Source organism: Antedon mediterranea, chromosome 11, assembly GCF_964355755.1.
Source record: "Antedon mediterranea chromosome 11, ecAntMedi1.1, whole genome shotgun sequence".
Lineage (NCBI taxonomy): Eukaryota > Metazoa > Echinodermata > Crinoidea > Comatulida > Antedonidae > Antedon > Antedon mediterranea.
The window spans coordinates 3,519,358-4,096,073 of record NC_092680.1 but is presented as its reverse complement, the minus strand read 5'-3'; the positions used below and the strand labels follow the sequence as shown (position 1 = coordinate 4,096,073).

Below are 576,716 nucleotides of genomic sequence, written 5' to 3'. Positions count from 1 at the left end.
TGGCATTACAGGTAGTTGCCACAATATTATAACACTCTTTTTAATTGAACTCGGAAATTTGTGGTTATTTTTCACTTCCGATTTTCAGGGACAAGTCCAATGAAATTTCATTAACTTTTTAGGTAGGCCTTTTTTAGAGTGTTTTAGAGTGGAAGTGGGTTAAACTCTGTAAAAGCGTGTCTTCTCACTTTTAACTTCATTTAATGATTTATATACTGTAGGCCTACTCAGTCTTCTAACATGAGTTTTAGGTGAAATTATTTTACAATTTTATCAGCTTTTAATTAATTAAGTAAGTATCGGCCTCTTCAACCTCAAGTTGTTAGTACTGGTTTAACTGTGTATTATTTTATGTAACGTATCATATTTTACATCACAATATATAACTTCTTAACCATTTATTACTACTGTACACTAATATAATATTTATTGAAGCTACACCTTTACAACGGTGGCACACGTTCATACACGGTGTGTTCTTTAAATAAATATATAGACAACAAACAGATACTATAGGCTATATCACTATCTATTTTAGTCGCGTGGACGCGACTCTATAGTTCACTATGTCGGTCGGTCGGTCGGTCTGTCGGTCTGTCGGTCTGTCTGTCGGTCCGGTATCAGTATGCGTTTTAGCACGCGACTTATGGCTGTTGGCCTTGTTTACCTTTAACTTACTAACGTTTACTATTTAGTATATTGGTGATTGAATCAGGATTAAAATTCTATCCATGATTGAATGTACTATTATGCTTATTTATAATTCGATCAATTGGTTGGATTTAAGCTAATAATATTAGATAATGATATCCCTCCCTTTTTATTAGTTAATCCAAGTTTCTTTACAGTTTTGACTTTAAACGACCCATGATGATCCGAACTGGAACCAGTCAAGCGTGAAACGCTTTTTTTTTTATACGTGAGGGATCGTCGACCGCTAGTCACCCCTCTGAGAAATGTATTAATTCTTAAAATTTCATCGATAACGAAAAGTAGAACCGGGTGTGTGAGGAATGGAATGTATATCAGCTTCTCTTGATTGTCTCAATTCTTCATTTTTATAAATAATATATTGTCAATTTATGCATGATTAACTAATAAAGAAAAATAAAGGTTAACAACTTAAATAGATAAGTGGGTTTTGATGAAATGTAGGATATTGCATATGCTGCCCAACTATTGGAAAGTTGTAGAGATGTTGCTTCAAATTTAAACTTGATAGTACTTTAACCAGGATTTGAATGCGTGACTCTGATCCACCAAATTCTCTTTTGCTTGCTATACTTGCTACACAATGTCCAAATGAATTTTACCATATTGTTTAGAAGTGAAAAAGTTGGTCCATGTTATGGCCAATATCCCCCAATTTTTAGAAACTCAGATCTAGAAAACTCATATCTCAGATATATCTGAGTTTTCTAGATCTAGAAAAGTCAGATATCTGAGTTTTCTAGATCTAGACTACGATATCAATACTGTATCTGAGTTTTCTAGTTCCATTCTGGAACTAGAAAACTCAGATCATCAAATGATTGCAGTCGAATCTATTGCGTCAAAACCTAACGTACGAACGCCTGATATAGAACGCAACAATGATTACACAGGTCTGCATCAAAAGCGTATTGTGAAGTCATGATATCAATAAACCAATTGATCTTTTCAAATAATATCAAATACGTATCCAATTAAATTGTCATTTACTCAAGCTGGTATCCGATGACCATTAATAAGTATAATGGTCAGAATAACGAATGATGGCTTAATTTATGCTGGTTGAAATCGGTAGGTATCCGACTGACCATAAATTAAATTAAACGTATTGACGTTTGGTTTATTTTGTTTTCAATCCATGTTATCATTCCTCGTCTGCCTCTGTCTGTGATTTTGTCGTTTAAATAGAAATTTCTCTGGGAAATTGTGCTACATTTGCCTTAAAACTTTCAACATCGGTAGACCCCCCTGTTCAGAACCTTCAAACGAACCCCATCACATTTCATTTGCCAGGCCCTGCTCGACAATTATTGTTATCTCTCTGGCATCGGAATCCACCGGCATCATAGGGTTCAATTAGGCCAGGAGAGGCATCATTAAATGGATGGATGTGTTAGTAATTATGGGCTAATGAACGTCTGTGGATTGTTCTTGTTTGGTCTGGTGTGGTCTTAAAATAAAGGCACAATTTATTTTAACTGCGAAACTCTATCATATCCCACACCTACTGTGGTGGTAAGAATGTCAAATTGAGACACGCTTGATTTGACTACTAACTTTGCTGTGCTGACAGGAAATTATGATCTCAAATTAAGAAGGATATCTTCATTTAAACCTGACATAATTTAAAACGTTTCTAAATTGGCGTTGTATATTTTGTATCGTAAGATGTAGCCGACTTTTGGACTAGACATTTTTTGTAAACACGAAAATGCAGAGTGATAAATAAGGAATGTTCCATTTTTGTCTAGTTGGCATCACGTACCGTACTTTTAAAAGTTAACTGACTGCAAGATACAGGCTGTACAATATAACCCAGATCTATTATTTAACCTAAAAAAAATTGTTTCCAACCTTTATAAAAAAAATAATGAAATGAAACCTCCATAATTAGATATTACCGTAAAATGGAGTATGCAGCAGTAAACAATTTTATCATAAATTTCTAATTGAAGGTGGGCTCGAAACATATACGAACAATTGGGAACAATTTATGTACATATTTGGAAAATTATGACAAAAAAACAAAGGAAAATCGAACAGATATTAGTAAAACTTTTTAAAAATAAATGTGCGAAAATCTGCCGTTTCAAAGGTTTAAATGTCATCACTTTAATTCACGTACACGCGTGCAAAACTGGCGCCTAACCAAAAAAAAAGACTCTCGTTTGAAAAGTTGTCGAATGAATTAATGAAATCACGAACAAGCGAACGGTGTGTAAAACTGGCCAATCAAAAGTATGCAAACACTTCAACACAAGAACAGACGTCTGGTGCGAAAACCCGCTGTCGATGCTTGAACTCCAGACGAGCGTATCGTGTGCAAAACAGTTGCTTCCGCCATGTTTGTTTGGAAAGTAAAATGGTTGAACTTCAGACGAGCGTATCGTGTGCAAAACAGTTATTTCAACTGATAAACAGGCGAACGGTGCATAAAACAGGTAATGCATTAGAATTGGAATTCGATGAACTATATAATTTAGATGTCTGCGTTGTTTAAATGTTCATGAATTAAATGAAATATTGATAAATGAGTCGATCGGGTATACTTGTATTAACGTATACATTTATCGGTGCCTGGGCTCAACATCCTTTCTTTGTTCGTGTTTAACCTATGGGTAGTTTGTTTGGTCTTTTTTGGCTAGTGGTAGGCCTACTGGTAGATGGTCACACATTGTATTGGATGTGTAGACATTAGGTGAATATTTTAAGTTTTCAATGAACTGCATAAGATAAGTATAGACTTGCCCCAAGTCTGTAGTTATTTCGATGATTTTCGATGTTTGTCTGAACAGGGAGTTGTTATTATAATAACAACTCCCTGGTCTGAAATACAAGCTTCAAGCTCAAGTAGTATACGTATGAAACGCCACATGTGCCAAAATATTCTACGAATTAGTGGTTTATTATGTATTTTTCGGGGGTTTGGTTTTCCATATAGTTCTGCCTGTGGTCTTAAAATAAAGGCTCAATTTATTTTAACTGCGAAACTCTATCATGCTCACAGCTGTACTGTGGTAAAGAATGTCAAATTGAGACACGTTTGAATGGATTTAAGTTCAGTTAAGTATGATATCAACTTATATTAACAAGGATATCTTCCTTTTAAACAACGTGACATAATTAAAAACTGTTCTAAATAAAAAAAAAATGTAGCCGACTTTTTGGACTAGACAGTTTTTGTAAACACGGAAATGCAGAATGATAAATAAGGAATGTTTAATCTTGTTCCATTTTTGTCTAGCTGGCATCATACTAAAGTACTCTAAAAGTTCACTGACTGTAAGATACAGACTGTACAATATAACCATGATCTATTATTTAACCTACAATTTTTTTTTCTCCAACCATTATAAAAAAAAATACCATGAAACCTCCATATTAGGCCAACCGGTTTTTTAACTAAAATTTTAAAATGAAGTGTATGGTGGTCAACAATGTCTTTTTTCATAATTGTCTAATTTTAGGTTGGAAGGAGGGGTGGTGGGCTCGAATCCGTCTGTGACGTACTAATGTTGGTGCCATTAGAGCATTGGCAATTTATTTTATTTTTAAATAAACTAATTTAGAAGTTTGTTGTAGGTCAATTTTGACCAACAATATTCAATAACCTGTATAAGTACGATTACCTTTGACACCCAATGATATATGAAACCACCTTAATTTAGAAAAAAAAAGTATTCCTCATTCACTTTCATTTCCGGTAAATACAAAACATTAAAACACAATAAGGAGCTTAATAATAATAAAATAAATTTCAAAAATAAAACAGAGAACACGTAACGGCTCATGGTAAACAAAAACTGCTAATGTTAGGCAGTCATGTTTGAGCTCCTCAAACTGGTCGCAAAAGACGTAGACTTACAATATACTCGCACTGCTTGAAAAACAGCGAGAGGTTTGAAAAGCTCAATATAAACAATACAAACAGACCAGTCAAAAACGCCTATTAATAGGCCAACAATTTATAACATGATAGGCCTACAAAGGTGAAAGAAAAAGTTGCAGAATATGGTAACACGATCGAAGAATGCTGAACGGTTGTGGTTATGTAGTGGCCACACCTATGGCAAAAAATGTATTTTATTAGGAATTGTATGAAAAAAAACTGGAGAATATTAAACATGATATTTGTTTCTTCTCCGAAATAAGGACGCTAATTTGTGGTTTATTTGGAATGTTTTGTTTACACCATCATGTTAAGTTTCCAAGTTACAGACCATGAACTTTCCGTAACCCATTTTATCTCAAAATATTTCTATTATCCACGTTACTACTTTAAATTATGTGGGAAGCCGAAACCAATCCCCCTCATTAATGTGATACATTGTTACCAAACGGAATGTAGTCAAAATGTTTCCGGTCGTTGTCGCCCTCTAGCACAATTAAATTACAGTAACACTCTACTCCCACCCATGACACAGCCATATATGGTACTGATACGTATAGAACCCTTCCTTTGAGACACTTTCCTATGGATGATGAGCAATATAATATATGTTTCAACCCATCAACAACCCCATTATTGAAGGGACACTCGTGACCTCCTGAAGGTGTCCCTCAATATGGTACTACAGTACTGTATAGGCAATATACACATTGGAAATAACTATATAAACTGGTGTTTCCTCATCATCTTCATTTTTATCACTATACAAACATATACGACCAAAGTGTCATGCCTCTTCCAATTTTAAGGGTTTGTGTTTTTCCTCATTTAAGAACCTAAAAAACGGCCACGGAAGATGAAAACAGGTGAAAAGGAATAGTTGTTTTCTGTGGGGATCCCGACGGTGGGGGCTCCTCACATTATTTTATATAGTTTCATTAATTATTATCATTCTTCATTAATCACTCCTTTCACTTACAAATGATTGTAAGCAACGCGTTTGCATGCGATATGATATTTTAACTCGGGGTCAACATTCGGTCTGTGACAGCAGTACAACAACGCTTGCATAGATCGATACAATCTGGTTACTTCTCAGAAGAAAATATAATAGCTCAATTTGATTTGATTATTTTAATTAGTCTGCTTAATCAAGAATCAATCATCCGATTAGGAACGCAGACAATACTTTGTTTGGGGTTTGAATGTTTTGATAATTATTGTATTACGGCGTAATGCGCGTGTTGAAGCCATGGTTACAAGCAGAGGGTTAATTACTATAATTCGGAACTTATTGATCAGACTTGTAATCACAGTAATGGTTCAACTGATGCGCGTATTTATGTTTTATATTTGACAGATTAGGCCGTTAGGACACGCCCTGTTTACTTGCAGTCTGGCTGAAACATGCTGCAAAGTATTATGGTCAGTTCTATAATGTTTTAATTAATGGAATAATCTTCATTGTTTATATCAAAATGATTTTACCGTGTAAACTGAATTGTTTTACTGAACTCCTACTTTGAAACAGTGTACTCTCGGTATCAGGTGACACTGTTTAATGATGATGAACTCCGGAGATCAAAGGGTTTATCTGTTGCTGCGACACGATCAGTATAACGCCCCTTATCAGACACTGCACACCGCAAAGAATAATGTACAGTATAATTATTGTTATTTTGTCAAGGCTAGATATAAGATCAAAGGAGTGTTCCTATCTTGGCAAGGCGAGCTCGGCTTTCTTTCAGATTTCCTGGTTGTAAGGGACACTCCTATTATGGGAGACTTTCCCGGCCTGTAAACGATTGGAATAATTAAGGCAACTTCTATTTCAGTGGACGTTGGGTCCCTGAATCACCAATTAATACTATTGTTATCAACATCACCATCAATTAATTGATTTATTAATTGGTTTTACATAGCCCGTGTCATTTTTCAATTTGGTTCTTTCCGTCGTATAGGTACCGTTTATCAGGTATCTGTTTATAAGATTAAGAAGATACTCTATTTATGATCAAAACTGCCCGAGAATGAAAAAAAAAATCTGATAATTTTGTATTCAGCAGAAATCGAGAATCACATTTTTGACAGAAATGGAAACAATTCCATTACAGTACCTCCTGCTTTTGTATGTCATGCTAAACAGCGTTGAACATGTATTTTGTTTATATGTAGCCTTATGTTTACATTTCATAATTGGATCCGCAAAAGTTTAGGCTTAATCTATAATAGTCTGATCCCCCTTGATCCGTGCTTCAAACAAGAGGTTAATCCCCGCCACCGTTCGCCATCAACCGCAAGATTGGATTAGTAAATCCAATAGTGGCATTCCGAGTATCGTAAAATAAAATATGTTTTTCCTACATGACTACTACTATAATAATAAAAATTTATTGGCACTGCACTTTTTTTTTATCAGTGGCACACCTCAACTTTAACAAGGTGCGTCCAAATAAACAAAACAACAAAATATTTAAAAAAAATAAATTTAAAAAAAAATTGAATTATATTATTGTGTAATTTACGAAGGCCATGATGTTATTTGGAAAATTGTTAGAGCTGCAGAAGAGATCAGTTGGAAAAAAGGTGTTTATATTTACATAATTTATAATTAGGCCTATTTATTAGGGCCTACAGATAACCAAATAAGCTTATTAAAGTAGGCCTAAGTAAGTCGTCCACAGACGCTGACAAGACATTTGTCTAGTAAATCAATTCTTACATCATTTTATATTGATTTATTGATCAGTGATATAATAGACCTAATTTTAGTATCTCAACAACTGATAATAAAACTCCTTCGGTTGGATTAAACCGGTTCGTCCTCGTTGTACCGCTGAACTCCCGTAAATTGATAACTTTTTTGTATAAGAAATATAGAGTCTACACTCAGGTTATTACCAAATACTATACTTTATAATATTAAAGTAATACAGAATAAACCGCTTAGTGGCCTTGGTTTTCAACGGAATCCCAGGTGTGTGGCGCGATAATTAAACGCGTTCCTATCATATACAGATAGGATGTGGACTCGCGTATTCATATGTTATAATATTTAGATTTGGAAATAACTCGGAAAGGCGGATTAGGTATTTCAATAGGTATCCGGTAGTTGCTACTCTGGATAACAAAAGCGTGTGGCAGGCACTCGACTGATTGTGTAACCCTCGATAGGGGTGCTGTGAGACTCAATGGCACCTACTGATAATAATTAACCTGTTTCTGATACAATTCTGCATTCGTGTTGTATTTGCCCTGATTAGCAATTTCAATGATACAATTCTTTGAAACTCTCAACAAAATATAAATATCTCATCTTATAGACCTATATCTGTCTCCTCAGTTTAATCGACAAGAAACAAAGGCCGTAGCGAGAGGTTAAAAACAGACGAAGCAAAGATGCTGTAAATATAATAATTAATATAAAATACGACGATATGTGCTGAGAAATTGGGGTTGGTGGTGGAAATTGAAAATCAGCCTCGTGCTGGCTACGGCCCTGTACATAATAGGTTTTATTTCACGAATTTGATGTTTTCCTACTTGTTTATATCTTAGGCATAGGCCTATATATAATCTGAATTACTAAATTGTCTTTTTCTAACAAAGAAAACCAAAACACGCAATAAAAATAACAAATGTCTACAATGCATGAAATGAATTTCTAAACATTAGTTTGGCTCCCAGCGTGTTTTTACACAACGCATTCATTTTAAAAGTTTAATCCTGTAAAATATAAAGTTTCCAAATCATTATTATGAAATGAAACCTAACAATGAACAATGGTGAATCATCAGCCGATATTGGCCCTATAAGTAACTGGGTTAGTAGGCAACGAGATGACCAATGCTGTATGAATAGTACGCCACAGATTTTATTCTTGAATACTCCAATAAACCTTTAAATCTTTTAACAACAAAAACAAACAATAGCATACAAAAGATAATCAACAATACAAATACTTTACACAGGTATTATTGTTAAAATACCCTGGATATAAAAGCGAGGTCTTCTCAAATTTCACTAAAGAATACAATTTTTTAATAAAGTATTTCCGGTAGACGTGCGGCATGATATTGTTAAATTTACACATGGGGGGTGCACAATCAATTCGAATGTATTCATCCGATTTGGTCGAAGAAAGAAAGTCCCAAACAATAGCTTCAAGTTGATTGTCAAAAGTGAAAATACAATAATTCATTCATAAAAATAGAAATGTTATAGTCTAAATTTTATTTAATGGAATTTAAATTGCTACCGTCTTTTGTTAACCAGTACTGTTGTTAACTGCATTTTTTAATTCGCTTCTATGGAGAAAAAATAAACATTACTATTTCATGACTGTAACTAAAATACTGTATAAATTAGTTACCCCCCCCCCCCCCCAGTGTTATGTCAACTTAAAACGTTGTTTGTGTACAATAATTTTTGAATGAGAAACGGTTTCACTTACAATAATTTACCACGACGAACGAGGGACTGAGGGGACATTTTGTTTGGTCCAAAATGTTTCTCGATTCTACTATTATTAGCATACAGTATAAAAATGCTGTAGATATTCCCACTTTTGGGAAGGGAAGTATTGGTATTTAAAAAGCTGCACTTTGATGTGATTTTTATAAACAGAAACCTTTTCAATACACAGTAGTCAGGCCCCACCCCAGGGGGGAGGGGTAGGTATGGGGGTGGGGGTTACCCAAATACTTAGTGTGCGAACCCCCCCTTGACAGATCCTAGCTACGGCCCTGGTAGTCGTAACGAAGTACAATTAATAACACAAGTATTCATAAGACTCGAACAATACAATAATATTTACTTAACTAACCAATGCAATGATCGATCGAATTAAACCCTATGACACCATGTCAACGATTTAAAATTAATGTGGTTATGCTTACAAAATGATAATACATTTATTAACATAAAATAATGTAGGCGATAAGCCTCACCCCGTCGAGACCAATCAGAAGCGCCCTAACTAGGCAATCCGTCTCCCCGACTGATTTCACATAAAAAACAGCTGATTGAGGTCACGACCGGATCCAGTCACGTTTATTTGGAGCTCACTGGATTCTTGAATGGAAAGTGCAAGGGACGAACCGGGGCCAAGGTCGCGCCCTCCGGGAAAATTCTACCAATCGCTGAGCTTCCTCAGTGATTTGTCTGTATAGTCGTTCGTTCAACTTTTGAACCTCAGCCCACCAAACGTAATAGCGACAAAATCGATCAAACCATCAGAAGAAAATCAGTCAACTGTTACCCTGTTATGGGAATGATGTACCCTACATATTTCGGATTTAGTATAAATAGTAGATATAAAATAAATTAATATTAATTTGACAGTCATCACAATACGTATATTTTTAATATTCTGGTGAAATTGTTTCTCTTGTTTTTTTTTTGTATGATTTGTATATGGATGTACTATCCGAAATAAAATAATATAAAGAAATTTGTATTTTGTATTTTTGTATTTTGTATTAATATTTGTCCTCAGTGAGGAAATGAATGATGAATTAAAGTTAATGATGAAATGGTAACCAGCGAGGGAAACATCGATTTTTTTTAAAGTCTAATGTCTGCGGGGCCGAGAATTAAATTACTCCATATAAATACTTTAGTTCAACTATACGGAGGTATGATACCTCAATGGTCCAACATCGTATGAGCGAAATATAAGAATGGGCTTATTATAAAGACTATTGCTCTCGACCAATCAGTGATCAGCACAAAAAGTTTCGTTGCCATGGGCGAGTTGTCTAGGTGAAATACGCGCATTATTTTGCATGCAGACCTATGAATATCTCACCCCATTAAACCCCCTCCCCTCCCGGCAATCCCAGAAGTTACAAAAAGCTTCCAAATTACTCTTGTTCTCTATTTCCTCATCACCTTCCGACCAGTGTAAAGTTGTAAACAGGGCCTACAATGTCGCATGATCCATACGTGGATGAGAGTGGGTGGGCCATATGTAGGTATAGATAGGAATAGAAAATGTATAAGTAGGTCATGTCTAATTTCAGTATGACATAATTGTGAGACAGTAGGAAGTAATTTGAGAAGGCACAGTTTAGGTACAATGTGTCAAGGGAATATGGAAGTGATTGATTGACATATGTCTTTATTTTATAAATTTATATGAATCAGATTATTTGAAAGTTTCATGATGATTTTGACCCTTGAACCTGTGTAGATCCTTCGTAAAATGGACCATGGGACATTCGCCTCAAAATGTTCCTCACTCCTGAAAAGCCCAGTTCTTTGAAAACCATTTATCTATGCACTACCTTTTTACCTCTATTTTGTTTTATTTGTTTGTTATTCACTAATAATTTAAAAGATCAATAATATAATTGAGGTAAAATCCATGAAAATGAACATAAATTAGGTTCAGCCACTTAATTACTATTAAGTTTCCTATAAACAAATTTCCGAAACCCTGGATCATACATCGGATTTATCTCTCAGCAGAATTTGAATGTGGGACGAAAAGGGTCATGTACAAATCTCTTTCTTTTTTATTTTACAAATCATAATCAAACACTAACTATTATTCTTTTAATGAATGGCTAAATGTGTTGTTGTAAATTGTAAAATGTTTACATTTGACAAGCTTTATCGATAAAACCCGTTTGTGTTTGAAGAAAAACTGTTTATTCAATCAGAACTAATATGTATGAACAACGATTTAAAACCCGCAGGCTATGGACTAGGAGGTTTCTTTTAAAAGTCTGGTGCTAAGCCATTGGAAATGCATTTTAATTTTCTTTATAGTTTACCCACGGTGATAGTGTGTGTTTTTATATTCGTCAAGTGAAGCAACTAATTACACTGATACATTCATTTTCTGGCGGGTATTTTCATTCTTTTTGTTAATACAATCATTTGCGCATGAACACTTCCGGTTAATTGCCTTCAGTGTGGTTACTTTTCTTATTAATGTACCTGTCAAAAAAGAAAAATAATACTCAACTTTTATAATGGTGTTAGGATTAAACGCATATACATTTAAAAAAAATCTTATTTATAACCGCTGCAATTAATTTTAAATATTGTATATATGCGAAAAGATGAGTTAAACAGAATGTTTTTGAAAATTATCATCGTATAGCTTCAAATTCAAAATAGATATATACTGTAGTTCAATATATTGTCTTTTATTACTTCAACCTTTTATTACTTGAAAGTTTTAGGAAGAAAGTATTCATTATTTGCAGATAAACAAATATTACAATATACATCTTTATACATATACATATATACATACATACATATATATATATATACATATACATGTATATACATACATACATATACATATATACATATACATATATATACATCTTTATACGTTGTATGCAAATCTCTGTTTGTATAGGCAATACTGTACATGTACATGGTCGACCAGTCCAAGAAACAAGGCAATGCCGCTTTGATGTTTGCTCTGATACTAAACTTATGTACGCCATTAGGAACCAGTGACTCGTATTGACTTCTACTACCAAACTTATGACCCGTGTAACTATAAATGACACCAGGCAATCCTGCTAAATAAAGATTGTCTCAGGGTGGCCATACATAATGCTTAGAAGCAATTGTTATGGGAAGTTTTAGCGGTGTTTGTAAAAAATAGTGCGGCAATCGCAGAATGGAAAGTTTAGCAATCGGGGTGGTGTTTGTAAATGTTTTTCACGACGTATAGCCGAATAATAAGAATGAAGAGAGGTAATTACAAGACATTTCTTGTTGTCCGAACATAATATGAATACTAACGTCCATCACAGGGGAAACGAAACTAAGAGAAACAAGAAAGAAGAAGTATGCCGGATGCTATTTCTATTTCAATACATTATAGACAAAGCTCCTTAAAACAATAGGATCGTAACATTAAACAATGTTATCTTAACGTTACGGAATTCCCACGACTTTCTTGTTAGACGCTCCTTTTTACATTCTTAAGGGGAAGAACGCTTTCTATATTAGCAAAACAATGGAATATTTCTACTGGTATTGACTACGCCTAAATACAGTCAGCGTTATTCATAATTTCATTCATTCAATCTTTTATTTCGGAATCTGTGGTCCATAGAAAGTAAAATTACGTACAAATTAACAACAAAATTAACTGTACTGGTAAGACGCACTCGCATCTCATTAGGATGGTATTCCACCTGGAATATAAAAAAAGAAAAACAAAAAGGAAACAGCAGACAAAAATGTCCATTTCAAGATGGGGCTAACTGCACGTTATACAGTATAAAAAAAGAGTTACCGTAACCCTTGCATCAACCGATCAAAACTAAACGAGTCCGCGGGTCAGGATGATCACCACACAGAAGATGAAGTGGTGGTTGAGGGTTAGGGTTCGGCATTTAATGTGTGTGGGGTGATCATCCCATGCATACGGTATCAACCAGCATAATCACTGAGGGGTTTAACGTTTGTCACCGTTAATGTGGCTGTAGAAGTTTATATTTTACCTAATTCCCATGTCAATTTGTCATATAGCTGAGTAATACACCAGTTACCCTTTAGTCCCAACATAGAGATATTATAGTGAACTATAATATCTCTATGGTCCCAACAACTAATGTATCTTATCTATAGTAAATTTACATTCAGATTTCAGAAACGATTTGTTGTGGTTTATATTAAACGATACAAGATAAATGTATACAAACATTTCAATATACCGTTTGCCAACGGAACAAATACAAAGATTGAACGGTTGGATAGATTATAATATTCTTTTATATTAAAGTGGTACTACAGATCATAAATATCTCTATGGTTAGATACAAACAATGTAATATTCATAATTGTTAAAACTATCAAGCAATTAAAATTTCTGAATATAATCTGTTTATTTTCAATGTTTGTATTGATAAATACGGACAAGAAGTCTTTGTCATGCAGTTTTGTAGTTTTTTTCTTTCCTTTTTTATAACAATGTTGTTAAATTTAAACCATCGACTAACGCTTCCGTATTGACACTGGTTAGGCATATACGTATATATACGATCGTTTCTTCCCTGGTATAATATTTAAAATTCATGTTTTATTTGAAGTTACTGCAGCGTTTGTGTGAAAAAAATATCGGTCCGTGTGAACGGCGAAGAGTGTTCAAGTTTGTAGAAATATGGATAATTTAACTGACGGTTGCAAGTCAGTTAGATAGATGTATTGTACAGTATTAATAAAACGACAATTTTACCCTTATACTAACCATGGAGAAATCAGGACTAACTTAAATAAATGTTAAAAACTTACGACCTTAACCCCATACGCCCTATTTAAGTTGTGTTGTAGTCTGGTCTCAGCGACTCATCGGCGCCACATATCAAACATTCACTCTTTAATTATAATAATAATGTTTTGATAGTGATCCTGATAACATATTTATTAATATTATTAGGAAATAGAATTATCATTTACGATGTTTATTTAGTACAGTAATTCAAATGTACCTTGGCACTTTGATAGGAAAGGCAAATACTGCTGTCCATACTGTATTCATTAAAAAAGCTCGAAATAATGTATTCAATGGGATGACTGATAATTTAATATCAATTAGGTCTCAATCAAGTACCGATCCATTCATCCAGTAACCAGCTCAAACCAAATCAACAACTTTTTTTGTGAAGACGTCCACACTCTAAATGTTGGTTAAATTAATATTTCCATATTTAAATATATAGGCCTATACCTATAGGGCCTATTGGTTCATTATTTGATAACTAGGCCTACTGTACAATACATTGTAATATATTAAATAACATTGACAGATCCTTTTTTTACCATCTTCACCACATCGTCATAAACAATAATGTAGACAACAAAAAAAGGCAATTTTATTCGTAATGACATGCTTTTGAATCATTACTCAACGTCCAGGGGTAAATTCTGTGCGTTTATGTTTTTGTTTAGCTTTTAAAATTAAATGTATAGTGTAGGCTTATGTTACTACTATGTTCCTATAATTCCAGGATCTGTTAAGCCATGTTAAGGAAACGTTTGGATTGTTATTATGTTTAAATATATGATATTACTAAGTTCAATAATCTTTTTGTATTATTCTGACTCACAATTCATAGCATTGAGTCGACTGTGTATATCAATGTATATCAATACACCGTATTATGAGGTCTCCTATAACCCGACCGGCATTGATTTATATATCGTTAAGCAAAATCTATAATCAAACTAAACGACGGTAATAAAAGGTCATAAATCATAAGGCTTCAAATATTACATGATTTCCTTTTCATTCGAATGACATATGTCAATTAATACTTGCCACTCATTATGAAAACATAAATATTTACAATGGTTTCATAAACAGTCATTCATCAAAGTAAATGACTTATTTTATATCTGTATTGAAAGTGTTTCGATGAATCGGAAATGGAATATCCGATTGATTAGTTACTACTACCTTCTTTCGCGCCAAAACTTGTAGTATCCGCGTCTGACTTATTTTTTTGTGATGGATCGCATAATAGATAGGCATGGTTTTCCTCAGTCAAAGTGGAGTTAGTTATTTGAAAAAGTGTCAAATGAGGTTATGAATTACAATGAACAATTAGTTGCCGAAATTGAGGGGATAAGAAAGAAACGAATAATAGGTGAAAGGAAATTCTCCCCTTCCCACCACGCTAACACCCGCCTCCCCCTTCCTCCGGCGCTACCACATTATCTATCTCCTCCTTAAACCGCATTGTTTTGGTTTTCTTACACTGTAACGTTACTCATTAATTATATTTCAGAAGTCCATATTAACTGTCCAAGTGGGGCGTTACTGGACTTACCAAAGGTCATTATGAGCCTGCATCAAGTTATAATAATAACAATAATTTAACAATATAAAGATATTTCTCTGCTCTACTTTTTGAAATACTTTTTTAATTCCGATACGGTTTGAATGTTTATGGTGCAGGCAACACATTTCCATTGATTATACGTTCCAATAAGTATCGATCTATAATTTCCGGTTTATTATTGTTGAGATTTTTTATTGCAATAAGCACTTTCTTCTAAGTTAGGGTGAGGATGGGGGTGGAATTGAAATTACACAGTAAAATCCCTATTTTATTCTCTTGTACACAAATGTTGTAAATACTATGAGAGGCATTTAAAAAAAACTATAAAAAATAAACAGTGTGGTAAAAAACAATTTCAAATTACTAAATAGGTAATAATAATAACTTGAATTTTTGTGTTTTTATTCAAACCAAGCATATCAATAAGCCATATTAAAACCCAAATGATTGTGATTTGATTGATTTATTTTCAATCTGGTTCGATAAGCGGTAAGTCTCTTTGAAGATGAATTATTATTGTACCTAGGTCATAGTTGCAGCACGGATGTATACAATTAAGTGAGCACCCCATTGAGGGTTGTTTAAACCCCCTGGTTAATAGACCATAATCTGTGAAATCCATAATGCTTTATCGTTTCTTTATGTTAAAGTCCCAGTTCTGATTAATTCCAGTAGCCTTGTTGTAAAGGTGTTCTGACCGAACCTCCCCCTAGGTGACTGTAAATTTAGAGTAGTATAGCAAACACGATAATAATAGAATCACAAAGTACACACAAGTTTAATCAGTCCTATGTGTTCATATCTCATTTTTTGCCCTTCAAAATGCCACTGTTTATGTATTCCAAAACTCATAAAATACTTGACCTCCCAGAAGAAGCAATGAAGAAATTCTTTTTTTTTACTTCTTGCCAACTTAAAAAAAAAATATTTTTAATATATAAACTTATGTAAATTCAGGAGTCTGTTTTATACTTTGTTATTTAAATATAATCAGTGCATCTATTGGTAAATTCGTTAGAAAACAATAAATTGTAATTGTTTACTAGCCGAATCTGTAGTGTGTTTTCAAGTATCACGTTTTTTTAAATTGGAAACGCGCAATCAAAATGAACATATTTTTTTGAATGATGATGATATTTTTTTTTATATTTAAGATGATGCAATGTCGTGGATGCCAAGCTGATAAAGATAAGATTGAAGATGTAGATGAGGATATTTATAGCAAGTGAGTGTTAAAGGAAGAGAAAAGCAGAGTAAAAAGAATAATGGAGAATGAAGAAGGTAAGGAGTAGAAAAGAGGGAAAGAAAGACAAGGAATGAGAATGATAAGATAACTTAACGGAAGTGATCAATGCTTGTCGCAATGATAAACATTGCTTCAAATGCTTTATATTATTCATGATTAATGAAGAAGTTAGTTGTGACTTTTCATTTCATTGTAATTAAATGTATCAAGAGAAAGCAGAGGGTTTGTTTCGAAACTAATTCACATCCGTTTTGTACTCCTTTGTGAATTATAAATTCTCGTTTTATTTATGCATAGGAACTATGACGTTGTCTTTTTGTTTGCAAGGTTGTAAGCTCTGCCTACACTATCAAACTTTACGTGACAACAAAATGTGATATATATATATATATATGGACATGATGATGTCATCACTATCATATTTTTAGCCATATCACTACCATATTTGAGCACATCACACTAGTTTCACAGTGTAGACAGAGCTTTTGTCGAGTATAAATAATCTTCTTGAAACTTTATTATTGGAATTATTTGCTTAACTTTGCGAACAATCTTTTTTTCTTTAAAGTGAACAATTCCCAAGGTTCACCTTGATGGTGAAGGGTTGTGTGTTTTGTTTGACCTTTTGGTCAGGTAGATGAACTTGTAACTAAAGTTGTCCATGTAAATTACTCACAAAATAATGGTACCACTGTATTTATAATAGCCTAAACTACATTTTATCACTGATGATACACATTCCATAGTTTGTAACCATGGATCATATTAACAATATAAACATGAACTATAGTCTGTACAAAGAGCAATATATCAACAAGATGGTCGATTAACATTCAGCGATGCTTTCTGTGTGATGGGAAATATAACAACTCGATGCTGAGCGGTTACTGAATGTTTGTTGATGGATTTCTTACTGTTCTGGTATCTGGTTTTGAATCTCGCAAAATTGAATGCGGCAAACTAGATTCGGCACTTTATAGACTTGGCAAACTTACTGAGTCGGTAAATTAGATTCGGTAAACTAACAGAGTCGGCAACTTAGATTCAGCAAAGTAACATTCGGCAAACTGAGATTCGGAAAACTAAGGATCAGCAAAGATTCGGTAAACTGATATTCAGCAAATTACTAGATTTGGCAAACGTGGTTCGGCAATCTAGATTTGGCCTAGATTTCGGAAAACTAACTGAGTCGTATAATACTTCAAACCCCTACAAAAAATGAGCAATTAACGAATTAAATTGTGTTTAACTGAGCTTAAATAAATCATTAATCCTGATTTGATATCAAACACAAGCAAACTGATTTTCACCATTTGTTTATTTTCTATTAGGCCTAGGCAGATTTGTTTATCAAATATGTACAAGAAGTCTCGTGACCTTTGCTAAAACACCAATGAAAAGAACAGAAAGACCGTAGATTATCAGCACAAAAGAGGCAAAAAGTTCGGATTAAATAAGATTTACAGTAAGTGTTTTATCTGGACATTAACCCAAGCTACTAATTATTAATGCACAGAAGAGTATTTTCGTTTCCAAGAACCGTTCGTTTCTCTACTACATGTCGAATTGATCGATATGATTACAATATACAGAGAACAACGAAGACTCTGCTTCATGGTATAACCACAAGTCAATTAAAGCATTTATGATTAACGTCCCTTCCCTCCTTTCTTCCACAGTTTCGAACAATAAAGTTAAGAGATTGTAAAAGTTTCGTTGTACTATTTTTACCGTATATTTTACGTTGTCCAAAACCACAATATACATTTTTTACAGCTTATCAGTTTGGGCTTCCTAACTCTTTATTCATAAATGTTTTGTTGTTAAACATAAAAAGGTAAAAACATGTTTGTTTTGACATAAATAAAAGTATAAAAAGAAACGTGTTTCTGATTTGAAAAGTTCTATAATCTTTTTGCGACGTCATTTAAATCGAATAAACAAACAAAAAAATGCGTCTATTAATCACAGGTCAATGTTAATATTTGCAGGCACTTATAACGCGATTTACTTTATCGTTTTCAATAAGCCTATTGTTAAAAGAAAACCGTATAACATTTACAAAGTTTAATCGACTTCCGATATCTCACAAGTGTTTGTTTTTGTACAGAAAGTTAAATAGCAACCAAACTATATCAAACATAATGCGTAGATGCAAACCATGTTTTAATGTTGAATGGTTTAGGCCCCTAACGGAAGCATAGAAACTTCACTTTTACAAAAGGTGTAGGCCTATACACCTTTTTTTTGTTATCGTTCTCCTTGTGTTCCGGAAAACATAGATCATCACGGTGAATAAATGTTGTATGCCTCGATAATCAATGCTGGAAACAAATATTAGGCCTTATATAGTCAAAATAAGTTCTATTGCTTAACGGTAAACTTATTACTCCAGTTTTCCCCTTTATACGAATGCCTAATAAAAACTCATTTTATTTCAGTTTGTAGAATAATTTGTAAAGTAGGCCTAATTCTTCCTGGCCTTTAACCTTTCATTTTAACTTTAACTTGTACTGATCTGTCGGCCCCTTTTTTTCTAATAAAAAATATCACCCAATACGCATGGTACACAAATATCACCTCATCGATATAGAATGAATGGGCATTGTATTTTATTGTAAGTTCATTGATCTTTACGCTAATTAAATCTTCATTTGTATACAGGTGTAATTGTAATCACCTTCATTTATAAATAACTTTATAACGGATATTCTTGCTTCGTGTAACAAAAGTCTTTATTTGTTTTTGTACGGCACATTGACTGAGATTTCTTTAAAAAGTTAGTATTTAGCACTATCAGCATTTAATTTTCAAAATTAACTAGTAGTAGTATATGACTATCACTTTGTACCACTTTACAGTTTTGTGTTATTGAATACATAACACTTTTATTAACGAAATATTACGGTAACAGTATGCCTAAAATGTGTCATTATACCGATGGCTATAAAACGATTATTTCCCGCGTCTGGTGAAACTCTGTGATTACAAAGACAAATTATTATTTTTTTTAAATTTACTGATCTCAATTCTGTAAAACATTAACTTGTCTTGATTGAAATGTCTAAGCTAAGTTATACCCCAGATTTGATATTTAACTTTATAGTGTGTCGTTACTTTAAAACATGGAGGTTACCTCCATGTTTTAAACAATTAACCCATTACAAAATTAATCGCTGAAAGATGCAAGCATAAATGACTGATAAAAACATCACATTTTCACCGACTGTGTCCCGCAGCTATGTAATTCAAGTTTATAGCTTAAAAAACAAACAGCTCTTTCATTCTGTTACGTCTGGAGTACCAATTTTACGGTTCAATGATTATTGGTACTTTAACAAACTATTGACCAATCATGGCTCGAAGATCGGTGACGTAAAAGACGTTTTTGGGATTACGCTTTGCAACAAAGAAATACAGTTGTATTATACTGTGTGTAATGATACTTATTATGATATTATTTTTCGTTTGTTTGAACCTCTGTATACATTTTATTTGGAGTTGGGTTAGCCGAGTGGTTAGGACACTTGACTGTCATACAGAGAGACCCGGATTCAATTCCCGACAACTCCCAGTCCACTCAGCTGTAAATGGTTGAAAATGCTATGGATTAAAGGCGGCGTGGAAAGGAACTGGCCACCTACCACATAATGCTGAGGCTTAGTACAATGAGCTCCTAACAGCTTATTCCCCTACATTCAGAATGAACACGGGACTCACCTTTACCTGTATACATTTTATTACTGTTTTAGCATCAGTAAAAGTAGTTGTACTTTTTTATTCTTTCAAATGTGACAATAAAACTATCTTGTAATGGTAGAGCACTGTATGTCACCGGTATAAGCATCCTTATGAAACAAATAATTTCGTTATATTACGGTTATTGTTGTAAATGTTCATAAATTATTGTAATCGACACTTTTAACAGTGCCAGACATGCGTTATGGTGCATCTATATAATTACACAATTTGAGCAACATAATTACCTAAAAAATATACAAAAACACTAGAAGAGGAAATGCTCATGCAAAGTAAAACATTTGTCATATTTGTGTTGATTGGGTTATTTGAAATGGGATGGTACTTAAGTACAATACTCAAATGATGCCTTATTGTATTTGATATTCACAATTAGCTTTCAAATGTATTATTTTAAATGAAACAAATACTCGTTTGTTACAATGTGTCGGTTATTTTGTATACAATTCGTGTTTGCCAAACCTTCAACGATTAATACAGCCCTATGTTGACATATTAAAATGTAGTAATTTGATAGCAAAGAGTAATTGTTCCATTCAATCTATATAAACTGTTTCTTTTTTCTTTGGTTTAAAATATCAGTACTTTGAATATAGTCGCTGAAGACTTTATAATGTGAGGCATTGATAAAATACATTGAATATGTCATACTTAATTGAACATTTGGTAACTAAGATAAATATAGTGTGGTGTTTTGGTCAAGCCATATTCTAATCATCAAGAATATTTTTTCCCACAAGCAAGCTTATTATTTTAATGTATTAAAATTATTACATTTATATTACAATATAGAAACAGAAGAAAGAGATTTTTTTAATCTATTGTGTTTAAATTAAGTACCACAAGTAATCGGATTGATCTCATTCAGAAATCAAATTGAATCGAAACAAAAAAAAATCCGAAAACAAAACAGAAGGGATTAAATGGCGTTGTACCCCGCTGACAGACAATTGTCTTTCTTCAGAGTTGTAACAAAGATTTGAAGCAAAAACAAGACAATGTAGGCCTTTATTGAATGGCTTGAATTGAGTAGGCCTCTTTTGGGCGGATTTGGCTTGTCATAGGATCAGTGTGCTTGTTATTTCTTTAAAAAATATTTTTGTGCCTGAAAATTGAATAAAATAAAATAAAATAAAAAAATTTCGGTTGTGTTTCACGTCTAAAACGTACCCGATAAAAAATTCAAATCTAAAAAACGTTCCCGATAAAAAATCCAAATCTAATAGATCCTATAAGGTGGCAAAAACTACGATTTTATTTTGTTACTTGTAACAATTAAGTTAAAATTGATTGAATTTTCGACAGACAACACACTCTCTTAAGGCAGGCATACACAGTCATACATTGTATGATGTGTATGACAGACAAAATGTATGACTGTGTATGCCTGCCTTTAGAGAGCTACAACCCCACCCCACCGATATCCCCTGAACAGAAGCTGGTATATTTAAAGTATAATTAATATAGGCGTAGTATACAGAAGAATGGAGTTTGAAAAAAAGCATTTCAATCGCAATAAAATGCCTAAAGGAGAGTGTGAAAACCAATTGTTACGGTAGCCGTTCCTGTACAGGACATGATAAAAATATATGATAATCCGCGGGTCAATAAATTAACGCCTAATAAAAAGAAAAAATAATTGCCAGTCGTCTTACATTTATTTTCCTACTAGATTTGCAATTATAGGCTCAAATAACAACTGGTCGCGTTCATTTTACGAGGCATTGTTTTGGTCATTCTTCTCCCTATTTCCGTTTCGCCCACCACGCCTTGTATCCGGTGTGCGGAATTGTAAATTATGAAAAATAAAATGATCATAAATCTTAAAATAGTCTTTGGTATGTTGGAAGCTCTCTACAAGACTGCGTTCCTTCTGTTTGATGTTGAATTGATGAAAACTATTGTATTGATTTTGTTTTTAATTTTATTTATTTATTCTGTTTACGGCTTTATCACTGTCTTTACTGTTTTTTTCGCTTTTACCTTAATAGTATATGCCAAAATGTAAGGCCAACCTGTGAAAAAAATTTAAAAGAAGCTAATTTCATTTGATTCTGGTAGGTATGGGTGTCAACATTTACCAACAAAAGTGAGCTCGGGTGAAGGGTGGGGAACGGTCAGTTCCCGGTCAGTGTTGGGGTCAATGGTCAGTGACCTCAAATGTCATAGTGTTTGGTCTCAAATGTATATATTATTTTAAACACAGGAGGTGGAATTTATTTTGTCATAATAATAATGCTTCTGTAAAACGGTAATTTAAATTGAAAGACCTCTTCTCGAAGGAGTGTTCTTCTGTTTCAAAAGTGTGAACCAATACATTATTATATGCTGTAAATATTCAAAAGAATTGTTAACAAATGTTCTAAGATTATGTCCGAATTGTTAAATCACTTGTAATATAGGCCTATATAGTGGACCAGGTGGAATGTGTTAATCGTGTGTCTTGTATTGTATACGAAACACTAAAGAAAATCATTGTTTTGTTTTTCAGATGCTAGATTCTGGTATTGTTTTACTTTTGTAAAGAACTCTTAAACCAGGGAGTTAATAACAACTCCCTGCTTAAACGGATTTAACTAATTCTAAGAAAATAATAGAAAATGTATGTGGTATGTGATAATTGGGAATTAGTCGACTGTCAATAAAAGAACAATATAGTATTTCCAAACGGCTACGTCTTTTTAAAAATTTGAATCTGTATTACGCCTATTTCTTCTCGTAAATTCTTAAATGTTGTAAATTCTCTGTGATAAAATAACTTTTTACCTGTTGTTGAAGCCAACGCGATATAATGCAATTGGCCCAATAATTGAATAAATAGAATAATAATAACAATCTTCAAATTCCTGACATTTTAGAAAAGAAAGCATTTTTTTTTTTTCGGTTTATGGATTACTACAAATAATGGATAACACTGGCTTGTACACTTTGAATCTATAGGAATCTTTCAAATTGCTCAGTATTGTCGTCTTTTGACCTTATTTCTGATCAGATAGGCAGGATGACTAAGATGTAATAAGTTTCATATTTTGGATTTCTGATCTTTGCTGTACCAGATAATAAGGTAGAAATCAAATCAAAATATAAATAAAGTTGATAGAGTGGGGAAAATACGTACTTATATTTGCAAAAATGTTGCAGCAGATTTGATCACAAACGTTCTCGACGATCATAAGTACTCTTTCTCAAGTTATAGATTTGGTAGAACAAGGTAAATTGCCATGTACAGGGAAGAAATTATTATTGTAGATGGATTGTTAGTATCCTATAGCCTATTTAAGCTTAGGGGTTGCGATTTTTTTTTTTCGTTTTCTGTTTTTACGTTTGTTCCAAAATAAAAGAAATTTAAATTTAAATTATTAAGTTACTGTATCTTGCAAACATTGTGGGAAAATATAAAACGCTCATTAACAAATCAAACATGTTGAATTGTTTATAAATGTCATTTGTCCATGTTATCAGCAATATTCTGCTTATGTTATTTGTGATTGGTTTGTTTGACAATTGTTTATAAATTGCATTACTCAAGGAATTACATAATATAAACTATTATTAACAGGGTTGGATCTGATTTCATTCTGACAGGAATTCAAGATACACATTTATAATAGGCCATTAACAAGAAACGATTTTCAATTAGAATGCTTAGACCCTATAGGTCGTGTTCATAATAAGTAGTCATTAATAATAATAATAATAATTTATTTGGAAGCTACACTTTTGAAACTGTGGCACACTTCTTGAATGAAGGTGCGTCCAGAGTAAGTAAAATAAAAGTTAGATAAAAATAAATGATTTAACAATAGACCTATTTACAGTACAAGGAAACTTAAACTAATATTAGTAATACAAGATGTAAAAAAAAATAACATTAATATGCATATTAACACCATTTACATGTGACACTTATATATTGTAAATGTGAGGTACGTCAAAATATCAAGATATTCACAATATTTATTATATGAAACAAAAGCAGTGCCGTTTCATTCATTCCAAGTATAGATTCCCTTCCCGAAAAGATAAAAAAGAATATATAGGCCTATTTAAAGGCCAGGTGCGGGCAAAAAATTTCTATTGATCATACATTCCAATAATCATCGATCTATAATTTCCCCTATGTTTCATAATTTTTGTGATTTTCTTTGTGTTACACGAGCTTGTTGAAAATAAGCACTTTCTTATCAGTGGGGGGATAGTTCAAATTACACAGTAAAATCTCTATTCTTTTGTACACACATTTTGTAAATAGAGAGGCATTTTAAAAAGCTATGAAAAATAAACGGTGTGGTAAAAAATGTTATCAGATGACTAAATATAGGTAATATAACTTGAATATTTCATTTCTGGTATTTTTATTCAACTTCAGATTTTTATTTTCATGCTATAGCAAAAATTATCCACCGTATATCTACCATCTTTTTTCACCTGCTAGGGAGTCACCAGACATGTTATTACATTAGGTTAACTATACCTAACTACTGAAAAAAAAGTCTTCCTGGTTTTTATGGAAGAATTTTGCCAAATTTTGTATTTGACCATATCAAGGGAGAAATTCATGTTTTTTCATCTTGATTTCTGTTACAAATATTTGATTTATGTACAATTAACCAAATTTTATATTTAAATTTCATGCCTGTACCTGAGCTTTAAGTTTAACCATGGCAATGACTTCGACGATATTTTTGTCCATTCGGCTGGTGTCTGTTCCATTTAGCATACCATGATTTCGGCTATACCTAAATAGCCTTACCTTAATCCTCTGGCACCCATCGGTACGTTTAAGGAGGTCGGTTTGAACCCAGTTATTTGTGTTCCTTTGTCCCAACAACAAAAATTAAAGATAATTTGACAATTCCCTGCTCAGCGTATGGCACGAGAAATAAATTATATAAAAACCCATTGTTTAGAGAGGTCGCATTCCAGAGTTAGCGAGTGAAAAAATAGTGGTGTGACGTCATAATTAGCAACAAATGTTTCTGAACATAAATAATGAAATTTAAGCAAGATTGGTTATTGATTTAATTTGGAAAATGTAACTATAAACCCAACTCTTGTTGGAAATAGTGAAATGTTATGAGAAATCTATATTTTGACGTAATAATATACGTTTCACTCAGTTGAAGACGTAAATCTCTTTTTGTTATTGTATGCAAATGCTTATTTTGATAGTAGTATTATAGTAGAACCGTGTGTCGGAAATAACGTTAATCATCATCATCATCATCACCATCATTGTCATCACCATCATTGTCATCATCATCATTGTCATCATCATCATTGTCATCATCATCATTGTCATCATCGTCGTTGTCATCATCGTCGTCGTCCTCGTTGTCATCATCATCATCATTGTCATCATCGTGTCCTCGTTGTCATCATCATCATCATCACCATCATTGTCATCGTACGTCCTCTTTCTCATTATCATGATCGTTGTTTTCACCATCATCATAATCATGATCATTCACCATCATCATCATTCACTATGACATTGCCATCATCATTGTCATCATCGTCATCACCATCGTAGTCGTCATCCTCTTACGTACGTCATATTCTTAGAAAGATCAATTCATACAACATTTTTTTGGAAAGCCAAATTAAATTTGAAACATTACACCGATAATTTCTTTGTCATCTTCAAAAATGAAAACGCTTTTTTCTAATTCCAAGAGTTTGGCAACGCGATATCATGTCCTGCTCAAGAGAGTTCATCCGAAAAAAAAATCCTTATCTTCAAAATCCAAAATACCTTTTGTTTCTGTCGGTTTGATTTTCGACACGATTTGAATCTGCGGGATATCGGCGTGTACTTACCTCGGGGAATCATCGGCAAATAATAGTAATTGAATATTGCCGTTTAAGTTTCTCACAATCTTTGGGATGCAAGTCACTCGACTAGGGAGCCGGAACGTGCAAACATTTGGATAAGTCGTCACATTCCTAGATAAACGTTAATAATATCCCCGGAGGCCATATAACAAGTTACATGATTGGCTGGTCAAAAATATACCTTATTAAATACTTTACCACCAGGTAAAATAGCTAGAAATATGTATATTGTTACCATTTAACAGATGTCAATGTTAGATAGGAAAATTTGTAGGCGTGTGCAATGTAAGTGGTCATCATATGTGACAATAAACCGTAACTTATCTTGACACTTTTCCAGAAACGAAATAATTTAAAGTCGAATAATCACGATTTAATACAGTTATTATTAAATTATCAAATATAAAAAATATTGAGAGACCACGTAAAATTGCACAACGTATTATTAAAGCTGATCTAACGCCTTGTTCATTTATTTATGAAATGAGTATTTAAAAAAAAGTAAACAATATTATGAAAGACCCCACTCATCCGTTACATTACTGTTATAACTTAAATAGATCAGGTATTAGGCTACGACCTCCAAGAGCAAATCTTTGTAGAACTAGAAAATCCTTCGTTGTAAATAGCATTCATATTTTTAATTCTAATGTAAGACGATAATGCAATTTTTAAATAGTTTTACATTTTTAAACAGTATTTTTAACTTTTTATCTTGTATTTTTAAATCTGTTATAATACTGCACGTTTTAAATTGTTGCAATATTGTTGTTTTAATATACCAAGCAAAGTGAATTTCCATTTTTATGGACAAATAAAATTTCTTGAATCTTGAATCTTATCGATGAGATGTGTATACATGTAATCGGTGCATAATTCTTGTTGTACCCTCCCAAGTGCCATGGCGTCATTTAAGACCCCTTGTGGGAATAAGAAACAATTTCGTTCACCACAGGTTGTATTTAAAGATGGGCCTATTGTCCCCCTATAAGAAAAATTCTTATAAAATGTTTTCTTAGACTACCTGTATGCCTATTCAATGTTCACATAGGCCTCCTAATAGTTATTTATTTTGACCAAAATTGAACCGAAAATACATACAGAATAATAGTAATGACAAAATATTCAACCAACTTTTTCTTTTTTTATACGTGAATTATTGTTTTATTTTTATTCGTTTCTTTTCTAATGTAAGAACATTATCCAAAGTATTTCATAATTAGGATGGATGAAAATAAAGTTTATTTCAAGAAATTCAATGTATTTAATATTGTCCGGTTCATTTTTCCCTTCTCTGGATTGCTCCTTTCTCTTTATTTAACCCAAATAAACAACTTGTTTATGTGCTGGTACTCTTGGATGCGCAAAACAATTTTAGTGTAAATCGAGTCTTATTCTATTTTAATTTTACGCCTGTTTACCTTATTCATTTGAACGTATTTGATTTTTCCTGTGAAATTAAACAAATGAGGTAGAAGGTGCTTAATTTATTCTGCACTCTGCGTATTAATCGGGTTTCATTTGAAACACATTTATTTATTTATTTATTTGGAATTACACCTTTAGATCGGTGGCACACTTAGCACAAATGTGCATCCTTCACAATATAAAATATAACAATTAACAGAAAAGTAAAAAAAAGGCAAAAGCATTAACTATCAACCCCTATCCTACCCACCCCCCCCCCCCCTTTTTTTTTTTTTTTTTTTTTGTAGCAATGTAGATAACATAGTTATTGAGTCATGGAATTCAGTGAATCATTTCGAAATTTCCATGCTTGTTTTGGGTATCTTTTACAAAAACTATCCAAAATATTTTCACATTCATCAATTAAATTATCTGAGTATCCTAAAATATATTTAAGTTTGTCATTTTCATGAGAAGTATAAAAAGTATCAAACATATCTTTGCTGCCATTTCTATACATATCCACATACAAATTAAATAATTCCTGATTACGTATATTATTTAAATTTTCTTAATATTAAACATTGAAAAGATCAAAACATTTTCTCCAAAAATCCTTTGAAAGGAAGGCTAAGTATTACCGTTCTATTCTACTAAAATATATGTTGATTTGATTTTATTATTATATAGAAAATGTCTATTGATAATATTTAATAATAATTGACACCATTGATAATAAATTTTTTTAAACATGAAGGTGTGAAGCCGTAATTTAATATAGGCCTATGCGTTCTATCGGCAATGCAAGTTAAACATATTTCATTGTGTTTAAACATTTGTTTTGCCATTTGAAGAGGAAAAAAGTTTCAATAAATATTAAGGGATCATGTTGAAATCTCGGCAAATGGTTGTCAATCTATTGAGACGGAATTCATAATTATCAACCACATTAATTAAAGTCTGAGTACTACACTGTTATATCCATGGAGGTATAAAATAGTGGTTATATCAGTATAAACAGGTTGTATTTAAGATATTTTTAAATTAGTGTACCGTTTTTTGAAGGATTGCGCTCAAATATGACTTTTTTTTTAAATAATAGATAATATTAATGTAAATTGTTTAAAGTCTTTTGATTTAAACAACAAATAACTCATTATTTCTATCTATTTTAGGAAACCCCTTTCCACAAATGGAAACGTCCGTCTGGTTCCTGAGACATGTAGCTCCGCCCATCGACCTAGTAACTGCTATTTCACAAACGTATTTTATTGCGCAATATCAAGAAATATAATGATTTTTAACAAGTTTATTTCTATAAGGTTAAGTTATAACTATAAAAAGATTGCGTTTAACATGTGTAGTTTGTAATATATATTTTTTTTATACTTAATGTCTTTAACTTTGTATTCTGTATGTGAGTAAGAAATGTAGATCCAAACGATTTCATTCAAACAGGGTGCTACACACTCAATAAATATATAGGTAATATCAAAAGTAAATAATACCTTTATTTTTATGACATTACTTACTTGAATGTTAGTTTGATAAGTATTAGTTCAGTGTTTAGTGAATTGAAGCTAAATTTAAGATAATGTATTATTATAGGTACGTGCATACACAGTTTTAAATAGGGGCGGTATCCCCTGTTATCGCGCCATCTGTGTACTCGCGGCGTGATATTCCATATCGTAGTAAGTAATTAGCCAGGTCACCGATGATACAGGGCTTTTCCTGGCGCTCCCAGTGTAGTAATAATTACTCAGTTCTTGAGCATCGAAAGGTTGACAAAGCCTATTTTAGGCTCTGGTTTCTAATTATATAACTTTACTAATTTTTAGCGGCTTTGGATATATAGTAGCTTGGTAAGTTGTTATTTATCATTGTGTGAGCTCTATGTCTTGTTTATATGTTATTTATTTCTGGTTTCTCTTCTGTTAGTTTTGGGGAATCCTAGGGCCTAGATGTGACAGTCACATTTCACATATTGTTGTGTTGTGTTCAATATGCAAATGTCCTTTTAAAAATGCCGGCAAAAATGTTTGCACTCTGCCAAAATTTTAAGTCCAAGATTTCACTGGACTCTTCTGATAATTTAGATACCTAATTATATTCAGTATGCATATATCGACCTGTATTTATTAGGCTGCTCAACTAGGCCTATTTAAATAAAATTGTGTTTTGCATATTCAGAGATTTGTTGTGCATATCGACGATGTGGTGAATGGGCACTCAAATCACAATCATACCCCGGAAGTGTAAACAATAGACTTGCATAGGCCTAAAGTATTTAATTTAATAAACAAACTCTACCACCCATACCGTACCCGGTTAGCTAGGCCTAAGTAGTAGCAGGTAGCTAGAGTATCGCATTTCTGAGATGTATTAAATTTTATTTTGTAATAACATTTTTAGATGATGATGACGTTAGCACATCGGAGAAACCATTCCCTTCGGTTCGAGTCTGAATTTGATGAGAACCGACCATACTTTGTCCAATCTCTGGATGAGGAGGAATTCTACGAATCAACTTCGCCCAGTGAAGATATATGGAAAAAGTTTCAGTTGTTGCCAACTCCTCCTAGAAGTCCAGGAAGAGATGAATTCGACGATGGATTTAGCCCGTTGCTTACAGATACTGTGGTCACTTCTTTGCATTCCTCTATAACTGCCGAACAGTTGCGTCTTGTTTCGGAATCTCTGGACGATGGTCTTGCAAGCCCAGCACCACCAAATGTGTTTATTGGTGGTGGAGATATAAATTCAAATCTTATTCAAGATTGCATGTGGAGTGGTTTAATAGACACATCATTAAATTTGGAAAAGGACTTGGCAACACCTACGACCAACAAATCATCAACAAAGGATAATAAGCCGACCAAATCAAACAAATTGTCTTCTTCCACAACCGACTATGGAACAGGTGATTGTGTAGACCCGACAGCTGTATTTCCATACCCGTTGAGTGACCGAATGGACTTATGTCCAGACACGCCGTCGGATTCTGGTATGTATATTATTATTATGTAATCAATAGGCCTAGCCTAGAATGGCCTAGGCCTAAAAAGTTAGTGTTTTTGTTTATCTTACTACCACGTAACGTGAATGGTTCGTTGGCTCCCTCCCTTTTGAGGTTATAACAAATGTTATAACGTACTTGTATTTCGCGCGCGTACTGTAAAATAGGAAGTGAAAGAGGAGGTGGAAAATCCGGTCACTAAAAGGGCATGACATCGACCTCTGCATAGAAACTTTCGAACTACTGTTTGAGTACTGTATTTAATGTCCTAATTTATTAAGCAAATATTCATGCTCCATTTATGCTGTGGTTTTTACTCTACAGTACTTAAACTTTCTACTTTTTTTGTACAGTTACTGTATGCCTCCTGTGTACATTGTAACTAACTCTAATTTACGAAAAGTTCAAAATTTAGGTTTAAAATATGAGTAAAATATCTTGATATTGGTTGATGAAAGGATGATGACAAATACTTTTTGGCAAAATGACAAGCAAGTTAGTAAAATAAAAGCACTGCGGGTCAATATTCACAGACTAGGCCGAGATACTATTAAGTATTATACAATTTATTTTTTAATGCATGTGCAGCAGCAATACAATAGAATTCTATTATTTTTTTAACAGTGCAAATTTCAGGACGATACAGTACCTAGTGGTACCAATCATTTTCTTCTGTAGCCTTTCACTTTCTTAGAACTAATTGGAATTCTTAAAATTCCTAATAAGTGAAATCATAGTTCTTAGCATTCTGTTGTAATGTATTGTACAGGTGTGGGCCCAACATTAACCCAATAAAATAACCAATTTAAAATCAGACGTCTAACCATATTATAAATATAAAAATTAAAATGTTGTTTTGTATTCATTACTGTAACCCAGCTAATATTTGCTGCTGTTGTACAGTATGTCAAAAAGTCATCTTTATTTTAAAATGGGTTTTTAAGTTTTGAATACAATAATTATAATTTATTTCGTATTACATAATTATTGTATTTTTCAAATACTCTTCACTTCAACCATCCCTGCATAAAGAAAATAGTATCCTTCCAGCCATCTGTTAAACTTGGATTTTTCATCAATATTTTTTAATAGTTCTGCTTTTTAGCGACAAATGAGTCATCATCAACCAATTACAGAAGATGATGGACTAAATTTTATCGAACCAAACTTGAATATTAAAAATGCTGGGGGCTATTATACTGTAAAAATATCTTTAGAAAACCAGACATCAATATTTATAATATTTTTAATACATTTAAAGCATTTTCTACATTTGATTTTAATGGTGTACATAGTTAAGATTTAACCAGCAGTACTGTAATTTAAATGTTCCACAGTAATATTTTCATAACAAATGTATGATATTGACTTTATTTTTCTTGTTTATTGTCATTACAGAGGAGGAGATTGATGTTGTTGGCATTCAAGAAAAACAGAAAGTGAGTGAAGTTACCAAAATACGAATTACACACAACTACTCCGCACCTTACTCGTCGAGACCAAGCTTAAAACGAAAATCGGGACTAAATCTTTCTTTAAATACATCCGCAAAGAAATCAAAATTGGAAACATTGACAAACATTGAAGAAGTAAAGCGTGTTTTACAGAGTATCAAATCGACTCCGTCGTCAAACTCTAGCAGCAGATCTCATAGTAAGTCCAGCAGTAAGCATACAAGTCGTTCCGGAAGCAGGAACAGCAGCAGAGCATCCTCAGACTCTGAAGATATTGACAAAAGAGCATCGCACAATGTTCTTGAGAGAAAACGAAGGACTGACTTAAAAAACAGTTTTATGCGATTGCGCGATAACGTACCGGAACTCGAATGTATGGACCGTGCTGCGAAAGTTGTTATTCTAAAGAAGTCTGTTGACTATGTTGCAAAACTACAAAATTCGGAAGAGAGTTTGCAATCGGAAGTACGGGGTCTTCGACGGAGAAAAGCCATGTTATTACAGCGATTAAGGACTTTAAAAGAGGAGATATTGTTCTAGACATACAAAATGCTCGAGTTTTTTACTAGAAAGGGCAGAAATTTTAAAGTGTTTTGTTGGGAAGTATAGTAATGGCAATATGTATAGGAAAGGTTTTGTACAGTTTGTAAATATGTATAAATTGTGTTTGTTTCCTATGTATAGCACACATAAATATATATTTTTCTTTTTGTTTTATATTAACCATAAAACTTTTTTCTTTGTTGTATACTGTATGTAAAAACTGTATATAGATTGTTTAAAATTGAAAAGATTTTTTTATATAAGTTTCATTTAAAACAGTGTAGTTGTTGGCGTATAAGCAAATCTTCCATTAAGTAATTTCCGAAAATAAAAAGACCGCACATTTATAATCTTAAACCCTTAAACACTGCCAGCCTTAAAATTATTAGTGTGTACTGTATTAAAACCCCTGCCAAAAACATCTCTGTTCTGTCAAACCACTCTACAACAAAGAGAGTATATGAAAACCAAAAAAGAATCTATAGTGCATAGCTAGATATACAAACAATGTAGGCCCCTTTGTCCTTTTGGAATATTGTTTAAATATACCTAGGTTTTAATGGTTGCACCCAGATACCACTTTCTGGCGCCAAAAGTGGTCATGCGGAAATGTCAGTGTGTCCAAGTTCCTCATTATTTCCTACATATGATCAGTCTAGTCAATATGTCAATGGAATGTACATACATGTATTGATATAACAAATTGGAAACACCCCAATGAAGGGTAAGCCTCAGACTGTTCCATTATCAAAAATAGGGGTAGTTACTCAATATGAAAATGTGTATGTAGATTTTTAGGCATTTTCTACCTCTGGTAGAATAAGCTTTGCGATTTTAGAATTCATGTGTAATAGTAAGAAAATTGTGACTCGTGTAATTTAGCCGAAAAAATTAGTTTTTGATAAACTAGAATTTTTGATGCAAAATAAAACATGATTTGAGTAATTAAGAAATGCAGCTGGAAAATAGTAAATCATTGGTGCATGTAAGAATCTTCAATTTTATGATTTCATTTTAAACATTACTAAATTCATTTCCAATAAATAATTTTGTATTTAAGAAAATATTGAAAGTAAATTTCAAAATAATTGCAATTTTGTAATTAATATTTTACAATTCCATTGCCATTTTATGAATTCATTTATTTAAATTATGGTCAAAATTGCTTGAAAATTCAATTTCTGCTAGCATATTCAAGGTGTTTTTGAAATTTAAATAGGAAATAATGCGTGCAAAATAATGCACTATTTTTAAAGAAGACCAAATTTGTGTAAAACTTTTTTAAAAATCAGAAAAATTAATTTTTTTTTTTAAATTTTAAACTAGAAATAATTTTGTTCTCAAATTCTGAAGATGTTTAAATTTCTACCTCAGGGTAATTTTCTCAGGTTTAAATAAGAAAAAAAAACAAACTTAATTATTAATACAGTATGTTTGTAAAATTAAAAAGAAATATTTTAGTTTGAGCAGTACTTAATTTTCTAAATAAAATAAAGTGAAAAAATCAAAATAGTTTTTAGATAAATCTTTACTACCTGATAATCATTACATGATATTGATTAAAATCGATTATTCTAATCAGTTGATTGATAAAGTATTGATTTAAATTGATTATCATAATCGATATATTGATATCTATTGATTAGGTTTGAACAAGCACCAATATTTTACTATCTGTTTGATGATTATATTTAGAGTTTTCGTATTATAAATTTTTGCAAAGTGTTTTTGTTTATGCATTCAGAAATGTTAAGTCTTCCAATCATTGTTATTGTATCTTTTGTTTTGTAAGAAAAATTATATAGAAAAAAAAATGATTTTGCATACGTATTAATAAAAGTGTTAAAGAATCAATATATAACATCTCATGCTTGTTTAATAGTCTATAGAACTTGTATGTATCAATTGGTAACATAGATCGGATGTTCTGTATGTGTGACGTAACCGATGGTGGTGATGTGGGGAGTAATGAATCTGTAGTAACAATCAACACTGAGAAAATTACCTCTCCATATCATCAACCAAACCAACTATTTTTCCACAATCCTAAAACAGTATTTTACACCCAGCATTCAATTCTAATACCACTCCACCCAAAATACGTACCTATCTAAATAAACAGTACTATTTTAGTTTTATTTCACCCCACCCTAATCTTGTTGACGCCCATCCCACCGACTTTCAACGTCCCTGATCCGAGAGAAGAAACTGCATGATAAAAGGGCGTGACTTATATAATTCAGAACGAAATACTTAAATTGATGAAATATTTATGTTCTGCTGGTTGATATCATGTAGGAATTCCTCCATAACCGATGTTTATGTCTGGTCTGGGTGTATTTTGCAATAAAACGTACATAGCGCAGCAACTTACACTTACAAATTGTTATGCAATCCAGGTAGCGATTTCGTCATACTGTTTTACTTATTAATAACTACACTGTTATATAAAGCATAATACTGCAGCGCATTGCATTGGTAAGTGAATTACATGTGTTACGATCATTAAAGAAATATTCCATGCAATAATATTGCTATGCTAAATAATCCGTATCTCAAATGTAATTATTATTTTTGCACAGTGTTGTATTATTAAAAATAATATCACAATCGAAATTATCAAAGTAGACTCGCTGAACAGTACTGTAGTATATCGTTTCCCCCTTTTATACCCACATCCCCACCGACATCCACCCCATGTATAGCCTACTTTCGTAATCACCGTTAGATTAGAAGGTCTATTATGGGATAGATGCCAAATGGTATGTTAAAAGCAGTGTCCAAACATCATGACATATAGGCCTATGTTGAAATGAAATATTGAAATCTCGTTTTGATGCATTTTTACTAGACTGTATTGATTTGAATTAATGCTGTATCATTCAATTGGCCTATTCAAAGTGTATCCGTGGTTGGGGCACATTCGCACCATCCGGGACATCATCCAACAATGTACATGTGTCTCCTCTGAACATCCCTATGTTTTATCTGTGCGATATTATCTTTAAACTCCTTAAGCTTATACAGTATTAATCATTCTAGTTGTGTTCTTTGCCAATAATATAACTGTAATGTATCATCTTCTATTCAACAGTAAGGCCAGAGGATTACCATTTTGAATGTAAACTTTGACAGAGTGCGACGATTATTACAAAGTGCGACATAGCAAGCTACTCATGCTGGGACGAGAGAACACAGAAACAAAGGAACTGAGAGGTGAAAGAATACCCGAAAATATCTTGCAACGCAAAGCGGGTGACAACATACACCGTATGTCCTTATTTGGAGGTGACATAAGTTTAGTTGATAACAAAGAAACTTGAAGAAGAGAACATCTTTGTTATAATAGTTAAGTTCTAATGTGTCAACTGATTGTGTAATTTGCTAATGCCGTATCATCAATCAATCCTAAATAATTTGTTCGATTCACCGTACGTAATTACTCGTACTGTAGCTAATTGATGATGTCATAGCTGGATTGATTATTATTGCATGCTGTGGGTCCAAATTATACCACTAGCACGATTACCTTGTTTTGATAAGCTAACACCAAAACATTGACAATTGTCTGCTTTCTTTTATTTCGTGTTTAGATTCAATATCATAAATGTGGTAACCGATTAATTTGGTCCCGATTTAAATTGGTCGCGTTTCAAATGGGTCGTTTGCCTTTCGATTAATTTCAGACAATATTGATGTAATTTTCCATGTGCAATTGTTATTTCTTCATCACATTCATCAAGTTAAAAATCGAATTGTGGAACGTGATGTTATGGCAGTCGATTAACATCCCCCAGACCTCCCTGTCAAGCAGTTCACAATTTGCAGCTTCGAACAACATACAAAAGCCGATGATAAACCATTTTTGCATGTTTCATGTATATTATGTTCGTCGTTTCCCTGTTCTTTGTCTGCTGTATCGTTGTTTCCGATCTGAAACTTCTGTTTATGTTATTGGCTCGTTTCAGGGTTAATCGCCATAGTAACGAGTGAAATTACAGTGCACGATTTATAATTGAAATTAATAAAATGGTGAATCACATCTTTGTGAATAATTGATGTTATTAAACATTAGGATTAGTTATCCTCCGTAAAAACGGAAAATTCTTCTCTCACGATGTGTGGAATACCACAAAGGGTTACCGTACATTGCTCTTTTAAATAATTTTTATTGTGCTTTTGTAGCCGAAATCGCAAAACAAGACATGCACAGGAGAGTGAAATATGTGTAGATTTTCTGGTCTATAAAACAGATGTAACATAACATTTTATCATCACACTCGACAGTCTGTGGGTACGGTACTAATCCCGAATGCCGCCTATAACAGTAGGCCTACTAATATTTAAATTAATAATCAAGAATCTAAAGTTTGGGAAAATACATTTTTTAAATGGATCCATTGAGAACGGTTGTACCATGTTAAGTTAAAGATGTATTGTTTTTTGTTGAATATGCCATTTTAATGTCATATAATAGAACAAAAATATTTACCTGAAAAAAACTGTAATTGAAAGCAAAATATATAGTCAAGTTGGCTGCCAGTCAATGGGGTTTTAGTTAAATTTAACCATTAATTTTGTCTTTTTTCAAGTGAAAACAATATTTTTTTTCGTTTTTTATCCACATACGTGATTAACTTTATTAACACTACAAAATAACATATTTAAAGTCTGATTTTATTCATGTACATTTTTCATGTTTTTGGGGGACAATACATCTTTAAGGGCGATTGTAATTTCAAACTTTGGCAGCAATTAATTAGCCGACACTTCCGTTTAATTTATTGCAGTAAGACAAACTACCATTATCTAATCAACACAGGAACACGTGAGGAATGTCGCTGAAGCAGCCTGTCAGCCTATTATATCATCTGTATTATAATTTATCAACTACGTAGCCTTTGAGAGGCATCCACATAAAGTTAAGTTAATTTGCATCATCATCTGCTACTGCCTTTTAAACATCCGGTACAGGAGGCGGCTTGGAGAAAGTTGTACGGCTATAAATCGTGGTACTCTTTTCGGTTTCAAACCTGATGCAATATCCGATACATTTGATTATTCTCGAAACAAGTTATACGTTTTAATTTATAGCACTATTCAATTCTAACTTTGAGTTTAGTATGATAGCTAATAGATGTATTCTTATGCATATGATGAAAACAAAATCCAGCGGGCGCTCTGATAAAAATCCTTATTTAGAAGACAAAAAACGTCTACAATAGAGGGCGGTAAAGCAACATTTTCGTTTATCAGAAGTCTCCGAAACAGAAACGTGTGGATATTAAATAGAATGGAAAGACTCGGCATAACTGTAAGATCTTTTTTTTTTCTTGTCGATTTTCTACTCTGTGAGCAGTGAGAACAAATAATTGTTGCATTCAATACCAAACTATCCGTCCGTATGGTCTTTGTACAAAGCGGATCGACTTCTTTTAAAGACAACATTCGGAGTACGGTACTACAGTACTACACAATAAATAAGTTTAAAATATAGACTTTTTAAAATTCAATTATTATGCAATAATATGGGTATATATGCGCATATGTTGCTTTGTTTCATCTTATCTTTCGACAAAACTGGTTACTATGGCTCTATAAGATGATACAAAGCAATATATGCGCATATATACCCATATTATTGCATAATAATTTTATTTTTAAAAAGTCGATATTTTGGCCATTTTTCGAAAAAAATCCCTTTACTATACTGCCCTTGAAAGAACGACTCAACTGACACTTTTTTAGCTTATTGGGCTATTTAGGGAATGATACACCTTGTGGTATATTCAGATATTCAAAATTTTAACTAAAAATATGAAATTTAAAAATCAAAATACCACTCAATTACAAGTGTGTGTTACTATTGTCACCAAAGATTAACTCAACTACAAATGCCATGAAAGACTCACTCAATTGACATATTAACACCTATTATGTCATAGGAAACCCATTCAAGTGCACAACAATGGTGTTTATTGCACAGTAAGCTGTGTACCCAAATGTTGTTGTTTTAAACATAATATAATTTGGTACTGCCCTACAAGTAATTGTCAATAATTATTTTATTCAATACGCACTTAACTTGTTTAGTTATTATTAGAGTATTAATTTTATTTCTTTGAATATTCAGAATTAAATACCCTGGAGAGACAATGAACACCGTAATGATATTATTATTGAATATTCTCCCTCTTAAATGAATACTTAAAACTAAATGTAAAAATACAAGAAACATGAAAAAGAATATTTTAAACTTATTTTTAGTTACAAATCTATGTACACACTAAATATATACAAACAAGTGGGAAATGTGATTGCTAGCAATGTATATAGCCTACGGTAGTGTCTGTAGGCCTACAAAAATAATTCCAAAAATGAATTAATTATAATGTCTTAAAAGGTGTCATTATTTTGTATAACATATATTCTTTTTCATTTTCCTCTAATGAAATAATATTACATATAAAAGGCATTCTTTATAAGCAGAAACCCCAATTAGTCTTAGGCTTAGCTTATACCAAGCCAAAAAACGCCCAGACAGACAATGAGTTTTGAGTGCCTTATATGACGTAGACAAAATTGGCCTAGGAACATAAATCTTTAAAAAAAATCACTATATATAAGTTTTATATAAACTAAAGTCTTATCATCAAATTATTAAGTAATATACATTTTCTTTATATTATGTTTACGTTAAATTAGTACTTTCTTAAAAATACATTTTGTAGTTAAGTTGATTCTTTCATGACAAATGCAGTTGAGTGAGTCTTTCGTGATTTTCTTGTGTATGATTGATCAGTAAAACTGACATATCTAAAATTATAGTCAGTAATTTTAATAAATCTTTCTACACAATAAAGAGTACTTATATGTTCTACTAAAAGGTGTGAAAATCAAAATAATATTATCTACACACGTGAAGAGCTAAAACAATAACACGTTTTGTTGATTATCTCAAAACCTTGTTTTATGCAGTTGAGTAAAGGGATTTTCGAAAAATGGCCAAAATTTCGACTTTTTAAAAATTAAATTATTATGCAATAATATGGCTACCGTATATATGCGCATATATTGCTTTGTATCATCTTATAGAGCCATAGTAACCAGTTTTGTCGAAAAATATATGGGTCGAAATTTTGCCATTTTTGGAAAAAATCCCTGTACTATACTGCCCTGTCATGAAAGAACGACTCAACTGACACATTTTTCAAAAATCACTTTTTAACTTTTTGGGCTATTTAGAGAATGATACACCTTGTGGTATATTCAGATATTCAAAATTTTAACTAGAAATATGAAATTTAAAAATCAAAATACCACTCAATTACAAGTGTGTGTTACTATTGTCACCAAAGACTGACTCAACTACAAATGCCATGAAAGACTCACTCAATTGACATATTAACACCTATTATGTCATAGGAAACCCATTCAAGTGCACAACAATGGTGTTTGCTGCACAGCAAGCTGTGTACCCAAATGTTGTTGTTTTAAACATAAAATAATTTGGTACTGCCCTACGAATAATTGTCAATAATTATTTCATTCAATACTCACTTAATTAAACTTGTTTAGTTATTATTAGAGTATTACTTTTATTTCTGGAATATTCAGAATTAAATACCCTGGAGAGACTATCACCGTAATATGATATTATTATTGAATATTCTCCCTCTTAAATTAATACTTAAAACTAAAAGTAAAAATACAAGAAACATGAAAAACAATATTTTAAACTTATTTTTAGTTACAAATCTATGTAAACACTAAATATATACAAACAAGTGGGAAATGTGATTGCTAGCAATGTATATAGCCTACGGTAGTGTCTGTAGGCCTACAAAAATAATTCTAAAAATGAATTAATTATAATATATCATGTCTTAAAAGGTGTCATTATTTTTTATAACATATATTCTTTTTCATTTTCCTCTAATGAAATAATATTACATATAAAAGGCATTCTTTATAAGCAGAAACCCCAATTAGTCTTAGGCTTAGCTTATACCAAGCCAAAAAACGCCCAGGCAGACAATGGGTTTTGAGTGCCTTATATGACGTAGACAAAATTGGCCTAGGAACATACATCTTTAAAAAAATCACTATATAACTAAGTATTATATGAACAAAAGTCTTATTATCAAATTATTAAGTAATATACATTTTCTTTATATTATGTTTACGTTAAATTAGTACTTTCTTAAAAATACATTTTGTAGTTAAGTTGATTCTTTCATGACAAATGCAGTTGAGTGAGTCTTTCGTGATTTTCTTGTGTATGATTGATCAAGAATGTTATGAAAAACAGTAAAACTGACATATCTAAAATTATAGTCAGTAATTTTAATAAATCTTTCTACACAATAAAGAGTACTTATATGTTCTACTAAAAGGTGTGAAAATCAAAATAATATTATCTACACACGTGAAGAGCTAAAACAATAACACGTTTTGTTGATTATCTCAAAAACCTTGTTTTATGCAGTTGAGTAAAGGGATTTTCGAAAAATGGCCAAAATATCGACTTTTTAAAAATTAAATTATTATGCAATAATATGGCTACCGTATATATGCGCATATATTGCTTTGTATCATCTTATAGAGCCATAGTAACCAGTTTTGTCGAAAAATAAATGGGTCGAAATTCTGCCATTTTTGGAAAAAATACCTGTACTATTTTAGTACAGGGATTTTTTTGAAAAATGCCCAAAATATCAATTTTTTAAAATTCAATAATTATGCAACTAGTTTTGTCGAAAAATAAAAGGGTCGAAATTTGGGCATTTTAAGGAAATGTCCCTTTTAAAAAAATAGCCGATTTTCGACCCTTTTATTTTTTGACATAAATGGTTACTATTGCATAATAAACATGCGCAGAGCCGAATAATGGGTTCTGCGCAGGTCAATTGTGCTATGGTAACCAGTTTTGACATAAATGGTTACTATAGTATAATAAGCATGCGCAGAGGCGAATAATGGGTTCTGCGCATGTCAATTGTGCTATAGTAACCAGTTTTATCGGAAAATAAAAAGGTCGAAAATTGGCCATTTTTTGAAAAAAAGGTCGAAAATTAGCCATTTTAAAAAAAAAATCCATGTACTATAGTACAGGGAAATTTGCGAAATATGGCCGATTTTCGACCCTTTTATTTTTTGACATAAATGGTTATTATTGCATAATAAACATGCGCAAAGACGGATAATGGGTTCTGCGCAGGTCAATTGTGCTATGGTAACCAGTTTTGACATAAATGGTTACTATAGTATAATAAACATGCGCAGAGGCGAATAATGGGTTCTGCGCATGTCAATTGTGCTATAGTAACCAGTTTTATCGGGAAAATAAAAAGGTCGAAAATTGGCCATTTTTTCAAAAAATTCCTGTACTATAGTACAGGGAAATTTGCGAAATATGGCCGATTTTCGATACCTTTATTTTTTAACATAAATGGTTACTATTGCATAACAAACATGCGCAGAGCCGAATAATGGGTTCTGCGCATGTCAAATGTGTTATGGTAACCAGTTTTGACATAAATGGTTACTATAGTATAATAAACATGCGCAGAGGCGAATAATGGGTTCTGCGCAGGTCAATTGTACTATGGTAACCAGTTTTGACATAAATGGTTACTATAGTATAATAAACATGCGCAGAGGCGAATAATGGGTTCTGCGCATGTCAATTGTGCTATAGTAACCAGTTTTATCGGGAAAATAAAAAGGTCGAAAATTGGCCATTTTTTCAAAAAATCCCTGTACTATAGTACAGGGAAATTTGCGAAATATGGCCGATTTTCGATACCTTTATTTTTTAACATAAATGGTTACTATTGCATAACAAACATGCGCAGAGCCGAATAATGGGTTCTGCGCATGTCAAATGTGTTATGGTAACCAGTTTTGACATAAATGGTTACTATAGTATAATAAACATGCGCAGAGGCGAATAATGAGTTCTGCGCATGTCAATTGTGCTATAGTAACCAGTTTTATCGGAAAATAAAAAGGTCGAAAATTGGCCATTTTTTGAAAAAATCCCTGTACTATAGTACTGTACAAGGAAATTTACGAAATATGACCGATTTTCGATCCCTCTATTTTTTTACATAAATGGTTACTATAGTATAATAAACATGCCCAGAGGCGAATAATGGGTTCTGCGCATGTCAATTGTGCTATAGTAACCAGTTTTATCGAAAAATAAAAAGGTCGAAAATTAGCCATTTAAAAAAAAAAATCCATGTACTATAGTACAGGGAAATTTGCGAAATATGGCCGATTTTCGACCCTTTTATTTTTTGACATAAATGGTTATTATTGCATAATAAACATGCGCAAAGACGGATAATGGGTTCTGCGCAGGTCAATTGTACTATGGTAACCAGTTTTGACATAAATGGTTACTATAGTATAATAAACATGCGCAGAGGCGAATAATGGGTTCTGCGCATGTCAATTGTGCTATAGTAACCAGTTTTATCGGGAAAATAAAAAGGTCGAAAATTGGCCATTTTTTGAAAAAATCCCTGTACTATAGTACAGGGAAATTTGCGAAATATGGCCGATTTTCGATACCTTTATTTTTTAACATAAATGGTTACTATTGCATAACAAACATGCGCAGAGCCGAATAATGGGTTCTGCGCCTGTCAAATGTGTTATGGTAACCAGTTTTGACATAAATGGTTACTATAGTATAATAAACATGCGCAGAGGCGAAGAATGGGTTCTGCGCATGTCAATTGTGCTATAGTAACCAGTTTTATCGAAAAATAAAAAGGTCGAAAATTAGCCATTTTTTGAAAAAATCCCTGTACTATAGTACAGGGAAATTTGCGAAATATGGCCGATTTTCGATCCCTTTATTTTTTGACATAAATGGTTATTATTGCATAATAAACATGCGCAGAGCCGAATAATGGGTTCTGCGCATATCAAATGTGCTATGGTAACCAGTTTTGACATAAATGGTTACTATAGTATAATAAACATGCGCAGAGGCGAACAATGGGTTCTGCGCATGTCAATTGTGCTATAGTAACCAGTTTTATCGAAAAATTAAAAGGTCGAAAATTAGCCCTTTTTTTATAAAAATCCATGTACTATAGTACAGGGAAATTTGCGAAATATGGCCGATTTTCGACCCTTTTATTTTTTGACATAAATGGTTATTATTGCATAATAAACATGCGCAGAAACGAATAATGGGTTCTGCGCATGTCAATTGTGTTATGGTAACCAGTTTTGACATAAATGGTTACTATAGTATAATAAACATGCGCAGAGGCGAATAAAGGTTCTGCGCATGTCAATTGTCAAGTCAAGTCAAGTCAAGTCAAGTCAAGTATCATTTATTATCATTTGTTTTAGGAAAAACATAGAAATTCTGTTTGCTCTGTTGGCGGAGCACAATATCCAACGGACACAACACGAACTCAAAAACAAAAACATTACAAAAAAAGTGTCTACATCATATTTAAGGCTCTAATAGATCCTGGAAAGAAACTGTTTGTAAATCGTGCCTTATTGGCCTATAGTAACCAGTTTTATCGAAAAATATAAAGGTCGAAAATTGGCCATTTTTGAAAAAATCCCTGTACTATGGTTACTGTTGCATAATAAACATGCGCAGAGCCGAATAATGGGTTCTGCCTATGTCAAATGTGCTATGGTAACCAGTTTTGAAAAATGGTTACTATAGTATAATAAACATGCGCAGAGGCGAATAATGGGTTCTGCGCATGTCAATTGTGCTATAGTAACCAGTTTTATCGGGAAAATAAAAAGGTCGAAAATTAGCCATTTTTTTTTTAAATCCATGTACTATAGTACAGGGAAATTTGCAAAATATGGCCGATTTTCGACCTTTTATTTTTTGACATAAATGGTTATTATTGCATAATAAACATGCGCAGAGACGAATAATGGGTTCTGCGTATGTCAATTGTGCTATAGTAACCAGTTTTATCGAAAAATAAAAAGGTCGAAAATTGGCCATTTTTTTTAAAAATACCTGTACTATACTATACTATTGACTATTTGACAATTATACAAGACATAATAACATATAACATAATATACAAGACATTACCCTGCTCTTTTATAAACGATATTTTAATGATGTCAATGAACAACTGTCATTCTTTTTCCAATACTAGTGTTTTCTCATTCAAATAAAATACAACTTCTTGACCCGGTTACCCATCTGTAAGAATGTGTATAATATATATAATACATGTATTTACATAATTTTAAAAAGCACTTTTTTTTATTATTATTCTGATATACTACCTACCAATGTTTAATTAATCGTTTATATTATTTTTTTAACGAATAAAAGAATTCCTTATATGGTATCTACAAACAATATGTAGCATTCAATGCCACAATTTAAAATATCACGTGTTTTGATATAAATCATCCATTAGCAATATTAATATACACTGGTATAAATCATTATTATGAATAATAATAATCTACAAGATTTAACGTATTTAAAAATCCATTTTCCGATTATATTTAAAGATTAATATGTTATTTACATGATATTCTTAATCTACTTCTATAGGGAATAGTCCCCTGCTATTATTAGTAGTTATAGCGTAAAAATGAATACAACATTCACAAGTTGACGACTCTGATACACCGCAAAAATAAAAGTGCGCCCCCTATTTTAAACAAACTTTTATAATTGTTTTATTATTAGCATTCTAGAGGGCGCCCTTGGACTTTAACGACACCGTTAATGTATTTATACCTGTTGACATGCTAGACTGGACAACCCTCATTAAAGACACCCTTCTTCAGAGGGACACTTTCTTTTGAAATGAATGAAGGGAAATATGTTGCAAAACTCGGAGCAACCCCTATTCGGTAGACGCAGCAAAAACGTTCATTTAGAATTTAAAAATTATTGATATTGTGCTTCCGCAGCATGGTAGAAATCATCCAGGAAAGAATACAAAAATTCAAACGTAGGCCTCTTATCTGAGTTGATGTCCCAACACTGACGCATTATACCATATAGTTCATCCGGGCAGTCATGGGGCTGTAGCATTCGGTAACCACGTGACACTTGCTCTAGGACCTCTCTATTTACCATACCTGTGAAGACATGAACATATTTCATGCATTGAATTTGATTTTATTTAGAATAGACATGAAGGTTAAACATTAAAAGAATGTTGGTTCGTTTTACGTGGTATACAGTAATACTATTATGTTTTAATCATACTTTTGCCAGGAATGTCAACATCTTTGAAATAGTACTATACCTGGATATGGTACACGTCCTTTTGTGATGACCTCGTAAATAAGAATACCGAATGACCATACGTCGGACTTGATTGTAAATTTACCAAAGTTAATAGCTTCTGGAGCCGTCCATTTTATTGGCATCTTTGCACCTTAAAATATAAAGTATAACATTAAACAATAGTTCTCTAAAAGTATGTTAAACAATGTGATCCTTAGTCACATTCTCATCACATATGTATCTCCCTACGTCCTCTTTATCGTCACCAGCAAAGATGATCACCCCTCGTCATTAAACATGACACGCGTATTTCTCTATAGCCACGCCATTGTCACCAGCATGGTTGGTCACTTCGTCATTAAACATGTGTCTATCTATGTTCACTTCATCGTCACCAGCATGGTTGGTCATCTCCTTGTCACACATGTGCCTCTCTACGTCCTTTTCATGTCACCAGCATGGTTGGACACCCCCTGATCACACACGTACCTCTCTACGTCCTTTTTCATGTCACCAGCATGGTTGGACATCCCCTGATCACACATGTACCTCTTTACGTTCTTTTCATTGTCACGAGCATGGTTGGACACCCCCTGATCACACCTGTACCTCTTTACGTTCTTTTCATCGTCACCAGCATGGTTGGACACCCCCTGATCACACATGTACCTCTCTACGTCCTTTTCATCGTCACCAGCATGGTTGGACACCCCTGATCACACATGTATCTCTCTACGTCCTTTTCATTGTCACCAGCATGGTTGGACACCCCCTGATCACACATGTACCTCTCTACGTCCTTTTCATCGTCACCAGCATGGTTTGGCACCTCGTCTAAAATGTTCTCTCTATGTCTTCGTGGCTTTTTATATTCACGTCATCACTGAATGGTCACATTTAATGATCTCATTACATCATAACTTCATCTTAATCACCACTATGAATGTGAACCTAACCATCCTCCTTATTTCTAAACATTAAATATTTACCTTCTCTCGCAATGTATTCAGTGTCGACAAGTCGAGAAAGACCAAAATCTGCAACCTTACATACTCGATGCTCACCGACAAGTACATTTCTAGCAGCAAGATCACGGTGAACGAAGTGCTGTGATTCTAAGTAGGCCATGCCTTCAGATACCTAATTTGAAAGAACGAGATGTGGTTGGTTCAAGTTCAAGTTCAAATTTATTCACATAATGCAAACATATACAAAATATAAAAGATACAAGTGGTTGGAAATTAAGTAAATAATAGTTGCATTATGCCTGGAGAATACCATTTAAATCCCAAGGGGCTTTAAGCCTGGATCCACCAGAAAGAATAAAAAAGTTAAAAATAATGATAATAAGCATAAGGTGAAGGTTAGCTACTGACAGACAGGGACGGACATGTACGACGATACAAACACGACAAGGACGACAGGAAGGACAAACGGTATTTATATGATTTGCCTAATTAAATTTAATTATAAGTTATTAATATGATCAAAATAATTAATTTACTTTATATTTTGATATTAGATAAGATTTGTAGTTTATTTTTAGAGTATTATTTGTTTTGCTATTAGTTATTGACGGATTAAGAGAGTTCCAGAGTAGGGGACCGGTATGTAGTATAGAGTTAAGTATTTGCTTACTGTTATAGTTTTTGGAAATGTAGTTGTTTGCGTTCCTAGTGTTATATTTGTGTAGTTCGTTATTTTTAGTGAAGAAACCGTTGAAAGTGGATGGTAGTTTGTTATTTGAGTACCTAAATATGAAGAGGGCAGTTTGCAATTTATTAATGTCAAAAATGTTTAGGGTATTTAGGGTGTGAAAAAGAGGTTTAGAGTGGGAGAGGTATTTTGAGAGAGTGCAAATGCGAAGGGCCTTTTTTTTGGAGTTTGAAAAGTTTGTCTATTTTGGTTGTTTCCGTGCTGGTCCATGGACAGAGAGTTCGATGTTTTGAGTTAGTGGCTGCCCATGCAATGTTGCAGTAAGAGAGATGTGGAAGTATTAAAGTATTATATAAAGAAAAAAGAATGTTAGATGGAAGAGTGAATTTAAGTTTATTTAGTATGCCAATAGTTCTTGAAATTTTGTTTGATATGTTATTAATATGGAGATTCCAGTTCAGTTTATTATCAATAATTACACCAAGAAAATGGGTGTGGTCGACTGGTTTGATGGGTATATTATCGATATAGATATTTGTATTTGTAGCATTATTATTGTTTTTATTTCCGGAAAAGTGAATGTAATTTGTTTTGCTGATGGTTAGTGAAAGCTTGTTGATTTTAAACCAGTTTGAAACGTTTCGGATTTCTCGGTTGAAAGTTTGAATTAAAGTGTTAGGATCTGGGCTGGAGAGAAAGATATTAGTGTCATCTGCAAATAGAACATAAGAGAAATAGTTTGAGGCATAAATCAGATCATTTATGTAGATTAGAAAGAGAAGGGGACCAAGAATACAACCTTGAGGAACGCCACATTTAACAGGAAGGATGTCAGAGGAGTGAGAATTAAAAGAAGTGAATTGCATTCTGTCTTGAAGGTAGTTAGTAATTAGGGATAATGGAATTCCACGGATGCCATAGTGATTAAGTTTAGATAAGAGGATTGAATGGTCAATAGTGTCAAAAGCTTTAGATAGGTCGAGGAATAGGCCAATGGTGTGATGTTTTTTTGATAGTGCGACAGAAATTTTATTTTGGATGTCAAGAAGTGCGAGATCAGTGGAGTGTTGTAAGCGGAAGCCATACTGGTTGTTTTGAAGAATGTTGTGGGTAGAGAAGAAATGACTGGTTGAGATGTACAATTATTGTAGCTCTTGGGTCCAATACCTTTGAAGGTATTTATATATGGGCGTAAGAGTTGGAAGGTACATACATAATTTATATAATATTAAAATGTCTTAATGGTAAATTTGCCTACTTTAAGCAATTGAACTTCATTTCCTATGCCTGCGCCTTTGGATTCATTGAAACTATGCTTCTAAGAACAATGACAATAATGATGATAATGTTTATTCAAAAATAGTTAGGTTTACCTGAGCGGTAATATCTATTAATTCGTGCTCTCGTAGATTCTTTCCTTCGCCTTCATGTAGGTAGTCAAGTAGGCAACCGTTTACCATCAGCTCTGTTACAATATAAATTGGTTCCTTAAAAAAACAAAAATAATAAACAACTATACATACCAAATTTTTGGTTATCCGCAACGAAGTTGCAGGATAACCTCTTGTGATTGTACGAAATCATCATCAACATCAACTTTTTATTTCTCTTCTTTCTTTCTGTATGATTTTTGTGGAACGCTTTTCTCGAAAACTTGCAAACATAACATTTTGTAACTTTCTCAACATATCGTCATGCACATGAAGATGTGCAGCGAAGCTTTTCATGATATTTACAATTGCGCAACGTGACCTACGCGCGATTTAACGATTTTGTCGTATTTAACATAGCTCGACAACCAAATAACATTTCAACTTGAAACTTTGCAAAAGTTTAATTTATATCATGCGCTAACTTTCTGTTGAAAAAAAATTGCGTGTTTTACACAAAGTTACGCGCGCACGCGCATATAAAATTTCAAAATGCGCAAAATTAATTTATAATCAACTTTCTACGCGTTTCATGTCGTTTTAAGCATGTCAAAAATTCCCACGCGTGCGCACATTTTTACGTGTGCGGTGCGCACGTAGCATTGAAAACGTATTTTTTTCGCGTGATTTATGTTGTTCCAGCTTTTTCAAGTAATTTTACCAAATTTTAAACAATTTCGACTTAAAGATACGTCATACGAGCACGTCGAATTGGACAATTGGCGCGCGTTTTTTATGAAAAGGTTAAAAAATTCGTTTAAAATATGCCTTTTTTTAAACAGTCGTAATTTCTAAACTAGACGGTCAACTTTTTGTGGATGGCATATTCTGGAAGTAGATGAGTTGTAGATATCGAATCAGGTAGTAATATGGCTAACTGGACATTGTGACGTTATCGTATGGCCACACGAATATAAAATTTAGGATTTTTGTATCTTTCGTCATAGCTCATCAGATTGAATAGAGCGCATCTCCACTTATCCGTTTTCCATTTTCACCCCGATTTTGATATTGTCTAGGTCAATCAAGTATCTTTCGCATGAGTTAAAAATATTTTAATTTTTTTGACGTCATCATGCCTAAAAATTTAAATCACGTGTGGCATTAATTTCATCTTTACAGTAAATTTTAATCTGTTATAGCTCGTAAGAATAAAATGTGATAATCACGATTAAAACTTTTTCTGGAAGCTATTGGATTGTAGATACGAAATTATGTAAAAATGTTGCCAATCTGATGTTATGACATCATCAAATGGCTAGTTAAACAAAAAAGGTCGTATTTTCATCTTTTGCGTCATAATTCATTACATTTAAAAGAGTGCGCATCAATATTTCACGTATTCAAATTTCTTCTACACGCTAATACGTTGTTGCTGAGATAATTTCCTTTCGGAATTGCTACCTTCGCGTTTCATTTTAAAACCGTCAACATGTTATAAATTGCAATAAATAGCGGGTCCCGTAATTTCACCTATTCTACACTGTATGTGTGATATGGATACAGATTATACTGTGTATACTATATATGAATTTAAATAATAAAATTCAGCAATAACAACATATCATATTCTTCAGTTCAGGTCATAATGCCAACGTGAACACTTCCTTTTGTCCTCAACCTATCCCCTTAATGTTAATGTTGCACCACTTGCGCGGCGGATAACCAAACTCGTCAAAGTGACGAGTTACATGTCTAGTTATTCTTAATAATTATGACACACAAAAAAATAGAAAGAACATATTAATAATCAGTTTAGCTTGTCAATTTCTCAAATACCATTAATCTTCTTACACATCATACACTTATGTGGAGGAATGACTGTGCTGAATTGTGGACGACACACAACTACTGTATCTCCCCTAAGCGACAGACAGATAAACTAATACACAAGGGTAGCCCACTCTATTCCCAAAGATGCATTGAATTCTTTAAACGGTGCTCGGCCACTCAACTAGAAATATTGGCATAAACTTTCCATAACACTATCAACTACTAATTTGAACATATAAGCATTATAACTTACTCCATCTGAGCAAACTGCAAGAAGAGATACTAATTTCGGATGACGTAACTGTTTCATTATATTTGCTTCTCTCAAAAATGCAGCCGGATCCATTGCACCTTCTTTCAACGTCTTCACTGCCACCTTTGTCGTATTGTTCCATATACCTTAGTGATAATACATTTAAAAAGTTGTATGATGCAAATGAAAAAAAAAAAGACTATGTCAATTAATATCGACAATGGTATCACTGTATCAAACAATACGTTTAATTGTATAGTCCTAACATTTATTATATTTAAATAGATTCAGCTCTGGTATACTCCTTCGCCTAAATTTTAGTATTGGAAGTTTTACTAATCTAGATTGAAAAGCTAGTCCTCAATTTGAATTGTTAACCTTTCCACTTGGATAACATTAAAGAAAGCTTCCTCAACTAAAATAACATAAGCTTGATTACATTTCGAAATTGGTGTACTATAAATTTTAAATTCAACTTTATTTTGATGAACCAACAACAAAGAAAATCTCACCTTCCCACACTTCTCCAAATTGGCCATTTCCGAGTTTTCGTTCCAGCTTGATGGAACTTCTTGGAATTTCCCAGACGTCTTTGCTAATCTCAAACATTGCAGGCTTTTGGCGGGGACATGGACTAACTAAGCGACACACCAAGCCATCCGCATGAGCTAGAACATTTTAATAATTAAACATTTTAAAAAATAAATTAAAGAATACACAGTGCAGTTCTGATAGTCTGAGGTGGCAAAACATTACAATACAGCCAATTTGCTTGTCGATTTGTAACTTTATGAAGAATTTTGTTTCTTATTTTGAATGGAAATAAAAATATACCACATTGAATGGAATTTTAATAACTGTATAATACTGTATTCTCTCTTCGTATTTTTCTGCTGAAAACTAGAACTTTTTGCGGTTAGTTGTTTTTTAACTATAAACACTTAGAACACATCTTTGCAGTCTCAACTTCCTTCATAGTTTTTTTTACCAAGTTGTCAAGAAATCAGACATATGACGCAGGTTTGCATACAAGTTTCGAATGCACCTAATACATGTATTAAAGTTCATTAGTAATTCAATTTGACAACAAAATTGACGGAAGTTAAGATTGCAAATTCGTGTTAAATACCTCGCTTACTTTGGTAGTGTTTAACGAGCTCCTGTAAAGACCTGAACGTGACTCTTGTACTAATGTAGTAGCCTCCATTATCCAGAGCTCTGATTCTGTAATGCTTGACGTTAAATCCACGGCTGTCGTCATGGTCGAGGACGGAGAGCGAATATGCTCCTGTAAAAAATGTGGACCCCGTTAAAGCTGAACTTGCTAAGTTACTAATTATTACTGATAATTTTGATTGGTTCAATGAAGTATAACCCTCAAGTGAAGTAGACGTTAAATTGTTTTATGATTTAATAGCCTCTGACTAAATTCTCACAATGTGTAGGCCATCATCAACGTTAAAGTGAAGCACGGTTAATGACATTGATGGATATACAGTATAGAACTACTCCCCTTGTGACACTCCTATTAAGGGGACACTTTCCCGTAAACAATCAATGTAGGCCTACTGTATATATTTTAAGACACGGACAACCCTATTACGAAAAGTAAAGGGAAGTATCCATATTCAAACACTGTCGTCACCACAGTGAATGGGTGGAGAACCTTCCTCCATCAATATAATTGGTGGTGTGAATAGTGGTTTCAATCGAATACGAGACATGCTACCTGGGCAAGTTTCACTTCCTCTAACCAGGAAAGTTCCTCTACAGTTTCCAGGAAGTTGCAGCTGTTTCTCTGCGTCTTTTCTCATCAGTCTTTCGAAGAACCAACTGCAATACGAAACAAAAAGTGCATTCTACACATTAAATAACTTTTATTAAAGCTGCGTTCACACTGCGGCTCGGTGGACGGATTAAACAAAATGAAAATGGATTTCGAATTTTGTACAATATGTAGGCAGCCACTGGAATAAACCGTAACGTACTGTAGCTAGCTATGGGTTTTCTCCTCCTTAATCCACCTGTGCCAAACCCGGCTTAACACTGGTTATATACATAATTTTACTATAAACATGGCAGCTAAAAAATAATCATTTTGGTTGTCATATTTCACTTCAATGTATAACGTAGTGATAGCCTACTTACTCTTCAGACTGTAATTTATCCGCCGGCTCAATGTAGTTCCTTGGTACATAACCTTCCCTGCTAGTCTCCAACGAAGTCGCCAACCACCAGTTTGGATCCCTGTACATAACATAAACAAACTTACGATTATTTAACCAACATAAATATATGTCAGACTATACATTCTTGTATTCAATATGTTTAAACATTTTTAAATGTTTAAACATTTTGAAAGTACAAGTAAGATGTATGTATAGAAGATCTGTTACCTGCAATATATTTTGAAAAAATGGGAAACTAAAAACAAAGCAGAAAGAGCGTGAATAAACAGACGAAAATGGAAGACGGTTGTTCACACTGCATAGTCCGTGAAAGGTCTTTTTTATCCAATAAAATGCGTTCTTATATAGATATTCGGTCCTGCGTCATCAAACCTACGTTATGCTATGAAGCACTCACTAGCACTTTCATTTCTAGTATTAAACAAACTGTCATATAAAGAAAAACATACTACTCCTTACCCCTTGTCAGTAATAATTAGTATGTGACCCTTTCTAAATGTTAAATCATCTGCAGTCCTTGCTTCATAATCATACAGTGCCTTAAATCGTTCACCTGTTAACAGAAAATACAATTTTATCGATTATTATATATAAAAAGAAAAAATAAATCCATTATTATATTCCTGTGGAGATCAAACTGCTAAATAAAGCATGCAATACGTTTCTCTACATTTAGGTTTTATTACTTACCTTTTTCCCATATGTGCTCTCAGTGGAAGATATTGTTTTATTAATTTATTAAAGATAATTAGAAAAGATCGCAATCCAAACACACAAAAAATGATATTGACTGTAGAAGTTTTTAAATAAGATAATTATGATGTTTTTATCTGGTGAAATTTGAATTTCTTTAAAATTTCAAATTATGTAGCAATTTCATTTTCTTTATTAAAATTAAACGTGATTTTTACATGGTGATCAATGGAAATGTATTTATTTGTGTGCAGTATTAATAGTCATGCAATTATTAGGACACCGCTAAAGCTTAGTTCACACTTAGTCATTGTGTTGCGTCCAAGTGGAAACGAAGCTTTAGACGAAGGTGTATTCACACAAGTTAAATTGTAGTCATGCACTTATTAGGACACCGTACACCAAGTATGTTCAGGATACTGAATACATGGTAGACACAGGCTTATTGAGATTCTGCGAAAAAATGACTTTCATATTAGGCCTATTGGTTCAATTTTGAGAACGATTGAACAAAATAACAAATATCTTCAATAAATAAAATGATTATGTATTACCTTCAGTTAGTTTAGAATGAGTAGCATGCCATTTAGTAGAAGTAAATGGATAATGTATTTTAATAGAATGAATACGTGATTTCTTTTTAGGTGGAAGAAGTGGTGGAGGAAGGGCAGGTGGAATGTCTGCATGCCGATGCGTGACGTCATCCTTAAGCTGTGTTTCGTCATTCTTGAAGTGATTGTCAACGAATTGAAGATGCGTTTTGTCACTCTGAAGATGCGTTTTGCTATTTTCAAAGTCAGTGTCGTGAACTTCAATTTCTGTTTTGTCATCCATAAGGTCATTGTTTCGAACCTGAAGAGTGTCGTCATCATTAAGGTGTGTATCACCATGTTTAAAATGAGTGTCGTCATCCGCAACATGCGTTCTATCATGCTCCAGATGAGCGTCGTCATCCGCAACATGCGTTCTATCATGCTCCAGATGAGCGTCGTCATCCACAACATGCGTTACACCATGCTCATGATGAGTGTCGTCATCTGCAACATGCGTTCCATCACGGTCAAGGTGAGTGTCGTCATCTGCAACATGCGTTCCATTATTCTCAAGATGAGTGTCGTCATCCGCAGCAAATGTTCCATCACGCTCAAGATGAGTATCGTCATCTGCAACATGCATTCCATCATTCTCAAGATGAGTTTCGTCATCCGCAGGATGCGTTCCTCCATCATGCTCAATATGAGTGTCGTCATCAGCAGAATATGTTTCATCACGCTCAAGATGAGTGTCGTCATCCGCAACATGCGTTCCACTATCATTCTCCAGATGAGTGTCATCATCGGCAGCATGCGTTCCATCATGCTCAGTATGCGTTTCGTCATCCACAACATTCTTGTTATCATGCTCAAGATGCGTGTCGTCATGCTCAAGATGAATGTCGTCATTCGCAACATGCGTGCCGTCATTCTCACCTTGCACAGTGATTTCCGTGACAGGGACCGGTGGTTCGGTTCCGTCTCGGTCTATCATTATCTCTTCGGGCGGTTGTCGTTTACCTTTTTGTCGTTGTGCACCCTTTTGTTTTTGCTTTCTAGTCTTTGACACTCCAGACGCTGATATGGTAAGTGTTGTATTCCCATCGTCATGGAAACCAGCATTGTTATCAGCTATTGCACTTTCTTTGTTCCCCATGGCTTATTATTTTACCTGAAAAGAAATAAGTTTAGACTATAAATTATAGTAATATCATAGTACACATACAAATATCATTAGGTAATTGTGTATAACGCTATTAATATCATTTTATGGATGATGAACACAATTTTTGAAGCAGAGAATATTTACAAAAAGAGCGACCTTCTACTGCCGGAAAAATGTGTCATATCCGTATCTGAATTAAAGCTTATTAAAATGATTCAGTGACAGAACTTTTTATTACCACAATATATGTATTAGACCTGCAGGTCTATTTATATTTTGTAGGCCTAGATGTTAACATACATATTATATAATATATTTTACATACTAATTCTAGTAAATAAGTATAATGTAAATGTGCTTATAAGCAACGTTGTAATTGATTTTTTTCCATTAAAGTCTCCTGACGGGCGAATTGCACGACTCACGGAACAGGCATGTAGAGACCAAGCTGTAGTTTTTCTCTTTTTCCAGACTCAACGTATACTATATTTTATTATTATATAATAATAATAATAATAATAATAGTTCATTCTTATATAGTGTATATAAGAAAGCTCTCAATGGGCTGCACATTATTACCCATGTCATTGTTTTTTTTTCAAAGACGTATGGAAAACATACTACTACCATGATAATAATGCATCTAGTAATCAGCGCAAAGTGTCTTGATTATATAGCCTACTCATGATACCTACCCTGCTAACTTGCATGTGTAGTACTTGTTTAAATATTGTTTTAAGTGTTTCATTCACCATAAACCATTTTTTTACAGAAATGATGACAACAATCAATACAATAAAACTGTTCATCGGAAATGACATTCGTTATACGGTAATGAATTAATGTTATCCACTTACGATGCTGACAGATCGTCCATTGTTTTTAAAAGTTTCAGTTGGTCTTATGTGATGACATTGGACATTTTTCTGTATGTGTTATATTTCTTCTAACATGTAGTTTTATCGTATATTGTCCATATATCCATACATGCTTAAAGCTATGTCTACACTATAAAACTGTATGTGACAAAATGTGATGTGCCCATATATGGACATGATGACATCATTTCACTGCAATATTTGGGCGTATCACAAATTGTTTGTTTGTGTGTCAGATGAAGATGAACGCCTCGATATTAATGAAAGGATTTACATAATGTCATTAATGTATTTGGCCAAAACCAATTTCAATAACGTTACAAAATACAAAAGTATAAAAAACAAGTAAATTATTTTTAGAATGGTAGTTAATCTTTCCTAAGATACTAGCAAATAAATTAGTATGTAGAGATACAGTACTGCGAATTTGGTATTAAAATGGTGTAAAACTTCAATCAACTTAAGTATGAAGTATAAAATACAGTTATATAAATTTAGCAAAATGTCGTCATTGATTGTATCATTTAATTGGACCTATCTCATCCTTCATCTTTTGCTGAAACTAAGGAAAGTAGATTTTTGTAACTTCATTATTATAAACTATTTTGGTCGATACAATGATTTTTTCCAGTTAATACTTATACGTCTATTATGACAATATAATATATATTATCATTATTATTATAATATTGTGATAACATTGAAATACTTATAAAGTTAGGCCTAAAAGAAATCGAGATAGTAAATAATGAAATCTCTTAGCTTTCGTGGCATTAGATTATATTAATGGTTGTACTTACTATTCTCTCGGTTTCTCTTTGTAAATCGTGCGACTTATGTTTTGGTATCGTTGAACATTATAGTATATGTATTTAGTTATAGTGAAACAGATAGGTAGACAGAATAGGCTGTATTATTAATTAAATTGATATCTAATTAGTAATACTAAATGCGTATTTGGTATTGTTTTATTTTCAATATTGGCTGGTAATTACACAATTAAAAGAACGTCATGGATTCTAACGTCATCTGTAAAAAAAATCTTGTTTTAGAAGGGAAATAATTTAAAATTATGCTGTCAGAGCAACTTTCTGGGCTATTGATTTTTTTTTTTCATTTATTATTATAATTTTATTTTTCTGCAGTTATTTACAGTGAAGGGACATTCCCATGAAACGAATGAGATGCACTATTAAGTTTTAACACTCAGCTAACCTTATTTAGTGGACACGTTTTTGGGCCCAAAGGTGTACCTCTAATATAGGATTTACCGTAGTTGAAATTGTTTGGTTTCGCTTAGTTTGACTTTACTACAATCCTGTATCACTGACACCGACTCAAAAGTGAAGTCAATAATATGAAGGGAGAATTCACCTTTGAAGTAGGACCTTTTCCAATGTATATCCACATAGGGCATTGCCCAGTGACATGGTAAAGTATCTAAAATATAGACATAGTCACAACAGTCACAAACATGTGTCACATTTGGCGCATGTATTGTGTTAAGGTTGACTTAGGCTTATGGACTATGACACAGGTGTCACATGTGTTACAGGTGTGATACAAACTATCAGTAACGAATCGGCTAATTTTCTGATTCAATAAATACAGAGAAACATTCTTTTTGACATCATAACTTTCAGTAAGTATACAAAACAGACCAAATATGGCAATAATTTTCTACTATTTTATATTACAAAAACATATGTATATTCATTGAATGAGAATATAAAGTTAATTAATTATTTAATAAAAATGTTGATGATTAGAAAAATAATAAGAAAATGATATCCCAATGCATGATGGGAAAGGAGTTTTTACCTTAAATAACGTATTTGTATGAGTAATCAATCTTCAATTAGGATAAGTGAATTTTAGGAAATGAAAACGAGTGATAATTAGCTAACAAGAAACTCCGTTAACGCCTTTTAATGATAACGATATAACATAATGAACGATAAAATTAACAAAAGAGCCATAAACAAAGCATAAAAGAGCAACGAAATAAAATTGTATTCAGTTTAGTACACAATAGAAAGCAGCGGTGAAATTAAGTGTGTGTTTTTATGAAAGTAATTATGAGTTTTGAATGATATTAAGGCAAATTGATTCTGGCTAGGAAAAGGAAACCGCCATGAAATATCAGACCGCTTTATAATTTAATAATTATAAACTTCCTGTATCAACTTTATATCAATCTACATAGGTCTAAATGCTAATTTCTTGATAAATGTATAAGATATACCCGATTAAAAATAATAAATACACGTTTAAATGCTACAACACACTCAAAATGCATATTTATTATTAGAACGATAGTAATTTCTAAAGTTCAACAAGTTTAGTTTCAGAGATCTTACCTTGTGAATTTCAGTGAGTAAATATCCAATAACAGTTAACTATCTAGAAAAGCACTCCACCAACAAAATATTAGTAAACCTATCCAAAAGTATAACAAAGGTCGTATGTTTGAACATATATATCCAATGTTTCTTGTACGTTCACCATTTTAACGTTCTAAGTGTAACTGCCATATTCATTTGCTCGTCTCGCACTTGTTTCCGAAGTAAAATGAAGAAAAACGGGACTTAGTGCTTCCGGGTTATGAGACGTCACACACGAGTAACCCCGGATGACCTTTAAAAGAGTGTAGGCCTAAAAGATCCATTGAATTTACTGTTTAAAAAGCAACAAAGACAAAAAAACTAAACAAATATAACCAGTATAATCAGTGTCAGCAAAAAAGTCCACTTGTTGTCCTAAGCATGATATGTTTGGAGTATAAGTGCAATTTGTGAGAACCTAGCAGCTCCATTTGTTAAAATGTCATTATCTGAGACCCGAATATGAGTAGAGTGTTGTCAATGCGCGACATATGCATTCATGACGGTATGAATTGCAACGATAGCTTAGCCATTTTTTAAATTAACTTAATCCTCTAAATATCATAACAAAAAACAACTTCGTAGAAACCCAAGCTAGAGTTGAGAATAGGCCTACTCATAACAAAGCACTTACCCGTTACGTCACAAAGTACATTATAACTCAACAGCTGACAATAGTCCGTGTATTATACGCGCTTAATATTACGTAATTCATCGTTACGTCATAAATAAATTCATGAACATCATCTTGAAGGAACGAAACTAGAATTAATATAACCGAGTTATAAACAAGATGACCGGTTACCTCAGACGACTGTGTTTGGGGTTCACACAGAATTATACGTCCCCCTTTCCACCATAAATCATGAGACAGCACTAGCAATGCATCTGATGGTGATGTGGTGGAAGCGACCCCACGGCTGTGGCAGGGCTTTACTGCTGAGGCAGGGAGAGCACACAATAACATCTTCTTTTTTTTTATTTCTGCGGCTCCTGTATTCGATCTCGTAAATGCTATGTTTAGCGCCCTCAATTGTAAGAACACCCATGTGTTATAATGTCAGAAAATTAGAAGCATAGAACATTTTTTGTGTATAGATGCCGATGTTTAGACTGACTTCAGAGTTGGGCTAATCATGTAATGATAAACTGCTGCCAATAAAAAAAACACGTTTTTTGAACTCCGTGTCTCTAACCGCGGCCCTCTATCGAACGTTGCGAATCAACTGTTACATTTTTAATCAGGATCAACAACAAAAAGGAACCCATGTAGAAATCGTATGCGCAGTCTGATTGCTCTTTATGTTTGCATCGAGGATTAATTGACAATAACAAGATATTGCTGAACAACTATTAATTTCATCAAAATCGGACTACGGAAAGTTCACTTTCGTACGACCGTAGTTTTAAGTAGTGATATAATAATAAAATATGCAATTTTTGAATTTGAATTATCACATTGTTCTAAAAATTCCCGAAAATTTAAAATTACGTTAGTTTATAGAACATTAAATTATGTATTTGATTGTATATGTCTTTTCCGTTTGTCATGGCCTTCTCACTTAAATATATGGATAAACAGCAGGTTTTAAATGGACCTCCATAATTATCGATATATATATATATAAAAGACAAACACAGAAAGTATGTCCTCTATGCACGCCGCGGAACAATGGTGTGAAGTTTGCACTCAACATCAATCTTGCAACGGAGATGGTAATGGCATAAAGGCCTATAAAAAGTTCGCAGACGCATAATGTGGCGGCAACATCAAAGCATCTGATGTCGTGGAACCGACCAAGGCTGTGTAATGGCCTTACCGTGCTAGAGGCAGGGGAGCAGACATCTTTTTTTTCAAGAATTGCCATAAGTCTGTAGTTATTGTCTTTTTTATGTTGGTCCCCCATATATATAGTCATAGTCATAGTAGTATACGTATGAAACGCCATATGTGCCAGGATATCTTTTTTAAATAATATATAAGTCTACATTTTTATTAAATACATAATATAAAAAGAATGACGTTTCGACTCCATCATGGGGTCATTATCAAGTCCAATGAATAAAATATAAAACAACAACTAATTAAATAATTAATTTCTTAAATTACTAAAGTACACAAATCAAAAAGTATGTATGATGATGATGACCAACATAAAAAAAGACAATTTTAATTGGTATTGTGTCGGTAATGCCTATAGATTTCATTGTTTCAAATCTTAAATCAACGTACACGATTAGCGTTAGACTAATATTATTTGAACAGACGCGACTAACAGTAAGTTATAATTCCATTAGCAAAATGGAGATATTAGATAGTTTGCTTACAATTAATAAGTGCCTTGTAATTGTGATCGATCGCTTATACGCAATTTCCCCTAAAGCAAGTGAAAGAAAGAAAAGATACAATTTGTGTCGATGCTAACAATTTCTAATCAAAGTTTCCACAGCCGAACAACTGAGTATTTTCTAATATCGTACCTCCAATCAACTAGAACAAACATGTCTATTTGGAACACATTCAGTTGTTTTTGAAGCCGATTTTCCACTAGGCGAATTTGCCGCGCGAATCGAAGGTGTCAGCTAATACGCATGCGTAGAGAAGGATTTTGAAGACGTAAACATGAATACACATGCGTACAAGCTGGCGCGTTCGATTCGCGCGAACAAATTCGCCTAGTGGAAAATCGGCTTTATGAGACTATTGTGGGTGAGTAAGAACACATACATGCTTATAGAACAAACACATTCGAATTTTATAATGACTTTGTGAACTATATTAACACTGTGTGTGAACACTAGTTTCATGATAATAATAATTACTGATGGCGTTGTGTTCACATGCAACACTTATGATGGTAAACAAGAAGAGAACTTACAGGCAAACATCATCATTGCCCAGGTTACCATCAATTTATAACATAGGCCTAGGATAGATCTAGGCTAGTTGAGATAGGGGTGTATTTTTCATCACCGTTGTGTAACTGTAAATTGTAAAACCCATATTGTTTCCCGCGTACTCCATTTTCTATGGTTTCCACACCACAATTATGAACTATTGTGCTTTTCAGAAATAAAATTAAGGAAAAAACCATTCCATTTTATATTAAAACGAGATTACGAAAGTTTAATGAACTACCATCCGAGGCCATGATTATTACATTTCAAATGATGAGTCGTCCAAAGCCCATTAAAATTGACTGAAATCTAGATCAATAATAGATAGACATGCAACGCGATATGTTCACTTCCGGTGTTGATGGGATTCAAAGTGCTGTAGCCGATGGGCACCATGGAGGTGTACACATTGCTGATCTCAATGTCCGAGTTCTTGTTCTAATCTTAGGCGGTTTCCGCCGCGGTGGTGGTGGTTTTTGCGGTGGTGTTGGTCATTTCGTACTTCCCTGTTACCCACACAATAACACACATTTTAATAAATGTTTTATTAGAGCTAAAATTATATTTACTTAAATATTCTATTCTTCTGGTTTGAAGAAAATGGAATGTCACTTTATTCGACTAGAAAACTTGTTAACTTGTCCTGTGACGAATTATGTGATGATCTATGTAAACGCCACGTATGTACGCGGAAATGATTATATGTTATCTACGACCAAAGTATGCATGCTTAGTGCTTAATGTGGTCTATTTATCAGGGTGCATTTTACTGGGTATTTAAGTATATTTTTCTCATTACATGGTTCACCTACTATTATTCAAATTCTATTCGGACTAGAAAATAAAACTTGAATAGAACTATTCTAAAATGAGTTATGCAGACCAAATATAAAGTATATTTCAACTAATGCTTCACGATCCTTGGGGTACGGTATGGTTTCCCATCATGCTTTGCTTCACGATCCTTTGGGGTATGGTTTCCCATCATGCTTTATCTTCATGAATGAACTCCTTTTCACTGATGATATTTTAATCGTACTACGAAATTGATTTTTAGATTAAAATATCTATCGCTTACTTTTTTCTTTTCAGAAAAAATCCATTTCTCAAGTTTATTATAAAAGGCATATTTTTGTCAATGATACAATAATTCAAAATATAAGTATATTAACACTGACTAGACTCAATTTGTTATCTGGGGGAAGTTAAAAAATGAGTAAAACATGATTTATTTGTTATCATTTGTTGACTTATAAGGTTATTAGCAATATAACGTTAACGTCATCAATACAGATAGATAGATCAGGAACCTTTATCCCATCTACAGTATGTTCAAGGTATAACCTACAGTAGTCATTAACTACAATGTCAAAGACACTAAACAGGTTTTAATTTCTTTGTTTTAATCATATTAAACGGTTTTTAAATAAGGCCTTCGTTAATTTAGCCTATTACTTCATAACACGATAGTTTAAAATGTAATTTTCTCGGAGAGCAATTGTATTTGTTCTGTTTCCACCAGCTGTTTATTTTTACAAATACTAACTAAAATACAAAATCATAATACATTACAAGTTATATACACCATTAGTGGACTTAACTTTATCGTTATGATGACTTTTTCTATACTTTATTTGACATTATTTGGTCATTTTATATAAAGATTTCACTTTTTATTAATTTAAGCATTGTCTTTGGGTGGTTCAGCTGTTCGCTGATATGTTTGCAGTATCGCAGATACAATAGATGTAATACAGGTAGACTCGATTCCGATGACTTGCAACAGTCAGTTAGAATCTATCTAATGACAGTGGCAGAATCGGCTGCAGACGCTCGTGGTGTAGAGTGGTAGTAGAGTTGTAGTTGGTTGTTAACATGACTACTGTCTTCACACTTCGAAGTCTTGGGTTCAAACCTACCCTGGTGCCATAGTTGTAACTTACGACTGTTACTAGACCTAGGCCATTCCCATGCCTCAAATGAGAAGTAAGATAAGTTAGAGTTTATCCATCCTGCAATTAACGACAGTCTTGCTGTTGGATGCATTTGAAATATAACAAAATAAGGTGTTTGCTTTATGTCGTGAGAGCGGCTCGTTAACCGAAGCAGGTCAGCCAAACATTCAACGTTATAGCTTATATTTAATAGCATTGCCATAAAGGATCATTTATAATGAGATTCTACTACATAAAGTTTTGTTTAATCGTAATATTTTAAATGTGACGTTATGTCACTTAACATGACGTCACTTTCAATGATATATTCACGTTTGAGGAACTTTAGCTGTGACTATATAACCGTTGATGCGTGGTTATTTAATAAGATTCGGTTTCTACTATACCCAAAGTACCAATAAGAAAATAATTCCACTAGTGTATATGATATAATGATCGATTTACTTAAAACACTGGCTTATTAACACGTACGCAATTAAAATATTCGTGAACTCACATTCACCTTTTTATGTGGTCGACTGGATATATAAAGTGTGTGTTGAATTTGTAGCCAGTGAACTATGAAATGTTTCAGTTTTAGCAAATCACCCGTCCGAGTTAGTAACAAATGTATAAGTAATTACTAATATATTTGTAGGCTAATTCCTATAGATACAATGTCATATGTGACATTGGCTTAACCGTAACCTAATTTACTATGATATATTGACGAGTATGTAACGTTGTTGTATCAGTACTTTAAATACGATTAAGTATAATGTAGATGCAGTATGGAGAATCGTCGTGGTTACGAGTAGCTTGCGAGGAGCCTGGTCAAAAATAACGTTGCTTGTTGCCAAAAAAACGCCTGATTTAAAATGTGAATCAGCTGCACAGGTCACTGTATGGCTGCAAATATGATATCATAAAATACTCGTACCATAGGCAAAAATGTCAATGCAAAAGATAGAAAACTAAGTTCAGAACTTAATTGTTAGGCACTCGAATTCAAAATCCGGGATTCGCCGCTATATATAGTATCTTTATAGTAAAACGTTAACAAATACTTGACACTGTATGTGGCGACGATGCATAACATTCTGTGTCAATATTAGATTAAAGCTGTCACGTTTGTTAGTTATTATGACGTAATGCAATTAATTTGGTGCGTTATTACCCGTACACATTTTTTGGCGGGAATGTAATTGAGCCATAACACATTTAGTGTTTGTACAGTAAACAATACCGACAGCAGTTTGTAATAATTATGAAAATACAATGCGTTTTCCTAACGGCTACTTGGAAGTTCATTAATTCGATTTAACGCATTATCTTTATAAGCTTGGTTCCCACTAGAGACGTAACGCTGCGACAACGCAAGCGAGTTGACCAATGGCAAGCGACAGTTCGAATAACCATCGTTTGTGATTGGTCAAATCACTCAAGCTTGGTTCCCACTAGAACGTAACGCAAGGACGTAAACGCAACGCAAGCGTTTTAACCAATGACAAGCGAAGTTATAGACAGTTAGCAATCACAAGCGAATAAGCCATCGCTTGTGATTGGTCAATTCACTTGCGTTGCGTTACGTCCTTGCGTTGCGTCGCTAGTGGGAACCACGCTTTACGTTGCGTTACGTACTTGTGTTGCATTTCTAGTGGGAACCAATCATTAAGGATTCAGTCCTAAAGGTTAGTATTTTCAGACTATATTTTTTTTATTAACCAAGCCAAAATCATTTCTCTTAAATAATATGATAATCAATACTTTAGTAATAGTAGGAAATATTACTATGTTTAAACGTATTTAAATAGTGATATTTTTTGACGTGATTTCTCTCTTTTGATATTCACAAGGTAAGGAAGGCCTACTGAACGTATTAAATACACAATTTTTTATGTATCAAGAAAAAAAAATGTCTTCATTTAATTCAAATATTTAGATTTGACTTCAGTTTGAAGGTGGTACATAATTGCTACGTCAGCATTAGTCCATTTTAGTCAATACCATTTAAATTAATAATAGTTACAAACAAATGCTATATTTTTAGTTCATTCCATCGTTCTGTGCTAATATCTATCAGTATTATTATATCATCACATCACAGCCAATGAAAGTCAATAGTTCTGCGCATGTCTAATTGTAGTTCATGAGCTTTCACGAATGAATTTCATAAACTTAAACTAAAATTCATCATCTATCGATTCTCGTTCATTCAATGACAGTTAAATTTGTCCAGTAGGAACCGTAACATCGCAGTGCATTGATTTTTGACAGGAGTGCAAGTATTCATTTTCTGGAGTCTTAAGCTGACTCAGAGGATTTTAAGTTAGAAGATTTGAAGTTATATCACTATTGGTCTTCAAATGCCCAAGGCATGGTATTGACGCTTATCTAGTGAACATCATTATTGCTCTGAGATATTCCAGTTCTATTGGGGATACATACCCATCTACCTGGATTAAGTTTAGTTATAGAACTGATTTTGATGCAAATAGGAAGAAAGAGAGATTGAGAAAAACAAAATGACTTTTTCAATGGGAACACGGTTTTTCAGACGTATTATGCCAAGGTATGAACAAGACGAAACGATTAACTTTGCTAAAGCTGATCACATTGAAATGACCGCACACACAGAGAATGGCAATGCGGGTATGAAGCATTCTGAGCCGGATGCACCAAATGGCCATCTACCAAGCTACGAGTCTGGAGTTACTTTGGTGAAGTCACCTTCCAGTAGTGGTGCACCTGTACGTAAATACATATCAGCGTGGGATGCAGGCTGGAATATAACAAATGCAATACAGGTATGTGTATTTTTAGATTCAATGTGCTGTTTGTGTAGCGTCATTGTACAGTAGCTGGTCCATGATTTTAAATTTTGAAATGGAGTATATGTATTGGACAGGGCTTAAACATTGGTGCTGAACTAATCTAGTGTTTAGCGGTTTTCAAATATAAGAAAGTCCGTCCCGACCCAACCGCCTAATCTGCAGTACCCGCCTGAATCTGTAGCAACACAGCCATGCTGTTGTTTGCTTGTGAAGTTATTTGTAATATTATTATTATATAGAAAATATGAAAACAATACAATTATTCCGCATATCAACGCAATGTACCTTTAATATAGAGGTGTTCCCTGAATTGAGGCTTGTTGTAGTGTTAAAAAAAATGGATTTTCCTTGTTCGTTTCTCGGGAAAGTTTACCCTGGTTACGGGTGTGTACCACTATTTTGAATTAATTATTAAACTAATTTTAATTAATGTAATTTTTATTTTAAAATACCTGTACAGATTCTTTATCTTTTCTATATTGCACGTAAATGTTATGTTGCCTCTATACATTCACTGAATAATATGCCATTGATATTTTTGACATTTTTTATCAGAAACAAATAACACGAAATAAGAACAAAATGTAACATGCCTTCTTCTTTTATTATGCCATTCATACCAATGTAGTTTTATAAATCAATCTTTATTTACTTTTGGCAACCCACTCAACAAAGATTTCGTGCCGTATCTCATGAATATTTGCAAATCAATATCAGTGTAAAAGCTTAAGTTAAGCGTCCGCTTCCTTAAAATTTAATTCTGTTTGAACCGTTTGAGAAATAAAGATATTTATATATATAACAACCTAAAATAAAGTATAATCCATATTTAGGGGTGTCATAAGGAGTTCTACTACAATTTATACACAGATATAAGACCAATATTTGATCCCATAGTCATGTATGTGATTGTGCTGGATGAAGTCCTAACGATTTTTGTAAGGTTTTTATTTCTTTGACCTGCTATGGGTTAACGGAAAGTATTGGTTTTTTTTTACAGCTACCCATATCTTATTGACACTAATCTCTAGTCTAGGTTATAGACGGAGTTTTAGTAGAAAGATAACTATTTTGGCACATGTGGCGTTTTATACGTACACTACTTGAGCTTGTAAACTCCTTTTTCATACCAGAAATATTTCAGAATGGGCTTACTGGGAATGCATCATTTTATGTCCAACGTATGTTAACTTTAACTCCACCTTTTAAGCTAAAACGCAATGTCCCGTAACATATTGTTTTTACTAAAAGAGAGAAAGCAGACAGAATTAAAATTGAATTTCACGCGACAATAAAACAAAATCGTTTTTATCGATTTCATTAATATTACTGTAGGCCTAGAAAACGTCTAACATGACGTACATGAACACCCATAGCAAGCCGGCCTACCCTTGCGTGAATTTACCACCTTCCCCATTCAGAATAGTTTACGAGTCATAAAGCTCCGTCTACTAGCAAACTATAATATGTGACAAAAAAATGTGCCCATATGGACATGATGATATCATATCACTACCATATTTGGGCATATCACTACCATATTTGGGCACATCACACTTTTTTTGTCAAATTAGTTTGATAGTGTAGACAGAGCTTTAGAGAGCAGGTACATATACAATTTCTTTATTTAAAATATGAAACCAATTTGTGAATAGTTTAAAACATTAAATATAGAAATTACCCAGCCAATGGGTTTTGGTTGAATTTAACCGTTTATTTTGTCATTTAAGTGAAAATATGATTTGTTCGGGGTTTTTTTCTACGGAAGTGATTAACTTTGTCAAAACTACAAAATAGCCTATTCGAAGTCTGATTTTATTAATCATTTTTCATGGGGTTTTTTTTTGGGGGGGGGGGACATCTTTAATCATGGGAAGAGTTAGACCTACAGTATTCATAACTTAACGTAATACACCTAACAATATTTTGTATAGACATGCATTGTTTTTGTTTGAATGTAAATAATCATAAATTAAAGTAAAATTTATATAATAACGTACCAACGCTAAATAGTAGGCCTATACACATATTCAGCAAAATAACGTGATTAACTTATACGTCAAATATATCATACACCATTGCCATTTAATATAAAAAAATAATGTCATTATTATCGAATATAATATATATTAAACTAAAGACATATAATCGTGAACTATAATTACTGAACTGATACATAAACAAAGCTTTTATAATCTCTTATAAAACATAAAATAACGACAGTTAGAATTAATTGATGTTTGATTGGATCGAGTTGCAACATTTAAAAATCGACAATTCGATAACTTCAGAAAAATGATCTTTAAAAACAGATAATTACTTCATAAAATTTTATTAGATTATATTTTATTGTAATTGTATACCAATATCATACATACACTAGTTTATCTATCTTCTGTAATTTTTACATAAAGATAAAATGGAGAAAACTCATCTATTTATTGTTATTATTATTGAATTTCATATAGTGCATTCGCAGTGTGATTATAGCTATGCGCGGATTAATGAACTGAAAGTATAACGCCCCCTACAACGCATTGATTAATGTGTAAATATAATTAATACTAAGTTTAAGAGTATATGTTTGTTCTTGCAATTAAAACAAATATACTAAGATTAAATATGCTATACTGAGACTGAATATGCTATACTGAGACTGAATATGCTATACTGAGACTGAATATGCTATACTGAGACTGAATATGCTATACTGAGGCTAAATATGCTATACTGAGACTGAATATGCTATACTGAGACTGAATATGCTATACTGAGGCTAAATATGCTATACTGAGACTGAATATGCTATACTGAGACTGAATATGCTATACTGAGACTGAATATGCTATACTGAGACTGAATATGCTATACTGAGACTAAATATGCTATACTCAGACTGAATATGCTATACTCAGACTGAATATGCTATACTCAGACTGAATGTTCTATGAGACTGAATATTCTATACTGAGACTGAATATGCTATACTGAGACTGAATATTATATACTGAGACTGAATATGCTATACTCAGACTGAATATGCTATACTCAGACTGAATAGGCTATACTCAGACTGAATGTTCTATGAGACTGAATATTCTATACTGAGACAAAATATGCTATTCTGAGACTGAATATTATATACTGAGACTGAATATGCTATACTGAGACTGAATAATTATGCAATTCTAAAACTGAATTATGCTATATTGAGACTGAATATGCTATATTGAGACTGAATATTATATACTGAGACTTAATATGCTATACTGAGACTGAATATGCTGTACTGAGACTGAATATTATATACTGAGACTGAATATGCTATACTGAGACTGAATATGCTATACTGAGACTTAATATTATATACTGAGATTGAATGTGCTATACTGAGACTGAATATTCTATACTGAGACTGAATATGCTATGAGACTGAATATGCTATACTGAGACTGAATTTGCTATACTGAGACTGAATATCCTATAGTGAGACTGAATATGCTACACTGAGACTGGGTGCAGGTGAATGCGGATATAAACAGCAAGTTCTCGAGACTGTACGGGAATTTTAAATTATCTCGAAAGATGGCATGGGTCCTTTAAAAAGATGTGTATACACTGGACCTCCGTTATCTGGGAACGTGTTCCACAGCCAGAACTATAGACGTGAGGAGACTTGAACCTGCGCCGAATTGATGGCTTATGTCACAGTGTCCGGGTACTTAGTTGATGACAGTGTATTATGCCTAGTGATAGGTCTATCATATACGTACTGATTTTATACCAACCATGCTTCCTACATCTATTACAAACTGTTAATGTTTGCAACTAATAAACAAAATATGACGTTCCGACGACGGCGACTAGATTTCTATGTTAAGTCAAATGTAATGGCTCATTACATGTAATTAATGTGATCATCCAGATAATACAGTATCCCATATGGGATGAAGGTAGCTGGCAGAAGACGCGATACTGTATGCTGTTTATTGGGGCTTGACATGATACCGCTCGTGTATCGGGTGGCCAAAAGCATTACAATTAAAGTTTATTTCATACAATTTAGTTTGATGATAGTTACGGTATACCGTACACCATTAGTTATACAACTGTGAAAGCATGCTTTGCTCTTTGAAACAAATTCGTATTTTATTTATGTCGAAGCCATTCAACAAATGCCATTCGTCTATTTCGAGAAATACAAAAAATATAATATAGCTACTTTTGAATTAGTAATTAATTTACACAGTGGATTAAATAAACATAGCATAATTGAAAATTATTTTACCGTGTCTAACAATAATGGCATAAATTCATTATAAATTATAGTGGATTTCTGAGCATGTTGTTAGTTTTATAAGACATCGAGGAATTACATTTTGATCGTAAGCTTAACCAATTATTCTATAGATGAAATGATGTAATCAGTGATCCCATGGGACAGAAACATTCGCGTCTAAATGTAGATACACATTTTTGTACGCGCGCGTCGAACTTGTGACTTCGGATGAACAATTATACATTTACTCAATTGAGGAATCTATCTTTAAAGCTTCAAAATCCAGACCACTGTGTTACAACACTCGTTGTCCATTATGTAAATACTGTATGTTCTTCGGCTCTGTCTACACTATCAAACTTTATGTGACGCAACAATGTGATGTGCCCATATATGGACATGATGATACCACTACCATATTTAGGCACATCACACTTTTTTTGTCAAACCAGTTTGATAGTGTAGACAAAGCTTTAATTTGTTTGGCATCATTCACTTTAATTTCATTTCTTTGTCCTTCTTTTCCAATTTCAACGTCTTCGTTCGATGATTTCAAGGCTCTACTCACTCCACACTCGATCTCCCATACAATATTTCCTATTATTTGCATCGTAAAACAGTTTTAATAAATGTTTAATGTTAAGGTACACTTACACTACTATACAAATCTTAATTCCATTCTAAAAAAAATAATTTCCAATATAATATTATATAGATGCGTTAAATTTCTATACAATCTTTTTTCACGATCTTCAAGATATTTAGAACAGCTGATTGTCTACGCAAGGCCTAGCAAACCCATATCGTTATGACACAAATTTTACTTAATATTATGAAATAACTATTATTTCAATGAAATTGTTCTCATTAAGCCTGGGCTACAGAGCATTACATCATTTATTTTACTCATGTATTCGTCAACTTTGTTTTGATTGGATGTACTAAAATATCAAGCGATTATTGCAGAGTTGAGTGAAATTAAAGGTACACACGCGATAAAACACAAACCGTCTAGCCTCTATTATTTTATTCTAATGTAGGCCTAGAGATTTATTATCAAAGTATGTTGTGCTTTAACTTGGTTGCTACTAACAAAAACTAGTAGACAATCAACATCTTTTGTGCTATATCTGGTTTCTGCACTATTATAAAACAGTTTTCATTTTAATTCTATTTTTACATGAAGTATGCAAAGTAAACATTTCTTTATATCATTTTACAAGTTGGTTCATATTTTGTTTATCTTATTAATCTTGATTGGTCAATCAATTTTCCATCTATATCTATAAATATGCAAACACAATGTCATGTTTTATTCCTGAAGATGAACAAAAGTTAACTTAAACTAAGTTTAACTTATTGGTTTCTAACCACCTCAATACGAATTTGACATAAAATACTTGATGAAATTTCCATTTCCGATTTCATCATCTCCATACAATAAAGTCTGAACTTAATTTACATGATAAATATAAATTAACTATATCTCATTTAATAGTAGAAAACAATTATAAAATTATTATTCTCATTAGTCTAGCGTTTGTATTTGAATAGTTTTTCATTTTATCAGAATATCTACACTAATAATTTGCTCATTCAAATAAATTGGTGAATTCCCGTATGGACAGTTTTGTCAAATGATATTGTCAAGGAGCGTAATTGTTTTCACACATTTGCAACGGTGTATGAATACAGAGTTGGAAAACTATTAGCCTTAAATTATTATTACACTCTATAAACACACATCATGTCCTTATGCACGTAGCTGCGAGCCGCGTAACCTTTGTGTATGATTTTAAACATTTTTTTTTTCAAGCAAATACGCGTATTACAAAATTTTAAATTAAAAACTTCTCAATATATTATATCAACATGTACGTAATAAAATAAAACGTTATATAGTTAGTAGGCCTATAAACAGTGATATACGGTACGGAGAATGACACACTCGAAATGGCAACAAACTATAGTGAACTAATGCTTGTTCAGGCATGGATTCTGTCATCGTTTCCTCATGATGGGCCTAATAGTTTCCCCTGCCATCTTTAGTCGTTGCTGTTGTTTTAAAAAGCTGGGATTTAGGTTCAATGGTTAGCTCTGGCAGTCGACAGGTGCGCATACTTGATTTTGTTTCAAATAATAATGCTGGATTTATATAAAAAATCTTTTCATATCACAGTATAACAATTTGAATACATTTATTTAAACTTTAAAGACTGTAATATAAACATGTATATTTACTTCACTGAGAGGTATACGCATAATTCTTTCACAATTTCACAGCGAAATATTTTAGGTTTAGATGTTTGGTTGTTTTGTGGAACTTCCTCGTTTGAAGCTTACTTAGTTTCATGAAACTAAGGACTGTACTGGATTTATCCGGATCCCAAAAATATAATTTGATGTTTCCTACCTCAGTGTTGTGCACACATTTATTAAGATTTCCACACACTGCTTTCATTTTATTTAATGTGTGAGTTCTTTATATTTCTCGTATTTTGTGTCGATAGCCATGAGAGTACTCCTCACCTCAGCAACGGTGAAAGGCTCTAATAATTCTAAAATATTCTAGGCCTGAGGTTAAACTATGCTGATAGTTGGTCTCAATGACGTTTTTTAAAGCACTAACCTGTAACTTAACATGCTTGGCAATTTGAATAATCAATTAATAGAGCTAGCATAGATAACGATCAATTACGTTCACACCTGTATAGTGTTGAAGAAAAAGACAAGAGATTGTTTCTTTACCATAATGATAACAGCGGCAATCAAGTTAAATCATTATTAATTATCACTCGATTATGAATCATGACATTTATTAAATTCAACCATAATTTCCAGTTGCCTATTAAACATGACACGTATTTCCAATTACTGTGTATGTGAAAAATATCAACTTACTGATGTTTTTCCAAATTCATTCTTACTCAGTTTCGAGATTATAACTTTAAATAAAACATTGAACCAGAAGACATCTACCAAATCAGTAATATACTTGTACAACACTATGCGGCTGTCATTAGGTAGATTGTTACTGACTATTGAAAGTCATCTAGATACGAGTCTAGGTGTATAATTGTTAATAAACTAAAGTCAAACTCGGCGTAAGCTGGTTGCTGTCTGAGAGGGTGTAAATGTAAATACAGAGCTGAAGTTGAATAAAATAGAGCTGTTGGGTCACTTGAAATAGCACTTTACATGATTGGGTTAATACAAGTTTTAGGTTCATTTCAGCCTATTAAAATGTTTACAAATTTTAACTTCTTAGGCCTAATATATTTTCTTGAAAGAATTTGAAGAAAAAAAAAACAAATTAGCAAATCGCAGAAAAACGTGTGTGTATCACGCTGTTCGTTTTTCATAATTTAGTTTGTGTGGAATAACCGTCATCGTGGTTCGAATGAAATGCATAAATGTCATGGCTCGCTGGCTCGTACTCTACCATGGTTGTGGCTGAGCTCTGAGATCTTTAAAATAGAGCAGCTGCTAGGTCTAGGTCTTGTTTGGAGAATGCGTACGCACCCCCCGCACAATCCCCTAAGCCCCTAAAACTATTATGAAAAATGAACACGAAACAATTAGTACAAATATCGGCTATTTGACTATATTATACCATATTCCATTACGCCAAGGCCTGAAATATGGTTACCATAATTGATACCATGATATTATGGCGTTATTAGTATGTAGTAAAATCCGAAATGTCTAAATAATATCTATACGTTTTGAGTTTTTTTAACTATTTATAGAAATCGTGGTTATGATCATCTATGTTTTCGTTCACCAATCGATAATACAATTAAAAAATAAATAAACGTTAGTTCATAACAGCTGAGTTTATGATATGATCATAATTGAAATCATATTTGATTTCTTATTACTTTGAATTTCACTCCAAATTAATTGCTTTTGCATGGAAACCCGATTACAATTTTATGCAAGTGTATTGGTCCAGCTGCGAACTGGAGCCAATCGGGACACTTGATCTATTCGTGAGTTTCTTCCGAATGATTGTGTCTCCTTTAAACAATCAATACATCTATTTCCATCTTCTCACGTGACCGGGCTGATCAGTAAAATAAACATAATTCTGCATCTCCATCTTATGTAGATCGCTATTCTCTGTGGACAATTAAACATTGAAATATCTGCGAATGTGAAAAAAAATAAATGATTTGGGTGAGTAGGTTTTCCATTTTGGAAACAAGCAACACTAATAATTATTTTTCCTTTGGAGATTACACTGTACACAAAATGTGTCGAATTCGATGAGAAATAGTCAAGTTGACCTTTTTTTTATCAAGGAGTATGAAATGAACAGCTATATAACGTCCTATATTCACCAATGTCTAAAACTAACTAAATTCCTTTATTTTATGACACATTTTTTGAATTCGTGTATTACTTACTTTTATTTTATTTTTAACAAATATTGACAAATACCTTAGTTGATGAGCATAACAAATAGTAATTGTTTAAATTAATAATTTGAAAATAACTGTTTACATGATATATTTATAATCACTGAAATTGTCAAATTAGACTTTCGGCTTACGTAATCAATGATTCCAGTTTAATTAAAAACTCAGTTTTTAATTAAGTCCAATTTAAGAAGAAAGACAGAAAATACATCCTCGTTTATTATGTACTTTCCGCAACAGCAACAATGTTATATGTTAAAATTTATTCATTTTAATTAAAATCAAATTGTAAATAATTTTATTTTTACAAGGTCGTGTTTCAAGGTCAATATTCACAATTGAATTAAATGCATATAAACGCGCATGCGTACTTATAATCAGGCTTTTCGTTTGTTTTTAAAAATCTTGTATTGGTCATAAAGTGCGTAAGTCTCTATCACCGCGTACAATTCAATGCGCAAGCGTTCTTCAACATCCCTTGAGAGATATTCAATCAAACTTTCAATCGACTGTACGTGTTATAAATTATGTATTGGTGACAGAATAGACTTGATGATTTTTCTATCAAAAATAAAATTAGATAATGTTATTTCGAAAAAAAATATCTAGGTTGACATTTTGATGGAAATTTGTTATAAAATAACGAAATGGAAATCAGCAGTATATTATAATCAATATCATCTGCGCATTTCAGATATTATAAGCAGACATTTGATCCAAATTTTCCAATAACTCCCGCCTATGATGACAACATGACATCTTTGAATGTTGCATTTGCAGCAAAACAAAGTAATGTACATATAAGTTGAGTTATCTGTGTTCATTTGTCCACACCGAATATCGTGAATGAGCGCTAAATTGCTGGATTCTTCTTTGTCTACACTATCAAACTAGTTTGAAAAAGAAAGTGTGATCTGCTTAAATACGGTATTAATATGACATCATCGTGTCCATTATGGGCCAATAACAGTTGTTGTTACATAAAGTTGATAGTGTAGAAAGAGCATAAAAACTGTGGTTATGACTCGGAGGAGGTGGACTCGGAGGTGGTGGACTCGGAGGTGGTGGACTCGGAGGTGGTGGACCAGGGAAAATGTTGAGTAAGAAAATGCATTGCTTGTGTGGGTTTTTCTAAATCTGTTTTCTTACTTACAATTGTGTTTTTATCATATTTATCTTTTATTGTTTCGATGCTTCTCTCATTTGAATGGCGCCGTTGCATTTCGTTGATAAATGTTATGTTTTGAATCTGGCAACCATTTATCTTGCAGACGCATTTATTCAAAGTCAGGTCCTAACTCGCGGAAGCTAAAAGTGTAACGTTTTCGTAACCTTTCTTTGTTTGTATGGGCGTAGATTTCCAGATTATTGCGGGATTCGTCATAATAGATCGATATTTTATCCACTGATGACAATTAACATCATTTGCCAAGTAAATTCTCTTACATGTTGTCTATTATTACCTTCGTTACCTTCACACCGTTAAAGTGGTCAAGCAAGCAAAGGGAAATCAAATTACACGGCTAGGCCTAGCGTTCGATAATTGTTACGTGTCTCTCTGAATGCACAGGGGCGGTCGTGCTTCTTATTCGGTTGATACAGTGTCGCTACCAAAACAGGTGATATAATCAAAATGGTATCGATCTTAATATATCAACTTACTTCTATTCCAATGAATGTAGATTGTGCGGTCGAAGTAGGAACACAGTACTTCCTAGAATAATGAGTAACTACTTAAAACAATGATAAATGTTTGAATAATGACAAATGTATTGTAATTCTTTTATCCAAAACATTCGTTCTCTACATGTGATAAATAATTTTAAAAAAAAACTACAATCTAAGTGACATCGTGAGGTAATTTCCCACATGATCGCAATCAAAAACGGTACTGAATGTGATTTTGTTTATGTTTTGTCGAGATGTTTATACTTTGCTACTTCTGACTGCTTTTCTGAGAGCAACATAATTGTCAATGTAAGCCTATTGTATTTTATTCAAATAATAAATTGAAAACGATGTTTCTATGATAAATAAACGCAGTTTTGTTGTTAAATTTACGTAAACGAATAAACATTATTTCTTTCTTTCTTATTTCAGGGCATGTTTTTGGTAGCGCTTCCATATGCCGTTCTTCATGGTGGATACTGGAGTTTATTTTTTCTTCTCTTTGCCGCAGCCGTCACGTGTTACACTGGTCTTTTACTTGTCGACTGCCTCTATGATGTAGACCCGTTCACAGGGGAGAAAATCAGAGTTCGTGAAACCTATGTTGATATTGCTAGAGAAGTATGGGGCGCTAGGTTCGCCGCACGGATAGTTTATACCGCACAATTCATAGAGCTTATAATGACGTGTATATTGTACTTAGTGCTTTGTGGTGATCTTATGGACAGCACGTTTCAAACTTCTTTCCCGCTTAAAAGTTGGACAATAATATGCTGCTTTTTTGTTTTACCGTGTGCGTTTTTGATTAATTTAAAAGCAGTTTCCCGACTTAGTTTTGGGTGCACGGTTGCGCACATTATCATTAATGTTGTGATACTTGGTTACTGTTTAACGAAGGCAAATAATTGGCAATGGAAGGAGGTGGATTACCGTATAAACATCCATGATTTTCCAGTATCTCTTGGGATAGTTATATTCAGCTACACTTCACATATTTTCTTGCCAACGCTAGAAGGAAGTATGTCAAATCGTGACGATTTCAAAACAATGATGTACTGGACTCATGGAGCGGCTGGGTTCTTCAAGATGTTATTTGCCTACCTTTGTTACCTAGTTTGGGGTCGTGATACGAGTGATGTCATCACAGATAATTTAACATCGGAAGGATTCAAAGGTTTTGTTAATATATTTCTTGTTATAAAAGCTCTGTTATCTTTTCCTCTTCCATACTATGCAGCCATTGAGCTATTAGAGAGGGCGTTCTTTCTTGGGAAACCAACAACGGTTTTCCCATCATGCTTTGCATCGGATGGTTACTTACATGTATGGGCCTTGTTTCTACGCAGCTTGCCGATCGTTTTTACTCTTGTTTTAGCAATATACATTCCACATTTCGGTGTTTTAATGGGTCTTATAGGAAGTTTTACCGGCACCATGCTCTCCTTCGTCTGGCCATGTTGGTTCCATTTGAAAATAAAATGGCACGTTACAACTTGGTATTACAAAATATTACATTTTTGTATTATATTGACCGGCACAGCTTGTGGGTCTATAGGTCTAATATATTCTATAGAAGCTTTATTATTGGCATATAAAAATGGTGATGTTTGATGAATATATAGGAAATATGTATTTGAATACACATGTGGTATAAATAACCAAATTATAGATACTGGATATTTAATTCAATAAATTTGAATTTTGAGGCATCAATGAAAGTGTAGATAATGGTTTATGATAAAACAAGCTAAGAATGTAGATATAGAAGACAAGGTAAATAACTCTGAGATATTTTCATGTATGTTAGATGGTGCAAATAGTATCTATATATTTATATATTAATAAAGGAATATGTGCAATGTTGCTTTAAAGTTCGAATGAGCTGTGCCACCACACCTGCCTGGAAATTGGGGAACTGCTTAACGTACGTGATATTAGCATATTTTATAGCATAATGTAGTTACATTCTGTGAACAAAATTAAGTTTGGGATGAAAAAATATTGTCTCTGTAACTCATCAATTGAAATGTATTATCATTAAAAAATAAATATTCTGATAGTTCTTAGTGAGATTCTTGAAAGATATTTTTCAATTACAGTAATGCTAAGGTTTGGTAGTTTATCGCCAACAATAACAAAAAAAAAAAAAAATAACACTACAGGTATAGACAGTTAATAAGATAGCTATAGTTTGAAGTAAAAAAGGTAATTTAAATGGTTTATTTAATTGAAAGAGATGTATAGAAATAGTGAGATATGTTATATAAAATGTTTTTCATGGAGTAACGTTTTAAGGGCTTAACGTGTATAACGTCTTTATGTACAGTTAGAAACGTAGCAAGCAGATGTATCAAGTATAATCTTTAGAGGTTTTTGAACCAAATAACAAGAATATTATAAAGTTTTACCAAAGTTTAAACTGAAAATTCTTATTTTGCACTTATTTCTTTATTATGCACATACACATACGTTAGTCTAACCTGATATTTATATTAAATTTATTAATTAGAAAACAAAATTAACAATTAATAGGATCAAATTATAAAGTATATATTTTTGATTGTCGTCAACATTATTTCGTAAATGTTACTGGTTTCAGAGTATGCGTACTGTACTGTATAACTGCCATATAGGGCGGATCCGTGGTGTTGAAAAATAGGGTAGCCTGGGTAGTGTATATTATGTATATCGACGGCCTTGTAGAAGAACACATTTCTTGTAATGATACAAGCTTTTCTGTTTTAAAATAAATTATTGATTATTATTATTATTATTATTATTTAAAAAAATGGTCATGAGTCACGCTCTGTGATCTTCGGTTTGTGTACATGTAATACGTACGTCACCAAAAAGACCCACCCTTCCACGCAAACGATTGTTGCTAATAATTATTTATATTTGCACAAAGAAGTAGGCTATGTAACATACATCACATGGAAAAAAATGAATTAGATAACGATATTTACCCGTATCTGTTAACTGTGTAAACGACCTATGTTATTATGTCGAAGTTCTGGGTGACGTTAACACGTGATATCATGTTTTCTATTCTATACGAAATGTAACATTTGTGTTTTGTGTAACATGTAAATGTCAAATGTCAAAATGACATAATATATGTATTCCTGTACTAATAAAATATGAACAAATAATACCCCATTAAAATAATCGATAGGTCTGATTTCTTATTTATTTTTATAACTTATTATTTTTTTCTGCAATGTTTTGAATAACAACTATTTATGGAGCAAGAATCTAAAACATACGTCTGGTAAATTGTGTGTTTTGAACGTCTTCTTTATTCTTGAAGTTGTCTACACGTCACAGATGACGTCAGGAAATGTCACTGGAATGTTGTTGATACCGGCAGTGAATAGAATAGGCCTATACAGCGCGGCAGTTCAAACTCATTTGAATAAACTGAAAGTAAGCCAGGCTGTGGATTGAATTAAGACAGTTTGTTTGATTCATTTATAGTTATATTAATTACTTAATAATATCAGTGATGTGAAAGTGAATGATTACTTCTGAAAATGTGAACACAATACTGCAAATCCTACTTCTCACAGTATGCCTACTACAATACAGTAGGCCAAGTATGTACGATGACGTAATGACCTATTCGGATGAGCTAGCCTGAACCTGGCGTTCACAATAGAAGATTTTTGTCGTAGAATAGCAACAAATCAAAGGTAAGTAGTCCTACAAATGTACTGTTTTGTATACGTTTGATAGTCGTTATCATGGATAAAATAGATCCATGGCTGTATCTAGTAGTAGAAGGACACCTGCTCCTACTACTACCACAATTCGAATGTGTTTCTTTTTACTTTAGGCCTATAGCTGGAAATGTTTCTAAGGGTACATCTGCCTATAATAATATTATGTCGTGAAACAACAATTTGTTTCCCACCATGTAGGCATTTACAATGTGTTCTTAGAGCCAACAAAATGTTAGACATAAAAAGTGACATAAAAACCAAGTGAAACGATAACCAAGGTAACCAAATATATACACAAGTATGTAAAAGGGCATGGACACAGTCAAGAGCAAAAGTAATAAAGTGAGCCCTCTATCTTTGTGAAACTTCAACAATATTATTAGTCGCACCTTACCGGACGCTATACCGGGACCAACGCTCATTCTCGGTTTGTAATCAGTAGTACGGCTATAAATATGTATTTCTTAGAGGTTTACTTACTGTAATTATTATGGTTGTCACTAATTTCAAATAAAATTGGAAATACAAACATATTACAGCAGTAAATTTCTTGTATTATTCAATCAATTTATTCAATAAACATTTACATTCGAATGTCTAACTTTAATAAACACTATTCTTGTTAAATTAGACTTAAATTAGATGTGAATGTATAATATATAATTTTATTATTATTCATTGTGTATCCAGTTTATATATGTGTAAGAACCAGCTATTTTAAGAAAAGGAATAAATAAGAATCACATACTATTATATTCAGAAAGGTTCTGGATTACTAGAAAAGCCCCATGAATGAAGAAAGAAACAAGTACTTTAATATAAGTATAACAAAGATTTCTTTTTGTAACAACCAAACAAAATTATAAGCGAACTTACAGAACGTTTCGAAACCTGACAGGTTTCATTCTCTATTCTATATTCGAAATCTTTGTTATACCAGATGCATATTTTTTTTCATTGTCTTGTAGGCCTACCTCCATTCACTAATAATTTTTACATGTATGTATTTTTGTTGAATGATGTAATGCATTGTAAATAATAGCACAAACTATCTTTTTGCATTACAAAATAATATGAAATATTTAAAATAATGTTTGCTTCAAATCCATTATGAAACTGTGTGTGGTGATAGAACTGACAAAATAAGTTACCGTATCGAATAATTATTCTTAAAACAATTCATTAACTATTCATAAACAAAATATACAATATTACTATTCTAAATATACTTTTATACAGATACAGTTATTATCAAACAGTACACAATAACACGTAGCTAAATATATAATTTTTAAAAACGAAACCTATTACAAAATGGTGTACTGTAAGATTATAAATAACTAAAGAGGGCGTGATTCCACTTCTTCAACGGGTGCTTTCTTAGAATAATTAACACAAAATGTTGTTAACATTCCAACACCTGACATTCTCCTCCCTGATTTCAGGTTTTATTTTCATTTTATACATTTTCTAGTATTCTGTAAATTGTAGGTTAATTGAAAAGAAACCTACTACAACAAATCGACAAACAGATTTCCATGTCAATATAAATAGTTTTTAAAGTACAAAATGTTTGAAAATTGTTTATGGAAGCACAGTGGATTTTGTACTCAACTAGAAAAACGTTTGCTGAAAAATCCAATTTATATTATTATTCAACCGCTTACAGAGGTTCCATGTCCTGGGTAAATATTAGCGGGTGTGGTGTACGTACGCTCGTGTGTCCTGGGTGGATAAGTAATTTGGACGCAGTTTAACTTTAGTTAGGCCTAGGCCTAACAGATCGGATATTTATAATTCCAACGGCACTTTTGCAGTTTATGAAGGTCCATTTATTTCTGCATGATAAATTTAAGCCTGCCTCTAAAGTATCGTTTCTTGTCCTGTGTAAAATAGGAGTTTTGGTTGATAAGCTCATGTGTTTTAGACGATGACGTAGTTCCACTGTAGTAACAGTTCGGATATTTTTAATTCTGACGGCCTACAATTTATGAATGCCTATAATGTCTGTTTATTGTACTATATCCCATTTTTGACGCTGTTCAACAACGGTTGGTTGTTGATGTAGTGTTGGATTTAGATAACGATCTCTGTTGTTTCTACGTTCTGGATCTCGTTGTTTATTTCGTTTTCTATGTTTTCGTTGTTTTCTCCCTTTCTTTCGTTTTCCTTTATGTTTATTTTTTTCAATTTCGTTAGGTAAAGTATCTGAAAAGAACACGTTTTTGAATAATCAAATATAAAATATAGGTTACGTTTGACGTTACATCATCATCTTCATCATCATCATCATCATCATCACCATCATCATCATCACCATCATCTTCATCATCATTATTACCATCATAATCTTCATCATCTTCATTATCATAATTACATTCATCAGTAACATTTTCGTCACCATCATTGTCACTATCGTTAATTAATATAATATAATCATTGTGTAATTATTTTAACAATAAAAATGGCACTCTGTGTATGAAACACATAAACCTATGTGCCTATATTATTAAAATATCTTAACAACTTATATAAAACGATATATATTTACCAGAGCAAAATCGACGTTTCAATTTACACTGTCGACTTTCTGATATGATCGGACAAGGCATACCGTTTGGCGTTGGCTTGACTACTATATCCCTTGTCCGAGCTTGTAAGCCCCATTTGTAGCCGCAATATTGCCCATTCTTGCCACATGGCCCCCATAAGCTCCAGTCAGTTACCTCACAGTCGACTGCAAGATAAAAAATCATCTACAAAATATCATACAGTGTGATATAATTAGTTCATTTCTTTATGACTTTATAGCATAATTACATATTAATTATGCATCAATTACCCTGCTCTACAAAATAGAACATTCATATAAATAAACTATGAATAGACCATTTTTTAAATAAAATTATTTATATTAATTTTGCTGAAAAAATTAACACAACTATTTTAATCATACATAATAATGTCAACATTCTAATATCTGTCTACTTTAGTGATACTGTAAGTATATTTTGTGGAAACATTGTGGCCGTATTTTAAAAATAGTTTGTTGTTAATATTCTCTTATACAGTCGAACAACAGACATTTTTTAATAATCGAGTGTTTAAAAATTTGTTTTAAATATTTATTTAACAATAAAATGGCGTTAAACTAGACATGTAGTTCTTTAAGAAACTGTAAACAACATTATTTTGGTCATAATTCAGTTCTATTAGTCGTTCGGCAATTCGATCACCACGCATTTCATAAACAAAAGTTCGTGATTGGCTAAATACACAAGCCCAGATCATTCTTATTGGCTGCTAGATCACAAGTGTCACTTAAAGTGCAAATATATTGCATATGTTTACCTGGTATGTGTTGAATTTTGAAGTGCGATATTGCAATTTTTCACATTTTACCAATATCCTGATTTCGCACGTCCACACCTGAGATTAAATTTAGGCCGCCTGTATCAAATCCCAGGCCCACACACCAGCGCAGGTGCTTGGGTGGAATTGCGGCAGGAAGCAGGCTACCAATTAGCCTCCTTAAGGATTTTGAAAGAAGGCGAAAGTGTTTTAGTGGGCAACTTTAAACAAAAGTCAATATAGCTTATGATTGTCAACAGCCATGGGATGTAGATTGGTAATTTCCGCATCATATCAAAGAAATTATATCCGAGTAGAATAAGCCTACTCCCTCATCAAAATCGTAAATAATGTAGGCCTCTCTAGACTGACCAGATCAATAACATTTATTTAGTTCCACCGATTTAAAAAGATAGTGTTATTTTTTTTCTTCTCCATCTTACCTATGCGTTTTGCCGGTTATTCTAGGCTACATATGTTATTATTGCAGACAACTACGTATTGATAATTATAATGAAATAGCTACCTCTAAACTAGGATGCTATGCAACAATAAACAGAGATTTGAAAAAGTGTATAAACGAGAAGTGAGAATTAGAAAGCGTTTGAGAAAGGTAGAAGACGTTTCAGAAAGCGTTTCAGAAAGCGTAGAAAGCGTTTTACTTTCAGAAAGTATAAAGCGTGTAATGTTTGCTTCCAATTTCAGTATTTCCTTTTCTATGGATTTAATTAATTGTTTTTAAGTGGTACGAAAATGTTCTGACACCATAATAAGTTACATAATATCGATATTTTATTACGAAAGTAACTGACCAAACTTTAAACAAACTTAATAAAAACACTGACGACGATGCATTTGGTGAGAACTTTTTAACTTTTGAACTTCAGTACATTCAACTTAAAGAATATTTTGTATTGACCGATGCTTATAAAATGTTACCGTCAAAAGCATGTTTTCTCAACTAGTGAAATGTCACACCGTCATGTTTATCTCCTGGGGTACAAACTGAGTTCAAGTATCAGGACGGATTTACAAAAGTAAGTTTTACGCCAAAAGAAAATCACGTAATCTAAATCCAATAAATGAATAACAGAGCAAGATCGTTTTTTCAAGAAGCTGAATATAATTAGACAATATGAACAGGGTGGCAATTTGATAATTGTATAAGGTTTTGGTTTAATAAGCGTTTATTCACTGGGGACAAAGTGCTGACAAGACCTAAGCTGATGTCTTTATCAGGCTGGACAAAAAAGGTGACTAACTTTCCTTCTGTAGGCCTAATATTGCGGTTAATTCTGACCAATGATTTGGCATGATAGTCTCAGTTGTTTTAAATTATGTGTGCTACGACATACTATGTATCGCACTTTTTAATACATCTCTCAATCTCCCGATCACACATTGTAATTATTTGACGCAATTTATAACGAGCTTTTGGAGTAAAGCTGTCGCAATTTGTAAATAAACGTTGTCGCAATCATGATGTCATATCCATATTTGGGTATATCACTTTCATAATTGAACACACCACACTTTTTTGTCAAACTAGATTGATAGTGTAGACAGAGCTTTACATTAGATTAATTTAATTTTTTTTTTCATTTTCACAATGTGGTTCTTTATTAAAACTGTTTCAAACCACAAACATTAGTTTAGCTATGCGTAAGCCATAGTAAACATTACATTAATATTACTATAATTATACTTTATTTCCTTATTAATTTGTTTGTTTCATTAATATTAATGATATTAAAAATGGAGTATACGTTGTCAATTATTGAAATAAGTATGATATTGATGTTTAGTTTATCCTGGTTTATAGATAATTATTAATTATGTAAAGGGTGGAGTATTTCATTAATTATGATTGATATTATCATAAGGTACATAAAATCATCAACTATGAAGTATGGAGATAAATGCGTTGGAGAGATATAGTCTATCTTGTTGATATCTACCAACTTTTTACGCAATTTGTTTATAAAGTTCCACTTAATTAAGTGAACTAACCTTGACTTTTGTATGTAGTGTAGTCTAATTTACTCGAGTTTTATGAAACCTGTCGATTGATTTTAAGGAGTATGCTCATTAAAATTAGTGGTCAGTAATTACCCATCACTTAGGCAAAGGAAATCTGCAAATTCATTTCCTCTGTGGTGAGATCTCCTTGAGATGTACAGAAAATAAAATAGATAAATAGATAGTGTAAACTAACATTTAAAATATTTAATGCAATGATGTTTTTTAAAGTTGTAATTGCTTTGAAACTATAACACACGAAATGTACAAACGACTGACATTATACTGTAATATACCTTGTTAGTAAGTATTAATGAATAGTGAAGAGTTCTAGAATTGACAAAACATACAGAAAGGTATTCGTCTGAAAAAATCCCGCATCTCCCGTAAATGTTCTCATTTCTACTGTTTTACTTGGTAGATCTCTGTCCGTTAAAAATAAGCTTCAAATTGTATTGTATTGGGATGTGTTTGGTTGAGGCCTATGTTTAGAATCAAGTCAATTGTTTACCTGCTTTCTGGACATTTTCTATAGACCTGTTACTACTATTTACATTTTAATAGGCCTAACTGTTTTCATCTTTGATTTCATGTTTTCTGCTTTTAATGTCTTTTTAATGTAAAGTTTTGTACCGTACCATTTTATCACCACTTTCTAGTAAATTGCTTTTTATTTATTTTATTTCATTTATACTATTATTGGATAACATAAATAAATGAGTGAAATGAATGTACTACCAGTTATAGCAATTATATATCGATTGTTATATTATGTATATGTTAGTATTACTATCTCCGTTATAAGCTGTTATAACTTGAAGACATTACGCAATCAAAGTTAGATTACCACTCATGACAGTTTTACAATGATATGATTAGTTGAAAAGCGTCAATATAGTATGGTCTGTTACTTCTTAACTTAATTCAGAGCATTTAAACCTTTGAATGAGGTCATCGTTATGGTTATCGTATTTGACGATTATGAATTTTGAATGTAAAGTTTTTATTTTTTAGTGACACTTTTAAATGCCTGAAACACTCACTGACAGATACACTTATAATGTGGTAAATAGACATGAACGGTCTCTTTGGCCATGCGCAGATCATGCCGGGAACCAGTACAAATATTGCGCCCTCTCTGGCGTGGCCTTGTTTCTGCCGTCTTTTTAGAGAACACTGGATTTTGGTAAATGGTAGTTCAAGTCCGTAGTATTTTTCAGTAAAACAGGTAGCGCAAGTGCCTCATGTCTTGAAGTGGCTGCTGCACCCTCCCCACCCCCCGTTTGGTTTATATACAAGTGACCCCCCCCCCTCCTCCCCGGGTACAGAAGTCCTTGTTTAAAAACCAAAACCAAATTAGATAAAATAATCTGCTGACAGTTTAATCATAGGACTGATGCTATTGTAAATAGCACAGTTGAACCTACCTTTATATATGATTGATTGAATATAATAAGTATGAGGATTATTAAAACGCATACATCCTAAATTGTACCGAAACAGGATCATTGACAATTTCCTGTTCTTTTTATTTTCTTTTTCTGCATTTATCTCTTTAACTATCTCTTCATCTACACTTTTTGACCTACATATTTTTTTGTAAGCCCCTCTGATGTTTATTTATATGTTTCCAAATATCTGTGACTTACTGTATACTATAATCGTATCTTCTCAATACCTACCTATTCGTCTACATTCCCCTGTCTTTCTATCAGCGTAGTGATCCCGTGGACAGGTAGTTACACATTTACCCAAGTAAAAATAATGCGTTGATAAACACCTGGAACAGTAGTTTTTGCTAAAACATACATCACAATTTTCTACACGGCATTCTGAAATAACAGTCAATAGGATAATTAGAGAAAATATAAATTGGAGTTAAAATTTATTTATTACTATATATTGTATATATAGATTGTTGAACTCAAATCAATCGATAGATAGGACTTTTCACATGGCATACTGTGAATCGAACATTCGATCTTCTCTGAACATCGAAAAAAGGGTAACGTTAGCCTATACTTCAAACAATAATTATTGGAGCCTACTATTTATAAAGATGTATTGTCCCCCAAAAACATGATAAATGAAAATTAATATTTAAAAAAAGACTGTTAATAGACTATTTCGCAGTCTTAATAAACTTTTCCCTTCACAATAAACGGTTAAATTCAACCAAAAACCAATTGCCTTCCAGTGAATTTGACTATTTTTTGCTTGAAATTACAGCTTTTCAGGTCAAAGTGAATAACTATGGAACATTAAAATGGCATATTAAAACAATTGTTTGGGGGACAATATGTCTTTAATTAACAGCGCAATTCCTAAATGTGCGTGTTGCTGTAAAAAGAAGTTATTGCGATATTTTGTACAAGAACACATACTTACTATCACATTTATCTATCGTTTTAGTATGACTATTATAATGTCCACTAGGACACGTCCTGATGCAGGTGCCTTTTTGCATCATGCCAATTCTAGTTAAAAGCAGGTAATATCTGGGCTTGCACATCAGGCAACCATTAAAAGAAGAGCAGGATTCACAACCTTTTGGACAACCTGGGGGAGAAAACAAAAATAATTGGTTACTTCTGTTTACTAGTTTTTTAACTAAAATGTTGCTTCCAATACCCTCCTCCAGTAAATTATCGATTATAAGATATATTATCGTATTTAGTCTCTTTTTCGCAATTTACTGGTTCCGTTCAATTGCACGAAAGTCGATGTGCGCACAAGTAGTTCCTTTCAGTTGAGTTGAATTGCTTCCAGTTTCAGGTCGACAAGCCTATGTTCAGACAAGCAATATTCGATGTAAGCGCTCTTGTGCAACTACAGTTCCTTTCAGTTGAGCTGAGTTTCTTCCGGTTTCAGGCCTGCGTTCAGACAAGCAATATTCCACTTCGCCTTGATCTTATCAATAGCAATTAACCATTCAATAGTACAACAGTTGCAGCTAGTTATGTGAATCGATGCAATAACACGGAATATATAGCTAGATCAAAGTCAACCGAACACACAAATAATCGCGTTGATAGTAAAATCATTGTCAACAGACTAGTTCAATATAATGTCGATATCAGTCTGTTTATTTGAATATTATATTATAAACAACTATTTAAACAATTATTAGCCCCGACGAAGGAATAGTGTTTTCCTTAAGATTGGCACTTCTGCTTTTGTTTTATTTTACCGCTCTGCGTTACATTCTTTCTTAGTTTTATGTGTTGATTGAGATCCAAAACATTCTTTGGTAATTTTTCTTTGAATTTATTAGTAATTGCCTTTGAATTTAAACAGTAATTGTAATTGAATGTATCAGTAAGTTGTATTTGAATTTATATTTTTTTAAACTGTAAACACTTTTAAGAATATAAGTTATTGATTTTGTAAATGTTTTGTCATTTAAAATTATCACTAAATATTATTTTATTTTGAAAATAAAATAATTAATCTAGTCTACATATTTTGAATAATAATATAATGTATTTAATTTATCGTTTATTCTCTTGAATAATTACGTCACATTCGTAACCAATTTTATCAATGACTAGTCTGGTTGGGCAACGACCCTTTACACGATAACTATTATTGAAAACTTGACGCTGTACACACTATATTTTAACAGGATAATCAGTTAGAGAAGTGCGAAATGATAACAATACTCGAGAACAACTTCTGATAAACTGTTTTTGTTTGACACCTCCACAGACATGTTTTACGTGCGTGTTAAATATCATTCCATGTGTGAATGATGCTTTACCTCCACACGTAAATAACTACAAAAATAACAATCCGTTCACACCATCTAAGTTATTAATGTAATACATCTATCCATTTATTATATTGTCTGTTTTTCTCTTACGTCATGCATATTAATTAGAATGACGTCATTATGCAGATTGTTATGGTTCTACGGAACAGATGTGTTCACGTCGTACTAAGCCGTTGTAGGCCTAAGTTTAATTCAATGTATGAGATAGCAATATATGATACTGTGGTTGTTGCAATTTTTGTAATCTAATTAATTATGAATTAGTTGAACTAAAAAATAACATATGTACTGGAAAAGTGGATTACATGCTTAAAAACCAGAATACAAAATATATATTTAAAAGTTATTTAAACATAACTTTATATGATATGCATAATTATGTGCATTATTTTAGCAAATTTTTGTTTATTATTATTATAACTTTGTTTACTTAAATTTATACCAAATGAAAACAAAGTAATAATGGTATAGTATTATTAATATCTCTTATTGGCAAATTATTATAACATTGGCAAAGGCTGATCTTGGGTAAATCAAACCAGCCAATGTATGATCTTGCAATTTTCAAATGCGTTAAGCAAGCTTCCTAAATACCATACCTTGTCAGTTAGTAACAAGTCACTTTCCAAATATCTAAATCTAAGTCTTTGTGAATATACTACACAGACACGTCAACTTTAAGTCTGTGGATTTACTTCACCATGCCTCTGTGTTAATGCACTAAGTAGTGAGGAATTAGTGTAAACATTGTTGTTATGCACGTTCTGTCATCCTTTATATCAATCAAGATTTATAAATCGATGATAAAAACACTCCAGTATTTCCAGATTACCAAAAAAGAAAGATAAAGTATTTAAGATATTTACCATATAACTTGAACCTGTGTATGGCTTATTTTTATAAGCGGATTTTCAACATGATTTTATAATGTATCAGGTATAAGTTAGTTATGATTGACATTTCTCTTTCAAATTATTGTGTCATTTTTATTTCTTTTTGTCATTGGAAATTTCGTAATTTTACCTTCAATTACCTTCAAGTCACAAGTTTAACTACATTGTTATCATAATAACGTATCATTATCAAACTAGTAATGATAATTAACGTATTGGACTTGGTGCCAAACGTTCATTTTGGTATGATTAGGAACTATAAATAGTGTAATGAAAGTAAAACAAAACGAAAAAAACATTTTTTTGCTTGCACTATAACTTAATTAATTTAGGTTTAAAGAACAAAATTCACATTTTACAATCCACTTCCAATTTAAATGTCTATTTCGCGTTTTGACGGCACGACATTTTGTTAACAGAAAGAGCAGGCCTAAAACAATATTTTACCAGTACTTGTACTTGATCCACAAGCGTTAAATAACGTATCTCATCTATCGCATATATCACAGACACGGAATTATTCGTTTGGTAGAATTAACGTTTTTACTTGTAGATAATAATATTACACGAATGTTTAAGCTTTAAACGTTAAACGTGTTTGATAGTTCTCGGCCACGAACGATTTTATAATACTGTCAGCGACTGACACTATCCATGCGCGTTGTGGTGATACCTTATTTTAGCAACAAAACAAAAAACTTAAAATTTAAAGAAAACATAACAATATCAGATACACATCTGATTATCATTCATAATATTAATAATACCAAGTTAAGAGAATATTAATATGTCAACGGTATTCTGCTTTGTTTTATTGGGCAGTATTATATCAAATGTTTAATGATCTATTTCAATCTTTGATGTTAAAAAGTTAATGTGTAGGCCTTATTATTAGGTGGTTTGATTGCGCAACACTATGCTAATTGGTGTTTGAACATGCGCAGATATGTAACGGATGGTGGTGCGGATACAATATTCAGATATTTAGGTCACCATCTGGAAAAAAATAACCTCTTAATATTCTTTTTAATAATCTTGGAATACGTTTTTGAATTACCAATTAATCGACTCCAACTGAGATTCGAACCAGAAACATTCTGCTCAATATGCAGACATCCAAGTCTGGGGCTTTTCATAGTATTGTTCAAATTTGATTGGATAAACGACTCTATAACACCTTTAGCGTGGTACGGTATTATGCATTTATGCCAGCCCAATCCTGTATGTGGTTAGGATTATTCGTAATTTAGAAATAAGAAGGAAACACTGGATTACGTCATTTGGAATCTCAGTCAAGATGTGCTTTAATATCGTTTTATACATTTAGTAGTATATTAATATTACTAGATAAAATTTATTTAACGAAGTATTAAATCAGTTCTCTAAACATAATAGTGCATTTATAGATTATACAATCATTATGGGAAAAAACTGGGTCGTTGCCTCTGGGGGTGAATCATTTTACTATAAAAAAATTTATTTTTATTCGATAATCCTTAATGTAATTTGTAAACATCATTATGTTGTTGAGCATAATTTTAATCTAAAACTGATTGTCTTTATGCGTTTGATATTAATATAATTATGCATTTGTAATACCCAATGAATGATAATAAACGATATCAAATCATCGACCTATATTTTTGTAATTTTCATTTTAATCTCTTAACGTTCTATTTTGAATAATAATTTTTCAAATATTGGTATTAACCTGAAATTTTCAACATTCTTTGTATTTTTGACTTCTGTAGAAAACAGATTTTGGTTAATATTATTATTATTATTATATTTTTTTGTAAACATAAAATTAAAATTAATAATGTTTTGTGTTTGGGAATATCTTACGGAAAAACACACTTTTCTTTTGCATTTTACAGAGCAAAAATGATTCATAACAACTTTGTTTCTTTTTTCCAAAAAATATGTCTTCTCGTCAGCAAGTAAAACTTTTTTTTGAAATTTACATTTTCATACAAACTCTTAACGACAGGTTGAAGTATCATCGAACCGAGCAGCTACACTGTTTGATTAGGTGTGCCATCTGACCTTAAGAGTCCCTATACCATCGGTTACAGGATTAGAGATTTAACCAAATATATTCCAATGACCATTCAAACTTCCACTTTTGTAAGTACTTAGTTGACAACTGGACACGATATGTTATAGCTTTATATTTGTTAAATTCGTAGTTAAGCATAATGGGGAGAGAGAATCACTTATAGCAAGTCATTTAAGACCGGGACCCGTTTTTAACTTTCACATAGAAAGGTTCATCAAATGAGGGTTATTGGGACGACAAGCATTTTCTAATAAAGACAACCTATCAGATTTTATCCATGTTTTAGTGATTACAGTATTGGAGAAATTGGTAGGTATCTGACCAGGGAACATTTTCGCCAGTGTAGCATAGCAAAAAGCTATACAAAACAACCTTATTACTACACATTTCTAAAATTGTGTAGCAAAAAATACAATACAAAACTATGTTTCTCGACTTCAAAATCAGTTTGATTAGCAATATTGCTAAACAAAATGTTTTAATGAATTTTTTCCCTGCTGACCACTACAGCAGGTTACTGTAGGCGTATATTTGGACTGGCTCATCACTGTCTGAGGTTTCTTTAAAAGTATTGTATTCATTCGAGAAAAAAAATGCATGAAGTGGGCCATATTATTATTATTTATATTTTGAAGTGATACCGTATTTTGTCTTAAGCAATTTAAACATTGGGGAATTATTACTCCAACGCAACGGATATGACTAGCCAAACAATTCACATCAATGTTTAATTACATTAGTAGAATGTAGTTCCAAATTCTGATACATAACAGACAAACAAAACGTCTCATTAATTACTGAAACATGAATATTAGTTTAACAATTATCAAGCTTCCTCAACCAAACCTTGTTAATTAGAGAATTAGGCCTACTAAACTAAATAAGTGACCATGTAAACATATGAATATGTGCACATGTGAATGTGCACATGTGAATCTTGCACATGTGAATGTATAAATGTGTGAACATATGAACATCTGAATGTGCACGTGAATATGTGTACATGTGAATATATGCACATGTGAATATTATATAAATGTGTGAATATTACGAATATGTGAATGTGCACACGTGAACATTTGAATGTGCACACGTGAACATTTTAATGTGCACACTTGAATATGTGAATGTGCACGCGTGAAAATTTGAATGTGCACACGTGAACATTTGAATGTGCACACGTGAACATTTGAATGTGCACATGTGAACATGTGAATGTGCACACGTGAACATTTGAATATGTACACGTGAACATTTGAATGTGCACGTGTGAACATGACGTGTACATTGAGCATGTGCACATGCAAATAATGTAACATGTGTATATTAAATAGAATAACAGATTCACAACACATATTCTGAAGACCAATAACAGCATAACAATAACAGAATAACAATAAGACTAGAGTATCCGACATGGTCGACATGTGGCTAGCAGAGGTGATGACATATTAATATTATTCAATTTCACTGACTTTATTAATGTCGTATCCCGTAAGTCTTTTGAGAGTATGGCTACATAATATAATACATAGACCTACTTTCTATTATTACTTCTATAATTCATAATCATAACAATTGCTTAAGTCATAAATTTGCAAATGAGACCCACGGTTATAAATATTTGTCAAAATTGTTTGTAAATGCCACACACGATAGGCCAACGCGAGTTGACATTGCCGAATAGAAAAATGAAATACGCATTTTTTGATCAATTAAAAATAAACCCTCAAATTATGGAATTCGTAAGGAAAACAACGACAAAATGTGTATTTGTATTGTATAAGTATTCTTTGAATTATTGGAAGTGACGTCGTCGCCAGCCAAAATATCTTAATACAGTACAATAGTTTATTACGTTACTATAAATCATATTTACACAATGATAACATGGACGAGGAGAGTAGACGGGCTAGGCCTTAAGTAAACGCTCTTGCTCTACCGAGTACCTCATAAAAATGCGAGTTACACAGCGAGTGGGTGTCAACAAGTTTTTGCTTTAACCCAGCATTCACTTAACTTTCGGAAACAACTTGATGATTGTGTGTAAACACGGACAAAATTGAATACAGTATAGCCGATTTAATAAATAATATATTCGGGTCTATGATTGCACCGGTGATGATTGCAATGACATAAGTGCAACGCAACCGAATTGACCAATGACAATCGACAGTTCGGATAATCCATCGCTTGCGATTGGTCAACTTACTTACGTTGCGCTTACGTCCTTGGGTTGCGTCTTAGTAGTAACCAAGCTTAATGCTTTAATCCGTACGAGTAACAATAAATATGTCGGTCCACTTGGCTACGTTAAAAAGGGGTTAACTGAAAAAGAAGAAGAAAAGCACTAATCGTTCCAACCAAGATTCGAACTCAGACTTGTCTACTTTGTGAACAGGTACGGTACCCTACCGTTTGACCATTGTGGGATTTGATTGCCTATGTTATTAGGATCTTATCATCAGCCACATGAGATACGAATGACAAAAAATAATTAAGATACAATACTAATAAACATTAACGTCATAAACAATATCATCGACAAGATTAAAACCATGAAGTAAACAGTGACCTTTTTTTATTTCAAAGGGCGTGACAATAATGTTTTACAATTCATGAGTCGAGTAGGCCCTACACTAAATCATTCATCATTTAATAAGTTGTATCGTTATTTTTGTCAAGTAATTTTACACCCCTTTGTGATTTCTTTACAATATTAATCGTCACTTGCTGGCCAATTGATAAGTTGTTTAGCATTAGTAAAACGTAGCTTTCATTTTGAATTTCTTCCGTCGCTCATGCAATGAGAATGATAGCACACTCGATTCGCGTTTTTCAACGTGTCCTGAGTAATGCTCGTGAGAACGTGCTCGGGGAATAATGTCTATGGAAAAGGCGACCCTCTCTGGAATTTATTGGCACGACTTCGGATGCAGGTACTGCTAGTGGAAACACATGTGCTCAACTAACGACAGTTACATTCACAAATCGTGTGAATAGGTTGCTTTACCTTATATCGTCAGATCTCAAAGTTAATTTTTATTTTAGCCCAACGATACATTGTACGTGTTTTGTGATGTCTTATCATTGTTATTCGACCCTAGAACGTGATGTACAATACCCATAGAAACACAAACTTCGTTAATGAATAGTAGGCCTGTTCATTGTACTTTCCCATCATTAATTAACTTCTCCAAAAAGTAAATAAAATCGCCGCCATTTTCCTTGATTCTGTCATTGTTATCTCCACATTATGCTATGTCCACCATATGCAAATTCACTGATATTGTATTATGTAAAAGTCAGCTTATTAGGCATGGAGAAATAAGTTGACTTAAAAAATACATAATATGTGATTACTTTATGTGTTTGCCTGTGATTGGAGGCCTAATTGTAGAATGAGCTAGATAAAGTATATCGTACGTGTAGAAAGAAATTAGGGCGACTATTTGGTCTAGGCCTAGCAAACCACCTCCCCCCCCCCCCCCGAAAAGTAGGCGAGACAAAATCAATAATATCCGCGTAAAAGTCTCTGTGTGTCCTGTATGCTTTAAAAAAATGTATGATGATGACCGCTTAGGAATCCTACGTTGTCGTCTTTTTGTCTACTCTATATTTATGTTAACCTTATGTTACATTGGTTTTTATTTTATTTATAGGACATCAGTTTTAATTTGAACTGATGTTCTTAATCTAAACTTACATCATGACTATTATAATGAATACTCTAGAGTATTGTAGAACCTAGAATTAAATAAGGTTCGTAAACTTTCTTGTCTTTACACAGTACTCCCAGTGAGTTCAACATTAATTGTTGAGTTATAGTTGCTAGGCCTCATACTATACGGCTTGATTTGTTTTGTCGGGGTACGAGGGGCAGACAGCAGCGTCTTTGTATGCCTAGCTAATTTTCTTCTTCCCTTGTCAGTTCCAATTCTCCATAGTTTATATTATCAACAGATATGCATTATGTAAAACGATATTATGTTATTATTTATGATTCGAACGCATAACTGTGTTCTTACTAGCTTACCCTCATATTTTTCAACTGCTGGGTGACATTTATGTCGAGTTGGGGTGATAACATTTTGACCCTTTCAATATTTTGTATAAATTATTGGCATAGGAACTTTGTAAGAATAATAATGTTTACAAATTGATATATAACGACTTCTATATCTTCCATAAACTTAATATAAGAAGATAATCAGTAAGAATTAGGCGCAATTTAAATTAGGATACATTTTTAGATGCTGTTTTGGCTTATTGTGGTGTTTAGGGAAGTGACTAGCGAAAGCGATGCAAATGACCAATCATTATAGAAATCGTTATCTAAGTCCTTATTTGATATATATATAGTTTAAGAACACTATATTTGTGAACGCGCTTCAATTATAGGCCTACATATTTCATTGTTATTATAGCATTAAGGCTTGCTTTGGTGTGGGACGAACTGACTATAAAAACATGCAATATGACCTTTAGCCCTTATAAACGATCATAAATATAAATGTGATAGAAAATAACCGTAGTGTATAATATCACTCGTAGTGTAATATAAGACAATCATTTTAATTCGTTTTTTTGTACCCCTGTGTGCTATTAATCATGTTTTGATATTTTGGCAACGAAACATTTTAATTTCTTTTTTTCTAGGATAAATGTTAAGTTTGTATGTAATGTTTAAGCAAGGTATAAAGCACTACATCAGTTAGGCCTATTGTTGTATTAAACGATTACATTGGGTAATATTAAGTCGTCGCTTTATACACGTTTCACACTTTTTATCGTCCTATTCTATTTTTTGTACAATTTGTATATTTGTAAAATATGAAATCAGGCATGTGCCACCTGGTTATGGCTTAAAGATGTATTAATTTTTGTTGTTAAATATGCCATTTAAATAATGTCACATAATAGTTATCCACTTTGAGCAAAAAATTAATCGAAAAAATGTATTTACCTGAGAAAAAATGGAAAAAATTGGCTGCCAATGAATTTTGGTTGAATTTGACCATTTATTTTGTCATTTTATGAGAAAACATTTTTTTTTTTTTTACGGAAGTGATTAACTCTATTAAAACTATAAAATAATCATTCAAAGTCTGATTTAATTAATCTTAATTTTTCATGTTTTTTGTGGTAAATACATATTTAAATAAATGACGATTTTGTGTGTTTGTATGTATGTTTTATTTTTTTATTTGTAAATTAAATTGGTTCATTATATTAGAGAATATCATTATATAGGCCTAAATACTAATAAACTGGGAAAAACTATACAAGTAATATGCACATTCAGACGGAGTTCAATATACAATCAAGGCATATACTACAAGCGTCGTATCGAATACAAAACTGTATGTGATTTGGTTTAATTTCATTGATTTACTTTTTTTTTAGGCTCACAATGTTATGACAACAATGACTAAATCAATATTTGACTGATTATTAGTGAAGTCTGTTTCCTTTACTTGAACCACGTGACTTGGATAACAACAGACCCGTGTCTGAACAATAAAGAAAAAACTGTTCTCAATGGTCTAAACAATGAATCATTTTTAGTAATGCGCAAGTTATTAGTTTAAAGACAATGCTTCAATTGTTCAACAGGACGTAACTTCATCAAACATGCGAATACAAAACTAGAAATGATTATAAGACGAACATTTTACATTCGTTAGCAAATTCTAAAACAATTCGGTCATTCAAAAGTTAATTTGATCGAGAATAACGTCCTAGACAGTATTCAGTAAGTTCATTAGCAATCTGTAATAGCGAATAACTGTATCCATTGATACTGTTAATTAAATATGACGAAACATACAAAGAAATGGTTTGAGTTTAAGTTAATAACCCTGTGGTATTTGTTGACAGTGACACGCGTAAGCATGTTTGTTGGCCTTTTATCGTGTATGAAGGAAACCATCAATGGCCAATCAACAGACAGGAAATTATTAACTGAATCGTGTAGGAATTCATAGCAATCCAGCGGCGATCGTTAGGGCTACTTGTGTTTGTGTTTGCTCGAATTCTGCTCGATAATATTAAACATAACGTAGGTTTTCTCTTTTGTCTAGACTTAGGCCTACTTGCTTCGCCAACTTAGCGTTTGACACGGAATTTTCGAGTTTCGCAGTCGTACCAAAATGTATGGATGTGTATGCCTAAACACCCTTAAGTTACATTATCAAACTAGTTTGACAAAAAAGTGTGATGTGGCCAAATATAGTAGTGATATGCTTAAATATGGTTGTGGTATGAATGCCACCATCATGTCCATACATGGGCACATCACATGTTTTGTCACATACAATTTGATAGTGTAGACAGAGCTTTAGAAATTCGATTTACGCGGGTGAAAGTGGGACGCGACAGTGGTTTTTCATGTACGTCTGTTTCATACATGTCTGGTATCCCCAACGCGGAAATAATTGAAAAAGTAAACAACATGAAATTGTGGTACAACGATCGTTATCAGACCGTTTAAACTAAATAATAACCTAATTGACGATTACCGTAGTTATGGTGAACTAGAATCATAGATTATCGAAAGAAAATTGTCAGTGTTTTTAAAATGTATAAATTTCTGTCTACACTATCAAAATAGTTTGACAAAAAAAAGTGATGTTCCCAAATAGGTTAAAGATATGCCCAAGTACGGTAGTGATATGACATCACAATTTTTGTCAGTTCAAGTTTGATAGTGTAGACAGAGCTTAATTGAAAAGTTAAATATAAACTGTATATTTAGAAAACTGTGTATTGCTATTTTAAATTGACTGTATTTTGAACGTCATTAAAAATAAACGTTGTAATGAAACAATAGAGATGTGTCACATTCCAAAAAAAAAAGTAGAAGTCAATTAACCATGATCTAGACCTAGATGATGATAATTGGTATAAAGCACGGCTGTCGAAATGGGACAGTTCTCTCGCTTATCTTTTAAAAAGGTCTACCCAACCGAAATACTAAAGCATTTGCCTGAAGTTTTCAAAAATGTTTTTAAAAATTAAACATACATTTCAAGTATAGGATGTATACCTAATCCTTTGCATTACTGTTGTAGATATATAAAGACACCATCTATTTTCCATTCTTTTTTTTTTTCATTTTTCTGTAATAATTACCACAGGAAATGCTAATTGATACTTTCTTGTTTTTGATACGGTAATTTGTCACTACATACTGTCAGTAATTTTATTGGACAAATACAATTTACTGATCATTTGAAATAAAGAATTATATTAATTTTTCATAGTTGAATCCTAAAAATAGTACAAATAGCACACTTACTGTTCGTTTTAGACCGTTTCGCATCATTAACTAACACCATTATTAGCAGTTGAAAGACCAAGATAATTCTCCGTATTTCCATGATGAGTTAGTGTATATATCCTACACTATCGCCGTTTAAATAGCAATTAATTGACACAATTCAGAGTGCGTACTAGTTGTCATAGAAACCTATTTGATAGAGGATCCATTCAGAGGTTTGACGCTTTTGTTTCAGTTCACCTGTCGAAAAATATGATCAATAAAATAATGTTGATACTTGTTTATAATGACTCAATCGAACGATAAGATCATAAAAGTGATGTTAGATATGCAAGTGAGACATCCGAATATATTTAAGCAACAGGTGGTTCAAAATATCTATGTAAAAAGTGTTCGTATTGTTGTGGTTCCTTTTTATGTACGGTAAGTTGAACATGGAATTTGGGAATACCTCAGACGATCTAATCACAATTAGATATGGCATGTAACGCGTTCCCAACGCACAGTGGGACGCGTACACTGAGATAAATTAGACCTATCGAAATGTTACCGATTTCCGAAACATATTTAGGCAAGCATGTTCATATGTTTTCCCATTAGTAAATGTTGTTTTCGCTAATCGTCGCTGGCACCAAAGTCACTTTGATTTAAGTTATTTCGCCGTGATCAGGAAAAACGGTTAATAATGCATTTCCGGATATACGTTATTTGGTCTCAAATTGACATGAACACCAAACAGACCCTTCCCCAAGGGTCGCAAAGCCCCTTATTTCCAAGCGTTTGTACAAGGGGAACTGGAGCACACGTCTCCTCTGATTTGTTCGCTCTCGATTTCGTTGTTAACAAAATGCTATGACGACAGAAGCTACTAGTGTGTCAGGTTGGTCGACTGAAGTGTACTGAATCGCTGACTCTTATTATAAAAATTACGTGGTAAGTAATATCAATGATCCATAAAAAGAAAAACGTCAAGTTCAAAAACAGAACATAATTTTCAGTTTCCAAATAAAGATGATAAAAATTGATTCGCGTTGTTTGCTTGTAAGACTCCGATAGAGTTGTCTTCTTTTCGTGGTTATCTTCTTTAATAAAGTTCATAAAGTGTAATATATTCCATTCCCACTCAACGTATAATCAGTGCATATTATGTTGAGATTTGATTACGGTTCTTCAACACCTCATTGGCTAATAGCATTGAACGGAGGATCAACTACTTGCCGTTCTGTGAATTGAATCTCCTCCCTCTAACGGCTACCTCGTACCGGTTTTTTCCGTGATCATACTCTGAAAGAAAGCATGTACACTCCCATCAAATAACAATTCGTCTGAACTGCAGTGATAAAAAGTTATAAATCTGAAAGGAATGAGTTTGTTTAAGATCCAAAGGTGACCCTAATTACTAAGTGATAACAATGACAGCGGATTTCGAAGGTATATATACTGGTTACATATTGACACTGTGAAGTACATAGCAAACATACCGATCAGGCGCTACTCATCATCAACATTTAATAGTGACTATGTGTAGTTCCACTGTTACAGAAATAGAAAGATTACAAGCGTTTTATTGTAACTCCAAATTAAAAACAAATTTGATCTGTAAGTTCACAATAATACAATTTCCTATCGGCGCCGAAATAATATGCATAAACGCTGCTTTAAGAATATAATTGAATTTGAATTAGTTCGTTAAACATTAAGAAAGACATTTTATATATACAAAAGAACTGTATCATTTTTATTATTTGATCGTGTCTAAATTGTGTCTTTACAACATTATTTAGAACAGTTTGTGACTTTCCGGTCCCCAAAAATGTTACATATTCACCACTTGGATGTAGCAATGATTTAGATGATTGATAATGGTGATTGTTACTGTATTTACAATTGTAGGCTACATTGTATACCTTATATATACAGAATGAACCAGATAATTGAAATCAACATCAATCAATTTTACACATAATATATAAATCGATAGAAATCTATCGAGTCCTCTTCCCAGACACCTCTGCTGGAGGCCCATGATGACAGATGACCCCTTTGTGTCAGCCGCGTTTATGTCCCACCCCAGTAAACATTACATATTTGCCTCCCGGGTTTCACATCCATACAATGTACGCATGATGATTATACCTTATATAAAATTGCTTTGTATTGCTATTGCCTATATTATATACTGATTCTGTTTTTAACTATTATGACGAACACATTCCTTCTAACTTCTGGATTATACAGAATACGGAATTTTTTTTTTATCCTGAAAACATAGTATACCTAATCGTTCCCTATATTCACCCACATCCATCTACAAAAATCACACTTGTCTCAGAAACTGGTAAAAACATCTTCAGAACCTACCTTATTTATCATTAACTCGACCTAATAATAATTGGAAGAATACCGTAATTCCCAACGAAGAATATCAGAAGCTAGATCTGTAATTTAAAAGGTTCCTAAGCTTCTTTAGCCTCTTAACATTTCGTTAAAATGAACTTACTCATGTCAATATTAGATTATAGAATGCATGATCATTTTCATTTCTTCTTTCCGCCAAACGAAATTGATTTATTTTTAACAATAGTAAAAACTGACGAATTAGAATTGATGTTTACATACGCGAATGAATCCATTGTTTGGCGACTGGAACCAATGTCGGAAATTGCCTTTTAAGTCACTAATGATCGACAATACAACACACGCTAGATTTCAGGGTGCCGTGAGCTATGGATTAAGTCACAAAGTTATTCTTGAGTGGAAAGGTTGAGAACGGGTTGCTTCCTTTTTTATTGTGCACATTGGTAAGGTGTGTAGTTTACATAAAAGGTTTGCAAGTGGGTACTTGGATGTCTTATGGTATTTGCATAAATTTGAGATTTACATCGTTAACAAAGTAATCGATACATTGATCAATCAATGAGTAAACAAATAATGAATGTTTATGAGTTGAACGTAAGCAGACTGGTCTATTCAACAAGGACACACTGTACACACTGTATTTTGTTTTTATTTTTTTTTATTTAAACACATAAATAAGGCTTAATCGGGGAAAGTTAACTCTTCCCTGCCTTAATTCACTGAAGATTACTTAAGAAAAGTAAAATATCATTATAACCTTAACTTGATATCGAATCCTGTGTTGTTGTCATTATCATGTATTATTTATTTAACGACATATTATCCAGCATTGTCGAAATCATTATCTTAGATTAGACACATATTTGTGTTACGGATGTTCGTTATTGATCTAGCAATAGAAATGTGTTTACAATGTTAAAGGACTTTAAATATTTCTTGTAATTAAACATATTATAAGGAAATTACTTGAACTGAAGCCCATTTTAATAAAAACCTAAGCGATAAATGTTGAAACATTTTGACACAGGATGGAAGCGACGTTCTACAAGATAAGACTTGTAAGCTTAGATATGAACTGAAATTCCCGGCGAAATCTAAATTTATAAGCGTTGATGTGCGTTAGATTTATAGAAAATATAGAAGCTTAAAAGACCATTGACCAATAAATTGTAATGGTATTCGTCTTATCTTAGTTATACATAATTAATGTGGTTATAGATGCGTTGTACCCGATTTGCTGTAATGTTTCTGTTTCATAAGCAAACTATGTAATAAAATACTTATAGACAGCAGGCCTATACCGACAGACGGCTAGATTTGGAAATTAATGGAACATACAATGTAATATATAAATGAAGCTGTACAAAATATAGTTTTTGGTGAACTATCATAGCGATATTATTACTAGTTATGTTATATAGATACTAGTATGATATTTTTTAATGTTTGTACAAAAATATGTTGATATTTATTTTACACGATTATGTTTTTAACAGATTAGATAATAGAAGAAAATCGATTGATAAATAACTTCCGGTGTTAACATTGATAGTCCAAGAAACATTTTATAAATAATGTTGTGGTGTGTTCTGTGTGTTGCACATTTCATGTTAGGCCTAGGAGTAAGTGTGGTTAGATGTTGAACTCGATTTACTGTACTTTTTCTGTATCTGATGCCCAGTATAAGCACAAGCAAATTCTGTATATATACAATATTGACAGTAGGGCCTTGCCAGTATATTGAAAAGATGTTTTTACAAGATTATGATTTTAACAATAATTGATGATTGATAAATAACACATTTTTTAACACTTTAATTTTGATAATACTGTTTTGGTGTGCTATGTTTGTTGTACCTTTGTTAGGCCTAGAAGTCGTTCTACACACGGATGAACAAGGCAGTATAAACGACGCTTTCCTTTATGAAACTTAAATACCAATTTTATGGACTATGAATTCCAATTGTACGAATTGTAAAGCGACGACTGTAAATTGTGTTTGATCACACCGCTGTCGTTAAAGGGACAATCATTATTTTGATCAATCTCGCAGATGGTACCACACTGCTTAATGCTCTTTGTTGTTTTAAGATTAGGTCTGGGATAAACTTCTTTAACTAAATTAGATCGTTTAAAACTTTCACTTTAATTCACATCAGGAATTTATTGATAAATAACATTATCTGCTTTTCGCCAAAAAAAATCAGTTAACATCAATGGACAAGACTCTATGCCTACTTTAAGCCTATAGACTCTAGGCTTAAACTCTTACTCTAGGCCCAAACTCTAGGCCAAAACACTAGTATATTCAAGCACTCAACAATTCCGAAATAACACATGTCTGCCTACATGTCTACTCGTTGCTTTATGATCACATCAATCTACACTATTCTCACTAGACGTCTGACCCGATATTATCCTTAGAAATTATTATGTGGGAAAAAAAGACCACGTAACGTCTGTACAAACACTGTCTATACGTGCTATGGAAAGCCAAACCCGTCAAAAATATATTAAAACATACCATCCACCAATAATGCATTCGTACACAATTCAAACCACCCAATTTTATCTGATGCAGTTTAATGACAATTTAAATCATTCACCTAATATATATACACCCTGAAATACAATGTGTGACTATCTACCACTATCCCAACCGACAATACACCAAACAAACTACTAACACACACCATCTAAAATAATGTTTAGCCGACTCGTAAAGTATGTAAAAAAAATTGTTGGGTTATCTTTCTAATATAACTACATTTACAAATTTTACCCACGATAAGTATACCAAAAGAAGTTATTTTTTCTGAAACAGCACCCTCATTGTTGACACATGACTATTTAAAAAGTTCTTTAACGTATGAGGGCAGTGTTCAACATATGCAGAATTTTCCGTCATGATTTACAAAGTTATGGTTTTCAAAATAAATAATAATATCAAAAAATTAATATTATATATGTTTAAACTTCATAAAGCGTTTAATGATTCAAATGTATCATTTTTGTAATATTATTAATTTAGAATGATCACCATCAAAACTATAATTAATTTATAGAATGTCGGTGTTTCCGAAGGGCGTATACTTTTTTAACAATAAAAAAAAATTACTGTACAAAATATCATGTCGCCCTCTTTAGGCTATTTTGTTATCTCCTTATTTTTTACTTTGCTCTGCATACTTCAAAGATTGTAATTACGTAATGTGTTCCACAGTGGATTATAAATTGTTGTGGCTTTTGATGTTTCTTCAGTTTATCTGATTGTCTTTGTTGATATTTGTTACAACTGTTGCTCTTCTTTCTTTAATTATGTTGTTTCTACTACCTTTACCTGAAATTGGGAGTGAAAGTTGAAAAGATTCCGATGGGGTGCGAATCCAGGGCTCTGAGCTCGACCACAAAAGTTTAAACAATTCCTCCACACAAGCTGCCTTTCCGAACTATTCGATCTATGTCGACGTTTATATTGGGGCCATTATAGTGTCCTAATTTATGCCATAATTAATCTGAATTAGTAATGACTGTAATTTTAATCTTCTATCTCATGTTTTTTGGTTAATGTTACATTTTTTTAAATTTTTTTTGGCCATTTTAGAACTCCCGGTTTTGATATATTGCTTGTAATCCTGTTCTTGTATTTTTTCTTGTATATTTTTATTAAAATTAATTTTGGCCACATGAATAAATCCGTTCGCAATTGTGCATGAGTTGTGTGATTAAAAATTTTGGAAAAAAAGACACACATTTGAGGGTTTTTAGTAAAGTTTTTCCAAGCATGGAGGTATAAGTTCCAAGTAAATGTGCTCATTTCAACATGTAGGCCCTACAGAATGGTAACCAAAATAAAACAATCGGAAGTATCTTTCCTGTTTTCTTATTTCAAAGCGAAGGTCAATTTTACATAGTTTATTCATGGTGAAATTAGATTATTTCCTTTGTGGTTTGTTCAATACCACTTGTCACTATTCCATATTATGCATTATTACTTCCGAAATTTCTTAAAACTGGTGGTTCTCGGTACTGTATCTAGCATTTTGTTCAGAGTATAATGGAAAATTGTGTAATAACAGTATTGCATACAGTACACTGTGACGTAGTCCTAACAATAACATGATTATAGGTGTCACATGTGATACATATGTGACTGTGTATTATAGAATTTATATTCGACAGGTATGTGTAGAGATATAGTACAGATATAATGAGGTAATAACCAAAATAATAATATACCACGTACTCGTTCGTTTCACTTGAAAGTGTACCATTAATAGAGGTGTCCCCTAATGGTGTCTCCCGTGGGGTAAGCCGTGTGGCTAATACCACGTATTCATTCGTTTCACTAGAATATGTCGCCTTAATAGGGGTGTCCCTCCATAGAGGTGTCCTCTCATGGTGTCTCCCGTGGGGTAAGCCTTGGTGCTAATACCACGTATTCATTCGTTTCACTAGAATATGTCGCCTTAATAGGGGTGTCCCTCCATAGAGGTGTCCCCTAATGGTGTCTCCCGTGGGGTAAGCCTTGGTGCTAATATACCACGTATTCATTCGTTTCACTATATAGAATATGTCGCCTTAATAGGGGTGTCCCTCCATAGAGGTGTCCCCTAATGGTGTCTCCCGTGGGGTAAGCCTTGGTGCTAATACCATGTATTCATTCGTTTCCATGGAATATGTCCCCTTAATAGGGGTGTCCCTCCATGGAGGTGTCCCCTCATGGTGTCTCCCGTGGGGTAAGCCTTGGTGCTAATACCACGTATTCATTCGTTTCACTAGAATATGTCGCCTTAATAGGGGTGTCCCTCCATGGAGGTATCCCCTCATGCGTCCCCCGTGGGTTAGGAACTGGTGCTAATACTACCCGTTCGATTCACTGAAAAGTATCTCCCATCCCACCTTAATAGGGGTGTCCCAAACTATTGTTAGTCATAGTTTTATAATTATATATTTTTATTTAAGATGCGTAAACTATTTTAAATTCGAAAATAAATCAGAACAAAACTGAGACAAATTATAATATCGAAAGGTTGGTTTCACAATATTTTTGTAAACAAACATTTACCACTAAACCAATCAGCTGGTATATAGGCCTAACTTTTAGATTGTTTGTGGTGGGGGTTGGTTGTTTTTTGACAAATAATAATAATAGTTATACCATTAGTTTTTATATTTGACGTCAATAATAAACCACATTGTACAGTACGTCCAGGCCATGAATAGCATTCTTAAGACAAGTGTTATGCTTATAAGCCTCTATATATTGTAAGAGATTAACGTCCTTATTTGATTATCCCCCTTTTTAAATCGCGTAGGCCTAAGACGTAAATTGTCAAAGTATTGTACAGTATGTATAATATTAAAAGTTTATAAATATATATTTTTATATTAATTAAACATTTACTAAACAATACATGTCTCATATTTTGCTTTATTTGAAAAGTTTAATATAAAAATTTACCAAAACAAAGACACAGCGGTAAAATTTATAATAATTTTATTCATACATTTAATTTTAGAGACTCAAGATAAAAATATTAAATTATTTCGATGGACAACAGGAATTGTACATGACGTAAAATTTGTTTTTTTTTATAAAGTAAGTGTGACTAAGTGACATCGAAGATATTCGGGTTTTTCCCATTAGGCCTACGTAATACGATTCCGATTCAACTGCAGTTGTGACTAGACGTCGTTAGTAATCAATGTTCTCTGGTTAATTAACCTGTTGAATAATGTATTGTTTAATTTCTGTAAAAAAATTAACTCACCATTTATTTTTATCGAAAAAATGATTGATTTGAATAATTAAGTAAATGTCGTGTTGCGATTCAAAATAATTAAACAATTTTATGTTAAAGATGTAGTGTCCCCTGAAAACCTGAAAAAACAGATTAATAAAATCTGACTTTGAATAGGCTATTTGCAGTTTAAATTAAGTTATTCACTTCTTTGGAAAAAAATCAGCAAAAATAATGATTACACTTATAAAAAGACAAATAAAAAAAGGTAATTTTAACCAAAAACCATTGCCTGACAGACAATTTAGATTTTTTTTAAACTTAAAATTACATTTTTTTCAAGAATTTTTTTTTTCGATCTATTTTTGGTGTGAATAACTGTGACGTTAAACTGGCATATTCAACAAACAATTTTTTTTAGGAGGACAATATATCTTTAAGGTCAAATTCATTAGGATTATCAAAGCGTTCAGAGAGTGAACACTAAATCGAGGTCTGTATAATACTGATTCATCTTCATACAACAATAAACGTATAAACAGCAATAAAATAGACCTACATACGTAGGAGGCGAGTAAGTTCAATAAAGGTACAAAGAACCAGATTGAATCGTTGACGTGTGTCGACCTACACAATTATTATTATTATTATTATTATTATTATTATTATTATGAAATAATTGCTATAATCCTCTTAATGTACTGTAAATCTAGGCACGGATGGCCAGGTCGTAGTGTCAAAATACGATCCCACGAAGTTGAGATAATCTTTATCCTGGAACTCCAGTGCTCTTAATGTAAATGCCACTTAATAGTTCTATTAACACCTGACCAATACAATGTGCGTGGAAGAAATTAATTTATGTTTATACGGATATTATTTACTGTTGGTTTGATATTATTACGATGGTTTTAAATTATCAGAAGCAGGACGTTCAAGCAAAAACAAACTGTAGGCCACTAACTTTGTCCGGTAGGTAGGTGGAAATCATAAAAGTACTTAAACAAAAAAGTTCGGATAAAAGTAGACATTGGCTATATAAAATAAAATGACCTATATTATACTATTGTACCAATAATATTACCGAGATGAATATCAATTATTATTCAATAATCAATAATTATTAAACAAACAACACAATCTTAGCTGATATTTCATCAAACCTTGTCTAACCAAGCTGAACGAGTTTACTTTTTTAGCTTATAAGAAGAAAGACATAATCCGTAATAAATGATTGCCTATAATTAATGTTAAGCCATATCTGAGAATGTAGTGAATAACTAATTTTATTCGGGTATAAAAAGATACAAAGTAACCGGTAAATTAGAAGGAAGAAGGAGCAGGGGGAGAAAACAAGGGAAACTTGGTTAGACTGCATAGCTGAATGGATTCGGAATAGAGGTGACGTGAGAATACCAAAGAAGTGGAGTTGCTGCTGAACATGGCAATAGACAGAGAATTGTGGCACAACATGATCGCCAAAGTCTCATGATATGGCACTTCGAGAGAGATAAAAAGATACAAAACGTAGCAAGCAATTCAATGCATTACAAAAACTAAAATCGAATTGTTTGTATAAAATAGCGTGTTGCCAGTCACGTTTTTAGTATTTCGGAAACTTTGTTAAACCAACGAGGTTTTTTCATATAATACTAATGTAAGAAACTAGCATGCATCTATACCATAATATACCAGGATGTTGTATTTCCTAAATTTCGGCATCTCATGTGAACACTATAACACCTGTTTTATGAGAATGTTTACATACTTGATTTTTGTAATGACAATTTTTTCATAAGTGGTTATACAGTATTACTATGACAAGTGTAAAAAAAACTGGATATTGCATCATTGAACTGAAATATCAATTCAAACTTTACTCAGCCATAACTGTTTTTGTGAGAGGGTAGTTGTTCTTGTAGGCTAGACAAAATGCTTACGTTAACACTGGTGGCCGGAGAAAATTCGGGCTACAGTAGGCCTACATTATATTATATATTGAGAGGTAAAAGAATGAATGTTGTTTTTACACTAAATAAAATAATTTATATTTGTCTTCTGACGTATAATTCTTAATTAATTATTGGATACATAACTGTCATTTCCCACCACAATTATGAGAAATAATTTGTCAAATAAACAAAAACAAAGAACCATTGATACTTTGATGTTTCATTATTACTATACACAGTATGACAGGTAATTGATAATATTGAGTTGAAATCCATATTTGGCAATACAACATCTTATAAGTCATCTCGGTTACGCCCGGCGTCACGATGTAACGGGGTTAAAAAATCTGCCTTCTCACGGCGTGGGTCCGATCAAATTTCTGTGAACTATGTTTCTAGATACTAATCTGTAGGCCTACAATTTCTTATATATTCACATCAAAATAAAAAACATCAACAATATCAACACAGTTTATAGATTTATTATGCTTTTTATATTTATACGAAACGATAGTGTAAAATTCTTAAGAAATACAGTATGAAAACTTATTTAAACGACGGAAACAATAAGGAATACAGTTAAAGCTACTCATGCGTACTATAGCCAGAAGTTCCATTTGATTTGATAACAGCGTGACTAACACGGTAATCCGCTAAACTTAGCATATTGGGATTCTTTATTATCATCGTGATTTCATTGGACAACTCTATTTGTGACGTACACAATGTTTACGGTATTATAAGGCATAAGTGTCGAACTTTGGAATAAACCAATAACTGAGAGCGCATTGAAACGTGTATATAAAACTTAAAGTAGTTAGCATGGAAATAAAAAGAGGTGATATGGTTTTAAGTGGAAGAGTTGTCTACGACTTTAAACTTTACAAGCACGCAGGGATTTTTGATGGTGAAAATGTTATACACTTACGTGGTGACAATCCTGGAATTTGGGAGGCTATTCGAACAGCCACCGTTAGAATATCAAACCTAAAGGAGTTTGCAGGAGAGGATACGGATACATTGGAGGTGTTACCTTGTCCAGATGATATCGATCGTGAAGAAGTTGTTGAACGAGCTATGTCCTGGGTTGGAAAGAAGTTCAGAGACAGCACATGGAATCTTTTCACCAACAATTGTGAACACTTCTCACGCTGGTGTATGTTCGAAAAAGCTGAAAGCAAACAATTAGAAACAATGCCTTCTGTTCTAATAGAGTTTATTGCTCACATAACAGGGTCATACATGAAGCAAGTTCAATACGATGAGATTGTTTCAGAACTTTCATATTATTATTCTCAAGGTTTGAACACTTTATGTTGAACACACACACAGCGACGAAGATTTCTAAAGATGCATCCGTAGCGAAGAAGATGTTTAAGAACACATCCGATTGAATAGGCCTATACTTGACCAAGAATATGATTCGTATGTGATGTTTCAATAACAGACTACAACATTCGTTTGAATGTGAAAACATTTGACAATATTCAACCTTGAACTTTCATAATTCGAAAGATAAAAAATGTGCAATATTTCCTTTACTACTAAGTAATTTTATTACGCCTTGTACTTTACAAAAAGACTTCTAAGATATTTTATTCCATGTGTTAAATATCATGTTTTTTTTCCGAACTTTTTAACTGAATGAATGACTGTAAATATGTTTGTTTTAAAGTTAACATATGACTAATTTAAATAATTGTGTATCATTTTAAATACTTTTATTATGAAATGGTAGTTATAATTTTAAAAAAAAACTTTAATCAATTCATCGAATTTATAATTCGAGTTATGATTATAATTTAACGTATATTTGTATCAAATATCGAAGTTTCAGTAATAATACTGAATTAATTTGTATTTTTAAAATTATTAATTATTTAATGATTCGTGTTACTTAATTTATTCTTAAACATTCAAATATTATATCATGATAATAATGATATATTTTATTTATTATATTTACATAAGTAATTTATGAATATGCAATTAGTATAGATGAACATACACTTCTTAATTAACGGCAATAGTTGAATAAATTATTTAAACTAAACGGTTCTTGTTTATGTGTTTTTCTTACTGCCAAATAGATAAGGTTAGTGCGAGAAGCAAACTGTACTAATTTCTAGGCCTGCTATTTTGAAAAGGCAACACACTCAATGATGCTATACGCACGAACATTGCGAACAGCCCCGTCAACAAGTTGTTTCTGTTACGAACGTTCCAACATATTAAATACAGTAGATGACAGAAGAAAAACAGTGTGATTCACAAAGTTGTACCCCTGAATATATAGGGGAATTTCCTGAATCCATTGGCCGAATACAATATGCTCCTCATTTCGTTTCTCTGTAAAGTGTCCCCGTAATATGGATGTCCCCCCGTATTAATATGGACGTCCCCGTAATGTGGATGTCACCGTAATATGGATGTCCCCCGTAATATGGATGCGTAATAATGGATGTCCCCCGTATTATGGATGTCCCCCGTAATATGGATATCCCTCGTAATATGGATGTCCCCCGTAATATAGATGTCCCCCGTAATATGGATGTCCCCCGTAATATAGATGTCCCCCGTAATATGGATGTCCCCCGTAATATAGATGTCCCCCGTAATATGGATGTCCCCCGTAATATAGATGTCCCCCGTAATATGGATGTCCCCCGTAATATAGATGTCCCCCGTAATATAGATGTCCCCCGTAATATGGATGTCCCCCGTAATATGGATGTCCCCCGTAATATGGATGTCCCCCGTAATATGGATGTCCCCCGTAATATGGATGTCCCCCGTAATATAGATGTCCCCCGTAATATGGATGTCCCCCGTAATATGGATGTCCCCCGTAATATGGATGTCCCCCGTAATATGGATGTCCCCCGTAATATGGATGTCCCCCGTAATATGGATGTCCCCCGTAATATGGATGTCCCCCGTAATATGGATGTCCCCCGTAATATGGATGTCCCCCGTAATATGGATGTCCCCCGTAATATAGATGTCCCCCGTAATATAGATGTCCCCCGTAATATGGATGTCCCCCGTAATATGGATGTCCCCCGTAATATGGATGTCCCCCGTAATATAGATGTCCCCCGTAATATGGATGTCCCCCGTAATATGGATGTCCCCCGTAATATGGATGTCCCCCGTAATATGGATGTCCCCCGTAATATAGATGTCCCCCGTAATATGGATGTCCCCCGTAATATGGATGTCCCCCGTAATATGGATGTCCCCCGTAATATGGATGTCCCCCGTAATATGGATGTCCCCCGTAATATGGATGTCCCCCGTAATATGGATGTCCCCCGTAATATGGATGTCCCCCGTAATATGGATGTCCCCCGTAATATGGATGTCCCCCGTAATATGGATGTCCCCCGTAATATGGATGTCCCCCGTAATATGGATGTCCCCCGTAATATGGATGTCCCCATAAGTCTCCCAAGGGAGGGGTTTTACTGCTATAATAATGCTTGGCATATTCTGATTTCATTATGTTACTCTTTTAAATTACAAGTTGGCATATTGTTTATATTTTGGCTCCTATAACCCCGAACGAATTTATTTTTATTTTTGTGCCAAATGTTGAAAATAATGATACTAAAACATATAATATAAGGACAATAACGTAGGATTTCCTACAGTATCAATTAAGACCCTTTACAAAGAGAAATACAATACGGTACACTTAATTATAATTTCTGGAAATACAATTTAGATAAAAGAGCCAAAACAAATGATAATTGGCACAATGATCCAAACACTTATCAATGTTTGTCGAGACTTATAATAAAACTTGTAAAAGCTTAGTGATGAGGTGCTTTATGTACTATTACCAGGAAGTTGAACTCCCTGCTATTACATACACTTATTTAATTCTTCTTTAAAGAGAGTATGGTTTTTGGTACACCATAATGATAAGTAAAATCAAAATTTCTTTAAATTTTGAACTTTATTTTACTTTTTGAAAATAAGTACATGGTGTAGCACAAATCATATAATATTACTACTTAATTCGTATTAATAAACATACTTTGTTTCCAACCGCATTTAATCGTCAAATTTTTAAATACATTTGCATTTGTCATACCGTTACGTACCTATGTCAGTTCACATTTGTAACTGTGTTAGTGACGCTTGTGATGTCCACTTACTAAAAATAATTCATTATTTTTACCCCATGTTTCAATCGTTTAACCTTGAAAATATATGTTAATAAAAATATCAACAATTTATATATTCTTACCACAATATTTAATGGATCATGTTTACACTGGTATAGGAATATTTTATGTATTTTTCAGGTCAGATAAATGGTATGTTCTTGTTCTCAACTGGTATGGTATTAATTAAAATCTTCCTTTATAAAAAGCGTTTCATTAAATAAGATTGCTTGGTATAAGTATAATAATTAGTTTCACCCCGAATGATTATTTAGGGTCAAGTGTAAATTATCAAATTAGCTACTTTGGCACCCAATATCAACAATAATATCGTATTTGGATGTCCCCATGTGGTTAATAATTACAAGTGCCCTTTCCGGTGAATACCTTTTACCGCGTGTTTGCACAACACCTTGGCCGTACCACAACAATCTGGTTTTGTGGTGTAGGCCTATTTAAAACGTTTCTATTTCAGTTTACTTATACAAATATTTGTCATAGTAAACATATTTCATATCAATATGATTTTTAGTAAACATATAAACTGTTTAATCGTATAGTTCTCATCAGAAAAAAGCTTCGCTGGTTCTCACTGGGATGCAGGCGCGATGAAAGTGAGTTAACCAATCACAAGCGACAGTTAATGTGTTCCATCGTGTGGTGATTGGTCAAATTATTTGCTGGGCGCTTATTATGTTCTGATGGCGTTGGGTCCAAAATGGATCTTTAATGTTTCGAATAATTGAACTTGTGTTGTTTTTATTGTCTTGTTAATGCCGAGGTGAGTGCATTGACCTGAATATATGCATGCTTGGTATTATAGTTACGTTTATTATTCACTCGCCTTCTACATTTTAAACCACTTCTTTTCACGAATGAAATGACCTGAAGATTCACTGTGGTATTTATTATCGTCAGTGACCATAAACAAACCCAAGTTCATTCAGAAGACCTCTTTAGTTTTTTTTTCAAGGAAAAATAATGTTTAACCATATTTTGTTATTTATCATTTTTATCTATCTGGAATTCATAAAGTTAAAGGATAAACCAAGTTTAAAAATTCAACTCATATCCGAAAAATTACAATTTCAGTTTCGAACGTTTTTTGGCGCCATTATTGAGCTAATTGTAAAACAATTGTTTTTCAAAAGACAATATTACGAGTAGTAAAGTCACAATATATTTTAGAAGCATCCGTCATACTTTGTTTCCTGTTATATTCTTTCAAATAGTTTCTTTGTATAGACCGAGAGAACTTCCTTTAGGAAAACTTAATTCCTTTAGAAACTTTTCCATTAGAAAAAAATAATTAAACTAAAACAGTGGTGCTAAATTTTCACATTTCTCTAAAAATTCCATATTATTAATTTAAGCTTAGTTGTAGAACAACTTACTTAATCAGCTGTTTCAACTAAACACACGTGGCAATTAGTGGTTGCGGAAATTTCCTCATTGTTTTATTATGATTGTAATGCAGGATCTAGGAAATACCCATAACGTATGTTGTATTGTCATTATTATTAATAACCCGAATAATTGTTTAATAATAGTGAGCCAATTATTTGGGTATGGAGTTGAAAGAGTTTATCACAACCCTGGCACTAGGTCAGGACTGAACCCTGGAACTTGGTATTGGAAAGCAAGCACGTTAGCCACCAAGCTATAACAGCTCCACTAGAAATTGTTAAGGGCCATGACAAAATAATAATAAAAAAAATATTTATTTTCTCTCACTAATCTAACAAAAAGTGATTACGATTCAAGATTCAAGATCCAATTCTATTTTGCCAATAAAAATAGAAATAATATGAGTATATTTTCAAAATTGTAAAATATATATTAATAAGTATTACTATATACAATATTTATATTATTTAAAACAATCAATATATTAAACAGAGACATGAAAACTTCAGAGATACAACATTTTAAAAGCAACATATAATGCATTATTCACACGATTTAAACTAATTATTTATAGCAATTATTTTAAGCAATGATGTGTTTATTTTTAATTATCAAGGAAACATGCGAGTGGCAGTGTTGTGGGAATTCCCTTTGGTCCTACGACGATAACATATAGGAAATACTATTTAAGTGTCTTCCTTAATGACCAAACACGGCTATATTTATTTACACTCATGGTTTTAAAGTTCATCATAGTGCCGTAATTGTTAATGTCTTCACAATTATCTTTAATCTCATTGTGTATAAAGATCTGACCTCGCGCAATACTGGTCTATTTGCTGAAATTGGTGTCAACAATCGGCACATTACTAATAATAACATGATTGATTTATGAATTGATTGATTACATGAAGGAAATATACAGAACATTGATGCAGAAACAGAATTTTTTCATTATTAACAAAAAATGAAATTAAAAAAGTATAGAAATATATAAACTTTGACCATAGCTATTTGTAAATAAATAATAACTTATCTTCATTGACTTTATTATCATTTTCTCATACCTTGAGTTTTTTATCTCACATCGTCAAATAAGGATATTATCATTATTTCAATTTAGTTTATTATAAATGTCACAGTTGTTTCTAAATTGCTTTCTCAGTATGACGAAACAATGTCGCGAGATGATGTCATTCATATTTAAAACAACCACAGTGGGCTACCACTTCCCAAGGGGTAGAAGCAGAAATTCATGTGACAATGTACATGGTGGAGTTGGATTTAATTTAAATCTAAAAAGACGGTTTTTTTTTTGTCTAGAAGACAAACAGTTGGCCTAAGTAGAAAGGTAGAATACAATATTCAAAGGTAAAATTTGGAAGAATGTGAAGAAGAAGATTCAACCATGTGCCGAGAAGACAAAGTTTAGCAATAAAAAAAGAAAATAAATAAATACCTTCAATTTTAAAATAATTATTAAATGTTTTTTCAATATAAAATTTAATGACAAAAAGAGAGATCGACGTTTCGGTACCATCATAGAACCATTTTCAAGATCAAGTTAATACAAAGCAATAATAATTACTATGCACTAAGCACCAAAGTTGGTGACAGGAAATGCTAATTGAGGGCTAATAATAATTAAATGAAGAAAATTAATAAACAATAACAAAAAAAGAATTTAAACAAATAAAAAAATACAAATAAATAACAGACCAGAAATAACAAACTTATTTCTCCATGGTTAGACCTCTAATAAGAAATACATACCGTTACATTATAATGCTGTATAGGTAAGCTGTATAAAAATGTATAAGAATTTATGTCCAACAAAATCTCTTGACTAAGTGGCTTTACCTTGTACAGTTTATATTTTTTATTTATACTTATATTAATAGATACATTTTTCGTATGTATTTTTAGTGTAATTGCCTTGACCAAACATATGAATAATGAATATACACATTTAAAATGTACATTATGAATATTAATAAAAAGTCACAAGACATGTAAAACATACAGTAATTTTTGTTAAATTATTAATATAATATTTCAGTATTATTGTTATCGTCATTGATATCTTTACCGTATTTGCTGTTGATGACCGGTAGTTCAACTTTCGATTTTGCGGTTTGTGTGATGGTGATGTCACACCTCCAAAACAAAAACATTGTAGTAATGATGTTTGAAAATAGTACAAATATGCACCCATGAACCACTACTTTCACGCGTCGCTGATACCCACTTCCGTCAATTACATCGCAATATGGGGTAAAGGAACCTAAGAGGTTACGGTACTTTTTGTAATTGTACCGTATTGAACTGTGGAGTAGGTTTGCGTCAGGGAGTTCAGTAATTGGTCAGATGTTTTTGCCCTATTTGAAGTATAATGTACTTAGTATGAAGTACAAATTACGTCAGAGTAGGGCAAAACATCTGACCAATTCGGTCACGTTTTGTTGCTCGAATAGTGTTTATTCAATTTATAAATAATAAAATATAATACCAGATCGTACCAATAAACATAATTATAGTAAATTTAATTTGTATTTTGAGAGAAAATAATAAATTGGTATTCTTATGACGTCACACTGTTAACCAACTAGATCACTATGGTGAAAAAATACCAGAAAAGGGTACCATCATCGATGTATCCGTTTTTCAAATCAAAGCCAAGCCTGTTCCACTACAAAAACAACTCCTTCCTCTCCTCCATATAATATGGGTTTAGAAAATGTTAGAGTCATCGATGGAAAATTCAAGATCTTTATTTAACCAATATGATGCAATAACAAGGTTATGTTGGCATCATAGTTACATAATAGTAAATAATTTATGTCAAAATGGCATATAAATATTGGTCTCATATAAAAAAAACAGGTGTTCCCTTGAGATGCTGAACTTTAGGCCAGTCACATGATGCGTAACATGATAAAGAATCAACTACATTTTCTTTCATTTCATTGAACATAATATGACAAAAAACAAAGTAAAAGTTTATTAAATGTTAGTATTGTTAATGTTGAAATATTGATGATTAGTGATGTATAACATAATAAATCAAATAGTTCGACGACTTGCCTTAATTAAGCTCTGTCTACACTATCAAATTTATGTGACAAACAATGTGAATCATGTGCCAATACATATACATGATGATGTCATACAACTACCATATATGGGCATCACTACCGTACCATATTAGGGCACATCACACTTTCAACCTAGTTTGATATTGTAGTCAGAGCTTTACAATACTTTTAATTATTAAAATAGAAGTACAAAGTACTTTTATATTCATTATGAATTTCAATAGATAATTTCCGGATATTAAATAATATCCTGTCATTGTTTGACAGAAATATAATTTAATTCAATTTGAGAATTAAAACAAAATACCCAGAGACTGTAGGCATGAGTGTATTACGCTCTCTTACACTATCAAACTAGTTTGATAATGTAAGAAAGTGTCTAGGAAAAAAGTGTGATGTGTCCAAATATGGTAGTGATATGACATCATCATGTCCATATGGGCACATCACATTTTTGTCACATAAACTTTTGATAGGGTAGACAGAGATTTAGTTATTAAAGCTGGTAGTTTTCAGTTTCCGTTATTATGGCCGAGCGAGTCATTTGGCCGAGCGAGTCATTTGGCCGAGCGAGTCATTTGGCCGAGCGGTTAAGGCAGGGGCGCCGTTTACCGTACCTAAAGAGCCAACAACAACATCGGCAAGGGTTTGAGGCCGACTCGCTCCATGGTTCTGGTGGTAGAACGAGTCTTCTCGGATAAGGACTATAAACCGTAGGTCCAGTGTACACAGTTATAACCTGTGTGTACTTTAAAGAACCCAGTCCATTATTCGAAAAAGAGTAGGGGATTACCCCGGTGAACTGGTTCACACAATAGCCCCTGTATCAGGGGGATTATCACCTATCTGATAGGACAGTGATTAATTCACTATTGGTAATCCTTGGCCACATTGCCTAAAGACATAAAATAAAATAAAATAAATAAATATTATATTATACTTTCCATAATAAAGTAGAACTTTTTTTCGACACTGTCCTGTTTTCAAAGAACGGCGGTGACATCCGGTGGAATTTACCGTTGAAGTGTTCTAAAATCAATTTCTGATGTTATCAGCGTCATGAAAGCAAGTATCAATTTTGCTATATCAAAGCCTTGACCATGAGGAAGTAAAAGAAAAATTAAGTTTCCAATTTACAGAATTTTCTCGGATTCAACGCTCTCTTGACCGCGGCACCGATTTTAATGAAGTGAAGTGAAATTTTTTATTCAGTTCAAATATTTCGCTTGTAATTCACTAGATGCTTAATTTGCGTTATCTGAAGCCGGTCAAGGGAAAGTAAGATAGAAATCTCCATGTTTGTTTTCATACTTTCTTCATTAAAATATCAAAATACTTTTTTTAAAGTATACTTGAGAGAATAAACCAATTTGGTTAGGGAACACTTTCTCTCGTGAAACGGAATGAGGGGCAATATGCTTTAACCGGTTATCTTCTGTTTCCTCTGAGTTCATATGCTTTTTACTTTTCCGGTGCGGTCACACCTTTCCGCTACCGGTTATCGCTTAATGCTCTTGGTTTTGTAAGATTTAAATTAATATTTACTTAGCAGTGATAGCATCTCAAATATCAACCAGAACAAATAGATCATCTTAACCTGTAACTTCCTTTCATTTATCGTTTTTGTTACATGTAAATTATACTGAATTTCCGATCCGAAGTAGGTTTTCTTTTTTGGGAATTTTTAAATAACGAATATCAATTTTCTATAGTATTGGAGCAAGAAAAAAAAAGAAAATTAATGTAACTGGTGTAGACGGACACAAACTTTTCCAAACAGGCTTACTCGAAGTTTGCCATAGTAGTGGGGAACCTAATGTTCCAAATATCAATTCTGTGAGATTTTAATGCTAAAGTTGAGTTCTTGGCAGTTTTGGAATCCTTAGCACTAGTAGAATTCATTGCAACTGGGGCCAATTTTCCCGACCCTATTTTGGCCGCCATCTTGGATTTCAAAATGTTCCCCATTTTTTACTCAAAACTGATAGTAGCTCCTATTTTAAACCACGTACGAACGTAATTTGTGTGACAGATCTAACAATATTACGGTAAATCAGTCCAATGGGACAATTTATAATAACAGTATATGGCAGCCATATTTTGATGATTAAATATATAAATGCATACATTATATACGTTTTTTAATGGCGGCCATCTTGGAATCCAATATGGTTGTCATATGCTATTACAATAAATTGTACCATTGGACTGATTTATATAAATATAATATTATAAAATTATATGTATTATACAAACATGGTGATGTTAGTGACGCCGATATCAGACCTTCTGTTCTTTCACCATCAAGCTATTTCGTTGAAAATTATAAATAGTCACGAAAAAAAATTGATAAAATTGATATTTAGGTAAAGTAAAATATAACTATTTTTTGATTGCATGAAAGAGATAAAAAGCGTTATAAAACAAAAGAATTCTGTGCTAAATTATACGGTATACATTGTCAAGGATTAAACACTGGACATAGTGCATCAGGTTTACTTACTTGTTGCACTAAGTAATGTAAAAGTGTATAAAATAGAGAAAAATATTTTTTTTTTCTTACTATTATATATAAAAATGCAATGATAGGAGTGAGATATAAGATGTATTGAAAGTTATTCAATGTCAGTTGTATTATAATATTACATTAATCAAGTACAATGCATTGTAAACGAACATTTTATTGATGAAAGTGGTTCGAACCTACATAAGACAAAAACAATATTATGATAAATCAATCCAATGGTACAATTTATAATAATAGCATATGGCAGCCATAATTTGATGAATAAATACATAAATGCGTACATTATATACGTTTTTAATGGCGGCCATCTTGAAATCCAATATGGTTGCCATATGCTATTAATATAAATTGTACCATTGGACTGCTTTTTCATAATATTGTAAGATTTTTCACACAAATTACGTTCGTACGTGGTTTAAAATAGGAGCTACTATCAGTTTTGAGTAGAAAATGGGGGCTATTTTGAAATCAAAGATGGTGGCCAAAATGGGTCGGGAAAAATTGGTTGCAATGAATTCCACTAGTCCTAAGGATTCTGCCAAGAACTTAAATTGAGCATTAAAATCTTACGGAATTACTTTAGGTTCCCCACTACAAACTAAAGTTTGGACTGAAGTCACATGATCAATCACAAGTTACAATTCTTGTGCTTCGTTCCTGTGGAAAAGCTTAAAATCAATGTTTTATTTAATAGAATTTTCTAGGAAATTCACTCTATTATATTTTACTCAAATAAGTTTCTGCGCAGTATAGGAATATGATGATTTTATGTTTTTATTGTCAGCTGGTTGTAATACCGTACTTTGGTGTACCAAATTGGCATAATATGTCATGTTAGTGCCATTATATTAAGGATACGGATATTGTTTGCAGTAGCGGACCTAAGTTGATTGTTACTATCCTTCCGTATTGAATCTTAATTAGAGATGATGCGCTATACCATTTTCCTGGATTTCCCCAAAAGTTTATATAATTACATAATTTCAACATTCCTCAAAATCTTAATTAAATTTCTAAAAATAAGGTATATCACTTCGCAGTCAATCTACACAGACATATATGCCTAATAGATATACTTTGTTCGTCAAAAAGAATATGACTTCTGTTGTGTTTAGATAAAAAGGTACGGTAACTCATTACAAAAAGATTGAATGATTATTTGATGCGGTTTCCTTTTTTTGTGTGAACGGCAGTAAATACTCTGGTATTATGGGATTGAAAATGATAATGTACTTATGGTCAACCAACTGCCATTAAATATCTACACAATTTTTTAGAAGAAAAAATGATGCATCACTGCATCGGTGGAATGTAAATTTCTTACCATTGTATATTGTGTTTTTCTGACTTTTATTATTATTATCTCATGACTTTTTACACACAAACTTTAAACAGTATATCTATATCTAAAATTAATGCTTGGTTCCCACTAGATACGCAACACAACGACGTAACGCAACGTAAGTGAGATGACCAATCACAAGCGATGGATTATTCGAACTGTCGCTTGTCATTGGTTAACACGCTTGCGTTGCGTTTCGTCCTAGTGGGAACCAAGCTTTAGAAGGAAATAATTTGTACGAATGTTCGTTATACACATGTTTCCTACTTCCACTATCCATGATACATGGAGTGGTGGTAGTAGTAGTAATAGTATAGTAGTGGTACCTTCTCCGGGTATCTTTGCTAGTATGTTTCATCAAATAATGAATAATTCTAACTATACAAAGCAAACTAAAGTTAGTCAAGTCTAGTTTTAAAACAATAAAATTTAGAAGAATAAATTAAATGGCTGATATACCAACATCAATAATTTGACATACAAACAATAATGTGTAAGATATTGAGCATTAATAATTTCTACAATCAAGTAATAAATAATAGGCAATTTTAAATCCTAAATGATCTTAGTAAGATTGAGAGAGGTAACTTATTCCAATAAGAGTGACATGTATACTAAATATCATCAATGTGTGTTCGTTCTGTAAGTATCTGTTTTGTGTTTTTATTTTGAAATAAGTGATGTTTTTTTTTTTATTTATTTGTTATTTATTCGGTATATAGACACACTTAAAATGAGAATTTTTAAAAAAGAACAGAATTTGTTATGAGTTTACACAAATTATTTCTTTTCTTTTCTAATTCAATAGAGGAAATAAGTACAAACAAACAGTTGTACTTAACTTCGTTTCGCAAAATTCGACTGTTTACACTTTGAAATGTTGACGTCACCTCGGTGTTATTGAGGGCGCTTGGTTTTCTTAGTACTACTAGTAATAATAGTATGAAGCTATATGAAACTATAAATTCCTTCCCAGTTCAAGAACCCTGATGTTGTAGTACAACTACAAAACAATGTGCATTTGTGTGTGGTGATTCACAGAAACTATATTCAATTTCTATGAAAATTACAGTAACAAAATTAATAGTATTATATAACCAATCGTTTTTCCTATTTTCTGTGTTATTTAAGTTTATAACGAAATTCGAGGCTTGATATGTTCAGTTATACTGTACTATATTTTGTTTTGATAACGCAAACAAAGTGGAAAGCAAGAAACATACGATCGATTATAAAGTTATTTTTTCGGCCTAAGCTAGGTAAGATTTTTTAATTGTTCGTAGAAAGGTTTTAAAAGTTGCATGGTGATGAATTATACACAACTGCTTGTGGTAACACCATAATTTAAGCTTGTTCTCAACTTGGATGTAAGTGCAACGTAAGTTATTTGATTGACCAATCACAGCGGAATTGATCGTCTGAACTGCCGATTGTGATTGGTCTTGCGTCCAAACCGGTTCCATCTTTTGATAAGATAAGAACTGCTAAATTCGTAGATTTTATCAATTTATTAAGCTTATATACTTTTATAAGTGTGTTATATGGAATATTGCTCCCATTCTGAGTAGACGATTTATTTTTGGTTTTTTTTTTTTTACGATACACGCGTCACGCATCTATGACGCACATATCAAGTAAAAGCTAAAATTTGCATATGCTCATTTGTTTCTGAGCGTGCGCAAAACGAAATAGAAAATCAGCTTAAAATATAAAATAATAAAATTTATTGGTAATTTCTTTTCAAGATCCAATTCGCTAATTTCATTGGACAAGTTCTGTGAAGTACAGTAGGAATATCCTGGTGGCTTCAGATAACATGGTTGCCTAACTTTCTATGGTGACGGAATCACCAAACGATTTTGAGCAATTTCAGCAACTACTAGCGGTAAATCTGACTACAATATTAAACAACTTAGAAAACACTTTTATACACAACCTGTAATAATGATACACATTGCAACATTAAGAAAAGGTGATATCGTTTTAAGTGGAAGAGTTTTCTGCGAATTCCTACTATACAAGCACACTGGCATTTTTGATGGTGAAAACGTTATACATTTCCGTGGTGACAAGCCTGGAATTGTAGAATCTATTCAAACCGCCACCGTAAGAATATCATCACTAAACGAGTTCGCAGGAGATGATACGGATAAATTGGAGGTGATAACTTGTCCAGATGATATCGATCGTGAAGAAGTTGTTGAAAGAGCTATGTCCTGGGTTGGAAAGAAGTTCAATGACAGCACTTGGAATCTGTTTACCAACAATTGTGAACACTTTTCACGTTGGTGTATCTTCGAAAAAGCTGAAAGCAAACAATTAGAAACAATGCCTTCTGTTCTGTTAGAGTTTATCAATCACGTTACAGTTATATGCATGAAAGTAATTCGGGAAAAAATCAAACCCGATTCAGGACTAGAATAAACATTGGAAATGAAACCGATTAAACGATATTCATGTTTACACATAGGAAATAATCTATACGATGCGTTTCTATGATATTGGTTCATTTAAAAGAACATTTTTCTATAATGTGTTAAAGTTGACAACCGAGATTGAAGAAAGCCGCACACAACAAACAGACGGTGATTACCTGAATTATATATTATATCTATCGTGATATCAAACATTCCATACCAGCTTAGTTAATTGAATATTTTTTTGTTTTAAAAACTATTTATTATCATTAATAGATTAATAAAAGTAATGTTCATTTTGTTATAGTATTATGGCACTGACGAGATCTAATACGATCGAAACAGTACTGTCTAAATTGATATGTATATCTGTACATTATGTATTATATATTTTTTAAATAAACAAAAGTGGTCACTACTGTTTTTTAATTTAGTTCTGTTGTTTACTCCGTTGAAACAAATAATTATGATTAAAAAAAATAAACCATTTTTGTTTAAAACGACCAGTATAATATTAGGAAATGGTTTAGGTATAAGTCTTTTCCAGTTTGGTGGCTGGGTTCTGTAAAATACCATATTTACTCAGTCAGCATCAGCAGAGTTTTCTTATAGTTTCTTCTTTATTCTTTCTTTCTATCTTTCTATATTCATTTTAAAATGCTACTAATTGCAAATGTGACCTCCGATTTATTCCATCCATTTATTTGTGCTGCCACCTAGCATAATGTTGTTTTCATCGCTGGCCACCACCCTGCATTTCGTTTCTGTTGTTGCAGTTGCTTCGCTGTCACGTGTTTTTGCTTCTTGTTGATGGGTTGTCGGTCGGCACAGACACGTTGAAATGAAAACAATAATAGGCTTACACTTTATACCACTGTTGCTAATTGCTAATGTTCAATTAACGTATTCCGACAAGGTTATAGTAAGTCATCCGCTGACAAGCTTTATATTTACAATGAATATTTATAATCTAAATAGACATTTAATAATGTAGTTAACTTGAGTTGTAACATCGTGTTTATTTCAGGCAGAGTGCATAACACTGTAACTTACAAGTATGAATAAAGCTGCATTCACACTTGTTTCGTAACATCGTATTTATTTAAGACAGAGTGCATAGCACTGGGTAACCTACAAGTATGAATAAAGCTGCATTCACTCTTGTTTCGTAACATCGTATTTATTTAAGACAGAGTGCATGGCACTGGGTAACCTACAAGTATGAATAAAGCTGCATTCCCTCTTGTTTCGTAACATCGTATTTATTTAAGACAGAGTGCATAGCACTGGGTAACCTACATGTATGAATAAAGCTGCATTCAACATTCAATTGATTCGTTGAATGGAAAATCGCATAAAGTGCCGTGAATGGTAGCTTTTCAAAAATGATAATAATAGGGAAAATGCAGAGCATATAACATAAAAAATAGTATTGATTTCAAGTTCAGTGTGCATTCATTGTGCAGTTTTTTAGTGTATTCTTCTTTTTCTATGTTTCAATTCGGGTTGTTCATGACATCAAACTCTGCAACAATAGGGTTTGTTTAGTTTTCCTCTTTCTTTATTTCTTTTTTGTCACCGGTGTTTATTGTGGTAGTCCATTGACATTACCTTAGTCCTAATCCATAATCATAAACTGTTTGTTCATATTCTTTCTTAGAATCATTCTACAAGGTTAGTTACAGGGTTTAAATATCATAAAACAGCTATATCATTTTAAAAGCATTGATACGCCGTTGCATGAAAACAACCCACGTTATGATTGAAATTGTTTTTCTGATGGTACAGAAGGCCGAGTGTTAAAGAATCTAATTTTCCATGACTTGCAAACATTGACAGGTTTAAAAACTATAATTCAAATAGTGTATAATAATCATGATATAGTTGGGTATTTTTGTTGCATTTAAAAAGACGGAATATAGGCCTACAGTATACCATTTTACAATTGGTAAGATGAGTTTAAAATGGCCGATTTTTTTTAATGATTATTTCGTATTGAATACTATGAACCCACCCGTTTAAATAAACATTAGTATTTTATTATCATACACAATATTTTCCGGGTTTATTAGCTTGTAATTCAAACTTTCTGGTAAAATCTTTTTTGTTCCCGGGCCAGCACTGTTTATACCTTAGGTAGATATGAAAAGTACGGTGTTGGGCCTTTTCAGAACAACATGACCGGGCGTACGCAGGCGCGCTTTGCTAACTTTAACATCGTGCCATGTAATATTCAAATATTTCTCACTATTTGTGCACTTATTTATAATCCAAATTATTTACCTGTACATTTAATAGGAAAAGTCCAAAGTGCTGGTCGTACTATCAGATGGAATGAGATGGGATCATTATGGACTCGATTTGCCACATTTTAAGAATATCCAAGACACCGGAGTGAAAGCTGATTGGATGGACGGTTCGTTTGTTACCCTGTCTTCAGCGAGTATGACAACGATATCTACAGGTAAACCAATCATAACAATGAACAAATAATAGGCATATAGTATAAAAAAAAACCCATCTTAGTACAATTCCGCTCATGTTTATACTCCATGTGTATCGTAGTACGTACAATAATATTAGATTATCAAATGATCGTTGCAGCGTTAATAATAATGGAAAGTTTCAGTAGAGTGTTCAGTGCTTATCAACGGCGATGGGTTACTTCTTTTGAGTGCACTTGCGGCGCGGCGCTTATTCGACAGTGATTATTGACTGCGGCAATTGTAGTATTTTCTACTGCCGTGATTCAGACATTTTCATTCTACTGTGCCGCTTATTGGTTTGTTTTAGGATTATACCAAGAGTCGCATGGTGTAGTTCATAACGTCTATTGGAATGTGGAATACAAGAATAGGACTTCTGGATTTTTTGACACGCTGAATGTTACGGAGTTTTTTGACACAGGGTCTTGTGAACCAATATGGGTGACAGCAATCAACCAGGGTCTTAAAGCTGGTACAATAAACTACCCTGGTGGAAGTGTTGCAATAAAAGGCGTAAAACCGACGAAAGATATTCCAAACACGTGGTGGGCATTTCAACATTACGGATTGAAGCAACGTGTTGATGACGCTATCAATTGGTTAACCAACGACGACTTTGACTTGGTTATGTTGTACTTTAACCAGCCTGATGGCGCCCTTCACTCATATGGTATTGGGGACCCCAGAACAGATGCTCAATTACGCGAAGTGGATGACGTAATAGGTTACATGTTCGAGCAAATTGATGAAGCGTCTCTGACTAATGTTTTGAATGTAATAATTGTTAGCGACCATGGTCACGTGAATCAAGACGTCAAAAAAGACGTGATGTTATACGACTACGTAGATGAAGGTGATTTCGAATTTGTAGTTGGTGATTATGGACCAATTGTACAAATTATGCCCAAGGAAGGACGCCTCGATAAGGTATACAATTGTTATCAATGTTTTATGTTAAGAGGAAATTATTGGGGAGGGGGGAAGGAATATTAACAGTATTCATGCTAGAATGGAAGAAAACTTAATATTTTTGTAGCAAATCCAATCTAGATACGTATATACTTGAGCTGAAATCAGTTGCGAACAAATATGCATAGTAATTCACTTTCAATAACTAGACTTAGGGAAGTGTAACAAAAACTTAAAGAGGGATAGATTTTAAATAGAAATCATAACTTAAATACCCATTGTTCTTTGAATGTGTACATAATTATGTTGTTTTATCAGATATATGAACAACTATCGAATGCTCATCCTGCCTTATATGTTTTCCAAAAAAAAGATTTTCCTACGCGTCTCCATTATGCCAACCACCCTAGAATTCTACCAATAATTGGATTTGTCGATATCGGATGGAGTCTCCATTTAGTAAGTTTGCTTTTTCTATTGATGTAAAAAGACTAAAGTACACGAGATGCATAGAAATGGATTCTACACCGCCCGGTGATTAAATAATTTAATTAATACAACTTTTAATGGTCAATTGAATAACATCATTTAGTCAATTCACATGCGTATTCAGTAGATGAGATGTATCATATATTCGGAGACTAAAACACACAGGAGAAAATGGTAGTAGTAAAATTGTGGTAGTTAGTAGTAAAATGACAATGTACAATGTTTCATTACTTTTATCTTCAATAAAACTTGCTTGGAAGTTCCATTCTTAAAAAATATATAAACGGTGTTTTTTTTAATCGCATTCATATCGTTTATTTTTTTCATATTATTTCCAATCTTTTTTCTAGGCAAATACAAAGAGTTACTTACCCATTAACACTAACTTAGCATGAGTTTAAAAAAAATTATTATGTTTTCTGATTATTTGATTAGAATTCTACACCAGACGACGGATGGAAGTCTGATCACGGATACGATAATCAATGGATGCTGATGAAATCCATTTTCTATGCCAAAGGTCCTGCTTTTAAGTCGGGCTTTAGATCGCCAAACTTTGAATCGGTAAACATTCTTTTCTCAATTCAGTTTCTTAACTGCTATGAAATTAAGTTGTGTTTCTTGATGTTTATATGTTTCTATTGAATGAGGTTCTTTGATAATTTTTATAAATTGTTGCAATCTTCAACATGCGTAATGAGCAATCTGCGTGGTAGTAGCTTCCGCGACTACCTCAAATAACTTTTAGTGAAATGTACTCATAAAGAAATAGAACCTATCAATACAATATAAGAAACAAGTCTATTAATTAATTAATCAATTAATTACAATTGCTAAAACAGTAACATTCTTTGTTTTAATTCTACTTTTGGTATTACAATATAACAGTTATAATTTAAAAAGGTGTCTTTTAAATGTGTTATCATTCACAGGTAAATGTGTACCCATTGATGTGTGAGCTCCTGGGGATCATTCCTTCTGCCAACAACGGTTCAAGAGGCAACTACGTCAACATGCTACAAATAGGTACCAATTCGGCAGACTATGTTCACGACTCTGCATTTAGAGCTTTCATAGTTATCGCTTTATTTTATTTAGCATTAGTTTAAGTTATGGTGTAATACTGTAGTGTAGGCTATTGTTATATTTCGATAATGATAATGAGAGAAAATAATATTGGAAATTCTGGACCGACAGAGGGCGGGCAATTTATTGATTTTGAAGATACAGATAACTCGAGATTTTTTTGTTTTGTAACGTCAGCAACACAATAATGTGTAGTTATTAAATTCAGAAAGATAACTTGACAAGTGTGAGGTTATCGTGCAAAAATCATACATGCGACAATCAAACAAAGGTACCTTTTGTTAAGTAACAAATATTCATGGTCACATAACTAGTGAGTGTAATAGTGCTTACACCTTTTTGTATTTTTATCTCATCAGATAAGTAGTATCAGATATACGGTAGTGAAACAAATAAACCAACTTTATTATCATCGTCATCGTGTTTATGTTCGTATTCGAACCTAACCGATTAATATTACAGTAGTGTTAGGCCTATAATATTGTTCCTTTTTCTTTCATTTTCATTAAGATGAATCTCCAAATCTCTAAACGTGCAAAGTTGAAGGAGTACTACATACGTTCTTCTTTCAACAATTAAGCATATGGACATATTAATATATTCCTTGTATTACTAATGGATGGGTAACTAAATGGAGAGTGTTATATAACAGTTTACATACTAGACTAGATAGTTAAAATATATATTGCTGATTATAATACATTTTGCAAGCATGCATACACAACGGTATAGGCCTACAGGTATGTGTGTTGTCTGGTAGCCCTAATTGTTTTACTGACAAGCTTCCTCCTCTTCACCGGCGATTATTTTGTGTACTCTGTTTTTGCTGATAATTTTTCACAATGCTTTTGATAACAATATGAACAAATAAGCAATTTCTCTATCATGTGCCCGATTAATAAAGATAAAAGTAATCATCCGTACAATTAGCACGTTTCAAGTATTATTTAATTTACTGTACTTTAACCTGAAAGCAAGTGGAAACAGTACAGTTCGGCATTTGTACTGGTATTTGATTCAGGATAAGACATTTATTTTCTAATGAACATTGCTCATACTTCCTGTTCAAACAAAAATGGCCAGCCATTTACAGGTTTTGCAAATCGCTTTGATAATATTGGCAGCAGCACACGGTGTTCATTCGAAGGTATAGTCAAACTTTTTGCTATTACAGTAATATTATTAGATAATAACTATATATATACTTATATTATTGTTGTGGAGAGTTAATGCCATTTGGTGGCATGAAGTCATTGTATGTGACAACGATAACATTAGTTCACTGTGTGTGTTTTTTGGGCGTTTCCACCTGTAAGAAGAAAACACATAAGTATGTAATAGGCCTACAGTATTGTTATTTTATGATTATAGTTATTGATCTTGGAAATAATAAACATAGGATACCCACAGGTGAGATTCAGTCCATAAACTTGTCAAGATCTCTCTTTCGTTTTGAACATTCTTCGACATTTTCTCGCAAAAACGTCGTCATTACAATAATAGTGAGACAGATATTATGGTTAGTTTAAGCCATATTTGTATTGTCTCTGCCCAGGCATACGTACGAGAATTACTCAGTTTGATTGCGAACATAATTCTTTTATTTATAAAAATAACTTAATATACAAATAAGATAATAAAACTGTATCATATAGGCTTGCTCTTATTTTACTATAGGATAAGATTCTATTAGTTCTATCAGATGGAATGCGATGGGATTTATTCGGTAATGACTTACCGACATTTAAATACATTGAAGAAATGGGGGTGAAGGCAGAATATTTGATTCCAGTGTTCCCGACGATGTCACTACCGAATATGTACACGATTGCCACAGGTAAGTAAGCCTACGACAACAAGGTGGCGACGGTGTTGTTTGTCTTTCTTCATACGGGCCTACAAAGAATACATTTAATATTGCGCATGCGTTGATGTGCTAAACCGTCACCAATGATCCTGGTTTCTTAAAAACCAGACTGTACATAATAATAGTAAAACAAGAATAATCAGGTGGCCCAGTAGGTAGAATTGGTAAAGGGTAGTTGTACTCGGGGTCGTAGACTACTGTATCTCATGGAACTGGAGTTTCAAAATGCCAATGCCCATCATCACAATAAAGCTGGAGCAGAAACCAAGACATGACGGGATGTCTCTTCTTTTTATACTAAAAGGAACACCTTTTGGTTGACTTTCCAGAGTAAACAATTTGTCAATTTAAATAATGATATGTTGTGTCTATCGTTGTAAACTAACTAGGGTTATACGCTGAAAGTCATGGTGCTATTCATAACTTAGCATTCGATGCCGAAACTGGTAACCGAACCTTGACATATTCTGCATCGCTAACTGTTCAAAAGTGGTTTGACACAGGAGCTGAACCAATCTGGGTTACAGCGATACAACAAGGTGATATTTGTCGTTTTGCATACTGGTATACATCATAATTATATTTGTTTGTAGTGCAGTAATGCTCGTGTATTTATCTCCAGTGTTTTAGAAATATATTAGCGATATATTGTCCCCCTTTTATTTTTTGTTAGATATTCCATTTTAATGTCACATAATAGTTATCGTCTTTGACAAAACAATTTCACCGAAAAAAATGTATTTACCTAAAAAACAGTAATTTAAGCAAAAAATAGTCAAATTGGCAGTGGGGTTTTGGTCAAATTTAACCATTTATTTGTCATTTTATAAGTGAATATGGAAGTGATTAACTTTATTAAAACTACAAAATACCTATCCAAAGTTTGATTTAATTAATCAATACATCTTTAAATGGGGAGTCTTAAGAAACCAAGAAACACATTAACACAATTTAAGTTTTCGTACTTTTTAGAAATAAAATTCAGCAACAAAATATATGTCATCATGCGTTAATGATAGTTTTATATGCAAATAATGTTGATATTTGTATACATATTGTTTAGGTCTAACGGCTGGAACTATGCGATATCCTGGAGGAGATGTTTCCATTAAAGGAATACGACCAACACGTGTAAACTCTTCAGAAGAAATTCCGTTTACGTCTAAAATGGACATGGCGATAGACTGGCTAAAAAAGGATGATCTAGACTTAGTGATGACGTATTTTGGAGAACCAGACGATAAATTACATAAATTTGGAGTTGGTTCTGCGCGCGCAAATAATAGCCTGAAAATAATTGACGATTTATTGAAGCATATGTTGGACAGGTTGAAGGAAGAGGACATGCTGGATTATGTTAACATAATCATCACTGCCGACCATGGATTCCATAATTATGTTTATAAAAACTATATTGAACTTAATAGTTACGTCAGAAGAGACGATATGGATTTTATGATGGCTAATTATGGACCAACTTTCCAGTTACTACCGAAACAAGATAAAATGAATGAGGTAAAATAGTCAGCAGTAACAGTATCTATGTGCTATCACAAACCACTATCCATCCGCCCGAATAAAAGTGTTTCCCAGTAGCTTTTGGCAACCTTACCTTTTCTGTAGAAACATCAACATAGGCACTCTTGATAATACCAAGGCAAATTTAACAACAGGACACTGAGCTCGCCTAATCAAGACACGTAACAGTCCTTTGATCTTATGTCTGGTTGCGACAAATACCAACAGTACTGTACTATGTACCTTTTGTTTTACTTTTTATCTTAAAGGTGTATAATAATCTCAAGCATGCCCACGAACATATGCATGTGTATTGGAAAGAAGAATTGCCACAGCATTTCCATTACTCAAACAACGACAGAATTCTACCAATAGTTGGATACGTTGACCTAACATGGCACGTTCACACCGTACGTATTCTAAATTACGGGGCGCAATGTAACGTAAAGGATTTGACCAATCACAAGCGATGTATTATTCGAACTGTCGCTTGTCACTGGTCAACTCGCTTGCGTTTAGTTCTTTGCACTGCGTCCTAGTGAATTTCAGTATATCACCGGGCGGTTAGAATTAATGTTCTTTGCCTGTTGTGTTTATATATATAAATATATACACAAAAATGGCTTAAATTTGCATACATCGTATACAATCACAATCTTACCTGTGAAAGGGTAACATAATGTATCGTAAGTTTAGGTTAACTAGGATCATCATTAATTAAATACTGATATAGAATTATTTTTAGGAGATTTGGAAATAAAAAGCACATGTATATTGTATCAAAATATATGTTATTGAATTTTCATACAAATTTGCATACAGGCGTGGAAAAAGGTAAACAGTGTTATTGGAGACCATGGCTTTGACAATCACGAGCAATCGATGCAGCCTATCTTCTACGCAATGGGACCGAGGTTCAAAAAGAATCACATATCAGCCCCTTTTGAAGGAGTAAGTACCGTAATATTGATATTATAACTGATTCTGGTGCGGTTTCATGTCTAGCAAGAAGAAATTTTTTTTTTCTTAGAATATCGTGTGCAGTATTATTAGAAAATGACCCACAATATGAAAAGTTGTGAAAAATCACCAAAGTAGATTGCGTGTCATCCCGTCCGGTCCAAACCCAAGATTTCGACCTTTCGAAATGTTTTCCTTTTTAAAAAATCCTGTGCTATGCACCTCAGTCTTTAGCGATACTAAGATTAAAATTTACTATATCTCTATGTTAATACGGATTTTTTTCAGAACTAAATTATTATGCAATATGTTCACATACATTGCATTTTGTCAACTGTGTTATAGAACGTTTGAACATTCATTTTGACAGGTCGATATCTATCCAATGATGTGCGAGATTTTAAATCTGGATCCAGCGCCAAACAACGGATCACGTGATCGATGGGGTGACGTCATGGAAACTGGTAATAATAGCGCCACTAGACTAAATATTAATGTTAGAAACGTGTTTATAACGGCACTGGTCCTTATATCTCTGTTCTATCAATAATTGTTACAATATTGAATTTATTCTACTTTTATCATCTAAAAAATAGCTTTCGGTTTATAGCCTATGGAACTAGAATTAATAATTATCTACCAAGGAAATCTAACAACAGGATCCTGAGCTCGCCTCGCCAAGATAGAAATTCGTAACAGCCCTTTGATCTTGTGTCTGGCTGCGACAAATACTGTACTAACAGTACTGTACTGTACATATTCTTTACAGATCTATTAAGGAACGGATCATGTCGCAGCCACAGATAAACACTTTGATCTGTGAAGTACAGAATCCTGTTGTTAGATTGCCATGATAATGCAGAATCCCTCCATTTCTAATTAATAACTCAATTAAGGGATTTTTGTATAAATATGGCAACTACATTAGCATTGACGCAATGAATAATGTGTGTACAGTAGAGGAATTTATAGACAAATTAAAAGGGTTGAAATTTTCACATTTTGTTTTTTAATTTCCATGTATTTAAAAAACGGCCAAAGTCTCTTTTTAAAATTCAATTATTATGCAATAATATTGTTTTAAATGCACATATCATAATCTTATAGTCATAGTAATCAGTTTTGTCAACAAATAAAAGGATCGAAATTTGATCTTTTTTTGAAAATTTCCAGATTTTCCAAAAATGGTCAAAATTGTCACTTTTTAAAATGCAATTATTATGCAATAATATTGCCATATATGCGTGTATATCTTATAGAGTCATAGTAACCAGTTTTGGTTTTAAAAAAAGGGTCAAAATTTGGTCCTTTTTCGAAAATTTACCTGTACTGTAGTACAGGGATTTTTCCAAAAGTGGCCAAAATGTCCACTTTTTAAAATGCAATTATTATGCAATAATATTGCCATATATGCGTATATATTGCGTCATCATTATCTTATAGAGTTAAAGTAACCAGTTTTGGTAAAAAATAAAAAGGTCGAAATTTGGTCATATTTCGAAAATTTCTCTGTACTATAGTACAGGGAAATTTTCGAAAAATTGCCATTTTTCGACCCTTTTATTTTATGATATAAATAGTTACTATAGCATAATAAACATGCGCAGAGTCAAATATTAGGTTCTGTGCATTTCAATTATGCTATAGTAACCAGTTTTATCTATGTTTTGACGTAAATGGCTACTATAGCAAAATAAACATGCGCAGAGTCGAATATTGGGTTCTGTGCATGTTAATTATGCTTTAGTAACCAGTTTTATCGGAAAATAAAAAGGTCGAAATGTTGCAATTTGTCGAAAAAATCCTTTACTATAAAATTTTTCGAAAAATTGCCATTTTTCGACCCTTTTATTTTAAGATATAAATAGTTACTATAGCATAATAAACATGCGCAGAGTCGAATATTAGGTTCTGCGCATGTCAATTATGCTATAGTAACCAGTTTTATCTATTTTTTGACATAAATGGTTACTATAGCAAAATAAACATGCGCAGAGTCGAATATTAGGTTCTGCGCATGTTAATTATGCTATAGTAACCAGTTTCATCTATTTTTTGACATAAATGGTTACTATAGCAAAATAAACAGGCGCAGAGTCGAATAATGGGTTCTGCGCATGTTAATTATGCTATAGTAACCAGTTTTATCAGAAAATAAAAAAGTCAAAATTTTGCTATTTTTCAAAAAAATCCCTGTACAGGGAAATTTTCTAAAAATGGCCATTTTTCGACCATTTTATTTTATGATATAAATAGCTACTATAGCATAATGAACATGCGCAGAGTCGAATATTAGGTTCTGCGCATGTCAATTATGCTATAGTAACCAGTTTTATCTATTTTTTTACATAAATGGTTACTATAGCAAAATAAACATGCGCAGAGTCGAATATTAGGTTCTGCGCATGTTAATTATGCTATAGTAACCAGTTTCATCTATTTTTTGACATAAATGGTTACTACAGCAAAATGAACATGCGCAAAGTCGAATAATGGGTTCTGCGCATGTTAATTATGCTATAGTAACCAGTTTTATCGGAAAATAAAAAGGTCGAAATTGTGCTATTTTTCTAAATAATCCCTGTACTATAGTACAGGGAAATGTTCGAAAAATTGCAATTTTTCGAACCTTTTAGTTTATGATATAAATAGTTACTATAGCATAATAAACATGCGCAGATTCGAATATTAGGTTCTGCGCATGTCAATTATGCTATAGTAACCAGTTTTATCTATTTTTTTATCTGTATTTTATTGTTAACCGTTTTTGATGTTGTATTGTTTTATGTTTCAAACCTGTTAGTGGCGGTATTTATCGCTGTTGGTTTTGATTGAATAAAATAAAATAAAAATAAAATAAAATAAATGGTTACTATAGCAAAATGAACATGCGCAGAGTCGAATATTGGGTTCTGCGCATGTTAATTATGCTATAGTAACCAGTTTTATCGGAAAATAAAAAGGTCGAAATTTTGCTATTTTTCGAAATAATCCCTGTAGGCCTACTATAGTACAGGGAAATTTTCGAAAAAATGCCATTTTTCGACCCTTTCAGTTTATGATATAAATAGTTACTATAGCATAATAAACATGCGCAGATTCGAATATTAGGATCTGCGCATGTAAATTATGATATAGTAACCAGTTTTATCTATTTTTTGACATAAATGGTTACTATAGCAAAATAAACATGCGCAGAGTCGAATATTGGGTTCTGCGCATGTAAATTATGCTATAGTAACCAGTTTTATCGGAAAATAAAAAATTCGAAATTTTGCTATTTTTCGAAAAAATTCCTGTACTATAGTACAGGGAAATTTTCGAAAAATAGCCATTTTTCGACCCTTTTATTTTATGATATAAATAGTTACTATAGCATAATAAACATGCGCAGAGTCGAATATTAAGTTCTGCGCATGTCAATTATGCTATAGTAACCAGTTTTATCTATTTTTTTACATAAATGGTTACTATAGCAAAATAAACATGCGCAGAGTCGAATATTAGGTTCTGCGCATGTCAATTATGCTATAGTAACCAGTTTTATCTATTTTTTTACATAAATGGTTACTATAGCAAAATAAACATGCGCAGAGTCGAATATTAGGTTCTGCGCATGTTAATTATGCTATAGTAACCAGTTTCATCTATTTTTTGACATAAATGGTTACTAAAGCAAAATGAACATGCGCAGAGTCGAATAATGGGTTCTGCGCATGTTAATTATGCTATAATAACCAGTTTTATCGGAAAATAAAAAGGTCGAAATTGTGCTATTTTTCGAAATAATCCCTGTACTATAGTACAGGGAAATGTTCGAAAAATTGCAATTTTTCGACCCTTTTAGTTTATTATATAAATAGTTACTATAGCATAATAAACATGCGCAGATTCGAATATTAGGTTCTGCGCATGTCAATTATGATATAGTAACCAGTTTTATCTATTTTTTGACATAAATGGTTACTATAGCAAAATAAACATGTGCAGAGTCGAATATTGGGTTCTGCGCATGTTAATTATGCTATAGTAACCAGTTTTATCGGAAAATAAAAAATTCGAAATTTTGCTATTTTTCGAAAAAATTCCTGTACTATAGTACAGGGAAATTTTCGAAAAATAGCCATTTTTCGACCCTTTTATTTTATGATATAAATAGTTACTATAGCATAATAAACATGCGCAGAGTCGAATATTAAGTTCTGCGCATGTCAATTATGCTATAGTAACCAGTTTTATCTATTTTTTTACATAAATGGTTACTATAGCAAAATAAACATGCGCAGAGTCGAATATTAGGTTCTGCGCATGTCAATTATGCTATAGTAACCAGTTTTATCTATTTTTTTACATAAATGGTTACTATAGCAAAATAAACATGCGCAGAGTCGAATATTAGGTTCTGCGCATGTTAATTATGCTATAGTAACCAGTTTCATCTATTTTTTGACATAAATGGTTACTGCAGCAAAATGAACATGCGCAGAGTCGAATAATGGGTTCTGCGCATGTTAATTATGCTATAGTAACCAGTTTTATCGGAAAATAAAAAGGTCGAAATTGTGCTATTTTTCGAAATAATCCCTGTACTATAGTACAGGGAAATGTTCGAAAAATTGCAATTTTTCGACCCTTTTATTTTATGATATAAATAGTTACTATAGCATAATAAACATGCGCAGAGTCGAATATTAGGTTCTGCGCAGATTCAATTGTTATGCACTAATATTGCCATATATACGCATATATTGCGTTATCATCATCTTATAGAGTCATAGTAACCAGTTTCGGTAAAAAAACAAAACGGTCGAAAATTGTTTATTTTCCGAAAATGTACTATAGTATGTGCGTTGTGCCGATGGGACGATGTTTTTTCTTTAAAGTTACAGTTCGTACTCAAAATAATCTTTTACAATCAGTACAATGATTATATTTTGAACAAACTATAATAACATGGGTAAATTAACCAACTATTTAGTACAGTCGTAAGTACACTCACATAATACTTACCGGAAAGGAAATCCACTTATAATTTAATCTAAGTAGCTTGTTAGTTAGTCTATTGTTTCCGTCCTTATATCCAATATTGATATCGGCGCTATTATGCTCTAATAGGTATAAAAACATATTTTCCCAAATTCTAAACCTACGATGGTTTTTATAAGTTGTATTTACTCTGAAGGAGAACCGGGAACTTACAAAAGTTAATTTAGTAAAACATCTTAAGATATGTACGAGGGTATTTTATACATTAAATATATGATCATTAACTAATCGTTATAAATATCGTCGATTTGTCTATGAATAGGCTAAACCAATAATGATTTAGTTGAAATAATAATCTTATTCAATCTGGGAAGAAAAGGTTTATAAATAACCACTATTTGTCTATCTATACTTAATGATTGTTATATAAACTTATATTATATTATTTGTCTATTTACACTTTGTTAAATCTACAGTAGGCAATATTCACTAAAACGATATAAATAACTGGTATTTGTCTATTTACACTAAGCTGTTAAATCTACAGTAGGCAATGTTTACTAAAATAATATAAATAACTGGTATTTACACTTAATTAAAAAACCCATCATATTACTATTACTAGGCAATATTCACTCAAACGATATCAACAACTGGTATATGTCTAGTACTTAATCTAAATAATCTTCTTTATAATCCACATATTATAATCTATTTATGTAATCTGTAAAATGTTATTGTATTATACCAAAGCACGATGTTTGTGAAGTTTTGACAATATGGCCTGTTTCTGTTAAATACCGTCAATAAAAATACCGTAGGCGTCGTATCAATTATAACTGCGTTTTGCTATTCCTCTTAGGCCCCTGAGTGTTTAAGATTTATCCATTGGCTCACAGTATCTTCAATATGTGATGAAGTTGTTAAAGTGTTCGTGTGGTGACACGTTCTATATGTTCGCTCCAAGCATTACGTACCTTGGTTGAAAAAAATAATATAAGTCGTTTAAAGCGAAAATCTAAGGCCGATTTTCCACAAGCCGACTTTGTTGGCGCGAATCGACAGCGTCAGCTTATACGCATGCGTTATTCATGTTTCCATCTTTCAAATATCCCTCTCTACGCATGCGAATAAGCTGGCGCTTTCGATTTGCGCGAACAAATTCGCATAGTGGAAAATCAGCTTATATATATATATATATATATATATATATATATATATATATACGTTTATAACAATTCGTAAACAAAATAAATTTATATTTACCTGTTTACTAAAAAGAAATTGAGAAAGGAAAATGACAAAACCTTGGAGACCATTAACAATAACAAATAATAAATCAAATATAATGGTGCCGCCGATAACAAGAAAAATACCCAGAATCCAAGTGATACCAAAAACTGCCAGCAACGGTAGGAAAGACTTCGCAATATTTCTATATGAAAGACATAGAGATCATTATAAATGAATAAATTACATACGAAATCATGAAAAATATAGAGATCATTATAAATTAATAAAGAAATGCATACGAAATTATGAAAAAAGATAGAGATCATTATAAATTAATAAAGAAATGCATACGAAATTAGGAAAAAAGATAGAGATCATTATAAATTAATAAAAACATACATCCGAATTCAATGAATCGGTCCCTTCTGATCGCAAAGAATCTAATAAACTTCATTCTTTTTCCGTTTTACCAGATAGGATACCAACAAAAGTATTTTCAGTGAAATAATGTTCAAAGTAATATTAGAATGATCGCATATTACACGATGTTACACGAGAAATAATAGATGATTTTTTTTTTTGTGAAAGGTCATCCATGCAGCCATCGGGACCAACTGCACAACATCCAATCAAAAGGACGGGAAAAGCCTTTTACTAGATAACTACAACAGTACCGTACCTGGAGGTTTTTGGATTTGTTGTTTCTATGTTCGTTGGCTGCACAGCATTCTTTAGCGTTTTGGTTGTCTTACATGCCACCATAGCTAATTGAACTGAAGTGAGCTGAAAAAGACCAAATCAATTCAATTCAATTCCACATATATTTAGCCCCAAAAAATCAGCATGGACTTTACACAACAAAAGGCAATTTTCTGTAGTAGACGACAACATGTTAAACAACAATTTAAAAGTACATATATCATATAAGTACATAATTCTCATCTCTTTAAAATAGTTTTATGACCCCTTTTACATCGAATAGAAAAATGTCAGATTTTACAACACGGGCGTTTTATATGTGGAAAGTCCGTATAGCTTGGATAGTAAATTACATTTCGTGACCGCGACAACCGTATAACAACTTACTAGAATCAGAAATACCGCCGTCGAGTAAAAAACAAACATAGATCGACTGGTGATGCTGAGCCAACAGCTGATAAAATATGAAATAAATATTAATAAATAAAATAGTGCTTAAATAAATATCACAATGATTGCTGAAACTGAAAGGTAAATGTTTTTTGAAACGGTAAATTGATCTTGCCAATATATGTTTATATGTTGGATTTTAATAAATAAAAATCACAATTAATGTTTCTCTTCGTGTGACAATCAAAGATAAGAAAATAATCATAGATTAAAGTCACTTACCTGTATTCATCAATATACCCACTTCTAAAACCTCCGATAGTTGCACAAACAATCACTACTGGAGCTATGTAGGATAGGGGGCGGTAGACGTGTATATTTTTGGTATGATCAAAATACGGAAAGTGAACTTTCAACCATATGTCAGTCGATGCGCACAGCATCCAGAGAAACGCACACGTGCTCATGTACTGGAGCAGTGCACCTGTGACCTCACAAAGGTACGATGGCTGTAATTATGAAAAAAGACATGATATGTTTTTATTTGAAAGTAGTTAAAAACAAAAACAGTTAGAAATCGACTACTGTATAAATTAGAAGTTTTGATTTTTAAATTATAACATTATTTTGAAATAGATACAAGATAATGTTATAATGAAAAATAAACCATAGGGAGTTTAGCGAGTACAAGTAACACTGTTGTGAGGGCATAAGGTCAACATATAATTATTAATAGAGTCTATTTCGAGTGCAGTGGGACCAGACCCGACACGGGTGTGTAGAAAGCGAGGACCTCGAATTGGACGACCCCAACGACCCGGGCGACCTCGAATTGGACGACCCATAACACGAAACCGACGACCCCTAAGCCTAGCCTAGCCTAGGCCTAAGTGTGGTATAACATCTCGAAGCCGAACTCCCGACTCGACACCCATATTTCGTTCTTTTCTTTAGTCCTCTCAAAATATAATCTGCTATTTTTTTAAAGTTGAACTAGCGTTTGAGATGATTATTCGCCATGAAGTATTAGCTTTGCAAGACAGTTATAAGAAGGCACTGTGTATTATCATAGGAAAATGTATCTTCTATTGTAATAATTATGTCTACTAACCTTGCTTGCCATACCCGTGACATAATCGGTAAAAAGAAACATAAGGTCTCTCAGGCAAACAGAAAGTACAATGTTTCGTACGATGATAAATCTTGTATTTAAACGAAGCGCTCTGAAGAAAATAATGAAAAAAACAGGGAGGCCATATAATTTGAATGATAACATGCTTGAAATCTTTAAAGAGGTGTTTAATCATTGTATGTATGTACAGTTATTTAAACCCACCCAATGTATTTTATTATTTATTTATACTGGGTGACATCTTCAGTCAAGGACTGGTCTTCCAAAGGGCCCAGTTATGACCAATGGCTGTGATGTACTATAGTACACAGGGATAACCCCCTACTCATCTCGAAAGATGTACTAGGTTCTTTAAAGTACACATGAGCTAGATGTGTACACTGGACCTACGGTTTATAGTCCTTCTCCGAGCAATATTCTACCACAAGAACCATGAAGTAATGTTTTAATTCGGAAATGAAATAAACATGTAATTCTGTGACGAGTCTTTGACAAAAACTTACCTGAAATACATGAACGATATGTACGTAGGAATTGAAACAGATATCGATAATCCAAGACAGAGATATGTCATAACCGACAGAATCGTCTCCCAGCTTGTGTCCTAAAGTTGATAACAACATATTTTTATAAACCTATATAATTTCAATTTGAATGTGCATTTGATCATGGGAATTACAAAGTGCATCGAAAGTGAATTAATTACTACAGTTTTTCCACAATAGTATTATATTAAACTGACACTTGTCTTTGATCAACTAGATTGCGTTGGCAACGCAATCTAGTTGATCAAAGTCCACGTTGTTGCGTTGCGTCTCTCTAGTGTAACGATGCCTACCTGAGGATGTATTGTAACTTTCATCATTATTGAAAAGCTTGTTAGATGCTCGCTTTCACAATTAATTGTTCCATTTACCTCCTCGGTTATTAGACCTTCCGATGACCAAATTCTAACAGAAAAAAGATCAAATTCATTGTTGTTTAATCTTAAAACTATAATTATGCATTAAGATACTTTAAACAAATTTATAACATTACTGATTACAAATTAGCAATTTATGATAATGATATATGCTCGACTCAATATATTTATGTTTTTTGAAAAATTTACTTGTCTTTTGCAAATCGAAAAAAATAAACTTACTCCAAAATTGGATCAAAATACGTGCATATAGGTTCTAACGTCGACCCTTTAGGAACATCAATCGTAAATGGAAGTGTCTATAAATTAACGTAAATTAAAAATGTTCTATTAGATATTTGAATATGTATTCAATACAACCAATGTTGGGCTTACAAGTTGAATATACTTAGAGAAAAGTATAGAAGAGAAAATCAGTATTTTGAGTAAACACATTACTATCAGAGACAACTCCCTGTTATTATAACAACATAAACTAAATCAACAATGACTTACTTATAATTAAATTAATTATTTGGGTAAATAACAAAAAAATAGTATTACGATACATTTTGAATAAACAAAACCAACTAATAATACTGATAAACTTACCAAATTGTTAGGATATGTGAAACGTGCCTTCGCAGACAACATCTCTCCAAGTGGCGAGTATACGTTTAAACCAAAGATGCCTGCATATGCGTAGATATGTGTATTTGAGCTGATAAAATAAAACATCAGTCGTACTATGCTAATTTATATAAATATTCATTATTATTTTCCTGAACACCTTTTTGAAGGTTGAGTTTTTTTAAATACTACATTTTTAGAAACAACATTGTAAATGGAAACAACTTCCTATTTCAACAAGATTGTGAAAGATTGTTAGAGATCATTATTTAAGTTGGTGATAATTGGTCTCTGAAGCCTATAACATCTGGGTAAAATAACTAGGCCGAACTGACCATTGACCCCTAAATCACGAAGAGTCTAACAAGTTTATTCTATAACTTAACGATACTGTCATTTTACGATCTGTACTTAATTGATTTATATTAATAAATTCTGATGTTTACCTTTCTTCCAAAAATGGAACGGTTTCATTTTTACTTAATTTTGAAAGATCAAGAGACATCAGATAAGACGACGTAGCCAATTCTAAGTCTGTTATAATAAAGTATTATTTTTATAAATTTATTAATTAGAAAGGCTTAGTTTTTGTGATGATCGCCGCAATTTTGATGACAACACTATTGGGATGAAATGATGATTATAAAAGCACACTGTAAAAAACGATACAAGAGATACAATAAAGTTTAGTACAGTTTAGTCGATAGAAACGAATCGGTGCTACTTACTTGAAAATTGAGTTTGTTCAGGATAGAAGGTATACATAAACGGCTCCGAATCCACCAATTTCAGAAAATTAGTGTCATTTGAGGTCGGTGAATCAATAACTAAAAAGAAACTATATTATAATGAAACAATTACAACTAGTAACTGACAAATAATTGTTATCATCAACACTATCACTAAAAACTAATTCTCACAAGCTTCCAAACTATGTGATAGATTGAAATGACAGTCTGCGCACCACATGCCTTATCATATTTGGTATTTACTCTATAGGTATATGGGGTATAATGATAACATCAGTACGTTATGGAGTGGCAGTATGTATGTAGCGTTAGTAAAGAATGGAGTAGCAGTATGTATGTAGCGTTAATAAAGAATAGAGTGGCAGTATGTATGTAACGTTAGTAAAGAATGGAATGACAGTACTGTAGCGGCAGTAAATTATGTAGCGACGGTAAAGGTGTAATAGCAGGTATGTAACGGCAGTATGAATAATAGCAACAGTGAGGTATATGGGTGGCAGTAAGGTACTGTATGTAGCAGCAGTAAGGTAAGTAGTGACAGTAAGGTAAGTAGCGGCAATAAGGAAGGTACTGTAAGTAACAGCAGTAAGGTAAGTAATGACAGTAAGGTAAGTAGCGGCAGTAAGGTAGGCCTACTGTAAGTAGCGGCAGTAAGGTATGTAGTGATAGTATGTAGTAGCAGGCTTCGATATAAGGTGTGTAACGGGAGTATATGAAAAGAAAAGAACAGAACAATCACCAAACAGCAAATAAGTATATTAATTTACTACCAAAATATCCAAAGCTTGCCGATGACAGGTTGCTGGATTCTTCGGAATCAATAAGTAGGAAATCTACATTGTACAGCAGTTCACTCGTGTTAGCACTGGTGTTGAAGAAATCTGGTAAGAAACGTATACACTCCACTCGTACCACATAATCTTGTATTATGCACAAACCACCAGATTCATTACGGGACAAGTAGCAATCAAAGAGGGATGACTCGGAACCATTACACATGAAGCTGAAGACCGGGTTTTTATAGGCTTCCGGAAGGTGTTTGTCCGGCTTATTCGTATCGTAATAAAGGACACCTTGATGGCCTAACTCTTTGCAGACTACATCGGATTCGGGCATGCCCCAACTATCTAAGCAGATTTGATTGAAATTCTTGCCATCATAAATGGAAACTATGCCTTCGTAAAAGCCAAATTTTCCAAACAGAAATGTAACGAACGACTCTGTGAGAGAAAACAACAAATAGTTTAGGTTCATGCAATGCACAGATATGATTGGCTGATTTACTATCACGTGTGTTGATGTACAAAAACAATAATTGATCATAATAAACTTAAGTACAGTACAAGTTGTTATTGTTAATCTTCTTTAAAATTTGTTTTATATATACCTCACTACCAAAAAACTATTATCGGTGATGTTGCTAATAATATTATGTGATATACAAACTTATTTTAAAATACTTTACCATCAACAATCGGTATACAGACGACACTGACATCATCGGCATGTGTGCACTCATCCACGTAAATAAAATTACAGTCAATGAGTTTACTTTCATTCCCAGTGCATTGTATTTCGTTTAGCATGATAATACTTTCTTCCTCAGTAACATTGCCTAATGAAAATGAATATGCTCCTTTGTAGAAGCCAATCTCCCGACAGATCACATTGGCTACAGTAATGCTGAATTCATGACCGCATATTGTGCCAAATCCTGAACCATCAAAATAGTTAAGACGAACTAAGCCTTCATAACTCCTCCAGTCATCAGTCAATTTAACTTCTATATCTTTTTCTCTTTCTGCAATACAAATAACGCAAATTAAATTTCCATATTTCAAAGTATTTTTCTAAAAGTGTGTGTTTGGCGATGTTGATCTAATTTTGCCAAGATATCATCAAATCAAAATTTATCATTTTTAACTAATATAATATTTTATCAAAATTAATTTATAAACATTCTACTTTAACCAGAAAATTACAAGCAATACTTTACCCATAGTAATTGGAACGCAAACGACACTAACATCATGTTCATGCGTACAATTGTCAACAAACTCATACATGCAGTCAATGAGCCTAGATTCATTCCCGTAGCATTTTATTTTATTAAGCATTATAATGCTGTCCTTTCCAATATCACTTTCTCCTAACGAATATAAATACGCTCCTTGGTAGAAGCCGAGTTCATTACAAATTATGTGAGCAGTTTCAATTTCAAAATCTTTGCCACAGATTGTTCCAAATCCAGAATTGTCTACGTAGCTTAACTGGACTAATCCTTCGTAAGTATGTACACTTCCAGTTAGTTTAAGTGTTATGTTTTGTTTTGATTCTACAACAAAATATAAAAGATGTTTGTCTTAATGAACTGTTGCGTACTGATGCAACATTCTATTCGGTCAAAGTTCACTACTACAGTATGATGTTTTTCAAATAATAAAAACAAATTTATTTTAAGGACATACGGTATATGAATTATGTTGTATATTTGCCGTGAATAATAGTACATTTCTAAAACAATAAAATATTTAAATGTATTCAACACGCGACTTTACAGCTCACTATGTCGGTCGGTCGGTTGGTCGGTCGGGTGGTCGGTTAGTCGGTAAATACTAACTTGAGCACGCGACTGCAGCCATGTATATATATACCATATTAATTGTAAAATTATGGCAAAAGTAGATGGAAGAGGAATGCGTTTAACACACTATTCAAAAATAGAATAGTTAACTTACCTTCTGTAATTGGAACACATTGAATAGACAAGTCACTCGTATGACCACATGCCTTACTAACATATTTTGAATATTTACAATCAATAAGATTTTGTTCCGAGCCACTACAGAACAAATCACTAAGCACAATGTCTTCAGTTCCAGCGCCAAATGCTGCGTCTCTGCTAATGTTCGCTGCCCCTTGCATGAAGCCAAGCTTGTTGCAGATAAAGTGTCCAGTGTGAATAGTGACGTCATCATTGCATACGCTACCCCATTTTTCCTCAGTACTGTACTTTATATCCAATCTTCCTTGAAATGCATGACTCTTACTGTCATTAAGACGGAAAGAAAAATTACCATCGGCTGTAAACAAAAAGTTAAGAATAAGAAAGCTAAGCAAATGAACATTCATGTAAATTTAACAGCTCAGAAGACAGGTGGTCGACATGAAATCCACATCTGTCGTTTTTTGCAGTGGAAAATAATAAGAAAAGCATCATTATTTTGTTTGTGAAACATTGTATTTGTATGGACAATTGGAAAACATAGTCTTATAGAAGCCTTTTCCTCCATGATTCAACATAGATCAGAAAGGATCAAGTTGATTTTGCTTCTGTTACCATTAAAATCACATAAGCTTTCATCTTTAACACACTGAACAAATTACCATCATGTCATTCCGGTTCTAAAGAATTGATTAATTTAATGAGAAAACTTACATTTGTATATCGGCATACATGTTAGTAACACATCAGTAGAGTTTGCACTCGCTGGCAACCCCCATCCCCCATGTTGACAATCATGTAGAACATTTTCTGTACTTTTGCATTTGAAGTCATCAACATTGGGTAGAGTAACTCTTGGACCTGATCTTAGCTGTTGATCATGGTGAATTACACCAATGAATCCAAGGTGACGACATGCCACTTTGGAATCGTACAGCCCCCAGTTTTCATTGAAAACTGGCCCCCACCTATCGTTATACTTCAGCTCTAGTCGTCCCTTGTGAAGTTCATCTGCTTGGTTAATTCGTAAGTATTCTGAATCTAGATAAAGAATATGAAAATTTAAAAAAATAATTGAGAGTAATTTATTAAGGACAGTGTATATGAATTATGTTGTATATTTGCCGTGAAATATAGTACATTTCTAAAACATTAATAGGAATATTTAAATTTGTTAATTTTGATGCATTTTGTAAGTATTAATACAATCGAGAATACAATCTCCAGTACGTGTTATTACATCTAACAGAATAGCCAGCCATGGAGGTTATAGAACCATCTCATCAACATCACTGAACCACCTTTGATCGCCTAGTAATTTTACAAATATCTATATAATAATAATAATCTAAAAAGATAAGTGTAATTCGTTAAACCATTGTTACAAACTTTTCTTCTCTATTTATTTAATTTTTAGACTGTTGCAACGGAGTTTGAACTTATAAAGCCACTGGGCCATACCTGGCTGAAAGTAACATAATAAAAATAACCGAAATAAATTTCAAATTAGTTTGTTTTTCTTTTCAAATAACGAAAACAAACATGTCTTCGTCGCTTCTAGTGAAGCCCCTAGTCATTGTTGTTATAACTCAATATATTTTAGATATAAGCATAACTTTACCCAATTCGATAGCTGTACAAATAAGTTCAATTTTGTCACACTGAACATTTCGTTTAGTTTTCGTGCTGCATCTGCTGAGCATACGTTCCCACCCATTACAATCGTACACTTCTGTCTCACTCGCTATTTGAGCCACCTCTACTTTTGTAAAACTGTCGAAGTCAATAAAACCAAACCCCTTGCACGCAACTTTGGCAGATTTGTCGTTTAAGCTTGTGAAACAGACCGGTAACCAGTCACTATCCACTAGTGTTTGTAGACGTCCTCTATACTGGTGATCGTCTGCGTTGACAAGCCTGGTCTCATCTATAAGCATGTATACAGTTTAAGCTTGGTTCCCACTTGCGACGCAACATACGCAACGTAGGAAAATGCCCTTCCAATAACTGCGTTTGCCCCCGCCTGCGTGAAATCAAATTGCGATGTTTGCAACACTGTTGCGTCCTCGGTTCACACTTGTGATTACGCAATACGTCGTAGGGTTATGTTACGTTGCGTCGCTAGTGGGAACCACACTGAATTCTATGAATATTGGAGGACCTTTTAAGAACAGAATTCATGGCAGTTGTTCATAGTATAGGCCTATAGTTGTTAATATAATAATCAACAATCCAATCAGCGTTGGTGCAAATTGATTTTTGGGATACTGTAGGTTGTTTTTGTGGAAGTTGCCACTGTTATTTCCTGGTGATTTGTTTTCTCTGTTTTGTATGATTTGTATATGGATGTACTATCCGAAATGAAATAAATGAATGAATGAATAGGCCTATACCACAATTATTTATTCTTAGTAGTAGTTCAATGTAACTGGTAACGACTTCAAATAATAAATATTATATTTCAGAACACATAGTTGTTTAAATGTAAGTCTGTCTTTAAAGTAACTTTAACTAAATGTTCACAATCTATAGTAACTTTCGTGAAACTAGCACCTTTCAAATAGTTGGACTTTCATTTCATTTCATTTCATTTATTTATTCGACCAATAAACAGATACAGAACAGAAACAAAGCACAATGGTCAGGGGCAACTAAAGCAAAACAATTACTATAACTCAAAAAGTCAGTTGCCCCTTAAAAAACATCGAAATACAAAAAAATATTGCACCAAGTAAAACATTTGTAAAAGCTTATTAAAACGTCTCTTGATATTCAAAATTAGTATAAGGGAGACCTTACTATTACTACTTACTGTCTGATGATAACAGATCTCCAAATATCACAGTAGCCATTAACATGACGAGATGAATTTGTATAATATGTAACATGTTTATTTCATGTATGGTATCCACTTAGGTCTAACCTTTCCACAACTGTTTCGGCAATGGTCACTAGCGAAATAAAATATACGACCCTAAACTATTGTATTAAATAGTAATACTGCAATTGACAAAGGGCACGTCGGCACTCTATCATTCTTTGATGAAATTACATCTTGGATAAGATAATTACAATTCTTGCTTATAAATTTAATATAGGCCTACAGTATAACAATAGCTATCGTTTAGTTTTTATTAATGACAATGAAATCAAATCAACAATAGTAGACAATTAGTCTTTAGTACGATTCTTCAATCGTTACGAAATGAAATATGATACGATACTGATCATTAGGCTATAGACTATAATTAATAATTAATTACTATTAATAAATTTAAATTGTTGACCTGCAATGTTTACGTTGCTACGTGTACAATACGTTGTGGTTGTCGTCTAAGATACAATTTATGTTGAATTGAAAAGCCTGACGACGACTTGTTGTCGATGTTGTTTTCAATTCTTGATCTGAGTCAACAATTAATAGTAGTACATTAATCTAAACCTTGTTTTCGACTAGGCTAACTTATCTGCACGAATGCAACATTCCTAATTTGATGTCCATTTTTCAAATTGCCAAAAAATAGATGGAAATATGAATACGGATGCGCATATTATAGCAAGGTTTTCAATTCTCCTAGTTAGTTGAGCTTAATAATGTCCATGTTTTTATTCTTAGTTTTACTCATTAAGAATAAATGTAAATTACTAAAATAAAGTATTTTTCTAAAGTTTACAATACAATTTACTAAATTATTAAATAGAAAATATAGGTACGTTACAGTAATACGAATCTAAGAAATAAAAGTAGCTTAAAGATATATTATCCCCCTGAAAGAAGACTTCTTAACACATTCTTTTGTTCAACATGCTATTTTAATGTCACTAATAGTTATTTACTTTGTCATTTTATTAGTAAAAACATTGTTCTTTTTTTTTTCTACAAGAGTGATTAACTGTATTAAAACTACAAAATAACCTATTTAAAGTCGGATTTAATTAATCTTCATTTTTAAATTATACATTTTTATATTTGTTTCATTTTGTTTACCCTTTCCATACTGATACGCCACATGCGTCACAGAGACACTAAATCGTTTAAATCTTATCTTACAACTTCTCCATTTATTTTAAAAAGTATGTTCTCTAATTCCGCCTACTCCTAATAGATTCTGATTTATGTCGGAGAGCTACTAATTCAAATGAACGATGGTTTGTTTTTTAACTGTAACTGTAACTGTAACTGTAACCAGGGAAGAGTTAAAATTAACTCTTCCCTGCTGTAACCATCTACGAATACGATATTCGGTAAATTTTTTACTTGCTTATTTATATATAGATTATTTCTATTTGCAAGAATGTAAATTATTCTATTACGGTGTCTTGTGGCCATACACTCTCTGATTTCTGTCCGCCAGTTAAAGTATTTCTTCAATAAGACCGCTAAAAGTGTCTAGTTTTTACACGCTCTTTGATTTCTGTCCTCCAGTTCATCGTATTTCTTTAATGAGGGCCCTATAATGTCCTTGTGGTTGCACGCTCTTTGCTTTCTGTCCAAGCATTATGTACCTTAGTATCAAAATTTAAAATAAACATTTAATTTTTATTTCAAAATTTAAAATAAAAATCTAGTTTTTGTTTAAAGACTTACTTCATGATCTCATTGAAAATGTTTTTGAAAATATTACCGAAACAAAAAATAAGTAATTATATACCTCATATAAGACGGTTAATTAGACAATTTCAGTTTAATAACAAATGGTAATGTACTACCTTGGCTCAACAGTTTTTAGTAGGTCTATGCTAAAGTTGAAATTATATAGTGTATTTATGAGTTCCAGTTATGAAAAGATTTACCTAATGTGGTTCTCTTAATTAACACTCGAATTCAAGAACAAACAGCATAGGCTTGAAATAGCAATAACATTGTCAAATTAAAAAAAAAATATTAATTTATATTTACCTGTTTACTAAAAAGAAATTGAGAAAGGAAAAGAACGAAACCTTGGAGACCATTAACAATAACAAATAATAAATCAAATATAATGGTGCCGCCGATAACAAGAAAAATACCCAGAATCCAAGTGATACCAAAAACTGCCAGCAACGGTAGGAAAGACTTGGCCATATTTCTATACGAAAGAGGAGGCCATTATACATTAATAAAGACACATGTATACACACGTAAAGGTGCAAGTCATTACAAAGTAGTAAAATCATTTTAGAACCTATGAAGTTTTGTAGGTAGCGCAATGCACATGCGGATAATGGCCTGATCCCCTGATCCCAACGGTAGATCCTCGGATCAATTAGGCTTACTTCAACACTTAATCTTATCAGTTCATTTTATATAACTGCATAGCGTACTTAAAAACTTACGAAAAATAATTTTTACTTTTTTAGTTGTTGAATATGCCATTTTAATGTCACATAATAGTTATCCACTTTGACCAAAAATTGGATCTAATCAAACATTTATTTAGACCCATCTTTAAGAAAATGTAAAAATAAACAAAAAAGGTCAAATTGGCTGCCAGCCAATTATTTTTTTGTTGAATTTAACCATTTATTATGTTATCTTATAAATAAAAGTTTTTTTCCCTACGGAAGTGATTAACTTTATTAAAATTACAAAATAACCTATTCATAGTCTAATTTTATTAATCTTCATTTTCATGTTTTTTGGGGAACAATACATCTTTAAAGAAGGAGTAGGCAATCACAATTAAGCTATGATATCCTTTGTATATTAGCGCTCCTAATATAAATTAAAAATCAAAATAAGAACAATGTGCTTAAAGAAATTAAATAGATAAAATAGATAAAATAGGTACCTGGATTGTTTTGGATCCTTCGTTGATGCTATGTTCGCGGGCTGCACAGAATTCTTGAGCGCTTGAGTCGTCTTACATGCCACCATAGCTAACTCTATCGAAATAAGCTGAAAAACATCAAAATGTTTTTTACCTCCCTGTGTTGTTCTGAGCCACCGTAGATAAATAAAGTTAAACTTCTTGAACTTTAAAATATTTGGTTGATGAATATATGAAATTGATCGAATTGATTGTCATGTTATACTATACGCATTGTAGAATTAATTACGCCATATTGTATGTGCCTTTGGGAAAGATGCTTGTTATTTAGTTATTTCAAAACGATACAGAAAAATACGATGAAGATAGAAACATTATTAACAAAAACCGAACCTAATCACTATCTAGTAAACCAAGTCTCCTATTACACGTGATTGGAGAAAAAAGTATTTTTTTAATAATAATTGGCGATATTTCTTTAGGTTAAAATAATCGTTAGTTTAGCTCAATAATACTTACTACAATCAGAACTATCGCAGTCGAGTAAAAAACCCACATAGATTGACTGGTGATACTGAGCCAACAGCTAAATAAAGGTAAAATCAGAAAATAATAATTATATAACATTTTCTCACAAAGATTGGTAAAATGTTGAGAACGATTGGCATAATGACTGGAATGGAAGAAAACAATCTGTTCAAGTGGTTTTCATATTAGGTAATTGTTGGACTGGTATATATTATTCAAATAGGTAAACTTATAAACAAAAATGCTATGAAAAATAACATTTAATGAACTACATTATACACACTTACCTGTTTTCATCAACATATCCACTTCTAAATCCTCCGATTGTCGCACAGACAATAAACATTGGGGATATGTATGATAGAGAACGATAGAAGTATATATTGTTAGCGTGGTTAAAATATGGAAAGTGAACTTTCAACCATATGTCAGTCGATGCGCATAACATCCAGAGAAACGCACACGTGCTCATGTATTGGAGTAGTGCACCTGTGACCTCACAAAGATACGATGGCTGCAATTGTAAATATATTATAGTACTAGTAAAACTAGTGACTAGTATTACACCAAAATAGTATTTTCATTTGAACAAACATTTTTGTTTCTATTCTCCAATGTGTAATGTGAATTAATTTGTGTGAACTGTATTTGTGAAAGTATTTAACAATCCGTATTACAATTGTGGTGGCATGAAATAGTTTAATATAAATCTGTAGAGGTCATACATACAGACCAATATAAATATAATCAGACCATTCGCATAACGAAAAGTGGTCATTTTTGTTTATTCTTTTAAAAACCATTAGTACTACTTTTGAAGTGTAATCTGATTTGGATACACTTTTTTATACAGTATTTAATGTTTTCAACTAACCTTACTTGCCAAACTCGTGACGAAATCAGTAAAAAGAAACATAAGATCTCTTAAGCAAACAGAAAGTACAATGTTTCGTACGATGATAAATCTTGTATTTAAACGAAGCGTTCTGAAGAATTAAAAAAACAGTAATATATAATGATATGGTTTTATTTACCAATACTAACCTACAATAAGACAATTAGTTAGTATTACAAATATCTATTATGGACAAACAATAATGCTACATCGTACGTACTCAATCATATTCACCAATTCTATCACCAATTCTAAGGTATCATTTCCTAAAATTGAGCAATTGAAATTATTGTACAATCTAGGTAAGCAGGCCTAGTAAACTTTAGTTTACGAACTCTGAGTTTTCCAAAGTTTGCTACAATAGACCAGAAAACGTGGACTTTCCTGGTAAACACCAAACAATACATTAATATTATTGTACAGCCTACAGTAGGTATAAAGGCCTAGTCTACACTTGAAAACTTTAGTTTACAAACTCTGAGTTGAGCAAGAAAAGGTTTTCAAAGTTTGCTGCAGCAGACCAGAAAACTAGTTTGCAAACGTTAGGTCGTGGACTTTTCTTATTTTCTGAGGTTTGTGAATTCAGTCAATAAAACAGAAGTATTTTAAACATTGGTAGCCTAGTATAACATACTACCTAACTTTAGCAAACACGTGTTTGCAAACCTTTTTTTTTACAACTACAGCCAATATTGGTTTGAATTGGTGACTTTGGCAAAAACTTACCTTATATACATGAATGATATGTACGTAGGAATGGAAACACATATCGATAATCCAAGACAGAGATATGTCATAACCGAAAGAACCGTCTCCCAGAATGTTTTCTACAAATACAGCACATTAAATTAGATGCGATTATTTTTAAAGTTTTAATTCCATGCGATTTGGGGAAAATGTAATCAATCATTTATCGTCAAAAGCTCTTCAAAAAAGTATTATTTTGAAATTAAAATGATTGTTACAAATTTAATATTAGGTATATTTTGCTATGTTGTATTGAATAAAGGGATGCATTGTAATGTTCATCAATATTGAAAATAAAATAAAATCATTGGTCAACTCGCTTGCATTAAATCTACGTCGTTACGTTGCACCTCTAGTGGGAGCCACGCTTGAGGGTAAAAATGCCTACCTGGGGATGTGTTGTAACTTTCATCATTATTGAGAAGCTTGTCAGGTGCTCACTTTCACATCTAATTGTTCCATTTACTTCTTCAGTTATTAAACCTTCCGAAGACCAAATTCTAACAGGAAAATAATAAATATCAAAGGAATTCGTTGAGATTAGCTTGAATAATGCATACTTTTAAAACAATATACTGAAACACAGGGGTTAAATTGATTGATGAAACTATGTAGCCCATTAATGATAGTCTGAAAAGTAAATTCATGTATAAGTTAATCTTTAATAAGACATTATGTATTATAAAAAATTGTGTCTGTTTGTTCCTTAATTAAAAGGTGTGCCCTGTACCCAATATCAACCATTTTTACATTTTTAAAAGACTGAATCATTACTTATTGATCATAGTTATACGATGTATTTACAAATAAAAAACAAAAAACTAAATTAACTAATTAATTATTATACAACATATACAATGAATAAGTAACTTTTAAAACAACTAGAATAGGAGTTACTTACTGCGTAATTGGATCAAAATACGTGCATATAGGTTCAAACGTTGAACCCTTAGGAACATCAACGGTAAACGGAAGTGTCTGTAACGTAAATTTAAAAAAAATGTTAAAGTTACTATAATTCTGCATACATATTTTTCTCTTTCATAACTCGAATGCATACTACTTACTAAATTTCTGGGATATGTGAAACGTGCTTTTGCAGACAACATCTCTCCAAGTGGCGAGTATACGTTTAAACCAAAGATGCCTCCATATGCGTAGATATGTGTATTCGAGCTGACAAAACAAGAAAATACACAATTGTTATGATATTCAAAATAATAATTACTTTGCTTATATAACTTGACTTAGCAATCCTAGTCAAGAATAAGTATAGTAGTATGTTAGTTGCTTAAGTTGTTATTTTATGTATGTTTCCGGTTTCCATGTTGTCCTGTTTTCTTTTTGTCTTTTTATGGGCTGCCTATACAAGCTTCGCTTTTTTTAAATTTTGCCCCTCTTATTTTAATCCTATTTACTGTTATTTTTTATTTATTATGAAATTATAAGAGAAATAAATGTTACTTTGATTGATTGATTGATGTATTTTATTGTTTACCTTTCTTCCAAAAATGGAACTTTACCGGTTTTATTTATTTTTGTAAGACTATTTGACATCAGATAAGACGACGTAACCAATTCATAATCTATTATAATAATATAAATCAATAAATTCGATTGTATTGGTTATCGATGACAGCAAGGGCAAGTCTCCGATGTTAATCAATGTTATTGTGACAATACGTACTACGTAATTTAAAAAAGAATAATGTTGACATGACTTGTTGAAAAGTCAATGATCTATCAGTCAACCATGATTTTCTACTACATTGGAACTCTCTTTTGGGACATCCCTATTTTCAGAGGACACTTTTCCGCGTGAAATAAACAAAGGGTAATATGGTTTAACCCTAAATCCAACCCCTGCGACACACTTAAAGGGATTCTTTGTTGAGTCCCGAATGGAAGGTGTTACCTCGTGGGGTTTTAACTGTCGTATTAAAATATTAATTTCGTTGGACCGTTCAATGTTAGATGACACAAACTATCAAATACAACTACAACTACATTAGACTAATACGTACTTGAAAATTGATTTTGTTCAGGATAGAAGGTATACATAAACGGCTCTGAATTGACCAGTTCCAGTGAATTGGTGACATTTGAGGTCGGTGAATCAATGACTAGAAAGGAATAAAAAATGTATACTAAAATATAAATATGCTAGTCATTCATACAACTTAACATGAAATATTTAAAACGAACTACGAATATTAAAAAATGGGATAAGTCTCATTGTTGTACAATTTGTACAATAACGAGTAGTACTTTCAATAGAATTATGAGCATGCGCATTATGATTGATAGCCCTACAAGTTACGTAGTCGCGTCGCGCATAGTGATTAGGTCGCTATCGTCGGAAACAGAAGTAGCATAGGTAGCAACAAGTAGCACCATTGCCGTCCACAAGAGCAACATTACAAAAAAATGCAGCAATGAGAGAATGATTAAATAATGTGTACTATAATAAACAGTTTACTACCAAAATATCCGAAGCTTGCCGATGACAGGTTTTGCGCTTCCTCGGAATCTATAAGTAAGTAATCTACATTATACAGCAGTTCACTCGTGTTAGCACTGGTGTTGAAGAAATCCGGTAATATACGTATACACTCCACACGCACCACATAGTCATTTCGTCTGCATGTACCACCTGATTCATCACGTGCTGTCACACAATCAATGAGAGACGACTCTGAACCATTGCAATTGAAGTTGAAGATTGGGTTTTTATATGGCTCAGGCAGGTCCGGCTTGTTTTTATCGTAATATAGTACAGCTTTGTGGCCTAGTTCTCTGCAGATTACTTCAGATTCTAAACGACCCCAAGTATCCAAGCACATTTGGTTGAAGTTTTTGCCATCATAAATGGAGACTATTCCCTCGTAAAAGCCAAATTTCCCAAACAGAAATGTAACGAACGACTCTGTAAGAAATAATAAATACTTTAATTTAAAAATTAACTTTAAATATTAACTATTCTGATTGTTGTAAAACTAGAGGACGTGATCAGAAACTGCAAGAATGCAGGTATCACGTTATAATTATTTCGGATCTTATTGAAGATCTCGATATTTTAATGACCAATATCAATTGATCCTTACACGGTTGTGATTGTTACTCTTCAATATAATAATTAATAAATTACCCTTAACAATCGGTATACAGACGACACTGACATCATCGGCATGTGTGCACTCATCCACGTAAATAAAATTACAGTCAATGAGTTTACTTTCATTCCCAGTGCATTGTATTTCGTTTAGCATGATAATACTTTCTTCCTCAGTAACATTGCCTAATGAAAATGAATATGCTCCTTTGTAGAAACCAATCTCTCGACAGATCACATTGGCTACAGTAATGCTGAATTCATGACCGCATATAGTACCAAATCCTGAACCATCAAAATAGCTAAGACGAACTAAGCCTTCATAACTTCTCCATCCATCAGTGAATTTAACTGCAATATCTCGATCCGTTTCTAAAACAAAAACAAAGAAAAAGAAATTAAATACTTCAAACGTATTCTATAAGCATATTTCTAAAAATTGTTCATGTTTGTTATAACTGAAAGTTAAGCCTAAATAATTATATTTTTAACCAATTTTCAACATTTAACACATCAAAAGAAATCATCTAGTGCTGAAAGCTTGTTTAAACTTTCTAATATTTTTATCTACCAGAATTTTCAGTATCAAATCATTGAATTCAATACTTTACCTAAAGTAATTGGAACGCAGACGACACTAACATCATGTTCGTGGGTACAATTGTCAACAAACTCGTACATGCAGTCAATGAGCCTAGATTCATTTCCCTGGCATCTTATTTTATTGACCATTATAATGCTGTCCATACCAGTGTCTCCCAAGGAAAATAAATACGCTCCTTGGTAAAAGCCGAGTTCATTGCAGATTACGTGAGCAGTTCCAATGTCGAAGTCGTTGCCGCAGACTGTTCCAAATCCAGAATTGTCTACGTAGCTTAATTGGACTAAGCCTTCGTAAACATTTACACCTCCAGTTAGTTTAAGTGTCATGCTTTGCTTTGACTCTATGACAAAAAACAAAATTAATAGTATACCATTAGACAGATATTTTGCATTGGAATCCTATCCTAAAAAAACTTTTCGGTGCAAACTCAGAAAGATATTGTGTACATTGGTCACCTTAGGTTTTGCAACATCCGCAGTATAAATGATAGAAAGTAATTCTGTTTGAAAGGAATTGAGCAACACAATGTTTTTGTATGTATTTCTTTCCGAATTGATACAGGTATTAATTAGGCATAAATATTTGAAAATAGGTTATTGATACAAACAAGCAAGTGTATAAAACCTAATTAATAAATTAATGAATTAGATAAAATATTAAATAACTTTGGAACACGGATAATTGACAAGTGAAATTATCACCTGCTAATATTATTTTGTTAATTTATAATTTTTATTGGCAAAGTATTCAATTAATTGTTTCTTTTGCATCATCCCAAAAAAATTATTTTAATACTTTTCAGAGATCTACATGAACCTTTATACTAAGAATTTTAGAGATTTTTCTCCATTTCAATCTTAGTCTACTTTATTAACAATTACATATAATTGTGCCCTTATATTGTAAAAGGTATTCACTACGATGTGTATTTTAGGCAACACAAATTAATTCATTATAACATATGGTCACCAAATAACTACTGTATTGTGTAAAAGCAATACTTTACCCAAAGTAATTGGAACGCAAACGACACTAACATCATGTCCATGCGTACAATTGTCAACAAACTCGTACATGCAGTCAATGAGCCTAGATTCATTCCCGTAGCATCTTATCTTGTTAAGCATTATAATGCTGTCTATACCAGTGTCTCCCAAAGAAAATAAATACGCTCCTTGGTAGAAGCCGACTTCATTACATATAACATGAGCAGTTCCAATGTCGAAGTCGTTGCCGCAGACTGTTCCAAATCCAGAATTGTCTACGTAGCTTAATTGGACTAAACCTTCGAAAACATTTACACCTCCAGTTAGTTTAAGTTGTATGCTTTGTTTTGACTCTATGACAAAAGAGAAAAGTAATAATTATAGCCATCTGCAGATCTACCGTTCAAATAGTAGGCCTAACCCTACTATATACCGTACTTTGTATGGTTTTGATCGCGCCTTCTGCCGCATAGGCTCATTTTTATTGGTCTCCCGATCCTATTTGCTCGAGGTTACTACCTACTATTCTTATATGTTTCTCTAAATCGTATTCTATTTTGCACGGATGTTCACCAACCATAATAATCGCATAGATTTGTACCATGAAGGTGTTTTCCGGTACAGTAGACCTATAATACATATATCGACCAACAAAAATGAGTTCATCAAAATTAATTAATGCTTATTTAACCAACATTTTAATTTATTTTATTTCGAAACTCAACAAACAGAAAAAAGAAATTTGCCAATAACAGGAGGTTTATAAAAACGAAACGGATACAAATAGAGGAACAAATGCCTAATTAGTAAACATATTAAATTCAATACTTTACCCAAAGTAACTGGAACGCAAACGACACTAACATCATGTTCGTGCATACAATCGTCGACAAACTCGTACATGCAGTCAATGAGCCTAGATTCACTTCCCTGACATCTTATTTTATTAATCATTATAATGCTGTCCATACCAGTGTCTCCCAAAGAAAATGAATAAGCTCCTTGGTAGAAGCCGAGTTCATTACAGATTATGTGAGCAGTTACAATGTCGAAATCTTTGCCGCAAATTGTTCCAAATCCAGAATCGTCTACGTAACTTAACTGAACTAAGCCTTCGTATGTATGTACACTTCCAGTTAGTTTCATTGTTATGCTCTGTTTTGACTCTACAACAAAAATAATTTTAATCATGGGACAATTTGGTAAGATATAAAGATATTCGTTACAGTTTTCAGCCAACACAGGCTAGTTTATAAAATTTGAATGACATGAACTCTACTTTAATAATGATAATAAAATCTAAAGCAATACCTTACCTATAGTAATTGGAACGCAAACGACACTAACATCATATTCATGTGTACAATCTTCAACAAACTCGTACATGCAGTCAATGAGCCTAGATTCACTTCCATAGCATCTTATTTTATTAAGCATTATAATGCTGTCCAAACCAGTGTCTCTCAACGAAAATGAATACGCTCCTTGGTAGAAGCCGAGTTCATTACAGATTATGTGAGCAGTTACAATGTCGAAATCTTTGCCGCAAATTGTTCCAAATCCAGAATCATCTACGTAACTTAACTGAACTAGGCCTTCGTATGTATGTACACTTCCAGTTAGTTTCATTGTTATGCTCTGTTTTGACTCTACAACAAAAATAATTTTAATCATGGGACAATTTGGAAAGATATAAAGATATTCGTTACAGTTTTCAGCCAACACAGGCTAGTTTATGAAATTTGAATGATATGAACTCTACTTTAATAATAATAAAAAACTAAAGCAATACCTTACCTATAGTAATTGGAACGCAAACGACACTAACATCATGTTCATGTGTACAATCTTCAACAAACTCGTACATGCAGTCAATGAGCCTAGATTCATTCCCGTAGCATCTTATTTTATTGACCATTATAATGCTGTCCATACCAGTGTCTCCCAAAGAAAATAAATACGCTCCTTGGTAGAAGCCGAGTTCATTACAGATTACGTGAGCAGTTCCAATGTTGAAATCGTTGCCGCAGATTGTTCCAAATCCAGAGTTGTCTACATAGCTTAACTGGACCAAACCTTCGTAAGTATTTTCACTTCCAGTTAGTTTCAGTGTTATGGTTTGTATTGACTCTATCGCAAAAATAAAAAAAGATATAGGAATTTAGGCAGATCTGGAATTTGAATAATGACATATCATTGTGCCATAGAGGTAAACAAATTATTAATTACGGAAGGACTGTGTGTGTTAACCAACACAAATATTAAGTTTGTTAAAATTATTAATTAATGTAATAATAGAAAGAAAAACTATGCAAACAATAGTATTACCGAAAGTAATTGGAACGCAGACGACACTAACATCATGTTCATGTGTACAATCGTCCACAAACTCATACATGCATTCAATAAGCCTAGATTCATTTCCCTGGCATCTTATTTTATTAAGCATTATAATGCTGTCCATACCAGTGTCTCCCAAAGAAAATGAATAAGCTCCTTGGTAGAAGCCAAGTTCATTACAAATTACGTGAGCAGTTCCAATGTCGAAATCTTTTCCGCAGATTGTTCCAAACCCAGAATCGTTTAGGTAGCTTAACTGGACTAATCCTTCGTAAGTAGTTGCGCCTCCAGAGAGTTTAAGTGTTATGTTTTGTTTTGACTCTATGAAAAAAGCAATAATGTCAGACATAAGCCTATCTGGTATTTGAAGAATGACATAGCATTATGCCGTATAGGTGACATTGTATTAATTACTCTAAGACTATATAGTTTAACCAACACGAGTTATCAAAGTTAACTAATACTACAATTTAAAACTAAAGCAATACTTTACCCATAGTAATTGGAACGCAAACGACACTAACATCATGTTCGTGGGTACAATTGTCAACAAACTCATACATGCAGTCAATGAGCCTAGATTCACTTCCCTGACATCTTATTTTATTAAGCATTATAATGCTATCCATACCAGTGTCTCCCAAAGAAAATGAATAAGCTCCTTGGTAGAAGCCGAGTTCATTACAGATTACGTGAGCAGTTCCAATGTCGAAATCGTTGCCGCAGATTGTTCCAAATCCAGAGTTGTCTACGTAGCTTAACTGAACTAAACCTTCATAAGTATTTACATTTCCAGTTAGTTTAAGTGTTACAATTTCTTTTGACTCTATGACAAAAAGAAACAAAACAATTTTAGAAATATCTTGAAACCGGTAAATGTTTTCACATCAGGTTGAACAAACTCTACTAGCTGTACTAATATTTAATGTTTTTATTTATTTTTTTTAATTAAAAACAATTACATAAGTAATGTGCTATATAATGTAGCCTACCGTACCAAAGTTTACCTTCTTTAAGAGAATGGTACAGAATCAGTGTCTGTTCCAATCAACGGTTGTATATATATATAAATCGAAAGGCAAATTACTGAAAATGAAAATACTGTGGATCTCAATGGAGATACAAAGTAAAATAAGCAAAAAGCTAAATCAAAAAGCTAAATCAAAACGATAAAGTAAAACAGTCAGAAAATATGCAGAGCTTTCGGGCAACACTAGCCCTTCATCAGTGCAAAGTTGTTATATATATTTATTTATAACTTTGTCAAAACACTGGCATTACCCCCAACGTTTGCTAGAGCGGACCACAGCAAACCAAATCAAATAGATGGAGAACATCTACTAGGAAGTTTGAGAGAAAATTCGATCACTTGATCTGGAAAATGGTTCCATGATGGTTCCGAAACGTCGATCTTCTTGTTTTTTGTCATTAAATGTTATTGTAAAATGTATTTTCATTTATTTTATATTTCTTATAAAGGAAATAAAGCGAACTCAGTAAAAGCAAAGAGTAAATGTTACTCTTTCAATTCTTTATAAGGAATTCGATGCTAAAACAATATGCGTTATGGTATGTTTTTTAACCTACACGAATGGGTTAATTTTAAAAGTAATATATTTTACCTATAGTAATTGGAACGCAGACAACACTAACATCATGTCCATGCGTACAATTGTCAACAAACTCATACATGCAGTCAATAAGCCTAGATTCACTTCCCTGACATCTTATCCGATTAAGCATTATAATGCTGCCTTTTCCAGTACCACTTTCTCCCAAAGAAAATGAATACGCTCCTTGGTAGAAGCCGAGTTCATTGCAGATTACGTGAGCAGTTCCAATGTTGAAATCTTTTCCGCAGATTGTTCCAAATCCAGAATCGTCCACGTAGCTTAATTGAACCAAACCATCGTAAGTAGTTACACCTCCAGTTAGTTTAAGTGTTATGTTTTGTTTGGACTCTACGACCCAAAAGAAAACAACAATTATGACGATATGGAATTTAAAATGGCATAAAATTGCATCCTATGTGTAAAATGATATTCATTACAGTGTGTATTTTAACCAATGTAAATGAGGTCATTAAAATGAATTACCATAAATACTATTTCAACCCAAAAAAACTAAAGCAATACTTTACCCATGGTAATTGGAACGCAAACGACACTAACATCATGTTCGTGGGTACAATTGTCAACAAACTCATACATGCAGTCAATGAGCCTAGATTCACTTCCCTGACATCTTATTTTATTAAGCATTATAATGCTGTCCATACCAGTGTCTCCCAAAGAAAATGAATAAGCTCCTTGGTAGAAGCCGAGTTCATTACAAATAATGTGAGCAGTTCCAATGTCGAAATCTTTGCCACAGATTGTTCCAAATCCAGAATTGTCTACGTAGCTTAATTGGACCAAACCTTCGTAAGTAGTTACACCTCCAGTTAGTTTAAGTGTTATGTGTGGTTTTGACTCTGAGAACAAAATTTAAGAAATATTTAGCTGGATATCATAGAACCGTATCCCATTCAAGAATATCATTTTGTTTATTTGTTACAATTTAGTAACATTACGATAATTAAATAACAGACATGAACTTGATTTTCGCGTCAAATATGCCTACATGTATCTCTCAATTTTAACTATTTTGCTATTTTCTTAGTGCCTACAGTTTCCCCGAAAAGTAGGCATCATGGCGTATAAAAACACAAGCAAGAAAAACTAAAAAACACATTGTTAACTTACCTTCTGTAATTGGAACACATTGAATTGACAAGTCACTCGTATGATCACATGCCTTACTAACATATTTTGAATATTTACAATCAATAAGATTTTGTTCCGAGCCACTACAAAACAATTTACTAAGCACAATGTCTTCAATTCCAGCGCCAAATGCTGCGTCTCTGCTAATGTTTGCTGCCCCTTGAAAGAAGCCTAACTTGGTACAGATGAAATGTCCAGTTTCAATGGTGACGTCATCATTGCATACGCTACCCCATTTTTCATCAGTACTGTACTTTATATCTAGCCTTCCTTGAAAGCCATGGCTTTGGTTGTCCATAAGACGGAACTCAAAATTACTATCGGCTGTAAATAATTAAAGAGTCGTATAATTTCTACATACATGTCTACAACGCCTCGCATAGCATATCGTATGTACAATGTACAGTGTGTATGCACAGGTGAACACTTTTTATTTAAATTTGTAGGCCTACTACTGTACTGGCTTAAAACTGGAGGAGCTACGGTTTTCACCGTTGTAGCTAAGCTAACAAATATGCGGACACCGGGCTACAACAGTTTGACCTCTTACACTGATTTCCCTTGTATTCCTTCTTCAATGTTCTAATTTTCCAGGTGGATATTTAGCAACACTTTTCGTAAATTCAACTTGGCGTTTGCAATTATAAGTATAACATTTATGATTCATAAAGGAAATTAGCGCCCCAGCGGTTTATTATGATTCTATACACAACTCATTATTTCCCTCTATAGGCCTAAATGACATTAATTGAAAATACAGGCATTTTAAAAAAATGAATAATTTATAAGTAAACTTACATTTGTACATAGGCATACATGTTAAGAAGACATCAGTAGAGATCATACTTGCTGATAATCCCCATTCGCCATGTTCACACTTATGTAAAAAATCCTCTGAACTTTGACATTTGATATCATCAACATTGGGAGGAGTAACTCCTGTACCTGATTTTACATGTTGTTGCTCATGATGAATTACACCAATGAATCCAAGTTGACGACAGGCCACTTTGGAATCTTTCAACCCCCAGTTTTTGTTAAAAACTGGCCCCCACACATTGTTATACTTCAACTGTAGTCGTCCTTTGTGTAGCTCATCTTCTGGGTTAATTCGCAAATATTGTGAATCTACAGAGAGAATTAGCTTATAAAAATAATTATTGTAAAATAACAGATACTATTGAGTTGTTAGGAGTCTAAACTAATGAAACAAATATATTGCTGTGGTTTATTTTTTACAACCAGACAAGTTCAAACCAACACTATCGAAGTTACTAGTGCCACCATACCTGCTTCGTTCTATGAAATCGTTTGGAATTTGTGTTATTGATAATAATGATAGTAACTTATATTTTTGTGTATTCGATTGAAGACAAATTCTCCACATTATGACATTATAAACAATATTGAAATATCAGTTACATCACATGCACTTTTTACCTAATTCGATAGCTGTACAGATAAGTTGAATCTCAGCACACTCCACATTGTATAGCATTATCGTTTGGCAATCACTGAGCCGAGTTTCCGCACCAGTGCAATTGTAAACTTCTGTCCAATTGACCGTTTGAGCGCCGAGCACTATTGTAAAATTATCGAAGTCAATAAAGCCAAAACTTTTGCAAGCCACTTTGGCTGATTGTTTGTCAATACTTGTGAAACATACGGGTAGCCAATCAGTGTCATCAGAAGTTTGTAGACGTCCCATGTATGAATTGTTGTTTCCATTGTTATATAGTCGTGTCTTATCTATAAATATATAGAAATTATAATCACCATACAGAAACAAAATAGCTTTTTAAAGTTGAATTTACAAATTTCTACAAGTACTTCTAGGTACTCTAACAGTAAATCAGTGAACAGTGATTATGAATTTGTAATTCAAATAAGAAATTATTCTTTTCAAACTTTCGAATTCTTTGTTTTTAAAATCTTAAAATAAATGGTTATTTAGTGTATATTTTATCAAATTGTATGGTCTATTTTACATGTCTATTTCTTTTTGTTTTGTACTTTTTTTGCGATTATAATTTTCGTATTTTTAATTGTATTAGAGGGCCTATGGAAATCAGCTCCCCTGCGAGCGAAATGAACTGAACTCTATACCAATTGTTGCAATTTTCGTTTATAAATAAGAAAAAAAACAAGGATTAAATAATAATAATAATAATAATTAGTTAACTTACTATCTGTTGATAACAGATGTCCAGAAGTTACAGTAGCCATCAACATGATGAGAAGTACTTGTACTTGTAACATGTTTATTGCCTCTAGATCTGTGTATGTTATACACTACACTTCCACTTAAGAACTGCGAGATCTGCTCATAGTTACGGTAGCTCATTAAGAACTAAACCACGGTCTCTCCTTTCAAAAGTCCTCTATTTTGGTGACATTTAATGTAATCTAGAATCCGTATTGATCGGTGTAGTGTACATCCAAATATTGACTTTAAATGATATTTAATAGTGCTTTTTTCCAGATTTATCTTAAACTACTGTTTTTTACTACTCATTTCTTTTCATGACATTTAAACTAGAATTCGTATTATTTGGTAAATCTAAATATTGATTTTAAGTTCATATGTAATATAATAATAATAATGCTTTATTCCAGGTTTATTGTGGTAACCATAATTATAATAGCGACAATATTCTTTAGCTAAGGAACGTTGAATATTACACATTGACATCTGATATACATCAATTAAATATATTACAATAATATCAATATATCTACTTTAACATCAACATGCGAGTTGTTCTTTATTATTTGTTTAACATGCCTTTTTCACAGTGCATTTTTTTCAAAGAGAACCTAAGATACTTAGATTGTCCACTTTTAACAACCAATCACGACGCGATCAATAATCCTAATGTCACTTATGATTGGTCAACTCTCTTGCGTTGCGCCTACATCGTTGCGTTGTGTCAATCTAAAGCGTGGTTCCCACTAGAACGTAACGCAAGGACATAAACGCAACGCAAGCGTTTTAACCAATGACAAGCGAAGTTATAGACAGTTAGCAATCACAAGCGAATAAGCCATCGCTTGTGATTGGTCAATTCACTTGAATTGCGTTACGTCCATTTGCGTCCCTAACTGTCTATAACTTCGCTTGTCATTCTAGTGGGAACCAAGCTTTAAGGCTGATTCACACACTGAGCGACAGCCGAAAACCATGTGATTCACATGATTTTAAATAGTATACGCAACACAGAGCTACCCGCATAAAAAATGCGTTAAAGATGTATTTTCCCCAAAACCATGAAAATGAAAATTAATTTAAAAAAAACAAATACTTCCAATAGACCATTTCGCATAAATGGCATACGGTATTCAACAAAAACATTTAACAAAATATTTTTTTTTTATGGGGACCATATATCTTTTATGTAAAACGCCTAATATTAGCTGAATAAAAGCTTTATACAATGGACATGGTCGTTAAAAATCAAACTTTGACACGCATTTGAAATGTAGAATACAATGACAGTAGTTAATAAAATTAACGATATGTGATTGCTGTCACTAGAAAAGTAACTAACTACGACCAAAGTGACGTCTGCTAACTGACTTACTGTATTGCTATGTACCTCTCTCCTTATTTATATACATATATACTTGTTTTGAAAAATTTTATATGAATATGAAAACTAGAACGGAAGGACTGAAAATGCCACAAGCATGCGATTAGTGAAAAACATTTTCGAGTGGAAAAAAAATCACTTTCTATAAACAACAAGTGCAGTATTGTGAAATCTGGCTATACAAGTTTATTTCCGGCGATTTTTCTGCTCTTTGAATGCCTTCCTAACCTGTAGAAAATTTAAATAATAATTATTTTCAGTAAACGAAACACGAATTTAATGTACTGTATACCAAACAAGACTGTTACGTAATCATATCGATTTAGTTTAAATTATTTTTAAATTTAAAAACTATGCTATAAAGTGTTGCCCTTCTACTACTTTTTGTTCGGTTTCTATTTATTATTATTCTGAAACTTTGATCAGAAAAGATTGCTTAATGGGAATTCAGAATCAAACTTGTGTGTTAACAAGGCCAACAGCCATAAGTCGCGTGCTCTCAGAAAAAAATGAACTTTCAAAAAGTAATGTACTTTAAAACTTTTCTGTACATCAAAACAGTTCAAAAAGTACAAAAAAGCGATAAAACGCATAGTGATACCGGACCGACAGACAGACCGACAGACCGACAGACCGACCGACCGACATAGTGAACTATTGAGTCGCGTCCACGCAACTAAAAATGTGAATCATCTGCTTGGCCATGGTCGTCTCGTCAACAGAGACTTTACCAAACAATAAAATAATATAACACAATAAAAATGTTATTTCATTAAACAATTAAATTAGAATTTCAATTATTATTTATTTATTATTTAAGTGTAATTTGATTGAACTGTATATTTAAGGTTATATGTACATTATTTTTAGTCATTCTCTGTAAACGGAAAAATGGAAACTATAATCGTTCTCAAAAAGTTAAGACGACGGAATTTCACGGTAAGCTCCGCCCACTTTGTTAAAGCTCATGAATAATTTTCCGTGAGAACAAGAAGAGAAAAATACAAACCTGTTTGCTGAAAAGGCACTGGGTAAGACAAATAACGGCCCCCTGTGTGCTGTTGCTCAACACGAAAATGACGTCAAATATTAAAGTTCCTCGAATACTGGTTAATACTCCGATGATCCAAGTCACGCCAAGAACCACGGACAACGGTAGGAATTTCTTGGCTATGTTCCTAGCAAAAGACAATAGGTGAAATTCATTCGAGGAGTAAGAGTAAAAGGTAACTCTGGGATTAACCAAAATGATATAAAATAGTAGTCCTTCATTGAGTATATACGGAAATCTATTTATGGTTTCATGCAACGTATGTTGAATAATGTAATATTCTTGTTGCTTGTGTTTGCACTATGCACCATGCTCCATAACTCAAAAATGTATTGTCGTTGGAGAAGTATTCTATATATTTAAGATTAGAGTTTGCAAATTTTCTTTGGAAGAAGAGATTGGTATGAAATCCTCATAAATGATGCATAGTAAGATATAAATTGTGAACCACATTAGAAAAAAACTCGCAAAGAAAAGTAGTATTATGACAAGAAAAGACCAAATCATATCTTCAAATATAAAACATGTCGGGTAAGGTTTTAAGTAACACACAGTGTATTATCCAGTTTAGTGTGCACATGTGCAGGATGAATAGCTCCCTGTGACTTTCTGTAGGTCTTCCATGCCACACAGACTAATTCGAAGGCTATTACCTAAAAACAGAATAAAGAGACATTAAAGCAAATGTAAAGAATAGGCCTTCCAAATAATAAATCAAGGGGAAAGATCGACAGAGGGCGTGCTATTTAATTATTTTTTCCCATATTGAAGATACAGATAACTCGAGTCTTGTGACGTCAACAACAATTTTCTGAAAATCAGGAGACATAGTGTGTTGATACCTATTTCCAATTAGGACAGAGGAAACTTGAAGATTGTGGACATTATCGTGCAAACAAGCATTATGTCGAGATTATAACCCAAATTAAATGTTTCAAGCAATTCATCAATAGGCCTGTCTAAAAATATATGAAAGATATACCATGGGTATATACCGTATACTAACCATGATACAAATGATGACTGGTATGAAGAAAAGGTAAATAGAACCACTCTGTATGTCAAGCCAACATCTAAAATAAAACGAATATTTCAACTTTACAGAGTAAAGCTCTGTTTACACTATCAAACTAGTTTGACAAAAAAAAGTGTGATGTGCACAAATTTGTTAGCGATATGCTTAAATATGGTTGTGATATGACATAATCATGTCCATATATGGGCAAATCACATTTTTTTTGGTTACTCAATAATTATATCAAAAGAAAAGTTAGAATTCTAGTCAATTCTAGTCGATAACATTTTAAAAAATACAACGTCAAATTAACAATGTAAATAATTTAGATCATGAAATATAACATATATCTGTTAATATATTCTCAATGTTCAAACCTCAAGAGTAGTATTTTTGAAATAGCGAAAGATTATTTAGAGTTAAGTTAATAGTGTTATATGCTATGGTAGGCCTGTTACTGAAAGAGAAGCGATACTACAAAGGCATGATACCGCATCTATCTACGTTTAACTAACCTGATAAACAAATGTTGTGGAAGCGATAACTTACTCATTACTTATATAACCGTCTTGGAATATTCCTAAACCAACTGCTACTATGAGTACAGGTGAAAGGTACGCCAGAGGACGGTAAATGCGTTTATTTTCGTCGTGGTTACGATAAGGATAGGTGATTTTTAGCCAAATATCAGTTGACCATATGACCATCCACATGAATGAACACATGGACATGTAGTGAAGAATTGATCCGATTGCAATACACATAATCTAATTTTAAAATGATTAGAGCAAAACTAATGTATTTATTTCTAGTTTAAATATACTTACACAAACGACAAAATTGTACTAATCTGCTTAGTATTAACATCGATAGCATTTAAGAACATATAACCCTTCCCCAATCTTCCCCACCCCATCCTACAACCCCCACCCCCCCCCCCCCCCCATCCCATCCTACAAAATCTACTCTATTCCCTGCTTCCGAATGTCCTTTGTTATACACATGAGTCCGCTTTTCAGGAAAAAGAACACACAATATCACCTCAAGCATGAAGTATTGGTCGACCACAGAGTAAGACCACATTCAAGATACGTCTAACTTACGTCTATTGCCGGTACCATGCTTGACACTATGAACAAACAGTCTCGAATACAAACACACAAAATCGTATTTCGAACAATGACGAAACGTGTCGAAAATCTGAGTTCTCTGAAAGACAACGACAACTTTTTCCAACAGAATTATGGTTAAATTTCTACTACACCGGCAAGTTTTTCTTTTTGTTTGCACTTTGAGTTTTCCCGATAAAAGTTTGCTGGTGACCAGTTGACAAGCTTCGGGAAACAGCAGAAAACAAGCGTGCAGGAGTCAAACTTCAGTTTGCAAACTTGGGGAAACTCCGATTTTGCAACACAAAAAAAGGGTAACGTTTCCTAGTGTGTTCTAGTCTATCAAATAAAACTTGTTATGCATTATTAGGACCATCACTGACAACTAAACAATATTGAGTACCAGTCTTACCTAATGTAAATTAAAACTACAAAAGTTGGTATTGACATCACAATAGACACGGCAAGTAATGCACTTGACATAAAGCTTAATACTTGCTGAAAAAACGTATCCTTTATCTATAAAAAGAAAATTGTGATTAAAGCAGTGTTTCCATTTGTAAAAACATTTAAAGAATGGATGAGTAATTATATATTATTAATTCAAACATTTACAACGGTACATTTATTACGAAGTTTATTACTGTAGAACATTATTTTTTGTTAATTAAATTAATTTTAAGTCATAATATCCAGATCATTATTAATACAAGAGAAGGGTCAAATTCCCTGTTAAAACTAGCATTGCGTTTATCATATGCCAGTATTACGTATACATTATGGTTAACACAATTATGTAATACCGGTATTAAGTAACCTGTATGCATTACAGGTGTTACGTAACGTATGCATACCGGTATTACGTAACATATGCATACGGTATTATTTAACGTATGTATTACCGGTGTTACGTAACATATATATACCGGTACGTAACGTATGCATACGGTATTACTTAAAGTATATATATGTTATATTAATACGTATACAGTACCGGTATTACGTATTACCGGCGGAATAACGTAAACATACCACTATTACGCATACGCCTGCTATTCCAATACCTACCTCTGTAACTCGCATCATCACTGAGAAGCTTGTTGTATGTTCACTCTTGCATGTTACTGAACCGTTTACATCTATAGCAGTGACGATCCCTCCCGTTGACCATGAGCTACAAATACATAATACAATATGCCTAGTACATTCTGTGCATTGATGGCTATGTTGGTTTTTAATAGTACCACCTAACTATCAGAGCCATATGGCATGATTGGTTATGCCATTCTTCTGTCAGGGGCAGGGTGGGTTTGTCTTAGCCCCAAATTTCCAAATATTGTTGTCTTTAGATGCTGCCTTGGAACGCAGTTTGAAAATAAAAACTCAACGTTACGTGTTCTTTTCCATGTTGTCTACAATGTTGTCGATGATGATGACGACGTCGGCGATAACAATAACGATAATAATAACGATATAGCGATATTGATAATGCTAATGATGATGATGATGATTACCATCATGATCATATACAATATGCATATATTATTACCTCTTTAAATAGTCAAAGTACATGCACATTATCTCACTGACCAATTTCGATTTATCTGACACCTCAAACGGCAGTATCTAAAATAAATCAATTTATATCTTTCATCCAAAAACTATGTTGTTGAAAGAGTGTTCCAACAATGTTATGTAAAAAGGAGAACATGTAGCTAGTTACAATTTATTCGGTTCGGTTATCAACCGCTTTCAATTTACGACGACTTTTAGGACCTATGTGACGTGACGTTAATTTATTGTGCGCATGCGTTTGAGTTTAGTTTGGCAATTTTTGTCCGATGATGATATTTTTACATCATAAAACAATTAAAATAATCATCTACGATAATTATGGTATTGTTAAAATGTCAACTATCCAGATTCGATTTACAAGTTTTAGGTGGGTTTGTCTGTACTTAAAAATCGGCTTCAATGGCTAATGCATATTTATGACGTAACGACTAGAATGACGTAATATAAAGCACGTATAAGTATAGACTATTGCCAACTATTCAGTCACGTACTAGTATCTTTGTGGCATAACAGGTAATGCTCGTTGAGTACTCTTAGCTCTAGCTCTGGTGGTTCGAAGCTCTTCGGATTTTGTTTTAATAGAAAATAAATATTATTTTTCTTTTATTTTAAGAGATATATTTAGAGGTTAAGTTAATTTAGAAAATAGGTAAGCTATCTTCCTACAGTTACATAATGCATAGTCAACTAACATGATCACTATCTATTTACAGTACTCGCTATCTATTATAGGGGATGCCTCTATTGCCTCTGTTATAATTATTAGTATAAATTCGACCGTGATTACTCACAATAGTTTTAGGAAAAATAAAACTCGTTTTTGTTGATGTTTTGTTTCCGCCTGATGTGAAAAGGTCCAAGCCAAATATTGGTGAAATTGGATACGCATATACATTTATACTGTAAATTTTAAAGAAAAAATATATTGTAAAGTTATTTGTATAGTTGGCAAAAATCGAAACTTTGAGACATTACCAACGTTACCTACTTCTATTTATAATTCACATAGTATACTTTTCTTGTTATGCCATGGACAACCTATAATGCCTCGTAAAACAGATTTTGGTAAACATGGCGTGTCATATGTAATATTGGAGCTGGAATCTACTTGAAATCAAAATGAAGGCTGATTGAACTTGTAAAAAAAACTTCTAGTCTATTTGAAAGAATGGCTAAAAATGCTAATACGGTACCATAATATGAATACTATAAAACACCCAAATATAAATATTTATTTTTAGTTTATCATAATATTAAATATTACCTATCGCTAGTTTCAGCAACGGGTACCTGATCCGAAGAGTTTAATTTAGCAAGTTCAAGCGACAATAGGTAGGACGAAGTGGACTGGATTGCTTCTGAAAAAACAACAACAAACATCCGTAAACGGTAACGTTATGGGTTATAATCGTAAACCGTTCGCCATTACGTTACGAGTTACAATCGTCAACGAATTAGACCTACTATTAGTCAACTGGTTAAAATTACAGGTTGAGAATCGGGGTTTGCTCGAGATTTTTTGCTAATTCGTTGCTAGTGTAGACTTCTGCAAACTTGCTTTCTGTAGTTCTGCGAAGTTTGTCAACTTGCCTACACTACAGCAACTTTTGGAAACATTTTCATGACAAAGTCAGTCGAGAAAATTTGCCAATGTAAAAAGACTAGGCTTTGCAATCGTAAAATGTTTACGATGATTGTTTTCAATTTGATAATGATGACAATAATGATTATGACGACGTCGACAACATGATGCGTTGTTGACGATTTATGTTTATGATAATGTTATTCTAGATGATTATGAAGATGATGAAAGGTGATTATAAAGCTTGGTCTCCATTTAAGCTTGGTTTTCACTAGGACGCTCGAAAAAAGTAAGTCAACGCAGGAAAATTGACCAATCACAACCAACCAGTTCGAATAATCCATAACTGTTGATTGCTTGCTTGCGTTGCTACTTACGTCTTTGCGCATAAACGCAACGCAGGGCAAGTGAGTCGACTAATCACAAGCGACAGTGCTGTTTGAATGATCCATCGTGTCATGTTTGGCCAACTCACTTGTGTTGCGTTTAGGTATTTCCGTTGCCTCCAAAGTGAGAACAAAGCCGAAAATTGCGTAGACCTACTAACCATTACTGGATATTTGTGTTTCCAAATTCTCTTCAAATTCATATTGAAGTGGATCACCAAACGGCAGTTCTAGCGTTTTCATATCATTCATTGTTGGAGCATCCACGACTGAAAAATCAGTTTATATGATTTATTATTTTGTATAAATTACTTTAGTTTGTTGATGGTCATCTTAAAGAATTATAAACACGTCTATATTTGTTCATGTTGTTGCGTTTGACCTAAAAGAAGTAGAGACCCCGTGCTATACACTAGCAGCATTGTTTGAAGGTCTGTCTATTAAGCGAAATTGACAAATACTGTGAATAAAGTTGATCGAAAGACGAATGATATAATAAAATTAAAAACAGTATAGCGTGACTTCATAGAGGATATATGTGAACCTCTTGATCTGCGAATACAAAACAAATGTATATTATGCCTGTGGGAACTCCTCTTCAGTAATTGTTTAACTATTGGGTTACGTTACCAAAGTAAGAATTGTGGTCTTAAAATCATCCCATCATTGGTATCCTGAGCACACTACTTTACTACTACCTTTCATACATTATTTAAGGCATGCAATAGGTAATGAATCGTTATATTACCGAAGTAACCAAAGCTTCCCGACGTCAGGTTTCCGGCTAAACTTGTTTCTTTCAAGAAAGCGTCAACATTCTCTAATATGTCAGTAGTGTTTGCCGACTCGTTAAAAAATGCTGGAAGGTGACGTACGCATTCAACGCGTACACCTTTCTTCGTCTGACAATTTGTGCTGTTTTTTAATATTAGCCGACAGTCAAACAGACTAGTCTGCATATCATAACAGTCAAAGGTAATAATCAGTTCAGGGAATGATAGGTTTACTTTGTCCTGCCAAGGGTTTTTTTCTTCGTACAGTACATCGGCAAATTGCAGTTCACTGCAAACTACAGAGGACTCGTACCTAGTCCAGTCATCAGGGCAGAGGTAAACAACTTCGTCTGCATTTCCAATTGCAACTTTTCCTTCGTAGCCTCCCGGTTTGCCGTCATTTAACATTGTCTTATAATCTGCATAATACGAAGCAACAGGAATATAAAAGGACATATTAATATCTCCTTCCTTTATGAAGGCTATAAGCTAATCTGGTAGTTTGTATCAGTTCAGAACCATTTACGTAAGTTTAGATTTGGTTTATTTATATGTGTGCTGGAGTGGCAGATAAAATTACATGTGTTGCTATCTTTATTATGTTTCCAAGTATCGCTCAGTTTTGTTTGATCTTAATACATTAATGTTTATCGCGCTACTGATAGTTCCTCCGAATTTCGACCTTAAGCGTCGTCACAGAAACTTACCCTCTTTTATTGGAATGCAAACGACGCCTACATCCTCTGCATGAGTGCAATTACCGGGCTTACTGTATCTGCAGTCAATCAATTTAGTTGCACTGTTATCACAATCAATGTTGCTCATCATAATGATACCAGTTGAGGGTACCCATGATGGTTTCCCCTTCACGTACCATTTGAAGGCACCTTTAGTAAATCCCAACTCTTTACAAATTAAATCAGCAGTAGTCTTGGTAAACCCCCGGCTGCAAATAGTGCCATAACCAGTACTGTCACTGTACTTCATTGTTACATATCCCTCGTAGAAGTGCGTACTACCATCAAGTTTGATAGTCATGTTTGGCTTTGCTTCTGTGGTTTTTAATGTGGAGATAAAATAGAAAAATAAAAATGTATAAATAATTTGCACAAAAATATTCTAACAAGAAAGAAAGAAAGAAAGAAAGAAAGAAAGAAAGAAGAAAAATGAATCTATAATAATTATTGTTGGACCTTCAGTCATTGGAATACACGTCACGGCTACGTCATTGTCATGAAGACACCACCTATCTATGACTTCATAGAATTGACAATCTTTCAGATTCTTCTCATTGCCTGTACATTTCAATTGTTGAAAGACATGGTACCCGGTTCCCTGTCCGTATTCTGCATAATTCGTTATGTCTACTGGTCCCTGAAAGAAGCCTAGCTGACTACAGATTATATCTGCCGTCTGTATGTCCACCTCTGTGTTACACACGCTGCCCCAAATGTCTCCAACACTGTACTTCACTTCAAGACGGCCCGCGTACGTCATTCTAGAATCTTGTGGTAGCAATCGAAACTGTACATTTTCTTCAGCTGTTGATTAACAATAATTCAAACTTGAGAAAAACTTAGATCTAATAGTGGATGACCCATTACATTGAAGGAGAAAGAGATAGAAATCAAATAAACTTCCACCACTTTAAAATACTTACTACATACTTTCGTCCATTTATTAACTAATATTATTATTCTGACGTGATTAAAACCATTTTCATCTAGCCTAATAAATATATAAAATTTATGAAGGTAAAACAGTACCATCTTTCAATATGGACGTGCTATATGTTCATGATGCTGGCATAAAATCTACCCTAAAAACAAATCCTAAGATTAACGAATAGAAAGAATAAATTCATGTTTATCTTACATTTATAAAGTGGAATACAAGTAACATTAGCAGCATTTCCGTTAGAACTATTCTTTAACCATTCTCCATGTTGACATTCCAGTACGGTGTCTTCAGTACTGTTACATCTCAGGGAATCAAAGACTGGTTCTATGTGGCGGTTTCCAGGCGTATTATTTGTATGATTACCGGTTATAGCACCTATGAAGCCAAGTTGTCGGCAGATTACAATATCTTCTGTTATATTCCAACCCGTGTTCCGAATAGGTTTCCAGCTGTTGTCATATAAAATCTCAACCGTTCCCCAATATCTATTTGTTATTTCTGATCCAGATGGATGGAATCGCAAGTATTTTTCAGCTGTGAAGTAAATTCTCTATATGTTTGTATTGTCTTTTTCCGGAGCACAATTAATGATAAAATTAATTTTGATTAGGCAGAGTTAAATTAGGCCTAATGCTTACTATATCAAGAACATTTTGTAATAAATAAAATCCTAAGTACGTCGGTGTTTTTGTATTTTAAGATGTACTGAGTATAATCATTACATCAATTAGGCAGAGTTAACTTAATGCTTAGTATATCAACAACAGTTTCCAATAAAAGTAATGCTGTGTCTTTATGTATTCGAAGATGTACTGAGTATTCAGTACATGTCTCCAGACTTAGAGTAAGACAAACACATTAGGTTGCTATTAAAACTACTTTTTATTTATTATTATAACTTATGTTTAAATTAACATTTTGAAATAAGCTATGCTATCATACCTGTAAGGATCGGAACACATATTGGGTAAACACGATGCCACGTCATAGCCGATGCCACTACAAAGTCATATGGACATTGCCTTAAATATTTTTCTTTTCCACTGCACCTGAAATTGTTGACAATTTTTCCACTGTCTGTAGAAGAACTTCTCATAGGTTTGTTTTCCTCTATTACACCAGCATAGCCCAATTCTTTACAGGCAACTTGTGCGTCTATAGAATCCCAATCTTGATCGTAGACATACCTCCACGTTCCATTATGCGTTAATTCGAGATAACCATATGAGGATGTTGTGTTGTAAAATTTTAATGTTCGACCTGTAAGATACAAATGCTAAAGATGGTGGATTTTATAAAATTCAGTTGGGTAAAGTACTGCAGGAGATCTGAAGTTCACCAACCAAAGTCTTCCAATTGTGTTTTACCGCCTAAAAGCTTGGTTCTACCTTGGACCAAACGCAACGACGTAAGCGCAACGCAAGAGAGTTGGTCAAATAAGGTCGAATAATCCATCGCTTGTGATTGTTCAAATTACTTTTACGTTAATAATAACAAATATTAATAACAATATTTATATAGTGCACATACCACTCAAGACAGATAAAAGAGGGTCCCCATCCGTTCTCGTTCTGTCGCGGTCCCGGACCCCTACCTAGGTTTACGCATCCTAGTGTAAACTAAAGGCTGGTTTCCTGTCGACGTCCTGTCCCACTAGCGACGCAACGCAAGGACGTAACGCAACGCAAGTGAATTGACCAATCACAAGCAATGGCTTATTCGCTTGTGATTGCTAACTGTCTATAACTTCGCTTGTCATGGTTAAAACGCTTGCGTTGCGTTAACGTCCTTGCGTTACGTTCTAGTGGGAACCAAGCTTTAGCGTTATAGTCAGGTATCTAATCGTCGTCCTATATATAAATATTTATTTCATCCTAAATTCTGAACGTTTTGGAGTATATAAATGCACAGTGCAACTCGTTCAATCAACATTGATTATTTTATACAAGTTCGTGATATTAACAAATATAACTTTTTTTCGTTAAAATTAATTATTTTAGCATACAATGACACAAAAACACTAGGACAAAATTAATATTCAAACGTTCTTCTTTAAAAATTATTAACTAAATAGATTAATTTAAATTTAAAAAGAAACTCTTACTGTCGGTTACTTGAAAAAATGCTGTCAATAGAACCAATATTGAAAAATAAAATATCATTTCCATTATAGACGTTGAAGATTTTCTTGCACAAGAAAAACGAGACAGTCTTGATGAATTGCTATTAATAATTAATTAATTAATAATTGTTTTGTTTTACAAAGGTTTGCTGCAGCCGCCGGAGGAGCGGTCGGTGCTGGTGTGCTTGGTTTGAATCAGAAAAGGGTGTCTATTCTGATTGTTACTAAATCTCTCTTATAACTATCATTATCATTTTGACTATATTGTCGTTGTGTTAACTGTCATATCAGGTTTAGAATTTATTAAATTATAACTACTATTATTACAATAATGGTGGCCAAATAGTACTCCCAGTAGAAATTCGAAACAATATGACGTCAACACAGACTAGAATTGTATCTCAACGGACAACATGTCATCATGATCCCTATTATTAATGGAAGTTTCAGTTATAATATTTATTTATATATTTATTTCAACTATATTTTTATGAAGGTGGTCCATCCAGCCGAAGCTTATAAAATAATTCAATTATAAGTAACGAATAATATAAGTATTATATAATAACAATTTTATTATGATTGCTATGCTTGTGCTTGCTTTTTTGTGTACCAATAAATTTCCCCTAAGTTTGGGATAATTTATTTTTAATTGATTAAAATGATACTATAAAGTTGAAAATGTGTTTCAAATTAAAATTTGATGAAAACTAATTTGAGAGAGATGGTTTTAGGAAATACTTGAAAGGGAGTAAAGATGACACACTTAGCATTGGTTTAAATAAATTGGAGATCGGCCTGTTTGTAGATTTAGGCCAACAAACATTCAACCGGCTCAACCCTCTATCCCTGGGCCGTAAGCCTCAAGACAAAAATCACGATAGTTTGTACACCTTGTAATTGGCGAGCTATTTACTTGTTGCATGTAAGAAACAAAATTAATGAAAGGCCTCAATTAAAAGTTGACACTTAGTGTGAGAATGTTTTAAATACTGTATCTTTTTAATGCCTTTTTTTCATTTTATGTTTCAATGGTAGAGATCGAAATTTACTTTTAAGCCATGCCATTTCTGCTTTATTTATTCTTTCTTTAGAAAGATTCGAATGATAAAATATTTCAAAGTGGGCGACAAAATACCTGTGCTTATCTTTACTTTTTAGAGCTAGTTTACTGTAAACAGCGTTCTGGTATCATGGCGCATGCGTATTGATGACTGGGTTGGTCAAACAAACAATAATTCATTATCGAAGATCACAGCCGCGATACGGAAGTAGCCTAGCCTAGGTGAGTATCAATGTTTGTATTTCATTAAAATTCAATATTTCATGTAGAAATGTATTGTATTTATATTATCTATCCATTAATCATTTATTAGTGTCGATCAAGATTGCATTTCTCATGTATATTGCGTGTAGAATAGTTAGTTTACAAGTGAGAACCTTGAAAGAAGAGGAGAGTAAAAAAGAGATCGCGCCGTGTTTCGACAGCCAAGCAATGCTGCTTTGCTAGGCTACGGTAGGCCTACAATTTCGACCTTGGTGTCTTGCTAGGCTGTGGGTGGGTCAACACAACAGGTGTTATAATGTCGTCCTAATATTGTAAATGTGTCATCTATGTTTAAATTTAAATTTCTCATATTAAACATATCTTGTATTTGGTAGTTTGTTGTAAGTCTACAGTCAGTGTACTTTCTTAATTTAATGTTACTCTAAAAAATAAAATTAGGCTAGGCCGCCTAGCCTACTAGACTACACCACCACTGGCTGACATCATGCCTTCCTACGTAAACCACAAGAATGGGAATACGGAATAGGACAAGACAACCACAATTCTATATTTTTTTTAATCTAAAAAAAACAAATGGCTTGTAGTATTATAGTATTGTTTATAATTTATATGTATAATTATCCTTAAATATGATTTGAGACTAAAAAAAAACACACATTCCACACATTCTTTCATAATTAGTAGAGAGTAAATTTATTATATTATTTTATCAACCCACACAATTCAATTATGAAACGTTGATTTCCCGATCCAATAAAAAAAAACCAACAACTCAATCAAATTCTAAAAAATAAATTAATGCTATAGTTTAATATGTTTTAATAAATAATAATTAATTATTAATTAGTCAAAAAACAATGTTTGCAGTGGATTATAATACATTAAATTATGATATACTAGATTAATTAAAAATCAATCAATTGTTTGAGTTTTTTTTCATTCTCGTGTCACGCATAGTGGTTTGAACCAAATAATGTAATTATAATTTATATAGCGCACAAATCCACTAAAAGTTTTCCACTATAAATTTTATTGAAAGTAATACAAATTTGTTGTGGGATTTAAATACAGTAGTATTTCTTGAATCATACAGTACCCCATTTGTATACTGTTTAAATATATCATTCAAGCTATGTCATAAAAATCATGCCTACTTCCATATAAGGAGTTTGTTTTGTTAAGGTATCTCATCAAATTTATTTTCAAGGTCTTTTGCACTTGCTACATAAAAGGTATTGAATCTTGAAAGAAAACAAACTGCCATCAATGAGGTTAAAAAAGAAATTGAATTGAATCCATATATAAAGGACACACTTGTTGTACTTAACTTACACATACCAATTCACATTAAAACCTCTTGTGGTATTGATATTGTTAATTAAGGAAAATATATACAATACTGTAAAGTAGTAAGTAGTTTTTTCTGAGAAAATGCAGGTAATTACTGTACCTGTACATACAGTACTATGTTTCTTTTTCCTTAATTTAATTTTTACCTTCATTATTATTATAATAAATTATAAGTACATATGGTCATGTTATGATGAGTTCAGTTTTCTAGTTTTGTTTAATAATAGTAATTAAAATCTTGTGGACCAGAGCATAGAGTCACAAGTCTGGGATCAGGGAGGGAAGGCCATGGGAATTCATGGCTTTTATGGACATTAACTCCCCTTTTTTAACCTTTTTTTACCTTTTTTTTAGCAGTTAGCCATAAGAAATAGTTACCCTTGTGGGGCGGAGGAGTTGACTCTCGGAATTTAATGTGATACAGTAGCCTACTTTCATAACAAATTTTTATACACAGTGTGACAGTGTGTATGTATTTCTTCTTTTCCTTTTTTTAACTGATTCTAATTAGCAGACTAAGCCTATATCCCAATCCACCCACAATTTTTTTAGTTATTTCTTCAAGTTCAAATTTAATTATTTATATCGATCTTTTATTTTCTTTTTTTTCTTTTTTGTAGGGTATATTAACTACAGTGTAACAACAACAACAAAACAGTAATCATGTCGAGCCGAAAGACGAAAGGAAAGACTACTAAGAAGCGTGCCCAACGTGCGACTTCCAATGTCTTCGCGATGTTTGATCAAGCGCAAATTCAAGAATTCAAAGAAGCCTTCAACATGATTGATCAAAATCGGGACGGATTTATTGATCGAGAAGATCTTCATGATATGTTGGCATCACTCGGTATGTTTAATAATTCATTACAATATTATTGTCCACTTCTCTATTGAGAAATAATGATGAATATGTCCAGAAGACATTCCTAAATGTCTGTCTACACTTTATGTGATACAAAAATGTCATGTGCCCATATACTGTATGGACATGATGATGTCATATCATTACCATATGTAGGCACATCACACTTTTTGTGTCATAACTAGTTTGATAGTGTAGACAGAGCTTTTGACAAAAGAAATTAAATTTGAATAAATAAATACAATAGTACTGTAGGGATTGGACATAAAATATACTGTAATTCTATACCTGTGCTCCAAATTTTACTATACACCTGATTTATAATAAATTTTGCATTTTCTTTCGAAATTTTAGGCAAGGATCCATCTAGTGCATACCTTGATGATATGATGAAAGATGCACCCGGTCCAATTAACTTCACCATGTTCTTGACACTGTTTGGTGAGAAGCTGAACGGTACAGACCCTGAAGACGTCATTCTAAATGCATTCGGCTGCTTTGATGATGAAGCAACTGGTTAGTATTATAAAATATTTATTTAACTCCTACTGTAAATATCCTAAAGTCTGTATTCCACTAAAAGTGAATCCATTTGTGCAAGTCAAAAGCTTTTGTATATAATTATAAGCATGCACTCATATTATTATTTTCCAAATCCCTTTCCACGATTTCTAGTTCCTTGAGATACACATATCTTTAATTTACAAATTTAATGTTAATATGTTGAACAGTATGTGATCATATTAATAATAATGGTAGTCTTTTATAGAGCTTAATACAGTGTTTCTAAGTGCTTTACACACAAAAATGAACCATAAAATATCCTAAGATAACCAAAAAATGAGAAATAAGCAGAGGAACCATTTACACTGTGCAGTTCTCCAGCACTTTGAGGCTCCCATATGAGAGCTCATCGGAAAACAGAAAAAAGAGCAGAAACACTTAATTGTTGGAATTTTTACCATTACAATGTTAAAATTTACAATATTATTTGTGCAAAACTAAACTATAAAATGTTTGAAATCGATGATTTTTTATTTTTTACTCCAGGTGTCATAATGGAGGACAACCTCCGTGAATTGCTCATGACAATGGGTGATCGCTTCAACGACGATGAAGTTGATGAAATGTACAGGGAAGCACCGATCAAAGACGGCAAGTTCAACTACCGTGAGTTCGTACGTATTCTCAAACACGGAACCAAGGATAAAGATGACTTGTAAAGATAATACAGAAAAATATCAATTCCAACCCAATATGCATGGAGTCTTCTCGCCACTTCCAAAAATATGACTGAAGGAAGCTTATAAAAATAAATCGGGTTACCACACTGTCCACGAGTGTAGTTTTATGCATTTTTAATCTAACCTTGCTTTTTAGTTCATTAACGACCATGATGACTTAATTACTAACCCAGCGTTAAAATGGTATAATCTAACCAATTTATCTTTGTTTATTATGGCAGTTGTCTTGTCAACAAAATTGGAATTGTTCGGAACAACCTTATTTATAAAGGTTTACTGTACATCATCTAGATGATATGGAAAAGTATTGAACACAAACTAACTACAGTACCTCAATAGTCAGTGCACCCATTAAATAAATGTATTTAATTCTCTTTTAAATAGTAAATCATATGTATTTATATATTTATATTTTTTATTTATTGTACATCCAAGTTTTTATTTATATATTGCTTTTTTTCTTATTTTTGGTCGTGGTGATGGGAGTATGCGTATTTGGGCGCGCTGTGCTACATTTTGATTTTCTCATTTTAGATTATTTTTCTAATGTGAATGTTTAGAGCAGAAATAGTAGTGATGAAAATAGTTTTTTTATAAAATTTTATATTTAACAAAAGGCGTTTTACACATTTCTACTAGAATTTCGATTCCTTGAAGTTCATACATACATTTTGTAGATATATTAAAATGTGTTCTGATGCCCAAAAAGGACCAAACAGTATTTCAATTGTGTTTTACCTAAAGCTTGTTCCTACAATTCAAGTGAGTTAACCAATCATAAGCAACAGTTCATACGATTCGTTGTAATTGGTCGAATTACTTGAGTTACTTCTACATCGTTGAGTTGCATCCAAGTGTGAACAAAATGTAACCTTACATACAGTGCATCATCAGGTGGGGTTGACATATCGATTAATTTGGAACTTATACCTTCACAAAAAGTGGTACATCCATTCCAAAATATTAATACTTTACAAAATCAATACTGATATTAATATTGGTCCAACATAATAACAATTAAATCCTAAGAATAGATATTGGAAACATTGTATGGTTTGACATGCTATTGTTATCCAATGAAAAGAAGATTCACCTAATGAAATTTCTAAAAATCCACTTTGCATAAAACGTAACGCTTCTAAGGGTAAAAATAACATCTTTACATTATTTTTGCGGCGAAATTCCTATTTAAAAATGATAATAATTTACTTGATTCAAAATCAATCAATGTGGAATCTTATGGAAAAATTATGTACTGTAGATAAAAGTAATTTTGTAAAATTAATATAATTGTAGTTATCACAGGTATTGTATAATTCTGTGTATATAGCTTTGCATGCGGAAAATGGAATTAAGAAAATGTAGAATGCTTATTTTTTCTTTTATTTTTATGCCAAATAAAATAAAAATCACATTTAGATCTTTGCACATACGTTTGAGTATTAACTGTGAGCCTTTCCATATTATTTGAAATTGTACATTTTATTTCATCTTTAATCATTCCTTGTGTACTCGGTAACAAGATAAGTTAATGCCGTTTTCTGTAGCTTGTGTGTTTTTTATTTCACAAAAGTTGTACTTGAATTTATCAACGTGTACTTTACACATTTAAAACAAATTAATATTTCAATAACATGTTCATTACATTGTTTGAACATAAATACATAATTGGCTTCCACTTATATAAAATACATGAAATTTGTCACTAAGCTATTAACAATATGCAAATTAGATGCGACCTTTGTTGGTGACCTGTAATCAAAGGTTGTGACCTCTTATGACAATAAAACAACAAACATGGAAAAAATAGTTTCTTTGTAGTATTTGATTAGTTTATGATATGACTTATGGTAATATATTCTTGTGAGGTTCTATCTCAAAGCAAAAAAAACTCGCAGTTTTCGCAGTCTTTATTAACAAATCTCAGCCTAATTTTTACTTGGTTTTAAAATCCATTTGTTGGTGGTTTGTTGTGCAAAGACATCCTCATTATCCACAGAGATAGACAAAATGTGCGGCGAGATCAAATTGAGACCAGGTTTGCATTGGAGAACGAAGCAATTGGGTCTTTAAACCGTTTTAAATTGGTAATATTTTCGCGCCGCTCCTTCAGGCAGTAATATTCAACAGAACAGAAACATTATGAAACAGTTACCATGCGATAGCTTATAGTTTACTATGGCTGAAAAAATGGGTATATGGAAACTCGGACTGAGCATGCGCACACCCCAAAGCACGTCTGGGAAGAGAGTCTATGAAAACATCATAAATATTGAGATGCATGCAGGCAGTAGTTATTGCGAGATGAGCCGCGTTTTTTGTAAGAAATATTTCTTGTTATATTATTTTTAATATCCCTCAAAATATTGTACAAAATCCATTCTTTCATTTAAATTATAAAGCAATCGTAAGATGCTAATCCAGGAATTTTAAATTTTAGATATTTTTCAATGGCAAAAAAAACTTCTTTATTTCCAAACAATCTAAAAACACACTACAATAGATCAAAAACTTGATTCCTTGACTAGATATTATATAAATATATAAATCATATCATAAATGCTCATTTTATACACATTCTTATCTGAAATATACATATTTATAAACTTTGTGGTAAATAAAACATAAATGTATACAATGTTTATTAAAAATTTGTTTACATAATGTTATAACCTAAATAGGTATTGATATAAATAGATATTAGATTTTTTACCACGTACAGTGTGATGTCGTCATTATTAAATTAAAGCTATATGCTCAATGCAATTATAATATCATTTTCCAATATTACTGCTTGCTTCTTTATGCGAAGACTTTGAAGATTATTCATAAAAACTGATAATTGGACATTCTTAATAACCAAGACTTACATAGTTACCAACCAGAGAGATTTGAAATGCAGGACAGATTATTGGGGGGGGGGGAGGGGAGTAGGTCGGTTGATTCGGACACTAAGTATTTTAGCCACAGCTCTCCCCCACCCCTCCCCTTTTGTGACGGCTAGCGACCGCGGAAAAATACATTTTTTCCCTGATATTACTTATTTTTGTGATATGTGTTGTGTTATAATAATAAATATTCGCATAATGTTCTATACATTTTAATCTATATATAAATTTACGTAAGGGCAAAATTCTGTAAATCGCGCGTTATTTCTAGAATGTGTACTCGATGGTATGTAAAGTTGGTCATAATCTCGGTACTGATTTTAACCACCTGATGTAACCCTGTTTACTAATTAAATTTAGTTAGATAATTAGTTATTGACAATTAAAACGAATTTAGGTTCAACCATTTGCCCCAAATAGGGGTGTTTTCCGATCGTGGTATACACTGTCTAATGGATGTCCTCATGAAAAATACCTGTACACAATAATACGAGGATACTTCGCATTTTCCTATCTCCTCCTACGATAATTGTTTTTAATAGCTGAAAACCGGTTGAACAGCTCGAGTAGAGTATCATAATGTTGAAGACAGGCCGATTTTCTTTAAAAAATACTATTTTGATAGATTTAATATACGTTTATACAAATGTATTGATTTGCGATGAATGGAACATTCCAAATTATTTGGTTTAACCATGCTTGCATACCTCCATGATTTAACACAAGTAGGTCAATTTATGGGCCCTTTGAGAATAAACATAAATAGTATTGTAAACCTATACAATACTGTAAATAGGTATTAACCACTTTTGATAGCCATTTGAATCGCAAATTTCTTATTGTGTGCGTTGGTAGGCCTACTGTTTATTATAATATAAACAAATATACTAATAAACTTTATTACTGTGAGTGTGGGTAGCCCCTACTTTTAGATTATAAACACATAATAATATAATACTTTATTACTGACAGTTGCTTCTCAACGTTTGTATTGATTAATAATTACAAAAAATATAAACGTCGTGGTGGTGTATCGTTACATGTACTTTACTATTTCAATCGACTATGACAGTGACAATTTTAACAGTTATTAAATCGGAAATGTTTTACTCTATTTAGTGTTATGTTATTTATAGGCCTATTAAAAAAAAAACCCAACCCTCAATAATGTTAGATACAAAATACAAATTGGGTTTGTTTAAATGAGTCCAAATGAAACATTTGGACTCATTTTGTGAGAAGTTTCTCTTTTGGAAGTAATTCGCACGGTGCTAATTTTGGTTGACTACATAAATACATAAATAAATGTTTTATAGTCATGCGGTACGTAGGCCTACATTTTGAAATCGCCAGTTTTTTTACGCTGAAATTACTATGTATTCGAGAACCATATGTGGGCACGACCTAGATGGTACGCGAGCGAAGCGAGCGTGCCATCTAGTATATACTAATTTATTTGAATGCATTTCCTCTCAAATTGTGATAAAAAATAATCATGCATACTTCTGCTAAACGTGTGACAAATATGTGGTCACGCATGTGTTTGTTCAAAATGCATGTTTCATTAAAAATCACTTTGAAATGCGGGACCGTCCTGCACGATGCGAGGCTGTTGGTAACTATAGGCTTTACAAATTATTATTTGATATTTACAGTGAGGGTACCACCACCCTGTGTTGTGTGTTTTATGACTGTTTTAGGCCCAGTCTGTCCAGGCTGCACTTCACCCGCTTCCCTTTGCTTGTGGTATTCAATTATCTCATCAATGGTAGCAGTGGCCTGAAAATAGTGACATAAAAAGAAGTTAAAAAAATATACAGTAGCATAAACAAATCTGCCATCTGGCCAAGCTGGTGGGTTTTTAGAGTTTGAAAGAATCACAATTTCTAGGTCTAAAACTATATTCCATACACATCTTTTTACATGTTCCAAAGTACTAGCTTACGCTCGCACTTGCCCCTTTTTGTGGAAGAACAAAAAATCCTTGACTATAGGCTGGCTTGCTAGCCTTTTTTTTAAACTTCTAGCAGTTCCATACGTGTTCCAGGAGAACTGAGTGAATTTGCACTCACCCAAGCAAAGAAGATGGCAGCTCCAGCGCTAACGTCTCTAACAGTCTCCAAATCAAACTCCTCCAGAATGGTCTTGCTTCTGTCGGCAGTGGCAGCAATACTGGTTTCCAGCTTAAACTCTTTGACTCGTCGCTTCAGTCCATCTTTTCCAGTTTTTCCGATTAGAGCTTGCATTCCCTTCCAATCCTGAATTAGGTTGTAAATAATTGTTTTAAAAAATTATGGTGGATTAAGTGGATTACTGCCTAATGCGAGGGGTGGGATTATGGAATTTGCTTTATACTCCAGTCAGCCACACTACTGTAGGTTGGACTAATAACCCATCATTACAATCATAATACATATAACTATAATGATTTTGATTTAATAAATTATATTTTTCTGTTCTTTTTTTATTTTTTATTCCAACTTTTATCTACTGGTTTTATATATATTTTGTATTTCTTTATTGTTTAATTAATTTATTTTCTTTATTTATATTTTTTTTTTTCTTCTCTTAATTTAAATATTTTGTAAAGGCAATCCCGTCACAAGATTGTAATCTTTTTGGGATTTGCCTTCGTCCATTTTCTTGTTTTATCACTTGCCATTTTGTTTTTGTTACTTTTGTCTTTTGGACGTGAATAAATGTTCCTTGAATTGAAATTGAATTGAATTGAATTATATATATATATTCATTTTTGATCCACTGATGAAGGGCTAGTGTTGCCCGAAAGCTCTGCTAACTTTTCTGGCTTTTTATTTATCGTTTTGATTTAGCCTTTCGCTATTTTTTTTGTATCTCCATTGAGATCCAGCCACTGATACCCATGTCATTTTTTCAGTAATTTGCCTTTGGATTTATACAGTATATATTCATTTTTATATTTATTTCACCTAGTAATTGCCTATCAATAACTATTATAAATACTATACTACAAAAATGTTTTTTTTTTAGAGTTTTCTATCATACCATCATAATATCTTGTACCTGTATAATATTAATACAGTACCACCCCTCATTTGGGACACCCTTGTAGAGTTATGTTGAGTGTCCCCTTGATAGGAGTTCTATTAATAAATAATGGTAATAGGTACATATGTATTCATGCTAGAAAAATTCATGCATGTTAAAAAAAGAAAACCCTAGCCAACATAATGAACAGTTAATTGTATTATTTGTCTATTTATTTACTATTGTAACAGTGTCGCTATAGTGACAATAATCAAAGTCTAGTCATTAGTAATTTGAATTGCACTAAATCATGTGATTGAACAGGTGTCAGGTGTGTGGGTAGGAATAAAATCAAATCAAATTAGACATTCAAAATAATTAAGTTATATCCTCAGATTACTGAGGCTTTTAATAGTGTCATGTGATATATTTCAAATCATAGTGAATATAAATAAAAATATTCAGAATAAAAAATAAATTGCAACACCACAAATTGTGCGTAATTAACCGGGTTTTTTTTGGGCATTTATTAAAGGTATTTTTTTAGTAAGAAAATAAATATTTTATTATCTCATAAAAAAAATGGAAAACTGCAAATAATCTATATAAAAATACAATGTATATAATAAAACAAGAATTATAGGACAAAGTTGTGCAAAAGTGCAAATAAATTCTTAAAAATAAGATAATGAAAACAAACTTACCTGTTTGAATGAAATTAATGAATAAAAATTGATATAAAAAATGGAAAGAAATGATCATCCTACTACTCATAGAGAACATAATTGGCACATATCTATGACTGGGCACTAAGGGACAGTCTGGTGTTGAGGCTAACTCTGGATGTGGAAGTCTAAATTTCTACGTACATCATTTACACAAAAAAAGGATAAAATAAAAAACACAGCAGGGGCGGATGCAGGGGTTAGCGGTAGAGGCAGGTAGACAATATCTTTAAAGATGTATTGTACCCAAAAAAACATAAAACAAATAATTAATAAAATCGAACTTTGAATAGGCCATTTTGTAGTTTTAATAAAGTGAGTCACTTCCATAAAAAAAACAATTATGTTTTCAATTATAAATTAATGACAAAATAAATTCAACCAAATCATTTTTTTTAAATCAATTTTTCTGGTCAAAGTGAATAATATTTTGTGGCATTAAAATGAAATATTCAGCCAAAATATTTTAAGAATTATTTTTTCAGGGGGACAATACATCTTTAAAATAAAGCAAATTTGACTTCAACATCCCAAGTCTCACCCAGGCCATCACTTGTTAAAATAAGAAGTTACCTAAACCTCTTCATAACCTACTGCATATCATGTTTCTGTCTAAAATATGATTGATGTGTGAAATGGATGTGTCATGTTGTAACTAAATATGTTCTAATTGGTTTATTGATTTTCTTCCCCATTATTCTGATCTTTCATTCGAAACTCTAAACGCTTTTACAATTATTCCACTTGGTGTATGAATTGTATTAATATTTTATGATATCTACTATAATTTCTAAGGTAATAGTAGTTATTCATGCATTAGGCAAATATCTGATTTCATCAATTCCATTATTTTGAAGAATAATATCTAAATATGATATATATGACTATCAAAGGACAACTTGACCGAGGACCATATTTTAACAACGTATTAGGGATATACATATGATTTCAGAACCATCGCAAAATTAAGGATATCGCCGCACGCGCTTGCCGTACAGGTACATCGCAAAATTTACAGTAAACACTTTCTAAATAAATTGTAACAAATATAAATGTTGATTTTTTTTATTGTTTCTTTTGCTTATCTGGACTCATTAAGTAGATTTTGCGATGCACCTGTGACGTCACAGCAATTTACGGTGACGGCTGTACGGTAAGCGCGTGTGGCGATATCCTTAATCTCGCGATTGTTCTGAAAAAAAAATATGGTCCTTGGTCTACTTGTCCTTTAATTACTTTTAAAATGAGTGAAACATGATATTAATGTACACACTGTGAAGTAGTGCTTAGGTTAAGAAGTGGCTGACAAACTCTCCTTTGACCTCGGTTAAAGGTTAGCACCTGTTACTTTTACGAAAACATCACTGAGAATTAGTGCGGTTGATTATTATTATCCTCATCGCTCCAACCTTTTTCAAATGTTATTTCAGGTATCCCATGAGACTACATATGAATAAAGCCCACATAACATTTCAGAATTCACACAGTGACGAAGAGTGCACAAGATTGTTACTTGCGCCTTATACAGTTAATAGAAATATTAGTGAAGAACGTTAATTGAGATAGGTTATCACTCATGTTAAAATAAACGTAAGTGAATTAATAACAGTTATCACATTAAAATATTATAAACATTAAAACATTTCTCCTCAGTGATAATATCATAGTAACAGAGATAACCTTCAACCTTTATAGAGGCCATATGGTACCTTTAAAGATTTTTCCTTGTTGCCTAGCAACAGATATGTGCCAATCATCACTTGATGGACAACTCGTGGGGGCTTGCTGTAACTGCGAATCTCCGCTACCGTACTCTGCTTCAAGTTGAGGATTTCATCACGCAACCGTTTTAATCGTTTTAGACTGATGAGCATCTTGTTGGCACGGATCATCTCATGTGGTAGATCTCCTTCAAATGTGTTCTTCTTGACGAACGTGATTGCCTTCTCCAAACCCTCCAAGTCTCTGTTTTCCATTGCTTCTTCCAACTCTTAAAGAATAAAAAGAAAGAAGATTGTGGAAATTTACCTTTACTATACCTTCCTTGGCAACAAAGAAGTACTGTAAGGTTCATTGGCCACACCAAAAATAACAGAAACAATAAGAAGACGACTGACATTGCTGGGCACTGTCTTTGCAATAGAGAACAAATCATTGCAGATGTTCTGATGTGGCAGACAAACATGGGCTTGCCAAACAAGGAAGACATACATATAGAGATGTCACAATGGCAGATAGGAAGGAGGAATTTAGTCATTATTATAAGTTTGGGTATGTCCCGGACTAAGTAAGTAATACCTTCCTCAAATAATGACTGAAGTAAACAAATTGGTAACTCTAAGGAAACAAGTCTGATCATGGATTTCCGCACTAACATTTTTTTTAAAGTTTGTATTTTATCATACTGTACCTTGCTTAGCTTGCGACAGTTTCAGAATTCTCTCGGCTTTTGGTAAATCCCCATCAACGTCAGCTAACTTTGCCTTCTTAAATTCACCCACAGACTTTACTAGCATCTTCTTGTCACGTTTCTTGATTGCCACTTTAAGTTCTTTGCGAATCTTCTCATTTCTTTCTCCTAAATACAAATAAACAATGTCATGTAAATGTCATTAAACATAATAAAGGAATTGGTACAATGTGTTTTATTAATGTCTTTCATATTGTGTTGTATACCCCAAGATTATTTTTTTATCTTATTATTTTTGTTTTTGAATTTATTTTGGTAAACAATTTACAACAAATAGTTTGACTATGCCAAAGAGTGGCAAAAGAGGCCAAGAGAATTCTGTCGCCGATCCAAAAACCAAAAGCCATAAAAAAATGAAAAAAAACTTTACAATTTACCCGGGCTAATAACTAGTATTTCACTTATAAATTAGTTTTTGTAAGCCTACGTTTAGCCTTTTCTCTGGCTGCCTTCTCAGCCTCTTCCGCTTCTTGCCTAGTCTTTGCATCTTTAGCAGTCTTGGCTGCCTGCTTAGCTTTATCTGCCTCTTCTTCAGCAAGTCTCTCTCTTTCTGCTAAAATCTAACAAATTAACAAATGATCCACAGTTACTTCATTTCTAGTAGTGGACTTTGATGTTTAATAGTAACATATAATAATGTGTGTACCAGTGTCAATCGGAAAATGATGCTCCTGTGCAATTCAACAACACAAATCAAGTTACAAAAAAGAATGTAGGAATTCTACCACTGAAAAAATGAATGATTGCCCAGGTTTATCAATTAATGTATTACAAATCAGTGGCGGCTATGAGCGCTCACTGGCTAAACCCAGGGGCCCCTGAGCTTATGGGCACCCGGAGCTTATGGGGACATTCAAATATGTCAAAAAAGCTAAAGACGTCCAAGGCCTTCAGCATTGGAGGGCCACGAAGGGTTCCTAACCAGGGGCCTCAGGCTTCTGCGTTACGCCACTGTTACAAATACAGCAAGCAGGGGATGTTTCACAAATGAAAATTAATAAACCGCATAAATGACATTCTAATTGCTATTTACCTTAGCCTGTTCTTCATCATCTTTTGCTTCTTCCAAATCTCGTTTCTGTTTTTCTTCCAACTCCTTTGCCTTCTTTTCTAGTTCCCTTTGAGCTTCTAATGCTTGTTGTACCTCTATGATCTCTAGCTCTCTCTGTCGTTCTGCCTCTTCTCTTTCTCTCTGCTCTTTTTCACGTCGCTCTCTTTCTTCTGCTTCTTTTTTTCCTAACTCTGGTAAATATAAACATTTCATTAAGATAATAATTGTGCTGTATGGGCTGTCTTTGTCATCTGGAATGGAGATTACACATTTAACTGTATTTTAAATAATTAAGGTAATACTACTCAATATTTGCTTAGTATTGTCATTTTATAAAAGTTTTACATCCTGTTATCATCTTTACCAGACAGTAAGAACTTAAGTAAATTCACTTAAGTCAATACATATTTTATTATTTAAATAAGAATTTCTCTTATCAAATTCTAATTCTCTACTACTTTTTTAATTCTACGGGGGTATTTCTCATAGTGGGAAGAATATGGCCACTGGATAAAAATCTGGACTACCACCAGGATATCTTGACCAGTGATTGACCACACCAAGATATTTCTAGACCTCCAACTACTAATCCTGACGCAGCTCGAAATTTGTTAAACAAAATAAACACAAAAAATGACATTTAATACAGAAACATTTTTTAAAAAGGTAGAAATTCTTAATTTGAATTTAACTTCACAACAATTAAAATTTCTTTAAAAAATAAAAAAGACAAGCAGGGTTACAGAGTACAAAAAAAACAACAAAATATAAAAAAACACTAAATTTATTAAACATTTTGAATTAAGTGGAATTGTAAAATTAAATTGAGGTGCTCTATTTCTGGTTTTTGTGTCTAAAGAAGTAAAATATAAAATACAAACAAATACAATGGGAGCAGAAAGCATTGCATACTGACAAGCGAATTGAAGGCCTAAGCCAACCCTTCCCTAGACTTGCCCCAAGTCTGTATTTATTGGTTTTTTTATGTTAGTTTACCAGTCAGCATTTCGACTTTTGTCAGAAAATACAAGCTCATATATAATATGTATAAAATGCTGTATGTGCCAAAATCTTTTACTAATTTTGGTCTAGAACCTAGACTACCCCTTCTCCCCATCCCCTAACCTATTTAAAATATGTTAAATCCATAACTGCTAAAGAGACTCATGCTATTGCTACAGAAGATGGAGTCACATGACGTTTAATTAGGCTTCATTTAATAAAAAAATAAAATTGTTTTATCAACACAAAATAATTTAAAATGTGCAGAATATTTGAACAAAAATACTTACCAAGTTTTAACATAAAGCATCTTAACATTATATATTTTAATTTAGCAGTGTGCAAACTGACTTTTAATTGCAATACTATTAATATTATCACTGTATAGGTATTTTCAAAAACAAGGGAAATATTTTGTTTTTATTTTCTAGACATATGCGCAATATTCATTTATCTTTTGTGAAGCCACAACACTTACCTTGTGTAGTTATGATAAAAAGAAAAACCTGACAGTAAAACAAAAACTAAATTAAAATTTAGGGCACCAGAATTAAGCTTACTATTGAATTATTTATACAAAAATAAATTGTCATTAAAGGATATTGCTAAAAACTATTGTGAAAGATCACCACAACTAAAAATAAAAAATTCACAGTCCACTTAAATGAAAGTTTATCGTTATTTTATAAAAAAAGAAATTACACAATATAAGTGATAACAAATTAAGTAAACATAATTATTGAATTGGCCTTTTCCCTATTGTTTTTCTGAGTGCATAAATTATTCATAAAATTCAGGGTTAACTTACAGGCTAGTCGGCCAAAAGGATTATTTGTAATTACAAATATTATTTAAAAAACAATACCATCATTTTTAATAGTTAATATGTAATTAAGTAGAATCTTGGGAGAGTGTAGTGACTCTGTAAGTGGATTACTTCATATACAGACTGATTTTCTATACACCTATATTTATGGGACACCTCTATTCAGGAGACACCTCCATTCAGGGAACACCTCTATTCAGGAGACACCTCTATTCAGGGACACCTCTATTCAAGGGACACCTCTATTCAGGGGACACTTCTATTCAGGAGACACCTCTACTTAGGGAGACCTCTATTCAGGGGACACCTCTATTCAGGGACACCTCTATTCAAGGGACACCTCTATTCAGGGGACACCTCTATTCAGGGGACACTTCTATTCAGGAGACACCTCCATTCAGGGAACACCTCTATTTCAGGGGACACTTCTATTCAGGAGACACCTCTATTTAGGGAACACCTCTATTTAGGGAACACCTCTATTCAGGGGACACCTCTATTCAGGAGACACTTCTATTCAGGAGACACCTCTATTCAGGGATACTTCTATTCAGGGACACCTCTATTCAGAGGACAACTCTATTCAGGGGACAACTCTATTCAGGGGACACCTGACCTGATACAGTATAATTAAAAAGCTAAATTAATATAAAAAAAACCACTATTACCTTCATCTTTCTTCTGTTTTATTTTATTTTCCATCTCTCTCTTCAATCGGTCCTCTTCATCCTTCTTCCTCCGTTCTTCCTCTGCATTTTTCTGCCTTTCCGTTGCTTCAGCCTTTTTACTATCCTCATCAAGTTGCAACATCATCTCAGCTTTAGCTTTCTCATCTGCCAGTTTCTTCTCAATGTGTTTTCTTAAACGTTCTTAAAAACATTATAAAAAATTGTAGTTGGAATTAGTACATTAAAAAGTTTGCAGTAAACTTTCCTCCAACCAAAACTTAAGACATCACAACATCAGAATCAGTAATGTTTGTCTATGAATAGAATGTTCTATTATTAGTGCTAGGTATTTTTCCAATTGCTGCTTTCCTCTTTAAAAAATGACAGGACTAAGTTTGATTTATCCAGGTAAGCTAAGCACAAATAAGTCACTATACCAGTTTTTGGAAATAAATTTTAAACATACCATCTTTTTCTTGTTTTTCTTCAAATTGTTCAAGAGCTATGTCTTCTCTACTTGGGATATTGCAAAGGTCGACCTCAATTTCCGCAAAAGAGACACCACTACCAGGGACAGCTCGGTTCTTAAGGAACTTCTCCCATTGTCGCTTAGAGAAGAGGTCACCATGAACAGCTTCCATTAAAAACCTGAGTGAAAGAGACACTTTCCTTTAATTATAATTTTAACATATCTATACATTGGTACATCTATTTTAGTACATAGACATACTATAAGAATCAGAGGTTCAACTAGGCAACTGCTAAGTGATGTCACCAGGGTAGAGACTCACAGCAAAACAGTTGTTGTGTCTTTTTAAGATGTTATTTAGTATGAAAAAATAATAACCCAAAATAATATCAATACAATATATAAATTGTCAGTATATCACTGGGCGGTTTAGAACTTGTTCTGTGGTGTTTATATATATTGTTCTGCGTAACTTGCTCAGCCTATATTTTGGTACAGATCATTTCGAAACCTGATCTGCACTGACGAGATCTAATAAGATCGAAACAGTACTGTCTGCAGATTGGATATATATATCTGATTGGCCAATGTTATACAACCTTTTCCTAACCATGATAAATCACTTTTTGAACTGTGATTATGTAGAGAGTATAGACATCTAGATCTATTTTATCTATGCCTATTGGTATATTCTTATAAAATACTGCAAATAAAAAAATGTTATTTAATAAATGATATATGATTTATAGTTCGCTTAATTATGCTCACTTTGCCTGATCCTCGCGTATAAAATCCGTTTGGTCCCCATCAAGAAGCGAGAATTCCCAGCGGAAGTCTTGAACCAAGAAATAACGTCTGTCCAACTCTTGTAGAGCATCAAACAGTTCATCCAGTTCACAAGAAATATCATCGCACATACATGTGTAGCACATGGCAGCCTTTACCTGTGATGGTAGAAATGTGTAATCAATAAAGAATGAACCAACAGCCAACAACATCCAGGGGGAAGTACTAGGCTAGAGGTACGTGTTGATAGTTAATATTTGGTGTGGAGGCATGGTAGACCATGCTGGAACAGTCAACCAACCAAGTTCGACCATGCTCCCTCTTTGTTGTCAATCAGCACAGAGATTGAGAACTAGCCGAACTTTAGATCAAGGGCTACAGACGAGGCAAAGATGCTTTAAATATAATATTATTAATATATTTATGCCAATCTCTGTTGGGGAATTGGGGTGGGTAGTGAAAATTGAAAACTTCATGCTGGCTACAGCCCTGTAGATACATGGTAATAATGTGTTTCGAGTGCCCTAATAATCAGCTTTTCTGGGTGGGCTACCCTCATGAAACATATGGTTCAATAATGGTCAATTGTACCGAAAGAAATTTCCATTTGCATGGTTGATTGTCACCACTTCTGTTTTTACTGTACCTGTGAAAGGCTAATACCACCAAATCGTAGGCTTGAATGTAATGCCTGCAGCTGTACTGGTGTAAGTTCTCCTGAATTGTCTGTGTCATACTGCTGGAACAGTGCTTGCAAAACTGCCAAACGATTAGCAAGCTCCCCCATTTTGCACTAAATTCAAGTCTACATGTAACAATATGTAAAAAATGTATATATTTGAAAATATTACAATACAACGAAGATTGCAAAATAGGCCTAGTCTAGGGCCTACCTAGTAGCCTAGTAGACCTAGACCTAGCTACTATGTATGTTTTACACACAGGAGAATATGATTGTTAATGTTATATAGGCCTGGCCCTACGAATGGATAGGCCTAGCTAGGTCTAATTCATTCTTTTTTAGTACCTGTCCTACTTCCTCCTCTTTGCAGGCTTGCACTGGCTGGGGCCTACCTACTAGTCTCTACCCTAGTAGCTAGGCCTAGCCTAGGCCTCTAGCCTGCAGACAGACAGGTTCGCTCCTAGCGCCTTTCCTGGCAGCTGGTGGGCCTGGCCCTCCTACTACACTCACAAGCTAGGCCTACTTACTAGGCCTAGCTAGCATAGACCCAGGATATAGGTTTGCACATCCATACGGTGAAGTAAATATTAATCTTGATCTAAAGTGAGATTTATTTCTTAAAAAGTACCTTCAAATTACTTTTTATGTGGTTTTACTTCGCATGTTGATCGTGTATAACGACGTTCACAACGGAAGTTGTTGTTGGTTGCTGCTGCTGACGTTATTGCCTATGGCACGTCAAAGTTGCATTTTGTTCTGCTCGGCGTAATCTTAATCACGGATAGAATTCCGAAAGGGACGAAACTATTTTTTCTTTTAAATAACAAATGTAGAACATTAAAAGACAAAAAGAGTAGGCCTACAAAAATGTTCATTTAAAGCAATTTTAATCCAATGTTGACATTATCAATCTAGTAGTAGTACTACTAGGCCTAGAGGCTTAGAACAATTTAAATGTCTAAAACCAGTGACGACGACGCCAGTAATGATGGTGGTAGTGATAATGACGATAATATGGATGATAGTAATGATGATAACAATAGTGACGATAATAAGGATGATAATAATGATGGTAATAGTAATGGTGATAGTACGGATGGTAGTGGTGTACAATGATCACGTGCCGACGATGATGCCAGAAGCACCAATGGAAAAATCCTTTATTGACTTGATCAGGTGACACATCATTAGCAATTTCTTGAACTCTGGAGTCACTCTTGAATATGGGTCCAGCTTCTTCGGCCTCTGCTATAGCATCAACTGGTGTAACTTCGTTTAGGTTGCTTCCTTCTGCTATTTGTGGTATATCTACAGAAGTAGATATACGGCCATCAGGTAGGTTGGTAGTCTGTAGAGGCAATGCTCCACTAAGACTGAGTACCAACAGAAACCAACTGGCAAATAGATGCATGTTTTCTTCTACAAGAAACAGTTAGTAGAATATTTTGTTTATACAGTTTTAAAAGTGTAAACGTCTTTTACAATACAGTAGTTTGGGAATGTATATACTGTACAGTATAATTATAATTCCTATTAAAGAGTAGGCCTACAGTAGGTAGTCACTGGCCCGCTCAGGAGGCACAGGATCTAGTATTCAGGGCGGCCGGGGGCTAGATGCGGGAAAATATAGTGACTAAAGAACGAAATTCCATTTCGCTCTTTGCACCCTTAAAATCCATCTGAGAACAAACAGCGGATCAAACGAAGAAAAATTACTGTTACGTAAAGAGTCGATAGCGTATAATAATGTGCGAAATAATAGAATAAAGGCTAATTTTAAGCTATGATACTTAAATACGTTTTACCTCTCCTACGCCAACCGGACCTCTCACTCAAATGTGTTCACTTTGATGAGTGTCTGCACAAACGTTGTTCAAAATTTTAAATAAACTCGGCAGACGGTGTATTTTTTTTTTAGTCAAAACTACTATTAATAAGTAATAACGTTGCTGGTAGTCTGGAAACGACATTTTATAAAAGATATGAATATATTATAATGGAATTTTAAAGGAAAATGAAATGTTCTGAAAAACATTCAATGATCATTCACCGTCTGAATGCGATATCGTACATTATAAGTTAGGGACCACTCATAAAACATTATTATATGGACTTTGTAGCCTACAAAACTTGTTGAAGAAAATCTTCTAATATCATGCGTTATAAAGCAAGGCAATCTAACCACAGGACACTGAGCTCACCTTGCCAAGATAGGAACTCGTAACTGTCCTTTGAACGTAATGTCTGGCTGCGACAAATACCACCAATACTACTACTACTGTGTAGACCACCGACGCTCAGTGCCTTTTATTTCAAAGGGCGTGGAACTTCGTGTCGTAGCCACAAATGAAACCCTTGATCTCTGGAGCTCCTGTTGTTAGATTTCCTTTGTATAACTTAATTTATTAGTGGTTTAGTACTGTATATATATATATATATATCTACTTTAAAATATTTTTGAATTCCAGAAGTATTTTTCTCAATGTTTTTGAATGTGACTATTTCGCTGTGCTCAACTGGCGCCAAATGTAATCAACTGGAGGACAGTGTATCGGACATACAAGATGTGACGGAAAATTCAGTGACTTATTTCTGTTTTATATTAACGTGATCCACTGGTGCCAAATTGGGTCCACTTAATGAGTGTATTAACATACGAAAAGATATTTGTTTAAACCAGAAGCAACAGCAGCAACAAATACACCACTTACAGCTTGGTTTAACAGATACAACGACAATTACAGCAACTCAGAAACGAAACAGATTTTATAATATAAACTTAATCTACTGACGTAACCATTTTTAAGAACATTGACTCTGCCTAAGGAAACACAAAGAATATTGTTTTTTCTTAAATTTATTACAATTTGGTGACTTTATTTATATTATATACCACTGTGCTCCCCTTGTCCACTAGCTCCAAATTGGGTCCACTTGAGCACAGTGTATTAGCATACGAATGAAATATTATACAGATATATTCTCAAAATAATTGTCTTAGCTAGCTACGCCCCACCCCAATCATAGTGGGCTAGTACTGGAAACTTATAATATTTCATTTCATATTACAATGAATAAATGCAATTTCCTGGGACCAAGGCCTAGTAGAGGGCCTACCAGACTGCTTCAAACCCATCTAATACTTTTCGACGACTGAAAAAATTGTAATAGCGCCCTCTATTTGTTTTTGTCAACGACCATTTATCATCATTTAGGTCCAAAAAAACAACCACGGCGGTGTTGTGAGTATTTTAGTGGTTTTGTTTACAAGATACGAGGTGTTAAATTGGAGATAAAACAACGAGTAATTGTAAGTATCGTTATTGTTGTTGTTTATTATCATTCCAATCTTAACTATTATTTCACGTCTTTTAGTTACTAGTGAGTGATGTATATCCTTTAACAGAAACTGATTGACACAAAGGTGGTATGGAAAGTCACTCCGTTTCCCCAAAAAATAAGATCGGCAATACGAGAAAAAGACGTCGAAGAGGGGTGACTGTTGACCCTATGTGGGCTTAGCTTATATTCGACTTCTTTTACCTAGGCATGCACAGTAGCTATACACTTGGATCGATCCTACACTATCTGCTGTTCTTTTCTTATGATATGAATGTTACCAATTGACTTTATGGTATGCAATTTTTATTTTTCTATTTGTTTGATGATTTTACCATTTTTATGACCAAACAAAATATGTATGATGTGCCCATATATGGACATGATGCTTTCATATCCTATCATATTTGAGCATATCACTACCACATTAATATTTAGACACACTTTTTTGTCTGCGTTGTGCGAAAAAAATGTGACTTACCTTCAGTTAGGTGACCATGATGCACCAATTTTGACCCACTGTGATATTGTGGGTGGTAAAGTGACGGACATTGACACACCATTGCTCATTATGTGACGTACCATTTAGGTTTTTTGACGTACCCCAATGTCAATAATTATTTGTAAATGACGCACCTCTCCCGGGAGTTGTATAGTGGGTCATACAATTGACAAGTGCATTAGCAACATCTTCTACAATACAAATACTGCTTTATATGAATATCTTTCAACTTAACAAATTACTGCAGACAGAAGGAGAACACAATTTACAGTTGACTTTCTCTTAAAGTTGATTAATGTATGTTTGTTGAGATTAAAGCATATTTTTCTCTGGAATTACAGACTAAAAAATTATATTTAGTTTTTAAATTAATACTTACTGTACATAGTAATTTATATGTATTGTCACTGGGAGGTAAAATATATAAAAACTTTAACAAGGTTTATTATAAAATAAGCCATTTATTTCTTAATCTTAATGTTTGTTTAAAAAGCTCTGAATTAACCAGTTTAATTAGTCAATTCAGTTTCAGGAAGAGACACTCTGACCAACTTCCTTAGGCAGCCTAGAGTTACCACACCAAATAGAAATTTAGTTATATAAATTTTTTACTGTGTCAGTCTGTACAACAAACTTTGAATAAGCCATTTATTTTTAAGGTTAAGAAACTTCGCAATGGTATCCTCTGATTATTACATATATAAAAAGAGAACCCTAAACTCTCCGGTGACATGTTGTACTAACTTTAAAATAAACTAACAAAAGAAATAAATTTGAATTTAGGCCATTTTGTAGTTAATAAATAAAGTTATAATATACTTTCATAAAAAAAGAACAAACATTAATCATTTTTACTTCTTAATCTTAATCTAAAATTATTTCTTTAAATTATGGTTTTTTTCAGGAAAATAATTTACCTTAACCGGTATTCATTTATAGAAGATTCTACATACAGTATTTGATAATTATATTTTAAAGAATTTTAAATAATAATAATTGTAAAACTCCAAAAGGCGAGGTATATGTTGTAACCATGAAGCAGTGTGTATGATTTAATAGGTCTTTGTTGACACAACACTTGGAGGTTGAATAAACATTCTTGCAGTTGTGCTTGGTGTCTGCATTAATTCTCATTAATGTAGATTACGTATCTTGCGCCAATTAAACTTACATTGAACTTAATCACCTTACCGTGCGGTAATACATCACTGTACTGTACGGTAGTTTTTTGCACACAGGCAATACGAACAATTGATTATTTCATCCTGTTCAGCAAAACCCTTATTATTATTATTAAATTATATTTTTTACCATAAACTAGAGATTTAGGTTTTTTTTATCAAAACTGTACAGTACATGTCTCTTTAATTACCCCCCCCCCCCCTCCCTCTTTCCAATCATTGTAGTGTAAATGGGTTGAGAGAATTTGTCTGCATTGACACAAGAAATGCTGATTGTAATGGTAAAAATGTTTGCTGTTTCTGTACAGAAATGATTGTAAATTTAGATCAAAGCAAAATAAGGTTTAAACATTAAATTTAAAAAAACACTAAGTACAGTACTGTACATTTCTTTTTAATTGGTTTAAAATGGTCAGATTATTCTACAATGTGATTGACCTCATAGTGGACATTAGAGATTTGCTGACGTTTACATTGTAAAGCGAAGGTTAACTTAGCATTGAACGTACTGTATTGCAGCAAGGAGAACGAAACATAATCCATGGTGATAAGATAAGAGCTGTTATCGTCATTTAAGTGCTTGCTAAGTTCTAAATCCTCATCATTCAATATGGCTAATAAATCAACTCTAAACTATGAGATTTCATACTGATTATTTTTTGTTAAACATATCTCATGTGCACGTTAAAGAACGCAGTAATGTACACTGTCAAATAGAGTAGGGATCGTCTCCTGGTGTATTGCCCAAAATTCACAACCAGAAGGACCACACTTGAAAAAAGTCTAAGGACTAGACTGAGGGATATTCTTAGTGTGCAACACAGGGAATAATTTTGCCAGTGTAGCATAGCAAAACGCTATACAATACAAAGCAACCTTATTGCTATACATTTCTAAAATTGTGTAGCAAAAAATACAATACTAAAGACAAAGACTTAGTTATTATTTTGGTGTTGCAGGGAAAAATTTAATTTTGTTTAGCAATATTAATAATCGATTTTTGAGTCGAGAATAAACCCTCAAACTGAATTATTCTTAAATTTCAGAATTTATAACAGAAGGAAGATGATTGGATCATTACTAATGTAGTCAGTCAATTGCTACCAAATTTGATAGTGACTCTCCCCACCAATTGTATCATACAACAAGATAAGGCAACATGTTTAAAAAGCTTAGGAAGCAACCAAAGTTGGTAAGTAAACATACAGTATTTTTAGAAGCGTTTTTCTGACAGAGCTAAACACTGCATTCCCATTTAGGTAATAGACACAAGAAATGTTGTTAGATTGATGTACAGTATTTGTATTGAACACAAATGTTTTGCTGTTTCTGTAAAGAAAGTATGGTCAATTTAATTCAATAATTTAAAGCAGAATATTAAAGGTTTAAAAGTAGTACCAGTTTACTATTGTACCTGGAAGTGGAAGTCCAGATAAGCATTCATGAGACAAAGTTCAGCATTAATGGCCCATTAATTGATGACAGACAAACAAACCCCAAATAAAGAAACAATCAATGTGGTAAAGGTTCTTTCACACTTGCTCAGGATAGATATAGATTCTACGTGGGACAAGTGTGGTTGTCCGCTTACACAGTTTACAGCTTAGTGTAAATTTGCCTTTAAACAGAAAGGTACAGCATGATGAAATTTAGTATAGTGCCATATTGGAAGGAATCTGACAGGTTGTTCCTAAAATATACTTGAACTTGTGAGACTAGTGTTGACTGTTAACTTGAAAGTGATAGCCTACTTAGATTGTACAAGATAACACTTGACACTTGGTAGGAAGTTACGGTAATTAATATTTTGTCAATTACCATATATTAAATCATAAATGACAATATTTCTAAATAAAATTAAAAAAACCTCTGCAAAGACTGTATCAGGAAAACTCAGGTATTTTTACTACAGTAATTTTGCAGCAATTTTGTCTGTTAAATAATTTTAATGTCAGAATTATTTTAACTGCACATTTTGTTTACATTGTTTAGCAATACATACACAGTTTACTGCAGTAAAAGAATGTTGTTACTGCAGAAACTGCAGTTGTAGAATAATGTTAAGTAGCACATAAAAGATGAAATATTTAATCAAATACTTACATGAATAACTACACAGCCACTCTTTATTTCTATATCATTATTTTGTGGTAAGTTCGTATAGTTGAAATATTAAGCCATTGTGGATGTATGTTATCCGGTGTTTGCTGTCTGAGGTCATTTTGAATTAGACTTGGACACATACTGTAGATGGTTCTTAACATTTTGACAGACACGGTCACTTTTTTTCTAACTTTATTTAAACAGTTTTTACAGAAAATTAGAGAATTTAGTTTCTGACTTTTTTAAGAGGTTTTCAAATTATAGGAATAGTTTCACCTGAGCAGTTACAGTTAAGATTTGTCTGAAGAAAGGGTGCATGGAGCGCAATTGCGCAATTGTGTAAAAAAAACTACTAAATGATCACACTACTGTAGTACTAGTGGTAGATTAATTTATAATATTTTAACAATAAAAAGTTCACTTTATGGTCAAGGATAGCAAATTGTGTACAAATCTAATTACAGTAGGTGTACTTTAGTTATATTTAGTAAACCAACTATAATATACCATTTTAATGCAATTGTTTAATGCTTCCTATTTTAAATTAGCTATAAACGACCCCCACATTGTTTATTGCTGATTATATTAACAATAACAATAAACCCTTTTGTTAATGTTGTTCTATTATTTTTAGGATTTGTAAAGTATTGGTAAACCTACCTGTTAGATTAACACACCTGAAGTGATAACAATGAACATGTTTTAGTTCTTTTGTGTAAAGGTGTCAAAAACGTGAATGGCTAGGCAGGTGCCAAATTCAGTCCATTAGATTTGTTCCACCTATAGGTATACTGTAAAACAACTTTGGTTAAATATAGTTACTGTATTGTTGTATCTTTGGTACATAGACTACAGTAGCACTTTTTGCTTTTCTACCAAATAAATATAGGGTTTCTTTTCAACAACAATATTAAATAACAACAGATAAAAAACTGGATTCACAAAATTGGTTGTTTTTTTTTCACAATACTGTTTTGTCTCCATGGTTTATTACCTTTTTATGGTAAGATTCTGTGTGTCAGAAGTTCCACAGTGAATTTGATACATTATAGAAAACTTTCTTTGTAAAATTATAGTTTAGTAGTTTTCAATACTAAATGTAAATACAAAAAAGAACAGATAAGACTAGATCTACAACTCAAAACAGATGATGGGAAGAGAACACAATTGACGCCTAACAAAAAAGAGATTACATACTACACTACACACAGTATAGATAATCATAAATTTAAATTCGGGAAAATGGTTATTTTTATTTCATAATGGTGTTAATATAAAAGGTGCTGTTTATTTAACAATGGAGTTAGTATAAAGCTCCGTAGTACTACACTATCAAACTAGTTTGACAAAAAACGAGTGTGATGTGCCCAAATATGATAGTGATACGCCTAATTATGGTAGTGATATGACATCATCTTGTCCATATACATTTCTTTGTCACATAAAGTTTGATAGTGTAGACAGAGCTTAAAATGTGCTTTTTTCACAATGCAACTACCCAGAGTTTAAGGGTCCCTTACGAGTGTTAAACCAGGAGCTTTTGCCCTGTGTTACGCCACTGTCACAGCACTGTATTCCATCTAGTCAGGCTTTAAAGTCCCATTTTGCCTGTCAGAATTCTATTGTACATGTCACCCAATACACACTCAAGGATTACCATATATTGATTCTATTTAATTAGCAAGGCAATATGAAGAGATCTAGTGCTGTTGAAAATCAATAAGTATAAACAGATAGTACTCAACATTCCTATCATGAATTAAGCATAATTAATTTAACCCATAAAGGGTTCTCTGTCAATTTAACAATGGTTATAAACTGGAGTTTTTTAATAAACTCATTAGTCATATGATAATGAATATTGCTTGACAATAAATACTGTAGTATAGTAGTATTCTAATCTGTTGTTATTTATTTAAATCCTCTTTTTTTTAATTTTTATTTATATGGTGATTGTTAAAAGCGCTAATTACGCTAATTAATATTATTAATTAATAATAAATATGACAAGATTAACAACATACATAGTACGTGAATGAAAATAGCATTTTATTTTTCAATTACGGTAAGCTTATTCCATTCCAGTTTTGCCTAAATAAATGAAACAAGAATGCAAATATGTTTCCGTGAAATGTATAGTAACAAGTGTGAATGAAGTATACAAACAATGATTACAGTATGTGTGTCCGTACAATACAAAGTGTCACTCAGTGTGAACGTGAATATTTACAGTATAGTCAATAAACAAATATTTTGACTCAGTCAGAGAGTAAACATTTTAAGTTAGCTTAAACTGAGTAATAATATTCAATTTTGGAATTTTTGCTCTCCATGTAAATAAACAATGCAGTATGATTATAGTAGTACTGTAGTACCGTGTGAACCAGTGTTATGATATTCCTATCTATCTACAGTATATCAATCATGTGTACCAGTGTTAATGATCATCATGCCTGTACTAGTATAATGTAAACATGGTTTTACTTTTACTGTTTAATCGTCTCAACCACTTTTACAAAAAGTACATAATCTGAAATTGTAATGGAAAATTTTAATGTATTATATTTCACCCAAAAAAAAACCCCTTTTCCAACTTCAGAGATTGGCATGACAGTCTGGTACTGTACACTTCTCCCGAGACTTTTGTTTTATTGTCATATTAATTTCACTTTTATTATCGTTTACCTGTTTACCTTTCCCATCTCCAGGGCTATAAAATAATACAATGACCTTAATCAGGTTCTCTGAAAAAACTACAATGTTAAAGTTTCTTCTAAATAACTTTGTCCTTTATTTTGATTGATTTTGAATATTTTAAAATGTAGAATAAATTATAGAAAAACATTAGTCTATTTCGTGCCTAGCTTACTTGGATAAACCGCCAATAGCCCTTTCTCCTCGAAGAGCGAGATATAACTCAAAGTAAACATTTTCATTGAACACCCCTGTCCACAAATGGTACAGTCCATAAACTATGGGCCTCCCCACAAACCACCAAAAGTTAAATAATCGTAGAATTTGTTCAGTTCTTTATAAGGTATAACTTTTTAAATTTTGCCTTATCAGGATTTGCTAAAGTAAAACCCCTACTCAGCCCCCAAGGAAGTGTCCCCTTAAAAGGAGTTTCCTCTGAATAGGGGTTGGCCATAGTCATAACACACATAATTATTTCCCCCTCGTTCTTTTTATGAGAATACAGTTTATGTCCCTTTACTATTATACAAGGTTTGTCCCAAGGAGTTTCTACTGTGTTTTACTATTTTATTAAACTCAATAACAAAAGTAATAACAAATGTACAGATGTTCTCTTTTAGGTTTTACTGGAAAATTGAATTCTTTTTCATTGTATTTTATTTTTTTAATTAAAAAAGTTGAAAATGTATACTGTATTAAAAAATCACATCTTAGTTTCTTCTATTTTTCAATTCAAAATAAGAAGTTTTTATTCAATTCAGTTTCTATTCAATATTTGACTTAAAAATCAATTTTGTAAAGTCGTTGAAATGCATTTGAATTTTAATTTTCATGCACACACTAGCCTAAGGCCAAACTGGCTAATTTGCCAAATCCTATAATTTCTTGTTAATTTGAATTTCACCATGGCAACCTATCTAAACAATCTTGACGTCATTTCAGTGTATTACCACCCTCTTATTTTCAGATTATCTTAAGCAGATTTCTGAGATAAGATGTTCATCCCTTACATTGGCTACAACAATTGGAAACACTGTACAGTTTAAATTGATAACTAGAGAAAAATTAGTTAAAGTGTATACTATTTACAGATACCTACCTTTCTGGTATAAAAATATTTTTAGTTTAATTGTTTAAAGAATACTATAGTTTGATTTTAACAGAAGATGAACACAAGTAATTATTTGAAACAAATTGCATTTTAAACGGTAAATGTTTGATTTATTAGAAGAAATTTTGTACCAAATTGTTTACACTTCTTGGGTTTTTTGCCTTATTCATTTTTTTATATAATTTAATCACCATTTTATACATTATATAAAAATTTTTTTCTCAAAAAGAAAATCTTATCGTAATCGTATTAAATTTAAAACAAAAGAAAAAATTGTTTTTTTGATTATTGATTGGGAGTGGGTACCTCTCCCCCACCCTAGTCCAAAACCAGTACAATTCTGGTCATTTTGATATCCAACTACGCCCCCAAAAACCAATGTATACGAACAAACATACTGTACAAACACTCTTAAAATATAGACATTGTAGAAGTCTCGAAGGAACTTTGAATTAGTAGTGAGTAGATTTTAAAGTGCAAAACTAAACTAAAGATGTGAATAATGGTAGGACAGCTACAAAGGAAAGGAAATTCAAGCTATGCTCTACCGAATCAATCAAGTATTCCATTTAGTAAATTACTGGTTAAAAAACCGTGAATTGCAAAAAAAAATTGTTAACCACATTTTGATAAATTAGTTGATTCTTAACTTTTCAATTTTGAATGTATTTTTAGATTTTCTTTAAGCTGAAAATCATTATAAAGCATATTTTTCATAATTGTAGGTAATAATGTAATGTATGGACTGCTGCCAGAAACATGGTCAATTGACCAAAACATGGATGTGGGCAACTAGAATCTAAAGCTTGGTTCCCACTTGGATGCAAACACAAGGATCTGAAAAACTCACCATAAGTAATTTTTAAGACTATCATAACCCTACGCTGGAGTTGGATTGGACTTATCTAGATTTAGCCAATGAGCGGTCATAGCCATTACGCCATTGCGCTTGTGATTGGTCAATTCACTTCCTTTCCTCCTACATCGTTGCATTCATCCCAAATGCGAACCAAAGCTATATACAGTAAAAAGAACACTACATATTATCAAAGATTCTAATCTCGGATTGATTTGTTCTGGGTTTGAATTAGTTTCAATATGTGTCTTAAAATGTTATATTGACTGAGTTTTACAGTCAAGTCTTCAAACATTATTTTATTAATTTTCTTTTAAAGAATAAATTACTAAAATTAATCTTGGTAATTAATTTACATTAGTCTAGATAATTGTCAATATGAGATGAACTATAATTAATACAACCAAATAACTATCTAATTAGGTGATACAGATTCAAATTGACAGATTGTATTATTTTAATAGATTTCTAACCTTCGACTAGTACTTCATAATTAAATTATGTTTTTATATTATCAACAGTCATTTGATATTATTAATAAAATTATCTAACTTGATTCCTAATTGAAAATTAAAGTAATTGAATTTCCTTGATGTGTAGCGAATCCAGGGACCTTAAACTCATACTTTGCCAAACAAAAAATTGTTCATTAACTGTAAATATTATTTTACAAACACAAAATAATGCACTGTTATGAAATGCTTTCTGCTCTAAAGGCTATCAAAATGTGCAATAGATACAGGAGTTGAATGGTGGTCACTGTCGCTTAACACCCGAAAGCATATTACCAACATTTTTTTCGCAACTTGCTGCAGAACTATGCAGCTATTAATAGGTAGCTACGACTACCAACCTAGGTCAGGTCAATCGGTGTGTCATTGGTTTTTGCCCGAACCTAGAAACCATCAAACCTGTGTCAGGCTTAGAAGCGAGGAAATCGTCCCAATATCTCCACATGCGTACAATGAACTAATATGACTTTTTGACTCAACAGCTGTATATAGTCACATAGTGATGATGATTACTGCCTCTCCGCTGAAAAGTCTGCCAACATTTCTGCTTGGGCTGCTCCGTATATCTCTTACCAGTTTCTTCCAATCGGATCTTTCATTGGCTAGTTGTTTAAGTTGTTTGATGTCTTTCTTGGTTCTGAATTGTCCGGGATACTTGATGTTTGTGTTCTGCTTATAAAGAGCGAGTTATATATTCACATATGTTGTGGAAATGAAAGATTACTTTTAACTCTTGTGGAAGGAAGGCTCATGCTTTTTTTTGGTTGCTACTCAACCATTACTCTACAGATTCGATGACAGATATTTTAAAAGAATCACAGCTTCATAAGTTGAAAAGCACAGAAGCGTAAAATCAAATACCGTATGATTGATACATGAAGCGATTGATGCGGTTTAATTTCATTTCCTCGTATTCATTATCTCCAGATTACTGAAAGTATTACAAGCTCACTAAATTCTCACTCAGTATTTCTTTGTATTTGCTGTCATCATTCATCCTCCACAATGTAAGGTATGCCACTAATTGGCTTCATAATTATTATTATTGAGTGTATCTTTGTTTTTTGTTCTCTTGTTAATACTGATCATATTTCTCATAATAAACAAATAATAATAATAGTAGTTTGTTGTCATTTGTAGGTCAATAGATGAGATAGTTGTAAATTTGTAACTAAATCTTGGATCAAAGAAGATTGTATGATGTCATAAAAACAATCATCAAACAATGTGTTTGTTTGTTTGTTTTTGTTTCCTACTAATATCAAATTTTGTATCTGATATGAGGCCCTTAAAAGGCAAGTCAATTTTTTACTTCTGAAAAAAAAAATGGGAAAAAAGGAAAAATGATTTGATTATTTTAAAACCTTTGTATTACTGTAAATGTTATTTTGTCCTCCTAATTATTTAATGGATGTGTCAAATAAAGATCTTTATTTTATTATTGTGCTTTGGATTAGCCCCCACCTCCAAAACTAAGAATTGTGTTTAAAGATGAAATGACATGTGATGATGAGCTTGTTGTACATGTAATTGTTGTTTAGTTTATATTGTACTAGATAATTTTTAAGTTTTTTAAGTTTATTTAAGTAAACCGATTGTAAAATGTAGTTAAATTTTTTACGTATGACAAATTAAAAAAACCAACAAAGGTCGCATTCTTGACCTGGATTTTTTTTCTCATTAGTCCGTCTTTGCATCAGCGATGAATGACGTATGAATAATAAAGAAAGGGTGCAATAAGATGACTTGCATGCTTGTTTCCTGTACAATCTACGAAGCACACCCTACATTATTTGATGATTCAAATTTAAAAACAGTAAAAACAATTGATGATATAACTGAACTGTGTAAAATAACATGCCTTATTAACTCTTTGATATCTAAATTATTGCTGAAACTGACAATAAGCTATGAGAAAGTAACTTAGAAAATTCATTTTTCATAATCATTAATCATCATTTCAAAAATGCAATTTCTGAAAATTACAATTTGCCTAAATCCTGTATTAAAACTGGAGTATTCAAAATTTTCATGGATCATTTTACCAAACTTCCGACAAATAATAACATTTTAACAAACTTATGAGTAATACTAATAAAATAATTCTTGGCAAACATTTGATTGATGTTGTTTATATTATTCTTATGTAATTAGGTTTTGAATTATAATTATTATTTCTTACCGAGTATTTCAAAATAGTTTTCACAGAGTATGATGTCATTGTTACTCAATACTAATATACACCCACTGTAGGCTTGAGTCGACTAGCAGAATCTATAGGTTATAATCCAACACGACTCATATTAGAGAGTTGGGTCAAATCTTGGTAGAGCCTGTGAATTGGTAACTATTTATGACACATGAAATATTTCAACAAAGGTCGCATGGGGGAGAACGTCAAATTGAAGTAGTTTTTCTTTCTTTTTGCTTTCTTGAAACTTGAATTAAATCTGACAAGAGAGCAACCTGTGTACTATAGGATATAAGATAGTGATATTGGTTTTAGCATACCAACCTATGATAATAGCATTTATTTTATATGCATTACCACACTTTTACCGAACCGATAAGGCCAGAAAAAAAATGATTGGTTAATTGTTTTTTCTTAAATCAGAACCAATTCTTATGTAATCTTCTTATCTCCTCCCCTCTCCTTGCTCCTTCCCCCCCCCCCCCTCCTTGCTCCTTCCCCCCCCCCCTCCTTGCTCCTCCCCCCCCCCCTCCTCCTCATTCCTTCTTCTTCCCCTCTCTCTTCCTTCTTCTCCCCCTCCGTCCTTCCTTCTTCTCCTCCTGCCTTCCTTCTTCTCCTCTATCCTTCTTCTCCTCCTTCCTCCTTTTCCTCCTTCCTTCTTCTCCTCTTTCCTTCTTCTAGTCTTTTTTTCTCCTCCTTCCTTCTTCTCTTCCTTCCTCCTTCTTTCCTTCTTCTTCCCCACCTTCCTCCTCCCCCTCCTTCCTACTGTATTTCTCCCATCCCATATTCTCATATTCAGTGTCCTGTATACTGTTACATACTCCATGTTACTTTATCATGATGAACTCACACATACAGTAGATGGAAACAAAAGCCAGTGGATAATACAATGGAACAATCGGCCACTACTGTTTTATGTTGACATGCCATATGCCATTTGTACTGCTTGTGTATTGTTTGGACAAGAATATGCATTAATTTAATTTTAGAACACATAATTTATTTTTTTAAATAAACTCAATCAAACTGTTTTTATAATCAGTTTGACTCTTGGACAAACAGGAAAAATTGAACAGTCTTGTAACTATCGTCATGCATGATTGAATTTAATAATAATTAGAAACTAATTGTGTTCTAATATTTCAATAACCTAAATTAGAGAATAATAAGACATCTGCTCTTTATAAGACTTTACATTGTTGTAACCACTAATTATTCTATTTCATTCATTCCAATCTTAGTGTAAGGTTTCATATCCATTTGTTTCAAAATATTCCATTTCTAGAATGCAGAAACATTATTTCTCAATGTCTATTTCGTGCCTAGCTTACCTGGAATAACCAAAATTTGCCTATTTTCTCTGAGAAGAGAGCTACTGTACAACTCGATTATATAAAATCTAGAAACACCCCTATCAGATAATGGTACATTCCATGAACTAAATATCAAGAGAAACATATACAGCTAAGCAAGGGAATATGGTTTTTTTTAAATACTGTATTTTGAAAGAACAGTTTATAGTCCACTATTATTTTGTACTGTTTTCAGTTTACAAAACTTATTAATAGCCATTCCAATTGGATAATGTTGTCAACTGTATAAAATAATTTTTGATTTATAGTATCTAAGATTTTTTTTCCCTTTTGATCAACAACCATGCATTTTTCTTATACTATTAATATAAGATTTATCAAAAGGAAGTTTAAAAACTGTTTTAAAATCTACTATTGTCAATACCTTACAACATCTAAGACATGATTTGGGAATGAAATTAGGTATTTGGCAGTGAATGTATGATATAAGTGATTGAACATTTTCTTTCAGCGCTTTTTAATAACATTTAGCTGCTTCAAGATGAATTTCAAATTAGGAACATGAGTTGAATTCTAATTAACATAGATTTGCTCATTCAAACGAGATGTTTCAACTTCTACATAAAATCCTACTTCTGTTCTTCAGAAACGTGCCAAAGTGGCGCATATTATAGTTTCAACTTCTACATAGAATCTTACTTCTGTTCTTCACAAATGTGCCAAAGTGGGGCACATTATACAGTCAACTTTCCCAATACCGGACACTCTTGGGCGGGCATATATTTTCCGGTTTTTCGAAAGTCCGGTTTCCTGAAAACATATTTTTAAAGTCATCACATTGTCACTGAAAATGCTTTGAATCACCGGTCCGAATGCTGCCCGGTACGCGCGGTCTAGCTTAGGGAAGGCCTAGGCTATGAATATGATTGTGTCAAGCTAGTTTTAATTAAATAAATACTGATAGGCCTAGGCCTACTTTATTAATATTAAGCTAATTCAATTTACCTTTTTTAAAAGTTACATTATTTACTGTAGCAATAAAACATGTTACAGTAGTAAATTATTGTTTCTCAATGTGTTTTTAGCGGCAAAAAGGCCTAGACTAGGCCTACGTACGTACGGTGAACATAATTTTGGTCGTTTATTGTTTATCGCGAGCTAGCAGCAGCATGGGTGATAAAAATAGCAGAGATCGGGGCTTTCAACTTCCACATAGAATCCTACTTCTGTTCTTCACAAACGTGCCAAAGTGGGGCACATTATAGATTCAACTTCCACATAAAATCCTACTTCTGTTCTTCACAAACGTGCCAAAGTGAGGCACATTATAGTTTCAACTTCTACATAGAATCCTACTTCTGTTCTTCACAAACGTGCCAAAGTGGGGCACATTATACAGTCAACTTCTACATAGAATTGTACTTCTGTTCTTCACAAACGTGCCAAAGTGGGGCACATTATAGTTTCAACTTCCACATAGAATCCTACTTCTGTTCTTCACAAACGTGCCAAAGTGAGGCACATTATAGTTTCAACTTCTACATAGAATCCTACTTTTGTTCTTCACAAACGTGCCAAAGTGACGCACATTATTGTTTCAACTTTTTCTATTCCTAAGAAACGTGCCAAAGCGGCGCACATAATAGTGACTTTTTATTTTTTGTTCAATGGTGATCCAAATCAGAGAGGGCGTAATTGTAATTAATGATGTGGCAAATTAAATCTAATTTACCAGAAATTTAGGGAATTAGAGGGAGGAGATGAGGTCTGCTAATCTATGTAAAAATAAATGTTTTGTATATGACTGGATACACTATGATCCAGTGTATGAAATTTGGCGAATATTGGGGGGGGGGGGGGTTATACTCTGTTGGCATTAGAATTTTTCCGAAGCCTTGTGTTTGATTAATTTTTTTGTTAGCCTTTGGTTATGAAACTGGTGAAAATGTTCTCTGGCTATCTACTATATCAACAACAAATCTGACATTTCAACAGCAGCTATAGTGAAAACAAAAACATTAAAGTGAGACTGAGGACGGTTTAAAATTAATTGATTTCCAAGAGTTGAGCTGAACTTTCTTATAGTACAGGTACATTACAGGCTAACATACACCTCATTTGTAGCGTAGCAAATCTTTATTTAACGAAATACCAGTTGTTCATTATTGCCGTGAGCACTCCTAAAGTGTAAGCATATTAAGTTAAGAAAAAGTACATTAGAAAACATCTTGGTATGATACAGTGACTTTCTCTTGAAAATCATCTCATTCAAAATCTGTTGATCGATATCAGAATTACAGTGTATTCTTGTACTGTATTGTGATTTTCTACATTTTTTGTACTGAAATACAAAAAGAGAAAGAATGTAGAAGTTAAGTAGAAGATCCTTGGGTAAAAGTACAGTTTGAATAGGTTCAGTGATCCTATTGTTTTATAGTATAATGGAAGTAGATATAATGTATTGTGAATCATCACAATAATACTATAGCCCACTTTCATCCATTGATATTTCTGTCTTTCGTTTCATAGCAAAGAATTTTCTTGTATGAAACTACTGTATATGATATATATTTTTTAGTCATTCTTAGCTTTTTGATTTTGTGAAATTCATATTTCATTTTGGAATGTTGTCATCAACTTTCCCAAAACCAGACTATCTGAGAACCGCAAACTTTCCTAAAACCAGACTTTTCTTGAGGTTCCAAAAGTTAAAAATTCTTTTTAGCATTATCAAAACACACATTCATAATTCCACAATTTTTGGAAATTCAGACAGTAGGCTCTGCCAAGTATTGGTATTAACTCAACTGATAAACTCAACTGACTATAGTTGTTTTATGTATTAAATAAACAAGAAATATTCCTTTAAAAAACGCTGCTCGCTTGTTGACGTAAGTTTTAAAGTGTATATTGAAAAATATTTGTTATTTCAAATTTGTTTTTGAATGTGTCATTTTATTGTCACATACGTAATAGTTATTCACGTTAACGAAACAAGGTGCAATACTATTAACACAGTATCATATTAACGTTAAATTAAATATATTAATAAAATTGAATATTAAATATGACATAACTGTCAACACTTTGTTACAAAAGATGTAACACATGTGTATTTTCTTGTTTATTATTAGATGAAGTGGGTCAATAGGTCAATTACCGATAACAATCCTGTCAACTGTGACTTTGCTTATTACAAAGGATTATGGGCTTTCTTATGTTTAACTGTCATCCTAGATGATTATCAACATCCGTATTTTAGAACTATTGCAAATTAATACCATGTTTTAATGGATCTTCATAATAATTGTTCGTGGGAAAGATTGATGATTTTGAGTGACATTTCGCCTGTCGCGTACTCTTCACTTTGGTTGGGTTTTTTTTTAAATGTCTAATATAAAGATAAACAAGTAAATTGAATTATACAGTACTATACTATATTGACTGGAATGAAAAAAATGCCTATCGATCATTGTTTACTTTTTGCCAAAATTATCTATGATGTATAAATCATTTCTTAAGCCCACCCAATTTGACCCAATTTTTATTTGAGGGAGTGGAGTGTCATTGCACCTGGTTATAGGCCAATATAATAATACTAAAAAACGAAGTTATATTTATATTTTTGTGAACATTCACTTTGATGGTCAAGGCATGGAGGAATTTCCTCCATGGTCAAGGTAAATTTGCAGATTAGAATACATCTATTTTCCAGCTATGCTATTAATCTGTTGATACCATCTTTGCCATGACTCATAATAGGGCCTGTTCCTGACAGGAAAAAAAATGTTCTCTGGCAGTAATGCACTTGTCAATTGTATGACCCACTATTTGACCCCCGGGAGAGGTGCTTCATTTACAAATAATTACTGACGCAGAGGTGCGTCAAAAAACCTAGATGGTACGTCACATCAATGAACAATGGTGGGTCAATGTCAAAATGGGTGCGTCACGGTCACCTCAAGGTAAGTCACAGTTTTGACGCACAGGTGCGTCATTGTATTCATAAGGTATGACGCACATTGGACAAATGACGCACATCTCCCGGGGGTCGTATAGTGGGTCATACAATTGACAGTGCATAAATGGCATACTGACAAAAAAAAATTTTGTTCCAAAATAAAAAAACTATAATGCATTCTGGAAAAAAAAAATATCACTTTTTTAATACTTTTCATGTAGTTTCAGCAAAATAGCAGTCTCAATTTGACCTCACAATGATGTAAAAACATAAACAAATCAACACATCCTAGTAGTCTGAGATAAAATGACATCATCGTAATGACAACCACACTCTGTTGTCGTTTTGCAGTAACATGACCAATCCATGCACACATTTTATACATATAAATTAATAAATTACATATTTATGAATGTGTTGACCACTGATTAAAATGTATGAAACATGTGACCATTATTTGACCGTAGGTTTTGGTGATTTTAAACTTAAAGGATGTTTTTGTTAGCCTACAGCCATTGGATATTATTCACTATCTATCTAGGTCAGTTGGGCCTAGAGTCATCGCGTTTGAACGAGGCTCTGTACTTTCTCTTCAAGACCAATATTAGGAAATAGTTATGGGACTCTAGGTGATGTCCCTCGTTGTCTGTAGATGAATCAGACGAAAAGATTTAAAGGAAAGTTTGATTTCTCTGAATATGATGCAGTAGTCTTGGTTTATCCAAAACAAATTCAAGATAATATCAAGTTCGGTTCCCACTCGCAACGCAAGAACGTAAACTGCAATGCAAGCCAATTGACCAATCAAAAGCTATGGATTATTTGAACTGTCTTCTAATTTTTTTAATTTATCAGTTGGTCCACCTTCAGTGACTATACATTATTAAATCTGATCCTATCATCTTTCAAGAAAAGTAGGGGGTTACCCTGGTGTACTATACTAGTACATCACAGCCACAAATCATAACTGGGACCCCTGGAAGACCAGTCTTTGACTGAAGAGGTCGCCCAGTATAAATAAATATTTCAATTAGTTTCATAAATATGAATTTAGAAAAACTTAACTTAAAACCTACTGTAATTCTTAATGTTACATACTGCCCTCTATAGTTTCTATATTTTAAATAATGATTATTATAAAACATATTATATTTTAGTTTATTATAATAATAAATGTTTTTTTTTTTGTAGGTAAATGATTGGACCAAGTATGATGACAAGGTCTTGCAAGCCGTAGATGCTGGTGACCCCGAGAAGCTTCAAAGCACGTTGACCAAGAAGGGAACATCAGCTACCAAATTAGATGCAGAGGGAAAGAGTGCGTAAGTATCTTAGCAACCAGTACACGAGAAACACACATTATGTATTACCTTTTCAGGTTGCCATGTACAGTATATAAAAAACGCATGCATGGAACTGGGCAGGTATACATTTTGTGTCTTTATAGTTTCAGTGAGGTCATTATCACCTACTGTTATCAAGAACCTCACTTTCATGATAGAATCTATAAGTTTATTAATTCATTTGTTTACCACACTAATTGTATACAAATATTATAATGAATAATAATAGTAGGGACAAAAATGAAATATACTATAAAGATAAAACAGTGTGTGGTAGGTCACCATAAAAAGTAGACGGAAGGATACAATATAGACACGTACAAATATGGTATTATTCATTAGGCCCCCTTCCTGACAGACATGACATATGGTGACACATAGTATGGTACTGTATATCATATCGTACATGTCCCACATAATGTGTTCCGTCGGATGTTAATGTTTGACATGCTGGGCTACATAGTAGGTAGATGTTTAAAAAAAATTTAAGCTCCTGACCATAAAATAGTGCTTTGATTGTGAGGGGAATATACTTAAGCTAGTTTAAAACATGTTTATGGTCATATTTGAAGATTTCGGACTTGGATTGGAGTACTAACTTTTGATTGGGTGGTTAGGAATAGGGTAAACATCAGCCTACGCAACCATAACCTAATCTTAATTAATAATCTTAATCCTAATCTTAATCATCCTAGATTTCCATTTATTGCTATCCAAAGCCTAACAAGACAAATCTAATTAGAACCGTATAAAATCGATCGGTATCTTTAAAAATTTGCCCAGAATAAAATCACCTTCTCTCTACCAGTCATGTGACGATAAACTGACTAATATCCTAATGTCGTAAAGTATTTCCATCTCTAACCTTAACATTGCTGACAAGCTATTCTTAGTAACAAGGAACTGAAAGCTAATTGTGTCCTGATATGTGTGTGACAGTTACTATGGTTGCCCTGTAACTGCTAAAAGTTTTATATTACAATATCACTCATAAAATGCATATTTTCTAATCCTTTACAAAAAGTGCAATTTTTCATTATATTATTTTTTTAATTATTTGTACGACAGATTTCATCATGCTGCTAGGCTTGGTCAGTATCCTTGCCTTGAGGTTTTGCTACAACTAGGAACCAACGTGAATGCTGTTGACAAGCAAGGTATACAAACAAACACCAAATATGGTAGTGATAAGCCTAAATATGGTAGTGCTAAAGACATCATTAACAAACACCAAGCAACCACTAAGGCTTACAGAATCATGATCAAAATGATCCATATAAAAACATAAAATGATAACAATGCCACTTGAAGTTTTCACGTTTACTGTGTTCAAGTTCATGTGATTGAGTTATAGTTTGAAAAGTAATATGATAATGTTCCTACTTATTAGCATGTTTATAATTAATGTTTCCAAGTAGGACATTTTTTTATCATGCATATTGCGCGTTCGTGTTGTTTCGTTCTGTAACATTACAACACTATTTACATGGTCTTATTAAAACCACTGAAAAATAGAATTTTAAAAATAATCAGAATACTTTTAGAAAAAAAAGAGAAATAATGGACTATTCCAAGACCTCAATTTTAAGAAATAGGTATTAATAGTCAAAATATAAAGAATACAAAAAGTATAGAACATTTTAATATGAGATTAAAAATGTCAAAAACATAAGAGCTAGGAAACCAGGCCATATACATGACTGCACTCGCATGCTCAAGTTAGTGTTTACAGACCGACCAACCGACCGACACAGTGAGCTGTAGAGTCACTAAAGACAAGTTTAAATAAAAGTGTGAAATAATTACAGCTGTTTTAGACAAAAAGTATGGAGGTATTGTAAACATTCTTTTTCGATTTATGTGATGTGATCAAAAGTTTAAATAATTATTTGATATTTGAATACATATTATTCTAATCAATTTGAACAGTCTTGCCTTTGGTCAATTCATCCTTGGAATTTTATTTTACTCTAATTTATCTCCGGGTCAAACAACAAGTCGTTGCTGTGATCTTTGTAGATTAATTGGTTCCTGTCTATGACAAAGTGAAACTAGCGAAACAGTATTTTGATGTCAATTTGGTTCTGGTACTCTATCGGTAAAATTGTCCGCAAAGGCATTAATATTTCTACAGTGCTGTAAGTTATAGATATTTAAATCTTCAATACGCAATAGCATATAAGCATGATAAAACCATATTAAACCTCTTTTTATCTTTCTGACTCATCATAAAGAATTAGGTTGTCTAGTGAAAATCAGAATAAACCTTTTTTACATTCAAACTGCCTTTCATAAATATATATTTACTCTATATTATGGCGTAGTGTGTCAAAGTTAAGCCATGCTCTAAGCCACTCAACGGTGTTTAAAATAAATTGACCCTTCCTATTATTAAACTTTATTGACAAGCTCAGAATTTACTACCTACCTTGTTTCTAAATTGTCATCTACCAATTGCCAGGTCCTAGCAGACTTCTTTCTTCATACTTCTGTATTTAGTACTTCTTTTAGTTCCAAATATGTATGAATTTACTAGTAAATGAAAAACATTCAAAATCAATCAATTAAGAACACCAACAATTATTCTCTTTTATCTTCATTTAATGACTTTTAACAATTTATTTCTGAATATTTTTAACCAATAAAGTTTTAACCTTTTTTTAAAAATTATTTATATATTAGGCTGGACTGCATTACACTGTGCTTCAAGCTCCGGCCATTTTAATTGCATCCAACGACTGCTTCAACTTCAAGCTGACGCTACTGCCCTCAACGTTCAAGGAGAAACAGCGTTACAATTAGCAGGTAATAACAATATCCACACCACTTCAGTGGTGTACGTAGGGAAGGGGTTGGTTCAAATCTTCCATGCGGCCCTGCACTATATAAAGAAAATCTGATTATTAATGAAAGCTTTCAATTTGATGCGACCGATGACCTAGGAATCAAGTTAGGTCAAGTAATTTCTTTGTGTGCCTATCAAGAAGTTGGGTTGAGGATGTGTTTTTCTCTGTCCATTCCTCAACACAGTTTTGATGGTCTCTAGGTTCACACATATGGTAGCGATATGCACAAATATGGTGGTGATATGCCCAAATATGGTAGTGATATGACATCATCGTATATAGGCACATCACATTGTTTTGTCACATAAATTTTGATAGTGTAGACAAGGCTTTAGGTCATCGCAAATTAAAAGCTCCCTAATAATGATTCCTGTTTTTAATGAAAATGAATAATCTCAAAGAATGGTTACAATTAATACTACAAAGTACAACTAAATATGAATAATTGTCTCCAAGTCTATCAATGAGGAAACATGACCTGGAATTTCCATAGAATATAGTTACAACATTTGGTCGAACATGAACATCAGATCATTTAAATTATATAATTGAAGTTGAAAAAAGACAGTTAAGATTTAGAAGTGTATGATACATGATTTTAGGCTAGGTCAGGAAAATGTGTCAGCAGTGATAGCTAGTCATGAAATGAAAGTTTTGTTCATTTGACTATGTTGATGGTTCAAAAATAAAAAAAAAGATAGCATAATACAGTAAAACCTCTATTAAGGGGACACTTTCAGACCCAGCAATGTGTCCCCTTTATAGTGAACGTCACCTGAGTAGGTGTGTTGTCCCCTGAATATAATAGGGGTGTTGTCCCCATGAATAAGGATGTTGTCCCCTTGAATAAGGATGTTGTCCCCTTGAATAGGGATGTTGTCCCCTTGAATAGGGATTTTGTCCTCTGGATAGGATCGGAATGTTATCTCCTGAGTAGGAATTTCCGCGAAATAGGGGTGTTTTCCCCTAAGTCACTATATTGGTTGACCTTGGTCACTATTGCTCTTGTTGATTTCATTAGAATGTGTCCCCTTAATAGGGGTTGTCATTGTCACATATAATTTCCCTCTTTCATTTCATGAGAAAGGTCCCCCAGAACAGAGGTGTCCCAAAGGAGGGAGTTCTGTATTTACCTTTGATTAACATCATTTTGTACAGTATAGAAAAATAAATGGCAATTTACAAACTTTTGATGTCTTTCCTTAATGATTTTTTCCCCCAATAAATAAAACGTTATTTTGTGGCGCATAGTTCAGCAGTTATACGTGTTATGTGTCACAAACTATAGCTATACAACCCATTTAATACTTTACATGTGTCGCATGTGGCATATCCCAAGGACTTTCCTTGTAACATACTCCGCCGTGATGGAAGTGGCAAAGTGTTTAAGTGCAGATTAGAGGGTCAATTCCGTTTTCCTTGGTTTTTTAGAATACTAGTCATCAATGTACTTTTGGTATTAACATAGAAATCATGTGGTTTTGAAAGTTGTTGAATTTGTGTCAATAATGCTAGTCAACAACACTTGCTGACTAGCTTATCCTTATCTTGATGTTTACTCCATTCACAATGCATTGCGAATAAACACTAGTAAAGTTTGCGATAGGCCATTTTTTTCCAAAGGAAATACAGTATTAGTTGACAATATCTTGACAACAGAATGTCAAGACATCCTCAATTTTCTTTATTTCCTTCGGAAACAGAGCATACTGCAAACTATACTAAATGTGTACCAAGTTCCATAATTAATCTGTATGATAAAATGTGCTCCTGCTAACTTTTAAGTACAGTAATAATAATATTGTTTAAACCTCACTATTTAATGTGTGATTTCCTACAACAAACCATAATCTAAGTAGAACTCTTTCCATTTAAATTCTGACTATTATCAATACTTTTAAAATAATAATGATAATGATCTTTTTTTCACTAGTTGCTGGTAACCATAGTGATTCGTGTAAACTATTACTTCTTGGTGGCGCTCCTGTTGGATCCAAGGATAAAGTACAGTATTATGTTTTATTTAAATTGTTAATCTAAAATTGTATAAACTGTTAGTTTAGCATTGCCAGGATATGAGTCTTTATAAAAGAGAACTATGTGCTTTAAAGACATTGGCAATTAGGAGCAATATGACATCATGGTAAGGAATCGGAGAAGCATGTGAGAGACATGGGTTCATTCATTCCTTTGTAAAGGCATTAAAAAAACAAATTTGTTTTCTATTTTTTAAATATAAATAATAAAAAATATTAACTTTGTGGGATTCTTATAAAAATGTCTTCACTCTAAAAGTATTTGTTGCAGTTTAAATTCAGACAACATATGAATGCACTGAAATTATTGCAATTTTTTTTTCTTTTTTACATCTTAGAATGGTAAGACACCATTGATGCATGCAGCAGAGCATGGAGATGTTGAACTTTGTCGTGAGCTTATTGAGAGAGGCGCTGTGGTCAATGATCAGGACAAGCTATTACAGTGAGTTGACACTCAGAATAATTGAGAGCTAGTTGAATTGCTCATACAATCGATTTGCCAATTATTATATTAAAAACGTGATACAATGACACATTCAATTAGGGGGAGAATTTTTCTAAAACAGTTAAAATTGACACAATGACAGATAGTAGTGAATTGTATCAAACAATGAACTTGGCTGACCGTGGTTTACCCGAGTTATTTGGCTTTAAATATACAGTCTGACAACCATTTTCTTTTCGTAGTGTTAATACTAATTTGGTATGTAGTAGAAATCCCTATTCAGGGTACACTAGGGGAAATATATGTTTTAACACTACAGCCAACCACCATTCAATGGAGATTCCAAGTGCTTTTTGTTATATTAATTATCTGTCATGTTACAAACGATTCATATAAGGTCTGCAGCTTTATTTAAAGAGGGTAACCTTTTCAGCTGAATTTATCCTCTTTTAAAAAGAAATCTATAATCTATATTTAATTAACAGTATAGCCATCCTATATTTAGACACCCATAATATTAGGACAATCCGTTAAGTTCCAAAGGAGTTCTTTTAATAGAGGTAGTACTATAAAGCTCTGTCTAGTCAAACTAGTTTGTCAAAAAAAGTGTGATGTGCCCAAATATAGTAGTGATATGACATCATCATGTCCATACATGGGCACATCACATTTTTTTGTCACATAAAGTTTGATGGGCGTGTGGCGCAGTGTGTTGGACGTTGGACTACCGATTACTCATGAAAAGGGCGCTATATAAATGTGGTATTATTATTATGTATGAAAGAGCTTAATACTAATATTAATTACATATAACATTCTAGAAAGTAACATTTATTACTGCAGTATTCATTATTCACATAATGAATTTTTTTAAATGAATTATTACTATAATACTGCCCTCTTTATTTTAGAAAAACATTTTTTATTTATGAAACAATACATTTACATTTAATTACTTTATTAAATTTGTTAAGAACTGCCTTGATACTGAGCTGTAAAAAAGGCCACAAAGAAGTGATTGAATTATTTGTAAAGCGTGGCGCCAACGTGACGATCAAAGATAGTACAGGTCATGACGCCAAGTATTACGCTGAACAAAGCACAGATGACGATGTTAAGAAACTGCTGAGTGAAGCGCCCTCTGTAGCCACTTGGGATGTCAGTAAGTTCATAAACAATTTATTATAGCGCGTGTACAGTAGTAATGCGACTGGTGATATTCAATAGTATTGTGATCTAATAAGACACAGTGGATATTTCTCCAAGACAATATATTTTTCTAATACTTTGTGCCATTACTATTAATGCTAATTAACAGACACAGAACAAATTCTAAACCGCATGGACTGAATATTAATTGATTAATTTTAAACACTACACATGAGGAAAATCTGTGAGAATGAGAAAAACCGCTACAACCTAAATTAAAATTCCGTACAGAAACAGCTTCTTCAATAGAAACTGGCAAGGAGGTTTTGACCATGTAATGTATTTACCATTGATTTGATAAAAAAGAAATGTCTATATTCATCAGTCATACTGTACGGTTATGATATTCTTATTAATCTATCTTTTGTTCAATGTTTTAAGAATTGTTTGTTGCATCGCAAACAATGACCAGACATTCTAGAAATCATTTAAAAAGTTTTTTTCATTTTCATTATTTCCATTTCTAGGGAAATAAACAATTGGAATTTGAAACTTAAGTGTAGAACTGAGTTAGTTTAAGTGACTATAAAAGCTTTGTCTACACTATCAAACATTATGTGACAAAAAAAACATATGGTTGTGATATGCTCAGATATGATAGTGATATGCTAAGATATGGTAGTAATATGACATCATCATGTCCATATATGGGCACATCACATTTTTGTTTTACATACAGTTTGTTAGTGTAGACAGAGCTTAAAAGACTATCACAATGCATAGGCCTTCAATATTGCAAAAACAGCTTAATATGAGTAAGCCTCTGCTGACTAGAGATTTTCCTAATATATCATTCTTTTCATTTTATTATCACAAAACAAATTGACAATGAAACACTAATACTATAGAATTTATAAATATTTGATATTGTATTTAAAACAATATAGGAAAATCATAAACAAAAACAATGCATTTTTTATTATCTAGTCTCTCAGATGTAAAACAAAATAATTAGCATCAATTATTGGCAATTTTAATTTGATTTGTTTTATTTTCATTTCACTCAAAATAAATAAAAAGAAAAGAGATTTTTACAGTACAATTATAATTTTTAAATAGTCAGAAAAGTCAGAAAAAAAAAACAAAAAAAGAACCAATAACATAAAACAGCAAGGGAGATAAATAGATGGAGGAAAGTCCATAAATGTCCTGATTTATGAATTATTTCCAATAGGGTCATCCAAAATCAAACACAAACAAAAAGTTTAAAAAAAGATGGTACACAATTAAAATTTAGTTTTATAGAAAAAAGACTATGAAAAAATATGATTGACAAATTAATCTCACATTTGCTGTTTACTTTAATCAATAAATCAAACAATGAAATAATCAAATTGAAAGATAATATATTATCTGTTAGAATATATTGTTATCTAATTTAATAATATCCTGCCAATTTTGAAACTGTTATATTTAATTACTTAATGCTTCTGAGCAAGGATAGTCTCTAGGCTTAGTATGGTGTGTATTTAATACATAATGCCAAGTGATTGAATTATAAACAAAACGTTACGCATTCCTATTGAGATTGCCGCATAGCTATGTCAATGGACATTTACGTGCCGTAACTTCTGGTCACAGTCGTGTAGGCGGGCGATTCTGAGTCACATGACTCTGGTAGGTAGTTTTTTGTATTGTAGCCAAGGCTTCATACAAATGATGGTTTTCCTGCTTAGAAATTAGTAACAGGAAAGTATAGCTGACAGTGTTCGTTGAAAACCGGGATCGTTTTAAACTTCGCTATCATTTTTCATCCACAGAAAACGATGATGACACTGACGAAGTGAAGCCAGACGTTGTGGACTTTATCGATAGGTTTGATATGACAGATCGTGGAGAATCGCCAGTACCGAACACAGCACCCATATTTACTAAAAACCTTATGAACGGTGATTCTAGAGATATGGATTCTTTAAATGATTCGCAGTTCTCGCATCATTCGACTCAGTCAGCCACGGAGAGAGAATTAAAGGTATGTGTAATTTTCTGTACATTGAATATTTGTATTTAATGCCAATTAACAAGTTAGTAATTTCTGTGTTTACATTCTGTCCTAAACTGTGGTATATCTGTAATACAATACACTTCAAATTCTACTAAGGGAACACAGTGTCCCTTTAACAGGGATGTCCCCTGAATGGAGGTTGGCTGTAGTAGCATATATATTGCCACCCATTCCCCCTTATTCTCCCTTTAAAAAGAGGTGTTATTATATACTGTAGTTAATTATAAAATGTGGGCATGATTTTCGTTTTAGTAAAATAAATTTAATTTGCTTTATGTAAGACATTATTACTTTGAAATAGTAGCACGTAAGGGTTATGGTGTAATGCCTTGCGTGTTGGAATGAAGTTATTCAGAGGATTTGTTTTTATTAGATTACAACCAAAATGTTTCATTTATACATAACAGAAGGCTCCATCCACCTTCACTGCTAAAATTATTATTATTAGTTAAGAGTGTTATAGTTTGATGTACAGTCTACTATTACTTATATAAAAAACTTATTGGCAAGCATGGAGAATATTCTAAATCTTTAAAGACACCTTCCCTACAATTTGTGACGTTTTGTAAAAATAATACATATATATTACTTTAAAAACATTAAACCAGGTCATTCATTGTCTTAAATGTACGTTTTATGGTAAATTATGATAAAAAGTGAGAAACAATGCACTACCTACAGTAAGTAGCTCGCGGCGACTGACCTCTCGTGGACGGTCTCAGGGCCGTATGCAGCATTTATAACGGGGGAGGGCGAGGGAAGCGAGCAACAATGGCTGGGGGCCAGGGGGCCGCCAAGGGCCCCCGGTCAGGGAACGTTATTTGACGTTCTAAAGACTGATTTAAGACTCTCTGTTGTGGCTTGGGCTAGTTGAACGATGGACACCAGAACTTAACGCTTTCATGATGAGGCCAACTCAGCAGGGGTGGCGGCAGGATCTTCCCGACGCGGGGGCTACATTCCCCGACGAGGGGGCTATGCGAGCATCACTAGGCTTGGGGCCAGGGGGCCGCCAAGGGCCCCCGGTGGGGGTCCAGGGGACAAAGCCCTCGGAAGCAACGCGTTCTAGCGTCATTTGAGGTCTTTTTAATCAGATTTAGGGTAGCCATTTTTTCCATTTTTATAATGCATAAATAAAATACTGCGTGCAAAAAAACGATGCGCGATGACTGTTTCAATCCATATTTTTCAATTTAAAAAATAAAAGTTCAAAGAAAATTTAGAAAAATAGAGTTGGAGGTCCCGGAAATTGGACTTATTATACTTCAAAACATGAAAAAAAATATATAAGTCCCTATCATGGTTGTGACTGAGCTAAGAAATGTTTGAAAAATAGAGATGTTAGGTCCCGGGAAATGTACTTCTTGTTCTTCGAAATATGACCAGCTTTATTGTTGGGGCATGAGCTAAGCAAATGTTTAAAACTAGAGCTGCAGGTCTTCAAAAAATTGCATTTTATACTTTTGAAACATCAGGCCTAGAGGCTTAAAAAACGCAAGCATAGACCTTTTTCAGTCGGGGAAATACTGTAAGTTTATTCCTCCCAGGTGTATGCATGCGTACCATCTGGACTTCCGAGTGGTGAGAAATTCATGACATACAGGATATTGAAAATGTAATAACTATAGCTATAATGTTGGCTAAGCGAAAATGGCATGTTTTTTTGTTTAGTAATGGATGAAAAATTTATTTTAGGTGCCCCACGGTACAGAAGGTTACTTGTAAATTAAAAAATTGGTGAACAAACGAACAATTAACATAATTCGTTTTTGCTGTAGTGTAGCGTACGTCGACGCAGTACACGACTTAACCGTCTGTAAACTTCGCCTGGAAAATAACACATTACACATTTTGGTCCCTGGATGAAACTTGATATCACGCGTCTCGACCCAACGTTGAACGATTCGTACAAAGGGATACCGCCAGACAAGTGCGTACCTAGCTAATGTTTAGTAGTAAGTTAGATCGCTGGCAATAATGAATGCATATAAAGTGCATAATATCACTCTGACGTACTCTCACGGTCAATGAAACGTCGCGGTTTTCTAGGCGCTGAAGCTAGCTAGCTACGAGCGAACGTTTTTTACTGTATACTATATTCCCCGACAAAAAGTACCCGTGTTCCCCGACGGGGGGGGGGGGGGAGCTAGAGTGAAAAAATTCACTCAAATCAAACTGACTTTTTCTCATTGAGCTACCCTAAAATGTTAGCACTGAGTAGAAACTTTTAAGTAATTTAGAGTCGCCAAATCGCCAAGTATTACAAGTAAGCTTGACCTATGTAATAGTACAACAATTTCTTGTTAATTCTGGAAGATTTGATTGATGTTTCTGTTAGTTTTTTGTTTTAAAATGTTGTATTTGTTATCTAAAGTGTGCCTCTGTGTAATATATTGAATAAAACAAAAAATAATAGTACAATCCGTTCTATAGTAAAGTGTTTAGTTCATTTCTATATAAATCTAACAAAATTCTCTGTATGAGTATTAAATTGAAAGTAGATAGAATAATAAGACAAGGTATGTACACATAGGAATGTACAGATTTGATTCAATACAAATTTACACTTTCTAACAATCTTCTAATAACACTGAAATTAATGTTAATCCACACAGGATATTGCCTATAATGTAGTTCATTAGCAAAGCAAAAAAAAAAATTCTACATACAAGAAGTTCTTTTAAAATGGTTGTTTACATTTCTTTACCTTGCTAAAGGGGAAACTTTACTAAAAATAAATGAGGGGCAATATATTTTTACCACTACTAGGGTGAAAACTTGTATCTACTACGGTTATACTGAAATTAGTGATACATTCCCTTGAAATCAACCAATGGCCAACCTCTATTCACGGGACAAATTTATCAAGGGGACATTTACTTCATTTTCTCAAGCCATTGGTCACGGTTCACTGGATAAGCCTGCCCAAAAGCCCCTTCTGGACCTACTCGAGAGGTGGTCCAGATTTGCATCCGGTCCAGGGCTGGTCTAACTTTATACAGTGTTTACACTTACCCAAGGTCGGCTCTGGGCTGGCCCAAATTGTAAATGGGGTTTATCTGCTTATTTTTTGGCTTTGCCAAACATGATGAATAATAAAGTCATAGAAAAATGATACATTAATCCAGACAATTCATTTTTAAACATAATCAAATTTTCTTTATTGAAATGATTATTTCTGTAACCAACTGGTGCCGTCTTGTAGTCTGACAGCCTATCATGAACATCACATTTTAACCAATTAGAAATAAGCACACATCCGGTCATTACCCAAATAATTACAATCGAAGGACAAGATGACATATTTGATGGATGGTCGACGAAATATATACAATAATACAATACATCAAAACTGTTTCAAAATTGAAAAATATTTATTATTTGTTGGTATACATTTTTTTCAGGAATTGGAAGAAGAGAATGAATTATTGCATGAAGAGCTGAGTACGATGAATATAACATTAAGTAAATCACAAGAGAAAGTAAAGATGTTGCAAAGACTTCTAGAAGAACAACAGCAAAATGTAAATATGCTTTTTATGATATATTTAAAACCAGCAGCCTCGAAATGTCCTGTTTTCTGGGTAGAAGCCTAGTCTCAAGATTTCAAAAAGTATGAAAGAAACTGGGCGGAGTCTAGGTTTATGATGCTTTTCAAAGAATATTAAAGTCTGATTTTAAAAGAGTTTTATTTTTTTTTTCCTCATATAAAAAAAATGACACAAAAAACAAGGCAAACAAACTGGAAGGGAGGGGAAAAAAGTGAACTGAATAACTATATAACTACATTGATTGGTTTCCCATATAAGAAAATGATATATAAATTACGAATTGTACAGTTTTATTTATTGTGATTGTACAGCATATTTAATTTTTTTTTTATAGATGTTTGTTTTATATTCTCTGAATACAAAAACAAAATTAAATTACTTTTAATATTATGTTTGATGAATTAAAATTGACATTAATAACAATTTCTTGTTGCGAGTAGTGTGAATGGTGCCATGATTATTGTAAGGCAGCAAACGTTAGTCTAAATCAACCTTCAATTCTAAGTTAATTAATGAATGACCGTATTAATAACACTGTGGAGGTTATGGCGCGCTAATACTAACAGCAAGGCCTGTGCATTACACAAATACCTAGGGGCAATGTGAACGATAATTCGCAAGAAACCATTCCTAGGTCTTTCACAATAATTTGATAATTAGGTTATACACTTTTTGGATACCTGGATAAACATTTATTATCTATATATTAATATATATTTTATTTAAAATGTCACCATTTGCTGCCAAATAGATAATATTTAAATACATTACAGATGGTCCTGCTACTAATCTTTAATAACATTTTTTTTTTAATTGTTATAAAAATAAATAATATTCAATTAAATTTAGAATGAGAATGCAATTTTCAATTTGGCACTTACCCATAGAAGGGAAGCACTCCAAAATACATTATGCATCATAAGTTAACAATGGTTTCTGTACATGAATGAAAGGCACATTATGCTCTCCAACATTAAGCTTCCGTGGACCCCACTTCCTAAAACCAATCCCAAATTTTGCCCCCAAACACCCTCCCAACCAACTACACTACTACTTTTTAATAAAAATATGTCTACAGTATATGTACATAATTATTTTAAGGATATTCCTTTTTTTAAATTCATCAACCTTTATTAATAATTCATTTAATTATTTTTCCAGGGAAAAAATTCAGATAATACTGAAGAACTGGTATGTATACAATTTTAATCTTATTTTATATTGAAAATTATATCAAAAATGTTGTTTGTTAATATGAAAATGTTTTTAAAAAATACCAAAAATGGCATTGTAGACAGATTAACCCGTTGAAGGGGAACCTTCAGGACCAAAGGAGTGTTCCATTAATTGATGTGTCATGAATAGGATTTGTCATTGCTTCTTGTTTGTTGCACAGAAAGTGTCGCCTTAGTAGAGGTTGGCCTTTTTAAAAACACCCCTTGTTCTTTTCACTAAAAATATTCCCTTAAATAGTTTGTCCCCTGAATAGAGGTATACAAATTAGCATTTTACTGTAATGGCATGAATATAGTAACTCTAATGAAATGATTAGAATTAAAGAAAGACATTAAAATGCAACATGCAGTTGCTTTGATGTTATTCATCAATTTTAAACAATGATATATGATAAATGATATACGATGAGTAACTTTTATCTATATTCTCACGCTTTTAGTACAAGCAATGCCAAATTATAGAATTTTTTTATTTTCATATTCCAATGAATCGAATTAAAGAATATATTTTATGATTCACTTGCTTTTGGAAAGTGCAAGTGAATCATAAAGTATATTATTTTCAATTTAAATTGTGGTTATCATAAATTATCATAAATTATCATAATTTATCATAAATTTGTTGTTTTTAATTCTTCTATTACTAACAAAAATTATGAATAAATAAATTTATACTAATAAATTTCCGATGATATCAATTTGTTAATTCTATAAAAGTTGAATTTACAGAAAGAAACCAGGAAACCGGGTAGTTTCAACATTTTCTAGCAATTATGAAAAATGTACTAGCCCGGCGTACTATGGCTAGGAAAAACAGCTCCGGGCTATCCAAAGTATCCTTTAAGCCCGGATGGCTAGTAGGTTGTAGGAACTTGAAATTGGGATGAAATGACCTCATAAAAATAACTTGGGCATTTATAGTTTTCTAGGGTATATTTCAACAATGCTAACAGTATATAACTTTTACTAATAATACTAACTATTTTCACTTGTCAGGTTGTTCAACTCAGACATCAACTTGATAAAGAACAAGAAAAGAAGTTAGAGACTAGTGAAGAAATTACTAATCTCAAAGCAAGACTAGCAGCCTTTGAGGTTTGTTATAATAATAATAATAATGATATTGATTCGGCATGTTATATCAAAGCACACTCTAACCAGGAGCAAGCATTAGGCATAGCACTGAACAAATGTATTACATTAAATTGTTGTTATTAATGAGGATTATTTATAGTAAGAAAATGATCCCATTTAGCGGTGATGGTGTATCACCAACAGCTTAATAGTTTTTTAATAATACAGTCAAATCCTGACTCTAAACCTAGATTTTTCTTGTGGTCCAAATAATTATTTTACCATTACAAATGCATTCTGAATATCAGAATTTCTAGAAAACAACAAATACTATTCCAACCTAAAAGTGTCTATATTGTGAGAGTAATTGTTCTATGACGAACATGAACAACAATGTTGACGTCACTCATACACATTCAATATTTCAGTTTTGTTTTATAATAATGAACAGTCTACTATTGACAAATTGATAAAACCGCGTATCTAAATTAAAAATGTAAAATGACAAATTTGTCTGGTTGACAAATTCGGCCAATGTATTTTCACCAAACATATACTATTGGACAAATTCGACCAATGTATTTTTACCAAATACACATAATTGTTATTCCAATTTTCTGTTGTGTATGTTTCACCATACAAACATATACAAATGTATAGATAATTATAAATGTGTTATTTAACAGGCAGCAGAGGACATGGACGAGGAAGCTGATAAGGATGATAGCTGGGGAGACAGTGATGAAGACCTTTTTGATTTGCCAGGTAATAAACAGATTATGTCACATAAACTCAATTAACTTGGATGGTACAGTCAGTTAAATTAGCAGCACTCCCTGTAGAAATAAACAAAGTGTCGAGTGAAAGGAAATGTTTGAGAAAGACATCTTTTGGTAAATCAAATGGGTTACTAGTGTTTGTACAATGGATGAAAACTTGAATAAAAACTCATTCTAAATTTTAGATTTGTATTAATTAATCATCTTACATTTCTTAATTATCTCTAGAATGTCTTCTATTTAATAACTATATTACAATAGTAGTATTATATGAATAAATGCTTCTCCCGGTACGGATCTAGAGGGGTTGTGCTTATCCCCTTTTGACAGCTGAAATGAAATTATGAACTAAATTTTTTATATCTATAATTGACAGACTATTAATATTATATGTTAGTGTCTTACGCTCTGTCTACACTTTAAAACTTTGTGACAAAAAAAATGTTCCATATTTGGGCATATTACTACCATATTTGGGCACATCATACTTTTGTCAAACTAGTTTGATAGTGTAGACAGAGCTTAACTTAATAGTGAAAGCTTGAATAGAAACTTTGAATTTGTATTAGTTCAATCGACTATAAAAATATCCCTTCAGTATTTCTATAGTTTCTCTTTCAATAGAATACAAAATAGTAATGACATTACAATAATAATTGTTTTCTATTTAAGAAGACATTATTATTATGCCTGTTCTAGAGATCAACCTAGTTCTGATCATGTTATAACTCAATTAACTTAATAATTAAGTTCAATGACAACATTCTCTAATACTGTATTTATGATAACCAATCAGAATTGTTCGCTTGGATTCACTATACTTAAATAGTATTACGTGACTCCCCTGTGGGAAAACGATGATTTTGTAGGCCACCTAGGTTTATGCACTAATTAAATTAAAGCCATATTTTGGCAGAAGAGTTGTAATTGTTTTGGCCATTGCCATTATTTCCATTATCTTTATAAATATTTTTATATTAATCACAAAAAGAAGTGTATTGTTTGAAAGTTTGCGTGGGAAATACTCATTAGAAAAGTTATGTTTGCAGTACATGTTCGCCAAAAAGAGATAAAGTATGGTTTAGAATGTCTTGACATTTCAATATTTATGGTACAACCGCATTCTGAAGAGAAAACAAAAAAAAAATGTTTTTTTCTTTTGTGCTAAATGTAGGTGTAAATCCAACATTAGGAAAAGCTCATGTAATAATGCCACGGAAGAACGACTCAGATAAGTTGGTGATGTTGTCCAATCAGATTGCTTCGTTGAAGGAGGAAAATGCAACTTTAAGAATGAAGAATGAGGTAAAGACATCATCTTAAATTTTGATCTACTAATGTACTAGTTTTCCAAAGTACTATTATGATACGAAAAGGGAAAAATTCTCCAAATACCCCACCATAATCCGTTCAAAAGTGGAGTTTGGTTTGGTGGTTATGATCGAATGGTCCTGTGTTCAAATCCTGTCATGTCAGGATTTGTTCTAATGGTGATATACAACTCCACTCTCAAAGACTTGTAATAAGACTTTGTCTATGTAGAGTATCTTGTGTATATGTTTGTCTTGTGAAGAGGATTACCACCTTTAAAAAGGATAGTGAATTAATTTCGCTTATGGTTATCCTTGGCAATTTGCCTAAATAAATAAATAAATTTGTTTTTTAAAGTAGGACAGTTGACCTCACAGAGCCTGCCCTCTATTGATTAATAATCTGATTCATGCATGAGTAATGAGGATACACCCAGAACCATAGCAACCTTGTCCTATTTTTTAAATCATAGTTAACATACTATTATATTGAAATCCCATGAGTTAATGCGTAAGTCTATAAATGGACATTTTAATATTTGACAGGTATCCTTTAAGAATATTTTAATATATTGCTTAGACAGGCTTTATTGCTTTGGATGACTACTGTGTGAAAATGTTTGGTACTTGTTTTATACTAATTGGGTATACAAATTTATATATACATATAAACACATCACAAATTTTTAACTGCCCGGGGATATACTGAAAATGTATTAATTAATTTGAAACGATAAGATGAGGAAATCTGTGAGAATGAGAAAAATCCGCCTCAACCGAGATTCGAACCTGGAACCTTCTGCTTGATATGCAAATGTCCTAACCATTAGACCACTTGGATTTCATGGTATTGTTCAAAGTCAATTGGATAGCGACTCTTTAACACTCTCGGCGTGGTACTATTTTTTAATTAAAATTATTATTTTCAATTTCAGAATAATTCAAGTGGTTCCAACAGTCCATTCCACTCACCATCACTGGTTCCCACGGAGGACTACTTAAAATTGAAAGACACCAGCGACATGCGTATTACTGAGCTAGAAGGTCAGGTCACTCAACTCCAAGATGACCTCTCGAAACTTGAGAACCGGTCTGTGGTACCAATCACAGACTTTGAAGAAATGAGAGAAGCAAATATCTCTGAGACATCGCAGCTGAATAAAATAATCTGTGATTTAAAAGACGAGAGAATGGAAATGGACAAAAGGGTAGGATATTTTTGGAAATTTATCGTTAATTGTATAATAAATAAGAAATTTTTTCATGAAAGAGAAATTAATCATTGTATTTACGAGAGTAAAACAAATTATTACAAAATCAGATAACATGATGGTGATTAACAATATTGTTTTCTTTTTCTTTCACTCCTTTTATGTTTTTTAATAATCATCATTAGTTTTGATAGGAAGTAAATAAATTTAGAAGATGTGTTTTTCTGTACTGGGAATTCTATATTTAATTACCTAAATTAATACATAATTATGGAACCTATTAATAATAATGAATACTTTTCTTTTTTGTTACAGTTAGCTGAGCTTATGGAGGAGAATGCTCGTGTCATGTCAATATACTCCCACCAGCAAATAGGAAGCAATACTCCTAGCATTCCCGTGGCACAGTATAAGGAAGTGCTGGATGAAAAGAGCGAACTTGAAGAGGTCATGAGCAAACACAGCGAAGTTCTTGCTGATCAGGCGTCAGAGATCGAAATATTGAATCGATCGTTGGCAGAGAAAGAACAGGAAAATGAAGACTTGCATGAACTACTGACGCAAGAGAAAGAAATTGGCAGGAAAGGTGTCAGAGAACAGTTAGAAAGATCAGAAATTAAGAACAGGTCTTTGAGAGAAAAACTCCAAGAACAAGAAGATTTGATAATTGATCTAACAGAAAAGACTGATTCCGATAAAAATATAATTCAAGAAATGATAAAAGAGAGAGATGGATTAGAGGTGAAAGTAAATTCATTACAATCGCAAATTGACGATTTTGAAGATGATCGAGAGAAATTAGAAGAAGTTATTATTGAGCATCGACAATTGGAGGAACTTGTTAAGAAGCAAGAGTTGTCTATCTCCAATCATAACGAACAACATCTGAAACTTGAGGATTTGTTGAAAGAGAACTGGATGCTTCAGGAAACTGTAAGAACATTGGAAGGAAAATGCACCAAATACGAACAGGAGGTTGAAAAGACAAAGAAATTGGCAACTGTGGAGAAAAGCCGTATTGAGAACAACGCGCAGTTTATGAAGAAACTTCAAGGGGAGAACGATAAATTAAAAGAAGCCATCGCAAGTTATAAACTAGCGCTTGAAAGAAAAACGGAGGAAGCTCAAAGATTTGTTGAATTACTTGCCGAGAACAATGAACTTAAAGACAAAGTTTTAAAGCTCGCAGAAACGAGAAGCTCAAACGTTAAGAGCATTCACGAGGAGGAGGAAACGGAAGAAATGAGAAAACTGAAGGATGAGTTGAATCGGTTACGGAATGAAGAGGAGTTTTGGAGAAGACAAAAACATGGAAGTGGAAAATATATAGATGATATCTCACTTCAAAAACAAATAAAAAAGATGGAACAAGAAATGGATGAAATATTGCGACATCATGACAACATGATTGCAACATATCGCTCTCATCTTCTCAGTGCCGTACAGGTAAATAACACATGTTTTATTTACTTAAATTAACATTTTGTGTGATGGAATATTTGACTATTAATTTATATTTTTTAATGGATTTAATTTTGTATACAATATCTTAAAAAATATATACTACTATAAATGTATGTACTAGGACATCACAGCCACTGATCATAGCTGGGCCCTCTGGAAGACCATCCTTTGACTGAAGAGGTCTCCCACTATAAATAAATAATAAAAAACTATTTAGTTTATTAATTCCTAATTTCTACTTTTAGGGTAACATGGATCCAGCCATTCAAAATGCACTACAGCAAATTGTACACATGAGGAACACACATGAAGTATGACCACTAAGTTATTGAGTCTACGCAGAATGACTTTTCATTTTGAAAGATGGATAGTCAAGTGGTGTGCTGTGAAGAAGAAGTTTGGAATAATCATGGAATCTTTTGTAAATCAGCAACGTAGTACAAAAACAAGCACAAATCTTCAAAAAACAATTCTGCAAAAACTTTCAAATATAAGAATTAAATGAATCTTGTAATAAATCTCCTGTAACATCTTTTTTTTTTTTGGCCTTTTGAACAAACAACAACAAATTAAATATCTAAAATATATTTGTTTAAACATAATTTTTCATAACAATCTTTGTCATCAACTAGCATTAGTTGATGTAATGTTAAAATATGTAAATATTCCAATGTGAATATTAATATATAATATAATCAGGGCTTCTATATGTTATACTTTCAAACCTAACTTCCATTTTACCTTACCAAATTTCACAAATAAACTGCTCTAATTTAAGTTACTTAATGCCGAAGTTAGAATGCGATCTTTCACACATTATTGGTCAACATGATGTATATATAACTGTTAATACTGTGAATATAGGAAGATACTGTAATATAATATATTAGTAAGAATACTGGTTTGATTAGCAATCAATAGTTAGGTATTGTATTGTACAAGTTAGAAGAGGTATTGAAGTTCTGAATAAGTATATTATGCCACATTTTACAAAATTTCCCCCCAAGTATGGTTTAAGCCACAATTTTGGAAAACATTGAAACCTCTATTGGTGACACCTTTGGGAACCAAAAATGGTCCTCTTTTAATAGGGTTTGGTCAAAACATATATTTTCCTGGTTCATTTAACATGCACTAATCAAGGACATAGCGAGAGGTTAAATCTGGCAAGTGCCTCCTCTGCCTCATGCTGGCTACAGCTCTGTTAATTAGATAGTGTCCAAAGGGAGGTTTTGTACTGCATACCATACTTTATATGGTAGTGTTAGTGGTCTAATTGTAAGGCTGTATGCACAGTCATGGAGAAGTTTAAGTCTCAATTTTCCATTAATTTTAGTGTTACAAAGTAGTACTAAAGTTTACTAAACACCGATTATACCTTAGATCTCATAATTCTGACAGATAAGAAGGGTGATTTGATACTTTGAAGAACAAATTATTTTATTATCTAAAAAAAAATCACTATTCACATAATGAAGATTACCTATTATTATTATTTAGATTGTCCAAAACATTAGTCTAGCCTCTGTCTACACTATTAAACTTTATGACAAAAAAAAGTGATGTGCCCATGTCATATCACTACCATATTTGGGCACACTCTTTTGGTCAAAATAGTTTGTTAGTGTAGACAGAGCTTAGGATGATCAATAGAAATACAGTATGTTTATTTTAATTTATTTTGGAAACGACATTTAAAAAATGTTTGTTTTCCTCTCTTCGATAGAAGTATAACGGATGTTGCCTACGAATTTATAGAGATATAGAAAAACATGTACAAAGCAAGATATGTAAATCGCCTTGTTTGGTGCAGGCATATTGCACTGTGTAAATAATGTACATTATATTTGTATTTAGTTATTCTACTGTTAAATTCAGTATTATATCAAAAAGCTCTGGTGCTCTCATTCTTATTTCTAACTTTAAATTACTTTTTTGTTTTTCGACCAAATTTTGTATTTGTTAAATAAAAAATGAGATATAGAATTCTTATTCCAAATTTATTACCTAAATTGAATTATTTTTGGGCTACACAAGTTAGCATTGTCCTTTTTGTACAATGTAATTATTGTATTCAGTAAAGTTGCTTTAAAGGATTAAACAGTGGATTAAGTTTTTTGATCCATTTAAAAATAAAAGGTTTGAAGTTCGTTTTTTAAGTTTCAGTTTTCAGAATTCAATATAGTGTATCATATTTTTTTAAATAAAACAAAAAACTGCTGTAGTTAGCTTGCAACGGTGAATAAAAAAGAAAACATAAGAAAAATAAGAAATATATAGAAATTATCTAGAATGGAAAATACGTTTTAAACAAATCGTGGCCGCCGCTCACAAACAACAATTTTTACTTTATTTTACAATGTCGCCCTCTATTGGTAAATACAGAATAAAAATGGCAGCCTCCATGAATTCCAGGCGAATTTTAGTTGGCTATCGAAAAAATGGTTCAAGCAATGTAGAAATTGCCCCTTTCCAGCATGTAAGTATACCATTGCGATAATTATTAATCGTTCTTGATGTATATAAACAAATGAAAACACATTTTGTGTTCTGAAACTTGCTAGGCCTAGGCTAGTCTTTTTAGTTCTGTAAAGCCACGAACGGCACGGTTCAGAATGGCAGGAAGGGCTGGTATAGTTACTCTGAGGCCTATGCCTATAGATTACAGGATCCAGGTTATCAACCAGTTAATCCATAGATATTTTATTTTCTCACTCTACACATATACATCAACTAAGTAATTTTATTAATACATACAATTATTATATTATTATTTGTTTCGTCAGTGTGTATTTGATTATTTTGGTAAAACTGGGCAAACCACAAAACTAAGTTGTAATCTACAAGATGGAGTTGTTGTCATATCAACTGAAGGGGATGAAAAAATCCTAGTAAAGGTTAGTATACCATCGACATACGAATAACGCATTTGGAATGATAACAATAAATATGGGACCCTGCAACCATAAAAGGAACAATTCCACTTCTTCAACTATCCAGTTTTCAGAGAGTCTTTGAATGTTCAATTCAATTTAACGTTTATTTCGACCAAAACATCAGGAAACATCATATCAACATAGAGAATATGTACATTTACAAAACAAATAAATATAGTAAATAACTGGTATATACACTAATATAAATAAAGTAGTAGTAGTAGGTGTAATAATGTAATACTGTAGTTAATAAAAATAAAAGTAATGTACATTAATTAAAACATTTTCTAAATTTGAACTTTATTTCAAGCATCCTACATTTTGTCCAATGCATGCACTGACCGAGTCGGATATAAAATCCATACGACCAGAAGATGTCTCCAGAGGAGTTGACGTAGGCGTTGCGACCTTACTGCAGACTTCTGACAGACACATATTAATAACAAGACGAGCAAAACATTTGAGAAACTTCCCAGGCATCTGGGTTCCGCCTGGTGGGCATGTGGAAGCCAACGAAACAGTTAAGTATTATCTGACAAACAACAGACACACAGTATAAGCATAGTAGGCTACATTGGTGAAACTGAAGGCTAGGCTCGGTTTTTCTAAATTTTATTTTTATTTATTAAACTTTATCACTGCACATAACATAAAGGCAGCGAAAAGAAAAGGATGAACAGGTGACAAGCACCTCTATACACACAACAGTAACAAATGTAATATAAGGTAGAAAATATGAAAATAGCTAAAGTAAATTACTTTAAGGAAAAACAAAATGGGCATAGAAATATGTAATGTTCAATTAAGTGGTCTATTCTGGGCAGATGATGTTGTTCTGCTAGCTAACGATGAAAAGGAGTTACAAGAAATGCTTGATCTAGCTACAAAATTTAGTAATGACTACAAATTAGAATTCAACTATGAGAAATCCAATGTTTTAATTACTGGAAAAAGAACAGACAAACAGAGATTATGGCCATTAAGTGATCATTATATTTCAGAAGTTAATTGTTACAAATATTTAGGATCCCATATTACAAGATCTCTTTCCGATCACTGTCATATTGAAGAGGTTATTAAGAAGGGATATAGAATTATAGCGTATATAAAGTCAATTATTAATGATCAAGATGATTATAACAGAGTGTTTTATGGAGATTTGTTGTGGAAGACTCTGGGTCTTCCTTCAATTAACTATGAGTGCTCTACATATGTCTGTGGTGGTATAAGTGATATTCAAAATCTTGAAAAATTACAAACCCAAATGGCAAAGGCAATACTCAAAGCACCACGTACAACTAGTAAGGAAGCTTTGTACGGTGATCTAGGTTGGAAGTCTATTTCAACTATTCAAGACATGCAACGAATTGCTTTCTTAAATCGTTTAGTAAAGATGGATATGAGTCGATGGCCCAAATTGGCTTTTAGTGCAATGCTATTCATTGGTCATACGTCTACATTTAAGTGGAAATGGTACAACCATATGCAAAATACTCTAGACTTGTGTGGAATGAGCCACAGGTTTAAATTAACGACAGATACTAACAATCAATGGGTAATCATTTCAAAAAATATAATTAAAAGTATTGATGGTATCCAAATTTTTGACCAAGCCAGAAAGAAAACTTCATTGATGAATTATGTCACACTTAAATCCACACCATATGTAGAACCGTATCTTTTAGATAAATTAGATTTCTTAGGGGCAAGTCTTAAATTTAAGGCAAGATCAAATACACTTGCACTTAACCTTAAGAAATCTATATGGGAAGAAGATAATGATGGTACATGTCCTATATGTAAAAATGATAAAGAAGACATTATACATTTTATGTTCAAATGCAAATATTTTGATGATCTACGCTCAACGGAATATTGTAAACTTGAGCGTAACCTATATAATAGTAATCTCTATACATTCTGGTTGTACGTTCTACTGGGTAACCCAGTATTAAAACTAAAACTAACCCTAAAAAGTGACACTAGCCTTCCTACTGGGACGCAATCAGTAATTGTTAATAAAGTAAATGAAATATTTGACATGTTTTGCAAAAGCTATATAAAACAAGCATGGGCTTCACGTACCAAAATGTTAAAGATTTAAATACCAGTCTGGTACTACTAATGTATAACTGTAAATAGAGTAACGAAATAAAGAATTTTTTTTTTTTTTTTAGTTAAGTATAGTATAGTTAAGTTTTGTTTTTTTTTAGTTTTTTTTTTTCGTATATAACTTATGATTTTATGTGAATGTATTTTTATATATTATTTTGTATCACTATGTATAATTGTTATTACTATACTGTATAGGAAACCATTTCAATATTAACTATCATGATAATTTTAATATCCTCATCAACAAATACTTCCTCTTTATGTATATATATATAAATATATTTAACTAAAATGTATCAACTCATGTCAGACAAATATTGCTACAGTATATAGTACTAATTTTAATTCAAATTAGCTTAAGTATCCGTATCCGTCATTTTATGTTAATTGTGTTCAATATGGATGCACCACTTCCTGTGTGTGCCACCGATGTAAAGGTGCAATTTCCAAATAAATTGATTGATTGATTGATACAATTTGAGAAATAAAATTTTTTTAAAAGGACCATGTGCACCTAACACCATGTCCAAAAGAGCCTTGCATTAAGTGCTGACACTTAGTGATGTGCTAAACATTTACATTAGAGTTTTATTGTTTGTCAATACATATTTCATTCAAATTTGATTTAAAATGTAGTATGGTGTATAAAATGTAAGTATCATTGTGTTTGTATTTATCGACATCATTTTGATGTTTTTCTCATGTTTGCTTTGATGCAGTTAGAAGAAGCAGGACTGAGGGAGCTAGAGGAGGAGACTGGTTTGAAAATTACACCTCAAGACTGCAAGTCAATAAAAGTGCTTGCATTGTGGGAGGTATATTTGCAACTAATTACTTGAGTTACTATAACTATTAGTCGAAACGCAGAAGTCAGAAACACCCAAACACTAGGTCCAAATCGTTGAATGTTCAATGGTCCAGTGATCTTGTATCTGCATGATCACTGTAAATTGTATGCTTGGTTGCACAACACACACTGCCGCGTCACCTGGTTTAAAAGCTCAATAATGTCATATGGAACTGTACAAATAATAATGAATTATTCCTTTCTAGTCAGTGTACCCAGCAATGCTATCCCAGGGATTGCCAAGACGTCACCACATGGTGGTGTATCAAACGGCTGTAGTTGACCAAGGTCATGAGGACCTGCAGAAGAGGTTAGCACTGGATCCAAATGAGACCGATGCTGCAGCATGGCTATCAGAAGCTTGTTTGAAAGAAATCGCCAAAAACTCTGATAGCAATGAAAAAATGGGGGATGTACCTAACCATATACCTAACACATTCGAGTAAGTTGATTTGAATGTTATCATGTTACCAGTAATACTTAGGCCTAAATGTAGATTTTACAGATATTAAGGATATCGCTATATTTATTTCAGGTCTGTAGTTTTGACACAAGACACAAACCAACCAACAATACAACAGTTATCGTCATCGATACTATTTGCAACAGCTCCCTCAACAGGCCCAGATGTAGAACGAATTAGCACAGGAACAAAGTTTGCTATTCAACAATGGAGCCAAACATTTGATTAGGTTTAATCAGGGAAGAGTTAAAATCACCCGTAGTTAAATCAGGAAAGAGTTAAAATCACTCTTTCCTTGTTTAATCAAACGTGTGAAATCACTCGTCCCTAATCGAAATTAGACGGTAACACAAAAAGGGGAAAGCCTAAAAGATTTCAAAACTAGCCTACAGTATTTGTATGGAATTAAGCGGAGGTCTTTCGTAAAAAACGTATTGATATAAATATTTCATGGTGTATTAAATAAGTTTTAGTATATAAAAAATTATTTTTTCATTTAAAAAAAAACTTTAAATAGAACATTATTTATTCTTTTACCAAATAAAGTATTATGTTATTATATTACTGTAGTATAATTTATGAATATATTATTAATTTGATAGTTTACTAATTAATCTACATACAATGTATGAAATAATGTTGTTATTTTTATGTATATTACATAATGGGAAATACTTGTGTGTGGGTTTTCATTCTGTTACAGGTCTCAACAAAAGCATATATAATTTTCTTTACTATGCTAAGCTAAAAATTACCACCATTAATAGTTATCACCATACCTACACATTTTCAGATATGTGCAGGTACACATTATTGTTTCCCATACCCCACTGGAAGAAAGTCTGGATAAGTAAGATTCAATTGAATCATTAAAGTCCCATTCCCTACGTTTTTTAGATCTAATTTAAGATAACAAACTACATTTAATGTAAAAATAATGGATTCTGGCAAAAACAAAAAGACAATGCAGCAACTAGACAACGTCATGCTATTAGCTAGCGTACGATGTTCGTACGTTACTGCTGTTTACCAGCTAGGCCTACAAAAGTAAGCCGTCCACGAGAGTACATTCGACGCGAGCTACTTAACTTAGTTAGGTTGTTTCTCTCTTTTTATCATAATTTACCATAAAACGTACATAAGACAAGGAATGACCTGGTTTAATGTTTTTAAAGTAATATATGTGACCTGCTCTGGCATAGTGAAACATAACTCGCTGATCTTTATTCAGTGTATTGACCTATAGAAGTACTATGTAAGTTAAAAATCACTATCTTGGTGAAAATAGGGTTTTCCCCTTTTTGGAATCTACAACTATTTAAGAATCAAGATCAAGTTTCATTTTGGGTGAATTAAGTTTATAAAAGGGCTAAATAAGTGATTTTAATGAGTACCTTTTTTGTCTTGATTTCATTTTGTTGCAAAAAAATGAAATAAAGTGCATGAAACACTGTTAGAAAACTGTGCAGTTTATGAAAATATTTGTATAGCTACCTTTAGAAACATGGTAGAGTCTGAAAATTTAAATATTCATAAGCCATATTCAGTGGGTATTTCAAGTGGTTTTCAATATTTTTGGCTTCTTCAGCGGGAATTAGAGGAGGTAAAAAGCTTCTCTGACGTGATTTTACACAACAGAAATCCGTTGTCAAGGATACGCCACGTAATGGCTAGCGCGTAGTAGAAATACAGTACTGTAATTGGCTTATCCTTATAATGACCTTTGACCTGTTTACTTTTTACGCGGAGAAGAGAGTGTAAACAATTCAGATTTAAGATAATCGATGGATCTAGTCTAGGGCCTAGGCCTGGGCCAAATACAATGACTAAAAAATAAAAACATAATGAGAGTAGCAAAGGACCTATGATATTAAATTATTACAGCCAGTGTAGTGACTAGCCTAGGCCTACTAAGTAGCCTTTTGGACTCCAGGCTGGGTCCTTCTAGGCCTACTTGTCCTAGCCTAGCTAGGCCCTAGCTAGGGTAGGCCTAGCAGGTCTAGACTAGACAAGCTAGGCCTAGGTAGGCTAGCTAGGTAGGTTGCAGGGCAAATAGGCCTAGCTAGGATAGGTAGGCTAGGCCTAAGTGGCACTTTTATTTGCCTACATATCACATAGGCCTACCATATTTATTGTTTTTACATAATAAGTATTGTATTAATTCATGTTATTGTAGGCTATTATTATGCACTTACACCAACATAATTTCATGAACATTACACAATTGTATTAGTAAATGCTTAAAACAAACTTAATACATTAGTATGTGCTTAAAACATATCCATTATTTAATTGATTAAAGCAATCGCATAATGGTATTTAAGTTGTATTTGTTATCTAATCAGCAGGCACTACACAACTAAAATTTAAATTATTTAAGTAACTTTTAAGAACGTACTTAAATCCAGTAGTTCAAGAAATGGTATTTAATGTTATATAACTTAATTTATTATATACATTTAATTAATTCTTAAAGAATAATACAGTTTTTTAAGTGTAAAAACATTAATTTACCCCCTTTTTTACCATTTTAAGCAAGTGCTTAAAAGAAACACAAGTATGTACTTAACATAGAATGTGGAAATATTTTTTTGTATGCATTGTCACAGTAATCAATATCCTACCAAAAAACATTTCATTGTATCATATTTTGTGAATGTGTGATACTTAGAAAGTATACACTATTAGATTAACAAATATTAATTTGTGTTGTTGTTTTATAAAATAACATTGACATTCAATCATGATTTTTTCAAAACTGTTATTTGTATATTTCTTTATACATGCTTCGACTTAACGTACAATATCTCGGGATCCCCTTCATGTTAAATATTAAGTTTGGTATCATTGTAAAGGATATAACATTTCCTACCAGATAGAATACAAATCTGAAAAATTTAAATTTTCGACTTATGTTTCACTTTGCCAGAGCAGGTCACATATATGCATTATATTTTTACAAAACGTAGGGAATAGGATCATCATACATAGGCCCTAGGCCTAAATTAATGTGGTATGATCCCGGCAATGATAGCCTTCTTAACTCACCTTCATTAACCAAGCTAGGCCCCCATAATACAGATAAATTTGCCTAGCTTCATAAAATATATTTTGCTCCATTTAGTAGTAAAATGTACTAGTTGGAAGTTCCGCCAGCTTTCATGTTTTCAATTGGTCACTTTAATTCCTATGGACAATGATTTTCCTCATATAAATTAAGTCTAGGCCTACCTCACTGTTGTGTCAACGTTTGTGAACCGCGACTTTCATAAACCAACGCACGATTTGGGCAAAATAATATAGTCTGTCCTCTGCTGATTGGTCGAATCTTTAGTAATTCTGTCACGTTGTCGGCGGACCAATCGCACGATCATATTCAAGAAAAGCAAGTTCTTAGTTCAACGTTATTTATTCAGACGACCAGATCAACACATTGGTGTTCTTTTTTCTGGGACCGTCCACATACAATATAATTTGAGCTAATATTTCAAATATGAAATTCCAATCGCACTCTATGCTCAATCAATGATTAACTTAGGATTAATAATAATGGTCTGCCCTCAACGCTTGTTGATCAATCACTAGCCGCCTATTATTACTAATCGGGATCAATCCGGTTTTTTATTGTTCACTATTGCAGGACCTGCTGCCGAATCTGCATTGGCCATCATATAAACAAACAATCTGAAGCGATAAAAATAGTGTCTATCAGCTCCTGTAGACACAGTCGAGGCTTAGCCTATACCGTTATTGCAGAATTTTTTCCGTGGTCAATCAGTGCTTAGCAGTTTCAGTAGACCTATGGGTACTTTTATGTTTCAGTTATAGGAAGAGCACCATTCAGCAATGAATAACAAACGAGGATGGACTATCGCTTTTTGCGTTTTTATCATAAATATATTTATTATAGGAGTCATCCATACAGTTAGCGTTATCCTGGTGGAACTGCAGAGAGAATTCAATTCAACGACAACTGCTATAGGTAAGTTGACAGACTGAGTTCTAGTATTTATTTTGCATAGTAAGTATGACACTTGACATTCATCAAAGAAGGCTACAATTGTATTTAAATGAAAATGTTAGTTTCACCAAGCAAGGCTTTTGGTGTCACGTCCGGGATCTGAAAATCTTTTTTATGACAGGTTTGAAATTTACCAGCGGATAATCTTCAGACTCGAAGTCACTGTTTCTAGAACTTAAATCAAGATTATTAGAATGTTAGAAAACGTATAAATTAAATTATTTTAGTGCACACAAAGTCAATAAATTAACTTAAACGCGATTTTTAAATTTCGCCCACAATTTTTCTTTAAAAAATAGAATCGTAAAAAGCCAAGTTGCTCCGGAATCATGTGAGAGGAGCAGCAATAACGTAAAACCAATTCTTTACTATTTTTTTTTGTTGCCTATCTCTCCCCTTGGTTCCTATGCTTCTTATAATTTTAGACCCACCTATATCAATTCACACACTTGCCCAACAATGGGTCGTAGATGGATTCTTTTTCATGAAGCGAATAAAAATATGCAGTTTATTAAATCTCATCTTTTCATTGTATAAGACTACTGTTACTTTCTTTATTTCAATTATTCAGATATCAAAATGTCATCGCGGGGTCAAATTATTGCATTCTCTATATAAGAAAAACTAGACAGCATTACGTCATCATGGCGAATCAAAAATTTCAACATTAGACAACGAAATGTTTATAAAAACACATCACCATTCGGGTACAAATAAATCTTTGAAATGTGTACGTGCTTGCAGATGTAAGGCTGGCCTAAAATTGTTTAAAAGACCGCACAATTATGCTATACTTGAATGATTGGTTGATCAACCATGATAATAATATAATACATATTCATAATAGGCATAAGTTAAAAGCTCATTTCTGCAATGAATTGAATCGAAAGAGTGAATATAGACAATGTCCTATTATAGTCATTTGTATTGGTCTCTAAACACCTTACTACAAAGGGCCGTTCCCAGGTACCTATACCTCTCCTTTTAAGCAGTAAGATGTTGTTTTCTTTTGTCTATACGGTTGTTGACTGTTTATCATACGGTTCAATTTCTTTTCCGGGATCATGATGAGGACTTGAGCAATATCCTAAGAATGGTTAAAAACAATGTAAAAGAAATATGAACATAATTTCCTTCTTAATTGGTCATTATCCGATAATTAAAACAAGGTTACGCAACGAATTATTGTGACTTTATTATGATGTTCTGATTGTTAATAATTATGTGATTGTTTGAATTTGCATGGCAATCAAATCAAACGTTTGCGGTACACCACGTATATCTAGTTCTCTGAAAAGCTTTGTAAACCAATACATATTTTGCGTGAGAAGAAAGCAGAATTCTATGAATGTTAATTGTTTGATGTTGTGAAAATGTCTAGATTTTATAAATTAGTTAATTGTTTGAAACCTCATCCTGTACTTTGCTGGAAATGTGAGCCGTTGAATGACACGTTTTTACACAGAGGCTTGTTTCTCTTGTTCTGTGTAACATGAATTAATGTTGTCGTTTTGTCCGACTTGGATCGTTGTTTAATCTGAGACTTAACTTGCAGACATGAGAATCTGTTTTCCTTAAATAGTTACCTAATACAGTATGCTACAATGAGTTTAATGTGTTGTTTCGTGAACACATTCTTTGTAATCGTAATTTGGTACAGTATTCTAATTCAATATACAGAGTAGTTTGTTTGTGCATGGAGGTATAACAATTTTTATACCTCCATGGTTTGTGTTTGTTTGAATTTATGTGAATGTAATAATGACTCCATCGTTGTTTCGTGAGAATAACAATGGCACGCCAGGACGGACATAACTATATGCATACCTAGGCCTATCGGTTACAAGCCACAGTTCGGTAGTTTATCCAGCATAAAATGCGTATTTTTAATACCAATTTTCTCTTGCAATGCACCTATATTATTAGCCTGTGGATAGGTATAATGTGTCCTCCGAATGTAATGCACAAGCCCATATATGGAATGATACTAAATTGGATAAACTAAAACCCAAAATGAAGGCAAAAGGTAAAAAAAAAATTGATGTCAAGTGCACGTTCAAGATTCCTACTGTGTATTTGTAATGGTACATAAACAGCATTGTATGAACAGATTTTATCAACACTTATCCATGAAGTGTTGATAATTTATAGTTTCAAATATAAATAGTATTAATACTAATACTAATAATCAATGTTTATTCCGCCTAAAAAAAATGGGAAAATTAGTTTTTACAATTTTAATTTTAAAAGAAGTACAGACTACCTTTTAATTAAGCTTCAGTTCCCAAAGCGCACGATCTTTACTCGTGCTGCTCCATGATATGGAATTCACTGCCTAAATCCGACACAGTGCAAACTTAAATTTATTAATTTCAAAATCATTTTGAATCACATATTTTCACCCTGGCGTACAGAGAGCCACAATGCTTCTCTTTGGCACATTTTAATCTGAATTAGGCTGGAATTGCAAGCGTTCTGAGTCCACTTTTAGAAAGAAGATCGCATTACGAATTTTATTATCGTATCGTAAAACCCACACCACCCATATTTGCATGCTTGTCAAATATACCGTGATCTTTTAAGAATTATAGAATTAAAATTCCTTTTCACCAGAAAAAAAATATACTAAAGTTTGTCTAGATAGGGCTAGTTGATTGCCTTGGTCGTCTGTGGACGTGTAGATCTGGTGTACATTTCTGTACATGCTGAGGAGTAACCGTCAGCGTAGGAATGAAGATGACGTAATAACGCATTGTCGAAAATATCTCGTCGATGATTATTTTGATTAGTAAAGCAATGCCCGGATGGAGGTCCGTCTTGCAAGTCGTGAGAGTCTTCGATCTGGGTTCATGCTGTAAATTCGATTGTTCTGGATTATGTCTACAATATTTGGTAGGCCCTAATTGGTCAATGCGGTCATTATAGACAATAACAGAGCTATATCATAGAAATAAAGCGAAAAATGAAGCATGCAACATACATTTCTGTTGATTTTCATCTATTTTTACTCATTTTACTTCCATAAAATTCTTTGGAAGTAGACTTAAATGCATGCATTGTGTATACACAATAACTTATTGTTGTTTTTGGTTTCGAGACGGCACGCAACCGATAGATAGAGCGTAACTCAGAGTAAATGCCTATTAATAACAATAATAATAATGTCGAGGCAACGATATCGATAAAACATATAATAATAATAATAATAATAAGATTTTTATGGCGCACATACCACTCCAGAGTGCTCAAGGCGCATTTAAAAATAAAAAGAAATAAATCATACAAATTCCTGACAAATAAAATGCAATTTCTAATAATAATAATGCCCTTCTAATAATTGTGTTTTCCCCCGCTTGCGTGAAATCAAACCTGCGATGTTTGCAGCACTGTATGTTGCGTCGTCGGTTTCCAAACAGCACTTTGCGCCAATACGTCGTTGCGTTGCGTTACGTATCTTAAGGGTTACCTCCCCTTCACTATTAGTATTAGGTTTATTGCTTTTGCTGCTCATCGCATTACGCAGCATCTTCATGTTGCAGATTTGTGGACTCAGAATCGAACATTCACAAATACGCACGCACATACCACCAACCCTAGTATGGGTTCCAGACGGAGTTTTGAATTAATATTATTAGTAAAAAGATAAATATTTTGTCATATATGGCGTTTCATACCTATACTACTTAAGCTTGTATTTTCAGACAAAAATCGAAACGTCGGCTGGTGGACTGACATAAAAAAAGACAATAAATACAGACTTGGGGGCAAGTCTACACCAACCTTTCCGATTCGGGCGAATTGTAATATACAACAACAAACCTGTCAGTAAAAGTGTTTGTGGCGGATCAAGTTATAGGAATGGGGGATGGGGGTTGGGGACGAAGAATCGTATATTAACGTTTCTTTTGTATTTGCCGACATTTTAGGAGGATCCCGCTTATGACCAATCATTTGTAGCAATCTGCGAATGCTTGACAGGTCAACGTTGTTTTTATTAAAATGTTGAACTTGTTTTTTTGACACTTCACAAAATTAATCTGATAATAAATGTACAATTTACCGAAATAACAATCACACCTCACGTAAGCCATTGTCAAAGTCCATCGATAGGGCGCTTGATTGTAATAGTCTGTTCACATTGACGTTTTAGGATTTATTTGGTGTCACGTTATGATTTTTATTTTTGTGCAAAATATAAGCGATGGTTGTTGTTGACAGCAAATGCCTTTATAATACTTCACTTTAATATTTTCTCAGAATATAATCAATACAGTTTCATGTTTTCGTTGTGTGTCCCAAAAAAGTATTAAAATCATTCTGTCATTTATACTATCAAAGCCGTAGAGAGAGGTTAAAAAAGAAAAGTAGGCAAAATGGGGAATTCGAGTGGGTAGTGAAAATGGAAAATTTCAGACGAGGCGGGCGCATTGTCTGCCTCATTGCTATTTATTCTTTACTGTCTAAGTTTGCTAGAATTCACTATAAGCTAAAGTATGAATATTTAAAATTGTTAAATGATCTTCCTACAACTTCTTTCTACAATGTATCTAGACGTGATACATACAAGTCATAATTAAATATTTACGAATATTTACGAAGATAGAAAAATGATAAAAACTGAAAAATACATTGAAAATACTTTCAAAAATATAGCCTACAATAATATAGCCTATAATAGACTTGTCCCAAGTCTGTATTTATTGTCTTTTTTTATTTCGATTTTTGTCTGAAAATACAATCTCGAGTAATATACGTATGAAACGCCATATATGCCCAAATATATAAGTATTGCACCAATTATTTATTAGTTTTGCTATATTTACATTTTAGTTATATTTTTATATTTTTTAGGATGGGTCGGCTCTGTTTCAACGGCAACGATATGCTCCATGTCACCACTGTCTTGTTTCTTGTATGAGTTGACTAGCCATCGTAAAGTTGCTATAATTGGAGTCGTACTTAGCGCAGCCGGAATCTTGTTAACGACATTCGCTACCGATCTGGTCACGGTATTTATAACGTTTAGTATCGTGTACGGAATCGGCGGGAACTTTGTTTATAACCCGTTAATGAATTTATTGAGCTGTTATTTTCCAAATGATAATTGTTCCCGGGCTACTTCACTGGCTGTATCCGGAACTGCCGTGGGTAAGTAGGCCTGTTTATTAAAGCGTGGTTCCCACTAGAGAGACGCAACGCAAGGACGTAGACGCCACGCAAGCGAGTTAACCAATCACACGCGGCTGTTCGAATAATCTAACGCTTGTGATTGGTCAAGTCACTTTGCGTTGCTTTACGTCCTTGCAATGGGAATTAACTAAGCTTAAACGCTGTAAACGATAACACAAAATATTAATTAAAATGCTTTAATGAAACATTAAAACAACAGAAGAAACAAACGTTTATTTTTAAATAAGAGATAAACATTGGATGTTCGGATATAGCTAAATTAAACTTGGTTCCACTGGACGCAACGACGACGTAGCAAGTGAGTTGACCAATCACAAGCCACAATTTCGATTCGTGATTGGTCAAATTACTTACGATTGCGCCTACGTGTCTAACAAAGTTAGACGAATCCAATCTGTTGACACTTTAAACCGTATTTCTATCCCGATCTGTTTGTGGATGGTTCATTTCCATTATAATAACTTTGGGCATACGATTTATCAAATTTGACTCGATTAAGAATAAAGTGGCCATCAAAGCGTTTGTTTCTTCCATTGTCCTTCAATTACAATGGTCATTTTAAAGGTCATCTTCATTTTTAAGTTAATCCAGGTCCGAATTCTGAAATTGTTTATTAAATACGGTAACAAGGATATTACGAGGTATTGATAGAATAGCGATGATATTATGATAATATACATGCGACACTAATTTATATTATGGTAATATACATACGACACTTGTGTAAAATATCACGTCATGTAACACAAGACGAATAGGCCTAATTCTATTTTGTAGATACTGTACCGATGATAGTTTTGAGAGAAAGTTTATTCCAATCAATGAAGTATGAATTAGACATATGAAATTGACATCCCTGTTCCAATTGTGCCTGATAAATTTGCTAATTCTAATTTTTTTTTAACTTAATCTAACTTTCTAGGTATGTTAACGCTTGGTCCAATCTTTAGTTTTTGTTTCACTTGGTATGGCTGGAGGTTGACTCTTCGTATATTTAGCATCGTTATATTACTAGTTGGCGTTGTATGCTGTATTCCCTTCGACCCACCGCCAATTAAAGACGCAGATAGTACTTACTCAATACATGACGACGAGAAACGAACTGAAAAATGTGTCGCAGAGGAAAAACCTAAGGATATATTTATGAAGTATCTGTTGATACTGAAATTAGTTGAGCATTGGCTCTTCAATCTTGCAATAATATTTTCAACTTGTGCGGCGATGTTTAATCTTATATATTTGGTAAGTAACCTATTCATTTTAAATCTTTAAAACTTTTCAGAATTTTATTTTCTTTCACTTTTTCGTTTACCCACAATGATCCATATTTTTATATAAAGTTGTTAAAATAACCTTTTGTCGTTTTATATAATTCTTTTATTAAATTTTATTTAATTACGATATTTTCATAAGCATGAACTTAAATGGTTGGTAATTTTCATTATTTTATTTATTATATATAATATAAATCGGGAACTCATCTTGAACTGTAATGACCATGTCAACTCGAGTCACGTGATTACACACGTAAACTCGAGTGTTGAAACTCGAAATGTTCACATTAACAAATAATATATTTTAGTTTAGGATTAGGTTAGGGACATTACACTTGACGACATTGATTTTCCGTCATAGGTAAGCGTTGCTGAAAGTATGGCGTTCCCACCAAAGATCGCCTCGCATATGGTTGCAATATCGGCTGGAGGTCAGCTGATTGGTCGATTCCTGTGCATAATAGGAGGTGACAAGCTTCCGTTTCCACGGGTCGTGGCAATGTGTCTGACGTGTCTGCTGGGAACTGGCATTACCGTCACCTTATTATTCGTAGATTCCTATGCTATGTTTATAGTCTATACCATCAGTAAGCATTTACTAACCATTTTAAATAAGTGACCAACACTTCGTTTTGCAGTTTCATACGTTCCATTCAGACGACGAAATGTTTAGTGTTGCAAATTACTTACTGTACGGTATATAGCATGAAGGAAAATCGTTCATCATTCAGAATTTTAAAATACTTTCTGGGTGGGGAAACATCAAGGAAGGACCTAACAGGGGCGGATCCATCTCAAACGGTGGTGATTATTGTGTGGGCTTCAAGGGTTCGCTTTGAATATAGGCCTATGTGTGTTTATATTCTTACTTTACTATATAAATAATATGCATTCTCTTACTGTTTTAACTTTTGGGGAGATGCTCAATAATAGTGCATACCACTGGATCCGCCCCTTTGACAACAAACCACCTGACGCAGTTTGTCTGCAGTCCGATACGTGCTTCTTTTCACATTATTCATCCGCCAAAATATAGGCCTACATTCCTTAAAATCATTTCTCCACGAACAATAAAAAATCTACTGAAACTAGTTTTACTCAATGTTGATATATAACATATCAAGCTGCCAAGACATGTGATTGAGAGTGAGAATAATCAAAACAACAGGACTTCCTCTGTGATGATAAAAAGAAGTTTTACCAGTCGCAACCACTAATATGATTTATAATAGGCTCATCACTGTCATATCATTGTGATTATCAATTTCATTGCTATCATGATAGTAATGTATTTTTGTGTGATAACTTTTGTATACAGAATTGTTTATGATCACTAATGCATAATAAAATCGTTTTAACGTTTTGTTTATTGGTGAGTTAAACAATAATTATTAAGATAGTCATGGGTACTATACGGTAATGTGTTAGAATGTTTTCTGAGATACATGTGTCTCTCCCGATCCTCCAATATATTCATATCTCTGCAAGAAAGCGTTATCAAATTTCGATCTCTCCATTTAATTTAAGAACACGGCACACGTGATCTCCTGTTAAAAAGACGCGCACAAGCAGAATGCAGACGATACCGCCAGCGTAGTGTTTTAGAATACAAGACGTGGATTTTGGAGAATCGAGTGAAACCAAAAGATATTGTCTAATATTGTTTTTATGGATTATTCCCTTTAGCTTCTTGAAACGTATATTTTACACTTACAAGTTCTTTTTATTAACACAATAAACTTTTGATCATTTTAGTCTCAAGTATACCGATGGGCATCCACTGGTCTCTGATTTACTCGGTGGCAGTAGAGATTTTTGGTATTGCAAGAAACTCTGAAGTTGTTGGATATCTGACCGTGTCTATTGGTCTGGCTGCGTTAGGTGCTCCGATGGCGTTTGGTGAGTTATGTGCCTTCCCCTCTACTCCTAAAACCCCTGCGTGGCTTTGACGGTCATAATGATGTTGCAGTCACAGCATAAAAAAATTATCTTGCCAGGCGAGTAGCTCAATAGAGAAATTACGGTTTCCACAGTCTATCTGGATGTCCAGCTCTCAAAAATCGATTTTAGCAACGACCATACACCCCCCATACACTCATAAAAAGGTTAAAATGCGCATGTCTGTGATAATAATTCAAGGTTGTCACCTGAACAATTATACGTCTATGCCTAGTTTGGACCTAGAATCGACCAAGTTGAATTAGATGACTTGACGAAAATTGCGAAATGAAACGCATACGATAATTTTAATAGGCGGCCTCCCTTCATTTGTGACGTCATAGGTCCTGTCGTCACATCGAACTATATGAACAGTTTTGTCATGGATGTTTAATTTAATTGAGCCACGGTAATTAAATTCACTAGCTTTCTTCCACAATTACTCGTGGACAAATCAAAGAAACTGGCCTACCCATATACATTGAAAAGAACTGTAACTTTTATAGGTTTTTTTATAGTGAAAATAGTTGACCCGTTATATAATTTTTATTTCGTTTGTGCGACAGCACAAATTATTTATTTGAATTGAACATAAAACCGTAAATAAAGTCAAAACCAGAAGAAAAACAATTGTTTTCATATTTGAATAAAACGATAACTATATGTCGTTCAAAAGTGAGATCTACTATTTTACTCATACGAGGCGTCAATTTATGTACGTGAATGTATACGTAATGATTAATATTAAATGTAGGCCTATGCCTATGACTTTGTAAATATTTCAAATAATAATACAAGCAAAACACTAGAGGTTGTTTAGTTATATAATGAAGGTTATCCTTATTATTGTTGTTATTAGGGAAGGTCAATGCACGGCGATATTAATAGATGTTAATAATATTTTAATAATTTCAGTAATATTAAAGATATATTGTCCCCCTCAAAGATAATTTTTTAATTTTTTTTTGTTGAATATGCCATTTTAATATCATATAATAGTTATTCACAATGACCAAAAATTTGATCCAAAAAAAAACATTTTCCACCAAAAAAAATGTAATTTAAAGCAAAATATACCTAAATTGTCTGGAAGACAATGGTTTTTGGTTGAAATTAACCATTTTGTCTTTTTATAAGTGAAATAATTATTTTTTGATGATTTTTTTTCTACAGAAGTGAATAACTTTATTAAAACTGTGAAATTGCTTATTCAAAATCTGATTTTATTAATCTTTATTTTTTCATGTTTTTGGGGGACAATACATCTTTAACATTGCTGCTATTAAAAACATAAAAAACATTTTAAAAAACACGCGATTCTAGAACCCACATTTACCGTTATGTTTGTAACCGTCTGAACGCAGCCTTGGTTGTTGTCGTGTAAAACGACCTTTATTCAACAACTATTACATGTCATTGTCCTTCTGCGCGCCTCAATAACAATATTAATTAATTATCAATAAATGACAATGCAAAACGGTAACCAGTCTTATTGACCATTTAGTACACGCCGCCTGATTTCGTTCTTGTTATTATTTTAGGATATTAAAGTGATGTGCGTAACCACCAGATTAGGAAGCGGTTCATTTTGAGTGCAAATTCGTATTCCTGTTTTGAACACCGAGCATTGTCTTTCCATAAAAGTTAATTGTTCGTAGTCTGGTTTTATCGGGTTTTGAAACAGTATCTTGCGCAACAGACATGAGTAGGCCTACCACTAAAAAGTTAATGCAATTATAATCGTCAGACACCATGCTTAGCTGGACTACAAAATAGTGCATTACACAACCCCCGGACAGAATGGACGTTCCCTATTTAACGTGCAGTGTTGTACCTTAAAGCTTGGTTCCCACTTGGACGCGTAACACAAGTGAGTTGACCAATCAAAGGCGTCGTGATTCAACGGTGCGCTTACGTACGGTTTTGCGTTGTCATCAAGTGGGAACCAAGTTTAACATACTGTAATGGAAGGATCTAAAAACATGCGCTCCGACACCCAATGGATTATTATGCTTGGTTCTCACTCACAACGACGTAACGCAACGTAAGGCATTTTACCAATCACAAATGATGGATTTATTCGACTATCGGATCGCTTGTCATCATTGGTCAACTCGCTTGCGTTGCATTTATGTCCGTTGCGTTGCGTCCTAGTGGGAACCAAGCTTTATAATGCACCCATGTACGCTACACTGATTATTCTTTCCATTAGTGTAAGCCTGTGGTGTGACTCGGCGCTGTGCTAGTTATTCTACGAGAAGGGTCATGTTCAATGAACATCAGCATATATACCGTGCAGTTTTATTTCATTGCATCATAAAGTTTTGATTTACAACATCATAATAAGTTATGTATTCGTTTATTACAAATCTGCAGGTCTATAATAAAACCGAATGAATTCGACCCAATAATTATTGCCTAAGTCATTATAATGATTCCTTTATCAATTTCTGTGAAATGAAACGCGAGTTGCGTTGAATTTTCAAATCGTTAAAGTTAACAATAACTTTGCGCCAATACAATGCGCGCCTACGTCCTAAAGCTTAGTTCACACTGAGAAACAACGCAAGGACGTAAGCGCAACGCAAGCGAGTTAACAAATTAATAACAAACACAAATTCGGATATAATCCATCGCTTGTGGTCGGTTAAATTGCTTCGTCGCGCTTAAGTCGTTGCGTTTCGTCCTATAGTAAGTGATTTGACTAATCACAAGCGATGGATTATTAACAGTGGCTTGTCATTGGTCAACTCGCTTGGGTTGCTCGTACGTCCTTGCTTGCGTCTATAGTGGACCGGGAAGCGATATTTCTTTTCGTACATAAGTTGGGGACCCCTCGTGAAACGTCACAAAATAAACATGAATATTCATTAATCATATCCATAAGGTTTGACGTAAGAATTCAGCTAACTACAATTCGCTAATGCAAACGATTTCTGTCGAGCCGTCTGTGTAGTCGAGTGGATAAGACTATGGACTTTACATGTCGATGTATGGGGTTCGACTCCCATGAGCTACTTCTTTTACTTTATAAATTATAGTGAGAGAGAGATTATTTAGAGGGTTAGGTTTAGTTATATTTAGGAAGTAGTTCGGACTACCAAAAGCCCAGGATTACACTTATGTTGTTACTTTTATCTTTATAGGTAAAGCCTTCGACGCAACCGGAAGCTACAATACGTCAATAATGGTTTGCGCCGCTTTCTGGTTCATGTCTTCTCTTTGTTATTTTGCTGTGTATGTCTACAACTCCTTTTGCAGTTCAACCAGTAACGACAAATACATCGCCGTTTCCACTGGCATTGTTGCTGAAGATAAATTTATTCGGGAAAATGCAACTCCTGTTTAGACGTATAAACTATCTGTGGAAATCACACAGCACTTAAAACGAAGAGAATTTTAGACTTGTGAAGTCTATAATACTAATATATTCAGTGGAGAATTGAACTAGACGTTTCATAGCAAATTTGAGTAAAATCATATGAAATATGACGTCCTCATTATTTATTTATATTTTTCCTAAAGCACGTCCTCTTTTTACTGGGAATGTAATTTTGTTTCCATTTAGGAGGCTATAATATAATAATAGATTTGAACTCGTCACTCTTGAGACGAGTTGGTTGCCGCGCGAACGTGTTACGTGACAACACACACACGTCACGTACAACATGAACGCAATTAAGTTGTACCGTACGAAATCCTTAGAGTAATGTTTAGTGCTACATTGTGTCAATTTGTATGTCATTATAGTGTAGCATAGGTTAGATTAACCACCAACTATATTTTCTAACATGATGACGTCATCAAAATGAAACATGACGATAGCACTCCTAAGATAATTGTCTGAGCAAGAACATTGGAACGAATTCTTTTATGTGTTGAAATACTATGTGACGAAAATAACACTCGAGCACGCGAGATAGGAGCAGTCTTTGAAATGTGATGAACTACTATACGACGAAAAACTGAAAAAATAAACTGAAATAGGCCTAATAATGTTTACACCTGTCCAGGAACGTCTAAATTACGTTTTTTATACGGTATTATTTGTGTTGAGCTTGTCCTTCATGATAGTGTTTACTTTTCTAAAAGACAATAATGACGTTTGATATTGACGACAGCTTTCTGTCTAGGATCGACCTAAGCATACATTGAATTATCTCGTTGATATAAACCACTAAGGACAAAGGTAACGATAAAATTAAAATTGTTATCGTACGCGCAATCATAAATCCATAATTATTATCGAAGTTTAAATGTTGCAACTCAAACGTTATCGTCGGGAAGATAAGAGTTTAGCCGTCGTCGTTTACACAACGGATAGGCCTATTTCTACGTTTGATACAAATGTAAAATTGCTATTTATATGATGTTTGTTTTTATTTCTAATCTATATTAAAAAAACTGTAAAGAAAATCTCAATTATAGATTCCGGATTAAATAAATCCTTGAACAGAAGACATTACAATAGTTTCCACTGAGTTCCTTAATTTGAAACGAAATGTGTAAATTGTGCTAATAGTAGGCCTACAATTGTGTTAATTCTGCTACAGCATATCTCGTTTTATAAAATGCTGTAAATTATATATGCACTTTGGTGCAGTGTCTTGCCTATAGAGAAATTGAAAGTAGGCCTACTAAAATAGGAAGTATTTACGACCGGTAGATAGGCTAGTCGATAATATCAACAACGTTGAATTTAGAATTACGATGTTTATCAACGAAGTTAAATTGTATTTTTTTGTAAATAGTATGAACGTTCTTTATTATGGCCATATTGGTTTTCCACACGAGGTAAATAAATAAATTTCCTCAACTTTTAGATACGTCTTTATTCTTTAATTGTTGTAGAACTCCACGAACAATATTTTTACCCGCGTCCAAATGCTGATGATAAACTTGACATGTATGGACTTGCCCTACAATGATGGAGCTGACTGTGACTTGATAATAGAGAAACATTAAGATGACGATAAAATAATGTTTTGTGAATGTTTGCAATAATGTTGACAATCAGGAATGTGAAAAGCGCCAATTTGGAAAAAAGTAAGTGAAAATTGTATAGTGAGCCCTCTCTTTGCATATTGGATTGGATGATACGGTTCAATGGTTTTACACATGTTGCTGGTGGTGGTGGTGTTGTCAAAAATATTTGTGTCGATGTGGCAATTGACAAAATATTGTATTTGTTTTTAACGTAAAAACCTTTGTTGTGATTCAGTTAACATATGTAAATTGACAGTCTGAAGGTATGTTATAGTAACCTTTATTTTGAAATATATTTAAAAACAAAAGAAAAGATCTAATCATTAAATTTAATTTAAAATGCTAGGCCTCCTAGGTCTAGGCCTATAGTGACTAGTGTGTAGTTAGCCTAGTATGGCTGGGAGGGACCAAGCTAGAGTAGTAGGGCGAGTCTAGACCTATCCTACTACACAGTACAGGCCTAAACATACTTAATGAGGAATCCCTTATTAGCTAGGCCTAGTGAAGTAGTAGTAGTAGCAGGCTAATAGCTATGGTCTAAGCATAGTTTATAGTACTGTAAAATAGTAGAGGTTATTATGACGCCAGCCAGTCTTTTTTGGTCACATCTCAGATTCAGATGTTATGATTCATAACTTAAGATTATAACATGAACAATTTATGGAATAGTTTATAAATTATATTGTTTTTATAATTCTTTCTCCATTATGAGAGCTAATGCATCTGCCTACCAGTATAAAATAATTAAAATTAATTACCATAATTAACAAAATAATTAACATAATAATTCTCTCTTCATTTAAAACATATACATTATTGCATAGTTACAATTGAAGTGCGTGAAAGATCATTTGGTTGTGGAGTGGAGGGAACGTACTGTACGTCTAGGACCCAGTAGGGTGTAGATAAATTTGACACTTTCCCCCAAATTCCTATCCATCTGATTGGCACCTGATTTATTGTAAAGAAACAGTTTAATTAATTATAGAACATCCAGGAAAACTTTTTTTTTTCTGTTTTTTATACACAAGGGAGAAGTTAAAATAATAGGTTTGACCCAAAAGGTGAATGGAAACACTTCCATCAATCAATCAAAAAAATCTTAACTTTGTTCCACAAAAGTATGGATGTAGAGAGGGCCGGCTGGATGCGAATTAGGTAGATGTGATGACCTCACATGCTAATTAAAATAGTAATAATATAATTTGTATTATTTGTTGAAGCTAACTGGAAATGGTTGTGACCAAAATATGTTGCATAGGTGCTGGGTATGTTGGTGGACCAACTTGTAGTGTTATAGCATCCAAATGTCCAGACGTGTATGTGACCGTTGTTGACTTAAGCCAACCAAGGATCGACTGTTGGAATTCAAAAGATTTCAACCTACCAATATATGAGGTAAATTTATATGCTTTTCTTTTACAAAGTAGTGTCAATCGAGCATGCATTTGATACCAGCTATGATTATGTTTGAAAGGGCATAGAATGCTTTCTGTATGCATACAATTAAATTATGCTATTGTCTATTAATTAGTTAATAAAGGTTTTATTGTTGAAATCCAGACAAACTGTACTTTTCTCATAGAGGAATTACTAAGCTGTTTACTCAATGCTTTAATATTCCATACTCCCTGCCTGTGTGTTCTGTACTACAGTACTCCTCCCTTTGCACTATAGTACTATGCAAATATGTTTTTCCTGTCTATTTTATTTATCTTTTATTCTTAAATAAAGGTAAACAACCAGACACAACTTAACCCCTAGTTCAAATATTGTCACATCCAACAACATTTGTCAAGATGTAACCTAAATTTGTACACCTAGAGATCCAATTGGATGAAAAATGCACTGCCCACCAATATGCTGCATGGTGAAACAATTTACAATGCAAAACTTTTGTTATACAGTAGAACTCTAAATTTTGGACACATCAATTCAAGAGACACCACTATTAAGGGGACCCATTCTTGTGAACTGAACGAAGGAAAATATATGTTATAATACTTCTACTTACCCCTATTCAGAGGACACCATTATTGGGCTGTGGAGGGCGGAGGGGTGGATTCTACTGTAATTTGTTGTAATTTTATAATATAAAGTATCACTTTGTTTTATTATCTAAAAAATACTATTATCTATTTATTTATAAAATTAGCCAGGTCTCAAGGAAGTTGTCCAGCAATGTAGAGGGCGCAATTTATTCTTTTCTACGAATATAGATGAAGCTATTAATGCTGCTGATATCATATTTATCTCTGTCAATACTCCTACTAAAACATATGGACTAGGAAAAGTAAGTTATTTATTGGCACATTGTTATAGATATACTGTGTTTATTGAATAAACTCCTCGACTCTCTCGAATAAACGCCCCTTAAAACCCTCCTAAACAATAAACTCCCCGGCATATATTAGAATAAATATGGGACCTCCTATGTCTAATAAGGAACTTTATGCTAAGCTATCATTTTGTATTATTGACATGTATAGGATATAACTAATGAATAATGGGGAAAATTGGTTGTAAAACAAAATTAAACATAATCTTTTTTCATTAGGGTAGAGCACCAGATCTGAAGTACATTGAAGCTGCGGCTCGTAGGATAGCGGACGTTGCTACTGGCAACAAGATAGTTGTTGAAAAGAGCACAGTCCCTGTGAAAGCGGCTGAAAGTATTCAACGTATTCTATTTGCAAACATGAAAAATGGTGTTCGATTTCAGGTAGACTAAATATACAACAAATACATATTAAATATTAAATCACAAATAAAATAATAGTATGTACAATGATTCAAGAAAAGGATGAAATTAGGTCTCAGGAAACCAGGAGTTTTGTATGATAGAGACCCCAGATTACTTTATTATTTAAAATTTTTATTTACAAAATAATATTTCAAGTTTAACAATAAAAAAGATAATGAAGGGCTAGGGAGAAGACTACAAAATAGACAAGCTAATTACTTACAAACTAAATAATCGAAAAAAAAAAAATATGTATAGTGTATTTTTTTTATTAAATATAGTAATTATAAGATAATCTTTTTTACGAAATAAACAAGGAATTGTTTTCTACATGAATGTACAGTAGTAGTTCAAAATATATATACATCTGTATATATACTAAACAATTTCTTTAATTTCCAAATACTTTTAATAAAAAAAACCTAATTATCTTCTTTATATTCAGGTTCTATCTAATCCAGAATTCCTAGCTGAAGGGACAGCAATCAATGACCTTATGAACCCTGACCGTGTGCTTATTGGCGGTGAGCAGTCAACGAGCGGTTTACAAGCGGTTGAAAAGCTTAGCTGGGTTTATGAACATTGGATACCAAAAGAGAATATAATCAAGACTAACACGTGGTCATCAGAACTTTCCAAATTAGTAAGAATTTAATCCTAGCATTACATGACAGTTTATAGTTCAAAGCAAGTCAATTTGATGATCAGTTACGTAGTGCTATAAACCATAACATTAAAACGACAATGTATAAATGGGATAATGCAGTGTATGTAATAATAAACCTAGTTCTAGGAGAAAGATGATAATAGAACATTCTTATATAGCGCATTATGAGTAAGCTCTCAATGCATTGTGCATTATTAGGATCAAACACGTATGGAAACATACTCCCATAATAATGCAGAGCTAGTAATCAGTTCAAAGTTGTGTCTTTATCTAACTGGGTACCCATTTTATACACCTGGGTGGGGAGAGGCAAACCTAAGTAAAGTGTCTTGCCTATATACAAGCAATGTGGCGAGAGTTGGATTCGAACCATGATCTCACGATCAGTCATCCAACGTCCAACACACTACGTCACTTGTCCTAAATCATAAATCAAAGCCACCTCGCAAATTAGTTAAACATTGAAATGAATAGAGATAATTCTCTTCTTTGCATTAACCTTCTCTCAAATAAAATACTTCTGTTGTTACACACAGACTGCAAATGCATTCCTGGCCCAAAGAATCTCCAGCATCAACGCTATGAGTGCCGTCTGTGAAGCCACCGGAGCTGATGTCGGAGAGGTTGCCCATGCCATTGGTACAGACTCCAGATTAGGACCAAAGTTCCTACAAGCTAGTCTAGGTAATGAACAGTATTGTCAAAGCTGGGCTCTGTAACCATATAGAATAGACATTTATGTGCGAAATATTTGATTTTTAGACTGATACTGTTCGGTAATCTTTGCCATATTTCTTTATGCCACAATCAAGACGCAGCAAGGTTGTAATTAGGTGGTAAACCACTAGTTGTGTCTAGTAAAGTAGAAATATCTAATGCATCAGTATTAGTTCTGAAAATACCCTCTTTCCTTAAGGTCTGTCCACACCATCAAACTAGTTTGACTAAAAAGTGTTATGTGCCCAAATATGGTAGTGATATGTCCAAATATGGTAGTGATATTACATCATCATGTCCATATATTAACACATCACATTTTTTAATCACATAAAGTTTGATAGTGTAGACAGAGCTTAACATTTCGTTTTTTCTTTCAGGATTTGGTGGCAGTTGTTTTCAGAAGGATGTATTGAATCTTGTGTATCTGTGTGAAGCCCTTAATCTTCCAGAGGTAGCAGCCTATTGGCAGCAGGTACTTATTGAAACTTTTTGGCTATGTGTCTTGGCGGCCCGCAGACCATAGCCGGCCTGCATGTGCATTTCATATGGCCCTTGAATAGGTACTAAAAAAAAAATAATAATAATGGTAAAAATTGTTTTTCCTCTTGAACGCTGCTGTACTTTCATAGAATCTGTTTTTGTTAACAGACTTTAACTAAAAATAAGATAATAATGTATTGTTTGAAGGTTTGCATGGCGAAATCAAATGTTGATATAAAGTTTGCGGTACACCACGTATATTAGTTCTAAAAAAGAACTGTTTTCAGAACTAATATACGTGGTGTACCACAAACTTTATATCAACAAGATAATAATTGTTCGTTTGTGATTTTACAATAAGGTATTCTAAATACCATATTCTTTATTTTTCTGTTTTATGTAGGTTATTGATATGAATGACTATCAGCGTCGGCGCTTTGCAACCAAAGTAATTAGTTGTCTTTTCAACACAATCACAGATAAAACTATTACTATTTTAGGATTTGCATTTAAGAAGAACACAGGTGACACAAGGTAAGCATTCTTGTTTTGAGGAGGCCTAGCTCATCAGATTCCTCACTGTTTCTATAGGAGCTGTGCGTGTAGATCTTTTATAAGAATATGCCTATTAATTGCATTGATGTAGTTCGATTTTACATTTCTCTAAACAACCTGGCTAGTTAAATCTGTATATGATACCAGTAAAGTTTGGTAGTGTAGACAGAGCATTGTCTAACTTTATGTGACAACAAAATTTGATGTGCCCATATATGGACCTGATGATGTCATATCACTACCATATTAAGGCACATCACATTTTTGTCAAACTAATTTGATAGTGCAGACAGAGCTTTAGGCTAGAATATTTGTTTGCTTGAAAATGTATGTTGCGCTTGTATGTAGACCCCAATCAGAGATTTTGTCAGGGTTTCTCAATGGGGAGGCTATGAAGTATGTTGTTGTTATTTTTTGTGTTTATTTACAGGGAGTCTTCGAGTATCTACATGTGTAAGTATCTAATGGACGAGGGCGCTAAACTGCATATCTACGATCCGCAGGTCGAACACAAGCAGATCATTGCTGACCTATCGCACAGAGATATATCTGAACAGTCTGAAAGAGGTACGTATTGGTTCCAGTATGTCTATACACCCCTTCCACTCATAATCCTCATAATCCTCATAATCCTCATAATCCTCTTATCCCAGGTAACTACCCTTTATTTCTTTACATATCTTCACAACCATCCAATCACTGATGCTTTACTCTATAGCATATGAATTGTTTCTATTTTGATCAGATCATAAAATTTGAATATTTAATGACAAGTAAAAGAAATTAAATTATTTTATGTGTCGTCATATTTTTACTGATTCAAAAATGTTGCACTTTTTTAAAACTATCATTAAAAACACTGCCTGTTCTTTATCACTCTTGTCACTAACAGAATTGTGGGTTTAGATGCGGTTCAGGTTTTTAGGAAGTTTGGTTTTGGAGTAAACTAATGGACTAACTAATTTTAATGAAAGAAGTCTGTAAAGTCTGTACAATTGATATATTTCAAATTATTTATTATTTAGTAAATCTAACTAAAATATATCTTAAAAGTGTAATCTTACAGCTAATAATTTTGGCTCAATTGTTCATCTCTGGGCTTGATTTGAAGGTCAGGGGTGTTCCAACCTATTCAATAAACTAAAATATGCCCTAGGTTTAGCCTAAAGAATCCAGCTGGGCCATATTTCACTATAATAATCAAATCAACTCTCCCAATACCCATAGAGATATTTTATTTCTATGCAATACCGGACACACTTGGGCTGGCCTCATATGTCTGGTTTTTGGGAAAGTCTGGTAAAACAAATCAAAATGTTGGGCCACATGGAAAGTCTGGTTTTGGGAAAGTTTCCTGTTTTCAGAGATTTTTATATGAGAGTTTATAACAAGTTCTTTCATTATAAAATTGCAGTCACATCTTACTAATAGTAACTGCATGTTGATATAACATTGCTAGATTTGTCTATATTACATATGTTATGTTTAATATGCAAATTTATTTTAAATATTAAAACCCCTTTATTTTGTTGTGATACCCTTTTAATTAATTTAATTTTTTATGTTTATTACTATATATTGGTAATTTTGTAATAACTTAGTTTCAAATCAATATTAAAATGAAATGTGAGTGATCATTTTAACAACAGTATTAACATTTTGGTCGGATAGGTGATTCCAAGATGGCTACTCCTCCGGTTGAAACCGAAAAGGAGAAAGGTAAATTTGAAGATATCTATATCATCTTCATTTCAACCGAAATTGTCATTTATTTTCAATTTTCATTTTGACTACTTATGTAAGTGTTTTGCATAGGTGTATTTTTTGTTCAAGATATTATATAAAGTAAGGTCATGTTTGGAGTACACAAAGGAAATAAAGTAGCATGTTAGGATGGCCCACATTTTAGGATGTCTATACAACAATTCTGTCTTCCGGAGTAATGCTAGGCAAAATTAAGCAATACTTGCCTTGTAGCATAACAACCGAAACGTCCGGACATTCTCAACTTTACTTTATTTCCAACCGCAAACCTGGCCTTTACAAAGGTTTATTTGCCATGCCAACAATCAATTTCTATGTTACTCAATTAAAATCTAGCGAATCTTCAATTAATCTTATGATAATGCAATTCTGTTATTATTTTAGTATTTATTTTTTTTTCTTGTTTAAAATTCTTTGCAATCTATTTTGTTTGAATTAGCTTTATTTGCAATTGCTTTAAAAGAAATAAGATTATAAAATTAAGGTAATCAGCAATATAGTGATAAATATTATATTTAATCATTAATAAAGATAATTCATTTTCTCTGCTTGTTCAGTATTGAAATGAAATAAAATTAATAGTTTAATAATTTAGTTATAATAGGAGTTACGATCATTCATATCTTTTTTTTGTATAATATTTCAGTTTTGTTTGCTTTTCAGTGCATGTTAGTTTTGTATGCTGTATTCAAATCATTGATTTTAGTTGATTTTATTTTATAATTTTGTTTTTTTTGTTTTATATGCTTGAAAATAAATAATTTAATATTTTCATAATCAGTTACATCTACAAACTAATATTAAAACTAATTATATATATTGGGTATCAACATCAGAATACACACACCAAAATTACGGAGGCCCGTAAGTGTCATGACAAAACTTTTAAAATGCCATTTTGTTCCATGACACTTGCAGGCCACCGTAGAAATTATTTTAAATACCACTACATGACTCAATTCAACTGCACTTTGCACCTTCCTCTTTTTTCTTTACAAATGAAAAGCTCTGTCTACATTAACTACTTTGACAAAAAACGTGTGATGTGCTTAAATCAAAGAAAAGAAAATGATTTGTTTTATATATTTTGTTTTCAGTAAATAAGTTGGTGAAAATATTTGAAGATCCATATGAGGCATTAAAGGGAGCTCATGCATTTGTTGTTTGCACAGAATGGGATGAGTTTAAGGTAAGGAATTTTAATGGGCATGCTACCATGTAGGACTGAAATTTAACTTAATTAATTTAGTTAAGCATAGTTAAGCTTAGTTACATTTTTTTTTCACATTATTGATTGTCTCCATCCCCGAAACCTCGACTAAGAAATACCGGAATGGTGTCCGGCGGGGGATAGTTTATTACCATTAGTTAAGGTCCTATGTAAAGCACCTAGAGGGGTCAGTGATCCATTAGGCGCTATATAAATACTGTTTATTATTATTATTATTAACTAAAATTTGCTTTGCCACAGGCCCCACCATATAAGTCGCTCAAAGGCCAAGTTTCAGTACATCATTGCCATGTAATTAAATTCATTTTTACATCATATCAATCTCTTTATATGTCCTCTTCTCACCACCATTAGCACTTCTTGTTGATAAATATTGTTTTTTCGTTGTAGGACTTGGATTACCTGCGCATCTACAATAGCATGCTGAAGCCAGCGTTTGCTTTTGATGGTCGTAGAATCCTCAACTATGATGCATTGACGAATATAGGATTTCACGTTGAAACCGTCGGTCACAAAACTCTAAATAACTGTCTACCAATCACTCCATAATATGTGACTGTAAATGGACACTTTGTATTTAATATAAATTAAGTTTTTATATGTAGAAATATTTTTATATTACAGAATTTTAATACTTTTTTTAGATCTTTTTAAGAAAACCTATATATGTATTTCAAGCCTATTTTATTTGGTGGTAGTGTGTATCATATTTACTAAGAACATATTTGTAATATTAGAGATTGGTGGTTGTGTACTCATTGTGATGTGTTTTTAATTGGTGCACTTTTTAAATTGATGTACTATTTGGATAAGTTTTAAGTAAAATAAGTTGTTTTGTATTTATTATATCAAGTTCTGTCTCCACTATCAAACTAGTTTGACAAAGACAAATGTGTGATGTGCCCAATGGTAGTGATATGACATCATCATGTCCATATATGGGCACATTGGGATGTGTTTTTAATTGTTGCACTTTTTAAATTAATTTAGTATTTGGATAATAATTTTAAAGTAAACTGATGTTTTGTATTTATTATGTAAAGCTCTGTCTACACTATCAAACTAGTTTGACAAAAAAAGGTGTGATGTGCCCAAATATGGTAGTGATATGCTTAAATATGGTAGTGATATGACATCATGTCCATATATGGGCACATTAGCTTTAAACTGGTTGTTTGGATGGTCGCTGATTTTGTGCTAAATAAATATATAATCTTGCTAAGAAAACTACTTGGCCAAAATTCAAAATTTAAACGAAAAATTGAATCATGCATGCAATTTCAACTAAACAAGTAAATGCTACATTTACGAAAAATGCAATCCTAAATTTGATCACATTTTGGGCGAAAAAATGTATTATACTTCATAATTTTTCCTTGCAATATATGTACTAGATAGTTATTTTATAGTTTTTTGATATTTATATATCTTTTGTAAGACCAATATGTTTTTAATGCACATTTTATTTGCGCAGATATTTTACATAGAAATCAATTAAAATTCCTAACTCTATCACCATTTAGAATATTGTAATGCTGTATCGGTTCAGAAATTTATGATAATGTTGAAAATAAAAATCTTGGATACAATGCAGAATCATTTGATGTGGTAAGGCACCAATTCCCAGGTTTTGAGACTGTTTTATTCCGTCCTTTAATGTTGGCAAGATATTGATAACAGGATTGTTGTTTGTAACTACTGTGGAGTAGCTTGGCATCAGAGTGTTGGTAACTCGTAACTGCACCAAAATTATTTGTAACTACTGTAGTTACAAACAAGTTCTAGGGCTCAAATCTAACCCCTAGCCATCAAGCTCGGTGGACTAGAGGTATGAACACCAGGCTAGTGGTCTGAAGGTCGTGGGTTCGAGCCCCACACGAGAATTGCTTGAGAATTCTCAATGTACTTAGTATAAAGTACAAACTACATCAGAATAGTATTTATTATATCAGTATTGTTATCATTACTATTTTTTGTCGTAACATAAAGTGAGCCCAATTAGTTGGCATCAATAAATAACTCAAAGAACAAATTGGTGTTACTTGTTTTGTTCTTTATAATAAAGTTATTATTTTCATTTCATAATCTAGTGCATAAATAATTGTTATTAATTGATGTTAATTGAAGTCATTAAAATATTCTACGACTTTTTTCCTTTTTTTTTTTGGTTGAGTGGATAAGCATGTAGTGTTCAAGCCAATCATGCAAAATATGCTTAATTAAATCATAAATTGCTTAAGCTCTGTCTACACTATCAAACTAGTTTGACAAAAAAAGTGTGATGTGCCCAAATAATGGTAGTGATATACCCAAATATGGTAGTGGTATGACATCATGCCCACATTTTTTGTCACATAAAGTTTGATAATGTAGATTGAGCTTTACAAAGGACAACACAATCAAGTTTGATGTTTTATACAATGTTTTATTTCAACATCATACAAGATAACACATTAAGAATTATTGGCTGTTTTCCACATCACTATCTAGAAAGCTAAACTATCAACTATAGTGATTTCAACATTAAAAAGAGTTATTAATTTGTCATCTGTTCACATTGGATTGTGCTATGGCAACAACTCCAACTTATTTAATCATCTTTTTATTTGAATATCTGTATGACACACAATGTTGCAATGTAGATCAATTTTCTATATAATCAGTGCACCATTGAACAAACAGTTGACGATAGTATTTTTTAGTCCATTTGGTCCTTTACAAAATATAATCAGGACAGTACATACAGTAGCTAAAGTAAGCTAGTATATAGTGGACTAGTAAAATAGCATGATATTGAGTCACTAGACTATAACCATCAGTCACATAGTTTTAGGATGCATGGTACATTTACTCTTCGATTTACAGTATCCGTATACAGAACTTTCATTGAATTTTATTTATTTTGAACTACATTGTGTCTTAACACAGAACAACACCAACATTGCAACCCAACGCCAACACTTTAAAACAGTAAAACGACTAATTGTAAACTACTTACACAATAAAACAAGAACATGGCATGATTTATTACTTAAAAATTACCTTGGTATTTATAAAAAAAAAACCTTACATTTGATTAATTGAAAAATGTTATTCAGAAACATACTACTGTATATATACAGCTTTAAAAAAACAGCAACTAACACATAGTATTTGAATTTGAAAATGTAAAAAAGCTAAAGTAAAAATAAATAATTATAAATTAAATGAATATAAACATTTTTTGCACAAAATAACTATTAAAAAATACTGAACATTACAGTAAATTATAATTGATGATAATTATGTGACAGTCCAATTAGATTGTATTCTCAATCTTTCTACCAATTTTTCACAAACACAGTAAAAAAAATGTTATTGAGGGCAAATGTCTACAGTACATTTTACAATATGCACTACAGAAAAAATTAAGCCATATCAATAAATTAAGAACTTAGAAAAATGTGACATATGGCAATTTTAATAAGCTTTGTGCAATAGGGCGTAGGTTGACCTTTGCCAAAAAATGTTGTAAACTTAATCTTGTGCAAATAAACAAAGCAAGTAATACTGTATATTCAGGAAGTATTTTACAGGAAACACATGCAATTGGGTCCGATATATGATTATAAAATAATGAAAAACACAAATTGTAATTATCTAGTTGGTTTAAAGGCGCTAAGCCTATGTCTCATTAGTTCAAAAATTAAATATTTATTAATTAACTGTTATCTTTTTTAAAGATACAGAGTTTAAAATCCATAAAAATGTATTTACAAAATTCATAATGAAAAATAAAATAACACTAAATAAAAAGAGTATTTAGCCACAAATTGTTAAACAATTAATCGAAATAAGTGTTAATAAAAACCGTGTTTAATTTTTTTGGGTACATCGTATTAAGTATTGTTTTTATCTAAAGAAAATATTATTTTATACTATACCGATGAGAGTATAAAGCTGCGTTCAAGCGGAACCTGGGAACCACGTGATTTGCACTATAATAATGTTTTTAAATTAAAAAATAAGGTGCTTTTTACATGCTTTAGGCCAAGTAGCTATAAGGAATCATGGTAACAGGGTTTTTTAGTGGGTCATTTTACCCCAGTTTTCCACATTAATGGACTGTTCACGTATTCTTGTGTATTACAAGTTGTCTAATGAACGCAGAATAAGCTCCCTCAATTTAAAATAATTTTACCGCTGCTGATCTAAAATGACTTATTACCATCTTTCCCATCCAAAGACATTTTACGTTTTGACTTGATGAAAGCCATGCCGTGATTACGCATGTGTGTTTTCAGGTTTATCTCCGTATCAAACACTTTGTAACAAACCTGACATTCCATTGAATTTATATCATATTTATTCACAATGTGAGCGGCTGGTGACGGCTTTAGTTTTATCTTCTTTTCAGCGTTCTCTTCATTGGGCGCAATTTCCTGAACGTCAGGACTTTTTTCGTTTAAATATTGACCCAAATCGTAGATTTTGTGTACGGCTCGTAGATGCATCTTTAGCGAGAATGCTGCGCGGAATGACAAGCCGCATTCTTGGCACTGGTGTTCACTAGTAGCTTCATGTTTTTCTGCAAGATGGTTTTTAAATTCGTCTCGGGCAGAGCATTTAAAATCGCAGAGACCACACCTGAAGTCTTTTCGTGGCAGGATGATCTTTAGTTTCTTCAACGGAACTACATCATCTTGACTGTCTGACTTTCTTTTACTATCAGTTAGGTCATGGCCTGCCCTGGTCATATCAATAGCATTTTTCAGAACAGCCTCCTTGTGTTTTAACATCAAGTAATGAGTATCAAGATCTTGTTTAGATTTAAAAACCATATTTTTACCATCTTTCGAACAATGTAAACATACAAAAACATCGGCAATGTCATTGGTGTTTGCGTTATCGTGATTATCTACTTGTGACTTTCCGCTGCCCTCACCATCCTTTGACATCAACGCACCAACATCTTCAGAGCTTTTCACTTTGCTATGTAACTTCAGGCTACAATGCTTCTTGTGAATTGCAAGATCACAGAACTGAACAGCTCGGTTGCAGAATTCACAATGGAAATGGCCAGCGCAGTTTTTATGTGTAAGTAACATATGAGTATCAAGTGATGATAGTTGTTGAAAGAGTTTTCCACAATGAGAACACTCATGAACGACTTTTACTTCACTCAAATCCGAGTAAGTATGTGTGCTTTGAATGTGTGCCGTCAATTGCTTCTTGTTTCCAAAGACCGTCTCACACAGTGGGCATTTCAAAATGATGTTACACATGCTTGAATTCTTGCTATTTTTGTGTTCAACAACAGTATGGCATTTTAAGCTTTCTACCGATCTGTACGCCAATTGGCATTCCACGCACTTAAAGAAGCTCTCTGCATGTCTGTCGATGAGATGATTCTGGTAAACCTTAAAGCTTGACACGTAGATGTTGCAAACAGAACAGCGTACTAAGATCTTGCGTGCCATGTGAAAACAAGACTGTTGGATATGCCTATATGCTTCTCTTTCAGTATCAGAAACCAGTCCACAGTCAGGACACTGCAGAGGTTGCCTATGAAGGTGGAAGTTTTTGTGCAACTCTGCCATGCATGGGTTGAACAAAATCTGATCACACAGCTGACATACTACTCTTTTCGTTTCTCTTTTAAAGTGATTAGCTTTGGTGTTAAGAGCCGTAAATCGTTCCATACATATTAGACACATTTTCATCCCATCTTTGACATATTCTTGGCTTCTATCACTGACCTTGTCTTTCGTCTTGCTAAGTTCCCCGACTGAATCTTTAGGTTGAATGACTTTCTCTTGGGTTTCCATTATCATTTTTTTGGTTTGGCCATCTTCAACATTGTGTTCTCCTCGATTGAAAAAGTTCATTTCTTGAACAGGTATCACTGACAGATTTGCAAGATTAGCACGCAACTCAAACGGTTTCTTCGTAACTCTTGCATGGTCACGTGCATGAATAAACAGACTACACTTGTTATAGAAGGTTTTTGTGATGTTACAGTAAGGGCATTTGTACTTGATAAGACTGCTGCATCTATTAACATGCATTTGAAGACTAGATTTTAAGGTGTATGAGTCACCACAGCCTAGACACTTGAATGGACTACCCGTCAGTCTATCAACAAAGCGCTCAGGTACTTCTTTCACAACATGCTTTGGCCCAGATTTAAATAGGTTCGACAACCCTCCACTGTTGACAGAATACCACTGAGAATTTAACTCAAATGAAGTTGTTTTTATCAGGTCTGTTAAATTTATCTCTCCTGCATCGCGATTACTGTTTGAAGTCTTCTGCGCAGCTGAACTGATGAACTTGTAACTCAATTTACGGCTCTTTGAGTTACGCGGTGCAATAGTTGACGTTGGCCTCGTTGAGTTAGCTGCTGCTTGAACACTACCAACACTGCTTATCGTCTTCACAACATTTTCTGAAATCAATGCCAACGTATGCGATGCAGATGACACTTTGCCAATTTCCGGTACTTTTATCAAAGGCTTGATAAACATAGGAGCTGATGATGCTATTGATAATTGTCCTGTTGGGGGTTTGTTCAGTGCTTGCACAGCTGAGACAGAAATTGGTACAGTACCTGATCCTTCTATGGTTTTATGAGTAATTTGATTACTTTTAGGCAAGGTTTCATTTGAGTTTCTGCCCTCTACTGATGTCTGAATGGCAGTCATGTTTGATTCTCTCTCTAACATACAACTGTTCATTTTGGAATGGTCGCTGATGCCATTCCCAGCTTGGCCTTCTTCTCTTCTGTTAGCTTGATTATCATAACTGTTAAGCAGGCCATCAGGTGGCAAGGTTGTACTACTGGAAGAAACCTGAAAAGTGAACAAAAATCTTTTTTAAGAAGACTCTGCCAACTTTTCTTTGAAACACCTTTTTTTTTATATTTAAAGTAATTTCAATTTTGTTTATGGCATTGTAATATAAGACAATTTCCCAAGTTGGAATGAATAAAGTTTCCTTGTATCCTTGTATCCGTGTAATCTCATTTAAACTTTGGTTGGCTTAAAGGTATGCATTTTAAAAAGTAGAAATATATTTTGTCAATAATTGGAACGTTTCCATTTTAAGGAAATTCAGTATGGGATGGAGAAGTTCATTGTATCAGCAGAAATACCTTATTTGAGCTGTCTGCTTCCATTGTTGAACAGAGAAATCTGGAACTATATATCACTTCACAGTAAATCAGTCAATCTAAAGCAAAAAGAGCAATGTTCCAAAATATCAAAAAGAACTATCACATTTCAATTTGACATACATGAATTAAAAATTGTGAGCCACCAACAACCAATCCAGTGTGTAGCGCCACAAAGGCTTCTAGGCCCAAATCATATCATGATCAATCATGACAAAAATTGTTATTTGGCCCTCTTATTTTTATTTGTAGGCATACTGTATTTTATTTATTATTTTTTTTTATTAAAGTTCTGAATTCAGAAGATCAAAAAAACTGGGAGCGTTATAAGTTAACGTTCTTACAGTACTAAACTAATCAAAATTCATAATTATAAAATGAAACTAAGCAGTAAAGTTGAATGAAGCCACGTCCATGTATGAAGAAGCCACGCCTACAGTATGTATCAACTACTCAGTTGAATCATTAGGCTAAATACAGAGGAAGTAGAACAAAAACTTAAATTAACCATTTAAATTTCATGCAACAAAATATCCTTTGTCATGCTTTAACGTTATTATTTTTAAATCGGGTTCCACGTGCAGACTATTTATTTAGCATAGTACTAAGTAAAGTCAATCGTAAAAACTCCTGCAGTAAAATATGCATATCGTGTCTTTTGGCGGTGCAAATAGATAAAGATTGTAAGCTTGCCTGAAATGAGCTAATAATATTTAGTCACTGTACAGTATTTTATAAAGCACAAAATATCCTTCCATTCACACTACACACACAGATTCTGAAGGTGGTATAATCAATAATGAATTACAAAACCCATTGAATACTTTGTTTTCAATTCTTCAATGAAATTTTAATACAAACCTCAAACATAACAAAACTACAAGAAATAGTTCAGGATGGTCATGTACAATAATCAGTTCATAAAACACACATATTAATGATTTAAATGTGAAAATGTATCATGCTAAACACAAAAACAACTTTTCCCTCACTCACGACCTCCAGTATCGTGGACCGTCATGCATTGTAAAAATCCCATGATGCATCATATCGTTCCCGTCATTCCTTTGAATAATATTAATAAAACAACATGGCAGCGTACATGTGAGACGGAAACAACAAAGCAACGCGACAAGGCTTGTGGCGTTATCGTGGTGATTTTACCGATATGTTATATCCAGATTACAACAAATGTTTACTTTCTTTAATGCAACTATTGTGCATATTATTTGTAGGCCTAGTTCAAAAAGTACAGAATAGTTCTGCAGCATCAGATGGTGCAATCGGGGGAGGTGACGCTGCTGCAAAACCACCGACTGGCCACCTGCAGCCGCTCGGCTCGCATCGACCTGCAGAGCCTGGGATAGATACCGTGGAAGCCATACCTCACCCTAAACAATTTTATGAAGATTATGTGAACAAGGGAAAGCCTCTGCTAATGCGTGGGGCTGCTAGCTCTATGCCAGCATTTCGACTGTGGAATGACGATTTTTTAAAGTGAGTTACATGAAATGATGAATTTGTGAATTATTTATTTTAAGACAAAATGTATAAATAATCATGTTAGAAAAACAGTATCGCTTTTTGATGATGAACAACTCTAAAATGTATATAGGAAATGTTTTTTATTTTATTTTGTATCTATTATGTTGTGTTTATTGTTTTATGTTTTTTATGTAAAAGGGTCCTGCGAAAACAGAAGTTTAAACTTCTCTATGCAGGATCCTTGCCATCATTTATGCTATGAAACTGTATTTATAAACGATGAGTAAATAAATGTGAATTGAATTGAATTGAAATAATATTAATAATAATAATTTTATACTAGGCCTACGGTAATTTATTCTTAAGTAATTTTTTTTAAATTTAGTAGGATTGAATTGCCATTTATTTTATTAACAAAACAGTATTGTTTTTTCCGTTGATTATTTAGTTAATGAGGTATTCCGAGCTCAACGAACAAATTAATTATTGTTAATGGAATAATGTTAATCAAAATTCTATTTACTTTGATTTGATTTTGTTGGGGCAGGTTGCCTACTAATGATCAGCTTCAGCTGGGTAGAAAAAAATAAATTAAAAAACGGTCACCATTCGATTATAAAAGTTACTAACTTTTAAATTAAATGTTTTCCAATCAAATAATGTCATTCTTTTAAAAATCTAAATGAAGAATATAGTAAAATAATTTTTGGAAGAAGAAATTTATATTTGTAAATTAAATACATGACATTGACAGTTTATACTGCATTAGATATTTTCAAATGCTCATAATCAAGGAAACGGAAAGAAAATGTTTTTAGTATCCTTTCAACTTTTCAAGTGATCATTGTCATCAAATTTCAGCACCATATGCTTACATATGGTTTTTGACAGTATTCTGTCACAATGTAATGATATTGATAGATTAATATTAAGGTGATATAGGGGTACTGCTGTTTACAGTAAAAAAAATCCTATAAGTTTTAAAAGAATGTACAGTTACTGCAATGACTGCAATGGAATAATTTGACATGATCCATTAACTAGTTGTGACAAAATCTGTTGTGTTGAAATCAACATGTAATCAAGAAGGTACATAAAAAAAGTATATTTAATGATAATAAATAATTATTTTCATTAGTTTACTGTATATATTATAGTAATGCACTTGTCAATTGTGACCCACTATACAACCCCCGGGAGACGTGCGTCCTTTGTCCGATGTGCGTCATACCTTATGAATACCGCACCCATGCGTCAATAATATGCCTTACCTATTCGGTGTCCATGACGCACCCATTTTGGCGCACTATGACTATGTTTTTTATGATATTTTGGGTGGTAAAGTGACGGACATTGACACACCATTAGTTATTGATTTGACGTACCATCGGAGTCAGTAATTATTTGTAAATGACACACCCATGACGCACCTCATATAATTGACAAGTGCATAATATAAGTTTAGGAATAGTATACAGTACAGTACCTCCCTGTTGCAGTAACAAGGCAACATAATTATTATAGGTCTGTATACAGTGTACAGTAAAAAGGTAAAGGTGAGTCCCGTGTTCTCTAAACGTAGAGGAATGAGCTGTTAGGAGCTCATTGTACTAAGCCTCGGCATTATGTGGTAGGGTGGCCAGTTCCTTTCCACGCCGCCTTTTTTCTCCCTAGTATTTTCAACCAGGTACTCATTTACAGCTGAGTGGACTGGGAGTTTCGGGAATTGAACCCGGGTCTATCTGTATGACAGTCAAGTGTCCTAACCACTCGGCTATCAACAACTACTGTACAGTGTACAGTATACTAATAATAATAGACAATGATAGAGACATCTGTGTTCTAAAAATAAATCCTTTTTTTGTCCATAATTTATCACAATCATGAGGTATCGCTATGACAACACGGTTTCTTTTGTCCTCAATATTAAATGAAGGCAAAATAGGTTTTGCAAATATTCATTTTCTATGAGAATGGAAACTGTAATATAAAACTACTGTAGAGATCTCATTTGTGTACAATTCATATTATATACAAAAGCATGTTCAATTTAATGACTGATCAACAGTCATTACAGTATTTGATGAGAAGCCCATCTGTTTTTTACATTGTATATATTTTACAAAACTGTAAAGCTTCAATATCCAGATACTAAGTGCAGATAAATTAAACATTCTGTACATTCTAATAATGCTGTTGTAAAAATTGAATGAGTCTTCAAAAACAAATCAGCTTACACAAAAACAAATATGGGTCTAAATATGACAATTTAATAAATATTCTTTATAATTCTTAGTATATAAATTGATTGATAGCCTTGATAATATCAAGCAATGAATACAGAATTAAATAAAGGTTCAATAATGGGTTTTTTTTACAAAAAAATTAATATACTTTAAACATTACCACCCTTGATTTTCGAGGTCCCTCTGTAAAAAAAAAAAAATTGTATCCGTATTTCGTATAAAATCGTAACATTCAATCCTGAAATGTATTGTATTAATACAGTATAATAATACGTTTACTGCAGTTGAAAGTTGAAAATGTACGTAGTTAATCATTTATTCATCTATTCATCTTGTTTTAATGAGTCGGTGTCAGTTTAATTAAAAATGGATGTAAAATCAATTGTGGATGACCATCCACATTTGAAAAAAAATGTTGACACTTTGAACAAGACATTTTTTGACTTTAGTAAATAGTAGAGAAATTAAACACTACTTATCCAACATCCAAAACTCACTTAAACTAGCAAAATTATCACTGCTATACTGATATTTATTATTATTAATATAATTGAAAATCAAATTTTGTCTATTGCTAGAGAGAAATATGGTCATTTAACTGTAGAAGTTGAAGAAGGCAAGAAAGAGAATCGATCATTAGGCTTATGGGAGATGACATTAAAAGAGTACATTGACCAATACAACAACAAAGATATATATCTTGTGGAGAGTATTAAACCAGCAATGAGGGGTAAGGCCAGTATGATGTGTTTTTACACTTGCGAAGTTGCAAGGAAGTCTATTTCGTGCCTAGCTTACCTGGATAAACCAACAATAGGCCAAATCATAATTTGTGTAGGATCCTGGATTTGTGGAAAGGAGGACTGGAAAGAAAAAAAGTCCTCCCCCCCCCCCCCCTTCCTTTCCCCCTTTTTCTTTTACTGACCTCCCAATGTTAGCAGAGCTAATATGCCTATTACTAATGTCATTTCTAAAACCCTGTCTACACTATCAAAGTTTATGTGACAAAAAATGTGATGTGCCCATATATGGACATGATGTCATATCACTACCATATTTAGGCATATCACTACCATATTTGGCACATTACAAACTTTTTATCAAACCAGTTTATAGTGTAGCCAGGGCTTTACACTTAAATTTGTCAAAATGTTCATACTGTAATTTTTTTATATTTTTAAATAGATGACTTTCATCTGTTGAAATGCATTCTTTGTGGTGGCTTTGTTGATAACCTCCAAGACGCCATACTTTGGTTCAGTAGTGGAGGAACTAAATCTGTTCTACATTACGATGAGGTTGATAATATCAACTGTATCATGGATGGCAAAAAGGAGTTTTTTATGGTAGATAAGGTAAGGTAATCCATAGATAATGTCAAAGGTCAGGTTATATCTAGATATTTTCAAAAGTCAGATTATATCTAGATAATGGCAAAGGTCAGGTTATATCTAGATAATGTCTAAAAGTCAGGCTAGTTTATTTTTACAAAAAAACATTTATCAAGTTGATACAATGACCAATGTAAGTGTACAAAAGTGTTAATCATCATAATGTGCAAAAATATCTGTCATATATGCAAAATTATCTTTCATCTCACACACAATGGGTGTTGAAAATAAACTAATTAGATATGCGTAAATAGAAATATCAATTATGTATATATACAGTATATATTATATTATTAATATTAATTAAATTGGTACTGATACAAAATTTAATTACATTATGATACTATATATAAAGGAGATAAAATTTGACTTGATGACATCACTATTATTTGACTGACCACTACTAGCACTGTATCATTGTAGGTTTTGTATGGTGCATTGATAGAGTGCCAGCTTTGTAGTCTCATGGTCTGTGGTTCAATTCCCAACATAGGTCGCTCAGGCAATGATGATGAAGAAATACTCTGACTTGATATCACTGAGTGTCGCTACTTGTGTTGATCAATGTCTGATGTGTAAACTGGAAAAATCTTCTCTCTGAGCCTTGTTAATATTTTTATTTATTTTTCCAACTTTATTGATTTATTTTATAATATATTATTTCAGTATCGGTTGTATTTTCTATTTAGTAATAATACTTGTTTCATACAGTAATAATTTTATATATAATGTTTATATTATTTAATTTTTTTTAGTATAAACTAATGAGTTTAGTGTGAAATATAATTCACCTTAAATCTCCGTCTAACATGTGATATACCCATATATGGACATGATTATGTCATATCACTACCATTATATTTGGGCACATCACACTTTTTTTGTCAAACTAGTTTGATAGTGTAGACATAGCTTAACTTGTATATAAAATAGAATAAAGATATCTTTTTCTCCTGTAGAAAAATTTACCCAGGTGGTGCAGCCCATTGAAATTGGTTTTAGTATTAATGGGCCACATTGTGACCCTACAATGTGTCTCTTTAATAGAAGTATCTCCTCAATATTGGAGTTGGCTAATGTTGAAATATATATTATATATTATTGTGTCCAGGAGTGTTTCTAGTGGATGTGCAGTAGTACTTTTAATTTCTATCTAATAAATGTTAAGTAACATGTGCTTTTATGTGTTCTTTAGAAAAACAGTGAGTATATAGATATAGATGCCCCAGAGGGAAGTTATTCAGAGGTAGATGTTGAAAAGGCTGACTTGTACAAATATCCAGGCTTGGGAACAGTTCCCTGGTTCAATGTGACAATGGAAGCTGGAGATTGCTTTTACATTCCTTATAAGTAAGCAATTCAAAATATTGTGTATTCAAATACAGTCACCTCCCAAATGGCCAGAAAACTGGAAACTCTCCCAAAACCAGACTTTTTATGAGTTCCAAAAATGTTCCATTCATTTTCACTATTAAAAACACATTTCGAAAACCAGACATATTAGTCGAGTCCAGCCCAAATGTGTCTGTTATTGGGAGAGTTGACTGTACATATTTTAAATTCAAATGTAACTGTTAATACTGGTGGTTAAGTCAATATCTTACAACTCAATATCCCAAATACATGCCACAAGAATAGACCGGTTCATACCAAATTCTTCAAGTTGAAGCCGGTTCACTCTACACTGGATATTTAAAAGTACTAGATGGTAATAGTAATTGATGTATTCAATTAGACATAATAATTTAAATAATGTAAAGCTCTGTCTACACTATCATACTTATGTGAAAATATGTGTCCATTTATGGACATGATGATGTCATATCACTATAATATTTGGATATATCACTACCATATTTGGATATATCACTACCATTTGTGCACATCACACTCTTTTTGTCAAACTAGATAGAGCTTAAAGTTTGTTCTTTTAATTTCAGGTGGTTTCATCAGGTCAAGTCGTCTTCAGGACGGAACTTGGCGGTTAATGTTTGGTTTAACCATGTGTGGCGATTCAATCACACAGATTGTGATGTTAAGCAGCAAGCTAGGGTGCATCATGCACCCCTTAGCTTGTTCAAATTTGTGGATTCAAAAGAAGAAATAAGGTAAAAGGTTTTTTAAATTGATATATTTTATATGTATGTGATGAACTACAGTAATATGAACCCCTTAGCTTGCTGAAATTTGTAAAACCTGAAGATATCGCTGTCATCTTTCTTGGTCATTGTTTTTCTGGGGTTTTTTCTTGGTTATCTTTTAGAAATGAAGGTGTTCATTGTCACAGAATTGAATTTGTATTGGTAAAACCTAAAGTAATGTTATTATACTTTATCTTCTTTCTAGGCAGCATATCATGTCTTTAATGGATGACCTCAATGTGCAATATCTTAGTGTAACAGATTATAATGAGCTGGCTCTAGCCTTAGATATTGATGAGCAAGATAGTGAATTGGTAAGTCATCCAAGGGCCCTACATTTTGAGATCATTTACAATGCAAAATATAGAAAATTAGATTATGTTCAGCATTCGACATGAAGAGAAAGAAAGTTTTGGTATGTGTCGCCCACATCTGTGCGCAATTCAGCCCCGTAGGCTGCAAGTCGCAAGTTATTCTCTATTGACATTAATACATTATACTTCTTGTTACATTTTTTAGTTTAAGTGTCTAGTTATTGTCTTTTTTTATGGTGTTATTCCAACAGTCAGATTTTTGTCTGAACACTGGGTGATTTTTTATTTTGTGTATGAAATTCCATGTGTGCCAATATATATATTTTTTTACCAATATTAAGTGAATTACTATTTTTTTTAATTAGCAATTGCAAATGTTTACCCATTCTTAATTTTAGTTTAAAATAATATTTAAGAAAGGTATTGTATTTTTTTGTATGAAAGGCCATGTGTGCCAAAATATTAATTTTTTTTTTTGTGTTTAGGTATTTACTTATATAGACTCCAATCTGAATGGGAGGATTACAGAGGAGGAGGTGTTACAAGTAGACGTTGCAAAGATGATAGCATTCCTACCAGAAATCTTTCAAGACTACCAAAATGAAGATGAGCAACTAAAAACAACAAAAGATGAATTATGAAAGAAAAAGCATCTCAGTATTTGAATAATTTTATTTATTCGTATCAGCCGTTAGTAACAAAGCAAACTTTGATATGATTATTTTCTTTAACTTTTGAAAATATATCAACTACACAGATGCATATAATGCAGTGTGTATAAAAAACACCCAGCAATGGGTGTGACTGCACAAAAAAAAGTTTTATTTATTTTATAAAGTTTATGGTTGTAAAGATAGATCAGTGAAACAAATGGTTTAAATGTGGTTATTGTCTACATTTTTAAAATTATTTTAAAGCAAATTACCTACTAAGATGCATAAAATGCAGGGGTAGAAAAAAAAGCCCTACTACTATTTTATTGTAGGAGTGGATGCAAAAATCTTCAGTTTGTAAGGTAAACGCAATACATTATGGTTTTAAAACTGAAATGTTAGGTGCAATAAAATGCAACCTTATGGAATAGTTTATTCTCACTATATAGTAGTACAACCATATTCAGTGGCCTACAGTACACAGCTTTCTTTTCACTTGGAAACATCACAACAACATAGGCACTTGAGTTGAACAATCAGAAGTGACAGTGCAGATGACCCATCACGCCATGATGTCCTTTCATTGCGCCCTTTCGTGAGCTTTAGATGCCGGTAGTAGTGTGGTGTAATGTTATGACCAACCCCTTTTTGTTCGTTAAATAACTTTTATAATTTAATTTATATGAATTTTACGAAACCATTTCATAGTTTTGTTTAATAATATACTCGGGTTGGTTCTCAAATATTTTATGTATAGTATGCAATTTGAGGGGATGGTACAGTGCAATGTTAATTGCAGCCCATTCCAAAACTAAGGTGATCCATGAAGAGGTAAAATGAGGATAAAGTATTAAAACATCGAACAATTTTTTATACGAGAAATGATAAATGTTGTTGTTTTTAAGAATGAAAATGCATGAAACATGCAGTTATTTTGTAAAATACATTTTCCAATTTTTTAGAAAATACATTTTAATACATTTTTTCATCCATTTATCAAGATTTAAATTTGTATCTTAAAGAATATTTGTGAATTTTAAATAGTAACATTTACTTTGTATTGAATTCTTTAGGGGGGATGTTATAAAATAAAAAATCAGAAAAATAAAAAGGTCTTTAAATATCATTTGATTGCATCATGAGTTTCATAAGTTAGGAGGTTGCACACGCATGTATAAATAATAGTTTTGGAAAACAATAAGCAGAGCTGTTTCTAACAAATGGGGCAAGTCCATGTCTTTCTATTCTGTCTATACTATCAAACTAGTTTGACAAAAAAAGTGTGATGTGCCTAAATATGGTAGTGATATGACACACATCACATTTTGTTGTCGCATAAAGTTTGATAGTGTAGACAGAGCTTAATACTTGGCAAATCTAACCATGTTCTTGACTTTTATTCAATCTTTACAGTAGATTACAACATTTACAGACACCCCATATAACATATAACAGTAGAATAATTGTTTTCCAATTGTGCAATAAACACAAATTTAATCAAAATAAAATTTTAATATAATTCTTTGGTGAAATATGCTCTGTAAAAATGATATAAAATATAGAAAATTTTTGGCACTGTGATTCTAAAGCTCTGTCTACGCTATCAAACTAGTTGACAAAAAAGTGTGATGTGCCCATCACAGTAGTGATATGCCCAAATATGGTAGTGATATGACATTATCATGTCCATATATGGGCACATCACATTTTTTTGTCATATAAAGTTTGATAGTGTAGACAGAGCCTAAAGATGAAAATTAGATTTGCAGTGAACATTCACTATTACATTACTTACTAACAAATTTCCCAATTACACATAATTTATTTTACCATTTCCAGATTTGTTATATTTCAATTTGCATACACTGTTTAGTAACATTAAAATTAACTGTCATGAATATTCATGCAAATGAATATTTAAATGTTTTATGAATGGTAGATTTATTGGAACAAGAATTCTATAACTGGATGTTACATAATAATAGTCCTTGGAAAAATGCTGATCTCGGTATAACTAGGTCAATCACTATCAACAGCATATGGAAAAAAAAACTATATTCTTTGCAAGAATATTCATACATTACATATTAGGTCATAGGTCAGCTAGATGAATGAGATACTGTAATAAGAGCTGAGAGCAAATTGTCTCCGAATAAGAGTGGAACAATTATTAAATATTGCAGAATTGTAAGTGATAATATTTGTGGTGCATCTTTTTGAATAATATAACATTTGTTTTTTATTTTAGTAGTAAATACATCTTTATCAAGGCACAAACAAAATAATCCTCCAGCAGGATTAGTAACTAGTGTTATAATATGATTCAATCTAGACTTATCCTTAATTATCATAAACGTAAATTAATAACTGGTAATTTGCAACAAAAATGATTAAAAAACCCTCACTTGTTCTTGGCTTTAATATATTCCATTCTGTAAGTGGTTGACTGCTGTTGAGTGTGAATTAAAATAAAAATTTAAAAAGAAGTGTACCTTAACCACTAGACTGATATGAACTTGTTAAACACCTGATTATATATACATATTATTATTAATATTATTGTGGTACTGCCCTACTGTCAAACCATGAAAACCTGTGTACTAGAGAATAAAATAAAGATGTCAAAGTTCACATGATTTATTTACATATTAATTAAATGTTCTTAGTTCCCTGAATAACATTAAACTTTCATTCTTTTGGTACAGGTAAACTTGAGGTATCTTTTGGTTCCTGTGACAGCCTCCATTTACCCAGTTCTGGTGGAACTTGGGATGGCGGTACGGGTATCCATTTTTTAGGCATTTCTTTAGGAGATGTTGTGTTAACAAATGGTACAGGCTGTATGCCTCTTCTTTGATGTTCAGGTACATCGTTGAAATCTGGATAAGCACTTTCAGTTGGTTGTTTATATGGTGTTCTTTGCCATATCTTGGCAACCAATGGCATCCCAAAATCTATATCACGCTTCCATGTAAGGACTGCTCCACTCTCATCACTGTATTCAACATACAGATCTGGATGCAAGTTGTTCTATAAACAAAATATAGAGAGAAATACATGTGAAATTATCTATGTGACTTTTTCTTACTGTATGATATATATATATATATACTATTAGGTAATATCAGTGTTACTTTTTAATGATTAGAGTACAGTATTACAAAAAGCAAGTTACCAACACATTTAAAAAAAATTCACATTCTCACTCCTGAGTACGATCAAAGCATTTTATTGAAACGCCGAGAAACTCAACAGTTCTTTTCAGAACTAATATACGTGGTGTATGTCAACAAATTTTATATCAACATTTGATTTTGCCATGCAGACCCTTCAACCAATACATTTAAAAGTACTCACTGAAGCCTAATTATTGTACACAGTGGCATAACGCACAGGTCAAAGGCCCCTGGTTTAGTACTACTAAGGGGCCATCCAAAGCCGGATAGTTGCATTGGACGGCTCATGCTCATTATATATATTTCTTACCTTACCTTACCTTACTTTTAATTATGTTGCCAGGACCCCACATTTTAAAGCTTAAGCTTCCTGTGGGGTACCCCTTTTTCTCATTTATTATCTATTATTTTTAGAAAATGTTAACTGTTTTTTTTTGTGTTTTTATTTGAGAAATAAAAATTATTGATTGATGCTCTGGGGCCCCTCAAGCTCTGGACACTGTGTTTAGCCAGTGAGCAGTCATAGCCGTACACTTGGAAATGAAAATGTTGTTTATTGTATGGCATTTCTATTTATTTATTCCTTACAAAACAGGTAACTCCCCAATTACAGGATGGATAAACTATATCATTTGTTTAAACTAAAATATGTGAGTTATAACTCTAGCACAAATAAATTTAAATTTCAAATGAATTCATTCTTATCTACCTTTAGTTTTTGTAGTCCAGAAACTGTGGTCGTTAGCACATATGCATTATACATGGGCTGAAACAAAGTATAAAAATATGATAGTACATATGGAAAAAACATAGGAGCCTATACTGCATTTGCAATCATAAGCTACATTCAATAGGCTAGTTATTTTGAATAGATTATACAGTACATTACTAAGGGGACACTTTCCCATGAAACGAATGTGGTAATATATGTCCTAACACTAACTCCTATTCAGCAGGGACACTCTATTAAAAGAACCCTTTGTTAGGTCCTAAAGGTTTCTCCTTAAGAGGGGTTCAACTATGGCAGGTGTCCCCTTAATAGGGGTTCAACTAAGGTAGGTGTCCCCTTAATAGGGGTTCAACTAAGGTAGGTGTCCCTTAATAGGGGTTCAACTAAGGTAGGTGTCCCTTAATAGGGGTTCAACTATGGTAGGTGTCCCCTTAATAGGGATTCATGGTAGGTGTCCCTTAATAGGGGTTCATGGTAGGTGTCTCTTAATAGGGGTTCATGGTAGGTGTCCCTTAATAGGGGTTCATGGTAGGTGTCCCTTAATAGGGGTTCATGGTAGGTGTCCCTTAATAGGGGTTCACGGTAGGTGTCCCTTAATAGGGGTTCAACTATGGCAGGTGTCCCCTTAATAGGGGTTCATGGTAGGTGTCCCCTTAATAGGGGTTCATGGTAGGTGTCCCCTTAATAGGGGTTCATGGCAGGTGTCCCCTTAATAGGGGTTCATGGTAGGTGTCCCCTTAATAGGGGTTCTGCTGTGCTCGGTGTCTCCTTAATAGGTGTTCTTCTGTGGTAGGTGTTCCCTTAATAGTTCTGTAGTAGAAAGGTAATCTGCACCCTACCTGATATGCTTTAGTTACGGTCACATTCAGTTCCTTGAATAAAAAGAATACATAAATTTAGTGGTTTTAAAGAAAAGTGATATTAATAATCATATGAACAGTGATGAGGGTAGTCATAATCAAAATAGTTTTAATTATCTTCTTCCTCTTCTCATACTGTACCTTCCCGTCGCCTTCGCTCGTCTTAAAAAAATCTCCTATCTATTTCGACTTTTAACACTAAAACGTATGGCCTAAGCATCTTTACTTCTGCTGCCTCTCGCTTATAGAATTACCAACCCGCCTCTATTATATCATGTTCTTCATCACCTTTAAATCTGCTTTGAAAACTCATCTTTTTCTTTCAAATTGAGCTCTCTCAAACATCGTACCTTTGATCACTTATTGCTGGAATTACCGCATTACAAATTCGTATTATTATAATGGAAATGACACATATTTTATAAAAATTAAATTCGATAAACTTACCAGAGTAAAATTGTACAGTTGAATGTTAAACCTGTTACAGAAATCGTTTTCAACAAAAACAACAATGTTCACTATATTAGATGTTTGCATTCCAATGTCGACATTCACAAAGTAATTTGAAAACAGATACCATCTAATCGGTAGAAATTCGATTACTGAAAGAAGAAAAAATTCTGTTTTTATAATACTTGTTATTATGGGATCATGTCAACATTATTTTACTGCAGTTACTGCAGTAACTAGATAATGTGTTATTTCATTTCATTTCATTTCATTTATTTCGTCTCACATAACAAAAAATAACAAACAATGAAAAGAGACAGGATTCCCAAAAGCGAAAACCTGCTTATTCAATTATTTAGTATGTTTTCTTTAGAAAACCACACACACTCTGTTGTATTGACTTCCTCATAAACTGATTGAGATATTTCCTCATAAACTGATTGAGATAAACAAAAATAATAGCGGCTATTTCAGTAAAAAAAGTGTCATCAAATCATATTTCCAAAATGGACAAAACCAGTATCCCTCTCCTCGAACATAGTTCTAGTGGCAGAATAAATCTTCTCTGACTTAAGCTCTGTCTACACAATCAAACTCCATATAACAAAAAATGTGATGTGCCCATATATGGACATATGGACCACTACCATATTTGGGCATGTCATTACCATATTTGGTCACATCACAGTTTTGTCAAGCTAGTTAGTAGGTGGACAGTAGCACTATATCTATATCATATCATATAAATGTGAATTCAGCTGAAAAAAAAAACTTTTTTAAGATTAAATAGATTAATTTTTTTATTTTACCATGTGCATCTTCCCACATCTGCATCTTCGCATTATACAAAGTCGTCTGCCCATGGCTGTTAATAGGATCACGTAGGCCACGACCCACAGCAAGATCTGACACCACTGTTGGATACTGCTGCCCTGAAGAGGTTTTATCTTCTTGTACACCTAAAATCAATGATGAAGAAGAACTAAAGTTGCTGTGAGAAGTCTCTTTTAACATCATCACTTAAGCTCTGTCTACACTACCAAATCAATGTAATGTGCCCATATATGGATATGATGATGTCATATCACTATTTGGGCATAACACTACCATATTTGGGCACATCACTATTTTGTTGTCCAACTAATTTGATAGTGTAGACAGAGCCTTAAGGTTAAATAAACACAATGTCTCTTCACTGTTTGCTGATCTCTTAATTTTCATGCAAATTGTCTCTCAAGTTCAGATAAGGAATAGTTAAACATTTCTTACAGAACACCTTTAGTTTCATATATAACCCAAGTGGCTGTTTTGATTTATTGTTTTACATGTTTCTAATATGTTATACTGTATGGTTATCAAACCTGTTAGTCGTGTTATTTATTGCTGTTGGTTTCGTTCAAATAAAATAATTTAAAAAAAGGTGGCAGGGTGTAAGTTTAGGGGAACCCAGCCTCTTAAATTAAACAAAAAAATACAATGCAAAGATAAAACATTATGTTAAGCTGAGGCTGTCCTATCTCACAATTCATTACTCTATTTCGATTGCCTGTACTATTAAATCTGTAGGGTACCTCTTTTGACATCGTCAAGAACACGTTCTATCCTCTGTCTACTCTTAACATGCTGAAGCAAATGTTTTGCAAACACACTGTACTCTTCTCCCTCTGGTTCATAAGCATTGCAATTAGCACCCCTACAATTAATAATAAACAAATTTAATTTAATTCAATTAAATAGAATTAATTTACAGCCCTGGAAGGTGGGGCCCCAGACATATCACGTTATAGTGACTTGGTTGCTTCTGGGTCCCAGGACATTTTTGATGTCGAATAAATAAATGAAATGATTGTTTGCTTGTTTTATACCTGAATATATATACATGTAGTTTCAGTATAAGTATCTATGCTTACAACCTCAATTTAAGGCAATACCTTCAGGACTCATCAGTGTCCCCATAAATGGGGTGTTCCACAAATAAGTGGTTGCTGTATTTAATTATTATTTATATTATTATTGATTGCCTAATTTACTATTTTCATGTATTTTAAAAAATAATTTAGATATTCAATTTGACCAGTTAAATATTGACTGACCATTTTACAATACTTACGCAGCATATCCAAAGACGGTGTTACCTCTGACCTGTGGACTGACCTTATCGTCTACTTTCTGGTCCTGATAGTCATTCCTAGACAAATAAAATTATTATAGCACAGACATTATTTATTTTGCATAAATATTATATTTAATACATAGAAGGAATACTAATTTAATAAATTCAATATTCTTGTGTTATTAAAGGTAGTTTCTGTAGTTTATCAAACACTCTTTAAGTTGAATGCCCCAGCCTATTTGATACTACATACATCAATGTACAATTTACCATAAAAATCTATGGGACATTATACAAGTAATAACAATATTCTCTCCATGGTAGTAGTCACTCTCGTACTGTAGGCCTACATTTAAAAGTAACACATCCAAATGCCAACTTCAAGTCAATGGCTACCAGATGTCTCTGTGAGACGGTTATTTGAACCAGTACCAGTACCATACAACACTGAACATGCATTAGAACCATCATTTAATAAGTTTAACAATAGAAGTAATACTTTAATGGCAAATGAAATTAACTAATCAGATAGTACAGGAATCACTCAGGGTTGTTATAAAATAAAAGAACAAGTCATGTTATTATTACTTCATTCGACAGATGTCCAACAACATAACATTTAGGGCGGGATCACGAGACTGCATCTGGTCCAAAATCCACTGCGTATCGACACAGTCGTCACTCTTATGCTCAGATGTTGAATCAACTGGGATAAGAAAACTGTGACCATTATTTTCAAAGCCATGTCCACTGAAGAAGAACAAACCTGGGAATTGAAATTAAAAAAGAAAAATAATTATAATGTATACTGGAAAAAAAATAAAAAGGTCAGGTGGAGATTTTATTTGTGTTACACAATCTTGTTGAAAATAAGCACTTTCTTATCAGTGGTGATAGATACATCAAATTACATAGATATACACATTTGTAAATAGAGAAGCATTTTTAAAAAAACTATGAAAAATAAATGGGTGATAAAAATGTTATCAAATGATTAAATATAGAAAAAAATAACTTGAATTTTATGTTTCTGGTGTTATTATTAAACCTTTTTTATTTTCGAACTATATCAAAAATATCTTTTTATTTACCATACATTCCCCTTGCTAGCAAATCACAGAATAATCGTACAGCAGTTCTAATTTCTTCTTTCGTCAGATCAATCAATGTGATAACTTTAAAATCACAATCACGATATAACGTAAGCGCCAAGGCTTCTACCTCGTTTTGCGGAGTATTCAGTTTCTGTAAGGCTCGATATGATTGGTTGCCTATCAGTAACGCCACCTTATTGAGGGCTACAGTAATAAGATGTAAAACAATCATTACAAAAATACAGTATTTTATTTATTTAATATGTTTTAAAGACCGTTGAATTTTTCAGACACTCACAGTGGCGTAACTGCTATGAGCGCTCACTGGCAAACTCAGGGGCCTCGGAGCTTATGGGGGCCCCTGAGCAGTACCAAGAGGAAAAAACAGATTTTAAAATATGTCGAAAGAGCTAAAAACACCACCAACTTAAAGTTCCTAAACCAGGGGGCGGCCTCAGGTATCTGCATTACGCAGAGTCAGAATGTAAATTATTAATGACTCACCAAAAATTGAGTTATCGGGCGTCGGAGACTGTAGGACAGCTTCCATTGACTGTACTTCTCCATTTTGATTACAAACAACACACATGTAGATCCCGTAATGAGATGGTTTCATTGATTCAATTCGATATTCAGACCCTGTTGCATCTATAATAATAATTTTTTATTAATATTTTTATAATAATGATATTTTTGTATATAGTATCATTCAAACAATCATTGTTCATGGTGCTTTGCACTTAAATGCTGTTTTCATTTCAACTGAATTTTTCTCCCCTAAAGCTCTGTCTACGCTGTCAATCCTTTATGTGACAAAAAAATGTGATGTGCCCATATATGGCCATGATGATGTCATATCACTACTACATTTAGGCATATCACATATTTGGGCACTTTTTTTGTCAAACTAGTTTGATAGTGTAGACAGAGCTTTAGTGCCACATCATGTCGTAAAAAGACCCAACATAGTGGTGAGTGGTGTAGTAATTCGATAGCTTAAAAAAATATTTGTATTATCATTATTAAGTTTGTGGAAATTTTGAGAAGATGTTTGGTCTAGAGATGTAAAGCCTGATTACCTTTCTTTCTGGTTAAATCATTGAATCTTGTTTACTTTGATACAATTAAACATTGACAGGAAAACATGTTTTTAAGTGAAATACCTCATATTTAAGGGAAATACAGTATTTTACTTTAGCTCTGTCTACACTATCAAACTAATTTCACAAAAAAAAGTGTAATGTGCCCATATATGGTAGTGATATACTCAAATATGGTAGTGTGATATGATGTCATCGTGTCCATATATGGGCACATTTTTTATCACATAAAGTTTGATAGTGTAGACAGAGCTTTAGTGTGATTGATGAAACAGTTCTTACCTGGAATCTTATCGCCATCTTTATACCATTGATAAAATAGTGGGCCTTTTCCGTATGCTTCGCAGGCTAACACATAAGGCTCATTGTCTTTGATATATTCTGATACTGGTGGACGAACTATTACTGGCAACTCTGAAAAGAGAAACAATCATAATTGTTGATACAATTCATTCAGACTTCTAGTCAACTTTCTCTCATGCAGATTTAAATAGAGTTTGTAATGTTTATACACAGACCTCTATTTTGTGTCATCTCCCTGCTCTCCCGTTAAACTGATCCTCCCGATTTTTGGAAGAAACTAAAAATATATCCCGATAATGTATAATAAAATATACTTTCTACTGCTAGTATTATCATTACAAAAATATAATATTGTACAATAATAATATTTACCCGATTCGGTGTTATAATAATTTCTTGGAACTGGAAACAAAGTAGAAATGATAACGTATAAGTTTAAGTGTGTTCTTATTAGTTGTTAAAAGTTATCTTATCTGATATTCATTCAATTTGTTTACAGTAGGTTTTACTACTTTTCTGAATTATCACTTTACCAATTTATATAAAATAGTGTTACTAACCAACTTCCAATTCAGCAAAATTTGTCCATACTTTTTCTCTACCACTTTCAATTTTACATCTATAACCTCCACGATCTTCAAGAGTAACCTGTTTGAACTGTAGTGTAAGAAAAAATGTTTTAACATAGGTCATAGGTCACACAAAATGTAAACAGGTCATAGGTCATAGCTGAACATTCAAAACATTACAACATTTGCGGTAGTACTGTACATGCAAAATAAGAAATAAACTGATGTATATATACATACTATGAGTTTGCTTTCGGTTTTCTCAGGTATAACAATCGGTGAGAGGTTTGATTTTATACAGTACCATTGGTACCGGGGAGCAATTTGACATTCCACCTCACATTCAAAACATATAGAATTTCCGACTGAGGCTTTTACTGAAGATGGATGCTTGAGTACTTCCAATGTTAGAGGTAGATTTTCTAGAATAAGATAAAATAACTATTAAAATAAAATAACTATTAACTATTTTCTATATAAAATTCTAGTATTATTTGTATTTCATTCTATTTCAAAATCAACCAATTATATCATGCATATCATAAATTGATAGGTGTATTGTAATATTGTAGGTAGTACTTATATGCAGATTATTGTAGATTACCATGTTTTCAGCAAAAAAGTGGAATAGTACAAGGGACAGCATGGTACTATTTTCCACTGAAGCCTACCCTATGAAACTTTATTTGACAAACAAATGTGATTAAATAAGGGTATGTAAAATAGATCGTACCAAATGATGCTTTTTCGACTTTCAACTCTGCCCATTCTGTAAATATATAGCTGACAACACTATCATCCCGATCATTGTGTAACCTGCAGGAATACGAGCCAGCATCCTTTGGCAAGACTGGATTGATCCGTAATACACGATCATTCCCATTTTCAACTGTTATAGCCTCGCTATCAGCAGCCTTGAACCATTGGTAACGAGGGAAAGGGAAACCTTTTCCGTGGCAGGAAAACACAGCATCTTCGCCTTCGTCAGCTGTGACGTTTGTTGGCTGTTGGATTATCTGTATATCTTCTAAAAACAAAAACCAAACACAGAATGTTAGTTATGTGAAATATTACCAACTATAATAAGGAGGATAGTGAATGAATTCATCAAGGCTAATAAGAATAGTATATATACCATTGAGGGGCGGATCCAGGATCTTTTAAACAGAGGAGCGCTAACATACAATATTTATATTCTGTCAAAAATAGATAACAAAAAGAAGTTATGCACCCTATGCAATCCGCCCCTGAATATATAAAATATTAATACTGAAATTGAAAAACATAAATAAAGCGTGGATCCCAATAGGATGCAGCGACATATCGACGCAACATGACGTATTGCATACTGGTGTAATCACAAGTGGAAACCGACAATGCCTTGGGAAATCAATTCAGTTTGATTTCATGCAACAACAAAAAACAAAAGAACACTGGACAACATAGTACGTGAGGTGAACCAGGTCAAAGTCTATGGCAACTAACGTTGACGCGCAACTAAGTAGATTTTATTTCATGCAGACGGGGGAAAACACAATTATTAAAAGGGCATTTTCTTACGTTGCGTATGTTACATTGCGTTGATAGTGGGAACCACGCTTTATAAATAATAGTTTACAAACCGGAGGGCACTTGTAGTAGAAGCAATGCAGGTTCGTTCCCAATTGCTTTGAGGTAACCAATCAGTTGCTTCACTGTTCTGCCATGGCCGGCTAAAGAAGACAACAGTGCTTTCGCTGGACTTTTGTTCTCAAGTTTTTTATTAGCAAAACATTCAACATCAAGTGCCCTAGAAAACAAATTTGGTATTTTGAAACAAAAATAAGATGATTCTATGCTATTATCTAGGTAAATATATTGATTTATAAGCCCTTATTATGAGCTCTTAGATTAAGATTTTTTTTTCTCTCTTTTGCTATGGATATATTATGTCACAATGGTATTCCGAAATAAAAACATGAATGAAAATGAATGATAACCCACCTGAGTAGGTTATTTGATTGAATGATAACAAATAAAAACTTGCCTGTGCTCAGGTGGTATCTGTTTAAATTTTCTTATTCAAATATTGGTATAGACATTCATACTTTTTGTAAGGTGAAAATGAATATTAAAAGAACAAAAAAACATTGTTAGCTAATAACTTACGAGAAAGGAGCATCAGGCAAGGCATATGCGAGTGCCCTCCAGTCTTTTCCGTTAGTGTGCAGGTCAAGCCTAGAAATTAGTTTTCTAATGATAACAGCATTAAGGTCACCAATGTTACTGTTTGGGTTTACCCTCGGCTCTGGTGGGTAGTTGTTGTATAATGTTTGATTCATGTCAAAAACTCTATATCAGAAAGTTAATAATACAGTATTATAAGTAGAGTATTTTAAGTGGATTTTCAAACATAAAAACAAAACAATACATTTTTCAAATATAATTTTTTTTTAACCTTATGGATATAACAATATCTAATACTTTCAATTAAAGTTTGTTATATTCGTACGAAAATCTCAAACATTAAATTCCTAAATCATCTAATAAAGTATAGTATTAATATTTCTGATTTAAACAGATTGTCTAATTAATGTTACTTAAAAATGAATATTTAAATAAAAATGTATGAATTTTATACTACAGTATAATATAATATTAATAGAATCACAACATATAATCTAATCTCGGTCTATAATAATTTCAGTAGACCAACATATAATACGTCAATTCATTACACATTATTCTAGAAATATGTTTGTGATCTAGGCCTAGGCCAACCGGATGCTTCGTAGTAGGCCGACCTGTTTCAATCAGAAGGCACTAACCTGTCTCTCTCTCTCCCCACGCCGATGGTTGTTTTTTTTTTCTCTTCCGCTTCAATCCAGGCTTGGTAAACAAACAGTAATTAGTGAAAACAAACCTTAACTGAATACAAATGTTCAAAAGAATTCATTTAATATAATCTACATTATCCTGAAATGTATTAAAACCACATTTAGATATTATTCTGACAATAATTTACCGGATAATTCTACACCACATTTCGAGCAGTTTTAACTCTGCACGAATGGCAATCACTACGATGACGTAATAGGTTGAAGGGAAATTCCCTAAAATTTTACATCCGCAACTAAACAACTCTCGAGATATGCGGGTTGGGGTTGAAGTGAAAAATTGAACTAGGCCTACTACAACCAATGGTCACAAACTATGTTATAGTGATCTGTTTAACTTACGACTGTCTACACTATATCAAATATTATATGACAAAATGTGAAGGATTCGACAAAGGCCTATATTATTATAACAATTTTCTTGCGAAAAATGTGATGCGGACCTGCGCGTTTTCTGCGCGCGTGATAAGGTCTATAGAACTTTGCGCATTTTGAAATGCTAGTCAAATTATTCGAAGCGTATGCGTGGAAAGAATTTTTGGACACATTTTTTACATTCTTCGAGTTTAACCGCGAAATTATTTTCTTACGTTTTCTTAATTGATACGCATTTAACAATGGCGGAAGAACAAAATGCCAGAAAGTCACAGTTGTTGTACGAGAAACTCTCTGCCAAGGCCGAACTTTTTCGTTCAAAACTTATTGAGGATTTTCACCTTTTAGACAGCTTTGACGAACAGGGACTTGTTGATGCCCCAGTACATTATTCAAAAGACATGGCAGGTAAAACTCATCAATACTAAACGAATCATAATCAACAAACCAAATATTGCGATTATCATGTATAAGCAATCGATTGATTATTGATAATTGAACCCAACCGCATGGCCCGGCCTAAGCTTCCCATTAAGCTTGGTTCCTAATAGGTGGAGCGTGAGATGCAATGCAAGGACGTAGAGGCAGCATTTGGCCAATGACAAGCGACAATTGGAATAATCCATCGCTTGTGATTGGTCACAATCACTTACGTTTCGTTACGTTCTTGTGTTGGATCTCTAGTGGGAACCAAGCATAATTCATGCATAGAGCATGTTCAAAACAGAATTAGGACTGGGCCTACTTTTATTTATTTTTTTTTCAGACAGTGAATTTCTAAACCAAGTGATGCTGGATAATGCAAATGAGTTGATTAAGTTTCAAGTCTATTCAAGTAAAGATAAATCACAAATACAAATGAGCGACAGACGCAAGAATCGAGTAAAGAACAAGAACTCTAAAAATCCACCTTTGGATATGTGGGCGCATTTTGTTCTTGAGAGTATCCTTTCAATATTAAACTCTGTGTCTACACTATCAAACTAGTGTGATGGGCCCAAATATGGGAGTGATATGCTCAAATTTGGTAGTCATTTGAAATCATCATGTCCACAATGGGCACATCACATTGTTTTAAAAGTTTGATAGTGTAGATAGAGCTTAAGCATTAAGATCATTTTAGCTACATGACCATCGTCCCCATAATAATTATGATATGATGATAATAATATCAATTATTGTTATTATCGTCATCGGCGTAATTATGATTAGTTTACATTTATTTTGTCAGCAGCCATCCATCATAATCGCCATCACAACAACATCATCTTTATTGTTCATCATCGTTGTCATCATCATCATCCTCATTGTTAGCACCGATAATAAATAATATGTCTACATTATAAAACTTTTAGGACAAAACAATGTGATGTGCCCATAATTATATGGATACGATGATGATCACAACCATATTTGAGCATATCATAACATATTTACAATGAGTACGTTATTATGTTTTCTTGACTTTTTTAAAACATGCTCCCTATTTCAGAATTCAATGTTATTCCTCATTCTAACCAATTCTATCGCGCTAGGAATACAATCAGGTGAGATAGTATAGACCTAGCCTCGTGACATCATTGTGATCCTACGCAATTCATTATATTATATAGAGCCTACTTACTTCTCGCTTCACTTTTATCCTTCTTAATCCTGTATGAGTAACTGTTTACAGCGTCTGAAACGACGTTTATTTTAGCGGCATTTTAGACAGGCGAACGGCAAGAAGGGGAGAGAGAACACATCAACGTTCCCAAACGACGCTTACGTCACCAACAGATACGGATTAGACCGGTCGACTTCACTCTTCCCTGTCGACCAAAAATTCCAATAATACCCCACAATTAATTTCACTCGCGAAATCCGTCGTATTGTATTGTTTTTTATTTCAACCATTTTAATTATTATTCATCCTTGCAGAAGTATCTGGTAACACAAATCCTGACCTAGATGGTTTGCGATTTGCTCTGGACATCTTTGATTACTGCTCCTTAATTCTGTTTATGTTGGAGATCATTCTGAAGTGGATTGACAGCTTCTGGACATTCTGGGGAAACGGATGGAATATCTTTGATTTTACAGTCACTGTCGGGGTAAAGCTTGAATCCCACTAGGACGCAACGCAAAAACGTTAGCGCAACGCAAGCGAGTTGTCCAATCACACGCGATGGCATTGGTCATCTTGGTTGCGTTGCGTCTATGTCCTTGCGTTGCCTCATATAGTGGGAACCAAGCTTAAGAAAGACAATCTGAACCCCGCCGATACAGAGTCTATTGGTGTGATCAAACAGTTTAGGGTAGGCCTGTATGCGCCGTTTTCAATGTCTGTTGTCCTATGACCATCATTTGTCACAGACAATATTAAGTCTGTCTACACTACCCAAACTAATTTGACAAAAAAAGTGTGATGTGCCAAAATATGTTAGTGGTATGACATCATCATGTCCATATTATGGGCATTTATCACATTTTTTTGTCACAGAGTGTAGACAGAGCTTAAGATTTGAAGAAACATGTTAAAATGTAAACTACAGTCATATATTCAATTAATTATGTTCTCCGGAATAATTTTGTAAACGAATTTTGTTCACAAAAAAAACCTTTTCAATCGAAGCATAAACAAATGCGTAACTGAATAGGCCGAATAATAAAATAAAAATTGTGTTCATTTAAGTCATTTGTTCCTGAGTTGATTGCCTTTACAGCAGGCGATCTGAAAGAAGTGCGTGTGATAGTCAACAACTTGCGAGTGTTTCGTATTCTACGATCTCTTAAGATGGTTTCTCGATTCAGACAAGTACGACTCATCGCTCTGGCAATTACAAAAGCGTTCAATGTAAGTAAATGAAAATTAGGCTAGACATTATTCAGTAGGGCCCTTTTTTCACCATGATAAATACATTAATGCGGATAAAACGATACTGCTCTTTCAACACATCAACTAAACATCGATTCGACCAGGAAGGAGTTTGTTTGTTTCCTTAGAAAGGATCTTTCCTGATTCGACTTATTATTTGAATACATTATTTAACGCTGAATGACAATAAAGACGATGGACGATTTCAATGCGTGGTTCTGTCGCTTGTCATTGGTCAACTCGTTTTCGTTGCGTGTACGTCCTTGCCTTGCGTCCTAGTTGCGTTATTAATCAGGGACGAATCTGTTCAGTAAGATACGGTACGGCTGGGAGGGGAGTGACAACCCTTTCACAAAAACACTTCCATCCATCCAGTCTAAATAATGTGGTATCTGTACCATATACCATAAGGAGGAGAATGACAATGAATGATTAAAACTACAATCATTTTTAGGGACGCTAGGCTGGGGTGTTAGGGTAGTTCCGCTTTAATGTTTGCAACCTCCAAGACGGCAACCAGCCTACGCTTCTCCATTTTTTTCTTGTTAAAGGCAATGACGTTCATCATGCTACTACTGTTCACATTCGCCTACATCTTTGCTATCGCAGGTGTCATCTTTTTTGACAGTTACTCGCGATCGGATCGTAAGGATCTTGTCTACAAGGACAGTTTTAAGTAGGTATACGTGTTACTCACTAAACTAAAGCTCTGTCTACACTATCAAATTTTATGTGATGTGCCAAAATATGGTAGTGATATGCTTAAATATGGTAGTGATATGACATCAGCATGTCCATATATGGGCACATCACTTTTTTTTGTCACTTAAAGTTTGATGGAAGTGTTTTTTTTTCTTTCTTTCTTGTGTGTGGACACAATTTAAATTTTTTTTGTTGCAGAAATCTTGGACGCGCCATGATCACGCTCTTTCAGCTCTTTACTCTTGACCAATGGCATAGAGTTCTCACTGACATCTGGAAAGTCTCTGATAAATTCTTCACGACTTTCTACATCATCCTTTGGATTTGTATTGGGTCGTTTATCTTCCGTAATATCTTCGTAGGAATTATGGGTAAGTTACTCAAGACTAAAGCTCTGTCTACACTATCAAACTTTATGTGACAAAAATTTGTAGAAATGTCATAGCGATACCATTTGAGCATATCACCATAAACTAGTTTGATAGTATATAGACAGAGATTTACAGTAATAAATATATGATAATTTCTGATTCCATTGCAACGCTTGAAAGTTTCATGTCGGCCTAAGTTCCAATTATGGTATTGTAATTGTATTTTGAACAGTTAATAACTTTCAGAACATTCGCAACGATCTTTTCGACGAAGTTCGGGAGCACGAGACAACACGCCAACTGATATTAAATGCCGAAAAATTCAATGACGAACTCAATAAGCACGACATTGCCTTAAATAAAGCAAGGTAATATGTGCGGTTTTTTTTTTAAGCTACGAGCGTTGGGCATGCCTAACTATGTATTGCATACCCTCCAAAATTTAATGGAGTGGTAAAATTCCAGTTATGACGAAACCTTTGCTAACAGACAAACTCACAAATAAACCAAGACGATAATACGATAGGCCTATACGTGATCATTTTAATTTGAAATACCTTATAATGCTTGGTTCCCACTAGCGACGAAAACTACGCAACGTAAGAAAATGCCCTTCCAAATATTGGAAGGCCTGCGTGTGAAATCAAACCTACAATGTTTGCAGCACTGTTGCGTCGTCGGTTCCCACTTGTGATTACGCAATACAACACTTTGCGTCGATACGTCGCTGCGTTGCGCCTTTTACAATTCATCAGGAGTGACTTATGTGTTCGTTACAGACGTGCCAGTCATTCATCTGTTGCGAGTATGGAGAACATTGATAGTAAGGATTCCGCAAAGAGTAATGCGGATGGAAAGAACACGACGTCCTCTAGATCTATGAACCAATCAGAATTGATGGACACCATTAGTCATCGTATGATGGACACTCAGAAGATTTCCGATAGTAAGTTAAATAGCCTTTTGAAATACTAAAATGTGTTTTGTAAGGCCAACAACTCAGCAGACAGTGTCGTAGGACGAGGCCCGACGAAGCGTCTTTACTATTCGGTGCTGTCTGAGTTGAATCCCGACGAGACGAGTCGACGTCTTGAGATAGCGTCAGGCGTAGTTTTTAGGTCGTCGAGAGAACTCTAAACATGTTTAATGTTCATCGTCGTACGACGCTGTCAATGTCTGAGTTGGCCACAAGCAACCTGGATGAAGAGGACACTCCACTTTGGAAGTTTCAACTTTTTGTTTTTCAGATTGGGAGAAGATGGTCCACGATAACCTAGAGATTTTATCACGGACACCAACAGAAACTTTGTGGCCACGAGACACTCTCTTTCGATACCTACAGCTGATGGAAGCCATGCAAGAGAACCTCGAAGAAAGAGAGCACTTCCAGAATCTTGCGTGTAAGGAAATTGGCATTCACTTCAGTGCCAAACTAATTATCTGAAAACTAATATTAGTCGTCGGCAACTGTTTTCTAGTCTTTATACGCTATTGCAAAATGGTACGCTTAGTTCCAACTTTGACGCAATGCAATTTAAGGATATAAGCGCACTGTAAATCATTTTGACCAATTATGATTCGATGGACCGTCTGAACCGTCGCTTGTGATTGGCCAACTTACTTGCGTCGTGCCTGCAACTGATTCCCAGTGCTGTATACCCACATACTATCTATAAAATATATCATATGTGGTATCTGTATTTAATCGTAATTTTAATTTTGAATAATTGTCTTTCATAGATCACGCCTTGCTGCGAATGTTCGACACATCAGCTTAATATCACTGTACCAGTTACATGTCCACTAGCTGATGCTAGAATTTCTGAAGGATTTCCAATACTGCAGTTATTCCATCTCTGTTTTGGAAAGGATTTGTTGAAAGTACACTTCATCAACAAAGAATTTTCCTCAACTTCAGATTTCGAATTTTGGTTTTAAAATGTTTGGATGCCAAATTAGCGAGATATGGGCCACTCGCACCTGCCAACATCAGTGTTAAAGTAGCCAAACTAAAGCCCTGTATACACTATCAAACTTTATGTGACAAAAAAATGTGACATATTTATGGACATGATGATGTCATATCATTTCCATATTTGGACACATCAAACTAGTTTGATAGTGTAGACAGAGCTTTAGAACACCAAATGTTCCAAAACATTAATTTACACTGAAGATTGTAGTTGTCTACCAATACATGAACTGGTTTGTTCATATAGCTACCAATAAATGGTTTTATCTTCAATGTATATTACATAACTAATTATAAGTAATTTTCCAAATAAAAAACATATATTTACATAAAATATGACCTTTGCCACAACTTTATTTTGTATCCGCATTTATTTAAATATCTATGGTGCTTTGGCAAATGTGCATATTCACATGAATATGTATTGACCTCCTTTAATTTTATCAAATATAACTAGTGTTAGCTTAATTTTATATATGTTTTCAGATATCTTTTGCAATTTTATCGTTGTTAGTACCTGAGACAAAATTATATATTGTTTGCCGAAGGTAATATATAATAAAATATACTAATAAAAATATGATATAATATAAACACACATTCGGGTACCAACATATAGTAGAACCACTATTTAGAGAAAAATCATCAAGACTAAAGCTCTGTCTACAACATCAAACTAATTTGACACAAAAAATGTTCTCAAATATGGTAGTGATATGCCCAATTATGGTAGTGATATGACATCATCATGTCCATTATGGGCACATCACATTTTTTTTGGTCAAATAAAGTTTGGTAGTGTAGACAGAGCTTAACATTTCTCAACCATAGGGATTTCCCCATCTGTTGTTTTGCTGTAAAGGTAAAACATATATTCCCCCTTGTTAAAGTGTCCAGTCTACTGTATTTAAAAGGGATTTCCCTGGAATGTGCCCTCACAGTGGATTCTCATACAAATTAAAATAATTATTTTGGATACTTTTCAGGAACACAGACAGCTTTACATAATTCTAAGCTATAATTCACTTTCATTCACATCATTGCACTAAAAACACATATTGCATAAAACAAATGCTCCATAAAAACATAAACAGACTCTTATATTATAAAAAATGAGTTAAATTGCTATAGGTTAAATATAGGCAGTTTCATCATCCTATTCATATGACGTCAGACGATAAAGGAATCATCTTCTTTGTTCATCGTCATATAAAGCTCTGTCTACACTATCAAACTAGTTTGACAAATATGGTAATGATATGCTTAAATATGGTAGTGATATGACACTATCATGTCCATATATGGGCACATCACATTTGTTTGTCACATAGTTGTATAGTGTAGATAGAGCCTTAGGCAAGAACTTAAATCTAGCATTTAAACAATGTGCCTCCTTCATTTATAATCACCCCTCTCGCTCTTTCCAAAGTTCTAGTAATTTGTCATCATTTTTTAAATGTGCAATAGAAGCTCTATTAAGGGGACATCTTCAGTACCCAAAACAATACCCTCTGACTGAATAGGGGCTGCAGTGTTTAATCAGATAACATTATATTTTCCCACAGGAAAGTAAGTGTCCCCTTAATAGAGGTGTCCCCATAATAGGGGGGTCCCAAAGAAGGAGTCTTCCTTTCTTTAAATACCAATATAGTTGCAATATGTACAGTATTCCTTTTTTAAAAAATATATAAAATAACATTGCAGAGGCTTATCCAAACTGTTTGTTCATATAGCTAATATTGTCCATTTTTGTTTTAAAAAATGCCACACTTATCTACAAACTTTAAAATTCAAGGTATTTTATAGTATTGCAATTCCATTTATCAGGAAATTAATTTTAATTTTAAAACCCAAACAAAGTTTCATTGTATCCTAGTGTCTAGTAGTATTCTGCCATTTTCACAAGACGTTTGTCTGCAGGCTTTTAAAGTTTGGTTTTTCCTCTGAATATCACAAAAAGAATCTCAAACTTAATGACATACAAATACTACAACCTGCTGTGTTTATGCCCAATTTAAATGCTGTATTTAGTGTATACCCAATTTACACATGGTGGTACCAACTGTATCCTCTAAGCCCAATTTCCTTGCTGTACCTATGCCTATACACATGCTCATCGCACGGTCACAATACCCAACTTAAGCTTTGTCTACACTATCAAACTTTATGTGACAAAAAAATGCCATATATGGACATGATGATGTCATACCACTATCATATTTGGTCATAGCACTACCATATTTGGGCACACTACACTTATTTTTTCAAACTAGTTTGATAGTGTAGACAGAGCTTTACACAGATTTCAGATATAGTAACTGCTGTATCAATGTCCAGTCTTTACACAGACTCGTACTCCTTTTGCCATTCCATGTACTTCTTCTGCAGCATCCGTGCGGAAGGCTTTGTGTGCTTAAGGACGGCTTCCACATCTTCTGTTGCAATGGGATCAATTGTAAACTCTGGAATAGCTTCATCCTCTATAAGAAAATAGTATTCAGTCAAAGTAAAAGAAATAATCCATTTTATTTTCATACACATGGTACACAGGTGTATACTGGTAGCGGGACGATTCGGCCCTGAGACAATTCGGCACAGGGCTGAATCGTTTCAAATTCAAATTCGTGTATACTGCACTATCAAACTTATTGTGGTATCAACATTCCTATTTTATCATCACATTGAATTTGAAGTCATCACATTGTGTGATTGACGGTGCTTCACAATTGTGCTCCTACTGACTATGATCAATAAAACCGATAAACTGATTCCTGAGACATTTCATTCACAGCAAAACATTGAAAATAATTATTATAGAAATTAGAAACAGCAAACCTAAAATCTTCTCAATACTTACTCAACCAATACATGTTACTATGCCGGTCTGTTTAAGAATAAATATATCCATAGCAACAGAGGGAGAAAATGTATCAAAAAGTGTAGCATGTATTAACGGCAGGTAATTGTAAATTAAAGGAAGGAACATTAAGCATGTGAAAAACAAATTCCCATAATGCAATTAAAATCTGAAATCTGCAATTAAGTATTTATACATATAAAACAAGCAGAACAAACCAGCAATGTAAAGCTCTGTCTACACTATCAAATGTGACCAAATATGGTAGTGATATTCCTAAATATGGTAGTAATATGACATCATGATGTCCATATATGGGAACATTACATTTTTTTTCAGCTGATGACATTGGCTAAATGTGTAGTAAAAGACCTACCTATCTCCGCTGATTCTAGTATATCAAATATTTTTCTAACTGGCCTCATCGCAGCTTCTTTGCAAACCAACTTCAAATCAGATCCAGAGTATCCCTCTGTTTTCTATAAATTAAAAGTATAAAATATTTAATTTGCTTTTTATTCCATCCAACAGACTTTTAAAGCTTTGGGGCATATGGTAAGCGTGGTTCCCACTAGCGACGCAATGTAAACCACACAATATAAGAAAATGCCTTTCCAATAATTGTGTTTGCCCCTGCCTGCGTGAAATCAAACCTGCTTAGATGCCGTAGACTTTGTCCTGGTTCACTCCACATACTTGGCTATGTTGTGTACTAGGTTTTCCAGTGTTCATTTGTCTTGTGATGATTCCCACTTGTGATTACGCAATACAGCACTTTGCGTTGAATCGTTGCTGCATTACTTTCTAGTGGGAACCACGCTTTAGAGAAATATACTGGTGATACTGTGGTTTGGTGCTTAATTTCTTGGTGGTAGAACGAGTCTTCTCGGATAAGGACTATAAACCGTAGGTCCAGTGTACACAACTTGCTCGTGTGCACTTTAAAGAACCTAGTACATCTTTCGAGATGAGTAGGGGGTTACCCCGGTGTATTAGTACATCACAGCCACTGATCACCAACTGGGCCCTCTGGGAGATCAGTCTTTGACTGAAGAGGTTACCCAGTATAAAGATAAAAAAAACAAACAAACAAACTCAGATCCTTGTTTCAAATCCTGCCAGTTCCAGGATTCTGACAGTCAATTTAACACCAATATTTAAGCCTTAATGTGACCTTGGGTCTCCCATCCTGTAATTGGTGGTAATGTACTTGTTTTTAGTATGATGTACTTACTGTTGCTAATTGTTTGTAGTCTAAATTTGTTTTAATAGATAATGCACAGTCTGGGTTGAGTACAAGTGGTAAATGAAATTCAATCATTTTCTCTCTTGCTTCCGTCGTTGGCAAGTCAACTAGAATTCGTTTCTCCAAACGACGCAACATGGCATGATCTAACTCCCTGTAAGATGAAATCATTTAAAAGACATATTTAAAAGATGTAAAATGTGCGATTAATACTGTTATAAGTTATAAGACAGATTAACAAAGGAGTCTACTTAATGTTGAACAATAATTGAGTGTGTTTTGTATTACATTATATTGTATTATCATCAGATTAATCATCATTATCTTGCAAAATTATGCTTTCCACTATTTTATGCCATTATTGTATAATAAAAACCAACTGATATTGTCATCTAGACTAGTGTAGCTGAATATACTGTAGAGGCATAAATTATAGAAATAAAGTATTTACCAAGGTAAATTTGAGGCAGCCAAGAGAAACACAAGATCATCAGATTTAGCCAGCCCATCCATTTGTACTAACAGCTCTGTTTTCATCCTCCTACTGCCTTCATGCTCCCTGAAATCAGAACAGGTAATTGTGTTACCTAACCTACTGGTCTGTACATCTAAAAATTGGTGTGCAAAATTGTCTTATGAAACAAACACTACTACAAAAAATAGCAAGTACAAACATGCTGTTGACTGACCCTCCAGCTAGTGATCCTCTTTGACTCATCAATGATTCTAACTCATCAAGGAATATCGTAGATGGTGCATGAAATCTTGCAAGTTCAAATAATACCTGAAAATATGAGACAAAATGATCACCATACATTTCAAGAACATAAAGAGCAAACATAAAGAACAAAACAAATAATGTAAATCCGAAAAAATTGGTTTGGGCCACAATTCGGGGAAATCAATACTTACCCTAACTAGTTTTTCTGAATCCCCACGCCACTTGCTTACAATACTAGATGCTGATATGTTAAAGAACGTTGTGTTGCATTCGGTAGCTACTGCTTTGGCTAGCAGCGTTTTACCAGTGCCAGGTGGACCATATAATAACAGACCTTTCCACGGCGACAGTATACCAGTGAAAAGTTGTGGGTACTGTTAAATAGTAAGAAAAAACAATTTTAATGTAAATGGTATACTATGACTGACTGCTGATTTGAATAAGCTGTTATGATTTGATTTGCCTGAAAAACCAACTGGCAGTATATTGTCCCCCTAAAAAATAAATTGTGTAAATTTTTTTGTCACATAATAGTTATTCAATTTGACCAAAAACAGGGAAATTATTTTCCTGAAAAAAAAAATGCAATTTAAAGCACAAAATACCTACATTCTCTGTCAGACAATGGTTTTTGGTTAAAATTAACCATTTCTTTTGTCTTTTTATAAGTGAAATAATTTTTGTTTTTTCATTACAGAAGTGAATAACTTGATTAAAACTGCAAAATGGCCTATTTAAATTCTGATTTTAATCTAAATTTTCAACTTTTTGGGGGACACTACATCTTTAATTAAAACAATAAAAAGAATTAAATGAATAACTCACCTTAATTGGATAGACTACTGATTCCTTGACAAGACGTTTGGCTGCATCTAGACCTATGATGTCATCCCATCGTACGTTCGGATTATTTAAATAAATATCTTTACTAATACTCTGTGCTAATTCACGCCATTCAAGAGAGTAACCAGCATAGCCTCCAAGAGGTTTTAGTAATCTGTCCTGAATAAAACATTAAAAAAAATAATTGATTTGTTGGACCTTCAGAATTACATAAAAAGCTTGCACTTTGAAGATAGTAGCCAGGGGCTTCCTGACGCATCTTTTTCAAGCCGGAGATCGGAAATTATAGACTAGCAGCAAAAGTTTTAGTAAATAGGCTCAGCTCATGACATAGGTAATCCTACCTAATTAGCAGACACATATTATCTACTAGGCTAAATCTAAAGCTCTGTCTACACTATTAAACTAGTTTGACAAAAATTGTGTGACATGCCCTAATATGGTAGGGGTATTCCCAAATATGGTAGTGATATGACATCGATCATGTTCATATGGGCATATCATATTTTTTTGTCACATAAAGTTTGATAGTGTAGACAGAGCTTTAAACAATCTTATCTTCAGCAGGTTCCCTGCCAATAGTGCTTACTTACACTCATCATGGAGAAATTATTTAATTACAAATCCTGGTTACAGGCTTGATTTTTTTTAAATTTTGTGCTGAATTTTTTTCAAATACTTACTGAAGGATCTGAATCTGTAAGGTACTCTTGTGTAGCCCCTTTTACTGCGTTATTTAGCATGGCTTTCATGTCAATTATCGGACCCCTACGTGGAGGTAGTTTACCAGAGTTGCCCCTATGTCCATCTGCATCACTGCCTTTAGGAGAAGCTACCGTTGATCCTGATACAGCTAGGTCAGACAGTGGCTCAGCATTACCATTGACCTGGAAATATAACATAGGATTCACATTGTGATAAGTCTAAGTTATGCATTTTGCATGTAGAACCCTAAAATAATTTTATTTATCTGCAACCCGACGGGTTGTTTTTATCATTTATGAAATATTTAGCCAGTTACCTATATTCTACCTTTCTATTGTATAGCCTAAATGAAAGAGACATCCCACTAATAGACAATGTCAGGTGCAGCAGCACCAACAAGATCATGGCGAGAGTAAATCTTATTTAATCATTTAAGATTTTAAAAAAAAAAGCTTTTTATAAATAATTTACCTGTTGTGATTTAATGTTCATTTCTTTAGGCTTCCGATCAAGACTGTGTTGCTTACGCATTGCTGGGTTTGAAGACGTTGGTCTCCGTCGCGAGGCAGAAGTGGCCGATGAGGCGCCATCCTTTGGGTCTGAAATTTTGGGTAAACTTGGAGTACTGCCATTTCGGTTCCTGTAACAAATTTCAAACAGTTGATTAACTTAAGGAAATAAAATTAAAAGATCTTATTATTTTAAAATTCAGTCCAAACATAATTATGTTTAGATTATAATAAATTAAATAGCTGTAGCTTGGTGGTTAACATCCAATCTCCAGGGTTCAATCCTGACCTAGTGCCAGGGTTGTAACTCGCAACTCTTTCAACTCCACTCCCTAAGCCTCAAATGACACTAAATTATAATTTAGTTTATCCATCCTGTAATTGGTGAGTTTGTGCTCACAGTTGGATGCGTTTTTTTAAAAATAAAAATGATCTACTTTAACTTTTTGTAAAAATTTCTCGATTCCTACTACCCTACAGTACTTTATAGCTTTGAAACAACTTACTTCTTTCCACTTCCTTTCTGTTGAGGAACATCACCTGAAAACGACAAAATGAAATAATAATGATACTGCAGCCTAACAATGATTATAAATTTTACAAAAAATAATACAGTTGTTGTATTAAATATTGATCTTAGTATGACTACAATAAGATAGACATAGGATTACCCCATAGAAAGACATTCACACATTCAATAATAAATGTATTAGCTTGAACAGGCAATATATGGCACATTACAGTATACAGTACCTTTTTGTTTGTAATAAACCCTATTACCATTATGCCATTGAGAAGAAAATTGCTTTTTTGTTTTAGTAAATATAACTTTATAATAACTTTATCAATATTCTTCATATTAATACAGTATTTAAATCAACTTTTAAACTTACCTGATGATAATTTTTTTGTTATTTTTGGATATTTCCCAAACTTTACATAGAAATAGGATTCATATTCCTAAAAATGAATTTGAAATCATTAGAAAAATCATACGTTATGTTAAGGAAATGTTTATTAATATTATATAGTCTATAGACATAAGCTCTGTCTACACTATACTATAAAACTAGTTTGACAAAAAAAGTGTGATGTGCCCCAATATGGTAGTGATATGACATCATCATGCTTACCATAAGAATAGTTGGTAGATCTATATTATCACACACTTCAAATCTGCTAAAACTCAGGTTTCCCTCTGATTCTAATGCTTTAGCAGACTCTAAATATCCTGAATCGACCAGGTGATGAAGCACAAGAACTAACAGATTTCGTTTTCGTTGTTCTGTCCTTTGTTCTTCCTGAAAATAAAGTTGTTTTTTTAAAAAAAAAATGTTCACATCACATTCTTCACTTAACTACACTCTCCCCCACACAAAAACACACACTACTGTACCACCAGCAGATCCTGCAGCAGTAGCCTACCCACTAGGCCTACCTACAGTATAATCTACCTAGGCCTAGCAAGGCTAGGCCTATATAGGCCCTAGGCCTAGAAGCCTAGCCTACCCGCCGAATGAGAGAGAGAGCAGCCTCCGAATCCCAATCAAATTAATTAGTTAGGCTACATTTTAGCCTAGCCTAGCAGGGCCTATTCAGGCTACATTTGAATATGAAGCGTATAACTACCACATACCGCCTCCCTTGCTTGGTTTGCTGATTTTAGTGTTACATAACTAAGTGATTCCATTTTTTTTAAACATAAAATCTACAACTTTAAAGACAGTGTAGGCGTCTGGTTGCCTAGAGGATCACACGACGGAAGTAATATTTTCAATTATGTATCCCGAAATGCATTGCTGCAGTTCAAACTTATTGCGCATGTGCACAATTTGGTACGAGATTGTAGTTTTGAACAACCAGCAAGATGTCGGACTATATGGAATTAAAAGTAAGCAATATTTGTCAGTTTGTGGTCCTTTCATATGCTATTTTTACATATCGGACATATCTTTAGGCCGTGGATGAATTTAACTTTCCGTGTAATATGTATTCACTTTTTGTAAGGTTTAATAAAGGGCTAAATCAATCGAATGACTTTTAGAGCGCAATTTGTTTTGTCCGGCCGACTGTGTGGAGGCTAGCGGTGTACGATAGATCGATCAGCCTTCATCAGGGTATTCGTCAGTGGGCAATCATCTTGATTGATGAAGCCTTTATTTAGCCTTTGGGCTTAGGCCACACCGCACTTGGGTTGTTATATTTTGTATTAATCGTACTGCTGTTCTAGGCCAGGCAGGCCTTGCCTATAAATTTAGGATAAGTATTTTTTTGGTAACTTGTTGCAAATGTTGCATAACATAATTTGATTTCAAAAGATAAAATCTGGTGTTGGCCCCTTTTCAGCTGACTGACGACTGAGATGACACGTTGTGACGTTTAACCTCTTATTTTTACAGCATACAAAGGTCTTCATGTTGTAAAGTAAATGTAAAGTATTGTCTAACTCTGTGTTAGCCTGCCCTATTTATTCTACTACTTTGCCTACAGGGTACCATCTTTACTCCATGAGGGTACTCCCTACCCTACTACTATAGCTAACTACACTTGCTTATAGATAGCAGATCTGGCCTAGCTAGAGCCATAAGCATCATAACAATTTAAATTTAATTCATGATATGTAATTATTTTTTTAACCATGTTTACCTTTCCATACTGTACAGTACATAATGAGTTCTGTATTTATTTCATTGAGGCTATCAGCACGGTCAACTATGCGTGTGTAATTTATTATTTTCTATAGGCATGGTTGACCATGCGTCAAATTTAAGGTTTTAGGTTTCTGTAGGCACTTTCAACTCTCTACCTAGTTCTATGCTGATAAAAGAAACAGAATTAATAAACATTTTTCTTCCACTTCAACATAGAGTTTAAGAACAGTGTGCGAGAAATCCATCTTTAGAATCATCAATTTAAAGAATTTGTTACTTTTTGTATGATTTTCCTTCATAATAATAATTTTCCTTAATAATAAATATTGTAAGGTACATATTCACGATAAAGTAATGGTAAATTTTTACACACTATAAACACAATGATGTTAAAAATAAGAAAAAAATTGCACTCAGCGAAAATCGACAAACAAGTCAGTGCTCTTTTGAAAATACAGATAGCCTTAGAAAGTGAGCACAGTATCTTACTGTACCTAGCTTAGCACAATTACATCCATGTCTGAGTAATTCTGTATATTTTTTCCAGCGAATGGTTATGAGTTTTCGTGTTTCTGAATTACAAGTATTGTTAGGATTTGCCGGAAGGAACAAAAGTGGTCGTAAACATGAACTCCAAGCAAGGGCACTTGCGTTGCTAAAAAACAATTGTAATACACCGGTTGAAATTAAAATAAAAGAGCTAAATAGGAGACGATTCCCTAGGCGATTAGTTAGCCCACCGCAAGTAGCAGTTGGAAATTCAAATAGTACCAGTAGGAATACAAATCAAACGGTAACAGAAAGAATATCGCCGCCAAACAATCCAGCATTACCGCAGTTTCCACAATTCTATCCGTTTAGTTCTCAGCAACATACACCACAGCACGTGGGAGGTCAACATATTGAACTGACCTCACCTCAGCCTGTTAGACCTGATGTTAAATTTTGTCCATTACCGTTTTATGATATCCAAGATGACCTAGTAAAACCAACTGGTCTGGGTAAGTACTGGAATTGGTTTTTTTAAAGAAATAATGATTGATTTTCATTTACTTTTTATTGTTCAAATAAAACATTTGGTAAGTGTTTTTCTACTGTTGACATCCCTATTGAAGGGGTACTCCTATTCAAGTGACAATCCTATTCAAGTGACAATCCTATTAAAGGGATATCCCTATTGAAGTTACATCCCTATTGAAGTGACACTCCTACCTATTCAAGGGACATTCCTTTTCAAGGGACACCCCTATTCAAGAAACACCCCTATTCAAGAAACACCCCTATTCAAGGGACATTCCTTTTCAAGGGACACCCCTATTCAAGGGACATTCCTTTTCAAGGGACACCCCTATTCAAGGGACATTCCTTTTCAAGGGACACCCCTATTCAAGGGACATTCCTATTCAAGGGACACCCCTATTCAAGGGACATTAATATTCAAGGGACACCCCTATTCAAGGGACATTCCTATTCAAGGGACATTCCTATTCAAAGGACATTCCTACCTATTCAAGTGACGCCCCTATTCAAGGGATAATCCTACCTATTCAAGGGATAATCCTACCTATTCAAGGGATAATCCTACCTATTCAAGGGATAATCCTACCTATTCAAGAGATAATTCTACCTATTCAAGTGACACCCCTATTCAAGGGATAATCCTACCTATTCAAGGGATAATCCTACCTATTCAAGGGATAATCCTACCTATTCAAGTGACACCCCTATTCAAGGGATAATCCTACCTATTCAAGGGATAATCCTACCTATTCAAGGGATAATCCTACCTATTCAAGGGATAATCCTACCTATTCAAGAGATAATTCTACCTATTCAAGTGACACCCCTATTCAAGGGATAATCCTACCTATTCAAGGGATAATCCTACCTATTCAAGGGATAATCCTACCTATTCAAGTGACACCCCTATTCAAGGGATAATCCTACAGTACCTATTCAAGGGACACCCCTATTCAAAGGACACTTTGTTGGTTCCTGAAAGTGTCCCCTTAATAGAGGCTTTACTGTGTAAATTAATAAGCTGATTAATATTCTTAAATGACAGTGCCATCTGGTAAATATAGAGAAATCCAAAGAACCGTGTTATTTCACCTAACACCGCAGCAATTACAGATGATTCGTGAGTCTTGGACACCGAATCCACGAATAGAATATGCAGTACAAGTTCAATTAAGGTAAGTCAATTCCTCCACACTGCATATTTAAATGAATTATTAACAATTGTAATACTGTAGTAGTAGCAGCACGGATATATTTCACAGGGTATTTAAACAATTTCAAGGTATTAAGCTCTTTCTACAAACTAATTGGACAAAAAGAAAGTGTGATGCCCAAATATGGTAGTTATATGCCCAAATTTGGTAGTGATATGCCCAAATGTGGTAGTGACGTCACATAAAGTTAGATAGTGTAGGTACAGAAAGGTTTTGTTTACAAAAGACATATTCTACAACAATGCTACTAACATTTGTTGTAAGGTTGAAATACTTTAGTCTAACAAGGCTATGGTTTAATGTCAATCATGTACAACTACAAGTGAATACAAATTGATTCTAAGTTTATCAGTACTAGACTGTCCTTTATCTCTCCAACTGGTGACATTACAATATTCAAAAGAAACAAGCCCGAAACCAATAAATGCGTTACAATTAAATACTTTAATTGAGATTTACTCCATGGTCAAATACTGGACAATCAACTGATGCATAAATTTTGTAGATTGGTGAATTAGAATCGACTGGCTTGCTTACAGTGTGGTACAATAATTGAAAAAGTCAAAGCAGGTTGAGAGACTTAATATTCCTGTTTTTATTTACTGCACGCCATGGATTAGAAACATACAGCTGTTAGAACAGAAGGTTATTGTGGTTTATCTATGGATCTCTCAACAAGAAAAATTATAATAATAATCTTTTGATACTTTATCACTTCCCGTTTGATTAGACATTCTGTGAAATTGTTTTGTTTTTTTTTTCATAGCAAACAAAACATGAAAAACACTTACTGAATATTGTTATGATAAAATATCATTAATTAAACAAAAAATCCTTAATTACCATAAAGACCTGAACAGTACATATAATTCATCTTATGAAATCAATCATTAATAATTAAAATGTATGATTATTAATTTAGTTTAATGTTGGAAGCGTATTATTTTTAAATCAATGTTCTTTGGTTAAACTCAATCCCAGGGTCTTATTATAATTAGATAACAAACTAAATTTGACAAAAAAAAGTGTGATGTGCCTAAATATGGTAATGATATGACATCATTAGGTCCATATATAAGCACACCACATCTTTTTGTAAAATAAAGTTTAATAGTGTAGACAGAGCTTTAGTTTAAAGGGCATGTATCCACCTTTTAATTGTTGGAATATCCTTTTTTGGATTGATTTTTTTAATAATTAATAAATTATTAAGTTTAAAAAAAATCAATCAATGATGTACATATAGAGATTCCTTTTGTTATCCAATGTAATGGAAATTAAAATGCTCATATTTTGGCTTGCCTTAAATAAATATATTATTAACAGATTTGTTATTAACATTAACTAACATTCCTTTTTCATTTTTAATTCATATTTTATACTTATTTTTTCATTGATATTTTTTATTTTGAAGGTTTTGTCTAGCAGAAACAAGTTGTGAGCAAGATGACAAATTTCCAGGGAGTGTTTGTGTGAAAGTAAACAATAAGTTATGTCCACTACCGGTAAGTATTTTGTACGATTCTACTTTATACAAAGGTTTAAAAAGTTGAGGGTAGGTGGAAATACTGCAAAGGTTTATAGTACAATGAGGCAGTAAAATAAATCTTACAACTCAACAGATATAGTTTTAGATGCTCTGCCTCAGCAAATAAACCGTTTTGTATTTCAAAATAGATAAAAAATGTAATTTTTATGTAAACTGCATCAGGACTGCTAAATTTATAAAACCTGTTTAAATTAGTTTGTGGTTGTCAATGAAAAACATTAACATTACCCAAAATGCACTCAGATGGTTATCAAGATGATAACAATAGTTGGGTCAAAGGTCAATGGTGGTCAATCAATTAATTTTTATTTTATCGTTCTAACACCTAATCGATTGGGTGTTTTAATCGTTATTTTCAGGCTGCTATTTAACCGGTTATTGAAAATTGGTCCTTTTTCTTCTGCCAAGAAATTGGGGTTATTTTATTTACATGGTTGTCAACCAGTTATTTATTTTTTTTTGGAGCAGAAACAGACCCTTATTCAAAAACACAAATTTAGCTGATTCCATAGTATTAGTAGTGGTAGGTAGTACTATGTTCACAATTATTAAACCTTAAAACTGACAACATTATTCCTTCATTAATTACTTTGCATATTACTGTAATTTAGAGATTATGATTTTGGTTTATACCTAAAGTATTGTATATTGTATTGTCCCCCAAAAACATGAAAAATGAAGATTAATATAATTTTAAATAGACCATTTTGCACTCTTCTTAATGTTATTCACTTCTGTAATATTCAACATTCAATAATTGTTTAGATTGTAGTGGTCTGTAGTTATGAATTCAAGGCTATACTACTACCTGTAGTTTATATCAGCAGTGTCGGGTTACCCTACAGGGTGTGTCAAAAACAGAAACCTGACACTACCTACAATCTTCATCCTACTGCGAATTTAACTTTCTGGTATTACTGTTCCTTGTAGGCATTTTGCAATTAATACACGGATCACATGATGCTCAAATCTTATTGTGCTACCTAATTGTTTTCCTATCTTATTATATATACTTATAATTTTATTTTTTTTTAATCCGGTTCCTGGTTTAATACTGAATTATTTTTACAATCTTTAAGATGAAATATTTCAAGACATTTTGAAATGTTGCTAGGCTACTGCACAAATTCATTTTACATTTCAACAAGCAAGAATTGAAAGAAACACTTAAAAGTATTGATTTCAGTTTGTGTTAAAAGTAATTTTTTTAAAATTTAGTAATAGTATAATAATACTTAATAATAGTGAGGCAATATGAAAAAGGAGTAAATTGTTAATCATTACTTACATCTGAGATTTTCAATATTGTTAAATGTAGGTGTATTCCAAATAATTGTAATCATCATCATCATCATCATTATTATCATCTTATACTTTGCAGAACTCCATTTTAAATATATCATTTACTATTTAAGTAGTTGCACTTATCCAGTAGGTTGGTCACATTTAATTTATGCAGTTATTGATAATAACTTCATAAATTAAATGTATACTAATAATGATCATTATATCTTTTTAAATTTGTGTTCCACACATTTTATTTATTTATTATTATTTATTCCTGTTATTTCCAGTCAATGTATTCCTTAGAATTACTGTATGATTTGAGATTATAATGACATGATTTGGGAATTTCCAGTTATATGTCTGTTAAGACCGTCGTAACAATTCCATACTATTTAATTTATTTAGGAAATCATTTTATTTTAAATAGTGCTACCTGGAACCTGTACTATGTTGTACCAAACAAAGAAATACTTATGGAAGCAATTAAAATTATAACCCGATGTCAATTAATGATTCCTACATTAGTCTGGTGTTCTATGATGTCATTTCCTGTTAACCTTTCAAAAAAGGAAATTGACCTGAGCCATATAGACATCAGTCCGTTGACCTGGAAATCTCAGGGGAATTCCCTGCTGTATTATATCAGTTATTAATTTGTTTTTCATGTAAATCCTGTCTTCAAGAAGCATATTAACTAGCATGAACTGTTGATTCTTTTGTAAAAATTAATGATGAATTTATGATACCATTTTTGTTTAACGAGCAATACTGTACTGTAGGGACTGTACTCTCTATCATATATAAATATTTATGGTAATTTTTTTAAGTATTTTGGTATTTCATGTTTTAGTGTAATCTATTTGATTACTTTATTATATTAATGTGTTTAATTGTTTTTGGTTCTTTTTGTAATTTATATTTTTTAAAGATAAGATTGAGATAAGATATATTTACAGTATTTGTCCAATCATTTTTGGAAGTTTTTGCTTTTATGTTCCATAGGTTCTATTGCTACTATACATACAGTACTAAACTACTATGTATTTCAATTAGTAAATGAAGAGAATTAGTTTATTAATTGTGTGTATTTTTAATTCATTTTTTTAGGCATTTCTGCCACAAAGTAAGGCAGGTGCGGAACCAAGACGACCAAGTCGGCCAGTGAACATTACGCATCTGATACGCCCGAACTTAAATGAACCTAACCGAGTAGATATAACGTGGGCGCAAGAGTTTGGTCGAGTAAGTAATTATAACATTTCTTTAAAAAATTAAATTTTTCTTTACTATGAAATGTTAACCTACAGTACTGTGTACAACTGGATACAAATGTCATGGAAATCTAACTGTAGTGTAGGTCTTTTACATGTATTCCTTGAATACTAAATAAAATATCAAGGTCAAGTTTAACATGTGTTGTATAAGGAATACAAATTATTGATGTTTTTTTCTCTATAGCAATACTGTGTTGCCGTCTACCTTGTAAAACAACTAACTTCAGATATATTACTACAAAGATTACGCAGTAATGGTTTTAGAAATGCAGACCATACACGGGCATTAAGTAAGTAATGTTTAATTTTAATGTTATTAAACATTGTGTGTTATCCCACCCTATTTAATGTTTAATTTTAATGTTATTAAACATTGTGTGTTATCCCACCCTATTTAATGTTTAATTTTAATGTTATTAAACATTGTGTGTTATCCCACCCTATTTAATGTTTAATTTTAATGTTATTAAACATTGTGTGTTATCCCACCCTATTTAATGTTTAATTTTAATGTTATTAAACATTGTGTGTTATCCCACCCTATTTAATGTTTAATTTTAATGTTATTAAACATTGTGTGTTATCCCACCCTATTTAATGTTTAATTTTAATGTTATTTAACATTGTGTGTTATCCCACCCTATTTAATGTTTAATTTTAAGGTTATTTAACATTGTGTGTTATCCCACCCTATTTAATGTTTAATTTTAATGTTATTAAACATTGTGTGTTATCCCACCCTATTTAATGTTTAATTTTAATGTTATTAAACATTGTGTGTTATCCCACCCTATTTAATGTTTAATTTTAATGTTATTAAACATTGTGTGTTATCCCACCCTATTTAATGTTTAATTTTAATGTTATTTAACATTGTGTGTTATCCCACCCTATTTAATGTTTAATTTTAATGTTATTTAACATAGTATGTTATCCCACCCTATTTAATGTTTAATTTTAATGTTATTTAACATTGTGTGTTATCCCACCCTATTTAATGTTTAATTTTAATGTTATTAAACATTGTGTGTTATCCCACCCTATTTAATGTTTAATTTTAATGTTATTAAACATTGTGTGTTATCCCACCCTATTTAATGTTTAATTTTAATGTTATTTAACATTGTGTGTTATCCCACCCTATTTAATGTTTAATTTTAATGTTATTAAACATTGTGTGTTATCCCACCCTATTTAATGTTTAATTTTAATGTTATTAAACATTGTGTGTTATCCCACCCTATTTAATGTTTAATTTTAATGTTATTAAACATTGTGTGTTATCCCACCCTATTTAATGTTTAATTTTAATGTTATTTAACATAGTGTGTTATCCCACCCTATTTAATGTTTAATTTTAATGTTATTAAACATTGTGTGTTATCCCACCATATTTAATGTTTAATTTTAATGTTATTAAACATTGTGTGTTATCCCACCCTATTTAATGTTTAATTTTAATGTTATTTAACATTGTGTGTTATCCCACCCTATTTAATGTTTAATTTTAATGTTATTAAACATTGTGTGTTATCCCACCCTATTTAATGTTTAATTTTAATGTTATTAAACATTGTGTGTTATCCCACCCTATTTAATGTTTAATTTTAATGTTGTTTAACATTTAACATTGTGTGCTATCCAATTGGCGTTGGTTCGAGGCCGATTCGAACTATAAACCGTAGGTCCAGTGTACACATCATTTTAGACAAGTAGGGGGGTTACTCCGGTGAACTGGTTTACAAAATAGCCCCTGTATCTGGGGATTACCACCTATCTGATAGGACGGTGATTAATTTACTATTAGTAATCCTTGGCCTCATATGCCTAAAGACATAAAATAAAAATAAATCCCACTCCAGGGATTTCATTACTGATATTGCCCTGTGGTTATCAAAAACCTTAAAACTGAGCATTTTAATAGTATGGTTTTTGTTATAGGAATCAAATTCATGAGCCTACCTAGGCCTGCGACCATGCTAGGCCACCTATGCAGCCCAGCGAAACCAATGTCTAAAGCTCTGTCTGACACTATCAAACTAGTTTGACAAAAATTTGATATACCCAAATATAGTTAGTAATATGCTTAAATATGGTAGTGATTTGACATCATCATCTCCATATGGGCACATACATTTTGATAGTGTAGACAGAGCTTTACTTTATGAAACTTGGGTAGACTTAGCACTTCCTTGGCCATGGACAAACCAGTTTATTTTGGTATCGTATAACTGAGTAGATAGATACCAATATATTCATTATCTTTTAAATGAGTCAAAATATGCTAAGGTGTTACATAAAATGCCATTTTAATTTGTATTTATAAAAAATATTATATACTATACACTAATATGTGTAGGGAATTAATAGATAGTTTAACATGCAACGGTATAACTTACACAGTTTCATTTCACTCCACCCACTATTTTTTTTTTAAATTTCAAATTTGTTGTGATAATGGCCTATTCTCACACCATGAATTTGTAACATTTTGAGTGTCACTTCATAATCCAATTTATATTTGATAATTGTGAAGTATAATAAAAAATATTGATTGGGATATTGGAAGTACATGTATAAACAATAAATAAAATCAATATATTGACACCACAATATTTTATTTTTGTATAATAAATTAATATCTTTGCTTGTGCTGACGTGCGTTACTGTGTCCGTCAACAATCAAGTTTGACTAGGCCTAGGCTGGGTTAGGCCTAGAACAACGGCAATACGAAAACCAAAATGTTAAACAATTCAAGGATATGTTTACTCTATATAATGCATCAGATTTTAAATGTTATGTAATTTAATTGTATATAAATCCCGATTTAAAAAAAATGTCACCATTGTCTGTCAAAAACTAACGCACGCAATGTTTTCCTGTCATTACCGCCGAGAATGAGCAAACAGACGATACTACATGGCAGCCTACAAATATAGCTCCCGCGATGGCTTCCCGCTGCAAAAATTCTTCACAGAATGTAAACTTGCGTCGCTAAACAACGAAAACTAGTTTCTGTCAAAAATATAACGCACGCAAGATATAACGCACGTAAGTACTTAACATTATTAGAAATCATAAATAAATACATTTAGAACATAAATACATAGTTTAGGCTTTATATATTTAATTCTAATGGTATTTTAGGCCTAATAATTACCTCGGTACGGCTATTAGGGCGAACTGTCTCAAGCGACAGCGATAGGCACACGCCTAGGCTAATTTGCTCAGTGTTTTGACTGACCTTTCTAAATCGTGCGTTATATTTGACAGATATTTCTTCCGTGCGTTAGGCCTTGACATATTTATTGGTTAGATTTTAGTTAATTTTAATATCATGGAATGTTCTTTTCAAGTTTTAATACATGTAATTCCTAGGTTTTATAACTAGGCCTAAGCCTATACTTCAAACAAGTAGCAATCGCTGGTATTCCGTCTCCGGAGGAGCGCTGGCGAACACGTGCGTTATATTTGACGGACGGCGGCCGTGTATATAAGGATTTGGCAGATCGTGTATTTCATTTCAATTACAAATAGCGTATTTTAATAGCTTTTATACTTCATAAAAAAAAAATTTAATGGAATTAAACAATTTAGTTTCATTTTGTGTGTTGATGATTAGCATGGTAAAATAATTTTGAAGTATAAAATTTATTCCAATATAATTATAAATAAATAGATACTATAAATATTAATACCTATAATAAAAATATAGTTAAGTAACTAACAGGCTATTTAATTAGTATTAACTCAATAATAATTAAGTATACTAAATTAAAACAAATAGAAATAAAACAAATTAAAATATAAAAGAATAAATCAAATGTAGGCCTACTAACATAAATAAAAATATTTAAAGAAATATTAAATAAATAAAACATATAGATTTACTAATATAATAAATAAAAATATTAATAAAATAAATACAAAATTAATATTTTTTTCTGTACTTGCTGTATTTTCAGAATGGTTTTAAAAATAAAAGTAAAAATAGAAGAGATAAATAAGGGCTCACCAACCCCGAAAACTAATTCAAGAGGTGCCGTCCATTCAAAATTGTATAGAGAAAGATGTTCTATTTATGCATCATGCACGTTTTCATGTTGACTGTATAATAATTAGGCAATTAAGATAATTGTTTCAGATTAATTTTCAATTTAAATATTTCAAACCATTTTGATGACATTAGTTGTGTTTTTATACATGCAAGTATTGTATACCGGTAGTTGAATTTGCCAAGTGAAAATTACTGTATGTCGGAGATTACATAACGGTATTTGGATTTTATTAAAATATTGGTAATTTTTAATAAATAGCCAACCTTCACACCTAAAGTGTACTCTTATCATTTTTTTTCTCAAACTACATGCCCAATAGTGTTTTCCAGACAACACACACACCCACACCCACAGCTTCGTCTGTCAAACTAACACACGCAAGCGTAGTGTCTGTCAAACTAACACACGCAAGTACACCTCAAATAATGTCATTATTTTCAAAGATATGCCATTTGATATTATTTTTCCTCATAAAACATTTTGCCATTATGACTTTCTGCCATTCTATCAAGAATAGTTAATAACCAAAGGATTTACAGTGATTAAAGTACAATTAAAACGGCATAATAAATTTTCACCAATTGCATGCTAATTTTTTAAAGACAAAAACACTTTTATGTGATTATTGAGAAATTTTTTTTCCGCATTTATACTTTGAAATGTAGTATATTAAACATAATTAAATAAATTATAAGACATAGTTATGATAATTTTATTATTTGTTCAAGAAAAACAACAACATTTTGTCCGTCAAAACTAACACACGCAATTGCTACACCAATTAAATTAAAATACATTTTTTGAAGTTCATGTTCAGTGACTTATCTTTTTTTTAGTATTGCCTGAAAGATATGTTTTTACTCAACAATTTCAGGTTATAAAAAAAAAAAAAGGTTAAAGATGAAAAATTGACCTCTGTGTTACAGTTTTATAACACTTTAGCATATTTTGAGTCAAATCCAGAATGTAAAACACTTCCTATTCTGTTGAAATAGGAAGTCATATGCAACCCCTGTCTTATCGAAGCATGCAATTATGACCCAAGGTCATCCATAATTATTTTTGTATTTATTATGGATGCTACAATTTTCAAGTCCTTCAAGTTAGAAATTTATTTTTGATTAAATGCATTGATTGATACTGATAGACTATTCTTATAACAATAATCCCAAACTCATGTTACACAGTAACCTCTCCTTTGGGTCAACCTGTTAAAGTGATACCTCTTCTAAGGAGGAACTTTCTTGTAAAATGAAATGAGGGACTACTATTAATCTATACTGTACATATGTTTTAACACTACAACCAACCCATAGGAGTTTTTCTATTGGGGGCACTTTGTTGGATCCCGAATTTGTCTCTTGAATAGGGATTTTATTTTTAATATTGATTTCATTGTCAATGTTTGTGTTATACCATTGATCAGATAATCCGATCCCGTACAACATATTCATGACTATACAGTACTTCAAGACTTGCCTTATTTTGCTTTATCCACTGTAAAGTAGCACAACAATAACATCAATTCATATGCAAATTAGAAACTTACAGTGCTTTATTGTTCAGTGAACCGTGAAAATTATTTGAATATTTTCTGAAGGTCGTTGTCCTTACGCAATCTAAAAATAGCTCTATAGTTGTTATTAATTAGGAAGACCTGCTCAAATAATTTATGATAATATGAATTGAATGCTGTTAATATATTTATATATACAAAGTTTCTAATGTTATGACATTACAATGTCAAGAGTACATATTTCATAATTCAGAATGTCTTGTCCCTGATACCAGTAATAACAATTTGAATGTTCAGAGTTGAAATTTGTTTACAAAATATTATTATTTTTAGCTACATTTTATACCAGAAGTTTCAGTTTTGTTTATAATGAATACAACAACTGATAATTGAAAACAACTATCAGTACTGTAGTATAAATAAACATATTTGTTTATTAACAATGCTCTAAAAGGAAAGAAAAAAGAATCCGTGATAAATCTGTTGGATATAATGACTATTTATTTGTTTTAAAATAATATATTTTAAAATAATATATGTATAAAGAATTGTTGTCTTTCGTTCTGTATAGAACTTGATGTTGCAACATTCTTTCAAAATATACCCAATACAATAAATGAATCCAATTTATCGTAAAAATTAATTTGCATTTTTTTTATTTTAAAATCTTAAAAAAGGATTATTAAAACGAATTTTCAATTTCTGTTGCTAGATGGAAAAATATTAAATTTAGTTACATATTTTTTTTTCATAAGGATTATTAATATTAATTGATTAATTAACCTAATCATGCAGTTTTCAATTTCTATTTCTAGATGAAAAATATTAAATGTAGTTACAAATTCAGGGTGGTTTATTTAAAAATACTGTAAATATGACATATTCCTTTTTCAGTGAATGCATACTAGACCTTAATGACATGTGAATAGACATGAATACATAATATTCAATGACCTATTTCAACTGCAGACTCTAAAATATCATGTGCAGTGGTTTATTATCACACAACAAAGCATGTAATATCATTTATTTATTCTAAAACAGTCCTGATGCAAAATCACAAAGAAATATTTTTGAAAATATAAAAAAAAAATTGTTTTTTTCTTCAAGAAAACAGCAGCCTAAGTCTCCTTTCTTTTCTTTAGTCTTTAGCCCTCAGCAATTTCGACATAACTTTTTTGCACCTCTAAAATTACAGTGAACTCCTCCAAAACTTTATGAAATACTTTCAAATATGTATATTTTTCATGAGGCCCAATATCCAAATTAATAAAAACATTGTAAATAGAATTAATTTCTTGAAAATAATAAATATCTGCACATAAACAGTGTGTCGAACAATTTAATTCATAATTTTTTATAGTATTTTTCACAAGATATTAAAAACATTAATGTTATATTCACATGGTTACTACTCTGTACATCATTGTGTCTGTCAACATACCTCATTATTATTTTCAATTTGCTTGAAATGTTAATATTACTTTTTTTTATTGATACTACAGTGTATAATTAAGCTCTGTTTACACTATCTGATGTACCCAAATATGGTTGTTATAAATCCCAAATATGGTAGTGATATGACATCATCATGTCCATATATGGGCCCATCACATTTAGTTTGATAGTGTAGACAGAGCTTTAGCCATGAATTTATCTCATTTACTAATTGCAATGGGTTTATTCACTTTAACACTGTGGCATAGCAGCGGCAGTATATTTGTTATAATGTGTTTGTGAGTAGATATGAACTACTTTACTAATGTAAAAGGTGAATTACTGTTTTCGTTTACATATTTCTATCTGCTTATTGACCAATATTGCCAATATGATTTTAATATTATAACAAGTTATGTCAAAGTTGTGTTATTTCTTTGCACGTCCCTGATACTTCCAAGGTTTATCAATATCATGCCATAATAATGCATCAACAATGTTTGTTGGCTTAGCCTAATGGAAAATATCAGGAAATCTATCGATTTATGAATTTTCTCAAAGAATTATAAGATCAAATGTTTCATAAATTAATAGTTTGTTCATGTGTAATTACAATGGCTCAGCAGTGGATGAAATCTAGAAACATATTCTTTAGAGAGTACATACCAGTCACGAGCCTTCCTGGTATTTTTTTTGGTATAAAATATTGTTTTATTATATCTAGACTGTATATTTATTTTGTAACAAATAAAGAATAAATGAAAATGAAATGAAATTGTTATGAGAAAAAAAAATGACTTTCATATAAATCATGTTTGTTAACCTTTATCTGCATAATAAATATTTATTTGTATGCTTAATTATTGGTGTAGGTGGACACAATGCAAACATTTAAAATAATCATTTCGGATATATAACCATTCTATAAAAAAAAACTTTGGTTGTCTGCACTTCATTTTAAAACATTCCACCTTGAGTTAAAGATTTGTCTATTATTTTTATTGAAATAATACAAAAATAAATATATCATATCAAGCACATAAATTGTTGGTCTTCCTTCGCAAACGGTCAATTTTGTCCTGATCCCAATCATGAGGACGGCCAACAAAACAAACAAGTGATTACAAACTGTTTTTGGAAAAAATTACAAATTGAATCTACAAGAAAATTGCATGTATAAAATTTGATAATTTGAGTAGTACTGTATTAACTAGAAAAAAAATGTAGTAATTATTATTAATGGGTTTATTTATAAAGAAAGTATGTCAAGGTATACAGTAGCATAGATTATACAATTGTAAAATATTCTAATATTGATTTTTATTTTCAACAGTATAAATTTATTAAAGGTGAATTGGTGATTCTTAAAACGTGGCAAGAATCGGCTTAATTTGAATCCATTAACCTCAAAATAGAAAAATTTAATATACAGGTTTAATCCCACCCCCTACTTTATGTCTTATTTCACCAACAGGCATATCCCCGGGTATAGTCCCAGTATTGACTTTTGGTCTGGATGTAGGCCACTCTCTAGCCAGTTCAAATGAGTTTTTCAAGAAATGCTTCAACAGTCATTTTTGTCATGAACCATGGTTTCCCTGGGTATAGTCCCACACCCCAAAGTCAGCCCAATTTCATGTTTTAAGGGGTGGGATTATACTATAGAAGAGAATATACGGTAGTAGTCAATTCAGTAGTCGCTTACTCAACAGTAACATTTTTTTTTATTTTGTAAGGATAATTATGTTTGGTTTTGCTTTACAGTTAAAGAGAAGTTATCTCATGACGCAGATAGTGAAATAGCAACCACAAGTTTAAGAGTGTCGTTACTATGCCCACTCGGTAAAATGCGTATGCAGATTCCCTGTCGAGCAAGTACGTGTACGCATTTGCAGTGTTTTGATGCCGCCCTCTACCTCATGATGAACGAAAAGTAAGGACATTGAATTTTCGAAAATAGATTCTGATTCTCAGTATAGTGTATAGTATCATATCCAAATTCCTTGATACAGAATAACATGTCTTTCACATGTGATCCCAGTATCTAGGCAAAAATCCTTACCTGACAAACATTAACTTACAGGTGCCACATAATACATACTGTATGTGACACTTTAATAATACTATTATACTGAAATGCAGTGCAGAGAATTGACTGATCATCATAAAGTATAATATGAATTCACACTGTAAATTTAGTGTGTAGTCGAGTCTCCATGCAACTTTAAACCATCTCAGTTTGTGCAATTTTGAAACAAATTCAAAATTGCTGTAATGTAACTCAACCTCAGTCCTTTGCTTAAAGGCTCATTATTCATGAGTAATGTACCCTGAGCTCCGAGACAATTTACATTGTAGCCCTCAGCCTTAAGAGTTAGAATATTAAGTATGTGTTGGTTAAAAGTAGGGCTATATGTAGCACACTACACCTTCTGAGGATTCAGATTGATTGATTGACAGGTATATATTGACGTTTATTGATACTTATTTTATAATTTCAGGAAAGCCACATGGATCTGTCCTGTATGTGATAAGAAAGCACCGTTTAATCTCCTTGTTCTTGATGGGTAAGTTTACCTTTTATTCATTTAAAATGTAGGCCTCCTATTAATTTGTTTGGATTTGTTTTTGTAGGCTATTTAAAAAAAATTAGTTTTTATTCAATATTTCGCTCAAAGGCTCTTCACAAGGTACAGCCTTAGTCTCATCTCAAGCAGCTTCTGCAACATATAGCAAATATGAGCTTAGCAACAAAACTTGGAAATATATAACAACGAAAATCTATATAAAAAATCTTTTAGAATCGACTATACATTTCTGAACAGTTTAATAAAATGATATTTTGCTTATTTTAAAGAGTAGTTAATAAAAACAAAAATATTACGGTACATAAAAGTTGATTGTAAGTTAATAAGTAAGATTTTGATTGATTGATTGAAGTAAGAGTAGAGTCTTGATCAAGTAAATATTTAACAATTTCATCAACACTGGTGAGTAGTGTATGTCGGAATAAAGAATAAAAGGCAAAGAATACAAAAGTGAAATGGGTCCTCAGAACCAGTACTACCTTAAAACAAAATGGGAGAAGCAGCTAAACCACAATCATATAAGTAAAAGTTTAAACTACTAAATCCAAGACGAATTTTACTATGTATTGATTCATTTTTTTTGTAGGCTATTCCAAGAGATTATTCAGTCATCACCCGATACCAATGAGATACATTTCTTACAAGATGGTAGATGGAAACCAGTCAACAACAACAAGGAGGAGACGGTGGTATTGGGTTCAGCAACCAAAGTCACTAATGTGGAAAGCACACAAGAAAGCGTAAAAGCCAGCTCAACATCCAGTAATGATAGTACAAATAGTGAGTTATTATTATTATTATTATTATTATTTATTTAGGCAAAAGATACATTTTACAAAATACAATACAGATCAACAAATTAAACAACCACAGCGCAAAAGAAAATATAAAATCATAGTCACTAGCTGCCAGGAAAGCACAAAAGCAGCCTAAGCCACTGTCACCAATTAGGTGTGTACCTCCACATAGTCACTAGCTGCCAGGAAAGCACAAAAGCAGCCTAAGCCACTGTCACCAATCAGGTGTGTACCTCCACATAGTGCATAGTGACTAGCTGCCAGGAAAGCACAAAAGCAGCCTAAGCCACTGTCACCAATCAGGTGTGTACCTCCACATAGTCACTAGCTGCCAGGAAAGCACAAAAGCAGCCTAAGCCACTGTCACCAATCAGGTGTGTACCTCCACATAGTGCATAGTGACTAGCTGCCAGGAAAGCACAAAAGCAGCCTAAGCCACTGTCACCAATCAGGTGTGTACCTCCACATAGTCACTAGCTGCCAGGAAAGCACAAAAGCAGCCTAAGCCACTGTCACCAATCAGGTGTGTACCTCCACATAGTCACTAGCTGCCAGGAAAGCACAAAAGCAGCCTAAGCCACTGTCACCAATTAGGTGTGTACCTCCACATAGTCACTAGCTGCCAGGAAAGCACAAAAGCAGCCTAAGCCACTGTCACCAATCAGGTGTGTACCTCCACATAGTGACTAGCTGCCAGGAAAGCACAAAAGCAGCCTAAGCCACTGTCACCAATTAGGTGTGTACCTCCACATAGTCACTAGCTGCCAGGAAAGCACAAAAGCAGCCTAAGCCACTGTCACCAATTAGGTGTGTACCTCCACATAGTCACTAGCTGCCAGGAAAGCACAAAAGCAGCCTAAGCCACGGTCACCAATCAGGTGTGTACCTCCACATAGTTACTAGCTGCCAGGAAAGCACAAAAGCAGCCTAAGCCACTGTCACCAATCAGGTGTGTACCTCCACATAGTGACTAGCTGCCAGGAAAGCACAAAAGCAGCCTAAGCCACTGTCACCAATTAGGTGTGTACCTCCACATAGTCACTAGCTGCCAGGAAAGCACAAAAGCAGCCTAAGCCACTGTCACCAATCAGGTGTGTACCTCCACATAGTCACTAGCTGCCAGGAAAGCACAAAAGCAGCCTAAGCCACTGTCACCAATTAGGTGTGTACCTCCACATAGTGACTAGCTGCCAGGAAAGCACAAAAGCAGCCTAAGCCACTGTCACCAATTAGGTGTGTACCTCCACATAGTGACTAGCTGCCAGGAAAGCACAAAAGCAGCCTAAGCCACTGTCACCAATCAGGTGTGTACCTCCACATAGTCACTAGCTGCCAGGAAAGCACAAAAGCAGCCTAAGCCACTGTCACCAATCAGGTGTGTACCTCCACATAGTCACTAGCTGCCAGGAAAGCACAAAAGCAGCCTAAGCCACTGTCACCAATTAGGTGTGTACCTTCAACCAGTGACATTCTATTTATACCATGTGTGCATTAACAACTGTATATACTTAAACACTATTCTATCTAGGCTTACAGTCAGATGAAGTAAAAACATTGTTGGGAATTTCACTATTTTTGCTATTTCTTCGATTGTTTTCTCATCGCGAAAGCCATGAAAATTAATGGCGTGCAAAATGTTGGGCTATACAGTACATTACATGATATGCAGGGTTTCGGTTTAAGGGACTTTCACACTTTTTTCGGCACGGTTATGGTCAATATCCGGCACGATTCCAAATCAAAGATAACGCCAATGTTTCATTTTCATGCAACTACGCACATATTGATTGACTTAAGCCATGTGAAGCGTCTCAAAAACGAAACATCTGATTTGATTTGCCGGTGCCAGACCAGAACCGTGCCAGAACAGGTGTGAAAGATCCTTAATGCAGACATTTACATTATTTTAGTTTTGTTCTCCTTTATTTTTTGGGCCTAGCTTACCGTTACCTCTCGTCGGTGTAAATTGACCTTTATTTACCATATCACTAATGTTCAATGTTTTATATGTTTAGTTTTTGCAAGGGCCATAAATGATTAGTAATAATAAATCATGCTTGCCAAATGGGTCTCCCCTATTTTACTACTACTCCCCCTCCCCCACCTCCCCTCTTATATTGATACTTAACAAAAATGCTTATAGTGATATGGATAATTTATTTATTTATAATTTGTCTTTTCAGCAAATTCTTTCAAACCTTTTAGTAAGACAGAGGTGGAGTATGTTGACCTAACAATAAGCTCAGATGAGGAATCAGACGATGACGAAGACAGCGCTATACCTGTAGAGCCTACAAAACTGGACTTTTCATCTAACAAAGGGTGCGTTTCACCAGTAGTTATAAGCTTAACAAGCTCTTCCAATCCTACCTCACCAGAACAAGCTAGTGATAAGAACTCTGATTCAGATTACACTATTGTTGATGATTCAGTACCTCCACCATCTGATCCACTAACACCTGACATGGACTTTGAAGATTTTGAAAGAATTTTAACCTCATCTTTATCCCCAGCTGATCAAACACGTAAAAGAAAATCCCGCTCCGTATCGCCCTGTAAAAGTGATACAGAGAACACAGATACAGAACAAAGCACACATTTAAAAAAGACAACAGAACATACAAATAATACACCAGTGAAACCAAATCCTGTGAACAATAATACAGAAAATTGTAACACAGAAAAGAATAACACAGAAAAGAGTTACACAGAAAAGAGTTGCACAGAAAAAAGCAACACAGAAAAAAGCAACACAGAAAAAAGTAACACAGAAAAGAATAACAGAGAAAAGAATAACAGAGAAAAGAGTTACACAGAAAAGAGTTACACAGAAAAGAGTTACACAGAAAAAAGTAAAAATAACAACATAGTACTTGTTGATAAAACACAGGAAACTGAAAGTACTAAGTTATCTAACACAGCAGCTATAAAACCACTCGTAAGAACCAATAACATTGGGTCACATATGACAGAATCATGTGCCAAACGACAGCGCACAGAATACTATGATGGTCCAAGCTATCCTAACAATTACTACATGCAACCGCAATATAATGCCAACCACCCACAACAGCAGTATTACAACGTAACCCCTCCACCCATGGTACAAAGATACCATTGGTATCCTAATGGTAACAACTACCCATGCTACCCACATTATAATTATCCTTCTTAACAATATATTGGAAAGCTATTTTAAAGAAATGTTTTGTAAAAAACGTTTGTGTTAATGTTTATTATAAAACATATTTATATATGTATATTCATTTATTTGTTACAAAATTGTAGAATAGTGTTGAAGATGTCAAAAACATTTCTGTTTGTGAATGTAAAATAGAGGGAAGAAAATATTTATAAAAAGATTTATACATTGTCATATACTTTAAATTATACGATTGTAAAGGGGGTTTCCCACTGCTCTGTACAAGTTACAACCTTAAATGTTATTTACAAAATGAGTACAGTAACTTGAAGGGGATTCCCCCACCTCATTTCATTCATTATGTGTCAATTAGGGAAATATATTTATTAATAATTATATTATTTTTCAGTTCTATACTAATGCATGATATTGACATACACAATTTAAATGTGTACTGCTTAATAGATAAATCACAGAATAATTTTTTAAAGACCATTTCAATATTTGCAATATAATCTATAATACAGTAGAACTCTTATTCAGAGGACACCTATATTATGCAGACACCTATATTAAGCGGACACCTATATTATGCGGACACCTATATTAAGCGGACACCTATATTAAGCGGACACCAATATTATGCGGACACATATATTAAGCGCACGCCAATATTAAGCGCACACCAATATTAGGCAGCCTGTGTAATCATTTTGTGGAAATGTTTTAATACTACTGCAAACCCAATTCAATGACACCCAATTAAAGAGCACTTTATTGTGTTTTCCAAAAATTGTCCCCTTTATAGAGGTTCTACTGTGGTCATTGCATTGTAATTGCGCTTGAAACAACTTATAATTTGCCTTTTGTTTCTTGGTTCTTCATGCTTGTTGCATCCATGATTGTATCATTTGCATGTCGCTATAAATTAATAATTTCAAAATTGTATTTGTTTACTACTCAAATATTATTTTATTCTAAATACATTAGAAGACCTATTTGGGAATATCCTTATTAAGAGGGAACCCTAGTAAGAGGACACTCACATTTAAGGGATTACTCATATCAAGAGAACACTTGAAGGGACACTCCTATAGTAAGGGGACACTTTCCTGTGAAACAAATTAGGGGCAATAATGTTTTAACAACACTAAACCAATTTATTTGTTGGGTCTTTAAGGTGTCCCCATAACATTGGTTCTGCTGTATTCATTTATGTTACAAGAAAGCATAGATTTTAAAATGAGTATATTAATTTACATTTGTAGATATGACAGGATATGACATACATGACAACAAATTTCATATTATATTGTCTTAACTTTTAATTTCTTTGGGTTGTAAGTGTATAAAATGTTATTTTTACATGTGTCATCTTTTCCAATATTAATGACCCTTGGACAGGTAGACTAACTCCACCTTTGGGCCACCCCAGGCAGCCTCCACCCCAGGCAGCCTCCACCCCAGGCAGCCTCCACCCCAGGCAGCTTCCACACTTGAGGGGACATCACCATTGGACTCCAACCTTAAGCTCTGTCTAAACTATCAAACTAGCTTGTCAAAAAGTGTGATGTGCCCAAATATGGTAGTGATATACCATGGAGTAAAGAATAAGAGGAGACACAACTTGAATAGTTCATCGTGTTTACCGCTTGCTTAAGGCTATGCTTGTAATGAGTATTTAAGGAGGTGCTAAACACTGCCGTTACGTAACCCAATTAGCAAAGAGTACAATGTTTACTGCCCGCGGTCAATTTTGGTGTTAGTACACATGCGTATTAGGACGTCACAATACTCTTGCTAGGCGATGTGCGTTCAAGCGTGAAAGGTGTACTATATACTGTTTGTAGACCTACTGAACTTGCAGTGGGAAAGCCACTTCGCGTTTTGACCGTTAAATCGTGTAAAATCGACTTACTTCCGCATTGACGATTTTGAAGCGCCACCTATCGTTGAAAACTGAAACCACGATTTTTCGTCGCCTAGCAAATAAGTGCTGTTTTATTTTAAGCTCTCATGAATATTTAAGAACCGCCCAACATTACCTATTATGGTAAAATCATTTCCTAATAAGTATAATTGAATAACCAATCGGTTTCCTTCAAAGAAACCGAAGCTAATACAATACATTCGGCGACTGAAGTCGGGACTCGTGAAATTTATAAATGTGGTACGATTTGACTACTGTTTTGTTGTCCATTTTCTGAATAGTCGGAGGTGCATCCCAACAAATTAAAAAGATTATAATCAATTGTTTTATCAAGAATAATATTAGTTTAATCGAGTATGATATATTTCTATCCTGTTCAAAATTTGTTGGTGTATTCTCAGGCCTCGAAAGGTAGGTACATTTTCTAGCTGTGAGCGTGGTTTCGGCAACGCGAGACACGTGTGTCAGTATAGGCGATAGCGAGACGTGTGTTGTACTGTGTTGATGCTGATCCGATAGTCGTTAAGTTGTACTGATTACGAGTATCATTGGTCCTGGCCGGCCTAGCCTGGTGATCTGATCCCCCCAAAAAAATACTTTTTTTCAATCAGTATTAATATTATTATTTAATTTTTCATTTATTATTTGATTTATTAGGCTCAATATAGATGCCTAGCTAGGTTACTAGTAGGCCTAGATTATATAAATAATAATAGCAAATACTGTAATAATTAATTAATAAAATACAGCTTCCATTTGACATTAACATTTTTTTTTAAATATTTATTTTCAGGAATCGTTGATGATGCAGAGTTCTTTGTCTTTGTGACTTCAAACTGAGAGTGAAGTGGATAAAAAGATGACACCGGTACCTACCGACATTGTCATACCCAAACTATAATTTAATTATTTAAAACAAAATGTTGAATTACAAATATATGTATGTTGCAGAGGATTTAGATGAATTACAATACAAATATTTATGTTGAATGCAAACCTACTACACTATACTCTGTAAATTATGTTATTGTCATGTGGTAGACCTTAAAAATTGAATATTTATTGTATGTTAGGCCTATTTTATATTTTATTAATACTGTATTTTAATATTACTATTAATTTATATTATACAGTACTAGTTTGTACATGTTTTTACCCAAAAAAAATGAATAAATAATTTGTTATTCAATCTAATTGCTTGTTTGTTCATCAATAACAAAACAATTGTAAGCAAGTATATAACAGTTCTTGTTAGCCGCTTATTTCAGGTCATATTATTAATATTAGCTAGGCCCGACGCGCTCGATCACAACGTCACTAAGTGACTTTCCGCCCCTGGAACAATCGCTCGCTAATAGGGCTAGGCCTCGGACTCGTATAAAAGCTATTATAATAGTTATGATAAATATTCCTCAACTAAAATGTATACTGTGATAAATAAACAAGTAATAATATACGTTGTATTGGAATGTATTTATTTATATGAATTCTTATACGCGGACAATTATAAACATCGCGTATATCGTTCGCTATAAATAAATTCATAAACACGATGACGATGTGTTTACAAAATGGCGGTTTCGCTAGTTTTCGATGGAACAAATAGTGGTACCTTTAGTTTGAATAGTCGGAGCTGCATCCCAACCACCGAATTTTGTATCTTAATATCGTATTCTGTAGATTATTAATTTTTCTAACAGGGATTTTAAATTCAGGACTGTTCAATTTTTCTAAATATTTTATTTTAACGATTTTCTAGGGTACAATTTCGGAAAAAAGACATTGGTTGATTTTGCCGTTAAATTACAGATTATCGTTTTGTTCAAATACATTTAATTTTACATGACAATATATTAAAACCATTTATGAATTTATTTCACTAACAATATTTTTCCGATAATCAGCTAAATTTACAAATATTGTGTTTTTCCAACACCCTAAAATTTAGCAATTTTGAACTAAATTAGAAAAGTAGGGCGCCCTCTCCGAGTCGAAATTTGACACGATTTGTCGACTGGCTGTCCCACTGAACTTGTATTCCGACCTTGTTTATTAATTTTTATTAAAAAGCAGCGCTATATATATATTCTACTGGATATCTTTTATTAATAAATTAATAATACGAGTTTTATACGGCACCAATAAAGGAATTATATTTATATGGTTTACTGTGTACTAAATGTTGGTAATTTCTCCAGACAACTTATCATGAATCATGATGAATAAATGGGTTTAATAAGGACCAGTGGTGGTGCCAGCGGGGGGTTACGGGGGCTGTATCCCCTCGTCGTCTCCCCCCCCCCCCCTCTTCCCCGTCTGGGAAACGCGAGTACTTTTCGTCGGGGAATATAATATACAGTAAAAATCATTCGCGTTCACTTCGTATAACTTCAGCGCCTAGAAAAACCGCGACGTTCCATTTTTTTTAGTACTGTACGTTGCTTGGTGGAGCGGAGAGCTATTGCACTTTGCATGCATTATTGCCAGCGATCTAATAAACAATGAATAGGTACGCACTTGTCTGGCGGTTCCCCTTTGTACGAATTGTTTAACATTGGACCTGCTCCATTGCGGTTTACGTGTGATATCATGTTCCATCCAGGGACCAGAATGTGTACTGTACTAGTTACTTTCCAGGCGAAGTTTACAGCCGCATCAGTCGTGATCGACGTACGCAATACAGCAAAAGGGTACGAATAATGTTGGCGATCTATTGTTTGTATGTCCGATTTTTTAATTTTACGATTAACCGCTATGTACCGAACTGTACATAATCCTTTTAAACAATGGCTTATAATTACAAAAGAGCATAGACTATATTTGTAATTGAATTTTTAACCAACACATATCATTTGTAGTTGTTGTTACGGGTTGATACTAAACGAATATTCTCGTAGTACCGTACCATTTTATACCATATTATATAATATTATAATAACGACCAACCGAAAACTAAAACTAATTGATTAATTTCTTCTTTAATAAAATATTACTACTATTTGTTTTCTAACGTTATTACAATTATTAATATATTAATATAGACCTACATAAAAAAAAACCTATTATTATTATTGATATTGTTTATTGTTACTATAGGCGCGCCTATGCCTGAACCTATTAGGCCTACCGGTTACGGTATGCACTGAATATGTCCATCATTATGGGATTAAATATTATCCTTATTTAGGCTATTTATTAAATAATAATATATTACGAACTACTAGGCCTATGTGTAGCCACAAATCGTTAAACGATATATAATTTAAGTCCTACAAGTTCACTGAACTCTAAGTATGTGATCGTAAAAATCATATATTTTATGATATTAATATCATAAATAATTTAATTATACAATATGAGACTAAAATAGAAGAATGTTAGTTTTGCTAAACAGTCATAATATAGACTGAAACATAAATTAAATGTCATATACAGTAATAAAAATAAGAAATTGTGTCGTTGGAATTCTACTATACGTATATTTTTGAATATTCATGAGAACAAATTATATAATTTTTTTCATGCGCGCATTTGCGCGCACTAAAATGTGATTTTAAAATAAGTTGAAGTCTTTAATATGCTACAAAATGCACTAGGGTTCGTAAATTAAAAAGTTGCTTAAACGGTAAAATTTCGATTTACCAAATGATACGTCTATGGCTTGATAAAAAATATGATTAATTTGTTAGCTGGTATAAAAACTGCGATATCTCCGTGAAAATTTACTCGATTTTTAAACGGTTTTTTCGAGAAAAAAGCTCAAAGAACAATGAACAACTGCACAAAGGTCATGCTTCACTATGATGTATTAGAAACTACTGCGCAGCCTCTGTTTACTTTTTTTGTCACCGATGTCATGCCTGGCTTCTTCCTTAATTAGGGTGTTACGTAATCAGAGCCGACTCTGCAGCGAGCTGCACGGGTAAACAGGATGTTCTTCAAAGGATCGTTATGGGAAGTTTATTACCCTATGCTTAAGCACTACCGCACAGCGTGATACTAATTGGATTAACTGGATAGCTAGGCCGAGTTGTGCCTCCTCTTATTCTTTACTCCATGGATATACACCATCATGTCTATATATGGGCACTTCAAGTTTAATAGTGTAGACAGGCTTTAGACTGAATGCCCTTTTAAGTATTTAGGTGTTGTTAGTGTTTGGTTGCAGAAAGTCTTAATTTAGGACTCTTCTTTAAAATGATTTTTTTATATTTTAAAATGTGGATCCAACTCACTAATATTGTTACTGTTAATCTGCACAGCATGTTTTTTATTTGTTTTCATATTAAATAGTGTATTAAGGCAAAAAAACTCTTAAACATTGCTTTATTTTGGCTTCTTATTTGCAATCAGTCATCGTCAATCATAGATTATTTGACTCAATAATTCACAATTTATTCCATCAATTACTTATGTAATTTTATGTGCGAGAGAAAAGTAGAAATAATCACAAAATAAATGTTGATATAGTTTTCCTGAGTGTTATCTGAATTTGAAATCACAAAATTATACCCAAAAAGAAAGGAAAGTTGTGGGAACCAGGCTTTTATTATGACATTCAATTCCAAATGTTTCCATGAATAATTTGTTAAAATGTTAGTGCCATCTCCATCATTAAACAAATTAATTAAGTAAATTATAAAATGTTACTTGTGACTTGTGGCCGGATAAAGTCCTTCAACAAGCAACCATCATATAGTTCACAAATTAAAAGCACATTCTTAGCTATATCTGTGCTTTAATAGTTGCATGGACCCCATGGAATTATTTTGATATAATATAAAAAGAATATGAATGCTTGCTAAATAGGTAATTTTAAACAATTATTACATTGTAATTCAGTATTTACAAAACAATGCTCTAGGGAACTATTTGTTTGAAATATTTTTAAGTTGTTACTAATAATAGTACTACTATGATATAGGGATGAGTTGTATGGCATTTTAGCTCACGGTTAACATCGTTGCCTTCCAGTCTGAAGGTACCAGGTTCAAATCCTCTTGATTCCAATTTTTTTCCTTCTCTTTTTTATTTTTTTTAAGAAATATTTTCAATTTAGATAAACTAAATTGAATTGTAAATTAATTACGCTATATAACACAATATTTTTTTTAATTAATATAAATAAATTACTTTTAATTTAAAATATTTTTTTTTACAGAATCCTGAAATCTCTTTCAATGTATTTAAAACTTAAATTGAATCGTAAATTAATTATGCTATTTTTTAATGAATATAAATGAATAACTTTTTTAATTTAATTTTTTTTTTTACAGAAGTCCTGAAATCATACCGACACCGATGCCACCTTTTGGGTCCAATACTTCAAGTATCTCGTTAAATACGCAAAGTTCGAGCCCGCACCTTCACCTTCCAAGCTATAACGAATATATGAATATTCCACCGCTACCAATGACGCACATGCCTGACTATCCAAGTATGTTGATATTTCAGTTTTTTTAATTTTTACCAAACACTTGGACTTTGATAATAAATTATTTGGTTCTCTTGTTAAAGAACAGAGGAACACCCATCCATAGAACGACTCCAAATATTTTCAAAATATAATTTTGTTATTACTTTTTTTACAGATATAGATCTTATGTCAATGCTGTATACAGTGAGTACATTTCATTTTCAGTACATACACTTAACCTAAAATGTGTTATATCTCCTCCTAAACCTAAAAACCGATACTATCGCCATTCAAGGCCATAGAGAAAGTTTAAAAACAGACGAGGCAAAGATGCTTTAAATAGTATTAATATAAAATATAAAAATTGCAGATGAGGTGAGCTCTGTCTCATGCTGGCTACGACCCTATTACTTTTTGCTTAAGCTATGTTTTAATGTTTTTATTTCCGTAGCATTCAAACATATATCAGAATCCTCCAATGCCAGATCATGGACGTTCTTCTTCGAGTAGTAGTCTCTTCAACCAAGACATCATTTCTCTCGATTGACAAAGAACCTGGGGGACAGAGGCTATGCAGGCTCCGTCCTCCGACATGGATTTTACAGATATTTTTGATGATCTTTTTCGTAGTTGTTGAGCAAACAGGTATGAAAAAATGCAATGCTTAGTTGAGAATCTGAAATTGCGACCTGCCACTATCAAAGGTCAAAGGTTATTAAGGTAAAAATAATATACAGATATGTGAATGATATGAAATGTCTTCACAAGAAGTTATTCTTCCCTCAAGAAAAATATAATTGCTTTTGATATCAAAATAACATCAAATAACACCGAAAGGCACTATCTGTTATATTAAATAGCCAACATTTTTATTCTGCAGGCAGGGCCTAACTAACTACCATTGCTTAACTCAGCGAAAAATGACCATAGAAATTCAACCAATCAATATTTGATGATCCCTTGGCCTTAATAATATAATATTTCGACCAATAATGTTCTCGTATTTTCATAGGCTATGTATTTTATTGACCGAAACAAAAATAATATACTATTTGTGGTGGGTGCTTATTATAACTATAGTGGTGGCAATGGTGTATTTCTACATACCCAGAGGACTATGGTTTGAGTGTCCAAATACGTCCCATGATATTGGTAGTAAGAAATGTTCAATTACAGAGCAAGATGGAACAGAGCATTACAAACCAACATTAGATGTGATAGCTTATCAACATGACCACACTAAATTCTGATATTAATATATTTGTGGAAGCTCTCTGGTTTGTAAGCATAATAAGATGGCATTACTCTATCACCTCCTTGTTATCATATGTAGTCATGTCGTTTTAAAATGCATTTAAAGTAGTCTGGAGTTGCCAATTTTACGATAACTTTTACAGAATACTAAATTTTAAAGTAATTAATTCTAGTTTTGGAAGGTGATGCCAAGACTAAACTAAAGCTCTGTCTACACTATCAAACTAGTTTGACAAAAAAAACGTGTGATTTGATAGTAATATGACATCATCTTGTCCATATATTGGCACATCACATTTTTTTGTCACATAAAGTCTGATAGTGTAGATTTTAGAGTTTTAGGTGTATCATAACAGAACAATGTCATAACACTTTATGAATATCATATTATGTATTTATACAGGTACAAATATTTTTATATAAGTTTGTAGAGGTGGTTTATATTATTATTAAAAACAAATGTTAATCAGTTGTACAGTTGAACCCCTATTAAGGGGACACATTCAGGGGACAAACAAAGTTGTACTTTATAATAGGACTGTAGTGTTAAAACATACATTACTTTTAAGCCTTGTCTACACTATCAAACTATGTGACAACAAAATGTGATATGCCTATATAAGGACATGATGTCATATCACTACCATATTTGGGCATATTGCTACCATATTTGGGCATATTGCTACCATATTTGGTCACAAATTTGTTGTCAAACTAGATTGATAGTGTAGACAGAGTTTAACACTATCCTTAGGGAGTCTCTTTATTAATTTCTCGGGAAAGTGTTCCGCTTGAGTGAGTGTTCTGTTATATTAACCTATGAACTGCAATGCTATCACAATAGAAATATTGTTATTTTACATTTATGGATTAATATTCAAATTTGAGTGTTTTTACTAAAAAAAATTAATTAATAGGGCAATATAAAATTATGTAATTGTATAAAATAATTTGTAATTAATAAAAATATTGATGGGAATTCTTTTTATTTCTTTTTTAATGAGAAGAGTTCCTTTACATTTGTTTCATTTTAATATTTGATATAAACAATTTCATTTTAACATTTTGTTGCCTAGTACAGATCAGATATTGTGATTGTCAAGGGTCTTCTTTTTTTAAATTTCTAACAAATTTAACCCTAACCCCTAAAATTCTTAACAGTCTTTGTTAATCTTTTGTTATATTTGCATCTTTAAGGTAAGTTTACACAGACGAACGGTAATATAAATATAGAATCTATGTTACTCTGTATGGCCATCCATTTACATACAACACAGAGTGGACAGGAGGTTTCCGCTCAGGATAGATAATATTCTACATGGTACAAGCAACGTGGTTTTCTGCGTACCGTTACCGCTTGTCTCTGTAAATTGGCCCTTATGGTTGATTTTAATAGTTCTTTAACGCCACTATTATTGTATTTGATGTCGCTTAAACGGCTTAAAACTAAAAAAGTAACATTTGAATATAAGAGTCTCATTGCTTGATTTTCATTTGTTAATACAAAAGTATATTGAATGTTGTATGTTGTTAAATATAATGTAATTTTAATTATGTTAATCCATTATGTTGAACATAATAGGTAAATTATATATGTAGATGTAAGCCGGTTTTAAATTTAATAAATATTAATTGTTTGTAGGATTATGGCTCTCCCATTTTAAATTTGTTTTATTTCATACGCATCCAACATCGAGTAACTCGCCAATTATAGGATGGATAAACTATTTTATAATTTGTCATGCTTATAAACTAAGTCTCATTTGAGGATTTGGAGTTGAAAGAGTTAAGAGCTAAGTCAGGATTGAACCCTGGACCTTTGGATTGGAAGGCAAGCATGTTAACCACTAATCTACAGCTCCAGTATTCATTGTTTCATACTGTTGTTTCAAAAGCCACAAACAAAATTAGAGGAATGCTTATACTGTTGGGGTTTCTTAGATAGTGCAAATTATTTATGGAATTTCTAAAGCTATCATACAGTCATTTACTGGATTTTCTTTCTCAGATTTTCCTTCACAAAAGAAAAAGTAGACACTCATGCTTCGAAGAATACGTTCTCAATCTCCGAGAGATCTCTCCCAATATGACCCATGACCCTTCCTCTTATTAATCCTTAAATTGTTGTTAGTATAGTATGTTGACAGTATCAAGCTAAGTTTTATTACATATTTTATGGTAATAATGAACTAAAGTTATGACAGTAAATAATAAAATGCTGATTTTATATGCTGTAAAAAATAAATAATAAAATGTATATGTGGGGGCAGAATTGCGCAATTACAAGGAATCCATGTTTTATCTTCACTCTAAAAAAGCTTCCCATGCAATGCAAGACGTAAGCGCGCTGCAAGTTTGGCCAATTATTACGCAATGGATCATACAAACTGTCATTTGATTGGTCAACTCATTTGCATTGTGCCTACGTCTTTTAGTTGCATCCAATAGGGAGCTTTAACGGAACGTCTAATGTTGATTCTATGTTCCAGATACATTTTTTTTAATGTTTTGTTTAAACTGACTATAGCTCGTATATAGAGGATAATCCATAGTTTTAGTACATCTAAACTCTATATAAATGTAATACCTAATATTCTATATGTTTATTTTCTTGTACAGATAATTAATTTTGTCTATGTTTTATTAAAATGATATTATTAAGTTTATTATTATTAAATAAAAGTGATGGGAGTGGAATATATTTCAGGGATGCATGTTGTGAATTGATTTTGATTATTCAGCACATTTTTTTTTAACGATAAAAATTATTTCATGTTCTTCAACTATTATATGGCACTATCTTTATTAAGTGATCAGTAATATCATGTTTGAATTTTAAGTTATTTGTTTGAATATAGAAACATTAATAGACATTTCACCACATAAACTTGTACAATATGTTAAATAAATGAAAATATGTACAGCAATTAAACCACTTTGTAATTGTTTTTTATTTATTACTTTGTGAATAATATACAGTTGATGTAGTTGATATATTACAACAGTTGTTCTGTCAAATAAAATATTTAAGCAGAAGTTTTTAAAAAACGTTTCCTAAAAAATACAAGTTTGTTTACATCTGTATCTTCAATATGGGCTGAAATATTAAATTATTATGTCGTGTTCTTCTCTGAATTACAGTACAGTATTTAACTTTCGTTCCTGAGCGCTTGACTTTTCCATTATTTATCTGTTTATATTGAGAACATACTATAAGATTACAGTTAATATTCCAAATATACATTAATGGCTAATTTCAATATTTATCGTACATTCCTCTAATCTAGTAGCCACTCTCCTCTGTTAAAACCTACTCCATCCATGAAGTACTCCACCCATGAAGTACTCCACCCATGAAGTACTCCACCCATTAAGTACCCCACCCATTAAGTACTCCACCCATTAAGTACTCCACCCATTAAGTACTTCACCCATGAAGAAGCGATTTCCTTATGTTTTGCCAATTTGTAAATGTATGCTTGGTATTTTTTCTCTTGGACTGTTTCAAATAAATTTGAATGAAATAATACTAAAATTTTATATTATGATATTAAATAACAAATTAAAACATCTGTTCTCCAACATATCAATAAAAACGAATAACTTTTTTATTTAACAGTAGATTTGTCTTCCTCATCATCATCACTGTCAGATATATTTTCTATTTTTATTTTAGGCTCTGATTTAATGACACCCCCACTAGTCCACATCATCCCCATCTTTTTTGGTTGTGTTATTTTCATTGATTTGTCTTCTTCCTCTTCCTCATCATCACTGCCAAATATATTTTCTTTTTTTATTTTAGGCTCTGATTTAATGACGCCCCCACTAGTCCACATCATCCCCATCTTTTTTGGTTGAGTTATTTTCATTGATTTGTCTTCTTCCTCTTTTTCATCATCATCATCACTGCCAAATATATTTTCTATTTTTATTTTAGGCTCTGATTTAATGATGCCCCCACTAGTCCACATCATCCCCATCTTTTTTGGTTGTGTTATTTTCATTGATATTGGTTTTGGTGCAGGTTCCTCTAATGCATTATATCTGGCTCTTGCTCTTTCCCATTTCTCTGACTGCAAGTTTCCTAGTGCGAGATCACTTATCGTTCTTCGCGCCTGGCCACCTAACCCAGCACGTTTGTTATTAGACAGTACATTAATCTGTAATAATATAAAAGTCAGAGCATGTTAAATAATAGGTATAGTCGTCGGACATTATGACCAGTATCTAGTAGTATAATGCTTGGTTCCCATACATATACATAAGAACGCAACATTTAACCAATCACAAGCGATGGATAATTCAAACTGTCGCTTGACATTAAATAATATGTCCTTGCATTGCATCTCTAGTGGGAAACAAGCTCCAATGACTAGATGCTTAAAAAACCCTCTACGTAACATACCCATACACTATCAAACATGGCCATGCATCTAAATGATATGGATGAACCAATAGGGTCATTAAATCATAATCAGATTTGAATATAATGAGGAATCGCTTAACAGACAAACTTACAGGTTCTTTAATACCGGTGTTATCCTTGCCCAGGGTTTCTCCAGATTTCCATCCCATCTTCTCCATCATTTTCCTTCCAACGTTATCTGATGCAATTTCCCTGCAATGTGTGAATTTAAAATCAAATAACTGCACCACATGAACATTAGTTACATATGCCACCAAAGCTCTGTCTACACTATCGAACTAATTTGACAAAAAAAGTGTGATGTGCCCAAATATGGTAGTGATATGCTTAAATATGGTAGTGATATGACAACATCATGTCCATATCACATTTTTTTTTGTCACATATAGTTTGATAGTGTAGACAGAGCTTTAATATGGTTCTATTTCTATCTTGGTCATAAAATATGGATTGAGCAACACGTATAGTCCAGACTTGTAAAAGGTTTACAGTATTTAATCTCAATATCCACAATCATGTACAAAAAAGAGAAGTTGTATGCAAATACTAAAAACAATGTTAATAATACCATTTCTATTTGCAGAAAGTGTCGTGAGTGTTGACTACCATATAGGGAATGATTGACTACCATATATGGAATGATTGACTACCATATATGGAATGATCGACAACACACTTACCTGTCAACAGATGCAGGTAGGTCGTCTTTCTGGTGTGGGTTGTCACTGCCAACCGTCTTGCGGCGGATGTCTGATCTATCAGTGTATGCTGGATTAGCAGTCGATGAGTTGGTTTCAACGTAGGTTTCTCTAGTAAGACCATATTTCTTCTTCATCTGCTTAAGACCTTTCCGCCTTTGCTGCTCTTTGTCATTCGATAGTATTAGGGGACCTGTAGAATTTAATGAAAAAAGTTTCACAAAAAAAAACACACAAAGGGAAAAAATAATATAACAGTTTTTGGCAAGTTGACACACTTTTGCAAACTGCAAAAAAATACTTTGCAGATGTTAGGCCATACACCTTGATAAACTAGTTTGCCCTTTGTGAACCCAGCCAATTAAATAATTATTTGCAGTTGTAAGTTACATCATAAGCTCTGTCTGCACTATCAAACTAGTTTGACAAAAAAGTGTTCCTAAATATGGTAGTGATATGGCCAAATATGGTAGTGGTATGACATCATCATGTCCATATATGGGCACATCACATTAGTTTGTCACATAAAGTTTGATAGGGTTAGACAGAGCTTTACCTTTTGGTTGTGTTTGGGCCAGCAGTGCCTGCACTTGCCCTGGCTCACAATCATCACAAGTTTCTGCTCCAGGGTGTATGTGTAGTCGAAGCATCGTACCACCAATGGTCAGGTAATCCTTATGTGACAGAATTTGTGCTTCACTCTCACTCCTTGACTATAAATAAAAGTTCTCACTAAATAAAATACCTTTTAAAAACTAAGCATGTAGCCAGAATTTTGACAGATATGTTTTTTTTTCAAAAAAGGGCACTATTTTTCCACAAAAAGAGGTAAAAATCGTCATAAGTTAGGCTAGTTAAGAACATTTATAATTATTTTTGCAGCTGGTCTTGCATTTGAAAAGGGCACTTTAAGAAAAGGTCATCCCTTCTAGTCAGCTACAGACAGAAAACATGCATTGCAAAAAAATGTAATTATTCAAATAGAAATTCTTACCTCGCCTATAGGTTTTGCATTGATAAGTGTGCCATTTTGACTCCCTAAGTCTCTGATATAATACTGCCATGAGTTTTGACAGTAGAAGATCTCTGCATGATTTTTGCTAATTCCTATTTCAGGTATAAGCACTGTATGTTCACCTTCTCTGAAATAATCAAATCTTACGTTTTGATAAAATATAATAACAACGATGCTTTTTGAATAAATTTCAGTATGAATTATTATTTGTTTCTTCAATTTTTATTTTTAAGTATTGTTTTTTTTTTTAGGGGGAGGGGGGGGGGGAAATTAATATAGTAACATATATGTGTGTGATGTTTCTTGGTACATTTTGTCAGTCGCGTAACGTAGAGGCCTGAGGCTCCTGGTTTTGGAAACCTAAGTGACCCTCCAAGTTTCAATGCTTGAGGCCTCGGGTGTTTTTAGCCTTTTCGGCATATTTTAATACCTGTTTTCTCCTCTGCGCACTGCTCATGGGCCTCCATAAGCTCCAGGGGTCCCTGGATTTAGCCAGTGAGCACTTGTAGCTGTTATGCCACTGTTTGTAGTCATAAATTGCAATCATAAATTAAAAAATAATTAATGTGATATTATACATACCTTCCAATACTGCCTCCCATGCATGTTATTATAAACAAGCTACCAGGTTGTAAGCTCTCAGACTTGGTCACAATCATTCGTATACATGGTGGGTATTCACGCCGATTTACTACAAAAAATAACATGATATTTTGTTAATAATTGAAGATGCAACAACAATCCTTCACAAGATTAAAAAGTTCTGATACTTTTTAAAATCTGCATTATAAAAATCAGATTTAAATCAATTTCTGTACTCTATTCACATTTATATGTGCACACAGACACTTTTTTTTGATTGGGGAGAGTCATAGTACAATATAGAAATGCATCCTTTTGTGATTATTGTTGATATTATTATGACAAAATAAAAATTAATAATAATAAACAACATTCATACAATGAATATCACAAACCTTGCTCCACTTCTTTTTCCATCACTTCTTCTCTTTCTTCCATTTCTTCATCCATTTCTTCATCCGATACATCAGACATTGAATCACTTGAGATATCCGACAGGGAACTGATTTCAGACACGCTCTTACTAGAAGAACTAGATGCAATTTCTCCTTCTTCTACTTCTCCTTCTTCCACATCGTCCATGTTCTCCTCAACTTCTTCTATCTCCCCTTCCTCAACGTCAGACTCATCCGGACTTATAACAGCAATATTCGCTTCTTTTTTCTCTCCTTTTTTATTCTTGTCATCTTTTTCAATCTTGTCACCTTTTTCAATCTTTTCCTTTTCACTCATTTCATATTTTTCATTTTCCGTTCGCTTTTTCACTTTAGTTTCTTCTACTTCATCTTGTTCAGGATTTTTTCCCTCTAAACGTCTACTATCATTTTTATCTTTTCTCTTCTTCTTTTTGTGATGTTTTTTATGTTTACATCTTCGATCTTTATCTGACCTTGAATAAGATTCATCATATCTGTCCCTTTTGTGTCTTTTCTCTTTTCTTCTATTGCTTATACTTCTATCACACTTCTTTTCTTCCTTATAACGTTTTTCACGTTTATCTTCTCTTTTATTTTTACTACGATCAGGTGTTTCACTTCTCAATTGACGATCTTTTCTTTTTCGATTTTCAGTTTTTAGATTTTCTCTCTGAAAAATAGAATAAGGTGCGTGTGAATGAAAGATCTTCGTGCTCACCTATAAATCTTTTTTTCGTTGAGACGTCTGAACTGTATCTGGGCCCAAGGTGCATGTTTGACACCCTGGATGTTAAACTGTCCATCTGTAAGAAAAAAATATACAAGTGAAAATGTATTTTTCATTTTATGCCCTTTATATAAATAAAAATATAGATATTTGTTGAGAATTCCAATTGCTACTTATGCGTTATTTTTTTTAGTGGACACATTTGGACTGGCCTAATACAGTATGTATCGTTTGTAAGAAATTATGGTTTTCTAAGTGTAATTTTAATGTTAAACATATTTTTTTACTATTTGTAACCTAAAAATGTCTTATTTTGGAGGGTTTCCAGTATTGGCAGATTTGACTGTAACCCCATCCTGTAATGTAACCTTTTTTTTAAACAATGTAGGCCAATATACTCAGGTATCAGGTACACATTGAAATACAATAAGTATCATATATACAAAGGGGTAATCATACAAAGCAATGACGTGTATTTTCATTGCGTATGCATAACAATTGCACACTTATAAAGTTTATTTCATAACCATACAATAATGCATTATAAAATTACTATGAAATCACAAAGATAGATTCTGTATTCATGAAGAAGAAAGGTAACCTAATTAAATGGATAAACAGATACAAATGCCTCGTTAACTTTAATTAGAATGATTGTAATTACAGACATAATGACCACTAAATAGAGTGATACTATGGTTTCTTATATTCACAAACCTCAGGAGTATGGCGGTACTTTTCCTTCACACGTTTTTCTCTACTTCTGTTATCTTGTTTTCTGTCGTAATGCATATTATACTCAACTGTGTTCCGTTGACTTTCTTCAGGAATCTCAACTTGTGAGTGGAACTCATATGAACTGGTACTTTCATTGAAGTAATAATAAGTCCCGGTATTAGTATCATAGTATAGATGATTTTCCTGTTAACAAAACAAGAATACAAAAATAATTAAAATTTCTTATAAACGTCGTGAGGTGGTTTCCCGAATGATCGTAAAATCAAAACGGTACTGGGTATGACCAACTAGCGTTATTGTCACCGGCTAGTCATCCATTCATAGAAGTACTAATGTAGTAGCCTACCTGTACGGTGACCATAGAATGTGACCCGAGGCATGACTAACTACGACTTTTAGATGATAGAAAGTTGAGAAAAATGTTACGAGTAGTTGTACGACATGAAGATGTTTATGAAATTATGTCAATAATGTTTACACACTAGGCATACAAATAGTAATGTTTGTTAGTAAAAATAATTTTGAGTTAATAAGAATAAGATATAAGGAAGAAAAGCAAAGAGACTATGGAGCGGCTATTCCTGAATATACAATACTAAAAAAAAACCTTTTGAAAACTACACATGTGCTGTAGGTGTACTGTTTGTATCTTGATGACATTCCAAATTTAAGTGGGCTATAATAATGGCACACCTCAGTGGAAATACAAGTGCATGTTAAGCTCTGTCTACACTATCAAACTTTATGATGTACCCATATATGGACATGATGATGTCATATCACTACCATATTTTGATTTGATATTTTGATGATGCAACATACCTCTGTCCAGTGTGATGTGCCCAAATATGGTAGTGATATGCTTAAATATAGTAGTGATATGACATCACCATGTCCATATATGGGCACATCACATTTTGTTGTTACATAAAGTTTGATAGTGTAGACAAGGCTTTATCATATAATCAAATATTGATTGTTGACAAATGTTGCTGATGCTTACAGGGTTATAGTAATATCCAGATGTATAGTCATAGTACAGTCCTGAAGTTTCATCATAGACAAAGCCAGAGTTTGTCATAGCTGATTCAGCCGCATCACGAATACTATCTGCTATTGATGTAGGCTCTACCTAAAATAGATGTATTAAATGATTTTACAGTGTATTAATCAATTAGTACTGTAGCAATGTATTTTAATTATTATTGATGAATTGAGTTCCTGTCAAAATGATTGTACTGCATTATTCTTTAACCTGTTTTATGGTATTATTTAGTACTGTTTTTTAGAAATAATTCATTCATTCAAATAATCACACACACTGTTCATTGGAATGACTGCCTCATAAACTTCTACACAAAATCAATATTTCGGTACTGTAAACATTATATTTACTAAACTTAATAATGTTGGCATGATCCCCTAAGTAGACAGAAAGAAGAAGAGAATTGATAATATTTTATTTTATTATCTATTGTATGATGATAAAGTACCTGCTGCTCTGATATTGTTCCCTCATCCTCCACTGTTTGTGTTGCCACATCTACATTGTTCCTTTCATCCTTCTTCCAAATTGAAATCTCGTTTTGCAGCTCTAAAATCTAAACAAATTCATTGCTATTATAACTTACTCTATTCTCATTATGATAAACAGTTTATATTGAGAATGCAAGGGAGTATAAAATTCAATAATTGCTTATTAATTATAGCGCTTTTTATCAAAGTGCTTCACAATGAATTTGATAATTCGCTTTATACATAAAAAAGAATACAAATGTTGTGAAATTATGATGGAAATATATATCCATACTGTAAACTTTTAGTACCTTGGATTTAAGTTCGCTGTTACATGTTTCCGACTCGTTTCGAAGTTCTCTTTCTTTTAGCAGTTCATCTTCAAGATCTTTTATTTTTTGCAAGTGACCGTCAGCTTCTTTCTTCTTTAGTAATATTGCACTTTCCACTTCAATTTCCTCTACATTTTTCTCCATCTTCAGTTCATGATAACACAATTTTAATATAAAGTGTGATTTGATTTCTTGTACTCTCTATAATCTTCAGTCTGTAATATTAAATTAAAAAAAATCAATTGTATTAGGCCTACTAATACTATTTTTTCATAATAATTAATATAACTTTTCTAGGTAGGGCTATGCTACCTGGCTGGGGCCCAGTAGGCCTCAGCCAAGGTCTAAATAAGGCTTACTTTATCTACTGTATGTAGGATCTGCACTGTTGGGAGCCCAGCTAGGCCAAGCTAGGCTATCTAGCCTACTAGGCTAGGCCTAAACTATAGGCCTAGCCTAGTAGCTAGGCTAGGCCTAGCCTATTAATTAGTATTACTTTATTAGGCTACTTCTACTGCCTACTAGCTAGGCCTAGGCTAGCCGTAGATTAAAGCAGTAATAATAGGCAATAATTAGCAATCTTATAATATAATTTACCGGATGTACTTATTACTTTAAATCATTTAAACCTAAAATTAAGCCTAACAATTTTTTTCGAAGAGTCAGTCCTGTTATGTCGCCCTCTACTTTTTATATCGAATGCGAACCGCAAATTTTTATTTTTACCACATGTCATATTACTTGAACTCGGCTTTTGTCGGAATAGATCGTACTATTCCGTATGCTAATATTTTTGTTGAGAAAGTGTGTCGTGCGCGTGGGGCTCGTCGGTTTTTACGATTCTGAAAAAAAAGCAATGGCTTCTGGTGGTTATTTTGGCTTTACTCATGGCGGAACTCAGTATAGGTTTGTAATATAATTAACTATGATGTTTTGATATATTTTTCAGGAACAACTTGAAGTATATTTTGTGAATTTAGGTTTAATATTTGTGCCAGTTTTTGCCCAGCCAGCAGTGGTGTGGTGGCTAGCCTGCCTCTACTAGCTTTATAGTAGCAAGCAAGCTAGCCCTAGCCAAGGTAGCCTGGGGTACAGTGAGCGTGGTAAAAACTGAGGCGCCCTCTGGCTAGATTTTCTTTGGAAAGAACATACAGACTACACAGTCAGTGTTCTGGATGTGGCTGTTTTACTTTTGTTTCCACCAGCCAAACAGTGTAGGCCTATTCTATATGGCGGATGCTAGTCAAGTCGCCCCATCGCAAAGTCGCCCCATACAAAGTCGCCCCATACACAGTCGCCCCATCGCAAAGTCGCCCCAAAACAAAGTCGCCCTGACACAGTCGCCCCATTGCAAAGTCGCCCCATTGCAAAGTCGCCCCATCGCAAAGTCGCCCCAACGCAAAGTCGCCCCATCGCAAAGTCGCCCCAACACAAAGTCGCCCCATTGCAAAGTCGCCCCAAAACGTTAAAAAATAGTTTAAAAGTGCGTAAAATGTCGCAATGATACACAAAATAACACGGAACGTGTAGGCATAAAAGGGGAAGCCCCGCCATGTAGTCTCAGGTCACATGATCGGCACGCTCCCCAATCATCAGAGAGGAAGCCCCCAACTAATCACTCCGCGGTCGCACTAAAGTGCTAGCTCTCACCAGAGAGGGAAACCCCCATAATTACTCCGCCGTTGTCGCACTACAACGCACCATCTGAAGATGGGGAAACCCCGTCGGCGTTTTACGATGATATCAGTCGCGTTCGAAATCGGTGGAGTTTAATTTTGGTCGCGATAAAATGATGTTATACGATAGATTATTTTTACTTTGGTCGATGAATATTATTATTATTAGGCCTATGTTAATAATTGGTTTTTATTTTACACTGAGGTCTATGATGAGAGAAAGATGTGTGCCTTAAAAATGACAATTTGTAAACATAGTTTAAGATTATAGTAAGCCTATTATTCAGCATAATGTCATTTAACAGTACATAAATTTAAATGTGAAATATTTTATAGGGAACGTAGGCTACGTCTGTGTCTTTTATTTTTTATATGCAACAAATTAGGTAAAACAATTTATTTATAAACATTCAGTTTACTATTATATACATAGTATTACAATGAACATTGATTATAAGCCTGGAAATGCAATCCCATCATTATATCCATTATAAAATTGCATCATATCGCCACTATATGTCGTAAATGATGACGTGCATGTGTGTATTCGTCGTACGTCCGTGTACGTATTATTCCGTGCCTCTTCACTGTCTTGTTTATTAAAATTAAATAAACACCCGATATGAGGATATTTATTAGGCATGATAATTAGAATGTTCTATAACCAAAAGGGTTGAAAAGAATTTCTTCAATAAAATGATCATTCTGCTGTTGAATAAAAAGCGACTCGCAATCTGAAACATTCTCTGAAACCAATCGGAGCTGCTCCTTCTGGTATCTGTTTCCTTCTCACAGCTGCTACGTCTTTCTGCTGCCCGTCGGGGATTCCCCTTTTTAAAAAACACGCACACGATAATCATACTGTACGATGGTTTTTCCATGGTCAAAATGTAGCGTTTTAATTTTACTAAAATACCTGCATGTGTAAAACGATCATATCGGCGAAGAAATCCCCTTTTTTTTATTTCTTCATTTTGAAAAGTCATAATTAAAATTAAATAACTATAGACACATAACTTGTCAATAAATGCAAAATGATCAATAGGCCTAAGTAGCCTATATAACATTTATTGTCTTACAACGCTGTTATTGTTTTAACTACTGTAAATATACGAAGGCCTACTATTTATACACTTATTATATTATCCCTAAAAAATGAGCTGGTATCCACGAGTAGGTTGAAGAAAGATTCGTAATTGTGGCTCTGGTAACTAATTTTAAAATCATATTAAATTAACATTTTCGAAACTATAAATCAGGGATAATCTTTTCGAAATCTTTTTAGAACTTTCAAACAAGGGACTATTTTTTAATGATTTTTAAAAAGCACATCACTCCATTAAAACCTGTAAAATAAAAATTAAAACACAAATTATGTATATAATAGGATAAACATTATAATGTATACGACATTTAGCGCGACCAAAGTAACAACGCAATCGATATCAAACGCAACCGCTATATGATTAAAACAGCGTACTACTAGCGGCGGCACTTCCGAAATAAAACCGTGGGCGACTTTGCGATGGGGCGACTTTGTGTTGGGGCGACTTTGCGTTGGGGCAACTTTGCGTTGGGGCGACTTTGCGATGGGGCGACTTTGTAATGGGGCGACTGTGCCGAGGCGACTTTGTTTTGGGGCGAGTTTGTATTGGGCGACTTTGTATGGGGCGACTTTGCGATGGGGCGACTTGACTGGATCCCGCTAGCCTATGCTATTCCTATATCCCAGTGTATAAATATCCTTTATATTATAGGCCTAGTATAGCCTATATAATATTATATTATTTAATAACATTAATTAACTTACTTAATTAATTTTATTAAATAATATATTATTATTAAATATTATATATTATAAGTACAGATGATTGGAAAAATGTGCATGATTATCTGTTATCAGCTTTTTCTACCGACCAATCAACGGCCTTTTTTCATAATTATATTCATAATTTTTTTTGTTATTACTTGTGTTGCACTCACATCCCAATGAATGGGAACCACGCATTTGAAGAAAAATTGATTAATTTGACCAATTATTTCAGTGCCCAGCCTGCGACAGGATCCTATGCTGCCCAACCTGCTCAGCATACTGGCTATGTACATGCACAGCAAACCCATCAAGCTCCTGCCTATGCCACTGCTACAGCGGCACCAAGAGCAGCATCCACTGCGACCGTCTATGAGGCTAACTACCAACCAACCCATGCTGCCGGAGGAGGCTACACGTATGGGTAAGATTATGATACAACAAGTTACAAGTCTAATTTATTGTCAAAATTTTACAATTTTGAGATATGTTTTGTACCATAGTAGATCATTAAATAATGCAAAGTGATAAATATTTAAATATTAAATGAATACAAGTTTCTATCTACAGTCGAGCAGCAAAGTGCTCATTTAACCGTTAAAACGCTGTTTTTTAACTGCGCAGGTCACTGAGCATCGCCAAGTTATAGTGACTTCCGGTTCGCTTTTCACTTCGCGGCAAGCATTTTGCATGGGAATACCCTTACAAATCTGCTGCAATTTCCACCATCCGGGTTAAATTATATCTTTCTATATTTGGAAATTGTTACTCCTAATATGGAAGATTATTCCCGCCACAAAATTTTGGTATAAATAGCCCAGGAAATGACGACAGAGCTTATTGAAGAAAAAAGTGCAGATGGAGGTGTTCGTTGAGGTAGGCTACATGATTTATTTGTTTGGTTTCGTAGGGAATCCGGCACTTTTCTCATCAGCACGGAACCTTTATAAAAACTTAGTGGTTGGTTATTAGGTTATTAATCTATCTTTTCTGAAAGTTTAAGCTTGGTTCAGCTTGTGGGACGGATTCAATATCCGTTCAAAGCTGGGGATATATTCTAAGCAGACTCCATCTTGGATTCGTATGTTTAGTACAGGCCGTGTGGTTGAGTAATTTCAATCCTTCAAAATCACTATGTGCAATCCGTTTTTAAACCAGTTAATATACCAAAATATGTTATTAGTAGCTTTATTATTTTGGATTTGGTGCTAGTTTGGTAAATATTGCAATATAATTGTAGATTATTTGGTTGTAAAAAAATGTACCCAACTTGTATTATCTAGGCCTAGGCTAGCCCATTTGACGGAAACCCAGTGCTATTTGTAGAGGGATAGAGAGGGCCGCAGGCTAGTTTTTAGTGGCATATCGCCGGCTTATTATAATCAATGTGAAGCCATATTATGTTTAAAATGTTGAATCTATATCCACTGAATTATGGATATATATCGTCGGATATTTAAAGAAAGTCCTAGGCCTAGACCTTTTAATTTATTTAATTAATTTAGGACTATATTACGGGAAATTCTTTGCCAAAGAAAAGAAAATATGTTGTGGCTGTTGGAGGTTTGTAATGACAATACAGTAATGTAGCCTAGGCTAGGAAGGACTGTATGTAGGATGAGGTAATTTGGATGGTCGTACATAGTATGATATTTATATATACAGTATAGTAGTAGTGATCATGGCGACACAATTTAGGATGACTAAAGTTGACATTAAAATTATTTAACTATGAATAGCTCATTATTGGTGTTTTTTTTCTTTCAGGTTTCTAAGAATAAACTATCCGACTTGTGATTCATCTTGTGCTGCAAAAACAATCCTATTTTGATATTTGTAAATTGATGTACGTAACAGATGTCTTTAAAAATAAAAAAATAAATAAAAATGTTTATTATCGCGATGATTTAACTCAAATATTGACATATATAACTTGATATTTTAGCCTGAGCAAGATAGTTTGATAGGCATATTTTACTTCGATGTAAACAAGATATTACAATTACATGTTATACTGTATGTAAAATACTTTTGTGTAAATAAAATTATTTAATGGTGGTTAATTTATTAACTTGTTAATTTGTTTGTTAGTTAAATGATATTATACTACTGTATTAATTATTTAGTTAGTAACCAAAGTGGAGTGGATTCGTGCCAGTTGCAACTTGACTGTAATATGCATATATATAATAATATGTACTTCTTGGATAAAGTTAAAGGAAAATAAGCAATAATAAAAATTAGATATTTATTTTGCCATAAAGAAAGCAAAAACTAAACATACAGTACTATATGTACAGTAATACCATGGACCTATAGGTCCATGGTAATACATACTGTAGTATTGAGCACCAGTAGCAGAGACGTCTGGACAATCGAATATAATCGTTATCAGCTGTCTGGATACCCAAGGCTAGTGCTAGAAAATGGCGAAAATTCGTGTATTCATTCGCCGTCAGCGAAATGAATCCGGCACTTTTCTCATCAGAAGCAAATCAACAAATCCTTTTATCGGTTTGTTTTGATATATAATCTGGATAATATATATTAAAATGGCCTTGGTTCAAGCATGTTTAACGGGTAAAATCAGATTTTTTCCTACCTAGGCCCCTTAGCACTGCGGTACCCTACGCCGTGTGGGGGAACCGATCTCGGCAGTATTTCTTAAGTAGCCTATCTTTCGTAAACTCCTTAGTTGAATTTTATTAATATAAATTTAATTGTATGAATATGCTATTTAAATGTTATTGAACATTTTTTTGCTGCATTTTGTAATTCCGCACTACTTGCTTTATCGCGATTCCAAGATGGCGGCAATTCAAATTTTGATTTGGTAATAATTCGCGAGGTCAACCACTTTGCTGCCCGACTGTCTAACTTTAAGGCATTACTGTAGTTTAAGTTTTATTGTGTTACTGTTATTTTTATATTTTAGTTTAAATGTACTATACCCAGGGCCCCAAGAGAGACCAGTCTTTTTGACTGATTCGGCCACCCTGGTTAAATATTGTTAATACATAAATAAATAAAATCTTTTGATTAAAATTGCATGCCATATACAGTGTTGAAAATATGAATATATTTTGTTATAATAATTGTACATCAGTCATAGTAACATTAAAAAGAAAAAAAACAATTTAAATGAATTTATAAGAATTGAGAAAATATAAATGTTGTGTTTTACATACATTTACACAACCGCAGTCCACTTGGCATGCAAAATATTTACATTAAAAATAAATAAAATATGTTTTTCGTAGTGCAACACAAAGACAAGATGCAGCTCAAGTAGTCTCCACTCCAGCATTCCGTGAAACTTATGCTTCGTCGTATGGCCAGGCTTCTGCCACGCCAGCTTACGAGAAACAAACTTATTATCAACCGCAAACAACACAGCAACATTCCTCTACTGATGGCTATTATGCTGCCCCAGGTAATCTTGACAAATAACATTTATGGTTTTCTGTTTGTTTGTCATGGCTGACTACTACATTATTTTTTGGTTAAATTGAATTTTAATTTATCTTATCTTTATTTGTATTTGTACAGTCTCAAAGACGTGAGCATTCATAAACTACATGATGTTCAATATGCCATTGTCAACATTTTAATAAATAAAGAACTGGGTGAATATAAACCTAATGATTCACCCCACTACATTATTTCTTTGCAAAATTGAATTTATTGATTTTATCTCTTAATAACTACTTTCAGAAATGTAGACATTGCGTTATACATATTAGATCTTCTGTGTGCCATTGTCTACGTTTTAATAAACTGAGTGAAATTGTATATAATATTAATTTGGTCCATATTGAAGATACATATAACTAAACATTTGAATAAGCTTTTATGACATTATTGTATATTGATTTTCTTGGAAATCAACATACAAAACAAGTGTTGGTATTTTGCCAAGTAAATGATGTCGAATTGAATTAAATCTATTATAAAATTATATGTACCAAAAGTTATAACAAATTGTTATGTTAGTTTCAGTGAAAGCATCGGCAGCATACAGTTCAGGTAGTGGGTTCGGCACTCATCAACCTGCGCCAGCTAAAATTGTTCAACACCCCAAGACTGTCGCTGCTTCATACACATTCTCTATTCCCACTACAGTTACTACATACACAACTACAGCAGCCACTACCTATACTACTGGAGGTACAGTATATATAGTTTTGTCAGTAGATTTCGCTTGTTGAAAACGGATTTAGAAATTGTGCTTTTTTTTTTCACAAATACTAATCTATACTAAGAGAAAGAATACGTTTTTCCATTATAAAAATTGTTGCTATTTTGTACATCCACATAAAAAGTACCGGAATTTTACTTTTAAACTACATTGGAACAGCACATAGGGAGTGTGTCGGGTACTGGGCTGCACTTTTTTACTGCGGATATTTATATTTTTCTACATCATACGTATATAACTATATAACAACAAAAAGCTTCTTCACTAAAAAAAACTTGATTGATTATTCTAAAAATTGTAGGTAGTACATATTCTGGATATGATGCCGCTGTCTACTCGGCAGCAACCAACTACTACCAACAGCAACAACAGGTTGCTAAGGGCAGTCAACCATGGCAGAACAAGAATAAGAATCAATTTGGAAAGCCAGTGAAAAAAGATAGACAGCCTCCAAAACAGCCACAGATCCACTACTGTGAAGTTTGCAAGATTAGTTGTGCTGGCCCCCAGGTGAGATATTTTTTCATTGGGACTGTTTAAGCTTAGTTAATTGACCCCTAAGTTAATTTTTGGACCAGTTATCTCTAACTTAATTGGAAAGGTAACCAACTTACCTGGGTAAAGTATTTAGAATGAATGCACCCATTGTATTTTTATTAGGTAACTATCACTCGGAGAGTCAAAACAGTATTAATAAAATGATTTAAAAAAACACAATCAGCGACAGAGTTAGCAAATCAAACTGTTGCATTTATTTCAGACTTATCGTGAACATCTTGAGGGTCAGAAACACAAGAAGAAAGAAGCTCAACTTAAGACGGGAACTCCAATTCCTTCCCAACGCATTGGTACACACAGTCTACGCTGTGAACTGTGCGATGTGACCTGTACTGGACAGGATGCTTACAATGCTCATATCAGGGGTTCTAAGCATCAAAAAGTATGTAGTAAATGCTTATTTATTTCACCTTATTTATAAAGGGTTGCCGTAATCCTTCTTGATGAGTTATGATGAAGTGACTGTGTGTATACTAGTACACCGGGGTAGCCCCCTACTCGTCGTGAAAACTGTACTAGGTTCTTTAAAGTGCACATGAGCCAGATGTCTACGGTTTATAGTCCTTATCCGAAAAGACATCTGCTACCACCAGAACCATGAAGCGTGTGTGGCTCGAACCTTTGCTGATGCTAATATGACAAGGTGTTACAGTTCCACTGTCTTAACCGCTTGACCACTCACTCACTAAATGATTCAGTTCCACTGTCTTAACCGCTTGACCACTCACTCACTAAATGATTCAAACAAATTTACACATTCAGTACAAGTGTACTGTTGATACAGGTGCATATTTATTACAATTAAGATCATATAAACACTTTTATTTTGTTTATTTGAATGGATTGATAATATTTATTCTATTTCTATGCCTAGCTTACCTGGATAAACCAACAATAGCCTTTCTACTCGAAGAGCGAGATATAACTCAAAAAGTAGAAGTGTTCATTGAATCCCCTCTCCACAAATGGTATAGTCCATGAACTATGCCTTCAAGTGGGAGCCTTCCCACAAACCACCACCATCATTTCTTTATTTAATTGTTTTGTTTCTGTAGGTTCTAAAGCTACACACTAAACTAGGCAAGCCTATCCCGTCTACTGAGCCAGTGAAAGTGGGTGGTAGTTCCACCACAACAACTGCTTCAGGCTCCAAGGCTGCGGCAATGAAGACCACTGCATCAACTTCTACTTTTGGTACAAGTGTGGGGGCTAATGCCGCCCAGAAGCCTAAGGTTGTTACTAAGCAACTGACAACACCCAAGATTGCATTTGTTGGTAAGATTTTCTTTCAATAATTTAGTTGTTTGTTATATGATAATGTGACTTAAGTGCCACTCCATTTATGCCAATTATAAGCTGTGGTCAGTAATAAAACATGCTGAAAAGATGGATGTTGGTCAATAACATAATATTCAACTGGTCACTCGCAAACATTTTGCAATGATGTAATCCCACCGCTTGAATATAAACCGCACAGAGTTTCAGGTGCTCAAAACAGCCGGGTCAAATATACCCTATAAAGCTCTGTCTGCACTATCAAGCTAGTTTGACAAAAACAGTGTTATGTACCCAAATACGGTAGTGATATGACATCATCGTGTCCGTATATGGGCACATCACATTATTTTGTTACATATAGATTGATAGTGTAGACAGAGTTCAAGTTGTAAGCACATACCTTACATAAAATGTACTATTACTTTGTTTATGATATTGTAGGAGGAACAAAACTTATGACAGCTGCAACTGATGCGGAGAAGAAGCAGGCGGCAGAATCAAAGGCTGCTGGTAACCAAGCAACACCAACAGCAACTTCTCCTGTACCAGCGCTTACTGATAGTAAGTTTTACTGTATACCATTTGAATAGACCATGTTTATGTTCCTGTCATTTATAATGATTGTATATATTTCACTCATAGTTGTTTCCTATCCATGTTAAATGTCTTTATTCAATAACATAGAGTATTCAAATACAGTAATGGTGTCTCCGAATTAAAGCCTGTTTTTCCTGTCGACGTTATCGTCATTGATCGTTAACAATTCACTGACGATCATTTGAAAACGATCAAGTTGAAATGATAACGATAGCTAGTACCTATTCCTGTAAATCGTTAACATTTCAATGTTCACGTAAAAGATTGCCGATTATTGTTAAAGATAGCATCGTATAACGTCGACACGAAAACAGGCTTAACTGATCAGGGGAAAATTTCATTTTTAAATTTTGTTTAGCAATATTGCTAATCAAACTGATTTTTGAGTCGAGAAACATAGTTTTGTATTGTATTTTTTGCTACACAAATTAAAAAATCTGTAGCAAAAAGGTTGTTTTGTATAGCTTTTTGCTATGCTACACTGGCGAAATTATTCCCTGCTGATATGTATAAATTCATCTAAGAGCTGGAGAGAGATTTTGTTGACATGATGTCAGAATGTTACAATAGTCCAAAATTATCCTGACTTATTTACTTAGTCCGGGACATACCCGAACTTATATAACTAGATTCCTCCATACTTCCTATCTGCCATGGTGACATCTCTCTGCATACCAGTGCTCGTCTCTTGTACATCATATGTATGTGAGAGCAGGTCTTCCTTAGTGTTTGCAAGCCCTTGTTTTAAAATTATCCTACAGAACTCCAAATTGCACACAGTACCACAATTGTATTTATTTGATTTGCAGTTATATAAGTAACTAAGTATAATTAATTATATAAATATGTTTTAAAATTGCATAACCTACTAGCAGTGACTACAAACATTCGATATTGATTCTTTGTTTTGTTATTGTAGATAAGATGGCTGAAGAGTTCTTTGAGCAAGAAATCACACCCGTTGGTGAGGACTATGTAGAGGAGGTGAAGAATGAGACAGGCAAAGTGATTAGTTTCAATTGTAAACTCTGCGAGTGTAAGTTCAATGACCCCAATGCTAAGGAGATGCACATGAAAGGTCGCCGTCACAGACTCCAATACAAGGTACGTTACCATTAGATTAGATCATTTGTTATAATAAATTACTATAATAAATTTGTTGAATAAAAAGATAATATAATCATTTTAAAGATTATTCTTGAAAGGAGATGAAATATAAAGTGACCATATGGTAATCGGCAGTATAAAAATTCTTTTTTTTTTTTTTTTTTCCATAATAGAAAAAGGTAGACCCCAAGTATCAAGTAGAGGTGAAGCCTACAGCTCGCGTTCGCAAGTTCCATGAAGAGAAATTGCGTCGACAAATGGCGAAAGATGAGTTCTTGAGACGACGCGATGAAGAGATGCGAGTCCAGGTAGAAATGAGGTAGGTATATTAATCTGCATCTCTTTTAAGCTCCGTCTACACTATACCAAAATATGGTAGTGATATGCCCAAATATGGTAGTGATGTGCCCAACTATGGTAGTGATATGCCCAAATATGGTAGTGATATGACATCGTCATGTCCATATATGGGCACATCAGATTTTGTTGTCACATAAAGTTTGATAGTGTAGACAGAGCTTTACCCCTTCCCTTCCTAGCAGAACTCTGTAATTACACACACCGGGGGCACACACCATACAAAACGACAATGTTGACTCCTCGGCGTGTGTAATCTCAGCAATGTTGAATGGGCAAGCTTTTTGTTTATAAACAGTTTTGTTTCATGTAATATGTTCCATTGATATATGCCAAATTTATTTATCAGACGTTACGAAGAAGATGTATACTGGAAACGCTTTGAAGAAGAACGCTTCATGGAAGAGCGGTTACAGTACGAGGAAGAGATGGAATTCTTTGAATGGCAGCGTCGCCGCGGCATTCCACATCCCAGACCTGTTCCGCCTAAGCCTCCCATGATGCATGACATGATGACAAAGAGACCAGATACAGTTATTGACCGTCATGTGATGGCCAAACATGCATCCATCTACCCAACAGAAGAAGAGGTAAATAGTCATATTGTCCGGATCCTGGGGGAAATTTTTGAAACAAAAGTATAAGCTGATGTTCCCAACTTTACTATATATTTGGAAATTTGCAACATTCTCATATTTTTTATTTTTTTTTAAATTGGATACAGCAAAACTTACTTTACTAGTGTTTATCTGCCATTTAAACCTTTAAGCTTTGTCTACACTATCAAACTAGACAACACTACAAAAACAGTTTTATGGTGCCATATATGGGCACATCCCATTTTTTTGTCTCATAAAGTTTGATGGTGTAGACAGAGCTTAAAACAATACAGTAAAACACTCAATTGTAGGTGAGATGAATTTATTTTTTCATAAAGCTTGTATAAAGCTCTGTCTATACTATCAAACTGTATGTTACAAAAACATGTGATGTGCCCATATATAGACATCATGATGCCATATCACTACCATATTTGGGCACATCACACTTTTTTGTCAAACTACTTTGATAGTGTAGACAGAGTCTAATGTACAAAAAGAGAAATGTGATTTATATGAATTTGTGTAACTGTTTTTCTTTTCTTGTATAACCTTTAGTTGGCTGCTGTGCAGAATATTGTCACATGTTGTGAAAAGTCGTTGAAACTGGTTTCAGACTATATCTCTGATGCAGACAACCCAGGAGTGCCGATGGAAGAGGAGAAAACAGCAGAGGTGAAGAAAGTGGAGGTGGAGGAGACTGCAACTGAAGAAAAAGAAGAAAACAAAGACAAAGAGTCGAAGAAAGAAGAAGAGTAAGTAATCAAAGATAATGCAATGATAATTATGGAAATTCATCAAACTGAATTTAGTAGTATAGTTGGCCCTCTAAATACTTAAATCACTGTCTGATAACTAGACACTCTCCCAAAATCCGACTTTAGGGCCAAAAAGATCCCATATACATTTTTACCATTAAAAATATTGCGTACCATATACCATCTATTGTCTACTATCCTTTGATACCCAAGGCTAAATGAGTGTAAAATAATGAAATCTGTTTTAAAACATGTTAGTCCACATAATACAATTTTCTTTTATACATTATAGGAAAGAGCCAGCAAACCCACGTGCTCTTAAGGGAGTGATGCGTGTAGGCGTGTTAGCTAAGGGCTTACTTCTACGTGGAGATCTCAACATGAGTCTTGTGGTGCTATGCTCCGAGAAACCAACTCGCACGCTACTGGAACGTGTAGCAGATAACCTGCCTAAGAGACTTGCTGTAAGTATATGACAGTGTCAGTGTGATTAAATTTTTGGTTGATATGTAGAGCCGTTGGTCCCGTGTACAAATAGTGCACCTTAAAGAACTTGATGCACTATTCGAAAAGGGTAGGGGATTGTCTGTAGGTGTGTTGATCTGGTAGGCGCTGCACTGGTGGGTGTCGTGGGTCAGTTACGCTTGAGGACCAGAATAAATAGCTTTACCTTTATTTTTTAGGAAACCGAGGGTAAATTTGATATTAAACTTTGTGTTGAAGAAGCTGCTATTATTGTGTTTACTACCGACCAAGAGATCAAAACATCAATCAAGATATTACTGAGCTCTCCAGCGATGCGTGAAACCGCTTCAGGTGAAATACTAACACTTTTTTATATTTTTGGATTTTTATTTATTTATCATCTTCTGAGGAACCTTTCAAATGATTTTAATTGTTTTTATTAAAGTTTAATTATTTTATAAATGAGCCTTAATTCATGCAGGCTGGTTGATGGAGGCTAAGTCATCATCCAATCAGGAAAGCACATTCATATCATGTGTTTTTGCTGAATGGCCATTATGTCATGTTTTTTTTCAAGAGCTTAAGTACCCACATCACTATTCAATAGTGTTACAAAATAGATTAGTTAACCCACCAAGTTGCTAGATTTCTGTTATAAATCTATGTAGCCTGGTTTACGACATTTTTTATTGTATTTTATTATTTTGTATATTTTCTCCTTAGTAGTCATGAAGTGAGGCAATTAAAATGATTAAATATTTTTGTTGTTTTTAAATATAAACTATTATTTTTATATTTTGTAAAGTTCCTCAGAAGTGAATTTATTTATTTATTTAATGAAAGAAGGCTTTTTAATTTGAATATCTTGTATGTCGCCGTAGAACAACAATATAACATTATGAAAATGTTAAAAATGAAATTACCTGACATGTAATACAGGAAGCCTATGGCCACACTTGTTCATTTTGGACTAGTTTACCATGCAAGTTAATGTGTTCATGTGATGCCTTTGTTATACATTCTGCAGACCTTGTCTTTTTGAGATTGTAGGTGGGCTACAAATTGCACTCCTCAATACATTCAGGGGTGCTGTAGGTGTGCCGTTTATATTTTGGGGTGTAGAAGTTTACCAAATTTAAGTGTGTTGTAAATCACACTCCTCAAGGGCAGTTTAGGAGTGTGTTAGGTGAGTGATCACACTTGCTCACCTAAAAAAAAAGGCCCGATTCTATCCCTATCATATTAAGTCACAGCATATTCCTCTTAGAATTATGAAATGAACTTTTGAGTGTGTTCTCTTCTGTAACACTTTTACCATGAAATTGGGTCAAGTTTTAACTTATGTGCTTAAGACTAAATTAAAAAAATCCAAGACAAAAAATGATTTTATTTTGGGAGAATTCTGAGATCCAAGAGTTTTAATGAATATACAGCCAAATTACTTTTTAAGTTAAAGGTGTCCTCAAACTTTCTTCAAATCAGCAATTATACGACGTCTGTTTGTCCTTGGTAGTTCCTAGATTAACTATAACAAATGATCACAAGAACATATTGGGTTGCTTTACTAACCAATACATGCCTGTGTTCATTTGAACATGACTGTTCATTTGAACACAAGTGTGTATCATAAACAGTACATGAATGAACATTGTGTCCCGACACAGGCTCCTACGATTGTCACAGCTTTTGTAGTTTGTCGTTTCAGATTTTTAACAGCCAGTCAACTTCGTTGGCTGGCGATATTTGCCTCTGGTTTTTTTACTCAGTTTAAAGCCTTCTTACAACAAGACTCTTCGCAGAAACCTGGAGGATTTTTGACCAATCAGAATATACACTGCTTGTCGCAATGTGTACACTTGGGACACGGGTGGCGTGATGCGCATTTTAAACTTATTGTTTATTCCTTAATTCATGTTTTTATTTAGCAAAATTTCGGCAACATTTGCATGGATCTTACAGACATTTTTTTCTGTAGTTGTAAGACCCTTAGAAAAGCACAAGATGCACTAATATAAAGAAAATAAGTTAAATATTAATTTGAAGATTATAAATTAAATAATTTAATTTTTTATTGTTATTAATCAAGCTAAACATTATAGAAACATGTTAATATTGTAGACAAGGAATAAGAAATGTAATTTATGTATTAATATTGGAAGTTAATGCATAATAAAATCTGAACACATTGAGATGTTAATATAAACAATCACAAGAGTGATTTGGTTAGCCAAATGTGGATAACCAGTTATTTTAGGTCTAATTAGTATGATAAAAATGATTTTATTAATTATTATTTAATGGTAAAACCAAAATACTCATCAATATAAATTTTATATTAAATTGATTTTCATTTTCCACATTTAAAACAAAATATAAACAAAAATAAAAATTTTAAGAGAATTAATCCCAGATTATGATAAATTAATTAATCCCAGATTATAAAATACTTAATCCCAGATTAAAAATTTTCTTATTCCATCAAGTCTTAAATCTTAATCTCAAATTCTAGTCACCATGCCCCTATGTGTATCCTCGTGTCTATTGCGACCTGCCCCCTAGCCAGGTGGCTGGAGGCAGTCGGAGCGGTCAGTTGGTCAAACACCCATTCCAACCTGCTGTTATTGTGTTATACCATAGAAACCACTAAAGATCCTCCGGATGTACTGGACAGGCAGAAATGCCTTGATGCACTTGCCGCTTTACGTCATGCTAAGTGGTTCCAGGTTCGCTCTCAACATTTTCAATTTTGTGTATTTTCTTTCTCTTGTGTTACTTTGTCTTCTTAAACCAAATCAGAGCAAAATGCTAATTGAAAACTATTAATGTTGAGGCCCAAAAACGTACCAAAACTATCATAGTGGTTTTCTGATTGTTAATATTAAATTACTAATAACTAATAAAATACATATTTAAATTCACTCCATCAATTTTCGGTTCTGAGCTGACCTTCATTAGTTTGTGTTTTTTTATTTGAAACATGAATATTCAACAGTATTTCAGAATATGGACATTTGTATGAATTATTCATGTGGAAATTAACCTTTCCCCTATGATTTTCAGTTAGTGCTTTGTGCTCTGATTTGGCTTGTAACAAATTGACATAACTTTGAAAAGTTTATGCTTAGAAATTATCCCGCCGAATGCATGTATACAGTAATTAGATACAGCAAAGACAAAAAAGAACTGGAGCGTGACAGACATCTGAGCATGCTCACAAACAGGTTTTTCAACCGCTCTTATTTCTTGAGTAGTCGCTGAAGTTACCACAACAAAGATATGTCTGTAAACATGTGCAGGTGTTTGTCATGCTCTAGCGCTTCGTCGTTTTTGATGTCAAATCAAGTAATCAAAAAGTCATTATTGTGTAAGTTACTACTGTATATTCAGACATTTAAAGGTAGGTAAAGTTAGCATCAATTTAGTTAAGCTTGTTTGATCTCTTGAACCTAAAGAGTGGCATGTTAACCAAGTACAACACAAAATGTAACGAATATAATTACTGCGAATGACCTGATTTATCTTGACCCTAAATGTATACATGCACAGAATAATTTAAATGTACATTAACAAAGGTTAACATGTACATAATTTTACTTTCATTACTGCTACATTTAAAAATATGGATTTTTTATGTCTGTTAAATGGCAAGTAAATTTATTGACTTTATACTACCAATTTCCCTTCAATTTAAAAAAAATAAATAAATAAAAATAAATTTTTCCTTAAATTCAACATCCTCCAAAAGTCTACCTCAAATTAAAAAAAAAAAATCATTTTACCTCCAAATATACGTTTTTTAAATATACCATTCAAAATTTATTTCATAAAATAAATTCTTTCCTGTTAAGACATAAACATGTCTCTTCAATCAACCAACCATGACCAAGATACAATTACAGTGTAATACGACAATTAAAGACTCCATCCCACAAAGGTAGTCCATCTCCAAATAGAAGCTACATAATGCAACCCCAATACATCCCTGTGTAATACAACAATTAAAGACCCCATCACACAAAGGTAGTCCACCTCCAAATAGAAGCTACATAATGCAACCCCAATACATCCCTGTGTAATACAACAATTAAAGACCCCATCACACAAAGGTAGTCCACCTCCAAATAGAAGCTACATAATGCAACCCCAATACATCCCTGTGTAATACAACAATTAAAGACCCCATCACACAAAGGTAGTCCACCTCCAAATAGAAGCTACATAATGCAACCCCAATACATCCCTGTGTAATACAACAATTAAAGACCCCATCACACAAAGGTAGTCCACCTCCAAATAGAAGCTACAAAATGCAACCCTAATACATCCCTGTGTAATACAACAATTAAAGACCCCATCACACGAAGGTAGTCCACCTCCAAATAGAAGCTACATAATGCAACCCCAATACATCCCTGTGTAATACAACAATTAAAGACCCCATCACACAAAGGTAGTCCACCTCCAAATAGAAGCTACACAATGCAACCCCAATACATCCCTGTGTAATACAACAATTAAAGACCCCATCACACAAAGGTAGTCCACCTCCAAATAGAAGCTACAAAATGCAACCCTAATACATCCCTGTGTAATACAACAATTAAAGACCCCATCACACGAAGGTAGTCCACCTCCAAATAGAAGCTACATAATGCAACCCCAATACATCCCTGTGTAATACAACAATTAAAGACCCCATCACACAAAGGTAGTCCACCTCCAAATAGAAGCTACACAATGCAACCCCAATACATCCCTGTGTAATACAACAATTAAAGACCCCATCCCACAAAGGTAGTCTACCTCCTAATACAAGCTACAAAATGCAACCCTAATACATCCCTGTGTAATACAACAATTAAAGACCCCATCACACAAAGGTAGTCCACCTCCAAATAGAAGCTACAAAATGCAACCCCAATACATCCCTGTGTAATACAACAATTAAAGACCCCATCCCACAAAGGTAGTCCACCTCCTAATAGAAGCTACACAATGCAACGCCAATACATCCCTGTGTAATACAACAATTAAAGACCCCTTCCCACAAAGGTAGTCCATCTCCTAATAGAGGCTACGAAATGCAACCCCAATACATCCCTGTGTAATACAACAATTAAAGACCCCATCACACAAAGGTAGTCCATCTCCTAATAGAAAGCTACAAAATGCAACCCCAATACATCCCTGTGTAATACAACAATTAAAGACCCCATCACACAAAGGTAGTCCATCTCCTAATAGAAGCTACAAAATGCAACCCCAATACATCCCTGTGTAATGCAACAATTAAAGACCCCCATCCCACAAAGGTAGTCCATCTCCTAATAGAAGCTACAAAATGCAACCCCAATACATCCCTGTGTAATACAACAATTAAAGACCCCATCCCACAAAGGTAGTCCATCTCCTAATAGAGGCTACAAAATGCAACCCCAATACATCCCTGTGTAATACAACAATTAAAGACCCCATCCCACAAAGGTATTCCATCTCCTAATAGAAGCTACAAAATGCAACCCCAATACATCCCTGTGTAATACAACAATTAAAGACCCCATCCCACAAAGGTAGTCCATCTCCTAATAGAGGCTACAAAATGCAACCCCAATACATCCCTGTGTAATACAACAATTAAAGACCCCATCCCACAAAGGTAGTCCACCTCCTAATAGAAGCTACACAATGCAACCCCAATACATCCCAAATGTGACCAGCTACAGGTGTGCAAGTTTCATATGATCTTAGCAAGGAGACCATGTGTTATTATGCTGATCTTCATTATTAATTTATAATGTTTATTTTGTATTTAGTGCATGAAATCATACTACTTAAAATATACCGTTCAATAAAATAAGTCATTTATGTTCTGAATTTAAATTGCTTATAATACAAATGATTTAAGTTAGTTTTGGTATAACCATACCATAGATTGTCGGCTTGTGGATTTGTATTAATGTTGCTGGACATACTTTTTTGTGTTTTTAGGCAAGGGCAAACTGTCTTCAATCTTGCGTTATCATCATACGTGTGCTACGAGATCTGTGTGAAAGAATTCCAACATGGTCTCCACTCAATGGCTGGGTAAGTTGAATCTAGGCTAGGCTGGGTCTAGTGGCATACAGTAACGTATAACCTCGAAAAGGAGCCCATGACAAGCTTTTTTAGGACTCTAAAACCTTGTCTACACTATCAAACTTTATGTGTCAAAAAAAAAGTGATGTGTCCATATATGGACATGATGATGTTATATCACTACCATATTTAAGCATAGCACTACTGTACCATTTATGTGCACATCAAACTTTTTTGACAAATAAAGTTTGATAGTGTAGACAAGGCTTTGATGGGCTTCTTTTCAATTACTCTATCCCTCTATGATTTTTACTTTCTAATTTGATGAGGGCACGCTACTGTATGGCTCACAATGGCGCCACCCATTAGCTCTATTCTATCCTACAATGCCTTTCGAAATTGTTACACGCTTTGGACGAACAGGAGATTCTTGTGTTATAAGTTCTTTGCCTTAAGCCATTTATGTTAGTAAGTCTTAAATATGACACCACTGAAAACCACCTGCTATACAGAGGTTGAAGACTTACTGTAGTGTAAGAAGTGGGTGTGATGCAAATTAGATTATGTACAGTTAGTAAAGAGTTCAGCATTTAATAGAACATTTATTTACTGTTGAAGTCTGCAATCCAGCTACCAACATTCATTTTAACTTAGTTTTTTCCGTGCCTCTTTAGCATTTTTGTTTATATCTTTGTTGGATGTGTGTATATCTTGATCTTGAGAAAAATGGGGTTATATCTTGGGGGGAAATGGGGTTATATCTTGTGGGGAAATGGGTTTATATCTTGGGGGGAAATGGGGTTATATCTTGAGGGGAAAATGAGTTTATATCTTGAGGGGAAAATGAGTTTATATCTTGAGGGGGAAATGGGTTTATATCTTGAGGGGAAAATGAGTTTATATCTTGAGGGGAAAATGAGTTTATATCTTGAGGGGAAAATGGGTTTATATCTTGAGGGGAAAATGAGTTTATATCTTGAGGGGAAAATGGGTTTATATCTTGAGGGGAAAATGAGTTTATATCTTGAGGGGGAAATGGGTTTATATCTTGAGGGGAAAATGAGTTTATATCTTGAGGGGGAAATGGGTTTATATCTTGAGGGGAAAATGAGTTTATATCTTGAGGGGAAAATGAGTTTATATCTTGAGGGGAAAATGGGTTTATATCTTGAGGGGAAAATGAGTTTATATCTTGAGGGGAAAATGGGTTTATATCTTGAGGGGAAAATGGGTTTATATCTTGAGGGGAAAATGGGTTTATATCTTGGGGGGAAAATGGGTTTATATCTTGAGGGGAAAATGGGTTTATATCTTGAGGGGAAAATGGGTTTATATCTTGAGGGGAAAATGGGTTTATATCTTGAGGGGAAAATGAGTTTATATCTTGAGGGGAAAATGGGTTTATATCTTGAGGGGAAAATGGGTTTATATCTTGAGGGGAAAATGGGTTTATATCTTGAGGGGAAAATGGGTTTATATCTTGAGGGGAAAATGAGTTTATATCTTGAGGGGGAAATGAGGGTATATCTTGAGGGGGAAATGGGTTTATATCTTTGGGGGTAAATGGGTTTATATCTTTGGGGGTAAATGGGTTTATATCTTTGGGGGGAAATGGGTTTATATCTTGGGGGGAAATGGTTTTATATCTTGGGGGGAAATGGGTTTATATCTTTGGGGGGTAAATGGGTTTATATCTTGGGGGGAAATGGTTTTATATCTTGGGTGGAGGAAATGGTTTTATATCTTGGGGGGGGGGGGGGGAAATGGGTTTATATCTTTGGGGGGTAAATGGTTTTATATCTTGGGGGGTAAATGGTTTTATATCTTGGGTGGAGGAAATGGTTTTATATCTTGGGGGGGAGGAAATGGTTTTATATCTTGGGGGGGAGGAAATGGTTTTATATCTTGGGGGGAGGAAATGGTTTTATATCTTGGGGGAGGAAATGGTTTTATATCTTGGGGGGAGGAAATGGTTTTATATCTTGGGGGGGGGGGAAATGGTTTTATATCTTGGGGGGGGGGGAATGGTTTTATATCTTGGGGGGGGGGAAATGGTTTTATATCTTGGGGGGGGAAATGGTTTTATATCTTGGGGGGGGGGGGAAATGGTTTTATATCTTGGGGGGGGGAAGGAAATGGTTTTATATCTTGGGGGGGGGAAGGAAATGGTTTTATATCTTGGGGGGGGAAGGAAATGGTTTTATATCTTGGGGGGGGGGGAATGGTTTTATATCTTGGGGGGGGGGAATGGTTTTATATCTTGGGGGAGGGGAAATGGTTTTATATCTTGGGGAGGGGAAATGGTTTTATATCTTGGGGAGGGGAAATGGTTTTATATCTTGGGGGGGGGGAATGGTTTTATATCTGGGGGGGAATGGTTTTATATCTTGGTGGGGGGGGGGGGAATGGTTTTATATCTTGGGGGGGGGGATGGTTTTATATCTTGGGGGGGGGGAATGGTTTTATATCTTGGGGTGGGGAAATGGTTTTATATCTTGGGGTGGGGAAATGGTTGTATAATAATAATTTATTTGGAAGCTACACTTTTGAAACAGTGGCACACTTCTTGAATGAAGGTGCGTCCAGCGTAGGTAAAATAGGTCTATTTACAAGGAAACTAAAAAAATACCAGTAACATATCTTTGGGGAAAATGTGTGTATATCTTTGGGGAAAATGTGTGTATATCTTGGGGAAATGTGTGTATATCTTGGGGAAATGTGTGTATATCTTGGGGAAATGTGTGTATATCTGGGGATGGGGAAGAAGAAATTGGTGTACATCTTGAGGGGAAATGGGTGTGTATATGTGGTTACATGGAAAAAAAAAGTTTTTAAACATGATAGTATTTGATGTTTTACTGTATGTTATTTCCGCTTCAATAGCCTATGGAGCTTCTCTGTGAGAGAGTAATTGCCAGTGCTGGACAACCTTTGACCCCTGGTGAATCTCTGCGTCGTATCTTTGAAGCGATAGCTGGAGGGATTATCTTACCAGGTAAGATGTTTTGATAGGCAACAAGGACAATTATACTAAAGTCTGGCAGCACAGTAACTGCCACATTTTACACATGTCTGGATTAGAAAAAAGTGTATTTCCCATGGATGGAAAAATTATAATTATGAGCATATTATGATAATTGTGTTTGCTATGAATTTAATAATTTTCTGTAATTATTTTATGTATTGACTATTGTTTCCATAATAATTATTGTTTTGCAATATTTTTATTTCATTTTTTGATTATTTATAATTTTTTTATATTTATATAAGTTTTTTTTTTATTTATAAGTACATTTTAGTTAATTATAAATTAGTTCATCTTACATAGTTAAATTATGCATATATATTACAGTTTACTGTACTGTATAAATTAATTTAACTTCTCTAGCCTATCACTAAGAAATTAATTACACACTATGATTGACCTTTGTAGGAGGGCCTGGTATGTATGACCCATGTGAGAAGGATGCAACAGATGCGTTTGGACATTTAACTAACCAGCAGAGGGAGGATATCACAGCAAGTGCTCAGGTAGCTGTTACATCATTTGTATACTACTCCCCATGCTGTACACGACACTATTTTCTGATAACACTTTGTAGTGATATATTGATAAAAATGTTAAGATTAACATTAAGATCACCATTGTTAATATGTAATTTTAAAATTGAAGCAAGTAAAATTAAATACAAAGTAAAAATATATAGTATAACACTAGGTACATAATTATAAAGTATTACTGGGTAAAGATACAAATGCAGTCCGATTTAAACGCATTAATATCTAAAATCTTTATACACATACAGTTATCTTATATTGACATTAGCAATAAAATAATACTTTAAATATTGTAGCATGCCCTGAGGCTGATAGTGTTCCGTCAAGTGCATAAGGTTCTAGGTATGGAGCCATTACCACCGCCACAGCGCAACTCCACCAAGACGAACCGTAAACGTCGACGTGACGATAGCGAAGGAGGTGACAAAGAGCCTGGTAAGTGTCATACATGAACTAATAGCCTAAATAACTTCTGAAAACACTGTTGTTCATTATTTGGAACTAATGAATGATGAATGGCAATAATTGAACTCTTAATCAATCATTATTTGTATATTGACACACGCAACTATTTTTATATACACAGTTGATGGAAAGAAAGACAAGAAAGAAGGAGTAGAGAATGCAGGCTCTGCTGTTGACATGGCAACCACTGAAGGTGCATCATCATCATCATCCCAGGAGACCAAGTAAACAAACCATTGCCATGGATATAGATAAATTAAGAAAACTCGCGAAAACCAAGTTTAAAGATATTTTATTTCTTACCTTTACCCTGTACAGTGATTTAGTAGAATTCAATTTTGTATTTTATTTACATTTTTATAAATCTTGGTTTTAGAAAAGAATAGAAATGCGCATTTATTAATGTCAGCCATTTATTTTCACTTCTTTTTTTTTTTTGAAATAATATTTTTTATGAAATAAGACTAATAAATATGTCAATATTAGTTATTCTTTGGTGTTGAACACATTTTCGTCAATTATTTTATCGAATATTAACGATAAGAATGTTATTTTCTTCATTGCCATTGGGTGGTGTAGAGTTTTCTTTCAAACCTATCATGAAATAAAATATGTAATTGTTTTGTTAAATTAAATGTTAACCTTTTTTTGCTTTTTATTCTCAAAAGAAAAAACTGCAGTTAACAGTTAAGAATATAATAGTTAATAGAATAGTTGCTTTTAAAATTTAAACTGTGATATCGTTGTTGTAGTATCATTTCGTTTGATTGCTTTGTTAAATATGCTATAAAATACTGTTTAAGCATGTTTTGAATATAGATTACATATTGCACATACTCAAATGTAAGCCCATTCTGGGGTATATATTTCATTACAATATTGAATACTTTTCATGCAAAATATTTATGTGGATAAATTCCATTGTATTTTATATAGTGCACAGACTCGAATGTAAGCCCACTCTGGGTATATAGTTCATTACAATATTGAATCTATCGGTCTATTGGAGCTTGCATCAAAATTTGTGGTTGCGTTTTACAATTTTTCTGACTGTAATAGTAATTTGTGAACTACTGTATTATGTAATCAAAAAAATAAAGCATTGCAAATTGAGAATGAAGGATTTTGTTAGAGGGCACTCTCTCTACACTGTTGCCTTTACCTGGTATATACATTGACAGTTTTTTTCACCTTGGAATAATAATAAGCGATTGACTTGGGTTTTTTAAATGACAGGTTATAAGGTGATACCAATGTGCTACTCTCTTGTATTCTGTTAGAATAGAATAAAGACAGTGTTTATGTAGTAGCTATACATTTTTATTTCTGTTTGAATTTTTTAATGTTGTATATTAAGCTCTGTCTACACTATCAATTTACAAAAATGTGATGTTCTCGTATGGACACGATGTCAGTACCATATTTGGGTATATCACTACCATATTTGGGCACGTCACATTGTTTTTGTCAACTGCTGTACTAGTAGTTTCATATTGTAGACAGAGCTTTACACAAAAGATCCTACAACTGACTTATATGTCTCCTTGCTGGCAGTACTCGAACCAGAGCAATAACCGTTACGCCACAAAATACACTACTGCTGTACGAACAGCTGTCAATGATATATTCTTATAGTGCTTCATATTACGTCATTCTAATCTTTATGTCATAAATATGCATGCATGAGGTGTTGAGTTGGTAATTCTTCATCTACAATTTTTGCGATTCTTCATTTTCATATTTAAAAAAAAAAGTTTATAAAAAGTGTTTTTACTTGTTTAATTTACTGGTCAGACCAACGCACGACCTCTAGAATGGGGCAAAACATTCGTCCAATTATTTAGCTCCCTCACGCAAGCTCTACTTCGGAGTAGATATATTAAATTATCCTGTTATTAGAAATATAAAAGCTATACAACGATTGCTAAAGATACACAGACATTTAAAGTAATACAAAATATAGAATCTATGTTAGTCCTTATGACCATACGCGGAGCGGACAGACGGTTTCCGCTCAGGATAGATGACATTCTACGTGAGAAAAGCTACGCAATTTTCCGCCTACCATTACCGCTCGTACTGTATCGTTTTAAATAAGCTTACGTCATAATTCGTAGTCTCTCTTGTAATACCAGGGTTTTCTTAAAATACTTTTGTTGTTCGCTACGGGTCTTGATTCTTGTATACTTGTCCAAAGTTATACAAAAGTCTCATAGTGTGAGCTGGCCTTTCATATTTGAGTCAGGAAAAACGAGTTATAAGCAAAATTGTTTGCAATATAAGGGACATATAGGCCTACTAACCCAGCACTGAACTAACTATTGCGGTAAGTTTAATTTCATAGTGACTTAACTTGAACTGTAGAATATTGTAGGGACACATAGGCCAACTCATTTCCGATACTGGATTGGGAACATCCGTTCTGGTTGGTCTTTAAATAAACAGTAATATGGTAGGCCTACACTTACTGGGCCCTACTGATATTCATCATAAGTTATGGTATTTTTATTATTGTTATAGGCTCCTAATGCTTGGTTCCCATTAAGCGTGGTTCCCACTAGCGACGCAACGCAAGGACGTAACGCAACGCAAGTGAATTGACCAATCACAAGCAATGGCTTATTCGCTTGTGATTGCTAACTGTCTATAACTTTGCTTGTCATTGGTTAAAACGCTTGCGTTGCGTTTACGTCCTTGCGTTACGTTCTAGTGGGAACCAAGCTTAAAGCCTGGTTTCCTGTCGACGTAAGATTTGGAAATGCTAACGTTTGTTACGATTGTTGCATTTGTTACGTCTCTTCCGTTAAAGAGACGCAATACAATAACGTAACGCAACGTAAGTGAGTTGACCAATCACAAGCGATGGATTATTCGAACTGTCGCTTGTCATTTGTCATCAACACACTTGCATTGCGTTTACGTCCTTGTTTTGCGTTTACGTCCCTGTGTTGCGTCCTAATGGGAACCAAGCTTGTGTGCGAAAAAACCTCTCTGGGCCCTATATTCGAATACGAAATCAGTAATGGGTCGGTTGTTCATTATTTAATGGTGGAATAAGTCTAGGGAAGTATTGCAGGCCAAATCTGGAATAGAGAGGTGTAAATGTTGGATCTGGAAAGAGCATCTGGATTTTTGGAATTTAGAATATGGAGATGACCATCTCTCCAAAAACTATATTCCTTGATCGTATCGCTAACTATGCATCTATTCCCTATAACCGTAACTTAGATGTCACAATATCATATCGAAGGGCAGCCAACAACAATGATAATATTACCGGTAGTAATATTAAACCCCCTACAAAGATGCTATAGTCAATCCCTACACTTAACATTGCCTAGCCCTCCTTAACAACAAACAACACTTGATTTGCCACGCATGCGCACCTTTCCTTAATCATCAGTCATCATTACTGTCATTCATTATATTTCGATTAATTAAGATTGAATCGAATGATTCGATAACTTGAAGAAAGAATGATGAGATGGCCAAGCTACAGAGGTAACAGCAGCATTCAACAATGGATTATGTTAATTACGTAATGTACGATTCCTATGGACAATTATCCAACACATTCTTCTGATAGAGTGACGGAAGTTTCATTGAGATTTTCAGCAAACTCAGAAGAATCATTCAAATTCTATTTATTTCCATAAATGAGTTCAAAATAAAATGATCAACGAATGAATTATAGTAATACTATTGTAACATACACAACAATTAAATGAATTGCATTGTTATGGTCTAGGCCTAAGTTATTGTGCTAAACAAAAGCGAAAGAGACTCAAGACCTATGCCCATATATGGAAATTTCAAAACGTGTCTCTACAAATGAATATCCTTTCAAATTAAATTATATCGAATTAAGGTAATAGACTCATTAAACTTAAAAGTGTGGTCCAATTTCAATTAATGACGTGGATAACCCTTAATACACGACACCCCACCTCATTTACCCACTCTTTCGTCTCCTCACCAGGCGATATTACAGGATGGGGAAATGAATGAACACAATTAAATACATTGTTGTTCAAATCAATGTCGTTCTACTTAGTCTGCAACCATTTAGTGATTTACAACCGATATGACCCAATTATTATTAATGTTGTAAGTTATGTTATAAAGTTATGTGCTATAAATGTCGACTGACTGATATCACAGGCTCAATGTAAAAATAACAATTATACTTATATACTATACCGGTGACGACATGATCGTTAGTTTCCGTTTTTGTTCAGTCTGGAAATGGAGCACATAGGCCTACGATATTCCGTACGTAATAATAAGCTTCTTTGCATATTCTTTAACGATTTAATTTCCTTTATTATAAAGATTACAATTAATTTTGTTGGATAAGCAACACACACCACCCGGCTGTTAAATACAATAGAACTCCTTCTGAGTAGAATACCACTATTAAGGGAACAGGATTCATGTAACCAAGTGAAATACACTTACAGTCAACTCTTATTCAGGGGACACCTTTGTATTAATAAGAAGCTTTCACTTTTTTGGTCCAAGTGATGAATATATAAATATTAGGCCCCGGGCCAATATATACGACATTTCAATTAACCATAAACTAGAAATTCCTTTATACTTTTTTTAAAAGGAAAAGCCGATAATTGGACTGTCCCTTAAAAAAGAGACCCCGTACCCATGCATTGTTCCCCCCCCCCCCCCACTTTTTCCGCTCGACTCTGAAAAGTATGTGCTGCTCATAACAAGGCTCTCTTCTACGTCATTCAAAGTGCAACAAAAACTCAGTGTGACACCGAATAACTTGCATACCAATACATTCATGACATTTGTCGATGGACTGTCAGCTAGCGATACAGGAATAATGTCAGTGTTGTTGTCACATAAGGAGGTATGACCGGGTCAGTACGAGTGCCCGCTGAGTGGTGTAATGAAATTCAATCGTGAATATTAAATATTCTGGAATACGGTAGTATAGGCTCATATTAAATCAATCTTTATAATATACACATACAGCATGGGTGCTATTGTGGAATACGGTAGTAGGCTCATATTAAATCAATCTTTATAATATATACATACAGCAATGGTGCTATTGTGGAATACGGTAGTAGGCTCATATTAAATCAATCTTTATAATATATACATACAGCAATGGTGCTATTGTGGAATACGGTAGTAGGCTCATATTAAATCAATCTTTATAATATATACATACAGCATGGGTGCTATTGTGGAATACGGTAGTAGGCTCATATTAAATCAATCTTTATAATATATACATACAGCATGGGTGCTATTGTGGAATACGGTAGTAGGCTCATATTAAATCAATCTTTATACCCATTCAGCAAATGATGCTATAAAAGTTATCCTCTCAACGTGTTATTAATTCATTATTAACAATGATTTGGACGGTAGATATACATATTTATCATCAGACTTTTTTTTAATGACAGTAGGCCTATATGCCTGTTCATTAAATGCCTTACGATTTTGATTTAACCCGAAAGTGGTATCATACATGATTTATCAAACTTATTTTAAATGGATGACAGCGTTAATTAGTTATTTCGGTTAAATTCTAGTTTGACTGTTAATCCTCATTGTAACACTACAGTTTTTTTTAATATTTTGTTTTATTTGGTAAGATATTTCCAACAGGAAACCTTGTTTTTCTAAAGCTCTGTCTACACTATCAAACTAGTGTGATGTGCCCATATATGGTAGTGATATGCCTAAATATGGTAGTGATATGACATCATCGTGTCCATATATGGGCACATCACATTTTCATTTTCACATTTTCAATACATATATTACATTACATTAGAATGCTGTTTTCTCTGAATTCGAATGTGTAGAAATTTAGTACCAATTCATTGATGATTTTAGTCAGTAGTAAAATCTTGATTGATGTCATTAATAATAAGTTTGTATCTGATAACTACGTCTCTTAATTCGCTGTCATTATGCAAATAAGGAGATTTTAAAGCGGAAAATATTCCTCTACTGTCAGCCACAACCCCATGCGTGTTAGGCCTACTGATCATTCTTTGAATTCAGACAAATAATAAATATAATACTATTACACAAAATTATAATTTGAATTACTATCATTTTAAAGAATGAGGCAAGTTTTCTTAATTCTTAAATTAATCTATACAAATTATTTATGACATTAATTTTTGTTGAAAATAATATTGTTAATTGAATGCAATAAGGGTTGTTTAAAAAATAATTACAATATTATCAATATCAAACTTGGTATACAAAGTGATGTTATATTTTTGTTTCGCTGTTATTTTCCCGGGGGATTAATTTATTCAGCTGCACTATGGTGGTGTGTGCCAAAAATTGATAACCAAATACATAAAGTGAGTGACAAAGTAACTTTAAAGGAGGACATAATATTTTTGCAGGATAAACTCATCTTCACAACCGGCATACAATCCATTTGATTCATTCATTGACAAAGGTAAAACGTTTGTATCAATCAAAATGGCAAAAAACTTGGCAAGCAGAACTCTAATAGTAAATGTGTAGTATATAAAGCCTTCATTGATTCTTGTGACAGCTTCTCGCCTACTGGGATCGTCGTGACCAGGTTTTCTACAAGCAATATTTTACATAATCTAATCAATATAATCCCATAGTTGTATAATATTATACGAATTTCAATATTAATATTAAGCCTATATTTACACCAGTTGGTAACTTTTGTGTGTATACCTTTCACCCTGACGTGTTAATGTCGATATTTATAAAGTAAATGTATATTTTAAAGGGATTTTCTTAAGATAGATGAAGTAAACCTTCCAGCAGGAACCAAATAAGGAGGGCGCATATGGGTCCCGACAGCGAATCAGAGTTGCTCATCTTGAAACATACGTCATACCGAGAATTCTTGTTGAATGCGGTATACGCTACTCTTATTGGCTGAGCCGTGTCTTGTGACCTAGCCTAATGTTATTTCTTGGTCCTTTCCAACACCCACAAAATTCCTCTCTGCTATCCCATATCTAGTTTGGTCTTCCGTTACATCTTTATCTCTTTCAGTCGAGCATTCTCGCGTTGGTTGTCCGCTCCTCGTCTCGTCTCTTGCTCACGTCTGCTTCTTTTCATTTAGTTTTTTGTTTCTCCAGGAAGTATCATCCCGTAAAAAAAAACTTAAGCCATGGATACCATCAAGAAGAAGATGATTGCTATCAAAAATGAGAGGGACTCAGCTGTGGATGCAAAGGATAATGCTGAGACTGAAATGAAAGCAGCTATTGATCGAGAAGAACACGTAAGTACCATTAAAGGACCATATAAGGTTTAAGTATGACAACGATCAAGGATGTTTTAAGCCTTACTAAACAAAAGAATTAATCGCTTAGCATTAATAATAAATGCTAAATTTCAAACTTTAAACTAAACTGTTGCATGCAAACTTATGAATAAATAAATAATAGCAACACATTAAAGTACTGGTTAGAATATTAATACGTAAAGCATTATACCACACTATATTGACCTAATAATATCAATACATTACAATTGATACTTTGTTACTATATCAGTGTATATCAGTATAAACTGCTCTTTTAAAAGGTCTAGTCATTTTCCATACCATAAATCAAGCCTAAAAACTGCTGCAAACGATAGTCGGTGAAACCAAATTAGGTGCAATAAATCAACGCATTACTTCTATATCATTGTTTTTATGCTATTAAATGACCGGTATATTGAGAAGCAATATGAGGTTTATATGGCGATAACTTGATTTTTAAAGGCTAAAAGGCAAAGCATCGTGTTTTGTAAGAAGCTGAAATTCATAGCAGGATAAAACACAGTAGGCCTACATTGTATGTTAACTTTCGCGTAATAATATGCCTATCAAAACATTGTGTCAACATTTTAATTCAGTTCCCACAATTTACTATAAAAGCTATGGAATATTACTATAATTTGACAGTTAATGAAAATGAATGTAATGCAAAACAGAGATATCGAGGTCAAATAATTTGCATACGGGGTCATAGAAGGCCATGAGGCAGAGACTGCATTCCATACATGCTCGCCACATTCCTCTGAGTGCGCATGCTCAACTTAGTCCGTGTTGTAGCAGTTTTTACACCAATAAAATATTATACTTTTCTAAAATCTACTATTGATTCCAAATATTCTTTATTTAATTTCGGTATTTTAAAATTAAAATTTAATTTATCATAATATATAATATTTATTTATTGAAATCATACCGTATCAGATACATCTGATACAGTTTAAAATTATACATATACGGTATGTTTTCAATTTTGATTATTAATTTAAATTAAATTATTTTAAAAAGATTATGTTATATTTAATACGATACCTATTACTAGTAATATTATCAAACATTACATTAAGGCGATAGCAACAATGTCAAATAGCATTTACGTAATGTTTACGTCACATTTGAGACTTAATTTCAGGAACTTAAACAGGAAACTTCAATAATCGGTCAGTGCGGTAAATACATTGGTTTTTCTTTGATTTGATAACTTCCACAGACGTGACGTCACAGGCTATTACGATATTGAAATAAGAATATTGTTGATTTTTTATAGACCGGTACCGTACTTTGTTGAAAAAAAGTAGGTGTATAAAGGCAACCGATCCTAAGCATCTTAGGCATTTAAAAATAAACTATTTTGGAACACAAATATTTGAAAAAGAATGAATAAATAAACTTCATGAATCCTTCAGTAAATATCCAAAATGTTGATTTAAAATTTTATCTCTAGATCCATCTCGGAATAATATTTTAACCAGATCGTTGTTAGACTAGTGAGTTACTTACGACCTTCGTTGCGTTGGTTTGTGCACCGGACACCAGCTGAGTGTGATATTAGACTGGCGTAGCCTAGAGCACTTTACAACCAAATATGAACGGAATCAAGTTTAATCGAAAAATGGTTTTACCTATTATGTCTTCTTCCATTAAAAAAGTGTATTAATTACAAACATATTGGAATATTCTTTGACTTCGGTCTATTAATAGAAATTGAATTAATTATTAATTGTTGTCATAGATTTGTAAAATATAGTAAAAACACACGATTTGAATAGAAAACACATTTTTTGTCTTTAACTGCTTAGAATTACAAGAAGGTTGTGCGTGACCTACTAAATTTGAAATTGTATTAAAGTTAATTAAAACAATGCATTGATTATTATGTGATTAACCTTTGAGGTAGAGTACGTACATAAAATTTCGCTAATTTTCAACAACTTTCAAACTTGTATCCTCATAATAAATTTCACTATTTGCTTACTTTCCAGTAGGCCTAATTAGTCAATCATTGATATTTTATAAACTGCCGTATAACGTGCGCCTGCAATAGGCTTGTGTATTTTCGTTATTTCATAGGCCTAATGAGCGCAATCAAAGCGACTGTGTGTCCCGTTTATCTAAGGGCGAAACCTTCCCATATCCCCACTAAGCACGCCAGGAAGAAGACCATCTGTTACCATGGTGATCGAAATTAGATTGCACTGTGTCCATTATCAATCCGCGACAAGAGAGTGTTGTTGACTGTTCTCAGATATTTCTCCCTCGGATAAAAATTCCGATGAAAATTAAATGGTAATTTTGTGTTTAGGATACCTATTTTTTAGACATATGATGAGGCGATATTACAAAACGGCCATAGCTGCCAATTGAATGTAGGCCACCTATTCAGAAGATTCAGAGGGATATTTCGCCAAAAAAAAATGGTCCAGTAAATATCATTTCTCGCGAATTTATTTCCGTAAATACAAAATGTCAAGTTGAGTAGTATACTAACTCTGTCACGTAGAGTATTTTATTCAATCTAACCTCAACATAATTCCATGATACACAGAAGTTACGTGTGACGAGCATATTTTAATAACGCTGTATCGCGCACGCGCAACTATTGACAAAAATAATGCCGTTTAGACCTTTCAATTCGCAGACTGATGAGGTCAGACGCGTCGATGTCCACTGGGACCAATATTTAAATTAACAGGCCTACCGTGGTCTATGTTCAGTCTAGTAATAATCAATAAAGTTCTTTTGTATTATACTAGTTGCATTGTTTTATTATGCCAAGCAAAATGAATTTCAAGTGGACCAATATTCCAATAACATTTCTTGAATCTTGAATTGACTATGGTTAAATGTTTTTGGAAGAAATAATTTTCGAGTATTTCTAAAATGTGGGTTGGAATGCAATGCCTCTTGATACTCTGTATAATAAATTTCTTACCTTTAATAGAGTATTTTAATAGATTTTCAAAAATGTTCTCTACCAAACTTGACTTGTCCGTGGAAATAATATTACTATTATTCGCTCATTCGTCGTATAGTAGTATTAAATATTGCAACGCCTGAAGCGAGTCAAAATTTGTTTTGATAATATATAACTCATGATTTATTGTAGACTTGCCCCAAGTCTGTATTTATTGTCTTTTTTTATATTTATTTGTTTTTATTTCGACCGCGATTTTTCTCTGAAAATATCCAAACTCAAGTAATACACGTATGAAACGCCATATGTGCAAAAATATTTATATTTTTACTAATATTAAGACAAAACTCCGTCTGGAGCCCAGACTAGATTTATTGATGTATTGGTGTTTTAATATGTGACGTGATTTTCAGATTATTAGACTTGCTCAAAGTCTTTATTTCTTTGTCATTCCACCAGTCGACGTTCTCGTCAAGTAGTATACGTATGAAACGCCATATGTGCCAAAATATTTATCTTTTTACTAATATTAAGTTCAACTCCGTCTGCAACCCAGACTATTATTACCGGTATTCCCTGGAATACTACATCACTATCAGATTAAACATTTTTCGGTGATCAATTTGAAACATTATCCCATCCTGAACCAAATGCTATAAAAATTTCAATAATTATTACACTAGAGATAATAACATTATGTTATAAACAGTTCCATGTTATTAACATAAAATAATATCTAAAAAGACATTCTTCTTTCAATTCAATATAGGTATATAAGATGATAATCGGTCGCTCTTGATTCTATTTTGAGAAAGTTTGTTTCCAAATTAAACAGTGCAACGATATTCCCAGGGTAAACCCAATGTTTATAAAGCAATCAATACGTTTGTAACCCAAATCCAATAATATTCGTTGCGTAAATAAATTACTAAAACAATTTCGGGTCAAATTATGGTTACCGGGGTCGATTTTACTCTAAAAATAAGTGCAATTTTACAAACGAGGATGGTCTAAAAATACGATAATATGAGACGCAGCTAATCCGGTTGTGTCGAGTTGAACCGCTTGAATCCGACCACACCTGCCGTAACTTATCAAACACAATTACATTTACGTTCGCTACGATACGCCAAGAGGAATGTGTACTATTTAGCAAAACAACTCCGCTAGTTGTCTTTCTCTTGTGGAGAATTCAACTATTTTTAGAATCATTTTTTTAAAAAACAAAACAACACTGATTTAATATTTAATCAATAATTAGTCAGTTGTAGTATTTTATGATGACGCGATGTTTTAAACACGTTTTTGTACCTTTCTTTTTATCACTTATTTTTTAAAAATCCGCCTACTATTCTAGAATGATTGTAGTCTCTACTAATTTACTATACATAGTATATATTAGGCCTACACAGGAAAATATGGGTATTCGATTTTTCCCCGAGCAACTAAACATTTTAATAACCATCATTACTATGTTTGGGTACGTTGTTTTAGGATCATGCAATGTTGACTGTATTTGAAACAACATTTTTACTTGGTCAAAGGTCAATGTCAAAGTCAAACAAATAAAATATGAGTTCGGTTTGGTGAACACTAACATACATCTTCATTATGCTTTTTAATGTCACAAAATGTTACACTTTGACGAGGACGTTTGATAATCCGTTGTTCAGTTACACATGTACCTTACATAACTTGAGGGTAATTTATTGTTACCATGGCAATAGCATGTCGGTGTAACAGATTGCTGGAATTTGAATCAAAAAGTATTAATTTCTTTGTACATATTTGGGTCATTGCGGTCAAATTGATTCGTGAGTCGATTTTCACTTCCGGGTCTCTCGATCGTTAGTAAATCACGGCAGCCGTGGATTGTAAGTTTGTCTCTTTCATGTTGTTAGTATTTGTATGACACGCCATGTGTGCCAAAATTATTATTTTTAAATAATTATTACGAATCGCCGACAAATCATCACTATGCTACTCCCTAGACTACCTCAGTTAATATGGGTAGTTAAATACAGAATAAGTTTTAAAAGTAAATTTTAGTAACGAACTTCTGAAGTAGCAATTAGTTTGCTGACTGAGACCTGTTACAGTAGAGGTTATGTTTTAACCATGATTTTGTTATATTTTTTCCAGGCCCAGGAAGAAATAAAAGAGCTCCAAGCTAGGGTAAAACAGATTGAACAAGACCACGACGAAGCAACAGAGAAATTAACCAACGCAGAGGCAGAATTGGAAGTTACCAAGAAAGGACAAGCAGACGTAAGTGCTACTCATCATTTAAAAACATTATAATATTTATCATCACTGATTTATTTGTTTGTTAATTTTTCTGTTACTATTCATTTAATAATTGATAATGAAAACAAAACTTAAGAATTTATTTCATTTACGTTTAAGTTCTCTTTCTGATTGAAAGTGATAATTAATTAAGCTTACAACATTAAACGCCAGCTACAGTTTGATAAAATCTGCAGTCTACAAATACTGCCACTCTATTGGTCAGTTTATGTTGTTTGTATTTGCATCATACAAACAACCAGGACTTACTAATTGGCGGATTGTTTGCTGTAAGATGTCTTACTCTCTATAAGGATTTGAGAAGATATATGTTGGTTAGTGTCATTATTGTATGTGGCAAATGATGCTTTCTGCATACTAAATGGTTTGAAAAAATGAGGTCTTAAATCATAATATTCGCGTGAATGTTTGGTTTTCTGTCTATGGGATAAGATACTTAAATTAGGCCACAATCGTTGTGTGACCTAACTGTATGTACCTTTTACGGTTAGACTTGTTGAGATTACATCGTTGGTAACGACTTATGCAAAATGATCATAAATAGTGTAGTAGGCATGATTTGCACGATAGCTAGCTGAAGCAAGTGTAACCTAAGGTGACACAGGTTGACCTTTTCCCTTTATTTACGTACTGTATTGCTTTAATTTGATTGGCTAATAGACGCCTCATGACTACACGGGTACATACAGTAACCAATAACATAACACTTTAAAAGTATCAATTATTGCGTTCTAACTCTACAACAATCACCCATGACATGCTTTGGAAAAATTTGAATATCTCGATAGAAGTGGTTACCATACATATCTGAAAATCATCATCATCTTTATCATCATCATGTCATTTATTTATTTATTGTCAAACCAATCATCAAAGCTGGAAACTGGAAGTATACAAGCATTTGTCAGATTTTGAACTAAAATATAATCATTGCTGCAGACGATATTTACATGTCTAACTATTTTTATAATAACTTGCTTTGCTTTCAACCTGCTTTATACACAATTTTTATTAAATAAATGCATGAAACAGTTTGGTCAGGGGTAATAAAACAGGTTGGGAAAACTTCCTAAAACCAACTTTAAATGTAGACAAAACTGTACAGATAGTCAATGAATTTTGCTTTTGCAATATCAATATTGTACAGTTAATAATAAAAGTTATAACAACAAATCCATACATCCTAACTTCTTATTGCACATGTCAGCATAACATTTTTTTTAAACGCTTTTCACACTATTATTTTGCTCTGCATCTTCTTTTTCGTTTTTCTGCCACTCCATCGTTGCTCTGAATCTTCTTTTACGTTTTTCTTTCACTCCATTATTGATCTGAATCTTCTTTTACGTTTTCTTTCACTTCATTGTTGCTCTGAATCTTCTTTTACGTTTTTCTTTCACTCCATTGTACGTTTTTCTTTCACTCCATTGTTGCTCTGAATCTTCTTTTACGTTTTTCTTTCACTCCATCGTTGCTCTGAATCTTCTTTTACGTTTTCCTTTCACTCCATTATTGATCTGAATCTTCTTTTACGTTTTTCTTTCACTCCATTATTGATCTGAATCTTTTTTTACGTTTTTCTTTCACTCCATTGTTGCTCCGATTCTTCTCAATGCATCTTCGTACTTATTCTTGTGTCCGTTTCTCTGTTCCATGGTTTTTGCTTTTCTATTCCGTCTTTACTTGATTATTTGCCTATTTGCCTCTCAGTCGAATACTGTATTGATAATTTTAGAAAAAAATATCTTCTTTATCATTTTCGTTTCTTTATTCCATCTTTTTCTTTATATTCTTGGTTATATAGCGCCCTTTTTATTTACTTAATAATAGCCTATTTCTAAAATTATATTCCAGTACTGCTAACTGCTAGGTACACAGCAAAAACATTTTATTTGACAAAATAACTTTGTATGGTCACGTGCCTGACTACGTCATGTAACGCCTAAATATAGGTATATGAATACTATATATTGACATATCAGTTTTTTTTCTCAAATAAAAAATGTGATATTCTGAACTAATAATAATATAACTCCCTAAGTGAATGGAAAACAAACATTTCTTTCATGAGTGATGCGGACTGCTTTGGAATTCAATGACGTCATAAATTACGGCGTGAATGTATTCATTGTATTCGAATTTCATGCTGAGAAAAATTATTAAGGCATTGAGAAAACGTCCCGACGAGTAATTTTCACCTTCGCTTGGTGTCCAGAAATTTAAGAAAAGGAGCTAGGTCAGGAAGGATCGATCAATTACGTGGCTAAAGTTTGGTTCTTCTTATGTTACTTGAATGCAACGCGCGCAAACGTAAGCGTACATGATAATTTTCCCAATCACGAAGTAAGTTAGTTGACCAATGACAAGCCATAGTTCGAATAATTCATTTCTTGTGTTATCTGATTGGTGAAATTAATTGCGTTGTACTACGTCCTTACGTTGCGTCCTATAGTGGGAACCAAGCTTTATGAATAGCTGATATGCGCGCATACCCTGGGATGCGCCAATATTGCATACACGTGCACCTAGTTTTGAATTATTAATTTGATCGGCCGGGAATTATTTAATTAAATTGAGTTTCAAATAAGTTCACTTCACTCATGATATTACACCGCCCTTGTTCTTTCGATGTAAACTTGCCAAGAGCTTACCGACTCTCAAGCAGTAAACCGGGGCTTGGTTTTGGATCTAGAAGACGCAGCTTTTCAGTTAAACGAGGCTAAGTACGAGGCGAATAAAGCTGAGAGTAGAGCAGTTACTGTAAGTTGGTAAAAAGTAGTGTGCTTCTAGACCAATAAAAAAACTCATTCAAAGTTATGAATTATTAAACTAGTGAGGGCGCTATATATAAAGTTGCGAGTCTGATTAAAATCTTTTGCGAACGGTATCAGGAGAAACAATACGATTTTGTCATCATCATTAGGCCTACAGTTACAGTACACTAAATTCTTATTTCTATCGTAAACATTCTGTAATTTTCAATATATGGTAGTTGTCTTATTGGTATTTTAAAACGATATTGTATCTAGATCATATTTAATTGAAAATAGGCACGTTCTCCCTGAAATTAGTAACATCGTTTTATTAAATTTTCTCAAATCAAACCTAGTGCGTTGAGTTGATGTGGAAAATAATAAAATCATCCATTTTGAACTACTGCTGTTTTAGATAATAAAACTATAAGACAGGTCTAATTTAGAAAAGTTGGTTTGTAGCAAAGCGGCGGAGAACACAGAGATAGAGAGATCAATATTCGCATTTCCGTGACGTGGTTAGACCTAGTAAAACAATACCGGAAATAACCGGAAAACCAAGTTGCAAATCGTCTGCCCAGAAAAAAAAGCTCAACATTATTTTTAACCACAATTATAAATTCCACAACTAGTCTGGCACATATTTTGTACCACAGTACAATTTTATCTTGATTATCCATTCTCAAACCCTCCAAAAACCAAAGTTTGATAGAGAATCATCGGAGCTTGCAATTGACGTCACAACTCCTAATATGGAATAATACGATAGGAATGTGAAATGACTGATTGTCTCAGCTATTCCATTGATCGTTCTCGCTCACCGCTACCTGGAACTGTTGAACTTTGACATTGAAAGTTACTTAAAGACTTAGAGGTTATAACTTTCGTAGTATGAGACTAAACAATGTAAACCTTATTATATTTATCTTTACTATGATGGACAATATGTTGTTATGTATTAAATATAATTTATAGACCTACACTTATGAAAACAGGTAGGCTAAACCTTCTTACTGTGAGTAGTACAAAGACCGTCTTCTCAAATTAATATATCTAATTTACATCCTCTCAAACGTCATAAATGGAGTTTATAGAGAGGGAGATCCCCGGGGCAGAGGTTGGGTCCGACCACTAACTTTTGTTCATTATCAACAGTATCTCAGCATTTTTTTCTAGAGAATTTTTTGCAATGTGTTAAGTTGCTGCAGTCAGATTTGGCCTACTGCCTCGTTTTCATTTTAAAATATTTTTATGTGCTTGTTTTAAATTATCAAATTAGCAAAATACAAGATTTTTAAAGAAAAAATATATATATATAATAATACTGTATAGGCCTCTCGTATGACACATGCTAACAGGTAGCTGGTGAACCCCACCTCATCACGTGATCGTATACTTCCGTAACCAGCCCAACCCACTTTATAATACTGTAGGTGAATAAGTACACACTGTGTGTGATATAGTAGCATAGAAAGAGTTACATTGGCTGTCAAGAATTAATACGCTAGAATTTTATATATCTATTTGTGATACATATGTTTCACCTGATAACATTTTAAAAAATTGTGTAGATTGCATATATCTTGTAAATTTATACGTGTGGTTGTTCAAGGAAACCTGTTGTTGTTGAATATTATTGTATTTCTGAACTCTTTCCGTACGCGTACTTGTTTGTACCGCTACAGCAGCAAGTAAGCTTGTTAGCTGGTGTGTGAGTTGAGTACTTGGGGTCTCTCTGCGGCTAGCTATCGTATCGGTGTATCGACGAACGGGCGTGAAAAGGTTAATTTGATTGTTTTGATCTTGGATACCATGGAAAATATTAAAAAGAAGATTTCCAGCCTTAAAAATGAAAATGAAGCACTCCAAACAAAAGTAGATGATTTGTCACGGAAGTTAACAGAAGAAACGGAAAAAACTGAAGCGGTAAGTCTAGGCTGCAGGCTAGGCATCCTCGCCATTATTTTGTGTCGAGCAGCCTTGCCTTTGCTCGTCGTCTGGGAATGCCTAGGCTACAGAATTTGTAGTTGTTTCCGGCGGTGAGATTTTAACAGGTACAAGGAGGACCGAGACATCTTCTTGGTTGTACCGACATTGTGTGACTAAGTATCAATCAGAATATACAAATAACATTAACAAGTTTCGTGCTCAATTCTATGACAAATGTCACAAAGTTTTTAAGGTTTTGTTTTTGAAAATCTAAATAGGCCTAGGCTGGCGACAGGATACTGATGATGATGTTGACAGACCTTGCCAAAATGTTTTATGTATGTGACTAGGCCTAGGCCTATTATGTTCTTGTTCTGCCAATATACATGAGGAGTTCATTGATATTGTAGTGTAACAGCATTTAAGCTTGGTTCCCACTAGAGACGCAACACAATGATTTATTTGCAACGTAAGTGAGTTATGCACTTGTCAATTGTATGACCCACTATACGACCCCCGGGAGAGGTGCGTCATTTGTCCGATGTGCGTCATACCATTGAATACCATGACGCACCCGTGCGTCAAAAATGTGACTTACCTTAGGTGACCATGACGCACCCATTTTGACGCACTGTTACCATGTTGTTTATGATATGGTGGGTGGTAAAGTGACGGACATTGACACACCTTGTCCATTGATGTGACGTACCATCTAGGTTTCTTGACGCACCCCTGCGTCAGTAATTATTTGTAAATGACGCACCCATGACGCACCTCTCCCGGGGGTCGTATAGTGGGTCATACAATTGACAAGTGCATTAACCAATTACAAGCAACAGTTCGATAAATCCATTGCTGGTGATTGGTGAAACCACTTAAGTCTTTGCGTTCCGTCTCTAGTGGGAAGCAAGCATTACCCGCCACACAATAAAAGTTAGTGCCTTTTGCTAAAAACCTGTTGCCATTGTAAAATACAGTATACCATACTGATATAAATGAGTAGGCCCATGCTCATGTATCCCACCCCCTAACTTAAGCTAAATTTGTACAGTATTAAACATCTGACATGTCTTGACATGACATGACATGACATGACATGTCTTGTAGAGTTACTAACAGCGCTAAAACAACCGAAAGAAGAATTTTAAGCTTTATGTATTAAATTTCAATTTTAAGACAGTACCACAAACCGGACTTTACTATCATTTTATGAAACTTGTGAATTAAACAACTGCTAAAGAAAAGACTGTCAGGAATGTGTATAATTACTATCAATATTATTAAGATGTCTATTAGGGCCTGTTTCTGCTGAGCAGAAATAATCGATTATTAACCGTTTATTTTTTTAATCGATTATTTTTGGGCAGCAGAAACGGCGCAAAATAAAATAACCGATTAAAAATAACCGATTAAAAACACTCAATCCATTGCGTGTTTTAATCGATTATTTCTTGTTTTAACCGATTATTGCGGAGCAGTTTTGAGCTGCAACACAAATAGCGATTATTGACCTCACTTTGACCTCTAGAGTATGACAAACTTATTCACGTAACAAAGCATGCTGTTTTGCGCGATATCGACGACGATCAGCAAAACCACGATCGCGATGTACAGTATACCGAATAACAATCAAATGTTAAACATTTGATTTGTATTATTTTGTGGGGGAGAATTATACCGAAAGACTCCAGGATTCTGTGTTACAAGTACACCCGTTACATACCACCAGTCCAGGCTAACGATGTTTTACATGTCATTTTTTAGGCCTGTTGTCTGTTGACTTGTTTCGGTAGAAATATATAGCCTATAGGCCAACGAACGGCGAAACGAACTTTTTTCGCCGACGTGTCCTTATTAATATAACATCATTATTCTGTTGTATGTGGTACGGTAGTAGGCCTAGATGTTTATTTTACAAATAATATAGCTTTACGTAAGAGTAATTTTTTTAATCCTACATGTGAGAGTTTTAGGCAGCGATACGATGTTAAAACAAACCAACTCTCATCGGCCTTTCATAACTTGAACTCCGCTGTGGGGGAATGATGACGTGATTTTAAAAACCGATTACCTGAATAACCGATTAAAGTCGTAGCAATTTTCAATTGCAACGCGATTATTTTTGTGGTTTGCGGTGACTGGAAAAAATCGATTATTTTGATTTTTTCAGCAGAAACAGACCCTTATTTTGACAAAATATGGTTTTGTGCATCATTAATTATTTACAGTATTTGTTGATGTTTATGACTTGAGTTGGTACTTTATGAATTTAACAAGTTATTTACAACATTTTTAAGCAATTTATTTCCAAAACTTTTGAACAAGTACTGTATTACAGTTTTTCCAAAACTTTTGAAAAAGTTATTTCCAAAACTATTAATATTTTATTTTCTAAATTGAGAATGCCCTGAGGTTAGTTCCAAAACATTAGAGGAATTCTAAACCCTGGATCAGTTAAATAAGATCATTAGACACTATATGGTATCCAACAAGGAAACAATTCAGCTACTAAATATAGGGTAAAGTTGAAGATAAATAGAGGCCACTGAGGTATTTGGTGACTCCACAGATTGTCACCTTTCTTGTGTATAAGTAATTAAAAGGTTATTAGAGGAGAATAATGGTGCTTTCACTAGTGTAGTACTTTACTTTTAAATAGTCCTGTCTAACAAACAAGACAGTATTGCAGGTGGTCTTTTGTTTTTTAAAGTATTATTCTCCAGTGTCACCTATTGTTCTTTTATTTTAAAGCCCTGTCTACACCTTTTTGTCAAACTAGTTTGATAGTGTAGACAGAGCTTAACGAATAGCAAGTATGCAAAACAGTCCTGTACAGTATTTTAATGACCCAAGGTTGGTATTCAATTCTAGCACATACTTGGCTTTCCTATAAATGTCATGATGTATCTTTTCCCCATGATATTACTGTACACTACCAATAGTCATAAAGACACCAGAAAACCCCAACACCTTCAAAATATGACTGAAAACACACCTGTACTTGGAAGAATTTCCTGTTTAAATTTGTCAAGCGAATTTAAACATTATTTTTATGGATACTGGCGCTATATATGTTGTCTGATTGATTGATTGTGTTATTTGTAATTATCATACTAAAATTTGAGCATACCTGATATTTACACTAGGTACTGTATGATACACAATCCATTTCATTCTCAGAACAAGATTTTTTTTAAACCCAGTTTAAAGTGTAAAGCAAATCAATTCATATTGTAAGGTACAGTAGTACTATAGTGGGTTAATATTATACTGTACTAGTATTATGAACAGTATATTTGTACACTTACTACAGTACTATATAGTGTTTTTTAAAAGAGAGTTTAGTTTTTTTGACAATTTACAATAAAACCATACCGTAGTACCCGGTAGAAAGGTCAATGACACTTAGTAATTGTTTTGGAGTTTTACCGCCCACTCTAAGGCATTATATTAGCAGTTACTATCCTAGCTGTACAGTGATCAGTAAAGTACAATACTTTATATTGTTGAGTACAGTGAGTAACCACTTTTGATAGTATTTTGTTGGTACTTTCATTTTAGTAAGCTGGCTGAGGTGAAGACATGTGGTACACCAAAGTAATAAAGGAAAGGGGAAAGGATAGTACTACAGAATGTCTGGATTTTTCTTTGTGGCAAATCTCCCAAGTGGGATGTTTGGAAGTCCTAGTCTGGGAAGCCAGATTTCCACATAGTCCCATGGGTCTATCATCAGTTCTGTAGATATTCCATACTTATTTGCCATTTAGGAATGTATACAAGATTTTTTTCTTTAAATAATGGTGACAACCCAAAACAATGAAGTTTAATAATACTTCTTATTATTTAATGACTGACAGTTACAGTTTTACCATCGTACGTAACTGTTTATACACTTACACCTAAAGTAATTTAGTGGGCATTGTCCAAGAAAGGGCAAAAAATAAGTGCTCATTCTATTAAAAACCAATTAGGTCCTTTCCCACTGAGACTGAAATCAACATTTCAGCATCCATCCTGTAATTGGCGGGTTACTCGCTGTTGGATGAGTATGAAATAAAAAAAAAATAAATTAAAAAAAAAAAACATGCCGAATTACAGTACAAATATTTTGCGCATTTTAAAAGGACTGCTTTTATCAGGCCCTGCCTGCCACTGGATCTCGGTGCGAAAGGGTGGGCCTTATTGGTTTTTAAGGATGAGCACTTATCTGTTGCCCTTCATTTGAGTACAGTATAAACTGTCAAATACTGTAACACTAATTAGAGCTATAGCACACTTCCTATAGCTTGTTGAAGGTGTCTAGCCTTGACAACCACAACTCATCTTTTGGAATGTAGGTCACAGTTCTAGGCTGATATGTTGCATTTTATTTTTATACTGAAAGTTTAAAAATATATACTGGACATTGGTAACCAGACTAGAGTCATACAGGTACTGTAGGGTCAAAGGGAAAGCCATTCTTAATTGAATTCTCTCTAAGTGTACTGTTTTAAATACTACAGAAATACTGTATACCCACCTGTTCTGCAAGTGTTGTCTAGTGATAAATCTTAACGCACAGTTCAACTTTTCATTCTGAGAATCTGGTTGAAGTGAAGTGTATACAATATACAGTATAATCATCTTTTTAATGGCTATATCAATGCATTAATATTTGAAAATAAAAAGTACTTTTTTTACATAAACTTACAGTACTATACTACTGTATGATAGTGATACTGTATTTTAAACAAAACACAATTACCAATTGTCATTTATAAAAATATAAGGAATGAGCAAGCACAGGTGGTGCTCTACTAAAAGAATAAAAACAATGTGTACAGTACATGAGGTGAAGATTAATGCATTCATTTATTATTTTGACAATCATCATTTCACTGGTGGCTTAGTGAACTAATTAGCATGATGGTAATTATAGACTACTTGTGACGAGTTGATGAGCCAAGCGTTATTAACAAAATGTTATGTTTAGAAATTTTATGACTGAATTATATTAATATACACTGAGTACTGTACAGATTAATATTTGAGTGGTAAACAGCTTTTATTGATCAGTTTTCCCAAAGCACTGAATAATATCACAAAAGAAAATACTGTATAATTAAAAAAAAGATGTAATTATAATACTGGACAGCATCTACATTCAAATATATAAATCATTTTTTTAACATATTTTTTGGTTTCATTAAACTGCACCATGCAAAAGACCATAGAACCCCTCTTTTGGAACATCCCTATTCAGGGGACATCCCTAATCAGGGGACATCCCTATTCAGGGGACATCCCTATTCAGGGGACATCCCTATTCAGGGGACATCCCTATTCAGGGGACATCCCTATTCAGGGGACATCCCTATTCAGGGGACATCCCTATTCAGGGGACATCCCTATTCAGGGGACATCCCTAATCAGGGGACATCCCAATTAAGCTCTGTCTACACTATCAAACTAGTTTGACAAAAAAAGTTTGACAAAAAAAGTGTGATGTGCCCAAATATGGTATGGTGATATGACATCATCCATATAATGGGCACATCACATTTGTGTGTAGACAGAGCTTAAAGGAGAAACTTTCCTGCAAAACGAGGGCAGTACAGTAAACAGTATGTTATAACACTGCAGCCAACCCCTACTCAGAGACACCCATTTTAAAGGGACTATCTAGGTTGAAATTGTAACTTGTATCTAATTCATAACAGTATATTCCGATATTCCGCTCAATTTGCCTCGTCTTTACATTTGTATGGGAGAAGACAACACAATCAAGTTTCCATCTTTGATAGTTCTCTGATTGAATTTCAATAAGTCTTTATAGCGTTCTCTCTCAATCTGAATTAATTTGTTTTCATTTCATTATTATCTTCTGGACTGGATCATTTAATCATCTCAGTATTGATTGGTGTTGGTGAATATTTCATTCATGAATGGGTTTTCACAGTTTTAGAACAACACAAGGGATTTGTACATTCCTTGTTGTATGAACTTGGTACTACAGTCCTGTTTACTGTTCAAGGTTTGATAATATGGAGCTATGAAAATAGCTACTGTATCAATCAGAATATAGTAATTGTTTCAACAAGAGACTTGCACAGATGTAGTAAGCTGTGTTAGTATCTACTGGGAGTGGGATTTGTGGGGTGGGTGGGGTAGAATGGATATCCTATAATATAAAGGTATATTTACACTATCAAGCTAGTTTGAAGAAAAAAAACCTGTGATATACCCAAATATGGTACGGTAGTAACATTCCCAAATATGGTAGTGATATGACATACTGTATCATGTCCATACAATATGGATACATATTAATTTTTTGTCACATAAAGTTTGATAGTGTAGACACGGCTTAAGTGTGAACTTGAAGGTTAGTCAAGTCCTACTATGTTATCACTGATAATTGTGTGTACACCTTTTATTTATTTTTATCCATCTTTGTAGGCTGAGCTTGAGAGAGACAACCTCAATAGACGAATTCAGCTTCTAGACACCGAGTATGAGAAGGCATCGGAAAGAGTAACTTCTCAGACATCCAAAGTTGAAGAGCTTGAACAGAGAGTAGAAGAGAGTGACAGGTAAATATGGCAACAAGTGGATTACAAATTCTCATTTCTGTCAGTGTCAGTAATTAGTAAAAGCTTCGCGTGTGGTAACTGTTTCTGAATGCTTATGTCCTCTGGGAATATAGCTGGCTAAAGCCGCTGCACGAAAACAGGACATATTAAATCACAATATAGTACATACCACAGGAAAAAGGACATTGTTTTACAGTGTAGCCCAGTCCTACTAAACAATACACAGACAGTATGTCAGTAACACTTACTGTACCACATGCCATAAAGAGTGGTTTCGACTAGAGACACAATGCAAGGACTTAGTGCAACGTTGACCAATGACAAGCCACGGTTCAAATAGTCCATCGCTTGTGATTGGTCAAATCACATACTGTACCTTGCGTTGCATCGCTAGTGGGAACCAAGCTTTGAGTTATTACACTTTAGTACTGTACTCCTACTTATTTAGAGGGGAATATTTAGAGGGTTGGGTTCCGTTATATTTAGAAGTACTTAAATGTGTATTAGCATCTAGTAGGGTTAGGCATGTGCAGTGGTACAATGATAGTGAGGCGTTTAGGACCTGCGTAGGCTTACATTATGTACGTTGCAGTCGGTGTACTAGTTGAAATGTGTTGTCATGCACTGGTCTAGAGTTCATCTTTTGTAGCATGACTTTGACCCTGCTTGAGGTATCACTGTAGTGTTTCAGAAAGAACCTTGTCAACTGTATAAAAGTCTATTATCATCAGGAAATCAATACCTATGCTATGATGCATTGTGTGCATTGATTATAGAGTGTAGTACAAACAGATTGAGAATCTTTTGAATCATGTATTATCACTTGTTGCTGCTGTCAACCATGAACAATTTTACTATATTAAATCAACATTTTATATGTATACTGTTTCTGTTCAAATACAGCATAACATTTCACAAGTTCTGGTACTACATTCCTTAAAAAAATTCCAGTTACAGTTAATATTTAGTTTTATTTGAATACAGATTAGACTAAAAAGCAAAACCTAAAAAACAAACAAAATACAATTGCTGTGTTGTTAATTGAAGGCACAGACGCTTTTACACAACTGTTGGACATGCTAGAGTTGGCTTCCTCAGATCGTATCGTACCAAATTGTCTATCATATTTTTCTAAAGGTGCTCCTTCTATATTAAATCTTATACAAAAACCCTAAATGATTTAGAAAAATAACTGTGTTTAACTATAATTTTAAAAGTTGTTAGGTATTATCCATTTTATCATTGCATACCAGTACTTAATTTTAAAGGGTGACAATACTGTAGTAAAACCATGTGTGCAACTAATTTTCACGCCCTGATCACAGCGTTTGTTTGTAGTAAATATTCCAAGAAGATCCCTAAATGTACAAGTCTTTTGACATGACCTGGTAGAGCTTTGTAAACCTCAAGATATAATACAAAGTGCAACAATGAAGCTTTTTATTTGAATGCTTTCTATAAAAACTTATTATTATTATAACAATAAACTAATATTGGTATAAGTGGGTAGTTTTAACAGTTGCATCTTGTAGTAATAAAAATACTGTACAGTTAACTTAGTGTATACTTTAAATAAGTATATTGAAAATAACTTAGTCAGTATACTACAACAGCACACTAGTGTAGACACTTACACACTAAATAAAAACAGCTCAGTTGTTGAGATTGTTGATTTCAAATCCTATGGTGCGGGGTTCGAGTCTATTAGTACTTCCACATTAAAGGTTTAGTTTTTCATTTGGAATTTCTGATTTTTATTTCATATGCATCCAGCAACTCGCCAAATATAGATGATGATAAAAAATGTGATCTTAAAAACTCTGTCTACATTATCAAACTAGTTCTGACAAGTGTGATGTGCCTACTGTAAATATTCTAGTAATATGACATCACCGTGTCCATATATAGGCACATCACATTTTGTTGTCACATAAAGTTTGATAGTGTATACAGAGCTTAAGGATATGATTAAAAATGGAGAAAATCTATCATTTCGAGTTTAAATAAAGGTGATAAACCTTTTCCTAAAGATGACATAGAGAAGTGATGGTGGTTGTCAAAACCAAGTTACAATATACTCATTAAAAGGACCGGTTTATATAGTTTAATGAGGGGGCTTTCAATCTACGACAACGAACGACGCATCGTTTGAGCTAACCTACTTGTTCATTGCCCGAACCATGTCGTAAATGTCTATGTGTGGAACAAGGAAGTGTGTCCCAACATCCCGGCATGCATACAATGAATTGACATGACTTTTTTCGGTCTTCGCAAATTAAAAGCCGTCTATTACAATACGTTTCCAGCTAACTGTCACAATAAACATAATGCACACTGTTATCAGAATCGAAATTTGATTACCAATGCTCTGTCTACACTTATCAAACTAGTGTGTTGTGCCTAAATATGGTAGTGATATTTTCAAATATGTTAGTGATATTACATCATCATGTCCATGTACAGTATGGGCATATCACATATTTTGATAGTGTAGACAGAGCTTTATAGTCTAATTACTTATAGTTTGAAATATATTTTTCTAGAATGGTTATTCTACTACTAGTCCTTTGTAGTAAATGCGTTTGTATAAAGGATTTGAATAAACCCCACTTGAATCATTATAGTTTCACCAAATTCCATTCATAGTCCATGATCTAATCAGAGACTAACAAACATTTTAAGCGGTTCTATTATCCCAAACTGTTGGCTAATTATACAACGCATTGTTTGCTGTGCTGAGTATTCTTAGTGAATTCTATTGTGGAAGAGACTTAGTTCTTTGAATAGAAACTTGTTGAGTAATAGTACTTAGCAAGGCTCCTGCATTTACCATTATAACTTGATGAAGTGTGAAAAATCGAAGACTCATATGGATAGAAAATTAAAACAGGGGTTTCACTGTTTTATATTGCAAACCACATTCTTCATTTTGAACTAAAATCAACTCTCTCAATACCAGACTCTTTAAAAACCGGAAAGTCTTCCAAAAAACAAACTATCGAGAGGTTAAAAAGGTCCTAATTTCTTTTTTTAACGATTCAAAACATATTCGTACAGTAATACTATCATTTCTTAAAGCCCACAGGTATCCGGTGTTGAACAGAGTTTGCCTGTTGCAAGTAGACATAGGTAGTGTTTCTGCTGCATAAAAATAGATGATTAATTTTCCATGTGAATTAATTAGTTTTTCCCCAATTTTTGGCAGCAGAAACGGTTAAATGAAAATAACGATTAGTATGTAGTTGTAACCGTTTATCGCTGTGTAACTTTTAGCTACAAAGGTGTTTATTTGATTGACCACCGTTGACCTTTAGTGCATCTTGAACCTCGGGTGATGGTAACATTTTTTCGCCACTGCCCACTCACAGAAACTTGGTGGATACAAAAATTGTTTGTTCAATTTTGTTACAGGATCCGATTATATTACAATTTGTTTGGGTTGGGTCTGTAGGATTATCATAATTACTGTAAATTAAGGATGTACAATATTACATGGTCTTTAAAATTGAGGATATACAGTATTACATAAACAAGGTCTTAAGATCTGTCTACACTATCAACTAACTAGTTCAATGACAAAAAAAAGTGTTTTGTACCCAAATATGGTAATGATATTCTCAAATACGGTAGTGATATGACATCATCATGTCCATATGGACACATCTTATTATTTTATATTCTGCTGTCATTGAAAGTCTTAGGTTTCTTTGATAGTTGTTACATGGTAAAATTAAATGGAGTGCAAGGATTAAGTGTAGTTCAAAGGTTAAAATAAGCCTTGTTTGTAGTACTGTAGGTGGGTATCCCCCTGCCTCCCTTCCCTCCTACCTTAACACAACCTAATTCAGGTACAGTATGCTAGCCCAGATTATTTTAAAGAAAGATTTTAAAGAATGAAATGGAGACTATGATTTTTATTGTTTAGTGAATTGATAATAAACTTGTTACTATTCGTCATTTCACATTAAAAGTAAATTCAACCAATTCATTTTTATTACCTCATTCACTATTAGCATTTTATACAATGAAACTATTGTATTCAATTTAGTATTAAATTAAAACTGTTAAGTTAATCCCTTGGGCTATATGCAAATTGTACTAAATACAAATGACTAACCTGGAAAGAATTTTTCTATTACTGTAGTCAATTATCACATTTCATTGTGGTTTCTATTTAGAGATGAAAGTAGATTAATATAAGTATCCAAACACGCTTTCAGAAATTGATTTCTTTTATACTATTTAGTATTAAGTAAAATTGTTAATAATTGTGTGATCATGAAATACTGTAATACAACGTATCTTCTCCTAATTACTGGCACAAACTTAGTAATGATAAACACGCACCGGTGAATTGTAACTGATGAAATTGATGAATGTTTATGTCGGACCACGACAAACACGTTCAAAATAAAAAGCTTTTGTAGGTTCCCATTTCCTAACCTTCTCAGGCCACCCCCTACACTGGCCACGCCCACCCAACACATGTCACGCCCACCCAACACATGTCACGCCCACCCAACACACCACACCCACCTTACAGTACTAGGATATTTTCATTACGAGTTCAATATGAAGCCTTGTTTTTTTGTTGCAGCGACAGTTTTTGTTTTGTTGGATTCTGACAGTAATTATCAGTTTGGCTTGGCGGTAATCTCTAGCCATTAATGGATAAATTATAAATTAATTCCTTACCTTTATTAAAAACATTTAAATTTTCAATTATGCCATTACTACTTACTATAGAGGTATAATAATCATTAACATTTAATTCCAAACACTCTGGTTTTCAAAATGACTTTTTACAGAATAGAATCATTTTGTACTGATACCTTTTACGAAAATATTAGTTGATGACATGTTTTCTTTGAAAAAGTACTGTATTTAGCAAGTTAATTAGAAAGTGTTACCATCTATATTGTAGTCTAGTGGGATCTCTTGTTAATTAAACACATCTACAGTAGAAAGATGAGTAACATGCACTCTTTTCCATTAATTATTATCTCAAATATTTAATAATGTATTAAAGATCCATAGATGATATAGAGGTACAGAGTTATTGTACAAATCCTTTTCCATTATGTACACTGGATTGTAACAACATCTGCATGCTTCACATTGTTATGCCGGTCATTTTTTGATCATACACATGGAAACCTACTCCGATAATGCATTCCGACCCTCTTTCCACCCATCCACAAATCCCAGCCCTTCCCCTGGAATATAAGCCAATTCCGCTCAGGATAGATACAGATTCTACATGTGACAAGCTACAATATGCGGTTTAAATTTAAATTTCTCTTTAAGCAGATGAATGTTATACTGAGTAAGTTACAGTATACACTGCAATAAACATGATTATCATATCAGATAGGAAATCCTTACGGTCTAATTCAGTGGACTTGATACCGATTATATCGGAAATTAAAAGGGTGTGATAAGATCAATAGAATCTGAAGAAATGCAAGGTGACAGGTTTGTGTACTGTCTGACGTTTGCTATCATTATATCACAGCTTGTATTCATTTTGTCATAGAGACATCAAAACATACAGTAGAGTGGCATAATGATGAGGGATTTGAACTAGCATGTAAGAGGCATAGGTTCGATTCCTCTATGTGGTATCCTTGGACAAGATACTCGCTTTGCATCATCCTTTGAATGGGATGTAAATCTTTTGGTCCTGTGTACGATGTATGATCATATTTATAATAAAATGAAAAATAACATGATATGATAATATACCGTACTGTATTTATTATATTAAAGTAATATAGTTAGTATTAGAAGTATTTGAATAATGTTTTATATGCAGTACAATTGTCTCTTAAATATTCATAAAGGATATGCTATTCTTCTCACTAGTGTTATTTGAAAATTAGATTACCCTGGATAGAATACTTATATCCTATTAACATAATATACACTAGAAGCAAGGCCATCGGGACACTGAGCTTGCCTTGCCAAGATAGGAACTTGTACTAGTCCTTTGATCTTATGTCTGGCTGCGACAAATACCAACAGTATGTACATATTGTCCGTGGCGTGGTGTCTGTTAGGAGGGCGTGGAAGTTGCAATGTAATAAAAATATATTACTTTTTTACTGGAAAAATATTTCCATACAATTACAATTAATTTACAAACAAAATTGTATTGAATGAAGTGATAATTTGGACGCATGATATCCATAGACACGGGGTAGCATAATGTCTGGTTTAATACAATACTTTTCTTCTCATCACTGTTTCAAGCTCGCATATTATTTTTATTTTATAGGATGAGGAAAGTATTGGAAAACCGCAGCAATACAGATGATGAGAAGGTAAGCAAACATTTATTTAAAGCTCTGTCTACACTTTCAAACTGATGTGCCCAAGTATGCTAGTGATATGCCCAAATATGGTAGTGATATGATCATCATCAAGTCTATATATGGGCACATAACATTTTGTTGTCACATAAAATTGATAATGTATAGAGCTTTATACAATTTCACCGATAAGCAAATTATTTTGAAGTATTTTATTAATTTGTTTGATGTTTGTTTCCAGATTGCTTCTTTGGAGGAACAAGTACAAAAGTTAAAGGAAATTGCAGAGGAGACTGACCGCAAATTTGAAGAGGTAACAATCAGTAACCATGGCAACAAATGAGATAATAATTTACTCTTAATTGCGGTTTATAATTGAAGAAAATTCATTTGAGGGAAAAATTATTTGAACAATTAATAGTATCTGTATACTTTCTTGACCTTTGACAACCTTTACCTTTTAACTTTCTTAAATATTCAAGTGTTATTTGGGAAGACTAAAGCTAATTTACATTGAATAATAAATGCATTATTTGTCAATTATTATCATAATAAAATAACAATAGAAATTCTTCTTCAAGATTGGCAAATAGTACGAAAAAAACAGATAAATATAAAATATACAAAAATTAATATACAGAATACACACACACTATTGCACAAAACTTAAGTTTTAAAATGTGGTCACTACCAAATTGTTGGCTAGTTTTAAGCTTGGTTCCCACTAGAACGTAACGCAAAGACGTAAACGCAACGCAAGCGTTTTAACCAATGACAAGCGAAGTTATAGACAGTTAGCAATCACAAGCGAATAAACCATCGCTTGTGATTAGTCAATTCACTTGCGTTACGTCCTTGGGTTGCGTCGCTAGTGGGAACCACGCTTAAGAGCTACAGTACCTTCCTATTTGAACCACAGCACAAATATGAACAATATGTAAATTACCAATACATCTGGCAATCGCTTCTCAAATACAATATTTTTTGTAGCAGTCAACAAACTACAATACATTAAAACAGACAATTATTTTCTGGATACAAACCACGCATTTATTTACTTGAACATATTTTTATCAAATGTGTTATTGACCATCGTGTATAATATAATATCATTCCTGTTGCTACATGTACAGTACATCTTTTCTGGTACATTTTTTAATTTTTTTTTTTTTCATCAATGAAATGTTTGTTTTATCCCTCCTACTCACTAGGTGAGTAACAAGAATAAGATACTTGAAGCTGAAAATGATAGGTATGATCAACAACTTAGCGTTGCTAAAAGGTGAGATTATGGTTTTGATTACATAATACACGAAGGCAGAATTGGTAGGATTAGACGCAACAGATATTATTCTGGTGATTATGAAATCGAATTTGACTTGCAAATGAACAAAATTTGTTTTCAGTACAAATTTATATATTCTTTAAACATAAAATAATAAAAATAATATAAAGTCTATTTCGTGCCTAACTTACTGGATGAATCGACAAATGCCATATTCTCCCCGAGGAGCAAGATAACCAGAATAGATATCTGTTTGCCTAAATCTACTGATCCTGCCTTCTTTTTTAATTCGAGTAAATAAATACATGTTTTCATACATTAAAATCTAGGTGCAGCGAAAGTTGACCGTAACAGAAGGTGAATTGGAGCGTACTGAAGAGCGTGCCAGTCAGGCAGAAAGGTTAGGTGCTGTCACGGCAATAGTTTGATAACACACTGCCGTTTTACAGTAGATTTGCATGCGCTGTTCTTCTTAGTGATTGTTCTAAAACCGCAGCAGCATGGATTTCGACACGCGCTTGAAGTTTAGCAACAATCTTCATGGAGTTAATAGTATCACCAGTAATAATAATAACAATCATCTTAATACATTTCTAATTTAGCATTTTTTACAGCTTACATACTAAGTCAGGATACCAAAGCATTCCCCTACTTACATGCAAGGAAAATCCCTTCTAACATATAGTCCGTACATTTACACTTTTATTATAGGGTGTTGAATTGTGGAAGTAACAAATAATAATACATTTCTTTGTTTTTCATAAACGCATGATTTACGAATGGATTTAGTGACGTTTAGTACTAATCAATATCCCATTGCAAAGTGACATTCCATTTAACTTTACCGCCATTTTGTGTCTTAGTACAGTACCTTATTTGGTCCAATATTTCCATTTAAACATGACCACCATTTTTGTCCAAGTGCCATATTGGCCCAATATTTCCATTTAAACATGACCACCATTTTCTGTCCAAGTGCCATATTGGTCCAATATTTCCATTTAAACATGACCACCATTTTGTTTTTGTAGGTACAATAATTGTGCGTTTAACATGACTGCCATTTTGTGTCCAAGTGCCATATTGGTACAATATTGTCCATCTAACCTGAACCTACCATTTTGTGTACATAGTACTTTATTACTTGACCACCATATTGTGTCCAAGTGCCATATTGGTACAATATTGTCCATCTAACCTGAACCTACCATTTTGTGTACATAGTACTGTACTTTATTATTTGACCACCATATTGTGTTCATTACTACCTTATTTGGTCAGTAATTGTCATTTAACTTTAGTTTTTGAATGTTTTAACTACAATCTTTTCTCTTACAGCATCCATTAATGTAGAAATCTGGTTTAGTTCTAACATTTTTTGTCATAATTAACATAACCATAGATGATTGAGCAAGAATATGTTTTCGTTGTTTAATGATGCGTTTATTTAATATGAATTAACATGATTTAGGGCATATAATGTTATTGCATTGTTATAATAACACATGTTTGACACATGTTAAATCTTAACACATAATGTTATTTATTAATTTAGTTTGGATTGTTTTTACTAGAAATATGTTTTTAAAATGTTCAATTGTGTGCTGTATGTACAGTAACAAAGGAGTGTGTTTAGAGTTTAGAGAAAACCAGAACACTGGACTACGTGGCTATTGAGTCAAATAAATGTTTCTAAGCATATTCAGAATGACTTTTAACTCAATAGCTACATATTCTAGTGGTGCGTTGGTAAAAACATTGTGTGCTAACCACACCTTGTTTCTGATACAGCCGTCTGTTTATGCTTTCTCAATTATTAGACAAGAATTTGGGGCAATATTCTAAATTTTGGATGTACGATTGTGAAGAAATGTACTCCAGTGTAAATTTCATTGAATCAACAAATTTAAAACCATATTATATTTGTCGCCAACAGCAAAGTGCAGGAGTTGACAGAAGAAACATCACTCCTACAAAACCAAGTCAAGGAACTGTCGAGGGCTGAGGAGACTGCCAGCGAGAAAGAGGACATGTTTGAAAAGAAAATTAAGGAACTTTCATCAAAGATGACAGAGGTTTGTTTATTTTGATGTGAAAGAGAAGATTAATTTAGAGTTAGTAGTAGGGAGTGTTTATGGATTAAAAACACTGGTGAATGTTTCTTGTTGCCCAGTTATCAAATTAAAAATCACTCAGTTCCCACTTCTTTGACAACTAAAATGTTATATGATAAATGTCACAAAATATTTCTCCCTCGGGCAGATTCGAGGCGAATGCTAAATTTTGTTTCGCTCCTTGTAATTATCTTTGTGCCCTTGTCCCTTCATACACCATTTATGTTTTCTATTGTTAATTGTTACCTTAGCTGTTCCAGGGAATACTCATCCTTCCTGTCATCGAAGGTTATAGTTGTATAGTCCCTGGTATTATTACATAGATTATACATTTTAAATTTAGTTATTGTGTTGTCATTGTTTTGTCCCATTAATGTAGGTATCCCAATGAAAAAATTCAGATTAATTTTTTTACATTTTCTTTCAGTTAACCATAAAGAACTTAATGTAATTAGCATTTTGCAATTTAAATGATTGAAATCCGATTACCCGTTCTAAAGTTATGGTTATTTAAAGTGGTAAAAAAATATACGATTTTTTGCCTAAAAATGGTGTTTTTTGCAGTTGAAATTGGAAGCATTTTTAAAAGGTTATAACTTTTACAATAATTAGTTAAAAGTTTTGAATTTTGTTAAACCTATAGATATCACAGAGTTGTACAACTCTATTTTTTTTGGAGCCTCAACGAAACCTATTTTTTAAATTATTGGTCCGCAAAGTGGTAGGAAAGCATTTAACGCCCATTTTTGCTGGAATTCCCTAAAAAATGAAAAAACTGCAATTTTTCAATGATCTGTAACTTTTGAACTACTGTACTAATTCATTTAATTTTTTTTGTACTTGTTAGAATGTAGTGTATATTTCATTAATAAATATATTTTAAATGTGTATATGAAAAAAACAAATTTTTTTAATGGTGAAATTTAAAATTATAAAAAAAACAAATGAAAAAGTATGTTAAAAACGGTGTGTACTGTTTCCTTTCTTTTACACTAATTTTCGGTAAGTGTAATTATTAGAATATTTTAATATACTTTATATTTATAATTTCAATCATAAATACTATTATATATAACTTTTGAATACGTAAAACAAGATTTTAGGCCCATATGATTATGACACCAAATCTAAGCCGGGCTGCTAAGTAAGATATGCTCTTTTTAAGGCAAACGCACAATATGGGTCAAAATAAACTCATTTAAAATAATCAATGTTAATTAAAACAATTAATTGTTTACCTGAATAGTATATATAACATTATAAAAATTGTTTTCTTTTCGTATTATTACGTTATTAAATTGAAATACGGAGCTAAAGTTTAGGCCAAGTCACGGCTTACTCGCGATCAGTAGTCGCTCCCGTTAAAGTATTTCGGTCGCAGTTAATGACTTTCGGCCGCCGTATACAGAGTCAAATGTAACGTTGGTAAATTAGCTTAATAAATTTCCTCGGTACATTTTAACCTAACGCATTTGCATTGTATACTTGCATAATAAATCTTCCGCACATTACATCAATTTTAAGTTGTTAAATTAATGTGTAAAACCAGATATTCTACGACGGAAAAGGACATGTCAATCTCCGACATCGCTGCTGTCACACATCTCGCGTCGAGCCGGTCGACCCCGAGCGAGGAAAACTAAACAACGTGTTCAAAATATGGAACGTACCATTCGCTGATAGGGTGCATTAATGTATTTAACGGAAAACGCCACAACAAACACGCGCGTATTTTAGAGTACAATATTTTACTCACTACAATATTCACCGGATTATAATGGTTGGATCTTTAAAATTTTGAACGGGATTTACGCCTCATGCACCATTTTAAAATGTAGTTCGCACAATTACCATGCACAATACGTTTGTAAACTATGTTTTATCGATTTCAATGTAGATTTAGCTATAATTTAATACCAAAATCCATAATATTTTTCCATAAACGGTGAATCAAAATTGGATTTTTGTCACAAAAATTGACTTTTCGTTACGAAAAACCTATTTATAGAAGACGATTTTCGTATCAAATTAAAGCTTATTTAAAGCCTGATAACATACAACAAAAATTAATCCGCTAGCTCCAATGGTAATCGAGCGATCGTGTTTTGAAAACTGATGGGGATTTTCCGATGAGGTTTTCAACGCGCGGAAATCGGCTCGACGGGATTTTAGAACCGTTTTAAAATCGCATTTTCTCGGCAACTAATTCATTAATTTTAATTATAAACACACTTATACATAGATTAAAACAAGTACTTTCAAACAATATAAATTTTGTAAGTATTAATTAAGATTGAATACGATTTATTTAACATCAAAGTCATACTACTTTTTCGAATTTCGTCAATATTTCAAAAGTGATACCCCTCTGTGCGCTTTCATTGGGATACCTAATTAATGGCAGAAAACTTCCATACTTCATTTTGATTGGATACTTTATTTACCTGCCTAAATCAAAATGCTTTTTGTTTATAGTCCGAGACAAGAGCCGAGTTCGCAGAGAGGTCTGAGAAAACAATCCGTGTCACTATTGATCAGTTGGAAGGTATGTTTCTCTTTTCACTCTTCTTAATTTTACATTCATGTGTGAATGCAGGTGATTATTTTACATTATTAAAATTAGTAATTTGCATGTGTGGATATAGAAAGCCATTTTCCAGGAAGTGTGTTAGTATTGTCTAAGTACTGTTGGTGTAAAGCCTAGTCTCCACTAACAAACTTGCGGATAAATATGCGGTTCTTGCAAATTAAAGTTTGATCAAGTCTCCTAGTGTAGACTAGGCTTATTTATAAGGATTTAATAATGTTTCATTGAAAAAGTTATGTTCAAATAAAATTATTTAAAATTACTGTAACTAGATAAATGCACAGTGTGTAGTGTTTAGATTAATTTTCACAATATTTCGGGATTTTTGCACCATTTTTTATTTTTTTATCTAAATGGTTAGCCATTTTCATTGAACTGGCTAAATATGTTGGGGTCAAAGTTTACAGGTCATAAAATAGAGAATTTCACAAAATTGAAATGCAAATGAAAATTTTAAACTAAACACCACATTTTGCATTATTGTTTTTGCTTCTATTCTGGTAGATAAATTTCAAACACTGAGAAAAATGACAATTTGCCGTAGGTGCAAAAAGAGAGTTATGGGAAGAAGCTAGTGAGTATGATCACTGTTGCGCTTGTTCCTGTAAACTTTGACCTGCTAATTAAATTGGTGAACTTTGACCCACTAATCATATTTGCAGTTGAGAGAATATTGGTTTCGATATTAAAAAATATGGACGGTTTTTTTTTGTCTTTGAAAATTAACCTAATGTTGAATAGTTTTTGCTGTGTTCAAAATACAGTATATATTGTGTATGTATGTAAAGCCAGAGTAGTAGTAGTAATAAGGTTGTATCGTTGTGTTTCCATGTTAAGACCAGTGAGTTTTTAGTTATATACAGTATATGTGTTACGGTATAACTATAATAGTACAGTTATAATTAAGTTTTTTATATTTAAGTTAAATTTTAACAGTTAATATTTTCATATCACTACCACCACCACTACTGTTCTATCTATTTTCAATATTTTCTTTCAATTATGAATTTGTTTCTATTGAATGTTTTAATATATAAGTTTATTTTACATTCATATGATTTTTTTTCCCTAGCCTGTTTTTCTTATTGTTTGTTTTAAATTTAAAAAAAAATTCTTTGTGTTTTTGATTGTAACCTCATTATGAGGAGAGAATCCAGTGTAAGATTTGAGTGTGAGAATGGTTTTTTGAGTGTTACTCATTAATTTGAGAATGTACCAGATTGCATGCTAAAATAACCACTGTTTGCTAACATATATTCATACCTCTGCTGTGTACTATTAAGGACATGTAGGTTTAGAATGTTCCTGTTTTTTTTTCACAATGCTACAATTTGCATCGAAAGGAGGGCTTAATATTGAGCATGTGACTAGAAAATTACCCAGTATAAGCATTGTATTCCGCCTCTGTATCCTATTACCCAGGCATGTCCATTATTTCATAAATCTATTTTCAAATTTTCATTTCCACATTAACTGTGACACAATAGATTTGTAGCTATTTTGGAATGTTTTAATTTAATGAGATATTTTAAAGCAAGTAAACAAAACAAATTTCAGGGGTTGGAGGTCAGGTTTATTAAACTCTGTAGGTACAATTCACTCACACACAGAATAGGAGTTACATAGATTACTATATCTATAGGTACGATTCACACACAGAATAGAAGTTACATAGATTACTATATCTATAGGTACGATTCACACACAGAATAGAAGTTACATAGATTACTATATCTATAGGTATGAATCACACACAGAATAGAAGTTACATAGATTACTATATCTATAGGTATGAATCACACACAGAATAGAAGTTACATAGATTATTATATCTATAGGTACGATTCACACACAGAATAGAAGTTATATAGATTACTATATCTATAGGTATGATTCACACACAGAATAGAAGTTACATAAATTACTATCTATTCACACAGTTTATAATTTGAATACATCCTAAGACCAGCCCTTCCAAACTACATATAGTTATTTATTTTATTTTTTATACTTCCCCTCATCATGCTCATAATTGTTGTATGATTCTTCATAAACAGCCTCTAATTTCACATGTCTGATAAATTACTTAAAATTCCTGGTGTTAGTTTTCAGTTGAGGAATGATACATACAAAGCATTTGTTTTTGCACGATTTTATCACTTTTTATTTCCTTCCAAGTTTTAGAACATAAAATGCCATTTTTTAAATTTATTAATCATCATAACTACATTATGATATTATTATTGTCACATATTATTATATAAATCTTAAATATAATGTAGGAATGTTTTTATTATTTAAAATATATAACTTAAGAATTATAATAGATTGTATAGATCATCATTGTCATCAAAAACTACTAAATCTTAAATTAAATTGAGTAATTCTGTAATTTCAAGTTGAACTGTTATACTCAAATTAGCTTCAGTCTCAGTCTGTGGGGTTTGAATTGCAGTTTAAGGCGCTCATTTGGGACCCCCATACAGGGGACATGTATGAGAGGCAATATATGTTTTAACACCAATGCCAACCCCTATTCAGGGAACACTTAGTTGGGTCCCGAAGGTGTCCTCTTAATGGATGGATGTTCCACTGTAAACTCATTTGATTGTGAAATAATATTTGTAACTAACCTAAGTTTTTTAATCATTTTGGTAATAATCATAGATCAATTTAGTTTGTTGTGTTGAGGTTGGAGAAAACAGTTTTGTGTTGGAAAAATACAGTAGATCATTTGAATTTTGAAAAATATAAAATACAGTATAAAAAATTTGATGTCAAAATATGAGAAAAAACAGGTCTATTAAATTCAGTGTTTCAAGACTTTCGCTATAGTAAACTATAAAATATAAATATATTCATTTTGTAGGTACTATTAATTCATAACCAGTAATATTATTTTTGTTATTCCATTACAAAAGAATTGTTATTAAAACGTTTTAATGGATAATTTTCATGGCATGTTCATGTATACATTACATTATTAATTCACTGTAAAACGCAACATAATTATAAAGTGTAAACACAACTATGCACGCTCAACCGTAATTGTTAGCGCCCTCAATTGATATCTGCATGATTTTGTGGAAAAATTACAACAAACAAACATCCAAACTGCATGGTGTGATCATAGATTATAGACTTTAATATTGTGTTTTTGTGGAGAAAAGATTAAAAATAACTTCAAATAAAAACTATGATCCAGAATTGTGAAGATGAAAGGCAAGATGAAGGTAATAACTTTGATTATTCCGTGTGAAAAAAAACACTACATATTTAAAACTCTCACAAATACCAATACAGACAGATAAAATATCTTTTTACAAATGTTAAATTATTTTTAACCAATCAGCCAACTGTTCAGAGGTTCGTTATATTTCATTTGTGATTTGTCACAGTCTTTTCATTGCATCCTATCGTTGTTAGAATCCAGTCGGTCATTTTTTGTCGTCAAGAATTTTTAATTGTCTTTCTCTTTTATTATTTGTTTTTTATAATAATAATATTCATTCTTATAAAAGCGCTGAATGTACAATACTTCTAAGCATTATCTTCATATTATTATCCCGTTTATAAATCAAACACGTATGGAAACATGCTCCCATAATGCAGCAGCTAGTTTTTTATCTTTTAATTGTTCTCTTTTATGACATTTGTTGGATACATTTGTTTTTAATAATAATAATATTCGTTCTTATATATCGCTTAATGCACAATAAGTTTAAGCATATCTTCACATTATTATCCCGGTCATTTTTTAAAATCAAATGTGTATGGAAACATGCTCCCGTAATGCAGCAGCTATTTTTTCATCTTAATACTGTAGAGAACTACCAGTTGGATAAAATATACAATTTAATAGAAGAAATCAAACATTGAATAGCAGACAGTAAATAATGTTTAAATTAACAATCAGTTCAATAATAACAAAATTCAAATGGCCCAGTTAGACTTGGTCTCTGTTGTCTAATGGTTCAGTTATGTCAATATCTGTAGTAGTCGAATATTCTGTTTATCGGCATTAACATTTGTAAATCTCTGTCTACACTATCAAACTTTATGTGAAAAAAAATTTGATGTGCTCATATATGGACATGATGATGTCATATCACTGGCATATTACCATCATGTTTGGGCACATTACACTTTTTTGTCTAACTAGTTTGATAGTGTAGACAGAGCTTTAGGTTGCCTTATTTGCCTTTAAATACTTACAGTTGTTACAAAAAATAAACTTATCTTTAAAATAACTAAATAAATAAATGTTAACATAGTTTAGGAAAGTCAAAGTACTGTTGTTGATTTATTCTACCCATTTGGAGTTTAATTCGAATATTAATTTTTTTGTATTTATTTTGTATGTATATTATGATACAATATAGGTAAATATTGCCATGCTAGTTAACTAGCAATATCATCCAACAAATAATTGGTTTATTATACATATTAATAAAAAATAATTCTTGGTTTAAAACATTTGGAATTTCCTTTCAAGTTTGAAGTTATTTCACAAATAAAAAAGCAAAAGAATAAATTTCATAATTAAGAATCATAAAATGGCTCACGATGAATGTAAATGGACCATTCAAGAAATGATATATTCATAAACTAAGGTTCTGATTTACCCAGTAAAAAATCAACTTTATTATGAAATAAAAATTGCAGTTAATCTTGAGTTGAGTGACTGAGTGGTTATTGGCAAATTACTCGCTGTTGGATGCGTATATAAAAAACTACTCGAACATTTTTTTGATAGTTGTCTTCTTGGATAATAAGGATGTAAAACTAGTAGCCTATTCACAGTTCTGTACTGTATGTATAGTATATACATAGTAATCATAGGCAATTTCTATGACACAGTGTCACATAAGCCTAAACTTAACATAATGTAGGTACCACATGTGATACATGTGACACCGTATTACAGAATTCGCCTATGATACTGGGCAAATTATGCCATATTTTGAGATATGAGAATCTGATAAAACGGTAGGTCCAGTGCTTACATGTGCACTTCAAAGTACCCAACGCATCTTTCGAACTGTCGCTGTTGTGGGTGTGTAGAAAGTCTAATCCCAATTTTTTTAGAATTTTATGTTCTATTTCTATAATTATATGCTTGAAAATTACAAAAATTGAGGATATATGTAACATAATATCATTTCATATCTTTTCCAGATGATCTTGAGAAGGAGCAAAAAAAATATGAAGCGGCTAAACAAGAATTGGATAACCTACTTCTGGAAGTTAATGCTATGTAAATAAGGTTAGTTTGAACATAATTATTATGTTGTTAGCTAAAGCTCTGTCCACACTATCAAACTTTATGTTACAAAACAAGCATGAATGTGCGATACTTGGGGTACAGCAAACGAAGCCGTAATGACGTCAAAAGACGGGATGTGACGTCACAAGACATCAATAACCTCGCTACGGCTATACGGTACCATCTTCTAGACGTCATATGGCTGCATCCGGTTGAAATTAAAAAATCCGGCTCTATAGCTTTGAGGACATGTCTCTGTAGTATTTTCATGCCAAATCCCAGCTCAATAGTACAATGAATAAGAGAGGAGTAGTACTTTTATAATTTGCACTTTTTACTCAATAGTGTTGGATGGAAGAGAAGATGAGAGAGTCTTACTGTAGACTCGGGTACCCCAAGTAAAAATGTGATGTGCCCATATATGGACATATGATGTCATTTCACTACCATATTTGGGCTTATTACTACCATATTTGATGACATCACACTTTGTGCCAGAATGTTACCCTACTGGGAACTATGGAATATCAACATGAACGAAATTTGTACTGTGAATTGTGTTTAAACTACTGCATTGGGGTGGGGAGAGGTACCCGTTCTGGGGCGGTTATTTCTTGTAGTTGGCCATAAGCCTGTGTGATACATGTGACATTGTATTACAGAATTTTCCTATGATACTGGGCATACAGTTTAATGCCATATAAATGAGAATCGGGTGACAAAATAAGATAATCATAAAACATACTGAAAAATGTTAATTACTGAAAATGGTGGCAGGCTTACCTGTGCAATTTGCTAAAATTTTGTTATTATAATTTTCTGATTTTTTTTTTTCTCTTTCAGTTATACGTGGCAAGGTCAAGCTTAACACCTCGAGAACAAGTGACCAACTTATTTGTAGACATAGATTGTGTTTAGAAAAAATGTTGTGCAAGTGAAAAGAGTTAATAATGACAAAAAGCACATGGAGTCAAACACTCTTATTTTGTATTTTTATTATTGTTTTTTTGTGCTTATTTTTCATCTTGCTTGCCGGTCACCAATGTACCGGGGGTTGCTTGACCAAATGATGGAATTACAGGACCAATGATATGTCTGGTTCTTTTTTTATATATATATATATAATAAAAGTGATTGATTAAAAATGTTTTATATTACACAATTATATTTGTGTGTTTTTCCTAGTTAATTAATTTCTACCCAATTCTGTAAACATATTCCTACAGGCAATTGATTTTTTTTTTCTAGAATTTAAGAAAATAATCATTAATTATTTTGTTTGCATTTTGTCATTATCTGCCAATGTAGGGACATGTAGTCCATTTGCATACACATGATAGAGACTCTTGTAATTTATATATACTGTGTTATTGCCTACAATATAGTGTAATTTGTAGATGTGGCTTTTTCTTATTAAGCCTGAATCAACATATTATAAATTAACTTTTATTAACTTTTTGATCATGTTATGAAAAATAAATTCATTTTTTTAAAAAAATAAGTAAAGCCCTTTCACACTCAACAAATTCTATCAAATTTATTTGAACAATTATGACTAAATCCTATATGTTTAAATTTAACTAACAAATTGCTTTTTCACTGTTTTTATGTGATTTGATATGTAATGTGATACCACGCCCATTTATGGACACCTTTTTTCCTCACAAGTTTGGTAGTGTGGACTGGGCTTTGCAATAGTTTTACGCAAAATTATACAAATTATTGTCTGATTATATTGATAGACATTCCATGGTAAAATTAGGTATAGATAATATAACTTTGTAGGAAAAAGATTTAATAAATAAAAATGGCCGTCTGTAGAGGCCGATAGACCTAATTAAGCTTGAAGTGCGGTCATTCCTAGGGTGCTGTATAGGGTAGAAGCATATGGTGGTGGTGGTGGTAGTAATAATGTCAACATAAATTTTGCATACATATATGTACGTAGAATATATATTGTGATTTTTAACATTTTCCTCTAATATTTGCTTGGTTGCTTTTTGTGCTAATTATATTTACAATAAGTGCTTTTATCAGTGCTTCTGCAATTTATTTCTATCTATCCTTCTCTCTTACTATATTTTTACATTCATTTTTTTTTCTTTTCGCTTCTTTACTCCGCCTTACAGATGAGTTGTTCATGGAGAAGGAGAAGTCCCGACGGGTTGCTGATGAGTTGGATCAGACCCTTGCTGACTTGAATGCTATGTAAATCTCTACTACTATCAATCTATTTGACAAACTTTCTATACTTCTGTAAACATCTTTTATCATCTCTTCTACTTATCCTGGTTATGGTAGAAATCCAATGAAATTTTTCGGGAGTACCAGCATGTTCTGTACTTGAATACAAATTTCTATATTTGTTGCATTTTTTTTTCATTTATTTTTTTAAATATTACACTCCAATGTGATGCTGTGTAGGGGGTAGGGATTCCCTTCCTCCATGGTTCCTTACCCCCGGGAATAGTTAGTCCAAAAAATTGTTATCAACTGTGTAATAAGGGAAAGTTTAATCAGGAATTGGAAAGCATAAAGAACGCTATGAAAAGATAATTGGACGACGACAGAGCTTTAGGTTAGATAACGTGTAAATGTAGGCTTTAGTGGCACCCATAAGCTAAAATTATTTAAAAAAAGAAAAAAAAAATATTGATTAAATATTGTAGGCACTGCACATGGAGCATTGATTAAAACGATGAAGACATTTGTGTTGTTGACGGTAAAACTAAATATATCTGGGTATCATTTCATGTATCAGTATTACAATAAATAAACATTCATAAGCCATGTTCCGGCCGATATTTTCCAGTTCTTTGTACACTATTTATGTATTCATTTTGTTTAGGTTATGTATTTTGACAGCTGAATAATAATTAACAGAATTACCCTTCCCTCAATAAACTGATCTCCCTAATTTGTTGATTACTGTAACTTGTGGTATCATCGACCAATGAGCAGACTCGTTCTGTGATGGTACGTTACCAAGTTCCAACCCTTCCTATAACTTTTAGTATCACTGTGTCCATAGGCTTACATGTTATTAATACAGATAATCATATATAAATATTTTTTTTTTCATACAGTAATTTTTATTCCAAAGATGTTGTCTGTAGCTGTAATGTATATGATGTTAGAAAACCTAATTCAATCTTTGAAATAATTTTTCTTTATTTTTTAATTAATTTAACGCTATATTGAGTTAATAGAACTAACTGCTTGGTCTCGTGCAGTGTTTTCAGTAGGCAGTTTATATCTGGAACTATTGTAGATTTTACCAAGAAAAAAATCAGCTAGGTTATTAAAAGCAAAATTATCTATGTTTAAAATAAAATCCCTAGTTTGTTTCATTTACGTTGTGATTCTTCATTGAAACGTTTTATCACCAAACGTTATCTAGTAGGTTAAAGGTTATTCTTTCACGTAATTGCAACCAGATTGTATTTATACATTTGTGATCTTATAGTTCGCATTATCATGTAGGTAGTCTATGTTTTCCCGTTTACGATGATTAAGAATAAACGAACAGAGGGTGTGAAAACCTAGTCCCCTGTTTATATTTTAGCCTACACAACAGTCGCCCCGTTTGAGCAAACTAATAAAAGTAATTAATACATTATTGACTTGTTTCTTTTATTTGTTGTGCGTTATTTAAGGGGATGAAAATGAGGCTCCCTAGATAAAAGACTTTTGATGCATTACTAAAGTTATGTGGAGGACTAAGACCTGAGTTTTCTTATAAACTTTAATATAAATAAATATAGCAAACATAAAGCAAATGTGTTTTTTTGAGGACTGATTAACCAAATTGCAGAGACAACAATTTATTCGATCTTGACCCGAGATCTATATAATACAGATCTTGATCTATATAATACAGATCTTGATCTATCTATATATATAGATCTCGGGTGGATCGACTATAATACTGGTGGCGCTATACAACTTGTTTTAGAAAATTAAGAAATAAAAAATCCACAGCGACGTCAAACAAACAACAGACTGCATGAATTGTTCATAAAATTAATAAATATGACTGAGCCAGACCTTTATAATGGCTGAATTTACAGAAAAAGAAAGTATGGTTTGTAATGCAGTTATGATAATACTCTCCTTTTAATAAATAGATAAATAAACCACATTGTCGTAGCCTAGGCCTAGAAGCTAGGCACCCTTCCTTGCTTGTCTAGACTATGCATCCTCTACAGAGTAAGTCAGTCAAAATACTGTAGCTAGATAGGCTACTATCTAATATTAGAGGGTAGGCCTAGACCCTACACTGTAGGATTAGGCTACTAGACCCTAGCAGAGGCCTACCTCGATCTGCCTAAACATTTATTCTATATAAATGCAGGGTAAGCCAGTTTTGGCAACTCAGATTAAAAAATTAAAACTGTTTTATTTTAAATTGTGGCCAAGAGAAACATGCTCAAACAAATAATATAATTTATAAACATTGAACGTTCTTTTTTTAGATGATGCAGTTGAGACCATTACTGTTGAAGTACTGAAAAGAGTTTCAGGAGAATTTGATGTTACTAGTATTCATTATTTGAATTTTAAACAAAAAGGTAACAACACATCCCAATCAGGTTACCGGTCCGACAAATTACATCGGACATCAAAAACCAAAACAAATTCCAATGAAATACAGCATTCTCGATGAACGTCCACCAATGAATTACTCCACTGAACTGCACCAAATGGACTATATAACAATTCAAGATCGCTGGGCATAGCATAAACCTTCATGGCTTCAAGTTCACTCACATGAAGGGACCCTTACATAGGGGAGTAGAAAGTTGTGTGTGTCGTCCTCACCTGTGTGCAATTGAGCCCAGTAGGCTGCAAGTTGCAGGTTATTCCCTCATTACATTTACATCACTGGTTGTTTCATCTAACCCTGGTTCATTGGAGTTCACTGTGGTTCATTATTTTGGTTTGATGCAATTCATTGTGGTTTGTTGTGGTTCATTTAATTGGGGTGTTTAATTATTTTTTTTTTTTTTACACGATATCTGTGCAGGCATCAAGGACCTAGGTTACATCAGACATTGTGAGAATATTGAAAGGTTGGATGTCTCTCACAACTGTATTACAAGTCTGCTGCCAATCAACAAGTTAAAGCAACTTACTGATCTCAACATATCAGCCAATCAAATCACAGATTTAGGTGAGTAAACCAACATGAACACATTTTTCAAAAGAGATAATCCCATTTACAGTCATTAGCAAAAAATGTTGGGAGTGTGGAGAGGACCAGGGCAACTCTACAATCAACCTCACCATTGTTTATTTATTTATTTTATTTTATTAATTTTAGCAACATTAAAACAACACATAAACTTTGAGTGTGCCAAGGAGTGGCAAAAGAGGTCGAAGGACCACTGTCGCCATAAGGCGTGCCACACCAGCACTCAAAGCATACATTAAAACATAAAACAATGTAAATATGTAATATTTTTAAGTCTCAAAATAGGCCATTATATTTGAAAATATATGAAAAAATATCTACTTTTACAACTTATAACATTATTCATTTTCAGAGCCAGTTGGTTGTCTAGATAGTTTACAATCTTTGAATGCTGCTGGAAACTTGATCAACAGGTAAGCATTAAATACAATTTATGATACTGCTTCTTGCGATACCGCTTGTGACGTCACACTGCACTCTTTACCTCTCGATAATAGATAGAAGGTACTGTGACATAAAAAAAACACCAGCTCCCGTTTTTTAAACTAAAGCCTTGTCTACACTATCAAACTTTATGTGACAAAATAATGTGATGTGTCCAAATATGGTAGTGATATGACATCATCATGTCCATATATGGGCACATCACATTTTTTGTCGCATGAAGTTTGATAGTGTAGACAAGGCTTTAGATGTTGGCATGTATGCAGATGCTGATAATAAGATAATAATGATGTTATATGATTTTCTTTCTTTAATTCAGTTTTGACAGTGTGAGCAAACTAGCTGGCCTTGAATTCCTTAAAACATTACGACTGCAAGACATTGTGAATAAGTTAGATAATCCAATATGCAAAGATCAAAGTTACACAATAACAATTTGTTATCTGCTGCCCTCACTGCGGACACTTGATGGGAATAGGCTTTCAGGTCCAGGTAGCGACTTATTCAAATTGTGCCAAGAAATTGATGCCTGCTTTGAGGGTATGTGTGATTGTTGAAAAACTTGACCTTGATGACCTATGACTTATTAAAACTTGGCTCCTACTTGGTCACAACGCAACCACGTAGGTGCAAAACAAGTGAGTTCACAGGTGACATTTTGGATGCTCCATCACATCAATAACTGTGAGCTTACATCGTTACATTACTTCCAAGCGGGAACCAAGCACTGATGATGTCAAATCTATAATAAGATATAGCTTTATTTACACTGTATACTTATAATTTCGGCTTTGCTTTCGAACCTCATAACTTATAATAGATGAAAATAAGACTATACCAATTAATATTCAGGTAGCATAAATATTTAATGAGTTTTAATTAGGGTATACTAATTATACCAATTTAATATTTCTTTTTCCCCAGCACCTCGAGAAGGACCGATTCGAGAGTCTCCACTACCAGTTCCATGGGTTGATGATGTCATGTTGTCTAAGAAACCATCTGAAGATACAAACATATTACAAATTGAACAAAATATTAGAGGTACTGTATTAATACAATCAAAACACTTTACGTGTATTACTTATTTAATGGTGGTTGCTGATTAATTAAATTCTATTCTGTTGGAATGGCGCTATATAAATCGAACGATTGATTGATTGATTGATATTTTTTTCAAATACAGATATTCTTGCAGATTGTCATAATCTGAACAAACGGGCAGAGAAGAGCATTGCATTGACTATGGAGTCTACAAAGTAGTGAAAATAGTCGAGTTGAAGTATTCATGTCTACACTATCAAACTAGTTTGACAAAGAGAGTGTGATATGCCCAAATATGGTAGTGATATAACCAAATATGGTAGTGGTATGACATCATTATGTTGGTGTAGAGACTGAAAGAGAACATTACAAAGAAGAGAATGACATTGTATGGAAATCGCCTTGAGTAAAGGAGATTACTATTCTCTTTGTGTTATGATGAAAGTAGACCTCCATAGTTCATTACAGGAATATTGTAGTCAGGCGCCAATATAACTGATAATGTATATACAAAATCGGACGAGTTGATGTTTTATCCATTTATTAATTAAATAAAATAAATTATTATTAAATATATTTTATTTGTACTGTATTAACAAGGATCTCGTTTTCAAATGATTTACTCATCAACACACTTGCTGAGGTATCTCTATCAATTTAATTAAAGGGTTAATTAAAATACTGTACACTTATCACTCTTCTAGATTAAAAGTACATTTATGAATTATAGTTTGTGTTCTAGCTTGGTGTGACTTTCTTGAATTAAATTATACAAATTGTAAAATGTCTTTAGACTTCTGTATAGCGCCCTCTATGGTTTTAATATTGTTCAGAATGTTATAGCGCCCTCTATAATTTGGACTTGCTTCTTTCATTTATTTTTCATAAAACCTGAAAAAGTGCTGGCGGAGTCTGAAACTTTGTTCAATCCAAATTGTTCGTACTTTTGCAAAGCAAAGCAGGTAACATTTTATTTACGAGAAGTTTTTTAACCCAGTTTTAGCCTTACTTATCTTGGCTCTCAGGCTCTGCTTGTTGTGTAGGCCTAGAAATACGAGTAGGCCTAAAAGCCTAGGCAGGCAGGCAGCCCCTGATAGCAGTCCAGTGCGCTAGAGTAGGCCTGGCCCTTTGGTGTGTGCATGCTTCCAAAAAGGCCAGTGCAGTGATGATGGATAACCACGTGACCTAAAGTGGGAGGGGTAGTCAACGTGTAATGTCAAAACAGTTGGATCAGTGTAACTGCAATAATATAATAGCAGTAGGTTTGCATCACAATATAGGCCTAGTACATCACGCAATCAGCATTTTAATGTTTAGTTTTACCAAGCATCGTGCATTAATATTTACCTAGCAATCGCATGTAATTCCGTACGTAGGCTATGTTTGTATTTAATTCGAGAGGGTTTTTATGGAAGCGTTTGTTTATTGCGTATTATTGAGGGTAGTGTTTTTTTTTTTTTTGGTGTAATATGGTAATAATGTTATGTGCAATTTGAATTTTCTTGCGCAGTTTCACAATCATGACCAATTTACAACGTCACTACTAAAACTCCAGAGTTTTGGTAGGCGATGTAAAAGGGATATAATTTTAAGGCATTTTTTCTACTAATTTGCATAAAATGTGATTGCTTGAGTCACACGTTCACTAAAATACAAATTTAGTATTTTACATTGCGTTGCCACACATTTTGCTGAGATCGGTATAACATACAGTACTCAACTTTTTTCTTACCTTTTTTTCTGAGAATTGTGAGTATTATTTTTATAATTGTATAATCAAGTTTATTTTAATGTATTTATAAGAATATTTATTGAATTAAATTCACAATCAGCTTCTTCAGACTTGATGTATACATAGGCTAAACCTGTAACAATTCTCAAAAAACATGACACATAGTTCTTTCTAAATTAGTAATATTTTTAGTTTAAGTTCATATAAACTATTTAAAAGAAAAATAAAGGGTTTGATAGATATTAATGCTTCAACAAGACTCTTTTGAGTCACATGGTTAGGTATAAGTCATCTGATTGGTCTGTTGTCATTGTACTTTTAATGTAATACTTTTTGCAATAATGTTATCTGATAAGTACAAGATATACATTTGAGTGAAAGTTTATACAGCGTGGTGATGTAATGTTAGTTTAAGCCATTAAAGATATAAATTAATAATATGATAAAATAACTAAAATTATATGCCATACAATAATAATATCGGTAAATGCCAAATTAAATCGTCAATATTTATTGTATCATTTTAAAATTGACAGTTTGATAATGCCGAAGAGAAAGAGGAAAAACAATATCACTATGAGACATGGGAAACAGTATCAGGTTTTAAAGATGTTTTCAGAACTGCCAACTGCTGCTGAAGACTTAAAGAACGGCCATATTCTTTACCAGGAGAAAGTACAAGCATCAAAAGCTGAAGTAAAGAGATTTTTTAAAGCTACTTTCTCTATTTTTTATCTCAAACAGTACTTTGTGGTCACTTTTTGCTAGGTAAATAAAATTCCATCACCTTAATTATTTATTAAACTAGATGTATTGTCCCCCAAAAACATGAAAAATGAAGATTAATAAATCAGACTTTAAATAGGCCATTTTGTGAAAGTGAATAGATAAATAACTGTTATGTGACCGTAAAATAAATGGCATATTAAAAAAAAAAATTTTAGGGGGACAATATATCTTGAACAATCATGTTCCACAGTTTAATATTGATTTATCATTAATACCAACAATATTTTGAACTTTGGTCGACCCAGTGAAAAAAAATTGCATGTCAAAGGTCATTTGAGTATTTATATTTTTAGGTCTTATTTTTTTTATACGACATTACCACTGGTTCTCGTCAGATCACCGAAGTTAAGCAACGTTGGGCCTGTTTAGAGCTTGGATGACATACCCTCTGGCAATATCGGGTGCTGTATATGGAGCTGGGATTTCATTAGGCATTTGAAATCAGCACTGCTGACTCTTTTGACAGCCCCTGCATCTAGTATTGGCTTATGCCTCTCCTCTGGTCAAGGTGAGCACTGGATGCGAGAAGACCTTTATCAATGTTAGGAGCAATTAAGGTGCTTTAAACAGGCTTAGTTTCATCCATCATTCAGATGAATGTAAAACTATTGACATTGTCGTTTGCCATAAACAAAAAACATTTTTAGGTCATTGATTTTGAAAACTATATTAATACTAACAGTATATTCAAGCAAAAAGAGAAAGTTTACATTAACATTGTTATATTTGTAAAATACTACTGCTTTCTATAGCAAAATGTGACCGAAATCTTGATGCATGAAACTTAAGTTACTAATACTGTATAAATAAATATTTCAAGACATTAAATATGTTTGATTTTTATATAATAAAGTTTTTATTGCTGATACTTGCTGTTGCTTGTGGTATTTTTGTTTTAATTATTTTACAAGTTGAATTTAAATACCTCATCCTACCTATAGGGGGTAATTATGCTCTAGATTCGTGAAATGGTCAAATGAAAACATAATTACTACTTCAATTGATTTTATCTGTTCTTAAAACCCAACTTTTTTTAATTGTAAGCGCTGTGAGACCTTTTGGTAAAGAGCGGCGAAAAAGATTATTATTATATATTGTCAATTTATTGTTGTCAATGATTTAGAATTTATTAACAATTATCCGAATAAACCATGCTGTAATTTGTATTTGTTATCCATTTTTAATTAATTATTCTTTTAGATTTAGAAAAATGAGTAAAGAAACAGGAGAGATGTTTGCAGCTAGGCTAAACACAATGTTTAACAGTTCCATGACGAACATTGCAATCATTACTGCAGTAGAAGTTGGTTTGTTTGAAATTCTAAGCACCTTCGATAAACATAAGACTTATGAGGAAATAGCGGATGCATCCAAATTAAAACCAAGGTAATGTTGATGTCCTTTAAACATATCAATTTGATCTTTGTTGCTCTGGCGTACAATTAAGGGACTAGTGCTGTTCCGCCGTAGCACGCTGAGTGGGTTAAAGATTCGCTATCCAATCGTGTTTGAACAATAGCCCACTGGTCTAATGGTTAGGACATCTGCATATCAAGCAGAAGGTTCCGGGTTCGACTTTTTCTCATTCTCACAAATTTCCTCATCTTATCATTTTAAATTAATTAAATTTCAGTATGTCACTGGGAAATTTAGATTTCATGTTCTGTGCTGTTGTGTTTATATATCATAATAATTATTTGGTCACCAATGAAAAATAACCAGGAAATAGGTTTATCGCAAATTGCGCGAGCGATGCATAATGGGAAGGGTTTGGGAGCAATAGCGCCACCACCAGTATATTAAGTTTGTATTATACGGTGGCGCTATTGCTTCCAAACCCTTCCCATCATGCATTGTGCAATGACGTGTCTTGCGAAATCAAGGTATTTGCGATAAACCTTATAGCCAGATTTGTATTGGTTTCAGTACTGCAACTATTTATATCAAAACTTTTTAATAAGATAGTTTACAAACGCACCTACAGTACGAGTTCTTTGATGTATAGTCATACTTCGATTCAATGCTTAGAAGCACAAATCAATTTAAAAGGCATGTAGTCCCTCTAAAATGTTATAAAATTTTCAATGATTATAATATTCTTGTTTTTAGATATGTAAAGGAACTGCTTGGGGCATTGACAATGGGTGGCATTGTTGACATAGACCCGACCACTGAATCCTACTTGCTACCTGAACATCGTCGTGATTATTTCAACACTAAAGACTTCAAATCCATATGTGTACAGAGCATGCAGTTACTACCTAAGCTGTATATGGTTAGAGAAGAAGTTAAAACCTGCTTTCCAAAGGATGGACCAACAGGTAAGGCTGTAATTGCACCACGCCTTTAGACAGTTATATTCCCAAAGGACATAAGTATTAAGAAGCAGTACCACACGCGAAGCTTTACTAAACTCGCCTATTATTTATAGGTCTTGGAACTTTATGTTATAGTGATTAGTATACATTTGTTTTTCAGGTGTAGCTCAAGACTTCTATCTGGACTTTGCAAGACAAAAATCAGAAATCAATTGCATGAAATTTAACTTCAAGCTCCTGTCGTATATAGAAAATATTGAGGGCGCTTCTAAATTACTTGGTAAGTGATGTAGATATAGTGGTGTCACTATGAATTGAGAGACTATAATGCATTTGACTGGGGGAGGTGTCACTATGAAAATAATCTGTAACTGAACCTTGCATGTATTACAATATATAAACTTTGACCTTTTGTCACATGACATGCCACTTGACTACGTAGCTGTTAAGTAGAATAGTCATTCTGCACATGCTCAGAGAAACATCTGTGAAAGGTTGCCATTATTATTATATCAGTATGTTCATTATTGGTTGTATTTTTATTATGTTACTCTGTATTTTGTTCTATTATTTGTGGAAATAAATAATTATTATTGCCTGTTTTCCACTAGGGACGAACAGAAGTTGTCGACTAATGCCCATACATATTCATGTTTTCATCTACGTTTAGTGATGCAAACAAAATTTAACCAATCACAGTTTAGGAATGTTCGATTTGTGCGTATATATTTGTCTAGTAGAAAATAGACTTTAATGTACATACGTAGATGTCCCCTTTTAACAAACTCATTATTTGGAAAAAATTGTTTATTAAACGAAAAATAATTTTTGTCTTTATAATACTAGAGAATGGAGCAGAGGTGATAGATTTGGCCTGTGGAGCAGGCGACTCCACGCTGCTACTGGCAGAGCATTTCCCCAAGTCTCACTTCATTGGAGTTGACTTTGTCTCTGAGCAATTGGAGACCGGACGAAGACGAGCAAAGGAAAGAAACATATGTAATGTGACATTTCAAGTGCAAAACATTGAAGAACTTCCAAAAGAATGGGATGAAAAATTTGACTTTGTCTTCTGTCATAATGTAGTTCATGATCTAGCCCATCCTAAGAAAGGATTAAGTGAGTTCCACCGCGTTCAAAAAACATCTGGGATGGGCGTTATCATGGATTTAAATTTACATACAAAACATTCTGAAAATGTGCACATTAATTACGCTGTACAGAAGTATATGTTCAGCATGCTATATTGTGTACCTGGCTCAATGTATTTTGAAGGTGGTGAGGGGCTGGGTGCTGCATGGGGTATGGAAAAGGCAATGGAATTGATTCAAGGGGCTGGCTTCAGTGTGAAAACACAAACAGATTCAGATAAAATTATATACATATGTACAAAAGATTCTGGCTCTAAAGAATAGAATGATAAGTGACTATAGCACAGTATTTTACCAAATTTAGTATTTACACTGTAACTATCATGAATGCAAATTTGTATTTCCATTCAGAGACTGAAAGAGCATTCCCTGCTATAAATGGAAGTGGCTATTCGCACAGTCAACCATTCTTGTAATAGCATCTTCTATCGGCACAGTATATATCACCTAAATACCTGTCAATAAAATTAAGGACCATGTCCACCACCTCAATAGCCACTACACTATATTGACTATTCACATGATCAACTGTGGTCATAGAAAATGACAATTTATACGCGTAGTTAACTGTACCAATAGCCATCTATATATTATTATATACACTAAATATTGGCTATTGGCATGGCCAACTGTGGTCATAGAAAATTTATATGCATAGTTAACTGTACCAATAGCCATAATGATGATGATAATTATATTTCAATGATACTGAACAAATACATTAAATCATATTTTTTAATAATAAACAAATTATATGTTCCACAACAAAATTGTATCTTTAATATTATTATTAAAACTTTCATATGAATAAAGGGTAGTAACATGATTAAAACAAAAATATAAAACTCTAATAGAAAAGGTGGTGGATATAATGTGTACTATATATTCTGTTAAATAATTAAACTTGTTAAATTTGATAATAAATTTTATGTTGATTTTTTTTATATACACATTTTCTACCTATGAAATGTTCTTATACAGACATTTTACAAATATTTACAGCAATAACGACATGTACAGAAGCCAATGATTATAACCATTTTATTTGTGAGAGGAATTTAATTGGGATATTATTTTTTTTAAACTTTGTTAGTTAATTTGACAAATTCTAAATAACAAAATGAACTCCAGGTACTATATTGACACCATTAACAATAATTGAATTGACTATTTTATTCAAATTTCTAATCCAAGTATTGGTTAAAATAATTGTATTATATAATTTATATATTTATATTTCCCAATTTCATCCATACATAGAAGTATCTATGTATGATAATAATAACCAACTGCAACTATAATTGTTGCAGAAATTAAAACATGCGTGCATAACATACTATTAAGCATGTACTGTATATATATATATTTGAATACCCTCTTAACCTAAAGCTGTCTACACTATCAAACAATTTTGATGAAAAAAGTGTGCCCAAATATGGACATGTCACATTTTTGATAGTGTGGACAGAGCTTAATTATCTGTTCTTTTTTAAACCAATGCAAATTCCCTAAACTGTCCTGCTTTTCCTTCATTTAATTTATGTAGAAAGATATGTTATTGTTAATTTTTTAAAGCATAATTAATAATTACATTCATAGTAAGCAATTTTACAGTACATGCAACTATAAATTATAACCAAAAGTTATTGTTTTGTATGACTTAGTAATGTTATTTCTGTGTGGTACTAAACTGTACATTATTCATAAACATGAAAAAAATAATCCTGATTATTCCATTTCTAAAAAAATATTAATAATAGAGGAATGCATTATAATTTTAAAAAGTTGATATTACAATATTAATTTTATTTAGTTTCCAATTTTGTTTAGCACCAACTTCTGTCTACTGAAAGTTGATAGCGAGTTTTCAATTTGTGTTATTAATCGAAAAGGAAGGAAACCGATTTTAAATTTGCGATTTGTAAATTCTTAAAGCTGCTTTGTCTATTGAACTTGTCTCTATGACTGATCGTACTGTAGTTGGTCCCTTGTCGGTTTGTTTTTACCAATATTGTAGCTATAGAGTTTTCAACTCCTAGCCATGCAGCCTCAGTGCTTGGCCATTTGACCCAGTGTACTCTAGTAGGAGAGATTATCCAGATAGATTATCAATAATATAGATAATCTTGATAAGTTATCAAAATAATACAGATAGATTATCAATATAGATTATCCATATAGATTATAAATATAGATAGATTATCCAGATAGATTTATCCAAAGACATGGTCTGAATACATACAATACTGCTAAATTGACGAAGAAGGAATACATAAGTTAATGGACGAAACAGAAATCACAATGTGTCTCTGATCAGTCTATCTGGTATGCGCAATTCAGATTACACATATGACGAAAAGCTCCAGATCTGGATTATTAAACCAACCATTAACTAGATAGATAGATTGCTATGTTAAAATTGTAGGAATTTGCTACCACCAGTCTGTCGTATCCAGATTGTCAAATTTGGCTGTCAACATGTTGGCTTACTATTTAAAAATGACATGGACCCATAAACAGTGTCATTTCATGGCTGCTATCATGATACAAGTGAAGTATAACATACAGTAGTCATCATGATGTTTTTGTTAATGCATCTAAAATCTTGTCTTCATCTGTTCCGACAACTATCAACTGTTTTTTTATGTCTTCTGTTTGAAAACCAAGCGTCTCAAATTGATTTATTAACCTTAAAAACTCTGATGCCTGGCAAGAAATAAAAGATTTTAAAGCACTATTATTCTATAAATTGTATCAAAACATTATTATTATTATAAAAAATTCCTCCATGCCCAAAACATGAAAAATAAAGATGAATAAAATCAAACTTTATTCACTTTACAGTAAAAAAATAATGAGTTTGTTTATATAAAAGACAAAATAAACGGTTCTTGTTGACTTTTTTCCCATTTAAATGACATTATTGTTTTACCTTTTGTTCATCATTGTCCACTAGGTTCAGGACGTCCTCAACCTTGGTGTCCAGATAGCCTTTATCACACAGCCTCTGTATTGCACATAGAGTCTCAACAACCTGACAACATTATGAATTAACAATCATTAAAATAATGCTTAAAAAACATCACACAACGTCCCACCAAAATGAAATCTCGGACCAACAATTATCAATATATCAGGAGCGTTGGGAGGTCTGGAATCGCTATATGAATATTAAATGAAGAACACTTACCAGTTCCGAGTCACAGCCGTTTCTTTCAACCACCTTGGCCACTCGTAGTAGAGGAAAGCCCATCGCTGCTATTGACTTTACAAAGTGTTGTTTTTCAGTGTCTAGCGACATAAATAGTGGGTGTTGTTGTGGATCGTCTGATTGTAAAGCAGGGCTTGCTGATTTAGGTGGTAAACAGGAGTATTTATTAAGATTCTATATGAAATAAAAATGTCAATCAAAATTTATAGCAGAAAAAAGGAAAACAGAATGTTATATTAAATGATCAGATTCTGTATTATTTACATAGATCAAGAAAAAAAACCAATCTGGAATTTTTTAAAGGAAAAAATATATGTATATTCCGATAATGCATGTGTACACATTTTCCAGTGAGTAAATAATTGATAGAATTTTTGTAATTGTAATGTAGGCCAGCCCATTTTTTGTTTGATGATTAGATAATGATCGGTGTTGTGCTCTGGGCTTGCCACAAATTAAGCTTACAAGTAAATGTTAGATGTAGCCAAATATATGCCAGAGTACAGAATAATGTTCTGGAAAGCTCCAGCTTAAATCCAACCTAGGCGATGAATACTAAACTTACCATTGGAAAGCTGGGTGGCACCTCAACTACTCCCATTGACGTTCCAGCTCTGCAACTAACTGAGTCTATATTACTTGTTGTAGACATACCAGTTCTATTAAAATTTATAATATATTTATCATCTTCAATATCTGGGTCTTGATAAGTATCAGCATAATTTTGACAATTGGGAGAAATTGGCGGAAGCGGGGTTCTTCTGGCAAATGAATCCTCTTTGTAGACATACGCAGGAGTATTGGATGTTTGTTGCGAAGGATTCTGCAAGATTGGATATGGTGTGGTGGATGCTGCTGGGTAGTTCATCATGCCACCATTGGCCTCACCAGATGTGTTCATCTCTACTGGTATAGTGTATTGCGGAGCTTGATCTACATTATTGTGGATTGGTTCCACTACCAATTCACTCTCAGTTGTGTGTTCTTCCTCCTGCCTTCCCTGCCGTGTTGGCTGCGTATCATTTGCCAACGTAGTATCTGAAGTTGGAAGAGTCTGCTCAAGAACGCTTCTGAGTTCTTCCATATCATTAAGCGTTTTCAATTCAGTCATTTCAAATGGGTCCGTTGCTCTACTTTCAAAATCTGCTAGATCTATTAACGGCTTCTCAAAGACCGTAGTTTTTGGCGCATTAGCCGCATTAGCAAGAGGGGTGGGCGTAAGTATGTCCATGCCTAGCATAGCTGGCCTTGGTTGGATCATCAAAACTGGTTCTTGTGCAAGTCCATTTGATACCTGATGTGACCCTGCTTCTGCTCTTTGTCCATTTTCATTGGATACAGATTTAACCTCGGAATTTGCATTGTTCATTTCACTTTGAAGAGCTATTTTTTGTTTTTCTTTTAATTTATTTTGTTCCTCTTGCAAACGTCTTTCTTCAGCTTTTCTCAGAACACTGTTCTCCAATTCAAAATTATACTGAAATTGATAATTGAAAAGATTTACCGTTTTTGGTATATACAAAGATGTTATAATAGTAATTAATTAATCCTACTAAAATGTGTAGAATATTAATATACCTGTAATTTCTGCTTTGACAAACTTACTCCTGTACTACCAGAGGTGGACGATTTAAATACCATGATACTCTCATAAATCTCCCTATTATCATGAAGGAAGCCTAAGCCAGTTATTTTACAAACTGGGTTTTTCAAAGACTTACCTCAAATCTGGAAAAATCATTATTATTAGCATTTCTTTCTATATAATTTATTGGTAGTGTTATTCGTTGTGACTGCTTGAAACGTTCCCCTATCCTCAACTGTACACCGTCCATATACGAGCCTGAAATTGAAAAAGTGTCGCATTAAATAAAACACAATCTTGTTGGCAACCAGGACATTTTAAATGACAAACTTGTCAGTATTCGTATAGTGACTGCAAGTTTATAGTAATCAAAAGTCATCAATAATTGTGGGACAGATGGCATTAGAAGAAAGCCAAAAGTAGGAGTGAAATATTGATTTAACTGATATTAACTACAACATACAACTTGTAAGTTTATTACGCACCGACTCCAGAAGTGCTCCTATCTATATTTTTTGTTGGAAAATGCGTCATGTTTGTAGTTCTCAAATTCTGTTTCGTTTTTTCAGAAAGTGTTAAGCATTTTTAGCAATTACTTCATATCCTGAAAAGAAAAAAACATATATGAATATTATATAGCCGGCCTAGGCACACATTACCTTACTGCCTATCCTATATGCATATGTAGGCATTATTAATATTATTACTAACAACCGCTTGACTGGGGTTTTCTGCTCGCAAATCTAATTATTTATAATTAATAAGGCGCACCATTGACCGTTTCATTATTCAATAGCTTCAATCAATCAGCTGGATATGGCATTTTGGCGGATAGTCATGGCATGATACAATACAGACAGGGTAAGTAGGCTTGGTGGCAGGCTATGGCAAGGTACTAGCCGAGCCTGTCAGCCTGGGAAGGCTCTACCTAGGCTAGTTCTCTCCTCTCTCTAGGGCCAGGCTAGATAGAGAGGCCTAGGCGGGTAGACCTCTCTAGCTAGCCTTAGTAGGGCCTAGGCTAGCTTATTTAGCTAGAGAGTAGAGGCTAGCCTAGTTCCCGTTCCTCTAGGCCTAGGCCTAGTAGAAGAAGTAGGAGGGCGTCTAGCTATACTATAGGCTAGGCGTAGCCCTTATTATATACATTTATACATATTTTATACATTTTTTAGTTAGAATATATGTTATTACCAAGGTGAGACATAATCTTGTGACAACTCTTTACCAAAAATTGAAGAACGGAATCCATTTTTTCTATTTATAGAAATTGAGTTTCTTCTCAGCTCTCGCTCTAACTAAATCGTGCCAGACCGCATCAATTCTTTACCGTTTTGAGGGCGCTCGTTCAACAACAACCACCACACGAAAAGGTCGTCGGACAAAAGGCCTTTTTTAGATGTGTTTTCTTGGTATGAGAACAAGTTCTAGGAATCGTAAGATAATAATTTTAAGTTGACTAAAGTTTGTAGCTTATAAATTGAGTAAATTATACAATAATCATTGCGTATACTATACGTATTGCATCCATCTATTTCCCGTCGCTTCCGGTGTATCGCATGTTGCGATGTAAGTGGCCATTTTTAGAGGAATCAAGGTTGCCAGGAAATTACTTTGTTTTGTTTAATTTTGAATAGTTTAAGTTTGTATTTGTTTATATTTCATTTAGAATTTGCAGTATTGCATATTATTCAAAGAAAAAGAATTTGAACTACTGGTGATCTGGCGTCTCATTACAAGACCAAAACCTAACTAGTTACACACCCACCTTTTGTATTGTCAGGCGAACTAATAAGTAATTACTGTACTGTAACATTCAGTGTAAGACACAATAAACAAAAGAATTAGGCCTTGTATTAAGGTAAGTACTTTTATAAGGATATTCACATAAAAAGTCCTTTCAATTCATGATTTTATAGACATGTTCTTGCATCATATCATCACCATTCAGAAAAAAAAAAAACAATACAATTTACAAAGCTGCAAGCATAAACAGATATTTTAGGCATATTCAGTTCCTGAGATATTCAAGCACAGCAAAGTAAAAGTCACAATTGTCAAGAATGATTAATATCATTTTTATTTAGGTTTTTGCTTATTTTATTTGTTATCTCCATTGAGATGCAGCCACTTATTACAGATGTTGAGAACATTAAATTTTTCATTTATGATATTTATTAAAGATCACTGTCCTCCAAAAACCTGATAACTAAAGATTAATAAAATCAGAATTTGAATAGGTCATTTTGCAGTTTTATTCGCTTCTAAAAAAAAAAATTAACACAAATATTTATTTATTATAAAAAGACAAAATAAACAGTTAATTTTAACTGAAAACCATTGTCTGACAAGACAATTTAAGTATTTTTTTGCTTTAGAGTACATTGTTACAAGAAAATAATTTTTTTAGATCCAGTTTTAACCATTATGACATTAAAATGGAATATTCAACAAAAAAATGTTTAAAAAATTATTTTTTTTAAGGTTGACAATATATTTTTAATATAACATGGAATAAAATTTAATATTACTTTAATCCATTCTTTAATTTAAAAACATTGTGTAATTCTTAAATTAAACAATACCTTATAAACAGCACTTCTTTGCTGTATCTTGTGTTTAATTTCAGTTTGATATTTTGTTTTAACATTACAGCTTGGTACGAAAATGAAAACATTTTTAATCCGTAAGTTAATTTTTTTTATCCCTAATAATAATAACAATAGTAATAACATTAAAATTAATTTAAAGTCCAGTAATAGTTTTGTGGATTTCTTTAATTAGGGAAAATATTTAACCTTTTGTTTATTTCATACACAGCATATTTGTTCAAATCATTTTATTTTACACTACAGTGGTGTGTTTTTATTATGCTCTTGGACTTGTTGTTGCAATCAGTAAGTACTGTAATAATCTAATATTTATTGTATCTAATTGCTATTACTAGAGGGCATGCTAACTTCGTTTGCATGCCCTCTATATTACGTGCATGCCACAGATGGTTCTCGTGTCAAACAGGGATTTATCCTTACAACCACGTCTTACAATTAAGGAATATTATTTGTGTATGTTTATTACGACCGCACGTGGGTTGACGCGCGCCTGGCGTGAAGTCGATCTCAAGACAGCCAGCCAATTATGTCAACAACAGAAATATTTTCCTGGTATTTTATTTTTCATCTACAATAAAAACATTTTTAAAAAACAATTATTTTTTAATTGTATTCCCTTGTATTATAGAGCAGGTAACACAAGCAAACACCAGCCTTCCTAGGGAAATAACAACAGGTAAGATTTTGACCATGACCACAAATTATACAAATTACCAATTTTGTTTTGTCTCCTTCAAAGTTTTTTCCCATGTAAAACACAAAAAAAACCCTCTCTTTTTAAATTTATTTTTTAAAATTACCATTAATAAAAAAGTTGTTAAATGGAACATATATAATAATAAAAAAATAATCAAAGATAGTATGAGCTGACTATTTACGTTATTTAAACATTGTAGAGGCAGCTGAATTGCAGCCAGTTACAGTACAGACTGAAGGTAAGGCTAAAGATATAATTGTCCCCCTGAAAAAATAATGTTTGCGCTGTGCCTTAAGCAGTTATAGCCAAGAGAACAGAATTGTAGGAACTGTATCATCACTAAAACTATATTGATAGTGTTGACATTTTTGGGATTTTGTAAACTAGACTAATTTATAGGTCCATGTTGCTTGTATTTGACCCAACGTACGTCTGGAAATAGAGAGTCTATGAGGGAGTAATGCTGTCCCTACCCTGGAATGTGTACATTACTATAGTTTCGTTTATTATGATTATATTTTTGTTCTGTGCAGTAGGCCAGACTATATTTACACAAAATGTTTACTACTGATTGTTAAACAAAAATAATTGATAATAAATAATTATTTCTGAAGAAAGAACAATAATTACAAAGCTGGTTTTAAGTCGAAATATTTCTTGTTTAAAATGTTTTTGTTGAACATGCTATTTTAATGTCACATAATATTATGATAGTTATTCACTATGACCAAAAATTGGATCCAATTTTTGTCTTTTTAATTAACAGATAGAAACTATGAAATGGCCCTTTTTTCTTAATTTTTCATGTTTTGGGGAAACAATACATATTTAATAGTTATTTTTTTATTCTATAATAGATTATTTGTCAAATTGATAGAAGGAGCTGACCATTTTCATTATTTAAACTTATTGTATAGGTAGCTTCAGTTGAATTTTGTTTATTCACCAAAAAGTGAGAAAAACAATTCTTTGATTTTTAAATTTAAATAATTTTTTTTTTCAGCTACAGTGCAGCCAGAGAAACTTCCAACTGAAGATTTTGACTAGGATGGAGGTATTAATAATAATTCGTTATAATAATTATTTATCTTATAATAGTGGAATATTTTTCCAATTGATAGTAGGAGCTGACCATTTTCATTTCGCACTTGCTGAAAGTTTGCGCATTTTGTACCTCTTTGTTTGGAAAATTTGCTGATTCATTGGCAAATTTGCACATGCAGTTTTACTTTTACCAAAGAACTTATAACACAAGAATCTCCTGTTCTTCAATTTGCATTCAAAACACAGTATCGGAAGTACAGGGTTAAAAGGTTAAACTGGGCGACACCATTTCACAGCATGGAGCAGCGCCCTCTCCAAACTAGGAAGTCAAATCTATTAATTCCTATAGAGAGCTCAGTCAATTATTCTATCCCCCCTATAGTATAGATTAGCAGATCCTCTCTACAGATTTTGCCTTTCTAATTTGATGAAGGCACTACTCCATGGCTCACAATGTCGCCACCCATTAGCTCTATTCTATCCTATAATGCCTTTCGAAATTGTTACACGTTTTGGACGAACAGGAGATTCTTGTGTTAGTAGAGTGTCTTTTAGTGTTTTTAGTTAGCCGTTACACTACATCTGGCAAACTGTGATATTGTGACATGGTCTTGCATAACAATTCAATTCCAATCTTGTTGGATTGCTGTCTGTCTGTATGCACACATACTTAAAAAAAACAAAAGAAACATACTTTAATATTACATAATTATATTTAAATTTCTTTTTACATCCATTAGCTTTTTTTTTTAAACCGCTAATATTAAAGATGTATTGTCCCCCAGAAAAAAATAATTCTTAAAAAATTTATGTATTATAGACCAGGTAACACAAGCAAACACCAGCCTTCCTAGGGAAATAACAACAGGTAAGATTTTGACCATGACCACAAATTATACAAATTACCAATTTTTGTTTTGTCTCCTTCAAAGTTTTTTCCCATGTAAAACACACAAAACCCTCTCTTTTTAAATTTATTTTTTAAAATTACCAATAATAAAAAAGTTGTTAAATGGAACATATATAATAATAAAAAAATAATCAAAGATAGTATGAGCTGACTATTTACGTTATTTAAACATTGTAGAGGCAGCTGAATTGCAGCCAGTTACAGTACAGACTGAAGGTAAGGCTAAAGATATAATTGTCCCCCTGAAAAAATAATTTTTGCGCTGTGCCTTAAGCAGTTATAGCCAAGAGAACGGAATCGTAGGAACTGTATCATCACTAAAACTATATTGATAGTGTTGACATTTTTGGGATTTTGTAAACTAGACTAATTTATAGGTCCATGTTGCTTGTATTTGACCCAACGTACGTCTGGAAATAGAGAGTCTATGAGGGAGTAATGCTGTCCCTACCCTGGAATGTGTACATTACTATAGTTTAGTTTATTATGATTATATGTTTGTTCTGTGCAGTAGGCCAGACTATATTTACACAAAATGTTTACTACTGATTGTTAAACAAAAATAATTGATAATAAATAATTATTTCTGAAGAAAGAACAATAATTACAAAGCTGGTTTTAAGTCGAAATATTTATTGTTTAAAATGTTTTTGTTGAACATGCTATTTTAATGTCACATAATATTATGATAGTTATTCACTATGACCAAAAATTGGATCCAATTTTTGTCTTTTTAATTAACAGATAGAAACTATGAAATGGCCCTTTTTTCTTAATTTTTCATGTTTTGAGGAACAATACATATTTAATAGTTATTTTTTTATTCTATAATAGATTATTTGTCAAATTGATAGAAGGAGCTGACCATTTTCATTATTTAAACTTATTGTATAGGTAGCTTCAGTTGAATTTTGTTTATTCACCAAAAAGTGAGAAAAACAATTCTTTGATTTTTAAATTTTTTTTTTCAGCTACAGTGCAGCCAGAGAAACCTCCAACTGAAGATTTTGACGAGGATGGAGGTATTAATAATAATTCATTATAATAATTATTTATCTTATATTGAAATATTTTTGCCAATTGATACAGTAGTAGGAGCGGACCATTTTCATTTCACAATTGCTTAAAGTTTCCACATTTTGTACCTCTTTGTTTTGCAAATTATATATATACTGTATTCATCTAATACCCCTTTCACATCAACAAGCAAAACTCCGGAGACACCCCAGAGTTTTGACACATTGGGGTTGTGGTTATGGGAAAGGTAAAATCAAACATCTCAGGAGTTCAAAACACCGGAGTTGAACAGCCGAATGTTCTCCGGAGATCACTGAGAATGGCCACAAACCCTGGTGTGTTTCTGAAGATCACTGCCAAGTCTGATGTGAAAGGGGTATAAGAAACTGAGAAAAGATTAGGTTTATTTATAGAGTTCTGCGGTGCTGACGTCACGACGGTAGGTGACGCTGCGTGGTTGCTAGCCAACCAAAAAATGCGTTCAACCTGCCTGAGTGATTTTCAGGTCACCAATGGTTTGGAATAGGCTTATCGACGTAGTCATTTTAAAACTTAATAATTTTCAATAAAAACAAACTAAAATTTTAAAAGATCACTAAATATTTGTTTTTAATGATATATAATTTGATAGAAATACAGATCTATACAGTTTATCAACATAGTAGCGCTGAACGCATTTTTTGGTTGGCTAGCAACCATGCAGCGCCCTCTATCGTTGTGGCGTCGCACCATAGAACTCTAAACAAACTTATATGAAAACAGATTAGGTCTACAGTATTTATACAAATTGTTTAAATTTGTGCAAATGCATCCATTTACTTAACTATGATCCATCTCTTGTAAGCGACCACCTTCAGAAAGCGATAAAATATTGTTAATGATATATCAGTTACCACTTCCCGTAAGGGGCCACTTCTCATAATTGACCACCAATGTAATTTTTTTTTCAGTAAATAGTAATTACTTCTTCTTATTGGCACTTATTATTTTACCGATTTGTGCTTGTATTTTCATTAAATTGAAATTACCATCAAAGTCAACAACAGTGACGTCAACAACGGTGACATCAACAACGGTGACGTCAACAACAACAAATGGTCTAAAAGAAGTAGTAGACGTTCCTGCAACCTCGGTTTAATTGTCCCCCAAAAACAGGAAAAAGGAGGGTATTGCTAAACACCGCAAACCCCCGCAAACCTCCAAAAAAACATAGCGAACCCCACCGAACCAACATAAAAGTGATTGAATCATGTAGTGTACAACCCACTGGGTATATCCATGTAAAAAAAAAAATTAAATTTCTACTGTTAACAACTTATTTTTGTGATTGATAAAAACCCTGCAAACCTCCAAAAAACCATAGCAAACCCCACCGAACCAACATAAAAGTGATTGAATAATGTAGTGTACGACCCACTGGGTATATAAATTATTAAATTTCTACTGTTAACTACTTTTTTGGGGATAAAACATCATTTTTTGGTTAAAAATTAGCAATCATTTTTTATCAAAAAATGATGTTTTACCCCAAAAATAAGTAGTTAACAGTAGAAATTTAATATTTTACATGGATATACCCAGTGGGTTGTACACTACATGATTCAATCACTTTTATGTTGGTTCGGTGGGGTTTGCTATGGTTTTTTGGAGGTTTGCGGGGTTTAGCAATACCCGAAAAATGATAATTGATAAAATAAAATTTGAATAGCTTATTTCGCAGTGAAGTGAATCACTTCCGTAGAAAAACAAATTTAATTTTTTCACTTGTAAAAAGATAGAATAAACAGTTAAAATTAAATCAAAAACCCATTGACTTCCAGTAAATTTGACTATTTTTTTTACTATTACAGTTTTCCAGGTAAATAATATTTGTTCCTGTTGCAATTTTTTGGTCAAAGTGAATAACTATTATGTGACATTAAAATGGCCTATTCAACAAAGTTGTTAAACAATTGTTTTTCAGGGGGACAATATATCTTTAATAAATTGGAATAAATGGTAATACCTGTAATGTGGTTTTACACCAGGAAAGCTCTAGTATGTGTATTAATTATTGAAATATTGAAATGTAATATTGAACATTGTATGTCCATCAGCATTACGGATACTTCTGATATTCAGAATTCCAGTGTATTAATGGATATTAATGATTTAGCATGCTTTCGATGTTTTCAACTTTTTACACATATTTTATTATGAATAATAATAAAAACTGATTTTTACAGAATATACACAATAACATCGATAGATAGTAGCAAACACTTTCTCATGAAATGTATGTTTTACCACTATTTATGTGATATCTTATTAAAGGGCACTTTGTTGGGATTAATAGGGATTATACTGTAATCAGATCATGCTCTTTTAAAAATGTATTGTGCCCCAAAAACATGAAAAATGAAGATTAATTAAATCAGACTTCGAATATGTTATTTTGTAGTTTTGATAAAGTTAATCACTTCAATAGAAAAAAAAAAGAAAAGTGTTTTCACTTATAAAATGACAAAATAAATGGTTAAATTCAACCAAAAACCCATTGGCTGGCAGCCAATTTGACCGTTTTTTTGCTTTAAATTAGATTTTTTTCAGGTAAATACATTTTTTTTCGATCCAATTTTTGGTCAAAGTGGATAACTATTATGTTAGATTAAAATGGCATATTCAACAAATACATTTTTTTACAATTATTTTTTCATTTTTAAGTGTTAATTTGTCATTATTTTAAACAACGTAATTGATTTAGTATATGTAATTAATTCATTTTTTTATATTATTTGTATTACAATGTGATATGCACATAAAGTCTGGATTTTAGAATTAGAGTTCCAATAGTAGGACACAATTTGTTGCATTTTTAGACCTAAAAGTAGTTGAGAATCTAGTATGTCAAAATATTAATACCGTATATAGTAGGTTTGAAAAATAACTGTATAGTTCTTTTTGTGTATTTTATGTACCTTACAGTGCTGCTGCTGGTTGATTGATTTTGATAAAATACACAAATAAAACAGAACCTGTGGTTTGAGTTTGGACTGTGTATATTATTTTACAACAACTAACAGATAGCGATAAGGACATTCACATGTTAAATAATGCTTCATTTTTGCACTTTCTTATTTCATCTAGTTAGGTAAACTTGTTCATGTTAATTATGGTATTTGTCTATTTAATAAAGTATATGTGTGAAATTATACTGTGTGTGTTGTTAATATAAAAAATAAGTTTGATTTATTTATACAAAATGAAAAAAAAATGTGCATCTGCATGGCCTTCTTTCTAGCGACTGGATTATTTCTATATAGGCAAACTACAATTGGATTCCATGTCCCATTGCAACAAGAAAATTAATATGACCTACTTTATTATTCTTGAGAGAAATTTTAGGGGGCGTGACACAATCGGTCACCCTCTATACACACCCACAAAAGTGGCCAATCGATAATGACATACCGATGATGACAGCACAGTCATACGTAAAATTAATATGATAATTAAGTAACAATGAACATGTATATAAGAAAGATGTGTGGCTGGTGGGCAAATAAGTTCAAAGAACTTTAAGGCTTACCCACCAGAAAAGATACATAAACATAATCAAATATGACGAGTAAGATATACATAGTAAGAATATAATAAGAAGAAAAAAGAAATAAATAAAATAATAAACTAACCTCAAAATATCTCTCTTTCAAAATAAAAGAAAAATATTCATTATTTTCCATTAAAAAACAATATCCGCAGAGGTTCGAACCTTGTGACCAAAATGACCAGTTAGCTCAGTCGCCTGAACCCACAACACATATGTTGTGGGTTCGATTCCCACGCTGGTCGGTGGAATATTGGATCCACTGGAGCACAGTGTATTAACATACGAAAATATATTGAAACTTAATTGGGTCCACTGGAGCACCAGTGTATTAACATTACGAAAAGATATTAACATTCAGTGACTTATTTCTATTTTATATCACTGTGCTCCACTAGTGCCAAATTGTGTCCACTTAAGCACAGTCAGTGTATCAACATACGAAAAGATATTGAAACTTAAGTGACTTTATTTCTATGTTATATCACTGTGCTCCACTGGGGCCAATTTGGATCCACTTGAGCACAGTGATTAACATACGAAAAGATGTTTAAATTTAGTGACTTTATTTCTATTTTATATCACTGTGCTCCACTGGCGCCAAATTGGGTCAACTTGAGCACAGTGTATTAACATACGAAACGATATTAAAAGTAGTGACTTATTTATATTTTATCATTTCACTGTGCTACCGTGGTACTAAATTGGGTCCACTTGCCGTAGTACTATTTCTATTATTGAAGTTAATAAAGGCATAAATGGCGCTCCGTAGAGAAGTAGAGAATGGCGCTCCAGTCGTCAGAATGACGCTCTGATAAACCTCGGGGAGGACAACAACACACATGATGTTCATCATTTCTTCAATCAAAGATAGTGTAGTAGGGCTAAAAAATATGATTCTATTATTCTATTAAAGCCTCGTGGCAGTTTCTTTGTACTAATAACAAAGATCGTATAAAAGGGCTAGCTAGATAAAGGAGGCTAACTATTGGCCTAGTAGAGTAGGTAGGCCTAGCTAGGGTAGGCTATTGACAATTGTCTACCCTCCTAGCTAGAGGCCCCTCTAGCTAGTTAGTAGGCTCTAGCAGCCTAGACCTAGCTATGCTAGGTAGGGCCTAGCCTAGATAGTCAGAATAGAATAGACAGTTTGGTCTTGCTAGGCTAGTAGTAGGCCTAGCTAGTCTAGTAGTAATACTGTAGACATCCATGGAGCGTGGTATAATAGTTACTACTAATACTATAAAGGGCCTGTTTTAATATTAAATGGAGTGGTCTGTGTGGAGGTATTACTATAGTACTAACCTCCTCCACCATATATGGTCTCCTGTCTATACCTACCTACAGTACATATCTTTGTTGGCCTATTTTTCATGTATGTTTTCTAATTAAATTATGTGATGCAATCATGTTTTAAAGTTCAGATAAACTGTGCTGAATAAACATATACTTTGTCAAATATTAAATTAGTTACTGTAATAATTGTCGTATTCGATTTAGACTTTCACCGTTGAGTACAGTTTTTCCGTTGAGTTCTTCTTTACCGGAGTATTTTGAGCGTTGAGATTGTTCTTAACGAAAAAGCTTTCGTTGTCAACGTTTTCTATTCGAATGACTTTTTGTTGAGCACAAATTTACAATTCGAATACAAAAAGAAAAAAAAAACGAATCTTTACGTTGACAACAAAAGTTCCCAATCGAATACGTCAAATGTATAACGTATATGATCCTGGGCGTTGTGCAAAAAGAGCAATAAGAATGCAGAAATGTTTTTGTTTTTCAGTTGTGATTGTAGTACAATGGCAAGCGGTTCAAGCAAGGAAATAAAAACATTATTAAAAAATGCCAGGGAGTGTATCAAGAATAAAGAATTTAAAGACGCATTAAAACAATGCAAGGTGATTTATATATCACATGTTGAACTGTATAAAATATTATGCATGCATGCTATGAATATTCCATCCAAAATCATAGATGTTGTATCCTATGACATAGAGCATGGCAGGCATTAAGGTGCTCAGGTTAAAGGTTACTGGGGTCAAGATTCTACATTGTGTCAAACCAAAGTCTAGAGGCCAAAATCATTTCAACTATTGGGCATAAAAATAAAGGAGAATCCCACATTCGTTAAGATGGTATCCCCTTGTCTGCAGTTTATTCTTTTATAAGGCTCTGTTTACACTATCAAACTAGTTTGACAAAAAAAAGTGTAATGTGCCCAAATATGGTAGTGATATGCCTTAATATGGTAGTGGTATGCCAAAATACGGTAGTGATATGCCCAAATACGGTAGTGATATGACATCATCATGTCCATATATGGGCACATCACATTTTTGTTTTTCTGTCACATAAAGTTTGATAGTGTAGATAGAGGTTTATTTCTTCAATTGTATATTTAATATTGCAGTGAGTACTTGGTTTTACAAGATATGTTGAGTTCAGTTGCTAGTAACTAATGTTTTTTATCCTTTTTTTTATGATAGGCTGTACTAAAACTTGATAAAAGCAACTACAATGCATTTGTATTCATTGGAAAAGCAGCCACAGAAATGGAGCAATTGGAGCAGGCTAGAATGGCTTATAAGAAGGCCACGGAATATGATCCAAATCAGTTACTTGCATGGCAGGTACCATACCTTAGAATTCATTACATCCATAACTTATCATTATAATTTATTCAATTCAATTTGTTAAAAAAGCATCGAAGAGATACAAAACAATAAACCAAAACAGAAACTAAACAGATAATAATGTATTTATTTTATTTATAATATTTAAAATGGTTCTAAATAATTTAAAATATTGGTTGAAATTGAAAACAAATACATTGGAATAAAGTTTATATATATATTTTTTATTATAAAATTGTGTGTTTATTTGTTGATTTATTAACAATTTTTTTAGTTGAATAGCTGTATATTTAAATAATTTGTAACTTGTACTTCTCTTGACAGGGTTTGTGTGATTTATGTGAGAGAAACCAAACAGAACAAAACCAAGACACACTGATTGAGGCATACCAACAAATGGCAAGTCTTCTAACCAATACTGACAAATCAAAATGGCTGACAGTGGCTGAGAAACAAGTCAAGCTATACGAAACACTCCATAAAACAAAGAAGGTATGTGTAATTATTGACAACATTAACAGTTTTATTATTACTCTTTTCTTTTATGTATAACATGTTTATCGTACTGTAAGTAAGGTGTTGTTTGCTTCACTTTATTTATATATACCATAGTTCCTCGGTTATAGTCCCACATAGGCTATAGTCCCATCTTTGCTATAATCCCACCCCTGACTTTATGATCACCTTCACATACAACCATTTCGCTAGGGAAAGTCCCAGTGTATAATTCTGACATTTGAACAGCAGGGCGTCTAGCTAGGCCAAGTTTTTTTAGCAAGTCCTCACTAAAAATAGGAGTACTTTCTCTCAATTCGGTTTTACTTGATTTTTAGACCAGACATTGCCAATTAACACATGTTTTTTTATGTCTTTATTTATATCTTAGTCTATCATGGTGATCTTAGACATTTTAAATGCAGACGTGGTAGACGATAATTCAGTGAAGTTGATGTGGTGGTCAAAGCTCGCTTCAAATCTGACAAATGAAAAAACATTATCAACAGAGGATAATGCATTGGTTAGTTATTAAAGATTTTACAGTTTTCAAGATTTATTACTACAACATATTACTTTATTTACTTATCAATTGTATTTTGTATCTATTTTATTACTATTGTGTTGAATGTAATGTCTTTTGGTTTGTTTATGGGTAATAAGGACTATAAACCGTAGGTCCTTGTACACATCTGGCTCATGTGCACTTTAAAGAACCTAGTACATCCTTCGAAACGAGTAGGGGGTTATCCCAGTGTACTAGTACACACAGCCACTGTCACGCATAGACACTTTATCATAACTCATCAAGAGGGCCCCTTGATTGTCAGAATATGCGGTTTAGGGTCACCCTCTATAAATAAGGTTAAATAAAACTAGATTTGAACTCGTCACTACGGACGAGTTAGGTTATCCGCAGCGCAAAGGCCACGTGCACGTCATACGTTGGAATATTGCGCACAGAAAAACGATTAAGGCATTGAAACAATTTTAGTGTGCTCTCTATTTTTCGTCACGTCTAAGTATATACGGTGTACACTATATACTGTATACGTACTACATACAGTGCAGAATAGGTGAAAATAAGTGACCAAAGTTATTGACGCTTTTGAACATGATGACGTTATCACAATTTTTAAAATGGTGAATCGTGCGAAAGATAATTGATTGACCTAGACAACATAAAAAAATGGGGGGAAATGGAATACAAATAAGTGGAGATGCGCTATATTAAATGTGACGAGCTACGAGGAAAGAGACAAAAATCCTATATTTTATATTCGAGTGGCCATACGGTGACGTCACAATGTCCGGTTAGCCATATTGATGCAAGATTTGATATCTGCAACTTATCTACTACCAGAATATGTAATTTTAAAAAAGTTCACCACGTAGTTTAGAATCTATGACTGTTTTAAAAAAGGCATAATTTTGACGAATTTTTGAACTTTTTCATCAAAAACGCGCGCAAATTGTTCAATTCTACGTGCTCGTATGACGTGATTTGAAGTCGAAATTGATTGAAAATTGGTAAATTTACTATAAAAGACTGAAAAAACAAAAATCAAGCAAAAAAAAGATGTTTTTGCGCTACGTGCGCACGCGCGCGTAAAAAAATTGCGCACCCGTGGGAAATTTTGAAATGCTCAAAATGACCTGAAACGCGTAGAAAGTTGATTAGAAATTGATTTTACGCATTTTGAAATTTTAAACTCGCGTGCACGCGTAACTTTATGGGAAACATGCCATTTTTAATCCATAGAAAGTTTGCGCAAGATATGACTTAAATGTTCACCAAGTTTCAATACAAAATGACTTTTAGTTTTTAATCTATGATCAATCATTGAAATTCATAAAATTGCGCGTAACTTACGCTGCGCGACTCTAAAGTAAAAAAACGAACGTCCTGCACATCTACCGCTACAGGTCAATATTATGACAAAGTTACAAAATCTTATGTTGGCCAGAATTAGAGATATGCGTGCAACAAAATTCGTGGAAAGAAAGAAGAAAATAGGAAAAAAAGAAAAAAAAAAAGAAAAAAAAAAAGATCCTGACAATAACAAGGGGTTATCCGCCAAGTGCGGATAACCAATAAAAATGGATTTAGCATACTCACTCATTATTCATTGATGACCAAAAATAAATTGTTTTTATTATTCTAGCTTGAAATTGCTTACACAAACATACTTGGCTTAACTGAAGATGACACAGCATTGGAAGACAATTTTGTCAAATTTGTGGATTTATTGAAAATGGTAATAATACAGTTATCTTAAAGTATACATTTGAATATATATTGATTTATGTAAACAATCTGATGTCAGCCACACAAATTTTTTATTGATTTTAAAAATGTTTTGTTTAAAATATAATCAGAAAGATGACAGTGATCAGCAGATTCTTGAAGTAAGTCAGAAGATGCACACCAAACTGCCCTCATCCACTCAACCACTGAAGTCAATGGTTCAAGTCTATCTCACTCAAAATGGTCAGTTCATTTGTTGTTTGTCTCTTCATATTTGTTTGCTTATAATGTAGCATTTTATTATACTAATTAGTAAGTTGTACGTTGGTTAGATTTTCATAGAAATAATAATGAAACTTTGTTTTAATTCACAGTCTGTACTGCAGAGGCTATAACAGCTATTCAGAAACTGAAAACCATCGATGAAAAGTCTGGATTAGCAAGCCTATGTCTTGGTAAAATAAAACTAGAAGAAGAGAATTACATTGAAGCAAAATCATTATTGGAAGAGGGTATAATATATTGTTTATTTTTATTATGTCAAACAAATACAAATATAACAGATTATGGAATTAACCTATCTAATAATTTTTGTTGTACAGCGTTTTAATGATAAAAATTAATTTGTGACCTTTTTTATCTCAAGAAATTTTTTCTGGTTTTCAGAGAGTCCAGTATTGGAACCGTTGTCTTTTTATTTCAAAGTAAAAAGTTATTTAAAGTATCTTTTGTACTATCTCATTTTTTTTTCTAGGGTTAAAAGTAGAACCAACTAACGTGCATGGTTGGTTGTATGTTAGTAGAGCAAGCATAGCAGTTCATGATAATGTCAGAGTTGAACAAGCAGCACAAAAAGGTAGGTTACACATACTGTGTACACTGATTGGTGCATCCATATTGGGCAGTCCTTCTCTATGGTAGAATGCTTTTCAAGCTGTTATGCTATTATAGTGTTTTGAAGTTAGTCATCTAGTTCTTATAGTAACATTAAACATGTGTACTACAATACTCATTATTTATATTATCAAGTAATATTTCTTTTATTTAAGGACTGAAACTATTAAAGCGCCTTACAAGATGGCAAGATTTGAGAGAACAATTTTTGTTTCTGAAGGCTAAATCGTCACTAGATAGAGGGACGCATGCAGGTGTAGAAATAGCTATTGATATATTAAATGATGTAAGTATAGAAAGTATAACACAAACTAAAGCTGTTTCTACACTAGCAAACAATGTGATATGCCCATATATGGACATGAGGATGTCATATCACTACCATATTTGGGCATATCACTACCATATTAGGGCATATCACTAACCATATCTGGGTACATCACAATTTTTTTGATTTGTGTTTTGATAGTGTTGACAGAGCTTAACAGTATTATTTTATTTTGTTTTAATGAGAAGCATCATTCATACAAGTATGGAATATTTTAATTAGACTTAAAAATATTTATTTTTACAGTTGCAAAGCTCAGAAATTTTGAAAATAGAGTGTATGCAGTTGTTGGTGGAATGTTGCTGCTTTCTGAACAAACTAAAAGAAGCTAACCAGGTCAGTATCTCACAATTTATTTTATTTTTTTCTTGTGCAAACTTTTTTTTATTCTTTTACATAATACTGTGGAACATTGCCATTATAGTTCTATTATTTTTAAATACTGCTTCATTTAAAGTTTATCAATTGGAACACCGTAGTTGTATTTAAATCATTTGATGTTATCAAACTATTTTTTTTATATATTCAAGCATTGTACAGAACTAGTGTCGTTGGATTCAGACAATTTTGTAACAGAAGCTCTGATTGGCTGGCTCTCAGGACTACAAGGAAAATATGATGAAGCAGAAGAAAGGTATATGATGCATGATTAACTATTTTTATCACTAACAAAAAAAAAACATTTGTTTTAAGCTCTGTCTACACTATCAAACTTTATATGACAAAAATATGTGATATGCCCATATATGGACACAATGATGTCATATCACTACCATGTTTGAGCATCACTACCATATTTGGGCACATCACACTTTTTTGTCAAACTAGTTTGATAGTGTAGACAGAGCTTTAGATAGTTTATAATATGTATATATTTTTTTTACCAGACTATCCAAAGCAATTGCACACAAACCAGATAATGCAAAGTTTTTTTTATGGCTTGGAAAAATACAGTGGAAGTCTGGAGAGGAGGCTAGAAAAAACAGGTTGATGTGTCTTAGTAATTTTATGAAGGTAAAATAAAATGTTTTTGTTAAATTTTTAAGAAATTTCTGTATCATAATAAAGTCTGACGTTACCAAATTTATAAATAAAAACTCGATGACAAGAATCCATCGATTTTAAAGTTTTATATAAATTAAATGTTATTGTTTCTATGTTGAAGGCAGCAAAACTTGATCCTTATAACTCAGAAGTATTCCATCATCTTGGTTATTATTATCAGCAGGTTGCACAAGATATTAGGTATCCATCAGGTTTTGATTTTTTTCTTATTTGTTACTTTATTGATATGGCCATGTCTAGCATTGCTAGTCTATGAAAATGAATAAAAAGGCAGTTGAGAACAATACAACTGAAACATTGAGATATTCTCAATCTTGCTTAATTCCTTTTATCAAATTATATTTGATTTATTTCATACGCATCCAACAGCGAGTAACTCGCCAATTACAGGAGGGATAAACTATTTTTATAAGTTAGCGTGCTTATAAACTAAGTCTCATTTTAGGTTTAGGGAGTGGTGAGTTACAACCCTGGCACTAGGTCAGGATTGAACCCCGGACCTTTGGATTGGAAGGCAAGCACGTTAACCACCAAGTTACAGCTCCACTACAATATGTATTAAATATATAATATTGTACAGTATCATTATATGGTAATGTTGGTATACCACAAACCTTATATTACTTCTACTCGTTCTCTGTACTTATTGTGAGTCTATAAAACTTAATTCAGTTAGTAAGATTTGATAAGAGTTTTACTTCATTTCTCCAGGAGAGCAAAGAGTTGCTTTAAGAAGTCCTTTGATTTGAACCCTGATAATGCAGCATCAGGTACTGCCTTTGCTGATCTCTGTATCATAACAGAAGATGAGGTAAATTAAAGGATCCATTTTGGTATATATCTATATTAATAGATCCATTTTGGTATACATCTATATTTTACTTCTTCAAAAATCTATATAATGCTATCTAAAATGTCTTTTATTTTCAATGCTACAATGGTTTTTTGTAGGACTCTGCGTTGTCTATGTTGCAGACAGTGACCTCCCAAGCTGCTGCTGGTATGGCCAAATGGGCGTGGCTAAGGCTCGGTCTTTATCAACTCAAACACAATGATGCAGGAAAGGCTGTTACAAGGTTTTACTATTATAATTTATATATTATTTAAAAGGAAAATACAAACATTCTGAAAATATTGATAAAACCATTTAACACATCATACTTGTAAATCTCTGTCTACACTATCAAACTTTATGTTACAAAACAGTGTGATGTACACAAATATGTTTGATAGTGTAGACATAGCTTTATTATACTTCAAATAAAGTATTTGTTACTCATTAACGTTAACCAACTTTTAATATAATTTTTGTTTGCATTTAAAGTTTTCAGGCAGCACTTAGAGCTGATACTAAAGACAGGTAATTATATGAAATTTTGTAATAAATTATTAGTGAAAATCATAAAAAGATTTATTTTTATACTCACTAAATTCTACCTACACTGAACCACTGGATAAATGTGTTTACTAATTTGATGTTTTAAATTAATTTTTGTAAAAATCTTTCCACTATGAAAATCAAAGAATATTCAGATATTATTCTACGAAAATAACCACCACATTTCGTGGCAAAATTTAAATTTTACTAATCACATGATTTGTTGTTTTGGGTTTCAGTCGATGTTGGGAGTGTATGGGAGAAGCGTACCTCAGTAGAGGGAGCTATACAGCAGCTTTAAAAGCATTCACAAGAAGCCTAGAGGTAATTACAATAACGAGTTTATGGACATTTTGAAATTGTCTGAATTATAACCCTAACTTATATGATACAAGAATACCGTTCTGAATTTGGTTATATACCATTTTCTAACTGTTTTAAAATTTAATACAGTTACTTACAAATTGAATTAATGTTTTTTTGTTTTTTTTTGTTTTCAGCTTGATGAATCTTCTATATATTGTCAGTATCAGTAAGTCTATTTTGATATTAATTATTAATGTTGATAACAAATATTGAAATGGAATTTTCCTGCCTTTTGTTTCACATGGCACCACCAGTGGTTTAAAAAAATTAATGTTTGCTACTAAATTGACTACTGTAATATTTATAATACAGGTATGTTTAAGAATCATATACATATTTGTTTGTTAATAAAAAGATTTATTTTTCTAATTAAGATAATCAATAAACAAAATGAATGCTTACATTAGTGTTTGAATGGATATTTTCTCAATATTACAGGATTTCAGCTATTAAACAAACAGTAGGACAGTACAGTGAGGCTGTAAGTGATTACAAATTAGTGCTAACCAGACAAGAAGGATATGTGCCTGCCCTTAAAGGTAATTCACTCACCTCTCATAAAATAAATTGGCTTCGGGCTGGCTCAAAATGTCTGAAAAAATATTTTCAATTGTAGATAAGAATAATAATGATTCCGGCTTATATTCACATCCAAATGCGCTTTTAAATATAGATATTCTGTTATGTATTATTTTGTAATTTTTTCTCCAATTTTCATGGCCTGTTTCGCAATTATTATGCTTCCACTGTACATTCTGGAATACATGATAATCAAAAGTACAGTGAATTCATCGTTTATTATTATTATATTAAATAATTTGTGTTTTAAGGTCTTGGTGAAACTTACCTTCTCCTTGCCAAAGATTCGCTAGTTGAGTTTCTGAATCTAAAAGCAGTAGACTACGTTGCTAATTCAATCACAGCCTTAAACAAGTGAGTCTAACTTGTTATATTATATAACGCCTAAATATATTCCTGTCATTTGATTGGCCAATTTTGGGTCACATGGTGTGCAATAATATGTACTATTTCAATAGAATTTCATCTTTTACCTCATGAAATTATTTGTACCATTCCACTCGTAAATATTCATTATTTGTATACTATTAGAGACTGAAAAAGTGTAGAATTTATTTATTTATTATTGAAAATAAAATGCATTTTAATGACTGTCTGGTGAAAATTGCATTAGGTAATTTTTGAAAATTATCCATAAACCAAACAATACTGTCTTTATTAAAATACTGTCCCTGATACAAACTACTCATCAATTCATATAGATTTGGCAGTAAAGTAGATTATTACACAATGTTTATGTTTTTAGTCATCAATATTAAACTTAAAAATAACACGATTTCTTTTCATTTCGCAGGGCTATTATGCTACGTCCCGATTTGAGTTGCCTGTGGAAATTACTAGGTGATGCATGCACTATTCTTCATGTCCTGGATCTAGTAAGGTGTGTGATCATTAACATAATATAATAACAATATTACAGTATCATATTTAATAATTTTAGTGTTAAAATATGATTTATGAAATAGATATACAAAAGTATGTGTAAATATGCTACTACGATATTCCGAGCTATTTTATCTAAAATATTAATTTCATTTGTATCAAAATATGTGAATGTGGGACCATAAGGCTCTGTCTACACTATCAAACTAGTTTGACAAAAAAAAGTGTGACATGCCCAAATATGGTAGTGATATGACATCACATTTTGTTGATCACATAAAGTTTGATAGAGCTTACTGTACGTCACATCATATGTAGTTTATAAGTAATATTCCGTATTGTGTTGTTGTTATATTTTTTAACTTGGACACCAAGGAGGCAAAATACTCAAATTGAAGTTTATAAATTTTAATGTACTCTCGTGCTTGATTGTTGATTTTAATTAATTGTTTTGTTTTTTCAATTTCTTGTTGAACAGCATCAAAATACCCGCAGTCCTCACAAATGTCACTTCTGATTCATCAACCCTTGTGGATGTTGGGAAATTTGCACTTTTAGCCATCGGGTCAAGGTAAAATTGTGAAAGCTTTTTAAGCTCTATGTTTTAAAAATTCTTGTTTTGAATGCTTGCTACCATGGCAAATATAGGTGGCAAGAGTTATTTTTCCTTCTTTAGACTCTGTCACTATCATATTTTATGTGACAAAAAAGTTTTATGTGGCCAAATATGGTAGTGATATAATTAAATATGGTAGTGATATGAGATCATCATGTCCATATATGGGCACATCACAGTTTTTTGTCACATAAAGTGTGATAGTGTAGACAGAGCTTAACATAATCATATTTATTTTTTTAATATAATCCTAAGAAATCTATATTATTTATTCCAATAGATGTTATGGGAAGGCATTACAGTTACTACCAGACTGTGCCAGCCTTTGGCATGACCTGGGGATAAACTACTTTAGACAAGCTCAGTATGCAGAGCAGATAGAACTGTCCAACAAGGCTGTACAGGTCAGTTTCATATTAACTATTGGGCCTGATAACTAAATCTATAAAAAATCTATCTATTTACTTGATTTACTTAAAGATATATTGTCCCCCTAAACAATTTTTTTTTCAATTTTTTTTTTAATATGCAATTTTAATGTCACATAAGTTATTTAATTTGACCAAAAACTGGATAAAAAAAATAATTTTCCTGAAAAAATGTAATTTAAATCAAAAAAACTGTAAGAAAAGGGTTTTTGGTTAAAATTGAATGTTTCTTTTGTCTTTTTATAATTGAAATATCTTTGTTTTTTGTTTTTTTTAACAGAAGTGAATAACTCTATTGCGAAAAACTGCAAAATGGCCTATTTAAAGTCTGATTTGATTAATTTTCATATTTTTTGGGGACAATACTTCTTTAGTTGTTACCAAATGTGTAACTACTGTAGATTGGCTGTTAAAAATGTGAATACATTGAAATATTGTTATATTATTTGTTTTCTTTTGTTATATTATTAACAGTGTTTAAAGAAGGCTGTGTCTATAGACAGTAATAACAATTCACACTGGAATGCGTTGGGTACAATCTGGGCATCTAAAGGTAAGGAAGACTTTAGTCATTCAAATTCTTTATTCATTCTGCATGGGGCAATTTCAAATAATGATAATATGGATAATAATAATTGTCTTTTGTATAACGCTTAACCAAAATAAATTTTCTCCAAAGCGCTACGTCCACAAGGCTTGAAACAAGGTGGCAATTACGTCATTTCATATGCTATGTGAAAGAGATGGGTTTTCAGCCATTTTTATAAGATGACAAAAGAATGTTAATATTATAAGACAGTGAAATAACTGAAAAATAAAATATTATATAAACAAATTAAAATATGGTAATAGAATTGACATTCTTAATTGATTGCTAATTATGATGTTATTATTATATTATGATTGTAATTTTTGATAATTATTATGTTAATGATATAACACAGTGAAACAACTGAGAGAAAAAAATAATATTATATAAACAAATTAAAATATTATAATATTCATAATAACAGTATTTCTAATTTATAAATGTGTTATTTTACAGAGGTAAATTTGCCAAAACTTGCTCAACATGCTTTTATCAAGGCCATTCAAATTGACAAAAATGTAAGTTTTTTTATAAAATCTAATGATGACTGGTTGTAAAACCTGAAAGCTAAATCGTCACTAGATAGAGGGGGGTGTATGCAGGTGTAGAAATAGCTATTGATATATTAAATGATCTACAGTAAGTATTAAGCTTTGTCTACACTATCAAGCTTGTTTGACCAAAAAAGTGTGATGTGCCAAAATATGGTGGTGATATTCCCAAATATGGTAATGATATGACATCATCATGTCTATATATGGGCACATTACATTTTTTTGTCACATAAAGTTTGATAGTGTAGACAGAACCTTATATATGTCTTTTTAAACTATATTAATTTCATATTGTTTTGTTTCAGGATGTAGTTACATGGACCAATCTAGGAACACTTTATCTTAAACACGGTGATATTAAATTAGCGCATGAAGCGTTTAAGAAGGCACAGTCTGTCAACCCAGACTATATGCAGTGCTGGATTGGACAGGTTTGAAACTTCTTAATTTGGTTTACATATACCCAAATATGGTAGTGATATGACATCATCATGTCCATATATGGACACATCACATTTTTTTTCCACATAAAATTTTATAGTGTAGACAGAGCTTTACTGGAAGTAAATTTTAAAGTACAGGACAATAACTCACTCTGATTTATCAAATTAAAATTTCTTGTAATTGTAATTCTTTTCATGACTTGTTACCGTAGGCTCACATAGCAGAGAGCATTCAGGATGCTGAGACTATGGACTTGTTTCGTCACACATGTGAACTGGGCACTCATGTAAGTCAGAACTATTTTTGTTAATGTTTGTATCTCATTCAATGTCAGTTAAATGTCAAATGTATACACAATTTTCTCATATTAGTCAGTAGATATGGTAAAGTCTGTATTCATTTCTGAATGTAGGAGATAAGCTGTTCGGAGCTCATTGTACTAAAGTCTCTGCAGTATGTGGTAGGGTGACCAGTTCCTTTCCACACTGCCTTATCCTCCCTAGTATTCATTTACAGCTGAGTAGACTGGGAGTTGTCGGGAACTGAACCCGGTTCTCTGTATGATAGTCAAGTGTCCTAACCACTCGGCTACCCAACTCTGTAGTAGATAGGGAGTACTCTCTTAATTTCGACTATGGATAGACAGTGGCGTAACGGCTATGAGCACTCACTGGCTAAACCCAGAGGCCCCGGAGCTTAGTATTTAAATTTTATCATGATATGATTTGTTTGATTTGAATACAATTGATATGTTATAGTTATACAGGGAGTAGCGCTAGATAGGCATGAAGTTGCCTTTTCTCTTCTTCCTTTTTATCCAATTATTTAAATGTTTTATATATTACAATGTTATATTTATGTATTTGTTTTGAAAACTTTTTGGAAGAATAAAGAAAGAAATGAAAAAACGGGCATTAAAATATCTTGGAAAAGGCTAAAAACGCCTGAAGCCCCCAGCATTGGGGGGCCACTTAGGGTTACTAAACTAGGTGCCTCTGAGCTTTGCATTACACCACTGTGGATAGATTGCAATAGGTTTCAACAATATTTCTGTTTAGGTTGAGGGAACGATCGGTTATAGTCACTGGGTATGCAAGACCCTGCTGGATACTAATGTTGATGTGACCTCTGAACACTATAAATATAGCATTGAACAAATGAACGCTGTGTCAACTTCAGCATTGGCTATGTCAAAGTTCACAGGTCAGTATATGTGTATATTATGAGTTTTGGATTTCAACATAAGAGTATGCCTAAAAGAGCCTTATTTTGAACTTTTTTTCTTTATTTATGTCAGTCTAAAAATAGCAATGTATCTGTTTTTCTAATATTATATAAAATAATAATTAAAATGGCCAACACCCTGGCACTTATACAAATACAATAATGTTCAAATGTTAGGACTTTCTATATTATGTTCTGTATTATATATTTTCATAATTATTTTCATTCATTTTTTAATTATGCTGTTTGTTATAGATCGCGTTCAGACTAATGCATGTTATTCTTTTTGTTCTAGATCGTGTTCACACTAATGCATGTTCCTACAACATGTTAGGACTGTTGATGGAAAGAGAAGGGCTTCATCAGCATGCAATGAAGGCTTTCAAAAGGTACATTATTGATAGGATATTTGAAGTTTATTTCTGAAGAAATTAAATAATAATAAATCATGGAGTAAAGAATAAGTATAACAAGTTCTTTTTAATCTTACAGAGCAATTGATTTACTTGATGAAGGGGAGTCATGTGACGTGATAAACAAAGCAAGATCTAATTATGCGCGATCTCTGTGGTAAGAAAAACATTTTATTTATTTTCACCATTTTAAATGTTTTATATTTAATAAAGAAATATCTATAGTAAAAATAGTATAACTGTAGCTCTGTCTACACTATCAAAGTTTATGTGACAAAAAATGTGATGTGCCCATATATGGACATGATGATGTCATATCACTACCATATTTGGGAAATCACTACTATATTTGGGCACATCACACTACACTAGTGTTAACTTACTTTGTTATAATTAATGTATGCTTGTTTCTAAACATTATATAATAATATCATTATTCTATTCTATTTAATTTTTTTTAAATAAATTGGAAGGTTTTATGAAAGTTTTGATTTTTACTTTTTCAGCCTGAATAAAAAATACACAGAAGCAGTAGAAGAATATCAGAGGATTAGTCCATTGATAGTATTTGAGGATGTGTGTGGGTTAGCTCTATCACTCTACAAGATAGGAAAATACACTGAAAGCTACCAGGGTAAGTACATAAGTAACTTAGTTGAAATGTGTGTGGCTTAGCTCTTGCACTGTACAAGATAGGAAATTTGAACAGCCTGGGATAAATCCTAGATGCGTATTCCCCCCTCCCCTTTCTCAGAAAATATGAGAGATTGCAAGGTACTGTAGCTGATATTAACCTAAATATAACTGAACAAATAAATAATCTCTCTTGACCATTACAAGAGAAACACACAATAATAAGGTTGATGAGCTTCAAATGGAGCCCACCAGCTCCACAAACTGAAGTCTATACCATTCAGCCAAACGAACTAGCTTGCAATAAGTCATTGTCTATAAGCATTTTAATATATCTATAATATTTTGAGTGTGTGGCTGAGCGGTTAAGACAGTGGAACTGTAATTACGTAGCCATACCATCAGCAATGGTTCAAGGCACACTAGCTTCATGGTTCTGGTGGTAGAACGAGTCTTAATATAAAGTATATATAGACTATAAACTGTAGGTCCAGTGTACACATCTCGCTCATATGTACTGTAAAGAACCTAGTACATCTTTTGAAATGAGTAGGGAGTTACCCCAGTGTAGTAGTATACACAAAGCCACTGTACAGCTTGGATAACTAATGAAAAAAAGTTTATTTGAACAAAATGTTATACTCTCCAGCGTATGAACAAGCATTTGAATTGACTGACAGTATGGAAGACAAAGGGCATGTTCTGTCTGCTATGGGTATGGTGACACAAGATCCAGACCAGGCTAAGACTGTTCTATTCCAGTGTTCTCAACTTTCTCCACCCTCGGTAGACGGTCTTCTGGCTTTGTGTGCACTAGCTATCACGCATAACGATCTTGAGTTAGCATCTGCTGCCCTCACAGAGCTGTTTAAATTTGCTAACGATCCAACGATGTTGGAGGATGTGTGTTTTATAGCAGCTTGTGTGTCTGTTTTGCAGGTAATTATTAGTGTCTTTTTACAAGTGCACTATGCGACATAAAATATTACAATAGAGCAGAATAAATAGTCTTTATAAACCACTGTACATTGTGATAGATTTTGTGATTACCCCAATTTCTAAATATGCTATGACAAAGCCTTCTCAATTACATATAATGCTTTTTAATCTCTGTTACCACATCATGTAATAGTCAAATATTATTTTGTTCACTTAGTGCAAATAATATTGTTTTCTTTTTGTTATAATTTGTATTATTTTATTCTAATCCACAATTTGAATCTTCTAATAGTTTTTCACTACCTCATTACTATTTTAAGTTAATATTAATGTTGAAGCCATCTTCTTTTCACTTCTTACTTGACAATAATTGAGAAAGTGAGATCTGAACTAATATTTAACTTGACTACTTATTTTCAATCAATGCTTTTTTTGTAAAACAATTTTTTTTTTTTAAGGGAGAAGGCAAATCAGCTTATCAGCAAATTTCAAAGGCTGTTCACAGGTAAATGAATGCAACATACTGTTAATAAATGATAATAAATGAAAAGAGTAATAATTATAATGTTATCCAATTTGAATTTATATATTGTGAATATTCTATTACATATATATTGATAATTTCATATTTTAATTCACATTTAATATTAGTGTAGATAAATTGTTAACAAATACTTCATTAACTTTTGTATTTTAATATTTTGGAAATAAAAAATACATTTGTTCACATTTTCTGTAGTCACCCAAGCAATGCTAGGCTGTGGAATAAAATGTCTCATTTGCTTCTACAACTGTCACCTGAAAAAGCCAAGGTAGATACATTGATTATTCATGGTTTCTATAGAAAATGATTATTAACTATCACATTTAGACATTATTTGTTATTAAAAATTGTAGTAGGAGATTAAGTTTTTAGGATATTTAAGTTTGTGAAATATTTTGCAAATGAACTAGCATCTCCAGCACTGCAGCACAGATTTTACCGTATTTTTATATAATTACGTATACATCTAATCTTCTCAACATTTCACTTATTTTTCCAGGCAGCTGCAAGATGTAGCAAGATTGCTTCTAATCTAGAAATTAAGTCTTCAAAGGTAAACTTACTAAATAGTTGTAATATCGGGGGGAAAAAAAAATATTGAATTAATATTGAATTAATTATTGTACCCAAGAGATGTAATCAAGGACTGGTAAATGAGAAGGCGTGTTCAAAACCTACAGGTGCATTAATACTCTATTACCCATTATATTAGAAAATCAGCTGTTGTAACAGCTAAATTTCTGTTCTTCTCATGGTACAAGTGGTGTATACCAAACTTAGAATCAACAATTACATATATTTCTTTTATCTGTATATAACTATTATTGTATACACTATCAATCTAGTTTTACAAAAAAAGTATGATGTGCCCAAATATGGTAGTGATATGACATCATCATGTCCATATGGTGGGCACATCATATTTTGTTTGTCACATAAACTTTGATAGTGTAGACAGAGCTGCTTTATGATTGTATTTTCTTTTGTAGGACATATTTGTGCACATGGCTGTAGCTGAGTTGTTTAGTGGTCAGCATGTGAAGAAGGACGGCAGAAGCTGTTTGATTTCAGCTCAGAGAAGTGTTCACCTTTATCCAGGTAAATATTACCAAAAGGGACTTCCTTAAAACGATTGATTAAGGCCAATTGACACAGACCAGTTGTAACAATAATAGAAGTATAGAATCTATGTTATTCCTAAACCGCTGTCTACACTATCAAACTTTATGTGACAAAAACATGTGATGTGCCCATATATGGACATGATGATGTCATATCACTACCGTATTTGAGCTACCATATTTGTGCACATCAAACTTTGCTATTTTGTTAAATAATGAAAACAAAAACAATTAAACTGCACCATAGCAAGTGTAAATGTAGCTTCAATCTGGGAAGAATTTAAAAAAAAGAAAATAGTACAGTACAACATTTTGGGGTATCTGAAAATTGTAGATATGCGTCAAGTTAAAAGATATAATATTATCTGTTTCTTTTCTGTATCTTAAGACAGTACAGCAGCTTGGACTACACTATCATCAAGCTACCTAGCTGAGGCGGTCATCCATGGCAGAATATCAGAAACATCAAACTTAGCACAGTTTATCCTGCAACTTGGTAAGATTCCTAAGCTCGCCAGAAGGCTCAATTTTGTTGTTCGGTCATGTCACATTCATGTGTTTTTTTCATAAAATAATTGGTGTGGTGTCTAGAAAGAATGTATGTAGAGAAAGTAGTATTATTAAACTTATAGTCGAGGAGTATTAGGCTTTGAGGTAGAAATAAATATGGTAAAGCTGAATTTTTCAGGATAGGTCCCTAATGTTGTCCCGGGTTCTCCCAGTCTGCTTCAACCAGATAGTGTGATCGTTTCAAAATGTGCTTTTATCAATTTCGTGCATGCTGGACCTACAATTACAGTCCCTCGAGAATACTTGTTCTACTTGGCTGTACTTTATAGAACACCTGTCGCCAAGGCGTCAAAGACCACATGTGTAAAATAAAGAACCTCTTACCATAGTCCAAAGAACAAGTGCTGGTTGTCTCCTTTGAGTGCCTTAATAAAGAGTTCCTATCCAAATTCCAAATTCTTGCTAAACTAAAATCAACAACTATGTACATTTACATAATAGAGAGTAACTTTTACACTATCAAACAAAAGTGTGATGTGCCCAAATATGGTAGTGATATGCCTAAATATTGTAGTGATATGATACCATCGTGTCCATGTATATGGGAATATCACATTTTTTTGTCACATCAAGTTTGATAGTGTAGACAGAGCTTTAAAATGTTACAATTTTTATTTCAGCTGAGTCTGAATGCAATACTTCCCTTCAGCAATGGGGTGCACTTCACCTGGCAGCCACTCTTATAAAAGATGGCAAATATGAACAAGCACAGTCATTCTGTATTAATGTAAGTAAAACATTAACATTTTAAATAGAAATGTTTATCAGTTGAGATGTATGATTTAAAATCGTATATTAAAGTCCTCACCACAGTGGTCATCTGTGGTTGGTGTTAACTAGAATAATATGGGGTCAAGGATGTAGCCAATCAGACGTGCTGAAATGAGTCATGTGTGTGCTCATTATTTTTTTACAGCATAACAGCACTGCATGTAAATCGTATAGGCCGAGCAGTTGTGGTTGCCGTGGTAGGCCAGGCCTCGAGTATTCACAATGTTGTGCAACTTGCAATCAGCTGCGCCTTGTGCATGTCGCAACATTGTAAATACCCTCGAGTGCAGCGTATCTCCACTAACGCACTCTGACTTGTGCATTATTACAAATTCTTGGCAGTAGAGGTTTTTTAACCATTGCAATTAGTGTCATGTATAATTCCATTGTGTAAAATTAGTCTTATAAAATGTCCTATTACAATTTTATGCCTCAGTGCTTTACCTTTTATAATTCGAATAATAATTTCTTTTTCTCAAGGCCCAAGTGTTTATAAGTGAACCAGCCATTACAAATATCTTGAACCGTTTAAAAGCTCAAGCAGTTTTATTAAGAAAACCTCGACAAGAAATCTCTGAAACGGATGTTGGATGGCTCAAGAAATGCACACTGGATGATGAAAACCAGTCGTTGCCATGGCAGGTAAAACACTAATACTAAAATACTATTGCCAAGTTTGATTAGCAACAACTAGGAGAAGAAATCAATTGTATTGTGTTTTTTACTATACCATTTGATAAATGTAGCAATGAGGTGGAATTGTGTAAAAATTGGTTATGCTACACTGGGATATGGCTATGATACGTTGTTTTCTGGCATATAAACTATTTTCAAGACCAATTATATGTTCTGTGATTATTCATAAATTACTGTAATATTAAATCAGTCAGTATATGATTATCGATTATAGGTTCTGGGCCAGTATTTTGAAGAACAATGCATCACAGATGCTGAGTCTTGTTACAGACAGGCACTCCAATGCAGCTCAGTTGATAAAGCAGTGTCCTTAATGAGGCTAGCATTGCTAGCCCAACATCATAGAGAGGAGAGCAGCGAGTACTGGGATAACCTGCTACTAGAGAGCACATCGGAGGCATTGAAGATTGATAAGGAATGCTCAGTTGCCTGGCTAATTCAGGGCCTACATTTTTACAATGATGAACCCAGGTAAAATGAAATACTGTGTATATATAACACACTAAATTCACATAATTCATATAGCCCATTTTAAAGTATGTTACTATGATAAATAAATAATGGCAAAATGTACTCATTATTAAGCCTAGAAAATGTCTTCTTTCTTGTTAATAGGCAAGCAAAATGGTGTTTCCAACAATCCATAGAGTGTGCAGATGACAAGGCTTCATTAGAGGCTAAACTTGCACGTTTCTACATAGTCAAGCTACTTATTGCTAAAGGCAATAAGGAAGCTGCAAAGGTAAGTACCTATCACCAGCACAGTTTTGCAGGTCAAACAGAAGGCTAATGTTGACCTCCTTGGCACAGGTCAAACAGAGGGCTTATGTTGACCTCCTTGACACGGGTCAAACAGAAGGCTAATGTTGACCTCCTTGAAACAGGTCAAACAGAAGGCTAAGTTAAGTAAGTTCTTGTATCTGTACACCACTACCGAAGATTTAAAAAAAATTCGTGTTTTGTTGTATTTAATGGTTAAAACTATCAGAAGTCCCAGTTTCTTGATTGATTGAGAGTATTTGAATCTATAATGGAAATATTAATACAGTATATACATGGAGTAAGGTATATACATTTACTTGGCTAATTTCTATCCATTAAATCCATTTTGTCAGGGTGTAGTGGAAGAAGCCAGGATGCAAGGAGATAATACGGTTGACTTACTAAGTCAATTACTGGATCAGCTAGACTAGTCGTGCTGCTAAGAGGACCTACTGTAATGACTCTAGTTGAAATGTTGACTGAATTAAAATAAATTGATACCACATTACAGTACTGTATTTATTGTTGTTTATTTAGCAAACATTGGTTTAGTGCATTACACAGAATTTAGATGTAAAATAAACTTTAATGCTCTTACAAAAATCATACAGTACAATGCATGATTATGATTTCCAAAATCATTGCATGCCAAGTTCATGTCAACCATTAAATCATGTTTTTAACACTTTTGCCTTCCATACTGCATGACCATAATAAGTGGGACACCCCTACTAAGAGAACACTTTCTCTGGTTTCACTGTAATTGAAATATAAAGTAACTACCCCATAAATCGTAATTTAATTCTTACACGCACAAGTCTCAACACTAGTGTTTTGTATGGAATTTTGTTAGGTGCCAAGTGTGTAGACCATGGCGCTATGTGTGTAGACCATGGCGGCACAGAATACTCTCTGACGAGGCAGTCATTGATATTATCTAATAGTAAACCACAGTTCAAGATAACTTTACAACCTGTTGGTATTTTCAATTTCTTCAGCAAGTTGTTCTTTATCTATATATTCTACATCCTCAAATGAATCCTTCTTTTCTTCAGTTTGTGTATTCCCTTGCTCACGTTTGTTGAGCCAGTACTTAATGCCTCCCGTCTCCTGCAGTAGCTTCTCCAACCTAGCCTCTTTCAGTGATCGAATGTAGGCTTCTTTAGCCTCACGCTGTCTTTGCACTGCGTGTACATTGGATTCATGCCATTCTAATAATGTTGTTGGATACTGTTCAATGTCTTTTGTTTCCAAGTTTGGAATATTTTTAACTAAATCTTGAAGAAGATCGTCAACTGGTTTATCAATTATTGAATTATTTTCGTTTAGTTTATGGACAGTTTCCTAGAAGATGAATTAAAGGAACATAAAATATATCTTTTGACATCATTCAACAATATTTGATTCATTGAATTTTTAATTTAATTTTAAATTAATTTAAAAGCTTACTTATTCAGCAAATTTCAGAATGTTTTTTTAAATTACAATTACTTTTTTTTTCAAGCTAAACATTACAACAATTAAACTTAAAGGATACATAGTTTTTTTTTTTAAACCTGTTGTTAAATATTAATTAAATCAATTAAATGTGAACACTTTGTTGTTAAATATTAATTATTAGCTAAAATTTAAATAAATTGCTGGTACTTGCCTGGAGCGATTCTTGTAATTGTTCATTATCTGAATTTTCAACAGCACTCTGTAACTTGGAGACCTAAGCAAATGTATTAAATATAATTTAATTGAATTTTTAAAAAAAGAAACAAAAATAGTGTGAGTGACCGAACGGTTAAGACAGTGGAACTGTAATTACGTAGCCATAACATTGGCAAGGGTTCGAAGCTCACTCATTCCATGGTTCTGGTGGTAGAATGAGTCTTCTCGGCTAAGGGCTATAAACTGCTCATGTGCACTAGTACATCTTGCTCGATGAGTAGGGGGTTACCCCTGTGTACTAGTACATCACATAACTGTGTAAATGTGAGTTTATGGAGAGACAACATAAAAAGGATGACCACAAAGTGATAAAAGGACATAATAAAGAAATGAAATGAAAAAAACTCACTGCATCTTGTAAAATACAATCCTTTTCTGCCAATGCAGCAATTTTGTGTAGAGCTTTTAGACCTTGGTCTAGTCTTGTAGGTACCATACTATAGCCAATTACATGATAACTTCTGTAAAAGAGACTCGATTGACCTCTAGTTGCATCTGCTAAGGTCATTCCCAAATGTGGTAGTTGATGATCCTACAGATAAATATTAATAATAATAATGTACCCAATGTGTATATCATATTATTTAATTTGTATCATTTATATATATAAAACATATTGCACTGATGAAGGGCTAGTGTTTCCCGCAAGCTCTAATTTTTCTTGCTGTTTTACTTATTATTTTGATTTAGCTTTTTGCTTATTTTATTTTGCATCTCCATTAAGATCCAGCCACTGACATAATTTTTAGTACTTTGCCTTTGGATTTATATATAAACGTACTTCGATTTCGGTTCCACTTGACAAATACTTTAGACAGGCATACAATGCTAGGTGCTGCGATAAAGGTGCTGTGTCGTCTAAAACCTCTGTGTGCATCATCTCCATAGCAACCATTGCTGCATCTGTAAACATACAGAATGATATCAAATTGACCCTTTTATTACAAAACAGAAGACAGCACTGTTTTTGTTAAATAAAATTGTATTGCTTTTTAAATATATGTGTTTTAATTATTCAAATTTCTTCAAAATATATGCAATATAAAAGGCAAGGAAATGCCAAACAGGTGCTAAACAATGATAGTTGGTCAACCCAAAACAGACAAAATAAAAACAACTTATTCACCATCTACAATTACAACAAGAAACTGAGTAACTGCAAACAATTTCGACATTGTAAAATAAACATTAAAATAATTAAGTACTTTTAAACATTTCCCAGAACAAAACTCACTTGCATAATCTTCGATTTTCAAGAACATATTAAGAAGAATGTTGAACATCATCATGTCCGGAAACAAGCCATAGTTGATCTACAGATAAGTGAGTGATTATATTTAGTTTATTTTTCAAATTTAATGGTGCATTCCACAGTATTTTTTTGTTACAGACAGGACGTTTTTTGAGAATATAACTAGCCATATCTTAGAAATAATGACGAAGTCTAAAAGGTTAAATTCCTCTTTACCATTAAACACACATTCTGAATGAATACCAGACTTTCCAGAAAACCAGACATATTTTGCCAGCCCAAAGGTGTCCGGTATTGGGAGTTGAGTTGCTGAAGCAAATGATGCACTATCATAGTTTAACCATTAAAACATGGATTTACCTTGTTTAGAAGTGTCTTGAAAGCGCGTTCCGGCTCATTCAAGCGTATACACGCCCTGAACCATGCATGAATTGTTGCCTTTCGCAAATGTCTGGCAACAATGGAGTGCCGATGACTGGAGACAAAACAATATTTAACATTAATTTTATTATTATCAAAAACATAAATTGACAAGAATTAAAAAAACTAATTTATTGTACTGTAGGTATTTATGCAGAATAGAGACATTTGAATAAATACTGATGTTTCATTATGACCTCTCCCAAGTATATATGCCTTTTTCCCCAAAACTCTTTTATCAACCAGTGACCCTACCAGTATAAGTATTGTTCTCCTGTCTGGAGTTGAGCTGTTGTCATAATATTATCAACAAACTAGAGGGGGAAAAAACATAAATAAATTAAATAATTAATCGTTCTTATAGCTGTGGTACATATGTACTTACATTTGAAAATTATGTTATAATAATTAATAATTGGTTTAAATTACACTTACTATATGTAGTTCAATTGATGGAACAGGCTTTTTCAAATCTACAAAGTCTCGATCTAATTTCAATTGTAGTTCAACTGAATTTGAAATAGAAATCAATAATATAAAATAAATAATACAATAAATATTCCAACTGTTAATAAATGATGGTGTTGACAATGGAAAGAATTCTTGTTTAGAATATTGTATCAACAGCACATTCATATTTTACCCATGTCCATAGCTAGCCTTTTTCGTTTCTGCCAAATTTCATTTCCATAATAAGCCTCTGAGAGTAGAGTTCTTCTTCCTATAAATAAAACATTATTCCATTAATTATTTATTTAACTTACATTATTTTATATATAAAATTCTCTTGGTGGCATAGGCTGTCATGGCTGCACCACCAGGAATCCGACTTCACCACTTTTAATGCAGTTGCAGTTGGGACTCCATCAGTCTCAGGGCACTGGCGGTAGGCCTGGGTAGTACTAGTAGTGGTGGTAGTACTGTACTGTCTGGTACGTACGTAGGCCGGCCCTAGCTAGTAGGGTGTCTGATCATTTCGGCCGCCAGTCATTTCGGCCGCCGGTTAGGGAATTGCCAAATTCATGAAACGCCAAAAAAGACAAAATATGTATTGTTCATTTCGGCCGCCAGAATTGTAATTATTCTTGAATATGTATGACACGCCATGTGTGTTTAAAATGTTATTTTTACTAAACACTGTATTATTAAGCCGAATCGGCGGTCTTCAATTCCAGAAAAACAGCAGCGATATTTATGCCATAATTTATGGCGTGCACTTTGCCAAGGAGGTTTTTTTTTATGTGCCAGTCAAAAACACTTATTCGTATGTTTTACATTTATTATATTCATAAATAAACATTTTTACAAAGCACGCGCATCTTCAGGACCTGTAAAATAAAAATATAAATAAACATTTAATCAATATTTATTTTGACCAAAATATTCAGATGGTAAAATACCGTAATATAACTTTAAATCTACGGCAAAAAAAATGTATTTAGCCCATTGCACAACTGATCTCTGGTTTAAATGATCATAGTTCTCTGTGGCGTTCCATAGACTTGGTAAAGTTATTTTTTGCACTGTAGTACTGTACAGTTATTTCTGGCTATTTCAATTTGGCGCGCCATACCTGGCGGCCGAAATGATCATGCTATATTTTGTCCTTTTTGGAGTTTCAAGAATTTGATCGTTCCATAACCGGCGGCCGAAATGATTGGCGGCCGAAATGCACTGTGACCGCTAGTAGTAGTAGGCCTAGTAGAGTACTTTTTAGTATTATTAAATATCAGTAGTATAGTAGTAGTAAGCTTACCTAGCCAGGTATTGTGTACATTATCAATCATGCATGCAATGATATCAAGCCATGATGACATTTTAAAAGTTTAGGCCTAGTCATTCCCGATTCCCTATCTAGGCTAAGCCTAGGCCTAGTGTGTAATCAGACGTACAGAGCAGAATCTATGGGCCCCAGACAGACGCACCAGATACACAGTAGATGATGGATGGAGTAGCCTACTAGGCCTAGCTAGGCTAGGCCTAGCTTTTCAGATAGGTAATGTATTAAAATAAATAATATATTTGTCATTTAAACTGAACAAGATACTTCTTCTAGTCCATAATAAATAGAAAATATGCTTCTTACCTAATGTAGATATCCTTGCGTTATCTAGCAACCGCTGGATTACATGACGAGTTGACAGCGTGCGAAACATGCAAGTCGCCATCTTGAATTTGTGAATGGAAACAAAAAATGTGAAGTACGAGCCAGCGAGGCATGCAATTAACTCATGTATTTTGCGCCATGACGGTAAATCACAGAACAGAATATAGACAAGAAATATTTCTTACAAAAAACGCTGCTCGCTTATTGATGTAACAGTTTTAAAGAAAAATATTTTTTATTTCAAATTTGTGTTTGAATGTGTCATTTTATTGTCACATAATAGTTATTTTACCTGAAAAAATGTAATTTAAAGCAAAAAATACTTAAATTGTCTGTCAGACAATGGTTTTTGAGTTATAATTAAAGTTTCTTTTCTTTTTTTATATGTGAACAAATATTATTTTTTTTGTTACACAGTCTGTGTTTCATATCAGTCACTTTAGTTTATTGTATTGCTAAGGTCAGGTCTGGGGGTCACTTCATCACGCCTAGATACTTCATTCAAGTGTGAAGTATCATCTGACAGCGAATTATATAATATCATGGGACTCATAAATACCACAAATTTGTCATTCAACTGTTAGACTCTTTCCCAGACGTTTTTTGGTGGTACCTATAAATTACAGTCGAGTATGCATTTTAGCAAAACTGTCAACCTTAGATATTATAACTGCTGCCTTACTTTCGGTTTCTTAATGACTCATCCTCCTGGGACGTAGCGGGCTAAGGCAGCAGCGTGAAAAATAATAACGTCGAATATGCATTTTTATGACGTTACGAATAGAATAACGTAATATGAAGCTTTCATTTTAACCTACTTTGATTTGTTTTTCTACGATTTGAGACTAATTTGTGCATTTTTTTAAATATATTTTTTGAACTTCTTTCAAGAAAATGTGTTAACATGTTAAAATTTGTAAAAATGCTAATTGGCTGAAATGAACGCCATACCGATTAGCAAAGCAGCAACCAGCCTACGTCTCTGAACAAGACTGTTGGCATAATTTGATGCGCTGCAGACATGGACACAGTGAACAATGCGTTACAATTTTCTCTTTCTGCCTTTTTTTATTTTAGTGTAATCAACAAACACACAAAACTCGCTGCTGCGCCTAACTTTCTTGATTTATCATTTATCATACTTAGTGCACCCCTAACAACCACAGGTGGTTAAAGTAATGGTATCAAAATCTTGTTTTGAGTCGACGTTTTTATCTGATTTCGTACAACCTTTATCTTACATTCTATATATCAGGACTTGCACTGATGAAGGGCTTGTGTTGCCCGAAAGTTCTGCTAATTTGTCTGCTGGCTGTTTTACTTTGTCGTTTTGGTTATTTTATTTTGTATCTACATTAAGATCCAGCCACTGATACCCACAGCATTGCTATTTTTCAGTAATTTGCCTTTTGTTTTATATATCAGAACAAAAAAAAAATATTGTTATATTGTTCATACATTTGAAAATGTTAATGGCCATCAATTAAAATGGATATTGTTGTCATGTCTCGTCACAATACTGTATTAGGAAGACTTCCGAGAAAGAGAAGTTGTTATTTTGGTATTAAATCATTGATTGATATCACTGATTAGTTAAGCTATAAGTGTAGGCCCAAGTAGGCCGCCTACAGAAAAACATTGTCGATTTATTTGGCACGGATCTTTTCGAGTTTCTTGTGATTCTTCTTCAGCGTGGAGCCACGTCCCATTAGCTCGCTTGGGATAAAACTCTCTATCACCTTCGACGGTACATTTCCGCTGAAATCCAGCTCCTCAATGTGTTTGATTTCAAGGACATCTTTGTCTCTAGATTAAAAAAAAAATATTGATTACAAGTTGTTATCAAACGTCCCATCGTATTTTAAATCTCTGTCTACATTATCAAACTTTATGTGACAAAAACATGTGATGTACCTATATTATGGACATGATGATGTCATACCACCACCATATTTAGGAATATCATTGCCAACTTTGTCAAGCTAGTTTGATAGTGTAGGCAGAGTGTAACATCATCGTCACTATTGACTGGTGGTCAACTTACCCCAACTTAACCACCTCCATGATTAGTCCAGTAACAAAGTGTTTTCCACGAACTAGTTTTGGTGCTACTGGCAGGTCATGGTCTACCCCTTTCACAACAACGGCAGCCTTTTTATCGTTGTCTGGGAACCTTTTGATGTAGACAAGATCTATTAACTCCCTGCTTGATATGAGACCCATGGCCATGGAAGTTGTCACGGTCCTTACTACCTTCACATCCTACAGAGCAAAAGTATGTATAGAGTTAAAGCAATTGGAAACATGGAGTAATGAATTGTAACTTAAAGGGGGACTCCGGTTCGGTTTTAGTGAATAGTAATAATGTTTGTGTTCCAAAAAGTACTTTCTTGGCCAGAAACGCCTTAAGCTCTGTCTGTCTACACTCTATCAAACTTTATGTGATGTGCCCATATATATGGACATGATGATGTAAATATTTCGGCACATCACACCTTTTTTTGTCAAACTAGTTTGATAGTGTAGACAGAGCTTTAAGAATGTTCAACTTTTGTTCACGTGGTGTTGTAGTACCGTACAAAGATATAACAAGACGATTTTGTTTTCTTTGTTTAATGAGGGTAACTCAAAACAGCCGAGGCTGAAATGCACGAGGCCCTCAACGATACAAATACAATGAAAACAATTCTTTTTAAAACCCAGTAAGTAACTGATTTCCACTTACATCAGAGACTTCTTCGAGACATTCCATTTCTTTAACTAAACTATCAATATCTTCGATATGTCCTCCCAAACACTTAGGCAGTGACATGACAATTAAATCCTCTAGTGGAAGATCAACCGTGTATACACATTTATAGCTGTAACATACATATACAAACAAGTCAGATTCTACTTCTTTAAAATAATTGAACAAGTGATAACATTGAGTTTAGCTTAAGTAGTATATTGTCGCCGGATATCAAATGCAAAGATACGCTATGGAAAATGGGATGTGTGGGTTATTATTTATAGTGGTACGTATCTTTACATTCAAAGTTGTACTGCAGGACTGTTAACGTTATAAAGTATTCTCTTTTTTGTGCGGGGTGTAGGGGGGGGGGGTACAATTATTTAATGGTATAACACAGATGACACAATTTAAGATATCAATTATTAGATAACGTGTGATTTATCATAATGTTTTTATCCAATGTTAGTCTATATTTGGCAGATGTCTATACAAAATGATATGAGGCTATCTGTTAAATTATTATAATCATTCGAAATTAGTTTAAGGGTAAATACATTTATCATCTGTTTTCGTTTGTGTTGGACTTTCAACGTTTAGTTAAACAGACATTACCGTGGATACGATGGATTAGATTATTAAGTGCCGCATCGGTAATATAATTTTAGAAATGATGTGGTACATTTGGTTCTAGGCTGGTTGCGCCACTGGACCACCCCTCCCCCCGCCGGACATTTACTCCCGGTACTTTTCTCCCTGGAACCCCCCCCCCCTCCCACCCCACCCAAGTGACATTTTCCCCTCCTCAGTGACATTTCCCTCCTGACCGTAGCTCCCTATGGCATTTTGCATCTCCTCCCCCCCCCCCCCCACATTATATTCAAACTGTCTATTTTTTCTGGGGTGGAAGAATTTCCAGGGGAAACTAGCCTGCTCCCGGTACATTCTACGGCGCGAAATAATGTGACGCGGCGCTTTTAAACTGATTATAATCAGTAAGCGGCGGCGTCGTGACGTGCGTGCAATGGCGGGCGTTGCCGATGGACGACGCGACTGTCTATAAGCCTACTGCATGCACGTCTACTTCAAACGATTATTTAAAATATAACTTACGCAGAACCATTGAAGTGTTCGGATTTCTTGCGATAAACTTTGTGGTCTTTCTGCAAATTATAAAAAAAATGTTAGTTCACTTGGGAAAACGTTGACATATAGACAAATAAAGGCCAATTTTACACAGACGAGCGGTAACGGTATAACAATTTGGAATCTACGTTATTCCTTGTGACCATTTACACACAACGTGGAGCGGATCGGACGACGGGCGGTTTCCGCTCAGGATAGATACAGATTGTACGTGGGACAACGTATGCGGTTTTCCGCTTGCCGTTACCGCTCGTCTGAGCTGTGTAAGTCGTTCTTTATACATCTTTACGTTTAATTCCCGTAGGCGGTTACACACTTACCGAACTCTTAATTTCCTTGCCCCAGTCATCACTCTCTATCGTTCGCACAAGTGCCTCATATGCCTTCTCAGCTTCAGCCTTGTAGTCCATATTGACGTCCGTCGGTTTTTTCTAAGCTCGAACTGACCACTTGTTTAATAGACTGGTCGATGAAAACTTAAACCAAGATATAGTGAGGAGTTTTGTGTCACGTGTGTGGGGAGTTAACATTGCTTGTGACATTGATTACAAAGTCCAAAAGGCATATTTAAACTATATTAATATTCAACTTGACCGGCTTCTTGTTAAATGCTTCTGTTTATTAACGATAGCATGTTTTCCCTGAATTAATTACCTTGATCTTGGACATCATGGAGGGGAAGGGGATATACCAAATACTTCTTTCGTCCATTGACATTTAAATCTTTCCGTATCTGTTACGTCACACTTTGTAATAAAGCTACCGCACTGCGTAATAATTGACCTGTCGCAATTTGTAATAATCAATGTCGCACTTCGCTTTACCTGAGCTGTCGCACATTGCAGTAACTGTCAAGTTACCTGTCGCACTTCGCTTTACCTGAGCTGTCGCACATTGCAGTAACTGTCAAGTTACGTGTCGCACTTAGCTTTACCTGAGCTGTCGCACATTGCAGTAACTGTCAAGTTACCTTTCGTACTTCGCTTTACCTGAGCTGTCGCACATTGCAGTAACTGTCAAATTACCTGTCGCACTTCGCTTTACCTGAGCTGTCGCATATTGCAGTAACTGTCAAGTTACCTATCGCACTTCGCTTTACCTGAGCTGTCGCACATTGCAGTAACTGTCAAGTTACCTGTCGCACTTTATAACACTGTTACATGGCGCACTTTGAAATCACTTATTTCAGTAGGCCTATTATTACAATCGACGCATTTCAAATCAGTGCATGTGATCATTTCATTTATATATTTGGTATAACATTGACTATAGTATTTTACGATATTTAAAATCTCTTTATTAGGCATAATTATTATTAATTGGGAGATTCTTGACAACCATGGCCTATATTAACAAAGGTTATTGATTAACGTAACTTAGTAATAATTCACAGGCCGTTAGTCTGGAATGTTTAGACCGCCGTTTGTTTGCTCCGGTTTACTCGACAAAATAGGTTCTTTCACAATGTTCTTACCATATCCCCAACCATGGAGAGGCTGAGGGGTGAAGACCCTCACTCGCTATCTCTGTACTATACCGGTAGTACAGGGAATTTTTCGAAAAATGGCAAAATGCTAAAATCGCCCGTCCAGTGTTATTTTAAGAACTTTTAATACAATCGTAAGCCTAATTGGTAGTCTATCAAATCCTCCAAATTTTCTAAATTCTAATCGAACTCCTCCATAAAATTGCTAGTTTACGTGCCTGAATTCGTATAAGATTACGTATTTTAATAACTCTTAAATACTTCAAACTTACGATCGTAAGAAAATTTACTTTCCGTCGATTTTGATGAAATCCAAAACAGATTGCTCAAAACATATTTTATTAATTCTTGACGTAAGAGCACGATCAGACTACTCGTGCACGATACATTTTCCCTGAGAAATAGTTCATAGAGGGCCGCAGCAAGAGACATGACGTTCAAAGATATTGACAGAAATTATTTAATACAGTATTTAGGCCTTTAAGTGAACGGATTAGATTGTTCTTTCCTCTGTATCTCTCTTCCCTAAGACTGGGGACACATAATGTGGCCTATGCCTAAAAACCCGAGTTGGTCCACGTGCAATAAAAATTAAAAAAGAAGAATATAAACACGCCCCTCGAGCATGTCCACTTACATACTTACATGCGAGCGCATTATTTGATGCAAACTTCAGAGTTGTTTTACAAATATCGAATATTTGTATGAATCGTTGTTCACACCATGATACGAGAGTATTATCCTATACGTACTACTAGATAAACATACACAAGCAAAAATACAATTAAACTGAAGCATTGTTTAATGAAATTACTATCCTTGTAAACGATACCAAGTAGGCATATTTTGAATGTTTGACTTGACAATCAGAGTCAATTAGCTTCTTGCTAGTTCTTTTATCGTACGTACTCCGCTCGATACTATTTTCTTGTCTCAGTTCTTTTCTTATTATACATAATTTTTTTTTTGACGAAAACAAACAATATTTTATATTCCTGAACTACGGAAGCCCGTTCGAGTCACTCTAGTTAAGTATAAATTATTTTAAGACCTTTATCTATAGTGTCCCGAATGGGCTTCCGTAAAAAACTCTTGGTTTAAATTTATTCATTTATTTCATTTAAATTGTCATGTGGCACTGTGTAAACACAAACTAAATATAGAAATGGTGGCCCTTTAACAAATTCAATACGTAGACAAGTAGCCTATATGCTTCATTTATTTATTGCGTATTTTTTCTAATTTCTTGAGACTTTTCTTGTATGTAGTGGCCTGATTGCATAGCTCGCTGGTAATGAACTTTTCAACCACAGAAGATGGCACACTGCCGCTGAAATCTCTCTGTTCAATTTGTTTTATCTCGAGAACTTGTTTATCACTAAAAGAAAACAAGATCAGTAATAATGTCATTAATAATACTGTAATTCAAGGGATCAAGACACTTTATCGGGTTCCGAAGGTGTCTTTTTTATAACGCTAGGTTCTCACGCAACGACGACGTGCAACGCAATTTAGTTGACCAATGATAACACAATGGTTCATCACTGCCAGCTGTGATTGGTCAACCCACATGGTTTTTGCCTCCTACATCACTGCATTGCGTCCAAGTGGAAACCAAGTATCCACGTAGCTGTCAATAGACTCTCTGTGGAAGATATGTATCTGATAGACTGGCAACAGTCTTCCACAGAGAATCTATTGACAGGTACAGAATCGGGTGAATCCAGCCTTATATGGAGGTTCTTTTTTAACTGTGGCCCTCCTATGAGCAGAGACGAACTTATCGAGGGAGGGAGTGGTGAGTTGCCGTTGCTAACGGGATGTACAATCATGTCCCATCTATTATGTTGTATTTTCACGTTTTCTTAATAATGTGTAATACCTGATATCGAATAATGACTAGGCTTATCAACCAAATCCAAGATGTGGTGCAGCTATTGTAATTTATACAATTAGGCCTACTCACCCTTGCTCAACAACATTGACAATGAACCCGCTTGGATATCGTTTAGCACGAACTAATTTCGGCGTAAGAGGAACGTCGTATTCTACGCCTGATGTTATAACTGCAACTTTATTGTTGTTTTCTTCGAATCGTTTAACGTAACATATATCTATGAATTCTCTGCTTGATATTAGTCCCATGACAACTGGATTCGATACACCTCTGATGATACTAATTTGCTGCAACAAAAATATGATGATAATGCTCTGTCTACTCTATCAAACTTTGTGTCAAAAAATGTGATGTCACTACCATTGTTATTTGCATCCTAATAAAAATATAATGAAACAAAATAGCAGCCATTGTTTAATTGTGTTTTATTGTCTTGAAGTATGAGACGCCGACGACTAATTTGAAATTGGTACTTACCGGTACTTCGGATACTTGTTCAAGGCACTGGATTTCCTTTACCATCGAATCAACATCTTCTATATGGCCTCCCATACATCTGGGCAGCGTCAGGTCGAGAAGGTCATCAAGAGATATTTCCACAGTGTATGCACATTTGTACCTAAACAAATGATTATTTTTGTTCATATTTTCTAAAAAAACTTTCACACCATCTACGACTCGTCAATTACAGGATGGAACCCCATGCCTTCTCAGCCAAATCTCATCCTTACCAGGTATCTATTTATATACCTGGATGGATAGAGGTAAACGTAGGTACCCATTTGCAACTTATCTGGGTGAGGGACAAACTATATAAAGTGTCTTGCCTTTTAAGCTTGGTTCCCACTAGGACGCAACGCAATGACGTAAGAGCAACGCAAGCGAGTTGACCAAAATGACACTGATAGTTCAAAATAATCCATCGCTTGTCATTGGTCAAATTGCTTACGTTGCGCTTACTAGTGGGACCAAGCTTTAAGAACACAAACAATGCTCTCACGTAATTTTTTCTCACAATATAAAGAAATTAGTTAGTGCTGTTTTAAATATCAGAAACTGTGTGACAGAAATTGAACCAAAGGTAAATAAAGCCACAGACGTGCCACTACAATATGATATCTGGTAAAGCTCACCCTGCGGATCGATCGATTCATGAATGAATACATTCGATCGATTACCGGAATTGATTTACCAATTGACCAACACTTTTTCCGTTCGATCGATCTTTCGTTCCTACTTCGTTACCGATCGTTTATTGTAATCCATTAATAAATAGTCCTGAACAATCGGGATAATTTAGTATATTGATGGGCCTCTTAAGCTCTGTCTACACTATCAAAATAGTTTGACAAACAAAGTGTGATGTGCTTAAATATGGTAGTGATATGCCCAAATATAGACAGAGCTTTAAGTATAATGAATACAACTTACACGTAGCCACTGAAGTGTTCGGATTCCTTTCGATGTACCACGTGGTCCTTCTGCAATGAATAACAAATAATGTTATATGGATGACGACATTAAACGTATCGTAGGCCTTGCAGTTAATAAGGCCTATATTTTTGTAGACAAACACTGTCAGACGTGCACTTACAAGTTATACGTCTGGTCACCACCAGTGATAGTTTCTTAAAGGAGCAAGTAAACTTACCGAACTTTTAAAAACTGGTCCCCAGTCCTTTTCCTCACCAAGAAGGTCTGTTATCACACTGTAGCAACGCTCAGCTTCGGCTTTGTAGTCCATTTCTGTCGGTGTTTTGTCTGCTATCTCATGAACAGTTCCAGCATAACTGAAGCACTGGAATACTTCCTGTTTCTACACCGTCAGCCTATCATATAGCCATTAACTGCACCTCTTCCGTGTAGATTAAATTCAGTTCAATTATTATAACCATGCATGACTAAACACGACGCCTCACGTATTGATCTTCAAAGAAAAATCAATTTACATAATCGTACAGGAAACCCACAACAGAATATTTCATATTAATGTAATCAAACGACATTTATTAATATACGGCAAAGGCCACGACACGAGGCCTTAATGTGTTTTTTTTTTCAAATAAAATTCGCTGATGCGAAAGCTTGCTTCCGACAGGACAATTACCGCGCGCGATGGATCATCCTCTCTAAATCCCATATCGTGAGTGGTCAAATTACTTTTACTTAATTCCTTGCGTTGCAGTAGAAACTTGATATAAAACGGACATGGCTATAATACTATTCTAGGGCCATATGGGAAATTCTTTGAAATTTATTTGGAAAACAAAAAAGTAATGATGGTCAAAGTTAACAATGTTTTGATACCCGAACTTTTTTTTCTGCGGTAATAATGTAGGTAGGCTACTAGTAGGGCTTATTTAAATTAGTTTCAATGAATAGGAACATCTTGAAGATTTTATTATTGTATTCTATTCTGTATACAATTCTTTACGTTAAAACCATTTTATATAATAAAGTATACCTAGAATAATAATGAAAAACAATGTTCAGCGTCAAAACTTTTTCAACAAACGGTGGCGCTGTTTAAAATGAACTTTGCATGCTTTGGCAGCAGCAAAACACGATCACAATCGTCTCAATCTCAAACAACATTAAAAGAGAAAGGAGAGAAAATTACGACAGCAGTGAGTTACATTTGTTCTTTTATACCAACATGGGCGCCAACATGTTTCTCTGTCATTGTTAATCAATGTTTTATGACAGTATTAACACATGTGCTACATAAACGTAAAGCGTAGTAATTGTCATATCAACTTTAATGAGTCGTGTTTCCTCAATTTAGCTAGGCTTCGGTGAAGGAAGACCGAACGTCTCGGCATCGATCGGTTCAGCGCTAAGATTGTTTTTAAGTCGTTTACCGAGTTTCTAACGTAGCCTAAGTCTAGCAGAATCGGCCTAGCATTTTCCAATTTTTACAGCATTTAATTGATAGCTTCATTTTGTAAGAAACATGATAAGCTCGGAACTTGGTAGCCGTGGTTCTTTAAGGTAAGCCTTTAACATTTTCTTGAATTTTTAATAATTAATAATAATAACCTTCTAAATCTTGTCTGACTTTATTAGCTTATTTATTTTTATAATATAGGCCTAGGCCTAGGTTAGGCCTAGTTATAGTAGGGCTATTTAGTATTAATATTATATAAATACTTAGGCCATAATAGGGCCTATCACAGAGGCTTACTCTATACTTACTGTAGCTGTACTTAATGAAATCCAAAAGATTTATTATGTATTACAGTTGAATCCCCATGAATTATACACTTCGATAAGGGTTTCCGTTTACACGGGAAGTACCGGTATGGTGTACCCTAAATAGAGGTGTCAGATGAAGGGGATTCTGCTGTAATTTTGTTTCTTTTCAATTTCAATTTTTTTCGTTTCTGTTGTATTTATATGGTGTTGATTTTTTTTGTTTTGTAATACAGTATCACGAACTTGTGTAAAAACAATCAATATTGATTGAACGAGTTGTACTGCACATCAGTCTCGTGTCTAAATAAAGTTTATATATATATATAGCCTTTCTTAGCTAAAAAACTAATGTGATTTCTTGTTCAAACATTATCTGTATGCTAGTTTAATAACATTAACAAGCACTTTATTGAAACACAATACCAAGTAAGAAAATAAATTAGTAGTAATATTATAATATTGCAGAAATAATACTTTTAAAAAAGGTAATAAAACATTAACAAAGGTAACTGGCCACAATGGTTAAAAAATTGAATAAATCAATCTTTGAAAAAAAAAACAGAATATTTTGATATCCTGTAGGGCCTAGTTGACAACATTTACACAATTTGTATTATTTTTGCAATGTATAAATTATATCAAATCAAATAAATTGTATTTTGATTATTGTTACTTACATTACAATTATATTTCTTTTCATATTTCATTTTGACAGTGATTAGATCATTAGGACGTTAAACTTTTAATCAGATTTTTTTCCGTTTTTGTCTTTGTACTTATCTAAAGAAAAAAAACTGAAAAAAATTAATTAAAATATTGATTATTTCTTCTATTTGTAGTCTGAAAAGATGTATATTCATGTTTGGCGTATTGGTTGTAATAAGCATTTCATTTATTGTGATGAGTGTGTCTGAAACGGGCTACTCTACAATTCCGGTAAATGTTCACATCAAATTGCAAAAAAGGTAAACATTTTTTAAAGCTCAGGTACAGGCATGAATTTTAAATATAATATTTGATTAATAGTACATAAATCAAATATTTGTAACAGAAATCGAGACGAAAAAACATGAATTTCCCTTAATATGGTCAAATACAAAATTTGACAAAATTCTTCCATAAAAACCAGGAAGACTTTTTTTCAGTAGTTAGGTAGTTAACCTAATGTAATAACATGTCTGGTGACTCCCTAGATGGTGAAAAAAGATGGTGGATATACGGTAGATAATTTTTGCTATAGCATGAAAATAAAAATCTGAAGTTGAATAAAAATATCAGAAATGTAATATTCAAGTTATATTACCTATATTTAATCATCTGATAACATTTTTTACCACACCATTTATTTTTCATAGCTTTTTAAAATGCCTCTCTATTTACAAAATTTGTGTACAAAAGAATAGAGATTTTACTGTGTAATTTGAACTATCCCCCCACTGATAAGAAAGGGCTTATTTTCAACAAGCTTGTGTAACACAAATAAAATCCCAAAAATTATGAAACATCTAGGGGAAACTTTTGCCAAATTCCGTAACACCTTTAAGTACTGTGGCCGTATTCACCATTCACATTTTAGGCCAAGGGAAATACCTTACAATAAAAAGAAATCTCCGATCTAAATGCATACAATTTAAAGTGAAATACTTAAATATTGAGTTGTAAGTGAAATTTAAAAGAAATATCTCACTTAAGTGTGATTGATGAAAGAAAAATGCAGTTCACTATTTCCCTACTGTAACCCTTGTACATTTTTTGTGTTTGATAATCTGAGAAATCAAAGTTTCATTAGATTTATTGTCAAGAACATATGTTGCCAATTTTTGTAAAGTTTACTCCGTAAACTACTTACTAGTATTTACTTACTACTATTTATTTAGCTCAGTATAAATAATAATATCATTGTATTTTGCACATTGGCAAGCCAACAGCTGGTATTTTAGATCAATGAAATTCATTTTGGTGCGGAGTTGTATCAATATATCTTTTCCTTGACTTTTGTGTTAGTTAACTTTGGATTGTACTGTACTAGCCCGGAGTTGGCAAGCATAGATTTTACCAAAGTCTGTTTAAATAGGATGAAAGCAAACAGCAATAAGTTGGGAATTGTACCTTATAAGGTTGTTTTCACTGTTCACAATTTTATATTGATTACTCCTCAATGGGGTACAGTATAGTCAATTATTGTTTTAATATTTTTCTGATCTTTTTTTATGTTTTCAGTTTATCAAAATTTGCAAATGGAACAATTAATCAATTTAACAAATTAATGGACACAACATTTAAATATCCAGACTCAAAACGTGATAAGAAATTAGAACTAAAAATATCAGACGGTATCCGAGCACTTGCTCAAAATATAAACTTTACAGCCACGCCAGTTCCACGTAAAGTAGTAACGGAACGACCCATTCCTGATTTTATACCAGAGTCGCTCATCAACAAAGAACCCGAGACGAATGATGAATATGGTAGTGAGAAGATATATTACCATGACAACCAATATTTACAGTATCTGGTAAGTCATTAAATAATTTTTTTATATATTGAACAGTGTACTGTAGAAACAATCAAAACCCCTCTACCCTGATGATCGCGGAAGATACGATAAGATAAGTGTGCTCAGCAGCAGCATTGTCATACTTAACCTTTTTTCTTCGGACAGAAAGAGGGCATTTGCTGGCTAAAGGAGAATTGACACAAACGAGCGGTAATAAAAATATAGAATCTATGTTATTTCTTATGACCATTTACACAATGGTTTCCACTCAGGATAGATACAGATTCTACGCGAGACAAGGTACGCTGATTTCCTCTTAACCGTTGCCACTTGTCTGTGTAGATTGGCCTTTATGCAAGTAAGCTAGGTACAGTATAAATAGACTGTCAACACCACTGTTGGTTTGTGTAATCTTCTCCGGTATGGTACAGAAAATCATTTTACTCTGTTATCATCCGATTGGTGGAACTTGTTGGGGGAAAAAAATGTGCGTATTGACGGTATTGTATGAAGAAAAAGAATCGAGGCTTTCTGACTGTAGCCCTGTTTTCCACTATTGTATGCAAATTTATTTATGTCAGTTCAACATTTTTGTAAAGAAAAATTTTAGCTTCTCTGTTTTCTACTTTCTTTTTATCTAATCTGTTCGATTTGCATGTGCTCATGAACACATGATAACTCATTTCCTGAGTTCTGATTGGTTAAACATATTTTCTTCCGGGAAAGAGTATAAAAAAATGTATTAACTACTAATTTCATTAAGCAAAAAACTCTAAGGAACCAGAATTTTTCACAGAAAGGAATTTTGAAGATAGATAGATACAGTACATTTGATTTACCTGAATGGGCTTTGGGTAGTGTGATATACACATCCTTAAAAATGTACAGTGCCATGATTTGAACCTACAACCCTGGGGTAAGTAGGCAATCATGATAATTAATGATACAATAGTAGCTTAATCAATTCAAACATATAATAAATTTAGTACTCATGGATTACAGTAATCATGGTGGAAATATGTAGTAATTAAAAGTGTGATTTGAACCTACAACCCTGGGATATGTAGGCAACCATGATAATTAATGATATACAGTAGTACAGTAGCTCAATCAAACAAACTATACATAATAAATGTTGTACTCACAGATTACAGTAATTAAAAGTGTGAAAGTGCATTGAAGGAGTTGAACCAATGGCCCTGGGATTGGTAGGCAAGCATGTAAACCACTAAACTACAATTAATAATGTAGTAGCTTAATTAAACATTCATAATTAATATCGTACTCGCTAATTACTTCTTACAATAAATTAATTGGATATTAATAATGCATTAATGCAACATCCATTACAATTACATCTCCACAAACCACAGTATTTATAGACTCATTTTCTTCTTTCGTCGTCATATGGTAAATTTATTTTAAACTAAAATTAGAAAATATAAATGTACACACGTACAAGTGGGAATAGCTTCAATTTTCAATTCCATTTCGTGTCTTTTTGAATTTCCGAGTTCTGATTGGTTGCATAATTTTTCCCTTCGCAAAAAAGTACTAATTTAAATGATACGAAAATAAAAAGTTTCATTTGTTGGAGTAAAGAGATTTTGAAGATAAACGAATAAATATTTAATAAGCTGACATTTTTTTCGATTCAATTCACACATCAAATTTGCTTAATGGACAACCAGCTTAACAAGCTTAAATTTTATTATATTATTAGTATTAATTATAAACATGATATGCATAAACAACACTAACAATTGCTTTATACCAATTTCTAATAAAATTTTAGTTAGATTGTGAATCTTTGATGTTTTAACTTAATTAAATTTTTTGTTGTTGTCTGTATAGGTTACTGTTATGCCATGCGTGTCAATATGTGTCCTCTTGCCAGCCTCAACAGCTGCAATGTAACAGTCTATAAAATAATAGATTTTTTGTAGCCACTTATTGATTAATTAAGGTGTCTGACCTATGTAATATTTGACATAAATTATCATGTGTGTTTATACAGTGTTTTAGATATTATCAAGTCAAAATACTTTTATTGATTCAATACAGAATTATTTTGTAAAGTTATTTCAATCTAAATAGCTCCGAAGGTGTCCTCTTAAAGCCTGTTTTACACTAGGTAAATTGTTTTATCAATCATCAACATTTTTAATGGAATGGGATACAAAATAAGCACAAGAGCGAATAGCTGCGATTTTTATATCCATTGGGTGTTTGGTGTGCTTTTCGATTCGCATGAGTGATCATGAACACATGATTGGTTGCATTTCCCCCCCCCCCCCCCTAAAAAAAATGTTGAATTCTAGGACGACGAAGATATTCATTGTTCCCTCCTTAAGTGTTGAACCTTGAGTTTACTGTTGGTTGGGAAAATAAAAAATTAAAATTGATAATCTTTTCGATGCTATTGTACATTACAAAAATGTTAATTTGTGCTTTATGTAGAGTTGTCCAACAAGTGTAAGGCGCAAAATGATGACAATGCCTGAAATGCAGTCCAGGTACATTGCTGATATGCCGGTCCTCATCTGGGATAAACACTTCACAAATTCTGAGTTTCAAAGATTAAGTAAATATCATGGCGTAAATGGATATCTAGATTCTGATACAGACGGTAGGTACACTTTTCAATTTCAGCAGACTTAAGCTCTGTCTACACTATCAACCTTTATGTGACAAAAAAAATAGCACATATAGCACTACCATATTTGGGAATGTCATCACACTTTTTTTGTCAAACTAGTTTGATAGTATTAGACAAAGCTTTCACATCACGTAGCAAAAAGAATTATTGCATTAATACCGTACATTCTCCGGTTTGATCTCACACCCTAGAACACGAAATTGTGGGGTGGGACTACTGTATACCCAGAGAAACCCTGGTTCAGAAAAAAAATGAATGGTAAGAATTTCTTGTAAAAACCCTTCGGAACTGAAAGGCCTACAACCATACCAAAAGTCGATACTGGGACTATACAGTATGCCTGTTTGTGAAATCCTTCATAAAGTAGGGAGTGGGGTTATACCTGAGGATATATGGTGTACACATCTATAGATCTGTAGTGAAGTCAAACCATATTTGATACATCATTTACTATTAATATTGTATCTTTTTCTGCAGAGGTGAAGGGAGCATTGGAAGGACTATCTTCACCAAATAACCGATACATGTTTGATGATAGGTTAAATAATGGAAAACCAAAAGGAGGCTGTATCACTTGTGCTATCATAGGTAATGGAGGCATTATGAACGGATCAAGAAAAGGGCAAGAAATTGATGCCCATGATTATGTGTTCAGGTAATCAATGATGAGGATGATGTCATATCACTACCATATTTAAGCATATCACTACCATATTTGGCTGCATCATAATTTTTTATCACACAAAGTTTGATAGTGTAGATAGAGCTTTGGTTAAATACATACATGCATTATACAGTAGGTAATTGCTACCCATAAGTGAGTGAGTGGCCGAAAGAAATATACCATACTGTATATCTTTACTGTGTAAAGCCCAGAAAATCATACAGAGAATGTGGCGTTATCTCAGAGAACAGTTGCCCAGAGACCGAGTGACATATTACCTCAGTGAAATGTTTTTGTCACATAATGTTTGATAGTGTAAACAGAGCTTAAGAGAGTACCATTTAGCTAAAAATAAGCATTTAGTCAACCACCTAATGTCAACATTAGTCGCTGTTTGACCAGTGAACCATACATCCTATAATTTCCTTTAGTTCCAGTTCAATATTAATGCTGCTACCTAAACTTATTTATTAATTGGTTATCCGCAGATTGCTGATAAAAAATGTTGGTTGCGTTTCGCTAAAACCGTAAACAGAACGTTTTGTAACGTCACTGTACGTGATATAAAATGTTCGATTCTAATAAAAATTGTTCCTTGCCTTTGATTAATGTTTCTAATTGAAATTAAATTTTTGATTGAAATAACAGATGCAATGTTACAGTACAGGGATGTCACCACGCTGGTCGGCGCTGGTCGGCCCCGACCAGCACTCAACATTTCCGACCAGGATTTACAGGCTGTCGACCACCACTATTATTTATTAATCATTACGATATTTATATTAGGCCTAGGCCTAACTAAAATTCGTACTAAAACATTTTACCTAGCACATTGTTAATAACAGACAAGCTAGCCTCATATAGATAAGACAAAAGACTACAGCAAATGTTTCCGTGGTTACGTACGTTACTTTATTTGTAACACAATACCAGACCTACCCTGCCCTGGTATTCATTGTTACAGCTTGTGAGTCATGGCGAACAACGTGCTACACAGCACAGTGTACAAGTTTAAAGTTCACATAGCGACCATTCAAGCGTTTTATTTTGCACAGATTAAAAATACAAACAAGTACGCAGTAATTAAAAATGTACAACTACATAGACCCAAACAAAATCATTTTTAATTGCTGAATGTTTTGTCACCCTGCTTTATAATTATTATGTTACTAGTTTTACATTTTTGAACTATTAAAAAAAATAAAAAAACATGCGCATGGTTCAGTGAGACCGGGCAAGTTCGTTCGTTTATGATCGCCGAGCATGGTACAATAATTACACGTCCCTGGGATAACTTCAGGTTGCTAAACTTCAGTTAACCCATAAACACGTGTCTCTGTTCTTGCCGGCCATGCACTACATGCTTGCCGCACAGTTGTGAAACAAAAAATCCGGAATTCGCGAATACGCTAAAAAAACTCTCGCGCAAAGGAACACGAACATTATATCGAGCAACAAGTAGTAAGGTCTAGGCTAAAAATTTATCTACATTATTTGATTAGGGATTAGGCCTAAATAAAGAAGCGCCCGTTTTTGTGGAATTCAGATTTTGGGTTTTGGGCATCTATCTAATCCTTGGCTAGGCCTAGTGGTCGTAGTGTCTACAAGGCTAGGCCTAAGCCTGACGCGATCTATTGCTATTCATTTCGTGAGCGTTTTTTTGTTTTCGCGAATAATAACGGCGACTCCCCGGTGGTACAAGGTTAGGCCTAGACCTGACGCAATTTGTTGTTATTTATTTTCATAATTCTTTATGTTTCGCAGAAATAACGACAAACCCCCCGGGAGGATACCCCGGGGTCCCCCCCCCCCCCGGGAAATTTGCCGACCGGCACTCCAAAAAGCTGGTGACATCCCTGATAGTATAACCAAAGAATATATATCACAAGAATGAGTAATCCGCGATTTTCCCTGTAACAGTAATATTGTCCATGTGGTAGGGCGCCGCCATAAGTGTGGATGTATCTGGGATGTATACAACTTTTTGTGACGGTTTCAGTTTTTCACTAATCAAAGGCTGGACCACCGGTAGTATTTTCATGATAAAAAATGTTATCAACTACATGCCAACATCATGTTAAATACTATTTGGATATTTAATTGTTCGTTTTATGCAATTTATTTAGTAAAAACTGCCGTATAAACAGTTTGCTTTATCAACCGGGCGCTACAATAGCGTGACCGGGCGTGTTGGTGTTTACGCGTTTTCACGTAGGATAGTTTAATAATATTCCTATATTTAACTTGTTTCTGGTAAAACAAATAAATGTTAATGACATTTAACATTTTTTCCTATTAATAACATGTATTTTATACTAATTTATATCATAAAAACAATACTTAATTTACCGGGCGTAGAGTATTACACGGGCAATGGTAAGGAATAGGCCGTTTACAATTGCAAAACTATTATCATAATTCTATTTAATGTGACATGTATAATATCTATTAAATCAAGTCTTATTTAGTATGTATACATCCGCCCTTATGAGGGCGGGCATCACTCTCTGGAGCTCTCTGTTACAAATTTCTCATGCAAAAATCGCGGAATACTCATTCTTGTGATATATATTCTTTGGTATAACTCAAGTATAACTCATCAAATATTCACAAAACCTTGTATGCTCAGCTGTTTGAGTAGTGACTTACAATCTATTGAAGTAAAATAAATAAAATATTTTCACTGATTATAAAATTTATTGAAAATGGAAAAAATATATTTTAATCATTTATATACAAATGTACAGGCATAGAATAAAAGAAATTATAATTGACTCTGTCATATACTGAAAATTAATCAATTAAATTATTAAAGATGAAGAAATCTATGAGGATGATAAAAAAGGCCGCCCAAACCATATCAAGAATTGAATTTTGAAATTTTATATGCAGCTGTTCTTCTAGTATGAGACAATAATTAAGACAAAATGTAAAATTTATATTACATAACCTATGTAAATATGTGAACGTAATTTGGTAAGGGAAAATACAGTCCCTCGAAGAAAAATACCATTCCCTCATGGATGCCAGATGTTATATTTCACCTCCATGCAATGTTTGCATAATATATTACTCTTATTTATTTAGGGTAAACACAGCACTAACGACTGGATTTGAAGAAGACGTTGGTAGTCGTACTTCATTCTACTGTTTTACGTTGATCACATTATCTAACACGTTACGCGGAAGTGCGCGTTATGGATTTCGCTCACCGCCTTATCAAGAGGTTTGTAGAAGTATTGTAGTGCTGTTTCAAAACTCACTCACATTGCCTGTGGTCACATGACTATTGCCTGTGGTCACATGACTATTGCCTGTTGTCACATGACTATTGCCTGTGGTCACATGACTATTGCCTGTGGTCACATGACTATTGCTTGTGGTCACATGACTATTGCTTTTGGTCACATGACTATTGCTTTTGGTCACTCGACTCTTGCCTGTGGTCACACAACCATTGCTTGTGGTCATACGACCATTGCCATGAGTCACATGATAATTGCTTGTGGTCACACGACCATTGCTTGTGGTCACATGAATATTGCCTGTGGTCACACGACCATTGCTTGTGTTCACGCAACTATTGCTTGTGGTTGGTCACTTGGTTATTTACAAAAAATTATTAACACAAAAAATAAAACTTAAGTATTAGATATCTGTGCAGTGATACGGTATTTATTCAGCTGATGGTTGGTTTTTGTTTTTGGTGCCAAGATCACAAGTTGTATGTTTAGACAATCAACAGTTCATTGAACGTGAAATCAATATCACACTACTGTACCTGTGTTGATTAAGTCAAATTATTTCTGATTATTTTGTTAATTCAGTTTTATTATATGTGAAGCAATTATTTTTTATTAATTACATTTTTAATTATTGCAGGGAATAAGATATTTACTTTTTGCTGATAGTCCATGGACGTATGAATATTTAAATGCAGTTTTGCATGATAAATCTCCACCATATAGCAGTGGTAAATACCATAGGTAAGTTAACACAATAGACGTAGCACATCTTGCTATATATAATTCTTATTTAAACATGTATTGTCCCCTGAAAAAAATAATTAAAAATTTATAAAAATATTTTTTATATTTTGTTTGTTTAATATGCCATTTAAATTTCACATAATATTTATTGACTTTGAACAAAATTGAATCGAAAAAAAAATGTATTTACATGAAAAAACTGTAATTTAGAGCAAAAATAGTCAACTTTGCTGCCAGCAAATAGGTGTTTTTGAATTTGACCATTTATTTGTCATTTTATATGAAAAAACATTATTTTTGGGGGTTTTTTTTACGGAAGGGATTAACTTTATTAAAACTATAAAATAACCTATTCAAAGTCTAATTAAATTAATTTTCTGAATTTCATGTTTTTGGGGGACAATACATCTTTAATGTCTCACTAATTGCCCACTGAAAAAGTTGGCAGGCTAGTCATGTTGCTACTGTTGGATGGTGTAAAAATTTAAAAAAAAAAACATAAAAATCTGTTTATTTTCTTATTTCAGGAGTCCTCCAAAATTCCCAAAAGGATTAAATAAGGACAATGTAAAAGTTGTACATCCTGATTTTGAAAGATATCTTAAATGGAGGTAAGAAAATGTAATGTGCCCATGACATGATGATGTCAGATCACTACCTTATTTGGGAATATCACTACCATATTTGTCACCTTTTTTTGTCAAACTGGTTTGATAGTGTAGACAGAGCTTAAGAAAACTGGAAATACCAATCATATTAAAAGACGGCAGAGACTACAAAACAGCAGCCTGAAATTTTTACATAGAATATACAAATTATGTATGTTTATGACTTGCAAATAGATAATATTTAATGATAGTAGAAAGATTGACTGCACTATTAACGAGGCATTAGAAAGGCAGTATGCCTCTAACAGTACAGTACCCTTCCCTCTACACAAACAAATATCTAGGTCTGGTGTTTATGATACGATAGTATTTATTGTAATTTTTACAACAAGGTAGTGTTTTGTATGATTCCAGGACGATTTGGTCCAAACTTTCAGACTGAAATGTCCCACTTTGTGGGCCGAATTGTCTCACTTTAGACCAAACTTAAGTAATCGTATTTGGGATTTGATATTGACATTTTAATTTTAAGGTCATATGTTGATTGATTATCTATTGTTTGTTTAGTTGGGTGAATTCAAAACATCAACATAAAAATGTACATCGTCCTACAACAGGTGCTATTATGTTATTGACGGCATTACATACATGTGATCAGGTTAGTTTGTTTGATTACTATTATATAGAATAGAACCCCCATTAAGGGAACGCCCCTGCGAGACAGTTTATTAAAGATGTATTGTCCCCTAAAAAACATGAAAAATGAAGAATAATTAAATCAGATTTTGAATAGGTTATTTTGTAGTTAATCACTTCCGAAGACAAAAAACGAAAACAAAAATGTTTTCACTTTATATAAAATAACATAATAAATAGTTAAATTCAACGAAGAAATCCATTGGCTGACAGCCAATTTGATCATTTTTGCTTTAAATTACAGTTTTTTTCAGATAAATAAAATTTGTTTAGATCCATTTTTTTGTTAAAGTGGATAACTATTATGTGACAATAAAATGGCATATTCAGCAAAAAAATTGTTAACAATTATTTTTCAGGGGGATAATACATCTTTAAGGTAACACCTGACCAAGAAAAACATATTTTGCCCCTAATTCATTTAATTCGAAACTGTCCCCTGAATAGGAGGTCCTAAGAAGGTGTTCTACTTTATATAATTACTATACAGGTCGCTGCGTTTATAAAGATGCTATTTGAAGCTGCAAAATTGCATGCTACACAATAAGCAACAGAGCATTAAGATCATTTGAGCATGCTTACCAAGCAAGGGCTGTCGTGATAGCTTCCCTTCTACCAGATTTTGCAATGCAAGTAGTTAAATTGACCAATCACGACACAATGGATTATGATCTATCGCATTGTGATTGGTCAAATTAATTTCGTTGCACTTTGCCTTTGTATTGTGTAGAAGTTGAAGCTTCTATTAAATACAATTATATGTTATTTTTCTGGTTAAAACTATGGACCTCTGTGCCTATTATTTCAGACACCTCTGCCTTTAGTTTAAACCAGAACTCTTTTTTATAGTATAGAGCAAACATTTAAAGTAAATTTTTATTCAATTTATCCGCCGCTTCCATTAAATTGCAAACCAAAGTAGAGGCCAGGCCATGTAATTTTTACAGGGAATAGTAAATACTATTGTAGTTTAATTACTATGCCTACGTTCTGACATAGAATCCCCACCTAATTGATTGAATTGAAATAATATTTATTTATACTGGGGCGACCTCTTCAGTCAAAGACTGGTCTCCCAGAGGGCCCAGTTATGATCAGTGGCTGTGATGAACTAATACACCGGGGTAACTCCTACTTGTCTCGAAAGATGTACTAGGTTCTTTAAAGTGCACACGAGCTAGATGTGTACACTGGACCTACGGTTTATAATCCTTATCCGAGAAGACTCGTTCTACCACCAGAACCATGGAGTGAGTGAGCCTCGAACCCCTGCCGATGTTATGGCAACATAATTACGGTTCCACTGTCGGCCACTCAATCACATGATGCTTTTTCAACTAATCGCTAGATGGTAAATGTTTGGCCTATAATGTAAAATCATTATTATATGAATCAATGTTACTATGAATATAATATACTATAAAACATTGTACTACCGTATTTATTTGAATAAACGCCCATGTTTTATTTTTTTTTTTCGAGGGAGGCGTTTATTCGAGGTAAGGGTTTATTATGTCTAATCAAATAAATACTTCTAGATAAAAAATACTACAACACAATTAATATCGAGAAGTGATAAAATACAGTAAAAAATCAAATCATCAAAATTATCAAAATGCTTGGTAAATTGTAGATCATGTCAATCAATGAATTCTATTACAAATAGAAATGTTTTGTGAATAATTAAGGGCCCTGGGGGTTATTCAAAGCGGGAGTTTATTCAAATATATACGGTATTTATATACAGTATGTGGTGCTGCATGAATGTTTTTATCTAATCTACCATACTAATACTATACTATACTAATGTTACTGTACCAATACTACACATACCGTGCTAATGCTATACAATACTGCTATACAAATCCCACTATACTGCTATACCATGCTATATTAAAACTAGAATATGTTTTAGTATACCAATACGATACAAATATTGACTGGGCTGAGGGGCATGGTTAAAAATGTAGCCCTCTGTGATCTGGAGACATACTATATAGTATAGTTAGTTAAGATAAAAGGTACCAAGCTTGATTAGCTTCTGCTATATCTTGGCTACCTTTTGTATTTTAAATTGTTTTAATTTGATACAATAAAGAAGAAGTAAATAGATAGTTCTAGACAATAACGAAACGATACATTACACACATAAACATTTTTTTCCTATATTCTCAACTTCGTCTCAGGAGATAGTATAGTCTTTAGATCACCATGTCTCAATGAAAGGCCAGTATATATTTGTTTTATACACTGTACCACACAATTCGGTTGTAGGCTAGGCCGAAGTGAACGCATAACATGGACTTGGTTGGCACAGTTCATCGTTCTTTCGCTGCGAAGGAGCAAACATCAAAAGGCGTGCATTTGATAATATTTTGCTTCCAAATATGCAATAATATTCAAAAAGCATACTTTATTTGTTTCTTCATATTTTTACTGGCTGCTAAACTTACTAAATCCTCTAAGTCAACTACATCTACACAAGTTAACCATCGTAGGCTATGCTAGGGCTAGCTACACAATCTTCACGTTGCACGTGTGTACAGATCTGGTTGTATTATTAAAGATAGTTTATTCATTATAAGATAGTTTTCAGAGAGAAACATGATCTGTCCGCTCAGTCCATCATCATCATCGTTATTTAAGATGAAACAGACATGCGCAGTTTAGCCAGTCTGTAGGTCGAGGACATGGCAATAACTAGACCAATCAGATGACATGAATTGAAAGGTGCCTGTATATAAAATCTATTTACTACTTTAAATGCAACTATACCATATTCTTTTAACTGGAACATTACAATGGGCAGGTCCCCTTAGATGAATAGAGTAATTTTAGAGCCCATACTCCATAGGTATATACTGAAGATGCAACTACTACAGTAATGAGCAGTGAAATTAGAAATTTTTTTTTTTGATGGTAATACAGACGATGGAGGTACAAGTCATGTTTGTTGATTATAAAAACGTCATATTATTCTAATTGACTCCAATGTTACTCTTTGGTACGGAATCTGTCGTCTTCACCAACAACTTGCCATAAGTACTGTTACTCAACCTTGACTTTTCTTGACCCTAACCATACCTGACCTTAATCTACTTGAATTTAACTTTATTTGACCATGATCTTATTTTGACCTGTCTCTATTTGACATTGACCTTATTTGATGTTAGTCTTATTTGAACTTACTGCATTTATTTGACCTTGATTGACCCTGATCTTATTTGACCTTATCTGACCCTGGCCTTGCTTGACTTTGCTGCCAATTTATTCTTGAATGATGGCCTTTATTCCATATCCTCATCCTGATGAACACTTCTTCCAACTGTTCTTTTTACCATATCTTTTTATGGAACGTACATTCGTATTTAACTATCTTCAACGTTTTTGTGTTCCAGATTGATATTTATGGTTTTGGAGGAAGCTATGATAAGTTCTCTGAACATTATTACGAAAAAACTTACCAGAAACATAGATTTTTTGCAAACCACGATAATAAAGCAGAAAACGAATTATGGGAAAATTTGCATCAATTAGGAATTGTTAAAATGTATAAAAGAGATTAGAAATCTATTTAAAGGAGTATTTGAGGATCATAAACCCATTGCTATACTGCTAGTGACTACATTGCAGCCATAACACCATCATTGATATAAGTTGTACTATAATTGATATAGATCAATTTCGTTGTTATTAATGGACTACTACATTACATTGACTAACATCTACTAAGTATAAATTCTAGACCGAAATTAGTAAAAAGATAAATATGGCGTTTCATACGTATTTTCAGACAAAAAAAATCAAAATGCTGACTGGTGGACTAACATAAAAAAGATTAAGAAGTCTAACATCTACTATGTGTTTGTTTATACATTTCTACTAATCAATTCTGAACATTATATATTGTATCTAAAATCCATTTATAAATGCTGCGATCAGTCAGTCAGGTTTATTTTTTTACTACAGCGTTTTTTGATTGGCGTGCACAATTCTTGTCTTCATAAATGAAGTTACCAGACATTAAATTTACCTTTGATAGCAAGCTATATCCTTAATGACAAATGAAATTGTATGAATTGTGTCCAATCTATAAACCAAATGACCCCTAACCTCTGACCTTGTTATTCATAAAACTTTTCTTTTTTTTTAGGTTGATATTTATGGCTTTGGTGGCAGCTATGTAAAATATTCTGAACATTATTACGATACAAAATATCAGAGACATGTAAATTATGCAAATCATGATAATGGGGCCGAAAACAAATTATGGGAACAATTACATCGATTAGGAATTGTTAAAATGTATAAAAGAGATAAATAATAAGAATTTTAGGAGTAATAGGAATATTTTTTAAATTAAAAAGATAGAGAATATATGAAAAGTTTGGATGTGGATGGGGTAGGGGAGGCGTTGGGTAGGCTTGGGATGGTGTGTGCGGGCTTGGGGAGGTGTGGGTTATAACAGAGCCATATATTTAAGAGTTACACAATTGAAAAAAAAGTTATTTTTGTGTGTATGCATGCTCCATGTGTGTGTGTTTACATTTTGCTGTTTAAAATCATGTAACTTATTACATTTTGGTATTCTTGTAAAAAAACTTTTAAACAAAGGGATTGTTTTGATATTTAATTTTATAGTTAAGGTCTTGTGAAAGGTATACTTTTTTTTATAACAAAGGAGATTCAACTCCATACTCTACATAGGAATAGTGGGACACAAAGATGGCTGCCACGTATCACATGACTCTTAAAAACCTTGAACTGAATGTCGTAACAAAGGTATGGCTCTGATGAGGGGGGTGGGGTTATATATGTTTAGCCTATATTTATATATGAAAACAACTTTTTTTCAAAGAATTAACAAATATTTCCAGAATTATGTCCAAATCTGTGGTTGTATTACAGTACTTTATTCGATGATAATCACAGTTACAATTTTTTGTTGATATATTTAATGATAATCATGTATGTATTTAGATCATGCTAGCCGATTCTTAGTACTGTATCTATAATTCATCAGTATCATATAAAATCCGTTGATACAGTGTCATATGTATAACAGGTGCCACCTGTGTCATTCATAGGCCATAACCTAACGTAGTAAAATTGCCGCATGTGACACAAATGTGAGCGACAGATGTCAAATTTATGTTAAGTTTACAGGATATTCTGAATGATTTGATCATACAGATAGTAATTAATATATATGAACACAGAATATCATGATAATGTATGCAATATTTATTATACCAAAATCATGTGATAATTGTCAAAAACTTTTATGATCCAATAATTGCTAAATAATTCCTATATACTATATAATATGTTTTATTGTATGATTTGACACCAACCAAATATGTGTATAATATAATGTAGTTGTTCAATTTTAGGTGTAAAGTATTTCATCGTTTGTAATCAACTCACTTAACAACTCACAAGAAAAACGTACTTCCACATAAAATGCCTTACTCAGAGGTTTAATGATAATTATACCCTGCCTTTTCTAAAAAGAAATAAATATTTCGCGAAACTTTTATAATATATAATCTTTAAAACTATATCACCTTTTTTATTTTTGTAGCACAGTAAATAGATTGCGAATTCTACAAGTTGAACATTTGGTTGTTTCCATTATTATTGTAGTTGATAATAATATCTCTATGCACCGAAAAAAGATCACATTAATTTTAAGGCGAACCATACTTAATTTTTTAAAACTATTTTGATAGTTTTTTAGGATCATTAATATATTTTCACAGTTTATTATTTCTAGGCCCCTGAAACTACCACGTTCATCACTGATCAAGTCTTATCAAAATAGTTGGTTTTTTTCAACTACCTAATAAATCATTGTAAAAGTTCATCTGGTTTGTAATGTTAAATGACTATAGATATTTCATTTTATCAAACCAGAAGGCATATTTATCTAATAAATATTTAGTATAGTCTTAAAATCGTTGTGATCTTTCTGATATGTAGATTGTAGGCCTATTTTGATTTTTTTTTTCAAGTTTAACTATACCCGATTGGTTATTTTAATTTTTTAGGCGGTTATTTTTTTTAATATACGCAATAATTACAAAAAAAGTGTCTCATTTGAGGTTGATTCGAAGGCAACCACGTTACCTCACCAAGCTACACCTAAAACAATATGTATTTTGTATAATTTCCACATTTAGGCTTACATATTTTCAAGTTTACCCGATTTAATTTGTTATAGTTCTATTGTCCTTAGAATTTGATAACATACTTTATTTAAACGTAGTATTTTAATTGTGTTTGTATTATTTTGAAATGTTATTAGGCCTAAATGTGTTTTTATTTTATAAAATTATTTATTAATTCAATTATTAATATTTGTGAATACTATAATAAGTCCAGTATAATTATACGTAATAAATTCTGAAACCACCGGAGAGTTCTTGTGCCTTTTTTTTCTTCCAGTCGTTAAACCGCACAACTAATAATAACATGTGTTTTTTGCGAATGTGACGCGTTAGGTGTCGGTCGATTTTAGCTTCAACGCGGTGATTTTAGCAAACATACCTCCGCGCTACGCTTATAACCTTTGATTTTGGGAACTCGTTTCGTTTTGACGCTTAACGCATTTCGCTTCGCGTTTTCCTCAGTGTCTTAGCAAGTCTCTTGACAAATTTACCGAGGTTTGTGATCTCGGTTCTCAGCGAATCACAAATGATAGTATTTGTAGTCCTATTGTCGGAGATTGCAAAAGTCTGGTAAAGTTTAATACTTAAAGATGTATTGTCCCCCAAAGACATGAAAAATGAAGATTAATTAAATCAGACTTTGAATATGTTATTTTGTAGTTCAATAAAGTTAATCACTTCCGTAGAAAAAAAAATGAAAACAAATAATGTTTTCCCTTGTAAAATGACAACATGAATTGTTAAATTTCACCAAAACCCATTGGCTGGCTGCCAATTTGACTATTTTTTGCTTTAAATTACAGTTTTTCAGGTAAATACATTTTTTCCAATCTAATTTTTTGTCAAAGTGGATAATTATTATGTGACATTTAAATGGAATATTAAAAAAAAAAATTTTTTTTTTAAATTTCAGGGGGACAATACATTTTTAAGAGTTTGCTTTAAATTAAACATCCTAAACATTGAACAGAACAATAATAATGTGACCGATAAACTTGTTATGTTTTGATTAGCCAGAAAATGTTGTTCATTTTATTTTTGTTTAAAGAAACATTACTAAATGTTTCTAACTACGGTACATATTATATACGGAATAGGCTGTTTGTATTTACCTGCTGGACTAGTTTTTAAGATTGTTTTCTGTGGATATTTATAGAAATTTGAGGGGGTGTTGGGGGCGGGGGGAAAATGAATGAAATGCTATGAAATAATGTATTATGCTTTATACTAAATAGATTTATAAAGCGCTTTTCTAAAAAAGAAGACCGTTGTACAATAATTAGAGTACAAGGACAAATAGAACATCACAGCTTTTACGCAGTTATTTTCGAGTTTACTTTTACTTATTTATTAGGTTAACCTTTTCAGGTTGAAATGAATAATCATATTTCAACTATCATCATCATCATCATCATTTTGTTTACGAAATATTAAGAGTATAAAATATATAGATAATGCAGCTGCTGAACAACTAGTGCATTCGTTTATCATCTCGCGCCTTGATATGTGTACCTCGGTGTTTTACGGAAGCAAAGCAAACGACTTCCCTATTCAAAATGCTTCTACACGTGTTAGCACAAATGTAAAAAAAAGTGTTCGCATATCACAGATACTCTTAAGAATTACACTGGCTTCCTGTTCAGCATCGCATTATCTATAAAGTATTCTTACTAGTTTATAAGTGTTTAAATGGGATGGCTCCTAACTATTATTTTCGAATTGAATTTTTCTTCAGCTTCATCAGCCTATATCAAACACATTTTATGGTGACAGAGCTTTGGCCACATCTGCTCCTCGACTCTGGAACACACTGCCCATCTCAATTCGCCAATGTACTAACTTGACTTGATTCATTAAAAAATTAAAAACTCATCTTTTTGGCCAGGCTTATACATGGTCATAGGCCAAATTCGCAATTTGATTGTGCATTTAATCTGAGGTGATTGCATACTATTCAAAAGCGCCCTGAGCACCTTTGGTGGCAAAGTGCGCTCTAGAAATCTGCATTATTATTATTTTTATCATTATTTCATGTGTAGGCCAATATTCAGAAACATTACAAGCCCTTTGAGTTCTGTCAGCACCTATTATAGACCTAGCTGTCTGTAAGCGGCTTTAGGATCATTTGCCTAATATCTGCCGCGCGTGCGATATTATTACTCAAAAATTAGTAAAATTCTGAACAGTAAATGGTACAATAAGTGTATTAAACTCTGTCTACACACAAACATGTAGCAACACAATGTAATGTGCCCATATAATGTACATGATGCCATATCACTACCATTTTAAAGCATATCACTACCATATTTGGGCACATCACTGTTTTTGGTCGAAATAGTTTGATAGTGTAGACAGAGCTTTAAGCTATAATTTAATACTAAATTGGCAGACAACCGTATATTTCTTACACATTGGAATGGTTTCGGTCGTTTAGCGCAACCGAATAAACCAATAAAGTGAGTTTTATTTTTAACTTTTTGTTCCATATTTGAGTGTCCTACATGACTCACTGCGTCGCTGTAATTGAATCAAAAGCATATCCGTACTGCAGAAGTCTTTTCCATAATTTAATGTTACTGTTTTAAGCTCTGTCTACACTATCAAATTCTATGTTACAAAAAATGTGATGTGCCCATGTACCACGATGATGTCATATCTCTACCATATTTAGAAATATCACTACCATATTTGGACATATCACATTTTTTGTCAAACAAGTTTGATAGTGGAGACAGAGCTTAAGAAATAGAAATTGATTTTTTTTTGTCTTTGTATTATGATTATTATTATTTATGTATGTTTATTGTGTATGACAAATATAGGCCTAAATAAATAAAGAAAAAATAATAAAGAAAGAAGAAAAGATAAACATTTTTCACCACAATAAAATGATTAATTATTGGATAAACCCAAAGAAGTGACACATGAGCATACTTCAAGATACACTGTTTGGTAGTAGGTTCACTAATGTTGTTTGTATCATATTGGATTATAGAATTCTATATCAAAAATTAAGTATAAAGTATTATATATTTTATTATTTATATAATTGTTAGTAATCTGTTTTATTCGATCGGCAAAGAATTAAGCGTGATCCCGTGACGTTGTGTGTTGTTGCTAAGGGCGTAGTCAAATAGCGGAAACGACAGTCCCTGTAAAAAAGTAATCGACCAATAGGAATGCTTCGAGTTGTTTCTGGCGCAGCGGATTCTTTTTCGCCACACTTAAATCTGCTGTCTTGGAAACTTATTCTTCCCGGAACGTGCCGCAAAAATGGCTAAAATGTTTCTGAAACTGTGTGTTTTGCTGTCTGCATTCATAATTAACATCGGTAAGTGAATATTTTATTGCTTTTGAAGATTTTGGTAGAAATGTAATTAGTCATTTACCGATTGCCGGTTGCAGGGGTTATCGACATGAGAGTATCAATTGTAGGCTTAACATTTGTCAATAAACGAATTGATAAACTTTTTCGGTTGTTTACACCGTATATGTTTCTAACCAAACTGTAACAACGTTCAATGCTTGTTATTCCAAGAGATACCTACTCTTGCATTGTTTTTAAATAATTATTTGGACTAAAATATATAATACTAATGGGTTAGAAAATCAACACGACAAAAACCGTTGGGTTAACTGTAACTAATAACAAATGCACTGTATATGATTTTTAGTCTCTATAGTTCACTATGTCGGTCGGTCGGTCTGTCGGTCTGTCTGTCTGTCGGTCCGGTATCACTATGCTTTTTAGCACGCGACTTATGGCTGTTGGCCTTGTTTTTTATAATAGACCTACGATAATAATGATGATAAAAGTATACTAATATTTATAAAAATAATAACTATGATGATTTATTTTTCAACATTTGTTTTTGTAAATAAGGTGATATTAAGCTCTGTCTACACTATCGAAAAAAAAGTGATGTGCCCAAATATGGACATGATGTCATATCACTACCATGTTTGGGCATATCACTACCATATTTGGGCATATCACACTTTTTTTGTCAAACTAGTTTGATAGAGTAGACAGATTATTATACAAGTCAATAACAGAGGTCCAATAAATGTTCTGTCTGATTTTTAAATCGGTACGAGGTTTACTCATTTTCAAGTTTTGTTCTGAATTTTGCATAAAATTTAAATCCTCACTGTTTTACACATTTATGCAAATTAGTTCGGAATATCTATTCAAAACCTTTCTTTTAAAGACGATAATTTAAAGCTCTGTATACACTATCAAACTTTATGTGACAAAATATGTGTTGTGCCCATAAATGACATGAAGATGTCATATCAGTCACTACCATATTTGGGCACATCACACTTTTTTTGTCAAACTAGTTTGATAGTGTAGACAGAGCTTAAGTCGACCAAACCAAAGTTGCAGCCAAACAGTTTTTGCACCGGCCGTCTAAAACGTACTCTGAGTCATGAAATATATTTAACTGTGACATGTTACTAATGCCGATGTCTTGCCTTTGATATAAATATAATATGCCTATCATTCTTAAACCGAAATTAAAGAACATGGAGAGAAATGCAAGTAACAGTTGTATAATTTAGTTTAATAATATTACTTTTTAAAAATCTGTATACATTTTAATTAAACTACAAAACTAGGCCTAAACAAAACATGTTGAAAGTTTTCTAAATAAAAAATAATAATATTAATGATTAGTTTATTTTTACAAGTTTTATAATACACATCCTTGCTTTTGGCTGTAATTCTGATCTACTGAAAAATTCTTTTTATCTGAGTTATTCATTAATAATAGAAGCCTCAGATGGTTCTAAATCTCAATAAATCTTGACCTACACTAGCAAACTTTTACCAAATCATTGTTTACAAATTCAAGCTCTATCTACACTATCAAATTTTATGTGACAACAAAATGTGATGTGCCCATATATAGACATGATGAAGTCATATTATTACCATATTTGGGCATATCACTACCCTCATTATATGGACACATCACATAAAGTTTGATAGTGTAGACAGAGCATAAAAGACATGGCACAAAAGGTTAATTTGAAGCATAATATATTCATTTAATAATTATCTAACGAAACAGAACGAAAACAATCTCATTCGGAATAAAACCTTTGGTTAAATCACGTATACAGAATTACCGGGCAACAGAGGCTACAACTGTTACCTCTGAATAACAATAATTACAGAAAGATCTGAATTCTATCAGCCTTGGGATTAGATTTAAACTTCCTTGCCAAATAAAGTGATAAGCTAACCACCATGTTAAAGCATTGGATAGAATGAATCACAATTTCCGAAAAATATCAGTCTGTAATTTGATAATAGAAACATAATTATTATAGGCCTACGTTTCTTTATTTTGGTTTGCAGGAAATACAAAATGATTATCATAATTATGATAAAAATTAGGCTACATCCGTTCAAAGGCATGGTCACTTGATATTTTGTTCGGATACGGTACTTAAGAACATAAAGTTTTGATTTTTAGATTATTAAGATTAAGTAACTTAAAAAGAGTTTTATGTAAAGCAATCTGCTCCCATCTACAATATTTTGGATTCCATGTGATACCACATAAATATTTGTGTACATATATTTTTTAATATAGTTATGTTTCAGACATGACGAAAAACCTACCTTAAACTTGTTTATTTTATTTTTAAGTCTGATTATTTTTACGCCAGTTCACGATGTGTTTTTTTATAGCACCGGTAGACTTTTAGGGCCTACACAAGGTCTGTCTACACTATCAAACTAGTTTGACAAAAAAAAGTGTGATGTGCCCAAATATGGTGATGATATGCTTAAATATGGTAGTGATATGACATCATCATGTCCATATATAGGCACATCACGTCAGTTTGATAGTGTAGACAGAGCTTAAGAAATTTGAATTCTGCCTAATATTGTTCCATTTATTTCATCTGGTTTTTGCCTATTGTTCTACGGAACTTGAGACGATGTTTACTTTAATTTTATAAACATTATTCCATTATATTATTTAACCTCATTATTTATAGATTAATACATAATGAATCATGTAAATTTATCGTGTTAATGAAGTTTTCATTTCCATTATCGATGTTTTAACCATAAAAGATTGTGTTAATGACTTGGAAATGGCCGATTTCGTAACGAAAGGATAACCTCAAAAAGTCATATTTATTAATTCAAGTTCCTGTCCGTTCTAGAGAATTCATCAACTAGAATTCTAAACGTTTTGTAATAAGTAATTAATTAGTTCGTAATCTGAAAAATCATTTTGAATCATTTTTTCTAGAATATTCCATTTTAATGTAAATATAACAGTTATTCACTTTGACCGTTGACCAAAAACTGAAAGAGAAAGGAACTACTAACCTCAAATTACCATTAATAGAAATAAGTCAAAGTCATCCGAAAGCACATTGTCTGACAACAAGTTCTTGTTGTTAAATTTAACAGTTTATTTTGGCTTTCTTTCTAAGGGAAATCATATTTTGTTGGGTTTTTTTTCTACAGTGAATAACTTTATTAAAACTACAAATTACCTATTCAATATTTAGTTTTATCCTGATCTTTATTCTTCATGTTTTGGGGAACAATTCCCTTTAATATACAAAAAAATGTTTTAAAGAAGCGTTTCTATTCACTGTTCATTCAAAATTTTTAAAAATAACTGTGATTTTAATTCCAGATGCTTTGTCCCACTCGGAAGACAATATATTGTATTTCTTTCCGCAAGCACAGAGAGATGGGTTGAACATAGTGTGGGCACATGATTTAAACAGTAACACCAAACTGACACGGGCACTGGAAGGTATGTATAGTCCATCTGGCTTTGTATACAATTATTGAACACTTTCATCTTTTAGGTAAAAAATAACAAATAACATACTTTTAAGAACAGTAAAACTTGTCAGCAAAGTTTTACCGAATCATTGTTGGCAAACTTAGAGTCTGGAAACTCAAACTCTGTCTACACTGACAAAGAAAATGTGATGTGCCCATAATGGACATGATGATGCCATATCACTACAGTATTTGGGAATCACTTCCATATTTGGGTACATCTAGTTTGATAGTGTAGACAGAGCTTTAAGTTATAGTATAAAGGTTGTCAACAACGATACTAGCAAACTTTGGAAACTTCTTGATAAATTTGGAATAAAGAATAAAAATGTGTATAGTTTACCAGTGTAGACCAGCGCCGTTAACAAACTTTAGTAAACTGCAGAAACGAAACTTCCACAAATCTTTACAATATCAAACTTTACCAACGTTTTGTTTGCAAATTTAAAAAATTCCGAGTTTTCAAGATTTTTCTTTTTCAATGTTTGCTAGTGTTGACCGTACCAAACTTTAGTAAACTGCAGAAAAGAAACTTCCACAAATCTTTACAATATCAAACTTTACCAAAGTTTTGTTTGCAAATTCAAAAAAAACTTTCAAGAAGTTTGCTAGTGTTGACCAGTTGAACATCTTTGGCAAACTGCACAAAACATATTTACAGCAGTCTACACTAAAGAACTTTATTTTGCAAACTTTCCATTCTTATCAGTTGGTGTTTCTTTTCATTACAGGTAATGCTATGATGCTTGAGGCAGATGTAAGCCTACGTGATAGAGGAACGGCGAACCAAGTACCAATAATGGCTCCTAGCTCAATGTCTGTGAGCGACATCACGTTGGAACAATGGATCGATATGGTGACAAGATACACTAACAAAGGTAATCCAAGATTATTCCCTGTGCAAATGGACACCTTCCATAATGTTCGGTATTGGCTTTTATTTGTTTCGACACCACACAGTATGCCTCCATGCGCACAGCAAGAACAGCACTGCACAATAAGAACAAACACAGTACCAAAAAAAGGATCCCCAAAAAAGCATTGTGGCCGTGGAAATTATTATGTCGTTACTATCAACAAGAACAACCGAAACATTGAGACGTAAAACCGCAGATCGTGGTGATTTACTAGTGTTTTTCGCCATGAAAACTTTGTTAAAACTGATATTAGGATTTTGAAAACAGGGGAAAATACAGTAGGAAAAACTTTTTTTTCATTTGTTTCTTGTTTTTTTTATTGACCAGATTTTATCTTTTGTTTTCATTAGGAATTGTGTTGGACTTCAAAGACGTACAGGCCGTTCAACCAGCTCTTGATATTATGTTGTTAAAAGAGGCTCAGTTGAGAGTGCCACTGTTCTTTCACGCTGACATAATCGCCGGGCCAAACGGTCAAAATTCAGTCAACCTTATCCAGCCTACAGAGTTTGTCGCTATTGTCAACGCCGTCTTTCCGAACGCGACCTTCTCACTGGGCTACGTCTCTGAGGTTGCAGGAGTCAATCGCCAGGATCGCTATACATGGACAATGATCTTTGACATGCTTGACGCCAGTTCCACGGTCACAACCCACCCGATCACCTACAATTTCCGAGCAATATGGGCAACTAAATCTTGGCAGAAATTTGTATGGATTCTTGGACTGACAAATCGGTACTCTGTGACCATATGGTCGAAGGTCAGAGATCCATTGACGAATTACAATGGTTTGGAACAGCTTCGTTCTCATGGAGACAAACGTAGAATCTTCTACGATCTTGCACCTGACCATATCAAAAGATTGAAATCGGACGTGGCTTTGATTCCCCCTACCACTTCTACACCAAAGGTCTGGAATAAAAATCTATGGGAAGGTAACTCTAGCACAATGACAGGCGGTTATATATACTTGAGCACAGAAGGCGCTGCCATTGTGGGTGATAGCTACTCTGGGTACATTCAGACCATTGATAATTGGAAGTCGTCCAAAGATGGAAGGAAACCGTTAATTGTTAAAGGTAAAGTTCAGTTTGTCAATCGAAACGTTCAGAGCTCTCCAGGTCCATCCAGTGCAGAGATTATCATCCGAGCAGCTCCTATGACCAACGGGGCTGTCATTGTACCGATCAAAGGAATCAAATGTGCCATAGAAGACAACGGACGTATCTTAATTCAAGATCTAATGTCTCATCATAGTTCGCTGGAGAAAAGGATTAGGCCTGCAGATTGTTACACGTTTGAGATTCTTGACAACGGTCAGCAGATTACATTCAATGTAAAGATTGCACAGTGCAGTGATGCAGACTTCCCGCCAACTTATATTGACAATGGCTCTCTTGTTTTCGATAATGTCACTAACACTGCTAATGCAACAGTGTCCCTGGTTCAGGTCGCCAAGGGTGGCAACAACAAAAACATCGTTTTAGAAGACTTTAGCATAATGGGTGAGAAATTTATCAGGATAAGAAATAGGCAACCGGGCAATACAGCTGTTGAAAGCAGACCCGCCGGTTTGACAATCTTTTTAACTATAATTTCGTTCGTTCTTCTTAAAATATTTTCATAATTGTACAACTGGGATGTAAATTATCTCTACTTTTTCATTATTGGCACAGTCCTGTCTCTCAACTGGTTTCGTCCGGTATCATGTCTAGCATCAATAACAGCATGTAGTATCGTTTGTGCAGACGTCAACAGATCGATCGCTTGCGCCAGAAATTGAAGGCGTCAACTTTTGAAAAATAGGCTAACGGTTGACGCGATTCTAAATGATGTTCATTGTCGCTAGACATGACTATGACGTAGTATAGCCTATATTGGGTGTTCCTCTCACTAAATTAGTTTCGCCTCTCAGAAAAACAAAGAGGCTGAAAGAAAACACATCACAATATCTGAAATGGGGAGGGGCAGGGGGCTCTCCAGTTTAAATCTTGATTTTTTAACATTTCGAACGAATCATTTTCGTGTTTGGTAATGCTAACGATAGACAGATTTTTAACTTTTGTAGAAATTGTAATTGATAAGTAAATTTAGTAGATGTAAGAAACGTAATCGGAAATGTTTATTCTGTGTTTACTTTTAAATTCATCATATTTTTTTCTTCAAACTTTTATTCGCTAATACTACGTGGAATATGTATTCTGGGTTGTGGGGTTCAATACCTAATCTCAGTTCTCTTGTATAATACAGGCCTGATTTCTACATAGTCCCCTCCGGTTTTCATATTTCCCCTGAATACATTCTCCAACAGGGAGTCTCAGACTCAGGCAGGCCAACTCGGACAGCATCGTACGACAAGGCCCGACACACGAGAAGTCTTGACTCGTACATGCTGTCTGAGTTAAATCCCGACGAGATATCTTGAGATAGCGTCATGCGTATAGTGTTTAGGTCTTCGTGGTGTAACTTTAATTTTTAACCGATGAAACGACTCGTCGGGCCTCGTCATACGACGCTGTCTGAGTTGGAATTTGACTGTATTATGATGGGTTATGATACTGTAATTATACATTGTTAATTCCCAGATAATTTTTTGTTCGTTTGTTGAATAAAATATTCAAGAAGAATACAATAAACACAATAAAATTAAATCTATGTCTTTGTTATATATTATGGCTTACATTACAGAGGCGAAAAAGACAATGTTGAAAAATAGAGCTGCTAGGTTCCCGGAAATTGCACTTATACTGACATATAACAAAATATATAAAAGTCTCCAGGACCAGCCCTGCAATGGTAAGTGTTGCCAAATTGCGAGCCAGCAAGACATCATGCGAGTCATAACGGTTATTTAACAGAACAAATTTTGAAACAGCGCGAGCCACACAACAAAAGCCCAATTACTAGCCTACTAATTGTCATCATTGTAATAATTGTTTTGCCTTGTGTAGGTTCGTCCCATTTTTATTATCATACTCTGTTATAAATATATTTTTTAAGAATATTTTTTTCTCTCGTTTATATGTAACAATGTTAAAAGTAGTATTTTCTGTATAAATTATACATAAAATGATTGATTTTGATGTTTTTAAAACCATATTTGCATTCGTTGCTTTACATTTTTTAAAGTAATTTAAATATATAAAATAAGTAACAAAATGGCGATAAAAAGACGATAAAAATTGATTTAAAACGTACTTTTGACAGTTGTCATTATTCTATAATGTTCGTGTGTGTTCGTATAGAGAGGCTATAAACTGACTTGCAATAATTATGGTTTTAGAATGTCAACTATCCAGATGCGACTTCAACGTTTTAGGTTGGAATTTCGCTACTTAAAAAACTCGGCTTCATAAAGTCCAGCTCGGTGGCGGATTAATTCATTTATATCTACTAGATGGTCGTGTCCACAGATGGTTCTCGAATACACATTCATTTCAATATAAAAAAATGTACGTATCGCAGGACTATAGTACATTGTCGTTTACAGAAACGAATAATTAGACACGAGGATTTATGTAAAATTAGCACCCTAGGAATTAGGCCTTATCTTAAAAATGAGTCCAATTTTTTTATTTGAACTCATTTAAACAAACCCAATTTATGTTTTGTATATAGCAGTAGATTTGAGGGATGGGGAAGAAGATGGGAAGAACAATTTTTAAATATATTCTCTAGCCACTCAGTAACGAAATATTGTTTTAAATGTTTTATAGGCCTATCAATATACCACTAAACACAGTAAAACATTTACGATTTATAATACTTTTTTAAAACTGTCCCTGTTATAGTCGATTGAAATAGTACATGTAACGATACACCACTACGACGTTTAGATTTTTCATAATTATTAATTAATACAAACGTTGAGAAGCAGCTGTCAGTAATCTACCCACGGTTACAGTAATAAATGTTCTTTGTATATTTTGTTTATCTAACAGTAACAATTTCGATTCAAATGGCGACCAAAAATGGTTAATACGTACTGTATTTACAATATTGTCAAAGTATTGCAACACTATTATATAAGTTTTATTCTCAAAGGGCCCATAAATTTACCTACTTGTGTTAAACCAAGGGTTCATAAATCTACCTACAAACTGGGAGTCTGAGAGATTGGAATGTTCCATTCATCGCAAATCAATACATTTGTATAAATGTATATTAAATCTATCAAAATAGTATTTTTTAAAGAAAATCGGCCTGTCTTCAACATTATGATACTGTACTCGAGCTGTTCAACCGGTTTTCAGCTATTAAAAACAATTATCCTAGGAGGAGATAGGAAAATGCGAAGTATCCTCGTATTATTTTGTGCAGGTATTTTTCATGAGGACATCCATTAGACAGTGTATACCACGATCGGAAAACACCCCTATTTGGAGCAAATCGTTGAACCTAAATTCGTTTTAATTGTCAATAAGTAATTATCTAACTAAATTTAATTAGTACACAGGGTTACATCAGGTGGTTAAAATCAGTACCGAGATTCTAACCAACTTTATATACCATCGAGTAAACATTCTAGAAATAACGCGCGATTTACCGAATAACTCGGGTGTTTTTAAAATTGAGGGCGGAAAACATAACATTGCGAGATCGAATATAGGTGGCGAAGCTACAGTGGGGAAAAATATGTTATGGTGTGCTCTCCTTGCCACAGCCTTGGGGTCGTTTCCACCATCATCAGATGCATTGCTATTGCTGTCTCATGATGTGTGGTGGAACAGGGGACGTATAATTCTGTGAACCCCAAACACAATAGCTCGCATAGCTTTAACTCTATTCCACCACGACCAGCGTGGGGTTTGAACCCACGATATTCATGCTACTAAGTCAGTCGACTGAGCTAACCCGTCATATTGTTTATAAATAGGTTAATACAAGCTTTTGTTTCCCCAAGATGACGGTAATAAATATGCATATTTATGACGTAGAGATAAAGTACGTATAAAATGACAACTTTCAGCTGTTCAGTCATGTACGTTTCGGCTTAACATGTAAAATTAATGATAATAATAAATGGGGCTTATAGAGCGCATTAGGCAAGATATAAAAAGCGGAAAACTAAGAGACAAAAACTTTAAAAAGGTGAGTTTCACTGTTCAGAACAGTCTTAAAAAACGATTGAAGTAAACTGAAGGATAGCGATTAGTAAGCCAGCTCTAGCTTGAGTTCGAATCTTCACGGATTTCTTTTTTTTTTAATGGAAAATAAATAATGTTTATTTTTATTTTTCCAAAAAGCCATTAACTTTAAGTTGACTTTTTTCCATTAATACTACGGTTTTGTCAGGATCCAATTTTTGTTGTCAAAGTGAATAACTATTATGTGACATTAAAGAACATTATTCAACAACAGAGGAAGAACACTATCTTTAAATTGATTTCCTCGTCGAATGTATTAAAGCTGATTTGTTGATTCCAGGCATCACCGTTTTCTCATTATGACTTTTGTCTTGCATTATTTGTATCTAATCACGAAAAACGTAAGTATACCTACAAATTATAAATAACATATTTTATTTAATAAAAACAGACATAAGCCTGGGACAACAAACAAACATTTCTTAATTTATTATATCGGTAGGCGACGATTAACAGCCAATCGGACAACATACTTTTTATATACTGTACTAAAAATAGGTATCTTCTGAAATGAAAGAATAAATTGTATGTTGAAATAGCGCCCTCTTTATGTTGTCATAAGTAGAGGCAAAATTGATTATTGTTTACGAATAGGAAGCGAAGATGGCTGGTGAAAGGTAAGCCTAATTGTTGCGTTAGTGCTGAATTTTTATTGGTGTCTGTCCACTAGTAGCTTAGAACACTTGCGGTCGGATTAATCAGTTTCTTTTTTCATTAATTTACAGCGAGAAAACCCACCAGTCGCCGCTGAAGAGTTTATCGAGCTTCCGCAGTGAAATTATGGATATGCAGCTACACGACCCTGGCGAAGGACCATCAAGGTAAGTTTTCGTTGATTAAGTACGGTCTTGGTGCTGCTTCCTGACCCTTCTCAGTTCTTGTGGGAGGGTGGTGGTGGGCCTAACGTAAAAGGTAACGATTTATCGATTTACCAAGTTAGGTTTTTGGCGCTTATATAACAGAAAATTATTTTATACGATATTGTTATTATTAATGATAACAATTAAATTTACCGATTATTTCAATTAGTAATTAAGTCCCCCCCCCCCCCCAAATGAACTTCTGTTCATGATGATAAACATATAGATAGCACCATATACAGGAATTGGTATTAATACATTATATTATAATTTAAAAATATACATCGATAAATAATAAAATCCATATAATATTTCAACTGTATTTCAATAAATGAAGTAATTTTATTTTTGTTTAGTTTATTAAATATTTTTTTGCTGGTATTGTTGGGTGGATTATTGAAATAAACAGTTTAGATTAAAAACAGGAAGAATGAATGGTAGCCTACCTGTAAAAAAACATTGCTGTTGATTATTACGAATCAGTGGTTATTATTGAATCACTTTAAAGACAGCTTTGTGAAAATAAGGACAAATGTGAAAATTTATACATAAATATAAAAGAATTGTTTAAATGCCCATTTACAATAAATGCCCATTTACATTAATAGGACAAGAACTATCAACGATAAATAGATAAACATACATTTTTCTTACATAAAACAAAATAAATTAGAAAAGTTTTCGTTCTAGAACTAAGGATAATCAATTATGCGGTCTTCGATAAATATATTTTTTAATCCAATCAAACGACGTCATGATCTATAACAACATTAAAATTGCATTGTCACGTTATTGTTAAAAAATGTTGTTATTGTTATTTTGAAAAATGCATATTTATTGTCGATTGCTAATTGTCTTAGTGTAAATGGGATATGAGGCTGCAAAATGGCGGATTTTATTAATCTTAATTTTCATGTTTTTGGGGAAAATATAAACATTTTCAATTTGAAAATGGTATAAATTGTTTTCCTTAGCTAAAATGTGGATGGTAAAAATGACCACATCTCCTATCACATATAATTTGCAATTAAGAAGTCCATTTGCAGAAGAAAATTGACCGTTGTACAGTCTGTATATTTAGAATGTCCACTTCAAAAATAATTAATACGAACAAAAAGTGTAAAAATCATGACTTGGCAACAACTCCTTTGCCAATATTTTGTTCTTACTTTGTTTCCATGGTAACTATACCTTGTGGATTTGGCTTGCAATTTAAAGTAGCAGATGTAACCAATAGATACGGCATTATACTAACACCTGTCAGACATTTGCATATGTAATTAACTCATTTGCATAAAATATATTTCTGTTTGATATATAAAGAATAATAACTGTATTTTTTCTTAGACAACAATTTTTGTATGCAAATGACATTTAGTTTTTTTAATTTTCCATCCCATACAGATACGATAAAAGGCCTACAAAAATCTTCAATTGGTTAAAAAGTATCGCAAAATGTACTGTAGGTTGTAAAAATGATCAAACACTGTGTTTTGTTTTTGTTACACTTACAGTACCCTCTTTAGGATGCCCCAATTCATGGGATACCTCTATTCAGAGGATATCCCTATTCAGGGGATGTCCCTACAGTATTCAGGGGATGTCCCTTTAGTATTCAGGGGATATCCCTATTCAGGGTATACCCCTACAGTATTCAGGGGATATCCCTATTCAGGGTATACCCCTACAGTATTCAGGGGATATCCCTATAATAATAATAATTCGGAGGATACCCTTATTCAGAGGATCCCTATTCAGGTGAAACCCCTATTTCAGTAGGCAATATTTTCTGAGAAACGAAGGAAAAATTAAATACATTTTACATACCATCAATCCCTGTTAAGGGGATACTTTGTTGTGTCCTTATTATGTAGGGGTTATTTATTTATTTATTTATTTCATACTCATCCAACAGCGAGTAACCCGCCAATTACAGGATGGATAAACTATTTAAAATTTCACAAGACAAACATATACACAAGATGCTCTACATAAAGTGGAGTGGAGTGGAGTTGTAAATTGTCATGAGAAAAAAAACCCTGACATATGACAGGACTTGAACCCAGGACCCTTAGATTGGTAGCCAAGCATCATAACCACCAAGCCACAGCTCCACTCCACTGTATCTTACAGTACTACTGTATAGCCATTCATTATATTCATTTTAAACTGTTCTGTATTATTTCAGAAGCTTTGATATTTACTGTATTTTAAATTTCCCTGGATAACATGTGCAAAGATATAACGTTATTTTTTCTATTTTTGTTTTCAATAATTAAATATTTAATATCGAGTTAATAGCTTTTCTTTTCAAAGAGAAATGGAATGATAAAATCAATGGTTTCATCTGCCGTACAGGAAGCTAATCTCTGTTATACATGACAAATTATTTATGATGTCCGCGAAGCAGAATGAATAACAAAAACGTTCAGGTGCAGTTTTTTTAAATGGCACATTCCAATTACTGATATTAATAATGTAGTACAGTACAGTAGTTGCTGAATGGTTACAGTAAGGCGTTGCTATATTAAGAGTGGGTGGCTAGATCTTGGTTATATGGATATAAACGGAGTACAATTCCCTGATATAAAGAGGTGGTTTGGGGTGACTGGCAGGTGATTTACTGATTGAAAGACGTTTTGGAAATTATCAGCGATTTTTTAAGCTCTGTCTACACTGTCAAACTTTATGTTACAAAAAAATGTAATGTGCCCAAATATTAACATATCACTACCTTATTTGGGCATTATCACTACCATATTTACGATGATATCATATCACTACCTTATTTGGGCATATCACTACTATATTTGGGCATATCACTACAATATTTGGGCACATGACTACCATATTTTGGTATACATCACACTTTGTTTTGTCCAACTAGTTTGATTATAGTGTAGACAGAGTATATACTTTTGTACATTCACAATTATACTTAATGTATCAAATCACTTTTACCCAATTGACAGTACAAAAATGATAAATTGTTACCTTTGATACAAATGTGTGAAAGTGTTTTCAATGTAAAATCTTAGAATCAGTGGCCTAAAGGCTATGAGCGCTGACTGTCTAAACCCTGGGGACTCTGGCACTTATGGGGGCCCAAAGGAACAAACAGGCATTAAAATATATCTAAAAGGCTAAAAACACCCCAAGCATTGGAGGGCCACTTACTGTAGGGTCCCTAAACAAGCCTTTGCTTGAAACGCAAGTCTGCAATCAACAAGCCCCATTACATCGATGTAACATCAATGTAAACTGCAGTATACCAATACGTGTATCTTACTAATGAGTTTTTACACAGCATTTACTTTACACCGTGACGGACTACATAGTTGATAAATATAGCATTTAAACTCGGTAAGATTATCTTAGGAGATTGTTTGTATATAATTACATTTATGTTTACATGTGAATTGGGTATTAGTACTGATTACTACTTTTTAAGGAACTTTCCCGACAGAGAAGAATATTTTTTTTTTAGAAATCCGTTTTTTTTATAGATTTTCCATATAATTTATTGGAAAGTTTTAAAGAGAAAGTTATGATCCATTTAGGAAACTTCTTTTTATCTAGCTTTCATTTTTAACAACTATTAAATGTAGAAGATTGGAAACCTCTCTGCCAGGCTAGGCCGCAAATAAACTAATGTTATCTTTATTCCCTTGGCATCTTTCTACGTTGTATTGTTCGTAACTTGCAGTTTCTTCTGTAGAGTTCAAGTATATAGCGACTATGATGCAGTCATATGCCAGAATAAACTAATCAAAAAGAAGTGCTTAGCTTATGGGAAAAACTAATCGTTTGTCAGTGCTGTACATTTTAGTATTAGTATTAATATTGGTATATAAGTACTCTAGGCGTTGTTTTCTGTTCTGATGATGAGAATAGTTTCTCGAAACATGACACATTTTAAGGCAGTTTGCCTATTTACATTATCAAATGCCTCACAATCGTTATTTTAACTCGAACTCTATTTTAACATAAAGTTGTGAATTTTTGTTTTCTATTAATTAAAAACCCCATAAATTATAATTTAAATTATATATTTTATAATTTAAATGTTTGATCACATTGCCGTATGTTTCAATTTGAAAATGCATATAAATGAAGTCAGTCTTATGTATTTGTTGTCTCCGTAACAGACACCATACCAAGACTGTATTCATTATGTCAACTACTGAATAAGTATTATTTAAATTAAAAGAACAGCTTGTTTGTGAAAATTACATTAATTATCATAATTAACACTGTTGTGTAGTATTACAGCACATCACTGTATTAATAATCAATATCATCGTTTTGCTTTGAATTACAGTATATATGTATTATAAAGTAAGAAAACAAAAACATACATTTTGCCTTTAGCAGAGGAATAATAGAAAACAAAAATGTTTTTGTTGTACAGTACCACCTTTACAGGTACTGTAATATATCAACATAATGGAGGTGAAACTCATAGTTGAACTTATTCTGAAAAATAAAATACACTTAATCATAAAATTACAACTTTGATAAAAAAACACAAATTAAAGTTATGCCTTCTGTAATAACTATCAATTATATCTTTTTTTTCTCTGTTGCACAATTTGTGACAGATGTGCGACAAACAAAAGACATACATTGAACATTTTTACTACAAAAAATAATTATAATTAAATGGTTAATAATTTTTAAATAATATTATTCCTAAAATGTTTTATATCTATATCAAAATATGTTCATTTGGGTCATTGCCTTGTACAGTACATGTAACACTGTGTAAGGTGGTTGACATTGAAATTAGAATTAAAATCAATAAAGCATAGAGTAAAGTATATAAACTTGTGTAATTCTTCTTTAATAGGTTTTCTTGTGAATGCCCTTAGTGTCTGTTTGTTTTGTTGAATAAATATTAGTATATGCAATTTGTTCTTTAGTTACCAATACCAAGAAAACGGAGTAACAAGAATGAGATTCGGGATATAGTCTTTTGAGTCAGACAAAGAAAGATTTATTTCATAATTACACTTGTTTTATTTTTCAGAATTTTAAAATTATTTATTTACACGACACTATGGTAATAATACAGGATATAAATTGTGTCGGAAAGACACAATACGTCACAGCTTTGTCCTCCAAAAAAGATATTATACAATATTTTATTAAATTGTTTGATTGAAAGTAAATTGAAACAAAATTTATGAAAAATCATCTTCTGGCCAAATTCTGTTTTTCAGTAGTTAAGGTAGTTTTACCAGTGTAATACCATATCCAGTGACTCCCTAGAAAGTGAAAAAATTCAGTGGATAATTGTAGTTGAATAAAAACACCAGAAACGTAAAATTCAAGTTATATATTCATTCATTCATCTTTTTATTTCGGAATATCATGGTGACATAACATATCCATAGAAAAAGAGAGAAAAAAAATCTTAATCTAAGAGCTCATAGCACATAAAAAAAAATTTAAATATATAACGTCAATGCAACAAGGCATTCCATTGTATGTGCATTCTTGAAACATTGACATATATAAAGTTTATATATTGAATTTTGATGCAGTAATTTCAGTCTGAATGTTTTTATAAATGAATGAGTTAATATAAAAAAAACTGTATATCCTTTTATAACTACATCAAACCACGGAGATCTGTATATATTTCTAGTTTATATATTTTCTCCATGATCATGATCATGGAGGTATCAGACACACAGGCAGGTGTTAACAAAGACATTTCTTATATTCTTGTTCATTGTTCCAGACAGATCTTAATTAAATTCATCCTAAGCCACATTAAGGTGGAGTGACCCTGTGGCTTTCTCTTTATTTTACTAATAAAGTGACTTCATTAATTCCCTTGATATAGATACAGAAAGAACAAAGCATTAGAAATTACATTGATTCAGACTTATACTTTCAAGAACATTTATTTTTCAAGTCAAGTATCATTTATTAAAAAACATAGAAATTTATGTATTTTACATAAACTTCAGGGCGTCTAAAGAGACAATAGCACTCTATGTGACTCACAAGTATAGAAGCATAGGCCTATAGATTAAAAATATTATATACAATTTGTAAAACATAAAAGTAAAAAAAATGTTGTTTGTATTGACAATGTGAATATTAATCTAGTAATATTTAATTCAATACAACGTTAAATTTAATTAATTTAACAACAACATAATAATGAAACAACAATAATATACTGTAATAATTATAATATGTAAAGAATATTTATGAAATATTTTAACAAAAGGACATATTAATTTCATAGACAGATTGTAATTTTAATATTTTGAATATATTTACATTTACAAGTTAATTTGGCCAGTTATTTGTGTTTTGTTTAATATCTCAATTATTATTTGTGACTATATGAGTGAGCTGAGAGAGATTTTAATAGGGGAAGGGGGGGGGGGGGAAAGGGGTGGTTGTAGGTTGTTAAAGCCCTTTATCAAATGTACTGTTTGCATTGCAAATCAAATCAAGATTAGAATGTTTCGTAATGCTATAAAAATCTAGATTTTATTATTGTACAATAATAAAATCTAGATTTGGACAGACATAGTAATTTGTTTATCAACATTCATGTTAAAATTAGTTGGTATAATAAAGTCTATTTCAGGCCAAATTACCTGGATAAACCAACAATAGCCTATATCCTATATCCTTGAAGAGCGAGATATAACTTAAATATTACCCCTCTACACAAATGGTATAACAAACTGATCTTTGTAACAGTAGTGGTTTGTTCATGTTTGTTTACACCAAAATGCAAGCAAGATTATTAGTTATTCATGAGTCTATTTCGTGCCAAGTTACCTGGATGAACCGACAATAGCTTACGCTCCTTGAAGAGCGAGATATAACTTGAATATTTCCCCTCTACACAAATGGTATAACAAACTGATCTTTGGGTAATGGCAGGGGTTTTATTGAAATTTGTTTACACCAACATGCAAGCAAGATTATCAATTATTCATGAAAACTATTTTTCTTTTTATAGGAAGCAATCGGCTTTAGAGAATATAATGAACAGTATCATCATCCAGGTGGCCGTATTATTACTAGTGTTTATATGCATAGTTGCCACGACAACAGAGTTACTAGTCGAACTTGGCATCATACAAGGTATGTTTTCATTACGGTAATGACTTGCAAAAATTTTATTATCAAATAATATTATAATTTTTAGTTACAAATATTCAAGATCTATAATCAGATTTATACACTTAACTAATAAAACCCTGGTGTGTACAATATCATACAGATACAGTAAATTATTAAATGATGCGCAACCTTTACATTGCCAAACAAAGGAAACCACAAAATGGAAGTGCTTGGGTTTTGGCTGCAAGATATAGCAGTTATAAACCACATAGGGTTGGATTTTGATTACTGAACAAAATTCGCAAAATTGTATAAAAATCAAAGCTGCAATAGTATTTGAGATAATGCATGCTACTTGATACAAAATTAACCAATCAAATTCAAGCATATACTATACAGTATCAAGTATACTATATTTAACAAGAAGGTCTATGATCCATTGTTATTATAACTGCATTAGGATGACTAACTATATGACTGTTCGTTTTATAGTATTGATTGAACAAATATTAAAATGAGAATACAAAAACAGATGCATCATCATAGACATTTCAGGTTGTTTGAAATTCTCAAATTACGTGGACATCTTGTCCCCCAAAAACATGAAAGATTAATTATTTTCAGACTTTAAATATGCCATTTTGTAGTTTTAACAAAGTTAATCACTTCCCTAGAAAAAAAACCGAAAAAAAAAAAATGTTTTAAATGGATAAATTCAACCAAAAACCCATGGCAGCCAGTTTGACTATTTTTTTTCTTTAAATTACAGTTTTTTCAGGTAAATACTAATTGTTTTTCCGATCCAATTTTGGTGAAAGTGAATAACTATAATGTAACATTAAAATGGCATATTCAACAAAAAAATAATTTTTTCCGGGGGACAATACATCTTTAAGGATTTTTTATTATGTTAAAGCCCCCTTCCCTACGTTTTTTAGATCTAATTTAAGATCACAAACTATATTTAATGTAAAAATAATACTATATGGACCTATTGCGATAACTTTTTTCATCTTTAAACGGTTAAAATGTGAAAAATAAGTCGATTCTAATAATTATAGCGGCCCGCTATAAATCCCAAAATGCTTTGCGTGCAGATTGATATTTTTGTTTTTCACCTGTAATTCGCCCACTTTTCGATCGATCGTGAGGCCAAAACAAATGGAAGACTCCTAACTTTTCAGCACAAATACCGGGTTTCCCCCAATTTGTATCAACGGAGTCTGGCAAAAATAAAAAGACAATTAATGCAGCAACTATACAACGTCAGGCTAGGTATATAGCTAGCGTACGATGTTCGTACGTTACCGATGTTTACCAGCTAGGCCTACAAAACTAAGCCTAGCTAGGCTAGGCCTAAGACTGTCCACGAGAGGTCGATCGCCGCGAGCTACTTAGGAAGTGCATTGTTTCTCACTTTTTATCATAATTTACCATAAAACGTACATTTAAGACAAGGAATGACATGGTTTAATGTTTTTAAAGTGATATATATGTATTATTTTCCAAAAAACGTCCAAAATTGCAGGGAAGGGGTCTTTAAGTACTTTAAGGTATTTAGGTTTTAAAATATACAATGCAAAATAATATGACATTAGGTTTAGTTGAGCACTTTGTTTTACTACCTTTAGGCCCTGTCCCCTACATTACAAAATCCTGTATCTGTCACTTCTACTGATTTCTCCCTTGTAAAAAATTCTAATCCTAATATCAGACACAATTAACAGACATACAGGGCACGACCTACATCTTGCTGGTACCGCAATATAACTGAATAAATAGAAACTAATTTATTCAATAATTAATTAAATTTTAATAAATATTTTTTGCAAATGATAATTTTTATTGTTACAGTATGTTAAAAGCAACCTAGACATATATTAATGCTATGATATTAATTGTAATATTGTAAATTAATTCACTTAAAAGAATATATAATTTGTCCATTTTTCCCATTGAATATTGATACGACTCATAGTACAGTATAACTGTAATGTACATTTCAGCTTTGCAAACCTACATTAATTAACTATGTGTATGATCGCATTTTGTATACAGTATATGTTTAGATTACCGATAAGTGGCCTGTTTCTTTAATTAAAATTTGAATTTAGAGTAAACTTACTAGTATGAAGTCAATGTATCCTTTGTGACGGTATGATGTAGTATAGAATTTCATGTTCAGAGTTGAATTTCACAATTAGATAAAGACAAATTTAATTTAAAGATGGCAATATTGACGAGACATGTTGATGTCTATTTCGTGCCTAGCTTACCTGGATAAACCGACAATAGCCCTTTCTCCTTAAAGAGCGAGATATACCTCGCAAAGTAGAAATTTTCATTGAACACCCCTCTCCACAAATGGTATAGTCCATGAACTATGCCCTCCAGTAGGAGCCTCCCCACAAACCACCATCATCATTTCTTTTCTTTTTTACATTTGTTTTTACACAAAGCCATATACATACAAGTACTGTACTGTAATGTTACAATTTTAAAATAATATTATAACAAAATAATAATAAACCAAACACTATAATAATAATTTATTGGAAAACTTCACTTTTACAACAGTGGCACACTTTGATTATAAAGGTGCATCCAAATAATAACTTAAAATGAAACTAAGTAGATTGTGTGAAATACATAACATTTATTATCAACAAATCTTATAAAACTTTTTAAAATAGTAAGTAAATTTAAAACAGAATTTTAATCTTTGATAACATGAGGAAAAAAAGAACATCAAACTCTGAATGTCATATTATATTTATTAAGGTTTTATAACTTATACTTTTGTATTTTTATCATTTTTCTCTCTTTTAGTACGGTCAGATGGACTGGATATGGAGACCTTACTTGAGGCGTTATCAGCCACAACACTTAGTATTTTATCTGTTTTTATTGTTGAAGTAAGTATGATAACGGTAAACTAAGGACAGGGGATGGGGGAGAAGACTGATTGGTAGAAAGAGAGAGGATTGGGGAGGAGGAAGTGATTGGGGAGGAGGAAAGGGAGAGGAAAGGATTGAGGAGAAGGAAAGGATTAGGGAGGAGGAAAGTATTAGGGAGGAGGAAAGGATTGGAGGAAGGGAGAGGATTAGGGAAGGAAACAGATTGTGGAAAGGATTAGGGAGGAGGAAAAGATTGGTGGGAGGAAGAGATTGGGGAGGAGGAAAGGATTGGGGAGGAGGAAATGATTGGGGAGGAGGAAATGATTGAGGAGGAGGAAAAGATTGTGGAAAGGGAGAGGATTGAGGAAGGAAACAGATTGTGGAAAGAATTGTGGAGGAGGAAAGAATTGAGGAAGAGCTAAACAAAGATCATTGTGTATCACAAATTGGTGTTAAAATGGGAGAAATGCAACTCAAAAGGAATATGCCTTTTATAATTGCTGTAATCGCCTACTGTATTTGATACAGTAGTGGTGAGGAACACAGGTGTTTATCACTAGCGGGGATATTCCAAAATTGTAATTTACTTTTTTTACAATACCTTACCTCAACCATGTTGGCGCGGTGGGATAACAGGCATCTGTTTTACAGTTCCAGGATGTTTACTTTTCAATGCAATACAAGATTTCCAATGAATTAGTGAGGGCTGCTCCATATTGCCATTAACGTTATCATAATATCAGTATACTTACATGTATACTGAGATAAGATAACACATCTTCTAATAGGTATATTGATTGCTTTATGTTAACATGACAAAGGGCAGTGTCGTAACAGCTATGAGCGCTCACTGGTTAAACTCGGGAGCCTCAGACTCGAGGGTCTAGACAACAACAAAATGTGGAAAAAAGGTGAAACTTTAGGAAATTTTCCTTTAATCAAGTTTATGTTCGACAATGTGCTGTCGTCTGCGGTGGCTGCCTTTGTTTTATCACAAATTCATAATGTTGACACAAAATTCAATTAGAAGTATGGTATTTATAACAGTAAATCTAAACTTAAAGCAAGCTTTAAAATATGTCAAAAAAGGCTAAAAATGGCAACAAGGTCGCTAAGACACTCCCCCCCCCCACCTGTCCCAGTGTTGAATGGCCCCTTGGATTGCCAAAACTAAGGGCTCAAGCTCTCATACGAACAAAGTCATGTTCATTTCTATCACAATGTTTCGGTTTGTACCTTTTTGTAAAATCACTGATTTATTTACACTAATAGTAATAGAGGATTTATGAAAGATTTACTGTTTGTGCCAAGAAACTGTTTATGGCTCGTATTAGATAAGTTAATTCACAGTTATATATGTTTACAGTCTTTACCCATTGCTTTTAGATAACATTATATCAATAATTTAATATACTGTACAACATTAGTTTAAAGGTCATTGACAGAATTTTGGCAGGCTCTTTTTTGCACTTACAATAAAGGTTTAATAGTTAGCTAAAGTATAATATTAAAAACATTTAAAATAATATAAACTACTTAAAAAATTGAAAAAAAGTTTGACATGTTTCCAAATGTATAATTTTTTAAATATAATTTTGAATACCTATCCATAGCTAAAAATATACATTCTCAATTTAAAATCAATTTTGTCTTGTTAAAAATTAATATAATATTATATTATAATATTTATTTTCTCATGCAAATATGAAATGAAAAATTTACCTACAAATTTATTGCCTTTTTAATTTGAACAATATTCATAAATTTATACAATTAATTTGATGTTTAAAAATTAAAGAATATGATATTAATTTTAATATTTAAATGTGTCTGACAAGTTGCCATTGATTTCCCTCTTCAAAACAAATTAATAATGCGTCATCTAATAAGATGTTTTCCATTCAAATTCAATTGTTTCTCCCCACCCCCTGTTTAAAGCTCTGTCTACACTATCAAACTAGTTTGACAACACAAATGTGATGTGCCCAAATACTGTATAACAGTAAATATCCCCAAATATGGTAGTGATATGACATCATCATGTCCATATATGGGCACATCCCATTTTGTAAAATGCGTTCTGAATAATAGTTTTGTTTATTCAGCTATTGATTAATAGCAAAATAAAGAACAAAGCTTTTGTGATGTTACCACGTGCCATAACATTATTTTACGTGGAATGAATGCTTTAATATTAAATCGTAATTATGTATCTGGTATCAATTATTTTAATTTAGTTTCATTTCTGAGAGCTTAGTAGTAATCCAGTATTTTATTGGACTTTGAATACTGATATCCAATGCATTATGTTTATTCTACATTACAAATGCTATTCATAGATTAATTACATTTTTTGGAAATGTATACACTTGAAGTTTTAGATAAAATGTTTTTAAAACTGCCTAATATGATAATGATAAATATTTTATTTGTATTTTAGATTTTATTCATTTTACCTGTTTGTCTTGTGCAATCAAATTATGTATTTAATATTTAACACAAAAATGAAAAAAAAAGAAGAAATATGGTTTAGAATCTGGGTTATTTGCTTTTAGCAGGGTGTGGACTATGTATACTCACTACACCGTTCCATATTGTAAATCTCCTAGTTTCCATGTTTTATAAGTGAGGAGATTGCCTAACCCGAGGCACCAATTCCGACACGCACTGATTTAAGTGAATTAATCAATTATTATTTCGATCCCTTCACATGATTCGTTCCATTTATTAAACCGTTGCCAATCATTCACATCCGTTGATTGAGACAAGCAACTCCTTTTCATAAAATTCACCAGGGATCAATTACCAGCCAATCATAGTGGAGCTTGCTACTGTGTGTGTGGGAGGGTGTGGGAGGGGTGAGGAATTACCCCTATCAAGGGATAACATGGAGTGTGTGGGTGGGTAGGGAAGTTAGTCACATAAGAAAAAATGCATAATTTGGACTCGCCTTCAGTTTTGGTAAAAAATAATAATTGACAGCTCTATTTTGTTAGCCTAATTTTGATTGATGATTATCAATTATTCTTTATGTATTAATGTTGAGCTTTAATTTTTAGTTGCGTGCAAACGTGACTCTACAGCTCACTTACAGTATGTCGGTCGGTTGGTCGGTAAACACTAACTCAAATTTGAGCACGCGACCGCAGCCATGTATATGGCCTTGTTTTGTATAAACTTTATCTTCCATTTTATAATAATTTCAGTTTTTATATTATTGTATACTTTTATAATTTGTGTTTATTTTAAGAGTTTCATATTTGCACATATTGAATGGTATATTTTGAAAAAATGTATGTACCATCTTCCACTATCATCTTTAACAAATTACATTGATCTTATTTTCTTTATGACATACACGCTATTATATATCAATCCGTTTTGTAACCTTTAACCTTTTACCCACTTTTACTTTACTTTATCCTTTTAATTTCTTTTCCACTCAACAATTTCCTTAGCTTCCTTTTATGTTTAAGTTTACTTGAATAGAAAATTGACATAACGTTAGCTTATTTCTAGGTAGGCCTACTATCGTCTAGTGTATGTCTTAGTAAATCCTTTTGGGGTTGTGACAGGCATTTGCTGGTGTAGAGGCTAAGTCTACGACATTTTCTAGATTAGTCCAGGAACTGTTAATTATCACAAACATCCTATACTTTTGATATATAAGTTGATAACCTTGGTAATATGTTTTTAAATAGTTCATTGCCATCTGGCCCTATACCGATATCTTTACATTGGTGATCTACCAAAATCGATGGTGGGTGACTTATTGGAAAAAAAATTAAATAGGCAATTGTATATGCATTCATGAATATTGGTGCACCTGTATTTTACAAAATCTACAAAGTTCAATAGTTTAACTGTATATACTATACCTTAATTAATTTATCACTTAACTTCTTAAAAGAACATTTTTTAAGAGCGAGGGAAATATGTTTTTAAGATGGCATCTATACAAGAAAACTGGATTCTGAAGGTGTCCCCTTATAGAAATGTTACTGTAGTTAAAATTAGAATTTTTTTTAATATGCCTATTAAAATAAATGTTTTTTTATTAATGTTTTAGGTTGTTTTTGTTCTCAGTGAAATGTGTTTCTTTTTTTTTGTATATGAATGTACTGTACTATCTGAAATAAAGGAAATTAATGAATGTGAACATGTAACTTTGAATCTGGAAAACGTTTTTTTTTATCCTGATTTTTTAAAACACTTCTTGAAGTAAACAGTACATAAATATTTAACACATTTTTTTAACTTTATTCTTTATTACAGGTTTTGTTAAGACTTATTGGAATGGGAGCATCATTCTTCAAATCAAAATTAGAAGTAAGTGATCCAGGATTTGTTGGTTCTTTCCTCATTTTTTTATTTTGATGAATGTTCTTTACAATAAATATATACATAAACATCTTGAACATCAGGATTTTATTATATTTTCAAACTTTTTCAAACGGTTATCATCTGTCTGCTACATCATATCTTCTCTTCTTACTGTCTTGCAAACCAAGTTCCACCCAAACTCATGTTCCTGCTTCCCTTCTTGATCATATCAACTTTGGCCCTCATTCATTTCTACTTCAACTTCTAGAAGTCAAACCCTGAAAACTGATTCATCTTTACCTAATGTTACTGTACATAATACAATAAGTATATTTCATACAATAAACTATCTTATCAAATGCAAATTATATATATATGATATTACTATATTAGTCATTTTTGAAAAATATAACCAGCTTAATGTAAATGTTCTCTTTTCCTTTCCCAAAATCTTAGGTTTTGTTTATAATTTTGAAGCTAATCATTCATAAATTTTTGAATTTTTTTACTTGCTTTGTTTAGTCATCAGCATTTCTTTTCAACACCATCTTAAAGGAATTTCTCTAGTTGTTATTATTCTTACAGCACAAATTACACAGCAATTTTTATATTTGGCATGCTTAACATCTACCAGACAAGACCATCTCCATTAAAATCTTATCTTTAACTATTTAAGCTTACCTCAAGGGGACAGTTCTTAAAGACCCTTATAATTTACTACTATTTTGCAAAAAAGTGTGTGTAATTGATTTTTTAACAACTAGTTAATTTTTTCCCGAGACACTGGAATGTTGGGCTATTTTATCTTGTCGCTTTCGGCATGACAGGAATTGTATCAATTTTTTTTTTTTTACATATTCTTGTTTACTTGGTTGAGTCCTCCGTTCTGCAGGTTAAAGGTCAAATACAATTTTTGTTTCTATGTAAAAAATAATGGTTCTACTAACACTAAACACTTGCTACTGTATGTTTCAGTGGTGAACATATAAGATTTCATCCTGATCAAATTGAATACTCGCCTCAGTGGTGCTGATATGAAATACCATGTTGCATGAGTAGGCCAATTTGTACCTGAAATATCCTTTTGTTTTGTTTTGGAGGCGATTGAAGTAATTTACATTAAGACCGATTATAAGTACAAAAATCAACCAAGCATCAAATGACTTGCTATGTGATATAAAATAAAACTATTATTAAAGTAAGACAATCGCTTTAAACACAAAAACATTGCAAAAGTTCAGGGAGGTATAACTAACTCCCTGAACTGATACAGTAACAGAATTCTTTAGTTGGTACTATGGAGTAAAGTACTAGGTTTCAAAAGGTTTTAATTACTGTTTAATTAATTCATTGTCTAATCAGGAAAAACAATCCTTTGTATTGAAACCATTGACCATTCATTGTATAATGAATTCAGACTATGAATGTGGAGATTGTTTTGCTTTGTAACTCATACTAGTGCTACTAGTGTACAGTGTTTCAAAGTTGAAAATTTATAGAAAAATAGATAAAAATCAGTGGTAGGTCTAAACAGTATTATAGACCTTGTAAATGTATCAGTAGTTCTATAATTGTTGTTTTCTTCTGGCTTTAAGTTATCTTGTCCAACCTGAAAACAAAAATTATTTTGATAAATGTAACTATAATTTAAAGAAAACACCAAAAAGTTTACCGGAAGCCCATTTTCTGATTTTTTGTGTTAATTTTAACTATATTTTTGTGTTTTTTTAATTAAGTAAAATCATTAATTTTAATAGTCACAGTTTGGTTTATATATCTTTATTTTATGCTTTGGTGGACGATACATCCTTAAGAATTTCCAATAAATTGACTTAAGTCACTGCACTGTCCTGGAAGTGACACTGTCCTGGAAGTGACAATCCATTCATGTGATGGACACACAACAAACACTATATATTCTACTAGTATTGAGTTGTTTCATTAATGTAAACATATCTTGAGGTCAGACAGGATTTGAACCTCGGACTCTGACTTTAGTATGCATATTAATCACCACGCCATGTTCTGAGAGTAAATAGAGCATGTTGTGTAATATTTGTTCTAAACTATACAAAGATACAAATCCTAATATAAATGCACAAGAGAAATTAGATTTAGGAAAAAAAAGCATTTGACAATATCACATATTTAGTTCCCCACCATATGGGCTACCAGGCATCTGTTAATCATCATTAAATTAATACTAATTTAAAAAGTGAAATATGCTTAAAACAATCTGACCTTGGCCTATTACATATACAGTATTGTCCTATCCCTATCATTAACTGGGTATAAGTCTTTTACAAACCGGTACCATTTGGTACGTCCTTCGTTAATTAGTTCAGGAAGTTTTGTACCCAGATTCTACTAATCTCTCCTGGGTATACATCACACAACTATTAACCATGTTTTAACAACTTTTGTTAATTTTTCACAGAACAATCAATATTAAAAACCTTGATTAAAAGCAAAACTGTTTCTTATTTTTAAAAACATTATACAAAATTTAGGTAGTGTAAATGTTCTAAATATCTTATTAAATTGACTTGAAACAAGTGTTTCTTTAATAAGCATGTTCTTGGCTGCAGAAACAGGACAAATATTCAATAAACAGTTAAATGGCAGTGTGAATATAACGATTCTATATTAATATTAATAGGTTTGTTTTATTTGAAGTAGCTGTTTTTATGATCAGTTTTATTAATCAAATCATCTGATTCATCTATATGGAATCTGATCATAATCTCTTATAGATTTGTTAAGATGTGAAGTGCTTTTAACTTGAGATTATATATTCTTTACATTTTCAATAAAAAGAAAATAAAAAGACAACAGTAGAGACTTATTTATTTATATATAATTTCTAAAAAGCAAGTCTACTTTTAAATAATTTTAGGGACAATTACGTGTTTAAATGTACAGAACTCATTTGAATACAAATGAATATGGATTTCAAATTTCTTATTTGCTTTCAGAACTTAAATCAATTCCCATTAGAGAATTAAGCAATTGAAAGATATTAATATAAAGTAGTGTTATATTTTTAAACATTAAACATTTATAGCAGCAGTCTAGTTGCGCTGCTCCCAGAAGAAACCTTAAAACAACTCAAAAAGTTGAGGCAATCCAGTGCCAGTTACAGAATCAAGTTTTCAAAGACTATTTTGAATTTTTTACTTTTTGCTACTCAATGTTTACAATTTACAGGAAGAGATTAATAAGAGCTGTTTTATTTAATATTCTGTCTCTTATTTATTACAAGCCAAGTATTAAAACATACTAAGCTATGATTATATAAGCAGTACAGTAATCTAGATGAACATTACGAGTTGTATACCTTTGATAAATGAACAAAACTTTTTTTAATTTAAAGAATTTAAGAAAAAAAAACGTTGCTTCAGTACTTATTGTGCTTTTAGTGTGATATTTGAAACGTTTTGTTCATGAACCAATTTATTAATTTATGTTATAATTAATTAATTCTTTGAAATACAGTATTAACTGATTTACTAATGTATGTAGTGGGCCTGTATAATCATAGTGGGCCTACAAGTTATGAAATTTTATAGCCTACTTGAGTCTTCCCAGAGAAGATGTCCCATAGATAGAATAAATTGAATTCCATTTTATAAAAGCATTTTTTACAAAAGCGTATGGAAAATGTTTTTTTTATCAGAGCAAAAATCATTCACATAAAGTGTCAATATCACTCAAGCATGAAAAATGTCTTTATCATGAATTAATTTCTTCAATGTGAAATTTTCAAATATTTTCATATTAAAACAAAGATTGTAAGGAATACTATACAACATATTTTGTATCGAATACACTTGTCAGTATTCTCATCTCTCACTCCAAAAAAGTAATGGGAGACAAGACAGGAAGGGTAAGTAACATATGTTTGGTGTTGCCGTGGTAATGTCCTTCCCACGAGAGGCTCCCGCCTTGATCTGTTATTTGTATCGCCACTCTCAATTAATATTTTGTCGTTTTTTACAATCCACAGTTATGATGAGACAGTTGAGTTATTCTTTTACTTTCACTGTACAATTAAGATACCTGTATTTTCAATCAATGTATCTATAAACAACACAAGTATTTTTTTTCATTAAACAGTTTTGAGAAACTTGATATTAAAAATTAATGATTAGTATATTTCTGTGTAACATCACTTGGTTGGCATGCGCAATACTGTAGGTTGATAGTTAAAAGGCTCTAAGGTAATTTCTTCTAATTTTCTTTCTAATTTTCTTTTCTCAACATTAAATAAATAATCTTATTTTGTTGTTCTCTATATATAACTGCATATACAGTATACTGTAGTAGTATACGATCCAGACCTCCCAACTTGACAAAAATATACATAGTTTGTAGTGACGAAACGATATCATTTCTGGACACTATTCAATCAATGACACAAAAATAAGCATTAGTTTCTTTTTTTTTTGGAATGCACCCAGAAATACCCTGTAAATTCAGGAACATTGTCTAGTCTAAGATTTTGGTAGCTCTGGCAAAAAATCTTGATCCTGGATGGTGAAAATCTATAATTAAAAATTCTGTGATCATTTCTGTAATCTGGAGATTACAAAAATTTATTTTCTTCCATGCTATACCATCCATAAGTAATTAACGCCATTTACAGACTACTCCCAAATCCAATCAATGGGCTCCTCGCTTGGTTTGACGACACCAAGCGACCCACCAGTGACATACTTTAACTAATTATTGGATATGAAGTGTGGAGTGACTATACCCCATACTACTCTGCCTGGTCCAGTTTACCATTATACCTAGGACACACGATATTCCTAGATGATCTTCTATTCAAGTTCTCTACGTTAGCCGAACGTTGTTTAACCTCGGGAAACTGTTTCAATGCCGTATTGCCATATTTTGTCAAATGATTGGTAAATCTACTGTATGCTATATGTAAAAACAAGTATGATTAACTTTCCTGGTGGTGGCCTCATTAATATTGGCATACCGTAATACATATTTTTTATTTTGTAAGTACTGTATATACATTGACATCATAGGCAAATACATTTTTCTGATTAATGTCGCAGTGTATCAACAGTTGATATTACTTTGATCTTTATTTTTATGGAAATGAATGCAAGATAAAAAAATATGAATGTTTGCAACATTCTCGTAAATCTTATGTGAAGAGTTGAAAGGTATTTTGGTTTTGCAGATCACTTTACTGTAAACATGTGTTAAATCAAGACCATGTATGTTGCTTCCTAAACAGAATCTATGTGTTTTTTTTTTATGTTTCATATTTGTATTTTCTCCGATTTGTTTTTGATCAGTAACATGTAGTCTATGTGCCTAGCTTACCTGGATAAACCAACATGGCCTAGAATCTAGGTGTGTTATAATATCAGCTGTTGTCATAGTAGGCCTACTGACACATCCCCCATTTTTTTTAAAGGAGAATAGTCCCCTCACTTTTTTGACGAACCCCACATTTTTTATAAATGTCTACACTATCAAACTAGTTTGAAAAAAAAAGGTGTGATGTACCCAAATATGGTAGTGATATGCTTAAATATGGTAGTGATATAACATCACAGTTTTTTTATCACATAAAGTTTGATAGTGTGGACAGAGCTTTAAGCAGCATATATGACGTGCTTCATACTGTAGTGCATATGGTGTCAGACCGACGATCATTTTCGTTTTTTTGGCTTCTTACGACGACAGGTGTTCTGCTCTCCCATATTTAAAAACGGATGAACACAGAACACACATTTTTATTAATAATGTTTGCAATATCATTCATGTGATGAGGTTTTTCCCCAAATGAAAAGCTTCATGAAAATATGAAAACACAAAGACAAGATATTTAATGCTTTTAAACCTTCAGCTGTACAGTAGGTGATGTCAGGAATTTTGTGAAAGATAATCCTTTTTAAGGGCTACACAAGTGTTTATTGTTATTATTTTGTCGGTGTCAATTAAAGATGTTAATTCAAGATGAATTGTATCGTTCTATAAGTAGAATTTAAAATTGTCTTTCAATTATTCAAATAGTTGTTTCCACATTTACCTAGAAATAACTATTTGATACCTCTATTATTTTTTCCTGCCATTTGATGAAAGAATTTTGTAATTATATCAAGTGTCGTCAGTGTCGCCATTAAATTCTGTATTAATACTTAAGACAGAATATAACCCGACATATTTGTTGCTAAAATATTCAAATTGAAACTATTTTTAAATAGTTTCAAATACTGGATGGGTAATTGACATTTTTATTAGAATGTGTTTTACCATAAATTCAATCTATAACTATTTCCTTGATACCTACAGTGTTTAGTTTTGCAAATGATAAATGATTTACGTATTTGGTTCATCAAAATGTTGTTTTGGTATGCTACATAAATAAATTTAAGAGACCGGGAAGTCCATAAATGTTATATCTGGAGTTATGTACTGTACAGTGTCCTATGGGTTATATATTCATTCAGAATGAGATGTATTGAAATTTTTCAATCTTTAAATTTATTATCAATAACCATGTACAGTACTGGAATTCATAAAGAGAAAATTAGAAGTATAAACAGTGTTCCCCAAAAATTAAGTATTGATTCGCACATGATGGCATGCGTTTTGTGTCTTTCGAGTTCGATTCATATTTTTTAATATTTGTAATTGATAATACACAACATGAACCCCCATAATAATGTTTAACCCTTTTCATATATTATTTATATATATAGTTTTGTATATAATATATAGTATATAAATAATTCAGATCACCTGGATAGATTGCTCTGTACACCGAGGTAGAGCTAAATAAAATAAAACGATATGAGATGAACTAAGATGACTTCAAATTTATTCACGACAAGCGTGTTTCGTATGGCCAGCACTGGTCACACACTTCAGGTGAATTACAAAACATGAGTGACGCAATTTATTTGTTATTGATGTTCTAGTTTTGTATATATGTACTGTATCCAAGAGGTTGCAAGTTTGAGTATGTCTAAACATTAAACATTGCAGGTGGGGCTTTTAATTGAATCGTATTGAATTGAATTTAATTGCGAATGCCACGTAATACAAAAGGATTCACTCATGTGTGTTATAATATATAATGTCAATCAATCAATCAATTAATAATTTTTATTTCTCAAATAAAAACAAAAATGTATAATATATAATGTGTGTTATATTTTTTCTTTTTTTTTTTCTTTTATTTACTTCTTAATTAATAAATTCAAGGTTGTTTTTACCTTCTTATTTATGTTCTTGTATCCTTCTTGAAGATAAACAGATCAAATATTTGTTTTCTCTTTTTCGTAATTACACCAAGTATTTGCAGTACTTACTACCACAAACCTTATCACATGTATTTGCGATTTTCTTTAACAAATAAACTATTGTATACATATCCGTATGTTGGTATGTCTTACATTGTATGAGTCTACTATTCTAGTGCTGACAGCCTTTCAATCTTCCGTGACCATGAACCATCAGATTCTTTGTAACAAAATAAATTAATATAATCCTTGTACATATAGACCTACAGATTAGACAATATTGTTTGCATCCATGCTGTAAGCTAGACAAAATTTAGAGAATCGTTCGTACAGTTTAATTTTGTATAGACACAGAAAAAGTGTGTTACAAAGATCCTTTTTAATTTCTTCAATCTGGCGCGGTGTATTGCGAAACGCAGCATTACTCCATCATCTCTGTAGAGTCCTATGCTGTTACCATATATTTCGTCTCAAGTTTGGCTAGTATGAACAAACCAATTAATTCGCATGTTTCTGCTCCATCGAAGCTACCCATAGTAACATCAAACACGGTCTGGGTGTTTCTTTTGCACCAAACTGACTTGTTGTTATTATATAAATTGATATTTTGCACAGAAACGGATTATTTTAATATTTAATAAAGTGAATACTATATAGAGTATCACGGTGTGACGTCACAACAATAGAGAGCGCTACATGGTTGCTAGCCAACCAAAAAACGCGTTCAGCGCTACTATGTTGATAAACAGTGAAGATCTGTATTTCTATCAAATTATGTATCTTAGCTTGATTTTTTTAAACTTAAACTGTAGTTGAAGAATAAATAGATTATTAAAAACAAATATTTAGTGATCTTTTGAAATTTTAGTTTGTTTTTATTGAAAATTATTAAGTTTTAAAATGACTACTTCAATAAGCCTATTCCAAACCATTGGTGATTTTGGAGTCACTCAGGCAGGCTGAACGCATTTTTGGTTGCGCCCTACTGTCGTGACGTCAGCACCGTGATACTCTATATGCAAGGGAAATTTTGAAATAGAATATTTATTGAATTTTAAAAGATATTTCAATTAAATCTAGGTTGTTGAGGAGGTGTGGTTTCATAAGAAGCATGTATCTCTTTTGCTTTTCAAGTATGCTGTATTTTATATACGCCCTGTAGGCCTATCTCTTTCCTGTTCTCGGTTACAATTTCCAGGGAGGTATACAGTACCGTTACTATCTTCTCTATATTCCTTTATTTTAAGGCAACTCATTTATAATCTCTTAATTTTACAATTATTTGTACATATTTTTACATGCTAACATTTTGTATGATTATATTTTCTCTTTATAGATATTTGATGTTGCAATTGTGTTGATAGCGTTTATACTCGATTTAGTCTTTCACGTGTGCGGAGTGAATGAGGAATATCCGGGCACTATCGCAGCAAGTAATCTTATAGTACTCCGTTGTTGGAGGTTTTACGGCATTATTCATAGTAAGTTTTCACCACAACCGAAAAATTGAATGTTTTTTTATTAAATAACAAGGGCATAAACTTAAAATAAATAAAACAATATTTTCCAATAAACAATTGCAAAATGGAACAGGACACAATGGAAGCCAAGAAAAGTTTCCCTATTGACAGAAAAACTAAGAAATTTATATCTCCTAAAGATCGAAACCTACAGTAATATAACATAGCATTTATACTGTAAAATATGCTTTTATTTTTAGTGACTGGTTTTTAACTTTGTCCATGGAGAAAATGTCCTCCATGATTTGTCTGTATAGAAAAGGCCTGCTGTTTACAGTAGGAATAATTGATAAATGGTGTGTGAATTCAAATTACCTCCATTTTCTTGGCAGCATGCATAAATTTGACAAGTTAATGTTGGGTTGAATTGCGTAAAAAACAGTTAAAAACATCCAATTGATTGAATGTTGGAAGGCCTTTATTGTTGTTCAACTTTAGTTGAATGCACCATATTATTCCCATGATGACACTGTCAGTGAACTATACCGCCATTGTAATGATTTAATTGAATGAATTGGTCGTTGGTCTTTTATTGTTCTTTAAAATGCCAAGCAAGTTCAAGTAGCATTGTTTAATAATATAATGTTCCATTTTTCAAATTAATTTATTCATCTATTGTGGATGATTAGTAATTTTTTCTGTGGTTTGAGTACCATCCATTCTGTTAGCCATTGTAATAATTACAACAGTTTCTAAAGGAACATTTAAATATATTAATTAATAATATTATTACTAATTCAAAGCATGATACTGTAGGTAGATAAATGGACATCGCATGTGCATATTGAAAGTTAAAGATGTATTGTCTCCCTGAAAAAATAATTCTTAAAACAAATTTTGTTGAATATTCCATTTTAATGTAACGTAATAGTTATCCACTTTGACCAAAAATTGGGTAAAAAAAAAGTGTATTTACCTGAAAAAAATGTAATTTAAAGCAAAAAATGGTCAAATTGGCTGCCAGCCAATGGATTTTTGGTTGAATTTAACCATTTATTTTACATTATTTTTTTTTGTTTTTTTTTCTACGGATGTGATTAACTTTATATTAACTACAAAATAAGGTACGGTATTCAAAGTCTGATTTAATTAATCTTCATTTTTCATGTTTTTGGAGGACAATACATCTTTAATGATTTTCTATGATGAGGAAGGTTCTATCCAAGCCCCAGTTGTACAGTATGGTATTGTGCTGGCATATCAAGCTCAAGAATCACAGTTCTTTTTTCATTTATCATCTTTACTGTATGTCCAATATAAGACAAAATATTTTACAAAACTTTTTCAGGTGAGCTTTTACGCATGCGAAGAATTGTTAGGGAAGAAATGGACATGGAGAGGTACGCACGACGACAAGCAGAGGCTCAGGCTGATGCGCTACAATCACAATATGATCAGCAACTGGTAAGAAGCTATTTAAACAGGAAAAGTTTTTAATATGGTCTTAATGGGTTTTTTTAGCAATTCATAGTCAACAATATTTTTATTTGACTAAGTTGATTTTATATCTATTCTGTGCAATATTTTCTCTAATTTCAAGAAAACTATTGCATGATCAGCCTTTGTAAAAAGAGCTTTGAAATTGTGCAACACGCTTGGCCTGATTTTGCGACTCCATCAATAGAGTGCGCCGTCTGTAAGTGTTTTATTCCCATAGCCAAAATCTCAGCACCAAATTGTATAAAAAACAATTAATAAATAATATTAACATGCATATATAATAGGTTATATAAAAGTTTTTTCTGAAAACCCAGACATAGTTTATTTTTATTTATGATTAATTTGATTATAAATTGATTCCGTAGAGGTTCATATAGTTTCCCCAGCCATGTTTATTCCTGTTTATTTATGTTTATTAATAATTTATATTGGCATATATTATAATTCTATATAGTTGCAAAAAATTGATAAAATGGTTTATTATGTAAACAAATATGAAATAATTATTCATTATTAGTGAATTTGATGAGTTTGAGTGGGAGGAGGAGGAGGAGGAGTAGAAGCAGCGAGGGGACTATTATACTATAACCCACCCCCTGTCTTTATCCACCACTGTTGTTGATTAGGTACCAATTATACCTTAGTCAACATTTTATAAATGTCTCATTCCTCATTCCAGGCCCTAAAATTAATGCATATCTCATTTATTCGACATCAGGTCCTGGGACCCCAAAAGCAACAGAGTCACCATAACATGAAATGTCTGGGGCCCCAGAAGGACTTACCTACATAAAAACAAGAAAAAGAGAAAAAAGAAAACATATTATGGTCCCTGATACAAAGCAATTAGCCCACTGTACAAACATTGGAATGTATTGGATCACTACATTAAAAAACTAGGTGACAACAGTGACAAACAAATAAAACATAAATATAATATTATTCTTCTAGGAATTCTAAATAAATCCAATATTGGTAACATGCCAGATGTAGTTGCACTTTTTAATTATTTAATTTTTATACTGTACCTAAACTGAATTAACGTTTTCTTATTTTACGGGGGCGCTTGTACCAGTCGCTAACCGTTCTTTTTTATACTATGACGTTCGTGGGAGGTGGATTTCCTCCTTCAGCCTATTTCGTAGTATTAACTAAGTGACTTGTTTCATATAAATTCAATATGAACATTTGAGTCTCATTTATCAAATGTTCTAAAAGTGGAAGCACTGTTGTTTTTATATATTATAAAGAATATGTGACTCAAAATGTATTTATTTGGTACAGGTTTTAAGTCACTTTGGCTGAATTTAAGACTAATTGATTAATTTAAGACAAGCTGGGATTTTTGTTTTGCGTTTGAACTGTACCGAAACTATGACAGAATTAGATGAAAATTGACGACAAATGTGGCAATGGCTGCGTGAATTGAAAGTTTACATTGTGTTTCCATGGCAATAATGACTATATTGTTCTTTTTACAGCTGTATTGTTAATTCTTTATAGTTCTTTTATTTTGGAACTTTCATATTTACAAATTATCCCATCCTCTACATTCTTAGGGCCTGTTTCTATAGAGCAGAGAATACGGTTTTGAATACCGTTCTTTTCAAGAACCGTTTTTTCTTGCCAGCAGAAATGGGTCCCCACAAAAAACCACAAAAAAGAACCGATCTTAAAAACGGTTTCAAAAACCCCAATTGATTGCGGTCTCGATCGCAGAAAACCGTTCTGAAACCGGTTTCCGCGGAGCAATTTTTAGCTGCAACACAATCGCGGTCTCAATTTGACCCCAAAAACTGAACTCTGCAGTCTGCTGCTGCACTGGGATGATTGCGGTCAACTCGCAGTCAAACTCGCGCGATAGGACCTAGGCCTAAGTCATTTTTATTTCTCTAGATAGTGAGTATTTTATTTAACTAAAAAATGTTGACCGATGCCATTACGAGGTTCGTAAAAAATATGTGAAGGAAAGAAGATGAGGGGACTTGTCGGGAGTCGGAAGAAAGACTCACGTATTATAGGCCTACATGTTTTTAAGAATATTGTAAAGCGTGTGAAAAATAGACGAGTTCAACTTGACAATATCAGAGGGTGCGACGTACCTATACTTTAACCAAGGACCACAATAACGTTTCAGGTAATAATTCCCCCTTCTATGATGAAATGGATGCTATTTCTTGGGGATCGCGTTATGCGAAAAAAAGTAAACATGACCTCGATCAAATCGCGCTTCCGCCTAACGAACTGCATTGTGGTGTATATAATGACGTCATTCATAACGAACGCACATGGACGGAACCGGTTTTATTGGAGTAAAAATTGAGCTGCAACGCGATCTTTATTTATAAACAACAGCCGAAACCGGTTTCCAAAAAACCGTTCTTTTTTTATTTTTCAATAGAAACAGGCCCATAAACTCTGCTACACTATCAAACTTTATTTGACAAAACATGTGATGTGCCCATATAAGCCAAACAAAAGTTTTGTTCTTTATTTTGCTATTAATCAATAGCTGAATAAACAAAATTATTATTCAGAACGCATTTTACAAAATGGGATGTGCCCATATAAGGACATGATGATGTCATATCACTACCATATTTAGGCATATCACTACCATATTTGGGCACATCACACTTTTTTTTTGTCAAACTAGCTTGATAGTGTAGACAGAGCTTATGACCATGGACCTCTAATTTATAGTTCCATGTTAAGACCATTTTATTATGAGATATTTAATGTTCAATCTAGTACAATACAATTTATCGTCAAGTCTAAGATTAGATATTTTAATTAAGTATAAAATTGTTGTTTTTCAGAAAGAAATTACTCAGTTACGAGATGTGTTACGACAAAATGAAATTGACCCAGAATATATCTGGACAAATAGGGCAAGTGACCTGCTTCGGACGTCCAATAGAGATAAACTTGTGAAACGATACAATGGGCCAGTCCTTTCAGGTATGTCAGGTGTGAGGATAATTTCGCGTGTACAGAGAAATCTTTTTCCTATACACATATTATTTATTAATTATTTATTAATTAAAGATTGATGATGCCCAGAAACAAAAAAGGTAGAATATATGTTTTAACGCTTTGATTAACCTCTCTTTGTTTGTTTCCAAAGGTGTCCCCTTAATTTTATTTCTACTTTATTCCCAAATAAACTAAATAAATAAATAAACTAAAGCAATTGTTAAATTATCTGCTTATATCTTACATAAATTAATTTTACTGTATTGTAGTAATTTTTGTTTTTTGGTGTGTCTAAAGATATCTCGCAAAGTTTTGTTAAATTATTATCAGTTTTGAATCTGGAAGACAGAATCTTCAGTGTAACCACATGACATAACACAGGGTGATAGAAGTTGTACTGAAATTCTCCAGAGGTACATCCTACAGTAATTAAATAGTGCATTCAATTATGCATGTTCTAGGGTGGCTAGGGTTAATAGTTTGACAATAAATCAAGGGGAGTAGGGGTGGTTTAGGTGGTAGGGAACCACAGCCTACTATCGACTGTTCCTTGTAAAGTTGATATAAGCTTTTAGATTCTTGTTGATAGACCTTTTCATTAAAAAAAAAAAAAATACATTAAAATGTATTTTATTCTATTTATTTTATTTTTTTTCTTCTCTCTTTGGATGAAAACAAATCTTAAATGAAAAGAAAAATATTTGAGGAAAAAAAAAAAGACCTTTAGTTTTTCTGTATGTTAATAATTTTAGATAATAATTTAATAATTATAGTATTTAATATTTTAAATTCTTAAATCAAATACAAAACAATTAATAATTTTCTAAACGTTTTAGAGAAATTGATTTAACTTTGATTATATTAGATTTACATGTACCAAGTACTGTCAGTTGTAATTTGTAATCACTTTATCTTTAAAATTTCATTTTGTTTCACAATTGAACAGAATGTCAATTGGTGCAGCGACCAACATTTTGGAATTTTAGTTCTAGCATAAAAGAAAAAAAGAATTTTGTATGTGAATGAAAGAGTAATATAGAAATTAAAAATAATATTTGAAATTTAGAAAAAAGAAGTAAACCTACTTATAAGAAAGGTCATCAATAGCGTAGTCAAAAGCAAGAAATACTTCTTATTTACGCAGAAAAGAACAAATAAATTATTATTCAGTTATCAAAAATTGAAAAACAAAAAAATAACATTAAATACTTTTGGAGTAGAATATCCTCCTTGCAGAGTTGGAAAATCTATAAATGTGATAGGTGGATCCATAAATGACAAAAGATATTTTAAGACTATGTTATGTTTTCACTTCATACCATTTTTAGACCCTCTGCGCCTGATATTCTTTTCATTCAGCATTGTTATTCTACAAGTATAGTAGGCCAGTTTCATGTATCATTAAACTCCAACTCAAATTTGAAATAATTTTTTAAGTCATACAGTTCACTTTTCTAAAAAATTAATTTTGTTTATTAACTGAATCTTCAGGCACCTCTGGACATCTTAATTATTATACTTTTTGCAGAAAAATGTGTATGATATAATCTTTTTGTTTAATGGAAAAATATTTATATGATACTTATTATCAATAATATCTATATTTAATAATTATGATCCACCTTGACCTTTGATGGCAAAAGTGGTTATATTATAATGCCCTAAAGTATTTGTCCTTGACTGAACTCCGAAAATAACCCACCAGACACAGCGACATTGATGACGTTAAGGGGAAGCAAAACCAGGGACCTAGCACTTCAGTTTCTTAATTGAGGTATTATGCTTATTTTGTAGTTAAGATATGAAACATAGTTAAATTATATGTAGGCGTTTGTAATCATTATACTTTATAGTGTACCAAAATACTTCAGATTGTCTCTTTGGCATTTGAACAATTTATAAATATTATCAGTTTGATTTGAAATGCTTTCCATAGAAAATGTTTTAAAGATGTATTGTCCCTAAAAACATGAAAAATACAAATTAATAAAGTCAGACTTTGAATAGATTATTTTGAAGTTTTAATAAAGTTAATCACTTTCATAGAAAAAAAAACCTGAACAAATAAATGTTTTCACGTAAATAAAAAAATGGTTAAATTACATTTTTTTAGATAAATACATTTTTTTTTCGATCAGATTTTTGGTAAAGTGGATAACTGTTAGGTGATAATATTCAAATGGCATATCATTCAACAAAAACATTTTTAAGAATTATTTTTTTAGGGGGACAATACATTTTTATAATTAGAATATAAATACCAATAAAAAAACATAGTATGTGTGGAAGGAAACCAATATAAGTTTTAAAAATTTACGCCTAAAGTAGCCTCCCAGAAAAAATAAATAAAACATAATAAAAAAGTTGGGAAGAAGATGATACAAAATACGATATATAAAAATACGATATATAAATGTCAAGAATATGCTGTGAGAAATTGGAATTTTTATATCAGATTTTATTGTCATTGTTTCCAAGTCAATACTGCCTTTATTAAGGGGACACATTTTGGACCCTACAAAGTGTCTTTATAAGAGTGTCTCCTGAATAAAAGTTTTCTGTTAGTGTTCTAACAATGATTGCTCCTCATTCATTTTATGGAAAAGTGTCCCCTGAATAGAGGCATCCCAACTACACTGTATTCTTTGAGACTTTGACCAATTTTTTGTTTCCATTATAAAGCAGTCTTACTATTTGTAAAGCATTAATTTGTTTATTCCTTTTAATAAATTCACAATTTCTACTTTTTCAAGAGGTTACTTCTTAAATTTTGCTATTAAATCAGCGCAATTTCTTTACTGTGACCACTTATACTCCTGGTTGGCAACTGATGTTAAAACGTGCCAAAAGAAAGTAATGCAATAATAAGTTGTATGTAAAACCACTAATGTACTGAACTAGAAGAGAGAAGATTATATATCTTAGAAGCCTGTAGCTCTGAGATAAGTACGATAGATTTGAATAATCTTAAAATTTAACTATTAAGAAGGACCTTGGGTAACAGTTGCCATAGACAAGTTATATGGTTTTCAATTATTAAGATTTAAATTCAAATTAACTTATAATTATAATATTTCAATATCAAGATATGCTTTTGATGTTTTTTAGCAAAATCTGGAATTATAAAATTTAAAAATCTGCAAAAAGGGAAAATTAGTTAGAAACTTACTCTTGGCCTTATGCTTTATAGACACTCTACTATTAGATGACCTTCCATATTCAATTGAATCACATAATATTTTCACCCTTATATATTTTTTATTTCATGTAGTCAATTTTCATTTTGATGACATTTTTATTCAAAAATTGAAAAAAAAAATAATATATTGCAATACAAAACAAAAAAATAAATAATAAATAAATGCATGTAACAAAGAAACGACAAAAATGCACATTATCTTGGGCAAGCATACTGTAACATTCTGTCAAAAGAAGCACATGTACTTAATTTAGCATGGTTTGCTAAACGCCTACAACATTTAGAAGTTTGTTGGCAGTAAAACACTTGCCAAGTCATCAGGATTGTTTTGCTATATTACTTGTGATTACATTAATTAATGTACAAAATTGATAGTAGTTTTTTTGGATGGTGTCATCGTGGTTGATATTACAAAGGAAAGGACATTTAATCATTAGTGAAAGTAGGTTGTGGTCTTTCCAATGTGAATAATGTGAAACATTGATTTCAGATTATGAGATGAGAGAAATGTTAAAGCTGGATTATTGAGCCATATTTTTTAATAAGGTCATTTTTATATGTCATGTATGAAAATGTTATTGAATTCATTTGGGAACTACAGAGAGAAACATGTTATTGAATGCATTTTGGAACTACTGTACAAAATGTTATTCTTAGATCAAACATCATCAGGGTTGTCATTATAAGTAAAATTAGATTTTATCATTATTACAATATTCACCATTTCATCATTTTCCTCCAATCTATTTCTCAACATCCTCTCTTTCATTCACCGTATCTTTCCTTGTTATCTACTCATTCCATACTCCTATACCATTTTCCTCCAATCTTATTTTCATGCCTTCCCTTCTTGCAAACCTTTCCACCACTTTCCAACATCTTCTCTTTCCTTCACTATATCTTTCCTTGTTATCTATTCATTCCACAATCCTATGCCATTTTCCTCCAATCTTATTTTCATGCCTTCTTTTCTTGCAAACCTTTCCCCCATTTTTCTCCAATCTATTTCTCATCCTCTCTTTCCTTCAACATATCTTTCCTTGTCATCTATTCATTCCATACTCTAGTATACCATTTTCCTTTAATCTTATTTTCATGCCTTCTTTTCTTGCAAACTTTTCCATCATTTTCCTCCAATCTATTTCTCATCCTCTCATCAACATATCCTTCCTTGTTATCTATTCATTCCATAATCCTATACCATTTTCCTCCAATCTATTTCTCATCCTCTCTTCAACATATCTTTCCTTGTTATCTACTCATTCCATACTCTATACCATTTTCCTCCAATCTTATTTTCATGCCTTCTTTTCTTGCAAACCTTTCCATAATTTTTTCCTTTCATGGTGCTATACCACTTTCTTGAATCTGAATTTTCTTTGCCCCCTAATAAAGTTATCTGTTGCTTTTTATACTTTTTGAGATATCTTTGTATTTTATTTTTATTTTATGTAGTTGTTCAAAATATTTCTACTTGCCTATTCTTAAAAATAATCGACTGGTTGCTGAAATTAAATTAGATCTTTATCCGAAAATTACTGTAATATATGCCAAAGATAAATTGTTATCAGAGCTTTAATCTTGATGTTAATCATAGAGATCATTTTTAATTTTAAAGTCCTGAAAATAAATTTACTTTTAGGCTAAATGGAATGTTCTGCTCTTTATGTCTGTCTTATATGCAATTTTGATTTTGATTTGTTCAATTTCGGCACAATCAAAATTATAGAAAAAGACAAACAATGAGAAATGCCAATGATTGCCAAAAGCGAACTTACTCACTATAGGAACAGTTCTTGACTTTTCAATGTAAAATGGAATGTTTCAGCCAGTGTATACCTCTTGTTACTTTACTATGTAACAGTTTTTGATTTCTTTATAATCCTGATCTTGTCAGTTCAATCTTCAAAATGAAACTGCATTATTAATAAGACATACCATAGTAATCATTTGAAACATGAACACCTGTTTATAGTTTGATAAGAAAAGGATAATTTAACAACTTTTTTTATAGACTTAGTTGGGTAGCAAAAGAAATTTAAAAAAAATATATTTTAAGAACAGTTTTTTTTTTATTTAATTTCTTATTTATTGTTTTCCAACATCTTGGCTTAATATAATACCTTTTCGAAAATTGGTAAACTTTTAAATTACAGTATAATTAAATAAGTTAATACTAATTGTATAACTAATTGAATTAATTTAAAAATAAGAATATTGACATTAGATAAAGACCAAAGCATGCTACATTGTGAGCTACATTGATTCTTCAGTAGTTGTTTTAACTCCCTTGATTAACACCTTACTTTTATTATTTATTAATTACTTCCTGTTGACCTACCAGGTCATTAAGAAATAATTATGGACATAATTTGAGTTAATAAATAAAAGTACTTTAAACAAATTTTTGCAAAACTATTGGTTTTGGATATAACTTTTGACAGTAACAAATTTATTTTTATGTAGAGGTCTACGTGTTCTAGACCTAAAGATTGGCAAGTCACAATAATTATAGACATGAGATTGTAATTAATTTATTTATATCTGTTATGGCCCTAAAATATTAATCCTTTTTCTTGTAGAAAATATAAATAATGTGTAATATTATTCACTTGCATTTAGTCTTTCTGTAAGATTTGATTGCCTACCCTTATTAAATACTTATCCATAGTAACACTTTGTTTTTTACAAGCCAAGACATGCAACAACTGTTCCTATGGGAGTGACGATATGACGTGAATTAGTTGACACAAATCCAGCTAGATTTTGTAAATGACGTCTATACAGTTTAGAATAGTTTGACAACCATTCACTGTGTGTATAGCATACAGTAGTTACTTTATTAGAACCGTGAAATGTTTTTTAGGAGTATTTTCATGGTTGGAAAAACTTCTTGCTTGAGTTTTTTTTGGGATCCTATAAAATAGATATACAAATACCTTTAATTTTAACTTTTAACAAAGTAGCTTTCTGCAATGTTTTCGCAAAGTGTGTTTCTCAGTGTATTACTTTGCGAACAAAGTATGTTTGGTTATTGGAGTATTGGCAAAACATGGTACTTTTCCTCAGATTCCTGTGTCTTTTATATACCAGTTTAAATTACTTTTTCTTCATAATATTTATTATTTTAGGTACCAGGTACTGATGTTTAGACATCTTTATAAATGTCACAACATGGATGGCGGAGAATGAAAGTGAAATCTTTCATCATCTGACATCATTTTCATCAAAATGACAAAAACATGCTGATGGCAGTATCTCTTTCTTTCTTAAAAGTGCCTATATATTAAGTGTGATTAGTCTACAAGATTATTTATATCAAAGAAATAGATTTCTTTCAAATGTTTATGCACTAGATACAAGAGATACAAAACAAATTATAAAGAAATATTGAAATATTTAAGGGATATTTATTGGCTTATAACTTTTTTTTTCTTCTTTCTTTTTTTTTACAAGAATTGTTTAATAGGGCCACTTTATATAAGTTGGCCTTCTTATGTGTTATTTTCTTTTTTTTAATTATATTATTATATATATATATTATGCAATAATTATTCTGATTAGTAATAATTCTAATTTTGTTAATATCAAGTTTGCGGTACACAACATATATTTCACTCCTGAGGATGATCGAAGTATATTGATCAAAACTTTGCGAAACTCAACAGTTCTTTTCAGAACTATATTCACGTGGTGTATCGTAACATATTGATTTCGCCATGCAAACCCTCAAACAATATATTAATTCTATCTTTAAAATAATAATGTTATAGGACAATATATACCTATTTCTTAAAAATTTATCCACTGAACATTACAAAAAATTAATTTTATGAACTGAAAAAAACTTGGATAAAAGTTATGTCCATTTGTTGTCCCGTCTGGATGCATACGATCTTCATAATAAACATTTTTTGGTACATTCTTTTTTTGACTTTCTTAATTAACATTGGCCATATATGTATACATTTATTCTACTTTGAATCTTGTATTCTTTTCATGATATGACTAATTATATTCTCAAAAATGTCCCATCCGTAGAAAAAAATACTGGGGAGTGCCCCATTACACATTTTTTCAAAACTAATTTATAATAAATAATAATATATAGATAAAATAATATATATTAGCTCTGCACAATGTGATATTTTTGATTTATGAATACTTAAAAAATGAATAAAATGCACCTGGTTGCATCAACAAGAATGATTTAAAACTGAAAGGAAAAACTTGGTCTTAGAATCTCTTCAAATACTGAACTAGAAAGGGGATGGTAAAAGATAAGAATAGTAAGGTTTTTGAACCCAGATTTTCAAATGTGGAACTACTTCTGAGTGGTGACTGATGTTAAAACCATAAATCGTTATATCCCATATTAGTGATGAGTAATAAAGTGATACAAAGTATTGTTACTTTCTCTTTATATGGCATTAGTTGATAGAACGCTGACTTCTGCATTTATCAATGAAAATCAGACGTTACAGTTGTACCCCTGGCATTCCATGATGATTACCATCATTTAGTTCATGTCATTTTAATTCTGGTTTTCGTAATTGGGTTTTAATATGTATGATATGTTCAATATTTTCACGCTTATTATTTCCTAGTAGCATGTATGATGAAATTATATTCATTTTAATTCCCCTTAATATTAAATATTCATTGCATTTAATTATGTTTCGTTTAAAACAAAGTAATTTTGAATTCAAAATACATATATATTGATTGAACGAAATAGTGTATTGTATTTGATTTTTGTTTTTAAAGAAAAGAATCTCTATGGTTACAACTAAGTCTACCAGATAAATATAAATACAAAATCAAAACAATCATAATTTATTTATTTTTTAGCAAGCAGCTACAATTCTGACCTGATATATGCAGTACCATCTAAAGCAAGTAGTTCAAGAGTTGTAAGCCGTGATATCAGCTTTAGCAGCCGAGAAACTTTGCCGAAATCTACGCCACTGTCGCGGTTATCTCAAGTAAGCTCCACATACGATGTACTGAGCGATGTTGTTAGACCAAACACAGAGTCTTCAGACGATAACAAGCGACACAGTTTAACTGAAAAGTTCGCTTCTACGCTGTCTAGAAATATAATTCGCGATGCAATCTACTCGTTAACGCAGACAATGGCGTCAATCAGTAATGGACAAGAAGGTTACATTAATTTTGCTTTTGATCACAATGTTGAAGACGGCATGTCATCGCAGAAAGGCAGTACATTGGACAGTACATCAACTGCCGCTAGTGGAAATTCTGGAGAAATCGCAATCAGAGACGGCTCGCGAACACCTCTCGCGTTTGTTAATCTCGCGTTTGATAGTGACGGTCAACGTGAGAGTAATATTGAATCCAGTATGGCGTCAACACGGTCGTTTGAATACTCGCAGGATAGTAATGCCACGAAGCATCAGGAATCGTTAGAGGTTCCTAAACCGCAAGGATCTGGCAGTGAATATGATAACTCAGAATTTGGAAGTGATAGGCATTCATACAGTAAGAATTTCTATTATTATTTACCTACACCAATAAGTTAATCTGGTGACACATTTCGTGCCTAGCTTACCTGGATAAACCGTCATACGTAGGCATTTTCTCCTCTGAAAGGAGAACATAAACAAAGTTTTGTAGAAAGTCTAGTATTCAGATTTGGGAAATCCACCCAATTAAAATTAAGTATAAAGAGTACAAATTATATCAATATTATTACATAATTGTTTTAATGAAACTAAGTATTGTTGCAGAATGTACTTCGTCTTAAATAATTAAAAGGAAATGATAAACTGAAGCACTGAGTATGAGATGTTCTAATAAAGGAATCTAAAACACTTAGATGTCCTTATCCTCAACCATGAGGTGGCTGAGATTCTCTCTAACCTCATATACCAACATGCATCCGCCCCAAGATATACTGTAGGTAATAAAATATGTATACAATGGTATTTTTCTAAATAAATTACAAATATTGTTGTTATTCTTAACAGGTTCCAAATCATCGTTACACCTTCCACTGTCAGGACAGAACTCAAGTTCAAACAGTTCAAAGTTAGACGCTGATGAAGAGGAACAGCTTCGACTGGAGCTGGAGGAGATCAAGAGACTTTCAGAAGAAGCTCTTTTACAGGAGCTTGGCCAATCAGTGACATTACTGGTGAGTACCATCAGGTGTCCACCACCAGGTGTCCATTGGTGGACTGAAAGAGATACTGTAAACATGGTGTGAATTGCCGTGATTTTGATAAACTAAGGCCCTGTTCACACTGATATATGTTTTAGCTTGTGACTCGAACGCTGAACCATATTTGTAGTGTAGTGTTTTAGCAATTTAATATTTATTGTAACATCACCATTTAAAGTAGATTGCTTACAGAATCCATCAATTTTGTTGGTTAAGGAAGAAATCATGAATAATGCATAAGATAATTATCCCATAAATTAAGATCTTACAGAGGGCGCTATATAAACATATGCATAATTCAAAGTTTGGCTAAATGGATTTGTTTTCCATTCAGGAGTTCAAATTAAACTTTGATGATTTTAAGGTTTGATGTTTAGTAATTTATATAAATGATGCATATATAAATTCATGATTTCTGCCTTAACATTTTGGGGTAAAATGTGGGCAGTATGTAATTCACTTTTTCTACTTTTGTTTAGTTTAGCCTATATCTTATTTGTTATGATGATTTTAATACAGTTCTGTTTTTTTTTATTTCAGGATGAACGTGGAATTCCAACAACATCTTTGTGACCAAATTGAATTTAATGTTGAACAAAATGAATAAATAAATGGAGGACAGCCAGTCACACCATCAAATGGTTTGAAAAAAATAATAACTGTTAAGTAAATTTGTTATTATTTTTAGTCGCATAACAAACTGTTAGATTGTTATTTTTGGGCATAAAATTATCAAAAATTGGTGTTGGCTGAAAATAATTTGTTTAGAAATTCTCGGATGACCTAGGGACTTCTGGACTACACTATTTCTAAACTATAATCAGGAGTACACAATTTGGACAATGGTTGAAGTTGAAGAAATTGGAAATTAAAAACTAAAATTAAAGAAATCAAAGTTTGTATCTCAAACTTATACAATAATTCTAGTATAAAACTAGTATTTTGAAGTGATCGCCCACGACACACTTTTTTATTCTTTAATGTTTTCTTCATTTTATATAAAATTCTTTGCAATATTTTAATTTCACATTTTTTTTTAAATCATTAAACACCTTGATCTATGTATAATACTGCTGTGTTTTAATTATAGAAATTACAACAAAATGCAATATTTTCAATTTTGTTTTACTTCTCTAAATTGTTTTCATCAAACATGTACAGAACATGTTAAATGAAGGAAAATCTATTAATTATATGAACATTAAGAATGTGTTAACTTAGATTAGATATGTCAATTGCTTTATATAATAAGCATACATTAATTGGTAATTGAAAATAAACTTTTTTTTATTTTGGGGGGTTTTTCTAATAAAAAAAAATGTGACTTTCCATGTGCGTCCATAACCCACCACTGTGGCTTTTTGTGCAGTTATTCTTTTTTTCAGAATCATTTTCAATGACTTTGTTGATAGTTGTATGTACCTATTGTACATATTGTATATCTATTGTATTGTATAAAGTTTGAAAGTTGACTGTATATAATGTTATGTATTGCCAGATGTTTGATTGATTATGGTGCTGAGACAAGTTTAAAAATTAGATTAAAAATGACGGAACGCAATAACCAAACATTTAATGATGTTAGCAGAGTTTACATGGAAGACATCATATATAATAATTATTATTATTAATATTATTATTATTATTTAATTAATAACATTAAATTATTGATGTGATCTTATGGTTTGGACAGTTACAGTTGCTGTGTTGTGTTAATTAAAATAAGGCTATCAAACAACGACTTTGATATAAAAAAGTGACTTTGTAAGTTTATTAGTAAAGTGTTTTACTATAAAGTTGTTCAGGTTTGGTGCTAAATTATGTTGTTAAGTGTAAAGACTGTGACTGCAGGCAGTCAATTTGAATGGTTGAACTGAAAAGTGTAAATTGATTGGTGGAGAAAATAAACTAATAACACTAACAGATAAGGGCGACATTGGTCTTCAACATTATGTGTTTAAAAAAAAAAGAGGTTAGCCTATTCATGCTATAATATTATTCACTTAATTCATGAACTAATCATACCCAAAATATCAATTTTTTTCGAAATATAAGGGGTCGACATTTTGTGATTTTTTGAAAAAATCCTTGTACAGGGATTTTTCGAAAAATGCCTAAAATATCGATTTTTTTAAATTCAATTATTATATTATGCAATAATAATGGGTATATATGCGCATATATTGCTTTGTAGCATCTTATAGAGCCATATTAACCAGTTTTATCGAAAAATAAAAAGGTCGAAAATTGGCCATTTTTTGGAAAAAAATCCCTGTACTATAGTACAGGAAAATTGCACATGTCAATTGTGCTATAGTAACCATATTCTACATAAATGGTTACTATGGCATAATAAACATGCGCAGAGTCGACTAATGGGTTCTGCGCATGTTAATTGTGCTATAGTAACCATTTTTATCGAAAAATTAAAAGGTCGAAAATTGGCCATTTTTTTGAAAAAATCCCTGTACTATAGTACAGGGAAATTTTCGAAAAACAGCCGATTTTCGACCCTTTTATTTTTTGACATAAATGGTTACTATAGCATAATAAACATGCGCAGAGTCGAATAATGGGTTCTGCGCATGTCAATTGTGCTATCATAACCATATTCTACATAAACGGTTACTATAGCATAATAAACATGCGCAGAGTCGACTAATGGGTTCTGCGCATGTCAATTGTGCTATAGTAACCATATTCCACATAAATGGTTACTATAGCATAATAAACATGCACAGAGTCGACTAATGGGTTGTGCGCATGTTAATTGTGCTATAGTAACAAGTTTTATCGAAAAATAAAAAGGTCGAAAATTGGCCATGTTTTTGAAAAAATCCCAGGAAAATTTTCGAAAAATGGCCGATTTACGACCGTTTTATTTTTTGACATAAATGGTTACTATAGCATTATAAACATGCGCAGAGTCGAATAATGGGTTCTGCGCATGTCAATTGTGCTATCATAACCATATTCTACATAAACGGTTACTATAGCATAATAAACATGCGCAGAGTCGACTAAAGGGTTGTGCGCATGTTAATTGTGCTATAGTAACAAGTTTTATCGAAAAATAAAAAGGTCGAAAATTGGCCATGTTTTTGAAAAAATCTCTGTACTATAGTACAGGAAAATTTTCGAAAAATGGCCGATTTTCGACCCTTTTATTTTTTGACATAAATGGTTACTATAGCATAATAAACATGCGCAGAGTCGACTAATGGGTTCTGCGCATGTCAATTGTGCTATAGTAACCATATTCTACATAAATGGTTACTATAGCATAATAAACATGCGCAGAGTCGACTAATGGATTGTGCGCATGTTAATTGTGCTATAGTAACCAGTTTTATCGAAAAATAAAAAGGTCGAAAATTGGTAATTTTTTGAAAAAAAATCCCTGTACTATAGTACAGGAAAATTTTCGAAAAATGGCCGATTTCCGACCCTTATATTTTTTGACATAAATGGTTACTATAGCATTATAAACATGCGCAGAGTCGGATAATGGGTTCTGCGCATGTCAATTGTGCTATCATAACCATATTTGACATAAATGGTTACTATAGCATAATAAACATGCGCAGAGTCGACTAATGGATTGTGCGCATGTTAATTGTGCTATAGTAACCAGTTTTATCGAAAAATAAAAAGGTCGAAAATTGGTAATTTTTTGAAAAAAAATCCCTGTACTATAGTACAGGAAAATTTTCGAAAAATGGCCGATTTCCGACCCTTTTATTTTTTGACATAAATGGTTACTATAGCATTATAAACATGCGCAGAGTCGGATAATGGGTTCTGCGCATGTCAATTGTGCTATCATAACCATATTTGACATAAATGGTTACTATAGCATAATAAACATGCGCAGAGTCGACTAATGGGTTCTGCGCATGTTAATTGTGCTATAGTAACCATTTTTATCGAAAAATTAAAAGGTCGAAAATTGGCCATTTTTTGGAAAAAATCCCTGTACTATAGTACAGGAAAATTTTCGAAAAATAGCCGATTTTCGACCCTTTTATTTTTTGACATAAATGGTTACTATAGCATTATAAACATGCGCAGAGTCAAATAATAGGTTCTGCGCATGTCAATTGTGCTATAGTAACCATTTTTATCGAAAAATTAAAAGGTCGAAAATTGGCAATTTTTTGGAAAAAATCCCTGTACTATAGTACAGGAAAATTTTCGAAAAATGGCCGATTTTCGACCCTTTTATTTTTTGACATAAATGGTTACTATAGCATTATAAACATGCGCAGAGTCGAAAAATGGGTTCTGCGCATGTCAATTGTGCTATCATAACCATATTCTACATAAACGGTTACTATAGCATAATAAACATGCGCAGAGTCGACTAAAAGGTTGTGCGCATGTTAATTGTGCTATAGTAACAAGTTTTATCGAAAAATAAAAAGGTCGAAAATTGGCCATGTTTTTGAAAAAATCCCTGTACTATAGTACAGGAAAATTTTCGAAAAATGGCCGATTTTCGACCCTTTTATTTTTTGACATAAATGGTTAGTATAGCATAATAAACATGCGCAGAGTCGACTAATGGGTTCTGCGCATGTCAATTGTGCTATAGTAACCATATTCTACATAAATGGTTACTAGAGCATAATAAACATGCGCAGAGTCGACTAATGGATTGTGCGCATGTTAATTGTGCTATAGTAACCATTTTTATCGAAAAATTAAAAGGTCGAAAATTGGCCATTTTTTGGAAAAAATCCCTGTACTAGTACAGGAAAATTTTCGAAAAATAGCCGATTTTCGACCCTTTTATTTTTTGACATAAATGGTTACTATAGCATTATAAACATGCGCAGAGTCGAATAATGGGTTCTGCGCATGTCAATTGTGCTATAGTAACCATTTTTATCGAAAAATTAAAAGGTCGAAAATTGGCAATTTTTTTGAAAAAATCCCTGTACTATAGTACAGGAAAATTTTCGAAAAATGGCCGATTTTCGACCCTTTTATTTTTTGACATAAATGGTTACTATAGCATTATAAACATGCGCAGAGTCGGATAATGGGTTCTGCGCATGTCAATTGTGCTATCATAACCATATTTGACATAAATGGTTACTATAGCATAATAAACATGCGCAGAGTCGACTAATGGGTTCTGCGCATGTTAATTGTGCTATAGTAACCATTTTTATCGAAAAATTAAAAGGTCGAAAATTGGCCATTTTTTGGAAAAAATCCCTGTACTATAGTACAGGAAAATTTTCGAAAAATAGCCGATTTTCGACCCTTTTATTTTTTGACATAAATGGTTACTATAGCATTATAAACATGCGCAGAGTCGAATAATAGGTTCTGCGCATGTCAATTGTGCTATAGTAACCATTTTTATCGAAAAATTAAAAGGTCGAAAATTTGCCATTTTTTGGAAAAAATCCCTGTACTATAGTACAGGAAAATTTTCGAAAAATGGCCGATTTTCGACCCTTTTATTTTTTGACATAAATGGTTACTATAGCATAATAAACATGCGCAGAGTCGACTATTGGGTTCTGCGCATGTCAATTGTGCTATAGTAACCATATTCCACATAAATGGTTACTATAGCATAATAAACATGCGCAGAGTCGACTAATGGATTGTGCGCATGTTAATTGTGCTATAGTAACCAGTTTTATCGAAAAATAAAAAGGTCGAAAATTGGTAATTTTTTGGAAAAAATCCCTGTACTATAGTACAGGAAAATTTTCGAAAAATAGCCGATTTTCGACCCTTTTATTTTTTGACATAAATGGTTACTATAGCATTATAAACATGCGCAGAGTCGAATAATGGGTTCTGCGCATGTCAATTGTGCTATCATAACCATATTTGACATAAATGGTTACTATAGCATAATAAACATGCGCAGAGTCGACTAATGGGTTCTGCGCATGTTAATTGTGCTATAGTAACCATTTTTATTGAAAAATTAAAAGGTCGAAAATTGGCAATTTTTTTGAAAAAATTTTCGACCCTTTTATTTGTTTACATAAATGGTTACTATTGCATAATAAACATGCGCAGAGTCGAATAAGGGGTTTTGCGCATGTCAATTGTGCTATCATAACCATATTTTTTCGACAAATGCCTAAAATATCGACATTTTAAAATTAAATTATTATGCAATAATATGCGTATATATGCGCATATATCGCTTTGTAGCATCTCATAGAGCCATATTAACTAGTTTTATGGAAAAATAACAGGGTCAACATTTTGCGATTTTTTGAAATTTTTTTGAGTATTTTGGCATGATGCTCACCAACCCCACTCAAAATATTTGTATATGACATAACTGGTTACTATATATATATTCACATGCGCAGAATCATGTGTTCTGCACATTCAATATACTAGTTATGAACAAAAAAAGATTTTTTTCTTCTTTTTAGATTACTGTACTATTAGTACCAACAACCAGAAACAATTGATGTAAGATGACACACTAATCATAGCGCGGTATTCTGATATTGACAGAAATAGTAAGATCGCCCTCATTTTATTTCTTTATTTATTCTTTATTTCAAGCCAACAGTGTAGAACACCAATAACAGGTTGAAAATAAAATAACTAAACTATAAAATATAAGCCAATATAAATATATACAAAAATGTAAATAAGCTAAGTCGACCAGGTGTATTCAGAAATACACATAATTATAATATTTGCCTTTTCGGTACTCTGAAACTTATATATTGTCCCCCAAAAACATGAAAAATAAAGATTAATAAAATCACACTTTGAATGGATTATTTTGCAGTTTTATTCACTTACAAAGTTAAAAAACGGTCAATTTTAATCAAAAACTCATTGTCTGACAGGCAATTTAAGTATCGTTGTTGCTTTAAATTACGTTTTTTCAGGTAAATAATGTTTTTTTTTATCCAGTTTTTGGCAAAAACTATTACGTGACATTAAAATGGCATATTGAACCAAAAAATGGAAAGAAAAATGTTAAGGGGACAATACATCTTTAAGTCTTCAGTACAGTTTGTATTGTGTTTTGGTTCCTTCTTTTCTTGTTCAGTTTTATGGGCTGAATGGGAATTTCCTCACATGAAAACACCTTTATTACAGAATAAAGTCATTGAAAATACTAAATATATTCATCGTCAAATCAACCCGGGACGAACCCGTGTAATTGCGTGTTGGAGGTGTTAACAGTTCCGTGTATGTATTAGTAGTACTATTAGTACTGTTAAGCTTGGTTCCCACTAGAACGTAACGCAAGGACGTAAACGCAACGCAAGCGTTTTAACCAATGACAAGCGAAGTTATAGACAGTTAGCAATCAAAAGCGAATAAGCCATCGCTTGTGATTGGTCAATTCACTTGCGTTGCGTTACGTCCTTGCGTTGCGTCGCTAGTGGGAACCACGCTTTAGTAAGTAATTTAAATAAAAATTCAATGATGCATGATAATTTTGCCCCGTATCATTGTCAAATTCCATAATACGTTATCGCATGTGTAACATACGTGGTGCTTGTATCATGGAAGATTAGGTTAAGAATAAGGTATGATACAGGCGTTGCATAACATATGATGCTGTGTGATGACATTTCAATATGATACGTCTGGACAAATGTATAGATTCAGTACCGAGTATCGACTACAATAATACATCGTTGTAAAACAGTATTGTACGAGAGTAACTCCAAATTTGTATGACTTACGTTTACTTAAATTGGTACTGTACCGTGCGTAAATTGAGGAATAAGTTTAATTAAAATAAAATTTATCATGTATAGACCTACTCTTTATGGTAGGCCTATTTCTCCCACTCCGCAACAGTAGCAATGGACATACCACGTATTCAAGGCCATAGATTATCCTACAATTTCAGTAACATAATGAGATTGGAAAAGCTCGTTCCCCATATGTGCGTCGTACGCGTGTCCCGACCTTTACTCTACGCGAACTTAGGTTACGATGTACTTTCTTTTACATAAGTGATGTTACTTCAATTGTGTCTTTTGAATTAACATTATTGCTGTAGTAGTTAGCATTTGTATAATGGTATATTTAACTGTGAGTATAACCACAATAGACATGTGCGAGAGATAAGCACAACATACAATATACCTATTGTGTTCAATATCTAATTGCCCATACATATGTCATGTTAATAACAATAAATAATTCATACCGTATATTAATAAGATAAATGCACAATTTGACAGTGCTAATTTGCTACATTGTTATAATAAACATGGATAATTACGTCATATGACGAAGATGTAAGTTACGTCATATGACGAAGATGGTACACATTGTTCACACAAGAGCTTGTACACAGTTTTTACGCGAGTATTTTAACTTGTTTTCCACTCGTATCATGTTTTAGGAGTGGGATGGCTAAAGCTTGGTTCCCACTCGGACGCAACGCAAGGACGTAGACGCAAGTGAAGTGACCAATCACAGGCGATGAATTATTCGAACTGTCGCTTGTCATTGGTCAACACGCTTGTGTTGCGTTTATGTCTTTGCGTTGCGTCCTAGTGGGAACCAAGCTTTATTACGTGTCGACGATTGTCAAATCATTAATTTAATAATTTCCCAAAAAATTGTAAAATATTTTTACTGATAACACGAACATAGAGGAGATTACGATTGCAAAGTTTTAGCAAATGTTGCCCCAAGCGTTTTCAATTTTCAATTTATTTTATTACCATAATATTTAATGTTTGTTCAGTTTATCGAGTGGGTTTGTGTGTGACGAGCCGTCAACGTGTTGGTTGGGTGATGATTAAATCGTTAAATTAACCCGATTATTAAATATTTGAATAAACCGCACGTGCCCATTGTTTACACGTGACCATCCTTATTACGTTGACAGCATCTAGACGTTACGTAAACGTAAACCGTTTTAAATAGGACATTCTTACATTTTAAAATTCTATTCTTTTTGGCAGAATTTAAAGTAAAACTGTACTCAACACAAATTGTCATCATTTGTTTTATTTAGAAAAATACCATGCTGGATATAGGCGTGATCAACTCATGAATAAGAATTCACTTTTTTATTTGCTTAATAAATTAATTAAAGTAATTAAATTTCGATTTACTAAGATACTTGAGATTGAGTAGCACCACGTTCTTTATTTGGCTTTCTACTTAAATACTTTATAATAATCTTATTTCTATCATGTTCGTACAAACTGCATTGTGATTTCTTATATAAGAGCAGCGCTTCAACGCACGCAATCTACTAGGCCTATAAAGTCAAAATAATACAACAAAATGCTTCTAGCGTCCTTGGGAACAATGCAACCCAATAGATAGAATTGCGTAATCAAATTTCTTGTTAATATTTCAAACAAAAAGGTAATTTTATGATTAGATTTTTTTTAAATTAAATAAATAGATAAAAGCGACCCCGAGGTTTGATAATTGTCGCTCTAAGATTACTTTTATCAAAATTCATATACTGTGATATTTTTCAGTGTGATACTATGCCGATTCTCGCTACGGTACTGTATCTTGTCAGGTCATAGGATACAGTGGTATCACATGTGAAACATATCATGTAAAGCTTAAATCATAATTCCTAGCTTAACCTATTAGCCTATATACCCCCTCCATAATACAGCCTTCACATGTGAACACATGATATACTGTATTTCGAATGTTGCCTATGGTACTAAACAAAACTGAGAATCGGGTGGATATACTACCACCCCAGGAAAACATTCATGATTTTCTTTATTTTTTTTTCATCATCAACGTTGCTTATGTTATCGTTAAATTCAATGTCGTTATAAAATGATTGTTTTTCATCCTTAAGCCTAATATTCATCCCACCCCAGGAAATGATCGCTGAGTGAGTTGATACGATCACAATGTTGTCTTATTGCTTTAATTACATTTAACTTGAACCTCAATTGAAGTTGGAATACAAACCGGATATGAGTACAGAAATTGCAACGGTATCAGTTTAACTAATATTAGTTTGTATTTAATATTATGAAAATTTAATATCGTCTTAGTCAATTCTTGAAAATAAACGGAGAGGTATCAGATAAAACAGCGATTTGGGCGGTGCGGTGGGAGAAGGATGATGATGATGATGGTGATGATGATAATGATGATGATAATGATGAGGGTGATTGTGATGATGGTGATGATGACAATGATGAGGGTGATAATGGATATGATAATAATGGTAATGATGGTGATGCTGATGTATGATGATGATGATGTACTGTATGATGATGATGATGATGGTAATGATGATGTATGATGATAATGATGGTAATCGTGATGATGATGGTGGTGATAATGATGATGGTGGTGATGGCGATGATGATGATAATGACGCTATGTTGATAATGATGATGCAGATGATTTGAATGGTGAATATGACGATCTAAATATTAGAATAATGATAGTGATGATGACCATGATAATAATGACGATTATAATGATGATATCAATGATGATGCTGATAATGATATTTATGATAAATATGCATATACGTACAAAATTGTAACCGTTGCACGATTTATCATAAACAGCATATTTAATCAAATATCGATCACATTAAGATTGACAGCTGGAGCTAAATTTGTTTTGGCGGACAGAATGCCTACGTCCACACGAACATTGTTCCCGTCCCGTTTTTCGCAATGGCCCTTAAACGGAAGAATGTTATAGTTTGTTGGGTCGATCCAGGGAGAAAACAGTTTTGGAAGTGACTATAGTACGGTGCTGTGAGTGCTATATCTACTGTACCGTATTGTATCTATGCTCAGATAAGGATCCATAAAGGAGAATATTCTAGTCTGGGGAGCTCTATGGAGAGAATAATTTCATTCGTCCATGGAGACGTGTTCAGTAGGCTCAATAGATCCCACCTATGATATTATTCATCACCAAAAATAATATTGCTATCTTTAAAATGAAAACACAGTACCAATTCAACTGGTCTAATTCTACGTATGGTAATAAAATACTCTACCATGTAGTTTAATTCCACGGGATTCTTTCTAGCCTTTGCGTATTATTATTGTTGTTCATCCATGGTCTAAGAAAATACGATTCGATTTCATTTTAATCAAACGATACTGTTATCATATCTGGGAACACACAAGGTTAATTAATATTCATATCACGCGCGCTCGCAATGATTAACTCACTCTATTGAGTATTAGGAACGCGATTAAATCGAGAAAATTGTGTTCTCGTCGGACGAATTAGTGTTCGCGTTATCATCAAAATATTAATCTATTTCCCAAGACTAATTTAAATTGGTAAAAATGTACTGATTAAATAAGTTAATTAGAACTATATATCCAAAGCACATTATATTCGGTCTTGGTTCTATTACATGACACTTTTCACAGTACTGTATTATCTTTATTATAAAACATATTTATTGGGTTAATTAAGATACAGATGTAAGTATAACATTATACGAGCTGTCAATGAACAATTGTCACAGGTGAATTGGGCCTACTGTATCGTAAATAGTTAGCCAAAATTACAGTATTTAAAACACAACTGATTGTTTGTAAATGCTTAGTATGAATACGCCAGTAAAATAGCCAATTTAAACATGATTAGTGAGCTTAAGAAAAAACAAAGCATTGACGCGTGCGTACAAATGATGATTGTAACAATACGGCTTTTGTACGTGCGCGTACAAAGATGATTTTAACAATGCGGCTTTTGTAAACGCGCGTACAAACGATGATTGTAACAATACGGCTTTTGTACGCGCGCGTACCAAAGATAATGATAATGATAAGGCTTTTGTACGCGCGCGTAAAACAAACGATGGCGATACTGATACATCTTTTTTTTTATTCATTAACTATGTGTTTGAGATGCTATCGAAATAAACAAAGGTTTGTCAAAACTTTGCACTTGACTCGCTATCCATAAGGGTTTTTAAGGCAGCAGAAGGATGCAGAGGTAGGTGATGAGTCAATCAATATTAATTATTAGTTCTGGGGTACACAAACTATTTTAACTGTTAAGAAACACAACAAAGGAAACTTAAGTTGCGCCCAATTGTAGGCATTCAGTAACCATGAATAAACCTTGTTTTAAAACACAGCGAAAGTTAGAGCATTTGAAAATAGCAGACAATGAGACCAGATTTTACACTTTAATTACTCTGAAAACAATTTTCAATATTTTCTGTTGTCGATGACCTCATAGGAAAGACCAGAAAGAAAACCCAGTTTCTAAGACGACATTTCTGTTGCTTTGTCAACCTAACAGACGATAAAAGACAGGCGCGAAAAGGACTTGCGACAGATATTTTTTTTACGAAGCTGTGTCATCAATTTATCGCGATTGTACGCGTGGCCACGAGTGAAATACGTCACATCATGTGATCACGTGTACAAAAAAGGTGAGATTTTTCTTGAGATGCACATCATGAAAACATAATACGTATCAGGAAACCAAACAGGAAGGTTTTACTCATGGTGGTGTGTTACCGGTTTTAGCTGTTATATTTTTCATTTTTAAAGAATCTAAAAAGTATAATAAAATTACCAGTATGGGCGAATGTACCGCGTACAGCGTATTCATTTTGAAGTGCGGTCGATAAAGGTTTGTTCCCACTAGAACGTAACGCAAGGACGTAAACGCAACGCAAGCGTTTTAACCAATGACAAGCGAAATTATAGACAGTTAGCACAAGCGAATAAGCCATCGCTTGTGATTGGTCAATTCACTTGCGTTGCGTTACGTCCTTGTGTTGCGTCGCTAGTGGGAACCACGCTTAACTGAGTGGTTGGCGGCGTAATTAATCAGCCAGGGCATTGGTTCACTCATCAGAGTGGTAGAACTATATAACTGTAACTTTAAAAACATAGAATATCTTTAGTGTATACTATTACTAGTTCACACAGTTCGTGTCGTAGATAATAGATGAATGAGCGCGAGTACATGGCTTGGACATGACGTGACCCTTATGGGAGGAGCAATTAAATCGACCTCATACAATCGACCTACTAAAACTTATTTTTATCAACATGGGACTGATTGCTTATTATAATGTCTGTTCTAAAAGCTGTCGCGGTATTGATCATGTAGAGCCAGAATGATGAAAACAGACGAAATAATTAAACTGTTTCGTATTATTAATTTGAACGCACCCGCGCTAAACGTGGTTTTCTCAAACGGTAACGATAACAAAGAAGATTCATCGAAAACCTAATCAAATAAATGACTTTATAATGATTAGAATGCATATACTAAATTAAACACTGACAACGGTTTTGCACAGGCAAAGATACACAGAGTCACAGAAGGCGAGAACTTTATTGTAAATTAATCTAGAGAACAAGAACATCTATGGGATGAATGCATCGAGCTAGGCGCCAAAAGGCAATACTGCTAGTCCAATTTCGTTGCTTAAATAAACCAGGTTATTGTAGCTGCCACCTCATTTCTCAGTTACGGGAAAGTCTAGGCCTACGAGACATTAAAAGTTGGATTTATTTTTGGAAAAGAAGAGACCTCTTTTACAATTGTGTGGTCACAACATGTCGGCTTCTAAACCGCCAACAACTGTTGAACACTAACCTAACTAAGGTATAAAATTAGAGAGAGAGAGAGCTCCGAACATGGAAGTATAACATTTTATAGCTCCATGCCCTAACCTCAAAACAGATATTGGTTGATTTAAGGGAACAATTCATAAGAAAGGGTGGGGAGACATGAGTGATACTCCACCCGATAACATTACACGAATGGATATAGACTTAATTAATTTTTTCAATGAACTGCGGCAAGACTGAAGATTCAGTCATTCATCACAATGAACAACTCAATATCATCATACAAGTTCATCATCCCATCTGTCTTTTAAAAACCTATTACATGTGTGTTCTGTCTTCTTACACGAACCTTTTGTAATCAATATATTTGCCGCAAATTTGACAAATTTTGAATCTAGATTTTCGTCACGCGGAATTATTATCATATTAGCGTTATAACTCATATGCTGCAGTAGGAGTAGTAAAGATGGTTCAGAACTATATAAGATATACTGTATTTAAAATTCATCCCGTCGGGCGAGTTAAAAGTTAGTTGAAAGAGTAATATTATTCGTGCCAGTCGACATTAATTATATCATCAACGAATATTTACTCTATGAAGTTTACTTTTTTATTAAATTATTTTAAAATAAGTTGTAATCAAATCAATTTTATATTTCATATTTATCTTAACATTTTATAATTGTTAACATTATTTCCAAGAGCGTTTTATTACTAATATTAGGCTTATTGTTAGCTTTCCCCATGCCTAAACATTAAAATGCATAGTCTGCGTATCATACCCTATATTCGAGTTTTCACAATTAATTTACATACAGAAGTTTGCGTACCATACCTTATAGTCGAGTTTTCACAATAAATTTACATATATAACTTTGCGTACCATACCTGATAGTCCAGTCTCCACAATAAATTTACATACAGAAGTTTGCGTACCATACCTGATAGTCCAGTCTCCACAATAAATTTACATACAGAAGTTTGCGTACCATACCCGATAATCGAGTTTTCACAATAAATTTACACACAGAAGTTTGCGTACCATACCTGATAGTCGAGTCAATTAATTTATTTACACATTGAACAATCCTGACAAATTGTCATTATGGCAAAATTAATAAACACTTCTTATGTTAAAAATAACCATATTGTAATGATCATGTGCTAATGATTGCGATACGTGCGTTAATAAATAAGGGTGAATCGTATTCATGACTTAAACGCGATAATAAAAATAATAATTGTGTACTTATATGTAAACACTCATTCACGATTTGTGACGTATACGCGCGTATAAGTTGTCGGTGTCGGTTGTTTACTTATAAGTTACAGCCAATCACAACGTAGAATCTTTAAGAAATGAATATTGTAATGAATTTTTATCAAGCTATAAAAAAACATTACAAATGGTGTAATAATATTAGCTGCTTTTAATAGAAATATAGCATCATGATTTTTAATGTGATCCAGCTCATCATTAACATAGCTTTAAAATAGCTTAATTTTTTTATGTTTGTATTTATTATGTTTTCTAGGCCGCAGGCTTGATTTTTTCCAAATCTGTGACAGATGGCTAGCGGTTTGAGCGCGCGTGCCGAGTGTGTACCGATCGTCTGTTGCGATATTGAGTGGCCACGACGACAACTCACGTCTCAGTTTTGGAGTCTGCCAATTATCAGGACAAATGTTAGTTGTTCGTGCGCAGACGAGAGCTTTGATTGTGTTATACGATAGATATATCATACACAAGTGACATCGTATGACAGCGACGATCCGGAATTGAATAAAACAGAACGCTATTCTTGCCTCGTAATCAAACATATATTTTTATAAATTATGTTTATGGTAAAAAAATTTTACACCGTGTGTAATCCTGTAATTAATGGAACAACCACGGACTATTTTCTTCGCGAGGATTTGTATTAATTTTTATCGGTTGTAAACGTGTTTACGAAGGTAATGAATACGCAACACCGTTTTCCTGTACAAGAAATGTCTTAAATAATATAAAATTATATGAATATACATTAAACATCTTGGAGCACGTGGTGGATCCGTGGTAGGTTTAGTCAAATCTAAATAAGCTATAATATTGTGTCATATTTGCGTTATGCTAGGAAAGTCAAAATCGATAAAAGGTAATTTTTAGGCCAAGAAGAACACAAATTATTGAATTTATTGCATTGGTTTGGTAAAAAAAAAAGAAGAAAATACAAACTTCTACGATTTTAATCTCCACAATTTATAACATGTATAAGGATCCAAATGCATATTGCTGAAAATAAAGACTGCTGTGAGTATCAGTGGCTGGATCTTAATGGAGGTATAAAATAAAAATAAGCACTGACAAAATGACAATGCTGTAGGTATCAGTGGCTGAATCTCAGTGGAGATACAAAATAACAATGCTGTGGGTATCAGTGGCTGGATCTCAGTGGAGATACAAAATAAAGTAAGCAAAAAGGTAAATCAAATTAATAAAGTAAAACAGCCAGAATATAATGTATAAGGCCTATATAATAATATACAGGATATCCATATTAAAATCTGCAGACCACCACATTACAATTGTTTTGTAACCACAGCATTCTGCTATTGGGTTATAATCAGTAAAGCGAATGAGATTAACGGATCAGCTGTAAATAATCCTAACGCACGTGCTACATGGGAAGGGGATTAGGGAGCTGGTCACGCGTCATTTAATCAAGCAAGAACGCATCTGAAAGGTGCCAAGAAATGATATCTAAATTAATTAAAGGAATTGTAAAATGATAACATGCTATAAGAATTGGTCTATGGGCTGATTACAGGCCTGTCGGTTAGGCCATGGAGGTATAAGTTATGCCTAACGAATGATAATTAGTTATTATGATAATGTTGAATGAAAAAAACAGCTAAATCAATATCTGTCCCGAGTACCATTGTGGTGATTTGAGCGTAATCTATATATAAATTTTTATTAAATGTTTCAGTTAAAGATGTATTTCAGTTAAAGACATGAAAAAACTTAAATCAGACTTTTGAATAGGTTATTTTGTAGTTTTTATAAAGTTAATCACTTCCACCGTTAAGAACAAAAAAATGTTTTCTCATATAAAATGACAAAATAAATGGTCAAATTCAACCAAAAACCATTGGTTGGCAAACAATTTGACTATATCTGCTTTAAATTACATTTTTTCAGGTAAATACATTTTTTTATTTAATTTTTATTGAAGATAGACATCTATTGTGTGATATTAAAATGGCATATTCAACAACAACAATTATTTTTTAGGGGGACAATACATCTTCAGGCGTATTTATTGGTATTTCAGTAGTAACATTCGATCTCGTTAGTTATAAATGTTCTCAAAATGCAAATTTTGTATTTATTCTTTCATAACATAACGTAAATATCCGCCCACTGATAATTTTTTTGTCCAACTCCACACAATAAAATTATGTTTACAACTCATCATATTGAGCACCGTCCTTCAGACACAAACGATAAAAAATGCATTTAATAATGTGTTAAAAAAAAATAGGCCTAACTAATATAATAAGATCAATTTGTGTTACGTGTAAATACAGCTTTTCGTGGAATTGATTATGTGGCCTGTATTTGATCGTGTCATGCATGCCGGTACCGTACTCGCTTGCAACCCGAAGAAAAGACCATACATCTCCTTCTAAATCGATGATTACCATTATTATCTAGAGCTCAATAATAAAGATGACATAGAATTTTAATCAAAATGTCACTCGAGCCCATCTACAGCCTATCACATATCGCTAGTGAATGTTCATCTGCCGTTTTAGTTATTGTTTTCTGTCAATGCTCCAGCCCGACTGTCGATAATTTCACTGCTCTCGCTGGAATTCTAGGCCTCGGCAAACCGACCCAGACGAGAGGCGAATAAACCACGAACTGATCTATGTACATTCCCGTGGGGAATAGACCATGACAAAATTACATTCATTTTACGTCGCATTCTGCCTTTAAATCAATATGAAAATGCGGAACATTTATCATACGTTATACGACACAAAATGTGAAACAGAAAAGAGGACAAACAGTGCGTTCGAGAGTGGAAACAATTCGCCCCCCCCCCCCCGAGGCTCATATTCGGCTTTTCTGACCCACACACCATCCTCAGCCAAATTTTAACCGCATAAGTGGTTGTAATTTATGAAATTAAATCTATTTACAACAAGCCTTTACAAATAATAAAATCGAATCGAATAAATATATAATATATACAAATCGTTTATAAAACATGCACAAATTAATTAAAATCTATAAATAAGATTCATTGTTAACTATTAACAATATATTCGTTTCTTGAACATGATAATTGGCTCCTCACGCTTGTACTTCGGTACCAACTTGAGATATCGGTAATTATGCTTACCTGTATTTGTATAATACCATTCAAAATTAACAATATTTTCTTCAAAATGTCCGATACCCATTGAACAACAATCATAATGTGCAGTTATAGTTAAATTTGTATTTCTTAAATGAAATATCTGAAATATTTCTGATTTTTTAGGATTATAATTTATATACATTCCATTATATTTAGGGGTTCTTTTACTTCTTTTTCCGATCCCTGAAACAATTCTTATTTATTGTTACTATTTAAGTTATTGTAAATGTATGCTTCTTTGAACTGTTTCTAAATAAAGGTTAAATGAATTGGCATTTAGAAAGACAAAGAATCGAAAAGATTAAAGCGAACAGGGCTAGCTGAATTACTTTGGAGATCGAAAAGTTTTATTTTTATCTTTTGGTAACAATTCATGACTATCAATCAATCAGCGCTTTTTTTTTACTATTAGTTGGTAATTTTTTTTTTTCGTTCGGTTTTCTATTGTAAATTCTTAAATCCAGTTTTAGAGCTATTTTTAGACTATTGTTTCAGTGTCCATATGGCTATACAATGTTCCAACCATTCTTACCCTCGATACAATACGAGGAAAATTGATTGCAATCTGAAATAAAACATTAAAGTTTAACAAAAAAACATTATGAAAATGTATATGAATTGTACGTCAATGTTCTTCCATACCATAACCTGTCATTTTCAACCATTTCTTACATCGCGTCTCATGTTTGGACGGGGTTTGGAATTACAAGAACTCGACAAAAAACAGGAGGCAGTACACACACATTTAACTATCGTATGGCCGGTATCTGATAACAGCAAATCGAAATTTAATTGTTAAACGTATAGAATATGAACCAGCATCTTGAGTGGACCATCGCACATAGTTATTAATATGATATTTCCTGTTGTCGGACAACACGGCAAACTCTCATCTTGCAATTGCAAAACACTCCAGCTATTGCGATCAATTACTTGTCAGATTCACTCGCTTCACACAAAGTCTCATATAAAGATTTCAAATATTTGTCCATGATCAAATTATCTTATAAATGTATATGCTTCTTTTATGTCTTCAGCTCTGTCAGCACTATCAAACTAGTTTGATAAAAAAAAGTGTGATGTGCCCAAATGTGGTAGTGGTATGCTTAAATATGGTAGTGAGATGACATCATCGTGTCTATATGGGCACAAATGGGGTTTTTAAGAGTAGATCGAGAATTGAATTATGTCATTACCCATATTGCCCTTAATGTCACCAAACCCCGGGAATGAGACAGTGGAACAGTCACACCTCAAACACCACCAGTAAATAATGGCGATTAAAAAAATATAATCATAATAATTTATGTTTCTTCTGTAAATTACGTAAGTTAAAAAGTAAAAACAGACAAATATTATCTCTTATGAGGGTTATGAAAATGAATATGACGATGATACAAAATTAATTTTTATGTGTATGCCTATATGACAACATGACAATGATGACATCATTTTATGACACAGGTTATACAGTCTTGTCTCACCACAAACTTTCTAATCTTCATTTTTCATTCTTATAGATTTATTCTTGATTGTTGATTATCACTTTTGATGTATTTTCATCGCCAGAATCCCCAGCGGCCATTTGATTAATCAAAAACGCTCTTCCAACCAATCATACGTTTCCCCAGTAACAAAATCTACCGCAGTAGTCATGTCGCTCATCCTCGATGCGCTACACACACCCGAAGCAGCTCTGAGCACGAGCGCACGTCATGCTCAAGGGCTCTCAAACCTTGTAGGCCTTTGCGATTTATTTTTCACCCCTAACAAAGAAAACGAACACAGGCCGAAGATTGTGATTGATGTCCCTTATAATGCCCTCCGACGTTGCTTTGTCAGCCTAGCATTTTTTAATCTGTCATATCATTATATTTCACACGAACATTATGATTAAGAATGCCTTATTGTTTCAAGCTTTGTAAAGTGTCCGCGTAGATTATAAAGAGATAATGTCTTGCCGAGTATTATGAATATTATTGCACATTAATTACATTTTAGCCACTGATTATAGGTTAATATGGGATCAATGTATGTACGTGCTTTGCAGCTTTAAATGTCATCTTTTGAGAACGTGAAAAATCCAATTCAATAAAGACAACGCATTTATCTTAGATCTATTATGTGAAACGATATGTTAACAGTTTTAAAAATACAACTGTTATTTTATACAATCTTAACATTCATAATAAGCCTACAAAGGGCAATATATATCAGTGTCATAACACCCTATCTGACGTCCAAAATTTAAATTTATTTTATATTTATTTACTGCAGTAAACTAGTTATAATAATAGGCCAATTGTGTAATTATTTACTGCAGTAAGTAGTTATAGTGATAGGCCAATTGTGTATTTATTTACTGTAGTAAAGTGAATACGACGAGGTAATCATAAGCCATTTAAAACTGACTATAAGCTGCTATAAGTTCTAAGATGCATTGATTTAATGATTTACTGCACAAAATGAAATCATAGATCATAGCCTATAGGGCAATATATTTACACTATAGAATGAATCTATTTACTGCAGTAAAGATATGAAATCATAGAGGCCATTATTTAATAAAAGATATATTTATGTACTGCAGTAAATAGATGAAATCTTCGGACAAATACGTACTATAAAATGTATTAACTGCAGTAATTAGATGAAACCACAGGACATAATATACTTACTATAAAATTTAATTATGTATTTACTGCAGAATAGATGAAATCATATGCCATGCACCTACTATAATATTTATGTATGTATGTAAGGCCTACTTAAATTCTAACAAGTAAAACTATTCGAACCTTACTCCTCCTTCGCAATGCATATAAACATAACACCTCCACCACGCTAATGAATATATCATAACACAAAACTAACTGTTAATTTTGTATATGAATAAATGATGACGTAATCGATATTAATAAAAATAACACAAATGGAGTTGTTGAGCCTATGAATGAATATTTAAACATTATTTCAATAATTGCGCCCGCGAGCGTTTGTTCGCCTTTGTAGTCAGTGTTTGTTTTCGTTTAACGCACAATTTACGGATTTGAATACGGCAACAATCATCACACGGACAATTAGCCACTAATGTAGTCGGGTATATAGTTACCATGGTTATCCCACCAGATGCATGCCGTTTCAACGTTTCCTATTTCATTATAATGTACACAGACAGCGTATCGTATGTATTTGAACAATTGCGTCTCGTAAATAAATAAAAACGCGTTTTAAAAACAATCGCGTCTCATTAATTATTTAAAGTGTTTGAAACTCGTCGAACTGTTTGAGTTTCGTTCGCGCAATGCGCGCTAAAGTTAGGGTATTGATTTGCGGTGAATTATATATTATAGGCCTACATTATTAACCTAACTAGGCCTATATTCATCTGTTTAAGTATGTGAGATTTCCCATACGGTATATGCCGAGATGATACCGCATTCTTGATATGGTAAATTACATGCATTCAGAGCCGGCCCTGAATGGGATGCGACGGAGGGTGGAGGGTGTAGGGCGGGCGTGGGATCTAATTGGCGGTGCTTAGGTCCTATTGCGCTCATCTTCAGTGTTCTAACCATGACACTAGGCCTACCATGCTTAATTGTATTTATCAAGCTTTTTTCGTCACTAAATCATCATTGTGTGAAAATTAGGCCTACTTCATGTTTCACATAACCACAAGAAAACGTACAATTCACCATCCCAGGCCTGATCACTCCCTGACAGACGCTCTTCTCGAGATCAACAAAGCGTGCCATTAACTGTTTACTTCGGGATGGTTTTCTTTCAATGCTCGTCTGTCTTTGCTATCATCCATAGGCCTAACATTAGTCGCACGGCAGCAATGACAGGAACGCGATGATTGGTTCAAAGTTAATCTTTCGTAAAGGTGCCCTAAGTTTACTTTCATACAAAATCGTCATTAAATGGCGGATTCAAAGCTAAACCAGAATTTGAATTAGGGACTTTTTGTTTGCTATTTGTTGTTAGACTTAAGCCTTGTCTACACTATCAAACTTGATGTGACAAAATGTAACATTTTTTTGTCAAACTAGTTTGATAGTAGACAGAGCTTGACCATTGAGAGAGTCAAGCTCTGTCTACTATCAAACTAGTTTGACAAAAAAATGTTACATTTTGTCACATCAAGTTTGATAGTGTAAAGGCTTAAGTCTAACAACAAATAGCAAACAAAAAGAAAGTATAGAGTATAGAGTTTGGAAAATAGTTTTATCTTATGGGCGGCCGTATGGGCCAGAACAGACAACATGCATACGCTGAAAGAACGAAAGTTACAGCATGGTCTGCGTTCGATGTTTGATCGTGGTTTAAGCTAATAGAGAACAATCGTACACCAACTACCCAGTGTATAGTACGGGGCTCTGGAATTACGCCTATAGAATGAAGAATGTGTACACAAGAGAGAAACATAAAACCACGAAACATATTTCTATAACAAAGCACCGTTTCGAAAAGCACACATTCTTTCGATAAGTTTATTCATTTTGGATGACTATGGTCAACAAAAACTAAGGTGGTGCCACGTGATTGGATTTTATTTTAGTCTGCTACTTGACCGCCTTGTACACACTGGTGTTGTAGGCCTACAAGTCGTCGTTAGTTTTGCCAAAACCAACATATTTCCTCATTAAAGGTTTTCTTCATATTAAAATGACCAGTTCTCGATACAGTGTGCCCTAAAGGAGTTCAACCCTATATTTTAAAATGACAATTTACATACGGACGAATGAATTGTTTGTTTTAGTTACGTAGGCCATAGTGAAATAAAATTCTATGCGATTCGGACTGGTAATGAAAACGTACAAGAACCATCAACCAGATCTTAAAGTTTTTGTAAAGGCTGACGGGTAACGAATATCAATATATTTATCATACCGTAATTTTGTAATTATTTTATTATTAATATGTATTATGATTATTTCGCTTAATGTTATGTATTACTGCTGATGGGCCGGCATTATTTTGGTTTGGGAACGAGGACATGTTAAGAAACGAATTTACCGTGTAAACGCGGGTTGATTATTTGCTGTAACCAAACACCTCATTCAAACGCTATTTGGTTGGTTTTGTCATATTTAAAGGCGGATAAAGTCGTTATGATATCCGTACTGGTCATCGCTATTATTCTTCACGTCAGCCTATGAGGCCCAAGTAGTATCAAGCCATTGAGTGACGGATTTACAATTTGACAAGGGTTGTGTGAAGTGGCTAAAATTGACACCTCTTGTTAGCCGTTATTTCAACATTCATAACCACGTCTTAGGCCTTATGTACACACACTGGCAAATAGCACAAAGGCCGCATCCTTCATCAACGAAGTCATTGCTTCAATTGATCGTCAGGTGAATGTTGAGGGGTTAGAAAGATAACTTGTCGACGCCAGGGTGTCTGGCACAAGACCTGTTAAAATACCTTTACCTGTATTTTATATCAATATAGGCCTACATTTTTATGAACTATCTTTACCACAAACTAAAGCCCCTGCAAAATACCCTGTGGGCATCAGTCCCGATCAATCTGGGTGGAGGGTTTGAAACACGGTTGATTTTGAGAAAAAAATGTTTTACTCAATGCCGAGTTGTTATACTGTGCCGGATAGTCTTTTTTAAAACAGACTATAGTTTTGTGATTTCGGACAAAATTAATGATTGGATTTGATTCAGAATTAAACTCCAAACCGCTTAACAGTAGGCTAAAATAGAGCTACAATGTAAAGTGACGTTAGAGCTGGGGATTTTTACTTTTTACGTGCTTACCCCTATACCTTCTAATCCCAAAAGGGGTACATTTTGACCATAGTTCCAGGGTTGTACTCATTTTACTTCACTCCCTAAGCCTCAAATGAGACTTAAAGCACAATATACATATATATTCTCTAATATTTTCCGATAGGCCTAATTGAAAATTAAAACGAAAAAAAAAGAAGAAATATAAATTTCCTTTCCTTATTCTGAAATTAGCTGAGCTAAATAATGATCTTTAAACTAATTTGTCTGTTGATAAGAAAAAATTCCTTTTTCATTCTCTTTAGTTTTAAATTAGAATTTTAATAATACTTCAAATATTTTGCGTAACTTGAATAAATTTAGAATTTTGTTTTAAATAGAACACGTTTATATTGGATTCAATGTATTTTTTTTTCATACGATAGGCCTACTTTATTCTCTTTGTCC

At 33.0% G+C, this 576,716-nt stretch overlaps 36 protein-coding genes and 2 long non-coding RNA genes across 50 annotated transcripts; 23 read left to right on the top strand and 15 right to left on the bottom strand.

The window, feature by feature from the left end:
- The first annotated feature begins 29,409 nt into the window (after window positions 1-29,409).
- LOC140062844 (myc protein-like) lies at window positions 29,410-34,486 on the top strand. The gene is made up of 3 exons (XM_072109214.1): window positions 29,410-29,532; window positions 30,083-30,674; window positions 32,085-34,486. Exons 2-3 carry the CDS (start codon window positions 30,083-30,085, stop codon window positions 32,678-32,680), a joined length of 1,188 nt encoding a protein of 395 aa, XP_071965315.1. The 5' UTR covers window positions 29,410-29,532; the 3' UTR covers window positions 32,681-34,486.
- A 10,299-nt stretch (window positions 34,487-44,785) lies between these two features.
- LOC140062443 (tyrosine-protein kinase Yes-like) lies at window positions 44,786-59,030 on the bottom strand. 2 transcript variants are annotated; one of them, XM_072108665.1, is made up of 12 exons: window positions 58,875-59,030; window positions 55,408-55,642; window positions 53,705-53,798; window positions 53,205-53,303; window positions 52,786-52,889; window positions 52,195-52,344; window positions 51,569-51,724; window positions 51,057-51,202; window positions 48,974-49,087; window positions 46,934-47,084; window positions 45,964-46,095; window positions 44,786-45,793 (listed from the first exon to the last, which is right to left on the bottom strand). In XM_072108665.1, exons 2-12 carry the CDS (start codon window positions 55,625-55,627, stop codon window positions 45,600-45,602), a joined length of 1,560 nt encoding a protein of 519 aa, XP_071964766.1. In that variant the 5' UTR covers window positions 55,628-55,642; window positions 58,875-59,030; the 3' UTR covers window positions 44,786-45,599. The 2 variants fall into 2 exon arrangements, with proteins under 2 accessions (XP_071964766.1, XP_071964765.1); XM_072108664.1 differs by lacking the exons at window positions 55,408-55,642; window positions 58,875-59,030 and adding an exon at window positions 54,568-55,375.
- A 6,953-nt stretch (window positions 59,031-65,983) lies between these two features.
- Window positions 65,984-79,347, top strand: LOC140062272 (vesicular inhibitory amino acid transporter-like). The gene is made up of 2 exons (XM_072108410.1): window positions 65,984-66,537; window positions 77,365-79,347. The coding sequence occupies exons 1-2, from the start codon at window positions 66,256-66,258 to the stop codon at window positions 78,541-78,543; spliced, it is 1,461 nt and encodes a 486-aa protein (XP_071964511.1). The 5' UTR covers window positions 65,984-66,255; the 3' UTR covers window positions 78,544-79,347.
- A 1,957-nt stretch (window positions 79,348-81,304) lies between these two features.
- LOC140062341 (R-spondin-2-like) lies at window positions 81,305-100,536 on the bottom strand. The gene is made up of 5 exons (XM_072108516.1): window positions 100,049-100,536; window positions 88,413-88,583; window positions 87,707-87,856; window positions 83,206-83,391; window positions 81,305-82,862 (listed from the first exon to the last, which is right to left on the bottom strand). The coding sequence occupies exons 1-5, from the start codon at window positions 100,128-100,130 to the stop codon at window positions 82,666-82,668; spliced, it is 786 nt and encodes a 261-aa protein (XP_071964617.1). The 5' UTR covers window positions 100,131-100,536; the 3' UTR covers window positions 81,305-82,665.
- A 24,035-nt stretch (window positions 100,537-124,571) lies between these two features.
- LOC140063038 (uncharacterized) lies at window positions 124,572-125,051 on the top strand. Its single transcript, XM_072109465.1, has one exon. It carries the CDS (start codon window positions 124,572-124,574, stop codon window positions 125,049-125,051), a length of 480 nt encoding a protein of 159 aa, XP_071965566.1.
- Window positions 125,052-125,777: 726 nt separating this feature from the next.
- LOC140062406 (ectonucleotide pyrophosphatase/phosphodiesterase family member 7-like) lies at window positions 125,778-131,137 on the top strand. Of its 2 annotated transcripts, XM_072108614.1 has the most exons (6): window positions 125,780-125,966; window positions 127,343-127,508; window positions 127,838-128,457; window positions 128,758-128,898; window positions 129,364-129,492; window positions 129,861-131,136. In XM_072108614.1, the coding sequence occupies exons 1-6, from the start codon at window positions 125,886-125,888 to the stop codon at window positions 130,035-130,037; spliced, it is 1,314 nt and encodes a 437-aa protein (XP_071964715.1). In that variant the 5' UTR covers window positions 125,780-125,885; the 3' UTR covers window positions 130,038-131,136. The 2 variants fall into 2 exon arrangements, with proteins under 2 accessions (XP_071964716.1, XP_071964715.1); XM_072108615.1 differs by lacking the exon at window positions 128,758-128,898 and having other exon boundaries at window positions 125,778-125,966; window positions 129,861-131,137.
- On the top strand, window positions 131,090-135,302 carry LOC140063037 (ectonucleotide pyrophosphatase/phosphodiesterase family member 7-like). The gene is made up of 7 exons (XM_072109463.1): window positions 131,090-131,161; window positions 131,692-131,851; window positions 132,271-132,420; window positions 132,945-133,396; window positions 133,669-133,809; window positions 134,222-134,350; window positions 134,730-135,302. The coding sequence occupies exons 1-7, from the start codon at window positions 131,090-131,092 to the stop codon at window positions 134,907-134,909; spliced, it is 1,284 nt and encodes a 427-aa protein (XP_071965564.1). The 3' UTR covers window positions 134,910-135,302.
- Window positions 135,303-139,826: 4,524 nt separating this feature from the next.
- On the bottom strand, window positions 139,827-141,390 carry LOC140063178 (uncharacterized). Its single transcript, XR_011847583.1, has 3 exons — window positions 141,258-141,390; window positions 140,612-140,780; window positions 139,827-140,322 (listed from the first exon to the last, which is right to left on the bottom strand). It is a non-coding gene; the product is annotated as an uncharacterized lncRNA (long non-coding RNA).
- A 9,513-nt stretch (window positions 141,391-150,903) lies between these two features.
- On the bottom strand, window positions 150,904-155,798 carry LOC140062704 (adhesion G-protein coupled receptor D1-like). The gene is made up of 7 exons (XM_072109014.1): window positions 155,704-155,798; window positions 154,957-155,068; window positions 154,370-154,596; window positions 154,074-154,140; window positions 153,576-153,682; window positions 152,705-152,873; window positions 150,904-152,310 (listed from the first exon to the last, which is right to left on the bottom strand). The coding sequence occupies exons 1-7, from the start codon at window positions 155,772-155,774 to the stop codon at window positions 152,257-152,259; spliced, it is 807 nt and encodes a 268-aa protein (XP_071965115.1). The 5' UTR covers window positions 155,775-155,798; the 3' UTR covers window positions 150,904-152,256.
- A 3,015-nt stretch (window positions 155,799-158,813) lies between these two features.
- On the bottom strand, window positions 158,814-161,863 carry LOC140063036 (neurotrypsin-like). The gene is made up of 5 exons (XM_072109462.1): window positions 161,743-161,863; window positions 161,260-161,592; window positions 160,447-160,779; window positions 159,448-159,780; window positions 158,814-159,208 (listed from the first exon to the last, which is right to left on the bottom strand). Exons 1-5 carry the CDS (start codon window positions 161,861-161,863, stop codon window positions 158,814-158,816), a joined length of 1,515 nt encoding a protein of 504 aa, XP_071965563.1.
- A 675-nt stretch (window positions 161,864-162,538) lies between these two features.
- Window positions 162,539-167,790, bottom strand: LOC140063035 (scavenger receptor cysteine-rich domain superfamily protein-like). Its single transcript, XM_072109461.1, has 9 exons — window positions 167,718-167,790; window positions 166,972-167,280; window positions 166,330-166,659; window positions 165,511-165,855; window positions 164,907-165,239; window positions 164,389-164,727; window positions 163,260-163,592; window positions 162,786-163,087; window positions 162,539-162,556 (listed from the first exon to the last, which is right to left on the bottom strand). The coding sequence occupies exons 1-9, from the start codon at window positions 167,788-167,790 to the stop codon at window positions 162,539-162,541; spliced, it is 2,382 nt and encodes a 793-aa protein (XP_071965562.1).
- Window positions 167,791-181,660: 13,870 nt separating this feature from the next.
- LOC140063201 (myosin regulatory light chain 12B-like) lies at window positions 181,661-185,760 on the top strand. The gene is made up of 4 exons (XM_072109690.1): window positions 181,661-181,699; window positions 183,673-183,899; window positions 184,269-184,430; window positions 184,965-185,760. The coding sequence occupies exons 2-4, from the start codon at window positions 183,716-183,718 to the stop codon at window positions 185,135-185,137; spliced, it is 519 nt and encodes a 172-aa protein (XP_071965791.1). The 5' UTR covers window positions 181,661-181,699; window positions 183,673-183,715; the 3' UTR covers window positions 185,138-185,760.
- A 919-nt stretch (window positions 185,761-186,679) lies between these two features.
- On the bottom strand, window positions 186,680-201,646 carry LOC140063200 (uncharacterized). Of its 2 annotated transcripts, none has more exons than XM_072109688.1 (12): window positions 201,537-201,646; window positions 200,360-201,150; window positions 199,696-199,854; window positions 199,032-199,207; window positions 198,261-198,442; window positions 197,795-197,995; window positions 195,281-195,489; window positions 194,675-194,807; window positions 194,188-194,355; window positions 193,487-193,767; window positions 190,119-190,304; window positions 186,680-189,825 (listed from the first exon to the last, which is right to left on the bottom strand). In XM_072109688.1, the coding sequence occupies exons 3-12, from the start codon at window positions 199,834-199,836 to the stop codon at window positions 189,685-189,687; spliced, it is 1,818 nt and encodes a 605-aa protein (XP_071965789.1). In that variant the 5' UTR covers window positions 199,837-199,854; window positions 200,360-201,150; window positions 201,537-201,646; the 3' UTR covers window positions 186,680-189,684. The 2 variants fall into 2 exon arrangements, with proteins under 2 accessions (XP_071965789.1, XP_071965790.1); XM_072109689.1 differs by having other exon boundaries at window positions 200,371-201,150.
- Window positions 201,647-202,951: 1,305 nt separating this feature from the next.
- Window positions 202,952-240,401, top strand: LOC140062281 (uncharacterized). The gene is made up of 17 exons (XM_072108425.1): window positions 202,952-203,041; window positions 205,800-205,945; window positions 220,686-220,816; window positions 221,906-221,994; window positions 223,520-223,642; window positions 225,617-225,687; window positions 226,058-226,164; window positions 227,142-227,329; window positions 229,137-229,348; window positions 232,786-232,905; window positions 234,094-234,123; window positions 235,164-235,262; window positions 235,928-236,006; window positions 237,195-237,325; window positions 238,266-238,538; window positions 238,857-239,987; window positions 240,251-240,401. The coding sequence occupies exons 2-17, from the start codon at window positions 205,913-205,915 to the stop codon at window positions 240,320-240,322; spliced, it is 2,889 nt and encodes a 962-aa protein (XP_071964526.1). The 5' UTR covers window positions 202,952-203,041; window positions 205,800-205,912; the 3' UTR covers window positions 240,323-240,401.
- A 1,999-nt stretch (window positions 240,402-242,400) lies between these two features.
- Window positions 242,401-248,561, top strand: LOC140063198 (nucleoside diphosphate-linked moiety X motif 17-like). The gene is made up of 6 exons (XM_072109687.1): window positions 242,401-242,484; window positions 242,792-242,902; window positions 243,252-243,461; window positions 245,776-245,871; window positions 246,110-246,345; window positions 246,439-248,561. The coding sequence occupies exons 1-6, from the start codon at window positions 242,410-242,412 to the stop codon at window positions 246,593-246,595; spliced, it is 885 nt and encodes a 294-aa protein (XP_071965788.1). The 5' UTR covers window positions 242,401-242,409; the 3' UTR covers window positions 246,596-248,561.
- Window positions 248,562-250,010: 1,449 nt separating this feature from the next.
- Window positions 250,011-263,611, top strand: LOC140063197 (monocarboxylate transporter 13-like). The gene is made up of 6 exons (XM_072109686.1): window positions 250,011-250,348; window positions 255,239-255,535; window positions 256,500-256,819; window positions 257,213-257,438; window positions 258,607-258,750; window positions 261,936-263,611. Exons 1-6 carry the CDS (start codon window positions 250,213-250,215, stop codon window positions 262,136-262,138), a joined length of 1,326 nt encoding a protein of 441 aa, XP_071965787.1. The 5' UTR covers window positions 250,011-250,212; the 3' UTR covers window positions 262,139-263,611.
- Window positions 263,612-263,919: 308 nt separating this feature from the next.
- On the top strand, window positions 263,920-273,955 carry LOC140063196 (UDP-glucose 6-dehydrogenase-like). 2 transcript variants are annotated; one of them, XM_072109684.1, is made up of 12 exons: window positions 263,920-264,038; window positions 264,999-265,173; window positions 265,931-266,068; window positions 266,333-266,497; window positions 266,964-267,161; window positions 267,722-267,869; window positions 268,283-268,377; window positions 268,789-268,919; window positions 269,371-269,507; window positions 270,612-270,659; window positions 271,802-271,893; window positions 272,326-273,955. In XM_072109684.1, the coding sequence occupies exons 2-12, from the start codon at window positions 265,009-265,011 to the stop codon at window positions 272,482-272,484; spliced, it is 1,476 nt and encodes a 491-aa protein (XP_071965785.1). In that variant the 5' UTR covers window positions 263,920-264,038; window positions 264,999-265,008; the 3' UTR covers window positions 272,485-273,955. The 2 variants fall into 2 exon arrangements, with proteins under 2 accessions (XP_071965785.1, XP_071965786.1); XM_072109685.1 differs by lacking the exon at window positions 270,612-270,659.
- A 907-nt stretch (window positions 273,956-274,862) lies between these two features.
- On the bottom strand, window positions 274,863-280,078 carry LOC140062229 (zinc finger protein 532-like). The gene is made up of 3 exons (XM_072108340.1): window positions 279,947-280,078; window positions 279,068-279,144; window positions 274,863-278,765 (listed from the first exon to the last, which is right to left on the bottom strand). Exons 2-3 carry the CDS (start codon window positions 279,089-279,091, stop codon window positions 276,126-276,128), a joined length of 2,664 nt encoding a protein of 887 aa, XP_071964441.1. The 5' UTR covers window positions 279,092-279,144; window positions 279,947-280,078; the 3' UTR covers window positions 274,863-276,125.
- A 96-nt stretch (window positions 280,079-280,174) lies between these two features.
- On the top strand, window positions 280,175-288,654 carry LOC140062171 (bifunctional peptidase and (3S)-lysyl hydroxylase Jmjd7-like). Its single transcript, XM_072108253.1, has 7 exons — window positions 280,175-280,582; window positions 283,395-283,546; window positions 284,002-284,171; window positions 285,403-285,557; window positions 286,148-286,315; window positions 286,554-286,662; window positions 287,148-288,654. The coding sequence occupies exons 1-7, from the start codon at window positions 280,254-280,256 to the stop codon at window positions 287,301-287,303; spliced, it is 1,239 nt and encodes a 412-aa protein (XP_071964354.1). The 5' UTR covers window positions 280,175-280,253; the 3' UTR covers window positions 287,304-288,654.
- A 153-nt stretch (window positions 288,655-288,807) lies between these two features.
- On the bottom strand, window positions 288,808-300,759 carry LOC140062170 (mucosa-associated lymphoid tissue lymphoma translocation protein 1-like). Its single transcript, XM_072108252.1, has 18 exons — window positions 300,518-300,759; window positions 299,859-300,041; window positions 299,333-299,499; window positions 298,444-298,737; window positions 297,951-298,132; window positions 297,702-297,798; window positions 297,514-297,543; window positions 297,121-297,252; window positions 296,243-296,386; window positions 295,736-295,942; window positions 295,233-295,410; window positions 294,642-294,719; window positions 294,103-294,224; window positions 293,341-293,490; window positions 292,529-292,683; window positions 292,061-292,093; window positions 291,201-291,257; window positions 288,808-290,345 (listed from the first exon to the last, which is right to left on the bottom strand). Exons 2-18 carry the CDS (start codon window positions 300,029-300,031, stop codon window positions 290,004-290,006), a joined length of 2,541 nt encoding a protein of 846 aa, XP_071964353.1. The 5' UTR covers window positions 300,032-300,041; window positions 300,518-300,759; the 3' UTR covers window positions 288,808-290,003.
- Window positions 300,760-301,164: 405 nt separating this feature from the next.
- LOC140062397 (cation channel sperm-associated protein 2-like) lies at window positions 301,165-307,180 on the top strand. 2 transcript variants are annotated; one of them, XM_072108602.1, is made up of 11 exons: window positions 301,165-301,369; window positions 301,728-301,905; window positions 302,441-302,508; window positions 302,885-303,054; window positions 303,636-303,797; window positions 304,370-304,494; window positions 304,719-304,891; window positions 305,124-305,259; window positions 305,671-305,837; window positions 306,139-306,291; window positions 306,632-307,180. In XM_072108602.1, exons 1-11 carry the CDS (start codon window positions 301,204-301,206, stop codon window positions 306,667-306,669), a joined length of 1,536 nt encoding a protein of 511 aa, XP_071964703.1. In that variant the 5' UTR covers window positions 301,165-301,203; the 3' UTR covers window positions 306,670-307,180. The 2 variants fall into 2 exon arrangements, with proteins under 2 accessions (XP_071964703.1, XP_071964702.1); XM_072108601.1 differs by having other exon boundaries at window positions 302,882-303,054.
- Window positions 307,181-307,213: 33 nt separating this feature from the next.
- On the bottom strand, window positions 307,214-315,487 carry LOC140062396 (katanin p60 ATPase-containing subunit A-like 2). Its single transcript, XM_072108600.1, has 13 exons — window positions 315,381-315,487; window positions 314,878-315,045; window positions 314,638-314,704; window positions 314,251-314,284; window positions 313,707-313,875; window positions 313,214-313,417; window positions 312,513-312,689; window positions 311,879-312,061; window positions 311,656-311,750; window positions 311,418-311,525; window positions 310,955-311,120; window positions 310,097-310,199; window positions 307,214-309,343 (listed from the first exon to the last, which is right to left on the bottom strand). Exons 1-13 carry the CDS (start codon window positions 315,432-315,434, stop codon window positions 309,204-309,206), a joined length of 1,668 nt encoding a protein of 555 aa, XP_071964701.1. The 5' UTR covers window positions 315,435-315,487; the 3' UTR covers window positions 307,214-309,203.
- A 105-nt stretch (window positions 315,488-315,592) lies between these two features.
- Window positions 315,593-347,784, top strand: LOC140062215 (E3 SUMO-protein ligase PIAS2-like). The gene is made up of 13 exons (XM_072108319.1): window positions 315,593-315,635; window positions 316,943-317,396; window positions 318,461-318,590; window positions 320,044-320,134; window positions 322,573-322,707; window positions 322,924-323,029; window positions 331,516-331,684; window positions 332,253-332,318; window positions 332,926-333,119; window positions 335,320-335,458; window positions 343,485-343,645; window positions 343,800-343,828; window positions 344,076-347,784. Exons 1-13 carry the CDS (start codon window positions 315,612-315,614, stop codon window positions 344,169-344,171), a joined length of 1,794 nt encoding a protein of 597 aa, XP_071964420.1. The 5' UTR covers window positions 315,593-315,611; the 3' UTR covers window positions 344,172-347,784.
- Window positions 335,469-339,402, top strand: LOC140062216 (uncharacterized). Its single transcript, XM_072108320.1, has 2 exons — window positions 335,469-338,619; window positions 339,002-339,402. The coding sequence occupies exon 1, from the start codon at window positions 335,601-335,603 to the stop codon at window positions 336,309-336,311; it is 711 nt and encodes a 236-aa protein (XP_071964421.1). The 5' UTR covers window positions 335,469-335,600; the 3' UTR covers window positions 336,312-338,619; window positions 339,002-339,402.
- A 161-nt stretch (window positions 347,785-347,945) lies between the features above and the next one.
- On the bottom strand, window positions 347,946-356,013 carry LOC140062214 (uncharacterized). The gene is made up of 12 exons (XM_072108318.1): window positions 355,928-356,013; window positions 355,310-355,545; window positions 354,977-355,084; window positions 354,487-354,615; window positions 353,463-353,666; window positions 351,998-352,688; window positions 351,603-351,711; window positions 351,000-351,147; window positions 350,562-350,718; window positions 349,988-350,198; window positions 349,400-349,499; window positions 347,946-349,041 (listed from the first exon to the last, which is right to left on the bottom strand). Exons 2-12 carry the CDS (start codon window positions 355,472-355,474, stop codon window positions 348,487-348,489), a joined length of 2,577 nt encoding a protein of 858 aa, XP_071964419.1. The 5' UTR covers window positions 355,475-355,545; window positions 355,928-356,013; the 3' UTR covers window positions 347,946-348,486.
- Window positions 356,014-356,125: 112 nt separating this feature from the next.
- On the top strand, window positions 356,126-380,146 carry LOC140062213 (zinc finger RNA-binding protein-like). 2 transcript variants are annotated; one of them, XM_072108316.1, is made up of 20 exons: window positions 356,127-356,236; window positions 359,052-359,240; window positions 362,077-362,249; window positions 362,810-362,983; window positions 363,316-363,524; window positions 363,775-363,954; window positions 364,628-364,847; window positions 365,292-365,411; window positions 366,367-366,551; window positions 366,728-366,873; window positions 367,261-367,501; window positions 368,069-368,265; window positions 368,561-368,732; window positions 368,952-369,084; window positions 371,371-371,456; window positions 374,722-374,817; window positions 377,692-377,803; window positions 378,242-378,339; window positions 378,663-378,801; window positions 378,953-380,146. In XM_072108316.1, exons 1-20 carry the CDS (start codon window positions 356,187-356,189, stop codon window positions 379,057-379,059), a joined length of 3,027 nt encoding a protein of 1,008 aa, XP_071964417.1. In that variant the 5' UTR covers window positions 356,127-356,186; the 3' UTR covers window positions 379,060-380,146. The 2 variants fall into 2 exon arrangements, with proteins under 2 accessions (XP_071964418.1, XP_071964417.1); XM_072108317.1 differs by lacking the exons at window positions 371,371-371,456; window positions 378,242-378,339; window positions 378,663-378,801; window positions 378,953-380,146 and having other exon boundaries at window positions 356,126-356,236.
- A 5,685-nt stretch (window positions 380,147-385,831) lies between these two features.
- On the top strand, window positions 385,832-423,794 carry LOC140062962 (uncharacterized). 5 transcript variants are annotated; one of them, XM_072109358.1, is made up of 10 exons: window positions 385,834-386,101; window positions 391,197-391,322; window positions 402,482-402,615; window positions 408,893-408,938; window positions 409,168-409,239; window positions 410,541-410,611; window positions 412,148-412,286; window positions 414,801-414,870; window positions 415,417-415,486; window positions 422,308-423,794. In XM_072109358.1, coding segments are annotated over exons 1-10 (843 nt in total). In that variant the 5' UTR covers window positions 385,834-385,987; the 3' UTR covers window positions 422,309-423,794. The 5 variants fall into 5 exon arrangements, with proteins under 5 accessions (XP_071965458.1, XP_071965459.1, XP_071965457.1 ...); XM_072109356.1 differs by lacking the exons at window positions 415,417-415,486; window positions 422,308-423,794 and adding exons at window positions 420,091-420,178; window positions 421,022-422,301; XM_072109357.1 differs by lacking the exons at window positions 410,541-410,611; window positions 415,417-415,486 and adding an exon at window positions 410,138-410,208 and having other exon boundaries at window positions 385,832-386,101.
- Window positions 423,795-424,146: 352 nt separating this feature from the next.
- LOC140062116 (leucine-rich repeat-containing protein 61-like) lies at window positions 424,147-427,572 on the top strand. The gene is made up of 7 exons (XM_072108173.1): window positions 424,147-424,257; window positions 424,654-424,749; window positions 425,205-425,351; window positions 425,725-425,785; window positions 426,136-426,356; window positions 426,741-426,860; window positions 427,003-427,572. The coding sequence occupies exons 1-7, from the start codon at window positions 424,233-424,235 to the stop codon at window positions 427,077-427,079; spliced, it is 747 nt and encodes a 248-aa protein (XP_071964274.1). The 5' UTR covers window positions 424,147-424,232; the 3' UTR covers window positions 427,080-427,572.
- Window positions 427,573-427,684: 112 nt separating this feature from the next.
- On the top strand, window positions 427,685-433,724 carry LOC140062115 (S-adenosylmethionine-dependent methyltransferase Rv2258c-like). 2 transcript variants are annotated; one of them, XM_072108171.1, is made up of 6 exons: window positions 428,919-429,360; window positions 429,717-429,889; window positions 430,582-430,767; window positions 431,491-431,702; window positions 431,860-431,979; window positions 432,546-433,724. In XM_072108171.1, the coding sequence occupies exons 2-6, from the start codon at window positions 429,870-429,872 to the stop codon at window positions 433,112-433,114; spliced, it is 1,107 nt and encodes a 368-aa protein (XP_071964272.1). In that variant the 5' UTR covers window positions 428,919-429,360; window positions 429,717-429,869; the 3' UTR covers window positions 433,115-433,724. The 2 variants fall into 2 exon arrangements, with proteins under 2 accessions (XP_071964273.1, XP_071964272.1); XM_072108172.1 differs by lacking the exons at window positions 428,919-429,360; window positions 429,717-429,889 and adding an exon at window positions 427,685-427,822 and having other exon boundaries at window positions 432,546-433,722.
- A 155-nt stretch (window positions 433,725-433,879) lies between these two features.
- On the bottom strand, window positions 433,880-438,949 carry LOC140062114 (ubiquitin-associated protein 1-like). Its single transcript, XM_072108170.1, has 7 exons — window positions 438,835-438,949; window positions 438,132-438,250; window positions 437,783-437,904; window positions 436,627-437,538; window positions 436,041-436,235; window positions 435,783-435,884; window positions 433,880-435,556 (listed from the first exon to the last, which is right to left on the bottom strand). The coding sequence occupies exons 2-7, from the start codon at window positions 438,178-438,180 to the stop codon at window positions 435,425-435,427; spliced, it is 1,512 nt and encodes a 503-aa protein (XP_071964271.1). The 5' UTR covers window positions 438,181-438,250; window positions 438,835-438,949; the 3' UTR covers window positions 433,880-435,424.
- A 42-nt stretch (window positions 438,950-438,991) lies between these two features.
- Window positions 438,992-446,572, top strand: LOC140062117 (uncharacterized). The gene is made up of 11 exons (XR_011847460.1): window positions 438,992-439,076; window positions 439,310-439,501; window positions 440,296-440,326; window positions 440,496-440,537; window positions 440,881-440,928; window positions 441,149-441,187; window positions 441,953-442,003; window positions 442,814-442,861; window positions 443,081-443,119; window positions 443,875-443,925; window positions 444,871-446,572. It is a non-coding gene; the product is annotated as an uncharacterized lncRNA (long non-coding RNA).
- Window positions 446,573-448,310: 1,738 nt separating this feature from the next.
- On the top strand, window positions 448,311-469,173 carry LOC140062384 (tetratricopeptide repeat protein 37-like). The gene is made up of 43 exons (XM_072108578.1): window positions 448,311-448,384; window positions 449,287-449,401; window positions 449,990-450,133; window positions 450,461-450,628; window positions 451,023-451,154; window positions 452,797-452,889; window positions 453,011-453,122; window positions 453,254-453,391; window positions 453,634-453,735; window positions 453,929-454,059; window positions 454,348-454,437; window positions 454,632-454,735; window positions 454,989-455,115; window positions 455,267-455,346; window positions 455,878-455,977; window positions 456,118-456,242; window positions 456,491-456,526; window positions 456,784-456,868; window positions 457,045-457,076; window positions 457,349-457,449; window positions 457,741-457,843; window positions 458,283-458,369; window positions 458,850-458,942; window positions 459,268-459,391; window positions 459,890-459,968; window positions 460,461-460,522; window positions 460,864-460,989; window positions 461,214-461,288; window positions 462,061-462,205; window positions 462,522-462,615; window positions 462,719-462,796; window positions 463,146-463,273; window positions 463,922-464,211; window positions 464,670-464,716; window positions 464,951-465,023; window positions 465,255-465,308; window positions 465,745-465,853; window positions 466,265-466,372; window positions 467,067-467,173; window positions 467,698-467,859; window positions 468,128-468,384; window positions 468,529-468,655; window positions 469,029-469,173. The coding sequence occupies exons 2-43, from the start codon at window positions 449,303-449,305 to the stop codon at window positions 469,104-469,106; spliced, it is 4,605 nt and encodes a 1,534-aa protein (XP_071964679.1). The 5' UTR covers window positions 448,311-448,384; window positions 449,287-449,302; the 3' UTR covers window positions 469,107-469,173.
- Window positions 469,174-469,194: 21 nt separating this feature from the next.
- Window positions 469,195-474,232, bottom strand: LOC140062383 (small ribosomal subunit protein mS27-like). Its single transcript, XM_072108577.1, has 10 exons — window positions 474,150-474,232; window positions 472,707-472,784; window positions 472,499-472,572; window positions 472,319-472,377; window positions 472,004-472,118; window positions 471,626-471,704; window positions 471,173-471,294; window positions 470,741-470,923; window positions 470,327-470,389; window positions 469,195-470,019 (listed from the first exon to the last, which is right to left on the bottom strand). The coding sequence occupies exons 1-10, from the start codon at window positions 474,229-474,231 to the stop codon at window positions 469,642-469,644; spliced, it is 1,233 nt and encodes a 410-aa protein (XP_071964678.1). The 5' UTR covers window position 474,232; the 3' UTR covers window positions 469,195-469,641.
- Window positions 474,233-475,251: 1,019 nt separating this feature from the next.
- LOC140063135 (stAR-related lipid transfer protein 5-like) lies at window positions 475,252-477,021 on the bottom strand. The gene is made up of 3 exons (XM_072109581.1): window positions 476,896-477,021; window positions 476,215-476,432; window positions 475,252-475,976 (listed from the first exon to the last, which is right to left on the bottom strand). Exons 1-3 carry the CDS (start codon window positions 476,980-476,982, stop codon window positions 475,817-475,819), a joined length of 465 nt encoding a protein of 154 aa, XP_071965682.1. The 5' UTR covers window positions 476,983-477,021; the 3' UTR covers window positions 475,252-475,816.
- Window positions 477,022-480,317: 3,296 nt separating this feature from the next.
- On the bottom strand, window positions 480,318-483,283 carry LOC140062483 (stAR-related lipid transfer protein 4-like). The gene is made up of 5 exons (XM_072108720.1): window positions 483,082-483,283; window positions 482,862-482,911; window positions 481,908-482,049; window positions 481,500-481,717; window positions 480,318-480,911 (listed from the first exon to the last, which is right to left on the bottom strand). Exons 1-5 carry the CDS (start codon window positions 483,172-483,174, stop codon window positions 480,752-480,754), a joined length of 663 nt encoding a protein of 220 aa, XP_071964821.1. The 5' UTR covers window positions 483,175-483,283; the 3' UTR covers window positions 480,318-480,751.
- A 730-nt stretch (window positions 483,284-484,013) lies between these two features.
- On the top strand, window positions 484,014-500,134 carry LOC140062134 (alpha-N-acetylgalactosaminide alpha-2,6-sialyltransferase 2-like). 2 transcript variants are annotated; one of them, XM_072108198.1, is made up of 10 exons: window positions 484,014-484,421; window positions 485,465-485,590; window positions 486,846-487,140; window positions 489,583-489,751; window positions 490,259-490,436; window positions 493,533-493,671; window positions 494,328-494,431; window positions 494,962-495,045; window positions 495,610-495,700; window positions 499,892-500,134. In XM_072108198.1, the coding sequence occupies exons 1-10, from the start codon at window positions 484,384-484,386 to the stop codon at window positions 500,060-500,062; spliced, it is 1,395 nt and encodes a 464-aa protein (XP_071964299.1). In that variant the 5' UTR covers window positions 484,014-484,383; the 3' UTR covers window positions 500,063-500,134. The 2 variants fall into 2 exon arrangements, with proteins under 2 accessions (XP_071964299.1, XP_071964300.1); XM_072108199.1 differs by lacking the exon at window positions 499,892-500,134 and adding an exon at window positions 499,137-499,328.
- Window positions 500,135-505,115: 4,981 nt separating this feature from the next.
- LOC140062863 (uncharacterized) lies at window positions 505,116-512,308 on the top strand. Its single transcript, XM_072109236.1, has 4 exons — window positions 505,116-505,242; window positions 508,586-508,708; window positions 509,472-509,618; window positions 510,008-512,308. Exons 1-4 carry the CDS (start codon window positions 505,185-505,187, stop codon window positions 511,282-511,284), a joined length of 1,605 nt encoding a protein of 534 aa, XP_071965337.1. The 5' UTR covers window positions 505,116-505,184; the 3' UTR covers window positions 511,285-512,308.
- Window positions 512,309-515,364: 3,056 nt separating this feature from the next.
- On the top strand, window positions 515,365-554,609 carry LOC140062361 (uncharacterized). Its single transcript, XM_072108544.1, has 11 exons — window positions 515,365-515,421; window positions 515,530-515,625; window positions 522,659-522,783; window positions 525,592-525,677; window positions 529,935-529,988; window positions 538,590-538,734; window positions 540,062-540,177; window positions 543,033-543,174; window positions 551,240-551,890; window positions 552,379-552,545; window positions 553,113-554,609. Exons 1-11 carry the CDS (start codon window positions 515,408-515,410, stop codon window positions 553,143-553,145), a joined length of 1,629 nt encoding a protein of 542 aa, XP_071964645.1. The 5' UTR covers window positions 515,365-515,407; the 3' UTR covers window positions 553,146-554,609.
- The last annotated feature ends 22,107 nt before the right edge of the window (window positions 554,610-576,716 follow it).

Coding starts and splice junctions, on each gene's coding strand:
- LOC140062115 (XM_072108171.1), top strand. CDS start 429,870: ATGCCTCTCCTCTGGTCAAG. Junction 429,890..430,581: donor ATGCCTCTCCTCTGGTCAAG/GTGAGCACTGGA, acceptor TTATTCTTTTAG/ATTTAGAAAAATGAGTAAAG. Junction 430,768..431,490: donor GCATCCAAATTAAAACCAAG/GTAATGTTGATG, acceptor TCTTGTTTTTAG/ATATGTAAAGGAACTGCTTG.
- LOC140062397 (XM_072108601.1), top strand. CDS start 301,204: ATGGCGGAAGAACAAAATGCCAGAAAGTCACAGTTGTTGTACGAGAAA. Junction 301,370..301,727: donor TTATTCAAAAGACATGGCAG/GTAAAACTCATC, acceptor TTTTTTTTTCAG/ACAGTGAATTTCTAAACCAA. Junction 304,495..304,718: donor GTCTACAAGGACAGTTTTAA/GTAGGTATACGT, acceptor TTTTTGTTGCAG/AAATCTTGGACGCGCCATGA.
- LOC140062215 (XM_072108319.1), top strand. CDS start 315,612: ATGTCGGACTATATGGAATTAAAA. Junction 317,397..318,460: donor AGTAAAACCAACTGGTCTGG/GTAAGTACTGGA, acceptor CTTAAATGACAG/TGCCATCTGGTAAATATAGA. Junction 332,319..332,925: donor AATCTCCTTGTTCTTGATGG/GTAAGTTTACCT, acceptor TTTTTTTTGTAG/GCTATTCCAAGAGATTATTC.
- LOC140063038 (XM_072109465.1), top strand. CDS start 124,572: ATGATACACATTGCAACATTAAGAAAAGGTGATATCGTTTTAAGTGGA.
- LOC140062962 (XM_072109357.1), top strand. CDS start 385,988: ATGGATACCATCAAGAAGAAGATGATTGCTATCAAAAATGAGAGGGAC. Junction 402,616..408,892: donor AGAGTAGAAGAGAGTGACAG/GTAAATATGGCA, acceptor TTTATTTTATAG/GATGAGGAAAGTATTGGAAA. Junction 409,240..410,137: donor CTGACCGCAAATTTGAAGAG/GTAACAATCAGT, acceptor CCTACTCACTAG/GTGAGTAACAAGAATAAGAT.
- LOC140063035 (XM_072109461.1), bottom strand. CDS start 167,790: ATGTTACAAGTACAAGTACTTCTCATCATGTTGATGGCTACTGTAACT. Junction 165,856..166,329: donor ATGTATGCCTATGTACAAAT/GTAAGTTTACTT, acceptor AATTATTTACAG/CCGATAGTAATTTTGAGTTC. Junction 164,728..164,906: donor TTGCGTTCCAATTACCATGG/GTAAAGTATTGC, acceptor TTTGGGTCGTAG/AGTCCAAACAAAACATAACA.
- LOC140062116 (XM_072108173.1), top strand. CDS start 424,233: ATGGCTGAATTTACAGAAAAAGAAA. Junction 425,786..426,135: donor GCTGGAAACTTGATCAACAG/GTAAGCATTAAA, acceptor TCTTTAATTCAG/TTTTGACAGTGTGAGCAAAC. Junction 426,357..426,740: donor AATTGATGCCTGCTTTGAGG/GTATGTGTGATT, acceptor CTTTTTCCCCAG/CACCTCGAGAAGGACCGATT.
- LOC140062406 (XM_072108614.1), top strand. CDS start 125,886: ATGAAAACAATAATAGGCTTACACTTTATACCACTGTTGCTAATTGCT. Junction 125,967..127,342: donor CGTATTCCGACAAGGTTATA/GTAAGTCATCCG, acceptor TACATTTAATAG/GAAAAGTCCAAAGTGCTGGT. Junction 128,458..128,757: donor AGGAAGGACGCCTCGATAAG/GTATACAATTGT, acceptor TTGTTTTATCAG/ATATATGAACAACTATCGAA.
- LOC140062383 (XM_072108577.1), bottom strand. CDS start 474,231: ATGGCGACTTGCATGTTTCGCACGCTGTCAACTCGTCATGTAATCCAG. Junction 472,785..474,149: donor CGCAAGGATATCTACATTAG/GTAAGAAGCATA, acceptor TTTTATTTATAG/GAAGAAGAACTCTACTCTCA. Junction 471,295..471,625: donor GAAAATCGAAGATTATGCAA/GTGAGTTTTGTT, acceptor GTATGTTTACAG/ATGCAGCAATGGTTGCTATG.
- LOC140062341 (XM_072108516.1), bottom strand. CDS start 100,130: ATGGAAATACGGAGAATTATCTTGGTCTTTCAACTGCTAATAATGGTG. Junction 88,584..100,048: donor GAAACGGTCTAAAACGAACA/GTAAGTGTGCTA, acceptor TTTCTCCCCCAG/GTTGTCCAAAAGGTTGTGAA. Junction 82,863..83,205: donor GAAACGTCGATTTTGCTCTG/GTAAATATATAT, acceptor TGTTCTTTTCAG/ATACTTTACCTAACGAAATT.
- LOC140062229 (XM_072108340.1), bottom strand. CDS start 279,091: ATGGAAGCAGACAGCTCAAATAAG. Junction 278,766..279,067: donor AAGCAGACAGCTCAAATAAG/GTATTTCTGCTG, acceptor TTCACTTTTCAG/GTTTCTTCCAGTAGTACAAC.
- LOC140062281 (XM_072108425.1), top strand. CDS start 205,913: ATGTTTAAAAAGCTTAGGAAGCAACCAAAGTTG. Junction 220,817..221,905: donor GATGCAGAGGGAAAGAGTGC/GTAAGTATCTTA, acceptor TTTGTACGACAG/ATTTCATCATGCTGCTAGGC. Junction 238,539..238,856: donor GAATGGAAATGGACAAAAGG/GTAGGATATTTT, acceptor TTTTTGTTACAG/TTAGCTGAGCTTATGGAGGA.
- LOC140063198 (XM_072109687.1), top strand. CDS start 242,410: ATGAATTCCAGGCGAATTTTAGTTGGCTATCGAAAAAATGGTTCAAGC. Junction 242,485..242,791: donor AAATTGCCCCTTTCCAGCAT/GTAAGTATACCA, acceptor TTGTTTCGTCAG/TGTGTATTTGATTATTTTGG. Junction 242,903..243,251: donor ATGAAAAAATCCTAGTAAAG/GTTAGTATACCA, acceptor CTTTATTTCAAG/CATCCTACATTTTGTCCAAT.
- LOC140063196 (XM_072109684.1), top strand. CDS start 265,009: ATGGTTGTGACCAAAATATGTTGCATAGGTGCTGGGTATGTTGGTGGA. Junction 267,870..268,282: donor GTTCCTACAAGCTAGTCTAG/GTAATGAACAGT, acceptor TTTTTCTTTCAG/GATTTGGTGGCAGTTGTTTT. Junction 268,378..268,788: donor TAGCAGCCTATTGGCAGCAG/GTACTTATTGAA, acceptor TGTTTTATGTAG/GTTATTGATATGAATGACTA.
- LOC140062704 (XM_072109014.1), bottom strand. CDS start 155,774: ATGACATATCTCTGTCTTGGATTATCGATATGTGTTTCCATTCCTACG. Junction 154,597..154,956: donor TCACGAGTTTGGCAAGTAAG/GTTAGTTGAAAA, acceptor TTACAATTGCAG/CCATCGTATCTTTGTGAGGT. Junction 153,683..154,073: donor CTGCGATAGTTCTGATTGTA/GTAAGTATTATT, acceptor GATGTTTTTCAG/CTTATTTCGATAGAGTTAGC.
- LOC140063036 (XM_072109462.1), bottom strand. CDS start 161,863: ATGCTTAATAAAATAAGATGCTATGGAAGTGAATCTAGGCTCATTGAC. Junction 161,593..161,742: donor TTGCGTTCCAATTACTATAG/GTAAGGTATTGC, acceptor TTTTTGTTGTAG/AGTCAAAACAGAGCATAACA. Junction 159,209..159,447: donor CTGCGTTCCAATTACTTTAG/GTAAAGTATTGA, acceptor TTTTTGTTTTAG/AAACGGATCGAGATATTGCA.
- LOC140062213 (XM_072108316.1), top strand. CDS start 356,187: ATGGCTTCTGGTGGTTATTTTGGCTTTACTCATGGCGGAACTCAGTAT. Junction 356,237..359,051: donor CATGGCGGAACTCAGTATAG/GTTTGTAATATA, acceptor CAATTATTTCAG/TGCCCAGCCTGCGACAGGAT. Junction 368,266..368,560: donor GAGTCGAAGAAAGAAGAAGA/GTAAGTAATCAA, acceptor TATACATTATAG/GAAAGAGCCAGCAAACCCAC.
- LOC140062216 (XM_072108320.1), top strand. CDS start 335,601: ATGGACTTTGAAGATTTTGAAAGAATTTTAACCTCATCTTTATCCCCA.
- LOC140062272 (XM_072108410.1), top strand. CDS start 66,256: ATGACTTTTTCAATGGGAACACGGTTTTTCAGACGTATTATGCCAAGG. Junction 66,538..77,364: donor ATATAACAAATGCAATACAG/GTATGTGTATTT, acceptor TTCTTATTTCAG/GGCATGTTTTTGGTAGCGCT.
- LOC140063201 (XM_072109690.1), top strand. CDS start 183,716: ATGTCGAGCCGAAAGACGAAAGGAAAGACTACTAAGAAGCGTGCCCAA. Junction 183,900..184,268: donor TGATATGTTGGCATCACTCG/GTATGTTTAATA, acceptor TCGAAATTTTAG/GCAAGGATCCATCTAGTGCA. Junction 184,431..184,964: donor CTTTGATGATGAAGCAACTG/GTTAGTATTATA, acceptor TTTTTACTCCAG/GTGTCATAATGGAGGACAAC.
- LOC140062396 (XM_072108600.1), bottom strand. CDS start 315,434: ATGGAATCACTTAGTTATGTAACACTAAAATCAGCAAACCAAGCAAGG. Junction 311,121..311,417: donor GCTGCCTCAAATTTACCTTG/GTAAATACTTTA, acceptor TTCATCTTACAG/GGAGTTAGATCATGCCATGT. Junction 309,344..310,096: donor ACTAGAATCAGCGGAGATAG/GTAGGTCTTTTA, acceptor ATTTTCTTATAG/AGGATGAAGCTATTCCAGAG.
- LOC140062844 (XM_072109214.1), top strand. CDS start 30,083: ATGATGATGACGTTAGCACATCGGAGAAACCATTCCCTTCGGTTCGAG. Junction 30,675..32,084: donor AGACACGCCGTCGGATTCTG/GTATGTATATTA, acceptor TTGTCATTACAG/AGGAGGAGATTGATGTTGTT.
- LOC140063037 (XM_072109463.1), top strand. CDS start 131,090: ATGGCCAGCCATTTACAGGTTTTGCAAATCGCTTTGATAATATTGGCA. Junction 131,852..132,270: donor TATGTACACGATTGCCACAG/GTAAGTAAGCCT, acceptor TAAACTAACTAG/GGTTATACGCTGAAAGTCAT. Junction 133,397..133,668: donor AACAAGATAAAATGAATGAG/GTAAAATAGTCA, acceptor TTTATCTTAAAG/GTGTATAATAATCTCAAGCA.
- LOC140062483 (XM_072108720.1), bottom strand. CDS start 483,174: ATGGACTACAAAGCCGAAGCTGAGCGTTGCTACAGTGTGATAACAGAC. Junction 481,718..481,907: donor AACAAGTATCCGAAGTACCG/GTAAGTACCAAT, acceptor TTTTTGTTGCAG/CAAATTAGTATCATCAGAGG. Junction 480,912..481,499: donor GTCAATGTTGTTGAGCAAGG/GTGAGTAGGCCT, acceptor GTTTTCTTTTAG/TGATAAACAAGTTCTCGAGA.
- LOC140062134 (XM_072108198.1), top strand. CDS start 484,384: ATGATAAGCTCGGAACTTGGTAGCCGTGGTTCTTTAAG. Junction 485,591..486,845: donor CACATCAAATTGCAAAAAAG/GTAAACATTTTT, acceptor TTATGTTTTCAG/TTTATCAAAATTTGCAAATG. Junction 495,701..499,891: donor CATTACATACATGTGATCAG/GTTAGTTTGTTT, acceptor CTTTTTTTTTAG/GTTGATATTTATGGCTTTGG.
- LOC140062214 (XM_072108318.1), bottom strand. CDS start 355,474: ATGGAGAAAAATGTAGAGGAAATTGAAGTGGAAAGTGCAATATTACTA. Junction 353,667..354,486: donor CTGGATATTACTATAACCCT/GTAAGCATCAGC, acceptor TTTTGTTAACAG/GAAAATCATCTATACTATGA. Junction 351,712..351,997: donor GGAAAAAGAAGTGGAGCAAG/GTTTGTGATATT, acceptor TATTTTTTGTAG/TAAATCGGCGTGAATACCCA.
- LOC140062361 (XM_072108544.1), top strand. Junction 529,989..538,589: donor TCTTCAAATCAAAATTAGAA/GTAAGTGATCCA, acceptor TTCTCTTTATAG/ATATTTGATGTTGCAATTGT. Junction 551,891..552,378: donor AAGTGATAGGCATTCATACA/GTAAGAATTTCT, acceptor TATTCTTAACAG/GTTCCAAATCATCGTTACAC.
- LOC140062171 (XM_072108253.1), top strand. CDS start 280,254: ATGTTATATCCAGATTACAACAAATGTTTACTTTCTTTAATGCAACTA. Junction 280,583..283,394: donor TGGAATGACGATTTTTTAAA/GTGAGTTACATG, acceptor GTCTATTGCTAG/AGAGAAATATGGTCATTTAA. Junction 285,558..286,147: donor TGCTTTTACATTCCTTATAA/GTAAGCAATTCA, acceptor TTTTAATTTCAG/GTGGTTTCATCAGGTCAAGT.
- LOC140062114 (XM_072108170.1), bottom strand. CDS start 438,180: ATGACGCATTTTCCAACAAAAAATATAGATAGGAGCACTTCTGGAGTC. Junction 437,905..438,131: donor TAGGAGCACTTCTGGAGTCG/GTGCGTAATAAA, acceptor TTTCAATTTCAG/GCTCGTATATGGACGGTGTA. Junction 435,885..436,040: donor ACGGCTGTGACTCGGAACTG/GTAAGTGTTCTT, acceptor TAATGTTGTCAG/GTTGTTGAGACTCTATGTGC.
- LOC140063197 (XM_072109686.1), top strand. CDS start 250,213: ATGAATAACAAACGAGGATGGACTATCGCTTTTTGCGTTTTTATCATA. Junction 255,536..256,499: donor TGTATCCGGAACTGCCGTGG/GTAAGTAGGCCT, acceptor CTAACTTTCTAG/GTATGTTAACGCTTGGTCCA. Junction 256,820..257,212: donor TGTTTAATCTTATATATTTG/GTAAGTAACCTA, acceptor TTTCCGTCATAG/GTAAGCGTTGCTGAAAGTAT.
- LOC140062384 (XM_072108578.1), top strand. CDS start 449,303: ATGGCAAGCGGTTCAAGCAAGGAAATAAAAACATTATTAAAAAATGCC. Junction 455,116..455,266: donor GTCTTAGTAATTTTATGAAG/GTAAAATAAAAT, acceptor TCTATGTTGAAG/GCAGCAAAACTTGATCCTTA. Junction 468,385..468,528: donor TTTTACAATGATGAACCCAG/GTAAAATGAAAT, acceptor TCTTGTTAATAG/GCAAGCAAAATGGTGTTTCC.
- LOC140063135 (XM_072109581.1), bottom strand. CDS start 476,982: ATGTCACTGCCTAAGTGTTTGGGAGGACATATCGAAGATATTGATAGT. Junction 476,433..476,895: donor GTCTCGAAGAAGTCTCTGAT/GTAAGTGGAAAT, acceptor TTTGCTCTGTAG/GATGTGAAGGTAGTAAGGAC. Junction 475,977..476,214: donor ATGGAGGTGGTTAAGTTGGG/GTAAGTTGACCA, acceptor TTTTTAATCTAG/AGACAAAGATGTCCTTGAAA.
- LOC140062863 (XM_072109236.1), top strand. CDS start 505,185: ATGGCTAAAATGTTTCTGAAACTGTGTGTTTTGCTGTCTGCATTCATA. Junction 505,243..508,585: donor TGCATTCATAATTAACATCG/GTAAGTGAATAT, acceptor TTTTAATTCCAG/ATGCTTTGTCCCACTCGGAA. Junction 509,619..510,007: donor GACAAGATACACTAACAAAG/GTAATCCAAGAT, acceptor TGTTTTCATTAG/GAATTGTGTTGGACTTCAAA.
- LOC140063200 (XM_072109688.1), bottom strand. CDS start 199,836: ATGGGGGAGCTTGCTAATCGTTTGGCAGTTTTGCAAGCACTGTTCCAG. Junction 197,996..198,260: donor AGAAAAACAAGAAAAAGATG/GTATGTTTAAAA, acceptor AATGTTTTTAAG/AACGTTTAAGAAAACACATT. Junction 194,808..195,280: donor ATGATGAAGAACAGGCTAAG/GTAAATAGCAAT, acceptor TTAATTTGTTAG/ATTTTAGCAGAAAGAGAGAG.
- LOC140062170 (XM_072108252.1), bottom strand. CDS start 300,031: ATGAATCAAACATTATACAACAACTACCCACCAGAGCCGAGGGTAAAC. Junction 298,133..298,443: donor AGTCGAAAAAGCATCATTTG/GTACGATCTATT, acceptor ATCTTATTCTAG/AAAATCTACCTCTAACATTG. Junction 292,684..293,340: donor GATGTGGGAAGATGCACATG/GTAAAATAAAAA, acceptor TTCTTCTTTCAG/TAATCGAATTTCTACCGATT.
- LOC140062443 (XM_072108664.1), bottom strand. CDS start 55,114: ATGCATGTTGCAGATGACGATACTCATCTTGAGCGTGATGGAACATTT. Junction 53,799..54,567: donor TCCACCTAAAAAGAAATCAC/GTATTCATTCTA, acceptor TTCTGTTAACAG/GTGAACGATTTAAGGCACTG. Junction 47,085..48,973: donor TAATAGATATTACCGCTCAG/GTAAACCTAACT, acceptor CTTTCAAATTAG/GTATCTGAAGGCATGGCCTA.